The 576,716-nt window shown below is 40.7% G+C and overlaps 6 protein-coding genes across 9 annotated transcripts in view; 2 read left to right on the top strand and 4 right to left on the bottom strand.

Annotated features, from left to right (window-relative positions):
• Positions 1–5,302, bottom strand: part of dlgap3 (discs, large (Drosophila) homolog-associated protein 3) — a 126,681-nt gene extending 121,379 nt beyond the window's left edge. Inside the window, exon 1 of the mRNA XM_069176282.1 lies at positions 5,221–5,302. The gene's annotated coding sequence lies outside the window, so the exon portion shown is untranslated. The remainder of the gene's footprint in view (positions 1–5,220) is intronic.
• A 7,738-nt stretch (positions 5,303–13,040) lies between these two features.
• Positions 13,041–18,667, top strand: gja4 (gap junction protein alpha 4). Of its 2 annotated transcripts, none has more exons than XM_069176856.1 (2): positions 13,041–13,134; positions 16,455–18,667. In XM_069176856.1, exon 2 carries the CDS (start codon positions 16,464–16,466, stop codon positions 17,613–17,615), a length of 1,152 nt encoding a protein of 383 aa, XP_069032957.1. In that variant the 5' UTR covers positions 13,041–13,134; positions 16,455–16,463; the 3' UTR covers positions 17,616–18,667. The 2 variants fall into 2 exon arrangements, with proteins under 2 accessions (XP_069032957.1, XP_069032956.1); XM_069176855.1 differs by having other exon boundaries at positions 13,041–13,139.
• Positions 18,668–25,696: 7,029 nt separating this feature from the next.
• Positions 25,697–28,223, bottom strand: smim12 (small integral membrane protein 12). Of its 2 annotated transcripts, none has more exons than XM_069176125.1 (2): positions 28,175–28,223; positions 25,697–26,818 (listed from the first exon to the last, which is right to left on the bottom strand). In XM_069176125.1, exon 2 carries the CDS (start codon positions 26,786–26,788, stop codon positions 26,498–26,500), a length of 291 nt encoding a protein of 96 aa, XP_069032226.1. In that variant the 5' UTR covers positions 26,789–26,818; positions 28,175–28,223; the 3' UTR covers positions 25,697–26,497. The 2 variants fall into 2 exon arrangements, with proteins under 2 accessions (XP_069032226.1, XP_069032227.1); XM_069176126.1 differs by lacking the exon at positions 28,175–28,223 and adding an exon at positions 27,679–27,768.
• A 3,673-nt stretch (positions 28,224–31,896) lies between these two features.
• pef1 (penta-EF-hand domain containing 1) lies at positions 31,897–36,888 on the bottom strand. Its single transcript, XM_069176539.1, is given in 6 exon segments — positions 31,897–33,044; positions 33,046–33,119; positions 33,256–33,399; positions 33,926–34,081; positions 35,466–35,712; positions 36,803–36,888. Coding segments are annotated over 6 exon segments (798 nt in total). The 5' UTR covers positions 36,824–36,888; the 3' UTR covers positions 31,897–32,888.
• Positions 36,889–37,869: 981 nt separating this feature from the next.
• On the bottom strand, positions 37,870–45,820 carry gjb9b (gap junction protein beta 9b). 2 transcript variants are annotated; one of them, XM_069176821.1, is made up of 3 exons: positions 45,739–45,820; positions 41,244–41,734; positions 37,870–39,019 (listed from the first exon to the last, which is right to left on the bottom strand). In XM_069176821.1, the coding sequence occupies exons 2-3, from the start codon at positions 41,631–41,633 to the stop codon at positions 38,591–38,593; spliced, it is 819 nt and encodes a 272-aa protein (XP_069032922.1). In that variant the 5' UTR covers positions 41,634–41,734; positions 45,739–45,820; the 3' UTR covers positions 37,870–38,590. The 2 variants fall into 2 exon arrangements, with proteins under 2 accessions (XP_069032922.1, XP_069032923.1); XM_069176822.1 differs by lacking the exon at positions 45,739–45,820 and adding an exon at positions 44,155–44,232.
• Positions 45,821–277,643: 231,823 nt separating this feature from the next.
• csmd2 (CUB and Sushi multiple domains 2) lies at positions 277,644–526,054 on the top strand. The gene is made up of 72 exons (XM_069177064.1): positions 277,644–278,452; positions 295,176–295,392; positions 317,477–317,589; positions 347,076–347,270; positions 352,393–352,600; positions 390,455–390,567; positions 392,454–392,531; positions 397,117–397,204; positions 398,326–398,450; positions 402,645–402,766; positions 406,260–406,363; positions 408,382–408,494; positions 413,154–413,336; positions 415,404–415,594; positions 415,854–415,989; positions 419,061–419,255; positions 421,727–421,865; positions 423,044–423,231; positions 423,685–423,873; positions 424,521–424,637; positions 425,145–425,360; positions 426,138–426,326; positions 427,954–428,123; positions 428,253–428,409; positions 428,586–428,777; positions 433,660–433,786; positions 443,357–443,559; positions 443,710–443,901; positions 445,445–445,583; positions 445,790–445,977; positions 449,679–449,873; positions 450,663–450,779; positions 452,663–452,776; positions 458,589–458,684; positions 459,568–459,771; positions 460,633–460,757; positions 463,868–463,964; positions 464,931–465,035; positions 465,205–465,323; positions 467,201–467,270; positions 471,506–471,622; positions 471,837–472,046; positions 473,666–473,854; positions 477,459–477,636; positions 480,409–480,554; positions 480,651–480,731; positions 481,451–481,564; positions 487,191–487,379; positions 488,277–488,423; positions 490,837–491,025; positions 492,241–492,426; positions 492,798–492,992; positions 493,259–493,432; positions 493,554–493,727; positions 494,533–494,706; positions 498,290–498,478; positions 498,892–499,065; positions 500,245–500,427; positions 503,650–503,826; positions 505,523–505,702; positions 506,283–506,456; positions 506,643–506,816; positions 508,956–509,029; positions 509,948–510,059; positions 510,320–510,499; positions 512,700–512,765; positions 513,087–513,248; positions 514,414–514,526; positions 515,227–515,314; positions 517,702–517,834; positions 518,363–518,540; positions 520,408–526,054. The coding sequence occupies exons 1-71, from the start codon at positions 278,278–278,280 to the stop codon at positions 518,520–518,522; spliced, it is 10,806 nt and encodes a 3,601-aa protein (XP_069033165.1). The 5' UTR covers positions 277,644–278,277; the 3' UTR covers positions 518,523–518,540; positions 520,408–526,054.
• The last annotated feature ends 50,662 nt before the right edge of the window (positions 526,055–576,716 follow it).

Genomic DNA, 576,716 nt, shown 5'->3' with positions numbered 1-576,716 from the left:
CATTAAAATGACTTGAAACACACTCAGAAAATGTCAGAGTGGTATTAAGCCCAATTTGAACAGCCTTAACCTCTGTGTAATGCCTATGGGAAGATTATATTGACCACAGGAAGATTAATTATATTGCTTCATCACTGTGTATGTAGATTGCAGAAGTACCTTTTAAAAAACTGTCTTGGGGCATGATTTTAATTTCGGGGCCAATAAAGATTCGAAAAAGTTCAATCAAGAAGACAATCTTTCACGATTCCTCTCAATACAGAATATTTATACTTGCCCTCTTATTGCTCACAGCTTCAGTGTTGGCTGTGCTTATGCTCTGGAAGCCCTAAAGTCCTGGAAGCACAAAAGTAACACAACACCCACATAAAACTCTGATTACCTTATTTGCATCATGACATCAGTGAGCGGAAAGACAAGGTCTGCTGTTGTCACAATTTCATATTCAAGAATTATTATTATTATTTTTTTTTTAAGTACACAGTGCGTACAGGATTACGGCTGCCCGTTAAGTACTTTAGATCAGTAAAGTGGCATTTGTGTGTGAAACTGGTAGAGCGCCCACACTATCAATGAAGTATTTGTTTCAACTTTTCCCTCCTAATTGATGTGGAACAAATAAGGTGAGAGACATGAAAAAAGTTTGACTCTAAATGTCATAATTTAAATAACTCATTCCACTTGTGTAACCAGCACATAAGTAATGCAAATGTATTTTGCCTCTGTTCAAATGCACTAATGTCTGTCCGCAGTGAGCGAGAGAACAGCAGATGTCTCCTCTACTGCAACATTGTGGCTGGTTTTCCACTCTGTTTCAGAAACACCACACGAGTGTACCTGGTTGTTTTAGCTTCAATAACGTGTGCAGCGTCTAATCATCTCATCTCTGTGTTTCATAACGACACTCATCTGCCTCCTTCCCTCGGTTTGTCTCCGTGAGGACGACACAGCTGCAGGACAGGCAACATTCTAAATGACTAATGTTACATCCACTGATTAACTCAAAGGTAAATGTTATACTGTTAATTACCGCAGGGATATTTGCCAGCAAGTGGAATTAGACCACGAATCAGTCATGGTAGCCTCCTCAGAACCCGAGCTGCATATTACACTAGAAAAAAAAACAACCTGCGTCTTGATTATTCAAATCAAAAGCTGACTGCCTCTTATCACTTTCCTCCACATTTACTTCACATCTGCCGGTGTTATTCTCCTCTGATTAGTTTTAACTCCTGTTAGCATTAGCGGTTTAATGATATGACTTCTCCTGTATTTATAAAAAAAAAAGTAATGGGTCGATAAAATACGCAGATGACCGACCATGTTGTGCTCCTGTTTGTGCATGAACGGCTGCCAATCTGCCCGTTGCATCTGTGAGAGCCCAATAAAAGCCGCGGCTCGGGAGATCAGTGCTGTTTATTGGTATGCAATATGCAAAGTGGCCTCAGTGTCGGCTGTAAGAGTCGGAGGCTGAGAGGGAGAGCGACGTGAAGATGCTGACTTTGTACGTACTGTATGTACGTGTCTGTACTCTCATATGTGCCAGCTCCTTCTCCAAATTCTTCTCACCGGCTGCATCCATTCATGTAGAATTTAAATAGACTGCACTACATCCACATTGAAATCTTTTCTTTCAACCAGCTGCTCTGCCTTCTCGTGCGGCGGGCGGCTTCAGGGGCAACTGGAACAATATGAAAAAACACTCCAGAGCTCTTCACCTTGTCATGCAGACCACTACTGCTTCCCAACTACAGCAGGATGTCAGCACTGAGCTGTGATACACTGCAGAGATGATAACAGTGCTTTCAAAGGATACTCTATTAGTTCCAGCTTATATTGAGGGAATGATGTAACGGTGAATCTGAAAGGCTCGACTCTACAGCAGCTAGTCATGGAAAGGAGACCTGATGCGGATCATAGCTTACTATTTCAAACAGGGTCTACAAACCATTACATTTATCCATAAGGCTCAGTGTATTACATTAAATAGGTGCCAACTCTGTATCATGTCTAAATTAAGTTTTTCCTTTATGTAGTTAACAGAGTTTGAAGCAATGTTAGAGTCATTTTCTGGCTTCACTTAGGTTTGGAAAAGCCGGTCATTTTATGCGAGTGTCCCACGGAACTGGTATTTTTTTAAGTCATGCCTGTGGTATGGTATGTTGTGGTATGTCAGCAGCAATTATATTGATTACCATTTGCTAATTTACACAGACATTCGTGGTCCCTTCAGAATGAGCCCAATTAACTTTAGTAATCCTTAGATTTTTCCTACATTACTTTAACTGAAAAAGTGTTGAATTGATTGCTGTGAAATTTGCTGCAGACATTCCTTGTTTCCAGATGATGAATCTTAATGACTATCATAATTCCCTGACTTATCTTCTGGTGGTACCCGCAAGTCTTTTTCATTTACTCCGTGAAATGTTTCAACAACGCCTGGATGGATTGTTACGAAATTCGGGACAGACCAGTTGATGAATACTAAAAGCTTTTCCTTGTGACTTTTTTGTGAAGACTTTTTTTTTTTGTCTGAACGACTCCTGGATGGATTGCCATGACATTTTCTACATTCAGGCTCTGCTCAGGGTGAACTGTAATCCTTTTGTAATCCCTAACTTTCTTGTGTTTACTGCTATCTGGTGAATCTTTTGTTTAAACGTTGCCTAAACTGTTAATATTAGTTATTAATATTTCTTCAGTGTTGAGCATGTTCCGATCAGGTGTTTGACACTGACAAATCATAACATCATGTCAGAAATCCAACACTACAGCACTTTGGAAATTGTTTGTGCCTGAAATTATTATACAAGATAATAAACGGATACCTCTCAGTGTCTGTGTTTGCTGTGTTTTCCCCCTTCCCCCAGCTCACTTATTCCTCTGAGAACGCAGCGTGAAGGAACCTCAAACAGACACCAACACTTAATCCTTGTGTGCCCATCAAGATGGAGCATCATTACCCAGCCTCTTGTGTGATGGTGAAAAGACAGAATGGGATTTGTGCAATGCGTGTTGATGCACCAAAATGAGCCCTGGCATATTCAGCCCTCCACACAGCAAGAAATGTCCATCTCATTCTTTTAATGTGTGCGGATCAAGAGGAGAAAACAATTCTATGGCTGAATGAGACACAGTGACGATCATTTCAACGGTATCTTGCTTTATTAATGTGGTGTCTTTTTCAGTGAGCGAGGGAGGCGGTTTGATTAGACAGAGCCAGGTTGGGCTTGTTCCAAAATCTGCTTTCAAAAATGTGCAGTTGTTTGATTTGCTGTAGGGAGTTTATATTTACTCCCACAGCAAAAGAAGTTATAATTAAAGAATTTGATATAAATAGCCTGTAGTTTCTTCAGCATTCATGATGTATTTTGTCGGTGTATATTGTGACGGTAAGTATGAGATAACAAAGTGGAAAAAGTCCCTCATTCCCGCCGCAACAGCAGTGATTTTTCTGTGTAATCATTCACTGCTTTGTCAGACTGAGCCATTTTTTTCCATTTAAGGAAAAAAAAAACGAGCACGGTGTCCTGCAGTATAACAGAACTTGCTGCTTCATTACAACATTTTCACACCGGACAGACTCCAGACACAAAAGTGCGATTGATTGAAGGTATCTCCACTGGAAACCGACTCCTTTTTGCAAAATGGGCGTGCGAGCAGGACAGACTCGACTTCAAATGTCACCCTGTGGTTTGAAGTGCTTCAAGGGAAATTGCATGTGAATATTCAGGCTCAGCGAGCGACACACTGTACATAGTTTTTCCAAAGCTGAGAGTCTGATGCCCTACGGTGGCTTTAATAATTCAGTACGCTGACACTAGAACTACAGTATCTGGTCAATCAGTCAGTGTTATCCACTGAAATGTGGTTTCATGTAATCGTGTTTTTGGAGTGATGTTGTGTTGGATGCAGGGACATTTAGTTGATGGACATTGCATAAAATACTGAGGCCCCGAGGCAACTGACCCAACGAGAAATGCATCAGCACACAGTATAAGCAGACTGCAGCCTCGATTCAATAATCAGAGGGAAACCCACTCAGGTTCATTCACTTAACTTTATATGGATTCCATTTACACAACTCAAGCTTATATGGTCATTTAAATTCACATCACACACAGGAACCTGTCTGATGTATCTAATCTTTGTATTATCTAATCCAACTAACGCAACACAATATAACATGGCAACGCCAAAAGAGGGGCTCAATTGCAGTGGCCCGGCTGTGAGATACAGTAAAAGGGGCGGACACTGAGGCAAATCATGTGAAACTCGATGTCAAGGGGAGGACCGGGGACCATCTTTCAAATCAGCGCCAAATTTGCGATGTTGGATGTTAAATGTTAAAGGTTAGAACGGCACGGCTGCGCTTTAAAAGCTCCTCCCTTTAATCACCCAAGAGTACATAGGTAGAATAATAAATGTGCAGCATCCCGAACGACCCCACCTCGCCATCAGCAGCCCCCTCCCCTGAGGAACTCCTTGACCGGGGTGGTCCTGAGGAATCATCTCGCTATCCCGAGCGCCATGCTCGTTGGACGCGACTCAAGCTTGGTTAATTAAACCGTTGTGCACCTCTGCTGCTTTGTAGTGCAAACCAATAGTTCTGCAGCCAGCGCGAATTCCTTTCCGGGACACACACACACACACACACACACACACACACGCACGCACAGTTACGGGCTACACATATACCACACTTAAGCAAAGGGCGCTTTCACGGTCAGCGAACATTTACGCACGAATGAAACTCGGTGATTGCCAGCATCTCCGCGTGTTTCCCATATGTGCTTTATATTTCCAGCCGAAGACAATTTGGTGCTTTTGTGTTTGAGTGTGTGTGTACATAAAGGAGAAGGGGGGGGGGGGGGGTCGTCCTGCTTTCGCAAATGGCGCAACTTCTCATTTTTTCCAGTCAAGTTAACACAGCTGGGAGCCCCGCTGAAAGCAAACCGAGCAGTCCCTGATGTTTAACGCAAAACTGCGCCAGCAGCAAACCGATATCCAGCCGTCATCCTCACCGTATACCATATCGCATATAGGCTAATCAAAAGACAAGAGCCACATGACAGCCTACTTGCACTACATGCGCGAACGGTGTGCGTTCAAAGAGCCTTTGCAGGCTGCAGGAGCACCTGTGCCTGCTGCTTTTTTTTTTTTTTTTTTTTTTTGCTTTTTTTTTTTACCCCCCTCCAACAGCCTCATGAGCCTCCTTACCTTAAAGTCGAGCTTTCTGGGCGACGTCTGCGTTAGAGTGAGAGAAACGCACGCCTATTCCACAGCTCCCTGAACGCTGTGTGGAGGAGACCGAGGATGGAGAAACAGCAGGGAGAAGCAGCGGTGCCTCGTCCGCTCTCTCTCTCTCTCTCTCTCTCTCTCTCTCTCTCTCTCTGTCTACCCCCACTGAAATATTACCGGCAACCGATTGGTCCACGGGATCCTCTGTGGCCCCTCTTCACTGCTCTAGGAGCAGCCTACAACCGCTGTAACCGTCAAAGCCAACACGCCGCAAATGAATCAATCTCCGGAGCCATTCAGCCGAATGTTTTTTTTCTTTATTAAAAACGAATGATCCATCTTCCTCTTACAGCCTGAGATGCCATGTGCTCAACAGAATGCGGTGACATTTGGTCACGGATTTTCGGAAGCTCATGCAAACAAACGCACGATCATTCAAACCACCCTTTGCTGTTACAGTGTTTATCCGTGTCTTCACTGCATCTTTCCATTAAAAGTCCTCAACTTAACGTGTATTATTCAGACTTAAAATGTATTTTACGAGGGGGATTTTGAAAGAGTCCATTCTCTTTGGAACCGCAGAATAAGACGGATTAACTACCTTAACCACACTTTTACAACAGCTACAAAAGTAATAAGTGCCTTATACGTAGGAATGAGCTCTACAACTGTCCTGTTATATTTCTACATTACATATTTGAGGAGTCACATTCAGTAATTCAACTTGAATATGGCCTATCCGCTCACACAGATTTAAAACATCAGGCGTGGGTTTGTCTGTGGCAAAGATCTCACCCGTGGACGTTTTCAGCAGCGCAGTCCCTTCCTGAATACGCCATCACGTCAAGCACTTAACTTAGACAGCAGCTACTGTAAATGGGTCACAGCAGGGAGAGAAAGAGAGAGAAAGAAAGAGAGAGAAAGAAAGAAAGAGAGAGAGAGAGAGAGAGAGAGAGAGAGAGAGAGAGAGAGTGGAAATGAAGACTCTTCAATAGGCCTTGAGGCCATTTCCTGATTGTGTTTTATTGCACGATTGTAAACTTGGGCATACTTGCAAATAATGGCCTAGATCTATTTTTTCAAATTTTTGCTATTAAAGAGCCCCCCTTACAGAGTGGGGCTTCATTAGAGGCTCTCCTCAGTAAACTACAACATGATGTGTGTTGAGTCAAATCTTGGCCCATGAAGGCTTGTTGAATCAGCTGTAGGCTGCTGGAAATGGGTAAACATGACATGCATGTATATCTGTATGTTTGGAAGAGAAGCCACAGGGAGACAGACCGAATAAAGTTAGAAATGAAAAGGGCATGAGAACCTCCCCCGTGTTTATTTATTTATTTGTCCATTTCTAACACTCCATTCCTTCTGTGTTCAATTTTTTCATCATGCTGCACAGATAAATTTACAAAGACAGAGATTGAGGCTCTATAGAATTCAGTGTTGCAGAACCCACCTAAATGGTTTGTTTTCAAGTCTTTTCGCTGCTACAACCATCATGTACTGCACATGCTTTGAGAGAAGCATGCCAGATGACAGTTTCCATATTATTCTGGGAGTACCTACTACTGTTTTATGATTTAAAACACCAATTCCCATCTGCCCTTCTTTCATTTAGAAAACAAAGCTCTCCCTGCAGGGCAGATAAATATTCATGATATACAAGTGCTTTTAGATGTCATTTGTCTCCGGTCTAGTAAAACGTGATATTTTTCTATAAATATTATAAATGGCTTTACTGTACAGCTTCCTGTTTTCCTTGGGATTTTCTCACACTGGAAATCATTCTGTATTCAGATTTACTGCTGCAACAGTTCGGAGAAATTTCACTTCTAGCAGTAAAGAAAAATGTATCAAGTGACGTGCAGATGGATTAGTTTTTAAAACGCACACAAAGTGCCACATTAATGCTACTGACTCAATATTACTACGAGCCTTCACTTACAAAACGCCACACTAATTAACAGGATGCTATGCCAACACTTTGCATGATGTGCTCATACACCAAAATAAGAAACCACCGAGACATGCAATACCATTCCTTTTCAAGTTGTCTTTGCAGTGTATTCATTTAAACATTTATGTCATGTATGATTATTTGTATCACTACAGGTTTAGTAACAGCATTGACAGTTGTGGAACAGGAACAGCTTGGTGACAGCAGCAGCTTTTGGTTTCAGCACCATGGTCAGTGACAGTGTGAGACTGCCTGTGTGTGTGTGTGTGTGTGTTTTTAACAGTTCAAGCCCGTACGCTCGATCGCCCCCATGCTCTGCTATAAGCGTGTTTCACGAAATGCCTTCATGCAACGCACGGAGAAACACACCCTTTAATGTATTAGTCTCATTATGTTTGTGGCGCCCCCCCTTCTCTTCAATCGCATTCTCAGCTAAGCCACACCAATTTGCTACATAACAACAGTGCTGAAGTACGCACGCACGCCTGCTCTCTCTCTCTCTCTCTCACTCTCTCACTCTCTCCATGGAAAGCAGACTAATGAATATTTATTGGTTCACTGGGTCAAGGTGTAATATCCACATTTTCAACATGGCACAACATGCGCCTGTGCCTCTCATGTACATGGCAGGGCATTCATCACCAGGTTGGAATCGTTTACTGCTCAGCCTCGCGCCACCTGCTTCACAGCCTGCCAGCCGATCTGTGTATCTTCATTATCACTTGTGTGAACTATGCTGAAGCCAGATATCCGAGCGGTCCCTGACCTTTACTTACAACCCTGGTTGCATTTTGATGTTGAAAAAAAATAATTAAAAATACCTTTCGGCCCCAGCACACCAGCTACTTCTCTGCAGAGCTTGTGATTGAAGTCCTGTGTTGCCGTGGTCACAGAATAATTTTTTTTTTTTTTTTTTTGCACAGGAAGCAGTGGCTGAATTGGTAGATGAAAAACCCATAAACCCTCTTACATACTTTCACAGTCGAAGAGTTGGCCAATGCAGGTATTTCCCATAAGAAACGATCTGTAGAAAACAAATGAAAGTCAATCCTCTCACAGGATCTAAAGATTAAAGTAAAATTAGCTTTTTAAAACCACTTCCACACTTCCCATCATGATCCATGCACCAAAGGGGAGGAAGTAGGAGGCATCCAGTGTTTTCAATTACGGTTTAATACAAAACGTGATTTTACACATTTGGTAGAAATTTGTAATAAGAATGCAAACACAGATTCATTATTTGTCTTTGCAAAGTAGCCGGAAATGAAGACAGAATTAAATCTGATTAGTTTATAAATCAGCAGTGAGAGTCTGCCAATTACATTCTAGCATAAACACCGACCAAAGGGTTTTCTTCTCTATGGTGGCTCAGATTTACCTGTGGTCAGAGGGCATTATCCACAGTGGACAGAACAAATTGATCACCTTCAAAAACCCGGCCACTCAATTGATCCCAAACAAACGGGATGAGCTCTGTACCCATGGCTCATCCCCTTTGGGCCTTTTGATGTGGGGAAACTTGCTGATCCGCCTTGTCCTCCTTTTTCTAATAAAGCTGTCATCAACTGTCAATGTGCACTTTCATGGCGTCGCTCCAAGCTGGCTGAGATCAATAGCGCCTGTCAGGGGGTGGTCCCTGTAGCGTAATAGGGCTGGGAGACACATGGTAAGAAGATCACATGGGGATCGAGGCAACACTCTAGATGTGGAGCCTGATTTCAACAGGGAGACATGACAGTTTGTTTAAACATGCGATGGGAAAAGAGAACTGGTAGAGTTTAGATATAGCCAAACCAAATAAATACTAAAGAACCAGATACTGCAGCTCTATTTAGCCATGATGTCACAATCCCTGTTAGAGTAGTGAGATATCCCATCGCCCTTCTCCCATCGTCCTACCAGGCTTCAACATGGAGTATATACATCTCCATCACTTCAGAAGATTTACAGCTCTACCATTGTCATGCATATTTCATCAAACAACATGCAAAGCTGTGGAGCCCAGAGCCCACATCTCATGTAGCCTTGACATCTTTACTAACCAGGCAGTGCTGACAGACACATACTTCTTTCTGTGCTGGAAATGTACTGTTAACGTGACAGTCTGATAGAGTGAGAGAGATTCTTTTGCCGTCCCATGGAACACACACACACACACACACACACACACACACACACACACACACACACACACACACACACACACAATGCAGCCACACTGCACTACATAACGTAACCCCAGCAGAAGTCGTGTTATTTTTTTCCTCCTCGTCTCGCAGATTAATTTTGCATGATATGACATGTCACAAGAACTTTGCTGTTAAGCAGAGACTTCTTTGTGTTGAGCAGCTGCAACATCCATGTTTAGGGATGTGCAGTTAAATCCATTTTTGAGCTTATTACAAATTTATTTTATACGGTTGCAAATACAGTGCTCCCATGTATGAAGCCACTCATGAATGTGTTCCTCGTAGATAAGATGAAAGCAATGGGTCAACTAAGGAACCAGAGAGATAACGGCATAATAAACTGGTGATAAACAAGACTAAGCTTTAAACTTAAGCTTTGTGATGTTAACATGATGTAGAATTGACGTAGCCGTAAAGCTACCCCACACTGTAGCCTATGCCGCGGTATTGTTGCATTCAAATGGAACTTGTTAGCTCGTGGAATTAACATGGGAAGTCGTGCTCACTGTATGCTTGCTGTTTAAGTCGTGAGAAGACAGCTGCTAAGCAATGGCAACATGGACAGCATCTAAAAGCCACAGAGGCTAACAATTGAGCAAACTAGCAGGCGGGAAATAAGAACATGTTTGTCAGATGCATTATTTTAGCACTCTACATGACCAAAATTACAATATATTAGCTTATGGACCAACAAAATGTTTTATTCTATAGCCTCCGACATTTCCGTAAGCATCAGCAAACACGTCAAAACTTGTGAACTTGTGGCATACCAAAACGTTCGAGTTTCAATATCGTGAATATCACGAGGGGGGGGGAATATGGCCTCCTATCGTGAACATGGTAAATACGACCCCATTTGAACACAGCATGTGACCGCACCTCCCCAGAAATACAACTACACGTCATGACAATGCAGACCACAACAACTATGATTGGTCCGCTTGGTGGCATTGCATTTCTTAGTCCATTTCTCTCAGTGGCCAGACAAGCACAGAAAGTTCCCCCTCCTTTTGCATCAACTGGTTCAATGGTCAGTGGCAATGGTAAGTGTTATCCAAAAGCAGCTAGAAATATCTCTACAAACATTTAAGACAATTCAACGAGAAGCCTAAATGTTTGGATAGTTTATTGGATAAGTGAAACATATTTCATATTTGATTTCTCCTATGCTATTTTGTAAAATTCCCCCTCGGGACCATGAATATCTGTCCTAAATGTTGCTGCTTTCCATCAGATAAATACCAAGATGTTTTAGTATAGAGTTTACCAAAGGGCTGAACTAACTGACAAGCTGCTAGTGTAGCTAAAAATATCATGGACTATTTTCTAAAAATCAATTTTCAACCCAACAGAAGCACATTAAGTTAGAGGGTAAAGAGAGATTGGGTAGAAGGTGTTGCAGCCTGTTTGTCTGCAGGCAATGTTTGCCGTTAATCATTTGGTATTAAGCAAGGTAGGGTGATTTAATACTCTCCCCATTATTTATTTATGTAAGAAAAAACACAAACATGGCCATGATTTGTTGGCTGTCAGTACTTTCTTTTTTCTAAGATGCCAAGTAAATGTATCGGTCATTTGTTGTTTAACTTGAATATGTGAAGATGCACCTGTCCAAAAGTTTTTTGTCATGTACGTTTAAAATGATGAAAATCGACAAAGAAAGCTCCAAAGCTTGTTCATCCCCCGAACTCATAATCTGACTTCTAACTCACCTTCGCATTAGTGTTTCTAATCTACATACATATCTGCATTATTGAGTTCACTCATGCACTCTCAGTTCTCACTCGGTCATAAAAAATAAAATGAAAATGAAAAAAGAATGGAAAAAATGTGTCCAGCAGTGAAGAACTGATTGAAGCTGAAGCTGGCAATTAGTTTAGTTGATAACGGCATCGGCGGGGAGGAACACACCGAACACAGGAAGGCATAACACATCTCCTGAATGGAAACGGTTCCATTACTCTATGTCTGCTGCCCCCACTTCCCTCCTCGCCATTCCTCTACGGATGTAACGACCAAAGAAAAGAGCAAGACGCTGATCTGTCAGGATGATTCACTGTCAATTTACCGGGCTTTTTATAAAAGGTCTGCTGTGTGCTGTGTGCAGCACAGAACACAGCTGATGGACCCTGCCTCCTCAGTCTTTTTATAATCTACATTTTGACATGTAATGATGGTACAGTGATGATTGGGAACAACTTCGAGGAGATGACTTGTCAGCAAAAACCTTAATTTAAATAAGTGGGGCATCAGAAGATGATATCTACGGTGGCCATAAGCAGCTGGAATACACTGTGGAATACAACCAAGTGGTTTATTTTAGTTTACAGATGGCTACTATTAAAGCCTATATACTATGTACACATACAGATTTATAGAAAACACACACACTTATCTCGGTGGTAAAAGAAAATACTCAGTTTTTTTCCCCCAAAGTACATAAAAACTGCTGGAAAAAAAATATTTTAATAAAATGTAAAAATACTAACAACCCCTGATGGTGTTGTATTATTATACCTTACTGGATTGCTATTAATGATGCACTAAAATGTAATGTACTTCAACTTTGTAGCAAGGCAATGATCATGTCAATAGCTTTGCATAAATTAGCCTACATCTTATTTTATAAACTGTTCTCATGATTTTTATGCAAAATCGTAATCTGAAAAGAACAGCTGTATAATAACCATGGTAGTAAAAACAATAGGCTATTTCCCTTATAAACGTATGTTTAATGTAGCAGATATTTGAATGACTCCAAAGCACAAGTAGTATGTTTTTGAATTGTACTTCAGCACCTGATTGATACACTAAATATATATAAATATATACAAATAAATTGACATAAAAAAAAAAGGTTCCGGTGACATAAACCTAATTAGGTCAACATTAGGTCAATCGATTCATGCTGCTCCAACCATAATATTCACTTTTCGCCCAATGACGGTGCTCTATTGAGGGGAACTTGATGTGCTTCTCGGAAATCAGATAACTGGCGCCATTATGTGGCATAATGGAAAATTACACGAGTCTATCAGATAGTCCAGTAACGACCATCTGACAAGTCTCACAGCTGAAGATATGGGGGGCTGAAATGACTTTCTATTTAAGACGGCTACAGGAAAAAATAATATAGGCCTAGATAAAACCGATAAGAGGCTGACATAATTTGTATTGGCTAGAAAAATGGGTCGTATTAGTTGGTCTAATTAACGTTGACAAGTGGTATCGAATTATTTATTGACTGTATTTATGTTTATTTATGTAGATTGAACTACTTCTTCTGTTTTTTTTTTTGTTTTTTTTTTTTTAAAAAGGTAAATATAAGACACTCGGTCTCTCCAGTATTGTCCATTCATGCCTCGATTTTTTTTTTTTTTTTTTTTTTTCCCCCAAGCCTCTGCACCTGTAACCTTTAAATATTTCCACCCAATTAATGCACGCCGGCGGTCTTCAAACTAAAGTTCAACCAGAACGTCCGAGCGCAGTTAACCAGAGCTACTTTGAGTTCATCCATCCCATTTCCTGGACCAAGTTCCTGAGGGAGGTTCCAGAGACTCAGGCATGGGAAAGTTTTCCCCACTTTTTCCGATTACATGGATTCTTTTTAAAGACGGGCTGGCAAACGAGCCGAGCCGAGTCGAGCTGCAGCGCGGTCCGCCACAGGAAGCAGCAGGGGTGACAGTAAAAGTCTACGCCGAGCGCTGAGAGCAGCAGGCCAAGAGGAGACTAAACCCGCTTCACGAGAGAGTAAGGTAAGAAAGTTTTCCTGAGAGAAAAGAATAATTAGATTAGAACAGACAGAAAAATGATGAATATAGGGCTACGTGTAGGGACACGCATCACATGTCCCGGCTGTCGTCAACAGTTGTCAGAGTACTATGTTTGATGTCTTTTTTAATCCATCAAAGTATCAGAATAACATTTCAGTTGGCTTACTGTGGCTTTTTTTTGGAGGCAATTTTTCTTGACCGTCTTTCATAATACTTTCATTATTTCTTGAATTCCCGTAGTAATTTACTGAGTGACTGAACTCCCTGAATAACTTCATTCAATAGTAGCCTAAATTTACATGAGGTTTTGGGTAGAAATGACTGTGATGAGTTTGTGCTTTTTAAATCCTTAGTTGTTGTTTTTTTTAATTCATGGGATTTTTTTTTTTTTAGGTATATGAATATAAAAAGCTTAGATGAATCCAAAATGACTTTAAAAGCAGACTTGTCAAAGTCCTGTGAAAAGCCTGTTGATCTTTTTCCCTTTAATGTTTATTGGCTTCTTGTTTTAAGTGTTTGATTGTATTTTATAGTGTGGTATACTGGATGGATTGTAATGGCAAGTAACATTTAGTCTACTCAAGTACTGTTGTTAATCTTGACGTACTCCTACTTTATTAGTATTTCCATTTGATGCTACCTCATTCTTCCGTTGCACTACCTTTCAAAGGGAAATATTGTACTTGCTACTCCACTGCTTTTTTTTTTTTTGGCAGCTTTAGTTGCTTTTAAGATTGGACACAGTGGACTAAAATTAAACTAAAGGGTTTCAAAACTGTTAGACTTCTGACAGCTTACAAAAAGCAGTGTTTAGTTGGATCACATTTCAGATGTCTTTGCGTTGTTAACAGCTAATTGGGGACAATTAGTGATTTTTATCCCCCTTAACTTCTCATGGTTTCATTTCAATGAATGTTCAAATGATCCAATATCTCACAGAAAATCAAAGACTAGTGAAAAAGTAAAAAAAAAAAAAAAAAAAAAAACCAGATTTGTGGATCAGAGCTTTGTTTTTTTCTTCTTTCTTCTCCCAGTAATCTTTTCATAAACCCTCAGACTGGTGTCCCTCTGTGTAAAAATGGATGTAAAGTAGTTCATACTACTTCCACCAGTAGCAGCTACAACAATAACATGCTGCTGACGCATTGATGATTGAGTATTAATAATCTAATAATGTCATATATAAGCATATGTGAGTCAGAGGGACCAGACTACTTTCATACTTTAACTTAATTTTGCTGCTAATATGCATGTACTTTTACTTAAGTAGTATTTTTCATACAGGACCTTTACTTATGGTGAAGTATTTTTAATGCCGTATTGGTACTTTTGCAGAAGAAAAGGATCTGATTACTTCTTCCACCACTGGACATACTAATGATGGACTTCTATTTAATTGGACCAATTTTATGCTTTTTTTTCTACCTCCTATAGTGACCTGTTACTTGTCTGTTTCGTGGCATGTTTTGTTGAGAGGCTAACAGCAAACCTCAACACAATACTACCAAAACAAGAATCAGTCCAGTTACTTTTATTATCTCGGTGCCTGCTCAGAGGGCCGGACACCCTGACAGTCCATTGTCTTGTCTCATCCTGTCAGAAAAGTTTGTATTTTCACCGGGGGATACGTTTTCTTTTTCCTCAGAGGGGAAAAAATAACAGAAAAACATTAATAGTATAAACAAATAGACAAGTGTGACAGCAAAGTCAAAACTCTCCCAGACAGGATGTTTATTCAGATGTGTGTGTGTTTGTGTGTTTGTGCGCACGTTGAGCTTCCCGATGAACCACTTTTATCATCGACAATTTCCAACATGTCCCCCATAATTCAAGACAAACTCTTATGGAATCAATAAAATTGTGTAATTTGAATCTACATTATTTCATTAGTCCAATATAAAACATGCCTGTAAAACTTAAAAGTGTAAGTGGCCTCTCTTGGATTCCTTCACTCAAGTTGTGCTGTAAACACTGAAACTCTACACTACTTCCATTCACTTTAAATTCTAATTTAGCCCCATATGTTTTTGTTTTAGTTCATTTCATGGGGGCCTTGCTTTTCACATCTTGATGATGAGGAGTGTGGAGCCCACCTTAACAACCGTGTGAGCTCATGGAAGAACTAATAAGGGGGGTGCAGCCAAATACATGTTCCTCAGTTAAAAAATAAAAAGGACACCATTGTAGTGAAAAGGTTGAAGAAACTTAGCTCATTTGCTACTTCTATAAATGATTTAACACTTATGCATTAGCTCGGTGGTATATTCGAGGCAATAAGTTAAGCAATGTAGCAGTCAGGGAAAACTATAGAGCCTGCATAACCACTAACTAGACCTTTAGGCAGGTATAATGGGGCCCAGGGTCCTGATATAGCAGTCTACACCTTAAACAGGCTGAACAGATGAACAGAACAACAATGACTATTTAAAGCTAATATTTTTTCACAAAAAGGGGCGTCACAATATAAGTTGTAGCACTTCTAGTCATATTTACAGAAGATCCTTCCATTATCTACATCTGCTTGGACCTGTGGTGGTTCACAAGATGGCTGGAGCCTATCAACTGACTCCAGCAAAGGCAGGGTACACTCCGGACAGGTCACCAGTCCGACACGGGGCCAACACGGAAAGACAGACAAGCACTCACACTCACATCTAACCTAACACGCATGTCTTTGGACTGTGGGAGGAAGCAAGAGCATCCAGAGAAAACCCACGCACATACAGGGAGAACATGCAAACTTCACACAGAAAGGTCCCAGCTGTGTTTTGAACGCAGAACATTCTTGGTGTGGGCAAAAATGTTCTGGGTTCAAAGAGCTGCCATGTCATCTACTTTAGATTCATTTAGAACTAAAAAGACCAAAAAACGAATGGAAAAATAGGGAAATTGAACGCCACGGAGAATTATTTGGTGAGCCGGAGAATTCCTCTGGTTTGCAAAAAGACGTTTTATATATCTTCTTAAATTGTGAAAAATCTTAATGAGTAAAAAAAGGGTGTGGAAATTTATAAGGAACACTGGGATTTACAGTTTTTGACGTGGTGTATCTACCTGTTTGCTGTATTATAGCTTTCCGTGTCGGGTTAATATAGGTCTGATAGACAGAATGCAAATCCACATCGTTCCTTTTCCTGCTTAAACGAACCTATCCTCGTCTAGTATCGTCAGTTAATCTACAAAATCTTACGAGAAAATCTATGCACTGCTTTTTCAGTATCTTTAAGATTAAACTTTATCTCATCTCCCCCCCCCCCCCCATCTACCCACCCATCCCTTCTAAACCGGCCCTCACAGGAGCAGAGGATGTCCAGAACTGAGTGGTCCTTTCTGGAGCACCTGCTGGAGGAGGGTCAGAAGTATTCAACAGCTATCGGCCGTGTGTGGCTTACCGTACTCTTCCTGTTTCGCATGCTGGTCCTGGCAACCGCCGCCGAATCTGCCTGGGATGACGAACAAGCCGGCTTTGTCTGCAACACTCGCCAGCCTGGCTGCACTGCCGTATGCTACGACCGAGCCTTCCCCATATCCCACTTCCGCTACTTTGTCCTCCAGGTCATCTTCGTCTCCACGCCGACCATCTTTTACTTTGGATATGTGGCTATGAGGGCTGAGAAGGACAACAGAGACAAGGAGGTTAAGGATGAGAAGCAGGCAGAGGAAGGTGGTGGTGGAAGTAAGAGAAGTGAAATTGTGATAGTAAGGGATAATAAAAACGCAACTAAAGACAATGAAGAGGAGAAGGAGAAAGAAAAGAGTGGTGGGAAAGGGAGAAAAACTGACGGGGCTTCTCCTGAGGCTCCTAAACTGAAAGGAAGGCTGCTGGGTGCGTATGCGTTCAGCATCCTGTTTAAAGTCCTCGTAGAGCTCGGCTTTATTGTTGGGCTGTGGTTCCTTTACGGTGGCTTCTTCATCGACGCAAGGTTTGAGTGCACCTGGTCCCCTTGTCCTCACACGGTGGACTGCTTTGTCTCTCGTCCCACCGAGAAGACCATCTTCATCATCTACACTCAGGTGGCCGCTGCCATCTCCCTGCTCCTCAACCTCATCGAGCTCCTCCACCTGCTCCAGCTCGCCATCTCCCATCGACTGGAGAAACGCTACCGGGCCGAGCACCGAGGCTACCTACCTCGGCCCGAGCAGGTACCAGCCCAACAGGAGACTCCAGAGTTCCAGACGGAGGTGTCGCAGGCTTACAATGCAGGGAGTCATGTCAGCCTCCCTGCGCAGGGTGAGGCTGCATACTGCCCCAACCCCTGTGAGAGCTACGGGGATATGGCGATTGAGGTGAACTGGGGAGCCGGAGAGGCCGACCTGCTCCCCAGTTACGTCAACTGCACGGGGGCTATGAGGACAACACGTAGCCCTCGAGTTCATTATAAGAAACGCGCACACCACACGGAGAAAAATACTAAGGGTGCCCATAAGGGACACTTAAAACAAAAACATTACGTATGATGCAGTCAGATGGGGTAATACGTAATGTCGTCTGTGTCTATAGAAGCTTTGTTTGGTTGCTGAGTCTTCCAGGTTTTATAAATATTATCCAGCACATGACACTTAACTAGCAGGAGTGCACGGTGGGAACTCAGATGGGGAGAAAAGAATGAAGAAGAACAGCCACTGAACTGTGGAGTCGGTGCCTGTGAGGATGGAGATTTATCAGATAAATGGACCTATTCAAAATGAAACATTTTGAGAGCATTCCCCAAGGCAGAGAAAATGAGACTCCACAATGAGAGAAGATTAAAGTCATAAGACGCCTTCATATAACATTTAATGGCTTTTGGTGCTGAATGTGACAGCATAAAAAAATAAAACACACTGCGAGGCAGGGCGGGGCGGGGGTGTCTGCGGAGGGGCTACTGTGAGTGTTTATGGAAGGGAAAGCAGAAGAGGACGATTTTTTTTAAAGCATATTCCCCTGAGATTTGCACTGTAACCCGTGGAGTTGGTTGAAACCCCCCCCCCCCCCTGCTCTCCCAATGGCTGAGTCCACCCTGTGGAATGTACTGGTCTCTGGATCCTGCTCAGCTCCCAGGAGGATAATGGCTGCGTGGTTGCAAGCATGCATGCATGCACACAATATACTTCCCCCCTTTCACCCAGTGAGTTTCGGTCACTGAAGTTGGGGACGTGGACTGGGAAGGGTAAAAAAATAAAAATAAAGAAGGGGAGCCAAACCATTGGAATTGTGGGATTGAACATGACTTATAATTGCCAGTAACCATGGTATTTTAGCTATGATTAAAGAGGGAGGGAGAGAAAGAGGACCAAAGCATACAGCACGCCCTGAATAACAGAGCAAATACAAACATTCAGCTCGAAAACCTTTTTGTGAGCTAAAGACATAACTCAAAGAACAAACTCAGTGACGTGATTGCACATTGAATGGGCTGAAAGCGGTACAGAAATGTACAAATTCAATGAGAGGAAATTATGTGAAAACTGTATTTAATGTTTTGTTAAGAAATGCCTGTGCTGATATTTATTACTTTCAGGAAAATAAAGTTTAATGACATATTGATGACACTGTCAATTACTGATCTAATTATCACACGATCACTCAGTAAATTAGAAATACAGCATCATTCACGTTATACACACTCTATTCCAAGTTGTGTAGATGATTTATTGCCCTTCTCTCTGAATACATGGAGGAGATTTCTATAGCTCTGAAATGAATATTGCTTCTGTGTCTAACTATACACTCTCTGATATCCAAGATCCAGGAACGAAATCACTCAAGAGAAAGATAATAGAATAAATAATAGAAAGAGTGAGGTGTGGGGAAGTGGAGGGTATTATGAGCATAACCTCCTGAGGGTGAAAAAAATGAAGGGAAATAACTTTGATTTAATGTCTGTTTTCAAATCTGTAGCACTGGCGCTACAGGGGCATCGCTCACAGGCCGGTAAAAGTTCATACAAAGTGGAGAAGCACTTTATGCTGCCTCAATTTAATTTCCCCTCGAGAGCCTGCACCGTTAACGCTGTTTTTGTGGCGAGCAATTGATGAAATCCAGAACTCAGCACCTTCAACAAAGGTGCTCTCGCAGGCTCTGAAAGAATGTAGCAATATGTCTTTTTCAAAGATGTGGCTGCAGCTCTTTGCGAAACGGCATTTATTTCCAGCAATTTACTCAACTGTCTCCATGACGATAAGCAGCTATCTGTGGCAGGAAAAGGAGTTAATAGGAAATTTAAGTGAGACAGGGTCTCACAAGACAAACAGCTCGGTGTGTGTGTGGGAGGTCGAACAAGAACAAAGCAGCTGAAAAAACTTTTAATAATTTAATAACAAAAGGAAAGGCTATTGGTCAGTCCTCGGAGTGGAATGTGTTTTTATTGTCAGCCCATGTGGAGAACAAATTGGCAGACGGTGTAGGGAAAAGAGTTCAAACAGCCTGCAGAAGCTGCCCAGTTCAATGCCTGTTCACGAGAACTTGGCTGGCATCCCCTCTGCGGTCTTTTTATCTCGGCCTGCATTTGCGCGAATGCGTCCATGTGATTGTTCGTGTCTGTGTTTTTCGCAAAAAGCCAAGAAGGGTCATGGAACAGATTGCGCAGGGCGACCCGTATCGGCCCTCTGCTGCCAACCGAAGCCTGCAGCGGAACAGCGGAGCTGCCTTTTGCATCCATCTTCTTTATAGCCGATCAAGCCGGAGAAGTTCAACGCCCTGCTCTGTCCTATCCGCAGACTAAACTCTCACCTCTTGTTCAGCGAAGCAAGTATAAGCCCATAAGATAAAAAAAAAACAACAACAATGCAGTTTGAGTTATTTGCTGCCTCACCAGCCGTCTTTTTCTCAACAGTTGCTATCTGCCGCCCAGAGAGATTTTCAAGCCTCCCAACGGTGCAGATAAAAGTGATGTTTTGATTACATGTTCCCCTGGTCAGGACAATAGGACATTAATGAAATATCCTCCTATTCATTGGTTTGATTATCTACCATCCACTTCTAGACTATTTCCAATAATCTGCATGCGGTGTTTCAAGGATGTTCCAATAAGAGCTTAACAATGGAGGTTTTTCTTTGTGTAAAACTGAAAATAAAATGAACGGGAGTTAATCGTTGGGAAGAGCGCTATCTGCGAGTCCTACAGCCTTTGGGATCAGATGCCATTCTGACTGCACTTCCTGACATTGTTGAAGTCACTGCTGATGCATTTCCTCACTCTGTTATGGCATCTGATCCCAAAGGCTGTAGGACTCGCAGATAGCGCTCTTCCCAACGATTAACTCCCGTTCATTTTATTTTCAGTTTTACACAAAGAAAAACCTCCATTGTTAAGCTCTTATTGGAACATCCTTGAAACACCGCATGCAGATTATTGGAAATAGTCTAGAAAGGCAATCTTGCAGTTTAGTCTCACACACACACCACACACACACACACACACACACACACACACACACACACACACACAGCTATACACAAGCCTTTAGACCGTTAAGCAGTTTGCAGTGCCATCAAACACCCGCCAGGCTCCAGCAGGTCTTATAAAAGGCCGACTGTCATGCCCAGAGGCAACTCTCCTTTAGGGAAGGCCTTGGACAGAAATGCACAGCACCAACCTCTCAGGGGACTTTAAACGCTGTGTTCCAGGGTCCAGCCAAAATGAGCTGATCTCTTGTCATACTTCCTGCCAGCTGTTCTGCCGAAAGCGCTGCACATCTCGAGGAAGCAACCTGAACAGGCCGACACGGCACTCACATTCACAGACACACTCTCAAGAAGTTAGGAGTGACCAACAAAACTCAGACTTTCACGACAACACTGATAAACAAGGGGGAAGCAGGGCTTGAAATAGCTACAGGATGGATGAAGTCACAAATGTTATGTAATACTGCTCCATTCAGATTCAACTATAAATAATTTTCTTTGCAGCTAAATCCACTTTTTAGGGTTGGTGTAAATATTGTTGTGGAAAAGGCCTACATGTGCCAACTGCTTTTGTTTCTCTTGACATCCAGTCACACAATGCCGACACACGACTTTCTCTGTATCCATAACAACGTCACGTTCCTGCACCCGGTCCTCAATTTGGGCATTTGCGCTACTCAACAAAACAACACACAAAACTGCTTTGACCAGCTCCTAAATGTAAATGCCGGATAGGAAGTAGGTTTGTATCTGTTTCCTGTTGCAGTATTGTTTCTCCCCAGGGATTGGTTGTTGGAGATTGTTCACCCTGACAATGGGGCTGCAGTGGGCATTGTTGCATTGTTTCTTTCTGAGTCCTCTGTGTTTGTGGACCTAATGTCACAACCGCCCCATCAAAGACCCGTGAAGGATGCGGGAGAAATGGGCAAAGTGCCTGCTGTGTAGCTGGAGTCAATTAAGAGGGCTGGTACTACTTATAGCTCACATAGCTGCTCGTGGACACGGTGGGGGTTTTAATTTGCTTGTCCAGGTTCATTTGTGGGTCGTACTGAACCTTTTGCTTGTGCAGCTGAGAGACGTAAGTTTGAAGACCTGTAGTACAATAACTGTGATAGAAGCAATGTCTTTTATTCCAGATTTCTATTGTTTGAAGCTACAAAAATAGTGAACTAATGAGAAAGGTGTTGCTATTCAAAAAAAAAAAAAATCCACCTGACACTTGAGTGTACCATGGCTCTAAATATTGCTTTGGTCTCTTTAAGCTCATTGTTTTGGTTTTACAGTAACATTGCTTTTTTTTGGCTTGCACTCAAAGCTGTCATCCTTTTGCTATTTTTAGTGAAAGAGCTCTGATAAAGCCGCTGTACACTACCTGCCCAGCACCAATGACAAGCAAACAAAGTTAGCGACCAGCTGGTGAACTCAGTGGAACATTCAACAGGAGTTGGAGACCAAAACAGAGCTAACAAAAGAGGGGCTATAACGCCCCGGACACACTGCTTGCATGGCGTGTGCACGACCGCCACCTCGCTGGACTGCTGTAGCTTGCTCGTGTGTTCACACTGCCAGCACGTCTCCTGCGGCACGGTGACTGCCACCTTTATCTTTCAACTTTGAGGTTCCCTTGGAGAATCTCCATCGGTATTCGAACTCGGGTCCAACAGAAGAAAAGTTGTAAGCAGAAGCCTGATTTTTGTCTACACCCTCATTCGGAGCAGGACACGCACACAGACACAGAGATGGGGCGAGGCAGGATAGCGCGCTGGAAAAATACTGCTCTTCACCTGTTAAATTGTTGACATAATATAATTAGTGGCTACAATGGGTTTTTATTATGAATATATAGTGCACATGTGATCTTCTGTCTATTTTTGCTGGCAAATGTGTGCCTTACATGCATATGAAAGTTGATGCCGCCTCCAGGTCTGAAACGTAAAGCCAATGCGGAAGTGTTTTAAAGTACAATGCCACTGAGGGCCGCCAGGGGTTGGCTCCCAAAAAGAAAAACTTCTGTCAGTAAAAATTTTTCCACAAGTCATTATGATGTCATTCACCTATTCACACCGTCTGATCAGTGTTCTGGCAGTCATTATGAAAATATAGACCACAATTAATTAGATATTAGGCCTCAAATAGTGGTGTGTTTGGGGGCGTGTCTGGTTTAATTGACACGCCAGGAGTGGAGTCATGTTTCCGCCATAGGTGGGCACGCATAGTGTCCTTAACCTCTCAGTCAGATATACTGCTCTTTCCATCCCAGCTTGTCAAAATACGGTCACTTCTGGCTCCAACAAACCAAGATGGTAACGATCAAAATGCCATCCTCGAGGCTTCAAATTAGCAGGTCACACACCAATTTGTGACCACAGCATGAGTTCCCTGACTTATACACAGCTTCACAATAAAGAGATCAATAAAGTCTGAGGACAACTTTAGCTTTAAACTCTGATAATGTGGTCCATGATAAAAAAAAAAAAAACTAAAAAAAAACAATGTTGATGGTGTTAGTCTAACTAACAAAACCTTCTGTATTTTTGTCACATTTTAAACCATTTCCTATTTCCAATTTTCTCCATGCCATAACTTTTTAAGATGGTACTACATCAAAGACGTGCTATGAGCTCATTGTGCTGCCCCTATGCGGCAAATTAAATTCTACTTATCCTCAAGAAATGATATGAGAAGTACTTAAGATTAAAGTTTTTGGAACATGTTGCTCCAAGAGGAAAACAGTATTTGGTTAAACCTGCAAATGTTTTTTCATCCAATTTCCTATTCCAGTTTGAAACCCTTCATATGTTTATCTTACAGCCTTTGTCAGTGTATACATTAGATCTACAGTAATACCTGTATTGCGGGATTCTGTGTGTGTATGCGTGTGGTTGTTTAACAAGGGGATGTGGTGCCCCTCCAGCATACAGCTCTATTGTTCCTGCAGCAGAGGGAACACTGTCTCCAGCATGTCCACTCAGGATGTTGAACTGGACAAAAAAAGTATCCCTATCACCCAGCGAGAACAATGTAGCACCTCCCTACATCCCCCTCCTTTCCCAGGAGCTTCGGTGCTCGGTTCCCACAGTACTGTCCAGTTTTGAGGAGCTGGCCCATTGTTAAGACGGATGACCTGACCTCTGATTGTTCCCTGGAGAACACGCGTGCACACCTAAACACACCTAAACACACCTAAACACAACACACTCCCTCTTAACTCTCAGTAGAATTAAACTGCTGCCTCACCTCCACCTCTCCATCCTCGCTAGTTTAAAATGGAAACTTCTCCCAGCTTGAAGTAATTTCTTCACTCGACATGCACAACCGGGGTCACTGGAGTGGAGCCGGTCATTCTGATGATAGCAAACTTTAAGAGCGCGGTAGAAGCTGATGGCTGCCGATAGCACAGTATTTACCACTCTGGTGCCAATGTAAATGAGGGCCTCACAATCTTTCCTGTTTCGCTGTCTGGCAGGGTAATGTAGCGGATCTTATCCTGGCACACTGAAGAGGACGCCATCTATTAGGAGGGCTCCCTGAGTGCAGCGGTGATAGACCTTTCTGCTGCATTATTAGGAAGGGCTGCAGGATTGGAGTGAACAAGTTAGCGAAACAATTATTAGACTTCAGTGTGTTTCTCGCGTGTCTAATTTAGAAACCTACACAGTTTTCTCACTATGGAGCCGCACCAGCAACTTCTCCATCTTCAATCAGAGATTCACTTCTATATATATTTGTGTTTTAATAAAGATTTTCTTGATTGGCTATGTGAAAAACGTCCCCTCTCTCTGCTGCTTACACGGAAGGAGGTCAAAGGTCATGTCTTCTCTTACATATTTTTTCAGCACTACATTCCTACAAACAAAAGCAGCATATTTCTAATCGTGATTTATAGAATCGCACAGCCTATGAAAGTGAGTCATACACAGTGGAACAGTGTATACATGAGACATCACTGACAGATTGTGAAATACAGTCAGTCAAAAATAATCCCTTTAAAGGAAAACATCTTGGCCTTGTGTTGTTCTACTGATGCATGTCTCCAAAGGAATAGTTACACATATCTATCAGTGCTTACCTACTTGTGTCTTGAATTTCCCAGAGTGGGCGTTGTCTCCAACTCACGCGAGGCCGGAAATGATGACAAAAACATTTGAACGAGTCACCTGCCAAAATATCTGCCAGCTTTGTTTGTTCATTTTACTTTAAAAAGGTGACCGTGTTTCTGTGCTCTTTTCACGCACACAGTAAATACATGAATGGTGTCTATCGGACAACAATATAGTTAGAAAAATAAACATGTGGCTGTGGACGTATACAACTTGCACTCATACAGTGTTTTATTTAGAAAGTCCTCCTCTTTAGTAGTTTGAAAAACAGGTTGGTGGCCCCGCCCCCTTCCGCTACGTAGACAAGATGGCGACCGTTGAAGGTGAAACACCTTCAGTAATTCATACTCGGTAGCATGTGTGGCATTGGCCTCCCAATCATTTTACATGAAGTATATGCTCCCAACATTGAGCGGGCAAATTGATTATTGGACATTAGTGCCATTTAAAGGGCGGTTTAGCATTATTCATTATTATTTATTTTGTTATACATTGTAAAAGTTTGTACCCCCAAACTAAATCCAGATTTTAGGATACTGTGATTATATATTCTGTTATAATACCAATGTCAGCTGGAATTGATCATTTTAACACTGTAACTGCACTCATTTTGCAGTTTACAGCAATTACAAATAACACATTTACAGCTACTTTTTAAGAGATATTAGAAATGTTTCATTTTGATTATAAGTTTATGATTTAAAATAAACAAACACAAAATGTTTCACCTGTGAAATGGAGTGTTTGTTTCTCTTAATTTCAGATCACTAAATTTTCTACGGGTCAAATTCCGAAAAGTGAATGAGTCGACCCTTTCCCACCAAAATAATTTCCTTCTTGAAGCTGAATGAGCAGAGTCATTACTTCCTTCCTTCAACTTTGATGTCACTTTCTGTTCTTTGTTCAGACCTGAGCGTAAAACAATCCTGCTGCAACACAAGTGCCAAATACTGAAACACCCAGCTTTTATTTGGTTAGAATACATTTCCCTTTAGACATTTCTGAAATGTCTATCATACCTGGAACTGCGAGCACACAAACACAATTTCCATTTATTGATTTTTATTGTTTTCAGCAAGACACATAATTCAGACTTTAAAATGTACAAATCATACGGACTTTCTAAAATGAAAGTATTGTGTGCATGTTCAAGAGAGTACCACAAAGTAGCTTAAACTTCCTGAGAGACCTCCCACAATGCTGGTTTATTTTGTCACATACCATCAAAGGTTACATGAGATAAAAAGAACTGTAACAAAGACCTGTCTTTGTCTGCTGCTTTTATGTTCACAATCAGAAATCCTTTCTCAACATACATAAAAGATCAAAGGGAAACACTGTGACAGGTTTGTAATGTGAAAATCTGTTTTGTGAGATAGCTAACGACATTTGAGTGACTTAACAACAGTCACAATTCAATTTGTGTCATAGTGCCACAATCAGATTTAAAATAAATAAAAATGTTCTTTTCTTTGCGCCAGATGACAGACAGACAAGCAAATCACATAAAACCTTGTTATCAAATCAAAGTTTGATTATCCACAGGCGCCAGAATTAAGGTGTTCTAAATACAACGGATTACGTTAGTTATTAATCAATGCATGTGCAACATTAATGGGTTGGGCACAGAATCACATCCAGCCCATAACTTTATTTGATAGAAGACCAAGTGCATGTTCTTTGATTATTTTCTAGTATCCGGTGTTGACCCAGGCAATCTGGTGCTTCAGGATGGTCACGAGTGACAAAGTATGGATAACGTGAACAGAAAAATAGGGTGATTTTGCCTTCTGGTTCACCCCCTTCTGCTCCCAGTACACTCTCCTCCGGCTGCGAAAGGGCGAACAAGTCTATCACACCGACACAGGTGAGCTCTTCTCAGGCCGGTTCCTGTTCAGGGCCGCTTGAGGTGTGAACTCCAGTTTCTCTTTGAGGCTGAGCACCTGAGTGCTGTCAATCCCCACTTGTTCCTGCAGCTTCCGCTCCTCCCTCATTTCCAGGATGCTCTTCTGTTCCTCTCCAGGTTTGGGGGTCCCCCTGATAAACCACTCCAGGTGGTAGCCCACTGCTCCCACCACAAAGGCCACAGGGAAGGTGACATAAGGAGCGTAGGTCCGCATCGCTGTCCACATTATAGGCCACATGACTGCACAACGCTTTGGCTTCCTGGTGGTCTGTGAGGGGGAAAAAAACAGAAACAAAGGACTATTTTAACTTGGGTTAAAGAATGACACTACTGGCAGCAATTAACTGAACTCAGCAACAGACTTTAACCAGCATGAAAGTCTGTGTATATACTTCAAAAAACAAAAAACAATCACATGGTCTGCTGTGTACTGCTTTATACCATAAGAAAGAGACAACTGAGGGAAAAAAAAGGTTTTAAATCAAATTAAAATTAGATGAGGTAATAATTAAACAGACAGATCAATAATCTATTTGTTGTAGGCAAAAACGAATGTGCTTCAGCTAAAAGCAATCATCAACATAATCAAAACAAGCAGAAAGGGCAATTTATAGAGACAGGTGAGGTCCAAACTGTACATACACCAACACTGTTCAGGAAAAAGTTGCTTCCCAATGCAACAAATCTCTCTCCCCATAAACACCCCTTTCAAAAAGATGCACAGCTTCTATAACCTGAAATGAAGACAATCATACATCATGGCCTCCTAAATGGAAGTTTCTGGCCATCTGGGATTCTTCATCTACATTTCTTATACTGCCTTTATGTTCACAAATCCTTGTTTTCAACACCCACTAAGTTTTCCCTACGCAAGCCAAACCACAAGGGCATTTCAAGAAATGCACTGCATATTTGGTTCTGCAAGAAATCCTCATCTTCATTTTGAAAAACATCTCCTGTAATCATAGTACCACAGTGGGCACAACTCAGACATAATAAGAGAATTAAAACCTGGTAAACAAATGTAAGAATTGTTTACTTAATCTCTTTCAGGCCCAATGAGCGTTTTAAAATGTGTAAAAAAGACTGAACCCCAGCAGGGGTATCATTTCTGTATTTATAACTTACTATGAAGTGGACATCACCTTTCACTAAGCTTGTCTGCCCTACTCATGTCGCTCAAACACAAATAAACAAAACAAATGGCGGAGCTGCAGCATTACGCAGAGAAAGGTAGCGACTCTCACCCAAGCATAAAATACTGAATACCAAAACGAAATAAGAACCCGACGTGTTTTTGATTCATGCCGAATTGAAGAGTTTTGTGTCAGAGATCAGCCAAGTCCTCGGTTCATGTCCGCCGCCCTGTTTTTACCTCGTTTAATTTGACCGCTAACTTAAATGTTAACATTTGTCATGGAGTTTGCCATGCTGTCGGTCCAACAGTTAAAACGATGGCGTTAATAAACCTGCCGGGTTATCGAGTAAACGACGTGATCCGAGCAGTGTAACTCTACACCCACGGACACGCTGCGTTTGTTTAGAGAGCACTCCGTGTTTTTTTGCTTCTCCGGTATTTTTTTCAAAAATGACATCTGTTATTTTACCGAAAGTCTTTACTCACCTTTCGGATTAGCACGTTGGCGCTGCAGTGACGTAAGCTCCGCGCGACTCTCTCTGTTCTTCCTGGTCAAACGTCATTGGCTGATGAGCCTCAGCTGTGCTCAAACCGTTTTTTGTTGGTGTTTTAGCTCCGCCTAGTGGGGGGGATAGTACACTGCTTTGACACGAGGAATGCCAAAACACATCGACTTTATTTTTTAATGAAACATAAAAAGAATCAACAACATCTGTTGGCACTGACTGTGTTAACCAGTACCTTGTGGAATATGCTGTAAAACAATACACAAAATACTACAATGGCTATTTTAGAAATATGCATTCAATTTAAGTTAATTCAAATGTGGATTTAGTGCAACACTGAGACCCTAATCTAGTTATGTTAATATCACAAAATTGCAACATTTATAAACTGGCTTTAGGAGTGAATTAAATTGTATTTAAACATCTTAGAGTTCCCAATTACAACATTTTATTTGCCCATGTGTGGGCTGACACACATTTGTTATGGCTTCCAGCTGCTCCTAAAACACACACACAGCATGAAGAACACTCATCTGTGAAATAGACTAAAACTGAAGCTAACTGGACAATGTAAATCAAATATATAACTAAAATGTTTGCAAAAAAGGTTTTTGGGAAACAGAAAACCGCTACACACCTATACATTAAACACATACTGTACTCATACACATATAGGTGAGTACAGTGTTTCCTTGCGATTTCAACTGAAGGTCTTTTTGTATCTGTTCATAACGAAGAAGACGCTGCTCCTGTGCCGTGTGATTCTGTCTCTTTCAGATCTGAGATGCCTGCCAGAGAGGAGTTCAAATAGGTTGTGAGCCCAGTGTGAGGGTTCAGTGAGGGTTTTTACAAGAATGTTTCCCGATCCTGGAGGTGTATCAGTCCTGGAGGGAGGGCAGGGGAAGACCTGTACTACAGTACATTTCATGCCTTTCTTCAACAGTGCGTTGAGGTCTGTTCTTTTCCTGTGTGGCTGCAAATTCATTCGACACACTGATGGAAGAATGTCTGAAAAGCTGTAAAACGTCCTAATTAAATCACCGATAAAGCATGTTTTTTGATTGTGCAGTCAGAGCTGTCATCTTGCATAACGTAGCCTACGTGGCGTCTGTCCCCTCCACAGCACTGATGAGGTGCCTTGAGAAAAAGCCACTTCTTTCTGTGTTCAAACATTCAGTGGCACTCTAGCACAAATCCTCTTCTCAAGGAATGCTGACAGATCTGTCACCAGTGTTGTGGCAAGGCGTGAGCTATACCCCTGTTTGGATGACGAGCCCTCTCAAGTGTCAGGATAGTTTTCTCTTAGTTTAAAAGCACTGTTTGCCGCATGAAGACAAACTGTTTCAGAGGCTCGGTGTACCGTGCAGAGACCCGAACGGTTTAAGGGGCTTTGCTTTTGTTTACTTTAAACTGCTTATGAAGGATGCAGAGCAATTCTGTACATTTCAGGCACCCAGTGGGGAAACCATTTATTGCACTCTAGACTATAGAGGGGTGTGTGTGTGTGTGTGTGTGTGTGTGTGTGTGGGGTGGGGGTGGGGGGGGGGGGGGGGGTGGAATATTTCTCTATGCCACTGTAGTTTCTGGGTAGTGAATCGGTAAGTGTTCTTTGCAAAGCTCTATATGATTGATGATAGTTATACTTCAGCTCCCAGGCTGGAAAGTTTTCCATAAAACTATGGAAAGGCTGATCTATATATGGAATGCAGCCTGCAGCGGAGCAATGACCAACTCTATCGTTGATTGTGCAAAGGCACAAAAATGGAACTACGTCCACATTTGTTGTCATGACTTCTAATGTTGCTGAAACTGTTGTGATTAACGGGATTCTGCGTGGGTGATGAGGCTTCATGCTTTGAAAAAGGATTCTTTTAAGCAGTTCCTCCCTCTGCGCTGTCCATCCTGTAGTTGCCAGAACTGGCATTTGATCAGTTCTGTCAAATAAAGTGAAATGTGCTCATCCCCTGCAGGGAAACAACACGGCTAGTGCCAGTTCTGCTTTACCAGCAAACTTGGCAGTACCAGGTTTATTTCATCAGCTCCTGTTTATTAGTGAATCAGATTTACTGCTGCACTAGCCAAAATGTTGATGTAAAAATACTCGTGTGTTATCAATCCAAATCACAAAGCGAGGCCGACAGAGCGGAGTGTCGCAGCCCCCTAAATGAAGTCCCGTAGATCCGCTCTATTTGCCAAGTTAATTACAGACGTCAGGCATGGTCAGCGGTGGGAAATTTCCTCATTACACAAAAAGTGACAGTCGGGAGGTTAAATCACTGCCGAATCACGGGAGCCAGAAAAAGTCGTCTCTTTGTGGGCCGAGGCCTTCAAGCACGGTGCACCTTTGGCCATGACTCCAACGTCCCTAGACGCAATGATTTGAAAGCAGTCCAGACGCTTAACACGTGCTAACTAACAGGGGAAGGTGACAGGGACATGACGCTAAGTATGCTTTAAGGACCTGTGGCAGCTGAGTTTAGCCTCAGATGAGGACGCAGGGGAGAGTAGTGAGGAGATGGATGTGGAAGATGACCAAAAAAAAAAGATGCACGAGAGAGTTTGACGGATGGCCTCTGATTTGGAGTGAAGCAGGAGGACTCTTGACACGGACTGTGATCAAGCAGAGGAACAGATGGCGAGGAAGAGAAGCACCAGATGTGGAAAGGAAAAGACAGAGGCTTCTCTTTTTGCTTTTTTTGTGTGCAGCAATTCGGCCGACAAAAAGGGAAAAATAAGCAACTGATTTTAAGGTTGGACGTTTTGTTTGAGGTTGACGCAGTGGTTTTTGAGGGAATTTGAGGTCAAAGGTCATGAGTAGGAGACGAATTTCAACGAGCCTAACTTTTACTGGGATCAAAAATGTAAGTTATATACTGTAAGTGTTCTACCATTCTTTATATAAAAAAAAAATATTCAAGTCACGTTCACAGGAATGTGAGGAAATAAAATGTTCTATTATTAATAACAGTTCTATCGATCTGGTTGAATTTTCTTTTAAATTTTAAACATGCTCTAAGGCGTATGTCAAACAAGAGCGCCAATAAAAACAGATGAAGTGGTCAAAGTTGTCATATTGACATTTAAGGTGTATTCACTGATTAACAACGTCAACACGAAGCCTCATTCTGATCTGCTACCATTTACCATATTAAAAGCATTTCGTGTTAATACAAACTCAACACTTCCTGGATTTTTCTCAAATTAAAAACCCTCCAAAGTCTCAGTAGACAGAAACCCTTCATTTCTTAAGGCTTTAATTGCGAAACGTATAAAAGGGATGTGTTGTGACTAAAATCCGATAATACCACATCAAATCATTAAAAGTGATCTCATAAGTAATCCTGAACAATCTTTAAGGATAGCACGATTCTCTTGTTGACGTAATTCAAATATCTCGGCCTTATCACTGACTTGTATGTAAGCTTGCCTCCGGAGCGGTTACATCACCTGAGAAACGAGCCACAACAAAACAGTGCGAACGCCCACGGGAGCACAGCCGGGACTTCAACAAGTAGCAACAAGAACTGAATATAACTAAAACCATAAACTGGTACAATCAGCCATATTTTCCGTCTGGACAGTATCTGGACAGTGAACTGATGCATTCACTCAATATTTACCCTTTAAAATCAAACCGAACTTTACTCGCAGTAAGCGCTTAGTGGTCATGTGAGCATGTCAAGTCATGAAGTCAGTTATGAATATGAATACAAAATCCTTTATTTGCATTTGGCATTACAAACCATTTTGGCATGTTTCAATGATTTCAGAACATACAGTATACTTCAGTGGAGTGCTTTAATTACACACCCTTCATGTACTGGCCACACAAATGATGAAAATCCCATTTAATTGGGGTGAAAGTGGAAAACATAACGAGGCACGGTTTGAGCTCTCTTATCTGTCGGTCATATGTCAGTTTGCTCGTGTTGGTTTACAAGAGAACAGTTCAGCAAAAGTCATTTTCTGGTACACTTATAATCACTTTACTTTAACATTCCACTTAATATGAGGGTAGAATAATTCTGGTGTAATAAAATGTTCCTCTACAGAGCAACATCCAACACCATACCCAACCACTGCATGGAAATACCTTCTGGAAATGCTAACTACTCCTGATGTTCACGAATTTAAAAAGCATTTCTAAAAGTTTTAATGGCACAGGGGCATGTTAGTGCAGCATTTGAGTAAATTCACAGCATGTAAACTTGCTATTTTTTTCTGATTCTTCCACTTCTGATCTGTTATCTCCTCCATTCAAGTCTACATACGGATTCAGTCTTTACACGTGTAGTTCGTGGGATCTACATTGATACACATTTGATCTCCCGGATTTCAATTAAAATGCCGTCATCAAGGCATCTATGGTAAAACGGTGACTGTTTAAAGAAAGCTTATGGTGACTGATGCTATGAAGTCACTTCCTGTATCCCGCTGACCTCCTGGTAAAAGTAGACCAGTGAGAGCTTTACGTACGACCTTTAAAACAGACTTCACTCGGGTGCGTGGTGTTAGGCTTCACCTATTTACAGCAACGAGCCATGAAATCATTACATACCGGCTGGTGCACTGTATACACAGCATCATGTGGGGGCACTTACGGCAAAGCACTGAAGACGGAGCAAACTACGAGGTGAACATGGAATGATACTGTGCGTCCGCGGAGGAGGGCGATTCGTCAAGAGGAACGAGGCTCACATCAGCCTGGTGATGGCGCCGGAGAGGAACTCCTCGTAGCTGAGGCGGACGTTGCCCGTCATGGTCGTGTCCCTCTCCCTGAACACCTGCGTCATGCTCTGCAGCTGCGTGCACACCTGGATGAAGCGGTCCAGCTGGACGCTCCGGTCGCCCGCCTCGCAGGCTGAAGTGCTGCACCAGCGTCTCAGAGAACTGGGGGCTGAGGTTGTAGCCCATCTGAGCGAGGGCTGAGGAGACGGGGGGAAGGGGGGGGAGAGATGTTTGGTCTTAATTATATCCCAAGAATGGTTTACGACGATCGCGTTTTATTTGCAAGACATACACACATCCGGTATCTTTGACCCCACATGAAAACACGGGTACCTTGGTGTAGCTCCGAGCCGCTGATGCATCCTGAGCGGTCTCTGTCATATTGCTGAAACAACGCTCTCCACCGCTGCATGTAGTCCCACAGCGCTGAGAAGCCAAACAGGTCGATTCGACCTGTCCGCGTCTTGTCGAACATGTCTGACGGGAAATACACAACACAGCGCACTCAGCCAAACTACACTCGAAAACAGTTTTCTTCTCACTGTTCCGCGCTCTTTCCAAATAAAACACAAATGTGGAGTGTGGTTTTTCGGCATGTTTCCACCGGGCCCCGTCGTCCATCGAGTAACATTGTGGATCTTCTCCTGGTATTGTCTTAAAGCAGGCGGCAGAAGTCACGCGGTTCTCTTTGTGGTAATAGAGGACATTAGTCACTGCTTGGCAAATGCAACAGGAATGTAGGGAGAGGACCGTAAGAGATTCCTGTTTACAAGTTTGGAAGACTCTGGGAGCGACTCAGCCTCTTTTCTTTCCTCTCACCATTCATTTTTTTTCCCCTCTAAAAAACATCCCCCTCCCTTTCGTTGTAGCCACTTAGGTTTGCCTAAAAGTATTTTACACTGTTACTCTGCTTCGAGAAACACCGTCAGAGCACTTTTAACCAATTCATCAACCGCCACACGCCCTGTTGAGCGTTTCGTTTAGCTGCAGCTGTGTGCCTTACTGATCATCATGAGGCAGGTCTCGTCATTAAAAGCGGTCCAGTTCGAGTTGACGAGCGCCTGCTTCAGCTCCTTCGGGTTGATGAATCCGCTGCGGTCGGTGTCAACAGTCTGGAACCACTGGAACGCCTCTGGGTTAACGCCGTGAGGGATGTTCGCTAAGAAAAAAGAAGAGGGATAATAAGATGATGGAGGAAGGAAAAGGCGGTCGGAGTGACTTTGAAGATGCCCATCACTGGAAAATTGTCTTCTCCACACGCTGTTTCCCACTTCTTTTTTTTTCAGTCTATCTGAGCCAACTACTCTCATTTATTCTCTTTATTAACCCCCCCCCCTCCCCCCTTATATTTCCTAGCAGTTATGATTTGACCAAAGCGCGCAGGCTTTGAGGAGTAACAAACATGTAAAAGGGGGAAAAAAAACGAAATAATAGAAGAGAGAGGGAGAGGCAGTGAAGATTCTTGGTAGCGGCTGTCGCGTTCCAGCGCACCATAATTATTTATTTAGTGAGAGATGAAGAAACATTTGGACTGACTGTCAGCTGAGATTGTGCTAACTCTGTCAGGAAGAAAATTGATCATGAAAATAATAGATCTATGCTCGCGTCAGTCTTTTGCCTTTCGTGTTAAGAAGGCACCGATTTGGAAAACAGTGCAGTAAACTGTATAATGTCTGAAACACAGAATATACTCGATGTGCAATTGATATACCAAATATTATTCATATAACTGATCACATTTTACGAGTTTGAGTGGGAAAAAATTCAATTGTGTGAGATTACACCGACAAAAACTATCAAATTGATTTGATTTATCTTCGTACAGTTACAAAACCAGTTGGTATTCTGCTAAAGAATTACCTCCAACCTTAAGTATACATGCTCAGTGTCTCACGAGCAGCAGCTGTGGGAAAAAAAAGAAGAGGTGAAGACAGGGTCAAAGGTCGAGGAAAAGTGATCTCAGTAAGGGGGAGATGGTGTCGGGGCAAAAGGCCGTTTCCTAAATACGTGGTGGAAAAGAACAGGAGGGTTAGAAAGTATGGTGTGAGAAGAAGGGAGGAGGAGAGGGAGGGCTGATTGTCAGGAAAATGAGTGGGGAGGGACAGGTGACACTTCAGGCCAGACCCTGATGGATTCTGTCCCTGTGGGGAGTGATGGTAACATTCGGACTTAGGCTACTGGAAACAGAGTAATCACACACACACACACACACACACACACACACACACACACACACACACACACACAACACGAAACGCACTCTTTGCCCATCTGTCTCTTACTCTGTTTAGCCCTCACTCAGTATTACCGGAGTCATCACTCCAGCCGTGTAATCCTGCTGAGGGGCACAAACTGAACCCTGTCTCTACATGACTGTCTGCGAACGCGAGTCATTTTCTATCCATCATCCAAGCAGAGAGCGAGGGAGGAAGAAAAACGAGAGGAGAAGCAGCGAAGAAGGAGAGCGAGAGCCCATCTGCAGTCTCCCCGTGTGCTGACTCCCACAGATGCTGACACAGCTCCATTCTCCGCCCGTCAATTACCTGCAGGAGCGTGGTGTCCATTAGGTCCTCCATAAGGTTGGCCCCCGTAACCTCCATAATGCCCACCAGGAGCACCACCTGATCCAGGCCCGTAATGCCCTCCGTGACTCGGGACTCCATAACTGCCGTAGGGACCTACTGCTGGACCTGCAGCACCTCCATAAGGAGCTGAGGGTTGAGGCCCGTAGGGACCCCTGCCTCCACCGTACGGAGAACCCGATGGCGGGTTGCCTCCTCCTGGATATCCCTACAAGAGACAAGACATGGACAGGGTTCACCGACACCGTGTGATGAATACAAACCATAAAAAAAGACACCATACATCAACAGCTACAAGTAGTACATTGTGAGTACCGCAGACACACAAGCCACTTCAAGTATAAAAGCACAAAGACCATTAACTCCAATTCTGTACTCGAGTTGAGTTTTGGCACTTTACACGAGTATTTACATTTCCTGCCGCTTTGTGCCATTTCAGAGGGAAACGCACTTCCTCGTTTACTGTACCTGACAGAAATTAGACTGCAGGTTAAGATTTTTTAAATACAGGACAGTGTTATAAAATACACAAAACATTATACATATGAAGCTGTCCAGGACACAATGTCGTATGACTTAAATAATTACTGAATTAATGGATTAGAAAAACAATTTTCAGCTTTTCTGTAGAATTTAGGGAAAAATAACACAGCATAGTGTGTAAATATCTTATTTGCATATATTTCGTATGTCAATATTTACACACCGACACCATTACATTTTTTTAATCATATATATAAATGTGTCAGGTGAATGCAAAATGTATGAGTGTTGGTCAGTGTTTTTCATACGGCTTTGTCTAAACTAATTAATAGCGTGAATAATCAGCTGATTGATGAACAATAATCATTATTATTCATTAATCAGGTCGACGTTAGAGCAGGCCTGCAAACTTAGCAAAATCAGCTCCATCCTATCCGGATAAAGACAGTTCAAAGCTTTTAGCTCTCGCTGCCATATCACGTCTGCACTTAATAACAGTCACTACAAGTCGGAGTGGATTATCTTTGCAGTCAGGCGCTGCTGCAAGTCTCTTGACTTGACAAGAATAAGTAAAAAATAATGCGATTAGCCTCCCGGATCCATCAGGAAAGAGCCTCCCTGCGTTGTAACGACGCTTTGCTAACCTTAGCGAACAAATGAATGGCTAAACGTTACATGACATTCACCATTAGTTACGTCATATCAAACCAATGAAACAGATCACGTGCGTACTCAACGATGTTAACATGTAATTCAAATGTACAGAAACATAAACCTTCCCCCCGCACCCCCCAAAAAAAAGCAGTTTTCGGTACCTGTCCGTAGTGGAAACTCATGTTTTGAAAGACTTTTACTTCCTACAAGCAAAAGCATCCGTAAAGGCGGACCCAGCGCTGTCCCGTTCAGTTTAGCTATTGGTGCGTTTCCCTGTCTGTCAAAACCGCACCCGTCTTCCCTGCTCCTGATTGGTTGACAGAGTGGAAACGAAATGACGGCGGAACAAGTGAGGAAGAACAATGCCTGTCACTCTCGTGGAGAATAAAGCAAATACTTCGTAAATGAATCATCCAGTGACAAACACAGGGACTCTTAGAGGCAGTTGTGGTAAGTAACAAGGTACGTTTACCACTGCAGCCTACTGTACTTAAGGAGCCTACAATTTTGATGTACTCTTACTTTGCTTGTGTTTTTCCATTTAGAGGGAAATATTATAACGTCTCGTCCACTTCAATTATTTGACAGCTTCAGTTACTAGTAAGATGAAGATTTGACATAATGGATGGTACAACAACTCATTGTTAAAAAGTATTTGAAATCTCTACCGATCAGTGATTCCCCCCTCCCCCTCCAAACTTCTTGCATGATTTCATTTATATAGGTACATGTTTAAATAATCAAGATTAGAGAAAAAGCCCGAAAGCTGAAAATAGATTTGTGTATCAGAACTTGTTTTTTTTCTTCCATCCTCTCCCGCTGATCACCTGACAACCCCTCAAATATATCTGCTGTCCCTGAATATAAAACTGTACATAAAGTAGTTCAAACCAGCTCCACCTGCAGCAGCTACAACAGTAACATGCTGCTGACACACTGATACTTCACTATTGATCATCTAATGATGTCATATGAATAATATATACCACTCAGACGGAAGAAAACAGAGCTTTTCCTTCTTTAATTTTAGTTTAGTGGGCTTTTCATTAAGGACTTTTACTTATTTACTTTACTTACTTTTACTTATAGTTTTTTTTTTCCCTCTATATTGGTACTTTCCACTGTATTGGTACTTTTACTAAAGAACAGGATCTTCTTCTGCCACTGCTTACAGGATTGGAATGTTTTTCAAAATGAACAAAAACACTCACACACACTTAAGTATTGAAACAATGAAATTATTTTATAGGTCACAACAATAAATACAAAATGTAAAACTAAAATATGTTATTTACAATCTTTACTCCTTTTAAAAAAAATATCCTTGTTTGTGGCAATTCTGACTTAATAGTGGGAGAACACTACATACCAATGAAAGTCTCTCATGAACATAAAGAGCATTTGTATCATTTGCCATGATATGTATCACATCCATCCATACATACATATCCAAGAACAAAACCCCTCCAGTGAGTCCTGCTATGACTAAAAGAAGTGCTCTACTTTATCTTGTTTTATTCATTAGGGGGCAGTGTGTATGTTCAGGAACAAGGGTTCACTCTCTACATCACTTGTTTTTTTTTATACTACTTTTATAGTTTTAATTTACAAAGTACCTTTTCTAACAGCACAAATTTATGCTATTTTTGAGATTATGAGATTACTGACCACCGGTACATACAAAAAACTCCACATCATTCAAAAAAATACTCAAAACCCTCTAACTTCCTTTGTAATTCTCCATTTTCAGGAGATAATTTGCATTTACAAGGTGTGCGTTCCTGCAGAATGTCATTTAACCTGATAATATTTATAAATCTCTGTCTCGTAAATCCCTGAAGCGACGGGCATCTCTTTGGTGTTGAGCAGCAATTCTCCATGCAGTCTGACACATGCATACGCGTACAGTGGCACCGTCAGTTCTTTGCTTGGTTCTGCTATTCTGTACATTATTTTTTCTTAGATGGCGCCCGCTCAGTCTTGATGTTACTGAGGTTCTGGGTGGATACTGTGGGTTCCACTCTGATTGACGATTTGGACATGAACTCTGACCTGGGCGCTACCAGCAGCGTCATCTCATGGTTCTCTGCGAACACCTGCCTCTTTCCCTCCGTCTTACGCATGATGAGCTTCTGGATGCGTTTGCAGATGAGGTAAACCATCTCACAGATGCACATGAAGATGCAGACGGCAGACGAAACCACCATAAAGATGGTGAAGATCTTTTTCTCTGTGGGACGGGATATGTAGCAGTCCACCGTGTTGGGACACGGCTCCAGGGAGCACTTGGACAAGCGGGGCATGTCGTATCCTTCATAGATGTGGTACAGGAGGTAGAGGAAGCCAGCATCAAAGCTTGCCTTGAAAATCAAGCTCACCTATGGAAATATAAATAAGGGTTACATTTCTTAGTCCCTACTGCTCTGTTTGATAATTTGAGGAAAGATGAATTTTAGAAGTCAGATTATTGACTTAATGTGGGCTCTTTAATAAAAAAACATTGAATCATTGCAAGGTCATAACTCAATCCGCTTTAGTCCAATCTGGAGGGATGGTGAAACTCATTCCACACTAAATATGTTTAAATTTCTAACCATATCCAACTTCAGTTTGGTCATGACCACAGCACTGCTGGATTTTAGCTGCGCACGGTCCTGCGAGGTGCCTACAGTTCTCAGCAGGCAGGCACAACTCGGCATGACACGTCAACTTTGCTCGTGTTTTAAATGCATCAGCTTCATGAATTTGATACTGAACACAAAAGTTTAGTATCCAACAGGCAAAGCAAGTTCAGTCTTTTGTCCTCTTTTATTTAATAGAGGCGGCAGTAATGCCTGAGAAAAATGCGTCAGAATTGCTGTCATTTAGAAATGAGATTGTACAGTGCATCCGGAAAGTATTCACTTTTTCCACATTTTGTTATATTACAGCCTTATTCCAAAATGGATTAAATTCATTTTTTCCCTCAAAATTCTACACACAATACCCCATAATGACAAATTGAAATATATTTTTTTGAAAATTTTGCAAATCTATTAAAAATCAAAAATGAAAAAAATCACATGTACATAAGTATTCACAACCTTTGCCATTACACTCAAAATTGAGCTCAGGTGCATCCTGTTTCCACTGATCATCCTTGAGATGTTTCTACAACTTGATTGGAGTCCATCTGTGGTAAATTCAGTTGATTGGACATGATTTGGAAAGACACACACCGTCTATATAAGGTCCCACAGTTGACAGTGCATGTCAGAGCACAAACCAAGCCATGAAGTCCAAAGAATTGTCTGTAGACCTCCGAGACAGGATTGTATCGAGGCACAGATCTGGGGAAGGGTACAGAAAAATGTCTGCAGCATTGAAGGTCCCAATGAGCACAGTGGCCTCCATCATCTGTAAATGGAAGAAGTTTGGAACCACCAGGACTCTTCCTAGAGTTGACCGCCCGGCCAAACTGAGCGATCGGGGGAGAAGGGCCTTAGTCAGGGAGGTGACCAAGAACCCGATGGTCACTCTGACAGAGCTCCAACGTTGCTCTGTGAAGAGAGGAGAACCTTCCAGAAGGACAACCATCTCTGCAGCACTCCACCAAGCAGGCCTGTATGGTCGAGTGACCAGACGGAAGCCACTCCTCAGTAAAAGGCACATGACAGCCCACCTGGAGTTTGACAAAAGGCACCTGAAGGACTGTCAGACCATGAGAAACTAAATTCTCTGGTCTGATGAAACAAAGATTGAACTCTTTGGCCTGAATGCCAAGCGTCATGTTTGGAGGAAACCAGGCACCGCTCATCACCTGGCCAATACCATCTCTACGGTGAAGCATGGTGGTGGCAGCATCATGCTGTGGGGATGGTTTTCAGCAGCAGGAACTGGGAGACTAGTCAGAATGGAGGGAAAGATGAATGCAGCAATGTACAGAGACATCCTTGATGAAAACCTTCTCCAGAGCGCTCTGGACCTCAGACTGGGGCAGAGGTTCATCTTCCAACAGGACAACGACCCGAAGCACACAGCCAAGATAACAAAGGAATGGCTTCGGGACAACTCTGTGAATGTCTTTGAGAGGCCCAGCCAGAGCCCAGACTTGAACCCGATTGAACATCTCTGGAGAGATCTGAAAATGGCTGTGCACCGACGCTCCCCATCCAACCTGATGGAGCTTGAGAGGTCCTGCAAAGAAGAATGGGAGAAACTGCCCAAAAATAGGTGCCAGGCTTGTCGCATCATACTCAAAAAGATTTGAGGCTGTAATTTCTGCCAAAGGTGCTTCAACAAAGTATTGAGCAAAGGCTGTGAATACTTATGTACGTGTTATATTTTCGTTCTTTATTTTTAATAGATTTGCAAAAATTTTAAACAAACTATTTTCACTTTGTCATTATGGGATATTGCGTGTAGAATATTGAGGAAAAAAATGAATTTAATCCATTTTGGAATAAGGCTGTAACATAACAAAATGTGTAAAAAGTGAAGCGCTGTGAATACTTTCCAGATGCACTGTATAAGGGCTTTAATCGAGATTGCGATTTCAATGCAATTAATTGTGCGGCCCTAGCATAGAGCAAGGCCAGAAATAAACTTTCCCTTAGTTCTTACCAGGTATGTCCACCACAGCCCCCCACGTTTCTTCCCGGGGTTGGCATACAGATGTGCACCCTTGTGGGAGGTAGTGTACTTCATGTCCTTGTTCTCCCTATACTTGACGTGCCCGACGACCATTAGAGAAGGACAGGTGACGAAGATGAGCTGCATGGCCCACAGGCGGATGTGTGAGATGGGGAAGATGTGGTCGTAGCACACGTTGGTGCAGCCCGGCTGAGCGGTGTTACAGATAAAGTCTTTGCTATCGTCACCCCACACGCGCTGAGCGGCCACCACAAACACCATCACCCGGAAGACGAAGACCATCGAGAGCCAGACCCGACCAAACACGGTGGAGTACTTGTTGACCCCACTGAGGAGCGCCTCCAGAGCAGACCAGTTCATGACTGCTGCTTTAGAGGTGGAGGAGGGGATCGAGGAGGCTGAGGGGGATGAAAGAGCTCCTTAAGAGACCAGGTAGGATGAATCCACTGGAAGATCTGGGCCTGAGCAAGGGGAAAAAAACAGAGTAGATCAGAAAAAGGAAAGCAGTTCACGTATTTGAAAGTTGTAATCTCTTTCCAATTAATAAATTAAGTGCCCATATTTCCATATTCACTTTCATATTATAAAGAAACACAGTTTAAAGATGGTTGAAATGCTTAGCAGAGACAGATTTTTAAAAAGAGTCGCTAAAACAGTTGCAGCAAAGAGACTGAAGTATTGACTTTTATTCCCCCAAATCCTATATCATAAATTGCAATAATCAAAGTAAATTGCCAACCTGATATTATGCTAGAGCATGTAATACACTTGTCAGTCCACTAGATGATACCTTGTCAGTCTCTCATTTTGCCTGACCTAAGTGTGATAAGTAAGATGCCTTAGGTTTCGGCACCAAAACTACTTGGTTAGGGTTCGGAAAAGATCATGATAATCCAGCTCTCCACATTCAAGAAATCCACATTGAGTTTTGCTTTCTCGTGGACTCAAACACCAGTAATTGTTCTGTTTATGGTCAATCCAACCACTCCTGACCTCCTTGCTATATCACTGTACATGACCTCCAACCCTGGTCATACATTTCTGTACTTTTCACACCTATGACTTCTTAGACAACTGCAATATGAGGAGTCACAAAGACATGCTGCCCTTTAGTGGATTGGTGGGTTTATTACACGATTTGCCTTTATACTGGGATGTTATTTGATTTATCCAAATCAGTTTTGTGTTCTGGGTAACTGTTGATACTTAGGTACATAAAATGAAGTGAAAACATTTAATTTAATGCGGTATTGTTAAATTCTACATTTAAAGTTCAATGGATTTCGGTATTTTATGCATTTAGATCAGTAACACTGTCAGTAATACGAAAAACACTTTTCTATTGTGTTATTCCCAACCCTGAAAAGCTGGATAAACAATCACAAGCAAAAAAAAGAAAAAAGATCAGCTGTGTGGAATCAAAATGAACAAGCATCATTTTCATAAATATATCCCCTGTCATAAGCCTGTCTGCTGTTACACAGAGCTACTTTTACAATGCTGACTCATTATATACCAATGAGTGAGTCATCATCAGAGCCTCCCAATGCTGAAAAGACAAAACCAATACCCGCGACTCTATTAGTCAGCTATTTGAACAGTGGCGGAACAGCCAGCCACAGTCATCTTTGTAATCCCAAATGCCTATTGCAGTCTTGGTTCTTCAAAGGACTGTTAAGGGAGAGCATTTCATTTGTGGAGGCTGAGCATGACAGTACCACGGGACAAGAGAACGGGAATTTGTAGTTCAAATAAGGACCATGGTTATTTAATGGTCTGATTGCATGGAGAGTCTAAAGATGTAGCTGTTATGGATCACCCACACAGTTTTGAACATTTTAAAGCTTTGAAATCCATTTTTGATTTTGTTATGTAAAGGCAGACATAAGGAGGGTCTGCTATGCTACATGAGGGTTAGGATTTTGTAAGGATTTCTTTTCAACCGGAGAAAAAGAAAACCTTCTCTTTTACATTTACATCTCATTTCTGATGAATGCTCACAGCCTGACAGGGAGCAAGTTGGATAACAGCCTCGCTGTCCACTGTTCCATTTCAATTCTGTCTCGTCTAATCCGGAGTATTTGAATTCAGAAACACTTTCCTTCAGAATTTTAGCATCACTGTAAACGTATTGAGCTGTCAAATCAGTTGCTATTTTCTTTCTCATCCAGCAATCCTGACTATAAAATTACACGGCATAAAAAGACTTCACTCGATGAAGACTTTCAGATTCCCAACACAGACTATTGAAAGCCAGACACGGTCAATCACTGCTGATGTTACTTATACTTTACCTCTCCTTCTAAATGGATAACACTACCATTGTCAAATAGTCTTCCAGTTTCAGAACATCTGAGTTCCAGATGTTCTGAAGTTTTACTTATCAAACAAACTGTGAGGATGATTGTTATTGTGAATCTTCAGGCATGCCATTTTTTGTTTTACTGAAGTTTGGTGAGTTCACAAACACACTTGCCCTGACACAAATCTAAAGTATATTTCATTTCTTTTTAAAAACATGTACAGAACATGTGATGGCTTTCCTACTTCCCAACCTGAAGCACCAGGAGCCAGGAGCCAGGGTTAGGAAAAGATCATGGTTTGGGTTAACATAAGTCATTTTATGCAAGTAATAGATGTACCGCCACCTTAGTTACGTAACTTACTAATGTTACTTAAAAGAAATCCATGTTTTACTTTCTCACTGACTCGATCACCAGTCATGTGGGTGGAAGTCCTGTGTTTCTATCAACTTGCCACCCCCAACTTTGTCCTTGCCAGAGCTTTAGCTGTGTATTCCAATACCCATACTACCATACTGTTTAGTATGCCCGAAAAAGATTTAATACAAAGTATGTGAAATGCATTGTGCCATAAATACCAGGATGTCCTACTGCATCTTGTTGTGTTTTGCAGTATGGAGGCCAGAATGCTTCTCCAGCTGTTCTGACCCACAATCCTCTGCCAAGTGGAAGATAGGTCACATTGAGCCGAGGGAGTTGGTATAGCAAATGCTCCACCCGATTACAATATGCTGAAAAAGAAAAACTGAAGCAGCAGCAGCAGCAGCAGCATTTAAAGGATGTATACTAGTTCTAACTCGCATCCTTTGTCTATTTACTTCAAATGTCCAGAGGGGGACAGGGGGTGATATGACCAAAGGGGTCAAAGCTCAAGGGGCACTTTTATGACAAGTAGTATGTCCCAATTGTATGCATACTAAATGCAATAGTACATACTTTGTTAGGGTAGCTGCTGTACGTACAAAAAGTAAAAGAAAAAGTATGCTATTTGGAACATAGCTTAGCCGTCTTTGTATTTTGTCCCTTGACCTCAGTAACATGACTTCCTGATAATGGTCATACAACAAACATGACACGAACACAGTACCCTGTAGTGGACTGACAGGTGTATATTTATATGTATTTTGCATTATTACACACTACAGTGTGATGCTTGTCTGTAATTTCATTCAAAATGCACGCTCAAACACGTACACAAACTTTGAGGTCACATTCAGCCCAGATAGGGGGGAAAACCTCAGAGACAACAGTATATCTTGTCTGAAGGAGATGGCGAAGCACGACCACAATTTGTTTTCCCATTTGCTCCAGATTGCAATGTTGCCTCTCCTCCCGTCACCAGCCGGCCTCGTCTATCTTTTTGCTGTCAGTTTGTCTTTCTCTCTGTTGTGACAGAGCAGACATATCAGGCTTTCTCAGGTGTCTATAATGCATTTGATACCAATATTCTGACTCACTGTGATGCAAATATGGCTCCAGTGTACGCTCCTCGCTCTATTAAGAGTTGTACAGAGAGTGGGATAAATCAACAACCATAAACATTTTTATGCTGTGTGAGGCATTAGGCCAACATACCAACATAATTTGGCGTTAGAAAAAGTCCCTTTGTACATAATCACCTCGTTTGATACAGTGATACATCCTCGACTGTGACTTGCTCTACAGGTTGCGCTTGTTGCAAATACTTTTTTTCCTGCTGGAAAAAAAGGTGGGGCTGAAGTTCTCTTATGTGGCTTTTCTTTTCTTTTCTTTCTTCTTCCCAGCTCTGCTTTTCTTAGTTTTTCTGTCATTCGCACACCGTTTTACCTTCAACCCTAACTTTTCTTCCATTTCTCAAGGTAACATGAATCAGCCTGGAGGAGTAAAGCACAAGCAATCTGTGTATAGTTTTGTTCACAGCGCTTCCAGTTATCTGTCTTCACAAATCTTCTGTAATATGTGACATTATCCACCCTGGTTGTATGATAGAAAAGGAACAGAATGAACAATATTTTTGCCCTCTTATCGCCCCTTTTTCTAAAACTACCTTCATTCCCTCTTATATTCTTTCTTATGTTCATCTGAAGTGAAAGTGAAATTTTGAAATTCATCTACATTTTGTCACATTTTTTTACAAATCCATTCTGGACAATATAAATATAGACAAATATAAAGCACCTTACCTTAGACCCTTTCCTGAATGGGAAGTGAGTGTCGTGTGTCAGCTGCTCTTGCGTCAATGCTAACTGGCTTGGTCTCACCTGGATGTTTTGGCTCTGAGGTGTGTACTTGCTTGAAGAGTGGAAGAACGGGAAAATGGGTGGAGTATCGCTAACAGACAGTTGCATGCTCTCGCCTATCGACAATTCCAATCTGTGATTGTTGGGCATGAAAGGCCTTGCCTCACGGTGTTTTTAAGGAAGTTAAAGAGAGAGAACGTCAGAAATGAAAGAATGCGACAAACAGTTGGACATGGGAACGGGAAGTGATGATAGAATGATTTGATGATAGTTAAACTAAAGACATTCAGAAGGAAAGGAAAGCAATAGGCAGGTGGATAACCACACATATGTATAGTTTTGTGTATGAAACTGATGCAAATCAGCACATTTGGATGCAAAATCTAATTTGTGCACCACTGTGAGCACTGAGTCTGCGCAGATTTCAGATATTTAATCTTTAGATCTCACTTAGTGTCTACTTCATCAAGTGCTGCCCTACCACTTTGCACTGCGCTGGTTGTAGATGCACCAAAAGAAAAAGTGTGGATTTCAGGCTTTCCAACTCAAAATGAAAGTGAGACAAATATCTAAACATTAGTTTGAAATAGAAAGTGAAAGAAAACATTGGGGAAATTACAGTTAACGAAAGTATTCCACTTATAGGCCTATTCATGTAAATGCACACCAATAAAAAAAAAAAAATCCCCTATGACATCATACTCAAATACCATAAAGAATCACGTTTCTTTCTTCTCAGTACGCACCGCATAATCAAAATGAGCACCTTGAATTGCAGCTAATTCCTACATCAAATCATATAATAAATGGGTCTTCATGTCAAACAATCCCACACATTTGTATCAATAATTGCTTTCTATTGTTTGTTATCTCTTCTTTAGTTTCCAAGTGATGTGCTGACACTGTGCATGCCATGGCTGCAACAAATAAGTGGAAGTAATTAAGCTCATAAAGTTAAAGATGCCCTCAAATAAGCTGAAAACTTTTTACAGTGCAGTGTTGTTACTATGTGAGCAAGAGAGTGAGAGACAAAGGAAAATCATTACCGCAGGGTAATTACTAAGTTCAATTAGGGTGTGGCAGAGTAATGTAATAATACCAGTCAGTCCTTTTATAAAAATGTGAGAATTTGCTTTGCTCAAAATAGCCTGCAGAAGGCTGAATTCTGCAATGAATATTATCTCGCAGTGAGAGGACGCACACAGCAGGAAGATCAGACGGAGAGAAAGATGAATGCTTTTCAACAAAGAATATGTTATGCCGTCTGACGGCCTCTAGAGAATGCTGATGCTCCACCGTTTTATTACACTTTTTTTTCCCTGTTAAGCAGAGGGGCGAGGAGTGCGAAATAGAGAGGGACGCGAGAGATGTTAAGCAGACAGAGAATTTCATCTCCGCTATTAAAACTATAAGCAGCCACATGATCTGTGAGCGAGAAAGAGGCAGCAGGGATCTAAGAAAAGCCACAGAGCCGGTGCTGTCTAAAAACTAGCCATCCTGTGAGTTAATTGTGCTGACCTATAGATTTAATATTCAAAACACAAGCCGCTTTTTTACTGAAACTGCACTGAGCTCTATGATCACTTTTTCATTAACGTTTTTGCCACTTAGCCGCCAACACAGAGTATGCATGCGGATGCTCAGCCAATCAGAGTGAGCCTATTTAACTCACATGGCTCTGCACTAAATGAGGTGGGAGCGATGTTCTCGTCCACTTTAAGTAGCCTTGAATGAACATTAATGTGAACACGTCTGACAGGTGAACGTGTGAGTTCTGGCTGATTCATGGCTGCTCGCAGCGATGCCACAGCACCCCGAGGTCATTTTTACGCCTGGTTTGTTTGGTTGGTTGAGTGGGATTGTTCCACATCCCTCTGACCCCGCTGGTCTGCTATCGCTATCATGTGTTGGTATGTTTGTGTGAATTTTTCATCATCATATTGCAGGTTGGTTACCACCATTGCCAGGAAATGAGGTTTGTTGCCTGTAACAAAAAAAACTCCACGAAACAAAATGTATCTTCACATCATATTGGATTGAATGTTAGTAAGTCCTCATTTGTCTCTTGTGCATTTTTTTCTTGTCTCATTTTTTGCGAGTAACGCAGGGATGCTACTAATGATGACTAGTGCACGTGCACTTTCTACCAGCCGGTGTAGAGATTGCACACAAACCTTATTAAAATACAATAGCAACAGCTCCCTCACCAACTTGCTCAGGTTAATCTGAAGACTTGGGTGTCTTCGTGCGCACCGACCTGGTGCACTGTCAGTTTACAAAATCTGTCACAGCTTTTGGTCTTTCTGCCTCTCGGTTATTCGATTTGCATGTTATGACACTTACCCCACCTACCGGAGGTCCCCCGGTCTCATTCCCTCTCCTTGGCCAGTCTCCTATCTGCCACGCCCACCTCACCTGCTCCCAGTTCCTCAATCTGTCCTACATACAACCACTCTGCAATCAACCCACACAGTATATTTTAACCCTGTCTGCTATAACTAGCTGCTGAATAATAAGTCTTTGGTGCATGGAGCTTAACCTTAGTTTCCTGGAGGTCTGTTTTTGTTTGCATTTTGTCAGCTTGTACTCCTACCTACATGTTCACCTGCGTAGACTGTGTATTTTCCTACAAATCCATCCATCCATTATCTATCTATCTAATTACATATCAAGGTGGTGCTTGAACACCACGAGAAAACCCACGGGCACCCACATGCAAACTCCACACAGAAAGTCCCCAGCCGACCATCACGTTCAAACAAAGAACCCTTCTTGCTGTGAGGCGACGGTGTCCCATCCTACAAATCATTGTAAATGAAGTTCTTCTATCCTGGAGTGTGTTGTGCGTTTGGATCCTTTCCCTCGCTGAACTCCATGTCAATTTTTGGGGAAACTGCTTTCAGATTTGGATTAAAATAACCCAAAGCTGTGATCCACAAAAATTAACCTTATATAAAAGACCCAACATGTCCCAAAACAGATGAATAAACAGGATAAACAAATAAGGTAGCAACAATAATCACGGCTGATCAAACCTTCCGAAACTGTACAAAAATGTTCCGTCACCCCTGATGGATCACAGGTATGCGATGTATCATGGTAAATACTGTCTTCAAATTTAACTCGTGAGCTCGTGGTTATGACATTGGAAGCTGTGTGCACGGTATGCTTTGTGTTCAAGTGGCGACATCGTGAGAGTGGTGCTGCTGGGCAACATGGTTGCCACAGAGGCAAACAATTTAGCAAGCTAGCAGGCAGGTTGCATAATACATAGACAGAGAGAGACGAGGCCGTTGGAAACATTACCACTTTCCTCAGACGTATTATTAAACAACGAAGAAAAGCTCTTTACTGCTAAAATACAATATAATAACTTGCCATTCAACATCAAATCAACTTCCATGGCTTCCTCCATTTCTTTAAACAGCTGCAAACATGTCACATCTTGTGAACTGTTAGCTTTCAGAAAAATCGGAGGGCATTGATTAACACAAGAGGGGGAAAACATGACCACTTTTGGAGGCAGCAAAAGTCGCAGAGCCTCCTTAAACTCAGACTCAACAGGCGCTCCATTTTTATTGTATGCGTCTCCATGAATGTGGCCATGCATTCCATGTACCGCATGCCAGTGTACAGTGTGAGGGAGACATGAGCAATGCAATAACTCCTTATGTGGAGGAAGGTAGAGGATGTCTGGCTGATTCATTCTTCAAATGAACTCTAACAAAATCAGCTCACACTGTCAACACTTTCACTTTATTGAATATCTGTTTCTGCTTTGTGGGTAATGGCTTTCTTGGACCCATTGCCCACTATCTAACAAACTTGTCTGAATAAACATGTGCAAAGAAGCATTTTCATTCAGAAATTCTAAAAGTTTTGAAGCAGGATTGCAGATTTTGCCTGGAAGGGATGTGATTCAGATCTTTTTTTATTAGAATATATCTGGAGGAGATTGAGGAGACACAAGCTGCTCACTCCTGTGAGTCAGCAGGGCAGTGACAACAATTTCAGAGAGGCCTGTCTAAAAATGTAGGTTCACAAGTGTTCTGAGGGCCTGAGGAAGGGAAAAGCAACTCCCACTGAGGGGTAGAGGAATATATCACTGGATGTTTTCTTCCTAAACACCCAGTAGAACACACTTTTAGGTGAGCGTGGCTAAAAAGAAACCTTTTCCCCCCCAACACCTCATGAAAGTGCAGACGTTGTAGAAATGGGAGAACTCAGCCAAATGAGCAAATCACTGGATCGACACCTCTTTCCCCACACTGCTTGTGGAACGCACCGTTTAGCCGTGTATCTTGAAATGGTGGATAACACCCCTGCAGCTCGGACAATCTGCACAATGTCTGCTGGCAACCCCAGATGCAGAGAGGAGTCCTTGTTGCTCCTGTCTTTTTATAGGACTGAGCTCCAAAAGATTAAGTCAGCTCAGAATGATTGGCGAAGCATGTGTGTGCATATTCTCATAATGGTGAAGCCACCAAATGAGTGGCAAAGCCCAATTAGAAATGTGTGAAATAAAACAAGTTAATTATCTGCACGGGGAATTGGAGAAAACAAGAGCTTTACATTTGGTAACTGAAGCATGTTGACATTTTTTGAGACATGCAATAATCAAAACCGCTCAGACTGCTGGCTTCTGTCTCAAAACAAAGCATAAAGATTGAAGTGAAGGCAAAGGTTGAAAAAGGGTTTGCGGAAAATATGGTATTATTTGAGATGGACTGTAAACAAAGATGAATTGAAGCTGGAAATTTTTTAACACTGGTTTTACCTTTTATGTATTTACACAAAATTATCACTATTTGATGTACTGATGTCAACAGATGCTGCACATAGCTTTTAGCCTAGTCAGGTCTGAACTATAGTTTAGTTCAACCATCCAAACAATGCTGGATCTGCCACCAGATATCCTGTCTAGTCAAATGCCTTGTCTCTCTGATCATCGTCAACAAACCACCCTCCCACAATGCACCCCTCTACTTTCTCCTGTTTCCATTCTGCTCCCCCACCACCCACCCTTTTCCCAGAGACTTGTCCCATTACTGTCACAGTCATTGCTTCAGCTTGGGTCATTCCCCAATGTGTCATAGCCGCTGACACCATGCTGGCCCCCCTTCGCTGTGTGTTGTGACAGCACCATGTCTCCACCGCCATTGTGGATGATGTCAGGATGCCCGCTGAAGGAGGTCACCATCTTCTTTCTGTTTCATTCTGTCTTTCTCTGTCCATTAGATTGACTCCATAGGATGCTGGTCTGTGGAGAGAAAAAAAAAAGTTTGTCAAAATGTCAAAGATTGGAAGGGACAGTTTGGAAAAACACAACACCACCAGTAAGCTGAATTATTCATGTTTCACTGATTACAGGCAATCAACATTAATTTCACTTAAAGTGTGCAAAATTAAATAGACAAAATAAGTGACAAACTTTGGCAAAACCTCCAAGTCTGCGAGCCGTGTGTTTAAGCCGTGAGATATCAGTATTTGAACTGAACACTTCCTGGTAAATCTGTATTATGGTGTATGTTGACAACTGACAGATTGGTAAACCCTGTTGTTGAACAGTGATTGTTCAGTCATAGCTGAGCAAACACAAGTAAGCACCACAGACAATGCTGGTCCTTATCAGCATGTGAAGATGTTGACTTTTTGTCTGGGACATGTAGCTTGCCTCAGTCCTTAAGCAACACAACATGAATGTCTCCAGGAAGTCCTCAGACCCATATGACCATGTAGGTCGTTTGTTCCTCCCCTCAAATATGACCCAGAGGAGTGTTTCCTTAATTAACATCCCCGATAAGTTTTAGCCACAAAAAACCACTTGATTTAGGAAAGAAAATGGTTTGGGTCAAAATGATGACTTGAACCCAGGCAGCAACTAACAGTGACATCACCCATTGGTTTGCGAAAGACCGAAATGACTCCTTGAGTTTAAATATTTGCCGTCCCCATCTTGCTAGTTGGGAGTGGTTTGGAGATGGTAGTGAGCATATTTGGGAGAGCTGGGGGGAAGCGAGTGGTGGATCTGACTTCATTGATTGGAAACTGAGTGATACTATGTCCTGGCCAACAACAACGTAACCTGACTGCACTACAGGCATGTCAATCAAACAGACATTCCCCTAAAAACTGGAAAGTGAGCAACGATCTCCTGCACCCAAAAGTATCCATCGTCACGGCAACAGCAAACACGGTATGGGAAACCTATCCCAAGTTGTGGTTTGAAATGGCAAGCAAATACTGGTGTCATGCACACAGCATTATGCAGCCATTGACCTAATGGCAACAGTAAACATGTTTTTTTTAAACTGCCCTGACGGGATTGGAAACGGGGAATTGAACACCAGTATCCTGATCCCAAGTCCACTGTTGTATCAAACCATCCACCAAACCATCACATTATACAGATGTCACTTGACTTTAAAACGTAGCCGTGAGTCGTAATAATCGGGTTGCACAAAAGACCTATAGGCAAATTATCTTTTAGAAGAGGACAGTCTCTGTATATAGCCATCAAGTGCATGTGAAAGACGCTTTTACAGACTTCTCATTTTACAATGACTGCTCGAAATATTAAAAAGTAATCTATGAAAGGGGTTTCCAACCAACTTACAGTTTTAGTTTTAACACTGACATTATTGTTTAAACTAGCCAGTGGTAGTTGTTATGTTCAAGTGACACAATCCTTCACTTCTGGTTGAAATCTAGGACCCACTACTTCATAAATTACTATGAATTTCAGGTTGTAATTCTCCCAGTTATTATGAACTGGTGTAATCCATCATGGCCTCTGTTCCAAACTCTTAAATTCAGTACATTACATGTGTTGGGTTTACAAAATAAAATTATGTGGTGCTCTGTGGTACCATTTATTGTCTTTTCTGCATCTTTGAGTAGGTCAGGATTTGCTATTCCAGAGAGCAACCACTCCTTTTTGTATGTGGGTCTGGCAATGATTGTGGTGTTTGAGGGAGCAGTGAGCTGCATGTAAAACTACACTACATTGTTTTGTTGTCTGTTATTCTAGTGGGAAAATTTGGCTTTTTGTGATTAAGCCATGGTAGTCTATGATGTGTTTTATCTATTAATAAGTGGAGGACAATTAATTGGATGTTCACAATACAACTGTAACCTTGTCTCAGGTGACCGAGGTTTTTGAAATCTAAAAATGTTTTTATTTCTATTTTGGGTCTATGAAAACTGAAATACAGCTTTTGATATGCATGTCTGTCCTGTAACCTCTCATATTATGAATAATGCATAATGGTATTCAGAAATTATCTTCAATTATCTTGGAGGCAGAGTGATGCCCTGAGTTTGTCCCTGCATAACAATGCAGTTTAGGATGATGCCAAGAGATGGGATTGCATGCACAACAAGTGGTATTGTGGGGAGATTTTCTGCAGATTTGCTACCCCTCTTTTGGGGATTTTTTGTCTTTCAGTCTGTGGTCCACTTCACTGCAAGAAGACATATTCATCACCATTCCACAAACACCCAGTTAATCCCATCCCACACCTTGTTACAGGACAGCTGCTGCCCTGCATGACAATGCATTTAATTATTGTCATGTCTAAAGTGCAAGTGTATTGTTAATAAATTTAAAGGATAATTTCCCTTTTTTACAACTTGTGTCTTGTTTACAATTTCAGTTTAGTGTGTTCTCATTTTAACAATTGGCTTATCAGCACTAAACACAAAGTACAGCTGAGGGTGATGGAAATGAGTTTTGGAAGTGGTTCATGGTCAAGTCCATCCTAAAGAGAACAATGTTTCATTCAGTATACTGTAGCTGTCGAGATTAACCCAAATCTTCAACTTTCTTGTGGTTCTCGGGGGGAGGGGGAGTCTTGAGGTCACCAAAGTCACATCATCTGGTCACCATGTATATCTCTACCTAATACAATGCCAAAAACCTTAGAAGAATACTTTATGGTAACAGATACTTGTTGAGATATTTCAAGCTGGATCACTGTGGTGGAGCAGCCAACCTTCTATCCCTTGTACAGGCGAAAAGAAACTAGAGGAGGCAGAACAACTGCAGTCAGAGGTTCATACTGGTATAAAACAACCCTTACAGAGAAACCACCAGAATTTAGCATGTGACCACAGGACACATGTGATTGTGCACATGTGAAGTATGTATTTTGCCATCGGAATATATGTGGTTTTGCCACATTTTCATAGTGTAATGTGTGAAGCCCATGTAGATTATTTTCCCCATATTTTCCCATGCCATCACATGTTGTAACATGTGCTAAATGTGTCATATATGTGATCACGTGGAAAACATGGGAAATGTTTTTTTCCTGTAAGGGAAACCCCCGGGTTAACCAAACTTAATGGAAAGATAATACAGGTGAGTAATGCATTTTTTACCCGGACTGTCTATTGTACGATAACACTAACATCTATCAAAGCTAATAGACCAACTTAATAGAATGAGGAACATTTCGTCTGTATTTAAATGTTCTTTTACCTCCAAGTTAGGAGGTTTAGTTAACCTAGCTTGTCCTGTGTCCATATGTCTGTTTACCTATTAACTCATGTTTTTGCCTCATCTACCAAAATCCTAAAATTAAGACCCAAGTTGTGATCAACCAAAATTACCCTTTTAATAGATGTAATGTGAATTTAAGTGAGTCATTTGTGGGTAATTGTCTAAATATTCTTTTGTGACTACAATCTCTCAGGATGGCTATTTTTATTCATTTATTTGTTTGCTTTTTTTGGAGAGCATTCCAATCAGGCATGGTGGCCAAAACCAACTGTGTATCTCAGTAGACTCCTGCTCTGCGTCTAAAATATCCCCAGCTATTTTCTTTTTTATCAGCCACACTAAAGACAGCTTGCAGATTTTGCTGATGCTGTTTGAAAGCTCTTCAAAAAAAATAAATATCTTATGTGCTTTAGTTTCTAAAAAAAACTTGGCCCATACAGTCATGAAAGAACAAAGAAGGAGAGGTAGTTAAGTTTGTTTGCTACATCTGTTACAGCTGGCGTACAGCACGGACGAGCTCTGCTTCTCTTCTCTTTGCAGAAACATTATGTGCATGCAGACATGCATATGCCTGCACACAAGTGTTAGTCAGGTCCTGTCAGTCAGAGCAAGTTCTTCTAATTACCATGGCAATTGGAATGACATGCTCGGCGGAGTTGGGTGATTATACCGTTTACAGGAGATTGTACCACTAATGGCGTGTGAGCTTCACCCTGTTCTGTGGTGTGAAAGTGAAACTGATTGGCGAGGGTCAAGAGGAGCTGCGGTGAGGCACGGGAAGTACATGTTATGTAGATGAAGGGGAGAATTTCCATCAAAGCCGGCCCACATGCGAAATCAAAAATGCGTCCATGATCCACAGTCCTGATGAGTTTCAGAAGGAGATCTCTGCGTGACTCACTGCAGCATTTCCAGTAGACGATTAAACATGTCAGCGGTTTGAGTCATGACATTGACCTTTTCACTGTTTGTAATGAAGTGGATCTAACCAAAAATGAGAAAGCTTTAAATAACCATTCATCTATTACGGATGCTAAAACCTAAACTCTGATGCTCTGATGGACATGGATTTTTTTTGTCAGCAGTTAACAGAACAGATTAAATGTTTTGGCTTCATACAGCGGTCTTATTACCGCAGATGTGAAATGACATGATGAAAAATCTTTAAACTTTAATTTGAGTGCATTTTGGCTACATGGGAGATGGAATGAATTAAGAAAGGAAGACATTTTTCTTTCCTCTTTTTTTTTTTGCTAAAACTTTGCAATGACTTTCAAAACTTTGCTGTTAATGAACGCTACAATTCTCTTCATAACTTTACTCAGCCTCTCTTTTGTCTCCCAGTTTTTTGTAATGACTTTTCAGCTGTGATTTTGTTTGGTTCAAAATGACTTAGCAACATGCCACATGTGCAACGAAGCAGCATGGACATAACTTAGCTTGGAGAACAAATAAACAAGGATTGGAGCTTTCAACACAGCATGAAATCCAAGCTACAGAACTTGCTATATCTGACACCTATCTTCTCATCCCCTACATCTTAATCATAGAAACAGCAGATTATTTCATTTTTGAAAATTTTTCTTTCACAATTCCACTCGTTCTGTTTGATGAAGTCAGATTTGGACTAAGGCATCCAAATCTGACTGCTCCAAGCTGACGTCAGCATCATACTATGCCAGAAGTGGCATGCCATCCCGCTATTTGGTTATGCACAGGCAAATTGTATTTCTGAAAAATTTAAATGATGAACAAGTTTTTACATTATTAGAATGCGATTTGTATATGTAATAACTAGTTTCTTTAATCACATGAAATTAAATGACTGTTTTTGGACTTGGGCTAATTGTTGGGTCCTTTCTGCAAGTCTCATGTGTACCATGTATGGCGCCTCATACCAAAGTTTGGGAATCACTGATCTATGGCATGTGGAAGAAACTCTTAGTGACCTTTCTTGTAAGCTAGATTTTCTGTTAAACACAAAAATATGGCCACTGTTCTTAATTTAAGATACTACAGATTAATCAATTGCAAACATGTGCAATACAAAAATAATTGAACTGATTGGAGACAGCAATGTGCAAATTCAGTCCAAAGGGTTTTGCAGATGTAAGTTACAAACACCCACAGCTAAACACTAAGGACAATGTTGAGGTGCCTTGAGCTACAGTTCTTCACATGGCCACTCGATGCTGGATCAAAGAAAATAGCTACTTGACTAATGTAAGGAGAGAAACCTCAACCTCTCTCTCTTGAAATAAAAAGTCTGTATATTTGTAATTGTTACATATGGTAGCTTAAACACTGTTTTCTTTGGCTACATATTTTGAAAGCTGTCAGCTATCAATGGTAGTTACTATTCATCCTGAACCTCAACCTATTTCCCAAGTTTAGATTTGTTTGACTACTGTGAATTGGAAAAAAATGCCCCCAGCAGCAACCCCCAAATTCAACTCTGTGTTTTTGTTCATAAATATAAATATGAGTAGTCAGTGGTGAGGGAATCTGGGATTTTGAGAATTAAATGAATTGATGATTACATCAAAGGAAAAGAGAATGCAAAGGACTGAACATGATAGCACAGAGCACAACTATGTGTCTCTCAGTCGGGGTGATCAGCAGGATCATTTTAAATATTTTGTGTCCCAAGACTATGGTCTAAAGTGAATCAATTAAAAACACTTACTCAAGTAGCTCTTTCAACCTTGATGACAAGTGTCTAGGTATTTGATGTATGTTCTTCCAGACACTCTTCAGGGATGTTTCTTCAGTGTTGCTTTAGTGAAACACAAACACGGCAGTCTTATTTGAAACTGTTGGCAGTTTTGGTCTGGGATAAAAAGTTTCAAAATAATAATTTTTTAAACAAAGCAATGATACCCCACGTAAATAAAGTTCTTTTAAATGAAAATAAAGTGCCTTCAGCTTCTTCTTTACCCCTTAACATCCCCCCCCCCTTTCACCAAAAAGACGAAAAACATATTGGTTGGACTTCTATTGTGTAATTAGTGTGCTGCCCCTTAGAGAAAGAAAACACATGTTTCCCATGTTATTCACATGGAACACCTGTGATCACATGTATGACACATATTTACCACATGTTGCAACATATGATAACGTGAGGAAAATATGTGGAAAAAGGTTTTTGCACATGTGAAATCCATGTGTTTTTTCTGTAAACATACAGAACATAGTGTTCAACCAGTATGTCGCCTCAGACCATTTCATTGTGAACATTCTTATTACAAGGTAAGTAACTATTGCTGTTGCTGCTGCACGTGGAGCTCTGGTATCTTAAAATGGTTCACACCATTTGAATTGTGAGGCTTTGTGCACCGAAATGACAATTCAGAACGGGTTGATGCCATTCAAAAAACAGTAGCAACAGAATTTTCTCTCACCCTGTATTCAGCCAAGGAGTTTAATTTCATCAATGCTCCTGATTATCGCCTCTCGCTTCTTTAGCAATTAATCATCGAGGACCAGCAGCCCACACACAACGGGTCTTCTGAGCCACCACGGTTGGTGGTGCAGTGCAGAGCAAATCAGGGAAACATGTTAAAGACATTCAGTTTGAACTATTTCACATTACATTAAGGATGTATGGTCTATGGTACATTATGGTACATGAAACTTGTCTCCTGTATGGTTGATAGAGTTTAACTCTCAGAATCTCCCATCAGACATGGTGCCTTTCTGAAATGTCTCACCAATAATTTCTGCTATTTTGTCATCTATGGATGACACTGAAGTGGTACTCTGCCTCCTGTCTGTGGCAGTGATGTCTCTTTTGTGTTCTATAAGCTTCTTTTTTTTTTTTGCAATTACTTTCAGGTCAATCCATTTCTTTCTTCACCTGTGTCATACTTCTTATTACATCTGACAAAGGGTTTATAGAATTTGTCTCCGGGGCCCTATGATGGGCCCTTTTCATCTTGGATAAGCCACTCATGAAAGTGCCAGGTCAACATGTTGCTTTAGATCACCCTCATTTAGCAGAAGCTCATTGAAAATTTACCACAATTTTTTTCATTACATGAAAAATATTTTTGTCCATCATATAAGATGAATGTGGAACTAATGGGATTTATCACAGTTTACAGGTGTCTATATCTAGATCTGATTAATTGTGCATTTTTGTAATTCTATAAAGTTTGTGGAATTATAGGAGACAGATTTAAAGCATAATTATAGCATCACAAATTCTAATTAACATCTTTTCAGACAATTCACAATAATATACAGTATGTAGTGTAGACTTTTAAGCCAATAAAGCTTCTTCTGATAAAAAAAGAAAATCAAACAAAGTTGTAGCCATCAAAATAAATAATGCTTCAAATATGGAGGTTGCTGCAAAAAAGCAAAATTGTAATACATGGATCCTTAACACACAACTTCAACTTGACAGCACAGACAAATCTAAACAGTCACCACAGTTTCAAGGGGGACACCCAACACAAGGGTCACCAATTCAATATCTGACCAGATGTGAAATATGGTCACAATCTGCCCTTCTGTTACTGAGTTATGGTGTATTGAATAATGGCCAGAAAAGTGTCCTTGCAAAACATTTTGATGTAACAGCATACCTGACCTTTGACCTTTTGAATATGAATTGTCGACCTACCTACGAGATATTAGTGTGACATGTTGTCATGATTATGGTATGAATTCTTGAGTAATAGCCATAAATGTGTGTTGACCTTTGACATTTTATCCTCAAAATCTAATCAGGTCATATTTGAATCCAAGTAAAAAAAAAAATCTAAATGTGAAGAAAATCCCTCATGGCGTTGCTGAAATATTGCCTTCACAGTAATAGGAGGTCACTGGGACCTTGACATTCGACCTTTGACCTGAAAATTTCAATTAGTGCATCCTTTGGACCAAGTGGACATTTATGCCAGTTTTGCGGGCAATCCCATGTTACGTTTGTGAAATATTGTGTTCAGGAGCTTGGGACAGACAACCCAAAACCAAAATTCCCCCGGCCACGATGGTCGTCATCCCAGAGGCATGAGAAGAAAGATCAAAATCAAAGCGGTCGTTACCAAGATCCAGACCCTACTACTCATGCTACTCAAGCCTTCAAACACTGAATTCTACATTTCTCATGACGCATTTTTTCTTTGACCCTCCCTACCAAGGAAACACTTATGTCTTTCTCCAGTTTGTAAATCAAGCTGTGCAGTCTCCAAGATTGATGGCATCACTATGATATATATATATTTTTAGACTCTTCCTAGTGACCCAAAAGACATTTTACATTTACATTTTTATTCACAGGCTGAACGGCACCCTTTATGTCCATGAATAAACAGAGTCTTCGGTGTAAAATCAGTGGACTGTCCTTTTAATACCAAGTTTCTTGTGCGTCAGCAGAGCTCGAACAGATTTTGTCATTGTTTTGAGCTTTATTTGATGAAGTGCGTTTTGACAATAATCAAAGAAGTACTTATTATTTGGCTTGAAATGCTTGACCACTATGCAAGAAAATATTCATTAAGAAAGTAAAATAAATTTTACTTTTGTCTGCCTTGCTGTCATTGTATTGACAGCGGCAGTGTTTGAGTGTGAGAACACTCAAAACTAACTACGTTTGGCACTTATGAAATATCCATCTGTTTGTGCGTGCGACCAAAGAGCACTCTTTGTTTTTCATATAATTTTATCCCCTTTATTACTTTGCGTGTCATTTGTGATTTGTGTGCATATACCTTGCAAGTACAGATGAAAGCTCAGTGCGCAGAAGCTTCTTCATCCTAATAGGTGCAGACATGCACATATACACACACACACATCCATCCCAAAAGTGATTACTGAAGGGTGGGAGAGGTGAAGAAAATAAGTGTCTTGTCCGTCTTCCAACTTCTTTCCGGGCAAACAATCAATGATGGCCCAGCAACAATTGAGTTACAATCATTTAGTGTTTTCCGGCTCGGCTTTGATGCCGTCTACTTCCAGACGAGGCTTGATAGGACAGGGGGGAGAATTGAATTAACTTGAGTCACAAGGGGAGAATGGCACCTGAGAGCTTTGGTTATTCAATAAACCACCTTTCATTCACTTGCTCTCTTCCCTGGCTTTTCCTCTTCCCTTTTTTAACTCACTTTCCCTGGCGTGCGTTAAACGCCTGGCTTCTTGGAGACAAGGTGAAGAGAGAGACACCAGCAATGGAGTAACAAAGTCTCTAATCCATGCGACAGACCTGCCATCTTTAGGAGCTGTTTTCACTTGTTTGCTTTTGTTGACTGCATTTTGTCTCAGCTTGCGAGTGTTTAAAAATCTTTAAAGGATTACATGGGTATTTAAAGCAATTTACTTGACTAAAAACAGCTTTTGCTCACTTGTTTGTTGTTGCCATTATGAAGGACATTCTGTTCAATAACTGAATTGAATGAAGTAATTATATTACTCTCTTCAAATATACAAAAACCCTCTGCAGCTTAATTGAAAGTTGGAGTTTGACAAAAATGTGTTTACATCCCATTTTGTTGTTGTTGTTGTTTGTGGAAATAATGAAGTAGAAAAGGTAGCCGCTTGAGATGTACTGTAAGTTAATACATTATTTGGATATCAGCAGATAAACTCAATAGAATGAATTTTTTTGAATATGTTTTTGAATTATTTTTCTATGGTTTTACGTCTATTTTAGAGCCAGTAGAGATCAAAGTGCACTAGCAAGTCCTGGATACGAATGGCATCCATATTGGAACTGTTAAATGAAAAAAGTCCAGAGTTTTTTTTTCTGCAAACTAGAAAACATTTGGGACTAAAATAAAAAATATGGAGTTACGTGCACACAAAACAGTCAAATCTACAATGTTGGTAGCAATAGTTCCTTTACTCTTTACTTTTTTCCAGTATCAACTGGCGTGTTAGTGCTCATACTTTCATTGCTGTAACTATCAGTGTCACAAATTCCATTAAAACATTCATTGTTGCCTGTAAACACATTAGTTTACCTTTTTAGTAATAATTATTGTTTTGATACAAATGTAAAACTTGCAGGTTTATAAATTATTAATCTTTATTCGGTTCAACAATGCTGTTTGATAAAAGTATGACTCTTGTAAAAATATTTGCGGCTCTGGCTGACCTGCTCTTGGACTGATCTTGAAACTTCACATTTTTAAGCCACAACACTAACCAGATGTCGAGTTGCATTATGTTAAGTGTGCGGTAGGATTTTGTTTTTCAGAGCATCACTCCCAGAAGGAAGTAAATATACTTCTTAGTTTCTGATCATTCTTTTAAGAAAGGCTTAATCACTAAAGTGCCCATTCAGAAGCTGCCCTGCCGTGGCCATTATTCCATAGCTGGACTTCGGTGTTAGGTTTTAACCTTGAAACTGAAGTTAACTAAACAAGTCAAGATCAATTGGCTCTCTTGGTTTGGAGCTTTTGAATGCATCACATGGTCTTCAACAGAAGAAGAGTGTTTGCTTCAGCCCAGTTCAGCCCAAAGATTTGTGACGAGGCAAAACGTGACTCAAGCCAGCTGCTGGTGTCAGGCAAGTTAGTTTTTTTTAAGAGGAGATACAGACTCCTTTAAATGAGCGAACTGATCCAAAAAATGACAGGAGAAATTGACAAAACAGAGGAAACCTCCTGTCTTAATTTCACAGCATAAATTTGCATAAACCCCCTAGTTATCCTGTTGAAATGCCCAGTGCCCACTAACCTGACAGTTTTGTTTCCTCATGTTTTTGCTGTTTTATTGTTGCTTAAAAGGCAACTGTTGCAAGTGACTCACTATCACTATCCTCATTCATGGTTTAAGATGCTACAAATAATTGTTGTCATTGCTATGGAGATGTCACACCATCTCGTCTTGTTGCTTTGGTGTAAAACTGGCAAGTTTCAGCATGTCTCAGGTGAATCGTGAGAAGTAGCAAGTTTCAAATCATTTCGCCGTGAATCTTTGGCCTGAATAGGCCTGTACTCTCAACTCTGTCTTTTTCCATGATTTTTAGAAACTCAAGGACTCATTATTCAAGGTTAGCTCAACAGTCAATCAGAAATTAATCCAATAGACACTATCAAACAATGATGTGCATTTTGTGGTATCATCTGTTTGATTATTAGTCCAGATCTTTGAATAACCCTTTAAAAACACACCTATTTTTTTAGGCTTCTGCTCGAAAATTGCAAAAAGAGTATATCTCTGCAACCACAATAAAAAAATAATAATACAAAAATATTTTTAATAATAAAAGGAACACTTGTGAGATTTGTTCAGATGTGTAAATATCAGTATATATATATGCCCATATTTTAATAATAGTTTAGTCCCTCTAGGGCTTAAAGGGATAAAACAAGAAACATCTTTGGCTGCTTTTGCCATGTTAGGGTTTTTTTTTGTAAAAAAAAAAAAGCTATTTTTTTTGTAGCAGAAAACAAAACAACAACAACAACAACAAAAACATATACATACAATTTGATTTCCGGTTTTATGTCTGATTTTCTTTAGTTTTGGATGTAACGACTAGTTGTGTGTCTCGCCTCAGTTCACTTTGGGTCCCTCTAAAGTCAGGGAGATTACTGGGACACTTTGTAACCGTAAAGTCTTTGTGTGCAGGTGTGCATGTGTATGTTTTGTGCAGTATATGTTCCTGTGTGTATGGGGGACTACGTCCAGCTCCTTCTTGCTTGAGCGCCAGTCTGTTGAGGTAATGAAGATCAATGAGAGGAAAGGTGGAGGCCGGCTGAGATCCAGGTACTGTCTCTCTGTTTCAGGCCAAAGCTCTATCGATCCCCCAATGCTCCACTCTGCCAGCATCTGATAAAGGGCTTCTGTACACACACACACACACACGCACGCACGCACGCACGCACGCACGCACGCACGCACACACACACACACACACACGCAAAGACTTACTCATGTGCACTACCAAAGAAAAACACCAAGTTGCTGGGCTCACTCCCTAATGCTGTGGAAGGAGTTAAGCTTCCAACACCCTTTTACAGTTTTTTGCACAGTCTCAAGTACATGACGGAAAATGTAGAGCTCACATTTCATCATTGTCAAATAATGCTAGCTGAGTGTAGCTATTTTTCAAACTGCAAATTGCCTTGTGGTGGTGTTGCCTTCAAGTACACTTTGGAAGATCCCACTTCAGAATACAGACAATGGAAACAGAGGTCTATCATGCATTCAAGTGTTTTTTGTTTTTGTTGGGAATAACGAGAAGGAATTCAGCGCCATTATAGAAGTCAGTTCTTAATGGCTGGTATATTACTTTAGAGATCAGGAGGGCCTGTGGCAATGTATCTTGTAGAATGCAAAAGAAATATGGCAAAGACAGTTCTGGTTTATAGAATATGTATGTATACACAAAAGAAAGTTTCAACAAAGCAACATAATATGGTTTTGCACCACATTTATTTGCAGTGTTTTGCAAGTTACTGAACACTTGTGATTAGTTAAGGTAGGAGTTATTTCTTTTAAAAGTAATTGAATTACTTAACTGATTACTGCATAGATATAGAAGTAATCATCTATTCAAGAAAGTAGTGTTACTTTGAAAAGGTCTGCTTCAGTTCTCTAATTATTGCACATATTGCTATATTATTCTACTTTTGCCTGTTTACTTGTCTTCCCTCCTCTTGCTGAGTACAGCAGGCTTTTCTTTGTCTCCTGATTACCAAGGTTCTCTTGCCAAGTCCGCTTCAGCGGTTGAGGTGTCGGTTGGTCATCAACTTACCTTCCCTTTCGTCCTGTGGCTCCCATGTGGGTCTTCCAAGGCACACGATGTCTGCCACCACCTGAGCCTCTGATTCTCCCTCTTTGTAGCCTGTGGCCGTTGGGGACAGGTGGTTGCCCTGGCGAGACAGGTATCGTCCTCAAAAGCACCCCGCTGGTCCGTGGCCCTACTACAAACCAGAAGACCCGGTGTCTCCCGCTACCTCCACAAGTGATACAGTCTTGGTAGTCTACTCCAAAGGCTAACGGACTTGATGTCAGGGTCTGTGCGGAGACTGGTGTGATGTCTTCGTCCAGCTTTGCGCTGGCCACCATCCATGTGCCTCAGGTACCCAACTCTCCTCCTTCTCTCCAGTCGGTCGGGTAGGAATTTGCGGAAAAGGCTTCATTGTCTGCTTTAGTCTGCAATTCATGAATATTTTCAGACAAGGCAGAATTAAGTATTTGAAAAAGCAGTTCGTTACATTACTAGTTACCACCAAAAGTTGTGGAATATAGTAAGGCGTTACACCCAAACACTTTTAATGACTATAAGTACATTCATATTTGTAGACTGTTTTATTTATGGAAAAAGTTGTCATTAATTTGCTCTCCAGCCTTTAACTCTCAAATGCATAACTCAGTTTGTTAGTGATCCAAAGAATGCATTTGGACCCTGTGTAATTCATCAATTTCCTTTAATTAAGAACTCAACTCCTGGGCATTCTCCAAACCATTAACAAGCACTGGTGTCAAAAACGATAAAAAGCATTGATTTTCTAATATTTTCATATAAACTGTTTGAAGGGTGCATAGTTAGCTATAGACCGAAGGTATCTCGTAATGTAATTTATTATGCTGGATGAAAGTTTTTGTGGTTGTATCAGTCAGACCTTATTGTGTGAATGTTGTCTCACTGTTACAAACAAAATAATACAAAAGTGTATCTATTTCACTCATTGTTACAGTAACACTGGCACTGCAGTTGGGTTACTGGTTTAGTTCAGAGCAGCATTTCTTTTGATATTGGAGTTTTGATGACAACAGCTCTGCAAGTAAATATGATCCTGAGGCTATTGAGGATAAATAATTGTTTTTTTGTATTATTCATGAATAAGATCATTTAAAGCAGCACTGCAGCATAAACATAACGTTCAAAATACGTCTAATAGGAGGTCCCAAGAGAAGTGAGAGCTGATGAGCTTATCTCATATTGTTACCTCAACTTCTCCTATTAATGCACACATAGCTTTCCAATTTTCAAACTTGGGAACACCTACGATCTCTTGCACTTGCATTCAGCTGGTGTGACCACAACAGTTGAAAAGAACAGAGATGCTACAACTTCTCGATCTGATAGTCACTCACAAAGTATTTAGTTTGTCCAGAATCAGAATAAGTCAGCGGAAGAACTTTGTCCATCCGCACTTGATCGCAAAACATTAGAGTGTTGCCTTAACTCGGCCAAGGTAAAGGCTTAAATAGGTGCCGCCTTATAGTGTTTTGAGGGTTAAATAATACTTGGCTATATAAGGCTCTCTGTTGTACTTCTCTGGAGTAAATACTTTACATTTCTAACAGAACATAATTCAATTCATCATTTATGTCAAATTCCAGTATTATAGATGGTTTGAAATGTTGCCAAACTAATTAATATTTTTTTTTAACGTTTTTCTGTCGATTTGACTATTATTGGACAAGTGTAGGATGTGTGCCTATGGGCTTTTCCATTACTTTGAGCAATTGTAGTTTCAAGAGCTGCTACGTGACCTTTACAATAGCTGTATAATGGTATTCAAATTGTAAGAAAATTTGTGGTCCAGGAATGAAAGGATGCCCCAGTTGTAATCTTATTCAAAGAAGATGGAAGGGAAGGCTCTTACAATGTTTAATAGCAGTGCCAAGTTCCAACTCAAAATCCTCAAATGATCACATCATCCCCAAATGCCTTTTGAAATTTGCCCAAGATCCGTCCTAATATGTTCTAAAAGGTGCTAATTGTCTCGACTTTCCCCGAATCGTATTTCAAAGCAAAATAGTTTGAAAGATTAGATAGACGTACTTTCCAGACAAATGGCTCTTTTTCATGCTTTAAAGTGTTTCAAGCAATTAAAAGAGTTGGTGGATGCCAGAGCCTGGCTCTGTACAGCTATTTCATTTAAATGAGCAAGCCAGAGAAGCCTTTCCATCAAATGGGTGGTGGCTGGTCCTGAGCCAGTTTTTGCATGTTTCCCTCTAATGAAAAAGGTAAGGCCATGCTGGAGACTGAGCTGTGCCCAGATCTGAGCCAAATGGTTGTGTCTGAGCATAAATTTGCAACACACTTGCAATTAGCATGACATTGCTGTTAATGCTCCGTGAACTGCAACAACTGCTCCAAACATGCATTAGATGAATTGACCTCATTAGCATTGCCATGATAAAACAGAGCTTGTTTTCTACATGGTGGTGTGTTAGTTCTTATTCATATCTATTTTGGGTAATGCGTGTGTGTGTTTGTGTGCAAACAGAGACAGGGAGATGTGATATACAAAAAAGTTAAATCAAGCAGGCGTTAGCTCTGGGCAAATGTTAGCCTAAGCCACCCTGTGTTTGCATCTCTCTTTGCCATAGAGTATTTCTCCGTCACAGCAGACATTTCACTTTTCTGCTTTCTTTTTGTGAGCGAATGAGACAAGAAATTTGAAGACTTGTGGGCATCTCCCGGCTCCAAGCGATGCAAAGAGGCATATTGTTTTGTTTTGCGCTGTTTCCGTGTCCCCTTGGGCGAAGTGTAGGGAGCCAGTGCTTTTGGATGGATGGATGGAGGGTTGGAGGGTTGGAGGGTTGGTGGGTGGACAGACAGGAAACACTTGTCACCCATTACGACAATGGAGTATCACATTATAGTATCGCATGGCATTTTCCCTGAGGGCACCAGATACAGTATGCCCATCACAAAACTGAATCCACTTAGTGATGATGAGGGGCCACTTGTCGCATTTGCATCAACGTGTGAGGAGCGACATCCCAGGGAATGCAGAAAAAACATGCATGGATGTGGAGGTACATTTAATCGTTTAAATGCACGGATGCACACTCACACATCCCCCCACTTACAGACTTCTTCTCTCCTGCTCTTCAAGGTTATGCACAATGGAATGAAATTAACCCCAGCATGTGAATGGAAACAAAAATGCAGCAGCAAGTATGACAGCGTTCAAGTGTCACGCTGTCTGTCTCTCCACTTACCACAATTTATTTGATCAAGTACGGCGCACGTTGGAGTTCATCATACTTCTGTTGCATTATCATAAAGCACATATATACACGCACAGATGTAGCAGGCTCAGCCCTGGTGACAGGCACTACCTCTCAGCGCAGTGATGGTGTTATGCATTTTTATGTTGGGCCAAGGCCTCACTCTAAATAGGGGTGTCACGGGTGTGAGGTTCGGTAACCTTGTGCTTTATTGTCTCGGGGCTGGAAAATGGGTTTTATTCCAGGCTGAAGATGAGATAAGGCTCTGTCAGGAATACTGGCCTCTCTGCCGCTTACCCTCACCGCTGGAGGCTTATTGCAGCCGAGACGACTAACATTCCATCTCTCCCCTCGCTCCGTCTATAGATTTTTCCCCTACTGCCACTTCCATTACAGTTGGCGCTTTCTTTTCTGCTTTGACTTTCATGTTCTCGAAGTCTTGCCGCACACCCTCAATTTCACCCATCTTCATTATGCTGTCATTAAACCAGTTCTGATTTCATTGCAATCATTTATCATTCTGTTGCATGGATTCATTATCAGGATCTTTTATTGCTTTTTTTTCCTCCCCCCTATGCTTCTGTCTTTTTCTCAGTCTGACCCTGCAGTGAAACGGCCCCAGTGCATTGAGATTGTGCCGTACAGTGTGCATGTGTGTGTCAGCTTTGGCAAGTCAGAGAAAGGCAAAAAGAGAAAGAGAAAGCAGGGTAGAGCTTTTTAACACTCCATACATTCATCCTCTGCTCCCTTCCTTTCAGTGCTACTCTGACCATTGCTAACTCTCGTACTCTCTGTCCTCCCCATGTATTCCCCAGCTAAGGCCACGTCCCATGGGGTCACATTTAATGACAGGCCTCCCTCCTCATAAATTGCTCCTGCTGGATAAATATGTGTGCAGCTGTTAGCCAGTGCTCACACTTTACCTCTAAGTGCCCCCTGTTGCCCAGGTTTGAATCGCCATAAATTGTGTCAGGCTCGGAGGCAGCAGGCTGCAGCGACTCTTGAAGATGTAACAGACCCTCTTGTTCATATAGTGGTGGAAGATAATCTAACTGCTCACTGACTCACTGTCACTCACATATCATACAAAGTAGGCTGTCATACTGTGTATATATACAGTGGGTACGGAAAGTATTCAGACCCCTTTAAATTTTTCACTCTTTGTTTCATTGCAGCCATTTGCTAAAATCAAAAAAGTTCATTTTATTTCTCATTAATGTACACTCAGCACCCCATCTTGACAGAAAAAAACAGAAATGTAGAAATTTGTGCAAATTTATTAAAAAAGAAAAACTGAAATATCACATGATCATAAGTATTCAGACCCTTTGCTCAGTATTGAGTAGAAGCACCCTTTTGAGCGAGTACAGCCATGAGTCTTCTTGGGAATGATGCAACAAGCTTTTCACACCTGGATTTGGGGATCCTCTGCCATTCTTCCTTGCAGATCCTCTCCAGTTCCGTCAGGTTGGATGGTGAACGTTGGTGGACAGCCATTTTCAGGTCTCTCCAGAGATGCTCAATTGGGTTTAGGTCAGGGCTCTGGCTGGGCCAGTCAAGAATGGTCACAGAGTTGTTCCGAAGCCACTCCTTTGTTATTTTAGCTGTGTGCTTAGGGTCATTGTCTTGTTGGAAGGTGAACCTTCGGCCCAGTCTGAGGTCCAGAGCACTCTGGAAGAGGTTTTCTTCCAGGATATCTCTGTACTTGGCCGCATTCATCTTTCCTTCAATTGCAACCAGTCGTCCTGTCCCTGCAGCTGAAAAACACCCCCATAGCATGATGCTGTCACCACCATGTTTCACTGTTGGGATTGTATTGGGCAGGTGATGAGCAGTGCCTGGTTTTCTCCACACATACCGCTTAGAATTAACGCCAAAAAGTTCAATCTTGGTCTCATCAGACCAGAGAATCTTATTTCTCATAGTCTGGGAGTCCTTCATGTGTTTTTTGGCAAACCCTATGCGGGCTTTCATATGTCTTGCACTGAGGAGAGGCTTCCGTCGGGCCACTCTGCCATAAAGCCCCGACTGGTGGAGGGCTGCAGTGATCGTTGACTTTGTGGAACTTTCTCCCATCTCCCTACTGCATCTCTGGAGCTCAGCCACAGTGATCTTTGGGTTCTTCTTTACCTCTCTCACCAAGGCTCTTCTCCCACGATTGCTCAGTTTGGCTGGACGGCCAGGTCTAGGAAGAGTTGTGGTCGTCCCAAACTTCTTCCATTTAAGGATTATGGAGGCCACTGTGCTCTTAGGAACCTTGAGTGCTGCAGAAATTATTTTGTAACCTTGGCCAGATCTGTGCTTTGCCACAATTCTGTCTCTGAGCTCCTTGGACAGTTCCTTCGACCTCATGATTCTCATTTGCTCTGACATGCACTGTGAGCTGTAAGGTCTTACATAGACAGGTGTGTGCGCCTTTCCTAATCAAGTCCAATCAGTTTAATTAAACACAGCTGGACTCCAATGAAGGAGTAGAACCATCTCAAGGAGGATCAGAAGAAATGGACAGCATGTGAGTTAAATATGAGTGTCACAGCAAAGGGTCTGAATACTTATGACCATGTGATATTTCAGTTTTTCTTTTTTAATAAATTTGCACAAATTTCTACATTTCTGTTTTTTTCTGTCAAGATGGGGTGCTGAGTGTACATTAATGAGAAATAAAATGAACTTTTTGATTTTAGCAAATGGCTGCAATGAAACAAAGAGTGAAAAATTTAAAGGGGTCTGAATACTTTCCGTACCCACTGTATATATCTTACTTGGCATTGTACAGAAATAACACGTGACAAGTAATGAAGGTCTCCTGTGGCACTGCATGTAAAATCCTAATCTGCACAACTGGTGAGTAAACTTATTACCATATCCTTCCATCTAGGTATTCTATTTAAAATGTAAAAGCCCCACTCCTTCCTGTTTCAAGCACCTGCTGCTTAACTGTCCACAAACTAACTTTGCTCTTACTACTGCTCCTGTTTCGGACAAGCCAGCCAGCTAAAAGTCCAGAATCTAGAAGTCCCGTTGCTTCAGGAGGACTCTGTGGAGAAGCAGCCCAAAACCTGCGAAAGGCCTTCATGGAGTTTTAACCTGCTGTTGGAGCTCTCCTGTTCCTGCTTTCTTCAACTTAGGACAACAGAGGTTGTTTTTTTTTTTTTTTTTTTTTTTTTTTTTTTTAACCAAAGGAGATGTCTCCCTGCTAACCTGCTGGGGAGCACATCGCCGAGGTAAGCTGTTATTTGTGTAAATGTCTTGGTGCTGTTTACTCACTGTTTATGCTTGGAATGTGCTACAAGGCTGCTGGAGCTGCTGGCTGTTTGTTTGCTCTCCCTGGTATTTTGCTGGGCCATGTAATGGTGCCTACTAGCTGCTAACTTGTGCTGTGATGTTACCGGCTGCTGTCTGCCTGTGAATACGTACTGTGGCTGAGCTCGTTTGGCTTTGGTTGTTTGGCACATGGATTGTGCTTTCATGTTGGTAATTTATGTAGAAGTGTAACATGAATATTCATGTTTGTGTATTAATGAGCACACATTTTCAAGTCACTTTACTGTAGGGTTTTTGTTGTTGTTTCTATCGGTGTCCTGGTAACTTAATAGGAACTCCGGCTGTAGGTTGTTAGAATCTGACTTTACTCATTTCCCTCAAATTCTGGCTTCAAAGAGACTCAACATGACACTTCATTGAAAACAGAGCAAGTATTCAGACTCCAGCTATGCCCACTCAATGTTAAGCTTTAAAGAAACATTTCAACTCAAAGCAACAGGCTTATATTTCAGCCTGCCTTACTATTTTTCATATCATAATTACATCGAAACTGCTGAGCCCGTTTTACACTTTAGCTGGCTGCTACACTCAGCTGCTCTCATTGCCAACCGTAAGCTTATATCCATGTAGTGATGCTTATCGATTAAACACGGCATTCCATAAGAAGCCACGGTCTGATGGCTCCAAGCCATAAACTGTTGTGTTTAATGTGATTCAGTTAATTATTCTATGCTGCATCACTGATGTGCTTCACCCTGCTGCTACATATCACTGGCAAGGCGGTGCTTTGGGATTATTCATTTGTGTGTGCATGTACATGAGTTGAGGTCAGATGTTAAATATTAGTTTGGCATCCAGCCTAATCTGAAGGGACACATTTATTTAACTCACTCCACTCATAACTTGGCTGAAGCCATTATTAACACTATTGCTAAGGATTGTTAAAGGAATAGTTGATTTATAAAATAAATGTAATCAGTTACGAAAGAAGTTAAGAAAAAAAACATGGAGTTACATTACAGTTACTAAAATGTTGGTGATTACCAAGGGGTTGCGAATGTGACCAGCGGTACCGCAGGGTGGGTTATTTGCTCTTAAGATTTTGGACAGAACAACCACGGATCCACAAGTGACAGAAAGCAATGGACTGGGAATGGGATTCCCCCAAGATTACAAAGTTTATTTAAACAATTTTTAGAATATAACACCAGTCAAATAAAAATTTAATTTATTACATCAACTCTTGAGGAAACTACAACGACAAAAATACTATCCAATGTGGCTTTGAAACATAAGTGGAGTGCTGCTGGTGAACAGGCCGCAGCTGTAGGCAGTAAAGGTGGGGGACAGAGTCTGGGACAGAGTCTGGGACAGGGGTCTCACCAGCTCCTGAGCTCCACACTCTCACGTCAAACAATACAACATTATAACCAAAGGCATGCAAATACCATCAACCACATAACTGAGAATGTGAGGAGCAGGTGAGAGGCCCAGTCACCAGACCCACCACCGTCTGGGCGGCCACGCTGCTGCCAGCTCCAAGCACTCCTAAAAGGAGAATCAAACTTAATGCAAATACAAGATTATGGAAATTAATATTCTTGGGGGAAATACACAGTTTAATTAAAAAAAAAAAAAAAGGAAACTAACACCAACAAAAGCCATCTAACTAAACAATACCACAAAAATAAATTAAAACAAAACAGCAATGACTTTCAATTCTAGCCTGAATGTTGTGCCTCCCTGAGGTGCTGGATCTGGGGTAGAAACAAACAAAAGATAACCCATAGCAGCAAAGATTTACTTAAAGACTGAACCTAAAAACACCTACCAGATCACTGTTGATCCTCAATGCAGCACTGACACCAAAAGGGACAAGCAGGCTGATAACAGCTCATTCTGTGAAGCTTATAAAATAAGCTTAATAAAATAATATTTAAAAAAAAAAAAAAAAAAATAGAATTGATTCTGTTCCTTTGCATCTTATGACTGCACAGGAATGCCTTTGTCTGACTTTGAGCCTTGTTTTTGATTGGTTCTCTTGTTTGAATTCACACCGCTTCTCGCATTCCAATCAAACCAATCCACTTTGCTCTAAACAACCACACCAAGGTGGTTGGCCATGTCCCCAGATAGGATGTGTCACCATTTTCCCATTTCCTGTATTAATGCTAAAATGTCTATAGCTTCCATAATTTACTGTAAAGACATGGGTTGTATTTCATCTTCCTTAATCTAACTCTCAGCAAGAAAGCCAATAAAAATATGTTGAGAACTGTCGAGCTCCTCTCATATTTCATCTATTTGCCTGACGAACATTTGCTCAATATTTTTGCTTTATTGGAAGACAAAATCCATGTTGGAGTAATTTTTTTTGACTGATCTTTCATTTATTTCATCATGTCATGTTGCGAGATTGTCTGCGGGCTTTACCCCTGTTTGTGTTGGAAGAAGACAACTCCTTTCCTTTTTGTGTCACAAAGCAAAACCCCCTTTATGATCCAAAGTAATGTTTTCTAGTGAGATTGGACCATCTGGCACACCATGTAAAATACATTGCAGTGGCTGACAGAAAGTAATTAATATAGTATGGATATTTAGCATGCATTTATGTCATGTTCCAGATTCAGAGGTTCAGAGGCAACATATCATCCTGCCAGTTAAATGATATAAAACCAGTCCTCATGGCCTGAGCTGTTCACTGAGGCAACCTTCTTGACCTTAGCAACAGTCTCTGTTTAAATGGTGTAACGCAAAAAACTGCAGAATGTCAAAGGAGCACAATAACTCTTGATTTAATTAGTGTCATCACCTCTCTGAAAGAACATAAATCATACAACTAAATTTTTGTGGGGAAAAGTGAACCTAATTAAAATCCGAGTAAAGGTTCAAGATGAAAAAGTCCTGCTTCATCTACAACACATCACAGCCCCCTGAGAGTCTTTGCGTTTATGAGAGATGTTATCTAAGACGAATCAAAGGTTATTCTTTCTTCATTTCTTGCGTTGCTTTTGGTTTATTCCCTCTGCTTGCGTTTACCACTGGTGGCTTGGCTAACGGGTGCATGAGTTTTGCAATAAATCAACACACTTGCCCGAAACCAAACGTAACCAGAACGCCAACTTTTATCCCTTTTGTGCAAAGAGAGGATGCTAATTGGTTGGACAGAGCTGCAGTTTAGCCTAAGTGTTTGATCTCTAACGAAGAAAAGTATTAAATGCCTGGAGATACACAATAAGTTAAAGCTGGGCTGGTTTACATCTGACACCAGCAAGAAAAATATATTTTTCATGGAGTATCCTCTCTCTCCTGCATAAACTGAACACAGATAATGACACTGTGTCAGCTGCTTTTGATGGATAAAACCACATAAACTCTCCTCCTGTCCACTTCTTTCTGGTTATTTTAAGAGGGAGTGCTGATTCCCACCTCATGCAGCTGTACTGTAGTCGAAAACGTGAAACACTTGACATTATATCGAGGGGATGAGTCAGTGAGGTGCATCTGCAGTTAAATGCTGTTAGCTTTGATTGCCATGTCTGATTGGAAGCTCCTTCATAGACAAAATCCACCTGAGCCCCGCGCATCGCATTACTCCCACCGCATAGAAGTCAGGGGTCATTATCAGTCGGTGAATAATGTGGAGAGAGGATGCTTACAGGACAGGCCACTTGTCTTTGTTGGGCACTGTGGGAAGCTTGGGCTGTAATTAAAGAAAGTTAATTTGACTCTTCGTGTGGAGTAAAGGATCTTTTCATCGCAAAGACAATATGCTTGCTCCTCGCCTGATTGATGTTGAAGGATAATGTGTGCTGGCGTCTATTTTGTGGGGGTGCGTGACTAATCTATTGTGCAGCTGTGAACGGCCCTCCTATGAAACTCCTCCGTCTGCCTCAGTTGCCATGATACACCACAGATGTGCTTCCTCTTCGCCTCACCTCTGTTATCTCGTTACAGTATTTTAGCGAGTGACGCACTCAATTTTGAAAAATACTAAAAGCTATCATGTAAAGGGTTAGGAAAGTGTTGTATTCCAGTCTGAATGCGTGTCCACTGATAATCCATCAGTGGAATATGACAGCACATGGAGACACTGTGCGTGTGCTGTTACTCACCCAATGTTGGTGGACTCACAATGTTTATAGGGGCTTTAAAACAATACAGCCAAAACGATATATATAAAAATACATAACAGATGTTATCTCAATTACAAGCAATATGGATAACATATCAACATAGCAACCGCTAGACCACATTTATCAGCAAAAGTGCTGTTAATGTTTTGTGATCAAATTCGATTTTTGGCAACAAAAAAAAAACAAGTTAACATGTTAATCTTAAACGAATACAGTTTAAAATATAACAAGGTTTTTATGATTATTGCTTTGAACTGAACAAAATGGAAAGGCCGCATACAGTGCTAGTGACTGACAAACCGTAACGCCGGAGGTGTTGACAGCTGTATTGATTAACATATCGATCCATCAGCAGCTCGTGAAATGGATACCGGTCTTGATACCTTCTCTTTGACACCAGTTCCTGAAAGTACTTTTTTTCTATACCAATTTTATAAAATCCATGAGCTGAAAGACAATTACATTACACATTAGAGTAAACATCTTTAGTTTTCCTTCAGTTTAGAAGGTGAGTGTAATCCAAGTTACTTTCTGTAGCGACAATTTGTGCTCTATATGATAATGTTTGCTGAAGCCTCACATAGTGCCTGCATGTTAGGCGGCTACAGAGGTGCCTCCAGTCCCCACTGACTGCAGTGCATGTAACTTAGTTATACATTGTTATGTCTTAACCTCGGGACATTTGGCAATAATGACGTACACGCACACAGAAGAGCCAGGTAGGAGGAGGCAGCAATTTTTCTTTTCATTTTTACTTTTAATTCTTATACTTTAATTCACCCAGGGCCTTATGTACTTTAACACCCAATACGTAATGTGTAGGTGGGTGCACAGTGTCCACTCAGTGAAAATGTGTTCTCGTACTGTACATGTTCCTCACAAAAAATGAGCCAAGGATGAAAAAAAAAAAATCTATCTGTGCATTATTTTTGCTTTAGTAGACTTTGAAAATGGCTCCCACACACAGCACAGGGTTAAAGTGGCTGTTATGAGAGGATGACTGATATTAAGATTTATAAACAGGCTTCAGAGATATTGCTTTTCAAAGCATATCATGTTATTGCAACATGAATCGGAGTGAGCTGAACGGCGAGCATGATCACGCTTGATTTGCTGCTGAGGAACAACTCGCATCTCTGATGCAGCAGACAAGTGTGATGCGAGGAGTCTTCAAATTATTCAAAAATGGTTTCTCAGAGGGGTACGGCGAACTTTTGATTGATGCCCATCCTCATCCTGGAGCAGCAGCGTTCCACAGCACCACTTCGGTTAGTGGGTGGGGGGTTGGTGGGGTTAGGGGGTGGGGGTGCGGGGGGGGGGGGTGGATGCTACTGACAGAGTGAGACTGCTGCCTGGCTCAGTGAAGCTGAGCACCGGCTCTTGGATTCCCCCTCCTTCTGTCGCTGAGCAGAGAGTCTCAGCTCTCTGTCTCGGTGCTTTTCTAGGTCAGGACGATCACAGCACTGCAGCAGCACACAGACACACACTCACACACAGAGGCACAAGTGCATCAGCACATACAGACACAACAGTGTATGATCGCACACTCAAGTGGAGATCTGTGCATGCACATATTTGCGTCTGCACAGAAAAAGCTTTAAAGGCATTTGATGTTTGTAGAGACACGCGCGCGCACACACACACACACACACACACACACACACAGCAATTTGTTGCCTTGTCCACTTCTGTTAAGCCAATGATGTGAACCTCCAGCCCTATTAAAATGCCGCAATCGTAGAGACCAGCATGAAGCAGCATAGGTCATTTATACAAGGTCAATGAGGGTGTACTCAAGCACCTGTTCTTTACTTCATACTTTGAGCACCTTATACAGGAGTGGGAATATATAGGTTCATTATCCTCTCATACTTCTTCAAACACTTCAATCGCAGTGTTGAAAGTTGCTCACCGAATGAAGAGTGCTGCTTCTCCAGGAGGGAAAATAATAATGAGAGGATCAGATTGGTAACATGCAGCATTGCCAATGTTTCATTGAAATGAATGAATGAATGAATGAAACCTTTATTGCCCCTGAAGGAATATCTTTCTCTGCACAAGAGCATCAACAACATCAACCGCAAAACAACACACAATCTGACGAGACAATTTAGTTTTGTAAAACAAAAAGGCATCTATAAATCTCTAAATGACAAAGTGCAAAATGCAAGAGAGTGCTAATCCAAACCATAAGATCAGAGCTCGTTAAGATGGGGGGGGCTTGAATTCACAGTTGAGAAAATGCGGAAAATGGCAATGTCATGTTTTCTGCATGATTTCCCACATTTTCATTTGGGAATATAGTTATCTACACAATATTTATCATGTGCAGCTACTAACTGTTAAAGGCTACATTGAGATTTGTGCAATAAAAGTATAAATGATAAATGGGTTGCACCTAGATTCTTTTACTCAAGATAATACACTATTTAAATTTGGCTTGAATCTGAAAAAGTCTCTGCTGCCAAACTAAGAGAATCTTATAATTGCATTAATTGCCAAATTTCAGGAATCCTGTTTACGTGACTATCTTCTTGACTCACTTGTATGAATTTAGTCCGAAGAAGATTCCTAATTCTTGTCTGTCACATCAAAGCCCTGTGAAAGTAAAAGAAATGAAACTACTCTTTTGACAAGCGGGAAATGAGGCTGTGGCAAACAAGACCATCGAGGTTAACGGCTCCACGTGTCACGACTCTCTTGTTTGGAAAAAGAGAGGAGAAAGAACTTTCATGCTCTCCAATTTTTTTTTATTTTTTTGTTGTTGTGAGGAGTTTGAATTGTATCCAAGAATGTCACACATAAATCAGAACAATAGAGTTCTAACACTGCAGTGCACAGACATTTTTTTGTGCTTGTTTTGGTGTGAAATTACTTTTTTATGTTTTTACATTAAAACACTGATAGAATATTTTTTTTTTTGATATAAAAGACTTGCCATGGCCCCGGGAGCTTTTTATTATTTTATAATGCCAATCTTGATACGTTTGTGTTTATTTATGATTATTCCACATTATTCTCTAGTTGATGTATGTTTTTGATCACTGATGAAGCCACCAAATCAACTGAATGACATTGTGGTAGAAAAAAAGATACTCTTTATACTTGATTTAGGCATGAGGTTAATAATTATTTTCATAATTTATGAACCTGTTCATTATTTTCTGTCATTTGTTGTGTCTATGCATTTTCAGAATGACTAAAATATTAAATTTTTCTATTATATATGATACAAACTAGCACCAAATCCTGACCTATGAGAATCTGAAACTAAGTAATTGTATTTTGTAACTTGCACTCTGATACACTGTTGCTGGCACGGATTTCCTGTGGTCCAGTTGAACACCTCTTTCCTTGCGCTTGCAAAAAGTCTGCTCACAGATCTCATTCACGCTCTCTGAATTCTGGAAAAAAAAGACCCCAAATGACCAAATGATGCAAACATTCCCAGTGCCAGTTATGATGCTGGTCAATGAAATTGTCACTGCCTCTTTGCGGGTGCTCGCTTTATGTTTTACAGCGTCCTTCACAGGAGGTTACTGTTTAAGTGTATTAATCCATTCCTGCCCTCCAGGGCCTTTATTAAATGAACTTAGCTTATTTTCTTGTAGGACTTTAGGAGTTGATAGATGTACCAGTGTTTGTATTTTTACTATAATAGGCACATATAATTGCAGCCTCGAAGCACATTGGCCTCCCATTAAGTTGCTAGAATAGAAATTTACAAAATTTTATGATGAAAACAAGGAATAATGCTCTTGAATTTAAAGAGCATGCCCTTGACTTATGACAATAATATACCCACATAGAATTGGCATTTTTGGTTTCAAAAATGCAAAAAAAAAATAATAATAATTGATTATCAGAATAGGCAATCCAATTGCTCAACGGATTGTTGCTGCTGCAATTTTGGATTCCCAACTTTCATGAAAGCATCTCCATTTGCACTGCTTCATCTGCCTGATAGTTTTTGTGTGTCTCACTGGGCATACTAAATTAACCAGCAAATCAAAATACCAACTAGTTGAGTGCTGGTTGTGCCAGTGATCGTCCTGCCATGAAATTAGAGCCTGAGGTCAGAATAAGAAAGGCGGCAAGATTCGAGGAGCATTCAAAGGATCACCTTATTTTTAGGAGGCAAAGAGGATTGTTTACTGAAGGAACAGGCTGCCATTGTCTCAAATTAGTAATAAAGTGGTCAAAGATCTCCTGCTGGTGAACAGAATGAGTTCGTTAGCCAAATAGATGCCAATTGAACATTCTCTGCACAGAAATTGCATTATCAGGTTCACATTTCTATTTATGGTTTTTCCAAATCTCTCCAAAACTGCCTTTCCCTCTGCAGCCATTGAGATCCTCTCACAAGTAAGCCGCCGGATGAATGGGAGAATGGATAAAGCCTCAGTGATTTGAACCCTCATTTATAAGTTGCCATGTCGGCCCTGGCACGGTGTAGGAGAGCATTTTGAACCAGCTGGATGGGTATGCATATCAAATGGAGAGGAGTGCGATATCATCGAGAGATGATGCAGCCCTCAGATGAGACAACACAGTTTGCCATTGAGAGATAAACAGGAGAGAGAGAATGGGAAAAAGACAGACAAACAAACAAACAAACAAACAAACCAAAAAACATTATAATGAGCATTCCCCTGCTTTCACCACTGCCTTTTTAACATTCTCCCTGGAGTACCTGCTGTGCAAAGTTTTCAAGCAGAAGTTTGGTTGTTTTGCGGGTTGTTTTCTCAATACTGGAGGTCTGAGGGAGAAAAACAGAGTTTGCAAACCCGTCGTGTCTGAATGTGTGTTGACAAAAGTACAAGGAAGAGTTTATCAGATGATGTGATGAAGCCATATTTTCATGAATGGGTGAAAGGTCAGATAGAGGTTTCTTTTCCCAGCAATAAGATTGCGCGATGGTTTCATTGCTTAGCGTAGACACCACAGGACAACTGATGCTCTGTTTGACTATGAACTCGGGATGGGTATTTTAAGCAAAATTACTATTCAAATGTCCTCTGCCTGCGCACACACACACACACACACACACGCACACACGCGCGCGCGCACACACACACACGCACGAATATGTTTGCTCGGTATTGAGTGTGCTTAGCGGCGGAAGGCTTGTATTCTAGCTTTACCTGCATTGTTTGCGCAGCACCTTTTGGAGATTAAAACGGCTATTCGAAATTCGTGACCCATCCCTGCTATGAACCCAATCACGTGTTATCTTCACACTGCCTGTTGTGACATTCCAGTTAAATCTATATGTTACAGACCTCTCTGAGGCTCAACATTCCCTAAGCGCTTATTCCACTGCCACACTCGTGTACACAGCGATTTACTGAACTATTCATCTGTTCATTCCTATTCCTCTACCTGTCACAGAGGAGGTACACGAGGTTGATCAGTGTATTTGCGAGTGTGTGTGCATGTGTGCATGTGCATGCGTGTGTGCGTGCGTGTAGATGTGGGTCATCTTGTCCTGCCGTGGTAAGCCACAGAGACCTAACAATAATGTGGCAAAGTTGCTCAACATGGCGTGAAATGACTATTGCGTTTTTACATTAAAAGCACTGATAGAATACATTTCTAATAAAAGGACCACAGTGCCCCGGGGAGCAGGCACGGGGTCTGCCAGTCATGCGAGGTGACATGCGAGTGTGTATTTTCGCACGCTAAAAGAAAGTGTGTGTGTGTGTGTGTGCGTGTGTGTGTGTGTGTGTGTGTAAAAAGAACAGAGTGACAGGGTAATCAAAATGGCACGGAAACCAAATGAAACGTGTCAAATTTGCACCGTGACGTCCACACACACGTACACACGCACACACATACGCACGCACACGCACGCACACACACACTCACACACACTCACACTCTCCCAAAGACACGTCATGGTTTTCTAATGGTGCTAATCAGTGTTAAGTTGTCGAGACAAACCGTCATGTTTCCAATGAAGCCGGATTACCTGTTACACGTGACAAAGGGGTGATTGTGTGCGTGAACAAGGTGCAATGAAGCAGGCTCAGGAACAGACCGTGTGGGGAAAACATGTTACTGCTGGGAATAGACTGACTGTTAAACTCTGTTGTATATTACCTCAACAGATTTCCCAGACAACTAGACAGATGTTTCATATTTAGGAATGACAATACTCAGCCTTTCTCATAACTGTTTGTCCTTATGTGACTGTATATAGAAATATGAGGTTGAATTGACTGATGTCCTGAATTATTTCAGCCCATGGAACATTCTTCCTTTGAATCTTTGGTTGCTCTAATTTACCCAATGGCGACATTGAGGAAGGAGATTGATCATGAAAAAAAAAAAATACAATGAAAGCACCAGCATAGAAATTGATTTCCATTTGTTTTAATGTCTGACGACATGTGTAGATGCAACAATCTCTGCCATTCAAAGGATATTTTAGGAATACATGGACTTTGATGTTTCAGTCCTTTTGTTAAAACTCTATTTTTTTTTTTTTTTTACCAAAGTCAACTGAGCAATACATTTTTTTTTTTTTATATTCTAGAGACTTTCAGACTCGTGATAGCAGCAATACTCTCTGATAGTAATTAGTAACTGTAATTATGGTCACCATCTCTAAAGTTGTTCCTGACTGTTCAATGCATAACACGAACCTTTTTGAATTTGTATATTTTATCCGGTGTTTTATATGTAGTCTTTGTATTCATAAGAACATATTTGTGTGGTCCTCTTAAGCTTCTCGCTGGAGCTCTTCCAAGAACAGTTTTCTTTGTGTTTGTGTCTGTAAGGCTCATTTGGAAGGCTGTGCAATGATAAATTTGCAGTCTGTTCCCAATAAATTGCACAGCTTCATTTTTAGTTTTTCTTTGATATTGTAGCTTGCTCCCCCTGTAACGCAATTTAGTTTTTTCTCATACAAAGTGGGATGGTGAGCTGTGGTGAGGGTTAGACTTACATGCAATGAGTTTATAGTTGTGACATCACAAACTTTGGGTCTGAACTCTCGTTCAAACTGCTCGTTTAACAGTTGAATACAGACTGGGTGTATACATGGACTGAGCACGACAGTATTTACATAGCAGATAGACTTTATCATTTTAAAGAAATGGAAATCTCTCTTTCTACATTATATCACCTTTTGAAGTCAGATGCCCCTGCATGCTGCTCAACAATTCAGAGATGATAACAACAATTGGAAGGCTGATATAACTTGAGCTGTAACCCATTCAGAATTTTGTCAGTCAGAATACATTTGGCTGATTCCCCATTTACACAATCTGGCAATCAACAAATTAACAGTGCGCTCGCCATTGTTTGTGGAATTATGGCGGTCTCTCGCTCAGTCCGCAGCTGCCAGCCGTGTGCCTTCACTCTTCCTGTGGCCCGTGTGCGGGTCTCTGCGGGTGCTCTAGTTTGCAGCCATCTGGGCCTCTCGTCGCCCTCGTCCACGCCCACCGACCTACACTGGTGGAGGCTGGCGGGGACCCGTGTGGTCAGAAACACCCTCTAGTGTGGGCCTCACTCCTGACCAAACAACTGTGTCCCCCACCTACCCCACCCCGTAGAGGAGCACTGTCAGACCTGATGTAAGGGTGCGTGCTGAGGCCAGTTCGGGGTCCCTGGTGAGAGTGGGGGGAAGCAGCTTTGCCCTGGTTACCCTCAATTCGGGGGGTTGGATGTTTGTCTGTAATAAGACTCTCAGTTTGACACAAAAAAAAGACTTCTGCAAGTCTCAAATTAACAATGCTACCCAGTTTAGTTGAAATGGCCACTGCCATGTTGGATTTGGTTTCTGGTCAGCTAAATAGCTGGATTTCTTAATATCTAATGCCAACAAACTGATTGTCAGATCTTTTATCTTGCCTCCCTTGATTTATTAGCAGAGGATTTGTAGGAAACATTCAAGTGGCAGGCTTCTCATTTTCATCCAGCACTACTTATTGCCTTGCCAGTTAAAAGGACAAATGCCACAAGCAGCAGATTATCTCTGCAGTAGCAGACTGATATGAATTCCATAATAACTAAAATGGAACTTTTACTTGTTGTCTGGATCATGTGCTCCCTACAAGCCAGTTTCTGTGCCAAAGCAAAGATTGTGAGTGAGAAGAAACCTCACTCTGTCAAGCCAGTGTAGTGGAACGTGTGTTTTTGTAGTTCAACAAAATCAGCAGTTTTATGATTTTGTCTAGAAAGAGTTCAGCTGATTGCATCAGGTCAATTTCAAAGTTGTAAGTAAGTTAACAGTAAAAATGTTCCAAGTTACTTGTTTTGTTCACTTGAAAATGTTGAAAGCTTAACTTGGATTAGGAAGGATGCCGATTCAATGGTGAAATGAATACAAAGTTCATTCTCAAAATGCCCTTACTGTCCAGTGAAGGGAATAGCTTCTGGTACGCATCTATTACTTCCAGTTCTGGTCGTTTCCACTGTGTTGCATCTTGCTTACATATTCGCCCCACACACCAGCTTTCCCACGATCTGCTTCTACACCTTGTGATTTGGCCAGCATCACTTCCAACATACGAATATGTGCGATCATCAGCCCGCAAAGACAAAAACCCAGCATATACCCCTTTTGGTCTTGGTCCAAAAGCAACACATCGTGCTTTCACATCCCCTTGTCTGACGTGATAATGCCCTAACCAGAAAACCCCAATGTCAGACATGCACTTAATTGCCCGGCAACATGTGTAAAAAGCCTGTCCTCTGGTAGAGAACCAGGCTAATGTGTGCTGAACCCCATGGCCCAAGGGACCCTAACACATAACGTCAAATGTAGCAACAACGTCAGAGTGGCTGGACCTGCCTAAAGAGTGTGAGTGTGTGTGTGTGTGTGTGTGTGTGTGTGTGTGTGTGTCACAAAGGCAGGGAGCCTGAGAGAGAAGCGGAGTAAGAGTCAGGTTATCATCATTACAAGGCTAATCACTAACATCTGCATTGCACTATCACACGGAGCAAGGTAGGAGGACCATTTAGTTAGTGCAGGTTTGTGTGTGTGGGCTCATGCACACGGCTACCAACGAGTTCTTTTCGGCAAGACTATTGAGGGCCAAGGAAAAAAAATTGTGATTCCCTTCTCTGTCGTCTCCTTTACTGTCTCTTCACTAGCTAGGTCCCCGCCTCGGCTGGGGGGTGAACCTTCATTGATTGGGGGAGATTAAGCCGGGGTGAGAGTTTCGTGGTTTGGGGAGGGCTTAGTCGAGGATCCACTGCGGCTCCCGGGCCTTGCAGGTCCCCGAGATCTCCGTGTGGGACGGAAGGATAAAGGCTATGGGACATGATAACCATAAGTGAAGCGGTTTGACAAGAGGGAGGGAGGGTGGGATGCAGAAAATGTGAACAGGCCGAGGTTTAGAGTGGGTGGATATTTATAGGAGTGTAGCTGGAAGTGGGGGAGTGGTTGAGGCGTGGTCCTGCTCCTGAAATTCAGCTAAACTTTATCTCCAATTCGTTTCTGGTGTCTGTCTCTTGGCTGTTGTGTCACTGCCTGCTGATGGATTCTGAAGAGACTAACATACAGCAGTGGTAGATGTTAGTAGTTTCCATACTTGTTGCATTTCTGTTCTCATTACCTTTAATTCACAGAGCCTGCTGCAGCGTTGCTGTAGCTTCAAAGATTTAACTTCACTTTGATGGACCATTTCAGTGAATAACCTTCAGAAATTGGATGGATAAACGAGCTTAAAATATAAAGTGTAACAACATGTGGTATTTGAAATATGACTTGTTTTATAGACAGTGCCATGCATAAGTTTGTAGATTGGCCTTGTATTGGTGCCTGTATGAATTTAATAATCGAATTAATTTGCAGATGGCAGATATGTTCGATAAATCCTCTATCTATACTGTATCTGTCTTAGCCCGGGTGCATGTGTACTTGAACTTTTGGTCTCATAACAGACAAATGGAAAAAGGGAATTCTGGTAGAGGAGGACATTTTCTGGATCAGACCGATTACAAGGTCAAAGTTGTGTCAGCTGAGGTGTGATGTGGGGCTAAGAATAAGATGAGGGTTAAGTTTAAGCTTGTAAAGGTGGTAAACCTCCACTGTGACCTCTAGTTGATGATCACCTTCACAGACAGCAGAAATGAAAGTTGTGATTTTTTTTATTTTTTTTTAAGCCGCTGCTGTTAGACTACACATCTTTTTTTAATAATTTGCATTATGGACGACATCTTCACTTCTTAAAGAACAAATGCTTACTCTGATCTGCAAATATAAAGGTGAGTTAGTGGCGCTTTTGTCAAAGGTTATTATACATGTTAGATTTCCAGCTGTAGATTCACACACATGCACACACGTGCCTGCTTTCCTGCCAGTGTACTGTATTTTTGCTTTGGTTAAGCTTGAAGTGAGATTACTGAGCAGGGCCTCTCTGCCAGTTGTGCTTTGAGCAACCTTTAGACGGTTATCAGGGCAGAGAGTGTGAAATTATCTCTCACTGTGCTGATTGTCCACTTGCTCTGTCCTATGCTCCACTGCAGCATCTAATTAGCACTTTGCTGATGCCCTGTGCCACCACAGATACTCTACCAGCACACAGAGATTGACAGAGATATGATTGAATCTTTAGAAGCCACAACACGTGCAACCACGCACACTTGCACACATACACGCATGCATGCACACACACACACACACACACACACACACACACACACACACACACACACACACACGCGCGCGCTTGCATTTACCAGAACCCACCCACTTCACAAAGACAACAAAGCAATACTTTTGGTTGTTTTTTTCCCCCACCGGCATGTTAACAAAACACAACTGCTGTTTTAATATTTTCCAGGCAATGGAAGTGAGTTGTATAACTAAATCTGAATAGTTGACTCGAGTACTGTCTCCTTGTGTTGCTGATGAAGTATCACTCAATCAAAATGAAACACCGAAGGTCACCAAAGATGAGGGAAAATAAACCTTTTCATCAAAACATTGTTCCGGAAAATATCACCACAAGCTGTATTTCAGCTGCCAACATAAAATTAAAGTTGAAACATTTATGAGAAGCTGTAAATCTTTCCATTTCTAGACATACACACATTTATTAGAGCAGTGACTGAGTGTGTATCAAAGATCAGGTGCTTTACAAGTGACAACGAAATGGGTGCTTCAGTTATAATTGAAGATGGTTGCATACGATCATCTTATGCATCATGCATAAGACAATCTTGCTTGAAGCACTTGCACAGAGTTTCTGGCAAGACAGTCATTTACCTTTGTAATTTTACTTTATAATTAATTTGAATATTTTTCTATCCGAGTTGTGCTCTCTGACATTTTGAAAAATTAATCACGTTGTTATTTGTGATTCACCGAGCCAAACAACTAGCCAGACATGTTAATTATTAAACAAATTAAGCTGTAAAATGTGTAAGGAAATACCAGACACCCTACCTTAAAATACCTTTAGTACGCAGCTAGACTGACAACACTGAATCAGAACAACAAGAGCTGCAGTTCAACATCATAATTCTACAACGGTCTTGTTTAATATTCAACAAATTAACTCAATAAAAGTGATTACCTATTAGTACTTTTTGTGTTCAAAGAACTCAATGTACTGTTGTGTTAACATAAACTATTTTTCTTGTTGGGCACAGCAAAGTCACATAAAGGTTGGACATTTGCAAAACAGGTTCAAAGAAAAGTAGAAGAGTAACTCGGTAAAGCAAACAAGTTATTGAAACAAAAACTATTTCTATTTTAAATGCATTGGAACTTATTACAGGAGTAAAAGGAGTAACCACAAAATTAAAAGCCTAAGAGATTCAAGTCAACTTTATTGTCAATCCGTGTACAAGATATACAGATAGATCGAAATATTGTTTCTCACAGTCCCACCGTGTGCCAAATAATAAGATTAATCCAGAAAAGTATAAATATGTAACAATCAAAACAGTAAAACAGACAACAACCACAGTGATGCTTAACTGCAGTTTATATAAGTACAACGCAGTGCAAATACGGGTGCATATTGCAAAAGTTCTGACTTTATGGGGCAATGGGGAGAGAGAGGAGAGAGTTCAGCATCCCAGCAGCCTCATGGGAGAAGCTGCTCCTCAGTCTGGAGGAGCTGCACGGAGGCTGCGGCACTTCCTCCCAGGAGGCTGGAGCCTGAAGAGGCTGCGTGAGGGCCGGGTTGAGTCTCACACCATGCTGACTGGGTGTTGTAGATGTCCAGGAGTGCAGTACCAGCTGCCTTCACTGTGCGCTGCCCGGGTGTTTCGGTTGGAGGCGGTGCAGCTCCCGCAGCACACAGTGATGCAGCTGGTCAGGACGCTCTCTGTGGTGCCTCGGTGGAAGGAGCACACGATGGGTGCCGGGGTTCCTGCTCTCTTTAATTTGTGGAGGAAGTGGAGGCGCTGCTGGGCTTTCTTGGCCAGTGATGCCGTATTGTTTGTCCAGCAGAGGTGCTCGCACGCGCACAACATCCTGTTCACGCCCAGAAATTTGGTGCCGCTCGCCCGCTCAACAGCAGAACCGCTGATGGTCAGAGGGGTGTGTTGGTTGGGTTCTCCTGAAGTCCATAACAATCTCCTTTGTTTTTGTCACGTTGAGGGAGAGATTGTTATCCCTGCACCACTTGGCCACTCGGTTCACCTCACTCCTGTAGTTTGCCTCATCGTTATAGCAGATGGGACCCACCACAGCCGTGTCATCCGCAAACTTTACGATGTGATTGGTGCTGTAGAGCGGTGCACAGCCATGAGTTAGTAGGGTGAAGAGCCGGGAGCTGAGCACACATCCTTGGGGGAGCCCCCGTGCTCAGTACGATGGTTCCTGATGTATCGTTGCCAACCCGTAATTAACAGTGTAAGACACAAATGAACTTGCATCATGATGATTTCAGAACGGATTTAGAGTTTGTTGGTGTTAATTTGGTTGTGGGTTGGTCTTTGTTGTTTATTCCACCTCTCCTAATCAGACTGACTGTTTGAAAAGGTTGCCAACATCATTTAGCAAAAATGGCAGATTGTAATGAACATTTTTATCTTAAGCATTTAGGGTTTCACTTTTAGTTATGTTTTTAAATTAGTGACAGTCTGTTGAGATTTTGCAAGACAGAGAATACTTTAAATTTTTCTTGCAATTTTAATGGTGACCCAATGTCGGACTCAGTCATAAGGTTGCAGCAGATTGTGAAGTAAAGTCAGAAGTGAGGAGATAAATGTGTATAGATTTGATAGAAGTGAAAATAAAGCTCAGGGAAAGAACAATCGAAATGAGTAAGATGAAAAAAGGGGGAATCAGACAAAGCCACTGAAGAAAAAATGTAGAGAGGAGAGGATGAAGCTGGATGAAAATGGTAAAAGTGGGAAGAGATGAGGGCAAGACTACATGATGAAAGAAAGATGAGCCAAAGAAAGAAGAACTGAGCACACAGTAGAAACAGCTGAAGATCATGCAGGAAGACCAGGGGAGATGTGCAAAATCAAAGTGAGAGATCTTGGTCAAGAGTGGAAGCAGAGGAGGATGCTTTGTGTGGAGGAGAAAAAATATCTGAGAAAACGACAGTTTTAGTTTCAGGGATTTTTCTGCTGCTTTAATATCAAACAACCTTTCTGTTCCAAGCCCACAATCACGGCCGCAAGTTGAAATACTCAACTTCAAAATCAGCAGATGCCAAAATGATGAACAGAGTTGCTGTTCTCAGAGATGAAATAAAGAGATTTTTATCTCCTCAGGTGACAGTCAGACTACATCCTTCCACAACCAATCAAATGTCTCCCTCAGGATTTCCAGAGGTCACGTCTCCCCCTTTTTGAAATAATTTTCGAACCAGTTTGCTTGCGGAGCCGCACAGTTTTCACTCCCAGTGTTTTTTTTATTTAAAGTGTGAAGTTGATGCATGAGCTTTCAGGCTGATAATCTAAGATACTGTTGTGTGTGGCTCTTTTTGGCAAAAAATGAATCGGTCTAATTAGTAAACCTGGAACCGCACACTGTGTTGAATTTCCAGTTTCTGAAGGACACTACGAGTGTTAATAATTCAGATATTTATGGCTGTATGTGCACTTAATGCCAGCATTTTAGGATATTTCAGTTGCACCAGAGTACATTTAATCGGCTGTTATTCTTTGCATAGTTACAACAGTTGGCTTGTTTAGGGCAATTCTTCTACTGAAGCACTTCTTTAAACCGATATTCACAGAGAGATGGCTTGAGAAAGGCAGCGGGAGATTTGTGAAGGGTTTGTCAATAAGGCCATAGTGTAGGCCTTGGGTCCTTCATTTCCTCTAGCTTTGTGTCCTCTCACATCCTCTTCAAAATCTATTTCAACAGGCCTGACAAGTGGTAGTGATGCATTAGTGCAGAATTTTGCTGCCTCAGAAACCATCAGCTGCTCTCAAGACAGAGTGATAGAGACACCGAGAAGCCTGGAGGATCAAACAAAATAATTCTGCCACCATGGAAGAGCAGTGAAATCCATTTTTTGGGCCTTTGGGATCAAAATGTTTTTCATGACTTCAACAACATACCTTGTTTAAAAGACGAGATAACTGCACACCTCTTGACGGCAGCCGTGTAGGGCACAATGATGTGAACTGTCCACCATCCCACTCCTTGCCACTTCCCAGTTTGCCCTCCCAACCCACAACTTTAATTTTTTTCCCATCTCCCTGCACTGTAAAAGGGTTGCTTGTGTTGCTAATGGCAACATCCCATTAACCAGTGATGATAAAGAGACAGATCAAGTGGGTTCATGGTGACCACACTTCTGCTAGCCATTAAGCTGGTTGGAAGTAAAGGCCGTAATGTGCAGAGCGCAAGATCAAGAAATGAAAGCGGGCTTTTCACAAACAAACAGCATTTGTTAGAGGAATACAGTTAATTCGGGGGCAGCCTCACAGCGTTCTGCAAATCCCACAGGCTTCAATGCATCTATACTCACCGCAAATATTGGCCTTTGGTTACTATTCCCTGCGCTGTGTGAAGAAGTGGCAGGTTGGTTGTTATGCATAGTAAGCTTGCTCGCCTCAAAGAGAATTGGGTAGAGCTGTTAATATCATTTCATGATGTGTAACTCTGTTGTTACAGTCTGAGTCCTGCGCTTTATTGGTTTTCTTGTTCGTGTCTGTCACTGTGGGGTGAAAAAAAATAAAAAGAAGAGGGTGAGAGGAAAGGAAGAGCAGGGTATAACTAGATTTTTGGAGATAGATGCCATGCAATTATTCAGAGTTATGCAAACATGTGTTTTGCTGCATGAGTCACAGCCGGTGTGGGTGGTATAGTTCTGTGGCCCTCCAAATGCAACCCAAAACAAAGCACTTTGTCACTTGGTACGATGAAACTCCATTGGACAACAAGAGAAGGAGATTGAATACAGATGATTTATTTGCATATTTATTTGTTACTCCTGGATTTGTTATTTGTCAAAGCTAGAAAATGTAACCTTTGGAGAGATTATTAACCTCAGAAAAACCGAGGCGTGTGCTCTATCTTTATCTCGGCCTGCTGCAAGAACACACATGATGTAATGTTGTTGAAGGGCATGTGCCCTTCTTGCGTGATTGATGTAAACATAGTGAGGCATAAAACTAGCAATATAAAACATGCTTATGTGCACTTGTCATGCTTCGCGATTGGCTCTGCATGTGCTCTTGGCACGGTGCGCAGAGAATGCTCAGCTCCGTACTTTACAGCATGACTCCGGAGATAGCTTATATTCAGCAACCTTAATCCAAACGGCGAATTGCTCTTTGATTTATGCACGTGTCAGACATCGGGCTTTTGGCATCACCGTGCATGAACAAAGGTGGAAATTATGCGCGATGTAATTCATGAGGACAGAATGGACAGCCATAAAGGGATCCCAGTGATGCCTGCTCAATGCGCTTCAGTGGACCTTAGGGGGAGTAAGTAAAGGGACATGAGGTAACAGCTCCCCTACTATTGGTGCACTTTCTCTCAAAGACGTACAGTACATGAGGCCTTCAGTGTATTCTGCACAGAGGAAAGGACACGGAAGGCTGGAAGGAGCAGAACTTATGTGAAGAACTTTTAGTTTTTGCATACATTATGCAGCTCTACTTTAACTACCTAATAATCAAGACATAAGGGTATGGATCGGGAAGGAGTAAAGTACACCGAGCATCAGCAACTTTGGCCTGCGAGGAATTAGTTTTGTTATTTTGAGTTCTTTTTGTCAGCATTCTTTTCTTTTATTGTATCCCTGAGGCTTTATCTCCGTCTTTTACACAAACACGAACGCTCCCTCTTTCTTTTTCTTTTACACAAACTCACACCGTGTATGCGTGTCATGGTGTCGTCTCATCCTCTGTTTTTTTTTTACTCAGGTGTGGCCAGCTTGCGGCATGTTGGCACTGTGGCACCAGTGTGTCCCCTGATATTCAATCTGAGACATGTCAGGGAATGAATGCATCTAAATGTGTGTTTGTATTCATAAATGTTACACTGAATGTGTATTTGTGTGTGTATGTTTTTGTTGTTGTTGCATTTAACATATCCAGATCAGTGAGCCTCTCTCAGCGAGACTGTATATATTTTAAATCTAATATATTTATTGCCAACATCTGCAATCAACATAGCCTAAGCTGTTTTTTTTTGTTAATGATTCATATGCCTTTGAAAATGGATTTGAAGTAATGCATTTTCCAGTTTAATCTTGTGATTGCATGCCCATGTTTTTCTCACTTGAGTAGCCGATCTACAGACAAAATTTGCATCATAATACTCCCAAAGATGGGGAAAGCCAGAAGAAACTATCAATATTTACCCACCTCACTCATCTGAGCAAACATATAAACAAAGAAAAAAAATACATGCAAATACAGCTCAGCAAGAAACAATACAAGTACGATATAATTTAAGATGAGAATTGGCTGAAGGAAGAATTTGAAATAATGTCTGATTACTATTCCACCCCCACCACAGAGTGGGGTCTAGTAGTGACAGATGAGCTCATACATCACACACACCACAGTGCTGACAGCTGCCACTGTCACAGCTCAACTCCGACCCCTCAGCTTCATTCATGCGATTGAATGTGTGAACACATTCCAAGCAAGAGTACCCCTCTGCTGGCTTTGAGACCCAACCACACACAGGCATACTTGCACATCTGCTGGAACTAGCAACGTCTTGCTTATCTGGCTCTGCATATTTATGCTTTTACAGTACCAACATACGTGCACTGTAAGTTTACAGACACACATTGTTATTCCTCTGGGGCTAAATCCCCTTATTACCCATTTTCGCAGCCTAGTGGCCCTTTGAGTGGGTTAATAGTCTGCAGGGGGGGCCGTAAGAGACCCTCTGGCGCTAGCTAATGGTGGGTACGTTTAGCGTGAAAATGCCACATTGACCCCACTCAGGTACCGCCATTACTCATACCAGCTCTGCACGAGTGTGCCCAGTTTCCCCCTGTGGATATGTCTTGGGTTGTTTTTGTGTCTTGATGTAACAGACCTGCTCCCGTCCACGTGCTCATATATCAAGTGGAGGAAATGATCGGGGTGATGGAAGACGGGTACGACTGAAGCAGGTATGTTACACTGAAACCAAAACCATTACATTATATCTGCTTCAATTTCACGGATCACATTCTTGTTAGTTACCCATGTTGAAGTCATGTATTCGATCACATTGGGCAAGGTTATTTTAGCCTCATCAGCTGTACGGTTCTCACAACAGAAATTGGTTGGTTGGCCGGTACGCTACCTTTGTCCAACCTAAACGTACTGGATGAATTGCCATGAATTGTACAGAGACTCATGGTGGATGATTGTCATTGTTCACACTGGGTATGGGTCCCTGTTGTTTATAGCTTGATGGGTTGCAGTCCACAACATGCATCATATCGTGGTCAGTGCCGGTTAGTTAAAGGCTGCTTCATTATTTTCAAAATTAACCATAAGTCTTCGCCCAGTAGGACGCAACGAATGGAAACAATCCCCAATTGAGGGGATTGTCCAGACAGATCTTTTCCCGTCGTGAAATTGGTTTTGGTCATACCAGGCTAACATTTGCACCACCAGCAGGACAATTGAATTAATTTATTAATACTTTTTGTTAACTTACATGATACCCTGATTTTGCCGTAACCATGTTTGAAGTTAAATGTTGAGGACTTTGGTTTATCCACTAGTTACATTTTCTTTACAACGAGCCTTGTAGCCTCAAACAGCTGCAGACTCATTTTATGGCATGGGTTTCCTGGATAGTCACACAGAACAGAGTTTCCCTCCAGGAAAGTTGGAGGCGGACGTGGCAAGAGCTGCATGTATGTGCTCCTCTGATGTAAGTTATTAATGCAGATGACACACACATCCCCGCAGTAAGGAGTACAAGACAAACATCACCCTAACCTAAGCCAAGACATTACTGTACACCAGAGGACCTCAAACTATGTTACAGGCAATGGAAAATCACCCAATTTTCTATGTAATTAAATGCTATACAAGATGATTAGAACATATCAAACCAAAGGGGAGAGGGGGAGGTGAAATGATCTGTGTCGGGGTTGAATGTAAAGCTGCAGACTCTTAGCACACCATGGCCCTCGGGTTGAGTCATTTTGCTCTGTGTAGAATGTCTCCAAATGGAAAAGGAAAGCCAAAGGAAGCAACAGAATGTCCCAGACTTAAAATATTCAATTCATGGGGTGAGTGCACCCACTCCCAACCGAATGAAAACTGTGATTGTTTTGCATTACAGTTAGTTACTCTCAACAGAGTCAGTGGACCAGATCAGCCTTGAGGCAGTTTTTTTGTTTGTTCTTTTTCTCACTTTATGAATCCTTTCTGTCCACATGTGTATCAAGGCTCTGGACTCACTCCACAGATGATACATGCCTCCAAGACCACTATTAGTATTATTATTATTATTATCATTAGTATTATTATTATTTCACTCTCTCGATTAGTTTTAATGCTGGAGGCCCCAATAACTCCAGCCTGATTTTGTCTGACTCGCATCTCAGATTTTGCACAAAAAACAAGGAACTTTCAATGCATGATTTACCATGTGTATCCTCAGGAACAATGCAATAACAACATTATCATGGCTGAGCATCAACAAGCAGAAGTTTCTAACTGACCAAATTCTGAAACGGTCTGTAATGATGAAGTCAAATTATGTAAACAAATAATGTAGGATTACATTTCTCGAGGTTAGTATGGGGTTTTGAATCGCAGTTGAATCCAAAGACAAATAAAATCGAAGAATCCAAATGAACAAAACACAAACAATATAAATAGAACAAAGTGTGTTTTTAGTGCTCCTCCAGCCATCACATAGACTTCCTAATTGTTCGTCTCTCTCGTTATTCCCCATGTTTCAGTGTTCCCTATCCACCACTTGCTGCCCCCTCCAACACATCTACACTTCTCAGAGCAGTCTTGTTATTTTTATCTGTATCGCTCTACCCTGATTCATAAGACTAGACATTTCAGTTTACTTTCAAGTCTTAGGAGACCTAATCAAACAAAGGCACCGATGCACATTAGAAGCTCCATGCAGGTGTATGCATTGCATTTCAGATACAGTGATTGACATCTACACATTTGAATAGTTTGTGATATTTTTTTTTTTTAATGATTTTTCAAAGTGCCGCGTGGTCATTACTTCATAACAAAAAAAAGAAGGACGGGGCTACCAAGCTTCGGTAAAATGTCTTAAAATTTTAAGCGAGTATATCATAAGTCAACCACAACTACGCACCGTCATTTGAGAATGTCACATCGAGCCGACGGTCCATCCACTGATCAACAATCGATGGACAGCTCAGTCAGCAGGCGCGCAGAGCAAACAATGACCCTCTTAAACATGAAGCTAAACACGTGTTTCTCATCACAGGAGAGAGGTTTTTTTTTTTAAAGTTTGATGGCATTTGTTGAGCCAAAGTTAACGGCCTTTCTCTTTTTTTCTCTCTCTCTCTCTCTCTCTCTCTCTCTCTGTGTGTGTGTGTGTGTGTGTGTGTCAAAGGGAGGGAGCCTGAGAGAGAAGCGGAGTAAGAGTCAGGTTATCATCATCATTACAAGGCTAATCACTAACATCTGCATTGCACTATCACACGGAGCAAGGTAGGAGGACCATTTAGTTGGTGCAGGTTTGTGTGTGTGGGCTCATGCACACGGCTACCAACGAGTTCTTTTTGGCAAGTGAAGCAGTTGTAGGTGTAATTTGGGGAATTGCCAAAGGGCCAAACAACCAACAGGTGGCGATTACTCCAACAAAGAAAAGTGATTCCCTTCTCTGTCGTCTCCTTTACTGTCTCTTAGTTTCTGCTGTTGTGTCACTGCCTGCTGATGGATTCTGGAGAGACTAACATACAGCAATGGTAGATGTTAGTAGTTTGGAATCATGATGCAACAGAAGCAGTTGTAATTTTGTTTGTAAAAAGATTAAATGTGTGTGTGACTGAAACATATGTTGCATAAAAATGTACTGACTGATGTTCCCCAGAATCACACTGACTTTGGTAATCTTTCATCCTTTTCTCCAGTCTCTCCATCTGGTTAAAATTTTGGTACACACATTTGCTATTTTACTGCATGTCCTCCTGAGGATGAAATGGGATTACTTCAGCGACACCTAAATTCAAGTAAATTTAAATTTGGACACTGCTTACAGCCAAGTGCCTTTAAAGCCAATGGCATTTCTCCTAGCCCCAGCTTTGCTTTGTTGGGTTCTAATTAGCAAATATTAGCGTGCTAATTTGCCAAACTATGGTAGTTAAATTAGCATTGTCATTTTGAGCATACGAGCTCAAAGCCTGGTTGTATTTTTTACTGTCGGCCTCACATAGACTGACCCTTTTATCCTTGTTAGACTCAAGTCTCTAACTTAGCTCTACCAAAGAAGGGGGTCTGTTTTGTCCTACTCTACAGAAATAACGAACAATCAATGCGGAGTGTTATTAGTTCATTTTTGCAGCTATTTCCCTCAAGCTTTCCGCCCATTTATCTGCCTGTGTGTAAATGTGTGTTTGTACCCGTGATTTTTATGTCAAAAATGCGAGAAGGCCTTGAAGTGGAAAGGAGCTGAATGTGAGCAGCAGTCTTGCATTGTTAGAGCTTCATTTCAGAGCAACTTGTCAGCTACAGTAAGTGACGGGGGAACAAGCAAAAGCTGTTATTGTTGTGGCTGTCAGACAGAAATTCGGGACAGCACACCCATCCCTCTTTTAGACAGTTATCTATTCTTCCAGCTGCTCGACTGAAACCCAAATAAACACTGTAACCATGATTGCTCTCCCTACAACACATGAAGAATTAATTAGCAGGCATGCCGCTGGTGACGTCAACCAGTTTGTTTGTCAGCAATTCGTCGCTCCAATCCATCATGATATCTGTGTAAAATAGTGAAGAAAGTAAACTTTGTTTATTCACTGACTATCCTTTTAAAGCCTTTTTTTTTTAATTTTCTGCAGAATGGTGTTAGGGTTCTGTGAAGATACTGGGGATGTCAGTCATAACTAATGATACCAAGAGTACACAGTGCGCACCGTGGGCTTTAATTTTCCAACCATTCACATGTTGCTTGTGTTACAGTAAGTAATGTTCTTCTTTCCCACAGTACAAAATGGCCAAAGCTCTGCAATACTTTGATAAGATTATTGATCAAAACCAACGACTCAATGAGTGAATACATCTAGCGCGTCACTCTTCACAGGAGTAATCCGACTAAATCCTGCAAAGGTTACAATGTGAGGGTAAAAAAAACCCAATGGGGACAACAGGATAAAGCCCCATTTGAAGACCACAAAGCCACATCGCCGTCTTCAATAGACTCTTTGACGTCTATTTGCCCCGTTTTACGTGTGAACAGAGTTACAGAAGTAAATCCCTGAAAGTTTTAGTCACTCGTTCCAAGTCAGTTACATATCAGTTTTTTGCTCTTTGGTTTCAACCTGAGTCTGAACCCCACACTGGTAAGTTGTCCACTTAACAGTCATACATATCTCAAGAGTATGTGTAGTTGCTGTCAGAGTGGGTTTAACACAACTTGAAAGATAACATCTGAACCACATAAGGGGAAATACAGTTATTGGGTGCATACAGTGGCAGCATTACTCACTGAATTGTGTGCTTTGTGAAATTTCAAAAACTCACCTTTTGGCTTATGGGGAATTGTTAGTTCGCCCCATCGGCTGGATCCCCCCCCCCCCCCCCCCCCACACACACACACACATACTTTACTATACATTGTTTTGCCTGTTTTACATTTTTGGTTTTCAAATTATGGATGGTTCTTTGTCTTGATGACTGTTAGAGGGGATTTACAATCTCCTTTCTCTCCCTATTAAATATTTCAACAATATGCGGTACAATTCCACATTTTTGATCGGGTATAAATGTCTTTCTTACAGCTTTATAGCCAGTTAGTATTATCATGCTTCACCATTATAACACAATATAAAACAACACATGCATATTCTTTGAATTTCTTTGTAAAATCCGAAGTCTCAGTAAGTATGAGGGATGTCAAAAAGTTTGTCAAAGGGAGCTGCCTTAACACTTTTTCAAAATTAATGTGCTCCTCACACCCTGATGATCTGCCATTCTGACAGACTGGAATCAATAGGTGAAGGGGTCACTCTTCATGCCACCCAACTGAATTTCATTTTCTGCCTCATATACATAACACTTCTCCATTTCTGCATTCAGACCACAACTTATTTCCAGCCACAAACATTAAGCCCCCATTTCACACATTATCATATAGTGAACTAATATTGCTCCAGCTTTAAATATCACAAACCAGCCAGTCAGTATCACAAAAAAAAAAAAAAAAAAAAAAAAAAAAATAGAGCATCTACAGTGATTGCAGAATTTTAAATGAAAAGAGTTTTCTGTAAGACAACTGTAATGACATGAGCTCCCTTTAAAACGGTGAATTAAGATGTTCATGGACTTGTCGCTTTAAAGTATGTAGTTTAAAGAGAAGAAAGGACTTTGCGCAGCAAGGATAGAATAATTAGTGTCCTTCTGACCTGGGATCATATTCATTCATATTCACACCCACTTTTTTTTTTCTTTTTTTTTTTTTTCTCTCTCTTACTTGATGACTTATTGTGACTCTCACCCAGCTTCAGCTGTGCGGCACATGTTTTGATATGCAGCAATTATTATGAGAAATGCAGGCAAGGGCATGTGCCATATGTATTCCAGCTGTAAAGTAGCATCGCTGTTGAGGTCACCACCCAATGTACTGTCTGTGCCCGGGAGAAATGCTTCACCAGGCCCATTTGTCGATATAATGTTTACGAGGCAGAGGTGGAAGTCGAGCAGTGTCGAATACAGTAATATGAATGTGTAAATTAGTAGTTTTAGACTAAATTCCTTCAAGACATCTTTATCTATAAATGCAGAAGAGCTGATTCATATTGTTTATGAACATTGTAAAATTTGACAGATGGTGTTTTAAAAAAAAAGGACATTTTCTTTTGACTACTAGACAAGAATGCCCATTCATTCTACTGTCACTTTGAGGATGTTCTTAAAGGGAAGATGCTTTAGATTTGGGCTGAAATTTTTAACTGACTTCAAAAAATAAATAATTATGGGGCTCCAGGGTGCAGATATTTGACATGTATGCCCATGTAATGAGGGATAAAATGACCTGAACCACTCTCTCCGCCTGACCAGGCTTCATAAGTGGCCCCCAGTGTGTACCCAGCATCCCCGAGGCGAGATCCTGTCCGTTCGGTTTCAGTATTTTCAACCACAGCTTGTCAGGGACCAAAAAGGGCCAATCAATTATTGAGAATTGACGCACTTTTTATCTTAAATGTCTACTTTGTGTTTTCTACTGATCGAATTTTTAGTACAACAGACGGCAATTAAAGTAAATGAATGTTCTCATCTGCCATGAATGGCGGTTTTTCACTTGGCGAAATAATTTCCAGTATTCTTTCACCTTAGGCGATCTTCAAATTGGCTGAGAACGAGATATAATTAAGACTGTTTCGACTGGTCAGGTGGAGTTTCAGTCAAAAAGGATTTGCTTAATTGGCAAAAAATGACCAATGTAGAATTTGAATAATTCCTTTTTGAATATTTTGATATTGCATTTACTGCATGTGATAAATTAGCTATTGTTAGATCAAAATGTCACAGTAAAGAGTCCAAAATATATTCCTAAAGAAATAATTGAACTTACTGATGATATGATATGTAAATCATAGTGTTTTTGTTTTTCACACCCTGGTTGTTCTTTTTGGGTTGCGCGCACTTGCACACGTACAGTCGTCTGTCCTGGAAACATCCCATATCTGTATTTCTGATTAATACTAGCCTCTGGTCATCCATCAAAATATGGCTGTCATTATCCCAATCGAATCCTCACTCTGAAATGCATTTAGGAAAAAAAAGTTTAAAAAAAGAGAAAAATCTGACTTTTTTTTTGCTCCTCTTCCCATCTGGTGACATGGATAATTAATCACCTAAGCTATGTGCCTCCGTTCGTCATTATTTAGCCCTGGAGAAGAGGCTGACGCATTTGTGTGTGTGGTTTGTAGAAGCGGAGCAAGAGCTCGGTCTGGCTCACTGTTTCAGCTTGTTTATGGCAGCTTGTTTGCTGGGCTCCGAACACAAACATGATCAGATTAACAAACAGCATTGCTCAGGCAATCAGCCCCCCTTTGCGACAGTATACCAATTCAACTAATGAGGGCTATGAGAAACAAAGTTTTCATTTGTTACTTAAATGGTGGTCAGATGGATTTCACAAGTGCTAATGCAGAATATAGAATGTGTAGACCTGAAGGGTGCAAATCTGTACAGGCTGTGGGCAAGATTTCAACTATGCGGCGGTTTTGTTGCCAAGGAGTGTGGGATTTACTTATGCCGGAGCTCTGCCAGTCCAGACTTTGGCCTTACTAAAAGTGCTGCATGAATTTTTGGGGGCGTCACAAAGCTTGTTACTTTCAGCCTTGCATGAAGGTAATGGAAAATGTTCATATTGATTGCTTTGTTCATTGTTTCCTTTTTACTATATTTCAGGTTTAAAAATTATAAAATGAGACCTGCACCAAGATTTTACCTCAAGGTGTGCTGCCAATGAATCAGAAAGGCAGCCTGTGGGGAAACAATAAAATGTTCATGTTTTTGTTGGAGTGGGAAGCAGTTGTCTTTATACATATTTCTTTAAAACTTGGTTTCTAAAATTAACTCCAAAAAGAGTTCAGCGATGTTGAACATTTTTAAATGCTGGTAAAATAGTTTAAACAAACACTTTGAAGTAGGGACCCCATTGAATCGCTGCACTGTATGATCCTGTTTTTCTCATGGAATCTTTTGAAGGATGGCGTCCTGCGTAGTCATCTGCTTAGACTGCAAGAGTCTGGGTGTGAATCAATTACTTGCTGCTTACAAGTGGAAAAGTTTTCAAATAAAGCACAAGCAATGCCTTCCGGCACCGAGGTCTTCATGCTTTATTATGCGTCTTATTTGCAGAGAAAGGTGCGCCCACATAGGTAATCTCTCATTGTGGAACAAAGAAGAAAAGACAAACATGGGAAACTCATTCCACCTTCCAGCTTTCTTGCCAGGAGACAAACACATTATAAATACATTATGCTCCAGCTCCTTTTTCACTGTACACCAGCTGCAGCCTTGTTAACCGCTACTTGTAAACTGGAATAGTAGCAAACATGATAAACTCATTGGAAGGTAAATATGCACGTTTAGAATGACTCGCAATAATACAGATATACTGTATTCCACTGTATGTAGCAAATTAAAACAGCAGAGGTTGTGGTGCATCAAGATACCCGACTAATGAACGGCAAGGTTCATAATTAGCTTATCCTTGTTATGAAAACAAAGTGCTGCTGAATGCTCTTATATCTGTTCATCTTATAAACTAAAACAGTTTTCGCCCATGAGTAGTAAACACTACCTGTAATGGAGAATAAAATAAAATAAAAGAGGATGGCAAAAAGCATCATGTAAAAAGTCTATCATCTTATCATACTACAATCACCCTGCAGTATAGCTCACCAATTACCCGATTTAAATAGCTTTAATAGCGATCACGTTTAATAAGAGAAGAGCTTCAAAGCATATGACCTTTGTTGACCACCACATGCGCATATGCAAACATTGACTCATTTCAACGCCACACACCTTGTATATGCCCAGCTCCTTATTGCTTTACTCAAAGGCCTCGCATGTACATTTATAGAAAAGATAGCAGACCAGTTATTATATTGAACACTGGGTTAAAGGTTGTTCCATAGCTTCAGTCAGCCATGCGAGGCATACAGCACACCTGTAGGAACGCATTCCTTATAGATGAAAGCATTTTAAAGATGATCAGTTTCTCACACATTTCAGATACTACTCGGATGTTGTAAGGCTCTATTAAGACATAATCAGTAAGATCTGGATATTATTCATGGCTGTTACTTTTTGGCTTTGTTTCCTAGGTTATAATTTCTGTAGATTGTACATGCGGAAAAGTACTGTTTTTTGGGCTTTATGAAGGATAGACACACAAGAACCCCAGGCCTATTGTCCCTGTACGTTTGTGTTCATGGTTCTTCTGCATTTCCTGATGTCTGCGTGCCTGCCCTCAAAGCTGCAATGTTAGTGGAGGATTAGTTTTTGTCTGAAAATGTTTTGTGTTCCTCCCCCCCCCCCCCGAAAGATGCCTTTGTTGTTATTTTAATAAAAAAGTACCCAACCATTCAATTTGTGACACATTTATTGGATTTCTGTTATGTTACGTGTAACAATCTTTATAGTGACCAAGTTTATAGTGTCACATTAAAGCAGCAAGTTAGAGTCACCATACAAATGGTCCCCACCTTGTTTCACAGTGTTTCTGCTGCTTACCTTTGAGTAATAGTTTCAAATGTAATACAAATGTCTTCATTTGGCAGTTTTGCACTGATGATTATATTTTTGTTGCATACTTTATATATGGCGAAGGTTTCCCATAATAATTTTTTAAAGCCTGGCTGTTACTATGACAACACCTTTTTACAGAACAGAACACACTCGCAGTCAACTAAAATACATTTGTATTGTTATGATAAATATTTTGTCCTGTGTGCAATAAATTCAGCTCTGTCCCTTAAATCAAAGATACAGGACTGGATGCAACTCCTTATGTGAGTTTAGAAAAATATCGACGCATACAATATGAAACATTAAACGAAACAAGACCAAACAAAAAGTGATAGAAGGTATATAAGATATATTATTGGTGGGTGCAAATTATTGACTTCTTGTGCAAAAAACAACAACCAACCTTTCTATATTTCTATTTTTATGTTTTTCTATTTTTATAAATTTATATCTAATGGTCATCTTGTACTTTAATACATTGCTATGTGGATGGTGTATTCCTCCATTGTATAATGGTGCTTCAGGTCTCAACAGGTTTACCTTGTTCTATGCTTATTGCTTTTGAGGACCTTTTCACTTTACTCCCTCCACATTTTTCCCAAGCTTTAGCAGTGTTAAAATTTCAAGGCTAATTTAATTGGCCCTTGTGAAATATCAGCTGGCTGCAACAAATGGTCCAGAACGGCCACTAAACCCCAGCAGAATCAGCCAGTATATCCTCTCCCCTCTCCTCCTCGATGGAGGCATTATGGCCACAATTTTTTCGATTTTGATCATGAGCGCGCTTGGCCATTGTTCCTGCATGAAGCATTAACCAGCCTTTACAGATCAACAGTCGAACAAATGAACTGGAAAATACACCATTCTTGGAACTGTAGCAAAATTTTGGACCCACAGGAACAGCAAGGGGTGTGTTACCAGGAAATACATTTGCAGAAACTTCAACCTCCATCCTCCCATGGCTTCTAGTGATGATTACAAATAAAACAACAGCATGCTCCCTAATCAGAACTTTATTACAGCACATCACAGTGAAATGAGTCAGTGTGGGAGAAGGAGCAGCTCAAATTTGTGACATAAATAGCATGTGTTGTTATGCACAGTTTGACATTACCACTTGGGTATTGAGTACAGTATGGAGTTTTTGGGAGAGTCTTATCTGAGTCACTGCTAGGCTCAATTACAGAACACAGAATTACAAGTGAAACGATGACCAAGAAGTTTAAGGGTGCTGACTTTTGGTGTGAAGCGTGTGGTCAATAGGTGAAGTGGGACAGTGTATGGTGTTTAGCTTTCTTAATACATATAGTATTTTCCAATTTTAGAACAATGCAGACAAGGGGTTTGTCCTGCCCAAGTCCACACAACTGATCTTGATCCAATAGAGGAGGAATTTGACTTGCTTAAAGGTCCCATATTTTTGTTCTTACTTTTTTCTGTTTTATTTGCAGTCTTGATGTTCATAAAAATATTTTTTTTTCAGTTTTAATGACCAAAAAGCATTTCGAAATAGTTTTACATCACCTCATAATATACTCTCAGAGGCTCCACCAAGAACAGCGTGTTTTATGTCTTTGTCTTCAAGGCATTTATATCAGTGACCCTCTCTTCTGATTGGCTGAATCTATTCTGACTGAGGCAAGCCCAGGCCGCAGGTTTTTCTTGATCTCGTAGTTTTCTAGCTCTGCAACAAAGTGGTCTCACTGTGTTATCTTCAACATAAAAGGTTGGACAATGGGCCATGCTGAGGGGGACATGTGAAACAAGAGAGCGTTTGTAAACTCACAAACTAATGGAAGTCGAAGCGACTCGTCCAAATGGCACAGTTGCTCTATACGGCGTTTGTATTTATTCATAGACTGAGTGTTTTTACACTCACAGTATTTATGTAGCATCTAGACCTGCTTTATTGTCAAAAAAGCAGTGGCAATATATTCATAAAATATGGGACCTTTAGGACCAAACTGAATTTAGAGTCTTTTAAACACAAAAAGAAATTAGGTTAGGTTAGGTAGTTACTTTATTAATCCCCAAGGGGAAATTGTTTCGCTACAGCAGCATACATTAACATGGCTTTAGTGGAGATTATGTTTAGGGAGAATACCAAGTGTCTGTCTGGTGGATGATTGCTGATTAATGTTTGGTTACAAATCATTTTCAAACACAACAGCTCACTTTAAATCTATGTTAAGCTCTTCAGTTCCTACAGTGACCACTGTATAAAAAGGTTAAAAGATTGGAGTCAGGACTTCAACTTTATCATCATTGTAAAATTTAGATCTAATGTTTTCTCATTTTCCAGTTGCAATGTTTTCCAGATGTTAGCGATGGTTTATGCAAACAGAATTACAATTTATTTGAATTTGAATCAAGATTAAGTTGAACAGGAATGAGATTTCCCAGGTTGATTATCTTGACCTTTCTGTGATCCTATCAGGGAGCCAATCTGTTGTTAGTAATCCTGAAAAATAACATGAAATGCTTTGAATATTGAAATTAGAAACTGCTACTTTTCTTTTTCTTTTTTTTGACTTGCTTTTAAGATGATTTAGATTAAGTGCATTTTAACTATTAGTGCAAATGTTCAATTTGCCTTGGTATTTGTCACACCAGCCTGATCTTTGTCTCCCATCTTTGAGTGATTTTTCATGTGGTGTCAAAAAAGCAATTTTAGGGATATAAGCAATCACCTACTCTCTAATATGATTCTAGACACGCATATAAATACACACAGAGTATAATTCTGTGGGGCAGGCATCCCAAGATGGTTGGAAAGCACATTCACGTGCCAAAAGGAAAAAGAAGAGAAAGAGAGGAGGCTGGTTTATTCAGCCATGTTGGCAACAAATAAGCAATTATCCATAAATGATAGGATATAATGTTACTCATGGTCACATGATTGTAAAAATGTTGGCTTACAACATTTGAAAAAAAGTTGTCTCGACAACCATGAAGCATTACACATGCACGTTTCAACAAACTGCCACAAAACTACTTGGTCTTTTTTTTAGAGCTTACTCATCAATTGGATAGAATAATAGTTCACACTCTCGCTATGATTCTATTGTGCTGTGCCTTTCAGTGTGATCCTATGGGAATAAATGTAATTTTTAGGCACACTCGTGACACGGCTATGTGAATGTCAGTGTCAGTTGGTCGGTCGGTCCAGACTGAAACATCTATTGGATGGATTGTTATAAAATTTTGCACAGATTGACATAATTCCCAAATAATTAATTCAAATAACTTGAATTATGCCCTTAATTGTCCTCTATCACCACCTTGAGGTTTGCATTTGTGGTTTTGACTGGAATGAGTGTCATGAAACCTGTCAGACATTTTTAGGGGCCGTGTTCACCAAAGCGCCACATTTTTTCAAACGCCAGCAGCATGAGCAAGGATCTGAGCGTTTTTTTTCTGTGCTAAGCATTCTGCGTTCTTTTACTGGACACCCAGAGTTGAAAAATGTTCAACTTTGGGTGAAACTCTGAGCTCATCACTGTCACTTTTTACCCAGCTGTTAAATCACAGTGAAGGAGTGGCGGGACAAATGCAACAAAGACCCAACATAATATCCTCGAGAACTCTGACCATACTTTAGAGAAATGGAGAGAAGCTCCTCCTCCTGAATTGCAGTGTTCCCTTAACTTTTCCTGTGCCCTTGTTGTGGTATCTTTGGATAATGACCAAAAACTATTAAAAAAAAAATAAAAATAAACATAAAACACATTACACCCCATATCAGCCTCAGCGCTACAATGTGATTACTACTAAATCGAATATATTAGCATCCTAACATGCCAGACTAAGATAATGAGCATGAACGTCAACCTTCATAAAAGGTTTTGATCATATTAGAATGCTCTGAGCATTTAGTTCAAAGAACAGCGGTACCTCTGTGCAGCCTCAGAGACCTGCTAGTGGCTGTACATTCTTGAGTCTTGTTAAAACAGATGCTGAAGCACATGTAAAATATTTCAGTCATAGAGAAATTATATTGAGGTGATTCAAGTGATGCTTGGCAGTGTATCTGAAGCTGACTAAATCAAAACCACATGTGGCTGAGTACATTTATTTTTTTTGTAGTTCATTGTAACACATACAGTATAATTAAGTGCAACACTTTTTGTGTGCATTATATTACTTAATGAGACCATAGAAGAAGGGAAGCTTCTTTCTCTGACCTTCTTTGCATATCTAACCTGAAGTACAACTTTCTTTTTCTCTGTAATTACAAGAAAGACATAATTGTGGGTGGTGGAGATATTAGTTTTATATTTGTAGGTGAACATCTACAGTAAATTGAAGCAGTTAATTTCCTAATTCGATTATAACCTCATGGATGGACTAACTATGCATTGCTGAGAGATATATGAAGTATGGCTGCAGTTTGGCTGGCTGGCTGGCTGTGTGCGTGTGCGTGTGCGTGTGTGTGTGTGTGTGTGTGTGTGTGTGTGTGTGTGTGTGTGTGTGTGTGGGTGCGCGCGCGTGCGTGTGCGTGTGTGTGTGTGTGTGCGTGTGCGTGTGCAGGTGTATTGTCCTGCTGAATATTTCCGGTGGCTTCCTCTGCTGTTGCGAGTTTCAGATAATAAAGCAGCCTTGGCGCCACTCCCCTTCTCTCTGTTTTTCAATCTCTGCCTGCCTCTCTTGTTCTTGCTCACTCTTCCCCCAGTGGGTATCGCTGCCAAGGACGTGCTTCCAACTGCATGAAGGGTATCGCTAAGACTGGTTATAGGCAACTTTCCGAAAATAACGACTTCACAGTAAAACTCTGCTGAATGTGCTTGCACATGCACAAAGATTGCAGTTCAGATCATCATGAGACAACCCCCCCCCCCCCACGTCGTTTGTCTTCCGCCCTCGGGGTGACATCGGTGTTTGTAAAGCTGTCAGAGTAATGATTCTTTATCTCTGTTGATAATGACATCTGTTCCTCTTGACGAGCTGTGTGCAAAATGCAGATGTACTATGTGTGTGCGACCATGTGCTCCCAGAAGATGAATTGGGGGTGGAGAAGAGATGGGAGGGTGTGAGGCAGACAATATAGTGATGTCAGTTTTGTGTGTTTTCGTGCCAAATACCAACATTAAAGATGCAGTATGTAAGATCAAGTCCCGTTTTGTAACACCACTCTATAAGTTAAGAGTCCATTGGGAGAGACTTTAGTGTCCAATCTGCCTTCAGTCCAGCTCTTAGTTTCAGCATTTTGGTCCAATTTCCACATTTTTTGCCTTGCAGTTATTTTTGATTTATTTATTTTACCAATAACTTATTTACTAATGTAAAAAGAAATATGTTAACCCAAGTTTTTGTTCCAGCTAGCGTACCTCTGTTTTTAACGAGACCATAGTAGCAACAAAGCAGCCACAGGAAAAACATGTATCGCCACCATTTGCACTGTTTTTCGGTACAGTTTGTGTTGCCATTAGCTGCACTAAAGATCAGTTACGGATTGTCCAAACAAGGTCAGTAAGCCTGGTTGGTTTGCTGCATGAATTTGCGTCAGTTTACTAGATATATAGATGACGATCTAATAGAACTAGTCACATTCAGCTGGCCTGAAGTGTAACAACAAACAAAAGACTTAACATCTTAGCACTGGCAGTAACGTTATATAGCTGGCCACCAAACTATTGCTGCACTGCGACCCTTAGCATTAACAGCTGTTTACTCACCAGTCTAGAAGAAAAGTTGCAAGTCCAGCATCAAACTTGATTCCTTTACTCACCAGGAACTGTCTCGAGCAAGAAAGGCAATGGCAATATTAATTCCAATTATGCTTGTATTTTACAATGTTTCAGGCATTATTGTTTTTCCTGTTCCATTTATTATCGCAAGAGGTTATAGTACACTACTTATCCTTTTAAAAACACATGTATTTTTTAGGCCTCTACTTGAAAATTGCATACCCATAATGAAAAGAGTATATCTCTGCAACCACAAGGTCTATTTGAATGATGTTGGTGTAATAATAAAGGAAACACTTGTGAGACTTGTTCAAATGTGTAAATATCAGTATATATGTCCATATTTTAATAATAGTTTTTTCCCTGGCCCCCACTCGGGGGCCTCTAGGGCTTAAAGGTTAAGCTCCCTGTCATGTTGGACTGATGCAGAATGGAACCTGCAGTGACTCACGATCATCTTTTGAGGCTCTGGGTGGTATTACAAGATGGGCCAGGCTTGGGCTTGCTGGTTAGCATGCTAACTTCATTGGATACCAACAAAGTACCTGTTTGACATCAACTTTCTCTTCCTTCACATTCTCTTAATAATGTTGTATTAATTGTTGAATGTTTGAAACTAAAAATCTTACATCTTGTCCCTTTTAACTAGGGCAGTGCACTATCAAATTCACTTCAGTGGCAAAAAATGAAGATAGAGTTGGGACAAGCCCACAAAATAAGATTATTTTGCTACAAAATTTTCCAGTCGCTTTTGCACATTAAAACCCTATAAAACTGACATTGCATCTTTGCTATGAGATGGTTGGTTCTAAAAAATACTGTAAAACATATTTATGGTACATCTGTTGTTTATTGTTAGAATGCTTTTTGAATAAGGGCAGATCAGGTTAATTTTTAAGCTTCAATCTATGATACCAACATGAGGCAATGGAGTGAGGCGATGAGTTCCTATATGACCAGAATGTACTAAAGTCAAAGTGAAGTGAAGTTATTTTGTCCCACGTCATCTGTATTGATGAGTTTGTATCATCTGGCATGTCCCCATTGAACTCTAAACTGCCTGCATGGTTCTGTCAATATAATGGCTAAATGAGGCATTCGATGTACCAATTAAGGGACATGCTGCACAACCAGCAGCAACTCGGCACAGGCACAATATCTTGACGATAAAAAAATAAAAAAGGACACTGTATCAAAACTGCATTAGGCACGCATGGATTTGTTTATTCCAGAGTTCATATAAAATGAGTGGCAGTATAGAAAGTATATCATTTTCATTCTCTCTCTTTTGTTTTTCTACTTCTATCAGATTTCTCTGCAATGCAGGGGCACAGGCAGTGGCAGAAATAAATAAGTGTCACCATATATGATACAAAATATCAAGGAGCAACCTTGGCATGAGCTGTATAGGTCCAATATTCCAACCCAACTGAACATTTCTAACCACGAAAGAAGAAGAAAAAAAAAAATCCCTCCTTTTTCTGAAATTGCATCACGGCCTCGAGCAGCTGGCATCCATATTTATAAGACCTTCTCCATGACAAGAGTCACTCGGATAGCGGAGGCAGGGCCAGGAATAAGGAGAGCCTTGGACAAAAGGTCAACCTAGTGTAAATCCTATTTTCTAAAATGTTCCACCACACTGCTGACATCCAAGATCATTCAATACAATAAGTATCAAAAATCTCATCAAGTCTTATTTATCTTTAAGAACAATAGCAAATCCCTGAGGACGCTGTGTGAATAAGATGAATAGCTTGATGTTGGGTAAGAAATGACCAAATTACCATCTAAATGACTATGTTGTGGTAATTATGATGATAACAATAGCAGTTGTGATCAATGAGATAATACTTCCAATTATAAACATGACATCTCATGGAGAAATAATGGGGATCATGTACCGCAGTTAGCTGTTATGATGTCCTTTGTGAATTGGATAATTATAATATTCATGGGTCAATGACAATGCAGCTGAGGACAAACCCATATATCGGACACAAAAACAACAAGCTAACAATAAATTAAACTGCACCTATTGTTGCTGCGTCGAGTCGGGATGATGTGTAACGACAGATTGACCAAACAGCTGAAATCTGAGGGAAATATTGCAGTCAGCATCAAGCGCTTTTTAAAATGTACTTTTTTTTAACCTCAGTTGAAGTCTTCAGATCTCCGTGTAGCCTTGATGCATCATCGCAGAGCTGTGCTCAAGGTTGCTGCTCAACAGAAGGGAGGAAGTGTGATGGACTCCAGCCCATCAGTGAGTGCTTGTAACCTGATCCCGCTCACCGCTGCAGAAGGGGAGTATTCAGTGGCTGGGTCCAGATAACACAGGCGAGCCACTCAATAGCTTTGTCTGGCTGGCTAGTATTCAGGCCTGTGAACCCTGTCCAACTCAATCTGCTGCTATTGTTACGGTGAGAATACTACAGCAGCTTTGTGACAGGCTCCAGTGTTATATGGACATTCTCTCTCCGTCTCTTTCTCACTACTTCTCGCCGACTCTCTTTATAATACCATTTCTTTTTTTCTTTTTTTTATGCCGAGGCCCTCTAATTCTGTGCAGCACGATGACTTTTTTCTCTATCGCAGCCGTCCTTCATTTTCTCATTTTCTGCTCCTCTTCTCCTCTGACCTGAGTGCTATGCCCTATTACTCTGTCTTCCTCCCCTCTGCGTTTTTATGTCACTTTCACACAGCCACCTGCTCTCTCCATTCTCTTAACCCGCGTCATTCTGTTTGCTATCTTGTCACTCCTCTGTTTATTTTGTTTTCCAAATCATTTTGCTCTTCTCATGTTTAAAGGAGCAGGAACATTGACAGCAGACATGGAAGTTCACTTACCCTGACATGAACAGCCCGGAGGCACAAACACAAACCATCATCTTCATAATATGCCTGTGTCTCCTGGGTGGGGTTTAAAACCTCAGCAAAGAGGGATTATCTTTTTCCATAAAGGCTGCAACACGGTTCACTAGTGCAGGCTGTTAGAGTCGTGGCTAGTCAGTTTGTAGTCAGTCATCGTTAAAGATTTAAGCTGCATTTGGTCAGATTTTTATGTGGAAATAAATATTTTCCGACATCTTAAATCTTAAAGTAGTACGGCTAAAAAAGTGGAGTATTCCAATCCCCCTCAACTGAGATCCTGTACCTTCACCATGTTGTAAAACCAGACATAGAAAAGAAGCACTGAAACACTTGCACACTGACTCTAATGTAAGCCTCACAGACATGCCAAACGTCAAGCTTAGATGTTTGCAACTTGGCAGTGTTTTTAAATTGTGAGAAAAGGGGAATAGGCTCATTTATGAATTCAGAATATTGTACAGATTTATTGCACAACTTGTCGACTATTCATCCAATGATATAGCTTCGAGACCATCAGAATAACACTGAACATGAAGCTCTTTTGATGGCCTGACGAAGAAAGTTTCAGATCTTATTTTAGGTGGCATTTAATCGATAATAGATTTTTGGGACTGATACCGATATTAAAGAAAAGGGAGTAAAAAAACCTCTATCGATCAGGTGATGTAGCTATGAAACGATTACGAGAAAGATATGTAATTGAGGCAGAATATTTAAAGTTTAATGATGAACTTTAATGTCCAAAATAACATCAGTGCATTGAAACGGTAAACGTCACTTGAAACGTAATAATTGTAAACAACTATAAATGAAGAAAAACACAAATAGAACAATTAACAATCCAAATTACCCCAAGCATCTTTTTCCTGCATTATATCCTTTCAAAATAATTTTTCATATCGACAACATGTACACCAATAAAGTCGGGCCACCCAATAAATCAGTTATGCTCAAATATTATGGGAGAAGTTAAGTATGAGAAAGTTATGTAGCAGATGTTTATACGATTTAAGGACCAGGATATAAAAAGTGAGACATAAAGCTACTGAATTTTATATGCACATGCTTTCATTTGCAGTGATGAATCTGATGATGACAGTGCCGAATGAGTGGAGAACCTTGTGCCAGTCAACAGAAGAGATGTGTTCAAGTGACTGGCTTTTAGATCGGTCTTTGTAGTAAGGAATCTTATTAGTGGACCACTTATCACCCCGGCGAAGAACATTAGTTAACTGTTTCCCCAGGACAGAGTGTTTTTTACTTGTATGGCACTTTCACAACCCTCTGAAACAGCACACTCCTGCATAATTTCAAATACAGATATGGGCTCCTGTGTGCCAGACAATAAAAAATGGTAACGAACACCAATATACTACCTTTAATTATTAATTAGTTTTTAATTGACAACATAAAACATATAAACAAATGGGTCAAATGAGGTGTGCTGAATTAATGAACAAGGGAAAGGTTGTTCTGACTCAGTGCATCAGTGTAGGAATAGATTATTGGCACAGTCAATAAAAAAGGGTGAGTCCAGGGAAAGCAGCAATTGTCTTTCTGTTTGTGGTGGAGCGCTCTTCGAGGAAAAGTGGGTGACCATGTGCATTTGTCTACACGTGGATTGGAGACGGACACTCAGCTCCAGGTTACGAGTCAATAAATAAGTCTTGTTTTGGTTGAATGTCATCCAGAGTCTGTTGTGATGTGGTTCTAATCATTTTAAACTCGTTTCTTTTTTTGGAATCATAGATGATTCTTTTTTAGATGATTGTGTTTGGCCTTAAAACACCAAAAACTATTCAAGTTGTAACTGCAGGTTGACAAAGCAGGAAGGAAACAACTTGAAATTGCTCATTTTGACCAACCGACACCCATAAGAGACCCATTGTAAAATGATTTGATATAAAACTGTAAATTTGAAAGCAACGACTTGAAAGACTAATTTAGCAATTTTCTAAATTGCTTTCAATTGATCGCTGTTTCCTTTCACCACCTAACATTCACATAATACTATCAAGAACTAAAACCAGTGGATAGCTCTGCAGCCCAGTACCACACCAACAGTCCAGCAGAGGAGTCTGTATCAGTGTCACGTTTGGCCTCAGTTAGGCGTGAAAATGACACGCGTATATAAACAGGGTTAAAGGAGAGGGTCATGTGTCAAAGTACAAACACTGATAAAGTCACAGGAAGGAGGTCAGGAGTGTTTAGACGGAACAAGAACAGGACTTTCACCTGGGAGACCAGTGTGCTAACCCAGAGAAAGAAAGAGTTGACATGGATTTCTTTTAAGTACCAGAAATACATAACTTAACATATTTAACGGTCATAATTTACGTTAAGTAACTTATGTTATGTTATTTATGTAAAATGACCAAACCAAGACCTCCTCCGAACTTAACCTACTAGTTTTTCCACCTACCCCTAATCTAATACAACCTAAAATGTTGGGGCGCTGTGTGAAATGTAAATAAAATCAAACAACAGCCTTTGACCTTGCATACGGAGATGTATCCTTATTCTCTTTATCTTTTTATGATTTTATCTACCGAAGATGATGAAATTCCCGAATTGTTTGCAATTTTACTTTGAGGAACATTATTCTTAAATTGTTGCACTATTTGCTTTTGCAATCTTTCACTGAGTGGTTGACTCTGTTTCAACTTTTTTTGAAACATGTTGCCGTTATCAAATTCAAAATGAATATATATATTTCATGAAACAATACAATTTCTCAGTTCCAACATTTGATATATTGTTTTTCTTCTACAATGCATTTCCAATTAAATGTGGGTTTATGTGATGTGCAAATTTTTGCATTATACAAGGTGTCCCAACTTTTTTGGATACAGGGTTATAGTTTTTCTGCCTAACCGTAACCACATTGAGACAGCATCACATTTTACCCAAACCGTGATCGTTCCCTAAACATAACCACATGGTTTTGGGTGGCTAACTGGGGGCACTTTACTTACTTTACTATAGTAAAGCAAAGTGTGACACTGACACTGTTTCATCTGGTGGACTGACGGGTGTATTACACATTTCTGTGTGATACTGAGGCGACAGCAGAGGTTGGTAAACTTTTAGCATAGTCTAGTCAGGGGTAATACAGATGCAGTGGAGGCACACACCATAACATTTTAAACTGTTTGGTTTGCATAGATATGATCTATTTAATCTTCTACTTTCTTGTCTCCTACTTTACCAATAGCCTTTGCTTTTCTAATCCATTTAGTTAAAATGGTCCTTTGGTTGGTCTGGTAAATATTAGTATAAGAAATAGTTGTATTTATTGTAGCCAATATTTTGGAATAGAAATGTGAAAATAGTGCATACGTGACATGGAGATTAACGGGGAGTTTAAGTAGAAGTTGGGTTGCAGTTCAGAGAGTGCCAATGCAAAACTAGACAATTGGAAAACAAATCCTGTGTTGGCACTCACTCAAACAGGTGAGATAAACACAGACAGCGCAACTGAGTGATGCAAGCCAAGAGAGAGTGTGAAGCTACAAAGCAGAACACAATGCAGAGCAACGAATTTGGTATGCATCAGATACGCAGTCATAGATTTGTCCTGGTACTTCTTCTTAGCCTGTCCTCCTCTTCAGCCACTGGCATTATCATTCAGTCTCACTATAGTCGATAATGCAACATCACTCAGGCTGAAATCATCTGCTTGATATGCGCTGGAAGGCCTTTGAGCCTTATCACATTTTCTGTCTGATGTCCAGTGCCGCTCTTTAGGAGAATTCATCATGTCCTGTCCCTGTCCTGTCCCCATCCTGTCCTGGGCTCGCACCTCTCCACCGCACCTTGAAAATAAACAGCAACAACAACAACAACAACAACACTCTGTCCTCTGTCTTCTCTTCCCACGTCCCTCCATCTCTTCCCTCAAAAGCTCTCGACCACGTGCATTTATCCAGCTGATCAATTTCAAATCTGAAGGGCGATATGGAAAGTTTGATTTGTTTCTGATTTGCCTCGCATTCGAGCTGTACCTTGCCACTTCTTGTTTGTTTCATATCTTCACTTAACATGCCCCTCCCTCCCTTTTGTTCATGTTCTCTTGCTGTGAATAACAAGATAAGCTTGTGAAGCCTATATGGCCACCCTGCAAGGCCCCCATTGACTATATAAGAGCGGACATAGCTTCCAGGTTTGAAAAATTAGGCTCATGCACAAGTGCCTGAAGCTGTAATACCACCGAGTGCCACTAGATGTTGGCTCCAAAAAACCTTTGGCTCCACAGACTCCCATTCAAAAAGTGTCAAAATTATCTCATATAATTATTTTGGTGTTCTTAGCTAAAGTCACAATGGGACGTAGTATTGTTGGGTTTTCAATCAGATCGAGTCAGATCAAACCGCTCACTCCCCCCGAGCTCATCCAAATATGGTCACTTACAGTTCCGAACTGCTCCGAACTACCAAGATGGCGTCGGCCAAAATCCGAACTTGAGGCTTCATAATGACAATTTACAAAACAATGGGTGACGTCACTGTTGGTTGCCGCTTGAACAGCCCTATTTAAACCAGTCTGAGCATATTTAACTTTCCTTCATTTTCCTCCCCTGCTCCAAATATTTCCCGACAGCCCTTCTCTACACAGCAAATCTCTGGAGTGAAATATTCTGGAGTTAAACAAAGAGTTTGATTTTGGGAATTTATTTTCTAAATTAGACTACAGCTTGTGTCCGGTGTTACTCTCGTGTGGGGTAATATTTTGGTGTTCATTCACTGAGTGTTGAGGAGCATCATCCAACACTACTCCCTGTGTTGACTGCACAGCTTTGTTGCCCTATAATCATTTCCCAGCATGCCTTAGTTATTTCTTCGTAACTTTTGAGAATAAAGCAACTAAATCAAATCAAAGTGATGGGCAGAATTTGTAACAAATATGTTGTCTTGTTGTCAGTCTTACCTAAAACCTTTATAGTGTGCTGAAATTTTAACTCCATGAATGTCAAACAATACACACATTTAAGTGTTGACTGTTAACACTGTGAAAGAGTTCACATTCAAACAACTCAATGTTAAAGTAAAATTTACTCTTCATGGGAGTCGCGTTTGAACTCCCAAAGAATTCAAGGTTCAACTCCTGAAAAATGTTAAAAAATCAACTGCAAGAGAAGTTACTTCCACTCTGCTTGAGAGTGTCTTCGATGGTCTCTCATGTACAAGCAAAAAAGAGCTGATTTGAAGAGTTTATTCCAAAAATGTGAATTTGCTGTGTACTCTTTCTTTCTGGTGGCTGCTCTTGTTTTAATCCCCCCCCACCCCCCCACCTCTCTTTCACTGTCTCCTTCTCCTCTTCACACCCTTTACCTCCGCCACCTTGGAAAATGTAATTGAGGCTTGTGAAAAGAACCTGGCAGTGTATCCGCACCAGGAGGCGAGGAAGTGAACGAGAGCAGCCGGTTGACACTGAGGTGGCCTCCACTGGCACAGAGACTAACTACCTCCTCAGTCATCTAAAATCCCAGACACAACTCAGGTAATTAAATTAACAAGTTCTACAGCGTATACTTTTGATGCATGGCAGAGTTATGCTCTTGAGGTATCTCGCCATCACCACAACTTTTATTCGCTGCATTATATCGCGTTTATTTCCCGCTGGCTGCTTCGTCTCACCTCGGTTGGAGGTTTCAGAAATGACAACGTTGCATCATTTATATGATTATTTGAATGCAATAATTTCAAATATAGTACTTAATAGAAAATATAAAGTAACATAGTCAGATTTTCTTAATATACAAATAGTAGACTGGATTCTGCAGAACATTTTTCAAATGTCTGTTCCAATAATACTAAGTGGATTCCTGTATAAGCTGTTATCTAACACCAGCATTTACATTTTGGAGTCAAGGTCAGCGTGATCAATTGATCCTGTAGCAACACTTACCACTTCTCATTGATGTGGAGGGAAAAGAGAGAGACAACAAGAGACACGGAAGGAGGAGCGAGCAGTGACAAGCTTCGAAGCAGAGACGCAGGTTACAAGAAAAGAATATAATAAAGATATGCAGATGTGGAACTTTATTGCCATTGGCTCTTTGTCTAAACTCAACGTACCCTTGGCTGTCCCTGAAATTAAAGATCATTTTTAATCACTTTGATAATGGAAGCTTCTTTTTTTTTGTTAAGAGGAAGCTCTGATAGATATAAGAGTTTATGGGAGTTGACAAGGGACATTGCACTGAGGGCATTAGAACTGGCAGCTTGTCAAACAGCCTACTGGAAAAAGAGCAGCAAGTCAAGAGAGGAATACAAAGACAAGAGGAGACGGAGAGAGAGCGACAGTGAGAAGTGGAGGGAGACGGGCTTATAAGGGCGACCAGCAGGTCACCAGCCAGGGACAGAGTTTCCACTTTACCTTCATCCTCCACCTCCTCGTTTTTCCCGTTGTCCATTAATTACAGTATAGGACCTAGAGGGGTGACGAGTGCTCTCATTAAGCAACAACAAATAGCAGGGACGCTGGAAACTTAATTAGCCAGGGGCCAGAGATTGTTATGTTGTTCTACCGAGGAGATTCTCTTCCTCTAAACAAGATCTTTGGCCTCGCAGAGAGTAGTTCAGCGTGACCTCAAACCAGGGAGAAGAACATTATAGAAATGTATAATTACACTCTGTACCAATTCTATTCACAGGCAAAGCCTTATCTGCAACAATGACCTCTTTAAAGCCTGTCCCTATACTGAATATTTGTTTTTCTGAGTTGTTTTGCTTCTTAAAAGAGGAAAACGTATTCTATTAGTTTGTTTCATAAGCTGAGGTCATACTTTTGCCAGTCTAATATTTTAGATTTTTAATTACTAGCTTCCCTTATGGTGTTTGTCTTATTCAATTAATGTAATTCATTTCCCGCACCTAGCCTCATGAGTTCTGGACTGATGATGTTCCTTAATATCTCAGCAATTGTTCCACGGCCCTTTAATTCTGCCGCACTCTATTCTTTCCCTCTCCTCTCTTTTATGTCATGTATTTATCACCGTAATCACGAGGTTTGCCTGTAAGCGGAATAACTGAACACATGGGGTTTGTATAGACCTTGCCTCAATCTGCATAGGGCCCCACTGTAGAGCCATGCAGAGCACCACAATGATGATTATCTTTATTAAAGTCTGTGTCATTGGGAAAATGTGCACAAACAAGCAATAACAACACAACATCCTGTCCAAAGCACGCCAAAACAGCCGCTTACAGAACACACTTCCAACACCGGGCTCCTCCCCGACCCTGCTCATAAGCCTAGGACGCAGCCATCAGATTTCCGAGTCAATAATCTGCCCTCGTAAGAAGGAAGAAAATTAGAAAATAAAATGGTAGATGCAATATTCCAGATGGAATGTTGCCCATGCTTTTGGGTTTTGTCAATAATTGTCGATATTTCTTTCTAATCTCTGCCGATTTGGAAGGCGCATATCGGAAAGCGTTTTTGGTATGCAAATCGGGATGCTATTGTCATCCAAGATGGATGGGCTCAGGATATGGGCTGAGGGATGTCGGAGAGAAATGGGGTGCACTGAAATTTGTCTCACCCCTGCTCACATCTCTACCCCCTCCACTCCTCTCTACGTTCTTATAGCTTATCGCTTTCCCTGCCTCTGCCAGCCGTACCTTTTGTTTCAAAGTCCTCCCAATAAAATCTTCCATCCTATTGTCCTTCATTTACCAACTCCTTTGTGTTGCAGTGTGACCTCTTATTTATTTTTTTCCCCCCTCCCTTCACCTTCTTCTCTGCACATGTTCATGGGTTTATACAGCAGAGATCTGTCCTTTCCCTTTCTTCCCCTCCAGGCCATTCCCAGGTCATTCCCGTTTTTACAGCCCACAGAGTAGCCACAGTTTTCTAAATATGGGATATGTAATTTGTGGGCTGTGCTTTTATTTAATTATCCGGGTGGAGGTTTATTCTGCTGGTGCTGCAGAAACATTCCTTGTTTTTTCCCAAAGTTTCCATTTCTTCATTACCGGCATGTTGTAATTTACGACATCACGCTAATTCACACAGTAATTCAATGAACCCCAAATTAACCTGGCCGGCTACTATTTTCCCCATTAGCTCATTTCGGTCCCCGCTCCATTGTCTCAATAATTAAGAAACATCAATGTCCACAAGCTGGGATAACACGTCGTGAGCGCCGGACCTGGTGTCATTCGGTGTCTGGGTTCAGCGGAGCACAGCAGCCGCATATTAAGGACAGGGATGATGGGTGAATTGCAGTCGATGGAGATCTGGTAATCACATCCCGTGCCTGTAATATTGTCACACTCTGGTGACAGCCTCATCTGTAAGGGCAAGTGGATGGCTTTTTGGAAGCGAGGAGGTGGAAGGGGTGGGTGTTTGAGGACTGTAGCTCATTACACCGTACAGGACTGCTCTTTCAAAATGTCTTCACCTTAACTTTTAATTTACTGACTATCATGTGATTATAGGATGGCCCCTCCCTCCATTTCCTGCCACATCATCCAGAGGAGAGATGTAATTGTGTTTTTCAGCAGATGGTTAAGTAGCCCAGTTGCCTCTACAGTCGTAGACCAGTAACATGCGCGCATCACATCATTTAATAATTTGTCACGCACTCAGTGGTGGCCGTTGAGAGCATAAAACAACCAAGACCAAGACTGTTAGAGTCTTGCGTGACCGAGCGAGCGCTGCTCTGGCTGCCATGTGCCACACAGCCTCACTTGTGTCAGTGCTTTGATCCAAACACTGACCATAATTGATCTTCTTTGAGAAGTTGTCAAGTGACTCTTATTTGACAAGCCAATTGTTCCACTCCCTGCCTCTCTGTGATAGTGGGCATTACTCATATCACTGCTGCCAGCTTTGACTAGGACATCAGACTGGTGAGTAGAGGCCAGTTTTGGGCACGCACTCACGCACACACTAACATGCACACATTAACACTCGCGGAGTGCATAATACACTTGTTTTATCGCTTCCTGTCAGTAATCCTTTGCAATGGTTGTCTCCAAAGTGTGCTTTATGCGAAACCAAGGCCTCGGTTTCACTGCAAGTGTTCAAGTGAGTCGACACTGTGAACCGCTCTTCTCTCAGAGTCAGACATTATGGAAGGCACTTCACAGTGTAAGTGTTGTAGCCTTTAAGCCTTGATATTATATGTTCTCTCAATTCAGAAAGATTTGGTTCATTGCAATAATTGTGCTGGGGTTACGCTAAATGCATTGTGCTTGAAAGAGTAAAGACTCATAGATGAGAGAATTTATAAAAGGGCAATTTTGTTATGTGATATTTATTGAGATACATCTTATCTGAAAGTCACATGTAAAGCTTTTGCGATATGTGTCTCACATTGGAGTCATGACGAATACAGAGATGCTATGCATCATGGCTTATCTCACTGATAATCATCTTTTTTTTGTCGATGTGAATCTTGTGGGGATCATTTCAGTTGGACTATTTTAAACATGCTTTTTTTAGCGCAGAGTAATCATGACTGTCACAACTTAAAAATCGTATCACCTATAAATAGTAAAAATAGAGATAGCCACATTGCTTTCTTTTTTTCTTTCCATCACATAATGTTCAGGTAAACAATGTGTCAAATTCCTCTTTAGGTGCTCCTCAGTCGTCATATGTACATTTATATTTGGGAGATGTAATTTATTTGAGATTGTAAAAGGTTTTCAATTTGACACAGTCCATTTTAATTACGGGAGAATCATCTTAAGGATCCCCAAAAGACAAAATCTAATTGGAGGTCTTAAATTAGGCAAATGGGAGTGCAAGTTAAATGGTTCTTGACTTCTCACAAGCCATTATCCACACACAGGCTGGCACACCACAAATATCCATCCTTGACCCCGGATCACACCCTCATCACTCTCTCCTTTCATCCCCCCTCTCAAGCTATTCGACACAGATTCACTCAAACAGGAGGAACAACTTTGCAGCTAGTCTGCATTTAAATGATTGTTTTTGATTGCTGAAATCATTTATTGGCTGGTTTTGGGTTCAGATGCACCTCATAAAACCTCCCCAACCCCCTTTGCTTCTGGCTCATGTGCTTCCTGTCAGGTTTATTGATGAAAGCACCTTTCTCAAAAGGCTGTCTGATAGTTTAAGCGATCAATCAGGGGTCAGGGGTCAATACAAAATTATTGGGAGTTCATTTGATTATCAGTGTGACCTAAAGGATGAACTACCTGGTGGGTTCTGCTGGGGAATTAACAAGGTAGAAGGGAAGACAGTCTGGGTCAGCAGGGTAATTGGATTACAAAGAAACACACAATGTTAACATTATGTCTGTATCGAGTCTCAATGGGACGTTTTGCTCCAGGGCAGCATATACTGCATTTCCTAACTCATAGTGGTTGTGTTCAAATGACTGAGTGTTTCTCCCTCCTTTGTCTAGTTCTTGAAGATCTAAAGGATCTAAGATAAGGAAAATACTTCTCTGTATCCATTTATTTAGACATTGACTGCTTAACTTCAAAGCAGATAAAGTCAATAAAAAGAGGGCTGAGATCCTTTAAACAGCATGCATATGCATACGTCTCACTAGATGGCACTGTTCCCACTTTCCCTAAGCAGATAGTCTGGCAGTGCAGAGCATCCCGATAGTCTAAAAAAGCTTCCTCTTGCACTGCATTTTCCATCCAAACAAATCCGATGTAAAAAAAAAAAGAGTGGGTTAGATCAAATGTTTGCAAGTAGGTGTGCTTGCAAATGTTTGGTTCAGTTTTTATCAGATCACAGTCAAGGGCCTTTGAAATTAGAGGGTTTAAGATAATAGTCCTCAATTTAAATAAAAACAAAGCCAGCAACAACACTTCGAGGACACCAATCTCTGGCTTTTTTGAGAGGAGGAAAAAAAGCCACTTCAACAATCTATTGTGTGGCAAAAACTCATCCACAATGCAGCCTATTGTTTTCAAATGTAACCACATGTTAGTATTTTGCAGACAGGAGATAGAAACCAAACATCTGCTGTGTACTAACACTGCAGCAGTCCAGACAGGCAGGGAGGTGTGAGGAAGGGTTACCACAGGGCTTAAAGAGAGAGTGCGAGCGGATGGGATGTTGTTGGTGGTGTGGATCAGTGCAAATGTCACAAACAACCTTTTGCTTTGCCCGACATCACGGGGGAGTCACTATCTGCATGGCTGGAAGGTACGCGGAGAGAGAGACAGAGACAGAGAGGAAGAGAGAGAGAGAGAGAGGGAGAGAGAGAGAGAGAGAGAGAGAGCAGACAATATGCAACTCGGTGCTCCACGGCGCTTTCTCATGTTTGAGCAACACGCCGCACCTGCTCCGCTCATGTGGGGCATGAAAGAGATAAAGAGCATGAGAGGAGATACTTACAAGGACATCTCCAAACAAGCCAGGTGACTCGTTTTTTTTTTTTTTTTTTTTTTTTTCACGACAGCCAGCATTTGTCAGCCACACTCTGGAGGGCTTTTTTTTTTTTGGAGATGTATAAACCGGTCATGTTCACTTGAATTCATAAGCACTACAGAAATCCAATTTCCCCTCTCTAGATCCATACCACTAGTGCGTTGCAGAGCGAGGGGCTTAGAAACTTAAAATTTTATTTCTTGAAAAGTTGGGGAAAGTGTTGGCGGATTAGGCTGATGTTGTGAGGTTTTTGCTCTCCAAACTGTACTGGTTTAGTTTGGAGCAACATCTCGCACACATCACATTGTGTGGTGACATACTGCAGGTGCATAGCACATCCCTCTATCTGTGCAGCTTCATCACTCTATTTACAGATTTCCGCACTCGGCTTACGAACTACAATCTGCCAGATTTATGCACACGAGCGGGAAGATGCTAACACACACACACACACACACACACACACACACACACACACACACCATTTTACACATACACACACCTCTGTGCTCCTTTGGGATTATCATGCTTGACGCCTCTCAGACTGAATGGCTGGTTTCACACTGACAGACTGGTGATCTCTGTCTCAGTCTGCTTCTGAGAAGCACTGAACCTCCCTCCACCCTGCTCTCACACTTCAATCCCTTTTTTTTTTTTTACCGCACTGTGTATGTAAATCTCTGCCGAAGTGTGAGTGCATCTCAGGAAGAAAGAGCTGGGCAGACAGACAGAGGCTGTGTGTGTGTGTGTGTGTGTGTGTGTGTGTGTGTGTGTGTGTGTGTGTGTGTGTGAGAAAATGAGTATTGCTTATGTAAAAGATGCCAAATCCAGGTCAGACTGTAGATTCTTCATTAGGCACTTTTCCCTTGTTTTGCATATTTCAAGTAGGTCCTACGGCAGATTTAATGTACACCAAACACCTGCTCTGCAAATAAATACCTGTAGTCACATTAGAGCTGGGGGTTATATTGACTTTTTAAGGCGTATTGATATAGTTTCAAAGGAGATATAGAATGAAAATACTTGTATCGATATAGCTTGATGTTGCGTTACATAACCTGTTTCTTCTGTAGATCTGTGCCAGTGTTTGCATCCCTCCTCCCTCTCACTCACTGTTTGTTCAGCCCTGTGGAGATGGTTGGTGGTAAATCGTAAGCTTCTGCCTTCGACGGCTGCTAAGAGTTGGCCCCAAAAGGCACTGGTTTCACAGACTCCTTCAACTTCTCCCATGAAATACAAAGTCGTCCAAATATGGTCACGTCTGGCTCCAAAATATCAAAATGGCGATGGCTAAAATGTCGCACTCGAGTCTTCAGAATGGCAGTTCATAAACCAATGGGTGACGTCACGGTTGGTGGCCTCTTGGCTGTATACAGACTATGGGTGGCTGCAGCTGCTAATCTTTGGGTTTTCACGATGCCTAGTCGCGCTTCCAATTCACTAAGCCTTGCCTCCATCACGTCAAATAAACGATATTACCACGTACCATTATCACTGAATGAGGCGGAGGATCAATTAGACATAAACCACACTGAGCAGGAGGAAGAGCGGGAGAAAGACAATATTGCGAACTGCTAAGCTAAAGAAGCTAGGCGATCTAAATAGCTTTTAAATAACTGCGGTAATAGTGAGGACATTGCCAAAGAAGAGCTGTGAGTGCTCGAGCAGAAATAGTTTAATTTTAAATCTACAGTGCTTAATTACCCGCGATAATAAAGAATATATCAAATTAACTCGGTTGAGGTAAAGCAGCAAAATCACAATAAGTAACATAAAAACACACTAACTGCAGCACGAGAGAGGTCTGTTTTTATTAAATACAAGCTATTTTCAGTCATGTTTTGCAGCCGTATATTTTCAAACATTCTATTTTAATTAAAGTTCTTGTGACACCTCACATGGACTCCACAAATGACCCCACAAAATACCCAGGTGTATATTGTGTATTGCTATTCCACCTAAAAATACAGAGACATGATTGTTCTAAGCCTGTTGTGGATCCTAATTAGAGATTAAATGAGAAGCTGATCATTCAACTGACAGTTTTGAAAATTCAAATGCAATCTATTTATTTACAAGCAAAATGTGAAACACTCCGACTTCAACCTTTTCAAGTATGAGGATTGACTGATGTCTTTTTTTGTCCATTTAGTCAATGTTAACATACTCACACAAGACTCAAGTACACCGTAGACATTTTGCAGACTGAAAAATGAATAATCAATTCACCAGTCCTAAACATAGGTTACTGCTAAATCTAGGTTTCCTTTGGGTTCACTGATTTCACTTTTAACTGCTGCTTTCACAGGCAGACTGACACTTTGTCTCACAGATCGGTGTCTTTCCGAGGCAAACGCACTGACTACCCTTTACTTTACCTCTCAGACCTTAACCTGACACCCTCCCACTTCTGCTTAACACCCTGTTATCACAAGAACGGTCTTTAATTAGAAAAGCAGACAGCACTGGGCTTCCCTAAGTGAACAGCTTATCTACAAGGGCAGCATCCATCCATATATTTACATTGCTCAGCCCAGAGGTAACAGAGATGGAGTGCCACTCAACGCTTGAGTCTGATCAATGATGAAATTTTAAAATGTGGGCATCACACGGAACCCAGATGGAAAATGTGTGGGAGCATTTTGTGGCCAATTAAATTGCTGCCTGTCGCACTAAATCAGTACAGTATCGTTAAGCACCTTCACCTGACTCCCATGTGGGAACGTCATCTCTCACCCCTCTGAGAGCATGACTTCAAGCTGTCCTCTTGGTAACTCTCCAACACGTATTTATGTTGGTGAGATGGGGTTATAACTGTGTTTATGATGCTATAAAGTCTTTTTGGCCAAAGCCCTTGCTGCCCACACCGTGTCTTTAGGTCCATCATAAAGCTGGAATGGGATCTGCCCTTGGAAAGGTACTGTGTGTGTGTGTGGGGGGGGGGGGGGGGTGTACCTTCTTGAATATGTTAAGTTGACTGTTACTGGGGCTCAACTGCAGCTATCTTTATGATTGCAAACACAACACCGTTTGAACATGTAGGATTGCATGCATGTCAAAGCCAGTGCCTCGACATTTTTACTTTTTAAACCTCTACCACAGTACAATCAAGTTATCTGCTCCCAATGTATATGGTTGGTGTGTTCTAAATATTAAAATGTATTAATTCAGGATCATTGTATTTCCCCCCTCCCCCCCACACGCCCCCTCCCAACACCCCTCTTTTCTTTTCTTTTTTTTTAAGCCCTAAAGGTCCACTGAATAATGATTGTTTAGAACATACTGAGCCTACAGATGGACAGTGAGGGACGAGATTATGCTGGAGGGAACATTAGAGTCGTTTCCATGGACATTTTGATATTTATTTTCCCTCTGACATAATTGGAATCCATTATAAACGGGATAGCTGCTGTTCTTTGCAGAAACAGCTGCCTTTCGGTCCGAAGGGTTATTCGATGCTCAAAAGAAAGATTTTTTAAAATTAATTTACTTAACATTATTTTTTCAAATATGAATGACACTAGCTTCATTTTTTTAATGTCAAAATAAAACAACAAAGTTAATACACTGCAAGTTTTTCATCCCAAAATAGCACAATGTTGACTGCTTGAATGGTTTCACCATGATCTTCCATTTCAGAGTGGAACAACAACAGTGAAAAGACTTGGCTGCTGTTAGAAAGGGTATGTCTCTCTAAGATAGCATTTCAGGTTAATCACTGGCTCGTAGCTCACAAGCTCCAGAGTGCACATAGGAGGCACAGTGTCAGGGAGCATTTTAATGTGTGAAAGGGAGCAAATGCACAGGCACACTAAGAGGAGGTGAAAGAAACGAAAGAAAACAAGTGGCATCCTGGTAATGTCAAGCACACAAACAGGCAACTGTCAAAAGGATTAATTGGACTCCTTTGCACCTTCTCAAGCAGTTTGTTATATAGTGTGTGTGCGTGCTCACACTGATGTGCAAGAAACCAGCAGCAAACCATATCAATCCAAACTGTGTATTGCTGAATATGTGTGTGCGTGCATGCATGCGTGTCATCGTGTTTCCATGTAATGTATGTTAGACTTGCCGCAAGCAGTCAGTTTCAGGTTGGTCTCATTACCAAGGTAATTCCTCCGGAGCAACAGCTCCGTAATGGCAGGAGATGGTAATGATCCTTTAATAGCCCTCCTCATTGCCCACTGGCCAGATCCTAAAACCTGATTTGCCTACTGTGCTCCCACTGAGGCAGGAAGATGAATAGAAAACTAACCATCATTATATCTGCCATAGAAATCAAATCAGAGGACCAATAATCTACTTCTCAGCTCGCTCCTTTTTTCTCTCATTTTCAAAACGTTGGTTGCTCAGTCTGTACATCTCTCCCCAGCTTCTTCCTTCCCTCGCCTCTTCTAACTCTTCCCTCACTTTTCAGTCTTTTGCTTGACTTTTGATTCTTTTAGTCAAGGCTTAGTTTCCCATTTTTAGGCGCAAATATCCCTGTTGTGCGAGAACAGAGTGCAGCACAGTGATGTGTGCGGAGCAGTTACGTCACTTGATCAACTTGAGCACATATGTTTCATACATTTTTGTGAGCCACAGTACATGTACATTAGTGATTTTTATGACAGACTTAAGTCAGCACCAATTTCTACTGTGACGTTCTGAGGTGTCGAATGGAAAACATTCAGTTTTGTATCGGTAACTGTGTGCATGGGAATCGGTCTCAAAAGGCTCAGTTCAATGCTGAGCATTGATAAGGATTTTGTTATCACCCTTCAAAGTTTCAAAGAAAATAATGGTAAATGTAGAACTTGATTGTGTGTGTGTGTGTGTGTGTGTGTGTGTGTGTGTGTGTGTGTGTGGACATGTGCGTGTCCAACACCCCTGTTATCTCAAGTGAGAAAATCGAGAAAAGGCCGAAAACCCCACACTAATCTCCTCCACATATGGTTGGGTTTCTCACATACCCTTGATAAGATTTATAGGGATTAGTTTGTCCCCCAAAATAGTCAGAGTGTGGAAAAATGGCTGTCAGGAGGGTCCTTTAATCTCTGAGCCATCAGCACTGTTGACATGATGGCCAGATACTGAGGAAGTGATACCATTTGTTTGTTTGATTCAGAAAAAAAAATAAAAAAAATCAGTTTTTAGTAATTGTGCTTGCTTAGTTTAACAAGAAGGGAGCAAAAAGGATAAATAATAGATTTACATGTGAGTGACCACACATGCCCTCTCACAGTTGTTAGTTATATGGTTGTTGTCCCCTGGGTGGCTGTGCAGTGACTCAGATGATCCTTTTCTGAACTATTGTTCCCCTATTCTTTATCTCTCCCTCACTCACTTTCTCTCTGTCTCTTTTGCACGCTCCCTCTGTCAGTATGATCATCTAAATAATTCAGCCCAAATCCAGGCCAGTCTTTAATCAGATGTCAGTACATCCCATCACTGACGAGGGCTCAACACATTATCATAATCATCCGTATCTTCAGACTTGCCAGCTGCTGAAGTCTTGGGACACTTTTCCCCTTTTCACTAAAGTGATGCTCTCCACGATGTCCGATATATTTATGACATCACGTAGCTGCTGCCTTTTCACTCTAGCTCTGTATTTCTTCTCTAAGGAGTGCTTTACATGCCACCTGGATACAAATTGAACTGACCATAAAATGTTACATAACAATCTTGCAGCATAAGCATAATGGGCAAGTGTATAAGTTTGACACTTCAAGAGCAAGAACATTTTTTTTTTTTTATTTACATAACATATTTCTGTATTGAATGCTGTACACCCATGTTTATCCAACCAGTATATTTTAATTGCACTATTTCATCTGAATAATATAGACAGCAGAGCTCAGCTGATAAAGGATTTTTAGGTCGATGCTGATATCGATATTAGATGTCTACAGTGGCTCTGGAAGCTCAATGCACTGGAACTAGAGAAAACTCTTCTCATTAAGTGACTGATGAAGTAAAAGTTAAAACCAGAACAACAGAAAACTACAACCCGATTTCAGGCTGAATTGTAATACACCCATCAGTCTACTAGACAATACTGTGTCAGTGTCACGTTTTGCCTCGCCTAGAAATTTAAATAAGGTGCCTTAAGATTGGACAACAAAACATTACATTACAATACATTTCATTTCGCGGACGCTTTTATCCAAAGCGACTTACAATAAGTGCATTTCAACCATGAGGGTACAAAACCCAGAACAACAGGAATCAAGAAAATACAATTTCTTCAAGAAAGCCAAACTACAAAGTGCTATCAGTAAGTGCCATTTTAAGTGCTACTAAAGTTCTACTGTTCAAGGTAAAACCCAAGTGGTTACGTTTAGGAAAAGATTAGGTTAAAAATAATCATTTTAAATAAGGATACAGCAGATGGCTGCCCTCCTCCGGGCCTGGTTCTGTTAGAGATTTATTCCTGTTGAAAGAAAATGTTTCCTCCCTACTGTCAAAGGTTTTGTGTGTTAACGGGGAGTTTTTTTTTTCCTTCCAGCTGTTGCTCAATTGTTGGGTTCTTTTCTATAATGTTTTAAGATTCTATTATCAGGACTTTATTATGCCAAGTGCTTTGAGGTAACTTGTGTTGTGATTTGGCGTTGTATACTTAAAATTGAAATGGAATTGAAGTTGTAGTTTCTTGCGAGTTACTGAATATATGTTGCGTACCTTTCTTATGTTAGCTAAAACTATGTTTACTTTTGCGCTCTAATTGGCTTAAACACGTCTGGGTGAAAGTCTTTTGTTTGTTGCGTTCAACCTCTTTCCTATTTGGACGTTATCAGTCTTTATACTTGGTCACGTGATCTCTGCCGCTGTAGATATCGGCGTCAATCTGATAGTGATTAGTTGATATTTATTAGCTTTCTAAATTAACATGTCTTTGACAAGGATCCCTTCAATTTTGTATTGGAAAATTGTGACCAAGATATAGTTCTGAGTAAATTCTTGTCATATGAATTTTTTTTTAAATCTCACCTCAGTGTAGAGCTATCATCCACATTCTATCGTATGACTTTAAGGGTTTAATGTTTTTTAGCTTTAAGACAAAGTATAGGACCTTATGAGTCCATAAAGTTCTCCGAAAACAAATTGAAGTACCTAGAAATCCCAGGAAACTCAGCAAATATGTCCGCTCATGGAGATCATGTGCAGTGATCAAAACTTCACAAATACATGGAAGTGGAAAACAGTTTGGTAACATGTAACATGCTTCTACTGTACTGCACAATTGTTGGCTGGCCTGTATAGCACTGGTTACAGATGCAGCTGGCTTGCTAACGAGATAAAACAGCATAAAAATGTACCATGGCTACGCAGCCTGAGGCAAGGAGGAAGAAGTGATGGAATTCAAATCTTATCAGTCTTCTCCATAGGAGACACGGTGCACATAGGGTATGCAGACAGGTCGGGTGAAGTGATTTGTCAGGGCCAACATCTCCAGGAAACAGATTTGTTTGAGGGTGTCAATGTGCAATCTGTTGCGCACGTGTATGTGTGTGTGTGTGTGTGTGTGTGTGTGTGTGTGTGTGTGTGTGTGTGTGTGTGCGTGCGTGCGTGCGTGCGTGCGTGCGTGCGTGCGTGCGTGCGCGCAAAGCTCAGTGGTCTGCAGTTTCACCACAGTTGCTTGGCAGCTTAGGTCTTTTAATTAGAGAAAAAGCTTCTGCAACAAGGGTCACAACTGAAAGAGTGAGGGAGAGAAAGAGAGAGGATTGTTTGCATTGTAAACTCACCCAGCCCATTCAACTGGAAGAAACTGAAGAAGCCTTCAAGGTTGATTTTTACCTAATTTAAAACGGAACAGAAAGAAAATCCCAGCTTGACACCTCACCTACAGTATAGATGCTTTTTACCTATTTTTTTTCTTCTCATTCTATACCAAGACTCTCAGCAATTTTACATGTAACCACTTTCTATAGTTTCAGCTTTTAAATAAATAATTTTCTTGACTATATATAAAAGCAAAGAGCATTGGAGAGAGACCATCATACTTTATGAAAATTTAATGGTTGCCCCTGTATAGGTAAAAGTTAAGGTAAAACATTAATGGGCAAAACCCAGGGTATACCATTAGTGATAGTGCCCGGTTTATTATTGCGGCTATTTATGAGTATGTTGTTTGGCTACACAACATGTGAACTCATTATTTGTAGCACATGGACTATTTTTGAATCACTGATTTAAATCTGTGAGTTGGGGAAGCCCTCGGTTTTTGACCTTTGAAGATTGCTTTAGTTTCTTGCTACTTGAGAGGAACCATTCATCTGCCACAGTCCCATTCTGTTTTCCTTGGTCGCTCATCTACTGCATCAGCACGACGCCTTCTATTTGCTCTCTGATGTCCTAAATTAAACACAATGGAGTTGCTCAGATAGCGCTAGCATCATTAGTAGCAGAATAATTACCGTTCTCAGTGGGCTACACTGGTCTTTAACAGCACTGTAACCACTAGTCTGCTGTTCTTTTTCTGTTCGCCCTGCTCCTGGGTGAGTTATCTCCCACCTCCTGTTTGCAGCTTTTTGTTTTTTCTTTGTACATGCTATTTTCCCCCTGCATCTCTCTTCTCCTGTGCTCGGCTTCAAATCCCAAACAGTCTCAAGTTTCTCTAGTCCCCTGCAATACCTCGCTGTATGTCGTCTGCTCTGAGAAATTAAGTCTCTTTATGTCACTCTTTCTTTCTCTGCTCCCTCACCGTCCACTTTCATTGCCTGCTACTCCATAGCTCTTTGTGTTTCAGGTGTAAAATTGGATGTCATGTGGTGAGTTGTGGATTAAAGTGAATGTCAATCACCTTCTTTTTTATCCTTTCTCCTCCAGGCGATGCTCCCTGGTGGCTTTACGTACCTGCAGGGATTTTCCATTTTTCTCCCTGTCTATCTTTTGTCTTCTCGTCTGTCTCTTCCCTGTAACTTTGTTCACCTACACAGCGCCACATGCTAATTGCATCACTCAAGTAACTGTAGCCCACACACAGTCCATTTCTGACCCATCCTCAGGAAACAGTCCATTTGACTCCTCTGAATCCACATCTCATTTACCTTTCCCTCTTCTCTGTCCCTGCCTGTCTGTGGCCCTCTCCCTCCTCCCTCACGTCCTCCCTTGTTATACCCAAAACCTGTGGAAACTGGAGGAGGAAAATCTCTTTTCTTTTTATGTGATAAAATCAAAGTGAGTGGTGGTCATGGCCAAAGCCACTCAGCTTCTGTAGGGAAAACAGCTTTGAGGAAAGGAAAGACTGGCAGAACGAGTTGAAGGAGAAGTGGTAAATAAAAGACAAGCACCTTCTTTATTCCTTTGCAGCTCGGGAAGTAAGACTACAGAAATGGCAGATCACATAAACGTATCTAAATGACCATCAATTTCATTAGCACCCAAGAGGAAAGGCAGTGGGGATTCAATGGCTGGAAAGACTGATCTTATTAAAAAGAGTTTGGGCTGTCTTTTGTGCGTCAAAGCGCAGACTCAGGCAGATTTCTTTTGTAATAATGTGTCACTATAAGGCACCTCAGTTTAGAGGAGGTGGAAGTGTCTGTGGGTGTGTTAGGGGCTGGCATCAGTCACGGCCAATCAAATCAGCTCTTCCTCTTTTAAAATGAGAGTACTCACCACCAAAATGTGCTGACATTTTCATAATGAAGAGGAGACACCAGGCACTCTGCCGATAAGAGGTAACTGATCTGAGGTGGAGTTCCAAGCACAGCCTCAAATATTAATATGATACCATTTCCAATGTTGCTCTTGGTCTGTTGGTTGTGAAAGTAGTCCTGATATGAAGGTCTTTTAATAGTTCTGATACCCATTTGCTCTGGTACAACCCACATGTCTTCAATTCATGAACCTTTTGGCAAACATCATGGCCTTTCTGCACAAATATACAGAGGATTGATTGGAACAGGCACCACTGATGGAGTTCAGTTTAGCTCCCACACACCAAAGGATTTGCACTATATAAACTTGGAATACTAAACAGTCTAAAGATTTGGTGAACAGAAAAAAACAGGTTTTTGTAGTTGTTTGTCAGAACGTGGTGCAGGATTTGTTTTATTTAGGGTTTCACATTTTAATGGAGCTCCATAAAGGAGCATCATTTCAAGAATATCCATCAACTTGAGGAAAACTGATCCTTCCAACAGACATAGGATTTTAAACAACTACACAACAACGGCCCTAATACATCCTATAAACAGAAATTACCTTTAAGATGATGTGTTTGTCAGAGACACATACAGCACATTAGTTGAATTGACCATTTATACCAAATGGTAATGCAGTTACATTTGACAGAAAGGGCTCTAGTCTGAGCTAGCTCTTAAAGAATCCAAGCAACAATGTGAATTCAGCTGAAGAAACTAATCCCCCTCAGTAAACAGCAGACATTAACATGGAATCCTAATTAAACAAACAACGTCAAAAAATAATTAGCACATAAGAAAAGTGTTGAGGTGGTGGAGGGGGCTGTGACAGCATGTCACTTGGATGAGTGTATGAGTATTAATCTTGGCTGAACAACGGGGAAAGTGTGAGTGATTGACTGACTGGGGAAGGGCATTTCAAACAACAATACTGTTCAATATTTGGTGGGAACGAGTCGACTATTATTCAAAGTTCCCACAAACAGACAAAAAGAGACTCTTTCACATGATAAACTTTGAAAACTTCAAAAGGAGTTGCGGTTGTAGACATCTTTGCATGTTTGTGCTGTTTGCACTGTAACATCTGATCTCCATCGTTACATGTTCTTCTTTTTGTCCTTTTGTTGTTTGATGGCAGTTGGTAAACAGATTTGAGCTGCATTACTGCCACCTTTAGGCAGTATAGACTCATTACTATCAAGCACAAGATTATTTGGTTCTTTTTAAGACAAGAGGATAATTAAGACAAGATGATATTCACATATTGTGTATGATGTTTATATTTTTTATAGACTATCACCATTCCTACTATTCATTAAAAAAAGTTTCAGAATTGGTCTGCCAATTGGATGGATCTTCTGCATATTTTAAAATAAGTAAGTTTAGGCTGCAGTGTGTCAGTCCCATGTGGACCACCAAATCAAAACGACCACAGAGTTTATTTGGCATCTGTATTCTAACAGTTACTTTTCTAATTTTCCTAACTTGAAATTGTTTTCACTTGAAAGGTAGATGGTTGAAGTAAGAATAAACACAGCAGTTGTTGTAGTTTTGAACATCAGGGGAATCATTAGTTTTTGGAACAATTAGTATACGGCCATGTTTCTGCTTTTTTTTCCACAGCTGGTTTATTTAGCTAAAGATGGAAAGACAGAGCAATGAACAACTCCAAAATAAAATGTAGGGAGAGAGTCCATACATTATTGATGGACCAGCTTTGTATCAGAGGCTATAGATTATTGTGGTTGATTGTAACATATTGCTTCCGAGTGGTACTTGTCCTGCATGTGGAGTGACAAGGTTCTTGTGCAATGAACTTTGGCAGTGAGCAGTGAGATACTAACCTGGCAACGCTCCAGCTCCAGAAGTGCCCACTTATCGTGGAGGTCCTTTTTTCTTCTCGCAGAAGGGTTCAGGTCAAATAGTCATTACCAATACCTAAGGGCAATTCTCTTCACGTTTAGCTTACGTAGCGCTTTGATCTGAATCAAATCACATTAGGCAACCATTAGGGCAGTAAGTACAGACCAGTGTATAGATAGCAGAGTAGGGAGGAAGAGATAATCTTTACATCAGCCGTTCCAGCAGACACATCAGTCTAACTGTTTTATGTTTATATGACGGGGTTTTTCTCTTCTACACGCATCCAAATAAGTTTGATCGGCAACACTGATACATCTGGCACTGGGCAGGAATGAGCAATAATTGAACCTTGTGAAACATATCAAATCAGTTTGAGAGATGGGCCCATAAAAAAGGATTTACTATGTGGACACCTACTTCCATGGTACCCGCCAGAGGAACTTTGTTCATCCAACATTTTTGTGGTTTCAGTGTTGCCCTTGCCAAGGCTATAAGACACAAGTAAATATGCTTGACAAATGAAATAAACTTTTAAATAACTTATTTTCTGCGGCAGTTAAATGGAAAAGAAATGCTAGCATGTTGTTGTCTAGGGATACAACAGTGACTCAGTCAGCCAAGTTTCACTCAATAAAATTAAATATTGGATTTGCATCAATAACTGGCATTGGGTTTTGAATTTTATGAGAATTAAAAGACCAAAGCTTCTTAATTAGTGCTTATTTAGAATAATCTCTAAAACCATTTGGCTATACACTACTCGCTAACTTCAAATCTTGGCTCTGTAGATCCTAGTTTCAATAATCTGATGAAATGGAAACCAAACTGGTAGCAAACGTTCTGCACACTACAAAGTCCATTTAATTAACTGGGCCAGCAGGTTATGCTGATTTTGACTGCGGGGGTAAAATATTCCTTTATATGTTTTACTGCCATATTTTATGGGTAGTTAAGATAAGGTATAAAAAGGTCACACATTTCAAAGGGAGTTGAAGTGAACTTTTAAAAAGATGAAATAAAAGAGAGGAAGAAGATGGCAAGGGACGAAGGAGTGGGAGATGGAGTAGAGTGTAATGTATCATGCTGGCAGAGGTCAGGCAAGAGCAGGCTATGTAATTAACTATAGAGGAACCTGGTAATCATGCAACTAATACAGTGTTTCAGCAGATAATTAGTCACACTACTGTACCAGGATGTCTCGTATATTTATTTTTTTATTTTTTTTGTGGGGTAAGACATAGAGTTTATACTGTGAAATCAAAGCAGCCACATGTTTGTGTACATTGACACACATGGAAGTAAATTTAGATGATCTTGACACACACAACACACAAACAGCAAAGGTCAAATAACCTCCCAACTCCCCCCCTGCCCCCTTTGGTTTTCCTTCCATTTCCACACCTTCTCTCTATTTGTGGTGCGTCTTCTGCCATCCAACCGCCTCCTCAGTGCGTTCACAACAGACCCCCCAGAGAGGGGGCTAATGAGGGCTAACGATGGGAACGCACGCTGCTGTTTCCCTTTCATTAACGGATCCACACTTTGCGCGACAAACACTTTTCATCATCAGCAGTCTGCCATCAGCGCCGGCTCTCCTTTCCCCTCCATCTATCACCTCCTCGCTCTGTCTCTCGCTCTCTCTCTCTTACCCTTCGCATCTTTCATCGCTCACATGGAGTGGGTTTTCTCCATTCCCTTCAGTTTACTCTTACCTCCCTTTTCTCTTGCTTGTCTTTGTCTGACTGCCGCCCTCTCCTCTATGAATACTAACATGTGTTAATGTGGCCCTAATTACTGCTCAATCCCATTTCAGTGGGCAGACATAAAGTCTTTTGATGAAACAAACACGTCCTCCAACAGACTGATGACTCTGCAGTGTATGGGAACTGAAAAGGCAGCGTGGATGCTTATTATTCTGAGGCCAGTTGTAGCCACACGTAACATTTCTCTCTTATTTGGAGCATGTCCAGTTGTGGTGTTTCTGTATTTAGGTGTCTATATTTAGCATGAGCACTGAGAATTCATCTACAGTTAACAGCAATTTGTTTCCCTCACTCATATACAGATCCTTTAGTTTCTTTTACTTTTATTACACAGTTCATAACAAACAGGACCAGGAAACATGGGTTCTTCAGTTGGATTTGAATCAAGATCTTTGCTGCAGCCTTGTGAGCATTAACATACAACAGTTACTGCATCTGGCTCTCTAGAGGAAATTATTTTTGCTTAGACTTGATTTTAAAAGACAGTTTGACATTTTTCTGAGTGTATCTTAAGATAATACATCGTCATAGGCCTATTCCCTCCATGTGCAACAAGCTCTGTGATTGGCCACCCTCCATTTACTGTAAGTCTTTACTAGCTCTTCTTTGCACAGTCCAATGTACAGTTCTGTATGTCCGAATGTCTCTTTAGCCAGTTTAGTTGATCTACAGTGCTTCCTGGGTGCATTTACACTTTCATGTGATGCAATGTGTTTGTGTTTGCAAGGCTGTCACCAACTGCTGGACACAAATGAAGTCAAGGACCAAGGACTTCAAGGAAATTTTAATGTCACATGCAGCCCTATCACATTGAACATTTTGAATTGCCCTGACCCACCAACCGTGCCGGAGTTTTAGGTGTGTTAGGTATTCAAAAATACCAAAAAATTGAATAGAAGATATTTTTTTAAAAGTGTATAAGTGATTGAAAGTATAAAGTACACCAAGAAAAGTAGCAACAAATAGACCTTCCCTAAGCAAAGATGAGGAACCAGATAACCATGTAGCAAAAAGCTGACAGTGGTGGGTGGAATTTAGGAATTTATAGCTTGAATGGCTTGGGGGAAAGAAACTCCCTCTCAACCTCTCAGTTCTTGCTTTGAGGGATCTGCCTGAAGGGAACCACTAAAACAGACAGTGATTAGGATGTTGTGGGTCCTTAATAATTTGGCCAATCTAATACATTGAAAAATATCAAGATATATTTGTTGAGTGCTATCCAATGACTAATTTCAACTGTGTATTTATGAAATGTTTAACATAGTCGAGTTGATCCCTGTTTTTTCTATGGTTTCTAATAGCATGGATATCGTGTGTAGCCCAGGCGGCAACCAGCAGTGTCGTCACCCATTGGTTTGTGAACAGCCAAAATGAAGCCTCGAGTTTGGATTTTTTTTGTTTCTGAAAGAAATTCTTGACTTTGTATTTCTTGAGTGAAGTTGAATGGGAGTCTATGTACGCAAAGCCTTTTTTTTTTTTAAGGCAACCTTTAGTGAACCTCTGTGGTATTGCACATTATGGCACTTTCGCATTGGCCTCCCCCCACTTTTATATACAGTCTATGGTCTAATGGCTGTGTGGGTTAAGACAGATATTAAAACAGCTAGAGGTCTGCTAAGTTGACAAGCTTAAGGCACCTAATTTTACAGACCTGGAAGCTATGTCCACTTTTTATATACAGTCTGTGGTGTGGAAACAGAAATGGACAAACATTCCGTTATGGTGCTTGTCACTATGAAATACCATCTATCATTATAATACACTGTCATTTGTAGTGCAACTATCAGAACATAATGCCTCATACCCTCTGTGATATTATCATCGTTTTTGCATTTTCTTTTCAATTTTTTACATTTCAAAAATTAAGCATCTAAATCTCTAAAACTGAGAGTAGTAGCAAACAAACTAAAAATTCAACATCACGTTGTGGGTGTGTAGTGCAAAAGCAAAGCAACCATGTTGTGTAAAAGCTGTCGAGCCACTGCCTGGTTCTACTTTTCCTCTTCATATACTTCTGCACCACGAGGCGCAGGGTTCATGTACTATAGCTGTAAAAGACACATATACAACTAACCAGGAAAATTAATTAAACATCAAAGTCAGTACACGGGCAGCTGCGGCGGCTCACAGTAGCTTCTTGGCAAGCTTAGGGAGGGCAGACTGTACTTTATGTTTGATACATGTTTGGCACATGGAACTGACCCTATTATTCTGAACGTGACATCTTGGGGATTTTCTGAAGCGGCTATATCCCCAACACAGGTCTGAATATTTTAGTTGCATGACAATGGACCTGTCAGGTAGATGGGGGTGCACTGCTGCTAATTAGCATTATATTTGCAGAGGAGAGAGTATGGATTTGGTTGTGTTTGTGAATGTTTTGATCTTAGAAAAGCACTACATGTTGACTTTAAAGATATTAAAACTCTTGATTTTTTTTGTTCCCCCACACAATCTAGGGACTTTTGTTCTTTAGACTTCCAAGGAAAGTAAAATTCGGAGAAAGTTGCAGCAAGGTAATGGATTAGCGATGGTTTTGTTTTGCTGCTACACTCAAATTATTCCCGTCTGAGGAACTGGGAGTGCTTCCAGGTCTTTGCACAGGATTGGTGTCTTGCAGATGTGTGGATAAGGCTCGCTCAGTACTGGGTAGCTACACCGCCATCCGCTCTCTCTTGACGGTCATTGATGATTTCAATTTTGCTTTGTGATTCCTTTATGCCGCGCACGGTGCTGGGAATAGATTTCTCGCCTGTTGCACTCACTGTTGTTTTTGGCTCAAATCGATTTGGTAAGCAAGATATAATTAGATAGCATCTCGCTTCGTTATCGTTTCCCGTGAGGAGCGGCGACTACGCACGACAGCCATTTCTCCCTTCGACTCCTGCTATCTGCTCTTCAATCCCACTTGTCTTCTGTTGTTGCTTGTGGCCTTCCAGGCCCTTTTCTTTTTTTTTCACCTCCGTTTTGTCTGCTGCTCTTCCCCTGAGTGTGCACACAAGCGCAACATTATTTTAGTTTATTCTCTTTCATTAGCACTTTAATATTCTCTTTCTCACACAAATGTGGCAATTAATACTTCTCATTAAAATTTCCTTGCTACACGTCTTCTCTTTCAAAACACTACTCCTTTTTCCTCATCTATTTCTATCTTTGTCCTGAGGGTTTCATGAGGAAGAGGTGGTTCCCTGTTGCTATGGTAGCACCTTACTGATCTATTTTGTCTGTAGAGCCGTGGGTCAAGTGGCTGGAGCAACAAAGTAAGAGGTTCCAACACTCGACTTGGGCATATCCTGTTCGTCGTTGGGGCACTTAACTCCAACACCACTTTAACAGTATTTATGACTGTGGAAATGACTTCTTCATGCAGGAATTGTATTTTTTTCTCTACAATAACAAGACGGGAAACAGCACTAAATGAATTCATGAAGTCAGATAACACAAAATGAATCAACAATTTTGACAATCAAATTATGAGGGAAAAATTACAAAGATGTTTGGATTCCTGACACTTCAATTTGAGGATTGATTGGGTTTTAAACCAACAAAATAAAAGGGTTTTATTGTATGTCTTTTATTTAAGAATTGACATTGCACAATAATTCATATAAGCACAAGTGTCCATCTTGTAAATATGCCAGATTTAGCCATACAGGCTAATTTCCACACAGTACTGGCAGGTAAAAGAAAATGTACATAAGCACCGGAACACACAAAAGCATCTAAGCACATACAAATAGCAGAAGAATGACATAACCATATGGCATAGAAATATAATTAAATAAAACATACAAAATCACGAGCCAAGAAAAAGCACTTTTTCAGTTTCTTACATTTTATAGACCGTTGAAGATTTAACACATGGTTGCTTTGCTTTTGCTCTATACACCAACAACTTGATGTTGAATTTTTAGTTGGTTTGGCTACTACTCTTAGTTTAGGAGATTTAGATGCTTCATTTTTTAAATGTAAAAAAGTTTAAAAGAAAATGCAAAAACGAAGATAATATCACAGGGTATGAGGCATTATGTTGAAGATTTAATACAACGTCAATACTTTTGTTCCACAAGTCATGCTGGTGTCATTCATTAAAGTCAATATTTCTGATGAGTGTTCTGATGGACCATCTGGAAAATAATTCTATAACTAATTAGATATTGTGCCTTAAGAAACAGAATATTTGGAAGCATGTCTGTTTGATTGAGAGGTCTTGGGTGCAGTCAGACTGCTGCTATAGGCGTGTATAGTGTCCTCAGTCAGATGCCCAGCTCGACCAAATATAGTCACTTCAGACTCCCAAAAACCAAGAAAACTAGAAAGCTAAAATGCCAAATTCAAGGCTTCAAAATGGCCATTCCCAAACCAGTGGGTGACATCATGATTGGTTGCCACTTGGTTTTAACATTGGCTTCTTATTTAATCAATCTGAAAGGTTTTTCCACACAGGATAGTCACACAACAACAACAACATACAGTATTTTCAAAGGTCTCAACAAACTTTTTTATATAATGCCATACAGTATACAACTTCAAAGATTACCACCATTTCTTTAAAAAAAGCTTCAACAAAAAAATTTGGAAAATTGTATTAGAATGTAGCTTATTATACGGGAGGTCCTTTATTTTTATCCACCCCTTGTCATTTTAGTGTACATATGTGTATGTTTTTCCATTAATTTACAGATAAAGTAACACAGTACACCCAAATGTTGTAATAATCTATGATAAACTGCTTTCAGTTGGCAGACTGACTTGACTGTACTATCAACTAAAAAATGTAAAACCACATTTCCTTGTGGCTCTCTCTTCCTCTCTGCTATGAGCATTAAATTATTAACAACATTATTGACATGTTGACTCCGTTTTCTGCGTGACATGTCTTGCTGTGAGGAAAAGCGTTAAAAAAAACCTCAGAGAAACCAGTGTGCTCAGCCTTAGGCACAGGAAAACTTTCAAGTGCATAGCAAATGTCAAAAAGTGACATTCATAAACACGAAATGCTGAATCAAAATAAGCAAATTTTTCTGTTTTCATGTGAAGTTTGTTGGACTGCGGTTTATTGGAAATTGGTAAAACCAAACTGACTTGGCCTTATACAAGTTAATGAAAATATGATTAGGGTTTGCTATTTTTTATAATCATCACATAAATATTTTAATGTACTTTTTATTCTGGTGCAAAAGATGTGATGTTGTTTACATTTACTGCAATTGATGACCTATGTGTTGGGTTAAGACATTAAGCTAGCATTATCTTGCACAGCTCAGGTAAAACAATTATTTGCATTTCCCAATGCAGATTTCAAGTTAGTTTTCACCTCTTCATATACACTCTGTAGATAAGAAACAGGCTGTGTCAAAGACGAAGCTGTAAGATATTTTTAGTGTATAACTTCTGCATGCTCTCAACCTAACGTTTTGTCTCGTCTCTTCTGAACTCCAAATTACAGACTCAGAAACATGAATCTCATTATAGATCATAAGTACAGAATCAAGAAATAATAATTAATCAAACAAAGTGGGGGACCACCTGGGAGCTCTACAAATAACATGTGCTGCTTTCAGTGGTATTGTTCAACCGCTGGCTAATTACTTTTTGAAAGTAAATAGTATTTATTTCTTCAAAAGAAATCTCTGCAGAAACAAGCAGGAACTTATTTGAATAAAGTTGAATAATTGAGTTGTATATATGGCATTAGTGTTGTGTTTTCCTGGTTTTAAAGGCTGCATTACAGTAATTTTTTATCAACTTAGCAGACCTCGAGCTGTTCTTATATTTGCCTTTACCCCCGTAGTCATTTAGACCATACATTGTATATAAAAGTGGAGGGTGATGCCAATGCGAAAGTGACATAATATGCAATATGACAGAGGGCTACTAAGGATTGACTCCAAAAAGACTCTGGCTCCATAGACTCCCATTGAACTTCTCTCATGAAATACAAAGTCAATACATTTTTTTCCATAACTCATTATGGTGTCATTCACTAAAGTCACTTCTTCTTATTAGTTTTTGGGCAGCCCATCTGGAAATAATTTCATCATTAATTAGATAAAAGTGTTATTTTTGGGGGCATGTCTGTTTGATTGACAGCCCTGTGATGCGGTCAGGTTTTTGCTCTAGGTGGTTGGGCATAGTGTCAGAACGAATCAGATACGCTTGCTCCTTCCCAGTTTGTCCAAATTTGGTCATTTCTGGCTCCAACATTTTGCCAAATTCGAGGCTTCAGAACAGCAGTTCACAAACCAATGGGTGACCTCAGTTTGTTGCAGCTGGCATTAGACCCATATTCCTGATAATTAACCAAAATCCCATGGTGTAAATATTTTGTAAAAGCAATCACTGTCATCCCCACAAAATTGTCTCCATATTTATATATCTAGGTATATAGTAACAATTACAGATAACTGAAATACACAGGGGGAAGAGTTGGGTACACAGGTGCACACAAAGGAATTAGAGGTTATGGGTCCTTGTAAGCGCTAAACCCCCTACAGGGTGACAAACACAGACTCTGGAGCTGTCCAATCTACCTGGACATATGAGCACCTTGAGGTTGCTGTCCAGGATGCTGAAAGGTCAAAGGCTCATTTACATAAAATGTTCTTCTCTCTCTCTCCACCCCCCCCCCCTTTCTGCCCCTTACTTTCTTGAGGATCCTGAGGCTCTTAACCAGAATATGCGTTAGATAGCGATTGCTCAGTGAAGCCTATGATATAATTTGAAAATGGAAAAACGTTTTGATGCATTAATCAATATTCATCATTAACAATGGATTAAATTACTCCTTGTGTTGTAAAGGTTCCCCTTTCAGTGATAAACCCACAGAAATGTATCACCAAACTCTGCAGTTCCCTTCAGCTCTAAAGAGCCTTTTTTTTTTTTTTTTTTTTTTTTTTTTTTACTTCTTTTGACATCAAATTTTGCTTTTGCTGCGATTCCACTCTTTATTGACCACATTTCCAGACACAGCAGGCAGATGCTTTTAACAAAAATACTCTGATAGCCCCAGTGTTTGCTACTTGCGGGGCACCAAACTACAGACAAGTCAAATTAGTAACAACATAGACAAAAAAGGTTTTGTTGTCTTGCTGTACAATATATCTTCACTCACAATAGGATAGAAAACACACCAACAAAGCCATTAGATAACTGTAATCTATACAATCTTCACCCCTACTCTGTATTTTGCTTTTTTTCAAAGGGAAAACCAAATTGAGTCTTTTCTTATCCCTGTTGTGGCTAACATTAGTGGATGTGAATAAGAGGAAAATGCTTGTATCTACACAAAGAACTTTGCTGGCATTGATAGCAATGTTTTTCCTCCTACACAGTGTCTTGCACATTTGCTTTCATATCAATATACAGCAATACAATCATCACATCACTGTAGTTTTTTTGTTATTGCGCTGTGTTGCTGCATCTCCGTGAGTTTGAGCTGCTGATGTGCTCATCATTTCATCTTCTGGCCTGCTCCTTTGAATTCTCAGAGATTTGAAAGCCTCTGCAAAGCCTTGAAAACAAGACACTGAAAATTCACTTTGATAAACATATATCTTTAGGCTAGATTAAAACAAAAAGCAACAAACCCAGCGCATCGGGTGTCAGACCGCAGCTCTTTTGAACATTTTCCAGCGGGAGTCATAATAAGCCACCACCCCCACTCCCCCAACTTTCTGCATTTGAATTTTTCTCCTCACACTGTTGACACACAGTTGGACACATGGAGGCACATAAGAGGAGCACAGCTGGTAGCATTGGCATTTTTCTGTCATATTGGGGTTTCAAAGGGGGTTACATGAATGTGGGAATATTAGAAATGCTTAACCACATTTTTACAGTTTAAACAAAGTGACCAGGTAGAATAATTGGAAAAACATTGAGGGAGAGAGGATACTGAAGGGTTTTCTGATCTGGCTCATTATGAGAAACAAATGCAGGAAGGAGGATGACAGGACCTTAATTATGAGGGTTTTTTTTTCCAGCTCTTCTCCTCTCATCTTCACCCCACTCCTCTCTTTCCCACTTGGATGTGCTGGGTACCAAACTTATACTTTTATGGCTTCACCCAGCACCAAATGTTGATACCAATGCTGCATGAGTCTAAATACATTACTTTTGCTCCATTTACACAGGAATTAACCTCATCAATGTCAGTGAGCCACAGTGGTTAACATACCTAGCCTCTACTCGGGCAGCCTGCCCTCAGATAAAATAATTTGGTTTAAACGTACGCAGCTTAAATATCACAATATAACAACTTGTTTCATTGTTTTCAAACAAACTTTTGCCCGCCGCCCCTTTCTGACTTGCATGTGCTGCAGTAACAGGCGGCCTCTCTCTGCACAGTCGGCAAGATAGCATCCACCGATTGCATGTTAGGCGTTTCAAGACTTCGGTAAATTGTACCAACAAGCGTCAGCTTCCATGTGAGGCCTTTGGGGAACATTGGTAAATTGTAGGGATGATTGATAACTTGCATGCGAGGTGTTTAGGGGACAACTATTCATTTTAACCACAAAAAACAACCTGTTACACTCTCCCCCTCTAAAATGCACGAGATTTGTACTGTAATGTGTAATGTAATTGTCTTTTTCTTAAAATGGACTTCATAAAATTGGTATCAATTGGTATCAAAGTCAATGTATCAGATATGGTATCAAAATAAAAAAAAAATTGAAATAGCTATCCGGCTGCACACAGAGAAGCCTGAAGTTACAGCAGCGCACACAATCAGACCGATATTTGACAGAAAAAAAATGTGTTTTGAAAAGTGAAATAAAGTGTTCTAATTTAATATTAAATTAAAGTGAAATGGAAGAATTTGGTCAATGCTCACTGGCTGATCAAGTAGAGGCTATGCATGATAAACTCTGGGTCAAGGATGCTGATGAGATTTCCCCCTGTGTAAAATTACTTGCGTAAAAATAAAAGCATGTGACTGTGGATGTAGAGTAGGTACCCAAAATAAGTACCAAATGACAAGGCGTTTTTTTGACACCAGGATAGTACCTAAGCAATACAGTCAGTGAGTTGGCTACTCAGCCCCAGTCTTGCCTTTTGGCACCTCGGACTTGATCATGGCTTTATGATGACGGTCGTGTTGTGCATGAATTAACACAACAATACATTGAGCATTTTGTGTGTGTGGGTTTGTGTGTGTGAATGTGGAACAAGGTTTCGGTTTGACATCCTTTTGGTGTCTCGTGAGATGCTTCGTTGGAGATCAGCCGTCATCCCATGTCTGTGCTTCATCTCCTTTCCAAAGCAATCCATTCGATGCTCCCTCTCCCTGTTGCTTCCTTGTCTGCACCACATGCTGTGTGATGAAAGGCCAATCAAGTGGAAAAAGAGGATCCTGACATGGAAATAAAGTGCTGCACATCTCCACTTATCTTCCTGCTTTCAAAGCCAGTGAAGTAAAACTTGTATCCTTGTCATGTGCTGAGAGACTGAGTTGGAAACCCTTCAAATGTAGCATGAGTGTAGCAGAATTGAATAGAACTCTCTACCACTTCTTACAACTCAAATCAAACTCAGTACAGCAAGGTTATAATGTATCACAGAAGTCAGATGGTAAACTGTCTATCTGTGTGTCTGTCCAGGAATGTGTGTGTCTCAGACATGGTGGGTGAGTAGATAAAGATGAATAAGGATCATTTAAGCAGCTAAGGACGTCTACAAGCCTTCCCACTGTGAGAGACGATGTGTCCTCCCTGAAGACAGTTTTTAAATGTCAGCCCCTCATGGCCCAGCTCTGAGTTCAGGGCTCCCTCCTATATTGTGTAATATTACGGCGATTATTCCCATCATGACTCAATTTGTGTCTCCGTACCCTTGTAAAAAATCCATAGCACATCGGAGTCATTTGAAAATGTACTGTAGCGACGCTATTAGCGCAGTTTCCGCCGTCAGATATTGGAAAAAGTCTGACATTTTCTCTCAGTCTATATTATCCAGTGAATCAGAAAATCATTTGAACAAGTCAAATGAAAATATAACAGATTGCACATTCAGGCCACATACAATGGTTTAATAGCTATTCATGGACCAACATCAGTGTCGCATGCACTTCCATTGACTGGGTGGCATTTTGCCGTGACATTCAGAAAAACAAATATTTGTTACACAGACTAAACCTCACAGATAAATGTTACATTTATATTGGAGGAAGTCAATTTATAACATGGGGGGATGGTATATGGTGATTGTCATGTTTTTTTTTATTACAGCAGGGATTTCAATAGATACTACCATATTCAGTGGTGCCTGCAGCTTTTTAGTGATGCGTTGACGTTATATGTAAGGGCAACCGATTAGTTTATTATTTTCACTCAGAAACTAGTAAGAACTCCATCATTTTCCTTAGTCTGTTTCATTCCTGAACCATCATGAATGATGGATGATTCATGGACACTTTTTTATGTCTCCATTAGACCATTAAGAATGCCAAAGAGTGATTTAGCTGGGTTTTTGTCTTTTGGATTGTAGCGTACAATGTCTAAAAAAAACATCTGAAAAGATCACTTCAATGAATGATTTGGGCAGTTGTCATGAAAAGTCAGAGTCCCTTTAAGAGGTTGGACATTGACTTCACCAGGCTGCAAAACCAGTTGTCATACCAGGAGTGCCTAAAATGAACCAAGAAGGTATCGGCCTTTCAGTCCTGTCTAATCCACATGAAGTGTGATTTCATAGCCTGGTATTACCTGACCCAAATTCACTGTGTGAATAGATAGGGGTCTGACCACTTTCCATTGGGGATTGTTTCCAGTCGTTGCATCATGATGTGCATAGACCTCAGGTTAATTTTGAAGCTATTGGAGCAGCCTTTAATCATTTGGCATTGACCACCATATGATGTATGTTGTATGCCAAAACTCATCATTTACCTTTTTCTTAGATTTCATGCAGATGATACTATCTTTTACCTAGTGCAAAAAAAATAAAGTTATATCAACAGTAGACTAAATACAAAAATGTTAATGTCATCTGCTGCTTTGCCCTTTTGGTGCCCCAAAGATGTTTTACTTTATAACCTTTCAGTTAATATAAAAAACAATGAATGATAATCGAAAATGAGTCCCAGTAAATCATTCTCTAATTGAGGGGGATTTGAAAAAAAACAAACTGTGTTCAGTATGTTCCACATCACTTCCTCTCCATTTCTTTTCCCTCCCTCTATGAACAGAGCTGCATTTCTTTTCCATGGGATATAAGACTTTTGTTGCCCAGTGGGCAAGAATTTGCAGGCTAGTTTAGCAGCCCCTTTATTTCACAGTGAACCTCTTTATCCCTGCAGGATATCAGCTTTTAAAGCCCTCGATAACTCTGGCAACCTACCACACACACACACACACATACACACATGTTGGTCTTTGTTTTGAAAGGTAGGCACAGGTGTGTTTTTATGTTTTATTTTTATTACACTCTTCATTCATAAAATGACTGTTTTCCTTTTAATAATTCACTTCCACTCCATTTGTGGTGTGGAGATATCTCCCATCAGCTTCTGGCTATTGCGTCTCCAGTGCAATCGAAGTGTGTATGATGGGTTAACTGTATTGAAGTTGTGCTCCTGTTCTCAAGACCTGGTCCAACCAGCCATGAATTTCTCCAAGGCAGCCTCTCAGAGCATGAACGGAGCGTGCTATAGGGTGCATTAAGATGTTCCACATTTATGATCCATGAATTTCCCCACAGCAAAGTGTGTGATAAAAGAAATGCGAAAGCGGGTAGAAGAAAGGCGCTTGTGCCCAACCCTGGCTGCCTTTCATGATCAATGTGTTTTTATGCAGTGGGAACACTGGGTGAAACCCAACAAATTCAGGTGGATTCAAAGTTCAGGTGGATATTTTCAGTGCAGGGAAAATGAGATACATTTCATTTCAGAGTCTCTTGGCTTGTGCTGTGTGCTTGTCAGATTCAGCAAAGTCTTTCAAAAGAACTGCGAAGCTTACTGTCCTCATAACGCCCATTTGATGTTTAGTAGCACTGTCAGGATGCACCAGCAGCACCGGCTACCAGTTTTCATTCAAAGTCTCGAAAATGCAAAGATCAAAGCATGTCTAATTTGAACAAATGGTCGGTTTGTTTTCATGCTTTCTGTTCATGTACGGCGAGCAATAAAAAGTGCAGACCACGCTGGCAATCATTTGTTATCCCACTGTCAATTCGACAAATATCAATATTTACAACCTTCGGGAAATGTTCAAACGTCTCCCTGGACAATTACTGGAGGTTATATAAGACATGGAGGAGGTAAAATACTTCAATACCACCATTCTCTCGATGTAGAATATTTATTATTTTACATCCCATTACAATGTTAATTGTATTCAGCTTCATACCGCCTCATTTTGAGCATTAATTTTGACAGCATTAAAAAAAAAAATGTAAAAAATTAAGGCTATTTTACTTATGTTTTGATTATAGAAAAAAAACAGCTGACGTAACCTGTTCTTTGTACTGACACTTTTCAAATGTGCAGCCATTGACATCGATACACAGGTTTCTGCAGTAAATCAGAGCTCTTTGTCTGCCATTGTTTTAGAAGAGTGGCAGCGTAGTCTTTTTTTAAATGGAATTAGGGAAAAGTGTAACGTGGCTCACTCTCCTTTCTGTTACGAGCCATAATCTGTCAGTCTTTACCATGCTCACCCACATAGCAGATTTTTCTTCGATTATTTCTCTGCTGCTTATCCACATAATTCATGTGCATGCTTTAGTATTGAGGAAAAGTGAGAGCTCAGTTTCCCATGACAGCTTCCCAATATCTCCAACCTGGTTAATCTTGCAGCAAGTTTATGCATCCAGTAAAGTTTTATGCCTCATACAGTAGATGTGTTATATTGTCATTGAAGAAGCTGCAACATAAAAGGGACGAGTTAAATTCATTGGTGGAAAGTAATTTATTACATTTACTCAAGTACTGTAAATACGTACTTGCATTTTATTGGAGTATTTATGTACAATGTCTACAACTGATAAGAAAATATACTTTTTACCCCACTAAATTCATCTGACAGCTATTTAGTTAGTTTTCAGAACAAGACCTAAAACATTTGATCGGAAAATACAATTTATTGATAATGAAACCTGTGGTTCCCAACTTTATGGTCCCTAATAAAAAGTAGTTTACCCCTTGTCATATTTCAGATGTTTGGGTTTTACTTCTGGTTCATGTTTGAGGCCCAAAGAGAAAAAAAAAAAATCATATAAAACAATTGCATTAAATAAAACCCTTGCAAAAAGACATAAAGCCCAAACATTATTTTTCCAAAATTGTGGAGTAGAGCTCTTTTTGGTCTTCTCTCCTACCCAATTAATCATCTCACATCCCCTCAGATGTATCTTTAGATCCACTAAAGAGACCAACTTTTAAAATGGAAACCATTTGATAAAACTACCACTGCTTCTATTAATCTGGTCAAATGGCATCAACTCAACCAGATACAACAGCAAAATGCTATGGAAACATTAAAGGAGCAGTGTGTAGGATTTAGTGACATTTGGTGGTGAGATTTCAGATTGCAACAAACTGAACACCCCCCCCTCCCCTCACTTCCCATTCCAAGTGTGTAAAATAATCTACGGTGGCTGGACAACTCATGACAGGCCCGAGTTGGTGTTTGGTTTGTCCCTACTGGGCTTCTGTAGAAAAAAACAGTGCTTTCTGTGGAAATGGACCTACTCACTATGGAGATATAAATGATTTATTCTGAGTTCATAAAAACACAATGTTTCTTAGTTTTAGGTGATTACACACTAATAAAAACATAATGAATATCATATCCCATTTTTTTTCAAATAATGACACCTGTAGTAATGTTATATCAGTCACATGGGTCACCGTTCAAGAAAGAATACCTTTTACTGTTTATATTTTATGTCTAGTTTGAATATTAATGCTTTATTAATCATAATGGATTGTTTTTACATTGGCTTATTTTTCCTTTTACTTAAGTAAAGAATCGGAATTCTAACAGCGTTGATTACATCACATTAGTATGTACCTCTGTGCATGTGAGTGCAAAGAAAATGAGTAAGGAGAATAAGGGACAAGAGGGAATATGAGCAAAACAGAATATTACATTGCAGAAAGTTAGCTACGGTAGAAGAGCAGCAACAGAGCATCTCAGTGTGGTGCATCGTGGGGCAAAGTCATTTTAATTTCTGATGATGGCTTTGGTACTCGAGGGCACCTACTGCAGTAGGGCTAGTCATCTGCAGAGAACATCAGCGGGGAGAAGGAGCGCCTGGTGTGCTGGAGGAGAGGACGGGAGGGGGTAAGAAAAAAGCTGGGGTGGAAAGGTGAGGTGGGGCTTCAGGTCGGCACATGTCCGTGTGCTCCCTGCCCTCAGCCCTCTCACCCCTCAGTCTCAGAGAGGGTGATTAGCCTGAGCAGGTGCAGGGGATGGTGACCCCTCTCCAGCTGAATTGTGCTCGTAGGTATGGGCAGAGGGGAGGATGCGTATTATCAGGCAGCAGTGTTTAAAAAGGTAATAGGCATGTTGTATTTAGGAAATTGCCCATGTTCTCCTACTTGCTAAATGTTATGCGTTTTTGCCATTCAAAAAAATTGAATAGCTCTTAAGTATGTATGTGCAATACATGATTTTACTGTTTACTTCTCTTGAGTATACAGAAAACCGTATAATTATATAATTATATAATCATATATATAATTTTCACATTCATGCAACATAGTGTTTGCTACAAACTTAGTGTTGTGGAGTTAGTAGATGCTATTATTTGTCAGACAGGTAGTTGCTCTTCAGTTGCATTTTGGCATCGAAGGATTCATAGTTTCCGGGGCATGACCCACGTTGCTTCTGCTTCAATGTTGACCGTTCTCTTCAACATTGTTTTTCATAAGCCCGCCACGTCCATGAGTTCAGTACTAAAAGGCTGGAGTACCATTTTAATGCTCATTAAATATCACCCCAAAATGTGTAGCACACTTGTGAGTCCACAAGAGAATAATGTGTCAGTGTTACGTTTTGTCTTGCCTATGGGCATAAAAAGTAAACTACCAAGTTGGGCATAATAAACGATCATTGTTTGGGTTAAAATATATCATTTGATGTCAATCACATTACATACTGTCAGGTAAGTTACTTAATGTACATTACGTAAGTTAAAGATGTTACATTATGCACGTAACTTACTTATGTTACTTAAAACATGTATGTTAACTTTTGCCTTCTCATTAACTCTAATGAGTCATCTTGTTTGAGAGTCCTGTGTTTATTTCAGCCAACCAATGCTGACTTAGTCACTATATATGTGTGTACTTTTCACACCTAGGTGAAACGGGACTCTGACACGGTGTCCTTTAGGGGACTGATGATGCATTGCACACTTTTACGTGATACCAGACTGCATTATTCTGAGCATCAGCACTAAACTCTACAATAAACACCATAATTGATAGTTCTATAACCACCAGCAGCAAAAACTGACATGTATTCATACATAAATACAGAATATATGCTATAGTTGAAACCCAAATGTGGGGTTCTGCTTTATGCCACAATGCTGTTACCTTACTGGGCAACAACAGCAGCATATTTAATTTAAAAGAGAGAAACCTGCTGATGTGATATATATGTATGTATGTATATATATATATATATATATATATATATATATAATTTTTTTGTTTGTTTGTTTTTTTAAGTGCCCGTGCCAGTTACAAATGTTGCAAATCTGCCTGATAGGAAGGATTTCTGTAATTCAAGCCATTCAAGTGCAAATCCAGTCGTAAATGGACTAAGTCCAAAACTTCAGGAACAAAGAGTTGATTTAGAAAGAATGCATTAACATATTTCCTCACATAAATCTCACTTCTTTTATCTTCAGCCATGGATAAAAAGGACTCTTCTGTCTTGACAGGGTTTCTTCTAACTCCTCATTATCCCGTCACTATTTAGAAAATGACCTTGATATTTCCATTCGCTGATAATAGCACAGTGGTATTTTATGACGAATGCATTACATAACGCCCTATATGCAATTTTGGCCGGCTGTTAGAAACACCCATTGGGCTTAAATTTATCCAAACATCCTCATAAAGCTCTCTCCAGCTTGCATATGGTTACCTTTGACCATGATATTCAGTGACCTTTTTAGGATCACTGTTTTCTTTTGCCTTAAGAGAGCAGTTTGCAGTTGGATACATGAAAATGCAATTAAAAAATGAGGTCCTTGTGTGTGAATAGAGAAAAGTATTCGTGTTCAGTTGCACAAAATGTATTGCATCTCACTTGCCAAAGAGTAATAAGGAGCATTAGTGTGTAAATAGTACAGTGTACTGTGATCCTGCTGGTGTGTTCCTTGATAGGAAACAAATAGAATAACAAATGACCCTCGGTACATTTTACTGTGAATCAATATTCTCCTATAAGTAAAGTAAAACTCTGCCAGCGTGAGCAGCAACAGTAAATATTCATGTGGGACAATGCCTTTTTTTCCATCATAGGATTCTCTGGGATCAGTTATGTCTTCCAAAGTACAGTATTTGTTTCCCCCCACATGGAAAAACATGTTTAACAAGCAAGAGGAGAAAACCGTGCTTCATCCAAGGACCGTAATCCTCTGGGAGGGTAATTAGGCAGATTGGGGGAAAAAAAAAAAGAAGGGTCGTGGAAGTACATTTAGGAATGTCTGGATAATAGGAAAGGAAATGATAGTGGGTACTGTTAAGGGACAACACAGCAGGTCACTGGGGCTGCAAATGAATTACAAGTCTCGCTGAAACACAACCCAGAGTTGAGTAACATCCAGTCAAACTGCCAGACTGATAGTCAAAACCATCATTAAACGAGCCTAAATCATGCATAGGAGAGCTTATAAGAAACTATTCTGACAGCTTTATCAGAAATGGACTGCAAACGGCTAAATCATTTCAATGCCATTTTTCAGTTGCAAAAAAAAGAGAAAAAGAGCACTACTGTTTGATATATGAGAGTTATATAATGGTTGTAAAGTTTCCCCCTGTGGAGATGTTCATATATGTTGACAAAGTATCCAGTTACATTAATCCCAGTAGAGACAGGGTTGATGCCCTTTGCCCTATAATGAGAGAATAAGCACAGTGATGGGGCGAAGTGAATGAGGGAGACGATCTATGGACGCTAACACGACATGGCTTTAAGTAGGGCGACGGGATGGGGAGAGCTGACTTTAAAGAGATCATTCCGATAAATAGACTTGATGAGGGTGGATGGTTGAGCGTTCTCTCCACGGGGTAAGCGAGCTGAGCCGTCATGGTGGAAGCGCTGCAGCTCTGATGAAGTGGAAGGGATTATGACATTAAGTTGAGTAAAGCGTCTCTGATTTTTGAGGAAGGTTTGGTGCTGCAGAATTAAGTATGTGTGCTCTCTGATTCACAGTGGAGGAAGACCAATATTTGCTGGTTTAACACTGAGTATTGGACAATCAATATCGACTTCCGTATGTTGGAGGTTCATCTTTGATTACAGCTACATCAATTAAAAGGACCTCCATGATGCCCCAAGAGGCTGCAGAGGTACTTTTGTGTGGGATTTTCCTCTGATGTTTTGCTAGTGAAGAAGTCAGGAGGTCACAATAACATTACGATTCCCCATCTGGGCACAACGAATATCCACAGCGAAATTCATAGAAATCTTTTAATTAGTTGGGTGGATATCTTGTAAAATTATAGTAGTAAGTCTTGGCCTGATGTAAGTGCTTGAGAAAAGGTCAGGAGGTCACCAAAACAATTACAATCATTCTTTCCTCTTGACAAAACAAATAAATAAGCCCTCATTCCCAGACAACATAATTTAGGTGTTTGCCCATTGCCTTTTACAATGACCCCTCTGAGTGCATTTGGACGATATCTAAAGTTTTCCTCTTCGATTCGGTACCTAAAAAGTTGGCAAGTTGGTTGTTATCGTAGTTAAAAGAAACCAATAGACAAGCCATCTCTAATACACATCTAACCTTCCTCCTGCGACAAATAATGTCTGTCAGAGATACACAAACATTCATTCAAACATGTTAGAGCCTTATTCGTGTTACTTCTGGTTTGTAGCTGCTTTTTACAATTACACATCGGGCTTTGCAATATATCAGTAATATATTGATATTGTTATATGAGACTAGATATTGTACTAGATTTTGGAAATCGTAAAATTGGGATATGCCATTATTGTTGTCATTTCCTGGTTTTAAAGACTTCATTATAATAAAGTGATGACATTTTCTGAATTTCAGACTGCTCTAGCAATTCTACTATTTTCCTTCACCCACTTCATCATTTCTACATTACTGATGATTATTTATCAAAAATCCCTACTTACCAATAGTCACTCTACAATATTGATATTAAGGTATTTGGTCAAAAATATTTTAATAATTTTGACAGAATAACTGCTTGGTGTTTTCTTCTTGATAAAAAGTTGGACAGTAGGCTGTGCTAAGGGAGGACATGAGTGTGAGTTTGTGACATCACAAACCATGAAGTTCAAACACCACAGTTCCATTTCTCAGTGGATTAAGTGTTTGGACACATTTACATTATATAGCACCTTCACCTACATTGTAATCAACAAAGACAAGGACATTTGAATGTATACAATATGGGACCTTTAACATACTTGCAAAATTGAGTCAACATTTAAGTTGTTTAAAAGAGCTAAAATATATGCAGGTTTCAACATCTATAATTGCCAGAGTTGGTCAATACCTAGTATATGTCTGGGGCATGTATGAAAAGATAGAGTGCTTTTAATTTAAAATGAGGGATGTTTTATATCATTAGGCTGGGGGAAGATGCTATTTACCTTATTTCACCTGTGGTCATGAACTGTGGGTAACAAAGGATAGAATGAGATCATGGGGAAGCTCGGGATCTCCCGGGACGAGCTGGAGGACGTTGTGGTTTACAGGGACGTTTGGGCGTGTCTGCCTTCCCACTTGCCACCGAGATGAGCTTTTCAGCTTGGTGGAAGTGGTGGAACGGATAGTCGTGCTGTTCGGGCGACCAACGATGAGACTGTGATCACTCAGAGCTGTCCACTTGTGATCAGGTCACCCAAGATGCATTTTTATGCCAGGTGTGAACAGTCCCAAAGCGAAGGTGTGAATGCGCTCAAGACACACTGAGATCTGATCTGTTCAGGCAACACTCTGATGTGTCTGGGCCGCATGTGGCCACATACATTACATTATTTTAATGTAAAAACGTACAGCTTATATCATTGTAAATTATTCTTTGAACTGGGGATTTTTCACATTTGACGTTTTATTGACTTAATGATTAATCACATTATATAAGAGACAGATGAATACAAAACGAAAACAGGTTCTTATCTTCAGCCCTAAATGCAAGGCAATCCTGGCAATAAGTAGTGCCTAACCATAAGGCATCATACCAAAATGCCACTATATGATGACAGACCAATGAAGGCGTGTCCCCTGAGAGTGTCAACGTAATTCAGTAATAATTACGCTGAGTTAATTGCCATTTACTCGCTTTCTGTTTACAATGTAACCCAGAGGCATCCTCTGCAGTGATGGCCATTTTGGGCAGATGTCTGATGGCCATCTCGGGGCACTCCTGGTGTGTAATTGCTTCGTAAGTAGCGTCCACTGGGGGCGACACGCTGCCGTGCTTCGTGGTAACAGCTATGGGGTCGCACAGGGAAAGAGGAGGCCCGACTCTCTTCTACAAGTTTCATGAACCGACAACAAATGCAGGGTCATATGGTGATTCAGAAGTTTTGGCATGAATATTAAAAAAAAAAAAAATGAGACAGGAGAGAAAAATAGAGGAGATAATCACAATAATGAATACAGGAAATCACAATTTTCTTCATTTTACTGTGTTGCATAATACTTTTAAGAATTTATAAGGAATTCACAATCTGTCATGGTGATTTCTTGACAGTAACTTTCATCAGCTGTTTCTTTGGCAGGTCATTCATATTGCCTTTATACCAACTTTAATGAGGCAGGGACAGTGGGGAAGGCTGCATTTATGAAGGCTTTTTACTTTAATTATTGCTCGGCACAAACACAAATGCATTAGTAAAATATTAAGATTAGATTTCAAAAGAAAAGCAGTAATGTTAGATTTTCTTTAACAATGTTGAAAAAAATGCTGAAAGTTAAAATCAGATGACATAACTAAAAGCTCCAAATGTGACAAACAGCTGCTTTTCAGTAGGGAGTTTGCAGAAACACATTTAATGACACAAATGTCAGTGGGGCAGAAGGGACAGACATTAGCAAATGCTATTAAAACAATACAAACAGATGGGAAACTTCACAATTTAGACTTGACATTTTAAATAATGTTACTTTAATGGAAATTAAAGTGGTTAACTATCTATTTCAAAAGTGCTCCTGTTAGATGTTTTGATGAAAACTGGATTTGAGGACCCTATCTGAAGTAAGACATTTTTCAACTCGGCCACAGACAGTAGCAACATGGAAGCAAGCGCAAACAACTGAATTGCATCCCAATCGCAGCAAGTGTTCACTGGCTAAATGAAGACGTGTCGTGCAGGCGAGGAACTCTGCAGTTCAATCACCTAACACCCAGGCCTATCGAACGCTCACAGAGAACATCTCCCAGAGAGAAGCTGACGATTCGAGTTTGCATCTGTGTGTGTCGGCGGGTGAAGGATAAGAAGACTGAAGCAGCTATTCTCTAGGCGGACGCTGTGTCTCCTTTTAGCGGCTTGACACTCAAAGAGGGCTCTCCTCGCTTTCCCCCTTGACGCTCTCTGTCACTTGCACAAGACCGACGGCATGTGCAAATTCCAAAACACAGTTCCATTAAAACCTTTTGGCTGCTGACAAGGCCCCAGAAGATGACTGACATGTGCCGCCTTTAGGGAGCAGGGCCGGATTTTAGTCATGTCACCCTATCTTTCTCTCTCTCCAAAGTGAGAAATAACAGACAGAAACTGTTCCAGCTGATGCTTTGAGAGATTGACTCTGTGTGCATGTGAAGGACACAAACCAGTCTCCCCTGCAGGTGTGAAACCCGTGAAACAACTCGCAACATCCAAAGCGTGGATTTATCACGATTCTTATTATTTGCAGAAAAACTGATTCAAAATCTTCCAAAAAATGCTTATTCACACATCTGCATGTATTTGGTATTTCTTAGACTTTGGATTATATCCAAATGAAAACTGATCTCCACAATCCACATCTGTCGATGCAACAGGGGGAAAACGATAAGTGATTATGAAAATGTTATTTTCCAAGAAAGCCTGCATTACAATAGTCATTCCCCATGATAAACAATCTAATCATTTACAGTATTAAAGAGTCAATGAAGATCATGTTTTAAGTCTCTTCATGAGGATGACTGCACGTGTTGGTGGAAAACAATTTGGAAAAATATGAGCCAAGATTTCAATGCATAATATTTAGTGCATTACACAAAATCATTAAGTGCCATGCAAAAATACAAATGCTGAATTTAGAAGATTCAAATAACTTTTTCTGAATAATGCATCCATAAGTTTTACCATCAAAGCAAAACCAGGCACTACTTTCATGTAAAAAGCAGTTGTCTGAACTGCCTAAATCACAAAGTAAAGAAATAGCCTTCGTATGGTTTGCGTTTATACATCTTTAATGTCCCTCGCTGACTCCCGACTTTTAGACAGAGTAAAATTATTCACCAAATGTGCTCAACTCAACATCGACTGTTTAATTAAACAGAACCATGCCTCATAGAAGCGAAGCTCCGAGAAGCTATTCATCATGACACAATTGCTCCAGTAGCGGCAACACATCACACACGGAGAGTTCACTTGTGTGCAGTATCGCTCTGCCTTTTTCATGTAATCTGTAAACAATCTGTCACACCTGCCACATCAACAAAAAACAACATGCGTGGTTCTGTTAATGTGGTGGTGACTTCTGTGAGACCCGAGGGGGGAAAAACAAACAAAACACAGACCAGCTCATTGTGGTATCAGCCAAGTGCTTGTTCTCTGGGGATTACCATCAAAATATCACAGGACCGCTCATCATTAGAACGGTTCCTCTTCCGTGACTCCAATCATAGCATTATAGGTTTGAATAAGAACTGCCGCACAAATGTGACAGGGAGAAAATTGTCTGGAATAAGTCCGCCAAACCTCAGAACAATTTCACTGTAACCTGGCTGCTCTGAATAACCATATTAATTTAATAATAGCATTAAAACATTTAGATGGTTTCTAGTAATCCTGTATCCTCAATAATCTTCCACACCAGCAGTAATGTTTAATAATTGACAGACATGGTCCATATTCATTTCCGCACTTTCTTCTGACCATGTATAGCTAATTTTAAGCATACCAAGCTGTGATCATATGCTTTTCTTCTGCAGTTTCAAAGACAGAGATAACTGTACAAGGGATGGGTCATGATTTTTGAATTGACTTCAAATAAAAAGTCAAACGGTATAATCTTCTCGTATTTCCTCTGTTTTCACCGGTGCCTGGGAGTAATTTGTCTCTGCTGCCAGAAGGTCAGCAGTAATGCACCTAAAAGCTTTTTGCTAACCACCATTAAACAGCAAAAGGAGGTGAAGAAGTGCGTGTCACTACCAGGCTACGGTTAAACGTGTGTGTCACAGTGAGATTAGATGCTACCTTACAAACATGCAAATTGACTACAGTCATCATAAAGTTCTGTGTGAAAAATGAGGTGCAGTGCAAACTCTGTTAGGTAAAACTACCATTTCATAACTACCACAGCTATGCACATGTGATTTGAGATTGAATAATTGGCGAATAGTTCCCAGTGACTATCAAATAGTATTTTGCTTGCAATGCCCATCTCTAAACTGAGCCTAGTCTTGTAGTCCCTGTTGGTAATGTAGGCTGGCTCTGCCAGACTACTGCTTACAGCGTCAGTTTTCAGATGGGATTATAGTCTGGAAACCCTTTTCGCAGCAACACTCAGCCACTCTGAAGGATGGACAAGAAGTGACAAGTGTTGGTAGTTAGTTGGAATGAAGGAAATGACTGGGTTCAAGGGGAGAGAGACAACCTCCCTGGAGAGGGCAAATGAGCTAAACTGTTTCTTCAACAGGTTTAGTTCACAGCCCTCATCTGTCTCCTCCACAAACCACACCTCCCAAACACCTCCGCTGCAGTGTGCTGTCTGATACGGTGGTCAGTGGTACTGGAGCGCCACAGGAAACTGTTCCGTCTCCCTTCTTGTTCACCTTGTACACCACTGACTTCCAGTACAATTCGGGCATGTCATCTGCAGAAGTTCTCTGATGACTCTGCAGTGGTTGGGTGTATGAGAGATGGACAGGAGGAGGAGTACAGGGCAGCAGTGGAGGACTTTGTGGAATGGGCTGGTAGAAATCACATGCTTCTGAACGTGGCCAAGACCAGAGAGATGGTGGTCGACTTCAGAAGGAAGACGACGGCTCCACAACCGCTGAGAGTTTTGGGAGAGGAGGTGGACATGGTTGAGGAGTACAAGTACCTGGGTGTCTCCATCTCCTTCAATGTGTGCAGCAAGATGTTGGAGATGTTCTATCAGTCTGTTGTGGCCAATGCTTCGCCATACTTCTTTATGGTCTGAACCCAAACCCATATATTCACACGGTGAATTTGGGTGTGGTAACACTGGGCTATTGGTAATGGGGACAGAGAGGTATTGTTCCAAGCCATATTGTTGTATAACTGATTTACACATCACCACTTTGGCAGTATTTCATTTTATTGAGACATTATGTGTAATATGTGGAGTGAAATGAAATGATGGAGCAAAGTCAGACGAAAGTGGGGATGTACAAATTCAACACCGAACAGCAAGGAATACTTTTAAACAAAGATCACATTATTATTTGCTTTGAAATCCCAAAACAGTACACATCTGCCTTTTTTCCTTTTTCTTTTTTTTTGGACACAAAGGGATCCTCCCACCGTCACAAATTTGAAGCCATCCAACTTTTGGGGCAGGTCTTCGTTGGAAATCTGCAGCAGCTTTTAGGTGTGCCATTTTTCACTTTCAACACCAAACACCAAGTTTCTGTACATTTGGCTGTTTCTCTTGAGGAGAAATTTGCCTTGCAAATGGATGTGGGCTATTTCTTACTAATGCGCTGTTTTAAAGATTTATTTTTGCTAGAAATCACTTGAGATCTGCACATTTCTGCTGTGATTAACTATTTTCTAAGTTAGGTTAGACCTCCCACTTGTACACCCTTTGTTACATTTGTGAAAAGGATATATTATACTGTACTTTTAGTCAGATATTTGATTACTCAACAGAAAGACACTGGGGCCTGTCTGTTTTGTTTTATCTGCAGATTTCTTTTCTTTTGTTGTTCGTACATTGATTGCATGAATCAGTTTGAGGCCATTCACATTTGCTGGCAACTAGCTTTTTCAAATAGAGTTACAACTTGAGTCGACACTGCAGTGTGTGAGTTAAAGTTCACGTGCAGCCACTGAGTTGGACTTACTCCTAGTTACATTACTCATGCTTATCTTCAATGGGATCACTTCCTCTACAGAGATCTAACCATCTATTAACACTTCTGTGAAAAGCTGTGCTTTTTGAAGGAGGAGGAGCTGTCCTGAATTAGGAGCGCTGACAATGCTCCTAATTTGCATCCAGCAAATGGGGTCTCTGTCATTCAGCCAAGAACAAAATGCATCGTGTCAAGCACGATCTGACCTAAACTCTGTTGCCAAGAAAAAAACACAATCGTGCATGCACAGCATAGACACAAACACATGGGATTGTGACAGTGACTCCATCCGTTAATACAAATCTAAAATCTGACAAATTTCTTCTCTTTTGTCCTCTTTTGAGGCTACAATTTAACCTTAAATACACAGTTTGAAGAAAAATGTAAAAGATTATATCAGCCAAGTGTAATCTAGCACCGCTTGATTCCTCTCAGGCTTCATGATTTAATAGGGATTTCTGGCCTTCAGGCACTGGTGTCTACAAACTGGAATTTGCATCTACCTATTCAGTCAGTCAGGATGAGCCTAATCAAGCCCCTGAGGGATCGGCCTTATACAAGGGCAGCTATGACTCCTCAAATACTTTTCCTCGATTCTGCAGTGATGAAAGCAGAGTCACAGATGATGAGTAGAGTGATTCATTTGCTATGTTCTGAATGTCCTGTCAAAGAGTTTCGTCCCGTTTGTTGGTTTTACCTCAGATAACAGACATTAACCTTTTGAAACCCTCGGGTATATTCAGGATCATTTCACGACTTTGTCTTTTATGCTCATATCTCAGTCATTAAACGGTTTACCCATACATGCTACGGTTGTTCATTTTTTTTCAGAACACTCTAGGCAATCTAGTTTTTCAGCCTTTAATATGATATTGCTTGCAATTCTTTTACAATTGTCTTCATTGCAAAAAAAAAATTATAATAGTGCAGCGCCCCAACCATTAGTCATCAGGTCACTCCGCAAATACGTTATTTTTAGTTTACTTTTCATACAAAGTGGGACATAATGTCAGTCCGAAATTGGAGGCAATGCAGAAATTGGCTTATTTAGTCAAGAAACTGGAGTTTGAAAATCGGTGAAGAAATTCAGAAAGATATTACTTGGCAGATGTTTGATCTATCCTCATAATATGATTACTTTGTAATAATGCTAGTCACATTACTGTATACCAAAGCTTTGGTTGCAATCTTTCTTGATGTTCCATATTTATGGAATGATGAGTTCATGAGTGATTCAAACAAGAGAAGTGGGTCTGGAGATGGACACGGGCTGTATGCAGATTGATAAAATTAGATATAACTTATAACTTTGTAACTTATAAAATGATTTGTCTTGCCACCACACTGTGGCACCATAGACTATATATGAAAGTAGAAGTAGCTTTTGGGTCTGAGGCCAAAGCAGAAGTGTCTTAAACTGCAACATCACAGAGGGCCGTTAGGGGTTGGCTCCAAAAACACTCATAGACTCCAATTCAATTTCTTTCATGAAAAAAAGTCAATATATTTTTTCCACAAGAAGTCATTTGCTAAATTAACTCAAAAAAATCTAAAGTTTATTCGATATTAGGCCTCAAAGAGAGGTGTGTTTACAGGCGTGTCTGGTTTGATTGACAGGCCTCTGGTGCAGTCAAGTTTCCGTTATAGGTGGGAAGGGTGTAGAGTCCTCGGGGTCCCAATCGGATTGAGTCGGATTCACAACTTGCTCCTCCTTAGGACATCCAAATATGGTAACGTCTGGCTCAAAAAAACAAACTGTAGACGGCTGAATTGCTGAACTCAAGGCTTCAAACGGCAGTTCACAAACCAATACGTGACGTCACGGTTGATTGTCGCTTGTGTCACACAAAGGTGCAGCACATTTCAGATGAAAAAGCACAATGAATGATTAATACTTCCTGAGAAATTCAACGAAGAAGAATAGATTTGGATTTTTAAGGGTCCATTAACTATCAGTCTGCTGAAGAAAAACTGTCATTAAAACATTTTTCAAATCTTGCACAGACTGTTTTTGTAATAATGGACCAACAGAGAAAGATGCAAGTAGCAAAAAAGAAATATTTTCGATTTACAGTACAAAAGGAGCCCCAAGTCCTTCTTACTTTACAGACTATATGTTCTGATATGGTCTAAGTGTAGCCCATCGGCTCTACTCTGTAGAAATATATCGACAAAAGCTTCACCGAGCACTAATAGTCCTCTCATCCTCATGTTTAGTTAGAAAAGGATGCAGTTCTTCCCCCTCAGTCCCACGTAAGGAAACACAAACAACACCATACCTTTCCCTGCCCTGAATCCCTCTCCAAATAAAAAGCAAAATAAAGTCTGTGTGATGGATTGATGAGCAATGAATGTGCCGGGAGCATCTGCAAGGGGCGCGAGGGTGAGTTGCCAGCTGATGACACAGTGACGCATTAAGACCGAAGCACTTGGACGATAAAACGCAATCACCGCGCCACAGTCGAATTGCATCCATCCGCCACAAGTTTTGTCTGAGGCAATTGACTTTTACACCCGCTGATTTCTCATCTCAATCTTTGAAGTGCGTCGCAAAAAAAAAGAAGAAGAAAGAGAGGGAGGTAGTCACAAGACATAATCAACCTCTCCTTACCTGCGGCTCCAGTTACCTCCTCACAGTGAGGGGCTAATTATAATCTTTATCTCCCAACTGCCACTTCAAAGTGCCCCCCATTGACAGCTGCCCATTGATATACAAATCGTTGATTGAAAAAGAGGCAGCTGATATTTTCACTTCCTTTTATAAAAAAAGATTTGACAGTATGCTGATGATATTATCCTTTTTCTCATTCATGCATATCCAGATTAAGTGGGAGGCAATGTGGTGGCTGTCAGTGCTGTCTTTTGATAGCAGTTTTTCTATTTACCCATCAAAACACTGCAAAACATCTTCAGTAATGAGCTGCTCCTCCCTCCGAAGCATAAAGACCCCAGCTGTCACAGCGTTGCGGCGCGTCCTACACTCGTGCCTGCCTACTGTATAGTGGGCTGATGTGTGGATGATAATGCCATCACCAGGATTAGTGTCTCTGTAGAGAGCAGTCTCACTGCCGTCGTCTCACACCCATCACTTCCACTCTCTGTCTGAAGTTGAAACAAAGCCTCACCACGGAGCAGATGACTCAGATCTTATTTTCTTTGATATAAGACTTGACTCAGTGACACTGACAGAACCAGGTCTTGCTGTGCTTGGTGGTTTTGTTTGAATGTATACATTTGCAAACACACAGACGCTGAGGTGAGCTAGCAGCTGAGAGGAAACACTTCGTATACGTGCAAAAACACACACGTGCTGCTTCCTGTTTTGATTGAGGATTGGAGTGCTCCTTTTGTTCCCTCCGCATTTCTTTGATTTTCCAAGAGATTATTTTCAGAATTCTTTTCTTGGATTCCACTTCCTAGCAATAGTTTACCCCAAAGGGATGCAACATTATCAGATGGCTGTCTTCTCAGACTAGGTGCAGGGAATTGAGTTAGATGTTTCAAAGACAAAAAATGCCTTTGTTGCGCAAAATTCTGTTTCAGATCATAATGCAGATATACTTCAAATTAGAAATGGTATTTTCATACAGCTAAGCAAGAACAGAAATTGCAAAGCCTATAGAGAATAATTTTTCAAGGGTCTATTTATCCCACGTTGCTCATCAACTTCCCTTGCTCCATCTCTCCTCCTCTTCCCTCTGATGGCTGATTAGTGTTTTTATCTGTTAGTTGGCCGGTATAGTCAGAGTGAATGGCAGTCTCGGCCTCTCTCTCCGATCCCCAGACTGCTGCCCTACCTGTTCCTCTCCTGCCTTGTCATGCCTTATTAATGTCTCTTTCTCTGACACAACTTGTGCACAGATTAGATGTAATTAACCTTTTGGAAGACGTATGCCGACCGGCCATTAACTGTTTACGCTGCTGCAATAGCATTCATTTGCTGCTGTGTTTCCTGACTCAAGCCTCCTTTATGTGTCATGCACACTCTCTCCCTAATTCTTCCTCATTTTTTAACTGCTTTTGCAGTCACGTTAACTTTCCCTCCCCATGTCTCTCTCTGTCGCTCTGCCAGACATTTCTCTCAAGCTCTCCCTCCCGTCTATCTTAGTGACTCTACCGCTGCATGAATTTTTTATGTGTCCCTCATACGGTGTGTCAGCTTCAAGATGCGAAGTAGGCAAACGTGGCTGAAATAAGCCCACGGAGAACACAATATGATGGAGAGCTGAGGGATATGTGTGCAAAAAAAATAACAAAGGGAATAATTGCTCTTTGACCTTTTGGAGGATAAACACAGAACAAAACATAAACTCTGAACCTGCAGTTTGACCTTGCAGCTGTGGAGCTGGAGTCTCAGTGTGCGAGCGTCAGAGCCAGAGACGGAGATAATGCAGTGTCGGACATCTTAATGATGGTTATTTTATTCCTAATAGCAGAGTATATCACTTGTGGCCACACTGACACATTTCAGATTTTGGCAGCGCGAGTAGAGATTGAGGCATCAGGGTGGGAATGACTTATGGGTCGGTGTGACAGCAGCTAATCATACTAGTCTCATACAACAACATGGAGGATGATAAAATAGAGGACAGGAGGACACACACACACACACACACACACACACACACACACACACACACACACACACACACACACAGTACACACAGACCTGAACCTTACAGATATAAGGACTGACCTTGAGAATGGACTTTATTAATTACACCGGCTCTTTGGCGGCTTTGTCAATTCTACTTCACATGGGGTGTTACTCCTTAATTAAAATAATAAGGCAATTAATTACAACATGGCTGAGGTCACTGCCCATACGATGGTGGACTAACACGCAACACTGAATGGCTCGGGTTGTGTGTGCGTGCGTGCGCGCGCGTGCCGGCAAGGGGTTATGCATAAAAAAATAAATAAAAAAAACTTCACATTATACGTATCTCTCGCTACCAAGTAGCCACTCATCCACCCACCGCTGCATCCACCCCCTTTTTTCTTCAAGCATCCCATTTCAACACCGTAGCTGAAAGACAGAGTGCCCTTGCAGGGTAATTATATTAGGTTTGGTGATAGGCGATCATAAAACTTAAAGCACTCTAATACCTGGGAATTGGCTTTCGGTCTGGCTGTGAGTCATGCTGTTGTGTTTGATGTTGCATCAGGCCCGCATGCCTCTCCCTGCTCTTGTAAATTGCACCATCATGTAAAACAAATAGACAGACAAAACAAATAGTCTTAAATCAAGATATTTAGGAATGTAGCGTGCGCCGCCTCGCTCATTTCCAGGTTTAGTCCCTGGGTGGCTGGTCAGGGTGATAATATTGAACTTTATGGCAACATAAAGCCTCCTCGCCTCGCCTGCCTGCCTACCACTGCCGCTTGCTATTGTCACCCTGAACTTTCCTCCCTTCTTCTCCCACCTTCCTCACCCATGACTCCCCCACTGTTTGGGCCAGCAAGTCATAACAGCAGAGAGAAATGCTTCTTCCCAGCCATAGGAGGGGGATCAATAACTACTCAAATGATCCTTCAGCTGTAATTAAAGAATACCACAACGGCCCTACTGCCACCCTGCCATGTTCCCCCCGTTCCTCACCCTCACCTCAACACACCCTGTGGAGACTGTCTCCATGTCCCATACCAACCTGTGCTAACCTTCCGCATCGCTAATGCCTTTGCTGGCTGCCTCCCTCCACACACACTTACTGACACACCTCCAGCTAAGTGGTCCATGGCGGCCAGTGCACACCAAGGGTGATGGTTGAGTAATGACTATGGATTACTTCATTATCCCTTCCCTAACAGGCTGGTGGGGCGCTTACACGAGGCTGCCTTTAACAAGCTGAATGGAGGGAGGGCACCAGCCAAAAGGGAGGAAACAATCCCAGTGCTCATGTCATGAAACAACATTGCTTCCCAATATGTTCCAACTCACAAAATCTCCCTGTCTTACTGTTCACTTATTCTGTTACTTTCACACCTTTTCACTGTAAAGTTTTCCAAACACGGGCAAAGACTGTCAAGGAAATGTTACTGGCCGTCATAATAATCCCTTCCTGCTATCTGCTTGAACCTGCATCACAGGTCCAATAGCCCAATAGACAGATGTGACGTTGATCAATATCTTATCGTTTGTTGGCAGATAGCAGCTGCTTTACCTTCCAATCTGGAAGTAGAAAGGGGAATGAGTGATTTGTCATTTGCTTCAAATTACTGTGTGTTTGTGGTTTCTGGTTAAAGAGGTAATAGTAAAGGAATCCAATTGGAAAAGCACACACAAGTGTTTTTCCTTTTTATCTATTATTTTTGTGATGTCATGTTTTGTTTCTATTAGGCAGAATAGATGCTCATCTCATCATGTTAATGTGTGCTAATCTGTCTAATAATCAGTAAATCCGTTGACTGATGCTATGGAGTCACAGAACAGACACCTAAGTCACTATAAAGAATGTGTGTAAATGTGTATATTATTACTTTGTTTTGCCAGATCAGAGCTCAAACGCTGTTTATGAATATATCGATCATTTATATTGATCAACTCATTCATTCTACAGCACAACCTACACTTGTTTAAAAACACAGTTTAAACCTGCATTTCTAAATGTATTTCAAAATGTGATATAGAAGCAGTTTAAAGTGCTGAGACCTTTCACGTCTCTCAGAGGTTGTTAGAATGGTTTTGGAAACGCTATATGCAGGAGGATTTCATGTTTTTCCCTTGGCTTACCTTCATGGTGACCTCTCATCTCTAAACCTTTTCTGTGGGAGGTTGCTTTCCTCAAAAAGAGGAGAAACCATAAGTATTTTTTTCCCATCTGACTTGAGGGTCTAAGGATAGGGAATATAGAAGTTTTTACTAAATTTGACTCTCTATACCAGGCTGCATCATGCTCACCTTTTACTCACCACTTCAGTTTATGCATTAATATTTGCATTAATGTTTGCTGAGCCACTCAGAAGGGTGGACTAACAAGCAACCAGTGCAACAATGTTGACGCATTTGTTTCAAAATGTAATTCCAACAATGGCGGCAGTGGCAGAGCTATATGAAGCAATTCGCACAGTTGTAGCAGCACTTTCAAATATCAAGGAATTGAAACGAGAATCAGTCTGCAATAATTATTTAGTGACATGGCATGTGCACTCTGCTCACATTGGGGGAGGCTCTCTGTTGGTGAGTTTCGACACACAACATACGTTATATGGTGGTCAATGCTGATTGGTTAAAGGCTGCTCTAGCACCCAGACCCCTATCTATTCACACAGCGAATTTAGGTCTGGTATCACCAGGCTTACTCTATATTGGCCTAGAAATAATTGCTGTAGTTTGGACAGATGTGATGGGTCACTTCTTTAAATCTTCTTTAAATCTGTATTCACTCCCAGTCCACCATCTTGTCTTAAAAACACAAAGGAGATGGAACCGATGCCATTAAGACCATTAAATCTGACTGAATTTTGTGCTCCAGGTTTGCTCACCCTTATCCTCAACCTCATTCAACATGCCATTAAAAAACAAAAGCTGCGTTTGCAAGGCAGAGCGAGTCAGAAAAAAAGTCTTCAGGGTGTCCAGTTTGATGGCTGTGAAACTGTTAGGGAGATTTATTCACTGAAGCTGCCCATCAGGGTGTTATCCAACCAGTAACAATGACTTCTGCTAAAAGAAAAAAGAAAAGAAAATAGACACCCCGGGGGGTCTGCTGTTGCCAAATGTCACAACTTTTTGTTAAAAAGGCAAACTGTCTTCAATCAAGCAATCTGCCTTTTACATTTAGATAATGACTGTAAAGACAGGGAAATGAAGATGTTTAGACTTCTTTTTCTTCTGGCATCTGCCTTCCCCCACAGTTTTCAGCTATTAACACTGCTCTATGCCAAGTTTTAGCTCTTCATTTTTGGTATTATATTCAACTTTTGACTTTTAGTATTTTCTCTGGAGATCTTTTCCAAAAGAAATAGAGAGATTTTATATTATCTGATTCCATCTTGTGTTATATATAGCAGTATTTGCTTCAGCATCTTTTCCATGTTTTCGTCTCTCTTCCTCTGTCTTCTCTGTCTTATTCTTCCATCAAATTCTTCGTCTTTGGCAGCACATCTTACTCTGTGATTTATATGCATCTTAATGAATTATTCTTAGATACATGCACTCTGGGAATGGCAGCTTTGTGAGAAAGATGTGCGAGCTTATGAGGCTACATTTGGTGTAGGTGGTTGATTTTGCCACTGATGGCATTCAATTATGTAACAATAATAAGTTTAGCAGCAATCCTCCTGTCATATTGATTTTTCATTGATCTTTGTATTACTGCTCTTGGATCTCTGATGATTTTGCTCACTGCTTTTCTGACTATTTGTCCTCTCTGGAATAGTTATTGCTTCACGTTTCTTAAAAATGTCACCGATCAAGAACTGCAATGTATGTATTTTCTTCAAGCAAGGAAAACATATTTCAGAGTGCTACAAAATATTGCTGAACCACGAGCTGAAAAACATTTTAAAACCTCTGCTTTTAGAAGTTCAATAACAAACTGTTTGTATGCTGCGAGTTGGTGGAGGGCTGGTCTTTGTATAAAGCGTGGTTGGGGCAGAGGCGAGGACATGCAGGGTGAAGGACTGGACAGCAGTGAGCAAGGTGACAAGAGAGAGAGAAAAAAAAATTGGTTGTTCTGAGGTCACAAAATCATTTCACCGCTGATAGGGCAAGAGGGTGAGAAGATGGGACCAAGCAGAACGTTTGGATAGTACAGCTAATGTGGGCGAGTGTAGGTTTGAATGATGATGTGGTGGTATCGAGACACTGGTTGGTTTGTAGGCTAACACCAGTGTTTTAATTTGACTTGGAGAAGCCACTGGAGGGCAGACAGAAGAATGGTGAAAAGGAGAATTTAGATGATGATTAGAGAAAGATTACAGGAGGAAAACTTTTTGAACCTGTTCAGTGTCATATCTCAACATATCTTTAAGGAATTGAAATTGGATTTAATACAGACTTTCATCGATTGCAGATGATGTCTTAAAATGACTTGATTCCTGAGAATTTCCTTAGTATCAACATCAGGGTAAAACTATTACTTGTCTGGTTCTTTTTTTTATAATCCCACCAGCCTCAACTTTTTATTTAGTGCTAATTAACAAACTGAGAATTTGTTCATTATATTGGAGTTTTTGTAAATACAAACAATATATTAGATATAATTTCTGACATCTCTTGTCCTGCTGACAGTGAAACAAATTTTTCTGAAAGCTCAAATATTTACAATTTACAAAACCAAACAATTACATCATTCAGTGTAATCAAACCCAAATGTTCTATATGTGGTTCTATATTATTAATGTCAAGTATTTTTTAAATTTTTACATAACTGATTATGTGCTGCAAGCATCACATGGGAACAGCCCATCAGGAGCTCAGAATATAACCTCACTGATAACCTTTTAGACAGACTGCCAGGTGAAATGGACGGTCAGGAGAAAAGGAAAGGTGGAGCAGAGAGGGAGACAAAAAAAGATGCAGCTAAGTGCTGCAAAGTAAGCGACATGCACCCCAGTAAGGGACCAGGTCACACAAGCACACGCACACGCACATGCACACGCACACACACATGTTACTATGAAGTAGCTCGAGTTTGGAGCTTTATACTTGCAGTTATGTAGACAATGTTCAGTTTCTGTTTGTGTGTTGTTTGCCTTATGGACACCAGTAAGGGGACATTTGTGTCGTGGAGTGCTTTTTGGACTTCCGTCTTATACTTACTTACATTGTTGTTGTTTATAGTTTCAGTGAATGTGTGCAACGTTTTTTTGATATGCTATGATGCACAGCCAGCCATGAACTTTCTTGGGCCCTAAGCAAAATTCTTCTAAGGGGCCCTCCTACCAGACCCGTGAGCAATGTAAAATATTTGCATACTGGCAAATGTACTTTCAAACGGGTTCCCCTTGATTTCCTTCTACACATTTTCAAATAAGAAATACTGTTCATTCCATGGCTGGGCTGAATACTTGCTTATTACTAATTTAGATGTGCATCTGTGTTTTCCACAATAGCGAGCAAATCAACATTTTAAATTCTACCTTGCAGTAGTCCTGTAACTAAACCTTGAGTGAGACACTGAATAACCATTTACTTGTTTAATGGTTGACTTCAGTAAAGGGCAGGTTTCGTTGTGTGACATGATTATCCTTTCCGAACTGCGGTTTATGAGCACCATTGGCCCTTTGTGTTCATCAAAGTGTGACCACCGCCACCGCAGGGTAGGTTATTTCTTTTTAGATTTTGGATAAAACAACCACATATCCACAAGTGATGGAATAAAATGGCCTGAGACAAAGGATTCCCCCAAGATTACAAAGTTTTTTTTTTTTTTTTTTTTTATCTAACTGAAATAAAGGGCAATTTATGAAATCAAATCTTTAAGAAACTACAACAATAAAAATACTATACAATGTAACTTTGAAACATAAGTCGAGTGCTGATGGTGACTAGGCCGCAGCTGTAGACAGTAAGGGGGCAGAAACAGGCTCTGGGACAGGGCTCTCACCAGCTACTGTGCGCCACACACTCACATCAAATAATACAAAATTATAAGAAAAAGCATGCAAATACTGGAAGGATGTGCAAAAACAAAAACAAAATACCATCAACCACAGAACTGAGAATGTGAGGAGCAGGTGAGAGGCCCAGTCACCAAACCCACCACCGTCTGGGTGGCCACGCTGCTGCCAGCTCCAAGCACTCCTAAAAGGAAAAAGGAAATCAAACTTAACTCGAGTACAATATTATTGGAATTAAATTCTTGGGGGAAAATAACAAAAACATCTGGGCCTGGGCGTCTCTGTGCGGAGTTTGCATGTTCTCCCTGTGCCTGCGTGGGTTCTCTCCGGGTACTCTGGCTTCCTCCCACCATCCAAAAACATGCACTCTCAGGTTAATTGGTGATTCTACAAATTGACATTTCCTCACTGGCTACAAAAGATAATAAATAGTTGGTATTTAATTTTCCCTTTTCTCTGACACAAACACAACCCAGGATGTGGCTGGCTAGTGAGCAACACACAGACAGACTGGGAGAGGCATTGCCCAGTCAGGCTACAGACAGACAGACAGGCAGACAGACAGGACTGCAACGCAGCACATTAATTTAACATTACTACTGTTTGCTGACATCATACTTGGAGAGGAGAGAGCCCTGGTTAATTTTTCCTCATGCAATTCACTCTTCTGTTTATTTTTCTGTCTCTTTTCCTTACCAGAAGGATAGTTCCACTTAATGCTCTTATTGAAGTTGTAAATATTGTCACCCACTCTAACATGATGGGAAGCCATTGTAATGTGCGAGGCTATATGCAGTGTATGAAGTGAGTGTATTGGGACTCCCAGCTCTGCCGGTGCCTCAGTGTAGACAGATAAGCTAATTGTTTTAACATTTAAGCTGACACTGTATTTCATTCTCTCTCTCTCTCTCTCTCTCTCTCTCTCTCTTTATTTATTTTTTTTAAGTGTAGGCTATTTGTGTTCTCATTTTTTCTAGCTGTCTAGCAGACTTGACTTAGTATTGAGGTAGGCTACTTGTTCTGTACCAAATATTTATATTTTGTAATCTGAATACCTTTCCTGCCAGATTAACATACTGTAGTGACCAAATGTATAACTAGTTTGGTACCTGTCACGTCCGCAAACAAGCTTTTTTGGGTGAACAGGGTGGCCAGGATGGAGTCAAATTCCTGGCCTGAATTTCTGTTCCAGTCTGTTTCCGGTAATCATACATGATGGCATAAATGCTCACGAGTCGCTAATACGAGAATATTTCCTGTCCCTACCAGCCACTCACATGATGTGCAGGGTGCACGAACAAAGGCAGTAAACATATTAAATATGCTAAATATCAACATGCTATCATTCTTATTACTGTAAATATGTTGCTAATATACAGCCTCAAACAGCCAAGTTTTTTCTCCACCATCTGCATGTCTGTGTTGTAAAACATGTGAGAATGCATGTACGTGGAATTTCTTATATATGTTTAAAAAAAAAAAAATACATTGCGGCGTGTGTTTTCATTTTCCTACATCTCGTGGAAACGCATGTAAAATCACCTTCGTGCAGTTCAACAAGGTCAGTTTGTGAACACACACAGCAGTCACACAACAGGTACGGGAATTGGTCTGAACCTAAAAATATGCATGTGTCATCTGACTGGGGTCTAATGTGTTTACTGAAAGATGGGCTTTTGTGCTGCTACTGTCAAAATTGCTCTGAGTACTCCATCCGCAATTACACAGAAGCAGACGACTGGGGTGAAGCATTTATCTGGCTCATCTGTATCTTAGTAATGCACTTCATGAAATTAGAGCAGAGCAGGAGAAATAAAATGGATATGTCAGAGGTCTCTATTGAGGTATTTTTTTGGTTATTATTACAAACTGCATCAGAGTGAGCATGAAGTGGTTGGGGGAGTACAAAGTGAATGACTTTCACACCAGAGACTAGGGTTAAATTCAGAGTCCTGTCTGTCGCAACTAAAGCACTTACAGTTTACAGCTTACACTTTAGTTACAGTTCGGAAATGACTGATTTGAATTCAAAACTTAAAACCGGAACCCTGAGACACAGTGAACATTTTCTGCATTGAATGTCCCTTACTCTAAATCCCTTGTCAAACAAGTTGTCACAATACTGATCAAACCTGTAACACCAGGTACATCTCAGAGTTTATACTTCTGTTGTCTCGTTTGACATTCATGCGCTCGACAGATGAATGTAAACTGGTTCTATGGTAATTTGAATAAGGATAACATAATTCAATCTTGTGGCTAGAGTAGACTTCTCAAATGTGTCAGACTAAATGGATGAACTTTAGATCATGAAGACCAGACATTTTGTGGGGGTTCTAACTGCAGATGGGTATCTAAATTCGGTGTAAATCGGAACATGTACCCAAGCAGTAGCAGAGATCTATAACAATAAGATCTGACGTTAACAGTTCTGCCATCGATACTGAGGCAAATTCCAAAAATACATTCTGCACTTATTATTACTACATATTCGTTATCCTACACATTTTATCTCAACAGCTCCATTCCTGAAGTAGACATTTGTCTGTGTTTTAAAGCCTCTGAGCGACCGCAGGAGGGAGGGGGGGGGGGGGCTGTCTGTCACCCGCTGCAGCAGCATGCAGCTTCACACAGAAACCGGCCTGCTCTGACTGACAGAGACAATAAACATTCAAAAGTGTGGTTACTCTTCATTAAAGTCGATGATGACAATGTTTGTTGCCACAAGTGCTGCAAGGCTTTTGCATGTAAGGACTGAAACTTGAGCGATCTGTCAAGACATCCAGCCGAAGTCCGTAATATATGGGAGGAGAAATGCAAAATTTCAAACAGCCAAGCTCGAAGTTCATCTGTCATTGTTGCAATTGTTATGACAACTTTTATTTAATTTATCCACCATTTATCCAGAGTTTTACAGACGCAACATTAGCAATATTGGAGGGCGCTACTGTGAAGCCTATGATGTAAGCACACATCGACAGGGTTTTGTAATGACTGTCGCTGGCAAAAGGAGGAGACAAAAGTTATGCACTGCAGGTTTAAACCAAACTACAATCTTTATTTACCTATAACTAACTCCACTGAGTGTGTTCAAATAACCATGACAATGTAATACTATTGTAGTTACTACAAGTGGATATTGTATCAGATATTTAGGTGGAAAACATGTCACTGAACTTATCACTGACAACATATTTGCAATTTGCTCAATACATTTATGTAATATATGATATAAAATATAATCTGGCCACAATTTATTTCAAAATGTATTCGCTGTTGCAGTTGAGTTGTATAAGAACATATCTTCTCGTCGACAGGGTTGTAAGAGGCATATTTTTCTGAAAATTCCTTGTTGCCAATTTTGCTCACAATACTATGAGTTTAAATAGTTTGGAAGATACATTCATTGATGTTTGAGTAGGTGAGATTGGAATTCAATACGGCACTCATCTCAGGGCCAATTTAAGTTCATGTCCGTGCGTGCTTGTATACCAGTGTCTGTACAAGTTCATATTTTAAAGTATCCATGGGTGAAAACAATTCTTTGAATCCCGACGACATTGTCTTGATGTTGATGCTTTTCAGATTTGATTCTTTTTCCATGAAAAACTTTAAGCTCCATTAATGTCGTCACATTTTTAAGCTCTTCTTCCTCCAGCCATCACGGACTCCCTTTACCCTTCTCCATGAACGTGCTTGAGCATGATTGTCTGTGCCAGTTAAATGATTTACTCTGCAGCGATGAGGTCTCTCAAGATTGGCAATCCTCCATGCATGACCACATGTCCACTCCATTCAACGTCTCTCTTTATAGGGACTGGAAAACTGCTGTACAAGCATTTTGTTTTATTTTCACAAAGCATTTTTACTGCCTACAAAATCACTGCAAATATATTTTCATGTTCGTCATCAATCTTGCCTGAATAGGGGGATTAAAGTCTCCAGTGCTACTCTACCTAGCGGGTAGGCTTTGGTTGCTGTAACACATTCACTGGTTACAAGAGGTGATCTATGACCCGTTTGCCCTTCGCTTTGTTGTCCTCACTGCTTCCTCTCTGATATGATCACAGTAAAGTTGGGGTGTTCCGGTACACATTCTCATTATGTTTTATGATGGCGCTGATCGCTTGCAAAGTGGTTCATTCTCCACAGGTGACTGGGGCTCGGTCAAATAGAGCTTCCACTTTGCGTAAGTGTGTTTGCAGGCGTGTGTGTGTGTGTGTGTGTGTGTGTGTGTGTGTGTGTGTGTGTGTGTGTGGTGGGTGGGTGTGTAGTGGCTTGGTTACATGTTTGTTTCCTTGAATACTTCCTGTAATTTCTCCTGCCCAACATCATTTTGGCTTGAACCCACATATAAGGTATATGTATTGAAAATGATTCCCTGTTCAGGCTTGCAGTATGCTGGATGCAACGTTTCTGTAATGTGCTGCCACTGTAATGACTTTCCATAGACAGTTTGCAGAGGGCGAAGGGGATGTGGTGGAAATACAAAGTGCATCTTCCCCTGCATCCATTAAGGTGGGTGCCATTGAATGTAACCATTAGTTGGCCTTAGGTTTAGAATAAACATGAGCTAAAAGCTGGTAAGGCCAATGTATAGTCTCAATCCTCTCTCTTGGGGCTTGGGTTTTCTTGGAGCAATCGCCATGTGTAATATCACATTCATGCAATGTTACGTGTAGAAAATGTTTCCATTAAACCCATTGCCTTATCAGGCTCTGTTTATAATATTGCCCTGAACAATCCATTGATAGTTTAGCTTCAGCGCTAAAGGTGCAGCGAGAGAAAAAGCCCTGCCAGAATGGAAACGCAACATCCAACTGGCATGTTCCCATTTAATGACAAACATCTGACATTTGATTCCTGTCACCTGTTGTTTGTTAACTCCACAATGCATGCAGTGAATAGATCACTTCATCCTCCAGCGAACACCACTGTAGTCCCTTCTCCTCTAATGAATAGTCTCATTGTCATTAAGAACTTACAAATCTTATCATTGTTCATCCTTAGAAAAAGGAACAAGTGCTTTCAGGACATTTACGTGACTGACGATGTTCAGTCAGTGACAATTCATAAACCATCGTCTCGAGTCAAACTGACTTTGAGCCCTGTCACATATTGCTCTCTTTGCTAAACTGTTGCCATGTGTGTCATATTAGGCCAATCAGTCAGCCTCACTGATGCAGATAATTAGAACTTTAAATTGATAAAGGGGTAGAGATGCCCGCTCAGGTATAAAGCAACGTTAGGGTAGTGTTAATGCAGTTGTAACAACTCCTCGTCTTCTCTATTATTTATTTTTTTGTCTCCGAGTTTAAATCTCTTTCTGACTGTCTTTTTCAACCCTGCCACAAAAGAACACCTCTGCTTCTCTTCCTCTATCTTCTCCCATATCCATCCATCCCTTTTTTTCATGAGTGGAAGACAGAGATTATGTTTGTGTAATTTTTTTGAATGAGAGAAAAAAAGAGAGTGGTGAGGAGACAGAGCCCTCTTGCTGTTACTGATCTTCAAAGCCTTATTTATGATTCATTGACCCTCTGTGTAGTGTTAATGCATTATATATTTATCTCCGATGAAGAAACTGCATTATTAAGTTTGGCATCATACACAAAAGTGTTAACGATTGGCTGCAAATTTCACAGAACCATCAGTCATTTTGTCCACTAACGCTAACGCAGCAGTCACTTTTACAGTATGTCATTAAAATGCCATCCTCCTTCAGATGGAATTTGGTAGTCATTAAAAGACCTACTCAAAAAAAGAAAAAAAAAAAAAACCTCAATGATATATTCTGCAGTAGCTTAAATGTCCAACTTTGGTAGGAAATGTCCAAGAATTGAAATGCAGATTGGAGAACCCTGACCCAGAGAATTTCTAATTTTGTAATGACCTAAAATTATCATCTAAGCTCCATCGTCTGCTCAGATACGGGAGCATAATTTAGCATTTCTGTTAAACATGACATCTCAGTCCTGCTTTACAAGCAAAATAGTCCCTCTGACAGACAGCCACACAAACAGGCAAAGCCACGCACATATATAGTGTATTCTCTCTTTTTACTGCAAATCCAGGGCCAATTATGCACTTCATGATCTGTGGTCAAAGGCGCGTCTCAGACAATCACCCTAATTAGTTGGGCCTCCTCCAAGTACAGAAAGCTCCATCAGCTGGGGTGTCCACTTCTCGGGTTGTGTGTGTGTGTGTGTGTGTGTGTGTGTGTGTGTGTGTGTGTGTGTGTGTGTGTGTGTGTGAGAGAGAGTTTCTGAGGAAAAGAGTTTGTTTATGCAGTTCCACACACAAACAAGTAGAAAGCAGTCCCTTGCCACTGCCATCATCCCTTGTTATATGTACTATGAACAAAACAATATTTGCCCTCTATATATTACATATAAGCATTGTCATTAGGTTACACAAAAACACTGACTCTGATTTATTAGTTATCCTTCCAAAATATGGTTCTAGCATTGATTAAATTCAACATCCTGTTCTGGTATTACTGCATTAGCACCTGAAAAGTGGAGAACAGAAAGACATCATTGAATAATTTAGTGTCATCTCGACCACAAACAACCATTTTTTTTTTTTTTGTGTTCGACTGTTTTCCTCATTAAAGACTATGAAATAAAAAACAGGTTTAACTTGATGCTAAATCACTGTTCTAGCTCCCTAACATACTCATTCTCTCTCCATATATTCATTATGCAGGGCTTTGAGACGAGTTAAAGAGCCAATGTTTTTGTTTAATGAATATTTCATTTTTCACGTAAATGGAGAGTCCATCAGGACGGCATCGACAGTGCTGTAAAATACAGGTACTTGTGTGTGTGCTTCCCGTCCAGACAAGAATCAAGTGCACAAACAACACAGAACAATGGAACAATATTTTTTTTTAAATTTTAATTTGAATATTAGACCTGTGTTTGTAGTTCTCATAGTCTCAAAATAACTGTTGCATGAATGTTTTTTGATTAATTTTGATGCCATTTTCTGTCTTTACTTGATGTCATACACACACTGCAATCTCTGTCCATTGTAGTGTCAGCTTTTGCATGACTCACTGTTGCCTGGCAGGGCTCCGTAAACACTTGCATGGGTGAGAGGCAGTTGGGTCTTCATCAATTGAAGTAGATTAAAATTGGAACTGACCATCTGCTGAACCGCCCCCCAAAAACGCGATCGTCCAATTATAGCAATGGTAAGTACTTATGGCCAGCTGATTAAGCTGTGCCTTGCGCAGAGATGCACTTGGCATTTAAGGAGTTTGGAGGCTCATGTCAAGGGCCGGTACTGAACTTCGTTACTTTTACAGCGCAGACTGAATTGCTTCTATACTCTCCAATATCGATGTCATTCGGTACCAAATTTCAAAACATAGGCTGCATCCACACTGACGCATTTTCAATTTAAAATGCATACGTTTTGTTGCCTTTATGTTGGAGTAAATCTCGTCAATCTCTGAGCCTGTACAGCTGTGACATGCATCTTGCCGTCACCGTGAGTTCTATCAGCACGAACGAACAACAACCAGCCAAAGTATAGTTTCCGACGTGTTTATTCAAACACAAACAACCCCAGCGACTGTGTGCTCTCCTGCCCAGCATCTGAGCACACGTCCCACGTCCCTCGTCCTTTTCACAGCCAACCTGCTGCTCAGTGTCCCCAGGAGTCCGCCCCGTCCGGCGCCCTACCAGGTGGTTTTATGTGGAGAGAGAGACAATTAATGATTCACTGTAGCTGTGCTAATTAAGCCTCTTCCAGGCACCGTTCCCTGAACCACTCCCCCAATCAGTCCCTCCTGTAGATGAGCCAAACCATGCCCCACCACCACAACAACCTTTCCTGCAGTGTCGGCTCTACTTCAGCAGCCTGCTCTGGTAGATCAAATCATCTTGGGTAAATCTTACATCAGAACTCTTTTCAAACTATTTACATTTTGGCCACATACCTTTCTGACTCAAACCCCCCCCCCCCCCAAAAAAAAACAAAAAAAAAAAAAACAACTCAATAATATATTCTGCAGTAGCTTAGATGTCCAACTTTGGTAGGAAGCTTCTAAGAAATGAAAGCCAGATTAGAGAACCCTGACCCTGAGAATTTCTAATTTTGTAATGACCTAAAATTATCATCTAAACTCCATCGTCTGCTCAGATACGGGAGCATAATTTAGCATTTTTGCTAAAAATGACTTTTGCTTTACATCTCAGTCCTGCTTTACAAGCAAAATAGTCACTGACAGAAAGCCACACAAACAGAGACGTTACTGCAGGGCCAGCTACCATCTGCTGATAGGCTGTATGTGAGGTGTTTAGGTGTTCTATAACTCTAGTCTCTGTTCACCAAATACATAACACCTTATTCTAAAAGCCTTCCCTCTGATTTTCGCCTTGACAAATAAAGGAGCCTTCTAACCTGTGCTTTTAATTAACAGGAACAAGCTCTACACCACACAACACGAGCAAAATGGTCTGATTATGATATAACGTTTGCCCCAGTCTTTAAGCACAATATCATGTATTTTGCTATCAATTGTATATTCAAGGTTCTTGCTTTTAAGTCAGCTGGAATCATTCAAATCAGCCTGAGACAGCAGTTTTAATGGACTCGTGAAGCTAATGTTACGTTAATTCGCAGCTCATAAAATCTGCTAGCACCGGTTGTTAATTTAGTTGGAACAGTTGACGAGATAGATAAGACTACCTCTGTCTGAAGTCAAGGACCAACGTTGTTTTCCAACGTTACTAAGAATTCGTACGTTGAATCTGCCACTGAAATGCATATGTGCGTCTTCAGAATGGAGAGCTTGACAGGCGTAGTAACAGTAACTAAGATCAGAGCAGAGCAGAAAGCAGATGTTTATATCAAACTGCTTGTTGTTACGATAACACTGCCAAGTCATAATTTGATGTTATTGAGCTAAAATGTCTGACAAGTGTTAGCCATCTCTTGCAACTTCTAAAAGGCAGCTAAGTAAAATCTTCGAGGTTGAAATGTTGCAATAAACTTGTTGAGAGTTTGGGAACCAGAGTTCAGATATTCCTCCATTTTGCCATCGGTACTGACAAAGTTCTGGCCATCTGCTCTGCTGAAATACTGTATTTAGTCATGCTCTGTTGCAGCATCCCTCTCCTGGGTTATGCTACCATGTGTAAAGACCAAGGGGTATTGTGGTGTCAGTTTGAGAGGGAAAAGGGCACTGTCACATCCCCATCTGTGCAGAACAACATGCTGATGTAACACACTGGTGTACAGGGGGAAAGATAGCGGGTTAAAGTTACTGAATAATCCTGCTTCCCCTAACAACATCCACTGAGGTGCCCTTAGGCAAGGCACTGTACCCCCCCACCCTTCACCAACACCACCACCACCACCGCTCTGCTGTAAGTGTTAGCATTGTTCCAGCAAGGTGTGAATGTGTGCTGCATATATTTAAAGCAGATGGTTGGTGGCGACAAGCTTGTGTGTTTAGCCAGCCTGACTTAATAAATGTGAAAGGAAAAATAAATGTTCAAGCACACTTATCTACACATGCACCAGATTTCTTGCAGCCAGCTGTGCATTATGCATTCAACAAATCTCCCCAATGTCATGATATTATTTCATGCTGCGCGGAAATACATCTTGTGTGATCTGCAGTCCTGTTGATGAAAAGATGGCAGGAGCAAAGCTGATTTAATGTACGTGCAGCGGTGCCCGCTGTGTTTATGCACGAGTGACTCTATCCACTCAGACATTTGTGTGTGTGTGTGTGTGTGTGTGTGTGTGTGTGTGTGTGTGTGTGTGTGTGTGTGTGTGTGTGTGAAATCAAATCAAAGAACCAAACTGATCGTGTCATAACTTGGGGTCATGTTTATTTTCAGAAAACATTCATGAAAGAAAAACCCAATGTTCCATGCTTTCGAATCTCCACAGTAATGGCTGCAGCTCAACTGCATATCATACACCACATAAATAAACGTACAGTTTCCTATATAGTCTCAGACACCACTTTTAAATGGTGTGGAAGTATGCTAACTCAGCTTTGCAAAATTGCCCATGGTTGGGAATTACAAATGTGTGTGTGTGTGTGTGTGTGTGTGTGTGTGTGTGTGTGTGTGTGTGTGTGTGTGTGTGTGTGTGTGTGTGTGTGTGTGTGTGTGTGTGTGTCAAAAGGATAATTTTGAAGGTATAATCATAGGTCCTGCAAGCTGTAGTTTGCAATTTGTGTTTCCACTTGATTATCATTTTCAGTATTCATTAAGGGCCACAGTTGCAAAGAGGTTAGCGGGAGCAGCCCATTATTTTCCAGAGCAATTACCTCCAGCTTCTACTGGGGGAACCCTAGTCACTCCTGGGCCAGATGGGAGTCCCTTCAGCGTGTCCTTGATCTGCCCTGAGGTATCTCCGCAGCTCGTCCACTACATATCCAAAGGGATCTACCTGGGGGTAAGCTATAGATAGATCGTTACTTTATTAATCCTCAAGGGGACATTTTTTCGCTACAGCAGCATTTATAGATACAGCAAAGCAATAAAATAACAGTAAAACATATTAAATATAAAAAATGCACAGTATATACAATAAAATATAATACAATAAAATAAAATAGAATAATTAAATTAAATTAATTAAAAAAAAAATTATATTTAACAAACAAGAAAAACAGACAACGGTGTTATTGTTGTGTGATGGATTTTGCCAGAGGTGAGTTATTGTACAGTCTTATTGCAGTGGGCAGGAATGATCTCCTGTATCTGTCCTTGTGACAGCAGAGCTGGAGGAGTCTTTTGGAGAAAGTGCTCCGCTGTCCCTGCAGCAGGTGGTGGAGAGGGTGGTCAGGATGATCCAATATGGACAATAGTTTCCTCAGCGTCCTCCTCTCCACCACCTTTTCCAGACTGTCCAGATTGCAGCCAATGATGGAGCCGGCCTTCTTAACCAGTTTATTAAGTCTGTTGGTGTCACCGGCTCCAATGCTGCTTCTCCTTCAGGTTGTGCTGAACTCTCCTGAGCTCCTCCCTGTCCCCAGACCTGAAGGCAGCTTTCTTCTTATTAAGAAGCACCTTCAGGTCACTGGTGATCCACAGCTTGTTGTTGGGGAAGCAGTGTACAGTCCGGGATGGTATGGTGGTGTGTTCACAGAATTTGATGTATTCTGTGATACAGTCCGTCATGCTGTTGATGTCCTCCCCATGTGGTCCAAACAGCACATCCCAGTCCGTGGACTCAAAGCAGTCCTGCAGGGCGTCTTTAGCCTTCTGTGTCCACCTCCTCACAGTCCTGGTGGTTACAGGCTGCCTCTGCACCAGAGGAACATACTTTGGTGTCAGCAGGACCAGGTTGTGATCAGACCTACTAAGGGGGGTAAGGGCAGTAGCACTGTATGCATCCATGGCATTAGCATACAGTAGATCCAGAGTTTTATTGTTCCAGGTGGGGCAGTTAACATACTGGTGCAAAGTTGGCAGTACTTTATCCAGACTGGTTAAAGTCTCCAGTAACTGTCAAAAATGCACCGGGATGCTTAGTCTGAAGTTTGGACACAGTGGAGTGGATGGTGTCTACTGCTACCTCTGCTTCAGCTGATGGAGGAACATACACAGCGATGACAATGGCGGACGGAACTCCCTCGGCAAATAATACGGACGCATCCCCACGGCTAGATTGCACCACCTCTCGTTCACATAGACTGCAATCCCTCCACCTTTCTTCTTGCCGCTCTGCACAAAGTCTCTGTCCGCCCGAACAGTCCTGAAGCCGGGTACGGCCGCGCTGTGGTCCGGGAAATGTGAGTGCAGCCATGTCTCAGTGAAACACATGATGCTGCACTCCCGGTATTCCCGCTGGGTCTTTACCAGCTCGCCGAGCTCATCAGTCTTATTGCCCAAGGACCTATCCTTAACATATTGTATCAACGGCAATAACCAAACTCAAATCATGCCCATCACTTGTTTTTTTGCTGGTGTGCTTATTGTTATCTAAAATACAAAAATCTTCCAGGTGTCTAAAACCCGCTGTTACCAATATAACTACAGTGCAACTCGCAAGTGAATCACAAATCTTTATATTTGTGGTGTAATTGGCACCATAGTGCAATTAAACAAAGAGGATAACATAATTCATTAGAGGACACCAAATTACATGCATTTCATCCTGATATCTTGCATATGAATGACAAAGAAGTACATGCCTGTGTAAAAATAGTGTGCAAACAAAGTCCTTGTTCGGGAGTAAAGGAGAACAGGATAATTGCTTGGCCATAGTAAACCCAGTGGAATAATGAACCTTTGTTAGCTTGTCTTCGCTTATTATGTGCAAGCGAGATCTGCACCTTGTGAACACTTAAAATGGTAGAAAATGTGACTGTAGTTTGGTGGTGTGTGTTTGATGTATCAACATCACATCTGTGCCAAAACACTGAAGTAAAAATGTCTCCAACAAAGTCAGAACTGCTTCATTTTTATTTATTTTTTTAAACCTGCATGTCACAAGCTCACATCAACTGCGAGGTTCTCCGATGCTTGCTTGTTTTCTTCGTTTAAGTGCTTGTTGTGTGCAGGAGCCCAAAATTCGCTGTGACACGTGTTGAATGGAATAAGTTGGTGATAGGAGCCCGGCAGATCCACAAGAGAGACAGCCTGGGAGATGAATGAGAGATGTATTGCTTCCCAGATTAGGTTTGTTTTCCAATCATCCTCTGCCCATATACCATATTGATTAAAACCTAATAACCTCATGAGATGCTCTCCTCCACCTTTCTCATCCTCCACCATCCCACCGTCCTTCTCCCCCCCTTCTCCCCTCTTCTTCTTTCTCTCACTGTCCCCAAAGAGAAACGGCTTGTCGTCTCTTGCGCTCTCTCGCAGTATTAAAGAAGCGCTGACAGCAAATCACTCTTCCTGACCTCAAAGTTGAGCCTTTAATTTTGATGATATCTATCAATCATGACAAGGATATCAAATAAAAAAAAATTAAAAAAAAAGGATTGGCTGGGTTATATATCCGACCCACGATTAAAAGATATTACCTTGCAACACACACATCAATCTGGGAAAAGTGTCAAACAGACGAGGGTGAGGAAGGGGAAACAATCTGGCAACTTGACGACATTAGCTTTGATTGTTGCAACATTCAGCTGACAAAGTTTTGCATTTATTTCGGGCCAATTGCGTGTCGTACAACTCGTATTTTAAACATTGACGCCTCCTTAAAGTTTCATGAAGGTGAAGGTAACCTTGTGGCACGGCGTACTCCACCTCAGCAGTTTGTTTGCAATTGTTACTCTATGAGTCTTGCGTGAGCCCAGCATCAGTGTTTAGCCTCTCACCACTCCATTTCACAGGTGTCGTTCTGACGGTGCTGCCCATATTTCCTTCATCAAACAGTCGCTAATGGGTCTTAAAGCATCTCTGAAAACTTCCTCTCCTCCCATCAGAGCTCTTCACATCCTTTTTTTCTAGGCCTCCTCCGTCTGCATCAAAACAGCCTAATATGACATCCCATCACACTTTAGGAGCTTGATGAGCTTTTATTTTCAGCAGAGAAAGAAGAAAACTGGCGTGCTGGAGAGTCCACACACATGCACATGCATACACACATGTATGCAGACATACAGACAGAAAAGAAAATTAGCGTAACATTCCTGTAGACTGTATTTTACTGCTGATGGACTGCTATTGGTTTTATTGCCTCTAATCATGAATGATGTTCAATTTCTTCCCTTCACTTCCTTTTAGCATCTTATTCTCTTTGTCTCTTATTGAGCTCTATTATTCTACATCTTTGTAACTCTCTCTTTACTCTCCGATAAGAACACAATATCGAAGATTGTTGACAATGACTATAAAGGGAACACGCATATCCGCGCACCCACTTCTGTCTCACGCGTGACATTTGTGAAAATCCACCTCAATTTCTTGGGATCATTTAATTTCCTTTCCATTCTGTGCCTCGGTTACAGCAAAACAAGCCTTGGTATATTAACCTTATTAGTGGTATTTGCATTCTAATTAAAGGGGAATTTACTGGCCCAGCAGGGGGGATTAAGGAGCATGAGGACTGCTGGGGCATGTGGCAGATGGCAACCTTTAACAAGGCTCTTGCTTTCATGTTGTAATGATACAGTGCTTGCTTGCATTTGTAGAAATGCTCTGTTTCCCTCCAAATTTCCCAAGCTATTCCTCTCTGTTTAACAGTCTCACAGAAGGGTGTCGCAAAGCTCAACCCAAAGGAACGCCAAGGTCCCTGTGTCTGTTCTTATTAACCACCAAAACATCGAATCAAAATGTGCTTGATTTCTAGCTACAGGAAGCTTAAGATCTTAAAGCAATTATCTTAAGAGTATCAAACACACCCCTTGTAGACTTGAAAAGTGGTTTTGAAAAGTTTGTAGTTGGCTTCTTTATGGAGGACGTTGGCTGTACAAACTTTTTGGCAACACAATCCACTGCACCGTCCACAGTGGGCAGTCGTAACATAAATACCCATGGTGCTGCGTAGGTGAGGACGTGTCGTTTTACAATCCATGATGTCCATTTTTTTAAATGGTTTTTCACACACCCATTGTCACATGGTGATATATGATATTATGAGGAAGGATTCAGACATTTTTACTCTATACTCTAAATCTGCCAACACTGCCATCCTTTCAACTACCTAAGGCCTGTGTCCACCAAAGTGTTTTTTCCTGAGTACAGCATATTTTTTTTAAATTATTGTAATGAATGTTAGCTCCTCATCAGACTGCTAACCATGTATTTTGCACTGAGCGCTGAACATTCAGCGTTTTCTTCCAGTCACCGAAATTTGAAAAATGTTAAGACTGTGCTCACTGTCACCAGCCGTTCAATCATAGTGAAGGACGGGAGGGACAAACACAATTACCACTGAAGCTTGTTGCTGATTGGTCCAGCCAATACAAGCCGAGTTCCCTGACTGTATTCACAGCGAAGGAAAACTGCAGCTGTGAGCGACAGTCGGCTTAGCCAGGCTAATTGTTGCAAGCCTCTAGTGGCCCTCAATGTTATTACACATAAAGGCATTTTCGCATTGGCTTCACATTATAGAGCCAAAGACTATGTAAATGTTTTATGCTGTGTCAATAGAGAACTTTTATTAAAATCAATTAGGAGACTATGATGATACACAATATGTCGATAGCAGTAACAAGTTACGGTGATTTAATTAAGTAAAAAGTTGGCTGGATGAGTGGTGTAATGTATGGTTCTGTTTTTTGTATGTTCAGTTTCGAGATATCAAGTCTGTAGTTATGTTAGCTTGGTGGTGCGCTGGAAGTGAAGGGAGGCAGGAATATTCCATCCACAAACTATAAAGGTGTTCTATACAGTTTTCATACACTGTCATCACATTATTACATTATTTAAAGAATCCTGGAAATATTTTCTAAACACTGCAAGTAAACATTAAAATAATAAATACAGAAATATTTGTGACTCGCATAGCTGTTGTAGAAAAGTAAGAACTATGCATGGAAAGCAGTGTGTTGAGACAAGGACAGATTCCCTATTCTGGCCATCTCTGTGGTACTTTTAGGTTTCTCTCCAGCCTGAATGTCAGTCCTATCTCCATTTGGCCCCATATTGACTCTTTGCTATTTTGTCTCACTGGTTCTGTCAGGCCTGTCTTGCTGGTCATTTTCAGGCTGAGTGGATCACTGTGTCTGTCTCCCTGATGTCCCTTCCTTGCCTCACTGTAGAAATCCAGCTCGCTTTAAAGAGACAACGAGGAGATCTGAATTGATTTGTTCTTGCGGACTGTCTCATTCTCTCAGTTTTTCCTCGACTTCTCTCCTCTCTTGTCAAGTCTTATATTCTTTTGTTGTCTCTTGTGAAGTCAGTAGGCCTCTCTCTGTGTCTCCCTTTGGTTCTCTCTCGCAAACAGAAGAATTGAAACATAAAAGACAAGGGTCGACACAGTCGCACTGCTGGCTCCCCGTGGCCACTGCTGTGGTCAGAATCATAGTCAAAAGTGTTTGTGGTTGGAAAAGGCCAGCAGCATGTCTGTCAGATAAGCTGTTATAGAACCAGACAGGACGCTCAGACTAAAACTCTTAAGAGGTCAGACAACGTAAGTGAGGTGAGCATCAGATCAATGTGATCAATAGGAGCCAATGATTGCTTGTAATCAGTCAGCCTCACTTGATAAGTCAAGGACAAATGCACGGCTTTGCTGCAGCTGTCCCATGTCCACTATGGAAAAGGAGGTGTTAGGATGTAAAGGGATTCTAGAAAGAGAATCTTCCTTGGCTAGAGTGCGCTTCAGTAAAATGTGAAGATGTTTAATTGAGGCTTTGAAGGAAGCAGCAAAATTCCAGAACCTGTAACCTTATGTGTGTGTTTTTCTTAATTAGCAAGGCTTTGATTGGATTGAGCAGTTGCCTGTTTGCTTTGATTCACACATTTGACATGTCTCATTTGCCTTCTTTTGTTGTCCTTCTATGCTTTCTCATCCTCTATTGTCCTCCAACGCTGCCGACAAAGAAGATGTAGAGTTGTAAGCCCTCCATCTGGCTTCAGACCTTTGACTGCTGACACTGCCATCCATGTGTACTCATACGTGGGATGGAATGGTTTTACACAATTTAAGGTTTGGTTCATATCACAGTTTTATGGTCCTGGTTTTCGGTTCAGTTCGGTACTTGGCAAAACATTTTACCAACTGTTTGCCTAAACAAAATACTTTCTGGAAACACAAATAAGTGAATCTCAGAGAGAGACTTACTGAAAGGGGCCATGTCTGTAAAAATTAAGCTTTTTATTTCCCACTCCAAAGGGATGCAGTGAGCAATTGCAGTTAGGTAACTTTCAGCAGCCTTGGAGCTCCATCCATCACTAGTAAGAGCCATGAATGTTCTGTTGGACAATTCTTTTTCAATTCCTCGTCACGTCTGTTTATAAAGTTCGGGATTTACTGCACAGCAGAAGTGCCAGCAGGAGGGGGTGGTGCAGCCCAATTTTAATCATATACTAAAATCTTACATCGTCCTCGAATGCATAGGGCTGCATACCTTCTGTTATAAACGCCATTTGTCTGAGGCGAGACAAACCATGAAAAGGCAACAGGACGTTGAGGAATGTGCTGGAACAAGTTGGATCCACAGCGGGTTCATCTCAAAGCTTATCGAACTTAAAAGTTATGCTGCAGTTACCACAGGCCTCCTTCAGAGGTTGTTGAATACAAGCCAATTTTTTTTTTTAACTCTCCTGTCATGTTGCGGATCAAATTGAAATTGAAATTGAAATTTATATTTTAATAACTTTCCTGCTTCACTCGATTAGCATAATGATGTAAATGGTAATAATTTTCAACCTCCCACCTCATCTTATCCATACATATTGTATGTATGTAAAAATGTGTTATCAAAAATTATGTCTTGGAATAGTTGTTTAATCTGTTAGCTTGAAACAACAAAAACAAGGTTTTAATCTCCTGGAAATCCAGTGGTTGAATTGAAAAAAGCTGATTTCTCATAATAAAGATTGGGACAAATGTAATTGGAGATACTCTATTAAATACAGATTTTATGTAGTATAAAATAAAGAAGAAAAAAGCAAAAGCAAATCAAACCAACATCACAGGCACACCACACCCACTGACATAAACCTGCAATTAATATTTGTATTTTTCAAACCAAAACCATGATTGAATTAACATCAGGACATAAAAAGCAGCACCACACTTTACAACACTGAAAGTGACAGGAAGCAGCATTTTCAATTATGATACAGCCTCTGCCAAACTGTGTTACAAAACTTTTTTTTTTTTTTTATTCAGTCTCTCTTTTCAAAACTTTTCACAGCGTGTCCATTTCTGGCATTTTTCTTTCTGTGTTTTCTGATACTCCTGCTGTCAACTCAGACTTGAATAGAGCCCTCTTTTTATTTTGTATGCTCTCTGTTTTTCAGTTTGATGTCAAAGCCTGACTTTGAACAAGAAACTGTTGATTAAAAAAGATGAAAAGTGTTCACTGAACTCCCGGCATTTCTGTTTAGATCACATAATTGCATTTAAGTTCCTTCTACAAAGATATTTTAATGCTCTCAGGAATTTAGTGTGCTTGAGAATCACAAAATTAGACGGTGCAGTCAAAAAGTTTTGGAAAGAAAAATGGGGGAAGGAAGCAGTGTTTCATTTTATTTGCACACGTTTAAGAAGTGTAACTGTGTGTATATTGCAGACACAATGAGAGAGGGAGGAAGGGAGAGGTACAGCCAAAGAAGAAGAGGGTGAGCCATAATATCACCAAACCGTTTCCTCTCCAAGAACCTTATGTTTTGAGAGTGGGGACTCAAAATAGAAGAAGTAAGCCAGGCTGCTATGGAGGCAGTGGGGCATGACATTTCCATTTGCTCCGCAAGTTGTTTTTTTTTCCCTCCAAGGTTTCATCATGCAGAATGTATCATGCTCACTGGTACTGAAGCTTCTCATCACAATAACACCAACATCCTGCTCTGCTCTTCTATATATTCCTTTCAGACAAGTACGACATGCATTATATCAAACATTAGCTCATTTGTGCCTCATTTACCTTCATTTGGCCCATTCTTCCCCTCTGACTCACTTTAGGTCCTGTTCACCTTTCAAGTTCTCCACTTCAACAGCCTTGCTCTTTTCTTTCACCACTGAAGGGGTATGGTCTCTCTGTCCCTGCTATTACTGTACCAGTAACTGCGCTTTCCATTTACTTTGATCATGCAGTTTCAGAGGAGGCCAGTCACAAACTTCTTCACCAAGAGAGTCCTTCAAAAAAAGACCACTGGTATGCTCTTTAATATATATATATATATATATATATATATATTAAAATATATATATATATATATATATATATATATATATATTTCAGTCTTGTTTTGCAAAACAAAAAGAAGCTCATGAGAAATCACCCAGGTAAAAAGAAAAGGAAGCTGCTTTTAGAAATGTGTCTTGTTTCATACCTCTGTAGTTTGCACTTCTAACATCTTGTGACGGTAGGTTGAGGAGGGGTTGACTTTGGCAATGACTAATCTGTAAACTACCTGGAAAAAAAATGGGCTATAGTATCTTTGGCAACCAAGTTCTAATTAGACTGCAATCAGTGGTAATCTGAAGCTCTGTTTTCTAAATTAAGCCACTCTTCTGACGGACCCCACAAGTGGCAATGCGGAAATGAAGTACCGTGTTGCAAGTGTTCATGCGCTCAAGCAACATGATACATGTATAACAAAGAAGGAAGAGCAAGTAATGAAGCTTCTTGCATTGCAGCCCACCCGCAAGTATACCCGCCAAAGAGTATCACTGTCAGTTGGAAATATATATGTATGCGGTGATTATGTTTAATGTATTAATGAAGTGATACTGAAGTCGCTATGCCATCCTGATAACCTTTAGGCTTTGGATGTTGTTGGAAAATCATGCTTGACAGGTGGGTTCAATGTTGCTGCAATCTTAGAAACTGTACTCTTTAATTGGCGGGATTTGTAGTTTCTAATTTCTAGAAAAGAAACTGGAGTATGTTCTAACTTCTGTTGAGTCCTACAGTAGAGTCTCCCTCAGAAAAAATTGCTGTACCTTTTGTCCAGGTCCTGTAAAGAGACGCATTTTCTGACATGTGGCTCTTGTTCTACATGGGACATTGGTCGAGTTATTTCTTATCTCACAGGTCATCAAGCGGTCACAGAAAGTTACGAGTTAAGTCCAAATTTTCTGTAGTTCTGGAGAAAGCTAACAACTGTGTAGATAATGACGATGGCTGCAACAAACACAGAGACTATTCGGACTGTACCATGGTTGTAAAGAGAGAGGGTTGAACAATACAACAACGCAATGGTCCTTCCAAACCTCTTCTGTGCTCATGAATTCCAGGAAGTGATTAAACAAATGAATCTGCAGTTACTTTTATCCAGTTTTTCTTTTTTTGGGTTGCAGTTTTGAGTCTCAATGATTCAGCAATTTGGGAAAATCTCTGCTTAGAAACGGTAATTGGTCACATCAAGAGGAATATGTCGAGGTAGTTTGCTACATTAGTAGACGGACGCTTCCCGGTAACCCACCTTTTTGAAAACCTTCCGAGCACACTTGACAGGGAGGTTGTCCAAGGGCACGCTGAGGAGCTGTTTCAGGGACTCTGCATCTTGCAGCTGGCCTTGGGATGCTGATGTGCTAAAGGAATTGGCTGGAGCAAAGACTCTTTGGGTTGCTGTTTATGTACCTGGCAATTTCACGATGACTATAGTGAACAAACAACTTGGAGAATGAATTGGTAGATGAGTAAGCTAAGGCTACTTTAATTCTAGGATAATGTGACATGGCAGACATACTGTCGTGTACAAAAGATTTCAACACTCAAACTAAGGTAAGGATGCATTCAAAAATGTAATTGATGTCTTAACATCCGATGTGCCTAAAACCTTCATACATTGCTGTAAATCTATTTGTTGAAAAGGTAAGCCGCCATTAACATAATTAACAAAAGATGTGTTTCTTGAGTATAATCATGCTTGGTACATGTAGCAGGACTTGACGTATCAGTGGAGGATGGTGCAAAAGAGTGTTAACACAACATTTGTCATCAGGCAGGAGCCAAACCAGTGAAAAACACTTTAATTAACCCAATTACAATCTAAGGCCAATATTACAATGGCAAGGTTTACTCATTAAGTCATTGTCAACATGTTTTGATTACTTACCCTGTCTCTTTTCTCCCCTTATCTCTCTCCTGCTCCTCCCTTCTCCCTGCCCCCCCGCCACTCGCTCAAAGAAAATGCATCTTATTATGCAAAGGCCAAGCTGTAGAATTAGCAAGGTAATAGATGTGATCCGCTTGCTAACCTCAGCCAGCAGTCATGCACAGAATATCAAAGAGGGTTTTGCACACAAATGAGCTGCATACTGCTGCGTAGGCCCTCTCAACACCCTGTCGAGAACATGCGTGTGTGAGTTGTATTGTGCTCCGTCACATATGTGTCCGACATCTGTTGCTATGGGGGGGAGGGAATTTTGAGGTCAGCATGTGAGCAAATGTCATACTAGAGGTAGAAAGCATAGCTGTGTGTGTGTGTGTGTGTGTGTGTGTGTGTGTGTGTGTGTGTGTGTGTGTGTGTGTGTGTGTGTGTATGTGTGTGTGTACACCAATACCTCACACACATACTGTTTTTTTTGTGCAGACCATTGAAAGTATTAAATCTTGAAATCCCTCATCCATAAATGTAACCCTAAATCCAACTTCCAATTACCCAGACAGAAGTCACAACGTCGAACATGTCTTAACTTTGGAGGACTTTCTTCATCTTTGAGTCGATATGAAGTCATTCGCCAAATACAAGGACAGAAATTCAGATACGCATACATGTGGTGTAAGTAACCGTCTCAAATAGAATGAACGTCAGTTGCCTTGCCCGTCATTGGCTGCAGTGGCAGCTGTGAGGGCTGACAGGCGCTGTTTCCCAGCTGGAATGACATTGCTCCTTTCAGTCGCATATCAAATTCAAGGCTAGATTCTGATCAGCTGAGGGCTCATACTCAATCTGCATAAAAGGCATTTCAAGCCATCACAATGTGACTTTCAGAGAGTATGTGTGTGTGTGTGTGTGTGTGTGTGTGTGTGTGTGTGTGTGTGTGTGTGTGTGTGTGTGTGTGTGCGTGCGTGTGTGCGTGCGTGCGCCTTGTGAGCATGTAAATATGCTGTGCTGCTGAACGGTTGGTGTGTGTGTGTGTGTGTGTGTTTGCATGCATCTGTGGCTGCTTGTGTGTGTTCCAAAAATGCTGATTTGCACGCTTGAAGGAAGCAGATTTTCATATATTTAAGGAAAGGCACGTTGCTAAGCTATAACAGGCTGAGGGCACTGATGCATTAGAAAAGCCTGTGTAAAGCATAAGCTGACGGATGGTGAGAGCACTCACAACGCACGGCTGCATTAGACTCATCTCCTGTGTCCCGTCTTTACCGAACTTTTTTCTTCCTAATTGCTCTTTTGTTGATTTGTTTTGCTATTGATCTATCAATCTAGTGAGCTATCAATCTAGCAAGCTATCTGGCTATTTGCGTGTCTATCTGGCGTAGCCGGTACCGAGCATCAGGCTTGTGCACAATGTTTATCGAAGCCTTTCAAGTTAAAAGCATCTATTAAGGGGGAAAATGATCCCTATCTCCATTCAAGCATCCTCTTATGCAGTATCTTTTCTCTTAAAATACAGATGGACTGAAATACAGCGCTTTCATAGTTAAATAGTGCAGGATTCAGAGGGACTGAGCTATCAGAAAGAGAGGAAAGAGACAAAATAGGGAACAGAATTGGGCCTTTTTGTCCATTTTGGTTGCCACTTGTCTGTTCACCTTCTCTAAACCAGGACAATGTTCAAGCTAATAATGAGCAAAATAACATTAATTATCTCAAATCATGGAACTTTCTCAGTATGGTCATACTAAGAATAGAGGGAGCAGGGAATGTGGAGGCATAAAAAGAGAGAAATAGTACAGAAAAGGAGGAGGAGAACCTCTGGATTGTTATCTCCAGACAGAAGAGGATAGAGGGGTTGACAGGAGCTGGGAATTTCTGCATGATGAAGCTTTGAACACCCATTGTTGGTTTGGAGTGCGCAAAGGAGTGATATAAGCACAAGCCAGAGAGAGGAAGGGAGAAATGCAGAATGTTAGAAATGTCATCTCTCGGGAGACTACTCGGCCTCGGCAACTCCTGAGCAATGCAGATCTTGTATTTTTGGGGTTTTACAATTAAAGTTGCATTAAGTAGCAAAAAAATGCAAGTACACAACAAACTCATAGCAACAATGAAGTACTTACAGTAACAAATGAAACACTGACCTGAAAGTGACTGAAAACTGCACAGGCCTGCAGACTGGGAGGATCATTTTCACTTGGCTCAACTGTTCGAGAAAGCCTTTCACATTACTTACCTTGCTCGTCATTAGATTTATTGTTTGTTAAGACTTTGTTGTTCTCTGTACATGACCATGTGTTTTCCTGAAGCAGGGCATTGCCCTCCAACTTTGTTCCTGCAGCAGCGAGACAAAATCTCGTCCTGACCTGCAGACAAGTGTAGACGAAAGGCCACAAAACGATCCATCTGTATCCATTATCTTTCTCTGTCTCTCTCCCTAAATGTGCAACAGAGGTCACCTTGAAGCCACACATTTTTTGAATGTACAGCAGAAGTGGTAACCGCACACACACAAACTCTCAGCTTGTCCTTGTCCATCCCTACCCCTTCCACTCCATGTATCCTCAGTTATCCTTTCCTCTGCTCCTGTCTCTGACCCCCTCAGTCATTTTTCTTCACTTTAACCTCTTACTTACTCATCTCTCTTCTCTTTGCCTCTTTAGAGCTGTGAACTTTAAAACAGTGGGAATTCCCCTCAGAGCACAAAGTATAATGATGACAGCCCACCACTGGTGCTAGTTTTATTACTAATACTCCTACTACTGTCTTCACTGCTACTTCCACAACAACCACTGTTGGTGTTTTTATTCCTGCTACTTTTATATCTATTGCCAAGGTGTGAGTAAAAAACAAACAAACAGAAGAGTTGTGAACTCAATAGTGAGCTGCAATACACAATAAGGTTCTGCAAGGCAGAAGGTAGATGCCGAGTCAGGTAAATCTCTGTAGGGTCATGGAAGTTACTATAACTCCTATTTTTACTATAGAAATGCCAAACGAACCTGCTGTGACATCATCTTTAACACAGTATATGGAGGGGATCCTGTTCTTGATTTTCAGTATGTTGCTGTTTGTTGCTCGCTACGTGGATACATGGGTCTGGCCATGCTCCACTGAGGATTGTTTCCAGTCGTTGCGTCCTAATATGTGTAGACCTGGGGTTTATTTTGAAAGTATTGTGGTGGCTTATCCACCTCAGTCTACCCGTTAAACCCTCGATACTAGTCATCTTTGAAAAGCAACTTACCATACAGAAAAAAACACGTGTTTGATTACATGTTTACCACATGTTGTAAGACTGCATCTAAAAGTGGATGTAGCTTTTGGTTCTAAAAAAATAAATTTTCATTTCTACATTACAGCATCTTTAAAGGATATTCACATGGCATTACATAAACTTGAATCTAAATATACACAAATGTATAGCATCCTGCATCAGGAGAGTAATTGACATTTTAAGAGACAAAAACATTAAACAACAACACCAAACAAAAAAGCATGCGTGGGGTTAGGGAGGTCAAGTCACCAGCCGATTTCCTTATTATGACAAATATTTGAGCCATTTTGTCCATATCACGAAATTCTTTGATGATTTCAGTCCAGTTTTCTACTGAAATTTCTACTCGGTTTTTAACCATTTACGGATAATTGCTTTTTTTGCTGCTACGGTTAATATTTTCAGGAGGTATCTGTCATTTCCTGTTGTTCCTTCCGGCAGATTGCCCAAATAAAGTGACTTGCATGTGAACAGGATCTGCTGCCCAAGAACATGCTGCATAATTCTCCAAATGTTTTCCCAAAATATTTGTATCTTGGGGCAGCACCAAAAAACGAGGTGGTGGTTTGATGTGGAAGTGCTTTAAACTGCAAAACCACCAAGTGCTGCTAAGGTTGGATCCAAAAAGCCCCCATCTCCATAGACTCCCATTTAACTTGTTCTCATAAAATACAAAGTCATACAAAAATTTCCACCAGTCATTACGGCGTTGTTCGATAAAGTCACTCTTTCCTATTAATTTTCTGGTGGTCCATCTGAAAATAATAAGTTCTTTAAAGAGAAAAATTGACTCAAAAAGCCATGGTTTTGGGGGCGTGTCTGTTTTGATTGACAGGCCTGTGGTGCAGTCAAGTTCACAATCAATGGGTGGGACGTTGTATCGTCGGGTTTCCAATCAGATTGAGTCAGTTACACACCCTGATTCCTCCCAGCTCATCCAAATATTGTCACTTCTGGCTCCAAATAGAGCAGAAATAGCAAGATCACGATGGCAAATATCAGAACTCGAGGCTTCATTACAGCCATTCACAAACCAATGGATATTGTCACTGTTGTTTGTTGCAACATATGATAATATGGGGAAAATATGTGAAAAAATATTTCCATATGGGAATCTACGTGGGCTTAACACATTACACCATTAAAATGTTCCAAAACCACAAGTTTTCCATGGCCAAATATATGTTTCGCATGTGCACAGTCACACTCATTGCAGATGTGAAATTAATGTGTTTTTTCTGTAATAGGCTCTCCATGCAGGCTAGTTTTGTATATGGAGAGAGACAACTTTGGTCTGGGTGGAAAACCCTTTTCAACCAACACATTTTCCTCTCACTTTAATCTTGACACCAGTGCAACCAGAATCATTTAGCAGAGGACTCTAATGACTGAGAGTTGCTGTTCTCTGAATGCTTTGCTTCTATCACTGTGTAAATTTAACAGCTATAATAATTGAACTTGTATATAATCAACAAACTATAGATTAGCAGATGCTGATTAGTAGTTTCCTTGTCTGTTATATTTCACTGTTGCTTCACTGTTGTTTTGACTCTGATCAAACACGCTCCATTACTGTAATAAATTGTGTACCTGACCTCTTGATTAATTGGTCGATGTTGCAAAAAAAAGACATGCAAACACAGCAAGTCTTCAAAGGTCACACACACACAAACCTAGACACAAACACCACACTCCAGGATCTTCCCGAGAAGGACAGATGCCCTTATTCAGCATCAGTTAAAAGGTGATGTGTGAAGACATTTAGAGCAGCACATTTAACATCCCCACCTTGTCTCTCACCCTATCCGGAGTTGTTTGTCTTCCGCCCTTGATAAAGTGAAGGGCCCATTGTCTGTGTGCGCGTGCATGCGTTCTGTGCGTGTGTGTCATGAACAATCAGTCGAAACATTTCCCACAGTCCCCAATCAGATCAATTGACCTTCTGCAGACATGTGAACAATGAAGAGTGATGGACAAAATGGGAAAGAGGATCAGTACTGTGGAACAGTGGAAGGAACATCAGAAAAAGGGATAAAAGCGAGGTAATGTGCAGAAAGTGAAGAACAGGAGGGGGTTCATGGAGTGGGAAAAATGACAGGTGAGGCTGTCTACGTGTGATAAGAAGGCTGAGCTGCACACGCTGCTGGGTTAAAGTGAGGGCTCAGCTTAACATTAATGAGTCATCATATCATTTATGTCATTTATAGCTGTTTTACAAGTTTCATTCCAGCTGTAGAAACACCAGTACACACCTTGAACGTGGAGTACAGTACCTTTAAAAACTCAGGGACCTCGTCGTCTAGAAATCATGTTTAGCTGTTACTCAATTGTTTTCTAATTTTTGTTATGGTGACAAATCTAATTGCTAGCTGGATTTTTCTCGTGACATTTTAGGCGAGGTCTTGCAACACCATCACAATCACCGTGACTACGGTCTGTGATTCAGACTGAGCAAACTGCACCTGCTAAAATGTTATATTTATTGAGACCTGTAGTGGCCATAATAATTGTAGTGGAAGCAAAAGAGAAAGTCAAGTGAGGTTATATGAAGAGTGACAAAGTAGAGAGGAGGTTGGATAGATCAAACAGAGGTCTTCATGGAGGAAAGCGCTGTTCATGTCCCATTTAAAACAAAAATATAACATATTTAACGTGAGTAAATATGAAACCAAACTATTCAGTTTTCCCAAATCTTATTATGCAGTTTTGGTGCCTAAATCTAACCACAGTAAAGTGCGTCATGTAACCATGTGTTTATCATTGTTATCATGACAACAAAGGGCCAGTAAGCCTGACGCTGGTACTGTCCAACAGTCATATACAGTATGTAAGTGATAATGGCATACTGAACCTGGTCTACTAGTAGATTTACTAGGTCCTAGTATTTGGGATAGATGTGATGATAACTGCCTTTTCAATTGTTGAATTACAGTCAAACTCACAACTCACAGTGATCATATGTAGACAGGCTAGGGAAAAGGTTCAGGTGAAATACTGAAAAAGAGGGTAAGTCAGTTATGGAAGGGAGAAAAGACAGAAAACAAACTGGTGAAGAGTACAAGGCAGGAGGAGGAGGAGGAGGAGGGGGGGGGGGTGATGATGTGATCCAAAACAAACCAGCGTCTGTCCCGGCAAAAGAGCATTTTTTTCAAACAAACCCTGAGGACAGGAATCAGGCTAAATCTCTCCAAAATCCGACCTTAAAAGAAACTGAGAAAGAAAGGGAGTGTGTGAGCTATGACAATCCTTTTTTGCCATCTTCGTCCTTCCTATAAATGGTCAACAAAGCTGTGTGAGAGCATGTGTGTCAGTTTTAGGGGCATGTGTTGGCAAAAGGTTTATTACAGTATGTCTTCATCCAAATTAGAAACCACTATGATACAGCAAATGAAAGCAAACGTCTTATGGTTCACAAAGCGATATTATATGAAGATGTCGGAATATTACATTACATAACAAAATCTGAACTTTAAAAAAAATATATATTTTACAGTACTAACATCAGCGCTTTCATCAGAAAAAGGACACATCTTTCACTGTTACCAGCTGACACTTTAGAGAAAGGACTTTTATGTTAATAATAATAGATTTCAGATTGAAATATTAAAGCCTGAGAGACCCTGTTGTCTTCTTGTCAAAACTCATAAGGGACAGCTTCTTCTCATCTAAAGCTTCCCTGTCTTCTTTAACCTCCTTTCCCTCTCATACGTAGACAAAAAATGTCTGCATTTTCTTGCTCCGGTTCACTTGCATTAGTTGGGCTCCTTCTCTGCCGTTTAGGTCCTGGGTTCTTGTTTTTTCTCTTTCTCTTGACAAACTTGAACATGAATATAATATTAAGTTTAACTTACCCTCAGATATTTGAGTACAGGCCCTCCTCTTATTTTCCCCTACATGAAAAGATATATGTTCTCGTTATCTACTGATTCAGTCGCTGTGAAAAACTGCTGCAATACATTGTTACAAATTTCTGCTTTCAGTGTTAAATTACATGATGCAATAACCTGCAAAATGCATTTCCAATATCATAGCTGGTCTAATTTCTCTCTATATATAGAGTTGTGAAAATGTTTAACAACACAGCATATTTTATGATCTTATCTCTTATGCAATAATTATTTGTTTTGCAAAATACTGAGAGCCATCATTTCCCTTTGCATGCAATTGATACAAAATATAAATCAAATTCATTATTTAGTACAGTATGTTATTTCTGTGTCCGATTCGTTGATGGATTCAATATTTTGTTGGAGCTTACAGTGTGACTTTTGATAATTTGAGTTTTTAAAGTGTTTATTTACCAGTCGAAAGTTTTCACAGACCTAAATGACTGAAGGATTTTTCTGTATTTTTTACTATTTCTAGATTTGATAATTATACTGAAGACATCTGAACTATGAAATAACACATTTGGATGTTTGTAGTGAATACTTTAAATGTGAAAACAAAAAATATATATATTTAAAATGTTTGATTCTTCAATGTAGGTACCATTTGCTTTGAATACAGGTTTGGTCACCCTTGGCATCTTCTCTCGACCGGCTTTACGAGGCAATCACCCGGAATGGTTCTCCAGCCCTCCTGAATAAGATTCCAAATATGCTGAGCATTTGTTGGCTGCTTTTCCTTCACTCTGTGGTCCAACTCATCCTAAACCATCTCAGTAGGGTTTAGGTCTTGCGATTGTGTAGCCCAGATCACATGATGCAGCACTCAATCACTCTCCTTCTTGGTCAAGCAGCCCTCATAGATCCTTGGTGGGTTTTGGCTCATTCTTCTTCTGGAAAACAAATAATGGTTCCACAAATCACATGCAGATACCATCTGTTCACCTTCTCTGCCTTTCACATTTGGACTTATCAAACTAAAGTACATATTTCCACAGGCCTTCCATGTGTCTTTTGGCCCAAGTAGGTCTCTTGGCTGCATTTCAAGGGCCCAGTTTTCTCAGAACAGTTGATGTTGTGATGCTTATTTAAATCTGCGAAGCAGTGACGTATTCTTACCCACGGTGCTATTAATTGGTGATTTCTTAGACTGGTAACTCCAATGAATACATCCTCTGCAGCAGAGGTAACACTTGATCTTCTAATCCTGAAGGAGTCCTTGTGAGAGCTAGTTTCATCACAGTCAGCGTTTTTGCAACGGCACAGAAAAAAACTTGAAAAATTCGTGAAATGTTTCAGATTGCCTGACCTTCATGTCTAAAAGTAATGATCGACTGTCATCTCGCTTTACTTAGCTGAGCAGTTCTTGCCATAATATGGATTACAGCAGTGGCCAAATAGGGCTTGCAGCTACATACCGAGGCTAATTCGGGACACAGGCGCGACACAATTGATGTGCTGCCTTCAAATGGAACTTGTGAGCTTGTGGTTACAACATGGGAAGTCTTGTGCACAGTGTGATTGGTGATTAGGTGGAAAACGTGAAAACCCTGTTTTCGGCCATGGACGGCATCTACAGGCCACAGATCCAAACAATTTGGCAAGGTAACAGGCAGGTAACATAATGCAGGAAATACAAAGGTAAATGACAGAGGAAGAAGATAAGGCCATGGGGAATGTTAACATTTTACTCACACATATTAAATTAGTGCGAATAAACTTATACACAACAACATTTTGAATATATTTACTTACCATTTAAACAGAAATTAACTTCCTTGGCCTCCGTCATTCTTTAATCGTCAACAAATATGTCACACCTCGTGAACTTGGAGCTTAAAGAAATTTCCAAGGTCGTGAATACAACAAGAGGGCAGCATTCATATGGACTCCTCTGGTGAGCACAGAAAATGCGATTCTGTTTGAAGGCAGCAATGGTCTCCACCAATAAACCTTTGACAAGGAACACCTGTTAATTTAAACCCTTCCAGGTCACAGTCTCATGAAGCTGCCAATCGTGTGGAAAGCTGTCATCAGTGGCACACTGTGGCTACTTTGAGAATTTTTTTAAAATGTATTTCTTCTTTTCCAAACTGTATGAAATAGTAAAAATAAAGAAAAACCCTGAAATGAAACATTTTCAATCTCACAGTTTTTATACATTAAAAACACTGTGAAGAACATCATTTTAGAATCACACCATTTGCTGTAGCACAGTTTATCAGCCTGTAGCTCATCAATTGTGATGGTATTTATCCATTGACATAACTGCCTGCAACCTTTTTTCGACCTCATTTTCTAACATGTTATCGTGAATATGAGCTTTTAACAACTTTTTTCAATATACACTGAACTTAAAAGCACACCCTATGATCTGCTATATTTAAAACACTGACTAATCAATAAAATGTCATGTACCACAGCAAAATAAAAAAGGGTAGCTGATGACCATCAATGAATTAAGGGAGACTGTTAGGGGTATTTTAAAGTATGCGCAGCTTTATTTGTAGGATTGCCAGAGCATGCTAATATACATATTCAACCATTGGCTAAGAGGTGTACTCAGCCTTTGGCATGGTTTTTCTCTTCCATTTTCTCTGATGACTGCTGTGGTGTGTGGGGGACTGGAACAGAGCTAATCTTCTTTGCTTGTTACCTCAGCAGTCTGAAAACACGTCTGATTGACTTGCACTCTTCCTCTGCATTTACTGTGTCCCCAGATGACCAACAGGTGCTTCTGGAAATCACTTATGTATGTATGGAGCTAATTTCCTGCCAAAACATATCAAATGAATACTTTTTTCTCAATGTCTTATTATTCATAAACAAACACTGTTTGGTTTGCTATTACAAAACGCCATTAACAAACACATATTGTTTTGCAAATACAAAACAAACCTATCAAACAAATACGTCAGGCTTCAGAGAAAAATAAATACAGCATGTCTTACGAATAAAAAAATATATATATCCTAGAACTACAAAAAAATATCAAGTTACTTTTTTTCTTTTAACCATTACGATTTGTCCTGCACATCAGTAGGTGGCACTATGAGTCAAATGAGCCAGTGTTCTACGTGCACAGACCGAAATAAGTAAATCTTAAGTTTATCTTCTGACTCCTGAAATTAAATGCAGTAATGGATGCATGTCTTTGGCCATCTTTGGTTGACATTGTGAATGTTAAGCATCAAACAGTCATCTAAATGGAATGGGATGAAACAAACCTGCATTACGTTGTAATTTCATTGAGATGCTTGAATCTAATGGTTTAATACAGTTGTTCTCAGCTGGTTCAGCCTCAGAACTGAGACTTTTTCTTGGTCATTAAGTCACAACCCACATTTTGTAATCACTAAAATGTATTCCACAAACATCAGTGCAGTAATACACATATCCTTCATGCATTCTGAGAAACATGAAATTTACCCCAAAAAATGCAGCAAAAGTGCAACTATGGATAAAAAACGACTTATCTTGAACTACAGTATATACTTTTCAGAACAGTTGAAACTGATGATGCTCATCAAGAGTCTACATTGAACTGAATATATGAAATAAAAGGCAGGCTTTTATAATCCTAAACCTAAATGAAAGCTAAATACTACTGTATTAATGTTAGATTTGGTTGACAAAAGTGCAGCAGCACAAGTTCTGTAGACTTCAAAATAAAGTTTTGACTGTTTTTTCTATTTGATTTGTTCCCACTAAAATGGGTGGCGACCCATCAGTTAAGTTCTCTCAACAGTTTGAATTCAAGACATTGTATAATGGACGCAGCTAAAACACAACTTGACAATTATAATCAGCAGTGCATCCACCTGTTACATTCAAAAAATACACATGAAATAAAACTGAAGGAGGAATGAAACAACACCGTCAGCAAACTTTATTTAATCTACTTTGACTTGAAAGAGTGAATTTGATTCTCACTCAGTGGTCAAAATTTTAAGACCTAATTGCAATAGTTGAAGAACACTTTTCTGACGAAAATGCTCTGCCTAAAGACACATTGATTGAGAAAAGAAGATTTCTTCAGAAATACTCAGAGTAAGCATTAAGAACACTACTCTTAATAACTCTAAATGTTCATAAACTGTAGACTTTTGATAATTTATCATTACTGATAAATGACAAGGGATATTGCATTGTTTTCAAGTCGTACTTTGCTTTAGAAATGAATAAATCATCTCTGGTAATTTGCGGGTACAGTTCTCGGCTGCCAGGCACAAAATCGGCACGTTTAAACTGACTCAAAATGCATTCATTTGTTAATGATGTTTTATATTCACAAACCACACTGTGTTTGTTACTGAATTATAGGCATTTGTAAAACACGTTTGTTTTTTTCGTTTGTTACGTTTCGGCCTGAAATGAACTCCATACCGGTGTCACTGACCAGCTGGTACTGGAGGCAATGACCTACGTCTGTAACTGGGCAGTAGCTGCTGATGGATAGAAGTGCTTCGAGGCAGGAAGGACCTGCAAACTCGCAGATCCAATATCATCATGGCTGCTAAGGTCAAAACACTGGGTCCACAGACCTATTCAGTGTCACAATCAGTATTAAAAAAAAAAGATTTAGAATACTGAAGTTTTTTAATTCATCCAATCCCTCACATGATTTACATAATGCCTCCTTTTTATATCATTTAGCTTTTATGACAGGCTAGGGGATTGAGGTCATCGGGGCAATGAACAGTCTGAGTGACTTAATGACTGATCTATGAAAAGGAGGCCATTAAATACAAAACTCTTGAGTCTATAAAACACGAGTATTTAAGACTGTTTCCATTGTAAAATTAAGTGGAATTCTAATTAAGAAGTGGGGAGCCAACTGCACATCGATCAAATATATCAAAAGTCCTATTTGAAGACCTAAACATTTCATATTTCTCCTCAGTTCTGCCTTACAATAACATACAAAAATCTCAATGTGGGAATTTCAGCCAATCAAAATGATTTCACCAGTCTTTGTCTCATTTTGGAAAAAACATTTTATGTGCTTAAGTGAAACTCATATCAAAATTAAATTTAAGTCTCAGTCTGCTGGTCAGTAACCGCAATGCTTCCACATTAAATTAGCAAATTAATAGTCAGCGCTAGGACTGAATTATGTGTTAATGAGTCTAGCTCACTTCTGGTGAGAGATGTCTAGCTTTGCCATCAGACAATGTAATACACAAGGGTAACAATCACATCGGAACATTCGGCTGCTGTCGCATTCGCAGCATTCACTGTGTTATGAATGGTTAGATTCAATTGTGAAGCCGCCTGCGCAAATTTTATGGGATGATGAAGACCATCAGTGAATGGTGCTGGCTCGCACTCCATCAAAAGCTCAGCTCTTTTAAAATTTTAATCACACTGGGTAGCGTTGTTCCCCTACTGTGCACTCCATGATTCCATGGCATCCATTCACGTTCACATTTCACTGAAATATCTCAACACCCTGTGCACTGATGTTTTACATCTGCTCATGTTAATGCCATCAAACACTACATAGCAACAGTTTGTATATTTACCTTGCTCGCCATGCAAGCTACAGATGGTTTAACTAAGTCTGTGTAATGCAGAAAGATCAGCGTAATCCTGATCACGGACAGATGTCATCCACGTAAGATATCTTTCAATGTTGCTACTGTTTCATGTCCACGAACTATGCAATGAACGCAAAATAACCAATTCTAGTTGTGTTTTGGTCAGACTCTGGTGTCCTCTTCACGTGTGGCCATTCATCTGAAATGTGTTATATTATAAAGACACTTTTGCTATCTGACTTGACCTTTCGCTCCTGTGTCCCATTACAGGAGCAACTAGACTGAACACACAGACAGTCAAATAAAGATGGATGGTTTCATGACCTCGGCTGTGCCCTCTGCTTGAAATCCCGTCTGTGTCATTTCCTGGTTCTGCAGCGGGGAGCCAAATAAAGCATGAACTCTTTCCTGCACCTAGAAAACACTCTGAGAAGTAGACACTGCTCTGTGTGACCGGACAATATCAGTGTTAATTATAACCACGCTCTTCATGAAAGATGGATAAATGGTGCAGCTGCTGTGTCAGCATTTACTCTGGATGTTACCTCTTACTGGTTAAGTAGTCATCCTCATGTTCGTAATGCGTTTGCTTATGTTGTGGTAATGGCTGATGTACCTAATGACCTGCATTCAGCACCTATTATGAAATCCCACTGTTAAGTGTCGGCAACCTTGGGGTATGAATTTCTGCCCACATTTACAGACATATTGTACACAGACTGCTGCCGTTGCTCTTTGTGTGTCAGCGTGATGTATAGACCGCTTAGCGGTCAACAAAGTCAAATGTTCTTTGAGCTCATTTGTCACATTGCACATCTGTTTCTCTCCGTGTTTCCTGCGCACACTCTCCAGAGTTTCCTGCCCCGATCACATCTTTGTAATGTCTGCCCCGTAGTTCATCAGCATGTGAAATACAGTGCTCAGAGTCATTAAAACGACAAAGTAATTAGAGGGCTATAATAATACGGTAATTTCCCGAATGTTTTGACTTTGGTCTGCAAATGAGGATTTTAAAATGTATCACAAATTAAATGAAAGAATAGTCGTGTTGTCAGCATCTTTAATGAAGGTGCAGATTAGCATAAACACTTTCACTGCTGGGATGTATCAGGATACAACACAGATCAGTAACTCTTTGTTCCTTTATACCCTTGTGACGTTCAAGTAAGTTTGGAGTTCACAAAAAAACATGTGTATTTTGTGCTTTGCTGTGCATAGGAGAAAGTAAAATTAACAAAAAGTACATTTCTATCTCGTGTCAAAATCTACATAATCTGTGTTCATGTATGTATTTCTGCGATTTCTTTATTTCTCGGTCATCGCTGTGGTATCTCTCAGGACTCTCTGCAGAAAGTAGACATGCCCTGATCTGACTCTTCCCCCCCGTGTTACTGACTACAACACCAAACTCTGAATATGTGCTGACACTGAGGACACATCCTGTGTGTACCTGTGAGTTTTGTTTCCATTATGTAAAATCTGTAAACCCCAGGTGCCAACCTGAAAAACGTATGTGTAAGATACATGCTAAGAGGCTGTAACGATGGCAGCCTTCTTTACTTATTTAGATAGGTTAGAAGATGAAACTGTGTCATCAAAATGCATCGCCCTCATCAACACAGAAACATCTTCACAGTCTTGTCAAACACATAACGCTGCTGAATGCTGCTGAATGCTGCACACAGATCTTACAAAGTGTGTCCACATTACTGCTTCCACTGTGCATTATTAAACACAAAATAAAATGTGTTCCGCAATGCAATTTTCACTTCCTTGCACAAACAGTGTGCAAAATGTTTGTATATATTGTTAGGCAATCTATATGGGGAAAATAAAAAAAAATAAAAAACGTGAAAATGCATTTGTTGAGAAGCACGTGTAGCATTACACACAGTAGCTGTCCAGAACACTCTTTGTTGATACAAGTCAGATCTTAAACCAAAAGTGTTGCAGGTCCATCTGTTTGTTTTCTGTTCTGTGGGCGGCTTATCTTTTCACTTCCTGTGAACCAACAGATATTGTGTCCCCAAGGAAAATACGCACAAGAAATAAGGGTACCTCTGCAATGATTTACTACGATCATTTTATTTAGTGCTACAGAATGATGAACTCTTTCATACAGTATATGAAATTATGACTTTATATTGAAATGATACTCATTCTGTGTATGAAAAAGGATAGACTAGACTCAGTAAAGTAACACTCCACCTTTGTAGACATTTGTGTTTTTTTGTGACATTTTTGCAGTTTTGCTCTATGGGACAGGCATGTCTCCAAATTTATATTTGACAGACATAGTACCAGTGTTTACATGATGTTGTGAGGGACCTGAAGTAAAAACAATTGACAATGGAAGCCATCAATGTCATGTTACACCACCAACTATATATCATTGTCACAATTGCACTATAGGATTGTGTAATACAAGTAGTTTCATATACACAACCCGAAGCCATGACTAATCATAAATCATAGGCCCATCTGGGAGCAATGATTGATTTCATCACAGTGAATAAAAGGCAGAATCAGCCTCGTCTCTATTCCTTACAACCCCTGAACCTCTCCCCGCTGTGCTCACTCTGCCAATCCTGTGAAGCTATATAGTAGACAGCAGCAGGAAGTGTGGGTGTTGGTGTTTTTGTGTGTGTCTGCGTGTGTGTGTGTGTGTGTGTGTGTGTGTGTGTGTGTGTGTGTGTGTGTGTGTGCGTGCGCGTGTGCGTGTGTGTGTGTCTCGGTCTGTTTGTGTGTTTGCGTTTAGGCCTCTCTGTGTGTATGTCAGTGGGAGTAATGAAGCAGGGGATGAGGCTGACATGAAGTCTATCAGAAGGTGTCAGTTTGGGTTAATCCTGATGTTATCCGGTCTGTGTACACTATGCATCACACACACACACACACACACACACACACACACACACACACTGCGAGTGCATCAAGTTTATGAATACAACCAAACACATACACCTATCCCTCCTACACACACGGCCTCACGTCTCATGTTTGATTTGAGAGTAATTGAGGGGGTCATTGTCACTTGATGCTATTTCACGCTCTCCTTTAGAGCGGCTAACCTGTCTCTGTTTCTAACTACAATAGCCGGAACCGTTAATCACCATTGCAGTGGCAGGTGAAGTTTATCTTGTTCTCTCAGGGAATGAGTTGCTGAGGTCCTTAAGTGGCTCTCAATGATACATAGCATTGTAATAGTTTTCAATACAATGAGCTGCATGTGACAGGACATTTTGAAAATTATAAAGTATGCCATTACTCTTGGAAACTGCTGGTAAAATTGCTCATTGCACTGGTGGTATGTGGGGGCGGATAATTTTCTTGCCGTCCAAGATCTTAAATTTGCACTAATTTAAGGGTAATCTTGCACTCATTTGTATACACAAAAAGGGAATTGAATTTTCAAAAGAGCTTCATAGAGAGGTTTGGTGCCCAGTTACCTATTCAACAAGTTATCTCCCCAAATTGACGAAAAAGTGGGGGCTGGGCATTGTTCAAAGAATTTTGATATCAGTATCATATCGATACTGACTTGACTTTTTTTTTTTTTAACCAGTTCCTGTTATGAAATCCACTTTAATAAAAATAAAAATAAGCCTTTTGTTTTGGGTACATTAGGGGCAGACTGAACGTATTATTGGCTACACTGAACAGATGTATGCTAAACAACTGACTTGTAAGATATCACTGGGGGCTATAATTTACCGATATTCCCTAAACACCTCACATGCTATCAGTACATGCTGGCTTGCCAGTTATACATGGAGAAGTTGTCAGTGACAGCAGCACACGCAATTCAGACAAATTTGTGACCAAAAATGATTTTGAAAAGAGTGAAATAAGGCATTGTATTGTAGATTTACCAAAGTTCAACGTGAATGCTGTGGCTAATTGATGCTGTAAACGGCACAAAAGTTTTGCATGTTTGTTTGGATGTAGCCTCGCCATTTTTCGATCGTAGATTGTACTGAAGCAAGTTCGTCATTGCCATAAGAGTCAAAGTTTGGTACCCGGCACTTTTCATTTTAGGGGGTTTCACAAGATGATATTAAACAAGCACTTTGTTGGAGTATAGTAGCACCAGTTTGTTTCTTTCAAACTTTCAAAGTTCCCTGCTGTGCCAGTTTCAATCAGCTCTAATCTAATTTGGTTCTACTGAAGATGTTAATCTTTCTGAACTGGTTGCAAATATACATTTTCCCTTTAAAAAAAAAAAAAAGGCTTTAAGTTTTCAAACCTAAAAGTAAAAAAAACTATCAAACAGGAGTAAATTCTGTTGGGAACTCTTTTGAATTATGAATTAATGCACATTTACAGTATTTATAGCACCAGAGCAATGTGTGTGGTATTTTTTTTCAAAATCGATCATGTTAGCCAATGCAAAAGTGTTGCTTATTTTATTTTTTACAATTTTTGAACTTCACGGCACCTCTGAAATGCATTGTGTGTTAGATCTTTCCATGGGATTTCACGTTACCCACTCTCCTCTGCAGATCATATCTGTTGTAAAGTCTAGAAAAGTTCCTTCTTTTTCTTGTAAAATGCATGTGCTACCACCGGCCTTTCTCGGCCTCTCTGCCTCCCCTCCTCTTTCTGCCCAGCAGCCCTTTCCCTCGTGGGTCGACATTTCCCAGCAATACTTGATGTATATCTGACCTTTGATGTTGTCGCTGTGTGTCCCGGAGCCCGAGGCCCAATTAAAACTAACAACCCCGGCGGCCCTCGAACCCACCCTTTGTGTCTTCCTCCTCTTTTTGTCTCACCCATTACTTTTCCTCTCTTCCATACTTCCTCTCAACTCGTCCCCTCTTGCCCTCCTGCCACCGTGCACCTCTGCTCCTCCTCTTATCTCCTCATTTCTAATTCCCCCCTCTCACTTTCATATCCTTCTCTTTCCGCTTTTATGTGCAGTCCATCTCAAACACGAGAATGCAGAGTCATCTTCTTTCTCGATTGTCATATATAGCAATCTATCATTCATGGGACGGAGATTTTTGCTTTCCCTCCCATTTGGATGATAGTTGTGGTGGAAACCTCAGAACTCCAATTTCAGCATATTGCTCATTTCCTCACTTGATACATGGTCTGCTTCATGTGGAGGCAATATCCAGACCTCATTTATTCCATTTTAAGCACGTTTGGTAATTTCAACAAGTGCAAATGCTTTAGAGTCCCACAGCATATCATGACTTATGAATCTAATTATTGAGTTTATGAGAATGTCCAAACAAACACAGGATATTAGATGCTTGCATGCTGTGTAATTGCTGGAGGAAGATGGAGTGATTGAGAGTGTGTAACTCGTAATAATCACTGTGTTTTTTATTGTGTTGATTAGTGTTGTAGTGTTTGAGACAAACACTAGACACTAAGATATGTTTAATATTTTCCGGAGGGTACTTTGTTCACATATTTTGGACCGAGACCAGTTTGAACAACTGGTGTGATTAATCAGGCAAATAATGTAGTTAATCACTGAAATTTGCACCTATTATTGTACTGCAAGAGCAGATATGGGAGGAAAACAACTAACTACAATTTTCTGACACGTTATGCACCAACATTTTTGAAACCATGCCTGATTTGTCAATTAATATTTTACTTCATTACGCTGATAACATTTCTGTTAATTCAAATTTGCTCTTTCAAATTAGTTTTATATAAACTGTCTAATTCCCAGCACATCTGCTGAAGACTCCCTCAGATAAGCTATGGGTTTTCAGTTAAGGTGGAGATTCTTTGCCTCTTTGAGTAATGTGGAATAAACATAAGCTGTTATGGGCTAAATTAGAGTTACATCTAAAATTACGTTTCTGTGAATTCTGGTTGAGCCCTAGATGTATTATTTAAGCTTTAAAACTGAAAATTTATCAAATTTGGTGAGGCAGACATTAGTGAAAAAATTATCTACATCTCTACTGATATATGTAATCAAATAAATCGTAATCAATTTACATAATAGAAAACAGCCATGTTAAATTAAACAGGATAAATTTGGATGATTCATGTTTTTGCTCAATATATTTTTACTATGTAGTTTTCTCTAATGTAACTTCACATTCAGGCTGAAAAATGATTTGAAAAGTGCTACATTCAATACTACGAGTGAAACAATTTTTTTTGGGTCCATAAGAGGCTGACAGAATGTGAGATTATCTTCCCAATTTCTGATAGCAGCCAGAGGGGTGCCAGTGCTCGCACCGAGTCCATAGGCTCATAGGGCGTCAGGTCTTCCTCCACTATATCCCCTGACCTGCTGTCCACCGCTCTGCCCCTCGCTGTTAAATAATGCATGTAGACTGGTGACCTTCCTGCTACCTCCTGACAGCCACACCACTGTATCTAGCAATCACATGTACTTACACTTGGTCACTGTGTGCGGCAGCAGACATGTAAATGTGTAGATATCAGGTGTCAGGTAAGAGATCCTGGTCTTTTGCTGATTCAGACAGCTAAAGCGGGGAGGTGCTTTTTGTGTATGTGTGCAGTGTGGTATGTTAGCCCTAGCCTCTTACACATGGGATAGTATTGTAGTATCAGACAGTATAATGTCAGAGCACTTCCCCAAGTTTCAAACAGACTGAGCACCATTTTGGCTGTCAGCTGACAAAAAGAGTTAAGGTTCGGTTTGTCTCCTCTCTTCCCGCACACCTTCTCCCAGGTCCCACTGGAGTTCTCTGTCTCTGCATCTCGCTCTCCTCTGGGAATTGTGTCAATCGAGGTGATTACTAATTGGGTAGCTTTCACCACAAAGAAGCTGTCAGACCTGAACAAGGCATCACTGCTTTTATTACGTTTTGTCCTCCAGATTACCATAATCATGTTGCGGAACATACCTCCATTTCATTTTGAAAGGATGTTGAAGCGTGCTTGCTCTGCAATTTAGTCCTTGTGTGTGTGTGTGTGTGTGTGTGTGTGTGTGTGTGTGTGTGTGTGTGTGTGTGTGTAAACACACCCACTGATGAGTAAAGGACTTGATCCCTGTGGGAATCCTTTGTATGAGGACTTTTTGAAAAGTCTTCTTTGATATTTTCTACTGAAGTGCTCTAAAATTAAACCGCAGATTGTAAACCTGATAAAGTACTGAAATTTGGAGATTTTCATGAATTCTTGAATTGAATTTGAGTGGTCACCTAGTAAGAAATCCATGTCAGGTTTGTGACAGTGTCAGGATATACAGAATACAGTATTTAGACCTATATACTGTATATCCCCTTCGAAGTTTCAGGCCATGACAGTTCAGAATATGCTTAGCTCAAGTGTAGTGACTCATGGGACTATCAGCCACCCTATGGAGTGTTACGACAAAGGCTCATTCATCTTGCCCTGCTGCATTGTGGGAAGGTGCTTTGAGGTGCCAGTGGGAGGGTCAGGGGTGATGGATGCTGAAAAACTCGAAAACTACCAGAAAAGAAATGCGACAATCTGGGCTTCCAGGGACCGTGTCACAGTGCACCGCCAAGAGCGATGCCAAGAGCCGAGGGTGAGGGTACACGAAGGCCTCCTGCTCAAGGGCATGAGGGGAATGTCAGCACAGCGCTGCTGGCTCTCCTCGCGTCTCCTCTGCACCCTGTTTATAAAGGATGTACCACCTCACCGGATCTCTTTAGGAGCCGTATTCTGAAAACAGCACTGGAACACATTGTTATCTTTTACACACACACACATACACATACACACACACACACACACACACACACACACACACACACACACACACACACACACACACACACACACACACACACAACACAACACAACACAACACAGAAACACATACTCTGTCCCTGCAGTTAGTTCCCTCTCTTTCTCCCTGGGACCCCTGATGAAGGAGTAACGAAGTAGTTGGCTGGTCTTCATTGACATTCAGGATACTGTGCGTGCGTGTCTGTGTGTGTGTGTGTGCGTGCGTGCATGCGCGAGCGAGCGTGAGCGTAAAGCCATCTAACTACAGACAAACCCTACACATTCACTGGTGGCCAGATTGACTTGGTATTCCTCATGGCACCAGTCCTGAACCACTTACTCACGTTAGCAATGCTAATGCAGGGAGGCGCTGGGAGATGGATTCAATATACAAAATAACGTGATATATTGATAAATTCCACTACATACTGCAATTCAAAGACAATTGATTGGAATTAATTCAATCATTTTAAATGACAAAAACTCGATAAATATTGCCAAAAGGATATAAATAAAATGATCTATGGTAAATATAAGCAGTTGTACACTGTGTAGTTTTTTGAGAAGATGAATGTTTACCTGAAATGTTGCTGAACAGGTCATTCAGGTTGGTGTCATCCAATAACATTTGTGACTTTTTTCAACATTGTCATTTTCAATACACAGCCATTTAATTTCCTGAACCAGGAGGAGTTCAGAACAAGAGTAGGCTGTTCGCAACTAATGCTAATGTTACTTGTCACCATTGGTAGTTCTGTTTATGTGCTTCTGAAATAACCATGGTGCAGTCTGACATTTCTCTCGGACTACACAAATTTTACTTAACAAACACTACTCAGGCTAATATATCTTCTAATATATTTTCATTGGATAAATATATCCAATGAAAAAACTTCTTACTTTCAATGAGAACATCGGTCCAGACTCAGAGAGGCTGCTGTGCAGGTACATCCTCATCCTCAATAAACACATTTGAATAAACTACATCTTTTAAAGTGTAATAACCTTTCTAGGTAGCTGACAATATATTATATTCAGTGACATCAAAACACAAAATTAATTATTAAATATTATAAAGAAATGTTGACATCAGTAGAAATGCTTGTTACACATGGATGTTGATTTAATGCGGAGGCTATAGTTGAGGGCACTTGTTTCAGTTAGGTGTGAAGGCTATTGACTGTTTTGGACTTTGACAAAATTGTCAGTACTACACCTCCTCCCAACATGCATCTCTACCCTCCTTTACAATCTGATTTCTAACTTCTATTTTGATAACTCTGTATGCTCCCACCACATACTGATGCTATAATGCTGAAACTGTTTTCATGCTCATAAAGTCATCCAGCTACCGCTCTGTCTCTTTTTTTGTTTTTGTTGCTATGATTTGTGCAGTGCATTATGTTCCTTTTAGAATAAAATGTGAATCCTCCTCTTCTTTTTAAAATTGTGTATTCTGGGAGATGACTAATAATTTACTTCACATTAAGCAAACATCTTTTATGAAGCTTTGCAGATGGGCTGTTTTCAAACAAGATGTGAAATGTCACACGCACACAGATGTCAGGGATATGCACGTACTTGCAGGTCCTCAGCACAGCAGAATTTAATATTGCACATTAAAATTAAGCTCACAAAAATAGTGACCTCTGTCAGATGGCGTTATTTGTGCCTTAGCCTTTATCACAACGCCCAGCTCTGTGTTGCTCCCTGCAGTGCTTTGAGTTTAATCATGCCCCACAGAGGTTGATCCTGCTGTCTCACGGTATTTGTGAGTGCAGTCAAAAGTCTCAGCAAGGCCACTTAAACAAATTATTTGACAAATGACATTACAATATTAATAACAGAAGAAATACCCAAAGTCAAATACTTGAACAAATCCATTTCCTGAAGAGTTCTTTAGTAATCATTTCTTGTTCCAAATTACAGTAATTTACACAGCTCAGTAATTATGTTTTATTTAAAATGACTCCAAATTGTGAGATTCAGCATGTACTTTTCAAAGTCAACTGCAAGACATCGTTAGAAAATGACAAACCACAAGACTAAAAGCAGCGGTAATCACAGGACACGTGTTATATTTGATCACAGCAGGATTATTCAATCATGCTTCCCCATTCAGGATTTTTGCCTGCATTTAACTCTTTCAGCGATTAGACGGTTTGGCTCGCATTAACCTGTTCTCAGTGGGATTATATCAGAGATACATGTAGAAACTGACATTTACCGTATGGCCCGTGTAGAACAAGTCACATGCAATATCTAATCAAAGAAATCTCTCATGTTCTTCTTTCCCTATCCACGCATTGAAATCATCTAACCAGGCTGTCTACCCTCATTTTCACATCCTTCCTTTTTTGTTACTTTACTCTGTGGCATCTTGCTGCTTTGAAATCCTGAGGTGAAAAAAAAACACCTTTGATGTTCCATTGCTAAACTTCAAAGCAGAGTGCTGCTGTAATTGACCTTGAAGTAATTAGGTACTGAATTGTTGATCCCGACATCAGTTTTTACAGTATGAATTCCTGCTGGTTAAGTTCAGAGCTGTAGCGCATGACTGCAGTCACATGGACTGAGCGATGGAGGGGTCAGAGAGACAAATAGTCTTTTATCTCGGAGTGCAGGTTAACTCAAAGGCATATATACATACAGTGCGGACATGAAGATGTGTGTACTTGTATGTAGAATCAGCAAAGCGTGTCTGAGTGTGTGCGCGCTGAGAGTGCAGCTCCTATTGAAGTGGCCTCAGTGTCACTAATGAACCTTCAGGCACAGTGACAGGAATGAGGGCCGAATACATTGTGGGTGTGTATGGGTGGCTCATGCGTGGCCGCGAGTCGCACACAGACTGGTTGTGCATGTGTGTATTATGGGTGTATATGAGAGCAATATCTTGTGTGGCCAATGGGGCTGAGGAAGCTGCAAGCCGGCGATAGCACTGGCCTCTGTTGCACTCCGGCTAATCTACTGAACTGCGAGGCACAGAGGGGGTCAAGGAGAGGCCTTGTTCTTTCAGAGCGCTCGGCCCTCTTTTTTTCCTCCACCAATGTGGAACAAAACACAGGTGATATGATCCCAGGAAGTCGGCCCTGTTTGTTCCTTCACACGACAAGCATCCCACCTGAGATAAGGGCATTCGGAAAAGTTAGAGCTGTGTGCACTGTGATGCAAAGTGGAGCATTAGTCAGTTTTTTTCAATATGGTTAAACAAAGTGATTAAGGGCTTTATTTCCCCAGCCATACCATGTCTCTTGATTTGTGTTTGTGCAATTCAATCCAAAAGCAGAAAAGTTAAAGCCAGAGGTTTGGTTTTAACTCACTAAGCCATTTCACCGGCAAATCCCTTGAGATTAGGAGGTAAACAATACAAGCCCCAAAATTACTTTTTATAAAATGTGGGACTGATTAGACAAATGAAATCAAAAAAGTTCAAAATGTTTTTGTAAAATTCAATCCTATCATAATGCCTTATTACTAAGGCTTAATAATAACCTTCTCGCTTCTCAAATATTGGTAATGATAATTGTGTTCTGAATCCGTCAAATTCCTCAACAAATACGCTGGCTAACATCACAATGGGGATGTCTTTAGTTATTCTCTGTGCTATATTCAATCTGTTTAGGTCCATTTAGCACTTAAAAAAAAGGTCTCCTTGCATATCACAAAGTATCCTTGATTCTCCCACGGCTCCCTGAAAAGAAGTAGCATCTGCCGTAGTAACTGCAGCAAAGCATTCAGGCTCAAATAACGATCATTAAGCCAAGGTTGAAATCAGTCAAGGGCCTCCACTCCTGCCCAATCCCTGCTATGTCTGCTGTGCCCCACAGGAGTAGAGTTCAGTGATTAAAATGTCTGTAATTACTCCAGCAGTGTGCACGTAGTCGCGTGTGTGCGAGTGTTTGGGGAAGTTTGTGCGAGTGTTCGGGGAAGTGTGTGCATGCACGTATAGGTGTCTGTCCGTGATAGTGTTGTTAGCAGAAGGACACCTTCAATGTGGCCCCCGCAGGGAGAGAGAGCTGCGTAAGTGTTCCCCGTGTGAAAAGTGTTGGATAATTTGACTCAAGGCATTGGCACCAGGAGAGGTGTGTAAGCAGTTTGTCAGTAGCCAAGTATTTGCTAAAGCTTTGATGTGCGTTCATGTGTATGTGTGTGTTTTTTATATTTGCATTTGTATATTCATTGAAAGAAAAACAGTGCACTTACTGTCTCTTCATTTTCTGATCTTTAACTGTCATGCATGCAGGGCTTACCAACTAGCATCGTACCAAGCCCATCTCTGAAATGGTCTCGAGTTATTAAGGCTGTTGTGTGCTGAAGCCTCTCTGAGAGCTGACAAAGTGGTAAGAGACAGACAAAGCGGCTTTGATTGAAGTGGCAGTGCTAATGCAAACACAAACACATTGTGATGGAAAGGTATTGTGTCAAAACCGCTCGCTTATGTCAGGGTGCATTAAGATGGTAGTCGGCGCACAGCTTGGCTCTTTTGTCTGCTAAAATTACCCACCGGCTGTGTGTGTGTGTGTGCGTGTGTGTGTGTGTGTGTGTGTGTGTGTGTGTGTGTGTGTGTGTGTGTGTGTGTGTGTGTGTTTGCAGACGTGGCGGACTCAGCGCATGCAGCCTCATTGTAGAATAACACGAGCTGCGTGGCAGATCCTGTACCTTTCCTATTATTGTTTTATACCTGCTGCTTTTCATCTTCTGGTACATTTACATGTGTGTGTGACCCAATCTTGTCAAAAAAGAAGAGCTGGCCACCGCCCTCTCGTGTGAAGCTGAAGAGCTGTTGCTGTTTAATGCCATGCGTTAGACATTGTATTTTGTGACAAAATGAGATAAAAAAAAACACTATCTGTGGCTGCTGAAGTGTGGTGGAGATTTAGGGAATTTATGTACTGTATCTTAAGACAAGTCGCAGACATTGTATGTGAAATTGCTATTGTAAATATATTCAGCAGCATATGATTTTTCCTTCAATGCATATGTATGCTTACATGAAGCACCATAAATCATCCATGGCACGCAGGGCTTTGCTTTGAACGACATTGTGACTGATCTTTGTAATCATATCCTCCTTGTCTTTGTCTTCTCACACAAACACACACACACTACACGCAGTCTGGTCACCTGGTGTACATGTGCACTCAGGAACTTTATTATGCAGAGAGGCCGGAACACAAATGAACTCACTACCTCCTCTATAATTATATATACAACAGATAAATACAATACATGATTACTGTATTACTGAGTCTGCAGACATGCAAATAAATAATGCATCCCTGTACGTGGGATTGGCTGCTTCTGTTTTGTTTCTGTACTTGTCCTTCTGCTGTTGATCTTAATGAGAAGTTGACTGTCATTAGCTGAGAGCTGCTGGATAAAGGGTGAAGGGGGCAGGGCAGGGTGCCCCCCTCCACCCCCATCTCCCTCATGGTTGAAGGGTGAGGGAGATGGTGATGCTGATCGTGATAATGAAGATCCTTTAGATACACACTGACTGCCGAAATGGCTAATACAAGTTCTGAGACCGCTGCAGTGGAGTGCACAGGGAAGGGCGCAGCTATAACTTTCATGAGTAAGTGTTCCACGTGTCATCACTTAATCAACATCAGCATCTGAGTTTAAGGGGATCTGCGATTTCACACAGAATTTTGTGTCAAACTGATGAAATTGGCCACGGAGACCTTTGAATTGCTTCAGAAAATCGACGGCAATAACGCAGTGAGCCTGGTGAGGACTTTTGAGTATAATTTGTGTTTCCAAGTGGCGGACCCACTGTCCAAAACTAAAAAAAAAAAAGGGATATTAGATCAAGAGTGCAAGGAGGTGAGTTTTCTTTTTGTTATGCACCAAGACGTTGTCCCCTGGGGTCAGATTGTCAACACAGAGATCTACTCTGATGTTCTGAGACGTAAAGGGAAAACATTTGGTGCAAAGATCCTAAATTGTGGTGCGATGGCTCTTTAGTTCTCCAACATGAAAATGTAATCGTCGCTCTACATCCCACAGCTCCCTGCCACTTCTGACATTTGACATGCTCCAGTTTCAGGCACATGGAGAAATTGCTGATGAGCCTCAACCAGCAGTCCCAAAAACATGTGTAACTCAGATCGTGACACTCATTAAATGAAGACACTTTAAGTACTTACTCACAAAGGTTGTAACTTTCTCTTGCTCCAAGCATGTCATGGTGCTGTGCAGTGATCCACTTTGTATGGGTGCTTTATGGGACCAACATGTCTTGATACTTGAACTTCAGGACTAACTCATTTGCCAACATCACATAGTAGCCGACTGTAAATGTAACATGGCAGCACTAGTGACAGGTCTACCATACCTTTGTCATTATAACAACAATAAGCACCTGTTAAAGCACCTCGATAACCTTTTTTGGTTTGGTAAAAGATCATGGTTTCGGTTGACAGAAGTAAGTTAACTTATGTACGTAACTTAAAACAAGTCAGCATTTACTTTTGAATCACACGGGACAGAGTATCTATTGACGGATATGAAAAGATGAAGAAAAGACAAGTCAAATCCCCACAGTTCCTTTAGGTATCCCTAAAATCAAAGGAAGTTTGTTAGGGGTGTCTGCTGCAAAAAATAAGATGAAATACTTTTTAACAAAAGCTATCCCGTTGAAAAAGTGACTGAGCTATGCAGGGAAGTGTCATGCTACGCTGGCTACGACTGCACCAGATGTTATTTATTAAACCCCAACCATAAAAGATTATCCATACAATAATCATCAATAAAGAATAATGACACAACAAAGAAATAAAATGCAATCGTAATGCACTGGACAGCTAACAGTGAGAAAAATGACAAGAGGAAATGAATTGTTAAGTCCAACAATAGTAATAAAGCAGATGAAAGCCACATTGTGCTACAGCACTAACCCTCTTCAGTATTAATTCAAGTGTGGGCATGCAGCACAAAGAATCCTGTCACCGAGTAGGAAGAAATGAGATCTTTAATAACTACATTCAAGACATTTTAATAAAATGTTACGGTCTTAAATTGTAATTTCAGCTGTGATTTTTTAAGGTCGATTCGGGGCACAGAAACTAGAAAGGGGAAGGGACTGTAAACTATAATAGGCTGGAGACATGGGTGGAGGGGATGGGACAGGATTTGGATGAGGGGAAGGAGAGGTGAGTGCAAAATTAGTGTGAAAAAAGGCAGATAAAACAAGTATCAGGGTGTGTGTGTGTGTGTGTGTGTGTGTGTGTGTGTGTGTGTGTGTGTGTGTGTGTGTGTGTGTGTGTGTGTGTGTGTGCGTGCGTGCTGGCACGTGTGAGAAGTTCATGTGAAGGATTCAAGTCTACGGTGAGGGGTCGTGGGCGTGGCGCAGTGGGAGCGATCAAACTCAGACACCAGGGGGATTAGCGTCGAACCACCTACCAGCGGAGAGCCTGCAGAGATGGGCATCGGAGAGAGAGAGAGCGAGGAAGAGGATACGAGAGACGGAGCGAGGGAGGAGGGAGGGTTTTAAAGGTGAAAGGAACGTATAAGCCCAGATAAAGTGGGTATTGAAAGAGATAAAGACAAAACGTACACGTGTTTTGCGTCGTTGAATATGTAATTACACATAACAAGAGACAATATGTATGAACATGTTGTCGTGGGATATTTATATGGGCCATCTCAGGCACAGGTAAAAGACATCAAAGCCTCAACCGTTACCCTAATTATCCCTGCATTGTTGTTGGAACTTCCTCTCTTCCCCACACCGCAGCTGCTTTAGCCTCTATTGAAGAAACTGGCGCCACAGCACAGGCTTCTTTTTGAACAAATTCATATTCTAATGAGGCTACAGATTAGGAGGGAAAATGGTGGTTTTAGTGCGAAGGCTGCTGCAGAGTGATGCGCTTAATCTGATAGATTTGTGTTAACCTCAAAAAACCTCAAAAAACCGGAGAGCAGAAAATAGTGAGTGGTTGAAAGTGAAAGGATCGGAGCTATCGGTATAATTACTCTGCATATATTCACTCAACCTGTCGTATCCCTCATTATCAGCCTTCATCTGTACTTCCTGTCTAGTCTTCATCACAGTCATGTACGTTGCATACATTTAGCTGATGTTTTTAGAGAGAACGGGGTCTTGCAAAAGGTTGATTTTTTCAGGACATGGGAAGCATCTTCATCCTTTCTGTTGATGAACTCATCATCGCCTCTTTTTCCTCTGTGACACAACACATCAAGCACTCCTATACTTCTCTGATTAACCCTCCTTATACTTTAACCTCCTCACTGCTTCATCTCCACTCTTTCTCCTGCATGATACCATCACCCCCCACTGCCCCCCCCCCCCTCTCTCTCTCTCTCTCACTCTCTCGTCACCCTTGTCATTATAATGTCCTCGCCCTGCGTGAGAGGGAAAGTGGGGGAGCATTTAACCAATGACTGGTTGCAATTAGAGCCGCTGACCTGCTGAGTTACTGTCCAACTCTGCCCTTGACCGACTCCAACCACACTGTGAACTGCACCGCAAACAAACAGCAGGGAGGAGCAGGTGCTAACGACATGTAAGTGCCGCGGATGAAGGTGAACGCTTAAAGATTTGTCTTTGTAAAAGCGTGGACACACACACACACACACACACACACACAGAAACAGAAACGTGTGCAGACGCTCGGAAGTTGTAGAGCCACCAGCGTGCATTAGCAGGCCTGACAAAGCTCATTTATGTTTACTGGTGATGAAAGGAGTACACAGCCTTGTCCCACTGAGCTTTGTGAGAACGTTGTGACAACGCAGAGTGATCCACTTATTAGGTGCCTAGTGCCCCTCGGGGGGTGGCAGCCCTCTCTGGTGGCTCTCTCTGCTATTGTGGATGTGAACAGTGCACTAAACGCTGCAGCCACGTCCCTCCCGGCGTGCACGGAGGACACCGTGTCGCGCTGATGGAATGATGCGGCCAGCAGCGACAGAGTTAGACAGCAAAAGTGCCTGGGTCTGAGATGCTTACATTGTCATCATGGGAATAAGGGAATATCAGATTGAGTGAATGTGTGTGTTTGTTTTATTAATTATGATTTATTTTCTTTGGGACCGAGGAGGTTTTTATCACACTTGACAAAATAGCCTCAAAAGTACTTTAGAATTTTCTGTTACTTATTTTTTTTTTAATTTCTCTTTTCTTTGCTTACTTCTTGTTTTCCTTGTTTGTGTTTTCTCTTTCTTGAAATTGTTTATGTATGTATTTCTCATATATATCCTTTTAAGTGGCCAAGACCGTATAGTGTTATCTTACTTGAGCAAATGTGTGTGTGTGTGTGTGTGTGTGTGTGTGTGTGTGTGTGTGTGTGTCTGTGTGTGTGTGTGTGTGTGTGTGTGTGTGTGTGTGTGTGTAGGGTTGTGTTTATGGTGCTGAACATAACACGTATTCTACATTAAAAGGTATAATCAGGTCTAGCTCAGTTTTTCAAAGGTAACAGCATCCCCCCACAACAAACAAAGTCCACCTGCCAGCACCTCTAAGCTCACTAATTAGCACTTTATAGCTCGTTTTCTTAATTCCTACGAAAACCAAAGTTTAAAATGACATGTAATTTCTAAAGTCTCTGCTGGTTGCCTGGCAACTGCTCCTGGTCATAAAATTATCAGGCACATAATCACCTATAAAAGAGCAAGTTGTTGTTTCTACACATAGTTTTGTTATGCAGAAGAAAACAAGATGTAACATGTTATAAGGAGCTTTGTCGCTGCTTTTTTTTTTTATTTTTTATTTTTTTTTTAACCTTCAGATATAGCCAGGCTAGTATTCACACTGTTTCTATTCTTTATGCTAAACTCAGCGAACATAGCTGCTGGCTGTAGTTACATATTTACTCTGCAGATCTACACTGTGATATCCGTCTTCCCATCTAACTCCTGGCAAAGAAGCAAATTTGAATTCCTTTTAGTGGAGTTTGCTGGTGTTTTTTTTTTTTTTTTTTTATCTATTAAAGCACAGCAAAATGAAAGTCTTTGTCTGTGACTTCCAGAGGACAGGAGAATGAGATGTGTTCATCAAGGTTTTCTGTGTGACACTTGTTGTGTGCCAGGAGGCGCAGCGGTCACAGGGGGTGCACGGGCACAGATGGCAGCACAGGTGTGGAGATGCCACCACATCAAGCACAGTCATCAGCCCCATCTAAATACACTCTGCCGTGCTTACACTTCCGCACACACATAGCTTGCAAGTCATCCAATCTGATGCAAACTATGACTTTCCGCTTTGTTCTTTTCTTCCCGTCGGAAGCTCAGCTGTCATCGGCACTGTTCTGTTAATAATTTAATATAAAGTTGAGTCTGAGTGGACATGGCTCTGACACATTAATCATTGATGTTGGGAGTAAATGCATCTTTTATTGTAACATGTAACAATACCCTCTGTCCTGCTTTACTTTAACATCAGCATGGTGGGTGACAGCTCTCCCACAGCTGAGATTTCTCTCCAGCTTTCCTTCTCCAGCATATCACTTGTTTGTCATTTGAGCTGGCAAGCATGGAGGAGTAAACAAAACAAGACAGCTTGAATGATATTCTGAATTGGCGTCACATGGGAGAAGTTTAAATGGATGTTTGGAAAGTGACAGCTCCCCTGCTCGACATTTAAACATTTTGCAATCTTCTGGGAGTACATATGTTTTTGTTTTTTTAAAGAATAACTGATCCTCCGTGTCAATGTTTTTGTCAAGGGTGTCCTCTCGAACAAGGAAACTTTCTTTACTCCACTCATTTCCCCATGGTTCGTTCCCTGAAATCCGCAGAACCTAATTTGTTAGACCAACATGAAATTCCATCAGGTGTTCAACCTATAGAAGCCCGGTTGGTCTCATTTAACATAATTTTGACCCTTCACCGAGGTAATGAACAAATGGAGCCCCGGTCAGTTATGTGTGTGTGTCCTGATAGCAGCAGCATTTACAAACCACTATGCTGGATTAATTACCTAAAGGAGTGCTCTTCATGCTGAATTCCTAAGAGAACGGGGTGATTTGGTTCATAATGAGGCTCGCTCATTACAATGACAAGTCCTCACAGCTCATCAGCCTGACTTTGAGGAGGCAAACTCAAGTGCCGAGTCTGCAGCCTTAATTCAGGCTTTTATCAATATCACATTAACAATAAAAGCACACTGCCAATTCTGAGGTCTTAGAAGTTTCGCCGAGTTTGGGAGTGTCAAACGTAACTTTTGCAGTTGTCAGGAAATCGTTGTGTATCGTTTTGGATATGGTAATTGTATTTGAAACACAGTTGTGTGCTCTATAAAAGTGGCACAATAAAATCCGTGTGCTTGAAATAAACCCCTACGTCAATCCCAAATTATTAGACACGTTTTCATCTCCACTGTGTAATATTGCAGAGAATCTAGTAATAATAATCTTTGCAGAGAAGGCTTTGTGAGCACGCACACTATGACTCAGTACCAAGTGAACTAACATACGCACTTTGGTGTGTTGAACACTGTGCCTAATGATTATTAATTGTCTCCTAAATAGCTTGCTGGAAACAAGACACATATCACGAGTTCATTAAATTATATTGAGAGGAACGGTGGAAGGGTATGATAGAACCACCGTGATATTTTCCTTTCATCACGGCCAAGTTCCCAGGCTGAAAGAGTAAAGGAGAGAAATTCACCCCACGGCCCAAATGCATAAAATGGCCTGCGAGAGAGTTCTTAACTTGAACTCGTTTATAACAAAAAGGAACCTGTAAAACTTTCTCTCCACTTTCATCAAAACGGGATTAAACATATTTTTTTGTTTGTCGCTATAGGCGCTGAACACCTACGGAGGAGATTATGGTTTGTGGCTCATGCAGCATTTAGAGGATATTCTCTCTTCTACTTTGTTAGTCAGTCTGATTCTCAGCCTCCAGCGTGGAGTCCATTTTTATCTCTGTACCTCAATTTCTCAGCCTCCTGTGTTCCCGATCCTTTTCTCCTTGTCACAGCTTTCTCACTATTACCCTACACTGTGTAGCGTGCACTTATATCTGTATGTGTATAAGGGCTTTACAGTAACAGTGTCACATAACAACTGCAGTAGGCGTTATCACAGAGTCCCACTTTATAAAAATAATGGTTCCATTTCCAACCACAAGACAATAAAACAGCTGTGTAACAAAGTATTGCTGCAGTATGGGAGGAGATCAGCTCAGTAATACAAGTAAAAAGATGCCGTCTGGAGGCATATTTACGTATAGCCATAGTTCTGTACCTAAACCACAATATGTTCCACTTTGAAAACTGAGCCAAAATATTTGATATAAAATATCCACTACCTCTGTAAAATATGTAGCTCACTTGTTTATTGAGGAATCGAATTGAAACTTTATCCTCTCTACTAACTTAACCTGTAAAACACTTCACCTCTCAGAATCAGAATCAGAATCAGCTTTATTGGCCAGGTATGCTAACACAGACAAGGAATTTGACTCCGGTTGTAACTTCTCTCTCAACGTGCAAATACAAAAACAGACTGACATAAATAGACATATATACAGCTAAAAAACACATGTACATATATACACCTAAACAATGGTGCAATTGCACCTATAAATGAAAAAACTTGAAGCCATTTTCCACAAGTTCTGTCTGCGTTGTGCTCCATCTCCAACATGGACCCCAGAGCTGTATTACAACCTTTGTCTGTCGGCTATAGCACAAAAATCAGGGAAAAATGACCAAATCAGGAAATGTAACAAAACACTTCACCTCTCAAATGCTCCTGGTGGGGTATGAAACCGTGCAGAGAAAGGAACAAAACAGCAGTGCAACACGTGATGTTATGGACCTGTGACTGGTGGAAAATGCACGTTGGGTTGCTTTTGCATCTACCTTGTTTGGTCTGAACCCTTTAACTTATCAGCTTGGTCCCAACCGAATTGAAAAGAAAAAGGAGATGTGAAAGGTGCCTCAGATTGCAGTTTGTAGCAAAGGACTAAAACTTGGTCCAACCAAAAGGGGTGGACTTGTTCTGGACCAAATTGAGCGCTGTGAAAATACTTTTTCAAATAGAAGTAGAAAAGAGAATGGAAGAGTGGTAAAAAAATGACCCACAGTAGCACATGAGGAGAGGGGACAAATAAATTATATGTCATTTGGTCAAATTAAACATGGCAAAACAATGCCTTAATAATATTATTATTATTAATAATGCTAATAATAATACTAATAATAATAAAAGACAACAAATTAATCTGTTGATTCATTTTTTAAGTATTGCAATGTGAAAGCAAAACAAATCAAATGTATACAACGGAACAAAAGAATGAGAGTTGGTTCCGACATTGGTCCAGGGTGAAAGGTGTGAAAACAACCTTCAAATGACATTTATTATTTATTTTATTTATTTTGTGCCTTTCATGCATATTATATAACCCATCTCTACAGGATAACCTTTCCCAACAGTGTGCTGCGTGTATTGTTATTAATTTCAAATTTCGATGTTCCGCAGCTTTTTATTTTCCAAGCAGCAAGCTGTAAACATTATACTGACATATTATGAACTTAAAGAGTTATCGTGGTGAATTTGTTGTCACATCCAGCAGATTAAGAGCCACGTTAGTACCAATTTGCCACCTGGCAATTGCAAGTCCAGAGTTCACTCTCCAGTGTTTGGGCTTCATTACCTCCTAAAATAAATATGTGAGTGTTCAGCATTGAAATATTTCTCTGTGTTTACAGGTTAGTCTCTCATTTTGTCTGCTGTTCAGTGCTGAGGTCGTGTTAAACAATGGATTTATCTGAGCTTTAATTACCTGAATGGAAACGAGGTTGATGATAGTGAACAAAAAGTGCAGCTGCTTGCTGCTTTAAAAAAAAGACGCTGATGAGTGAAGAAAACTTAGACCATAAAACAAAAAACAGTGAGCTCAAAGACGTTAATTGCAGAGACTGTTGATAATTCTCTGTGGGTTTCTCACTTTGAATGACATCTTTTGCATACAAGTAGCCGAGTGAGCAACCGTTAAGATTAGGTGAGAGAGTTTGTGGTCAACACTATAGTCAGTGGTTAACTTTGTTAAAGTCACAAAGGGGTCAAAGTCTAATAGCAAGTGCTGTGTCTTATAAAATGTATAGTAAACCCCTAAACGATGTTTCACTTGTTCAGAAAATTTTAAAAAAAAATTGGTCCACAGCGCAATATGTATTTGTTTTACACTAACAGCTTTTTCATGACCAACCCCTTTCTTTTGGCCTGCGTCCACATCACAGGACTGTCTAACAAAGCCTGTTGCCATCTAACAAGCAGCAACCAACAATAACCTCACACATTGGCTTATAATCTGCCATTGTGAAGCCTTGAGGTGGGATTGTTGCTGTCACAATCTTGGCTTGGAACTGTTTTCAGATGGACCGCCAGAAAACTAAGTGACTTTAGCGAAGACACTGTAATTACCCCTGTATGCTCCATTCAGTCACCCATGACCTCTGACCTACATGGACACTGTCGCCCTTTCTACGTCATACCACTTATGTCTTCAACAACCCGGTCTTAAGCGTCAGCATCTAACAATTTTAGAGATATTATTGTGAACCTAAGACGTTTTGCGCTGTGGACCGACGTGGCTTTTACACATCTTGATGTAGGACGCAGCTGATGTATTTGCCTCGTTCTGCCCGATTTTTGCTTACGGCTTCAGTTTTACACTGTGATTATTGTTGGGACACCCTGTTCATTATTAACATTTGCTCAGTCACCCTGAAGGACGGACCAATCAGCTACCAGAGTTGGTGCGATGACGTTGAAGTCAGCGTTTTTTTGCTTTTTCTAAATGTAGTCAAGGTGGTTTCGGACGGTTTCGGCACATACAGATTGGTTAAAGACTGCTCTAATAGTTTCAAAATGATTCCAAGGTCTACACCTAGTAGGATGCAACAGCTGCAAATGATTCCCGATGGAGCGTACCCAGACCCATATCTTCACCCAGTGTATTTGGGTTACTGATGCATGAGATCAGCCTCGGAATGCTATATTTAGCTATTGAATATACTTCTATAAATAGAAGCATTACAGTTGAAGTGTCTGGAAAATAGGAGTTTGAAACCAAATCTACTTAGAATGCCCACAATCTACCTTTTTTTAAGGGTGATGTGGCAGAATTTTTTTTTTTGGTGAAAGTTTAATTAAAGACCTGTTAATATTGGTTGATTTTAAGTGACGTGTAAAAAAGTTTAGAGTAATATGAGCACATAACCATAGGCTTCATAGAAATATTAAAGTTGAACCTGGGAATATAGTTCATTGCTTAACATCATTAATAAACCTGAGCTATGACTTCCAATGTGGCCACCAGGTCTGTTACATCATCTACATATGCCCTGCTTCCATATTTATGTTTCCCTCTTCTTTAATACTCTCTGTCTTCCTCCAGTCCCTCTGCCCCCCCTCTCCCTTTTCCACCTCCCCTCCAAGCCCTATTGATTTCTTCCATTGCGGCAGGTGATGGTAGAGCGTTGTTTGCCATGAGATAATTGTCCCATCATTGGCGCTGTAATGAGTGCTCCACTTCCCCCCCTCCTGCTTATTTATTTATTAATGTGATGTGTCACCTGCTCCTCGCTCCAGAGGGAAAGCCAGGCAGGTTAAACAACTGCAGAGCCGTCCCTCATCGATTAGCGGGCTGACGGGAGGGAGGAGGAGAGCTTTGGGGTCAAAATGCGGCGTTCAGAATACTGTACATATGTGTTATCAGTGGAATGGAAAACTGATTTGCAGGGGAATGGGAGCGGGATTAACCCCCTCTCCACACTCACGAGGTTATTCTGGCAATACAAGCATGGAATGGTTTTATTACTGTATTGATTTGAAGAACTGTGCTTCATTGACTGAACGAGGAACAAGACCCCAAACTTCACATCTGTTTCACAGTGATGTGTTATTTTGATCACTTGTTCTTTTGGTATTTAATTAGTCAAAACGGATTAGTTTAAAAGCCTTATTGATGAATACAACACATTATATCTTAAGGAGTAAGGAGTCCTGCAACATATGGTGTGGTAGAGTTCTGATATCAATATCTTCCAGTCTGTCTGAGATTACATGAAGAGACAAAATATATTGAGACAACCACATCCAATCCACAGAATAATTATTGCAAGATCTCTGAGGAGCTTGTAGCAACCGACCTGCCACTTACAAAACTGTGCCTACACATACCTGAAAGGCCAGTGCTGTTTTAAAGGCAAACGATTCACGCATCGAATTTGGATTGGATTTTGTTTTTTATGTTTACTGCACTTTTTATGAAGTTAATTGATAAATAATAACTATTCATGACATTATTTTCAAAAATAATTCCCACTTAATGCCACATCATAAATCTGACTGCAATCCATCAGGGTGTTCCAAGGCTGCATGCCAATCAGAGTCGGCACGACTCCAATCAAGGATGTGTAAAGCACCTAAAGTTTTATGTTTGGTAGCTGCCAAAAAGTAATATTAAACACACACACACACACACACACACACACACAAACACACACACACACACACACACACACACACACACACACACACACACACACACACACACACACACACAGAAGAAGAACTCCTTGGCAGTTTTCGTAACAACACCCACAGCAGATTACTGACAGGTGGCCAATACACTGACCAGAGAGGAGATGAATACGAACACTGGATGCACAGCTTGTGAACAGGCAACGCAGGCACCTGCTTTGGGGCCCATAGCCAGTGGTAAGTGGAGCAGAAGATGATGATTGAGTGTTACAGTAAATTAGCGAATATTGTTATTCTGTCTAGCTTTAATGGGGGAGATATTAAAATAATCTTGTATTAATCTATTTGCATTTCATCTTTAATGTTGTTTGTTAATTAAGCTGGCAAGTCAGGCGAGTGCACTCCGCATACAGCTGCGCTAACTGTGACCAAGTTGAGTGCGATACTGGACTCAGTCCACTTGCAGGCTAGGGGGTTGAAAGAAAGTGAATAAGTTTGTAGCGTTACAGTATAGTAACTTTATTACCATTCAACTCAATGAATATGTTACAGAAATCAAAATTTTCTCTGCCAATCATCTCATGAAGCTGTACTCTTGTGATGAGTGACATCTTGTAGCAACGTCAATTGAAACACCTATTTTCTTATCAGTTGAAAAGTGTTATTTGCAGTAGATTAGTTTAAGTTTTAACGCCATGTTTTTACATGTGGTTTCCATGTTACATTATTTCCATGTTAGTCCTTCTTTGTTGATCAAAAATGTGTCTCTGTGTGTGTGTGCATTGTGTTTTATTAAGAGTAGTTGAAAATATGGTCATTTTCTTGCTGGTGCTTTATTGCAGATCAATTTGACTGTATTTCAGTGCCATAATCACAGTGAACAGAAAACATAGAGACTGAACATCCGCATACCATTTACTGACGTGGTTACACTTCAATCAGAGTTCTTCTAAATTTCAAATCATAGATTTTGCCATAGTTACCCAATATTGCAGGATTTTTTTTCATTGTCGTACAAAATGTTTTACACTCATCGTGATCTTTACAGTTTTTTTAATATATTCAAAGATAGGAATTTTAATAGTCTCTTCTAGTTGTGCAGTTAAAACAATCCGACCGTGTGGTACAAGACACTTTAAGAGGACACCTCTGTTTTATACTGAGAATACTATATGACTTCTTTAAGTGCAACAAAAAGAAATGGGTGAAAAGTAATGCACTTCGGGTTTGATTTAATATCACTTCAGAGATATTTCAGGGATAAATACAAACTTTCAGGTAATCTGTTTCTTTTTATTCACCCCTTTAAACACACACATACACAAAATGACTCTGTAACACTTAAGAAATCAAGTTTTATCAGGCTGTAGTTTTGGATGGATGGCCATGAAATGAAGAAATTATCTAAACGAGGAAACATTTCCCATCTGCTCCCCTGATATCTGAGAAACTGTTGATGAGGCAGTTCCTGCCATCAACCCTCTCTGATTAAAGCATTAAATACCTAGATACAACACACTCCTCTAATGCCACCAGGCAAGGTGCCGTACCTAACAGCTGTGAAGCAGTGATGACATTCTCAGTTGACACTGATTAGCAAAAACTATTTCGGTAGGGTGTATGTCTGTTTTGATGCTATTTCAAATGTCTTTTTTATAATAATGCTTCAGCCATTAATGACGTAATTTATCAGGAAATTGACTGAAAGAAAACCAAAAAAGAAAGAGGTCGAGGATTATAATTCAAACAAGGTTTCATAACTCAGAGTTAAGTCGAGGAGGATCTGCTCCCTATGCAGATAAGAATGGCTCATTCTAAGGTAATGGAAACACTTCTTAGTTTCCTTCATTAGGTAATGAAAAGTCATACAAATTTTGGGGTTTTAATGTTTGAGCATATGGATTTTGTTCGCATCAGCACTGTCATACTTTCAGGTGGTGCTTTTGGGGGAGATATTGGCAAAATTACATCAAGGTGGTGTCCGTCTAGTCGATGATTATGTTGCTGGGGTTTGTGCTTAGGCGTAGTGCTGTCGGAGTCGGAACGACTGCTGTTTGCCCTGATATAGTTACTGCATTAAACTGTTAATACAACCTCCACACTTCCTGTATCTATTTAAAATTAAGAGCCTTCTAATGTTTCAGAAGACAAAAAAACATTAATTTATTTTTTTGTTTTTATTCTGAAATATTAAAAGGAAATCAGACACTAACACTTGAGATGAGTAATCTAGTCCAAACCTGTAAAATGGCAGAATTAAATTGTTGGCTTTCTTAAATTTAGATCATGAAAATATACATTATTGACTATTAAACTTGCCTCTGTAGGAACAGTGATTACACAACTTTAGAAACAGCAAAAATGTAACCAAGCATCTGCTTGGTGTACATCTGCAGGTGTACTCCAGTATGGGAGGTACTGTATCTTCAGAAGTTTTGTGGATGTTCTTCGATTTTCTAATATCTAGCAATTGTGGGATATGTGATTGGAGTTCAGGAAGAGAATATGACCTGCCTGATGGAAGTAATTTCCAATTTCCAAGAATAAAGGTGTCTTTTTAATGTAAAGCTGTCATATATTCTCATGAGGGATGGGCTAGGAAATGACAATTCAATTCAAGTCATTATATATAAATGAGATACAGAAGAGAGAACAAGAGAAGACAAATGAAACTTGTAGTGCGTGTTTATCATGAATCCATTGTCATATCAGAGGACGCCCTATCATTTGTTAGGCCTGTTTGAATTATACTGAAAAGAAGATGATGGCTAACTTTCCCAGTGGCATACTGTCTCACCAGGGATTTTTCATTTTGTCACTGATAAGAGGTCTTCATTACGGGATTGAGTTGAGTATTTTTTTTTTAATCCTGATTCTTGCCTCGAGGTTGATCCAGCTGAATCTTTGGACACCAGTATTTTTGTTAGTTTGGTTGGAGAAGGCAGAATGGTTTAAGAAGTAGCCACAGTTTAAGACGTTGTTATATTAATCAGTTAAATGTACCACCAGAGCACCAATCCCCTGCAAGGACTGATGATACTGAGGTATGGTGTTGAATCAGTCTAATCTAATATATATATATGCTAAAGAAAAACTGCAGTGTGGTTTTATAGCAGACATACAATCACAGCATTTTTGTGACCCTACATTCATGATATGAGCACGGAAATATATTCATTAATTTATTCTGCCTCTTTTCAACCAGCATTCAACCTAGACATAATGTGCAGCTTAAAACAGCCACTGTAAATGTTTTTAGTTTTTTTTTAGTTTTTTTTATCCTTTCACCACATGACAATTTTCCTATGCTGCGAATCACAATGGCATTATGGTGTAGAAGTTTCTTATGGGCAGCCTCATTTAATTAAATATATGCAAAAAGTTTTTAGTCGCTAGTGCTTGTCATTAAATATTTTACAGAGCTATTTAAATTTTCCTGTGGGTGAACACTGAGAATTAAAACATTAAAAACACTCTCCATTGACATGTTAAGCCTATCCATCTCAACATCAGAAACAGCTTGAATCGTTAGAGGAGAAGCTTTGTGTAGTCAAGCAGCTCTCTGATTAGGGCCCTCGTCTCTCCATCGATTGCTGGTGACAGAGTGGGTGAAAATATTCTCGCTGTCATAGTAAGTATTACTCCCCATCCTTAACATCAGGCATGGTGGTGACATGGAAACAGCAGTTCAGCACCGAATAAAAGGAACACAAGAGGACGGTTTTGTAATCTCGAGTGATGCTTTTCTTTGTGTTGTATCCCCCCTTTCTTTCCTTTCTGTCGTGTTGCTCATCCTTGTCTTGAGTCTGATTCCGCCTTGTCAGAGGAAAGCTGCAGATGGTGCTGCCTGTCCTAGGCACAAGTTTAATATACGAAACAGCACAACTCGGCGACATTCTTAGTCAAGAACAGCACACAAGAGACTCACCAGTAAGCACTATTGTTGTAATTTTTGTTTATTTATGACAGTAATAGGATTTCAGTAAAGAGGAGGTTACTATGGAGGAAAGGAATGTATAAATTGAATAAATAATTGTTTAGGCTGCAGCCCTCATTCAGGTCAAAGGTGACAGATTCTACAAATCAATGTCATCGGTTCAATGGGTCCAATTAAGCACCAAAGATAGTGGTCATTTACTCTCAGCACATTACTCCTGTCATATAATGTTTTGTCACTTGCATACAACAAACCTTCACGGTAACTTCCAAGGACACCTAATGTTGTTTAAGTTTTAAAAGAATAAGTCTCAAAGGTTCAGGTTTTGATTAATGTTTTTAATCCAATAGTTGAAAAAAAAGGAAAAAAAAAAAAAAGAGAAGGCACTCAACTTTAAAGTAGTGCCGATTTTCTGATCATGTTTATGAGACACACTCGAGCTGAGTTAATACCAAACACAGTGGGCACCAAAGGGCTTAGCGAGGTACAGGAACAACAAGAGGCGTGATGGCTTAAGTGTGTGTGTGTGTGTGTGTGTGTGAGTGAGTGACTGTATTAGCAGATTATTCAAAATGATATAAAGAAGATAAGATTCTGCTGGAATGAGAGATTGGGAATTGTTCGAAATGGATATCTAACCACAAACAAATGTTAGCTCATCCCGGATTTCAATTTTTTCTAGTACACAGTAAAAATGTCACGGAGTATCAAAGGCAGTCGGGCGTGAAGGACTGTTTGGTATCATAGCTTGAGAGAGAGCCAAAGCCCTGAAGGCAAACTTACTTACCATGTGACAACACTTTGGGTCAAGGTACTGCCTGCACAATCTGAAACTTGATGATTTTTGTGAACCCCAGAATAAATTAGTTAGTATTTCACAACAACCCTCAAAAAGTTGGTGTAGAGAGCAGTTCTTTTTCTCTTTTCTCCACAAAGTGTTCACGAGGAGCCTGATTCATGTCAGTGATTTAAACCCAACTTTCACTGGTAAAATTAACATACAGTCCTTGTTACAATTAGGTTTTACAGTCAGCGGGACTCCTGTTTTGTTCTTTGTGAACTGAGATATTCGCAAGATGGGGATGATGCATAATGAGATGGCAACAAATATGAAAATAATAGATGAGGTCCAGACAACAAAGCCCACTTACCTTGTATGCATTAATCTCTCTGAACAATGACATTAAAATGCTGGTGCTGCTTTGTACTATTAAGTGCAATTAAGACCAAAAGGTTTTTAGTCAAATACTTTGAAAAACTGTTCAGAGTATGACATTAACAGGAACACATGCAGGGGCACATGCTGGTAATGAAAGCAAGGCTGGATACATGCTACACTCAACTGGAAAGCATTATGCTAGTTAGTTTTAAAGATTTGCCCACTAGAGGCTGATGCTCTCCAGCTGAGACTGTTTCAGCGATAAGAAACATGGTGAACAGAACTTCCTTCAAAATGTCAGAAATGTATGTAAAAATGTCACAAATATAAAAAAAAGAAGAAGAAAAAAAAAAGAAGTCATCCTTTTGAGAAATGCTTTTAAGAGTAGGTTTTGAGCCTTGGAATTTAACAAAAAAAGATAAAGGAATGCCTGCAAGCAACAAGAAAAATCCAAGAGAACTGTTTCCCTATGTAACCTTGAATTCCCTGGTTTGTCTCTGTAATGTAGACCTTATGTCGTAGCTATGAGTGAAAACATCTTTGTGTAGTTCTTTGTTCTTTCATACTATCTTGATGTAACAGATGACTTTTTTTTGCACAAAATTTACCCTAATTAATGCCAACAACGTGTAGATTGAGTGGCAAGTCCTACAACCACATAGGTCGTTTGTTCCGACACTAAAATATGATCCACCAGAGTTGTGGAAGATTCTTGTGCTTATGTTGGATTTCCACACATGTTTTAAATTGACTCGTAATTTTTGAATGCTTAATCAACAGGAGTATTGATTTGTGTAATATCAGAGAACAAAGTCTACAAGCTGAGAATAGCTGGATGACGTGTCAATCATGAGTCAGCATTGGGAAGCACAAAATCAAACTGTGTTGTTAGTGGAATGTCAGGTGGTGGTCTTAAACAGATAAAACCCAGTGTTTCAGAACACAGGCATCAGTAGCTGTGGCAGAGTAGTCTACCATAGAGCAGCAGCTGATTACGAAGGCAAGCATTTTCAAATATAGAGAAGACGACTCATATTAGATACTTTACAGCAGATGTGTCCTCCCAAGGGTAAAGTCCAGACCTAATGAGAGTTCTTGGCTATTGTACTTCAGTGGCTCTTGCGAGAACATTCAGTCTTTTAAAACATTTGACTTTCAATAAACCTAAATTGGATCAGACCCAGAAGACTTTTTGAGACTGCAAGTAGTGTGAGGGGGGCCAGAGCCATTTTGGGCTGTGCAAGGGAATCTCCACCACAGAGTGTTTCCTAAATTAGCGCCCCCTGTTTGGTTCAGGCACAGAAAAAAACTTTGATTGGAAAAATAATGGGTTTAGGTTAAAATGATGACCTCAAACATGTGTGTGACGGCGGGATGAGACAACACAAATGCACCCCAATTCTTCCAGAATTTAGTCATTGCCAACAAATTTCCATTGTTTGACATGAATTTGATTGCCGGGAATGATGAACAGGCCTTGTAGTGTAACATAATTGAGGAACAGCATTGTCAATTCCTGGACACCACACGACACCCCGATGTAAAGTCTAACATACATTTTGGGGATTTTACCTGCCTAGTATGACATATCTGACAATGCATTCTTTTGAATCAACCAATAGGATCACAGAATGCATAATACATCTCTAGACATGATTGAAAACGTCTTTACCCTCCTCCCCGATGAAACAGGAACTCGCGTATGAACATGAACAATGATTGGTCCGGGTCATGTGTTGGGAGTCTCTCGATAAAGACAGTGCAAGAATTAATGGCACTTTGATTCCCTAACCCGATATTGTTACCATTGTGAAAGCCATATATATCGTGTAATCTGATCCAGGCATTAAAGTTATTACTTTCTTAAAGGTATGCAACATCTGTGGTAATGGCAACAGGTAAAAAAACAGTCCCAACCATAGACTGTACATAAAACTACTTCACTGTGATTATTCTTTGGCCTGAGGTGTAATACAAGTGTATATGAGCAGGAGGCTGTAAGTGAGTCGACAGGACACTTTGATCGTCAGGTAAAACGCCACAGGGATGGTGAAAGGTTGAAAACTTAATTTTGTTCTTGCGCACTTTAAGATGCCACGGTTCTAATAAAAGTTAAACATCTTCTGTTGAAATGGGAACAATCAGAGTCGAGGTCTCAAAATGGTCGTTCACAAACCAGTGGTAGAAGTCACAGTAAGTTGCCAGTTGGTCTCGACTTGTGGTTGGAAACAGAAAGCAAACAGTGACCCCTGTATCCGCTGTTATGTAACCTTCATTGTCATGACAACATGACAGATTGAGACATTCTTCTTCATGTCTCAGTTCAAGCTCCACTTTGAAATTTCTGCTAATGATCTTGGAAAAATTAGAATAAACAATTTAAATCAAACCATTTAAATAATAGATCACAGGTTTATATATATATTAAAGCCCTTTCATGATGAAATGAAAATATATGAGAGAATAATGTGGTAATTACTGCACATTCTTGTAGGTTTAATGTTTTTAACCATTACACTGTGATTATTCTTTGGCTTATTGTGTAATACAAGCGTACATGAACAGAAGGGTGTGAGTGAGTGAGTCAACAGGAAGCTTTGATCACGTCAGATAAAACGACATAAGGATGGTGAAAGGTTGAAAGCTTAATTTTGTTCTTGTGCACTCAAAGACACCACGGTTCTAATAAAAGAGAAAGGCCATTAAAATGTAATTTGGGCCCTGTGTTCTGTTTGAGCAGAGCGGAGGAGTGTGCAGATTAGCCACATGTTGCCTGGCAGGGACAGCACGTACAAGCGTGTGTATGTGAATGTGTCTGTGTGCAAGCATGAAATATTGATTGCTGACGCCCATTTATTCGTTGGGGTCATCCTCCGCTCATTGACCTCTGTGTAATTACCTTTGGGATGACTGGGAGTGTTATTTAAACTCATGACACTCTGATCTTGTTTACCTCCCCTCCAATTGCAATAAATGAGCTAATAATAGACCCTAAACACTGTTAGAAGGGAACACATTGAAGATTATCTCTCAATACGTCTTTGTCTAACCACCTGTACTACAGTATGTGTTTCTGTCCACAATGATGCATCGCCTCCCATTTATCAACCAGGGAGTTGCAGAGAACGAAGGCCAATAACTCCTGAGATTGATGAAACGAAAGCTTTGAGCCAATTGTCTCAGCTACTGATTGTAATTATGACAGTTGCATTTTAAATTAATACATGCTTCTTCTGCATTTCCACTATAATGTGCCATCAAAATTAATCTCACGTCAACTTCTCAATGAGTAAATCCTGAGTAAATGCAAGGAGAGCCTTCATAGAGTTTTTAAAACTTGTTTACGCCTCCATTAATGATGATGTTTTTTGCAAACAGATACAGTAATGTATAAATGAAACATTTGGACGGCTCTCCTGTTGGAAATGATTTCAGAGCGTTTCAGTGAAATGCTTCATCTGTACTTTCCGCCTGTCTGTAGTCATATTCCGTTGAAGGCGAACGTGCATTACAAAGAAAAGACAGTTCGTACACTCTTCACGCTCCCTTCGGGAATATTTAGTCTGTCAATGTAGACACATTTGGGATTGTTGTTTTTTGCTTGAAGTGATATATATGCAATTGAGGGAGCTGGTACTTAAGGTGTGTCTATTGTGAAGCACTCCCTCTGCGAGACCACAGCAACTAATACATTTAGTGTATTTTGCATCCAGATACAAAGACGTAACATTTTTAGTATTATAAGTCCTTTGCCTGGGTTACCAGCCATATTTAGCTGTTACATTACTGTCTTTTGTCATTAGCTCTGTCAGCCAATTCAAATAGAAATACCACCGGCTTCATGCAAAACACTGGTGAGCCATTGATTATTTTTTTCAATTTAGTACATTTATCAATAATCTTCCAAAACCATCGTAACAGTAATCTATTCATCAATTACATCTGTACATTGTGTTAGAGGGACAAATGTGACAAAGAATTAACAGTGTGAACAGATTTTACTGTAGCTGACACATGGGGGCACATTTGAATCAATAATGAAGTAAAGAAAAAGCTGAGAGTGTTTAATTCCAACCAAAGTCTGAATCAAGGCCTTTTTCTGTCCATGAGCAAGTGAATCAGTGAAATTATTTCTCATCGTGTTCAATATAGAAACCTGCTTAATGTTCAACAGCAGGAGTACCATTACATTAACACTTAATCAATTCCCAGTTATATTTGTATGCATCATTAGGACAGCATGTCATTAACATCAAAAATAATTATGTGATATATTTAGATAGTCCTATTTTGTTGCAGTTCAATAAAAAAAAAAGCAAATATATCTCAAAAATTGTGTTGCTTTAAAAAGGGAATTCTTCTACTTAAACCATTTACAACCCCTGTGAAGTAGCGGTGAGGTTGTAGGTTACAACGAACTAAACAACCCCCCACCTTCCCTTCCCTCATCAAGCATGTAAAAGACTCTTACACTCGGGAAAGAATCGACAGAACCTCCCTAGAACTCGTATTTGGTTTGTTCCTTCGAGGTGACTGTCAAAACTTGGCATTGCAAATAGGGTAAGAACGGTATGAGTTTTTCAGGGTCTGGTAACCGTGTCAGAAAATATCATTTTTGTCATATCCGTTACATTGATAATTTTAAGTGCAAAAAATCTCCCTTTAAAAAATAAATAAAACCCATGAATGTGAAGCAGGAATTAACATATTTTAGGCTCAACGGGTAAACAATCACACGTTTTTTTTATTTGGTATTAAAGTCATTAATGGGACACATTGATCATTGCAGAGTGATTCTCAAACATGTTTGACACATTTACTCCTTTGGCAGACTCTTTGTGTCTACGTTTTTTGCAAACTGGATATGGGTTCTCGAGGACAGCCTCATTTATATTTTTAAGATATCCAATACACTGATATACCACACTTTTTAATCACTTTATCGGGGTGTAGATGGTAATATGATCAGTTTTGTTTTCTCCGTTACATATTTGTGTGTAGCGCCAGTTGCTGACTCTGACAGGCAGTCGAGGAGATAAAGAAGCTTAAAACTCACAGGCAAGCTACTCCGTTCATTGCATTCTTTTTGCATCCAGTAATAAACTTTTGTATATGGTATAATAACCACACAGCAAATTCACCTCTTTGGAATAAACTCTCTGTGAGTTAAAATTAACTCTATTTGCTTGTACATGTGAGACCATCGAGTACACTCTCAAGCAGAGTGAAAGTAACTCTTTTCTAGGAGTTAAAACTGGACTCCCATGAAAAGTATCCCTAAACACAAGCTGGAGTCTAACTTGGAAAATAAACTCCCAAAATCCAACTTCTTTGTTTAACTCCAGGATATCCCCCTCCAGAAATTAGCTTTGCACCAATTTTCATACCACAGCATACTGCTGTACCTCTAGTTTCAACATGGTGCACTCTGTGGAGAAGGACCTGCTCGCTATGTAGATATTAAGGGCTCATTCTAATCTAATGAAAACACAACAATTCTTAGTTTTATGTAATTATACTAATGAAAACATAATTATGAATATTATATTCTGTTTCTGTCATAATATGCCACTAAATTGTACACACCGAACCATCAAGAGAACCTTTAAGGTGACTATTAGAGGTTAGCAAGTAAACTAAACGGATGCTGTAAGCTTCAAAGTCAACTCATGTGAGATGCAGCCAAGTCCAGCCAGGTAGCAGCCAGGTCACTCAGCTACAACAGCTCAACTACTGGGATAGAAAACACTGAGCTGATTGGGAGAAATCATAGGTATCTGCCAAACAACTATTGTCTGCATAAACAAAACCTGATATAGCTTCCGCCTCACTGCCAAACACCTAAACTATTACTATTCATCTACATCCAAACAGGTATGTTGTTTGGCTCCAGACTTGCAGGGTTTTTATATTTGTTAAAATCACGATTCCTGAGTTAGACTGAGGGAAGTAATGGAAAATAAAGGCTCCGTCTCCAGCAAATTAATTTAAATTATTTTCAAAGCTCTTAGCAAATGAGTTTTTAAAAACAGGCATTTTTCTCCCACCAAACATACACACAAATATGTGCCCATGCACAAATAGAAATTGGCCATAGATGCACACATAAATACAGATACCCTTTAGCACCATGCAGACATTGTGACCAGCTTGTGTTACCGTCTCACAGTGTCTCATTGGGTTGTAAGGTTCTGAAGCTAACCCTAGTTGTCAAGGAATAAAGCAAAGTAACCAAAGTAGCTATAACACACTCTCTCTTATTAAAAGCATAAACAAGGAAATGCAGGTGCTGTTTCATTTTGTAAGCAGTTTCAACTGTTCAGAGAAAAATATCAAGTGTGTCCTGCCAGATTAGGAACACCACCTACTGTACATTCAAACACAGCAAAGCATGCAGTAAAGGGTGAGAGCATTTGTTTGACAGCAAGGCCACTCACAAGCAGCTGTTTTAATTGAGCCTGAAGCCCTTTCAAAGTACTGAGATGCATAGTATGCGGATACAGATTACTTCAGAGAGCGGACCATGCATTCGGTTATGAACGCTCTCTGTCTTCTGTGATTTGTATCTCTGCTGAACGTACCTGCGTACACCACATGCACCCATATGTTCTGGTTTCCGCCATAAGCACAGCAAGTACAGAAAGGCATGCATAGATTCTAAAAGGGCAGACAGCTCGTCACAGCACTGTAGTCTCTCTGATGTACGCTCGCGCGCCCTTGGGTGCTGAGGGAGTCAGCGAGACACAAGTGTTGACACGACTTTGTAAAGCCTCACAGAAAGCCATGTACCCACCTACACACCTAAGCACACACATTTAATCATTTCATATTGAATATTTTTTTTAATTTTTTTTACAGAATTGCACCTGCGGAAATGTCACTTTTAATCTGACAGGATGGAGAATCTTTGGCAATGTATTTCATGTTCTTTTTCACAATATGCCTCTTATTTCGTCTTTCATGTCCTCAGGCTCACATGTCTGCATGCGCTACACACAAAGAGGTGATTGGAGATTGATGTCAAGATTCATCTTTAGTGCTTTTATCTAACAACTAGTTTTATAACCTTTTTAAAATTTAAAAAAGTAATTTAAACTGGAGATATTTGCTGTCATTAATGTGGGTACTTGCAAAAAAGGAAAACATTTGTTGATGTCAGCAATGACTTTTCCCTTCGCTAGGACCGATTCTTTTTGCTTTTCTTCAGGCAATGCTATTCTGAAGCGCTATATAAAAGTTCCATTGCTATGCAGATGACACCCAGTTATATCTTTCTATGTAGCCAAATGAAACAAACCAGCTTGTCAGGCTTCCAGCACATGTTAAAGATGTAAGGGACTTTATGACCTACAGTTTTCTACTTCTAAATTCAGACAAAACAGGTCTTTAGCCCTAAGCAGAATTTGACTACCTAACCGTGTAGTTACTCTGGGTAGTGTTGCCTTGTTCAAGCAGATGAAATAAAAGAGCAAACAGGTCATGCCAAAACACAAAGGTCCCCCACTGTGCTTCACGGCCTATGTCAAAACATCTGTTTCTACAGTTTTTTACGTCAAACTTCCCCATAGGCGCACCACCTAGCGACATTTTATGCTACTGTTCTACTTCCATCGTCATTGCATCTGAAAAAAAAGTTTTGTTCCTCGTAGTAAAGTTTTTTCGTACTTCGCGGCTCCCGTAGCAGTTCATCTTCTTTGTTCCTGGGCAGCTCGACTTCCTCCCCTCTTTCTGTTGAAGTCTAACAGTGGATGAGGAGAAACTAGCCATCGAGGTCGATAAATATCCCAAGCAGTATGAACCATGATACCACCAGCACAATTGGCTACTTATCCATCATTTAGTGTTTTCCTTGCTGTGTGTGCTCTTCACGTGTTGCTGTGCGTAATTTCTGCAAGACTTTTTTCAAGAGTGACCATGACACTAAGTGGGGAAAAGCCACAATGTCTCATATCGTAAAATCGATAGATAACTCGTGACAGTTTAGACCAGTAATGTAATAGTGTGCTGATTATTTATATTCTGCTTTAAACAAGTGAGAATGAGCATTTTTTTCCCCCAATAGTAGCTGAGCGCATGCCTGCACGAGCTTTTCAGCGCTGCCACAGCACTCTTTCTTGATGGATGGTCATTTTCATTGGCTTGCTCATGCTTAATGAACCATGCAGTTCATGTCTTAATTGAATGCTTTTTATGCTCTCATGTTCTGCACTCCCCTCCCTCCCCAAACCCTCCCCCGCCACACAAGTCCCATCACCACCCCAACCACCCACCCCTACTCCCCTTCTCTTGTTTGTGAGGTAGGACGCTGACAACTAATGAATAAAAGGTTCTCTCACGCGTCTCGCACTTTTTATTAGGCCTCAGGGGCACACACTCACACACACATACACACAAACACAGAAATACTCACCTATTTGCATGCATACACACACAATGAATGGAGATGGGAAAAGAAAAAGGCCAGCAGAGTCACTTTTGCAACTAAAATGCTGACTTTTCTTTCATCTTGCTGGTTGCATCCCTCTCTGAGAAAAGCCCTTTAAAACCATCAGCGAGTTCACGCACACGGTGGGGAGCCGGTGCTGGAAAATGCCAAGCCTTTTAACGCACTGCCCTCATTAGGTAATCTACAGCATACAGCATTTCACTTGATTTTAACACACTTCACTGCAGTGATGATGCTGCACTGCTTACTTTCATTTGTTCTTTAGCCATTCTTTTGTTTCCTCCTGTATTCCAATTTTTTTTCTGTTTCATCTTTTTGTCTCTCAATGAGTCTTCCGACTCACAGATAGACAGGGCTGTTCAGCCTCAAGGACAGTATGAACAGGGTCATTCAAAATTATGAATGCTGTCCTTGCTCATACTGAGATGTCGTGTGTATGTAGCGATTCTAATGTTAGATTTAGTGAACATTCATCTTTATTTATCTATTTTATTTCTTTTTATGTTGACCATGAGAAATGACATTAGTTCAAAGCAAATGGTGCAACTCTGAAATTCTCAGTACTTAATTGTGTAATACATATTTTTTTTTTTCCGTATTTGTCTCCTTTAGAAAAGCATTGTAGAAAGAGTGGACTGCAGGAAATATAGTAAATTTAGCCATTATATTTTTTTATAAAGCCAGAAAATTAGACAATGTTTACAATAATTGCATCTGGCAAACATCTGCAGCACTCTAAAATTATACAAAGCATTCTATTAGTGTCCATGTATAAGATGATGCATTTAAAAAAAGGCTCCAACTCATTCCTGCCTGCTTCCAGCATCTCATCAGCAACTTATCCAGCTCAGTGTCTCCATCAAACAAATCAGTCAATTTGTCACTACTGAACCACACCAGTGATCAAAGGCATTAAGGTGTAAAAATGTGTTAAAAGGGGTTGTTAATCCATGTATACAAATAAAGAACCAGTCATTTAACATGCAGTATATTAACACATAATTGAAGTGATTATTATGCAATATGTATTAAAGACACGAAAGGGGAAATTAGCTAAGAGCCAGTTAGACGCTTACCACCTGTGAGTGCCTCTGCAAATCACACTAGAGAGAGAGAGAGTGAGAGAGAGAGAGAGAGAGTTGCCACGACATCAAAAGTGAACTTGGTGCTCAAGTGGCAGGGATACAAAGGTGAGTATACCTTTTATCCATTAGATTAGGGGAAAAAAAGACAAAGGGACGTTTTTTAAACTTGTACTGTTGCAAAACAGCAGAGCTTAATACAAAAATAGCTCTAAATGATTCCTGTACTTGTTAGTAAATTACTTACAGGTTACAAAAATGAAGGAAATGTGGTCCTCAAGTGCAGCATGAGGAAGAGAAATTACCCTAGCAACAGCCACAGTCCAGCAACTGGACCAGAAAAATAACATGATGGACACTATTACACGTACAGCCCTTTCAGACAGAAAAATTAACAAAATGATGTTAGAAATGCAACATTGCAGGCTATTTGCCAGCTAACACTCGTGGTGGAAAAGCCCTCACCGAAGCCAAAAAGCCCTGGATCTCCTTGACACCACTTGCAGTCTTCTGAGTCTGATGCAATGTAGGTTTATCTAGGTTTATTGAAAATCAATCAATAAACCGAGTGTTCTCGCAAGAACAGTTGGGATTTTGCATTTGGGAGTCCATCTGCTCTAATGTATCTACCATGAGTCTTCCTCAGTATATTTAACAATGCTTGCCATCCTCATCAGCTCCTTCTCTTTGGCACAATGTACACTGAACTACTTACTCATGATTTTCTAGTCATCTGGTCTCCCACAGCTGCTGCCTGTGTAGTGAAACAATGGGTTTTATCTAACATCCTACTCAACCACCACCTGACATTTATTGAGCAGCATGCAATTAGATTTTTCTGCTGTCTAATGCTGACTCATGATTTACATACAGTCTAGCTATTCTCAGTTTAGACACTTTGTTCTCTAATGTTACATAAATTAACACGCCTGTTGACTAAGCATTCAAAAAAATTAAGATTCAGTCAACAACGTGAGTGGTGAGTACAAATAAATCTTCCACACAATACTCTTAGCAAACCATTCATTCAGAAATCACAACTACTTTTGCTCCTAATAACATAGTATAGACATATTCATATTATAGTGGCAGTGTCTATGCATTATACAGTGCATCCGGAAAGTATTCACAGCGCTTCACTTTTTCCACATTTTGTTACGTTACAGCCTTATTCCAAAATGGATTAAATTCATTTTTTTCCTCAAAATTCTACACACAATATCCCATAATGACAAATTGAAAAAAAAGTTTGTTTAAATTTTCTGCAAATCTATTAAAAATGAAAAACGAAAATATAACACGTACATAAGTATTCACAGCCTTTGCTCAATACTTTGTTGAAGCACCTTTGGCAGAAATTACAGCCTCAAGTCTTTTTGAGTATGATGCTACAAGCTTGGCACACCTGTTCTTGGGCAGTTTCTCCCGTTCTTCTTTGCAGGACCTCTCAAGCTCCATCAGGTTGGATGGGGAGCGTCGGTGCACAGCCATTTTCAGATCCCTCCAGAGATGTTCAATCGGTTTCAAGTCTGGGCTCTGGTTGGGCCTCTCAAAGACATTCACAGAGTTGTCCCGAAGCCATTCCTTTGTTATCTTGGCTGCGTGCTTCGGGTCGTTGTTCTGTTGTAGGATTTTGAGGGAAAAAAAATGAATTTAATCCATTTTGGAATAAAGCTGTAACATAACAAAATGTGGAAAAAGTGAAGCGCTGTGAATACTTTCCGGATGCACTGTATGTGGTGTGGATGATTTTTGTTTACCAATATAACATCTAAAAGCTCATTTTATGTATAGCACTCTGTAGCTCCTTATAGCGAATGCCGGCCAGTGGGAGGTACCACTTTGAACAATAGTACAGGTTTAGGATCAGCATACTGGTCATTTGCGATTGGCCTTGCGGTGTAGTCATGACAGCTTAAAGTGAGTAATGTAAAAGTTACAAAGGCCAACTTTTCACACATCTCTCTTGGTCCTGGATTGACCCGATCTTAAGGGGCCAGTGTTTTCATTGTCTGTGAGAATAGGTGGTTTCATCACATCAGCAGAAGAGTTGAGCAGAAATGTGAAAATGTGATTCTAGTGTCTATTTTGGTTAATGAAACCTACCAGGATGTCTCTAAGCTTTGTTGCCATAATTGCAGCCAAATAGGGTTTAATTGCAAAATTTTTCTGTAAGAAATGATGGCGTAGTTAAAACTTCTGTAAATATATCTAAATAGTCAACAGTAGTGAAAAGTGGCTTTTCTTAAGTTTTGTACCTTCTCTGAGGAACTTGTGCTGCATTTCACTTGAGTTCTCCCATTTTCTGCGAACTCAAATACATTACAAAGTATTAGACAGCTATAGTTACAAGCTATTTATCAGATTAAGATTTAATTTATAAAACATAAAGTATATCCATTCAAAAAAATAGAATGCAATGTTCAGCCATTCTAAAATAGCATTATGCATGTATGAAATATGATTCACAGTGAATATATCAGAATATTAAATTATACTACCCAACAGTATATGAAGCAGTGGAAATAAGCTCCACCACAGTCAACTACAACATTAAAATGCTGTTAAAATACGGTTTGTGTATATACGTTATACAACAATTATTACATAGATAAAAGTTATTGTATATGGAGTTGATTGAAGCAATACATTCATCTTTAACTTCTTTGTGTCTCTGAGAAGCAGCTGCAAAATGTTTTGTTCTTCTGGCAGCAGCACCTTCACCTGTTGTGTAGATACAGACTGCACCAAAACAAAACCTTGTTCTTTCCACTTGTACTACAATAGCTACTTTTCGAACAGCAAAAATGGAGGATGTTTTGGACGACAATCCATTTTACGGTGAGTTGAATATTCAGCTGGATGTATATAAGATGGATTTATAGAGCCAAAGAAATTAAGTGGTGAGGGGTCAACGCCTTGACTGCTTTCGCTATACAAGAGGATATGGCTGGTGGAGACACTAAACTGAGCTGCTAAGAGCAAACAGTGCCTCAAATTTCCCTCCAATGCCAACAGAAATTGAATTGTTTCCGCTGCAATGAATTTCAGCATAGGCAGTATTTGCTGGATGTTAGCAACATCGGCCCAGAGAGTCATGCGTGTTACTCTGCATGACAGTTTTTCTCCTCACTTGAACAAAGTTGCGCTGGGGATATTCTTCAGCATACTGATGATAAACTGGAAAACACAACTAAAACTGGCAGGGCTGAGAAGTGAGATGACCAATGAGAGAGCATTTTGGTCATCCGCTGCTAAGGTTTGGCCAATGAAGTGGCTGAGTGTGGTGACATACACCAACTTTGAACAAGTATTTTTTTCTTAACATGCTGTGTTGTTTTGTGTTTACAATAGCTGCTAACGTTACAGTATATGAGGGTTGATCAAAAAGCTCAGAGACTGTTCCTGTTGCGTGCGAATAGTGCACAGCACCATGACGTGCACAGATCTGGGGAAAGCTATAACCTTTGTTCATAAGTTTTCCAAGTTATGTCGCTATATCAGCAGCAACACCTGAGCCCGATAGTCTGCCATTTCTCATTGACCTGAAATTTTAGTAGAGCATCCATCAAGATATTTGGGCAATTTTGGGAAAACAGACAGAAGTTGCAAGGAGTCAAATCCAATGAGTAGGTGGCAGTTGGGGAGAGACGATTATGTTGTTTGCGGGCTAGAAACGTGCGTGTTTTCAAGGCACTGTTAGTGGTTACGTTGTATTGTTGGAGATCCCAAGTGCCATTACGAGACCATTCAGGTCACTGGGCTCCTGCTCACAAAAACATGTCTAACTCAGGTGTTGATGTTGCTCAATTGTCGAAATTTGGAATAGTTACTCAAGAAGGTTGAAGCTGCCTCTTCGTTTGTGTGTATCCTGGTGTTGCTCTGTTCGCATACAACAAACTAAACGTTTGGATCCACCCTCATATGATCAGTGCTAGTAGCTTCAAAAATCACCGTATTCCCTATCTTTAGATTTTTGCAAACAATACCATCTACTGCTTATTGTTTTTTGGTGAGAGAGTGCTCCAAGAGGAGGGAATTGGCAACAGGAACAGAATAATTTTGGAGAGAGGTGTCAGAAGCTCGAGCCCAATGCATTCCAGTACATGTAGGCACTGCAGGCACAGCTCCACGAGCATGGAAACGAAAAAAAGTCAGCTTTCTTGGCCAATATAGAACTTACTAATGAATGTATTGCCTACAAACTACATTTTAAAATCAACAGAGAGGAAATAAAACATGGCACATTTTCTCCTTTTAATAAGGGAACTGACTATTTCTTCCACCAAAAGTTGCCAAAAAAGTGGCAACTAAAATATATTTTTCCAACAAGTTTTGTGCTTTGGTCAGATCAGACCATGTTTACTACCAAACAAGGTCCACAAATCAAATAGTTAATGTTAAGGTTAGACATAAAAAAAAAAAGTGGACCATTAGAGCTCACAGGCCTATCTGTGAAGCAGACTTTCTGCAGGTTTATTCCGAGTTTGAGCAGAAAATAGTCCCTTGAGGTTATCTTAGGTTTGATGGGCTTGTTACACCGAAGTTGATTATTTTCTCACAAAATCTGTTCTATTAATAAAAAGAAAATGTCATTCCCCCTTATGCATATCCCTTTTGGTCTTGTCACTAAAAAAGTTTAGTTTAGACTTGAGAGGAGTGTGTGAAACTACTTCATCACACCATTTATTGTTGTTACCCAAATCCGCTGCACCTGGGCCAATATTATCAACACCTGCCCTGCTGGCACCTCAAGTTGTGAGACAATAACAGCCTTGTTGGCATTCAAATCTAAGTGTCACCATAATGAAATGGATATTGTTAATAGGGAAGACAATTTGTCAGGTGCTTACTCAGAATGTACAGATTTTATTTTGGAGAGTAATTGGGGCAATGAAGTCAGTCGGAAAGTATCAAACATTTGTTCTTACTCTTTTAACTCAGATTTCAGTTTAGTTTTATTCTCTGAAACTTAACTTTACCATTTTTTCAGTCATATTAATAGCTGATTACATAACCTTCTTCTCAAGACAGGTGGTAATGATGCATATGTGACGAAAGACATAAAAAAAGAACAGATTGCTTATTACAATAGATCATTGTCCACCGCACAGTGATGTCAACGACAGAGTTAATCGAGCGTCACACATAATATCTCAGGTGACATCACAGACATCACAGGCCTAAATTTAATGAAGCTTAGAGGGATGATACATCAGCACAGTGTTCTGGTGTTATAACACATTATAGTAATTGCCCTGAGGGTGGCACTCTAATTAAAGAGCATAATTTCTAACTTTGATAGGCCAAGTTGGCTAGATATCTAATCTGATTTTGATAAAATATGGAAGGGCGCTTCATTCTGGCACATTGTCTCAGAGTTTCACAACATCTGATAAGGGCTGCTAAAACTAAAAGTATGAAGCCAAATTTCAAACCCTACTGGTCTTATTAGAAATGAGACTCCGATGAAAGCATGTTAAAAACTTATGCTGCTTCATCATCATTTGTTTAATGATTCACCCAAACAAATCCCTAGACAAAAAACAAATCATATACAATCATTATAATATGAATCTGTGAATATTTGCAGCTTAAATATTTTCCAGAGATTGTAACAACAGTTAGCAGCTGGACGAATACCCTTCGCCTCAGCCTATAATATATTTTAATAGAATTGAGACATCATTCAGACTGAAAGCAGGAGGAAACAACTGCCTGCTCCTAGTGTCAATCTGTTCTTCCAACTCTCTGCAAGAAAGTGAAAAAGCTTACTATGTTTCTGTGAACTATTATTATAATTATAGATAACAAGATTTTGTTGATTGTGGAGGCAATTAATTTCAAGCACACAAGTGCACACATCTACCTCAATCATCCCTCAAATTTCCCTGAAATCACTTCTCTCCACTCTGTGTCTTTAAGGTGCTAAAAGTATCATCAGTAGTTTATGTGCCAGAGGGTGATTTCTTTTCAAATGACAAAGATGTTTAAGACTAATGTCAGCTTTGCACCACATCTACTGAAACTTTTATACTCAGCAACCTTTTCATATTTAACAAAGAATAACTTTTGACATTTTGGGTGAAAAGTGATCATTTTTAATTAGTTTAAGATTATTTTATGCCAAGGCAGCACCTTAAAAATTCAGTACCTTTGTGACAATGCACAAAAATTATGTAAGGGCAGGTTAAAACCATTCAAGACAGGGTGGTTTAATACAAATAGCTTACCTGTTGAATAATAAACAGTTGTCATGTCTTTTCATTCTAAAACAAATGATAGAAGGGGTGGGGCACTTTATGCCCCCTTCTAAACCTCTCCTCCTCACAGTTTACATCAATCTCTTTCACCTTAATAACAGCTGACATTTCAAATTTGAGGGCAGAAGAAGGAAGAGTACCATTTGAGCTTCTCTAATTTCAATCAAATGAGTTGGAATGAGCCCAACCTGCCGCTCAGTGCCGAGTCCTCTCGTGGATCAATGGCCTCTGAGCTTTGATAATCTCTGGAATTGATTGGCTGCCTCATTGATCATTACCCCAGCATTAACCAATCAAACATCTCTCCAGTAAACAAACACGGCAAATAGAGACATCCCCGGAAGTTTGGTCGCAACGGAGACACGAGCGATGTGAAGAAAATATATAAACTGAAATCCCCCTTGGAAGAGAATATCAAATCATAAGAGTGCTTAATATTTCACTGGCTTGATGAAATATGCATTGTAGCCCAGAAAGGAGGAAAAATGCAATGATTTGGATGCATTATGTATGAGAAGGTCCGCTGGCGAAAATGACACTGCATCGTTGAATAATCGCCATTTCACTATCACCACAGCACAATGAGATTTTGTTATTACTACACATCACTCAATTCATTTGGAAAGTGCATACAGTTTGCATTTTGTATTTAGGGCCTAACTTGTGCGTGCGCCGCATACAGATGCTCGTTAATGAACTTAAGCTCTGGCTGCGATGTGCCCTTTGCCTCCACCTTACTTGATGAATCTCAGTGTGGTTTAGCCCTAAAAGAACAGAAGAATACCCTTAAAAGTATAGTGGTATGAAGCAAATATTTATTGAGATTCTAACAAGGGAAACCAACAGAGACGTGTGGATTTTTTTTTTTAAGGTTCTATACTGTCCTCAGTAAAAATACAGCTACTGTGCTTGGCAGTGGCTGTCATCTCACATGGCTGCTTTTAGATGGGATATCTCTGGCCTGAAAAATAGAAGAAAAAAAAAAAGAGCAATTTAAGTGCACATGAAATTCTGTTTAATCTGTTTAACTCATGAACATACAGTAGATATACAGTCGTCACCAGTTGAACACGAGACTGAAAGCATCAATTATACATAAAGTACCACCTTATTTGATGTAATTTAACAGGCCTGGGCCCCATTTCCCTGAAGCATATTTGGGCAAAGTCTTTGTTCAGACCGCAGTAAAGTCCGATTGTCCCAACATACACGTTACAAAGTCATTTTGTTTCGTATTGCAAGTGATGCAAAAAATCCGATCCAATTTGTATGATCGCGTTCCATGTGTTTTTTTTTATTGTCCAGACTTTGTAAAATCAATCTGGATACCATCTGGATATGACAAAAAACAGATTTGGGCTGACAGTCTCAACAAGTCCGAAGAAGATGGTAGAATACGTCGTATGTTTCCCAAAAGTGTTTTAACTTTAGACACTCTCAGAAATGCTTGTATATTTATTGTAGAAATAAAAAAAAAACTAAAACAGTGAGTTCTTTACTTTTATCATGGTACGCTTTGTTCAGTGATATTTTATTTAAGAATTATTTTTTAATGGCAAAGTTACCCAAAAGGATTTTATTTACATTTATTAATCTCCTCTGCATCTTCTCAGATAATATATTAATCTCTCTTCTAAAACTTTTGCTGTTCTCTCTTTCCAGTTCTTCTCTTTTCTTCTTATTAATGTGTTTATATCATCTGCCACATAAATATATGATGTAGGTCTAATACAGATTCATGATTGGAGTGACATTCACGAGCATTTTTCGTATGCTTTAACCAACAGCAAAATGATGACATAGCTAAAAGTTTACTTTTGACTAACTTCAAACAAGTAACACAGATTAGACAGCGGGCTGAAGGTTTTTTTTTTTTTTTTTTTTTTTTTTTTTTTTCTTCTTTTTTTTTTCACAATGTAGCGCAGTTTACAGAAACAGCTAAATACACTGTTACTTAAAATGCATTGAGCATCCCCCTCAGCACTATGGAAAGCCAGGATTCACAGGGACTTGACAGTCTGCCCATGCTCGCTCTACGGCGCTGCCTCCGTAAAAATGTATAAAAAGAAAAGAAAAGTTTAGCAAATGCTCATAGAAAACACTCTTAGCATTTAAGAAAAGAAAAGATTATCACTGGGATCTCAGGCCTTCTCTAGTCCACAAACTGGTGTATCATTATTTGGCATCTCACTTCTTTAAACTTGATGTTTTCCACACCTTTAATAATGGTGTTGTAGTAGGACGAAGCTCATCAAACAACTTTGTATACAAAAGGACAGAGCTGGTGTCACCACTCTGAAAACCTTTGCGGCAAGCAGCCATAACACAGTCAAAAACTGAAGTTTAACAACTGCAAGGAAAAAAATGACAACTACACTGTATCACAAGCCACAGGAAAAAACACAGTTGTTGTTGTTATTATTATTATTATTATTATTATTATTATTAAATCTTTACATATGATTATCCCAAACTCTGTAAATAAAAAAAAACCTGGCATATTAAACATTTGAAAATGTAAATTAATTGATCAAGCCTTCAGGCATTTTTATTTGTGATATTTCTGACCTGCTGAGGGAAATGGTTGGTTAATAAGTAATAATTGGTTTGGTATACCTCAAACCACATAGTGCTGAATGTCAGAGTTCAGAGGCTGGAAACCATTTCACACCTGCTAGTGCTGCTTTAATGTAATAATTACAAATAATACATTAGTCAGGAAGTCCTTTGCTACACTCTCCATCTCAGGTTTTTTAGTGCAAATAGATGTTGACATATAACACATTTGTTTTTTAGACACAAATACAAGTCAAGGACAGCACACATGGTGTTCAGTGTTAGAGCCGTGCTGCTTCCAACATGTTGATATTTGCACACAAATCTTTTGGACAGCAATTTTAAAAAGTAATTGCATCAAAGCAGGAGGCTGACTTTGATAGGCACAGGCTCCAGTGTTTGCTGTGGACTTGTATACCCAGCTCAGTGCTTAACTGTGAGTAGCACAAACAATGAAATGCTCCAGGCTCAAACAAACACTTTTATCAAGGCAGTGTGCAGGGAGGAGTGTAATTTGATGTAGCGTGTCTATCCTGGGCACGTCTCTTTAAGGGGACCGGTTTCCTAAAGTGCACTACTCAATGTTTTACAAGGGTGACTCCTCACTGCCTGATTTAAACTCTGCATCTCACAGACCCAGATAAAATAGCCTCAATGCCTGGAGTTCCTGGAGATGTCTGAAGCCTCCTCAGCTTTGAAAACCCTGCCAAGGTGGTATTTTCCATTTGACTCAATAAAATCTTTTTCAATCATCTTTTTGCAGCCGCTATTTTCTTCAGGTTTGATTGCATGGTGCGTCACTCTGCGAATGCACAAGGTTAGATGTGCTTCACAGACATACTTCAGAAAAATTTGATTTCTGCTACAAAAGACATTTTCAAGCAAGAAGAGGGGGTAGAAATGGCAGCATGATTCATACTGCCTCTTTAAAAGCATTAATGAATTTGCGATTCAATGTGTATGCAAATTTGACCTAATTGATTTGAGAGATTAAAAGTTTTAACAGAAACATTTAATAATCGCAGGAGCTCCATAGAAAGAAAGAAAGTACAAAGCGCATAAATGCGTTGGCGAACAGCAAATTGATTTTCCTCCAGAAACTTAAACACAACACAAAAATGTCTGGCGTTCAGCCACCTCCCTAAATATCATTCAGAGGCAGCTTCTTTTGAGCCTGATCTCAGCCCTCCTGAGTGCCAGCTTCTACATTTGTTATTTCCCTGTTTAGCCGCATTTGTATTCGCTCATTTATCAAGGCTGCTGGTGTTGGAAATATTTTGGGTGCTTCTCAGGTCTGCTTGTCTTTGGAGGAATGAGTTCATGATATGTTGACTGTTAAATTTGGGCAATTTGTCTGGGCATAATCATAAGGCCACAAGAAATAAAGTTCAAAATAAAAGTGTTTGTTTCAGAGGCCGCAGACGTGGCTATCACACAAGAAACGGGGGTAGATGCTACATTTGGAGGTGCAAAGGAACTGACTGTGTGACTTTGCCTCAGATGGGATCCTTGATAGACAGGTGCTCCCGAGACCTGCGTTCAGGCTGCCTTATTACTGGGTTCACTTTCGAGTGGAGTAAGACACCGCCGTATAAAAGGATGCTTCAAACGGGCTTTTTCCCCTCTGTGTGTCAAAGACTGGAGAGACAATTTTCCTGAAGTAACAATCAGAAGATCACGCTCAGCCTGCACAGTGTCCACAAGCAATCTTCTACCTATCTTGAACCAAGCAATCCAGAAATGGGGCTCGACTAGACAACATTGCCAAGTTACAAAAAAAAGTGGGCTCTGCTGGTGTCTTTGGTTTCTGAGATGAGTTGCTTTCTGACTGCATCCAGCTGCTTTTTCATGCCCAGTGTGTGTGTACAGTGTATGTGTGTGTGCGATTAGGGGACTGAGATCACCCTCATTGACATTCATGTATGCATTTGATGTCAAACAGTCTAAATATTTAAGACACTAGAGGGCAAAGGGAAGAAATGTGGGAGTAGTCACAAGAGGCTGGATTAATGATTGATTGTCCTCACCACAGTGTGCACAGCGGTGTGTGAGCGCTGCTTGCACTTGTGAACACGTGTCACGTGAGTGATTAGCACATAAGCATTAGCTTGGCTTTGGAGAGGATGTCTGATGCGTGGGTATCATAAATATGTATATATGTGTGTGTGTGTGTGTGTGTGTGCACACTCGCGTCACTGTGTGTTTATGAGTACACGTCATTGTGTGCGCTGTTGTGTGCATGTGTGTGCCTTCGCTCACGTCCAAACGATGAAATTCAAATAAAAAATATCTAGGCGAGGATAATATTTGGATGCTGTTTGGATGACAGGAAAATATTGGCCTGGCAGTGATATGCCTTTTATGCCATCACTTTGATGGTCCAAAAAAAAAAAAAAAAAAAAATCCCTCCCTTTCTTGTTCTCACTTCCTCCAAGACAAAAAACAAAAAACAAAAAATCACTTACTGCTTTTCACAAGCTCTCTTACCAAATCCCAACTCACTCCAAGAAATGCAGGCATCAAAGATCAAATCTTTAGTCAACTTTCTACATTGGTATCCTTTGTTAATTTAAGCCAGTTTTTTCCAAACATGGGTGTGTTTCTGCAGTTGCCATGGGGTACCTTTAAAGTTCATCTAATTAACACAACTAAACTCGACGGAAACTATTTCAGATATGAATAGATTAAGTCAAACATCCTCATATTTGGGTTAAGAATGAAACCAGCCAAATAGAGTTACAATTTATTGTGATATGTGGGCCTCGCTGTATTTGCAATAACCAGTGGGCTGCCCACGAACCTGAGTCACTTGAGAGTGTGTGGGAAAAGTAGTTAGGAAGAGAGTACAGAAGCTGAAATAGGTATAACTAATGGAAAGGAGTTGAAGAGTTAGTGATGTATTCATATTGTGATGATGATAATGATGATGTTAGTCACTTCTCTGTGTTCGGACGGCAGAAATAGAGCACATTTCCTGGGGGCGGCCATGTTGCCTGTTTGCGAACGCTCTCAACTAGAGAGTGGGACGTTCCCAAATGGCAACTTTTCCAGGTCGGAGCTGCCTGAATGTGCAATCAAATGTTTTAAGTAGTTAGCTACCAGTGACACAAAAATAGTTGAAACAGTTCGCTAAAAATAAAATAAAAAAGACAGTTTGATTCGCTAAAAGTAACACAAAAAACAGTTTAATTATGTCTTCAGGTAAGCTATGACATGGGAAAGTTGCCATTTGGGTACATCGCATTTTGAAGTTTAGAGCGTTTGTTTATGCTCTGTTTCTGCTGTCAGAACACAGACAAGTGACAAACAACCTCTTCATCATAAACCGAGATGTGGACGAAATGGAGCCGGTTAGGCAAATACTATTTGTGAACTGCATTTGTGCACGTTTTGATGTAGCTACTACGGTGTTCAACATTTAACATGGCCAGCAAATGAGGTAGGCTGGGCTAACAAAGTCTGACCATTTCAAGTACATTTCTTACGTTCACCACAAAAGCTGCCGTGTCAAGTGACATCAGACCAACTTCTCGGCGCTTCAAAAAACATTCCTACAGTTGATATTACTAGTTTGACAGGTATTCAGGTGTATTTCCCTACTCGGAGGTCGGAACTTTCCCACTTCCCAGTTGCTCATGAACGCACCATTAACTAAAGATAAACAGTCAAAATAGCTCAAAGAAATAGATAAGTGACTTGTCCAGCCTCTTTCCCTCCAAATGGTAGCACAAATCCAAAGTTGAGCAAAGCCACTAATAAATTAGTTGTTTCCATTCAATGCATTACAAATTTTAATTGAAGTTTAAAAAAAATATAATTTATGTGTGTTTCCATCCCCTAACATTATGCAAATATTAGCATTGGCTCATCAAGCTAAGTAGTACGCTGTGGTGCTAGTTTTCCAGTTGATTGTCATTATACCCCTGCAGGAGAAGATGGCACAAATAGATTACATAATTAAGGGTGCCAGTCAAAGCTGAAATGTATAAAATACACAATGAGGTGATAATGTAAATGGGGCGTTTTATAGAACTAATATTGCAGCTATGTGCTCTTGGAAAAATTAGTTTCTCCAGTGAAACTTGATGGACATTTAAGTCTTATGGGACTGAAATGTTGTCATCATTTATTCGCTGAAACTGTTTCTAAGTCATGCGTACCTTTTATCAATAAGCCTGCTTTTTCACCTCCCTGAAGGGTACATTTTTCTGTTGAATAATTTATGGATTATATTTTTTACGCGTAAATTTAAAACGCGCATAGCGAAGGGGAGCATAAGGATGGAGAAGAAAGGGTCTAATGGCCGAAAAAGGAGAGAGAAAAAAAAAAAGGCATGACCCTCATCACTTTTCTTTCTTTGACTTGTGTTCCCAAAATGGCACTGCTGAACCATAAAATGCTGCAGCGCTCACCTCTCACCCTGCCTTGTGTCTAACACAGATCGGGTTGCGACGGTTTGACACCGATAGACACCCTCACCGTTTGTTGAGGAGTTCCGCTTATCAATGCGTGCTGCCGGCAGCCTCCATCCCACGTGCTCACTGGAGGCGCACAAAAGGAGGCAGAGAGAAAATGGCATTTGAAATTCGGAGAAAATAGAGAGGCACAAAGAGACCGTTGATGAAAAGCTTTGCAGAATTTAAGAGGGATTGAAAAAGGTTGCACTATTTTATTTCAAAGAATTTTTTTTGTTCTCTGCCTTTGATGCAATTGAAAAGAGCTTCACTTGATAATACAGAACAGAATTGATTTGGAGGGTTCCTTTTTCATGAATAATCTCACTGCTGCAAATAATGCTACCAAACTAACCTTCCATAAAAATACAATCAATTGGACATTTGCCACCTGGCCTATTTCTTTCTCCTTCATCTTTACTTAGGAATCCATTTCATGTAAAAAAAAAAAAAAAAAAGTTTTATTTTTGTTGATTGATCTGCATAGTTTAAGTGATGCTCTTGCTCCCAGTTTATAAAAGTCCATAAAAGCCTTTTACTGTGGTTATGGTACAGAACAATACTCTGGCACAAAAGAAGTGACACACTTTACATTTCTGGTTTGTCTAGAGTAAAGAAAATAAAGCATGACATGAGCATCAACAACCCAAAGTGGCTAAAACTTAAAACGTACCTTTTCCTCTCCGTTTTCCATTCAAACTAAGCCGACATTGTCTGATGCGGTTTTTTTTTTTAAATATGCTTGGATTAATCTAAAATCACCCATCTCGCCTCGTATAGTGTTGACAGGGGAATCAGAGTATTTCCACAGCAATTATAAATGCTTCAACACACATGGTCAGGTGCTGCGTGGTAGACGTGTGAACACACAATCTCTGTCAGCCCTCTCTGTGATAGCACAGTGTGGAATTACAGCTCATCTCTATAGCATTTATGAGCTGCAATCACATCACACTTTGATCCGGTCATCTGACAGTAGAGATAGAAAAATATGTCAATAACAATAACTCAGCTGTGTGCAGCCAAGTTTAAAAAAACAATGCGAGTAATGATTGGAGGTCCATGTCTAATTCAGTCCAACATCTGAGCGGATCATGGCTGTACTAGAAAGCAAACAAAGGATTTTCATGTCAGGACTTTTTTTTTCAGATTAATTACCTTGATACTTAATGCAAGGGTTAATGATAAATCCTATGGTTTGAAGCTCGGGCATAGATTTTGATTTATAGTTTTACTTATACTGTTGAATTTTATCCACTGATGGCACCTCTGAAACACTGGATGGATTGTATGGCCTCCTTCAGACTGCCAGCTCAAATCTGTTTTTTTTTAATGTCATATCCAGATTGTATTCACATTCATTTTTGAATGTCTGGATAGCAAAAAAGAAAATATCACTACATAGTTCAACAATGAGACCAAATTCACAAAAGAATCATCAAAAGTGGGACCTCTAAACTTTAGAACTCCCCTAAAATAATAGGATAGGCCAAAAAAAAGGTCACTGGCATTAAAGTTGTTACAGTGACCGTTCCCTTGCTGAGGCCATCATGTCCTGTGTGATTATCAAAGAAGAACAGCTTTGATAAAGAATGAATTAAATTGAAAGATTGATGATATAATCTAAACAAGCACTGCAACCCAACTTTTTAACATGCAGACTGCAGCAATGCTTTAAATAAACCAAATCAGAGCATCAAACAAACAGAGAATGCTTTGGAATAATCTATTAAGCCTCCCACCCCCTTCTCTTCCTCCTCTCATACACTTTTTTCCCTCTCATCTACCTCATCACCTTCTTCCTGTGCCTTCATCTCCGCCCTCTATCTTCTGTGTGAAGAGGTGGGTGGAGGCGTTCCACATTACTGCGAGCTATGCACCAAGTGTTTGCTGTGCTCCGTGCACCTCCATGCACCACAGGGGGCATGGTTACTCATTTAGTATGTCAAGACACGAGGAGGAACTGTCACCCTCTCCTGACTGATAAAATCAAGAGATTCGAAGAGGACTGGTGTTGTTGCTCTCCTCTATATGGGGTTTATTTATGGCAAATCAACATGTGTATCATTATTCAAATTGTAGATGAGTGTTTTAGAAGCCAAAATCTAACTATCTGTTCCTGAGTTTCAGGACTCCAGTCAGAAAAATGAAAGCCCCAAAATAGTATTCTTTTCCTCTCTCCTTTTTTCCACTCATTTACTTCTCTGCCGTTATTCTCCATCTCCTCTGGTTCAACTAGGCAATGGTGCCATGTAAGTTTAAAAAGCTTTGTTAAATATTAATAATGGATTTCATGAACTCAGTTAAATTTTCACTCATTCCATCACAACAAGGCATATTTCTGCCTTGCTTAAAAGAGAAGAGGGGAAAAAGACGGCAGCATGAGGCGCATGTGTTCTTTGAGCAGCTATTAGACTATCTGTTTGAAGCTAACTGAGAAATGGGCCCCTCTGGCAACTGCTGTTCACCACACAAGGTGAACGGGGCCAGTGTTAGAGCTCTTTTTAACTTTACAAACTTATCAAATGGATGATGCATCACAGACACAGGTGAACACAAAGGCAACAGTTGGCCTAAATAAAGACACGAGCTTGTGAAAATCAGCTTCTAACTCACAGTAATTACAAATTATGAATATAAATGGCCGCAGCTTGGGCACATTTTGTTTGGATAGAGTCCTGATTTCGAGAACAATCATCATGCAGTGGTTTGAAGGTGGAGGCCACATGCAGATCCACTCAAATACACGCTGCGCTCGGCAGAAAATAAGCTGATTCAGAGATACTTGATAGTTACTCACATATTAATAATGATAAAAGCTGCAAGTCTTTTACTGCTGTGTTTTAAATGAAAGATATACATCAACAAAGACAAACAAAAAATGCTATAGCTGGTATGCTGGCAAATTGACGATATGGGAAAGAGTCAGTAATGGCTGTGATCACACAGGGAGCGTTTTTCACCTCTTCTTTCAGCCAGCAAGAGAGCAAGAAGTTTTTACATCTATAGATGTATCATGTTATAGATGGGTGATAAGCAGCTTTGTCTGCCACCTGCCTACATACTGTAGCAGGAGCCATGATGATATCTCTTGCCATGGATATCATTCAGCTATAATCATACTGGGTTTCTTCTTGTTTCTTTCTTCCCCCTCGCCTTTGGCTGTAAGCTCACTGATGCAATAGAAAGGCTACTTCGCCTAAAGTGGGTGGGGGGGGGGGGGGGGGGGGGCTTTTTTTACCTTTGTCGTATGCAGCCATTCAGAAAGCTTTTGTTTGTTTTGTTTAGCAGTTGTGTTCATTACTGCTTTTAACCCAACACAGTGGAGGTAAGTATAACTTTGATTGTGGTCCTCACTGAAAAACAACTTAGAAAACAATCAGTGGCAGCATGTACAGCCTTGACCAAAAGTTTTGAGAATGACAAAAGTATTGGTTTTCACAAAGTTTGCTGCTTCAGTGTTTTTACATATTTTTGTCCGATGTGACTATGGTATACTGAAGTATAAGTACAAGCATTTCACAAGTGTCAAAGGCTTTTATTGACAATTACATTAAGTTTATGCAAAGAGTCAATATTTGCAGTGTTGACCACAGGTTCTCAATGGGATTAAGGTCTGGGGAGTTTCCTGGCCATGGACCCAAAATTTCGATGTTTTGTTCCCCGAGCCACTTAGTCATCACTTTTTCCTTCTGGCAAGGTGCATCATCATGCTGGAAAAGGCATTGTTCATCAAACTGTTCTCGGATGGTTGGGAGAAGTTGCTCTTGGAGGATGTTTTGGTACCATTCTTTTTTCATGGTTCTTTGGCAAAATTGTGAGTGAACCCACTCCCTTGGCTGAGAAGCCTGAATGGTCTCAGGATGCTTTACTGTTGGCGTGACACAGGACTGATGGTAGCTCACCTTTTCTTCTCTGGACGAGCTTTTTTCCAGATGCTGCAAACAATCGGAAAGGGGATTCATCAGAGAAAATGACTTTACCCCAGTCCTCAGCAGTCCGATCCCTGTACCTTCTGCAGAATATCAGTCCGATGTTTTTCCTGGAGAGAAGTGGCTTCTTTGCTGCCTTTCTTGACACCAGGCCATCCTCCAAAAGTCTTCGCCTCACTGTGCGTGCAGATTCACTCACACCTGCCTGCTGCCATTCCTGAGCAAGCTCTGCACTGGTGGTGCCCCGAACCTGCAGCTGAATCAACTTTATGAGACGGTCCTGGCACTTGCTGGACTTTCTTGGGTGCCCTGAAGCCTTCTTCACAACAATTGAACCTCTCTCCTTGAAGTTCTTGATCTGATAAATGGTTAATTTAGGTGCAATCTTACTAGCAGCAATATCCTTGCCTGTGAAGCCCTTTTTTTGCAAAGCAATGATGACTGCACATGTTTCCTTGCAGGTAACCATGGTTAACAGAGGAAGAACAATGATTTCAAGCACCACCCTCCTTTTAAAGCTTCCAGTCTGTTATTCTAACTCAATCAGCATGACAGCGGGATCTCCAGCCTTTTGTGGCAGGGCTGGAATGCAGTGGAAATGTTTTTTGGGGGATTAAGTTCATTTTCATGGCAAAGAGGGACTTTGCAACTAATTGCAATTCATCTGATCACTCTTCACAACATTCTGGAGTATATGCAACTTGCCATCATAAAAACTGAGGCAGCAGACTTTGTGAAAATTCATATTTGTGTTATTCTCAAAAATGTTGGCCAGTGGTGTACTTCCAGAAACAATGGCTATGATTTTATGGCCTTGCTTTGACAAGTTTTCAATGGAACTGCATTTTTGTTCAATAAGTTCTTCTGAGCAACACAATCAAAATTACATTCACCTCCATTGTACTGGGATAGCAGTAGAAATGTTCACTTCAATGATGTGACTACTCCCTTCTTGACATGTCAGTTATGTCAGATAATGTTAAATCTACACCCACCATGGAATAGCTTGCACTTCATTCTTTACCAGCAAAACCGCAACCCAAAGCATGTTTAATGAAAGAATTGTTCTCATTCTGGCTCCAATTCCTCAATATTTGCTTGCGTTGCTCCAACTGTATCACTTCATATAGCTCTACCACCACTGCCTTGTTGGAACTACATTTTGTCAGGATTCCTGTCTGCTGCTACTGTTTGCTCCTCTGTTTTGTCCCCAATCACATCTCCTCATGTTTTCAGTCTTTCCCCTGTCTGTTTGTTATTGTGTCCCCATGTGTTCTGTGTCCTCCTCTCCCCGCCTCCTGTCACCTCCCATGGCCACACCCCACCGGTCTCAGCAGCTGCTACCACTCTCCCCAATCACCACCTGCAGGTGGCTGATTCCACTGATCACCTCACCAGACTATATCTGCCCTGCCCCTGCAGTCATCAGGTGTCGGTCCATACTGTGAGTTCCTGCAAGTCACTGCAAGTCACTGCTAGTTACTGTCAGATTCTGTCCAGTTTTGACCAGATGCTGCCTGTTACTGCCAATCTCCCACCATCTGTCGCCAGTGAGTCCGTCCGTCCCCGGTCCTGTTCCAGTTCCTGCTCCAGCTCCAGTACCGGTACCTGTCAGTGTTACCAGTCAGGGCTACCAGCCAGCACTACCAGCCAGCGCTACCGGACAACGCTCTGGCCAGCTGTCCTGTCAGCTGTCCGTCCAGCGGTCCTGCCATTTTCCGCTGTGCATGGACATAACAGTATTGAAAAAAATGTGATGTTGTTTTCCAGGTCTCTGACCATCACAGCATACTGCCCCCTCACTGCCTTTACAGGTCATGTGCCTATTCCATCTTGTGTACGTGTTGCGTTAATTTCTGAGGACATGCACAACCAATGCTCTAAACAGACATGGTATCATTCGCACGTGAATGCATAGTTTATCTGCTTTAGCCACCCCCACTGGTTGCAGATTGTTCCCCCACTCCAGAGTGATTGAGCAAACCTTCATGCGAACAGGGTTTCAGTGTGGATATCAACTTCTCTGCAACACTCTTTTTTTTTCACATTGACATTTAAATGTTGCTTTACCTCAGCTATACATCCAGCCTGAGATTGCTGACTTGAGTGGGGATAGAATTGAAAATGTCAAATATTCATGATACTTCTCTTTAGCTATCTTTGAGGAATATATACTGCTTGGAGAACTTTTGGAAGCACCCAAACACAGTTTACATCCAAAACGGGGTACTCAAAGGCTGGAGGAAATGTGCGCCAACTGAATCCAACCCAAAGACAAAAAATAATCACGCATTGTCCTTAACAGACCTCTTCACTGAGCACTCTGCATGACCATGCAGAATGTATAGTCTTTAAAGTGCATAATTATGTATATATGATGGTGGAGCAAAGCAAAAAGCCATCCGTCCTACAGCTCTGCCATTTTCCATTGCCTTGTGACGGTCATAGGACTTATTATTATAGACAGCCGGCCTCCTTCCCAATTAGGACAGAACAGACACAACATGTGGCAGCATGAAATTCACTGTGACAACACAAGCTACCGGTGCCAACAAAAATATAAAGGGGGGGGGGGGGGGGAGTAAGTGTTTGGCTTGGGGGATAAAATATGATGGAGAGGAAGGGTAAAGAGTGGGAGGAAAGATGAGGAATGATCCCTGATTGTGGTTGTCTTATGAGGGGCATCCATCAGGAGTGACACCCGGACAAATAAAATCCCTCTTTTTTTTTTTTTTTCCATATTCAATTATATGGCGTGAGGCAAGTTTTACACACAAATACACACACATACACAATCCATACACACAAAACAGTGTTCATGCACCAACCCACGCATTCATACAGACACATGCACGGTATCGCAATCTAATGTGACTTATATTTTGCATCATTCTAGCAGAAGATTAGTTAATCTCTTCTGAAGAATATTTATTGCTCCACGGCAGCACTTTCATATGTAATACAAGCTGACAGTTTCATGAAATAATAGAAGAATCAATGGAGAGGGCAAGTCGCAGCTGCAGCGTGCATGCATAGACTCCCGCATAAATTACAGTTGAATATAAATTCAGCAGTGCAGATCAGAACTGACTCCAAAGTTCTGGACAGGACAAACTAGGATTGTTGGCGGCCTCACCTGTTGGAAAGGAAAACGTGGACATCCGAGTCCTGGAGGACAGTTGGCTTGGCGTGCCTGGGCTCCAAAATGCCGGCGGAGGAGAAAAGATTAAACAAGTGATTAGAGGAATATTAGTGCATCAAAGGTGGAGAGAAGAAAAGTTGAAGAAAAATACATAAAAAATATGCCTGAGGATGTGAAAGAAAGAATCAATGTTTAAGTAGGTTGAAAGCCAAGAAAGTGTCAATGAGGAGTAGGTCTGAGGTATTCCCCTACAGATAAACAGTCTCACCATGTTAGGCAGCTTTGCCTTGGCAAAGCGAATGAATAAGTAAAGAGATGAGTTCACTGAACTGTCAGCATGTAATATTTCAGAAATACAATGAAACTAAGGTAAAAAAAAAAAAAAAAAAATGCAGCAGTGTTTTCAGGATACCAATTTGTTCAAATTGCCTTGGCGAGTTCCCATATACACAGGTAACAAAACACCCACACTGCAATATCACAGAAATGCCAATGATACTGAGAAGTCCAATAAAGTTGTCTTGTCACAACATAATGAGGTGCTGAACTAAGTCTCTTGCCATGATTAAAAGGTTTTATTTCTTCTATGGAACCGGATTGAAGTGAACGCAATTAAAATGTAATTTTTCCTTATCGATTATTGTATATAACCTTTATATTTGTTTTGGCTTGTGTACTTATTTGGTCAAAATTGCACCTACAAGAAATGTGGTAAATATTCAATTCTAAATGGTGGGTTTCCACCCACTTTTTTTCATACACAATTTCTAACTCAAAACAAAACTTAATTAAAAAAAAAAAGATTATTTCTTATGTTTGCAGAGGTGAAACAGTTGGTGCATTGATAAAATTAAAATGTGCAGTGTGATGGAAATAGACATAACAAATAAATTGTGATTCACATTGAGTACCTCCTTAAGAGAGCATCTGCTTAAAGTTACAGTGTGGGACCTTTACATGAAAGTTCATCCGTTACTTTCTAATGAGTTCATGCAATGCTGATTTCAAATATCACTGCCAGGTAAATCTATCTATATTTCACCATTTATAGAGCTTTTTTTAGACACTTTCGCCAACCATGGCAGCTAACGTCCAGTTTAGCCCTAACTTTCAGGTTTAAAGATGTTCACATAAAACCCTGCCAGTGAATTTAACACTGCAGTGGGAAACGTAGACTTTTATAACTCATTAATTTAAATAGTTTGTATTAACTATATACAACCGTAACAGCATGCTGCGTCAAGTGTTCAGTGTGATAAAGCAACAAACATAACCAGTAATACATCATTTCCTTCATACTCTCTACATGTAATCCAAAGTTTGCCTCTGTTTTTGCCTAAACAACACAGTTTTATGCTTCGAAGCAAAGTCTGAGTACTGGCACACGGTATTTAAGGGCTTCTGCTTTTAAAACCTGTAACACAATGGCAATTAAAAAAAAGTGGAAAGTTCAATCATTCTTGTTAAATAATCATTGCCGTTAATCAAAGTTTATTATACATTTTACTGGGCTCTAAATCATATTAATCATAAAGTCACTTTTTCTGCCGCAGAGATGAGCAAATTAGCTAATTAGAGCAGAGATCCAGTTGACAATAGCAGTCAAGAGGTAATTTATCATGATGTAAAGCAGTGCAGTAATGATAACAATAATAATAATAATGCCTTGTCATCTGCATTTCGGCTGGAGAGTAAAATGTCTTGTAATGCCAGGCGCTCACTCAGCACCATCTTCCATCTTTGAGAATTTTTGAAAATGCCAGAATGTGGGTGCGGGGAGGGGAGGGTGGTAGGGGGATCCAAAACAGAGAGCTGACTGGAGAGTGAGCTGCAAAAGCCCCCAAAAAAACATTGTATTTGATTCATTAGTCATGCTCAACAACTGCAGTATATACAGAAGAGTCTTTTGGGGCTTGTGTGCAATGAAAATATGACTTATTGCATCCATCACTGTTTCACTGTTCACTCCAGTTTGGTTTATTTGGTTTATCACGTGTCTCAGGAAACTCCTCAGAGAAACTGAAGGGTTAACGTTGAGGCTGAGGAAGAGAGAAGGACAGAGCAGGTTTCCCGATTGTGAACAAATACATTGATTGGACGTGTAACCGCGTCTGTGTCTCTCATGCCCTGAAACCAATCTATGGATCTCTCCAGGAGCTGTCTTCTGCACCAGCTCGCTTGCCACCCCCATGAAAACAGTCGCAGGAGGGACAACTGTTCCTTATTCTTTAGGGGCTTTGAAGTATTTTTTTTTTTTTTAAAGCACACATCACGGCACATAAAACCTTATTTTGTTGCCTAGTTACAACATTTACCAGCCTCCTTAGTTTAAAGATTCCCTCCGCTGTGTTCAAATGGACACGCTGCTAAAGGAGCGTTCGGACACATCTCCGGCATGAACAGGTCACTTACGCTAACATGCGAACATAATGGCAGAACAAGATCGTGCTAGATACAGAAAAGTAAGTCAAGGTGTTAAAGCAGTAGCATTGAGCACATGTGTAATTCATGGATCTTCGGGATCAAACTTCTATTGATTATATTTCTTGTCCTTCATTTTACACTTTGCCTTTCTGTGTTTGTCTACCTATCTCTGTTTTGCTATCAAATATACACACGCACACATGGATTCATGCACAAACACACAGACTTGAAGAGGGAAAAGACCATTTGCCAGAGAATAACAACAGACCAGTGTAGCCTAGCAACAGCTTGGAGACAGCCTTATTAACTGGAAGAAGACAGAAGAACGCAGGAGGGAAAACTTTGGCCTATGTCTCTGCCACTCACACTCTTACACAAGCTGAAGGGCACGCAGGCTCGAATGCTCAAGCCTCATCCCCACCAGCCCTCCTCCTCCCCCTCCTCCTCCTCCTCCTCCTCTTCCTCTTCTTCTCGCATCCCTCCAAACGTGCCTCATTTCTGACAACCCCACATTTTCAACAGCCCATCGATCAGGCTGCTAAACCAAACAATTTGGCGACTCACTTCTTTTTCTCCGTCTGCCAAGAGAGGAACATTTTTAATTGTCAATTTGTTGCTCTGGTTTTTTTTTTTTACTTTGGATGCTGTGGCACCCAAATGCTAGCCTAGTTATGCCAACTCCCCGACACAATAAGAGGAGCTCCACTTAAATGCTCTCTCTTAGAGGTCGTGTAGGATGTCTTGAACGTGATTCCTGAGACAGAAAAGGTTTAAAAACTCAGTCTGCCGCCAGTTGTTTGAGCACATATGTTCGAATTCTGCTGAGTTCAGGCCCTGCCCCTCCCACCTGCCTTCCTTTCTCACCAATAGAACCACCTGACTCCTCCCTACTCACATGTTCACCTGTTCCCTCATCAACTCCCCAGTATAAACACCAGTCTGTTTCCACCTGCTCCCTGCCAGATTGTATTTTTTCTGTGCACCGTAGCTCTCCAGCAGCCTGTTCTTTACCTGCCTGCTTTGATCCTGATTGTGTTTTTGACGCTGCCTGTGGTTTTATGGATTCCGCCTCAGCCTGTTCCTTTGTACCTTTTTTTTTTTGTTACCTTTTACCTTATCTTGGATTTTTGTAAAAAAGAAAAGACTCTTTTACTTTTACTTGTGCCTGCTGAGTCATGCTGTTGGGTCGCTTTTGACAGGTTAGAGTGGTCTATTGAAAGGCTGGGAGAATGAAAAGATTGTAGGCACACGTACGGGGCTTTGGTTCTATCTCAGTGGCCTTGGTGTTTTCAGAAAGATAAATTCAAGTACAAACAACCATTCACAGAGCATTCTCATCTGTACACCCACGTCTGATTAAAAAAAAAAGCTCTTTACCTTGTCATCGTTGTTTTTGCCTCGACTTTGTGCTTTCTTTCTTTCTTGTGAAACTTTAATAGCCGAATACTTAGGTTATGGTCAGCACTACAATGAGAACAGGTATGTGAGCCATACCTTCTCTGTGTGTGTGTGTGTGTGTGTGTGTATGTGTGTGTGTGTGTGTGTGTGTGTGTGTGTGTGTGTGTGTGTGTGTGTGTGTGTGTGTGTGTGTGTGTGTGTGTGTGTGTGTGTGTGAGTTTGTGGGTGTGTGTGAGTTTGTGGGTGAGAGCGACAAAGAAGAAGACAGAGATAAAGATTTTAAAACGTGTCAGTGCCTGAAATAGTTCTCATAACTTTTTCACCATCTCTATAAACATTTACTTGCATCTTGGCATCAGCTGTTTTGCTGCCAAAAATAAAACTTTTATAATGTCTCTCCATCACCATCCCACATTTTACAATCTCCCTCTGTCTCTTTCTTACTCAGGCTCGCCTCCTTGCATCTCATTTATCGGCTGACTCCAAGAGACCCCCATATTGCCATTTCCACCCAGGGGGAATGTGCATTGCAGCATCAGTAATTATCCTGCTGGATTGGAAGTGCTGAGGCCAAAGGGGCAAACCTCGGAGTGCAGTAAGGTTTGCTGTCGCAGTCACCATCGCACACGGTAAGAGAAAGTGCCACCCAAATTTAAATAGGTCAGAGATGGAAAGAGCAGAGTGAGGGGAGACCGAGAGAAAGATGGAGCTGTAAAAGTGTGGTGTTCTGTTTTTACATGGAGAGAGTAAAGATTCCTGCTCGCCTGACGCTGCTAACTCCCCACTGAATCAAGAGAAAAACCCAGACAGCTTTAAGGACGACATGAAAGTCCACTGAAGGACTAATTCTTCATCCTTTCATTGATCATTTCAATCAGAGCACTCTTACAGAGAACACTGACAAAGCTCTCTAATGAACATGTTTGATGTGTGTTCACACATATCATAATGGGAAACCAGAGATAAAGCAGGGTGGTATTAAATTAAGTTTCAAAATACTCTGCTTCCTCTTCTAAACAGCCAATACAAACTTTTTTCTGCATACACAGCATTAATCTAGAGCCAGCAGTTGCTTAGCTTAGTATATGACTGCAAGGAGGGAGAAACAACTAGCTGAGCTCGGTCTATAGATAAAGAATAATCCACCTAGCACCACCTCAGGGCCCATCTATTCACATTTTGGTGCCCTTGGCGAAACATCCACAACTGACCTTGAGTGGACTTATTTTTTCATTGTAATATTTTATGACAATTAAAATCATTTTATCAGTCCCTCCAGGAATCTCCAATCTTGCAGTCACAATAATTGACGCAAAGTCAAGCAGGGTCCGTATTATTAACAGGAGCTTGCAGTCTTATAAAATTCTCACAGTTTTTCCACAAATAAACTGACTTCATCAACCAAAATAGCTCCTCATTTGCAGTCCAACAAGGCTCTTCAATCTCTCATCATCAAAACAAACCACATACTGGCTGACCGGAAAAAAAAGCGGAAACCCCAGAAAAACTAGAACTGACTAGTTGAATTAGTTTTGTACACCTTCCCATTGTAAGAAATTGCACGTAGTTTTTTTTTGCTTACAGTATGTGTTGAATTAATGTTATTGAAACAAACATTTAAAGTATGTATTTTTATAGAAGATGTAGCCTTTGTATTCTGTATAGAGAATATAGAGGAGGTTTTTTTGTAACGTTGCGCCTGTGGTTCTATAAATTCAGAAAACAACCCCAAAAAAGTACTAAAATGTTTCTGTGATGTGCCAACATTTATTATCATAGGAAGTCATTACATGTGACTTTTTGTGGGAATTGTAATTATTGTGAAATTCCCACAATTTTAACACAAAGAAATCCCTTCAACCTCTAAAAAATGTAAAGCTGCTGCAAAATCAATCATTTTTGATTGCAACAATTACAAAAATAAATTGCCAAATCCTGAAGGGATTGTTTAAGAATACTTATTCTAAATGTAACTTCATTCAGCTTCTTATGTGTCATTCCATCAACATCATCTGTCAGTTCGTATCTCGACATGCACTCTGGTCCCTCTTATGCATTATTAACAAAATGCCAAACAAACAGCAGCACCTGATGCATCCACTGCTGCACTGCTGTTATACAATTTAAAGTGTTTATATATATTATGTGGTTCAGCATGTCACTAAGTTACAAAGCCTTCAGTATATTAATGGAGCACACAGGGGTAACAGCTGTCATTCTACGAGCAAACATCTGGATTTATACCAAACTGCCTGGATTTGTTGTCATACAGCATCAGTGACTTTTCATTAATTTCAGGATTAATTTCAGGTTGTAGATGATTGTGCCTCGTCATAGGTTTCCTTTTGTTAATCCTGCTGACTCATTGGCTACATCACTTGAGCTTCGAGCACACCTGTGCACAAGCAGTATTATGCCTTTATGATATGATTTCTTGCAGTGTGGATCATATTTTAATGTTTGCGTGGTACATAAGTAATCAGGTTGCTAATATGTGACTCACGGAGCGCAAATGAATCATAAAAGCATAAAAACATCAGGTTATGTGTGTGTCAGTCTCGAGCAGAGTGTAATTCTATTTTCTGTCTATATCATGCATAGTGTCAAAACAATTTTTTTTTAAACAACCAACTATATAAAAAAATATTGCCCTGCAGCATCTCTTAAGCTCACTAATTCACATATTATATCTCATTTGTTTATTTTATGCAAAAGCAGATTTTATTTAATCGTATGGCAGAGCCAGGTTAGCTGTTTCACTGTTTCCAGTCTATATAATAAACTTATTGTCTTGATGACTCTAATTACATACTTAGCGTTTAGACATGAGAGTTGTCGTAAGTTTCTCCTTTAACTCTGTGCAAGAAAACAAATGTGTTAACAAATATACCTCTCCGTTTAATGAGTGGCATTTCAATAAGTGCTCAGTTTTTATTGATATGATTGAGCCTCACTTTTAGGACTCAAACACCTTACTTAGAGGACAAGACAAAATTGTGTGTGAGTTGTGATTTTGAAAATACTACTTACATTATCAGTAATATAAGTGGCTGTGGATGAGATTGTTTAAATGCTGCTACTGTATCCGTATTATAGCCCGCAGAAACATGATGGATGCACATTGTAGTGTGTGTGACTCGCTATATAAAAGTAAAGCCTTCACTGCAGTGGCATACATTATCACAAATTTGCATTGCTCATACTATACTTAGCCACGCTTAATCATTGCACGGGAGATGAATCCGGTGGTATACTTGTTACTTATAACTGCATGTTTATGATTAACTGCTACAGTGTTATGCCGGGTGTTGGAATTGGCTGAGATTTAAGGTGTTTTCCCTGAAAAATACAGTTTGATTACTTTTCTTACTGCTTATTATAGTTGACTGAGATGTACTCTAATGTGTCAAAACCACATAACATGCAGTATAAACTCATAATACACTTGGAGGTCTTGTTGGATGCGTTACCTCTCTATCCTAGAGACCACACTGTAATTAGAATCAACATTTTTACTGCTCAGCAAAGACAAATTCTGTCATCTTTGTCAAAGCTGTTTGAGTTCAACTAATTTGTCTCAGTATCATATTTGATCATCATAAATCTTAAACTGATATACAAACAGACCAAACCTACATTTATATTCCTACTGAAGTTTTTACTTCACTTAAAAGCATAAAAAGGTTGTTTTTTTAATCAACATTGCACTGGGTATGATATATTACTTTCACAAAGCTGCGCAAGAGATATGATTTTCCCAGGTATTTCACATTTCACACATACAGTTTGGCCAAATGAAAAAGAAAAGGTCAGCGAGTCAGCTAACTTATATTGTAGGTAAGTGCATGAACACATCCAAGAAATCCACTGGTTTCTGAAATATATCAGTTTACAGACTATGAAATCATACCCTTATAGAAAAAAATACACAAGACACATGTAATCACATGTATGACACATGTTTACCACATGTTGCAACAAATGATCACATAGTGAAAATATGTGGACATTTTTCACACTGGAATCTACATCATTACACTATGAAAATGTTCCAAAACCACGATTCCCATTGGCTAAATACATGTGATTACATGAGTTTTGCAAATGTGAAATGCATTTTTCTGGAAGGGTACTACAGGCTAAAAAAAAAAAAAAAGGCAAACAATGTCCTGAGTGAATGTACTGTAAATGTATTATATGTGCTATCTGGTACGAGAGCATTTTCCAATACATTTGAACGGAGCAAAGGTGAGATAAGTGTCTCCCTGTGGTGGGTCTATGTTTTAGCAGGGCTGTGTTGCATTTGCAACTTTGTTGGACTGAGAGCTGGGTTTCATAGATATTCATTAGATGCTCTGATCAGCTGTGAGTGCTGTTTAACCAAGCACCAATACAGGATGAGTAGTGCTGTGATGCTGTGGGTCACTACAAAGTTACACCCACATCAAAGCAAATCTTCTCCTTGTTTCCTTTTTTAAAGATGTGAACTCTGAGTACTCTTTAAAATGCATATACTCAGGAAGCAATTAAAACCAGACAATCAGACAGATGCAGCCTTTCTAACTATTCAGTCCAAGGCAAATTCAATACAAGAGGTAAAAAAAAAAAAGAAGCAAGGTGATATGGGAAATTGTGGAAAATAATAATGTGATGCTGCACTTAATCGGGTTGAATTTAAACATATTCACCTGAGGGGTTAGAGCAGGTCTAACAAAATGGTTTAGGTTGTGGGGTTGAGGGCCTTGATACAAAGCGGTCTTCCCTGGATTGGCCCCCTGGTGGGAAGGAGCCATTTTCTTGGTGGCAAAATTTCCACCTGTGAAAAAACAAAAGAAGTAGAGGATTACAGAAAGAAAAGATAAGAAAATTGGAAGTATTCATCCTTGAACCACTTTCTTGAAACAGTTTTCAAACTAGTATGACTACTTGCTACCTCCCACTGAGGCCCAAAATTATTTTTTTAGGTGTGCCTAATCATTTTACTAAGAGATATGATGCATGTGTAGATAATTATTGGGACTGTTACCTTGATAATACAGAAGTAGCACCAGTGGTATTCAGTTTTTCACTCAAATACTTGCTGAAATTTACAGATACTTTAACTCGAGCATGCAGAAGTGTTTATGATTCCAATGCACCAACTTGCCAAGTTTCCTCAGTGATTACATCACTCCAGCTTCTAAACATCTTGTTAACTTATCGTCGACTGCAGCACATTCAGACACACATTCCAGAAATTAGAGTTCATGAAGAAAATACTGCAACAGTCTAAATTTGAAGGGGGACCATCCCCTTTCAAATTTAGACTCTCACTACAAATGTACAGCATCAGTGGAGCAGCTTCAATTTAGGTTATGATTTCCAAAATTTCATGTGGAAAATTTGCAAACCGAATTTCACATGCTGACTGTACACAGATACATGTGTCTGAACTGATTTACAAGCTCTATGATCTCAAGCCAAATTTGATGACAGTACAGATTTAAAGGCAACGTTTAAATATCTTCTAGCCACAGATAAGAACAGGAGGATAGAAAGTGCACATTAAAATCATACTTGACTTGCAACAATGTATTTACCACAGAAACCAAAAGCATTCATAGAAAATATAATGTAATCATGCACAGGACAACCTTTCCTACATATTTCTCTTAGATCGCTGCTTTAAAACTGGCAAGATCACTTGTGTGTTGTTAAAATGTCACTTTACTATTTATATGAATATCAGACCACCTCAAACTTTGCCAGAAATCTGTCAGGGTTCTGTGTTTAACTTGATGAAAGGCACAGGTTAATTGATGTCACACACTAACAATACCACTGGTGTGAGATGGAGCACCAATCATCTCAACCTCAGCCTAATTTGCATCCAGTAAACAGACTCAAATATCACAACTAATCTGACGAGGATATATTGAGGTGTAAAAACTGTACACATAAAAGCACAGTGCAGGAAGGGCAAGATGACTCTCTGCGGCTTTTAGCTTAGTTTGTATTGCAAAATAAATGCGTTCAACCAGCGATGATGATGATGATGAAGATGATGATGAATTCTTCATGTGGCCCACCGTGAAACATAATATCCACCCCCCCTGCACACACAACCTCCAGCTCTCACACACACACACACACACACGCCGATGCCAAGATATAAACTTACCTTTGGCTCTGTTAATGGCACCTATCTTCTGAATGCTACAAGGTATGGCTTTTGCCTGAGGGGCAGCTGCTTGCTTCATGCCCGCCCTGGCAGCGCTAGCCCAGGACCTGGCACTACCACCCACGCCATCTGTACCTGCAACTGCAATATGCACAGCACGAGGGCAGGGATTAGTTGTGTCGCGCATGCACACGGCCTCGTCTGGCCTGTGTCACGTTAAGTGCAATACAAAGCGTAAAGTTTAATACAACTGTGTTCTTTTCTCCTCATGGGGATCAACAAAGTGCTATTGAATCAACAGTGCTACCCTATCAGAGAGTAAATCCTATAATATCAGCAGTGACTGCAAACTGCTGGAGAAGTGTTAGCAGAATATGTCACATATGCATATTTATTGAGCAGAGCAGCATTCAGCTGCAGCACCTGTTACTGTAAGAAGCAGAGGAGAAATCAAACAGAAGCAATCTCATCCCAACAGGATTTGATATTGATAAACAGTTAGAATAGCAAAGCCGTGACCCCGCTGCAAAGTGTGTGGGAGGCACTGTATGTACTGTACAAGGCCAACTACCAAAAATAACACTGTGTGCTTGAGTTGTTGTTGACTTCATTCGTATCTGTGTCCACTGTTCTGTTCTGCAACAGCCAGTATGGATGGCTCACCATGTAATTCACTTTGCCACTGCACAATAATCCCCCTCATTATGAAAACATTTTCTCACTGAGTCATCCAACTGAGGAAGAAGTTCGCTGCAACACCGATGCAGAGTCATAGTGTGTTGACACCTACACAGAGACATCCAATGTTTGGTGTGTGTGTGTGTGTGTGTGTGTGTGTGTGTGTGTGTGTGTGTGTGTGTGTGTGTGTGTGTGTGTGTGGGTAGGTGGTTGGGTGGACTTGTTGGGGATTACAATTGCGCACACAGCAGTCCTCCCTGATTGGTTCGGTTGTTTTAATTTGGCTGTTTTGCTGTCGACACAACATGGGATCAAGGTTTCAAGTTGTGAGAAGTAAACAACGTAGTCAAGCCACCTGCTTTTTGTGGCAGAAACAAAAGAGCTTCGTTAAATGAGCTTGGGACGGAAAAAAAAAAAAAAAAAAGTAAACTTTGTGAGCTGGATTTTTGCAAAATTTGAACTCAGCAACTTCTGAGAGTTGCGCATTCTGCCTGGGACAGATGCTGCTGCATCTCTCCTGCCTTAAATTAACCAGGTATGACAGTGTCATTAATATCAATAATGCATTCTCGGACAGGGATGTTGTAAGTTTGTTGTCTGTCTGTAGAGTATTAGGAATGGCGTAAAGGTTTATCAGTGATAAGCAGATCATTTATACCAACTCAGGAGGCATACACTGCAAGCAGTATTACTTGAAAGAGAGACGTGGCAGATTTATTACCTCCAGGAGGCGGCGGGTTGCTGGCCTTCGCTTCCTTACATCCGATGGAGAGACGGCTGCGTTGGCTGACTGAGCCAAATGTTTGAAGGTCCGGCACATATTTCTGATCTCCAGCACAGATGGAGGAGACCTTGCGGGGCATATTTTCGATTCTCCTTTCAGGGAAAACCTTACTGTCTTGGAAGCGGTGCGCTGCATGAGTAAGACCTCTCCTCCCCTCTGCGTCTCTGGTCTTGGGATTCCCATGACCCAACACGCCCAGCACTGAAGGCTTCTCTGGGGGCTGGAGAGCAGGGAAGTCAGCCAACAGGTCGTAGGCCTCCTGCTGCACCGGGACTGCCGGTGGTGTGCTGGGTTTTGATTTCGCCTGAGGGGCCTCTGCTTTGCCTTGGATGGGAGCCGAGTATGGCATTTCATTTCCCTCCGCCTCATCTGCGTCACTCACCGAGTCGTCGCTGCTGCTATCGGTGGCGTTGCGTCGCACCCCAGGTAGAGGAACAGAGTCATCATCATCATCATTGGAACTGCTGCCTGAGCTGTTTCTCGTATTCTGCTCGTCCTCACTTTCACATGTATCCCGAGGTGGTTCAGAAGGAGGAGGAGGATATTCTTCATCTGGCAGGTGTGGGGTGTGGCCTTCAGCGGCGAAGCGGACAGGATCTGTCAGAGATTCAGGTTCAGGTGCAGAGCTCTGATGGTTCTTTCTGCTTGATTGAGAGATCCAAATTTCCAGACGGGTGTTTTCCATACTCCTTCGTTTATTTTCGACATCTTTATCCTGATATGACAGTGAAATAAAAACAAGTTTAATAGCAGGATTTCAGGAGAATACAGTTGGCTGTAACAAATAGAGTTAATTAAGTTAGATTAAACTGACACATAAAGCAGCTTTCGCCTCACCGATTGTCTTTTCTTCTCTGCCTCTTCTTTATTTAGCTTCATTTCTGCTTCCACCTCAAGGCTCAGTGGCCATGCAGGCTTGGCTACATGGGAATGTCTGTGACCGAAAATATAAGGGCAAGGAAGGGTGAAGTCAGTGTGGTATTGCTTCTTGTCCTCATACTGCGTGCTCAGACCCAAATCATCTGTCTCCTCCTGCTGCTACTCAACCCTAGGCAGGAAGAGAAGCGCAGACATGAGTAGGAGTGTGGTGGTAGGGATCACACTTTTTTAAAAAAAATATGTAACAGGCTATCGCACTGTAATTGCTCCCACTCCAGGGTTAACTTGCTCGTGTAGTTTTGTATGCAACATTTTTTGCATAAAGAAAAAAGTCTGAGGTGTCACAAGTTCATGACTTTCTAAGTTTCTAAGTTTAGTCTGGCTTTTTTAGGGGTTTTAGAGTTAAGTAACATTTACTTTAAAATTGAATCGGTGTGGTGGTTGGGTATGAAGAAAAAGGTCAAAATGGGTTTAATTGGAGGCACTGGCAGATTTTTCAGCTTTTTCATATCTTTTTTTAAAAAAGTATAATACTTCTCTGTAAAAATGAACAGTCATTTTGATCCTGCATAATAATCTTACTAATCTAACTGACCCCACAGGTCAACCAGGTGATACAACACTATAATCATCAGGATTGTATTGCCGTATTTGACAGGAGTTTTAGTTGGAGCCAATGCTTCGCATGGGAAAGTAAGAACCACTGGTTCGATGTTTGTGTGGTTCCGCATGCACTTCAAACCATGACTTTTTAATGAAGCTACTCTTTAGTCACCAGCCTGTGGACTGTCGGGCTGCGATGCGGAACAGACGGTCCAGTGGGACCTGGGATGCTTATGACAACGGAGACTCAGGGTGGCTGTTGAGCAGATGGTCTACATTAACATTATACAGTAGGTCTGTGACCGCACCGCAGCCCAACCCATTTCCACTGCAGTGATGGGATGTGGGTTTCAAACCCTCATCCATCCATTAGTCCTTTTATGTTTCAGTAGCCTGTCTGCTTTAAGAAAATGGACGTCATGGATTTTAAAATGACACTGACATGGCCAATAACAAAACAGCTTGTACAGCAATTTACGAGTAAAAAAAAAAGTCAGAATGAATCCTCAAATGGAAGCCATTTAGTTCAAAACCCCTAATTGGTGAGTTGTAATATTTATAGTAGAAGCGAGAAACTCATATTAGTTACCCTTATGACTACAGACAAAATGGCTTATTTAAAAAACAACAAGCATTTATTGATTGATTACCAACATTTAGAACTTTATTGTTCCCAAATAACAGTTCACCAAATAACAAATAAGTGTTCCCAACATTATTTATAATACGGCAAGAAAAAATGTGTTAAATGTTTATAAATAGATCTTTGAATTATTTGTAATTAATAAATGAAACATGAATAAATACATTAGGTACTACTTATAAACTCTACACAAGATAATTGTACTCACAAAATCATCCATATTAATGCACACAGATACTCCAAATTCCAAATACAGGGAAAATATGGAACAATTTGACGTAGGTCATTATAATAGATATCAGAGTATTAACTTCCAGGGTTGGATGAGCCAACACTTTCCTGGTGAGTAAGTTGAGGTGATAACATAAGAAGAACATGATGCAGATGCATAGCATATTACTTGGTCTGACTACAAGGATTGCATGCAAAATGTATGTTTTATGATGTACGTGACAGAAGTGTCAGGGATATGCTCAACTCAGCCTTACCGCTTGTCCTCTGAAGGGATGCAGTCTCTATCTGGTGATCTCTGCCGTGAACTTTGACCTCTGCCAAGTTCGTCATTGGCCTCTTTTGCTCTGCTCCAGATGTTTTTGCAAACACGATCAAAGTTGTCGCTTGGCACATTGGGGTGAATCCAGATGTGGCGCGGAAAGGGGGCGAATGCACCACGGAACTGTTCTGGAGTTTGTTGCATCCGAGGATCTTTTGGTGGCGCCATTTTTTCTCTGTTGTTCACACACTTGGGCATGACTGTGTCCAATGGCTAATGTTCAACTGTGGTTGTTGTTTTTTTTGAAAGAAAACAAAACTTGGTGTGATCTTGGTAGGTTGTCATAGCAACCAGTTGCAATTCCAGAATGATAATTCAGCACGAGCTTAAATAAGAAACCCTGAAGTCCGATTCGATCTCTCCAGGTATTTCCTGTTTGCTGACATCATATCTATAAAAACAAAGTTAGATTGGAGCTGTGAAACAACCAATTTTGATTGGATAGTGTGTTTTTCTGAAATAACTACTCTAATGACTGAATGGAAGGACCTTGAGACACGTATACACACAACACTGGTCTGTGCGTGCACACACAAACTGACTGTAAAACTTGTTTGACTTGCCAACGAGCTCCACGTGTAAATCTTTCAGTAACACAGGTGATGCTGCGGGATCTCAGCTGCATCTCCTGAAAAACAGATGCATCGTTATGTCTCAGAACAACCCGACGAGGACGGGAGAGCCATCCGGCGTTGGCCAAGTTTAATTTAATGTTGCATGAAGACTATTTATGACCGCCATCACATATGTGGGATTGAAGGCCGTCGTGCATTCATTAGCCCAACTGTTTCCATGAGCGGTGCATTGCGGGAAAACTAATTATATCGGTCATATGCAAAAGTGGAAATGACATTCATATTTACTGGCCAGGGTTCCAGTCTGTTAAGCATCAATTTCACGTTTAGTGAGCAGGAAGTGGACATAGATATTAAACTGCCGGATTGAGACAACGGCCACGTTGTGGGCCCCTAAATCTTACAGTAACAAATTGGAACAAGGTGAATCTAATGATATTATTAATATTAGTGGGTAATAGTCATACAGATTTTTTAGAAAGAACGAATATGTTTATTTCTGAAGAAGTCTTATATTGATATTTATACATCATATGAGCATTTTGTGAAATAATAGCAACATGCTTTGGAAAATGTGGGCATATGATATGACTGGAGAGGATAACAAGAGTGTGTGTGTGTGTGTGTGTGTGTGTGTGTGTGTGTGTGTGTGTGTGTGTGTGTGTGTGTGTGTGTGTGTGTGTGTGTGTGTCTGAGAGAGAGCGAGAGAGAGAGAGAGAGAGAGAGCGAGAGAGAGCGAGAGAGAGGCGCGCAGAGAAGGAGCAGGTCTGCAGTCTGAATCTTGGCGTCGCGCAGACCCGAGACGACGCTGTGGCCAAGCTGCGCTGCGATACTGGGAATACATCCTGCATATTTCTCTCTGTACAAAAAGATCACTGGTCGAGAACTTCTCCAACGAGGTGTTTTTTTTCCCCCTGGATCCGGATAACCTCTGTGGCGATTCGTCGTTCCCTTCGTTTGAATCTCGGTCTCATGACGAGTTAAAAGGTGGATTATCTGCACCGCAAATGCTGTCATTAACTGGGGATAAATTGGACAGAAGGACAAATAAGTGCTGCGGGAGAAACTGAAGGAGGAATCTCCTGGGTTTGTTTGGCGTGTGTCTGGTGATATCACTTCCATATGTGGAACGGACGAGGGGTTTTCATGATTTTTTACTCGTGCACGGTAGATCGCTGAACACTTGAATCACGTCTCCCCCTTAGTTTGCCTCCCCTCTTCTTTCCCCACCTCTAGGTGTGAAATCTATCTTCTCAGACAGAGACTCTGAACCCCTCGGTCCCCGCATGACATGGTTCAGTCCAGCTGCGAGATCCGAGCCTCCTCCATGCATTGGGATTTTTCTCAGCGCCGACACCGAGTGAATCTCCCTTTTCTGACCATCTGAGAACTCATCGTGCCTGCCAGACCAGAGAAAAAGCCCTGCCATGACCGCCGCTTCAAATCGGGACGGAGCAACGGGACTTGTGAGGAGACCAGAATGCGCATGCAGGAAAAGGGACGGAATACATATTTTTGCTCTAATGAAGGCGGGAGTGCAGGCGCACCATTGGAGCCGGGTGCTGCTCTTATATATGGGGCTGCTGGCCGCCTCAGTAAAGGGTAAGTCCCCATCTTTACAGCTGAAGACATGCAAAATGCAGCAGGCTTACCCTCTCTCCATCGCCCACCCTCTCCGAGCCCTGACTGAATGCAAATCAGCATCAGCAACACGCACTCACTCACTCATCCTAAAGGCGCATTTTAGGATCAACCTTCCTGGGATGTCGCTGCTCCACCACTCAAAGTTATTAATAGGAGGCTGGTTGGGTGGCTATTTTGGTGACAGCCGATCATCAGGAATTGCTCCTGTCTATCCTTGACTGTGTTGATGCGTTTCATTAAATGATTATGCTGAGTGTTGTATTAAGGAACAGGAATGGATCAAATGAGCTGGATGGACGTAGATAAACTTATTGAGTGATGGGTTCCCTCACAAATTATGTTTCTCAGGTAGAGAGATAACGGTATCTTCCCTACAGAACCAATGCTCTGCATGCTGGCATGAGGAAATCCGTTGAGGTGGTCAAGCAGCAGGCTGATTATTATGCTGTTCAGAGTCCAAATGGTTGTGTGTGTTTATGAGTGGCATCTTCTTCTTTCGGACTGCTCCTTCTCAGTTCCCCCAACTCAAACCCCCAAACATCTTTAACTTACAAAGGACACATGTATCAACATAATTTTATGTACAGTCCACATATCTCTCTTTCTGAGTGTTTGTATATGATACGAAGGCGTGTGTGTGTGTGTGTCTGTGTGTGTTGTGGGGTAGGCCTAATTAACTGACTCTGGGTTTTCTGCTCATGATTAATTGCAAATGGAAACCTTGAAACCGGAGCAGGGCATTCAACAGATTATCTTTACTATTAATATACTTTCACGTCTTCGCAGCTTAATGTGTTCCTGAAAGGTGAGACTCACTCACTACTGATTTTTTTTTATATATATATATATACCTCCTGCAGCCGTGGATTTCCGTTACGATAAAGCTCGTGGCGTTATTTAGAGATCGCTTTTTTTCCTCCGTTTTTTTTTTTTTTTTGAGGGGAAGAACTGCAATGATTTTTTTTTTTTTGCCATCCCGAGCAGGTCCTTTGGCAAAGAAAGGCAACCGTTTTATCACTGTCTTGGCACCACACCACAGAATAGGCACTATTTTTAGCAAAAGCCAAGAATACTGCCACAGCCACAATATGAATTTGACAGTGAGTCATGGCTCTGTGTTCGCCCACTCATACCTTTTGGTTGGACAGCTCATAATACACGAGTGAGTGGGACACGGGCACATTTTCGGCATCACCTACAAGCACAGCTATAGGCCACTCGTCTCATACTGTACATATGTGGTTATAGCTCGCGCGTCATTCTTTTTACAGAAATGTCAGTTCTAATGTCTCCCACCAAAATGACTCCCACTTTTTCCACCCACTTTTCATCAAACTTGTGTCATCAACCACCCAAGTTGGGTTTGTGTGCTGGCGAGGCGTGGGTTTATCACACACTCAACTCGGTCCTAATGATACTGACAAATCTCTCTCGACTTTCCTGCGGAGTAAATCTCATTGCGGGTATTTTCGTAGAAGACTGCTTGTTTTATTTGCGTCCAGGGAGCTCTTGATTGCCCACGCTCTCTTGCCGTTTGTCTCTACTTTTGGAGCCAATAAAGCGACTCTTAACTTATTGCACATATTGACGAATAACTAGGAAAGACCGGGCGATCCATCTAGCCCCCTCCACGTCCGTCCGTTACGGCGTTTACTTTAAACGGTGTCAATAAATATGTTTGAATATCACACGCCGGCGTCGAGGTTTGGTCTGGCGCGTCCCTCGGTGCTGCAGCCACCAGCAGTTGCCCCATCCTCCCATTGAGCGGCACCAGAGCCTCACACTATGCGGAGAGGCGCGGAGGAGGAGGAGGGGGAGGAGGGGGTGGGGAGGAGACCTGGGGTGCGTGGATTTTCTCTATCCATATACTTTATCAAACTGAAGCAACACTTGCCAATACGGCGGCTTTGAATACGCTGTTGCATGTTAACCCAAATCAAAAGGGTTGCTCATTAGGTGGCTGTGGTTGATACGCACCGTTAGACGTATGTTAGATGTATGGTAGTGCATTTACACTGTCTTCCCTTATCAAGCACTCTTACTTGAAACTATTTTCAGCCTCTCGTGTAATCTTAAAATCGCTCCCAAGGGCCAAAGATAGAGATGTGCAAAAGGTTTTCTGACAAAGACATATTGAAGAGAACGGCGCGCTGTCTCCACGGGATCAAAGTGGATCCCAGTGGACTGCGCGCTCAATAAGCGGTAATCAACCTCCATTCATGTAAACGTACAGGAGAGAGAGAGAGAGAGAGAGAGAGAGAGAGAGAGAGAGAGAGAGAGAACACGCAGAGGCCGAGAAGAGAGGAGGCAGATTGAGGATGACGTGGCTTGCCTGTCTGGTGCGTGTTTCGGCTCTCCAACTCCAACCCTGCCCGGTATTAGATCATTCGTCAGCGGGGCATGAGACAGTCGCTCAGTATGTCCATTTATACGCAAGATCACGCTTCGTCGTCCTCTGCTCTCAACCACGCTCTCCTTCATATAAAGCGCGGCGTTTGTGCTCATGATGCAACTCGCAGTAATGTTATGAGGACTGGAGGACTTGATGCCCCTTTTCCTTTTATCTTTTTCACTTCATGACATTTGCTTGTATTCGCGCAGTCATGAGGCTCCTGAAGAAAGAGACAAGGCACAAGTGCCAATGTGTGTGTGTGTGTGTGTGTGTGTGTGTGTGTGTGTGTGTGGGTGCGTGCGTGCGTGCGTGCGTGTGTGTGTGTGTGTGTGTGTGTGTGTGTGTGTGTGTGTGTGTGTGTGTGTAAGTCTGGGGGGTAAAGAGTAAAGACACCCGCGTGGGTGAGCGCGTCTTTGCGTTTCCAGACCAAAGAGTAGAGGGAAAAAAACCTCGATATAAAGTCACTTTTCAAGTCCCATAAATCAAAAAGTGTCAAAAGCCAAACTCTGTTTTGGTTTTAAAGATCTACCACCCAAAGGCCTCCAGCCTTGAGCTGAATTGTAACTGTTTGAAAACACTGCTGTTGATTTATAATTGGGTAATTTAGTGTCTGCACCTTCCAATAATATGAGAGACGATAGTATAATCTAATTATTAGAAAAATACTTTCATGCAAGTTATCCAAATGAAATACAACTTTCAATTTGTCTCTATTGAACCCACGCGGATCTCCAAAAAACCCTCACCTTTGGGAAACAATTTCAGAACACCGGACACCTACAGGCACAGCTGAATCCTCTCAGCTGGTCCTCTTCAGCACTACGGACAGCTCCTCTTCAGCACTACGGACAGCTCCTCAGCAGCAGTGGAGCGCTTCAGCTGCTCTGTATAAGATTTCTCCCATGTTTTCCTGGGTTTGAACTCTCAGTTTGACATTTTAGACTCCCCAATTTGACAAAAGAATATCATAAGGATTGGTTTCTACTGTAACTGTACCACATTTTATGGATAGTGAGAGTGAATTCCAAGCAAATAGCAGCCAACAATGACTCACTCATAGAGTATGTCGAGCTGAAAGGAGTAGCAACCATAATTTTCATTAATTTTTTCAAGCAAAAAAAATCAAACATTACCAAGCATTGAAAATGTGAATATTTGCTGAGTTTCCATCTCATGTTGTACTAAAATTAATATATTTGGATTTTGGTTTGCTGCTTGGACAAAACAAAGGGTCAGTTACAGTTATACGGACATTCCTATTTTTTTGCTCGAAACTACTTCGACTTCTCCCTCAAGTCCATATTGTAAAACATCATTATGGAAGTGCCCTGTTGTATTTTTGATACATGTTGGCTAAGATAAGTGAAACCAAAACAAGAGTTGCTTTTGTGGTCTTGTTGAAACACTTGATGACATTGATACAAATTTGATATTGGCTTCTTTTAAGTCCTATTAGCTTCGCAAACTCAATCGGAGTCCTGCGTGTCCTGTGTTTCCACATGACAAATATATGGGCGCCTCACTTCCCTTTATGTCTCTCACCTCCTTCTCCCACCGGTCTACCTGCAACTCTCAATCTCAAATCCTCCTCTATCTGCATGCTCTGTTGCTTCCCATTTCCCATCTGCCCTCTACATTCACTGTTGGGCAATAAAGGAGGGAATGGGAGCTGAGAAACAGATGACATCTATTTACTCAAACTGAGAAATGTCTGGAATGCAAACGAGATATGTATCGCCATGTTGTTACTCGGAGAAGAGGCAAGCAGTGGGAGAGAAAGAGAGGTGGTCAAAAGGAAGATGGAGAACTTACAGAGGTGCTATGAAGGGGGGGGGGGAACAGATAAACCGCAAGACAAGAGTGACTGAAGGGAAATAAGAGGCAGAAATGGGAGAAGACAGTTGAAGTAAATGGGTGATAAGCTTACACCAGCTGAGAGATAATCTGGGCCCTGTGTTTCTCTGCCTTTTCAGCGCTGGCTGTTTTTTCTTTTTTTAGTAAATTATCTATTTGGAGGGCTCGTTTTCTTATCAGGCATCAAGCAGACTTCTATTTCAACAAATAACAGCTTGTAAGTAAGCTTGTGGGCACGTGTCTGTTTGTTTGTGGGTGGATGAGTTTGTGGGATGCCACCCCCATTGACTCCAGGATGATTAGACTGAAGTGTTGACAAGCAGGTCATTAGCTCACTCAAAAAAGGGCCACTGAGAGACAATGTGTGCATGTGTGTGTGCATGTGTGTGCATGTGTGTGCATGTGTGTGCATGTGTGTGCATGTGTGTGGGTACATGCACGCTATGACGAAAATCCTTCGTTCTCGTGAGCGCCATTATTTCCCCACCCACCTGCGGATGCGTCAACCTGCTCCTCTGTCTGTCTTCCCCTTCGTACCTTCTCCGCCTCATCCTCCCTCCCTCTGTCCCGCCACCTCCCCTTCTTTCTTTTTTTCCTCCTTCATCCTCCTCTCCGGTGATTCATACCATCATCTGTCTCCAGATGGCCAGAGCTCTGTCACTGTGCTTCGTCACAGTGATCACAGCTACACAGTGACTCACACACACACACACACACACACACACACACACACACACACACACACACACACACACACACACACACACACACACACACATGGATTCATGCACACTTGCAGACTCCCCCAACCCCCCCCCCCCATCCTCCTCCCAAAAAAGTATTCCTAGATGCATTTAACCAGCCATGTGTTTGTCCAACTTAACTGGCTTTTACACACAAACTGACAACACAAACTGGACCTTTGAAAACTCACGAACGTACAACCAGATGCACATTTGGATAATTTCTTGACTAAAGTGGCATTCAGTGAGTTGATGGGGAAGATGAAATTCAAATGATCATAAAATTACCTCTGTTAAACACAGGTATTTGAGTTTGATGGCCATATAAGAGTTTGCTTTCATCAAATGCAATCCTTGCACATCAGCCGAGGTGTTTATATATTTGGCAGCTGTGGTTGTAAAATCCATAATTCACATCTAACACAAGCAGTGAAAAGCGTGTTGGAGAAATACTATTGCTTCCTTCTAAAAATGACTCTCAGCTTGTCCCATAGCGCTACATAAAATTAATAAATGTATATTTTGGCTGCTTTGCTTATCCCGGGAATAGAACCTGAGCAGTATTCCTCTGTTTTGGCATTGCTTTCGCTTCACATTCATATGCTGTAATGTACTCCCGTGAGCCTTTCTGTTAAACTCTGTCTTACATCGTTAGCCTTTTAGCAACTGAGCTCCATTACAGACATTGGGTAGGGATTGGATGAGTTATGGCAAAGTGCCTTGCTCAAGAACATGTTAATAATTCTTGAGGAGGCACTGATTTTCATTTCATTTTTTCCAGTAGAAAACACTGGAAGAGTTTAGTTGTACCGAACAGCTCCCTGGTGTGAATGTGTGCAACAAACTGTAACAACCATGCGACCTCTATCTGGCCTTAAATGCTAGGAACAAGAACATATGCGCTAAAAGTCAATCTTCCCTGCATAACTAAAGGTGAAATAAGTGAATAAGTAAAAATAATCCAGAGCTTACATCTCCACCAGCCATATATGAGAACAAAGCTTTAACACAGAGGGCTCTCTCTTCCTGTTATTATCAGACATGGGAATTTGCTCCAGCTACAGTAAATCCCCACAAAGCGAGAGACGGACACAGATGCCCTGTCTGTCTTGTATAGACACAAAGCTCAAGCAGGGATTTCTTTAGCTTCCTGATTTACACTGTTCTTATCAGATATCAGTGATCCCAGAGATTGAAGATTAGATTCTGGGCAGGAGGTATCTTGTCCTTGTCCTTGTCTTTTTCTTCCTTTATACAGCTTCTCTATCTATTCAACGTATAGGCAATCTGTCAGCAGTCTTCTTCTGGGAACGAGGCAGAGTCATCGTGCAGGGAGAGGCAGTGAGTGTGTGTGGGAGTGCCTTGCAAACTTAAATTTTGGATTTGAAGGATTCATGCTTTGTGGCATTTTGTGTGTGGTTGTAAATACTAATAGGAAATTCTTCTCTTTGACTGGTAACAAATTTCACCTCCCAGCATCATAAACGCTCACTCACTAGCACATTATATCTGCCTTGTTAGATCCGTACAAAAACCAAAGTGTAAAACGAGAAGTTACTGTTTACAGGGGGATAAAGTGTCGTGCTCGGGGGAGCCCTAACTTCCTGTAGTGTCGGCTGGTTGCCTGGCAACCTCGTAGTAATGATAAGCCTATTGATCTTCTCATCTAGGTCTCACAAACTGTTGAACAATCAGTTTAGAGAATATTGTCCCAGAGGGTGTTTGTAGCCAAAAAAATGTTTCCAGCCTTGCAAGCTTATCCTATTAGTGTAAAGTGCGTCTACAGGAGTTAATCACCCGCAAAGTGTCTGGTGACCAAACCCCGTTTAACCCAATGTCACAGCAGTGAGCTGACTCGTGTTACGTGTTGCTGCCACGGAGGCAATAAATTCATAATGAGCATAAGTGAGTAGATAGTAGACCTATCTCCTGTCTTAGTGCAGAGGTGGACGAGAAATAATTATCTTTCAAGACGGTGTTAGATGTTAGCTGTCTTTTGTTTGTTTTAATTTCTTATATTTGAGCTATTTGTAAGAACCCACTAATATTAATGATATTCAGGAAAAAAAAGAGAAAAATATTAATTGAACATAATTCTTCTGAATTTTAAATCAAGAAACATGATTTGATGTTATTATCAACTACACTATCCTGACTAAAAATCACAGACTTGGTTACCAGTCTGCCAAAATATGTTTTTCTTTCTCACAATCGTAACGGTATCTTGAAAAAAACACCATCTTTATGGCTTTAATTCACAGTGTAATTTACACATTGCATTTCTACACCTCTGACCCTATCTGGGTCAAAGGTGTGGAAATGCAATGTGCATGTAACATTATGAGTGGCAGTAACCATTCACTCTATTTATTGTAACTTACAATTATGTGAGAGTGATGCATGCAGCCCATCAGTTGTGACAGCGGTCCACAGGTGACACTTGAGACCTCTGGGGGGGGGGGGGGGGGGGGGGCAGTTAGGATCCAATTTGAAAGGTTAAGGTGGACCTCAGTGAGTTGAAGTGAGGCAGCTTGATCGCCCGCTCATCCGTCACTCGGTGATAGATGGAATAGTCCAGCTGGGACAGTTGCCACCTGACCTTTAGATCACTGCTTTCTCCCTGGTGTAATATACACCACTCAAAGAGGGTCAGATGTTCACTAATGCCCACATACGCACGCACACACACACACACACAGATCAACATGCATGTTCAGGAGAATCCAATCACACATTTAACACATCCATAACTGCATTACGCCACCTCCTGTCGCTGCTATTGATTGGTCCGCAAAGTGTAGTTTTCTCTGATTTCTGGTATAATTTCAGTGCGAATAAATGAGGGAGTATCTCCTCAGCACAGTTTGGGTCTAATGTAACTCTAAGAGCTGGGCTGTCAGATGTGAGGAGAATGAAAATGAGATGATAATTGACTTTCACTGTTAACACATTAGCATCACACTTAATTGTGCTTTTTTTCCCCAAGTATGGAAAAGACTGGAAAATAAATATTTTGAGGTGTGTGTGTGTGTGTGTGTGTGTGTGTGTGTGTGTGTGTGTGTGTGTGTGTGTGTGTGTGTTTGAATTGACACACTGCATGTTGCACACCTGTGTGGTGTGCGTGTGTGTGTGTGTGTGTGTGTGTGTGTGTGTGTGTGTGTGTGTGTGTGTGTGTGTGTGTGTGTGTGTATTTGAGATGAGTTTAAGTCTTACACACACACACACACACACACACACACACACACACACACACACACACAACGTACTCAAGTAATAATAACTATTTGAGGACAGGGATTTGTCTTCATATGTGTTATCCTGTTACACTGTTGTCATGGGAACAACATGCAGTTTGGTGACGTGGGCAGAGAATGAGACTGTTTGAAACGCATTTCTTTTTCTTTTTTACTCATCAATAGACACGCACAAACATGAAAACACACTTCCAATCACACATATACGTTTCTCCGCGGGCATCCAGCCTCACTGCGTTTTGTGTGGGAGGGCCATTTGTACCCGTGCTGAATAAACTCCTCCACAAAGACACGGGTCTTTCTGAAAAGGAGGAATATCAAGCGTAACATGTCTTTGACTCTGAATGGGCTATTTTCTATTGATTAACTTGAAACCTTGGTGCGTGGGCTGCTGAGAAACTGCGTTGTTCACAGTAACACTAACTTACCGTAGGACTTTTTTTTTTAATGTATTAATGAGAAGGGAATTGAAATAGGTAGATAAAATGATGAAGACTACCCAAACTGGAATACATCTCTGTTGAATGTTTAAACAGGGCAAAATGCTCGTCTAGTTTAAGGGGTAGACGTTTTATTTTTTTGAGTGGGTGGCTGTTCTGCAGGTCCTGTTTGCTGGCATGACGATACTGCTGGTTAAATATGAACCAGCTGGAAGGAACTGCCTGGCTTCCCCCCACTTCTCTTCTTCTCTGTGTGAGAGAACACATGCTCCTTTGTGCTTCTTTTGCCAGCCCTGATAACAGACTACGAATGTGTGCATGCGCTCATGCAAATGTGCATTTCTGCATGCATGCCTCTGCTGTGTTTTAGCATCCAGACACTTTCTTCGATGCTTTAATCTTTGCTTAATCTTTACACGTGGGTGTTGTTTATTTTCTTACCCCACACATTTTGCTCTGCAGCTGTTTTTGCCATGACAATGTGGTTTTGTGTTTTTGTGCACGTGTGTGTATTAAATATGTGTTGCCATAGGCATCAACAGATCCTTGAAAGTAATGCTAGAGTCTGAGATGTGGATGTTACAACTGGGACAACGCCACACTGATAGCAGCGGTGCTGTCAGCAGGGTAGCCACACGTGTTCCCTGATTTACAGTGGAGACTGTATGTTAATAAATGCACTCACATACTGTATGTGTTTGCTTGAGTATTCGCTCTGTGTTTACAGAAATCTCTGCTGTAATTTGCTTGACACATTCATGCAGCAGGAGGCCAATCCAAGCTTTGAATGTGCAAACACTGTTTGTCTGCCCTTTTAAGGAAAAAACATTTACCATTCAGCCCAGTGGAAAGCACCAGTGGAAGGGAGGGCTAGGACTATCACCTTCCACTGCATTTGGCTTGTGTGTAATGGCGGGCGGCGTCGTCCTGGCCTGGACATTAGCCTAATGTATGGAGTCGAGCGGGATCGCTAAGCTCACCCATTTCCATTTTAATGGCGGCCATCTCGAGGTTAATTCGGATATGATGCGGTCAAGGCGCGCATATGCGCTGACACGTCAAGAGACAAATGGTGGTGCTGAGAGGATCTATGGGGTGGAAGGGTTTATCTTCCCACCCGGAAGGCAGTTACTGGCACACACCAAACATATGGTTGTTTGAAGTTTACTCATGGGTCAGGTTATATGTGACGCTGGGTAGCTTTGTTGCTCAATACACCCAAAGGGACACACTTATTTAGTTGGAAATTATTCCATGCTGGCTCCAATGGGATGGATGCTTATTTTCTATGGATATTGCCCCTTATGTGCAACATATATGAATTATTTATGGTTTCTCTTGAGAATAAAGAAAGAGCTTAACTCTGTGTTTTAGTTATTATGTGATGGTGGAGACTTGGAATTGATCATTTAATGTTCTTCAGATGTAGCTGCAGGTTTACATTTAATGACATTGTCACAGACATTGTGAGTCTGTGACAATGTTGAAATTCCAAGGGACCGCTCTTTAAACATCCAACAATAAGTTTCATTCTTCTCAGTTCTATTCATACCGCGCAGCATAAGACGTGAGGCACTTCTATTATTGACTGCAAGAACAGGATGGTCTCTGCGTCTTTGTCTTTTGTCCAAAGGCAAACTTGAATCATAGATGAGGAGACGAGACAGAGACGGGGAGGGATAAAGAATCAGAGAAAAAAAAGAAGATGGGAGACCAGAAAGGAGATTTGCAATTCTGTATTGCCCGTATTGTTTGTGTCTTTATGGTATTATGAGAATGTGATGTTGGGATTATGTTCTCAACGAGGACATTTCCTCCCATTCAAAGTCGCTGCAGTCCGTTTAATTGTATCTCAGCAGAGCAGTTACATGAAGATATCTGACACTATACTCACCCAGGGTATAGGAATTAGACTCACATGTGCAGACAAATGATACCTCTATATACAGACATGTGTGCATACTTACTTTACTCACATAAACAAAACACACACACTGCTAAACCCCGCCTATAAACAGACCTTAAGGTTCCGCTAACATCTCGCTGTGATTGCCACACTGTCTGTCTGTGACCTCAGCAAAATAGGTAAAAAAAAAAAATCTTTCCCCCTTATATTGTGTTGCTCCTCTTTCCAACTCATTCGCCCCCATTGGCTGTTGCTCTTTCTCCAGTTGACCTGACATGTTTTTTCATTCTTCCCTCTGCTGCTATTTTATTTTTTCTTGTTTCCCCATTCAGTTTGTCCCTCATTTCACCTTTACTTCTGTTATGCCTCACATCATGTCTTCCAAATCTATTTTCTCATATGTCCATACATTCAGTCAGTCTGCTCTCTGTTTGTCTGGCTTCCCCTCCACCGCCTCCCTCCTTCTCCTTTGGTCTCTTTCTGTCTCCTTCCTCCACTCTGAGGGGTTGCTGTCCTGCCCGAGTGCAGCAACAGTGACCATCGATTCATCAAATTGTCACAGCTCACCACCACAGCTCTGTACGCCCGCTACTAAACAACTGCCCTAGCAAAGCAAACAATACCTCCAACACACACACACACACACACACACACACACACACACACACACACACACACACACACACACACACACAGATAGAACCTGGAGTGCTGCCCCAGCAAGGTCACACCTGTCCCTGTACACTCATTTGGCAGCGTGCACACACCGGAGATGGTTAGTGCCAAGCAGATGCTGCCAGTGTCACAGCGGGCTAAGCACTGGACAACATATCTGTTGAACATCCAGACATCAAGCATAGTTAACATTCCAGTACAAGCCAATGAAAACAATTCCCAAAGACATGCTGTGGGATAAAATACACCAACCACTAAAACAAGTAAGCAATTTTTCCTAATTGCTGAACCAGCATATTCCACGCGACTGTTCCATATTCATAATTGCGCACCTGAACTTACGTAACTCGAGAAAACATGACCTTGTACTTGGCCGTGCTGGTGTAGCCGGGCTAAAACAGCACGGACAGCAGTCTGTTTATGGGGTCTTTATGGTGTGTCAGTGGGGGTCAACTGCAGGATTGGCTCTTCCCTGCAGATTTACACTGAGGGGCTTCAGAGTAGGTCACCAGCCCCCAGCAGTTAATTTCATAATGCACCCAGGGCGAGGCTTGCATAATTCAACTGAGCCCCAAGTGCAGGATCTACTTAATCAAAGGCTCTGGGTTTCCAGAGAACAGAGATAGTAGACTCACAGAACCTTGTTTAACCTCACTCGCATCTTATGGTGGTATTTTTTTTTTTTAAACAGTTGTGAGTACTCATACAGAATCAGCTTGACTACACAGTGATGCAAACCCATCTGGCATGTGTCTCTGTTGTGTCTCTGTAATACGGAAATCTAGCCGGATGATGTTGTAAATTAGACCTTAATGCTCACAGAAATGCATTTTCAAGCGAACATTGATGTGTCTCTCTTTTGCACAATCAAATTCTGACCCTTTATTTCTTCAGCAAGAATAAAACCGTTTCTGGCTACAGCCAAATAAGCAGCGTCTCTAAAAGCTGCATCTCTGTATTTTATCCCAGATTGTGCGCATCATTATCGATTTAAGAGTCACTTGGCAAAGGTGCTCACACTTCAAAATAGCATTTGGCCGAGCTCTGGCAGACTCAGTGGACTTATTCTCTGCCGTGTTTTTTTTTTTTTTTTTTTTTTTTTTTTTGTTCTCTTAACTGTGCCCATAAAACACAGATCCTGAGTTCCTGCCTGCTTGATCACTCGTCATATATCAATATGTGCAGCATGTTCCACCTCATAATAACACATGCTCTGTGCATGTACTTTATGCAACTGCAAAAACATAAAGTCCTTTGTGTCCTTTTTCAACTTTATAGGGTTACACCTCTTCAAGAGTCAAAGAATCATTTATTTCTTCCTGTATTTCAGTTCAATCCCGAACCTGATTAATAACGTTTCAGTTGCTTTAACCTCCCTGCTATTGTTTTGTAATACAACCCTATCCTCTCGCCTCTAACTCATTGGCCATGTACAAGAGCTTCACAGTCCACTCTGACCCCCATCAGGCTCTGCCTTCAGGCCGAGCCATTGATTGCCGTTTGTCTGACAGACGCCTCGTAATGAAGGAGATGATGAGGAGATTATTGACCAGGCCGCGTATATGAAAATCAGGTAGGAGAGGTGGATGTGGAGGTTTTACCTGGATATTAGTATTGACCTGATGGTAATTGGGAGGGTGGATGCTCACTTGCTGAGCTTATTTAAAGGCTTTAATGCAAAATCAGATGGATATAGCTCCGGCTTTGATCTTTTGTTCTTCTCTCTCGTTACTAGTTAAAGATGAGGACTGTGAATACATGCAAATAGACCACACTCTGCAATACTCAGCTATTTCCAGCACTATACAGTATGTAGGGCAAATTTACTTACTGTTAATCTAATTTTTCATGGTTTATGCCAAGAATTCATTTTAACACTTGCAAAAACAACTCTCAATGCCGTATTATACACCTTGGCTAAATATATTCAAGTTGCCAGCGTTCAAATGCACACTCATTAGCATATTTTGGAAGAGGTCAAGCGCACATGAAGCGTTGAAAAGTGACGGCTGAGAGGCCCCTGCCTGTTTTTTGACCAGACAGGCCCCGGGGAGTCAACACTGGCATGATGGATATGCTTTGACTTGAGATGCTTTTGTCCTCCTGCTGCAGCTTGATGCCACCCAGACAGTCTCGATCTTTAGCCTCGGAATCTATCTCAACTTTTCATCCTCCTCCCACAAATATGTATTGTGATTACCGTTTTGTTGCTCTACCTGGCTGGAACCAAAAAGCTAATATTGGTTTTGTTTATTTGTAGCTAATGCTTTTTTTTTTAAAGCATCAATTCAGGATTCAAAAGTACCCTGATGTGACATGTAGGCCTTGAAATCTTAAACACAAAGCTTGATTTTTGCTGAGAAAACAAACAGCATTTCCTCATCTGGCTAACCAGAGATTATCCATGTCCATTTTTTTTATTTTTTTTTTTTATTATGATTTATTCTCTTTTTCTCTGTACACTTCCTTAAAAAAAAAAAAAAAAAAAAAAAAAAAAAAAAAAAAAAAAATTATACCTTTTAATCATGAGTATGACTAAGAAGAAAAAAACCTTGCCCCATTTTTTTTCCCATTGTCTCTGTCTTGTTTTCATGCTCGCTGCCTTATTACCTGTAAATCCTTCCCGGTTTCTCCGACATGAGGCTCGTTTCAGAGAAGAAATTTGGATGGATTTGGAGCTTTGGGATTGTTCTATCCATCTGAGATTGCACGCAAAGTAGAACAGAATCTGTATATTTCACAAGCATTCAATAAGGCACACACATTCTCCCCCTCGGAGGGATTTAACAAAGCAGCCTTCACTTTTAAATGTTTACTCAAGACTCCTGTTTTTTAAAGCTTATGTTTTAACGCCCTCAGGTAGCATAGCTCATTTCCATGCATTGATTTATCACACGTTTGCCCAGTTATGTCTATGGGTATACATGAACAAAAGAAAAAAAAATCATATCTACTGCTGAGCGTTGCATTGTTTGTGTTGTTGAATAATATGGGTTATGGAGATAACAGATGTCCTCCAATTATACTCTCCTAATTACATTTTAATCAGGCTACATTATGATGCAGGTTTGTAGCTGAAGTAAACAAAAGAGAAATACACATCATTTGTATAAATAGCATGTAGGAAGATGTTTTAATGCAGCTTCCCTTTACGTGAGTTCAGAGCTGGTTGCATTCCTGCACTCTTCGTGTGACTGTCGAACATCATCAGACTGCAGCATTTTGTCACCCGTCAATGGTAGACAGCTGCTGACTGCTCACATTTAGTTATCAGGGAGATGCATATTTACTTTAACATTACCCTGTTTTGTTTGGAGGACATAATAACATTATTATACTGCCCAGACTGGTCCTGAAGGGATTACAACAGATGTATCTGCTGGTGTCATGAGCTGTGGAGTTTGGCTCGCGGTCATTTATGACCAACATTGGTGGTTGGCAAAGGCCATCACTGTGGATGCTCATCATCACGATGTTCAAGGGCAGTTTTTATCCACCCTTACCTCGTACCAGTTGAAGATATTCTAGTCAAAGTGATGGAGCCACCGTTACCAGGTTGTTCAAGCAGAACGAGGGAGATTTACCACCCGTCGGCTAAAGTCATGGACTTTATAGAGGAGAATAATAATAATCATCGACTTACTGATAAAACTAAGTGACAGTTTTTAGAAGGTTTTTAATCCTATAAATGAGGGCAGTTTTTTTTTTTTAGTTATTGGAGGGTTAAATTTATGCTTAAACATTAAACATGTATAGTGGCCACTACCACAACCGTTAGGTCTCCATCACTGCTGTGTGATGAAACTTTCTTTGTTTTAAATTAATACGCGTACAATCTGTTCCTCCAGTGCAGTTGGTTAGTTAAAATAATTATCTCATTGAAATTAAAAATGGGTCTTTTCATGTAAACAATTGTTCATTTGTATAAGGAAATGTACATACATACAGAACAATACATGCTCATGATAAAAGTTGCATGAAGTAAGAGTTTTTAAAGGAGCACTTGTAAAATTGTACAAAAAGTCAGCAAAAGTGTATATTCAACATTTAACAGAATATATATGTGCACTTAAGGTGTAGACACAGTGATTTAAGAGTTCTGAATCTATATAAGAATAAATACATAGGAATAATTAACTTGTTATGCCATCTGATGGTATTGACAAAAACTAAGCAATGACAAGGAAACCATTTTTTTCCCCCTTTTAAATTACAAAGTCAGGAGGTTGCGCCATAGTATTACTTGATTGTTGGGACATTTCTTAACATTTAATTTTTTCATTTTCAAAATCATAACTTTTGATAAAAAAATTCTCAAGGATCAGTAAATGATAATAATAGTATACTTTTATTCATTTTCCGCTTTTCATATATTATGATTGAATATGACAAAAGACAATAAAATCAGACAATATAATCAAAAAAATTAAGTCGAATCAACAAAACTGTGGAATCCATAAAAGGCAAGACTAACATAAAGAGTTTTTAAAAGTGAATTAGAAGAAAACTAAGTTTTAGCTTCCCTGAAGGGCCCAAACCGAAAAAGGCCCCGTCATCATCGCCACTGAAACATGAGATCTAATCACTGTTATCATCTGCAGATTTATATCTGTACAAGCGAATTCTTATGTGCCTTAACACTGACAACACACACACAACATGCAGAGCTGCACAAAATGTAGTTAGCACAATCACACATCAGTCCCCACGAGTGATTAATTGCAACTAAATCCTAACATTGATTAAAAGTCTGGGCCGCGCTCAAATCAGTTGAAGACAAGTCATTTAGCCGAGCGATTGAAAACACACACTTCACACGTGGGTCACACTTCACACATCCACCGCGAGTCGAGTGCTGATAGATGGCAACACGCACAATTAAAAATCTCAGATTCAATGCAGGAGGAGTGGCTGCTGCAAAAGAAAAAAAAAAAGAAAAGCAAGCCGAGTTCAATTAATGAAGCACTCAAGTATGTCTCTCCGTGTCTCTCCCCTCCAGTCCCCTCGTCTCCTCCTCTCCAGATATGTCATGTTTTAACGTGGGAACCTATTACTAATGTGGTGGAAGGGCCAGTGAGTGAACAAGTGTGTGATGATGGAGGTGGGGAGAGCTGGAAGAGGGTGAGCTATTTAGCACTGCTGTATTAATGGCTCATGCTGCACTCTGTAGGTGATAATGGATGTTACAGCGCTTGGTGCAAACTGTTTGATTGTGGGTGTGCTTGTGTGTGCTTGTGTGTGTGTGTGTGTGTGTGTGTGTGTGTGTGTGTGTGTGTGTGTGTGATTTAATTTCTTGGACGTAGACGAGTGTCTTTTATTTGGTGTACCAACCTTTAATAATTCAACACTTCTGCACTCTTGTAGCTGCTTTAACGTTCAGCCTGTTAATAGCTGCCTATGTCTTTTTCTCTTCACAGCTCAGAACTGCAGTTACACACTAAACAATCCCAATGGGACGATAGAGAGCCCTGGATACCCGTACGGTTATCCTAACTATGCCAACTGCACATGGGTCATTGTGGCAGCGGAGCACAACCGGATACAGCTGGTGTTTCAAGGCTTTGCTCTCGAGGAGGACTTTGACATCTTGTCTGTATATGACGGGCCGCCCAGCCCTGGGAACCTGCGGACAAGGTAAATATTGTACTTCTGTAATTCGTTATTTTTTGTTACTTATTGTCCAAGCTTGGATTCGAATTGAGTGCTGATGTAGAAGTTTACAATGTTGTCATGAAACCCACAGAAAACCACATTTTCAACAAAAAGAAGCCAAGAGTTTGCTGGTGTTTGAAGGTTACAGGATGCAGTAGGTTGCAATCCAAAAAAAAAAAAAAAAAAAAAAAAAAAATCCATACAATTAGGCTTTTCACAATTCTTACATAACTGCTTGATTGATTGCCATTATTTAAGATGGCTGTAGTCATTTTGCATAATTGTTAGAATAATTTCCATTAATCTATATAAAAAAACACTTGGCCCAAACTGACAAAAATATCCTATGTCCATCACTATTTTCACTGTTAAAGGTTTGACTGGCACTCCTTATTCCGCTATGGTTTAATGCTTTAATTGAGAATTTGCTCCAGCAAAGTGCTTAACTTTCTGATATTTGACTAACCTGATTTCAATGAGCGACTATTTACATTGACATCATTTAGTTTATCATTTAGTTGCAAAGCCAAACAACATGGCAAATAACTGACTCTTCCTCTTCATAAGGTGGATATGTTTTATTGATTAGGCTCATACAATTATAGTAGCTTACAATGAACGGAAAAAGGCAATTAAATCATTCATCACATTAATTGTATTACAACTGTCACCAACTGAAACATCATGATTGTGAGAGCCCTACGTGGAATTTTCCCCTCATTTGCAATGTGTTTTAACATTTAAAGAGGAAGTAAATTTGGCTAAACTTTTGTTTACAGGTTGGCTTTTTTGTCAACTTTTTTCGTGATTTCATCAAGTTTTATGAAATCAAAACTGTCCTTTTTAGAATCACATGGACTTAAAGGTATTGTCGAAGATTGTGGGAGGTTAACTGGCAAACAGGAAAGAACTTTAATCAAGGCTAAAATCATTGATGCTTTGAGAGGCAGCTGCAGCTGATCCTCCAGTGACTAATACAGGACTGACTCAGTGGACACTGTGACAGCATCCAAGGTTATTCACCAGGATTCTGGGCACATTTTCTGCTTCATAGTTACTAGCAAAACAAAATAAAGCTCACTTGGGTGTGAAGACTCGAACAAACAATTTCTGAATCAGCAGTCTCATCCTCCCGTACAACTGTCAATTTACCAGCCTCAGAAAAAACGCTGCCTCGTTCTAACAAACTGAGAAAAAACTGTCTGTTTGGTTTGCAGAGTTTCATGCTTGCTCAGTTTATATGTTTTTAACTGTATGGAAGTTCAGAAACAAATATTGTAAGGCTGGATTGACATCTAAAGAACCAGGTTTCTATTTGTATTGGCTGCAGTTATAACATATAACATACAACAGAAGCTGTTATTTGTTGATATATATATATATATATATATATATATATATATATATATATATATATATATATATATATATTTTAGATCTAACAAGCTGCCCCTTATTTAATTAGGAATAGCTTATCCACCTTATCAGCTGAAGCTACTCCAATAATGCTTTTAATTCCCTACCTGCTATGAGCTCGGCCTTGCAAACAGTGGAAAGCATACAGTATGTTATGAAAGCCCTCTTATCATGGATGAAAAAATTATTCCGAAGCGCTTTTGTCACTGACACTGTTTTGAGTCTCTGTCGGTCTCTCTATTTCTCCCCCTCAATATCTCTCCCTCCCTCTCTCTCTCTCTCTCTCTCTCTCTCTCTCTCTCTCTCTCTCTCTCTCTCTCTCCCGCCTCATCTCTGCCCCCTCCCCTCCCTGCAACTTTCATTTTGTGCCAGTGGTGCCTCCACTGCGTCTCCCAGCAGAAAGCAAATGAAAGAGAGAAGAAAATCCATTATGGATTGGTGTTGGGCTGTTCTCCTCAGCCTTTTCTCCTGTTTGGACCTCTGGGCCTTGTTGTATATTGATGCTCCAGCGGGACAGAGGGAAAACCATTCTCCTCTCACTGTCTGAGTACTTTGAAAAGAAGTGAGGGGGAAAGAAAATGAATTTGAAAGAAGTAGGCAAAAAGAGGAGTTGAGAAAAGAGACGTGGTGAGATGGAGAAGTAGAAAGAGTGTGAAGGATTCTGTGTCAAACACAGATCTCCCTTAGATTTCGCTTGTGTTGTCTTAGGACCAGAGGTCCTTTTTTAAAAAATTTTTCGAAAGAGGCGTTTTGTAAAAGTGAGACTTCAAACTTTATCTTTGAGGGGAGCTGGGAAAGGCTGGGAATAGGCTAGAAGCAGCATTCACCAGTCAACAGCAGGCTGTCAGAGCATGCATGTAGACTTTCCCTGACAAACACCCCCACTGACACAACACACACATCCACACATTTTCATACACATGAAGATCCACATCTGATAATTCAGCCCTCCCTTCGCTCTCATCTCCCACTTGTGTCACAAGTAATTTTCCTTCCATCTTTCTTGCTCCTCTTCTTCCAATTTCTCTCCTCACTCCCCCTCATTTCATTCTCACCTATTTATTTTTTTTAATATCTCTTCTTCCTGTTCTCCATTTTGTGTCTCGCATGCTGTGTTTGCTGAATTTGATCACTCTTTCATGCACGCCACACTATAGGTTGTAGCGCTTTGGAATCTTTCCTTTAATCTCAAGTCGTCATCAAAAATGAATGTTTTGCCTCACTTCCTATTCAGATGATCACCTTTGATTTCTTATTCAAAGCAGTCAATTTTCTCCCCGTGCGTTTATTTATCCATTAATTTATTCTTTGCTGTCACAGCAAAGCCGACAAAATTGTCGTGATCGGGAGAATGCTGGCTTCCAAATCAGTTCGTCTTTATACGTGTTTTCTTATGTATACCCGGGGGTGTGTTTATATGTGTGTGTGTATTCCTGCAGCCGTTGCTTTGTGAGTCACAGCCACTCCTTACGAAATGCATATGTGAATCAGTCTGTTGCTGCAGCACTTCATTAAACTGACGATCCCAACTGACACCTGGGAAGCAGACGGAAAATCTGACTGAGGTTTCAATTGTTTGAAATGGAAGAGCAGAGAAATCCGATTCAGTGGTTTAAGTCCTGCATTGCAAGCGCAAGCTGCTTTTGGTGGTTGACCCCTGTTAATTAAACGGAGCATTAATTTCCAGAGATAGCAAATAAGTGGTTAAGTGCACCTAAAGCCCTTAGTGTTGTGGACGCTATCACTTCACAAACAGAGAGGCTTAACTGCTGCAGAACAAACCTCAAGGTGGAAAGATTTTTCTTACGTAATTCAATTCGATTTGATTTATATAGCGCAAAATCACAACACAGGTTATTTCACTGCACTTAACACAGTTAAGTCCTTACAACAGAACTTTACAACATTATACAGAGAACCTCAACAAGTTTTTCAAATGAAAAAAAAAAAGAAGAAAGATGTGTAGAGGATTTGTTTTGCACATTTGTATTCATTCATTGTATTAGAGGAATTTGAAATGATCAAGCTATTGTAATATGAGAGACAAGAAGATAGAAAATCAATTTCAAATGCATTATATATTGGGGTGGAATCAGGTCGCTTAGCATAATGACTAGAAACAGTGGGAAACAGCTAGCCTGGTTCTTCGTGAAGTAGAAGTTATTAGTGTGTTGTATCTTATTAGTCTAATGCATACACAAAATATGAAAATAAGAAATGATGGTTTCAGGGTGCATTACACCATTATCCATCTGCAGTATCTGGCAACCCACACTGTAACTGTACAGCGCCTTTGGTTACAGTGTGTGTTGCCAGATACAGCTTATGAGCAGTTGTGGTATAGATCTCAGTAGGCATATACTTAAGCCTGTGTCCTCACTGTGACAACAAAGCTCGGGGAAGCACGCACACTGCATCCGGCACTGCCACACAGTGAGATTCCCACTCAAAAACACTAATTCTGTAATTATCTGTTTGCACACAGATTTAATTAAGATTCAACATTTGAATTAGTGATTTGGAAGTGGTGGTCAGCATAGTTTTCAATTGAGAGATGGGCTAGCTGTTTCCCTTTGCTTACATGCTAAAACTTAACTCCTTTAAATTGTTATAGTGCTTGGAGATCCAATCATTTCTGAAACGTATTTCATGCAAGTGTCAATTCAAAAAAAATATTGAATGGTCAAAGTTGTCAAATTTAGTGTATAGATTGACAACGTCATCTGTAAGCCTCTTTTTGATCCACTCCTGTTTGCCCTGGTAAAGTTATTGCTTTTAATAAAAATATCAACACGTCCTGTTTCCTTTTCAAAATAAAAGCCATCTAGAATTTAATCAGACGGAAACCTTTCATTTCCTAACAAGGCATTATTTGTGAAACATTTGCAGGAATGTGTTTTGACTGGAATCTGACAATAACACTTTAGATGACTAATCTGGAACAACTGTTGAAAATAGCAGGATTATTTTGGTTTCCTATGTAAATTAAGGGATGGGAAGATAGATTATTGATTATTGTTGAATTCTCTGTCTTTAGATCCAGTTACTAAACCGTAGTCTTGGTAACATAAGAGACGTTCAGATTTACAATATCCTTTTCACAGTATCCATGGTATCACTTATACTGTATATTAGCCAAATTATTTTGGAAAGTTATAAATGCCTTGGTTTGCAGAATCTGACCCTCTGTGATGCAGGAGGAGGTCTGAACGCATTATTTGAAGGGACCGTTTTTAAAGCAGTCCGCATGCATTGACACAACAATAGTACAACCTCAGGAAGTGAAATTGTTACTGTGATAGATTGGCTGCATATAGGTTCTGCAAGCCCCTTTGAAGACACATTTAATGATTAGTAATTTGCTGAAAGGAAAAAAATAAACAAATAATATTATATTTTTAAAGATTATCATTAAAGTAGTGAATGATGCATGAATTTTGGCTTCCCTGTACACAGCCTTTTATATGATACTACATTTAAATTATTATTAGGAAACTCCTCCCTACACAGCAGTGACCCCCGTGTCATGGGTTAAACAGACCCTGTAGCATTGTAACACAGTAGTCAGAGACCTTTCCATGACTAAAGCAATAGTCAACTTGACCTTAAGCGAGACACTGAGCCTCTACCAGCTCACTCACTGTCACTCTGAACGAGAGTGCACATTTCTTACTCGTAAAAAGCAATCTTTCTCTCACTTTTGTGTCACATTTCACCTTGTAACTGCCAGTCTGGGAACAATGAGTACATTTCGGCACGGGGAAAAGCTGCTAAGGTGTGTGAAGGCGTCTCTCTCCACATGCCTCCCTCTCAGTGATGGAGTGATGGAACGGGGGGACTTAAGGCCTAGCAGTCTGGGAAGGGCAGGGGAAGCGAGGGAGAGGAGGAGGAGGCACGGAAGGGACAGATTTTCAGCCTGCGGGCTCGATAGGACCTAAATAAGGAGCACTAGTGCATGATGCTGGGAGTGGCATTAACACTACAGTCAGCCCTCAGAGCTGTGAGGTTGGGGTGTCACAATATGAGTTTGTGTACTGGAATGTGTGTGTGTGTGAGTATAACGGAGAGGCACACTGTGTGTGTGTGTGTGTGTGTGTGTGTGTGTGTGTGTGTGTGTGTGTTCTCAGACTGTGCTTACAACAGGGGATCTTGTGTACACCCCATCCCAGCAAGCTGATTCAGTGTCAACAAAATCAAGGTTTATTGGAATACAGATAAAATGAACACCACACTCGCACACACACACACACACACACACACACACACACACACACACACACACACCTTTAAGCACAGAATAAATGGCAGTGAGCTGGAAAACTGTTTGCCTTATAATTTTTTAGATACACAGACTTTTCTGCTTTCGGAAAGCATTTATCTTACGTTATACCAGCTGCTCACATAAAAAGATATGGATGTGCATTATTTAATATTTTATAACACTTGTATTTGGCTGTACACAAGCTATACTATCTTAATTTATCACCTCCAAGTCCAGTTAATGCTGGTCATCTCCCAGAGGTTTATATACAGTAGTTGCTGTTAGCGCAGAGCACGCTATGCTTGCGTTGATTCAGCTTCTTATCTCTCCCTGCATGTGGTGCGTTGGAGTCCATCCATGTCTCATATTGTATGTGTGAACAAGTACAATGTTGGTCAGTGAGTCAAGCTTGTAAAGAGCCAATGTGTGCGGGTCAGGGTGAGAGCGCGTGACGTACAATGGCACTTCCTGCCTGAACGCTTGCCATAGCAATAATTCTTCTTTAGCGAAGGCCTTGGTCATCAATCTCTCACAACACATACTTTGGAAAATGACTCCAGTGCGTGAACGCCCTGGTGTGTGCGCACGTGTTTGGTATTTTGCGCTCACACACGTTCCCTTTTTGTCTGTTCGTCCCAGTGTTTAACTCACTGACATCTGTGGAAGGAGTGCATATCTAAATGAGGAGGTGGAGCGTTGGATTCGGAGAAATATGGCTTCCAGGCTGCATGGTTTTTATTAGTTTGTGGTGGTCATGATTGAGCATCTTATTCAACAGCACGCACTCCATGTAGATATGCAGATGGGTTTTTTCTTCTTCTTTTTTTTTTTTTTTTATACACACAGGCAGACATGTGCAAGCAGACACCCTGATGATGCACACACACAAACACAGTCACAGTGTTGGATTTATGGTTCCTTTGAGTCTGGGCTGTTAATGGAGAGACTGCCACTTATCAACGCCAGCTTTAACGACATACTGCTAAAAACAGGACGAAGAGTGATAGTTTGTTTTTCATCATCCCGCGCTGGGAAAAAAGTGAAACGATGTTGAGATTTATGGCATCTGTTCACCTGTAAGGCAGAATTATTAGGCCCAGTAAGCCCAGATTAGAGAAATAATCAACTAGATGCCTGTGAATTTATATCCCACATCCTGTGTATCACTCATTGTGTGTACTATTGACATTCTCCCGTCCCAAGACCTATCAATGTTCTTAACAGGGTACACTCGGGCTGCGGCATGAGATGAAATGTTTCCCCGCTGAGATAAAAGATTATACATGCAGCGCACCCTTTAAAAAGATGGGGCACTTTCAGCCCTTCTGTGCTCGAGGCTGCGCTAATTTGAAACGAAAGAATGCACCAAATTATTTTGGGAGGTCTGCCTGTTGAGCCATTTAAGCCTTCAAGGATGCAAATATAGCCAGTAAAAATAAAGGTATAATTATGCCCATGTAGAGCTCCCTTCTTACATTTTAGTCAGTATAAGTACTAAAAAAAGAAAGTATATAATTATAACTGTTGTCTTCTACAACCCCACTTAATATAATATAAATTTTAAAAAAAAAGGTATTTTGTGAATGGCATCATATGAAGACAGAAAATCCATACGTATGTAAATTAACTTATTTGGTAGTCTTGTGCAAGAAACTGTTATAATGTGGGAGAATTATGATCTGAGTTTGCCATGCTGATAAGTGGACGACCAGAATCAGATTTTATGTTTGGCTACTGGTAGCACTACAGAACAGGCTCAAATGTGCTGTCCATGACATCAAATGAAAATATTCATCAAACCTATTTTCAAAATTCAACTTGGCTAGATCAGATATAGTGAGTTAATGATGCATGACGATCGTATCAGCAACCACAAGTTCATCTTTTCTGATTAGCAGTGCACAAAAACCTAATGAGCACAGGTTGGTGGCAAACATTATTACCAAAAATAATTTAAGAAAAGGCTTTGACCAGTGGAAGGATTACTTTTTTTTCATTCAAATGTTTGTTGTAAGTTTTGACAGGTTTATACACAAAAGGGGCGTCACAATTTACCAGTATTGATGATAACCATGAAACACATTTTTTTTTAATATTGACAATATGGTGACAATACCAACGCCACTATATCTGCTTTACACTGTCACTCTGAATGGTGCTCTTGCCATGCTCTGTTCAACTAACAAGAGTGGATTCTTCTCATCGAGCTTCCCTTTTAGTCAATTGCCCGAGTTGTCATTTAGATAGAGCACAACATTAAATAAGGCTCTCACCTGGATGGATCTTATAGATGAGACCCATTCGCTGATGCCTCATCAGCATGTACGACTAAAATAGGGATATATATTCCACGTTCCTACCTTGTCCACTTGGAGACATAATATCTTTGTTTGTCCTCATTGAAATGTTCCAAAACTGCATGTTTTTTGATAAATCAATGTTTCTATCCACCAGTTATACACATGTGATTTGATTGCTTAATTCTCAAAAGTTACAAAGCAAGAAGGCATGCTAGGAAATGTTAATTTGCCTTTTCACTGATCTCACACCCTGTTGATCTTTCTGGGCGGGACACTAAAGAGCAGCCTTGTCAGTGGGTTGATACATTCTATGGCACCGTGGCCCTTCTTTGCTTTTCAATCAAGCCACCAAACTGTACAAACATATCACAGTTGCTGTTTTTGGTTGAAAGGTTAAACGTTCCTCTTTCTTTTAACAGCCTAATATGTTTCTTTTGCAAATATATATTTTTTGGAATACTGTGATTTTGTAGTTTTCTTTGACACTTCCCCTCCCCCCAAGCACATGACATATTGCAAACGAATATGCATTTCCTAGCATGTCCCCTTCTGTAACTTTTTAGAAAAAAAAACAACCAAATTTGATGAGTGTGATGGTAGAAATAACTTTAATAATAATAATAAAAAAATGTATATAACATGCAGCTTTGAAACTTTTTAAGAAAGACAAAAAGAGGTTTTGACACATACACAAGGTGAGAAGGTGGTGAATAGCAGCCACAACAATTTTTAAATCAGCCTAGGCTGAAAGATTCAGACTAGAAATCAAATATTTATCCAATCAATGTGAAGACCACACCTATGTGGTCTTTGAAATCAATGGACCTTAGTAAGCGGGCATGTTTCATATCGAGGAGAAACCAGTGATAACGAGCAGTGCGTCCCACAATTATCCGTTCCCTTAAAATGAAACACCTCTACTAATAGGATAATCATAATTATTTTGATAACATTTTCAATCAGTATTACAATTATATCGTAATTGTGAATTATTTTGGCCACGGTCATCATTTTGTGAAAATCTGATATTGTGGCAGCGCTAATAAAGACTTTAATGTAAAGAGAAATTGCATATAATATGACAGGAACCAAGACAAAGCCAAAAATGTCATGATATAAATTGATAAACACCTCCTAACAAAACGATGGTGGGAGGTGGATGTTATGCTTTTCTCACTGTGGGGAATTCATTTTGTTGATTTGCATGACAACTTATGCAAATCATGTCAGTCACAATTTTCCAATTACAATACTTGAGGCGCAGTACGACTCATGAGCTCGCTGCAGTTTTAACATGTATGCCTTGTCTGGATTTAACATTGTGGAAGGGGACGCGCAGACTCAGAAACAGACTCATTGTGGCTTTTGTTCCACTGCTGGCATAATTTATAATTATTCCAGTCATACTTTGGATTGATCAAGCAATAACAATGGGATATTTATCATTTTCAAAAGTTACTTGACAGTCACTTCATTTTATGAATGAGAGAAATTCTCAAATGGAAACTGTGTCTGTTATGCCTCTGAACCATTCATCTTTATATTTGGATGGAATACTAATCAATAAGTTTTTATTGTTTACCAAAAGAATACATGGAAATACATATTCAGCATCATAGGGTATACGCAATTCTATTGCAGCTCTCCCTTGATAATAACTCCATCATTTTTTTATTAATAATTGCTCTAGGCTCAAACACCATATGATATGCATTCTCTCCAGTACTTTCCAAAAATTCATTATCACGTTTGCCGGCGTAAAATGTTTGCTTTTAGAACTCAACAATTGCTTTGATCTGATAATAGAAACAGATACTGGCTGTTTGTTGCATCTGCGTCATGTAGGGCACATCATTGCTGGTGGTGTTTGCCTCCATCAGAATGACTCCAAATTGAACATAAACATACCTGCAGCTCCAGGAGAAGAAAAGCAGAATCGCATCAAGCAATGAGGATGGGTCGACCGGCTGAGCACTTTCAGCCGTGATCGGAGACCGAAGTGCAGACCTGCAGCCCACCTCCTGTTTGTATCTTCACCGTTGAATCAGTCACAGCCGAATACGGGTGAAATAAATGATATTAGTCTGACAAAACTGCGAGGAATATTAAAACATTTCAGTCACCACGGGGATAAACTAATCAATATATTCAGCTGTGTGGACTGCATGAGCAATGGATTTTAACCTGTCAATCTGGGATGAAATGTGGGATGGAGATGCTCTGTTGAAAACAGGATAAATGAAACAGATACTGATGTCAACAATATCTACATTTTTTTTTTAACCAATTGACTTCAAGTCTAGTTCTTCAAATCCTAATCTATACTTACAATAGAAGCCTTCCACACACACACACACACACACACACACACACACACACACACACACATTTCTTTTTACACATACATTTTGTAGAAGAAGAGGAAATTGCTGTGTTTTTGACAAAACTCAAACAGAAACCACATCTATTTGGCTGGAATTGACTAATTTATATTCATTGGACTCGTCTTGACCCGAAGAACTCTGCAGAAAAACGATTTGCTGATACACCAACCGAGTTCAAGAGTCAGAGTCAAACAGAAACAAAACAAAAACATAAAGACAGACAAGACAGAAAAAAAACCAATATGGTAGCAGAGAATCTTTGGTATTTGCCCTCAAACTAAAGAAATACATTCCCTTTAGCTGTCATCTATTGGACTGTAAAGCGCAGACGTTTTTCTTGTGCACTATTTGTTTCCCAGCTTAGGCAAATCCCTGGCATATTTTTCCAGCCTGTGTTGATTTTGCTGTTTTTTTCTTTTCTTTTTTTCCTCTATGTTGCTGCAGTCACGTTTTTCTTCCTTGATTTCACCCTTTCCTTTTGTTTTCTCCTGTTCATCCCTGGGAGACACACAGCATAGCAATCTAATTAGTTATCCAAACACCTTGTGAAACGTGATAATGGATAAAGCACCACATATTTTGCACGCATGCCCACAGACAGACAGACACACACACACACACACACACACACACACAAACAAATGCCTATGTGCACACCAGCCGCGCTGAGTCGAAAGGATTTGCCTCGCAATGTTATTAGACACTTGTTGCATGTGACCAGTTGCACTTGTGCTTATGTAGTTGTTGGAAAGTCAAAGGTTAACTCTACATTTTCAGCTTTAAACATTCTGTCATCAATTCCATCATGAAGGATGTCTGTTGAATCTACAAACACTACGGCGCAGGAATGTTGAGGAGTGAGGTAAAACGCATTAATGTGGTCTCTATATACCCAAAAAGACACATAATTAAGACATAGACGGCATTAATGTGAAGAACTACAGACAGGGAGCGACTAAAAGAGAGCTCGTCCACAGTCTGCAGGAACGAGACGAATGGCATGTGAATAGTTGGTGTGAGCCTGAAGCTAATTCTAGATCCAGTGTTGTTTTTTCCGGTAGACACACACAAATACACCCCTGCCGTCCCCTCCTCCTCCCCTTCCCCCTCCTCCTCCGCCTCCGCTCTCTTCCCTCGCCGCCGTCTCCCTCCCTCTGCTCCTCTTTGATCATCCTTGCCACAGAGAGGAAAGAAGAGCGAAGGGTAGAAAGTCCAAAGCATTGGTTGGGGCGCTCCATCGGCCACTGTGTCCCTGTTAGCCCTGCTGGCTGATCAGATCTTCTGCCCAACCTTGTTCTGGAGTTTATTAGTGGCATCCCTCCGCAGAGCGAGGGAGAAACTGAAGACGCCAGCGAGAGGTGGAGGGAGAGAGCGAGAGAGCGAGATAGGAGTGCAAATCATGAAATTTTTACTGTAGATTCTGAGCTTCATGCAGTCTTTGGAAGAAACCTCAGGCAAAGACTTAAAGCCTGCAGGAATGCATCAATGCACAGACACACAAACACACTCCTGATCCACCGAGTCATTTATGAACAATTCATGTTTCAGACACAACATGACCAGACGTATGTGGACACCTGGATATCAAACCCATATCATCTTTGCTTTTGTACTGTCAGGTGCTAATGTTACGTGACAGGGACTGGCTCGTGGTGGGCGCTCCAATTCTTTCTAAAGATGCTGGAGGTCAAGGATCTGTTCACAGCACTTAAGTTGTTCCAAAGTCAGAAAACCATTTATTTATGGGTCTGGCTTCATTCACAGTGATGTTGAGGCATCAAATTGCTGGCACAGAGTTAAAGCTGTTTAAACATCATACGCTGTAGCATTGATATTTCTCTTTCCTGGAAGTAACCACGTAAAACTTTTTACCTTTGAACACTGCCCACATCTCCGATTTATTCTGTGATTCAAATAGGTCTGACGGTAGGTCTGTGCACTGATTGTATGCCAACTGTATTTCTATCAAGGATATGAAAGAACAGTCGTCCAGTAGAAAACTTTATAATGTAGGCAGCAGTACAAATGTTTTAATCCTTACCTCCTGAAAGAGTGAGTGCATGTACACGTTGTTGTAAGCCACTTCACAAACTAGCAATTATAAAATCTGCACTTTTCTTTTCAGAAAATGTTAATGTCTCTTAGCAAGTCCTACTGTTGCTTCAGTGTCAACTGTAATTGCCATTTGTGGGGATGGGAAGTCACTCAGTGCTCCAGAAACACAAATTGAAAAACATGAACCCAATCAGGCCCGTCGCCAGGATAAAGTGACTGAGGGGGCAGTTAAAAATGGCGAGGGGCCAAATCTTTTTAGTAAAACAGCAGGTTGCCATGGCAATATTGTGGCATTTTGACAAGATGCAAAAAAAAAAAAAAAAAAAAAAAATCATACTTTTTTTTTTAATGTGTTTGTGCATCATGGCCATAATATGAAATTGGAACATTTGGGTCATATTTTCAGATCACCACAATAAATTGTGCTGTTTAATGAAATTCATTGATTTAACTATGTAATAGCTTCTGAAAGCCTAAATAAAAATAACCCAAGACCTCTCTTTTAAAATTAAATAATACATTTAATCGACAGCCAGGATTAAACCCGAGAACGTCCTTGTACAACACAGGGTTCAAACCAGAATTTGTGATGACTGCTAAAATCAACAATATAAAGGCCAATTGCATCTGGTCTCTGCTCCGACCACACCTCTCTCTCTCTCTCTCTCTCCCTCTCTCTCTCTCTCTCTCTCTCCCTCTCCCTGTCTCCTTCTCTCCCTCTCTCTCCCTCTGTCTCTCTCTCCCTCTCTCTCCTGCCCTCTCTCTCTCTGTCTCTCTCTGTCTCTTTCCCTCTCTCTCCCTTCCTCTCCCTCTCCCCATCTCTCTCCCTCTCTCTCTCCCTCTCTCTCCCCGTCTCTCTCCCCCTCCCTGTCTATCTCCCTCTCTCACGCTCTTTCTTGTTGACAGAGACTTTACTTTGTTGTCTCTTCCATTCTGGGGATCGGTACAATGAATTAAATCAGAATTAGGGTCGCAAAGTTCTATTTACAACCACGAAAAGCAAGCGAGGCTGATCTGAAGTGATGTGTTCTATCGCTAGCTTAATTTCAGGGGACAGCGCCTCGCGGGCCCCTGCAAATACTCTAAACGTAGCCTGTCTGTCTCCGACATGCCAAACCAGCAGAAGAGAGGCTTGATTATATCACAAGCTTCAGACATTTTATGAGGAAAAAACTTCAAAGATGGTGTTTCATTGTTTTCATTATTTTCTGGGTTTTTTTTTAAATATTTTTTATGTGTTAGTTTATATAAAATTTACACAGAGGGGGTGGAGGGGGGGGTGGGGAGGGGGAACTTAGAAGTCTCGTGGTGCTGGGTCTGAACACAATGTAAGACTTTATGAAAGCAATGGCTCCACTATATTGGGCTTAAAAACACACTTCATGTCCACATACTACAGCCAGAGACAACATGCAAGTGAAAACCTCAACTGGTGGAAGAGGAATCGGGTGTGTGCTATACTAAGTGGAAAATGGCTGCATGTGTCTTTTTTTAATCTGAGCGATTCTGGGAAAGGCAACATTGCGCTTACCCAAGCCTACATGAGCGGGCTTTTGTTTGTTTTTCTCTCACTTACATTCCCATCATCCTCGCACCACTACTCTTGGCCAACTCTTGTGTGTCACACATCAAAAATACTTGTCAGGCTGATTCATCCACACATTATCGACTCGTCTTTGCACATAGGTGTTATATAACCTATTTATGTTGGTATAACTGGACTTTTGCACCACTACTGTTGTCAAATGAGTATTTACACAACAGCTATGATTACAGCTCCCAAATGTAACAATATAAGAATAATCTTTTATTTTCCTTTTGTGTGCCTGTCCTCCTTCTTGCAGGATTTATTTCACCTTGCTTCCTCTTGGCTTTCATTTAACTCCCTTATGTTTGTCCTTTCTCTCTCCTTGATCATTTACATCCTCTTTGTGTGTCATAATTGCTCTGTGCACTCACACACTATTCAGTACACACACACATAAACACATAGACTCATACACTGGCGAGTAAACAACAGGCTACCACTTAGCTTTGTCACTTTTCCTAGGGGCCATAGTGGCACAGCATTGAATTAGTTTTATTTTATCCCTAATTGTTTTCTGCCTGAGGATTATTGTAGAGCGATTTGTGCGGAGCAGAGGGAAAACACAGCGGCCGCATGAGCGTCACCTTGTTCCATTTGTCAGCCTTGATTTGTTTGCTGTAAGTGTAATTGACTTATGTCTCTACATAAGGGGGAACAAATGAACAAATAATTCATTTCTGTTTTACTTTGGTAATCATTTAAGGATTTCTTATTGAGGCTTCCAATCATTGAGCTTTTTATTTGTCCGGGAATGCACATCTGTCAGTGGTATTAGATTATTTCCCGTGTGATTTACATTTGTGTATACAAGCAGGAAATTCAAAAGAAGAATTGTTGTTGAGGTTCTAAGTATTAAAGACCCATTAAGGCACCATTCATGGTCTTTTGCACTACTTACTTAATATCCTGTATAAAGGGGGCAACTCACTACTGTTGTCTTAGAGGTATCTGTGGTGCTGGAAGATGCAGATAGCATCAGGACAATGTAATGCACTGTTAATGGAGCGCAGATAGCCTGCAGATAAACCAGTCACGCTCACTTGCTGACTGGTAGACACTCCAGGAGAAGTAAATCTTTGTGTGTGTGTGTGTGTGTGTGTGTGTGTGTGTGTGTGTGTGTGTGTGTGTGTGTGTGTGTGTGTGTGTGTAAGCCATTCCACCATACTTACTTCAAACCTTAAGGTCGAATTAGATGAAAGAAATAGATCTAATTTAAGACAATGGAGCACTTATCTCTGATAAAGCCATCGCTTCAGTGCTCCACAACTCCCCCACTCATTCACACTCACTCATCCTTTGATTACTTTCGTTATTTTGCACAGAAAATGAGGCAGATGCGGAAGTGCCTTAAGCTGCAATTCAACTGAGTGCCGCTAGAGGTTTGCTCCAAAAAGACTCCAGCTCCATAGACTCCCATTCAGCTAGTCTCATAAAATTCTCAGCCAATACAATTTCTCCATACGTTATGTCTGTGTTGTTAGCTAAAGTCACTCCTTCTTATTCGTTTTCTGGCTGTCCATCTGAAAATAATCCAGTAATTAATTAGAAAATAAGGCTCAAAAAGCTGTGTTTTTGGGGGTGTGTCTGTTTGATTGACAGGCCTGTGGTGCAGTCAGGTTACAGCTATCAGTGGTTGGGATGTAGTATCGCCGTGTTTCCAATCAGATCAAGTCAGATCCACCTCTTGCTCCCCCCCAACTTGTCCAAATATGGTCACTACCGGCTCCAAACTGTTCGGGACTAGCAAGATGGCGTCGGCCAAAATCCGAACTCGAGGCTTCGTAACGGCCGTTCACAAACCAGTGGTTGACGTCACTGCTTGTTGCCGCTTGGTTCAGACACGATAAATTGTCCACTTTTGTCTAAATTGCATCAGTTTCTTCTTTCACACTTCATTCTCTCTCGGCCCAGAATTTCAGATTCTCCTTTTTTGCTGTTTAGGTTTTTTTTGCATTTTGTCTATTTTTAACAGCCAAATACCCCTCACACACTTCTGTTTACTTGTTCGTATTTACTCCGGAGCACTTCATGTGTTCAAATCTCCTCAAGTCACTGCTAATATTTTCTCCTCCCACCTCTATCTTCTTCCTCCTCTCACCTTCCCTTTCCGCTCCTTCTATCAGCATCGCTCTCTGCCTCTCTTCCTCCAGAGACGCTGGTTTGTTAATGACTTCACTGCAGTTTGTCTCTCCGTCGGACCTGACTGTGGCTGATTATCTCCACCATCAGCATTCAGCGTCAGAGACATCTGAGACACTCTCCCGCCTTTACAGCGTTTCAGCAGCGATCCGCAAATACCTTGTGATGTCACACACGGGCATGAATATTGATGATCAGCTGCATGCTACAGCTCGTCTCTCCTCACAAGACAGACAGCTGGAATTAGCGTTTTCGAGTCAAAAATACGTCAGCCGTGTTTGAAATATTGATGGGTTGTGGGATCTGTGGGAAGCTGTATATGAGGTTTACAAATCGTCGCTGCCGCTATGAAGTCTCACCTTTGTTGTGGCTCTGCAAGCTTCCTGGATCTTATCATTCACAGTTTAAACTGGCAGAAATCTGTTTGCAGAAAGTAAAAAAGTGGCATGTAAAGTATATACAGTCCGTGTCATCAACGTCTTTAGAGGTTGTAATTCTCTCTTTGCCTGCAGATCTACTAACCACCATGATTACTGGTAATACGCTTTAAGTACCAGGATTTTTAAACTGAAACTGAGAGCGCTGAAGGCAACTCTATCAAGGCCGGATCGTGCCCTTGGGCGAAGTGACGCGGTACATTACAGCTTACCCAACAAGAAAGGATGAGAAGGCTGATACAAATATGTTCTAATTGCTTGTGAAACTCGTCCTATTAACTGGGGGAATCAAATCATGTGTGTGGGAATGGAGTGCCATTTTAACCTCCACTGTGCTTACACGTTTAGCCTTTTTTTTTAGGACCAGGGATGAGTCATACACACACACACACCTACACTGAATGGCTTTAAAACCAGTAACACTTTAAGAATATTTCCTTTTGCTTAAAACATACGGAAGAGCTGCAACTGGAACCATTCATTTCTCCTTGTATGTGTGTGTGTGTGTGTGTGTGTGTGTGTGTGTGTGTGTGTGTGTGTGTGTGTGTGTGTGCTGCAGGGGCTTCAGGGGTTGCAGGGGCTGGGCACTAGTTCACATTACTACTCTTAGTGTGATAGGCAGTCAGTGGAGAGTTAGAGCTTACAGAGCACAACAGAGCAGCAGCCCCTGGCCTTGACCACTGACAAGTTATGGCTGCAGGGTCTCGTATAGGAAAGAATACACACACCGGCACAAACACACATAAAAACACACACACAGTTCGTCACTGTGCACTTCAACTCCCTCTCTCCCCATCTCTCTCTCTTACCACCCATCATTTATTGGCTAATGTCTCCCCTCTACTCCCTCTACTCAGCCATCAAAATCTTGCTGCTGTATCTATTTTTCTTTTTTTATCCTCTCTCTTCCCTTCTTCTGGGGGAAAATCAGCTGTCTCAGCACTGTGCTTACCTTCCACCCTGATAACACACACACACACACACACACACACACACACACACACACACACACACACACACACACACACACACACACACACACACACACACACACACACACACATTGACTGAGTGAATAAGATTAAAAGGACGAATGACCTGATTTAGTCTCTGTCTGTTTACAGCTGTAAACATGCATACATTTGGACGGGAGATCTCAAACACACCCGCACAAAAATGTTCAAATGAATAAAAACAGAAAAGAAAAAGAAAAGTGCATGTGCGTGTTTGTGTGTGAATCCCTGAATAGCTGTGAAGCCTAATGAAGGAGTTTCTCACCATGACTCATTCGCGCTCAACTTTTTTTTTATACATTCCCAAGTACTGAGGTATATCTTTCTCTCTCACCTTCCTGCTAATCATATTCTGCCCTTTTTCTCGCACCTGTTCTTCAACGCTGCCATCTCCTCATTACAATACTTCTAGATTCTTTTTCCCATGCAGCCATCTTCCCACACTGTTCCTCTGTCGCCCCGTCTCATTCCCATGGGTAGTGGTGGGATAATTGGAAGCAGAGGTTCTTCATTGAGATGATACGAAGGCCAGTCAGCTGGAAAACCCTTTTAATAGACCTCTGCTCTCTTCATACACCCCCCCCCCCCCACACACACACCCCACACACACACACACACACACACACGTGCTTACGCAAACACTTACACACACATCTACAGCATATACTCTTCACCGTGGATGCAGCCATGCACACATCCACCTATATTCCTAATTTCTGACATTACTCAGAATTTCCAATAATAGAAACAGGCAATGATTTCCCATATCTGCTATTTTTCTTTTCTCTCTCTCCTTCCTTTGTCACTCACTGTCTCTCATCATCCCTCAATCAGTTTACCACTCACTTGAGACACCTGTGTTACAAATCCATTCTTTTGTGTCGCTCAGTTGCAATCATATCTCGCATCTTTTCCTTGATAACAGGCAATCCCCTAGCTGTCCCCCCCCCCCCCCCCCCCCCCCACAAGACTGGCTGCACGCCTCAGATTGCTGCAGCCCATATCGCATTGCAATATTTAATCTACGTTCGCATGTGAAGCCAGCTTCTGTGTGTTTTCTGACAGGATCCATTTTGTTTTCTCTTTGCCTGGAAAAATGATTCAGGGCCGTATCTAGCTCATGCCAGATGATCACGATGTGGATGCTGCGAGAATCCCTCTTAGTTTGTCGACCGCTCCTCTCCTCAGCCCCCTCCATCATACCCCCTATCACCCCCCCACCCCCTCCTCCCCCCTCCTTCCCTTCACCGCAGTGCGCTGCTGAACCAAGATGGCTGCCTTCCAACTCAATTTGCGGTCAGCGAAGGGGCTATTTGCATGAACATGTGTCCCATCGTTTAGCTGATATCCCACTGTGACAATCTCACACACAGGAGTGAAATCACGCATATATTAAAGCCCTCTCCCCTTTTTGGTCCAATTCATCTCTCCGCACTGGTGTTTTGCAATTTTCCCCACCTCCAATGTGGTACTTAAGGATTAAGCAAGAAAACACTGAGGCCCCTCTTAATGCCCGAGAGATAAAAGGGAAGGATGTAATAGATTTTAAGGAATGGGATGCACATGCAGTGAGAGAGCACATGAGGGAGCAGGAAATTAAAGCGACGCCGGGGAAGGGACATTTCAAGGATGAGCTAAAAGTTAGGTGTGCAACTTTGTCCTTAATTAGAATCTGTAAATCAGGGATGTATGGCACACACACACACACGCACGCGCACGCACGCACACACACACACACACACACACACACACACACACACACACACACACACACACACACATCTACGAGCAGGTGAATCCACCTGTGGTGACTGGCAACAAATGAACATGGACACCTGTTTTTTAATTAGCATGTGTGAGTGAATGTGAGTAGCGCTAGTAGGTGGGTGGCAAACATGTTAACTGGATTTAATAGCTGTACCTGGTAAAGCTGCTGCTGAAAGCATTTGACAAGGCTCATTACTCAAAACTGTTACTTTAGTTTCTGACAGAAGTGGAGTCAAACCTGTGATGATGTTCTCATTCAAACTAAGATTAAATGTACTGAAACTAGTCCAGCTGGTAATTAACAGTCATAGTGATAGAGCACACATCTTTTGTTTGGTTTACAATCCGAACATTTTAATTAGCATTATGCAGAGGGAGTATTTGGATAGTTGGACTCTCAGCAAATTTCCATCAGGTTCATAAAATTATTTCATATAAACTGGTTTTAATCTTTAGTAAAACACATTTAGCACAACTCAAATCACGTTTTATCCACCATGTTTGTTTGTTTAAAAAAATAAATCATTCATATTTCACTTGCAAAAGCATGAACACATCCCTTTATGTGACAACAAAAAAAGTATTTGGAAGAATTTTCAAACTTATTCCATCACTAATGTGCACAACATGCAATGTGAACTTCAGTGTGAATGACTTTATACATCCACTATGATAAATTACCTTAGAACTGCTAAATTCTAAATTGTTAAAAACAGATGCAAACATGCCAAAGACAACTGAGCCCAGAGGAAAGGTCAAGTATCTTGTGCTTACACTCAATTTGCCAAATCATTTTCCACTGTTGGGTATGGTGTCAAAAAGTTGTAATACAAATTATGGTCTTGTGACTGATATCAGAAGGCACACAGGCAGACCCTGAAAGACCAGCAGCAGATTAGACTTCATTGTGAGTGACATACAGAAAAACAGGAAAGAAACTGCAGCAAGGGAAACCATTCATAGGCTCACATAATAGACACCAGCTTTTGTGTTCATATTCAACCCATGGATCTGAGTGTATAAAGTTATATGGAGAAAACCAGGGGGAAGATTGACAACCAGACTGCACTTAGAGTACAAGTTTACTTGGAAGTGGAGATATTCTGAATGTCAATAATTCCACCAAAAAAGTTATCCAAGTGATGGATGTGGAACTTCAAGCAGCACAATGATCCAAAACATGTGAGCTGCTGAAATTATATTTTGCTCAGGATGAACTCAGGCCTCCCAGAACTTGCACTGCCAGTAGAGAAGCCACCATTAATTATGCAGTGTGTCTAATTTGGGAAATTATAAGATATTTGACTACAGCTGGGCACCATCAGCTGGGATGTCGTGTTACCCCGGAAGTGCGATGAAAACAAACACTACTAAATTGCTATTTTAGCAAATAGTTATCCCAATAAATATAATCCTAAGGCATTCATAAATATATATTACACATTTAGTTTTAGTTATTGCTTGGAGTTTATCTTGTGTTTAATTGCAATTGTTAACAGAAATCAATATTTTTATATAAACTCTAGCAGTTGCGGTGGTAGTGGTATACATTAAAATATGAAAGTTAGATAAATACCGAAGCATCAGGATGTAAGCATCATTTTACTCCTTCCTAGAAAGTAGGAACTAAAACAGTCCCAGCTCGAAGCCGAGTTTGAAGGTTATTTTATAAAGTTTTGCACAGACTCATAACAACGAAATTAAATTAATTATCTCAATTTATAATTTGTAATTTGATGTTATGTACATGTGTTATGCATATTATAGAAGGCACTTGACACTGACACATTCAAGGCAACCACTGCATTGTTCAATATGTTTACTATTGAGTACACAGGGTAATTGAATGAATATTGATCATAGAAGTTATTGGATCCTTGAGTTTCAACAATCAAAATAGTTTTTAGGTGTCCCAAATAATCAATGCTGAAGCTGTACTTTCCTGTTTTTATTTAAGGCTTAATATATTCAATTCTAATTATCTGTAAATAATCTCATTGCTGGTTTTATCAAACATCTGTTCCATATTTCCATACCTGCAGGAATCACTTCCAACCTTTTTGAACACTTTTATAATAAAGGCAATTTCCAAGGTTAAAAAAGTCGATCAAATATTGTTAATCGTAAAGCTAACAGTAGGATCACATATTTGTCACATGGGTCCAACATAAGTAAAATTGTGGAAATTTGAACAGTAAAATCCAACTTGGTTTTCATTAGCGTAAGACTGAAAGTGGCACAAGTCTCAGAGACACCCTCCCTCCCCGTGGCCCCCAGTCCTCCCCCCTTTTGGGCTGAGACGTGGCCAGTTGAATTTTACATCTTCAAGCTATTGAATGGTCATTAGAAATGATTGTTGACTCAGAGTCTGACGCTTTTGTGTTTGCTGTCTGAGCGGTTGTTTGTTCATTCCCACATTGGCTGCTGTGTTTCTAATTCCATGCGAATACATGTTTGCAGCTCCTCTGTCTCTACCGGTGGAGAGAAATCTGTCCTGTTGAGGTCTTGGCATTTTAATAATTTGTGGATGATTCAGAGCCTCGTTGTACAAAAAGTTATACTTGAATGCCTGAGGGAAACAGCTGACTTGATGGACGTGGGCATCATACCGGACCTTGCAACCAACTGTGCTGTTGATTGGATCTGTTTTTTTCTTTTGTTTTTTTTAGTCTGACTATTATTGTCCCTTTGTGCATTTGTTCTCAGGTTAACGGGGTTCCAGCTGCCTTCACCCATAGTGAGTACCGGCTCCAGGCTCACACTGTGGCTCCTGTCGGACTACGCGGTCAGCGGGCAGGGATTTAAAGCTATCTATGAAGGTAACGCAACTCTCATGTTATTTGTTTTTCAGCCAAAGGTAAAATTACCCTGTTATTTTCTTTCAGCAGATAGCGTTGGATAAAATAAAATTAAGCTCAAGTTCAAAGTACTTAAAACATACGCAACCACTTCTGAGATTTTAGTTTTCCTTAATTAATTGATATATCACTGTTCTCATGAGTAATTTATGCAAATAATGTAGAATATGATGGGATCTTTCAGCCACTGCTGGTGGTATCTTAATGAGAAGACTTAAATGCTACTGAGAAAAATCTTCTAAATATCCAGACATAAAGGGAAAAAAAACAAAGGAAGAAGGAGAAAATATGGTGTTACAGTATAGAGGCATAAGTGGCTACTGAATTAATTGCATCATCGCATGGTTTAATTTAAAGCCATTCTATCTAGGTAGGTTATCATCTCTCCTTTCCCTGGCCACGACTGGCAGTTTTATCATGGTGACATGGAATGCTTTATGACCCATGACGTGATGATATTAATGACAGCACTCTGCAATCCCATGCAGTAATAACAGTGAGCTCAGGGAGGAGAAATAAATAGAAGCATGTGACTAATTAGGCTAATTACCTGACTTGGGTTTGTCAGTCTTTTTGAGATATCGTGGATGTGGGGATGTGGCTCGTTGGAGCAACATCAAGAGACTCAAGAGGCCTAAGACCACATGGTGTGACTAGACTAAACCAAAGACAAAAGAGCAAAGAGACTGTTTGTTAACTCCGCTGGGAGGCAATTGGGGCATCGTGCCTTTGTTACTCACTAGTGGAAACAAAACTGTCAGACTTGAAAAGCCTCTGACCTTGGATGATGTAACCGTCTCTTGCTGTAAATATGTTTGCAGAACTTTGCAGGTAGCTATAGTAATTTAAGACTGTCAGGATTCATTTTCAGCTTTTACTTTCTTTGTTTTTGTACACATTCACTCACATGCACACACTGTACATTACATGGCACACACATACACCAATGAAGCTCTGGGACTACTATAAAATTACGCAAATCTTAAATTCTGTGGTGACTTTTGGCACCAGGGAGGATGGTTGAGGGATGCCAACCCTGTTGAGCACCACGGGAAACGAATGCAAAGCCATAATTACCTGTCACCCAACTTACATGGCACTGGGGAGACCAACTCCAATGACCCATGTCACATAGGAAAAGAGAGAGGCTCCGCTGTGCTGACATGTGGTGGTGCCCTGTAGGTTACAGTGAATGTTAATTGGAGAGTGAGGAATACAAGAGTTATGCAAAGCACAGCACCAGTTCACTGTTACTGAATGGATGAAGGACCACCCACGGTTGGTCTTTATTACACAGGATATGCATGTATGAATTTTAGCACTACTATCTGTTATTCCTCTGATGTGAAGCCACAAAAACAGCCCTTTATCTGCCTCTGTTCACTCAGTTCTACTATATTCTATTCTGCTCTACCTTTGAACGTCTTCCTCGCACCACACATTGGTTTTTGGCTTGAATGTACCACCAAAAATCTCACCTGGGCTCTTTGATATAAAGGCCGCAGATAATTCATGTCCATGTTGTGGTTAGGCTTATTTTTTCAAGTAGTAACTGATCAGAATTAACATGAGGCTTAAAAAAAAATCTGGTAAAAGCAGCCCAGGTAAACAAACAAGAAAATGCGTTCTTTGCATTGTATATGTAGATCAGAGGAATTACTAAGAAATTTCAAAGAAATAGGCCACTCTGGACATTTTCCGTGATTTATGTGTGTAGCAATATGTAAAAAAGTCAGTGAAGACATCAAAATAAATTTAAGGTTTTAATTTAATTTTGCTTAATTTCCACAGTAGATATTTTTCTTCCTTTTCTTTATCATTTGGCAAACTCATACCTGGAATCATCAGGAGTAATGTGAAGTTTCAAATGACTTGTCTGCAATTGAACTACCCAGGAAGCAGAAAAACACCCGGAGGATGTCACAGTAGCTGACACACAGCTTTGTGCTGCTTTCTTTAAAGTCGGTTTCGACCAGAAGCCACTGGCATAACGCCACTTTTCTGCTTTGATTTGATTAGTTCACAGTTAGAAATAGTGCACAATAAGCAGCAGGGAACCAGTCTGTGAACAGTCAATGACCAGAGATGATACATATTCAGTGATCTCACTGTGAATCATCACCAGTGTTTGTCAGGTGCTAATTTTGAATTATGTATAGGTGGAAAGTGTATTTACTATTTCAATAATTTCTCAGTAATGAGCTCTGCATGTCAGATTACTCTTTCCTTATTTTGTATTCTTTGTTTCCTCAATTCTTGTTTACTTAAGCAGTTAGTTACACTCCATTTGAGCCAAATATACTTATAAACAAATAGCTCTACACATGACCAGGCTTTGTGTTCTCCTCCAACTGCACAAGTCACCCTGTTTCATTGCAGTAAAATGTGATGGGCAACCACAAGCCTGTATGCATAATATATTTCTACATAATCTAATTTTATTGTCTCATAGAATGCACTTTTTATAATGGCATGTCAAGCTCATCCTTAGTAAAGCTACAGTATTCAATGGACGAAGTTATACCATAGCCAGACTGTCAATGATGTTTGTATTTGTGTGCATGTTTTTTATTTACATAGTTTTCTATTTTATATACTGCCAGCCATTTGGTTTTTATTCCTTTTGCTCCAGCTTAGCAGTGCAAGTGCAAGTCGTGGGAGTAATGTTTACCTCAGGAAAAGTAAACGTGTGAATAATGTACCTACTAAAGTAATACCAGCTGTGTGTAGGTTGCATTACCCCTAATGCATCTTGGTTGTGGCACAGTTGTGATGCAACTCTGTCTTGCCTCTGCTACAGTTACATTGGAAGTGTATGAGAAGTGATTTTTAAACTGAAAACTTCAGCTTACATTTTTTGGGAATTTGATTAAATGCATGAGCTAAGATTTATAATGTTAATAATGTTATAAACATATTTGCCAAAAATAAATAGAAGTAGGTACAAATTTATATAGTCCTGTGGATCCCATTAAAGTTGGGGCTGGTGGTTTTCTGTTAGAGTTGGCGGTTTTCTGGCTCCATAGGCTCCAATTCAACTTCTTTCATGAAATAAAGAATCAATAATATTTTTAAGTTATCGTTGTGTTGTTTCTAAACTTCCTCCTTGTCAGTTTTCTTATCAGGCTTAACATCTGAAGGCACGCGCCCACGTATCTGCATTTGTAAAACAGCTGATAGGAATGCCCTCTCTCTAAAATGACCTGTGATTGGCCAAAAGTCTCTGGTACAGGTTAGATTTAGCTAAAGCCTGAACAGAGAGCCAAGAGGAGGTGTAGAATTGTAGTGTTCTCTCAGGCCACTTGAATTGTAATATGCTCAAAGGCTATTATGGAATATTTGCAACAACCCTGCACCAGCTTTAAATTATCAAAGGATGTGTGCTAGCAGTTAGAAAAAAATGTCAGTGTTTGTAATGTAATCCTTCATGAGTAGAGGGAACATCTTGTTATGTTGTGATTTTATGGGGACACGTTTGAAATTCAGGCTATTTCAGTTAAGACAGATTCACGAAATGTATCTTGCTCCCTTTGTTTTATGCTAAAGCTATATGTCCCCTGATTGGACAGAACACACTGGCTTTGTTTCCAATAGAGGGGTTGTGCTTGACTGTTGTGGGAGGAGATCAGTGAACCTCTGCCTATGTTTTTGCACATGGGTGTGCACATATTTATCTGCCTGGCTTCGTATGTCAGAGGGGTAGATGCCATTGAGTCTACGTGTGTTGGTTTTACTCACTGGATGTCCTTCCATTTTATCAAATGGGATATATGTCTTTTCTTTTTAGCCTTATTGGCTTTTCTCAGCACAGGTTTTGGCAGTAATACCTCAGTACTCTACCACCTCTTTTTATTCAGACTGTGCCTACCATCCACCATTTTGGTGTGAGCCCGTCTCGTCTATATTAGATATCTGTTCTTTTTCAGCCCACACTGCAATAAGCCTAAGTGCTGCACAGTCCATCTCCCCAACACACTGCTGTAATGGCCGAGACCACTCTGGAATGTCTCCCCTCTCATCACCATGGCAACCATCAGACTCCCTTTTTTCATCTTATTCTTCTCTTTCTCTTCTCCATTTCTTTGCAAACTCTTTCTTCATGTTTAATCTGCAGCAACAGAGAAGGAGGCTAAAGGAGGCAAAGGGAATTAGAAACATTTGCTGAGCTTCTGAAAATATCTACTGGGAATAGAAGAGAACTCTTATCTCTTCATGTGTTACTGCAGTCCTCGCACTCAGCCATTGCCTGTTTTCTCACCATCTTTCTCCCTTCTTTCTCTACCTCTCCTCCCCCCCCTTATTTCTGTTGCCCCTTGAATCTCAACGTCAATGTCTCCCATAGTCTGTTGCATCTTCCCCAGCGTTATCGCTCGCTCTCTCCCTCTCTATCTTGAATATTAAAGTACTGTGATGATTATCCAGTCATGTGTTGCCAAGTTTCTCTTCCGTCTGTGTCTTAGTTGCATAGTCAATGTGCCTCCCAACTGGGTCATCTGAAGAAAAAAACACAGCCAGCCCTGCTGCATGCCTCAAGCAGTCTGCCATCTCAGCAAGTCACTGCAGGTGTCTGAAATAGAAAAAAAAAAAAGACATGCACATATTTTATGAAACATTTGAATTTACTCTTTATTAACCTTGTAGCCTTGCCTATATTCATATACTCAATTGTAATTAAATCCATATGGTAAATCTCAGATCTGCAGCTGAGTTTTGAGTGAATTATAAATATATATGAGCAGTGTATTGGCTGTGCTGTATTTGGGGTGGCTTCAAAAAAGAAACAAGTAAGAACCAATTAATCAATCAATCTATGATGGGTTTTCTGGAACGATAAGTCATCATAGGCAATCACTTTTTTTTTTCTTTCTGAAAGTGAGTAAAGGAGCAGCAGAGGTAGTCCTTCCAGCAACACAGATTTGTTTCTGCGTCCATCAGAGCTGATCTACAATAGTGTCTCTATATACTCCCCTTCAACCACCGCCGCCCTCTCCCCCCCGCATCCCTATTAGTTTGAGACAGAAAAGAGAGGGGGGATGACCAGATGAGGGTGATGAGAGAGCAGTGAAGCATGAGTGAGTCTAGCGCCTAATTGAAAAATGAGGCTCGTTCCCATAAGTTGGCCAAACTGAAAGAGTGGTGACAGAGAGTGGAGACCTGGATCAAATCCCACAATCGTAATTTTCTATTTACCCTCCACAGGGGGCAATGCAGATTTTACTCAGGGGTATAATATGACCCTGTTTGTGTTTGTGTCTAATTTAAAAGGAGGGGATGAGCGGGTTTTACAACATGCTGAGCACCAAAGAGATGCTTTCCTCGGATGTCGTCGCTGCTTACGTTGGTGAAATTGGCTTTGATTAGGAAAAAAAAAAAAATCACAAAAGTAATTGTTCTCCAAGGAGCAATTTACATTGATTGTTTGAATGATTTTGATTGCATATTCAGCAGCATTCACCTGCCATATTCCCGTCCTTTCTCTATTGAGGCATACAGGCTTCTCACAGTATAGTCTGTTTTTTTAAAGATTATGTTTGGCTACAAACAATGCAGTCCACATTTGAAAAAAAAATTGACCCCAGGAGCCTGAAAGAGCAAAACGATTAACAAAAACAAACACAAAGATCAAGCCTTTAACATGTAAATGTACATGTAAGTACAAATTACCATAAAGCAAAAGGGTTTCAGGCTGGCTGTGGACTTCTCTTTAGAGGAAGACTGTGGCTATTTCACATACAACATATGCATGGTTGTATTATGTGTCTGCTGATATTAACCAGTGGTTGAAAAAAACTGAAGCTTGCAGAGGGCTAGAACACAATTTCAGGTTCTTGTTATCTTTAGAGTTTAGACTGATTAATGGGGTCAGAAAAAATGTTTCTTCACATTTATTACTGTTGTAATGGAATTTGCACAGATAAAGTTGCGACTCAAAACAAAACAAATTAGGAAAGATGTAGCTGTTCAGCAAATAAATAAAATACGTTTGTGTTCTCTGGCTCTCTGTCAGGAACCCGGAAAAGCCGTGACCACTTTAAATGTCAACATGGTTTCGAGCTGTCAGTGGCTGCATTAGGCAGTTTTTTTTTTAGAAGAGACGCAGTTGAATATCTTGTGTTAAGAATGCATCTCTGACAAACTTAAATATGTGAGCCCAAACACTGTCTGCTCTTTGCGGTTTAACTACCTTCCTGTCTTCCTTGACTCCTCTCTGGGCAGAACCATTAAAAAAATGCACTTTGTCTGGTGTATATATGTGTGTAGGTGTGTGTGTTTGGGTGGGGTGGAGAGTGGGGGATTAGAGCAAGTGTATGTATGGACGCACACACAGCAGTTTTTCCTCAGCTCTGAAAACTAGAAGTCTGAAGCCTCTGTGTTTATATGCTAATCAGTTTCTCTGCGTTCACCCTTTCTGTCTCTTTTTCACAGATTTTCAAACTGCCTTTTCTCATGTGCTTGAAAGTTTCCATTTAGTCTTAATGAGGGTGGAACAGAATAAACTACTACTATTTATTATCAATAATAATACCTTAATTTTACCTTACTTAATTGTGAGGATTTTAGTTGGCATGTTGTGGCATGACAACCAAACCTCTAATTATACTGAAAGTGTAAAAGGGATGGTTGAAACGAGCAGTGAAGTTTTATTTTTGATATCGTTGACGTAAAATGAGTCCCAGAACAAATATTGTATTCTTAGTTCCACTGTTGGCTGTTTGGATTATTTAAGAGCGCTGCGTACCTCTCAGGAAGTCAGATAGAATAGATGTGAACACATTTAACTGAACCCAGCCCAGAATTAACTCACACCTTTTCAATTCAGTAACAGTTGCTGGAGGTGTGTGTGTCTTTAAATAGCTGCAACTTCACAGTCAGCACAAAACAGGTCAGATAGAATAACCCCCATAGAGTACTGCTCACACACATGCTTCTTCACTTTGATATCGTTTAAGTGTATTTCCTGCTTGATTGTTTAGGGATTGTTCTTTTCACTCCATTTCTCCAGGGATGGCTAAATGTATGCTTAGTGTAGCTCAGAAATATCATATTTTACTCCATTATGATCATTTGAAAAACTAGTTAGTCAAAGGTTTTAAAATCCGTAAATATTATTTTGCAGATGCCTACAGACTTTTCCACCATCCAGTTTCTGTGTGTTTGCAGGCAAATCAAAATTACATTTAACTGATATCTGCTCTCCCACAAGTAGTGCTTCAGTGCTGTCTGTCCATGTAAACCATATGGTGAGATTCTGACCTGGACTTTCTGCACACAGAGCGGTGTATGTTTTCACATGTGTCAACTAGACCCAGATAATCTGACTTGTATCTCTCACGTTTTATACAAGGTAAAATGCTGGCCTTGTGAAATATTTTCTGAAACTCTCTAAAGAATTTGTTTTTGATAAGGGATTCTATATAGGACAACCTTGCAAGAACTCTATGAACCCTTCTGACAGAACTACTAATCTATGAAACACGAGCTTGAGTAAAACTTTAAAATGCTACTGCTGTTGCTGTAATTGATTGCAAAGTGCATCACTGTTTTTCAAAGAAGCCAAAGCAATCTTTTTTTTCAACACAAAAGTCACAAAAACTCACAATGGTTCTGGTCTGACACCAAATCGCACATCTGCCTACACAACAGCAGACGGCTTTGCTAATTTTGTGATCAAGACAAAGACAAATCAAGAAGTACTCGTAGCAACAACTTGTTCCTATCTGTATGTTGGGTGGTACTATGTTTGTTCACGTGCTGCAGCTCCAGCTCTGGCGAGAATGCCACAATGACAGATATACTGAGAGCAGAAGAAGGCCAAGGACAAGTTTTTACTATTAGAATAGGGTTCAGGAGACTGAACTTAGCTAATGTTAAATGGAAGCCCAGCTATTATGGCTGTAATTTCATTGCATGTATTTACACATTTTCTTGGAAAATATGGGCTGTCTGGCGCGTCTGGGTAAGCAGAGCTTCCGCTCTGGCAGATTGTAGCTATTATAGTGTCTGGCATGGGAATCGGCCGCCAGCGTGTCTGACCGTTAAATGATTCTGACACTTAATTAATGGCTGATTGTTGTGCGGCAGTTCTCCGTCAGCCTAATGAAGACTGTTTCAGCTCACACACACACACACACGCTTACATAAACACACACACACACACACACACACGTCTCACATGCACACTGACTTTCACAAGCCCACACTCTACATTAATTTTCCAATGCACTACAAACCTTCAGATGATTTTCAAGAAATGTTGATGAATTTAATATTCATAATTATGTTTTCATTAGTGTATAATGACTTGAAACTAAGAATCGTTAGAAGGGTAGTGGTGCTCAGATGGTTGCTGTCCGCAACCTCACCGCTAGATGCCACTAAATCCTACCAATCGATCATTACATTTTTATATAAAAAAAAAATAATTTAGGACAAATATGAGAAAAATAATCTGCTCTGGTTCCATTTCTGTCTCTCTTTCTATCTCATATCCTCTGAAGTCCCAGTTTCATTTTTTTGACTACTGAACAATCTAAATTATTCGTACACTTGTCTGGAGAGTAACGTAACACATCTGCTCCTTAGACTTAGTTCAAGTGTTATCATGCATTATATTGTTCCTAACCTAAAATGACTGATATGGTTTGGGTTACAATAGTTATTCAGCAGTTGAAATACTTCCAGCAGTCTCTTTGCACGCCTCACATTATTTTAATATTTGATGTTGAATCCCACATCTGAGCCTATTTGGCATATTTTTCATATTTTCTTGATTGTTGTTCTCTTTTTATAGAGATGACATGAACTAAGAGAGCTTTTGACAGTTTCCATTGCCCATCAAGTCATTGCCAGGCATGTCTTTTCTGCACAGAACTTCAAGACACACTCATTTTGTTTTGGTCTCTACCCTGATTCCTTCTTGCCCTCTATTTGTTTTCTGGGTGAATGGGCAGCAAGACAAGGTCTAGTCTGCGGTCAGGACAAGTTGTTGTTTGGCTCTGCAGATAAAGGGTGCAAAACAACACTCCCGCACCAAAGACACACACAGACACACGAATGCATCTGCACACCGAAGCGCTACAAGCGCACCCATTCACACAAGTGGACACAAGCATGCACACTCAAACATAGCATCCTCAGCGCAGTGGAGCATGCACAGTAAGGTCATCATTCTCTGTGACCCCGTGGCTTTGGGTGAGTTTGTTTGCAGTGTCTCAGAGTGTGTGCACATGACCGCCAATAACAACAGGTTCCTATAACTGCCTGTGTGGGCGAATACATACCGTACCTATTTAGGTAGGTAGGTAGGTAGGTATGTACTTTATTAATCCCCGAGGGGAATTTTTTTTTTCTCCCTAATTATACAACCGTGTACAAAAGTAAACATTAAACAGTCCAGATTATAAAATATCGAGTCCAACAGGCTTCTTTTTGTTATGATGACAATTAAGAAACATTCAGTTTTTATTATTAGATTTACTTTTCTAGACTAAATTAATTAAAAAAGACAGCTATTACCTCTTACTTTGTAGTCATTACTTGTACTATCTTTTTTTTCAAAACTGAAGGTTAAAGAACACGAGCTTCATTCACCTGGATATCAGAAAGAAAATGTGAGCGAGAGATTATTTGGAAACTGAAGCTGGCAGTGTGTCCCTGTATCAGATACATATTCAATCACTATTTAAGTAAATATATGTGTAAATGTATTCTGGGCCTACTCCATTGATAACAGATGGTTTATAAAGGGGAAATACTCCATTATTCCATAAGCGTCCATTCTGATTTATGTTATCTTTATAAAATCTAAGGTAGTATTGATGTATTCCTCATCCCTGACATGTGCTTAAATTGGGATGTAATGTGAATAGGTATTTCAGATCATTGCTCTCTGCTTCTTTTTCCAGTAATGCAAAACATATTGTGTTATAGGTATCAAAATGTGTCATGTGCCTCTCGCTTTATTCAAATAATTATATTTGATTTTCATTTCTGTTTTGCTACTCACACTTTTTACTGGCTTATTTTTTAATTATCTGACTTGTTCAAGAAAATTAAAAACGGCTAGTCTAAAAAAAAAATCTGTGCACCTGAACAAAAAGGATAATGTATGTTAAACATACATTTAGGGCTGCTGGAGGGCAACGCAGCAGCGCTCCACCAATTTTTTTCTCCAAGTGAGGAAATAAAATGTTGGTAGTTCTCTCGATCCGCTCCCGTTTTCCCCTTTAAAGTTACTGCATTACACTGTTACACTTAAGTCTATTGCACAAACACTCAGGAACCTAGTGGGAAATATTTGTCTTCATTCATACAGCCCTGTTCATTTCTCTCTCTGACATTCTAACATCGGCAATTTGAATCTTCTTAACTGTCCATTTTCTACACTTTTCATCCAGTTGTCCTTTTTGTGTTGCGACTGAAATCTTTGTTATTATATGTAAACTTGTGGCTACACAACCTCAGAAACAATGGCACAACTTAACTGTTACTTTGGGCATGTCACAGCTGCGCTCAATTCGCACTACGCACCTGATGCTAAAACTTAAAAAGCTTTTGCGCAATCCCAGCACTTTAAACAGACTCAATATTAAATAGTATTACATTCAACAGAAGAAAAGTGTACTTGCATTAAAAGAAAACCTGCAAACATTTCCACCCAAACTGTAAAATTCATGCAGTTCCTCTGTAAAAGTTACAGTTTGATATGGGGCTGGAACATGTGTTTATCTACCTGTATGTGTGTGTTGTAGAGTTCATATGACCATGAGTCACAGCAGAGGAGACCTGTCCGATTGTGGGTAAGCAACTGAGGTGTGAGCAGTGTGACATTGGCACAAAGTGACAGACAGGGCAGTAAGCAGGGTGTGTTGGTCGGTATTGTATATCTGTTTGGTTTGTATGACAGCGTGTGGTTGTGTGCACTTCTGTACTTTATGCATAGATACAAGGTTTCCGGTGTGCAGCCAGAAAGAGTGAACATTGAGGTGTTTCTCGCATGCCTGTCTTTATTTTGGCTTCTGTAAAAGGCCCACTGTGCTCCCTGCTGTTTCCACTCTGACAGACTACACGCTGACAGGGCTTACCCTTTCTGCATCTTAACAAAGAGAGAGGGAGATGGGAAGGAAGACAAGGGTGGGGCACAGGAAAATAAACTGAGCAAGATAGAAAAGGAGAAGAGGACGATTAGAACAGAAAAGTAGAGGACGAAATACAATGAATGAAGTTTTAAGAGATAAAAAGGCAAGGATGACGCAGCTCTGAGGTAATGGATGAAGGAATTAGAAGCCAAATTTTATTTTTATCAGTGCCAAAATGAACTGTCGCTGTCCTTGGTTTCATAATCGTCTCGCTCCACCCTGATGGAGATGTATTATCACGGAAAGCAGGTCAGAGGAACACAAGGAACACCACACGGCACATTTGCTGCACCGTTACTCATGTACAGCGCTCAACCTTCTCCGCAGCCATGCATTTTTTAGTCAGTGAGCTCATCTCCCTAAAAAGCAGCAGGAACCCGAACTGCTCTCAGTTCTCTGACATAGCACTTTGGTTTTGACCGTACAAAATGTCATCCAAAACACTTCATCGCCGTTACCCGTTTTGTTTGACTTCTCCAAAAGGTTGCGTGTGTTGTTATTCCACTGTTTATGTGTGGTACCAGTCTGGCACACTAATTCTGCCACTTTATGAAAGTGTGTAATTAAGCGCCTCGGTTGGCCTCTTGTAAATGTCATCTGCTCAGCTCTCCAGATCGTAGACTTTGATGTAATTAACTCCAGCCTGAGATAACCCCCATCAGCCAACTTACTATAACCAAGTGTGATAGTTCACCTTTGAAAGTGTGCACCCTTTTCAGTGAAGATAAATCCAGTGCCACGTGCGATGTGCACGGCAGCTTTTATTTTATTTTTTTCTTGAAGCTGGAATCAGCTTGAGTGGAAATATGTTGCTTTGGTTACTTTGTGGTATCAAGTGGCAACCGACAGTGACATCACCCGTTGGTTTGTGAACAGCTGTTATTAAGCCTAAAGTTTGCATATTGGCCATTGCCTGTTGTGTGGTGGTGTTTTACCAGGACCCAAATGCAGGCTCACAGACTCGGGTTTTAGTTCCAAAATACAGTCTTTATTTCAATAACCAGAAACAAACAAACAAACAAACAAACCAAAAGGTGGCACCTACAGTGTCCACTTGCTTCCAAGTCAGGAGGGCAACTCAACCGACTGATCCAGGGAGACACGGCTGGCAGGGCAGCGGGCAGACCAGCGGACAGGACCGATGGAAACAAACAGAGTCTATAATCCTCCGAGTCGGGAGGGCAACTCCACCGACTGGTGACTCCGACAGGTAGCTCTGCAGGTGGAACTGGAGCCGGAGGGACGGGATGGAGGGAGACCGGACGGAGGACGGACGGGTGACTAACTAATGAACCGACAACCAGAGGAGTGCAGGGGCAGGGTACATATAGTCCGGGGAGGTGATCAGGGAGATGCAGCACACCTGCAGGTGGTGATCCGGGGTGAGTGGCTGCATCTGCTGGGACCAGTGAGGGGCGTGGTCACGGGAGGTGAGGAGAGGAGGACACAGAACAAGCAGACAAGGGGACTGAGGGGACACAGGAGGAGAGGTGATCGGGGGCAAAACGGAGGAAAACCGGACTCCTGACATTGCCATCTTGATAGTTCGGAGTGGTTTGGAACAAGAAGTGACCATATTTGGACGAGCTGAGGGGGAGCGAGAGATGGATCTGACTTGATCTGATTGGAAACCCGACGATACTATGTCCTGCCCGCAGATAGCCGTAAAACTGACTGCATCACAGGCCTGTCAATGAAACAGACACGCCCTCAAAAACAGGGATTTTTGAGGGTTGTTTTCAAAATAAGAATGGGATTAATTTCAGATGGATCACCAGAAAACTAATAAGAAGGATAGACTTTAGCTAACAACACAGAAATAACTAGTGGAAACATTTTATTGACTTCAAATTTCATGAGACAAGTTGATTGGTATTGCAGCCTAAGGCACTTCCACATCGGCCTCATTTTTCAGACCCTGAAGCTGTATGGTATTCAAACATTATATTGTGTGTGGTTTGTGCTATTTAAAAAAACAAAAAACAAAATCTAGCATTGGCATGCGATATACATGACTTTAAGTCAGGCTTCTTATTTTCAGTTGGTGTTCATTGATTTTGCCAGCTAAAATCACAACTGTCATTGGTTGATTTGATCAACTTTTATTAACATCAGTTGGTAAGTTTACCAACCTAAAAATTGTAATCTTTGTTGTTGTCTCATAACGGTCTGGAGCTCTTACTTTTACTTCTGTCTCTATTTGATACTTCCAGCACCCCCCTCTTGCTTCATCTATCTCACCCTCCCTAACAAGTCATTTTTATCCCTCTCCCGGCCTCTATCTCTCATCAGGATTAGCCCCGTTTGCTTGTTAGCGTGCTAGCTCTTTTTCATCCTCTCTCCCACGTTTGTCTCCATACAATCCCTGTTTTGTGTGGATTAGTGCCCGTATTGTCTTCGGATTAGGGTGTCATTGTTTCTAAAATGGGATGAGGTGGGGACGTGCTTCTGAATCTGTGAGTGTGTATACAGTATGTTCAAGTGTGTTTCTGCATATGAAACCGAGGTGATGAATCTCTTTTTTTTTTTTTTTTTTTTTTTTTTACTTTTTTCTTTTAAGACATAGAAGCAGCACAAAGAAGAAAGCTTTGTGCTGCTTGATGGAAAGCTCTGTGACTTATGAGCCCTTTTTTGTTCAGCTAATTGCCATATGTCTTCTTCACTGCCAATTGTGGATGCAAGTGTATGTGCTAGGTGTAAGCAATGAGGCTGAAAAAGCTCAGAACTTGAAGTGAATTAGTGTCCACTTGTGCTTGTGTAATTGAAAGGCCAGCATGGCGAGAAAGGAGCCCTCAGAGTAAGGACACGGAGGTAGGAGATGTGATGGGACTGTCATAGTTTCATGAAATGTTCAGTCACCTGCTACAGACAAAGGGAGCGGAAGTATGAAACTATTAAAGGAGGTGTCTGCATTGACCGCACAGCGGGGGCTCTGCGTTAGCGCTGTATGACAGAGACACTCAGCAGGGGGGAGGCAGCGGAGGTCTTCCGATGTACTGTGATGAGGGAGATGCGCAAGAAACTCCAGACACCACCTCATCAGACTCCTCATTTATTGTTTTTGATAATACGGTGTTTACTGGCTTGTTAACTCTCTCCCCTCACAGGTAAATTGGTTTGACAGTTTATTGATCCAGAAAATATTCTGCTGTTGGAGTTACAAAGTTATTCAGAAAGACATTATATGATCATCTTTTGTGCCTGTTTTTTTTGGTTCCCCTTAATTGCTTTTTTCTTCAATTAATTTGATTGGAATTAAACTTTTAACAGCATAAAGTGTATTTACTGAAGTCTCCAGCGTACGCCACTTGAATGAACCCACATTTATCATTAAGCAGCTGTGGAATCTAATACATCATTAAGATTGCTTTGCATGCATGTTACCATCCATGATGAAATACCCAGTGACGGTTATGAACATTAACTGGTGCATTCGCTCTCATTGCTTTAATTGATATCAACCAAGCGGCTCCTTCTTGGGTCCTGCGTTTAATCATTTCTCCGTTTACTAGGCTGCTCTAATGCGCAGCCATTCATCAGGCAGCATTTATCGATCAGCCGGTGCCAATTCCCTCCACTCATCCCTTTCAGACTTTATCGACAGTTGAGTATTTACTTGTTAGCCATCTAAATGTCAAAGGTCAAGTTTAAGGTTTACATTTATGTTGGGAAATTGTGAGTGTACTCAAAGCTCTGTCGACTGATTCTTATTACAGTTTATTTGGTTAAGTTTTTAAATTTATCAGTGTGTGAGTTTAATTGAATTACTCTGGCCGTTAATGTACACATACTGTATGTTGGGCGTCGTGGTTACTGATTAGATATATAATTGCTGATTGTTCTGTATTGGATTGTGAATAATTCAGTCTATGCTGTGATTAATTGCAGGGCTGTATCTTTACAAATAGCTCATACAGACACAGAAAACACAAAAACAAAAACAAAAACTGTGAAAACAAACATTTCAACACACACACAAGCACTGCATAATATCATTCCCTCCACACAATCACATGGGTCAGCTGTGTTTGTTCTAGCTCTTCTTCACTTATAGAGAATCAATGTTCGCCACACTGAGTTGCATTTCCACTGTTTTGACGCCGACAGCAGAGAAACAGCTCGGGCCATTTCAGGATGATTTACTGGAGGGAAGAGAGACAACAGGGAGGTGTCAGGGAGAAATAAACCTTCCTTCACACACTGCTTGGAAGTAGACAAATATCTTCACGATTCACATAGAAACTGGGCTTTTAGCTGATTTGTGTTTATCCTTGTGTTGATTTGTGTCCCTCTCTGAGTGTCTCACCGTCTGCCTGATAAGGTCTTGCTTGAGCTCACAATGCAAATGCGCCGCCACTGAAGCGTAACAGGAAGGCGCACCTGTTTGTTTTGTGATCGTCTCTTACCGTCATTTGGCATCACTACTTGCTCTACTTGAGGCCTTAATTCACAGTTGCTATACAATATAATGAGGCAAAGACTAGGAACGAGTCAGTGCGTTGTCAAAGGGAGGCGCGGTGGGAGTTTTTGTGTGAGCTTTCTTTTAAAGAGTGAGTGGGGAGTAGAATTTGCATCTTTTGTGAGTTGAAAGTGGAGGTGGGAATGTTTACTAATTTTGATAAAGGAGTAGAAGCTCCGCCCACTCGCTGGAAGGTGTTCGGTGTTCAGTATGACGGTCCTGTGGCTGCAGTTCTTTTCCCCACTAAGCGGTCCGTCTGACATCAAACCTCTCGGTGACTTTATGCATGATGTCCCACTGGCACTCTGTCTCTCTGCTGGACGGAGCAGCCTGCTTTGTGAAAACAGAATACAATTAGAATGTGTTTGTCCAATGAGTGAAACATACAGATGCAATCAAATCCAGCTTGTCCCCCTGAGCTGTAACACAGGAGTAGAACTGGACACCAGAGACAGCAGACAGTGAGCTCTCCAACTACTTCTAAATGGTAAATGGTCTGTACTTGTATAGCGCTTTATCACCTTTTGGTCTCAAAGTGCTTTAACATGGTTTTCCCATTCACCCACTAATGAGACAGATCACCATGCAAGGTGCTGCCATCAGGAGCACATTCGCACACTGATGGTACACCATCGGGAGCAACTTAGGGTTCAGTGTCTTGCTCAAGGACACTTAGGCATGTGGACAGGAGGAGCTGGGGATCGAACCACCAACCTTCCGATTAGTGTTCAACCCGCTCTACCGTCTGAGCCACAGCCTCCCGTAACGCACCGGCATTGCAATAGTGGAGATAATAAGAGCGGAGGAGTTGATTTAGTTCTGTAACGACTGCAACATGCACAACGCTGCATTATATCACGTCAATTGATTATATCACATATCAATTCATTATATCACGTCAATTCAAACTTTGAACCTGCTCAGGTCGAGCCGAAAGTCTTTCTCTTCAACTGATGTCCCTCCACCTCCACCTGCTCTCTGCAGCCTCCTGCAGTAGTTGGACTCATTTATCCGGACCGGTACCGGTACATGTAACCGAGAGGGTCGGTGATCGTAACGTTACACCGGAGTACAAAAACAACAACCCTCATTAATCAGGAGGACTAGATCTCCTCTGGTCCATGTTTACCATCACCCCGACATGTAAAATACAGAGTTACATATATTATAGTTCCTTATCGTAGCTAGATGGACACGCATAAAACAATCCGCGGTTATCTGATCATTTTCCTCTGAACTCTGCTACGAGCTCAATAGAAGCTAATTAGCACATTGGCTATCATGAAAATAAAGTTATTCTACATCGAGTAAAATCACGTTGGGGATTTGCACTAAATATAGCAGACTTACTGTGGAAAAGTTATCTAGTATAATTATAACAAGCACACAGAACTTACGTTGAGTGGCGAACTGCTGGCGGCGGCGGACGGTGCCGGTGCGACCGGGAGATGAACGGCCGGGAGGGCGATGCTCGGTTCAGCTCCAAGCTGCAGGAGAAGCAGTGTGTCCGTGAACGCCATCTGTCTCCGGTGCAGGTTGGTGAAACTATCCGCCGTGAAATGATCACTGCAGAGGCGGCTGTTGGTGTTAATCCTCAGGTCTCCTTTTTCGTGGCTCTTCACGAAATCAATCTACCTCTTTTTCCTTTTTTCATCAGTAGGGAATTTAAATAGCGATGATGCAGCGCTGCTTTGGAGGTTCTTGCTTCCAGGAAAGATGCACTTGTGGGTGGAGGGAGACATCTTGTAGTAGCTAGCTGAACTACAATAACAATCTGACTACAGCAGGAGTAGAACTGAAGTCGAGAGGGATGACCTCTTATGCAAATGAGCTCCAGGCTTTTATAGCGTTTCACCGTGTGAGAGGAGGAGCCATGCAGAAGGTTATATAAACCGTCTGTGCCGTAGCCCTGTGACATACTGAAGCTAGCTCTTAGCCCCGCCTAAAAAGACCTGAGCTGAAGACGGATGAGAAACTGTTTAACGGTCTAACTCCACATTTCAGTGAGACAAAGTTTTCAAACTTTGCACATGCTTTCAGCAACTCATTTCACATGTATATAATGTATTGAGAATACATTCTTGGAATTTGCTTTACAGCATCTTTAAACCTAACTCCCAGTTGAATGGCTGAGCATTAAACATAGATGGACTTGGTTGACAGAGAATGCAAAACAATATAAAGTGCAACCCACATCAGCCATGGTGGGGCATTGTCAGGTCAGCCTGTACTGAATGCACAGGTGGTAGTTTGGAACATCAAATTTATATATTTATATTAAAGTTACTCGAACTTGTTGAGTCTACTTGCCAGCGGCTCACCTCCACAACCAATCCATATACTGTATGCATGTCAGTGAACACCTACTGGGCAATGCAGAAAACAGAAGAAAAAAAAAATCCAGTTGAGGTTTAAAACTTACTGAAAGCACATTACATTCACAATAGAAGGATGCATTAAAACCTTATCTCACATTAATAGAGCTCATGTTTCAGTCCACAGGGTAAGTTTTCAATTGTTCACACAACTGAAGACTTTTAATGTTTAACGCAACATTTAAAAAAATACTTGATTTAAAAAAAAAACTTAAATTGATCTTCACGCTCATATTCAATCCGTAGATAGCCTGCATACATGACAGACATTTAGTTCAGGTAGCAGCATAATGATTCTTCTTAAATAGCCTTATTGATAACCGCCTTAATGAGTCTGGTTGTTTCCCACATGATGGTATCTACAGTACATGTGTACCCACCACTAGTACAAAATGGACTCCTGCTTTGTTTCCTTCATACTGTCGATACATGGTTGAGCAGCTCCTGAACAATATGTATCGAGTTACAATGAGATTATCGCAGGGTTTATTTATAGGTTTTACTTGGATGACCACCAAATACCACCTGATTTAGCTCTGAACATGGGACTTCCTTTACATAGTCCCAGAATTGCATGCGTATGGATTTTCAGCTCTGTTAATTTCCACTGGATATTGGTGGGTCTGAATAGTGTACGGTATTGATAATTTTCTTTATTACCTTTATTGGTGTCTGTTAAAAAAAATATAGCTGTCTTTCCTTGGGATTCATGAGTTAAAAGGAAACAAAGAATAAAGGAAACATTGACTATAGAATAGCACATCCCCAGTGAACTAAACCGCGACAGTAGGTCTGGAATCAAAAGACGGTACTCACTGAGGGAATACAGAGGGATTTGAAGGAAATAAGGAAGCAGTAATACCAGGAAACATCCTCTTTCACATCAACTCACCCAAATGCTTTTGGGGCTGGAGGGGGTAGAGGCAAACAACAAACACTATAGAGTAGATAAGATCCTTATATAATGTGTGAATCATAGAAAATACCTAAAGCCAAGTATAATATAAAATAAGGCGAAAGGTTGGGGGCAGGAGAAGAGGAAATAGAGAAGAAGAGGTGTGTGTTATGATAGATTATCCCATTGTGATGATAATAGTGAAACAGAACTGAAGAAATGTATAATGCAACAGAGCACTAGTCATTTACCAGAAACCAGCAATATATTGGATTTTGTAATTGCACGACTCCTCCCATGTAACTGCAGTTCAATAATTGGCATAATGTTATTATAGTATTACAATAGAGCTAAATGTGGTTCTCTTATTGAAGATTGCAGAGTCATGTTAAGGGGCTGCTTTAGACATGAAACATGTGATTCAAATGGAGATAATCACATCTCTTATGCCGCAGCAATAATTTATTGAAATTATGAATCATTTCCAAAAATATGTAAATATCTACAATGTGTTTCTGAGGGTTTTTGCACAGCCTAAGGTTTTTTGTTAAATTTTTTTTTTTTTTTTTTTTTTCAATAATGGTACAAAGGTAACCGAGGCTCCTATACCAACTGTCATACAGGCAGATCAGGTACTTATGTTTCAATAACATATTTTTTATATGGTAATTCATGCCCTATCCCAAAAAGCTTTTCCTTGAGAACTTTTAACAGTGTTCTGGTTCAAACTTGTTTTTAAAACACCTATAAATTTAATTATTTATATGAAAAAAAAAAAAAAAACGTGTTAATGTCCTGCTATTTTGTTGGGAGTATTACTAATGCTGGTATTTATTTGCAATATCTTCCTCTACTTCTTCTTCTGCTGCTGCTGCTGCTGAGTTGGGTTGTGTGCTTTGTCCAAATCGATGGCGCTGCTACTCATGTTATTGTGTGAATTTGGTATTAGTTCGGATCCAAGCGAACGCGTTAAACCACACCAAAGTCACACAATAACAGCAACAGTGGTGTTCTGTGAGGTAAAATTACAGTTTTTATTTTTTACAGAGAGTAGACTGTCTTTTTAGAGAGTGATGTGACTTAAGGTCCCCTGTGGGAATGAGCTGACCGCAGGGTAAAGCAGTGAGTCAGTCACCATACACTTACATTGATATAGTTACTCATGTGGTAATAGAGTACCTACCCTGAAATAGGAGCGAAATAAGATGTCCAAAGTGGTATTTAAAGAACTAGATGGTCCTCAGTTTCTGCAGAGTGGATAAGAAAAAAGAAAATCAACTTTATGAAAAAGTTCCTCTGCTCTGAAAGCGCCTTTTTTCATGTGATGTGTGACACGAGAGAATAAATGACAATCAGATATTATAAGTGTAGAAGGGATTTCCATTGACTGCATTGCATTAGAAGAAAAGAGATGCATTTGTTTTCCTCTGTTTCCCACAAATCTGCACATTTATGCATCAACACTTCCCCTTCCTCTATGTCCTCTCTGGTGGGCCTTTATTGTTTCCAAGGCAACCTGCAGAGTGGGGGAAAGAGGACTGTCTGAGGGAATGGTAAACCGAGACAAAATGTAGGAAAACAAGATCGAGGGGTGTAAGACTTCTGTTTTTTTCCCCACCTGATGGACCTACAGTATGGATGAATGTTGGTCTGACTATCTATACATCAAACTCTGACACCTGGCTGGATCGCAGTGTAATTTGGCATACATGCTCATGTTCCTCAGGGGATGAATGTTAATGTTTTTGGGGATTCCTTCACTGTCACCGAGGTGTCAACATTCTGTTTGTTTAATTAATCCTTCTTTCTCCTCTAACGCTGCCTTAACGTCTGCAACAAATCAAAGCTTGCTTTATGACAGTCAATCGCTGTCAGTTTGAATGTGCCCTTTGCTCATGTTCACATGCACACACCCACATAAAAATGCAGTCGGCGTGTTGCCTCCTAGCCAGCAGCTAGCAGTTTTAAATTGGTGCAGCTCAGTTATGACAGCGAACATCATCTTAATGTTGCAAAAACAGAAGCAGCCACGGGTGCAAACAAGTGAGAGCTGCTACAGCTGGTGTCAGTCATGTGGGCACACTTTGACTTCAGTATACATGATACAGAACAGATTGAAACTATTTGCATATATAGAATGGTTGAGCAGCTATTGAAGAACATTGTTGTTCTAATGGGAAACAACTTGTTTCAATGTCAGAAATACAACAGTATCACAGAATATGCACGGTGCGTGTCCAAGACAGAGATTATAGCAGAACATCTCATATTTAACCACCTGAGGACTTTTCAGACAGCCCATTACTTTGTTTTTGGCGAACGCTACTCAATGTGCCAAGATAATTTGATTTGGTAAGCACATACTGCAATGACCTGCAATATTTGTTAACATTTTGATTTGCAGAAGTAACAAGATGCATACCAAAATCCTGTTGGTTTAACTTTTTGTCAGCAAATCTTTAACAGGGTTCTGAACCAGTGAATATGGCTTAAAAAAAACCTCAGAGATGCACAGTGGAAGGCTGGAGTATATATTTTGATATAAAAAGAACAAAAACATTTAACAGCTTTGCTAAAAGCAAAGTGCTCCTGTTACTATTGTTAAATAAACTTTACTTTGTGTCCAAATCTATTATTTTATTTTTTATTATTATTTAATTTTATGCAAAATTGTATAGAAAATAATACATACATTGATTATTACTAAGGTATATGTGACAATTAATAGTAATATTGACTTTAGGTGATATCGCCAATCCTTCTCTGATAATGTATTTGATAGACTTTAATGATTTTATTTCTAATGTACAGTGTAAGGCATAATGCTGAGTAGCAGCACAATGTCATGATCATGATCGACACACTGCAGTAGTACAGTTCCACCACCCGCCAGATGATCCACTAACAAATTGACAGCTCTAAAATAAACCAGTGACGTTTACGTTCACATATAATCTTCTGGATGTTGTGTAAATGTGTCTGTGTGCACCTGTGTACTTGAGCTTGCAGTCGTGACCACTGGATTTCTGTGAATGTTTTAGTTTGAAAGAGTAATGTCAGTGAAGAGATAAGCCTGAAAAGCCAGGGGGATTTAGATGCTTCAATCCAGACAGAGTCAAGGCTGTACACAGATGTACTGATCTCTCCTCCCAGCTCCCCGAGCCCTGTCTCTCATCTATCTTCTGGCTTTCCTTGAAGTCTCTCATGCTCCCTGATCCCTCTTAGTTTAGTCTCATATATAGTGAATGGCTACTGAATGGCACATTATTCCGTTTTGCAGACATTGTCGGCAGCCATCAATTCTGTATGAGCTCTCCTTCACACCTCAGCGCCTCCCACACAGCAACTGGCCCTTTTACTGCACCTGCTGTTGTGTGCGTGGGAAATGAGGATATCTGGAGTTCATTCCAGTCTGTATTTGTATTAATTTGTGTGTGTGTGTGTGTGTGTGTGTGTGTGTGTGTGTGTGTGTGTGTGTGTGTGTGTGTGTGTGTGTGTGTGTGTGTGTGTGTGTGTGTTCGATTTTGTCTGTTCAGAGGTTCAAGTCCTCATTCTCACTCTGGAATCTCAAACCCCGAACCATTCAGGCAGCGACAAGCAGTGAAACATTTACTATTGCCTGCACACAGGTGCACTTTACACACATATAAACACACTCAAATGTGATTACACTCGCCAACTTTGATAAGGGGGTTCTCCTGTCTGTCTGAATCTGGCAGGGCTAAGTGATTGTGTCCACAGCCTCAAAATCTGAGTTTAGAAAATAAGCATTATAGGAATGTAGTGCCGCTGGGAACTAAAACCAGCATTTAAATAACAATTTGTGATACTAATATGATAATGCAGGATGTTGTTGGTATGATAACATTCAAATTATTTAAGCTAAAAAATAATGCCATACAGACCTTATCCGTCCATATTATAGAAGTTAAATAAGGAAAGACACACTGTGACAGCAATAATGCACAGGAACATGATGTGTGTATAAACCAGGGATGGGCATTTCAAGCAAACATACTATTTGAAATTTGCACGGAAGTATGTGATCACTGCAGCTCGTCGTCATTTATTTTTTGAAATAGATCCACACAGAACTTTGCGACGGCTGTAGTCGTCTTTACATGTTTCTCCTCTTCGCACCATGGCATTTAATCTCACCGAACCACACAGTTTTACCTGCAAAGCTCCGGAGACTGGTAGTAGCATGTTCTTCTTCTCCTTATGTTGTTTAATGGTGGCTGGCAGACAGCTTTTAGGTGTATTACCGCCACCTTCTGATGGGAGAAACACATTACAACCAGGTGCTGATTAAAAAAGGGAGAAGAAGAAAGAAAGATAATCGCATATACAAATTGATTTATGTACATTTTAATGAATATTTGAATATTTAAAAATAGTGTCCCATTCCTGTTACACAAATCTTCTGTCTACCCACCACACTGTGACATGTGCACACTAAAACAAATAAAGTGCAGTTAAATAATTCATATTTCAGTTTTTATACAGAGATGTGTTATTTTAGCATTATTGCAGCCCACAACAAAAATCTGAAAAGTGTGGTTGATATTAGAATTTTCTATTTTTTAATGACGTCCAATACCTGACAGTGTCTCTGTATGCGCTATAGGTATATAATATCACACAAAATAACTATATTTTGGATATTTATTCCAAGAATAAGATACGTGCAGCTTAAAATTTAGGAAAGCTATGGCTCAAATTTAACTCTCCCTTGAAAATGATGACAGGAAGCACTGAGCTCTTGGATGGTAAACAAAGGGGGAGTTGATTTCTGCATTCCTCAGCCTCTCTAACCAGAAGTGATGGGAGTTGCCAGCTTTTGTCCAGCCCATGTGTAGGGAACAGGAGGCATTGATTGAATTGCTGCTTCACAAAGCAGAAACTGCTTATTGAGCTAATGCACCTGTGTGTTGGGATCGATCTTGCAATGTCACTTCCAAATGCATGGCAGGAAGATGTAGAGGGAGGATAGAGGCACAGGAAATGGAATGGAAAGAGTGAGGCATTTTGTAAGAAAGAAAAGAGAGAGGGGACTACTGAGATGAATGTAGAAGTCAGTCTGTAGAACTCCGTTTTTAGAGAGCTGAGTTGGACTACTTCAACTGCGGCAACACACTAAAATGTGAGTCACTGTGTGGTCATCTTGTCTTTTAGTGCACTGCATTCTTTTGCTGGGAAGTAATTTGGCGCCAGGTGCTGCAGGATGTAACTTATTGATGACAGTGCAACTGTTCGTTCCTCACCATCTGTCGATCAGGATCTTTGTCTCCATCTCTCGCTCGCTCGCTCTCCCACTTGAAAATATTCATCTAAATCTCTCTCACATCCAACCCATCCTTTTCCCCTTTTTCTGTTAAAAAAGACAAAGGAGCTTTGGAAAATACAGATTGGAGAAGAACAAGCTACCTTGAAAAGTGAGGGAATGTAGCCCTGGGAGACAAGTTAAGTCAGGAAAAAGCGAATTCCTTGCCTTGTACATGCATTTTATTCTGCACCTTCATGGTACCTCTCAAGGCATATTTGTGTGTAGGTACTTTTGTGCCGTGCTACGCTGTCAGTCATGCATCTTCTTCTGCTAATTTATACATAGCAGACAGTGATATTGCATCAACTGTACTGAGACAGTTTGTCTCCAACTGTTGTCAGAAATTAAGGATTTAAGTTTTAAGTTCCTTTAACTTAAGTAAATCTGCAAAGAGAAAAAAATGAAAAAGTTTTTCACATGTTAACCACATTGCAACATATGATAACATGAAGGAAATACGTGGATAAGTTTTCACACTAGAATCTACATGTTTCCATCTGCAAAATACATCACATCTGATCACATGAGTTTCTGTGTTTTTTCTGTAAAGGTGTCACTACAGTCAGATATGTTTAGGATGCCTTTTTTTTTTTGCAACATAAGCTTTTTTAAGAACTATTTTGTGACAAATATGCTCTACAGTGTGCAAAGCTATATAACCATTCATATTCCTGACAAAGAGAAGATGAAAAATTTATGGACAGGCTTGAAGACACCCAGAAAGAAAAAGCATCAGTCTTATTGGGGTCAAAGGTCATCCCACAGGAGATGAGCTTCATAGCATCTCCTTCCTCACTGTCCTTCGTCCTAGTCACCAGGAATGAGAGGACATGAGGAGGAAAGGGAAGGAATATAAGAATGTAGGCAGATGATGTAAAGGACGGACGGTGTGATGGATGGTGGGCCCCTTGCGCTCTCTCTCTCTGTGTGTGTGTGTGTGTGTGTGTGTGTGTGTGTGTGTGTGTGTGTGTGTGTGTGTGTGTGTGTGTGTGTGTGTGTGTGTGTGTGTGTGTGTGTGTGTGAACACAACTTGTAGGCACTTTAGCGTGTTCGTATGCTTCTGCTACCAGCCGGTGCATGTTGTAGAAGGAGCTGCATTGATGGACGAGGAGCATCGTTTGCCGTTTCAGCAGTGGAAGTGCTTAAAGCATCCGGTCCCCAGGGACGGGCCATGTCACAGTCTCCCATCCTGGTGACTTATAGACCTGCTGTGAAGAACACCTAAGGGCTGCCATTGTCAGGTTGGACGTGGGAGGTTGGGAAGCAGGAGTCCACGTGATGACAGAAACCAGACTCCCAAGAAGGAACACACCTTTCTTCACTAAAGCAGAAACAGCAACACCCTGCTAAGTTTCATTGTGAAGGTTTTAAAGCTTATAGAACAGTTTTTAAATCATGCAGATGTACAAAACCATGTCCAGGGAAGGAAGATAATTGAGATTAATGTAAAGTCATGTCAGATATTTTAAATGTTATCATTATTTCTTTCAAGCCCTTATTTTTCCACCTTATTCTTTTTTCCCCCTTTCTTTCTGTTGTTGTTTTGGTCTGTGTCCTTCTGCATTTCCCATTTTTATAGTCTCAAGATTTAGCCTGCAGGAATAAATGGAATAGATTGTGATAAATGAGTTTTAAAGGCCAGTGCCTTTTATGCAGTCCTGCCTTGGTTTCCTGAATTTGGGAAAACAATATAAACAGTCAGCAAGGTTCTTTCTTATATGTAGCATAGACATCACTTTTGCATGAATTGTATTGTTTACTTGAAAATTCGAACAGGACAGTAATAGCGAGCAAAGACAAGAAAACAACAACTTCATTTTCAGGTGTTCTATGCAGAGTCACTGCCTTGATGTTTTTTCATCTTGATGTTTATTGGTGACAGATAATTTCACATTGTGGGCATGAAGACAATATTGATGACTCACAGGCAGGTTAAAAAAATGTATTTGCCACTTCTGTGCTCCAGGCACACCCTGTTCTGGGGATTGCACGAGTAATGGCACTATTAGGCTTAATTTACTGCCCAAACTAATAACCTGAAATGAAGAGTGTGATGAGAATATTACATACATGCACACACACACACACGCACGCACGCACGCACGCACGCACGCACACACACACACACACACACACACACACACACACACACACACACACACACACACACACACACACACACACACATGCCCATACTTGAACATCTCCACTATGACGGTGCTGTGCCCTCAATCAGTTTTAATGCAATGAAATCAGTCATCCTTGTTCATCTCTGCCTCTCTCTGTCACTATTTCAAACACACACACACACACACACACACACACACACACACACACACACACACACTGCCATTCTCAGTCGGAGGTTAAACCTTCTCTTCCACACACATCTGTCATCATCATCTTACTTTTTATTTTATTTTTTCTTAATCCTAAAAATAGACCGTTCTCACAGACTATCTGACTTCTCATAGCAGGAAAAGAACAGGTGTAACCGATAACATTAATGATGGCTCTGTTCCATTTAGGCCTGCCAGTAATCCATGCCAGTAAACCAGCATGTACAGTATCAGGGCCCTGGCACATCTAAATGAAGTGCAGCCAGTGTTAATGTTGTTCGTTACACTTGTTTTTGAAAAGTCAAAATGTCTGCTATAAGTAAGTTCTCTATTCCTCTACCTGTCTCTACCCTGCTATCCCTTTATTTTATCTGAGCTGACCCTCCTATCCCCTCAGTTTATTCCTTCCTTCCTTCCTTTTTTTTTTTTTTTTATATTGGAGCAATGCTGATCCAGCCTTACATGGTCATAACCGCAGGGATGAAGCAGTTACTTGCTTGGCAACAGGGCCCCCTGTGGCCAAGCAGCATCACTGATGTCTAGGTCGCAGCAGCTAATATGCTAATCAGACAGTCCTTGTGTGCATATGCTAATCTGGTGGTGATGGAAGGTAAGCTGTAATAAGGTAGCCTTGGCTGGTCAAAATAAAGGCTATAGCACAGTGGAGCCTGAAAGTGACAAGTCAGTCTGTCATTAGAGTCTCGGATTAGGCCAGAGGGAGACTATCCAAGTGCTAACCAACTACTTTAAAAGGTAAATCAGCAATGAACCATTCAGGGCAACTTTGGTGAGTGAGCAGGTGTTCTGCCCTCAACAGATGATGGAAAACACCTGCTGTGAAATCATTGATTGGGATGCAACATGCAGCTGCAGTCCTCTGCCCAAAGTGAGTCACTGTGGATTTTACCCTTTAATACCCTCTTTAGAGAAGTAGGAGGATGTTGTGGGTGACAGCAAGGATTTGGCTGATATGTTTCACTGCTGGACGACAGTGCTGATACAAAATATCTAGAATGAAGCTACTTGTGGTTGGACATTTCTCGGTTGGAAGTGCATATATAACCAACTAGCATTGGATTGTGTTAGCATATTTCTGACACATTTTAATCAAAAGAAAACTTTAAAGAAGATATAAATAAACGCAGATAGTGGGAGTTACCAATCTAGTTCTTTACCAAAAACATTGCTCTACATAGAGATTTTTTGACATTTTGCCTTTATTAGGTAGGAGCAGTGTAGCCAGGGAGGGAATGTCAGGAAATAAAGCAGAGCAATGACGTGCAGTGAAGCTACAGCCGGCCAGGATTTAAAACAGGGACTCACTGCTGACGGTAGTTACACCCATGTGGTGTGCGCCCCAACCTCTTGGCTATCCGGTCGCCCCACAGTCATGCATACTTTTATTCAAAGTGTGGAAATACTGCATGATGCACAGTTGTTTTGACATTTGCTATGTACATCAGTTTTTAATGTCACTCATAAATATTTTTTTCAAACATATCAGGATTAACCTTGTGTATTGTTGAGACAGTAGTAAATTGCATTTGTTTTTTTTAACTCTGTTGCCTGCAAACATTTCACCGCCCCATCTATGTACAGCGACTGCAAACATGAGCACCGGACATCAGAATTCATAATCAACTGTGAGATAGCGTCACCTCACAGCCTCGGTTACTTTTGTGAGGAGTTCACACACGCACATTTCAAATCAAGCAAGTAGAGGTCGTGTTTGTTGTCTGACTAGTGGACTGGACACAAACTGTTTGCACATTATTTGTTTACCAGCCAGTTAATTCCTCGGCTGAAGCTCTGTGGAATGCACTGTTGGGTAATATGATTGATCTGTCCTTGTTAGACCTTGCTGTAAGGAAGCATTAAATGAAGCCTCTTCTTAATTTTTCTCCCTAGAGAATAACAATTCCATGCATTTAAACAGTAACATGCCAGTCTTGCAGCCTTATTCACTTTTTTCCCCCCAGACTTATTTATCTGAAAACAAGTGAAAAAACATTGTCTGAACTTAATAATGGACTTCATGTTGTGGTAATATCAGCAAAATAAGCTTTTGTAATACATTGTGAAGCTGGAGACATCTGATGCAGAAACGTGTGTGTGCAGTGAGTATGGTGGTGAGGTGCCAGTGTTGCTGTGTAGGAGCCATTCTGTCCTCGCCGGAGTTCAGGCCAGTTCCTGTGGAGGCACTGAGTTTCATCCAAAGTCCAGCACATGCCCCGGCCAGGTTCCTCGCTGTGTGGGAGTGTGTAAACTGGATGACAGAGCGTGTGTGTGTGTGTAATGCATTTTTGGTCATTGCCCTTCTATTCATACCCTTAGGATTTATTATTTGGGTTACAGCAAGACAAAACTACCCTCCGCACACTTGCAGTATGTAGTATTGCAGCCAGAGTACTATAGGCTTGGCTGTTCAAGTGGATGTCATCAAGGGAACAGAAACTGCCGTCACGTGTCTTTTACTGGAACACACTGATTGAAGAAAGAGGCTTCAGAGACGAGAGATTGGCTGAACTTCCTTTGAACTTGATTTCCATAATAACACACAATTAGACAAGGTTCTGTCAACAGGGTGCTCACTTATTTGCATACATGGTCAACATGGCGGTAATCTGAAGCATCTATTGTGTCATGTTTTATTGACGACAGTGGCACTTTATCAGCAGCTTTATACATTTCTTGGAAGATAAGATTGTGTCTGTGTATTTTTGAAGGAGTTGTTGGTTGGGTTACAAATGTTTTCTTGGGCAGATGGCTCTGTGTGTGTCGTTATCTGTCACCAGACCATTCCTGTACCTTCCCCTCGTTTTCTGGCTCTTGGCAACACTAACATGACGCAGTAGCACAGACTTTCCCACAAACTGCCTCATTAATCCGTCCGTTTCCATCCCATCTCTCTGCAGCACTGCCCAGCTACACGTGCGGCAACCCCGGACAGCTACTCAACGGCCACCAGCAGGGGTCAACGTTCAATATCGGGGACAAAATCCGCTACAGCTGCAGCCCGGGCTACGTTCTGGAGGGTCACACCACCCTGTCCTGCCTTGCCACTTCAGCTGGGACTGCTGCCTGGGATTTTCCTCTTCCCTACTGCAGAGGTATGTCGGAGGGACTGTGGAAGACTGTTGATTATAACTGATTATGACTTGTTAAAGGAAGTAAACATCTTAATTGCGATTAAATGGCTTTGTAGGAACATTTTTAGACCCCAAAGGTTTGACAGCCAGCTCAGAGATATGTCACTGATCATAAAATGTATTTATGAATATTCAAAAATAGAAAAATATCTTGTGACTCTGAAAACCTTAACAACACTCAGTTTATTTCTGAGACAAAGAGCAATAACCCTTCCTTTTGTAGTCTTTTATACTTCCCCGTTGATGAAACCCATCCTCCAGCCCACACACATATTTTCACACGCCTCCACATGACCTGACAAGGGTTTTCTGTGGTTACACCAATATCTTATTTACTGTGGCAGGACCTCATGTGTGAGGTCCCACTCAGGTGCTTGTGCCAGTTGTCCTTCCCTCAGAGCTAGCAAGCACCCCTGGGGCCGCTACACCTGCCAATGTGTGTTGTCTGACCTACATGACACGGGTCTTGGAAATAGTTCACCATGCTATCAAGCATGCAGGATTCTTCTGTGCATAAAAGGGAATTATTACATGCACATGTCCAAAACATGTGAATTGCCATGTTCATGTATGTATCAATTTGCTGTCCTGTGTGTGTGTGTGTGTGTGTGTGTGTGTGTGTGTGTGTGTGTGTGTGTGTGTGTGTGTGTGCGTGTGTGTGTGTGTGTGTGTGTGTGTGTGTGTGTGTGCGTGCGTGTGTGTGTCTGTGGCCAATGGTTTGTGTCAGTGGGCCTGCTGAGCAGACCGCTGAGACACTATGCCATCTGCAGCCAGGCCGGGAGTCAGGAAGCCCACATAGGAGCACACATGGCTGGGCACCATGAGCCAGCACTGTCACCACCCACCGAATCACATGCAGGCACACGCACATGCCTCTACTGCTCATCTAAATTGGAAATTTTGCGTGCATTTCACAATCCATTCTGTGTGATTTATCATATTTTATGTGATAAACTGTCAGTAACTCTGTCATCTCCCTTCCCTCTCTCTTTTCTCCAAAATTTTCCAACAATTTCTGTTTAGACTCAAACTCAAGTCTTTAATTCTCCTCCCCTGTGCCCACCCAGGCTCCGTCCAAAAAAATAACAACTGCTCAAGCACTCAAGGATGTGATTATGCCACCTTTTCAGCAGAAATTACACGCCAACAACTTTTAGAAACTGGCAATTTCCCCTGTGATTAATTGAGGTCTCCCATTGCCACATAAAAGTCAGCAGTACACCTGAGTGCTCCTTCATAATGCATAAGTGTATTGTTAATGTCACTCCAATAATAGAGCCTGCCCATATGTGCAAGAGCAGAACCTGCACTGTACTTTGGGAGCGGGGAGGACATTTTGGCACAGTCACCATTCTAGACTCGGGAGAGTGCAAACATGCCAGCACTGTCGGGCCAAAGACGACAGCCAGCCAGTGATGGCACAGATAACGCTTTACGTTGCCTCTCTTAGACTCATCAATTAATTTTCTTAGCTGTGATCTAAAATAATGCAATTTTATATAATTTGAGAACACTTACAGGTGATTGAACATCATTCTCTTATTCAGCCTGTGACACTTTTTCCAAAGTTCAGTCTGCTCACAGCCTTCATGTCACTCTGTTCGCTGCTCTTTTAGAATTATACCTTCTTTTTTTTATGCTGCATGTCTGAATGTCACCACACAGCTACAGCATCACACACTCACACAACTATTTGTCTTCGGTGTGTGCACATGCTTTACCCCTCTTATCCCAAAAGCACTCATGTTTTAAGTTGTATTCTGTCACATGTGCATCATAGTCCCACATATAGTTTTCCAGTCTTCTGCTGTGTCCATGTTTGGTGTATCTAAACATGCACTCTTTAACGCATGCTAAAATAAATGTTTTTTATAGCTTGCGTGCATTGGCCATGCTTCTCTATACCTTGGTTGCCATGACACTCGAAGGAATGGATGCAGCTCCTTACACTTTATGGAGAACCATGACATCCTATGCGACAGCCTGAAAATGTGTACTGTTCAACCGTGGGAAGCAGTCTGACATCTACAGTTGACTGAGGGAAAAAAAAATTGAATACATTTCTGCGCACCTCATACATTGAAGTGTTTCATACGGTATAGACAGTTTTAACTCGGTTGTCGTACAGCGCTCACCACCGTTGGCGGCAGCCACAAAATGCAGAGAGTGATGGAGAGCGTCAAGGTGAGGGGGAGAGTTTGGAGTCAGAGACTTCCCCTCAAGTGTGAAGAAACAGTCCTGTGTGGAATATCAATGCACCTCCTCATCCTTTTTTCCGTCCGCATTCCACTTCCTGTCACTTCCACTGCAACAATCACCTGTCACCCCGCTCGCCATCTCTCTCTCTCTCTCTCTCTCTTTCTTCATTGTCCACCCTCTCGCCGCACTTTTCTCTCACCCATCCTTGCATGTCACCTGTCATCCTCTTCATCCCCTTCTTCTCGCCCTTCTGTCGTGGTTTCCCTCCTATTGAAGTTCACACCTCACAGGTTTCCTCTCGTCTGTCTACTCCCTTGCCCTCCCTCGGGGCGGTTGATGTGGTGACAGGTAGGATGGATGATAGACAGGGCCTGACAATTCCGAGGTCCTCCTCCCTTTTCTTACGCCACATGCAGCGAGCTGGTCGCCCACTATAATGAATCCCACACCACCTTGATGCAGATGTACACTCGCGCACACATACACACACCTTCACCAAAAATAATTGTGGAAGTGTCGTGAAAACCTCTTTTGATGTGTCCCCTCTGTTCACTGATACGTATTATGCAGGACGGATCTACACTTGATCCATTTTAAGGTCACAGTCATGATATCACATACTGTAATCTTCAACGCAGTAATGAACATATCAGATGCTGGGCAGGGGAATTATCCTGGCAACACATTAAATGCATGCTTTATTATTTAATGGTCTCCTCAAAGCAGTCTTGAGGAGGGAAGAGTTGCTTTGATTAACACAAATCTGAATTAATCAGAATTGAATCACTTCCCTCCACATTGCGTTAGTTTGCATCATGCTCCCTGCCCTGCTTCCTGCTGACTGTAAAAGCACTGTAGGGCATTTTGAAATCTTGTGACTGCTGTCTCTCTGGCCTATGGCAAAAATTGCAGACAAAGGAACAATATGCTGTAACTCATTGCACATTTTCATGCTCCTGAATTTGAAAATATGCAATTTGGCTTGCGGCAAAAATATAATATGTGGACAGAAAAAAAATAAATACATATATAAATATATATATATATATTTTTAGATTGCATGGAAGATTCCTAGCAAAACTTCACCTACTAAGTTCCCACTAAGTTGAAGCCTACGTGACTTTTCGTGCTGAAACGCTGTTACAAATCATCAGCATCTCCATCATATGCTATTTTTCTCTGTTTTAGCTACTTGATAAAATGTTCAGCTAATTGGTATTTTTTTTCCGAATGGGTTATTGTTTTTTATTATTTTATTGTTATTTATAATTACTAGTATTTTACATTTTTACATCATTTTGCCAGTATGCATTTTGGTCTGGAAATTCAGAAAAATAACACATACTCAATTGTAAGACAAATGTCAATTATATTGAGTTCTGGCTCTTGTGTTACAGAGTGACCCTGTCACTTTAAGATAGTTATGTGTCTTTTGCTGCAATCTCAGTAGGTATGTATTACGTGTGCGTTTAAAAAAAAACAAGAACTTTTCTGAAGAATATATAAACTTTTTTAGCTATATGTGTCAATCTGTGTATCCTGTGTATACAATGAAAAGACCTGCATAAAACAACCCACTTAGATGCAATATCAGCTTTTAAATGAGCCTGCATCTTGTCAGTTGTCTGATATGCACCACTGGTTATGTCACTGATGACCTACATCATTATGTTATAGATATGGACTCAAAGAAGACTGTTTTACAATTATCAACATGTCATATTCACCATTGTGCACATAGATTTGCAATGATATAAAACTGTTTTAGAACATTGCGGAGAAAAGTTGCAACAGTGTGAACTATCGCATCTCAGCTTGACTCAAACCAGCTGATGGTGTCGCCTCAGCTTGTGAAGTTGTTAGACGGCGGTTTTAGAACGTAAGGTGTGTCACCTTCAGCTTAGAGAAAAAGTCAGCTGGACAGAAACTGTCAGCTGATCAAAATAAATGGAAGAAAGATCCATTTATTTAAGAAAGAGCCTTTTCTATATGACAGAATTGTTACAAGTAAGTCACTGACTATCCCTACCCAGGGTTTTATAATGCTACGAATTATAATCGCATATGAAAAAGCCTAAAAAAGCTGGTATTTTGAAGTGAACTACAGAGAGTTGTGAAGATGTTATACCGTCTCATCTTGCTTTGGTGTAAACTGGCACCGCCTGCATCAATGCAACCTCTGTTGGAATGACGTTAAATTGCAGTGCAGACTGATTGTAGTCATTCGCCTCAAGATTCATTAACGTAAAGCTGCCTTTTATTGATTATGTAGGGATTGTTATGTTTTCCTTTGAGGACATCACAGGCTGGATTGAGATGGTTCACAGGCCAGTTCTAGCCTATGGGCCGTATTTTACCCACGTGTGGTACCCAGTATCTTATTTTATAGAAAGTGGATGGCACCTCCCTTATCACATAAATAGAGTCGACAGCAGCCAAGTGAAAAAAAACAAAAAAACATTATTTCAGAATATGGCCAGTCCAAAAAAAAGTCTTAAAAATGATGCCAGTGGAAAAGTTGCTCCGCCTGACAGGAGAGTCTATAAATATATGAACAGTGTCTATCTTTTAAAAGTCTGTATCCAAACCAGGACTGCTCATGTAACCAGTGTCATCTTAAATTTTTGCCAGTACGGTACTCATTTTAAATACGCCTACAATGGACAGCTGGGATTGTAGCATCACAGCTTCATCGGTCAAACTTGACCTTTGCATGCATTTTGTGTTTGTCAGCCTTTTCCTGTGCTAGCTCTCCCACTGTTTCCATTAGTCTTTACATATTAAATCATCTGTAATAAAAAAAAAAAAAAAAAAAAAAAAGAGTTTTTACAGAGTCCTCTTTAATAAACCTTTCCCACCTTTCTGTTTCCTGCACCCCCCGCAGCGGATGATGGATGTGGAGGGACACTGCGGGGCCAGAGCGGGGTGATCACCACTCCCAATTACCCAGCTGAGTATAACAACAACGCCGACTGCACCTGGACCGTGCTGGCCGAGCCAGGAGACACCATTGCCCTGGTTTTCTCTGACTTTCAGCTGGAGGACGACTATGACCTGCTGGAGGTCAGCGGCACTGATGGTTCTTCACAATGGTGAGTGGTCAGCCTGCAGCATTTAGTCTGGAGATAGAGCTTAGCAAAAAGGGACGGGAAAGGAAGCGGACTTTAGCTTTGCACCACCTGTGCACAGGCACATTTTACAGAGGAAGGAATGAGTTGGGTGAAGTCTCGTTGGAAGTGGATGGATGGTAAGTGGGTCCCGTGGAGCTGGATCACAGCTGTCTCAGATGTGTTGTTGGTTTTGTCTTCAAAATGAAATTCACAGTAATTAATTTGATGGGCAGTTTCCCAGCTTTCATATTACAAATCCTGCTCGGGTGTATCATGTGGTCTGTGGTTCTTAAAGTGTAATGTGAACACTCAATCTTGGTCACACACTCTCACTCATTCTCTCAATTACTCAGTCTCACACAAACACACATGCTCAGCTCTAATGATGAAGAGGTAGGATATCCTGGCGTCAGTGCGGGTCTCTCACCATCTGTGGCAGCTCCTCCTCTCTCTGACAACTCTCTCAGCTCAGGAAGTAATTAGTGAGCTCGATTACCACCACCAGCCGTATAGTGTTGTTTCACCCACGTTCACACCGGCACGGCAGAGTCCTACGGGCCCAAATGGACATGCACGCATCATTCACACTTTCAGCCACGCCTCTATATATTTGTGCTGGCGCTCGGAGAACTTGTGCAAACAGATGTATTCTTTTCACACTTTCTCCGGGACTTTTTTACTCCCTCGCTCACTTAGCACACAAAAGCTAACATTAGCATGAAAAATATACATGGGCTGAATGCAGTTGGATGGATCCAGTTCTTACTTACCTTTGCCTTGGATAGAAATATACAAATGCAGGTTTATTTTCAGGATCATGTAGGAGACAGGCAGTTCAGATAAACAAGAGGAGACAGAGGATACTTTGAAGTTGCAGCCACAGGCTGTTGGCAGGAGGGGACAACGGGTAGCAGTGGCTGAGCCATTAAACACTGGAGACACAGACTCGGAGAGAAAGACAGAGGCATAGAGGACTGTTGATAAAGGAAACAGGTTCAGAAAGAATACATGAGAAGTCATCTTGGAGTGAGATGGCCCCTGGAAACTTCCCGTCAATTTCGCTCATTCGCTCTGTAGTTAAGCAAAAACACTTCCCAAGAAGAACTTGATTGACTCTGAGCAGTCTTAAAATGGATAATTATGCCTTGTAGCCTGATATTAAAGTCTCTTTGAATCTCTGCTTGGCCAATGGAGAGTTGATCGCTTCCAGACTCCCGCAGACGGCAGCCTGACTCTGCAAATCCTAGTGTCATCAGCTTCTCGTCCCAGACTTTGATTTTGCTCTCTGTTGTCATGTGCGACACCCAAATCTCTACTGAGTGTCATCTTTGTGGCAATTGTTGCCGGAGGCGCCAACGGTAGAGCACCTGCGGCATGGCTGGACTGTGTTAAAGAACAAGGGAAAGTAAGTGACTAGAAAGGCGGAAGAAGGACTATTGGCAAGCGATGCAGAGTGCAAGTCACAGTTGATCATGCACATTGCAAGGATAAGGTATCACAGGGGACAGAGGACGCAGAGCAGACATGCTGGCTTGCCTCTATTGTTTCATTTTTTTCTAGTCATGCTGGCTTGGGTTTACCTGCATACCACTCACTTCAAAAATATGGGCTTTCTTATCCCCAAACTCCTCAGCAGCACATTCACAACCCAATAACTTTAGCTCTAATGTCTCCGGGTACCTTTAATTTTAGAGTGCCAGGGTCAAACGAGAAGAATGAGCAGACATTAGTGGACAGATGTGAAGAAGAGGGCAGGACCTTTTGGAGGAGAGGATGGACGTGGGGTGAAGAGATGGCTGGAAGGATTACAACTTCCCAGCTGGTGGCTAATTATCGAGGTCAAGTTTATCACTATGATGGCGCTGACCTGTAGCATGCGTGCATGCTCTCAGTAAATGGATCTGGGAACCCTCTACTCAGCCGGGTTTGATGGTGGTGCTCTCTCTCTTGTTCTCACCACCCAGTCGGTCTGGTCTCTGATTTAATCACACCGGATTTGTATAAGGTCTGTGGTAAAGTTTAAAAAGCTGCCTCTGTGTTTCATGTCTGCTGTTAACTGTGAATTACTGTTTCCAATCTAGCTTTTGATCAACGCATTTTCTCAATAAGCTCATTGTACAAGGAATACATTACGCATCACTTTCTAACAGATCCATAGTTTTTCCCTTGATTCTCATCCTGGGTCCCTTTTTCATCGCTTTTAAGGGTCATATCTCTTTTCTGAAGTTAAAACATGCTTTTATGATTTTATTGCTTTTTCACTGCCATGTGTGTAGTCTTGGCATCTCACCATTCAATGGCTATCTTATTACAAATGCGGAGAGTTTTAGGGGCTGTATTGATTGAGATCGGACAGACAGGTTCAGTGCTCCAATAGGAGAAAATAGGTCAGCGATCAGGGTCAAAACCACACTTCCCTCTACAACAGTTCCAACGAAAGCAGATCAAGCCTACATGGTCTCTGTTCCCTTTTTGTGTGTATGTGTCTGTATACAGTGTGTGCTTTGAGAGGAGGAGGATGAACCAGAGTAAACACCATAAATCACCATCAAGGACGTCACCCCTTTGAATATATGAATCTGATCTTGTTCACCTACAGTCTTGTTTACCATACCAGCCAGCACTTTGATTGGCAGACCCTGCAGAGTTAGCATTCTGAAAAGGCAGCAGGAAAAGACAGCAGTGAAGACTGACTTCAGGAGCTGAGATGTGTCTGTGGATTGAATGTGGCAGTGGGAAGGGCTGGTATAAACATGGCAAGTGAATCATGCCTCTGCTCGGCAGTACCCTGATGGGACTTTCTACAGTGCTGCTTGTCCAGGGGGACGCATTACTCTGTCATTACACTTTGCATCCATATTGAGTTTCTTTTCTCAATCACCATCCACTTTGAGGCAATGTAAATAACGTCTGACGCTCGCCAATTGCCAAACCCTCATTCGCCCACTTGCTACTAAGTGGAACTCACAGCTATTTGACTTGTAATTTTCTTGGGTGCTCAATTGTTTTCCAAAGCACTGTAATACATTTTCATCTACGAGTAGTGCTCCCTCAAAATGTTGAATCCATCTCCCGCAGTACCTTGGTTACTGTAAACAGAAAGTATGAAGTGTATTAATCTGTACTCGTATATTGGCATTATTCCCTCGGTTCTGAAAATAAAAAACGGCATTCTGTTGCGAAAAGTAGCACATCACAGTTAACTGATTGCACCATTTTCTAAAGTGTTCCCCCCCAAAAAAAACGTAAATCTTACAGTTGCCATTCTGGTAACTTTTGCAAACTCCATTTCCCATGAGCTTTTTTTCTTTTTTTCATGCATCCATTTCTGACAATGCAAAGCTCCCAGGGAAAATTAAACTCCTTTCTTCCTGTTAGGAGATCTGAGAGCCCAGTGAGTTTTGATCCTCTAGGTAGCCTCCTATCCTTAGTCCTCTCTCTTTTAACCCTATACTCTATGGACCAGAGACACTGATGTTTATGGAGCAAAAGGATTATATCCCCACAGTGCTGATATGTGTCCTGACCGGGGGAGGGAGCATGTTTGTGTGTGTATGAGCGAGACAGAAAGATAAAGAGTTGTTGGAGAGGAGTGAAGAACACTGGATATGTATTGATTGGCTGTTAGGTTGACTCACCTGAGAGTGAATGGTCTTCGGAACAGCTTTTTAAGTCCAGAGGCTGTTTTCTTTAGTGTCCGATGGGAGCTACAGCAATATGAGTATGTTTCAAACTTTTTGTTTTTGTGTTTTCAAAGACACTGGAAAAGTTTTTCCATGTCGGGGCTCACAGGATTTAAGTTAGATTTGTGTACATTGGTTTCATGTAGCCATGCAATCAGGGTAGGTATATTTACAGTTGTTTGCAAACGTGTCGGCTGCAGTGCCAACTGCTGCTCGCCATGGGGGGAAACACACGTCCCACACACTCTCCCAGTGGGACCCCACAGCAGCGTCTGTCATGTCAAGCTATTGGCTGCCAGATGTACTTTCCTTTCTCGTTAAAAAACAATCACAGTGAGAGTGTGGATGGAAGTGAGGGATTTTGCAGTATATCCCCTGACCATTGTTTGCCTGGCAGCACAATAATAGGTGGTTGTCCACTTGTGATCCCCCTGAATTCCTTGCCTGAAAACGTAATTTAATATACGTTCACGTTGAGGCAGTGATTTTCAGCGTGCGATTACAGGGTATTGGCAGCGTACGGAGGGGCATTTTGCATAGATGTGTGTTTAAATGGATACTGTGTGATGGTCGAGTGGGCGTATATTCTCAGTATGAATGTTGAATGCATTATTTTATACATTTTTTATGCTGTGGCCTGTTTCTCACAACACAGACCGGTGGAGTAAAGAAATGGTTTTGCTTTGGAGCTTTACCCATAATTCACCACAGCATCACTAGTCTGGGCACGTCACTCTGGCATTTTCTTTCCTTCTCACTCTCTCTCTGTCTCAGTGCGTCTCTCTCTCTCTTTCTCTCCCTCTGCTATATAGGTATCATAAAGCATTTGAGTGGATAGTTTGGTCTGATTGTCTAATGGAAGTATCTAGGCTTTCGTTATACATTCTATATCTATTTACTTTAAGCGGTGCTTTCATCATAAAACCCACATACAAATCATCCAAAACAAAAGTAAACTCAGGGATATGAGTCGCATGCAATGCATTCCGCAAGGTTTTCCAGATTTGAGAGTTTGAGACAGCTCAAGGTTTTTGAGGAGTGCATGTCAGAAGAATTTGCCTTTGATTCATACATTCACAAACACTGGTTCTGGTTGACTCATGCATTCCATGTGTGTTGCAATGGGGATACTGCATACTGTATATCTGAAAGCCCACAACTCTTCTTCTCTAAACTTTTCAATGGAGAAAGCTCATGTGGAGATAAACATTGGCTTGGATAGAAATGTCTGACAGCTGATGTGAGGGATGGTAATGAAGCCCTGACACATGTCGAGGATCACCATGTCAAAGACAATAAAAGCAGAGCCCCCAGATCGTGCTGTGTGGAGGTTATATGTATATACCAGCCACATCTATCAGGGATCTGTCTGTTTCTCTCTGTCTTACACATACCTTTTTTTTTTTTTTTTCCTGTGTCGACCTCCACAGACTGTAGATACATTTACCTTTTAACCTTTAACTCTAACTTGCAGATGACTTTCAGACATGCAGCTGTTGTGTGAACATACTGTAGACCTCTTTATAAAGTAATAATCCAGTATTTCTCCATAATTCATTCGAAACCTATATATTTAGTCTTTGAGGTGTGGTGGTATTGCTGGTGTGTTTGGTATTTTGCTGGACATAGATATTGTAATTGCTTACTATATGGATTTTGGAATAAATGAGTGGCTAAGCTGCCGTCATGCTTCCTCAGAAATTATTGCCAGATGGTGAAATAGCTTTGAGAACTCCTTCAGTCCAGCTATTTATGTCACCTTTCATTAAAACAATTGAGTGCAACACAATTAATGTCTTCCAGGAATAACTATCTGAAGATGTTTGCTGTTATTTCCAAATGTAAAGACTCCCCTAAATCCCAACCTGGACATTTTTGCTGAGCTGCTTTGCTTTTTTACCTTGCTGCAGTGATTGGCAGCAGTCGTTTGGTGTGTCAGAGGTAAAACAGGCTGGAAGCTTTCAACCAAAGTGGGCAGCATGCCTCTGCTGTTAAAACTGGTGACAGATTAGTAAGGATATTAGATGCTATTCTAGAAAGAGCTTATCTACTTGTCTGCAAAACACATCGACCACTTTTTATTTGACCAAGAAATTGTCAAAAAGTTGTTCTCTTGATTGACAGTGCTGGTCCAGCAAGTCCTCCAACCTATACAACCATATAGGTCATCGGTTCGTACCTTCAAAAAGGACACACAAGATTGTTTCCTAAGTTAGTGACCTTAGGATTAGGTACAAAAAACATTTGGATAGGGTTATGGAAAGATAATGGTTTGTGTTGGTATTGACATTACTACTTCTGGAAAGGTATGCAACCTTGATTATCATGGTAACAGTAAATGTGGGTTTAAAAAACTGCCCCACATTTGGTTTGAAAATGGGAAACAAACAATGGTCTGCTGCACTCTTGTCCTCTGTTAAATGAAATCATTCACGCAACCTGCCTCCTCCTAACAAAGAAAAACTCACATCATATAGTTGTCTTCTGAACTGTGTCCCTTTGCCAGGACACCAGATTGTCTGTATTTATATGACCACTAAAGGTCATTTACCTTTGAAATGGAACAGTTGGTCATCATAAGCTGTGTGCACAAAAAGCCTGCGGGGTCTATTTTGGAGAAGGACAAAATTCTCCCAGTCCCCTCACTTTGGTCCCTCGAAGTCTGTTTGTCTGAGTCAGGATTTATTAACAGCAGCACTGGGTTGAGGACTCAATCTGCAGCATGCCACCGATCAGAACAGCATTTATGATGAACTTTGCACCACCCGCCAATAATTCTCCAGCGGAACATTATCTCCAACACCTGGTGCCACGCTGCAGATTGGCTCCCCTCAACACTCGACACTGTGTTACCCACTCTGTCGCATTGCTTCGGCTGAAAGCCGGAGAGGAGAAGGGATTTTGAAGGCAGACAGTAAGGTAAACAAAAATGGGCCAAAGCTTGTATTCTATCAACCTTCCAGGGTTGCGTGTGATTTTCTCAAGGTGAAGCCTATTTCAGTTGTATTGTCAAAATTATAATGGAAAGACATTCTGTTCCTGATGATTACACAGTACATCATTAATTGTCATTGATCATCTGTGTTTTGTTGAAAAACAGCAGGTGCAGCAATTTACCAGGCAATAGTTAGTCCAACCTATAAACCAGCTCCCCAGAGGTAGGCATCCAGGATAGCAATGTGTCTGTGTAAGCATGTCTAGCCATGTGTTACCTCACCCCCACCCTCCCAGTGACAACAAGAGAACTCGCAGAGGTCGGAGGTAATGGGCTAGATCACAGTGCTCTGACTGGGTGTCTTCTTAGTTGTTTTTACGAAGCACTGCACCACTGGGATCCAATCTGTCGCTTTTAACAGTCCCACAGATGCACTAATGGCTTCTGATTTGTACACAGAGAAATTTTTTAAGTTATACACGTTGGCAACCTGAGCCTGCAAATGGACTGAAAGCTTTTTGGAAGGCACATTATTTCACAAATGGCAAAGAAATGACAACATACATTTTCATCAAGGGTGAACTTGAATACTGAAGTAAAGTATATCCTAGTAGCTACTGCACAGTAGTACATTTATGACAGTAACACAATATTATCCAAGTGCTTTAACTGCTTCTCTCTTTATCTGTAATCTATTAAACCCTGTTTATCCTCCTTTACTTAACAGTATTTTCCCTTCCAATGAATCTTGTTATAAAAGTGTCTGTGAAAGTCCAACAGTCATTATAGTCAACATTTTGATGGATCTTTTGTTTTTTAGTCTTTCATCACCTCTCATGCTTGTGAAAACAGTTGTTATACACATGTTTGTTCTGCAGCTTCCACTGACGCCTAATCGCAGAGTTTGCTTTGATCCCTTAATTCACTTCCTGGGTCAAGTGTGGATGACCTAAAGAAGGAGGGCTTACTTCACAGGCTTTTTCTTTATGGTGTGATGAAAAGAGAATATTGGCTCGAGAGGAAAGGATTTTGACTGCCTTTCTTGGTCAACATCTTTGTTTTCTGACAGATTGTTTTTATGCCTTGACCTCCCCGGGGCGTCATGAGGGCCTGGTGGTTGGGGTGCATAACAAATGGCAGTAATATACATTGTTTACTTCCCATTGGGGCTGTGTGTTGCACATCATTCTCCTCTTTCTTCCCGGTGTTTCCTGTCTACCTATAACCTTGGTCCTATCCAATAAAGACTTAACTTGACCTTCCTTAACCTTCCTCTGAGGGTGGGTTTGAGTGGCACATTGTGTGGCACAGAATGGTGACTGACGTCACACTAGTCAATTAATCAATCACGGTAATGAACCCAGATAGAACAAAAGGAAGAGGGAGCAGAGGTTTAGAGGGAAAGCAACATGTGAAATCAATTGGCCAAACGCACAGTGCACTCTGTCGTGGTCTGTAGTAGAGGACACCGCCCTACGACAATTAGATTGTGAAAGAAGATAAGTGAGGACAGGCACAGGCAGCCCTATAATGTGAAGTGATTTCATTGCAGCTGACTGTGTGTGCAGGACCACACACACACTTGACCATCACATTGCAGGTACTTTAGTTGTCTTAATTAAAAAATAATTATAAATCTGTTAGAAACTTTTTTCAATAAGACAAGTTTAAATGTCCACATCAGGCAGCAATAATATGTATATGACAAGTATTAATGATCATATAAAATACATGTTTAATTAATTAAGCAAAAAAATAATGAGCGAGGGTATTTCAATCACTTCTTCTTGTAGTGACGACAACAATATGTATCCATAAATAGTCGACACAGTGGGCTTTTAAGGTGAGCATTTGTTTGCAGTATGACCATGCAGCAGTAACAGCAGAACATCTCGTCCCTGAGTGTCCCCCGAGTGGACGGAGATGTCAGTGTCTTATCTGGGTCAATGCTCAACCTCAAAACATCCCTTTTTTTTTTGTCTCTAACCTCCCCTCTTCACAAATATAACAACAAAGAGCACAAATACATGCAAACCACATATGTAGCCTCAGCTTTGAAAAAATAAAATAAAATACAAAATCAAGTCTTCTTGACAAGTAATTTAACATGACAACATCATCCAAAGGTGTAAGATAATAATTCTGCATCTTTCCAATGCAAATCATCTTGCTTTGGTTGAATCAAGCACCATTGTGTTGGTACTCGTTGAGGGAGATGCTGCCAGCAGACAATAGCTCTAGTTGTTTCCTTGAAACAATTAAAAATACATTAGAAACCTACAGAATCAACTCAGAACTGTCAAAACTTAAAAAACAAACAAAAAAAAAAAACATACAAACACACACACACAAACATAAACTTATTTGCAGAGAAAAGTAGCCTGAACTTGTATCAGATGTCATGTATGTACATTAAAAGCTGACCCATTCCTGACTACTGGAAAGATGTAGACAATTAATGCAGCAGAGATGCCAACTTTGACCCTGTTCACATCGTCTTAAACACATCTTTGGTGCTTGATCACAATGGAACAGTCTGAAGTATGTCAGGTGACATCTGACAGTATGTGTCTCTATATCTGTCTCAACGTATATATGTAACATGTATGTGAGACAAATAATCAAGTAAGTAAACACGTACAGAAAAGGATATGCGAGAGGGGTTGAAGCAGCAGGCGTTTAACAAATGACACATCATTGTTCCCTGAAGCTTCATTGTAATGTGCTGTCAATTAGCCTACTTATAACGTATTCCTCATCTCAACGTTATTACTGTCAATGATTCTGCCAAATTGAGTATTTATACTAAATGTCAAGTGCTCTTAAAGAAATACAGCACACCCTCCCATATCCCAACTGCACTTTTTTTCTTTTATTTCCAATCTACTTTGTTGTGAAGTACGGCAGGTTTATAAAAAGTGCAGTGTAAATATACGTTATTATGATAATGATGAAGATGATGTAGATCTGTCTGAAAACCCTCAGACTCCTGACCTGCTTGACTGCTTTTAGGAAAGTCTTTTGGGGGTAAATAGTTTGACATTATTAGTATGGCATAAATGCAGAAAATGCATGTCACACCAGATGGAGATAGATAATGTAGTGAGGAAAATTAACTGAGTGAATTAGGAAAATATAAATGTTTGCTCAAACTGTCAACCCGAAACCATTAGATTTACAGATGAAGTAAACTAAAAATGAATGAATAAACCCAGAGGAGGCTTTGGTGAAACAAACGCCTGTGTTTTTATCCACTAAATAGCTGCTTTATAGGCATCAGTTCAGTTTGTAGTTTGCAGGCAATTCTCTCAGACTTTATATACAGTCCATTTGTGCTCTGCATAGTCACATAGGATAATTTCTCTATTGAATATTGTTTCTATTGCTCACGCAGATGAAGGCAGTTAAGTAAGTGCTCCTTCCGTGTACAGAATGCATTCGTGTACACATTGCTAGAAAAAGGTGTCTTTATGCTTCCCAGACCACCTTAGAATACGGTCTGAGCAGATCAGATCTTAATGCGTCCTTCCATGTGTGTTGGATTCATTCACCCCGGTACTTAGATATGTCCACTTGTGATCGGATGAACCCATTTTAATTAGCTGGTGTGAATACGGCCCTAGTCTTTCTCACCTTTGAGGACACACAACCCACACAGTGAAGGTCCTGTTCTATGCACTTCCAAACTCATGCCAGCCATAAAATATCCCTGTATTTTGGGGTTTGAAAGCCCAAAACACAACGATGCATTTGTGGCTAGTAATGAAAGAAGAAAGGAGGGATCAGGGGAGGAAAATGAGGGAACCTGCAAGGTGAAATAAAACAAGGACGTGCTCACTAGTTTGGAGTGTAATATATCTTAATCTTCTTTGGGACAGCAGGACAGGTTGCGGGTGTATACGTGGGAGTTTGTACAGTCAGTATGTATTCACCTCTCATCTGGTTCTACTGTGAATGTGTTTGAGTGTGTGTGTGTGTGTGTGTGTGTGTGAGTTGCGACGAAATACCCCTCCTCTTCCCATTCATCAGGCGGAGGCTGTCTTTTTGTATGAGGTGACACCAGGCCAACCTGAATATTTACAGAGGAACCTTTATGAACTCTGGTGAACGTGCCTTGACCGGCAATTACGGGCTGCATGGCAGTGTGCCTCAATAAAAACTCCTCTCAACTGCATCAATAAACGTGGGGAGGCAAAGGGTGACAGGCAGTGTCCGAATCCACCATATGAAAGCCTAAGCTGCACTGTCGAACCCAAACAGGATGAGTCAGTGATGTGATTCAAAACTTTCTTTAGCTAATTTGAATAGTTGCAGAAAATGCATAATGTTAACTGTTTATGTAGTGTGAAGTCCTGAGAGATTACATTATTTGGTCCTACGTGGACAAGATTGTGCACAGTCATTAATCTTTTTAAGTACAAGCTAATTAAATAGTTTTTTTTTTTCAGGGCTGTTTCATGGCAGCACTGAAATGCTGGATTAATTGTACTAGTTAATAGGTTATGATTGTGAGGTTTTTCATACTTATTTAAAGTATGCAAGTTAAACATGTCAATTTAGTACACTTTCTGTGAAATAATTTCCACGATAAAAATATTCAACAACCAGAAAATGGAATAACTTATGAGACAATAGGTAAAACAAAAAATTCCATTATGTTTTCAGAATTTCAGTTGCATTATAATTGGGCTATTAATCTAATATAATAAACTGTTGTTTTGGTCATTTCATTATTTTATTATTAGTTTTTCCATCACAAGTTTCTGCACAGATCTTTTGGGGTTTAGTGAGACCTGTTTTGAGTCTGCTGCTTTTCTTTGTTTTTGAATAACTGATTATACTCACTGCAGACGTGGCTGTTTCCTTCTTCAGGGGTTAAGTCAAAGCTAAAGCGATACAGTGGTTATGTGATCCATTAGACCCCCTCTGTAAGTGGATTTTTGCTTGGTCGAGATTTTTTGGAGAGTGCCAGTGAGGTGTCAGCATCATATTGATCCTGAAGCACTGCAATCTTTCTTAATCCCACTTTCCCCACTGACAGAATGAGACACAAGCAAAGACAGAGACAGGCAAAAACAAACTTTTACCTCAACAGTATGAAATGTCTTTGGTCTTTGGTGGAAAGTGCACTTTTAACAAATTATTATTTTCAAGAAGGTGTAATGAAGTTACTTTGGTTCGACTGAGTTGCTAGGTATTGGCATTAAAAAAAAATAGTTTAATGAGTGGACACAGACTGAATATTCCAAACAAAAACATGTTGGTTCATTCTGGTGTGCCATGTTGCACATTCTATCAGCTTTACCGCCCTACCAACATGCACAGCTCATATACTACTGACATTGTTGCACCCTTCTGTCTTTTTTGACGCTGAGGCTGCCGGCTTTGCTGCCCTTCCTGTTTTTTAATTAGATGGCCTGATTAGAGAAAATTGACAAGGGTTTGGCGGGATGCGAAGAGAGAACAAAAAAAAAACAATTAAAATGGGGATTAGTCTGGTCTGGGGCTCATGCAGACAGAATTAACAGCTAGCACTGGCTGGCTCTATCACTTGCAGATCAGTGTTGCTAATATCACAGTCTTATTAGCTGCACTATCCTCCCCAACTGTGTGATAACGGAGGATTACGGAAGGTGCTGTGGCCAGTGAACCAGGAAAAAACATTGTGATTTGTCTTAGCATGGCTAATTAGTGCACTGTTTGAATGGGTGATATGGATCAGGGACAAAGCTGATCCTTTGACAGAGGGCCAGCTTTGGAAGTAATATTGTATCTCAATACAAAAATACATGTTAAAAACATGCAGATATGTTGCTGTCTTGTGCATATGCGTAAATAAACAAAAATAGCATCAAAACACAATGTTGCTAAATGGAAGGGGGGGAGGGGGGGTGGTCATGTCTGCGGGCCTGCGTCTAAGCAATGACTTGGAGAGACGTTTCCCTCTCTGTTCACACTGCTCCATCACTTTAATTATTGTTGCTGACGTGCCTCGTGTGTAGGATAATGGAGGACTTTGTTTGATCTATTGGTCGGTATGCATGTATGTCAAAAGTATTAATTGTTTGTGACTCGCAGCGTGGTGTCAGATGTTGGAGCCTGAACGACTCATGACGCATATAGCTTTCTTTTTCTTTGCCTTGAAAACATTTATATTGTTTTCTGGATATTATTTGAGAATACATGAATATATGTTGAGTAGAAACTGACCTGCATCTTATCTCTTGTATCCTCTGCATGTACAGCTTTTCATCCGAGTTCATTCAATAATTCTATTTGCAGAGTTCATTCAATAATGAATGAACAGAGTAATTTGGTTAATAAGCAAAGCACAATGGTGAAATGGCCTTGTTAGCTGCAGCTCGACAATCTATTGCATATAGGACAAGGATATCCCTGTGAAATAGTATTGGCTGATTTCTGCAGTTATTAAAGTGCTGTTGTGAAATTACTAGATCATCATAAATTGCTGTTGCATTACCTCCATTGTATTCACAATTAGCCCCAATAATGTCAGTGCACTTATATGTAGGATAGTTACCTACAGTACAAGTATAAACTTTTTGATTCCTTTACATGGTTATGAATTCTCTTTGCAGTGTAAATTAAAATGGTCTAAACTTAAAGGTGGCTTTTCTGATAATTCAGAAAAAAGTAGCTTTTTATTTGAACAATATGTCTCTAAATAACCCTTGACTCAGAGAGCTCTGTTCGTCATTTTTCTTTATTTTTTTTGCCCCTCTTTGTCTGAATTGCCTTTGCTTAAACACTTGATCCTTTTAGTAGCGCTTTAACTTTGAAGGGTATTTTTATGTTTTGTATCAGAGGTGAAGAAAGAGCATCTTTATCTTTTAACGTGCCATAAATAGCAGCATTAGAGCAAGGCAGACAAACAGTGTTGCTGTGAGACTTCTCTGCCTTTTCTTCTTTTGGTGTGGAAGCCATGGGGAGGTAATGGGAGGGTTGGGCATAGGCTAAACCACAGTTAATACAATCAGTTCTTCTTGAGCATCCTTCTGTTTCCTGCACACTTGTCTCTCTTCAGACTTTTCATCATTTTGTTGTCTTCTTTCCCAGTTCATGGGAACAAATATACAATTCTCATCCTGGTTTTATTTCTTTTCTCTGTCCTTGAGTGTGTGCTTGGTTGCACACTCTTCCTCCAGGATGCCTAATTGGCCTGCTGTAAGCCATTCCATTTTATATGCTGAATTAGTCATTCTGTTATCTTTTATGCCATTAATACTTCTAAAATAACTGTATAAAATGTTGCTTCCACTACTGACCTCTCAGGTTTTTTTTGGCTACTGTCCCCTTTGTTTAACAATATATGTCATTGTGATTTGATCTATATCTTATCTATATACTTTATCTGTATCTATATATATATTATTGTAATTTGAATTGCGTGTTGGATACACACAAATCTGTCAGTCCAATAATCTGTCTTATTTTTCACTTTTAATTAATTGGCAGTTTAATCCCAGTTGTCAATTCCTAAAAAAAATTAAAAATACAAAAGAAACAAGGTGATACAATTGAACTCCAACACATTTAAAGGGACTGGCAGATGAAATGTTTGCAGTATTATTCTCTCAGTACTCATCTTTTCTTCCTTTTGCTCCTGTGCCATGTTCTTGATTCCAACCCTTGGCCTGGTTGGGGCTCAGCAAGCCCCACAGCGGATTAGCTCAGGCTTTAGCTGTGGTCCTGACATCAAAGGTGCAATGAGAGAGGGAGGTGGGGGACAGCAGAGAGGCAGAGACACAGGACAGCAAACACTGGCACCAATATGGAAGGGGTGAGGGGAGGACATTGAACAAGGCTAGAGCAAGAGATGTGGAGGATGAAGGACTGCATAAACAGCAGGGCAGCTGAAACTGAGAGACTGTTCAACGTAAGTTAAAAGCAGGCAGACTGGACTGAGAGAATGTGAATTAATGGGCACATTGTATTCACATCAGACCAAGGACAAATAGTGTTTGTGCAGCGACATGTCATTTCTTCTTTTACCCTGTCTACTGTTGTCTACCACATCAGATTGAAGTTTTTCCTTTGATAACACTAATTAAATACTAGACAATTGCAATTGTCGCTTGATCAACATCAGCACCCGAGTTATGCACGTTTTTGTGAGCGCTCGTCCGGCGTGTCAACAATTTTTCTGTGGACTGGAGGACAGGGCTCACATACAATTCTGTGTCAAACTCAGGAAATTGACAACAATGCTTTAGAAGGCATGAGGCAATGAAGCAATGTATTTTTAGTGACATTTGCGCTTTATTTGAGGCAGAGTGTCACCGGCCAAGACCATAAAAGATACGTCAGGTCAGGAGCGCAACCAGGTGGCTTTTCTTTGACATTCGCCGGGTTGTGCAATGTGAATTCATCCTGCAGGGTCAGCCTGTCAACCCAAGTCAATCCACGATGCCGTGGATCATCACAGTAGACTGTGATGATCCACGGCATCTAATGGGAACATTGAATGCAAACAACCTAAAATGTGGTGCAATGGCACTTTGGTTGTCCAACACGCCCGCTCATTGAAATCAGGTGAGTTTCTCGCCCGCAAAAACAGAATAGAGGATACGATTTGGCTCCCTTCAACTTCTCCTTGTTCACCCAAAATTTCACATGAACTTTGATGTGTGTGATCGGCTCATGTTTTAGGTGCAATGGCGGAATGGTCGCACGCCTGGGCCAGTAGTCACAAAAGCGTGTGGAACTCAGGAGCAGATACTGATTGAGTGATGGAACTTGGAATACTTACTCACAAAGTTTATAGCTTCCCTCCACTCTGTGCACGTCTGATGCTACTTATCATTCATGTGCAACAGGATCAGTCTGAAAACATTCTGATCGACCCTCGACCCTAATCATGACAAACCATAATCACAGAACTTTTGGTGTTTCTCCAGTGTACTATACAACTTCAAAACAGCATGATGTAACATCACATCAACAAACCACATCTGTTTACCTGGGTGAAGCTGTTGGTAAACTTAGTGCCCCTATATACATTACTGTATGCTGTAACATATGCCTTGCTGAAGCGCAAGGTCACAGGATCCTTAGTTGACATGGCAGTTGCATTCAAGGTGTGTCATTATTGTGGTATAAGTGGTACACTTTCACTTTACAGATGCCGTAATGAAATAAACGTCGTGATGTAAACCTTTTAAATGGCATGATGGTTTTCATTTATGGCCCTGACTGATAAACAGTCAGCTGGTAAGATCACAACAGCAGTAACAGCCTCCATTATGTCCACTTACAGAGAGCATCGTACACAGAACATTGACACAGGGAATCGTTCTTCAATATATAACAAAGAAAAGGTCAAAATAAAGACAGGGATGGATGTGGAGTATCAGAAAACCCTTGTGAACCAACAGGTAACGAACCTGGGAATGTGATGGATGTTGCAGAGGAAGTACGGTAGCATAGTCTTGAACAAAATCCATTCATCTTCATTATTCATGTAACATGGACTCATGCCATTTAAAGTATTCCATCACCCACTTATTGCAATGATAAAGTGGCCAAACAGTGGTTCAGAATATCCAGCCACTTTAGTCAATATATTGTCTAGTCCATTGATGCATTTAAATACAACAGTTATTTCCAGTTAGTGCAAAAGTGTGCGATTTGAGACACCACCACCATGTTGAATTTCAAGTCCTACACACGTAAGGGCCTGATTTACTAAGATCTCAAATAATGGGTACTAAATTGCATGTTCCTTCCAAAAATGTGCACCCTTTTTTGCACCTGTTTTGCAGGTGATTTACTCTGAGTAATTGCGTCATTGAAATCAGGTGCAAATCGCTGTATTTAAATGAGGGTTTGCGTGTGTTAAAGTCATTCCAGCAATGGAAAACAAAGCGACCGCAAAAGCAAAAGGAAATCTGATCCCATTGAAATTAAGAAACATAAATATAACAAGAACAAAATGCTATATAGGAGATTATCAGCAAGAAAGTCAATACAGTGGGAAAAACAAAAAGGTGAAAAAAAGGGTTCATAATAAAACGGCGGCAAATAAAACAAGAGGGACGGTGGATGAGATCCTCTAACAAACACGATCAGCAGATCCAGATCTTTCTTTGATGAGCAGGTGACTTTTCATTCAGTGCCTCGTGAGTGCTCGGGAGCCTTATGAAGCCCATAGCCTCCCTGTGAATTATGCGGGAAACATTCAGTATCTGTGACAGCACACCTGACTAAAAAGACTGAGTTTTTTAATTGCTGGTATTGTGTGGCTCCTCCTTGTTGTTGGCTGTCTACCATCATTCAGTTCATTCAATAACTCAGAAATGTCATCGCTGGACAAACGATATATCTGAATAATCTTTCCCTCTGTTATCAAATTTTTTTTTCCACAGGTGTAAAACCACATTCTCAACGTATTCTTTGGTTTCTCTGCGTCTCCTTCTCACCACAATAACAGTAGCCGTTTCTCCAGATTTGGGCACCTGATTAATACGTTCCTTTCAGTCGTACTAAAATACTCAGGCAATCACTTCTATTTCTACTTTCAGATTTAGTTAATGTCGTTGCTGGTGCTAAATTGTTCTATTTGCATGTTCCCTCCCAGTATTTTGCACCTTCAAGTAGAAACGCCCAATATTACATATGCATTCAGGCAAACTCGCAAAATGTTTAACGTGTGTTAAATTGCACATTTGAAAGACGCAATCTTCACTGCACGTCGTTAGTAGAGCTGCTTGGAAATTTTTTTGCGGATGTGTGAAGTTTGCACGTGATTTTACACACGCTAACCTTTAGTAAATCAGGCCCTGAGAGTACTAACATATAAGAGCACTATTTGTTAGTGTACTAACACAATTGGAGCATAGCCCACATGTTTTCTCGGTGAGACCTTTTTAAAGCTGCATAGTCCAGTTGAGTAGGATGTATCAACCAGGATAAAGCTATTGGGGAGGAGTGAGTCATTGTTGTATTCGTGATTTAGACTGACATTATGAGTATATTTTAAAGGTTTAATGTACAGGTGTTCAATAAAGTTCCAAAAGTTGAATGTTATACAAATATATATATATTTGTCAGGTTCATCATTATAACTGTTAGCCAAAACCAAGCCACATGTTGCCACTTATTTATGGTATGTTTTAGAGTTGAAACTGTAGCAAATTGCTCTGCGTTCGGTGTTTACCAGTTATCAATTTGCACCTGCTGTGCACATATACTGATTTAAAAAACACTTTATTCTTGCTTTGCATTAGTCGTCTCTGGATAGCAGTCGTGGATGATACGTAGTGCTCATTCTTCCCTGAGGCAGATCAAGCGGTGAGTTTGAGGCTAATTATCAAGCACACACCGATGCTCTGGGAGCTTTGTGGCAGATCCCCAGACAGAATACATATGAGCATAACACACACACACACACACACACACACACACACACACACACACACACACACACACACACACACACATGCATGCACTCCTGCTCACAGGGTGATGGTGATATATTTGTACTGAGATGATATTTGGGTGCACATGGGCAGAGCATTAAAGTTACACTATTTATTTGTCTGCAGCTAATTGAGTCCAGTGGGATTGTTTGTTGGGATTGTTTTTTCTCCATAAGGAAAATACATAGAGAAATGTGGACAGAACTTCAAATGTACACTGCATATATTCTATATAATGCTCACAGCCCCAGTCAGTTTTTTTTTTTTTTTTTTTTTTTATCTTGTGGCACCACTTCACAGAGTGTATGCAGTGCTTCTTATAGTCCCACATATATTTTCCCATCTCTCACAAACAGGGCTGACATCACACAAATATATTCTCACATTTGGATTCAAACATATTTCTGTAAAACTGCCATTGGCAAGTGAGTAGCATTGGTTTTATTTTTAACCTGACACCACAAAATAAATCCTTGCTATTATGATACAATATCTGTCAGCACTTGGTTAATGATCTACAATTGGATATTACTTCTGGGATGTCATAGAATTTGCAGATGGAACATTAGTCATTGTTTAGACAATGCAATCGTGTTCTGCTTAAAGTGATTTGTTGATTACTGACAAAGCCCGGTCCCTTTTTGGCATCCTCATAATACTGGATAGGAAATAAAAAAGACAACATGTCTGGAAGATCCCCTGCAGATACGTTTGAAGATGTTAAAAAATACGCTTCAAATCACCCTTTAAGAAATTCTTAAAATGACATCTATACCTCCTACCTCATTGAAAAATTAATTGTGTATGAATATGCAATATTTTTCTTACTGTATTTGTGTAAGCTGCTTATTGGACCAGGATTGGATTACAAACTAGTTGTGATACATCATACTCACAGGTACATGCCTTAAACTTCCATCAGGGGAATTTGAAAATAAACTCCCACTCAGACTATACATTAATTAAGTGAAGGTAAAAAAAATCCACGATAACTAACACTGAACACTGTAGACTAGAGGTGGACTTTAAGGGCTGAGCAGTAGAAATGTAGTTGAATGGCTCGCAGGTAATAGCACTTCCTTCAAACAGAGTACTCCCCATTCTCACGCTTCTCTTCACACTAACCAGGTCTCTATGAGTGTAAAGTACTCATATCTCTCTGACAGACATTTTTGTCAGGCGGAGACCATAATCCCTCTTTACATCCTCCGAAGTCCATTATTTTTGCAGGGAGAGTCCATGTTGTTTTCGGGCTATAATTTTGTGAAACACTAGAGTTCCTGCAGAAGTTGAAGCTCAAATTAACTTTAAAATCTATTTAAAAAAAAAAAAAGTCAAAGTCAAAATTATCTTAAATAATACCCATGCAAGGCTCTATCTCAGGACTTTGTTGCTCTTACTGAGCATTGCAACATTCCTTTACCCTGAGTGACCGCGTTAGCGCTGCCTTTCTATCTGTCAGGGAAAGACTGATGCTGATTGACAGCAAACACAAGGTCGCTGTCAAAGCTACTGTAATCACATTCACCAAGCGAAGGCTGAAGCATACTCTGTCTTCGATGCCCTGATGAGCAATATTTTCTACCATAATGCAGTGCAGATATAGGAGAGCTCAAAGAGGCATGCTGTGCCATATACTGGATGCGTCTACTGGGCTGGTGCAGTGTTGGGCTTGTACTGCTGCACTTAGATATTTACAGTCCTCTTGAGATTTAAATTAACCATTAGATTTTTGCGTATTATGATCGGCATTTGGCAAGCATGTCTGCCCTGTCTCTGAGGGACTGTAGCAAGTGGCAAGTACCGCTACTTTATATATTGTGCAGCAGGCTTTCTCTGTATCACGCAGTATAATCTAATACACATATACGTGTCCTTAGAATTGCAGGTTACTCTTTGTGCTAACCCGCATAATTATTTCGCTCTCATTCTAAATAAATACATTTTGTATCATTTTTAAATGTGCTGAACTTTCCACAGAATACAGATGTACATGTAGCTCGTGTCAAAGCCACTCCACTCACACGCCCACCTCCACAACCTATTTGATTCCTCTTAAGTGCCTCCAGCTTGGGGCTGCAGTATTAACGAGAGAGAAATTAACGACAGGGCTGCCATTAGGCTCTTCCTGTCCCAATTAACTGATGTTACCGCTGTCACTCTCATTCTGGTGACTTGCCATTTTGAAATGTGCTGCTGAAATGAATATGAGTTGCTTTGTACTTTAAATGGAGCTGTTTTAGAGGCAAATACAGTTTGTTTGTTTAGCAGATGAGCCCTGCGATGACTTAAAAGCTTGTCGCGAAATGAGAAGTGATGAGAATGGAAGTTGAGTTATATAGTGCACACAGCTGTCACCAAACACCAGTGCAAACAACTACAGCTGTACCTGCTCATTCATGTAAACGCCCACGTCTTCTGGTGTACCAGACGTGTCTTTGCATATGTTGTACCGCAAGGCGATGCGTTAGTGCACATGAATAGGACTGACTTACTACCTATGTCTTGTAAGGGGATTTGAGTCAGAGTTGTCATACCTCTCTACACTCATAGTCACCCAACTTCAAACATTCATACATTTTCAGTCACGTTGAAACATTTGCTACCAAAGCAGACATGTCTTTGCTTCACTTTTAGGGTTTTGGGATGCTTCTGCTTATGTTGGCATATTTGCATCGATGCTGTGTGCATCTAAATATCACTTTATAACATTAAATACGTTAACAGCTGTGGTATAGAATCTTATAACAGTTATCAGTAGAAAAGTGTGATCAAGGTGTAATAAAGGGTTAAATAAACTTAAAAGGGACTATAAACCTTTTTTTTTTTTTAAATCTTACTTCTCTGAGTTATGGAAATTGTTAAATTGATTGGTGATTCAAATAACTTTTTTCGATATCATTTCTTTAAAGTTTAATAGTGTTTATTTTGGAATCAAAAGCAATTCAAATGTACTTCTCATCTCCACTGTGTCCCTAAAACAAAGTCCAGAAAACATTGGTGGCATGTACTGAATGTAGTGTAGGTGCCACTCTGTGCGAAGAACTCAAGGCCGACATTTTAGGATGTCAACAATGATGGGACATTTCAGAAAATAATTAAATAAAAAAAATAGAGTGAATGTGAAGCTGTACACACAAGCGTGGTTGGTTTAGGTGTACAAGTCGGGTCCCTGGAGACTTTGTAATGGGTGCTTTTCCATGGAACAGCACCCATGTTTCTGTCTTGTCTTTTGATATAGAGTAAATATCCCTTGCATTGAACTCTGCCAGTCTGCTTTTTGGTTCACTTTGTTTTAGTTTGTTAATAAACTCTATCAGTTGGTCAATAATATATATTTTGGAAGAACCTGGAGACTTCTGGCTCAGCTGAAGGGTTTTGCCACGACACAGCAAGCCTATACATTTCTTCTTAATCTTTATAAGGGCATTTGTATCGAGGCTTTTATTATCCAGTGGAATTACTGTATGTAAAGACAATGATCTGCCACTTTAAAAACTAAGAGTGTCTGAATCTAACTGCTGTGTGTAAACTGTACTTCTGCAAGTTGTGATTGCGGAAAGCTGTATTATGTTGAATCCACACCAAAAACCCTTCCACAGTCCTGAGAAGGAGAGGTCTGGATATTTTCCGGCAGGACGACATTTTGATTTGTGAGCATTCAAAATACAAGTGCTACTGAGGGCTACCGAAGTTTGTGTATACTACTCAGAATAATGAAGTGACTCTCATCTATCTTGAACAACTGCTCTTATTACACTCCTCGCCATTTTTGCTTTTTCCACCCAGAGTGGCTTGAACTTTTTCTTGCTGTTACAGAAAAGAAAACCCTGAATATTATCCCCTGCAGTGTTTTTCTCTCATCTCTCACCTCTCCCTCATTCTTCTCCATTTCATGTTCAGCCCGGCACATTTGCTTCCAGCTGGCAGACGCGCTGCTGATTAATGTGTTCATGATCACCACATAGACAGAGAAAGGTGATTAATACCAGTCATTTAACAGAGTTAGAACTGCCACATAGTGTGTTTGTCTTAGTGTCTGCCTTTGAGGGCGTTTCCATACATTCGTGTCTCAGGTTCTCATTCATTGATGAGTGTGTATGTGTGTACTGTGGTTTGTGTGATTATGCGTGGGCATACTGTACATGTCAAAGGGATGATTTGTGTATTTTCACTCTAATGACTCTGGGGTAATTGTTTTGAAATGAAGGCATGTTTACACCTTTTGGAGTGTCGTTATGTTAGCAGCTTCGGATGCAGATGGAATTCAAGGGTGACGAGGCAAACCTTTAAAATGTCCTCTTGGATTGACACACATCACCTTTGAATCGACAGTTCCATAGGGACAGAACAGAATAGCACTTGTATGCTATCAGCTTACTGTGCTTCCTCCCTGCTCTATGTCTGTGTAATGGCATACAGTACATTATTATGGAAGAATCTCCAGGGTGTTTCAGTCTAGTCAGTGACCACCCAGCCCAATGACATGGGCTATTAAGGCTTCATTAATCCACACAGTGAGGGAATGAGGATGGGGATGATGTGTCTGCCCACATCCTGCAACCACTGCAATGTCCTCCATGGACCCAGATTTTTACATGTATATATATCCTACAGAATGAACTAACTTTGTCAGTGACAGCGAAAGAGCATTATGTTTCCCTCTGAGATTGGCTAAAAGTAGAGACATGCAGCACATAGACAGTGTACATACACACACATCTTTATACACATACACATGCACTGCCGTTAACATCAGCAGCAAACCAAACCAGTGGGGGAAAAAAAATCTGCCTGAAGTGAGAAACAAGCCCAGAGGGATGAAGCCTGTGTTCTTCGCTCAGTAGTTTTTACTTACTTTTAAACAATCGATTGCAGTTGGGAACATCAATAATTGTTTAGCTCATAAGTAGAGTTTGTCAATGAGAAAGAACAATGAGGCATTTATTTTTCTTCTTTTTCCAGTTTGTGTATCTAGTGTTGGTGTTTGCAGCCTTAAAACAGGATTCAGATACCTCATCTATATATTCTATCATTTTTGTGGCGTTTTAATTTTTTACCTTGCATAAACCCCTTATGTTTACTTCTTAAATGCGGTGGCTGTAATGTGTGATCAGGTGTGTAGAGCTTATCTTTGAGTGGGTAATTCATTTTTGAAAAAAATAAAAGAGTAACAGTGAAAGGCAGCATTAAAGGCTGACTGTGCAGCTTTATCTATTTGCTTTAAATCACTGCAAGGTTGGAAATTACACACCTGTCCTCAGCTGAACTGCAATTTCAAAAATGTTCACCCTGAGCAAAATATGTATACATCTATTTATTTTTCATCATGAGACTGGTGGAGATGAATGTTAATGTTACCAAGAAAATGACATGAGAGGCACAGTGACCCACGTTTGAAGTTTTGCCTCAGCTTTCTGTGCAAGCAATTACTATTACCTCACCCAGAACTATATTTAACCAGGCGAGAACAGCAGAAGAGCTGTAACGCAGCCTGAAAAAACCTTTTGTAGTAAGTGTATAGTTCTGTTTTTGCTCCAAAGGCCTGTGCTAATAATCAAAAAGCTTTTTATAGTTTAGTCGTACGACATAACTTTTAATATTTACTCGCCGTCTGAGTGCAATCTGTGTAATGTGGCGCGGCAAATTTCTCTTTTGTTCATATAAACTCAGGTTGTTAATGGATGCTTTTTATCATTTGTACCGTTACACCCACCTGCAGGAAGCAGACACAGTGGATATATCATGGCTAAGGTGAACGGGGGGGGGGGGGGGGTGTCTCAGCGCTGACTCAGGAAGAAGCAGATGGAGAGTCCTCTTTTAATTGGATGGAAGTTTTTATGACAAATTGGTCACATCCATGCGTGATGTATAAGAGATAACTCTTTTCTTCGAACTCGAGGTGTTTCCCAATCCTTTCTCTACTTGATTGATGGTGCTAATATTTACCTGCAATCTCCTTTTTTGAACATCAGGCACAATGATAAAAAAAAAATAAAGCAGAAACACATGAAATAGATTAATACCTTAAAGCTGAATAAAGAACACAGCCATAAAAAGTATATATGAGTGCATGTTATCTCCCTCAAATGCTTTTTAGACTGGAAGACCAATAACAGCTAATGGAAAAAGGGATCAGGCCCTATCAGCCAGGGTGAATATCTCCACTCCGGCTTGTATAATGGAGGAGAACTTGGCCCACTTCCAGTTTGCCCAGATAACTTAAAGGCTTAATTCTACCTGGCCTGTTTGAAGTTTAGTGTAACATGTGGAAGGAGGATCAAAGATTGCCTTGAACAGCTTAAGACCAAAACACACCCACAAGTCTAAATTGAAGTGAGTTGGGAGTGGGGTATACATAACTTTGTGCGTTTTTTTTTTAATATTGTTGGACAATATTTCATGCTAATAAGTACCATGCTATATTTGATTGAACATCTGGACTTGTCTGCACATATCCTGTTTAATGCATCATGTGTTTGTGCATTTATGTGGGTAAATTTGCTTGAGAACACCTGCACAGGTGTGAATGCATGTGTACACCTTAATCAGTTTTCTTAACTTGACTTTCGCAGATATCCGAGGCAGCTGGTTAAAGATGCTGTCATCAAAACTCACTTTCTGTTCACCTGCCAGCCCACAATGGTTGTTTGAATGCTTCCATTTCACCATCAGTTTTATCAGCAGTGCCAACCATCTGGGTTTGGAATTGGCCTTTACCATCAATCCACCTGTCTTATCCAACTCAGACAGTCTGTCACCATATAGTCTGTCTACATATATGATGCTCGCACTAAATTGTTTACAGCCTCTAAATATAGGACATAAAACTCTTCACTAGCATATCATTCTCATCTTTCCTTTCTTGTAACTCTGAAAGACACACTAGATAACGCTGAATATGGCCTCTATTTGCATTGCATATTGTCCCAAAAGTAGGCATGGAGCAGTGGAGTAAAACAGAGGGAGGGATTACATGAAGCGATCGTAAAAGAGAGAGAACAAACCCTAATCTCTGAAAACCAGACAAAGGGCCAGTGAACACAACACTGGAATAAAAGGCCTTCTCTATCTTTTTCTGCATCCCATCCATTTCAGTTCAGGCATATGGAAGAACCCTTGAATGGGTGCACAATAGAATGGCTTCGTCAGCGACCTTCAAACTAATTAAAAGAAAACAAATACATGGAGCTCCTAGGGGAAAAAATACAGTGGGTGGACAGTAGGAAGAACAATGCAAAAGGGGAGGCACTGGCAGTATGTGGTTGAGGTTTGGCGGTTCTTGGTGTTTGGATGACTCATTCGCCGTATTCTCTGGAAGCTGCTCATCCCTCTTGCTTCTTCCACTTTAAGATAGACTGGGTTCAAGGGGAGAGAGAGACAACCAGGGGGCTCCCTGGAGAGGTCCAATGAGCTAAACTGTTTCTTCAACAGGTTTAGTTCACCACCCTCATCTGTCTCCTCCACACCTTACACCTCCCAAACACCTCTGCTGCCTCCCCCACTCCCCCCTCTGCCCCCCCTGGTGAGCTGCATAGAGCCCTCAATCTCAAAGGGCTCTTCCTCCATCGACACCATGATCCCCCCCACCCCCTCTCTCTGTGACGACGGGCCAGGTTAGGAGACAGCTGGAGAGACTCCACCAGCGCAAGGCTGCAGGGCCTGACGGCATCAGCCCCGGGGTCCTGAAGACCTGCGCCGTCCAGCTGGCTGAGGTCCTACAACACCTCTTCAACCTGAGCCTGAAGCAGGAGGAAGTCCTGGTGCTGTGGAAGATGTCGCGCCTGGTTCCTGTACCGAAGAAGACGACTCCATCCGGCCTCAACGACTACCGACCGGTTGCCCTCACATCTCATGTGATGAAGGTGCTGGAGAGGCTGGTCTTGGCACACCTCAGGCCGCTGGTGAAATCTTCTCTGGATCCTCTGCAATTTGCGTACCAGCCTCATGTGGGAGTGGACGACGCCATCATCTACCTGCTGCAACGAGCTCAGTCTCACCTGGATGGTACCAGTGACTCTGTGAGAATCACTTTCTTTGATTTCTCCAGTGCATTTAACACCATCCAACCACTGCTACTGAGTGAGAAGCTGCGGGTGGTGGGGGTGGACACGTCCACCGTCTCCTGGATCACTGACTACCTGACAGGCAGACCACAGTTTGTCCGTCTGGGCAGTGTGCTGTCTGATACGGTGGTCAGTGGTATTGGAGCTCCTCAGGGAACTGTTCTGTCTCCCTTCCTGTTCACCTTATACACAACTGACTTCCAGTACAACTCAGAGTCCTGCCATCTGCAGAAGTTCTCTGATGACTCTGCAGTGGTTGGGTGTATAAGGGATGGACGGGAGGACAAGTACAGGGCAGTAGTGGAGGACTTTGTGGAGTGGGTGGGAAGAAATCACCTGCTCCTGAACGTGGCCAAGACCAGAGAGATGGTGGTCGACTTCAGGAGGAAGACGACGGCTCCACAACCGCTGAGAGTTCTGGGAGAGGAGGTGGACATGGTTGAGGAGTACAAATACCTGGGTGTGTCCATCGACAACAGACTGAACTGGAAGACCAACATCAACGCTGTCTACAAGAAGGGGATGAGTCGACTCTTTTTCTTCAGGAAACTTCGATCCTTCAATGTGTGCAGCAAGATGTTGGAGATGTTCTACCAGTCTGTTGTGGCCAGTGCATTGTACTTCGCTGTGGTCTGCTGGGGGAGCAGCATTGGAGCCGGTGACACCAACAGACTTAACAAACTGGTTAAGAAGGCCGGCTCCATCATTGGCTACAAACTGGACAGCCTGGAAAAGGTGGTGGAGAGGAGGACGCTGAACAAACTATTATCCATATTGGATAATCCTGACCACCCTCTCCACCACCCGCTGCAGGGACAGCGGAGCACTTTCTCCAAAAGACTCCTCCAGCTCTGCTGTCACAAGGACAGATACAGGAGATCATTCCTGCTCACTGCAATAAGACTGTACAATAACTCACCTCTGGCAAAATCCATCACACAACAATAATACTGTTGTCTGTGTTTCTTGGTTGTTTGTATATAATATATATATATATATATATATATATATATATATATATACTGTACTGTATATACTGTATATACTGTGCATTTTATATTTAATATTTTTTTACTGCTATTTTACTGCTATTTTATTGCTTTCTATTATTCTATTATTATCTTATTGCTTTCTGTATGCTGCTGTAGCGAAAACAAAATGTCCCCTCGGGGATTAATAAAATAACTACCTAACCTAACCTAGATAGTTACTTTATTAATCCCACAAGGGGACATTTTTTAAAGCCATTTTTCTCCCACGTTTGCCTTTAGTCTTCTGTCACTGAAATCTCTCATCTTTCCTCACAACTTGGGTGAGTTGATACATGATCTGACAAGCCTGTACTTTCTAAAGACGCAGTGAGAAAGAGAAGTACTATGGTTGAACACTGAGTGAGCAATGCCACATTGGAAAGATGAGTCTTGATGAGATGAAAGTCAGGAGAAACTGGGACACCAGCTGTCCATCTGGGGTTCATCCATTATCCTTTTTTTTATCAGCTTGTCTGAGTGACTCAGTACCACAAAAGCAGACAGCCATGCGACAACTTGTGGTGTAACAATCAGGGTGGAAATTTAGTTCAATGACAAGTTGAGACAATTGGCCTCTTCAGCACTTCCTTTGGGTTTAAGTAAGCATAATTACAATTAGAGGGTAATAGAAATTAGAAGAGCGTGAAGTGAGATTCAAGGAAGCAATCCAAGCTTTCCAGGCTGTTGGCATTACACATAAGGCTGAAGTTATTGGATGAAATAGATTGTGCATCAATAAGAACAGCACTTTGACGGGCGGACCTTTACAAGCTCAGGTTATACTCTGTACCATGCCAAAAGGCCAAACGTTCAAACATCTGTGGCTTGGATTTTCTTATGCATCTTTATTCATGGTGGCTTTGCTCCATGATCAATACAGAGTAACATTTGGATTTACTATTTGTCTTCATGCCTTAGTTTTACTGAACAATCATGCCAAGGCTTTTAAGGTGAAGCTTCACTGACTAGTGGGACCCAGCCAGTAAAATAGGATTATGAAAAGTCTGAGTTCAATGGATATTTTATAACCATTGGTTAGAAATGATGCCATGTAAAATTCAGTGCAAAATGTTTTTCCATAGTCAGTTAATGTTTAGTTTTCTCCCACTGGCCCACTTGGCTCTACATCATTTTGGTGATTTATTATACATAACATCTGCAATAGTGATGTTCATTGTAGATTTGATTGTTTATGATATAAGAACATCATTTATGATAATAACATTTCAGCAAGTAGGCTATGGATAACCTTGATAATGCATGTTTGAGACAATACTGAGAGGTCTCTGTTCCCCACAGGTTGAGAATTTCCTTGTGGTAGTGGTTGTTACAGTGTGTCACCAATGTGTATACAGGGACTCATGCAGTTTAGTAGGGGAGAGTGAATCCCAGGTTATTTTTTTTGTACCACACTATTATTCTATGTGGCAATGAAGCCCTGGTTATTTTCTGTAGCTACAATTTACTAATGTTCTCTAAACACCTCACCTGCAGGCTATTGGTAGATGCTAGTTTGGCAGCTGTGCAAGCATGTGAGAAGCATCTTGTAACCACTCAGTGACTGCAGGACCTCAGACAGTTGTGTGACCCAATCATTTTTTCAAATTTAAATGTCTTGCAGTTGAATGGGGTTGAATAATTTTGATTAAATCAAAAATATAGTGGATGTGCATATTGACAGAATTTTGTAAAATTGGGTACTAAATGTACTGCCATGACTCTTGTGCAGTACAGAACAAAGGGAAACAACGGCTGAGAGGGATGATCGTTCTCATAAACTAGGCTAGCTTGTAGTACAATTCAGTTGAACAATTTTAAATTTCAGTTTTTTCCTACTTAAAAAAAATGCATAGTGCATCCCTTAAATTAGAGACCAAACATTATGTTCCATGATTGCTTAGAAGGAGTGATGACCGATGGTATAGATGTATCGTTAATGATGAGCCATTCAATCAGACTAAAATGGAGGAGAATAAGTCTTTAAAAGTGCCTTGGATGGATTAGATTACAACAACAAACTCACAATTCAACATTAATGAAAGTGCCTTGCTTTTGGAGACCTCACCTGGTGTTTTAATTGCTGCATGTGTTTTTTTTGTGATGAGCAGTGCCCTGAGTATGTGGTACTGTGAGGACAATTCATTTCCACAAAGGCTGCGCTGAACCAGCTTATCTGCATGTTTGCAACCTCGGTTGCTCCACTCAGGTGCCGGGCTGAGCATGCGGGTGCCAGCACAAAAAGTGAACTTGACAAAAACAGCAATGCTTCCATGTTAGTGCTATTGACAACTCCAACCTGTGTGTACAACTTAGCCTTATTTTAGTTTTTTGTTTTGCTGCTGCTGCCTTACAGCCTCTTTAGAACGCATCTGAAAAGCTTCCACAATAAGTAATTCAGTGGGAATTGAGTAAGGAATCACAAAAGATAAGCAGACCATTGCAGGAGATATAAGAGCTAAAGTAGTAGTCCTATTTTGGAGTCGGTGATGTAGAGTAAAACTGAAGTGAGTGGAGAGTTGCCACTGAATTCAAAAAAAGATTTATACACATAGGCATGGCGTAGCATGTATTGTAGCAGGCGGTTGTGTAAGAAATGGCATATGGTGTTGTTTAACCCTAAAATAGGAGAACAACTGCCTTTCTTAACCATTAAGTTCCTCACAAATTGCCCTTCAAAATACATGTATATTCAATTTAATGGCCATTATTGTAGTTAATCAACCTGCTGTATGGTTTATGTTATGTTGGCCTTTACATATGTACCATATGCACTGTGCTACCCTTTAATATGTGGGAGCCTTGGGGCGTTGTCTTTCAAGGTCGGAATTGTGACTGTGCACTATTCAATGCCTTCATTATAAAAACATTGCAAAGCAATACAGGTTTATATGCTATTTAGCTTCATGATTGCCGGTAAGTTGCTATCACTACTTGGCTGCTGTTTAATAATGCATGAATTTAATACCCACATGAACCTCAAAAATAATAATAAAGCATTATATATATAATAGGTATTCACTGAAACCAACATCAGTGATTTGAGCATACTGTATGCAGTATAATTTACTGGTAGAACTGCAAAAGGAACCACCATCAGTGAAGCTAAATTGTGGATGGTTTGGGACCTAAAGAACAAGACGGATTAAAATGTTTAAAAATGTTAATTACAAATAGGCTGAATGGTGTCAAGTTATAATCCTAAACAAGGGATATGATGAATCTTGAGTGCTTTATTGTGCCTACATGATTATTAGCCTGATAAAGGCACACAGAAACATACAGTACATTCCTTCCACATGCACAAAGAAATACCAATAGAGATGCACACAAACCCCCCTTCCGATGCTTTTCTGCTAACATAACAATGTAGTTATTTCAGGATGCCGTGGTATCAGGGGAATGCGATGTACCGAGCGTGTTTGGGGGATTTGACAGTGTTGCCAGGTTCAATATCATTAGCATGGTTTCACCTGTCTCCTCACATCCTGCGTCATTTCAGACTCACTTTGAAATTACTACCAGCTCATATACACAAACCGCAAAGGGAAACAACCAGTGAGGGAGAGAGATACCGGAGTCGAGTGGAGGGAGAATAACTGTCCAGCATAGCACGCGGTTTACGTCCATCTCAAACTGACATCTGATATTGAATCTTGGGTTTTTGATATTAGCAAAATCTGAAGAAATGCCACAGTGATAAGATGTTTTCAGTTTCCTCTCGGGCCACGACTTGTCGTTTTTACACATTGTGTTTTTTACACTTCACAGAGCGTGACTTGCCAGGTGAGCGAGAACAGAAACTCCTGTAGTTGAACATTGGACGTGCTGCTGTCAGAATCAGTGAGGGAGCTTTAATGGTAGTGGGAGGTATGATGTTTGAATCATAAATATTAAATGCAGTCACAACTTTGGGAATGATTTGTTCAATGTCTGTTTACCAGCTTTCCTCTGCCACGCCATGATGGCTGCTTTGTCACCTCTTTCTCTCTCTATATATTTCTCCTCAAGCCTCCTGTAGCAGACACGGATAATGCTCCTGTGATCGGCCTAGGGATATTATTGGCATTTGTTTATTGTTGTGTTTGATAGATCTACAGGGAGAACTCAATTATCAGTGCCGCTTTTAAAAGTGACCTTGGAAACTCATTTGTTTTTTCTCCCGTTAACCACAGATCCAATACTGCCCGCAGATGATTGTACCAATCGGGGAAGTGCACACATATCGTTTTGAGTGGTGCGATACAATTGGCGGTTTGTTTATATGTGTGTGTGCTTGTGTCTTCAGCAACCTTCCTTGGCGATGATGGCAAAGTGTCCTGTCAGCTGGATTTGACAGAAATGAAACAAGATGGAAGAAAATGAGAAAAGAGCTGCTAGTTTGACAAAGTCTGAATTTGTCTTTGGCTTCATCTTAGTCAAACAAGTAATTTGTGCCTCTGTGGGTCATTTTGTTGAAGTCAAACATTCAATAATCTAAAGCCATTACACTCTGTATGGTTTCCTCATCAGAACCGCTCCACAGTCCATTCAATAGCTCTCTGTGACTTTGCATTCATCCACCTTGACTTTTTGAGCAAGAAAAATAAATCACATTGATGTCGCGATCAATTGTGAAACAAGTGGCGCTAAATTTCTTTACTGGCTTGAATTGAGTTTATATATTTTGCTCTATTTTATATTCTTGTCTCTTGACTGTTCGAAAAATATCTCAGAGTTGCCATCACAGTTTTAAGCAACGGAAAGGTCATGCTTCAAGAAGCTGATTAAGTTTTTATTCTCAAAATTTACTTGGTGGGTGAAATAATGGGATCACTGTCTTCTCTGGTGAGTTTTTGGAAAGTAAAACTTTTGAATATGTTGGCATTAAAACGTGTTCTATTCTATGAAATGGTACGAGTGGTATTACTTAACAAATAAAAGCAAAATAAAATCCTATTATCATACAAGTCATCGGTTTAAACTATGGGTTAAGTGTAGAAAATTGTGGTAAAATCAGCAGTCTAAACACTAAATGACCCAACCAGCTCTTTTAAGATATTGTGAGCTGTCATTTTTGCAGTCCAAGTCGACCACAAAAAATAACTGTTATCCTTAAAAATTGCTGCTGACATGACTTGAACCTGACCCCCGCCACACTTAATTGTTAATTGCCATGACTTAAATTATGTTGATGTCCCTGACAGACATTTGATCGTGCCCTTGGGAGGAAAATCAATTCACACTGTTCCGGCTTGAGATTTGTGCTTGTGTGGCTGCTGTACATTTCTCTTTGGTAAAGGAAATATATAACAGCATGGCAGAATAGCCAGTAAGGCTTTCATTTGCATGAGTATTTCAAAGAGTACATTCTCAATCAAAGCACTTTTGGCCACATGTCATCCCCGTGTTTGGAAAAAAAGGACGTTTAAAATGTGTGTTTGATAACTGGTTATGAATTGCAAGATATTTGGTCAAATAGCACTTGTACCTGTAGAGTTATGCCCAACATTAACTGTATGTCCATTCATAAAATGACTTCAACACAGGAGTTTATTTGCAGGAAACTTTCGGAAAGGCTTAAAGAAATGTTAAAAAGAACAAAAAATAAGAATAAGGGGAAGGGAGCAAAGATGAAGGCCGGTGCGTTGTTCTTCCCAAAAGGACATTTCTTTCAATCAGTGTCCATATTATATGTTCGGTGAGGGCAGAAAATGAGTTGTGGGAAGAGGAAGAAAGGGATCCCTCAGAATATTTAACAAGCCTTTCTGATGGGGCCAGAGGTCTACCATGAATAATACATGAGGGCTGAGAGACGAGGAAGAACAGACATATTGGCTCTGTTGGACCAGGAAGTCTACGGGTAGTGTAGGCATGTTGGCTCTGATGGGTCTGCAGTTTTACTGTGGCTTGGTCAGAGGTCTCATCCTCCCCGGCAATGCTTCTTTTTTTCCCTCCTCTTGGAGCTTCAGCCCAGTACAGCACACACCAGTAAGACTGAACTGCCCTGAAGGCCTCCCTTTTACACTTTGGCCTTAACTTATAGTGTGAGGTTGATGATCTTTACTGCCTGGGTGTTTGTTGTTTGAAGAAATTAATGAAAACTGTTGATGGTCGTGTGTTGTTTGGAACCGCAGCAGTTCATTTAAAACCCCCAGTGTATGTCTGGTCTCGGTTACATCTGAAGGTCACAGCTCCGGCTCTGCTGCCAGAGCTTTAATACTAGCAATCTGGACTTAAGGGTCTTCCACACTGATTAATTTTACCTCAAAAAGGGTGTGTGTGTGTGTGTGTGTGTGTGTGTGTGTGTGTGTGTGTGTGTGTGTGTGTGTGTGTGTGTGTTAGAGAGGATGAGAGAGAGTGATAATTTATTAATACTTCCACACATGTTTGTTACAGTGAATGGTTCCTCACGCTAGTGTGGGCATGTGTGCGTCTGCATCTACATCTGGATGAGCTGGCCTGTGCTATAATTCACATAGCCTCATTAAAATGCTGAAAGTTTGGGCTTTAAAGTCACTGTGACCCCCGGTCTGCTGTAAGCACCGAGACCTGCATACTGAGCAGAGCTCTGATTGATCTGCCTAAGTAGGGTGCAATTAATAGGAACGTTCTTCACCGAGAATCCCCCCTCCCCCCCACCACGCACCTGCAAACACACCCACGCCCACACACACACACACACACACACACACACACACACGCACACGCACACGCACGCATGGTCATCAGATGCTATATGACAATGAATTCACCCACTGAAAGGTGCTTTAAAAGCGTTTGATCCTAATGTGGAGCTAGTGAACTTTAACACCCAATCTCCGCCCCCTGCTGATTAAGCATCGCATAATTTGACACCTTGCCCCTTGAACACAAAGCAGATGACATGAAACGTTGAACATAAAGGAAAAAAAAGCCCCATTCTGCTGGGAAAGGTTGCTGATAACGATGACCTTTGTTCAAAATCCTGAAAGGCATTAACAATTTAATAAGTCACATCACATCAGTATGGAAAGTGCTGCTCTGGTGTTATGTAATTGGATTCGACTGGTCTTGCATGTTGTTAAGACCCTCAATCTTAATGTATTCGTGAAAATACAAGTCCAAGCAACAGCAATTTGCTCATCTGACTTTGAGATAACTGGAAATTAGATGTTGCTTATATTTGTGTAACCATTTAACCATATCTGGATTTTAATACGTGTTGATAACAATGTAAAATAAAGAATGTGAATGGTTTGAAAGGAGCTGCACTGAAACCTGCTGTTTTTCAGGGACCTCTGCATTTCGATTTATGGTTCACAGCTCAGTCCCCGCAGTTAACCACATGCCCCCACTGGCTGCCTCTATCACCTTGCCTTGCCCAAAATATATTTCCTGGACAATCATCAAAAGCCTGACTCAGACTGAGGAGCTTTGGGGCCTGGAAATGGAAACTTATTTAGCACCGCACTCTCAAGACAATTCCACATAAAATCTAATATGGCCAGCCAGACAGGGAGAGAGCGAGAGGGTGACGTGAAAAGGAAACTGAGGAAGTAGCCACATTACCCTTCATGAGACCTCCATAGAGCCTGCTCAGGACTTTGTTGTTGCTCCCTGTGGTCACTTCCAACCTAAAACTTTAAGGTTCTGAGAAAAACAAAGAGGCAGACGGTGAAGCAGGGAACAGCAGGTGTGACATTAGGTCAAAAAATGGCAATTATGGTGGTGGTTTCATCCCTCATGCCATGTTTATTAATTGTCTAATCAGTTCAAAGCCGTGACAAAGTGCAGCAGAACAGACCTGTTTGCATTGTTATCCTGGTGCTGGTGTTTGAAGGCCTTTGCGTATGCATGTGGTTTTGGTGGGATCATACACTGTAATCTAATGGTGTAAGATCTAGTACCTGGATTGTTTCAGGAGGACCCAGCTCTTGGAACCAGAGGTGATTTGGCGCTTCTTGATACCTTCCCGGTAGTGCCGCTCCAAATGTGCCAGGCACTACACGAGCCTCCCCGATACTTTATCTTTCCCCCCTTCTCTAAAGGGATAAAGCATCCCCTGAGGCATGCACACTCACTTTATCAGTCTTGTACTTGCTGTTGTAAATCAAGGCCAGTGTCATATAACATGGCTTCACATTTTTCCCCTCTCATTTTCTTTATAGCATGCAGACTCCAGGCCAATCTGAAAGAGGACGGAACACATACTAATCCGATCAGATAAATAACTTAATTATGCCGGAATCCAGAGCTAAAAAAAGGATGGAGAGTGTATGTGGTTGAATTGATGTGGGTTATTCCCTGCGTAGCATGTTCTCGGCTTACTTTGTTTTACCCATCCATTATGTTTTAGATGAGCGAGTGTCTAAGTGAGGAGAGGTGATTGACAGCAGTCATTATAATGCTTTATCCACAGCTGCATGGAAGGCACTTAAAAAAGGTAGATAAATGCTATATGTTTTATTACCTGTTCCTTATCATCATATACCAAACACACTTTTGATAAAAAAAACAAAAAAACAAAAAAAAAAAACACTAAACCCATTTCATTCCGTTGCTTTTAAAAGCCACTGTAAGGTTTTTATCTCCGGGGTTAATATATTTCGGTGTATGGGCAGTGAGTTTCTTCTGCATTATCAGAAGCAGCAAAATAGTTTGTTTGAAGCAAATAGAAGATAAACAAAGTGGATAGCTTTAGCAGCAATGTAACCAGCGGGTACATACAGTTTATACTCTGTGTGATCACCACATACTTTTACACACACACACTGTCTTTTTATTGAGGCCTTTCACATACGGTATTATTATAAGGATTAGCCTTCAGAAAATGGGGTCAGTCCAACCACGCTCCTGACCCTTGACCTTAACTGTCACCCTTTGTGACACGAACATGACCGTTTGGTCAGTGAAGCTTTTTTTATTGGAGGTCTCTTTATTAAGTATTAAGACTGACTGACATACAAGGGAAGGGACGCCATAACAGCAACATGAAAAAGCAGTCCTGTACAGGAAGAACACTCAGTGACATACTCGCTTTTTAACACTTATTTTCATTTCCTTGCTGTCTTCTTGCAGCGTGGCTAAAAAAAATTCCAATCATTGACATTTTTATACGCCATCTCTTTTTTCTTTCTCCTCAAGGTGAGTTTGTGTTCAGCTTAACTAATAAGGTGAGCCCCACTGCAGCAATAGCTAACTTTATGAACAAAGGGGAGCCTGTCTTCATCAAAATAAAGGCGTATTTGTCCACACACAGAAACCTACATGCCTTTAATTGATCCAAACAGAGTTCTGCAGTTCTGTCAGACACACATCTCTGCTAAACACCCTGAACAGAACAAATCTCTCTTTACAGTAGATACTTGTCTTTTTCAGTGGGATCTGTATACTTAGAAGTGTTTTGTTCTTTTGTTGCTGCTGCATCTGCACACAAACATGCTGCTGCATTCACAGAAGAGTAGTTATGAGCTTGCAAAATATGTCTCCTCTTTCTTTGCCCGTCTTTTTTTGGTAGTTTTATTTCTGTATTTAATCAAAACTTTGCTCTCTTTCGGCTTTTCTCTTTTCTTTTCCGTTGGTTTTAATGTGAGCCGGGTGGAGGTGCACCTCCAAATCTATCTACTCTAGCATGTATTGAGGTTGGTGAGATGAGGTGGACACAGTTGGGGAATTGGAATTTACAGTTGGGGAATTGAAATTTATGCACACACTTGTTGGAACGTATGCCTCAGTGTATTGATGAACATACTGTGTGTGTGTGTGTGTGTGTGTGTGTGTGTGTGTGTGTGTGTGTGTGTGTGTGTGTGTGTGTGTGTGTGTGTGTGTGTAGAAGTGCGTGTGCATGCTTGCCTTAGTGAGTCTCCAGATAAAACATGATGTGTCCCTGAATGACTTTGGTTTTAACAAAGGAAGCGGTGCCTGGTAAGCACCTGCCCTCATAAGCATACAGATCAGGAGTTACTATAAGTGCTAGTGAAGTATGATTCACTCTTGCTTTTCCACTGCAGTAAAAGGAGTAAAGTTTCCCTACAAATGTCAGCACTGGTCTTTCCTGGTCCCATTCTTTATTGGCTATAGTTTGGCTAAGAGCTGTTAACATTACAGCTCCCTTTAAGTACCACATCCTCCCTTTGATGGATCTTAAAGATGTTCCATTTAACATCTCTAAGTCATGGCTGCACTAATTTTGAAACATTAGTATAATTATCATAAATAAACAAGATGGTCAGCGGGAAGACTGGCAGGTTCTACCAGCCTCTACAACATACTGTCGGGCCGTTGAGCTGGATTTTATTGGAAAGATAATGGATTGCATAAATGCTACTTTCTTTGAATGACAGATATGAGAGAAATTAGTTCTAGATTTGTATTCACAGAAAATCATTAGCTTAAGTTTTGACTAGAGGAATTATGTGTAGTATAATTTATTATACCTAATATGGTTACCTTCTTACACATAGTTTGTAGTGACACAATGACATGACAGAGTGAACAACATAGCTAACATAAACAGACTCACTAGCTGAGTTCATGTACGATTGAAGTGTGTCAGTGCTGACACGGATGCTGCAGATATTGGTGTATACCTGGCCTTTTACCTTAAGATAATGTATGGTTATACAGGGTATGCTAGAGCTCTTCAATTTGTAATCTGCTGCCTTCACATTTGAAAAGGTAAACTTTAATATTCGAATAGTCTATTGCACTCTTCTCTGTCTACAGGTTTACTGGCCCCAACCTTCCCTCGCCCATCATTAGCAGCAAGAACTGGCTCCGCCTCCACTTTACCTCTGATGGCAACCACAAGTTGAGAGGTTTCAGCGCTCAGTACCAAGGTAAGATGAAGAGAAATGTTGATATTTTAAAGTGACTATCAGTAATAATTCACAGATGATATTCTCAGCTATTTTGGGTGGTAGGTTCAGCTTTGTAAAGAGGTGTGATATCCATGATATTTGATTTTAATAGTCATGGTTGCGCCAAGTATCAGTCCTTATATCTATAAAGACCCACAGAACAATTCTCAAGTGCAGACTGAACTCTCTCCAGATGATAAACTTTTTCTATTTTTTACACCTGAGATTTGCTCAATATGTTGAACCCGGTAAGAAGATACAAATCCGCTAGTTACAGTCTTGAATCACAACATGTCCCTTGTTTAAAATTAAATCAGGTTAAAAACATTTAAACCCTGAATATCATTTCAATATTTTACCAGCCCTGAAAATGTGCAGACAGCAAATAAAATAATTTAAACATTTGGGCAGAATAGGAGAAGACATTTAGAATTTAGAAAAAAACAAGACTGCAGGATAATTTAGAGTGCCACAGAATTGCACAAACGCCTACATGCAGAGAACCACACACAGACACACACAATTCTCTTTGGACCATGCATCCATTTCCTGTCCCGTTACTCTTAGCGGTTCAGAGGTCACCTTTGAGAGGGGATGAGCAGGAAAAAAGGATTAGTTTGTCCACAAAAAAGGTGATCTCAAAGGATCTGACCTCCATCCATCCTCTGCAAATGTCAGAGTTGGTGAAAGAGAAAGAATAGAGAGGGAAAAAACGAGAGAGATGGATGCAGAATATGGAAAAGATAGCTAGTGAGCCTGTGGGATTACAGGTTCAATGTTAGATAAATATGTTTGGAAGATCAGAGAGAAATGGGAGACTAATTATTTAATTAGATTAAACACTGACTCCAATTCTGCCATCCCCCGCTCCATACTAGCCATTCTAATTATTAGAGCCCATGGATTTCACAGCAGCAGCTTGTTGGAGTGATGAAGAGATTGCATATCTTAGACTCTTTTCTTTTGTTTTCTCTTTTCTTCTTCAGTGTAACAGGAAGCAGCCACACCCCATCAAACCCTGCACCTAATGCATTTGTTTTCTCACTAGAACCTACTAATTCCCTTTCTTTATACTTTTGTAATTGGGGTAACAAATCCAAAAATAACTTATTTTTTGTCATTTCTACTCCAGACACATAATAAACAGACTTTTTGACACATGACTCAGATTAGCTTTGAATTCAAATGCAGCTGAAATAGAGCAAAGGACACATTTGCCAAACAAGTAAAGTTCCATTGTCAGGAACCGTCAAAGTAATTAAATAGGATGAGTTTGAAGGGGAGCACAGATAGTGCTGATGGCGTTTTTGAAATTAGTGAATAAATATGCATTTAAATTAGCTTTTTAGTTTGCAGTGATGACTTTTTTTTCCCCTGCAATTATCACCAAACTCAATAATTTAAACTTCATTTTTTTGTTTTATTCAATTGAAATTTGTGGTTTTTTTGTCCTTCTTATATTCCCGGCTTTCTGATCCTGTTAATCGAAAAATGAAGTTCTGCTCAGGACCCTTTGTTCCACAAGATGACAAAGAAATTGCACATTGTTGAGATCTCCTCCACAGAGTGAACAAATGCATGACTTTTATGGATTTACTTAAAACAGTTTTATGTGCAGATCCCTTCAATGTAAAAAGTTGAGTTTTACTTTCATACAAAGCTAATTTTCCTTTTTCAACCAGGACTTCATTGTCAACTGCTCTGTCAGAATTGATGTGAACATAACTTCAGCAAGCAGTGCTGTATAGTACAGATTATATTATGTATGGTTCCATGCTGCAGACATTTAGCCACTGGTGTACTATTGCACATATATATATATATTCTGCTATTTTATACATCTTTCTGCTATGTTCCCCCTACAGTGAAGAAGATGACTGAACTCAAGTCTCGAGGCGTGAAGATGTTGCCTAGCAAAGACAACCACCACAAGATATCAGTGTGTAAGTTACAAACTTTATATCAATATTTTTTAAATCTGAAAATGTTTTAATTGCAACTGAGGTGAAAACCCTGGCAGTGGGATCGGATGCCTTCTGGCCACCAATACAGTTATTTGTCACAACACTACAGACTCATTACAGTGACTGGTCAACTTTTCTTTGTCCCACAAAGGTGGAACTTATTGTACTTTTTACACAAAACTAAAATCTCTTTATATAATTTTTCCATCAGGCATCGTTTTAAGTGAGAGTGTATAATACTTATTTGTAAATAATGCAGTTGTTCCACTTAAAATATGTACATACTTATTTCTAAAATGTTAACGTGTAAGATTTTCGCCTGTATTTGACCCCAGCAATATTCTGCCAAGATAAAGGGACTTCACTTTACTTGGTACTACTTTTCCATGTCAATTTGAGTCGACTGAAACAATGAAACTACTGTATTGGCGATTCAATTTATAAAAATATGCTAAAAAGAGATATTTTCTTGCATGGGTCAAAACAACTTTTTACCAGGGTTATTAGAGAACCATGTAATTTCACAAACACATTCAGAGCATGTACACACATATCATACAAACAAACAGTGGTAATCATGGTTTACACCATGATCACTAAATATTCTGGATTGTGATTGGTGTTTGTTAGATTTTAGTAACCTGACAATTTAACTGAACATGATGTAGGTGCTTGTTTGCTGTGGTAAATTAATCCACCTGCATTATGCTTTTGTTAACAACAGTACAAAAGCCTCAGAGTCTCACTGCTTCGCAAAAGGGCTTTATGGTAGCAGACTATTTGACACAAGGAGCCCTTGATGAATACAGTTTATTATCTCCTACATTTTTTTTAAATTTGTTTTATTAACTTAGTTAAATAGAGGAGAAAGACAGGAGGAAAACCAAAATAATTTACACATTGGGCGGTCAAAACATGAATGGATTTCCTTGAACAAAAAGGCAAAAAACACAGACCTGCAATATTTTCACACAGATTTCTTTCTGAGGGAGCTATATGCTTCTACCTAGCAATCAAAACCAGGAGTAAAGTGCAGCCTTGCAAGAGTAACAAGTTTGAGATCAGGCATCAACCGATAGTTTTTTAAATAGCTAATTAAATGCGACATAAAAAGTAGAAAAGCTGTTCGTTTTCACCATCCTCACCACGGTTGTGTCGGAGTCTGACCCGAAGCCCTTCACCGACCCTGCTACTCCATACAGCTCGAGGTCTTGCCCAGAAGGTGTGATTTGACATCCAGCTGGGAGAGAGGGAAAATGAGGGCTGTCCGGTTCATCTTTTCTAGGAGAGGTGGGATTGAGAGGGGGTTGAAAAAGGCACGCTGTCATATAATTCTGAAATCAAGAACCCTAAAGATCCAAATGATGCACAACAAACAAATCTCTGTTTTTTTTTTTTTTTTTTTTTTGGGGGGGGGGGGGGGGGAATCCATTCTACACCTTGGCAAGTCTTAATGTGTCCACGTGTCCACCAGATGTGAAAGCTTTCTATTCATGCTGGTGCAGGCCACAGCGGGAGTGTGGCACCTGCAATATATGCTACAGCCATGACCTGAAACCTGATGAAAGGCATCAGCATGCACTTTTGCTTATTCGTGTTTAAATGCCCAGGTCTTTGTATGTAGCAAGTACGGTTTTACTAAACATTATTTTACTTCTTCTGATTTCCAAGGTAGAAGGCTTGTCATTTTGCTCTATGTGATGCTGTTGGGGAACGGCAATCTATTGCCTCTCTGCTGCTTGCTGAGAGAGCTGACAAGTTAGGTCAGTGGCCACTTATCGCCCCATAAGTAAGGTCAGGAGTTACTGGATGTGTGTATGTCCAGTAAAGAAAATAATGGAGAAACATTATATCATCTTAAGGTGGCTCAAACTCAGAGATTTCACACTCAGGTGAGATCTCATCTTCCAGCATCATTTTTTGACTTGCCTTATGGCTTGTCAATATCTATGTTTATAAGAAATTGATTTGTTGAGGTCAGTTTTGGGTATATCTGTTAGTGTTACAAGTCCTGCTTCTTATACTGTTTTTCTATATTTGATCTAAATTTGTGTAAATACAAGCTAATGATTCTTGTCAGAAGCTGAATGTCAGTGGATATTATCATATAGCTCTACAGCCTGCTCTGCCCTTAATTATAATTCCAGGCTCCATAACTTCTACCCCTTTTTTTTTTTTTAAGAAATGTGCCTATTTTTTATTTATTTCTAGGCTACTAGTATTTATTCACTTTAAATCATTAGTATGTTCTTGTTACCAGTAGAAGTATTGCAACTGTTATTTCATTTCCTTATATTATTATTCTGTGTTTTTGCAAGTTATTTCTGTATTTAGTTCATTTATTTGAGCAATTAAAAAAAACTCCAGTTTCTTCAGACTGTCCGAATCATACAAATTACTTTACTTCCTTTTATCAGCTGTTCAGTGTTGGCAAAGGAATTTCTAAGGATTAGGGACCATATTGTGCAATCTTTAATAAAAAAAAGCAAGATGTGTTCTAAAAAAACAATAGTTTTAAATTTGATGATTTATGACAATGTGTTGACGAATGTCCATGTCCTTAAAAGTGGAATAATGACCATGTGTGATATGCTCAATGATGAGCTGTAGCTGTAGCTGCTGTACAAAATTACTAAAACCAGTGAATCAAGGTTTAATACAGGAAAAATCCGAGACACATTGAATATGCCTTTGAATTCCATTACACTTAAAAAAAAAAAAAAAAAAAAAAAAAATTGTCTCCACAACTTGTATGTCTATTGGAGAAGCTGCCAGACAGTCCTCTTCAGCGTTTCACCTGTCTCACCTATTCTTCAAAGTCATTTTGTAGTTTTTTTTCTCTCTTCCTCGGCCAGAGAAAAGGGTAACTGCTGGCTGTCAAAGGCGGCACAGACACAAAGGACGCACAGTCTGTGCAGGAGATGCACTTCTAATAGCCAAATGGACATCAGTAATTGTATTGGTCTCTCTTTTCAACATGTCTTCCTTGCCCTTGTTCTCTCTCATCCCGTTTGAGTTCACTGTTCATTATCCCATTCTGCTTTATTCGCACATCTGTAACATTAACAGCCTGACAGCTGAGTCACCTGAGTGGAGGGACACAGAGAGATGGATGTTTAAGGGTTTAACACCAACCTGTTGAGCAAAAAGAGGTGCACTGATTGCATTACTGCCTGCAGGCCATTTACAGTTAATTCCATCCACCTCTGCATCCCATTTGCTTTTATCCCTTCTGTCAGTCACAGAAATCTATTGTTGTCTTCTTTACTTTAATTTGCTTGATGTAATGTTTTTGTGTTTCCTTTATATGACTACACTTTACATTTCACTTTCTCTTCATGTAGTATTTGATGGACTGTGATTCTAAATGGAAAAACAAAACAAAAACAAGAACATTATGGAAAATATTACAGCGAGTGAAAAAAAAAAAATATCCCCCAAAACTATAAAATAAAATTTAAACCCTGGAAGTCTTCTGAAGTTACCACTTGTTGGACCTCGACAAACTCTTAGTTTCAACTTCTCTTTTTAACACGCAGAACTGTCTTTTCCATTCATGTTTATAACATGTTTTTTCTCACATTTAAAGCAATTTTTACTTACAATTTTAAAGTAAAACTCTCAAATTATAGCTTAATTCTATCACTCCCTACGCTCCCGTTCAACAGCTGAGTAGCTCAACTAGAACTGTCCCCACATTGTTTGCAGCTGTAATCAAATGCAAATCTTGCAATGAATTATTTAAAATATAATCATAGTGCTTTGTGTTGATAACACAAAATACATGATCTCATCTAAAGCTTTGTGATGTAGCCTGACACATATTTGTCCCATATCTCCTAGTTTTTAACATTGTAACATCTACTGTTTATTCAGCCATTATTAACATTTTTTTTTTTTTGTTATCTTTTACCACGTCTCCTGACAGCAGTAAGCCTTGTTTTATATAAATTGCTGTCTTACCTCACGCCGGAATCCCGGCCATTGAGCAGGTGTCACATTGATTGGGCCCGGCAGACCTTTGACCCCTCTCAGTCAGTCAGGGCTCTCCTGGACGGCCAGGTTTAATCCTTCTGACACTTCACCTTCCACTGTTTGGCACCTGCTGACATGATTTAACCGAACACCGCCAGGAGTGTGCAATAAGATAACATGTATTTGATGATGTTAAGCATTTAAAGGTGAACGCTTGATGTATGCAATGTTAATGCAATGGAAATGTCAAGCACATCTCATGTAACAAAGGCTGAGGCAGGTATTACAACCAATTAAATTCCAGTCATTAACCTTTTTATCTTTAAATATTTTTTTACTATTACATTTATTTTATATGGTGAAGTTGCTATTTATCACCAGAGGGCAGAAAGCAAACAACAGACTCGTAAAAATTAAATTGAAATTACTTTATATACATGTCATGTTCTGACTGGAAATACATTTAAGACCACGTTATTTAATAAACATTGTTAATGGAGTAATTTCAGAATAAACATTTTAGCTTAGACTTCCAACGGCTGAACAGATAGCACTTAATTATTTTACTCTCTCTGTGTTTCCCTGTTAGTGTCGCAGATGGGTGTAGCACAGGGACACAACATGTGTCCAGATCCCGGGATTCCTGATCGAGGAAAGAGAAAAGGCTCTGACTTCAGGTAAAAACAAGTTAAGATGTATTTCAGGAGCTGTTAATTAAATAGTAACAGCAACTTAATAGCTAAAAACTTGTTGTCTATCAGCCCAATCATGCCTGAGCAATAATTGGCTGATAGACATATTTGCTCATCTGTTTTTTCTTACCTTCCTTTTAGACAAGTTGTGATTGTATTTTGCATTATAATTTATGTAATTTGACTATTTTGGTATGAGCTATACACTATATAGGTACATGGCTTGTAAAAAAAAAAAAAAAAAAAAAGGTACAGATTTTTTAGTGGTTCAATCCTATCTTGTGTAAGACGTTCGGAAGCTTTGACAGTTTGCTGTTATAATTTTATTCAATATTTAATGCATTTGTTTTGAGTTCAGTTGTCTTGTATTAAAACGGAATTATATTACGTTTAAATTATTGTTTCTTCTAATTTTTCTTCAAAATTGTAGGTTTTGTTGTTTTCTGTTATCTTAAATTAGTTTTTCCTTAAAATGTGGCCTTTTATTAATTGAACAACCGACATGAGTAAATGCATGTTACAATATTTGGACTGCCACACTACTGAAATTGGGCTTTTTTTAAAAAATCTGTCCCATATTTATTGTAATCTCCAAGTTAACCATTGATTCAATGGAACCTCACACAGTTCACAGTTCAGTGTTAATCAGCAGTGAGCTATTGTGGACACTTGTGGGTCTTGTTACCAAATCAGAGACTGAATCTTGAAATGTGTTCTAGCATAGAGCACATTACCCAAAACCATGCTCCATAAAGCCCGTGCACCCAAACCAAACAGAGAAATATGTGCACTAAAACAAATGCCACACTGAGCCACTGCACATTAATCGGCTGCCTCTGAGATATTACCGGTGGGATGATGGAGCTTTGTTCCTGTCACAGTCATTGTCTCTATCAGTGGTCAACTGTAACACAGATAAATGAGGTATCACCCTTCTCCCACAATGCAGCACTTTTGGAAAATCACAGTTGGGAAGGCAAAGAAAATATACGTATTATTTTTTTTCCCTGTGAACACCTCGTCTAAAGCCCCGCTGGTAAATAGAGATGGTTAGAGGGAAGGTTTGCGGTGCTGATGTGTTTTCTCTGTGTGCCGTCAAACTGTAGGCGAGGAGCCACAGTGCATTTCTCCTGCGACGAGGGTTATGAACTGCAGGGCTCAAAGAGCATCAGCTGTCTCCGAGTGACAGACAGCTATGTAGGCTGGAGTGATGATCGGCCCATCTGCAGAGGTAAGGATTGACATGTCAGGTCCATCTATGCATATCTGTAAAGGAAGCAGACTCAGTATGACCTCTATTTATATTTCTGAACTCTTGTTGCTTGTGAGTCTCCTGTCGTTTTGTCCAGGTGCTCAGTCAGTATTCACCATTTTAGCTGTGACTGGCTTGACTTTGGCCTTTGGCCAGCATTCTTTTTCTTCCTGTTGTTTTGCCAGGTGGGCGTCGTGCCACCTATCAATCACGTCTTCTTCACTAGTGACCATTTTGTGACGGGCAGGAAATGCGATCAAGACTTGCGATGCAGTTTTACTGGTGCTAATGTGGTCCTCAGTTTTTTAACTTAACTTGCAAGGCTCACTAAACTGAATTAATCAAAATAGATTTGATTTTTTACTTTTTTTGGTTTAAATGATGGGTATCTGTTGGAGCACCACATATCAATGTGTGGTTTTATTTTGAAGGGTGTGTTCCTTTAAAGCTTAAAAAAGAAAAACCCTGCTCTAAAAAAAAAAAAAAAAAAAAAAAAAAAAAAAAAAAAAAAAATTATAAATATTCAGCATACTGGCCAATACTTTAGTGTTTTAGTTTAGTGGGTTGACTTTCATTTCCAAAATGTACAGCAGCATGTTTTGGGATGGGGATGATTGTTCAATTCATCAGAGTTCAGACCATAACTACCAATCAAGAACATTTTATGTTCTTCATTGTATTTGATATAATATAATGGAAAACATATCCGTCTTAGCTTTAATTTGAGTAGGTTTATGTCAATATTGAAAAAAATCTGTTTGTGATACGACTTTGTTATCACACAATGCCCAAATTACTAGGGTTTATAAGTAATTTGACACTTGGCTTCTTAATGGGCAACTGTGTGTCATCTTACTGTAAATTGATGCTCAGCTGTGGCTGTAGACGAGATTCAGAGTTGAGAGCTGCCATTTGGATTGAGGTTTAGTTTGTCTGTCTGTATGAGGGAGGAATAGGTGATGATCAAAATGTCAGATGACCTGTTAGATCAACGAGTACAAGTTGTGTGAATGAGCAGAAAAAATGCATGGTGAAAAAAAACTTTTTATGACTGCACAGAAAGATGTGGGTGTATGTGTTTCCTTGTCAACAATTAAGAGAACACATGACAATAACGCAGAGGAAGATGCAAACCCTGTTTAATTTCTGTTCAAAAAAGAATGGCTAGTTTACAGTTTGCAAAAACATAAAAAGAAACTGTTAAAAGTTATGGAACAAAGTTGTGTGGACTGATGAAACAAAAAAACATCTCTATTGAAATGAGGAGTGTGGAGAGAAAAATGAAGAGCTTATCACCTAAAGCGTGCCACCTCCCTTCTGTCAAACGTGATAGTGGTTTTGTTATGGCCTGGGCGGTGGCAATGGAGCTGGCACATTGACATTTATGGATGATCTCACTGCAGACAAAATCAACAGAATGAATGCAGAAGCATTCTGTGTACTCAGATTCAATAGAACGCATCAAGCTCTTCGAAGGATTATTAAACTATTGTTAGTCACCTGGGTTTCAGAAAATAGTCTGGGTAATTTGTGAATTCAAACAATGTTGACGGCCTCACACTGACACTTCCGTCTTCGCTTCTTCATACTAAAAAAGAAAACGACAAAAAACAGTGATTGAGCCTTTTTACAAGCGTAAGATGGAGCATCATATGTAGTTGTTTTTCTATTTTGTGTAAAGAGACATTTGAATTGACATCACATGCGCAATGTCAGCGAAATTTCCCTTTAAGAATATTTTATTCCATCATCCTCATTTAACCTTTGGTGCTGAGCCTTTGTTCTGCCTCACCGTGTTTAAATAAAGATTAAACATGATCAAGGAATAATTGAAAATCTGTATCCTAAATTAGCATTTGTCATGATTAAACTGAGCAGCACTAACATTAGCACAGGGACAAAAAAAAAAACAAAAAAAAAAAAAGGCATCTCCGGCAGCAAGTTAATTTTTTTGATATGAAACTCACGGTTCTCTTTTCATTCACACCTTTTTTTTCTCGCACTGTTGCAACTCTTTGGATTCAAATGCTGCTGCACTTTCACATCTGTCACCAAACACACAGGGTGGGGTGTATCAGACATGTTGATCCTCATGATTAAAGACATAAAGAGGATACAATAGTTTGAATGGACTTCCTTTCTGCTGTATTATTTTCGTCAAGGTCACCTTCCCTGTCAGCGCAACTCATATTAATTACTTTATTCTCCTCTTAACTTCGGCAAAGTTCTTTTTCAATTTTAATGGGGGCGGTTTGGGGCGAGTGGGGTGGAGCCACCGAGTGGGACCCGAGCACCCGAAGGACCTCTCTCACCTAATTCATTAAAAGCAGGGTAGTTCAGACCCTTTCAAATGCGTTCAGGTTCCCCTTCCCATATGTACACACTGTGTTTCCTTAAAGTACTCATTAGAAATTGTGCTCTAATTTAAAAGGAGGTGTTTAACAGTTCTGCCATGCAGACACCCTCAGGTCTCGATAAAAAAGTCACCTTGTCCTTTCAAGTTTTCTACTCTTTTCAATGAGAAAATGAGAATATCTAAGTGCGCTACCTGATTCATAATCAGTTGTTTATATATTTTGTTTCTCATGACTGTTTGCTGTAGATATGCAGAACCTGCCAAATGTATTTTGTCCCATTTCAACAATAGCAGAGGATCATACAGACAGTATGAAATCATCTACTTTGTTGTCTTGTTATGATAAATTACGGAGTGTCACAATATTTACAAAAAGATCCTCTCTCCAGTCTGCTTTAGACCTGTGGTAAAAATGCTAATTTATGGGTTTGATTGGATCTTTCATTAGTCTGTTTATCATGCTGCCACACTAAATTGGCAAGTCGAGTATTTAGAGAGAGCACTGCAGTTTGTTTAGATGGCTCTTTGCTATATAATTGGATGTTTTTGTGTTTAAAAAAAAGATATCATTACCAACCACTTGTCAAAACACTTCATCTTTATAAAACGATGTTCGCTCAATGGCTATGCACGAGGCATAGAATGCAGCACATTGGTGGAGAAGCAACTTTAATGCTTCATGTCTGTCGACACAGGATGCATTCAGGCACAGTATCCAAAGTAGGTCACCTGTATTTTGGCAGTGGTCAGACCCAGCATCCTATCACAGTAGTAACACGCACAATACTTGAATTTTAAGAATACACTCACGCTACACACATGCAACCTGAGCCACTAAGTGTTCTGTGCAGATAACTGTATTAATTAAACAATGTATATGTTCTGTCTTAAGTGCATTGGATGGAGAACTGAAGAATGCGGTGGAAACACTTCCCGTGCAGACGTGCCACGACAGTTCATTCAGAAACACTGAGATCTCTCCAAGTCAAAGAAATGCACTTTTAATTGTTAGACATTTGGATGCTCTTAATGACACATGTCTCTTGGTAAAAAATGGAGTTGAAAAAAAGTGACAACCAACAATGACGTCACCCACTGGGTTTTGAACTGAAATAATGAGGCCTCAAGTTTGGATTTTGGCCGTTGTCATTGTACTAGTTCCAATCAGCTCAGAGCTGGAAGTGACCATATTTGGAAGATCCGGGGAAGAGCTAGTGGGAATCCGACTCTATCTGATTGGAAACTCAACGACTTTACGTACGTAATAGTGCAAACCAGACAGCACTACAGGACTGTCAATCAAATACACACGCCCCCCAAAACACAGCTTTTTGAAGCTTATTTTCAAATTAATGACGGTATTATTTTTAGATGGACCACCAGGAAACTAATGAGAATGAGCGACTTTAACTAACAACACTATAAGAAATTGTGGAAAAAGTTTATTGACTTTGCATTTGATGAGAGAAGTTGAATGGGAGTCTATTGAGCCAGAGCTTTTTTGGAGCCAACCCCTAGCAGCCCTGGTGGTTTTGCAGTCTAGGGCCCTTCCACATGGGCCTACTTTTTCAGACCCGGAAGCTACGTCCACTTTTATATATAGTCAATGGTTGGATGTCTTGAAACCCCCATAGTTTTTTCAAGCACAAGCAAAATATGAAATGTACAGAATGTAGAAGGGAAGTGGCCAATTTAATAGCCAATACAGGAGAGACTTTGACACATGCTATGTCTTTTGTGATTTACTCATCAGAGAGAGTGTGTGCATAAACTTTAATTGACCAAACATTTGCCTTTTTCTGTGTCTTGTCTTGTAGCACCGATGTGTGGAGGTCAGCTGAGAGGCCCCAGTGGTGTCATCACATCTCCAAACTACCCAGTTCAGTACGACAACAACGCTAATTGCACTTGGGTCATCATGGCGACAGACACATCGAAGGTAAAATGTTAAACATGGGACTTAAGTAATAGAGCAGACTGTTAATTTAGTTTTGCTATTGTAATCACCAGCGGAGTGTTAAGTGGTGTCTTCAGCTGCCAGCAAACTGAAAGGCAGCTGATTGATGCGTTCACACCTGTTAGGGAGGAACCCCAGAGGAAGCACTTCTCTGACACACATGACTCATTTTATGCTTTTGATAATTGCAGCAGGACACTTTGGGGGCTGTTCAACACGCCATGAGACAGAAGCTCTCCCATTGAAAAATGTTGGAGATAAGGAAAATGAAAGAACACTGGAATTGTGCCAACAAAAGACAAAGCGGGTTGTTAGAAACACCTGGGGTGAGGGAACGAGGAAGAGAGTGAAATGGACAGGAGAGTAATGGAGAGGTTTTGAGAGCATGCTTGGAGGATATCATGAAAGTGTCACAGCCATTCTGTTCAGTCCATTGACTTTGGAGTTGTATTCAAGGCCACTCAGCTGCTTTCCTGCCAAATATCCTTCTCTGAAGTCAAACAAAAACGGTCTTACAAATCTCTGCTCTTATTGCACTGTGCCGAGTAAATGAGAGGCTATTTGAGGTGAGAGGCGAGGCAGGAAGGGGAGTCAGATACAGTGCACACTCTCCCAACAGCCCCCACCCTTTGCTTGCATGTCTACAAAAACACCCTTGGGTATACCCAACGGGCAGCCTGCTGAAACAGACACTGGCACTTTAAGCTTTCTCTCGCTCTGTGTCTGCTTCAGATGAAGATGGAGCGAGGCTGTTCTTTCTGTTTAGGGACGTAATGGGCTTCTATTCCTGCCCGTCCGCACAGGCCCAGCCAGAGGAGATGTTAGGTCAGGCAGGAGACTGGGGCGGAACTACGAAGGGAGCCGGGACATGACAAAGCTCTTCTAGACCTAAATCCAAACCCCATGACATCATGATGGATGTCGGTTTTTGTCAAGTGTTGCTGCTTCATAATGTCCTGAATGTGATACCGAATGTGGCTGTTTTTATTTGACAACCTTTCAAGTGTTTATTCATCAGCATCTGGGACACTGGGGTCTCTGTTCTGAAACAACCAAAATGCCAGACATCACGTCAGAAATCACAAACAAAATCAAGTTTAAAGCACTCGGCAAAACTTTTAGGTACCTTTTTATCCATCGCACAGAACTGCCAGGGAGGTGTTATTTGGCCCCAAATTCATTGTGCATCAGCACAGTGACCTCAAACATACAGACTCTCTTCTGGGCCTTGCAGAACTCTTATCAAAGTATCATCAAGTCAGACTGAGGTTAAGAGTCACAGCCAGCCTAAATCCGCAGAACAACTAAGATGCTTGAAACAACCTACCTGCAAAGTTCTTTGAAAGACTGTGCGTGGAAAAAAAAGTTTCAGAACGTACCAAGGACCGCAGGCGGTGCTTTTAAGGTCGAATGTTGGTGACATGAAATATTGATTTGATTCAGTGTTTTTTTTTTCTTTCTGTTTACTACACTTTTGTTGAATTTAAGATATGAATACAAACTATGTAGGCCAATATTTTTGAAAGTATCCTCACTTTTAGATTATTTAAACATATGTGTAGCGGTTTTGGTGAAAAGATAACACACAAGGATGCTAGCCGGCATCACTGGGCTGTTCAGAATAATAAAATGAAGATAAGTATCCAGCAATACAGGCGATGGAGCAGCTGAGAAGTTTCCTCCAGCCCACCGACAAACCAACAATGCCCTCCATACATAATGTTTAGTTCAACAATGCTGCTTACAGTGACAGATACATGTGCCTAAGAATGCTTTTACAAATGGGTATATCATATAAATCTGTCAAATTTTCTATAAAGGCATTGCTTAGGACTCTTACCTGTGTATTAGTTGAATTTTGACAGGGTAGTGTTGTCTCAAACCGCACACTGCCGTTCTGCACTGACCGGAAATAACCTCAGCATATGAATACATCACCTTCCAACATATCTGCAGCTTTGATTATTTTACCCAGAAATTAATGTGTTTTTGTGCCCTCTGTTGAACACACGCAATAATTATACTAATGGCTTGTGTCCAACAGCAGTATGGTGGTACTTAGTGAAAAATACACACTTTTGTGTGGTGTTCTGCAGCAGCTGCAACTTCCTCAGATGCCTTAATTATCAAATTATTTCTTCAGTGGTCTCACCCCTTCCTCCTGGCAGCCAAGATGATGACCCTTTCAGGGGAAAATGTTAGTGTTTCACACTTCTTTTTTGGACCGTTTTGAGTGCATCATTTGGATACTTGTAGTCATGTTTCCATACTTGACACTGTGAACAAACTTATCCACTCAAACTAGTGAGTGTTAGTACGGCATTTTGAACACAGCATGATTCTAACAGATTAAATCAACCCTGTCCTCAGTTAAACATGGTACAGTCCAAAGCTGGTTTAATGATCAGAAGTCGCAAGGCCACATTCTTACTTGTGCACCCCTGTAATACCGTTGCCTCTCACTAACTAGGAGAAATATGATATATAAAAAGAGAAGCAACATAATCAAAACAGCCAACAAAAATGATATGTGAACTTCAATATTTTATGATTACAGGATTAAGAACAGCAGTGATAGACAGTAAGATTCTTCAAATAGAATATTATGATCTATACAGCACAAATTGCTTCACCAAATCAGTGAGGAGAGTTTGTCACGACTCCCTCACGATATGGTCTCTGTGCTTTTTTAAATTGTCCTGTGCTGTTTCTCTCTGTCCCCTCTGTACCCGACCTGTTGGCTGGCAGGCAGATGGGATATGAATTTGCGGTATGAAACTCTATTTATCGAGCAATCTGACCTATTTTGCCAACACACCATCAATCTTTTCTCTCCACCTTGGCAATTTTCATTAGTCGCGAGGTTTAACGTAGGACAGAATGCAATTTGCATTTATATAAGCTTTTTCATTAGGCCTTGCTCTCTCAGCCCTCTCAAAACATTTCGAATTTGGCGGAAATCAGTGGAAGCCAATTTAAAATAGGAGACAAAGACAGTCATTGCTTTGCTTTTTATTTATTTATATTTTAGTCTCTCATATTACTCCATTTTTGTCTCTATCAGTATTTTACACTACCATCATTATACTAATTTGTTTTTCTGTTTTTGTTGGAGTTGACCCTTGCTTCCCTCGGCTTGGACTTAACCAAATATAGGATAATTTCACGGTCATGTATACATCATATACTTTGTGTTCATTTACACAACAAAATGTAAAAGTTAGGATTGGAATCAGATGAGATCTGTTGATATTTACAGCAAAAAAAAGACAATTTACATACAATACACACAGCTGGTACATCAGTGTGCATTGAAACGTGCAAATATTCAAGCGGGACTGATGGATGACAGATTGATGGACAGAGGAATTGAAAGTCACAGATGGGATGAGGGCTCCTCTCTGCACCTTGCTTCAGGAGCGTTCAAGCATCTGTCGTTCACAGTTGTCTTGGTGATGTCCCCACTGTCGTCTAGGTGATCAAGCTGACATTTGAGGATTTTGACCTGGAGCGAGGCTATGACACCCTGACGGTGGGAGATGGCGAGTTGGTGGGAGACCAGAAGACCATCTTCCATGTGTGAGTGACTCCTTTCACCTCCATCTTTTTTGGCCTTTAATCTCCCCTGTTCTGTAACTTTTTTTTTTTTTTTTTTTCAGTCAGCAGTCATTTTCATTTTTGCTCGTCATGGTCCATGTAATCATATTCTGTATTTTGCTTTCTCTTTCCTCTCTGCCTTTCTTCTGTGGGACACTTGCCTCTTCTCCTTTTCCTCCAATTCCCTGCACCCGGCAGCACCCCTCTCCCTCTTCCCTTTCCCCTCCAGCCCTTTTTCCGCCGTTATACAGTTTCTCTTTCATTTCATCACCACTTGATGCAGCAATGCATGAAAAATAGATGTCGCACCACATTGTCAATCATCTCTCTTTTCAGTGTTAAAATCAAGATTGCAGCCATGCGGTGCAGCATTGCATGCTGCATATTGATGCCCCCTAATGGAGTTTGCGTTAGCAGATGCTCCATAACAATTCGCAGGATGTTGTTATTAATTGTGCTGAAATTTACCACCTTAATAAAGTTTTTATGGATCAACTTTTATGCAAGGCTGCCTTGCCGGGGTGGGAACTGGGAGGAGGTTGGAGATAAATGAGGGAGAGGTTCGTGGAGGAAGAGTTTGCTGATGTGAGAGGATCTTCCTCACTTTGATATTTCCGTGCCCTTGCGCATACACTAACAACACACACATCTCTGTGCACAAAAACAAACACTGAAAATGACTTAATCTGTTCAATTAAGGATTTCCACTCCCCTCATAGACTTCTTGATGGTGTGAAAGTGGAGTCAGTAATTCAGTCCTTGCACTCTTGCACACAAACAGTGGCACAATTTAGGAGTGGAGAATATACTGCAGCTTTAAGCACTGTTAAACTCAGGACTATATTTTTGTGAATCAGTGGTGCAGGCAAGCGTGTGCAGGGTGGAGGGAATTATTTTTCCTTAACTTTAAGGTCAGAGACGTGTTACCTTACTGCAGCACAGCTATAAATGTGGTGGTTAATAGACAGTGAGTCACAACCAATCGAATCCCCTCTTTTTGTTCATTTGGAAGACACTGTTCTCTGTTAGTTTGATAGTGGAATAATTTGTCAACAACATAATTGTCAGAAGCAAATAGACTACTTGAATATAATAATATTAAAAATTATATTTTAGACAGTGATTAGCTCTCAGGTAGCTTGTTAATGCTCTGACCAAATGAGTCTGGCTGGATGTTGGATGACAGTCACTCATACTGCAGTCATTTATAAGATGTTGTTTATAAGATGTTGTTATTAATTGAATTCTTTGGGACAATCCGGTTAGACATCATCTGAAAAATGAGTCACTAAGCTTTTAAATTTTTTGTAATTGAAGCCAAAAAAGGGGAATGCAAGCGCACCCTAAAACATCCATAATCTCTGACCAGCACTCTGGTGCTTTCTGGGATACAATACACATTTAATCTCTCCTCCCACTTGTACATATAAGTTCAGAGAAACTCGCCAAATTACCAAAAGGCTCAGAGAAAGGACAAAAGCATAAACTCAACTTATCCAGACACTACTACCACTCCCACCATTCACCATGTCCCATCACTAAAATTATAACCCTTAATCACTTACTCTGCAGTTATACACTTCCTAATTAGAGTTGGGTGGAATTACTATTCAAATAGGATTAAATTACTTCTGTGGCATTGACTGATCTCGCCTTCATTTTCCACTTTCTTGTCCCCAGCTGTTTTGAAATAAAGAGGGAGAATACAAAAAAAAGTTTGAGGCTAGAGTTGCTCGCAACAGTTTTTAAAGTACTTTGCTTTGATGAGAAAAGTCAGATAGTCAAATATACAACTCCTGGTATTGTTGGTTTTAATGACGCAGTGGAGACAGGGCTTTTGGCAAATAAAGTCACAACAAGTTGAGACACTTGAGGCGTAAAAGGACTGAAACAAGTTATTTGAGTTTTGTATTAGACATACCTTGCTGTCACAGTATATATACTGTTTAGCTCAAACATACAGCATTGAAAGAAATGTCTCTTTTCATGTTGTTTTGTAGCCTCTCTGGGACCACCACTCCAGATCTTGTGGTGAGCACCAGTCACCAGATGTGGCTCAACTTCAAAACAGATGATACGAGTGGCTCCCTGGGCTTCAAGGTTTCCTATGAAGGTAAGTATGCAACAAGCCTTTTTGTTCAGGCAGAATGATGTTTTAGATTACAAGCTACATTTTGAAAAGGGTTGCTCGACTTGTTTGACGTAACCATCTTAACAGATGTCAGAATGACATGTGCATATCTGAAGTTCTTTATTTGGGGGGAGATTTTGTAAATGAACATCACAGTGGTACAGACTCAATACCAGTCAATTAGAAAATGACAAAATTTCCAGGTGCCTTGTATTTAGAATTCAAATCCAGTCTCCTCAAACAGAATTCAAGTTTTTTTGGGGGGGTTATTTACCTTTGTGCATTCACTTCTCAAAGCTCACATAATGTCCTTTAACAGAACACATTTTTCCTCAGTTGGCTGTAATACCGGTGTCGTTCCCATCAGTCTTCATCCTGAGATTAGTTTCTAAAACCCAGGGATCAGAGCGGCTGCATCTGTCTCATTAAAGACTTTTTTAAAGAAACGTGTTAGCATCGTAACATAATAGGTAAGGTTCTTAAGGCCCCGTTACCTCCATGCACCACATGGCATGATTCAACCACAAAATCCAGCTAGATTACAAAGACTTTAAATCAACAGAACTAAAAAAGTCACAAAGGATCACTTCAGGAAAGTTGTTTTCAACTCTACGACAATTGAAGAACTACTCGTAAATGAAACCACAAATTGCTGGTTCCATTGCAGCTTTGCACTGACTATTATTCTGAATCCATTATTTGTGTCGTATTTGATTCCTTAGACATTAATAAGTCAGGACAATAAAATACCACTTATCACAAGTTTGATAACTTGTAAAAAATGAACTGCTATGTTTACATGCATGTGTGAAGATGAGATACAACAAGGAGTGTGAGTGTGGGTCTGTGATCGTGTGTGTTCTGCTTCTCAGTGTTTGTATGGGCGTACGGTGTGTTTGCCAGGGTTCTTCTGGATAAGTCTGCTGTTTGCCTCTCAGAAGCACAGTGACTCGTCTCCCTCGCCTGCAGATGCTTATTTTTCATCAGTAAAAATAACAGCGAAAGTGGAGCAGCATGCTGAACCAAAGTGTAATTAAAACAATGAGTTCTACTTAATGAAGGGGAAGAAACGCTTTGAACCACTTCACCTCCCAGATTGGAGCACCCGAAATCTAATTTGCATTCTCAATTACTTGTATTTTAAGCCTGATCATCAAGTGTAATTGCAAACACAGTCATATCAGTACACACACTCCCACTTTACCCATATATCAGAGTATGGGTTGCACACACACTCTGCAGTGGCCCCAGTCTTTCTGAAGATGTAACGCCTGCAACTACAGTAGCACTTTATACTGACAGTGGGGGTGTTTGATAGGAAACATTTTGACTTATTTCTATCCATATGTAAATTAATGCACCAGCAGGACGGTACTTAACACGATGGACACAGCATTTTGTCCTTTTTTGATTTTTTTTTTTCCTGTAGTGAAGGTTTTAGAGTGCAGAGCGGAAAGAGATTATTATTGAAAGTTGAACATGTTGTACAGTTTAACCGTTCGTTCACAAAGCTGTACTTTGTTTGGTACCTTTTAATAAGATACCAAAGGTTGGTACTTTTGATTCTTGCTTCAGTTCACATTTATTATATCATATGCACTCTTAAATTAGGTCAACAGCAGGGCTGTAGTGCTACTACACTACTAGAGTGCACACACGGCCGTGCGCACTGTTAAGTTGTGGCTTTATTTCTGAAGTTGTTTAACCACTGTAGAGGCAAGTTTACATCCATAAAATAATTAATAATGTCGCTCAGATATTTGAATTTATTTAATTAAATAAAGTTAACAATGTAATCATGCTGTTTTCAACAGTTGTCCCAACACATTCCTGCAAATGTTTCACACTAAAAGCTTTGTTAAGAAATGAAGGGTTTCTGTCTACTGAAACACTTGAGGGCTTTTAATTTCAAACAGATACAGGAAGTGTTGAGTTTCTATTAAGGCATAATGCAATCATTTTAACAGGGCAAATGGTATTGGATAAAAAAAGAAGTGGACGTAGTGAAGCAGTTAAGACACCTTACATGTCAACTTTGACCATTTCTTTTTTTAATTGGCTCACTTGCCAATGCGCTTTAGAAATGATTGGATTTTCAAGTTCTTCAAAAAATTTAAATGAATTTCAACTGCATCGATAGAAAAATGAATATTGTATGCAATATTGCGTTATATCAATAAACCTGACTAATAAAGTCCTTTTGTCATCTGAGGCCTGAGGAGATTGCAGTGTAGTTATTGACAGTAATGTGAGTCTGATTCCCATTACAGTGCGCGGATTATTGTGAAATGTGAAACAGAGGAGGACAACAAATATGCCCTTACGTCTCTTCACTTATTCATGAGAATCAACTGCTGTTTCATTCACTTCTGCCTCGGCGTATACGTAATTGCCACATACACAAAATATACACATTTACAAACACATGTACACCATGAGACACGGCCCATTAAACTCATGTAGGCAGGCACTTTAAAGGACTGTTATTTATTACTTCCAGTTCTAAAGTTCTACTTGTGGGGACCCTTTAGGCAGAGAGGCCTTATCTGAGAAGCACTCAAGTGCTTGATCGAGTGATTTTATGCATTCATATTAGTATGTACGTATTCTTGTGTCTGTCTTATAGCTGGAACGTTCTTTCAGATCCAGTTCCAACATTCCCTCAGTTCATCCTCCCCTTGTTTCTCTGTCAGGCTCACCTCAAAACTCGCTCTCAGCATCCCCGCTTTTAAAGGTGACTTCCACGCAAGATCAATGAGTTGTCTTGTGAATGAGGCTGCCTCAGGACAGCCATACATCCAAACAGCAGTGAGCTCTAAATATGTGTTCTAAATGATGATCATCATTAGGACTGAGTATGGATTTATACCCAGCATCACCCCTGGTGCGATTTAAAATCGTATTAGGCCCTGCCATCATTTCCTGGATGGATGAGCTTATTCGCTCTCTGTGTTTCCCCCCATCCAGCTGCCTCAATAGGATGCCTCAGCATTCCCATCTGCTTTCTTCAACCTCAGAAAAGTAGAAAGAAGAGTGAGTGAACGAAAGAGGGATACATAAATCTTGTGATAATGAAATTTGGCATGTGTGGTTTTTAAGGAAGAACGGTGGTCGTGGAGGTGTGGATGTGTTTGTGTGTTCCGAGTCAGAAAGTGCTCACGTCAGCTTACAGCACAAGTGACTACGTTTGTCACAGTGAGGGGCAGAGGGGGTACATTAGCAGCACAAGAGAGGGAGAGAGAGATGAAGAAAATATGAGAGATCTGCAAGATTAGTGAGTAACATTTCAGGATGAAAAAGAGACGGTAGAGAACACATGGTGACAAACGATAAAATGCGACATTTGGAAAATATGTTGATTCTAATTGTATGATGTGTAAAAGTTGGTGTTTTGTCAGGCCAATATCAACTGTTCACTGACTCATTCTTCCAATATCCGTTATTTTATATCCAAAAGAATGCCTAAAAGGTTTGACAGATTTCTTTCATTCAATGTTTAAAGAAAACCAGCATATACTGAAGTCATGGCCAAACCAGAACTTCATGATCTTAGGAATGCATGTTCTTAGGAGTGTAAACCTTTCAGACTTATCATAAAAATGTCACAAACCATGCAACCCTTCGATCTCATAGAAAATGCAAATACTACAGTGATTCAATAGAAGCAGTTTCAATTTTACTACATATGACCTTAAATCAAATCTGTCCAACCAAAATCTGGCCACAAATCCAGAGTTTGCCACCATCGTAGCGCATTTCCAATTAATTGAATTTACCTTGCATTGTGTTGGTAACACAAAATTGGAAAAAGGAAAAATAAAGCTTTGAGAATGCAAAAAAAAAAAAAAAAGAGTGAAGGACTGAGCTGTGGGAATAAAATTAATTTCTAACCGGCACTGGATGCATTACTGCACTGATGTCAATGCTTTTACATTTTTTAACAAGATTCAAGATGTAAATAACACTATTTCGGAGTTGTTGAAAGTCATTTTATCATTTTGACAGTGGCTAGCAGTTTACATGTGGTTCAAGTCTCTTATGCCAAGCAGGGCTAAATTAATCCTGGACTTGTCACTGGACTGAGTCCACAAAGATTAAATCCATATTGATTTGCTGGGCAGCGAACAAGCGCATTTCCCATAATAACACTCTTGCATTTAGGCCTGATACAGATAACATGGAGCACAAATTCTTCATGCAATATGCCCTTCAGTGTTTCCCACGAGTTGAGAATTTATCTGGCCAGTGAAGGGGTCATGGACTCTGCTGTTGTGATGGTTCAGTCAAGAGTTGGCAGATGAAAAGCATTGAATTGAAAGATTAGGCATGAATGCAGCATGCCTGCAGGTTTTTCAGTCAGAACAAAAGAACAAAAATATGTAAATTTAAAAATAAAGTGGGCTTGGGGAGATGTGTTTGCTGCCAAAGGTCATCTACAGTGTCATATTACAGGGTCAGACAAAAATCTGTATGTGTACTACTCTGTAACTTTAAGCTAACCAACCACCAAAAATAAATGAGAGCCACTTGGCTTGCTATGATTTATTCGGAGAGTCTTTATTTTGACTTGACAGAATATTTTATCATCAATCTTTTGCATAATTACTTTTTTGTCTGACATGTTTTCTTCCAACTACACAGAAATCGACCAAGGCAGTTGTGGAGATCCTGGAATCCCAGCTTATGGCAAGAGGGAAGGGACGGGTTTCCGTCACGGGGACAGACTGTACTTTGATTGTCTGCCTGCCTTCGAGCTGGTGGGGAAGAAGAACATCACCTGTCAGAAGAACAACCAGTGGTCGGCCAAGAAACCCAGCTGTGTTTGTAAGTTCCTCAGATGCTTTTGTGTCATTCAGATTCGACAAAACAGCGTGTGCACACGTGCATGAGTGCGACACTCGTCGCATGGCTTCATAAATATGTATGTTTGTGGCGATGAGTACAGCGAGGGCTGAATAAAAAATGGTCAGATTAGCCTCACAAGTTTGCGCTGCAGAGACTGTGGGTTTTGGAACAATAGGAGGGATTATTAGCTAATTAACACCATGAAAGACAAACACAAAGTGAGAGAGTTAGTGGGTGTGAAGGGAAAAGGAAAAGAGAGCTGACCATGCAAATAGAGCTCACTGTTGGATTATTGATGAGACAAAAGAGTGGACAAAATGCTGCAGTATCGAGATAAACATCACGGAGCTGAATGACGCAGAGCCTGCTGGGGGATTTTTTTTTTTAACTATTTTGGCTTCATACACCTGGGAGGCTGTTTATTTAGTTAACATTTAGCAGACTATTAGTCATGTCGACACAATGCAGCATGTTTGTCTTTGTTGTTGAAGTTGACAATGTAATGAAGATGACATGCTGTCCTAAATGTGCAGTTGTTCGATACCTTTGCAGGTCCCATTGTTAATGCATTTATTTATATCCCTTATGAATCCAAGTGAAAACAGTGTTGGAGCCTCTTTTTAGAGTTAGGCATCTCCAAAACTACTGCTGTGTTTCAGAATTGGGACAAAAAGAGTGATCTAATTGTCCAATCAGTGTAGATGTCTCGGTGAAGAACAGCAATGCCACTACCTTTTTTATATGACTCCTTTTCCAAGCTTATGGCTGTTTAGCTTTTTTACAACAACATGAACAAAGCAGAATCTGTGGGCTACATCTGCCCCAAAACAAGCGATTGTGCTGTTTCCCCCAGAGGACATCCACTGAAAAAACTGGATCCCCTGACAACCTTCATAGTAGTTGCAGGGTTCCCACTGGTCATGGAATTTCTGGAATATTAGAGAATTATAAAGAGCCCAGTCCAGTCATGCAAAGTCAGGGGATTTGATCATTTCTTTTGCCAAGTCATGAAACATCATGGAATTTAATTTGTCGCATGTTTACATTTCAGTTGCCATTTATCAAATTGTAATATTTTCCAGAGTGGTCTTATCACCCTTCATTTCAGTCAAGATACACTTCTTCCTGTAGCTGCTAACAAAGGCAAACATGCCAGCGAAATCTAAATTTCAAGAACTTAGGCTACAAAAAGATGACTTCAAAGATTGGATGTTGAGTGTAGACAACAGAAGAGCTAAAAGTAAATTTTGTAAAACTACTACTGATCTCTTAGTCATTAGTTTCAACCATTTTGCTTAGTTTGTTGCTTAAGCAGTTAAAAAAATACTTTGTTTTCTCTATGTAAATGTCTATGAACTTGTATATAAAGCTCGCAAATGGCTGGGAATACAATATTATGGCTGGATTTTGTCTGATCGGCACAAAGGTGGACTTGTTTTTCCGTTCATTATAAGTCATGGAAATTCAACATTTGATTTAATGAAAGTCAGCGAGTTTGACATGGAGTGGGAACCCTGTCATTTGTGACGGAGATGGTGCCAGTGGATTTTTTTGTGTGTCACTAGACATTGATTGGAAACAATTATTTTTCTAGTTTGTGTTTTTTGGCACATATGTCCCCACTTTCCTTCCACAGAGCTTGACTAAGTGATCCTGTCAGATAGAGGTTTAATGTGTGCAGCCAGTGACTCTCTCTGTAAATCACTCTCTCCTATTTCAGGCTTGTCAAGAATTGACTCACAAGTTGAGAAATTGATAGATCTTTTTTTTTCTTTTTTTTTTCTGAGGTTGCTGTCATTCTACTTGTGCTCATGTGGTGTCTTTAGGAAATACAATATCATCTCTGATCTGTTAGATGTCAACAGTATTTGTGTCCTGAGGTAGATTTCTACAGATTCAATAAAATAAATCAAACCATGCTGTCTTGTAGTCAGCATAAGGAAATGGAATTTGAACCGTATTTTCAGTCTCCTAAACAATACTCATTTTATGTTACTTGCCTCTCTCACACTCTCTCTGTCTACATCTGTTTATCATTCCTTATAGTCTCCTGCTTCTTCAACTTTACTACTCCGTCTGGGGTGCTGCTGTCTCCCAACTACCCGCAGGAGTATGGGAACAATATGCACTGCGTGTGGCTCATCATCACCAACCCTGAGAGCAGAATCAATCTGGCCTTCAACGACCTGAGCATGGAGAAACAGTTTGACTTCCTCTCCATCAAGGACGGGGGAAAGGTTGTGCAGAATTATAAGATGTTGTTACTTTGAATAGCTCTTCAAGAAACTTTCTCTATTGACCTGTCTTATCAGTCTTTGAGCTTGTCAGGAGGAAAAAGCTGCCTGTATAATTATGTGTATGAACTAAACAACCTTTCTGACAACATTGTTGGACTTTCTTATCATTTTATCTGTCTGCTTCACCGCAGGTTTATTTTTCCTCTTTAGTTCTGAATGCCTTTGGTCTCATCAGAAAATCTTCATGTGTCTTTGACAGGCTGAATCTCCAATCCTGGGTACCTTCTCCGGTGACGTCCTGCCTCCACCCTTAACAACAAGCGCCCACGTGGCACGACTGGAGTTCCTGACTGACCACACCTACACAGACAGAGGCTTTAACATCACATTTACAAGTAAGTACTAAATGTTACTTCAAAAAAGATAAAGAAAAGTCTTTAAAGCTTATCACTAAAAGCCCGCCCTGACTGCATGCTGTGTATTCCAGATTGTTTTGTGCACGTGTACGGTGTGTGTGTATGCATGTGTTTATGTGCCTCATGAATCATCTGCCATATCTATGCGCCTGTCTCCCACACCCTGCATAAACTGTTCCACACTTGAACAACACATTCTTTATACACTCACACTGAGAAATGACAAAATTCCCATCTTTATTGTCTAAATAGAGACTTGACACCTAAATAAAAACCCAGACAAAGACGCAGCCTCCTTACCTGACAGATACATTGCGGCAGTCCTCATTATATTCTATTCTGGGGAGCTGCTGACTTCTGAGGAAATTCCACATGGATTTTTGTAGTCTGACGCAGTACACGTTGCCAGCATTGCATGCTGGTAAAGCCATGCTTGGTAAACCCATTTCATGGATATACTGTACCGTGAGGGTTTGGCAGCAGGATTATTGCACTCATTGCATATGCACTATTGTGTAATGAGCCTGATTTTTGCATTCTTCCGTATCCTAAACTAATTATCTCCAAACAGAAAGTGAAACCCTGACCTTATAAAGGCACAAAGCTATTTCATAAATAGTAAAGGTGCTGCTGGGAAGCACACTTTAATGGATATGATAAAACCATATTTTTACAACAATATTGTTGTCGTTAGTTAGACAGTTATTTATTATCTCATGCAAATACAAATGCCCACACAGACTTTTAAGACACCAAAATTAATGTAACAGTCGTGAAAGATTTTGTCAGACAAGTTTATAACTTCTTAATTATAACATTAATTTGCAAACAGAGTTTTTTTTCTGTAAAAACTCTGACAAATATAGTATGCCACAGCAGAGATGTTACCGATCCTGGGATATCCAGGCAAATTTGCCCATCAAAGATATTTATTTGAGATGCTAATCAGATAGAGGTCCAATTCCTATCCGGCCCTCACTCCCTCCACCTTTGTGATCAGTGTGGAGTCACACTTGCGGCCATGACCAGTCTCTTCATTTAGGGGGAGTGCTAAATGCACTAATAAGCTGTGGGACGCCGTCAACTCTCTTCAATGGAAACTATGGAAACAGGTGGATTAATGGCAATATGCACCAGGAGACAATAAAGTTGTTACCCAAAATACGTACAAAGAAATTGTAATTAGATACATACTTACATGGAAGATCATACAGCACTGACATGTAACCTCGGTGTGTGGGCAATGTACTGTATGGCTCATTAATTTGTGGTTAAAGCTTATGAGAGGAAAAATTATTTATGGAAAAAATATAAACTCACTCCCACACTTGACTTTTTTTTTTTCTTTTGCCATTATTAATCTGATTAGTCTGATTAATCAGATTTTTATTTCACAGTTCCTGAAATTACACAACACAGACAGTAAAGTCAAATGATCAGCACATGTAGCTCTATTGGAGGGCTTAAAAACCCACTCCCACTTAAGGGCAGGTGGTTTGAAATGCCACTTCATGTGGTGGACGCTGAAACTGAGTTTGAGTGTGCAGAAGGAGTTTGTATGGGCTCGACTGGAACTGGGCCATTTTCACACGTTTTTTCCAAAGACAGATCATCTCACATTGGTGTCTGGTGTTCAGATGCTCTCATCTTGTTGCTGTTATAATAGTAGTAGTCATATTAAGGTTATTGTTATTGTAATTGTAGCAGTTGGGCTTTCATACATGACCATTAAGACAAAATCTCTTGCACAGTCGTAATATTTACATTTTTATTGTCTGTATGTTTATTACATCTACTATCTGGCTGATGACAGTATCCTCTGAAGAAGCATTATATATCCTGCTCCAACTACTTATTCTCGCTAAAATACTAACGTAGCTCAGACTACCCAGGATTCTTTGGTCCCTGGCTCGAGCTCATTTGAAGACATGTCATCAACCAAACCCAGGTGCCTGTGTAACACAACAATGTGGACAACACATGGCGGCTAACGCATTAATTAGCAACTAATCTGAATAAATAAATAACCAATGCAGCATGCTGAATGAATGTCAGGAGTAGTTAATCGAAGCTGACGGTTAGTTCCTCAGAACAGTGTCATCTAACTGCAGGACAGTTTTTAGGGGGTGGTGGGGCCGAGCGCACAACTTCCATCATTCATGTTAATTAAGGACATGCCAAACTGTATTGAGGCAATTTCTGGCCGTTAATAAATAAGATATTTGTGATGGATGAGGTGTAGCTGGCACTCCGTTTGGGTCCAATGGACACCGAAGAGGGATTCATCAACACCTACACGTGTCACCTACCTGCGTGCATGTACAAGAGCGAGCGTGTAAGTGAGAGAGATAGTGGCGCAGGTGATGTATTTGTTTACATGCCTTGTTCCGAGGTTATGACTCTTCTCGTGTGACTGCATTTCTTCATGCTCTTTCTAACTGGTTTCCTACTTGAAATTTCACAGAGGTCTGATTGATAAAGTTGTGCGGATGTGTGAAAAACAATTTTCCGTGTTTGTTTACTCCACGAATCATTTCAGCGGTGTCATCTGGCACTGATGATCTGTATACGGTGCGCTCACCCCCCCTCCAGAATTACTGCAGCAGGGTGAATCAATGTGACTAAGTGAAACAAATTTCTCCTCGTTACACGCTGGTATTGCTAAATGCTGACAGTAGAAAGAAAAAGTTGTGTCAAGAAACTTAGATAATTATTTTAGACTCTCCGTGGAAATTAGTTTTTGCACAAAAAAAGGTGTGTGACTAGAATTAATGCCAACAGAACTGCATGTTATCTGTACTTTTTCTATTTTTGTTTAACCAGGTGACACTTTATTAATCTCTTTCAAAAATTGTATCACCAAACAAAGGTTGTTTTTGCAATTGATAAAGTAATGCTCTTATTTTTGTAATGTTACATGATGTGAAATAAATAATTCATCTCTTTTTTTTCTTCAAAACATTTAAATTCTAATTCCTTCTTAAACTTTGACCTCACACCTTATTCTTGTCCTCCACACTAACCCCACCTCCCCCTGCCTTTCCCGCAAGCGTTCCGCCATAATGAGTGCCCAGACCCGGGTGTGCCGGTAAACGGGAAGCGATTTGGTGAGAGCCTCCAGCTGGGCAGTTCCATCTCGTTCTTGTGCGAGGAGGGCTTCGTGAAGACTCACGGCTCTCAAACCATCTCCTGTATCCTCAAGGATGGCAACGTGGTGTGGGACAATGCTGTTCCTCGTTGTGAAGGTGAGTAAGGGAGAGGGGACATAATTTGACTGCCAACACAACATTTTATTGGGAAGTAAAGAACTTTTATTTTTTATTGTTGCTGCTAAAAGAAGCTTCAAGAAAAGCAATAGTGCTTCTCTGCTGTGACTAATTGCAGGGGAGCCAAAAGGAAACCCTCATCACAGACAAAAGCATAGAGCTGCAGGGGTTAGATTAAGTGTTCTTTTATGTGTTTTAACAATCCTGTTAACTATATTAGGGCCAGTATATGAAATGTTTTTGGTACCTATACATTTTTTGCTTGCCTATATGTGATCAGAGGAATCCATAATCTAGTTTGTATACCTCCGCACCAGTGATAGACGAAGCCAGAGGCATTAGGGTTTTGTGTTGTCCGTCCCGTTCTCGTGAACGCGATATCTCAAGATCTCCTGAAGGGAATTTAGTTAAACTGGGCAAAAACATTCACTTCATACCAAAGATGAACTGATGAGATTTTAGGGGGCGAAGGTCAAAGTTCAAAGTCACTGTGACCTTACGTTCCCCTCCCTTGTCTGTCCCATTGAATGAACGCAATATGTCAAGAACGCCTTGGGGTTAAAATTTGACAAAAACAAATGTACAAATTATAACCTGATAAGATTTAGGCATGTTTAAAGGTCAAAGGTCAAGGTGACCTAACATTATCCCATGCCTGTGAAAGTAATTTTTCAGGAATACCTCAAAGTAATTTCCTCAAATGTGTCACAAATGTTCACTTTGCCTCAGCACTGACCTTCCATTTTGAACTCATTGTGAGTTAAGTTTCCATATGGGTTTGGACAAATAAACATGTAAACTACAACTTGAATGGTTAGTGGAGGCATACAACTGCTAGGCGGTAATTATTGTTGTTACTGAAACAAATTGCTCTCCTGCCTCTGTATCCAGTTTAAAAGTGTAAAAACCAAAAACTAAATTTGTATCTACCAGATTATCAACATGACCCAACAATATAGCATCAAGTGGCACGAGGTGACAATTATGGGTGGAAATAACTGACAGTTTTAAATATTTACTGTAGATAGTTAGAGAGGGAGTTGAATTTATTCTGTCTCTCTTCTCTCACAGCCGTGATATATCGTGCTAGTCTTATGTTGGAGGTGGTATATGAAGCTGTGTAACTCACAGTGATCCAGGTATCACTGAAATTAATATGTAGAGGATTTAACTCATTAAAAATAATTTTCTTCCAAATACATTCTGGCATCTCATTTGCGATACATATCCAATTTTCATAAGCTGCTGAAATCAGAGCGTATTTGTTTGAATGTTCGAGCAACATTCCTGCATCTCAGGAATGTAAAGATCTTTTCACTAACAGCCCAAATGGTGAATAGATTGGTGTTGACAGAAAAAATTGCACAGGAAGTTCATCTTAAAATTGGTTAGCTGATTCTAATCAATTCAATTTCTTTACCAACTAATGCAGATATAATTAATGAGTAATAATTGTATGTGAAGGACATCAAAGCTCTAAAACTTGAGGCTGGGGATGATCCAGATCCTTTGTCCTTTCAAGTATCCGATGCAGCAGACATGCTGTGCTTACCAACAGATTGCTGAACTATCCATTTACTCATCCCCTGACTCAAAATTCAATAGACTATTTCCAGTAAACCAGAAAATCCCAGTCTGGCTGGAAAGCTTCAACAAAGCTGCGCATTAACCAGCTAAGATATTTGGACAGTTGTAGTGAGGTGCTGTAAGTGCAGAAATGGCTAGAACTCTCCACGGCCTAATCAGGTTCACTATACATGATATGCAAAAGATAAACTATTATTAAAACATGTCACTCCCCCCTATGTGTGCTACAGCAGCTTTGTATTCCTCTGAGACCATTCATCATACCCCTGCGTTTGTAGCGTAATGCGTTTTATAGATGTCCTTCAGTATGCTGAGTTGGCTGATTAAATCATTCCACTTCAAAGGTAGCGCGGAGCTGGCACTGTAACGAAGCCCTCCACTGTGGCTGTGTGTTCTGGTTAAGGATAGGCAGTTAAATAGATGCACAGCAAAGTGAGCCGTAACAGAGATGAGGGTAGAGAAGAGAGGTCGAGGTGCTCAAGTGTCTTTTGTGCTCCGGCGATCAAAGATGTTCCGTTTTCCTCTTTTTGATGGGGACATCCGCAGCACCTTTTGTACGGGGGGTTTGATGATGCATTTAAAACGATAAGACAGTGGAGAGGAAGAAAAATATGCAAAAACATGGATGCATAACACTTGTGCACACAGACACGCGTACAGTGACAAGCATGTTCCTAGGAGAGATGGTTAACCTTGAAGTGAGCTGTCACCGGTTTATATTAAATAGACCCTGGCAGTACAAGAAATGGGATGAGCCCTACCTGATGCATGGGATCATCTACGGGCATTGTCATACATCAGCCAGGAAAGACATGTATTATTCAGTCTCTGTCTGTTCTTTTCTCTCCCTCTTTCTCCGTTAGCCCCATGTGGAGGAGATCTGAAGGCTCCCAATGGGATCATCCTTTCCCCCGGCTGGCCAGAACTATATAAGGAAGCCCTGAACTGTGAATGGATCATTGAGGCTCCTCCAGGCTATCCCATCAAAATCATCTTTGACAAGTGAGTCACCCAGATAGCAACTGCTTTTGTTCCAACACTTTTTTTTCTTTCGTTTGGTTTCAGAACAGGCTTACATTTTTCCTGCTTCTCATAATTTCAACATGTTCTCACATCTCACTCACTTTCCTTGAATTCCTCCTCTGTCTTTCCATTCTGCGGTTAATGCAGCAGATCTAATGCACATTAACATACACCCCAACTAGGATAACACTGTTTTATTTAGTAAGTACTTTAGGAAGCGCTTGATCCCTTCATTTGATACCTCCCTGCCCGATGATCCACAGATATGCTTACAGTGCACACACAGTCACAAAGAAACTGCAGTAGTTCAGTAAGTATCATGAATACACATGTATGTGTAAGCGGAGATGGTCTGTCAAGGGGGACGGCAGAGATGAGAGAGAAGGTAATTTGTCCCGATGTTGAGAGACATAGAGAGAGAGAGAGAGAGAGAGAGAGAGAAAGACAGACAGTTGTAGGATCAAACGCTACATTAGTATTTCACGAAGGCTCATCCTCGCAAACCCATCTCACCCCCATCCCTGCCACGACAGCAAGCCATGCAAAATGAATACAGCATAAATGTTTGTTGCTCTTTAATTTTTATGTAACATCAATAAAATATCACAGACCGCTTCATTTAGATGACACGGTTCTGAAACTAAGCGATTTATTCGTGGCTTTGAAGATGAAGTGGCTCTGGCAACAAAGACAGAAGCCGTACACACACACACACACACACACACACACACACACACACACACACACACACACACACAAACAAACACATATACATACAGTGTACAGGATGCATTCTAGATCTACCAAAAAGCAGCTGTACACTCGTATTGACCCTTTTTCTTTCAAATAAAATTTTGATTAAACACCAAAATCATTTTGTAATATGAACGACTTTGATTTTGACACAGTCCACTCTGTCCAACAGGTCACAATGTAGAACTGACTGTAAGACCCTTATCATTGCATTTGATATTCTGCTTTAGTGCTGCTTAATTTCGAACAAATCAACAGAACAAAGTGAATATGGGATTATTGTCTGAGGGTGTGGGCCATCTATGTTTGTTTTATACATTTATATTCATTTGATGACTATATTATCATACATATGTTTTTTGAGAGCTGATTTTGCAAAAAAATACCTTGTTTACTTTTTTCAGGTTTCGCACTGAGGTCAACTACGATGTGCTGGAGGTGCGCGACGGACGTTTCCCCTCGTCATCCCTGATTGGAAGTTACCAGGGCACCCAGGTTCCCCAGTTCCTCATCAGCACCTCCAACTTCCTGTATCTCCTCTTCTCCACCGACAAGAGCCACTCTGACATTGGCTTCCGCATACGTTACGAAAGTAAGATCTTATGGACTCGACATGCCTGCACACACACACTTTTTCCAGTCTTCACTCGTGCTGTGATTCAATGCTCAAGACTTTCCATCCCTTATTTTTTACCTGTGGGGCACATACCGGTAACCTTTTGAACCTTGTCTGTGGGTAAATTCCTGCAAGGCTTCAATAATTCACCATGAGCACTAGCAGAAACTATACGAGGCGGAGCAGAGAGGAGCTCTGAAACTTCTTATTGGTTCTTTATTTCTGTTCAAAAAGGCTCTTCACATGAATTATTGATGAGGCTTGCTTTAAGCTGCCTTTTAACATTTCTTGACCTTCACCTGACCTGTTCAAAAATATTAATAAAAGCCCAATTACACTGTTAGCAGCTGGATTTTGAGGTTTTGTGTCTGTCTTTGACCATATGTTGCTGATCCTCTTTTCTCACTTTGCTGTCCCCTTCCTCTGTAGCCCTGCAGCTCCAATCAGATCACTGCGTGGACCCCGGTATACCGGTCAATGGTCAGCGACACGGCAACGACTTCTACGTGGGCGCTTTGGTGACATTTAGCTGCGACGCAGGGTACACACTTAGTGACACAGAGCCTCTCGAATGTGAACCCAATTTCCAGTGGAGTCGCCCCCTGCCTAGCTGCGATGGTATGTTCCACAATATATTGACCTAGAAATGAATAGTCGCCTGCCAGATTTCTCCCTACTCATAAATGGGATTAAAGCTAAATTCATTGTTATGTGTTGTTCCAGATGAAACATGAGAAATAATTATGAGCACTTTGCATTATATTGCATCACATTTACATTGCTAATAATATATATATATATATATATATATATATATATATATATATATATATATATATATATATCTTGAGTTATTATAAAATCCATATAAGATGATAATGTTTCTTCCAATGGCTCTTATTTTAGACTTCAAAAGTTTCTGCTTCATTTCATCAGATATATTTTATATGTACGGCAGTGATCTTACCCTTTGATGTTTCCCCTTTTCCTCATCTGTAAATGCTCTTATATTTAAGGACAGTATTGATTTCTGTCCACTCTGCAATGATATTGATAATACTACTCTCTCCTTTTATGCTATCTTGAAGGGCACCTCTTGCAAAATGCATTTTACCACACTGTAAATGCACAGACAAGTTTTGCAATTTTTTGCTCCACAAATTTCATTTCTATCTTTGTGGCCTCTCTGATTTTTCCTCCTCGCTCTCTTCATATTTCTGTCCTTCATCCATCTTTTGCTGTGTTCATCCACCGTGCGTCACCAGCGTTGTGTGGAGGTTATATCCAAGGCAACTTCGGCACCATCTTGTCTCCCGGCTTCCCAGACTTTTACCCGCATAACCTGAACTGCACATGGATAATCGAGACCTCCCATGGCAAAGGTTAGCCCAGACATTCCGTGTCAACACATGCAGCAGTCAAATTCAATTTCCCTCACAATGTCATTTCCCCCTGCTGAGTGGCCTTTTTGTTTTGCCGAACAAGCTGTCTTTGTAAGTCTGGAGTGCTGAGAGGCTGGCCTAGGGCTATGGCGCCATGGGAGGACTCTCCAGTCATGTCACCTTTGGTCGAGCGCTCAAACCAAATTGATACAGTCTTATTTGCAGATGCTCACTCTGTGTGGGTGTAATGTGTTTGACAAGTAGAAGGGGAGGAACGCAGGGAATTGATCTGACAGTACTGTTTTACATGAAACCAAAGACTCCAGTGAATATTAAACTTCGTTTATTTTTTCCTGGCTTGATCATACGTTCTTTGAACATACTGTATATTAATGGCTACCGAGACTTTCAGCTAACTTATGCAGAGGTCAAAGATTTAAAATAGGTATAAACAAAAAAAAAATTAAACACATTCTAGGAACTGATTTATTTTCCTCTTTCCTTCAGGTGTCCAGTTCACCTTCCACACCTTCCACCTGGAGAGCCCTCACGACCATTTGTTGGTGACGGAGAACGGCAGCTTCTCTCAGCCCCTCTGGAGGCTGACGGGCTCCACGTTGCCTCCGCCGCTCAGCGCAGGCCTGTTTGGGAACTACACGGCACAGATCCGCTTTCTCTCTGATTTCTCTGTTTCATACGAGGGATTTAACATCACGTTCTCTGGTGAGAATAAAATTAATAATTCACAACACTGAGGAAGGAAAACAGGGACAGTTGGTCTCATTGCTGAGCCATGCTAATCATTTAGATGAAACTGAGGATTAAACCAGACTATAAGCACTTCAGATTCATGTTGAGAGTGGACATTTGTGGATTTTTTTTAATAAGAAGGCTCTGTTTCAAAAAGTTACTGACACAAACCATCACCATAATGAAGTAGCTAAGTATGTCCTCTGGAAATATGTAATTCCATGCACTTGAGAGTGAATAATATAATGTTTACCATTTAGAGAACTAATTAATTTTAGATAATTATGTTAGGAAAGAGCACAGATGACCCTTTACTTACTGACAGCAACATTTTGCCTCCTTTTGTCCTCAAAGTGTCCCCTGATTTGAACATAGTAAAAAGAATATGACCAAATCTAATAAACTGTTATTAGCAGTTTAAAATACCAAATATTTTACAGCAGCAGTGGTTGAATGGAGGGAAGATTTAATGTTTGAAGTGGTTTCTTAATGTAAAAAGGTCCCATAAAGGCTCTACTTTAATAATTTGAATAAACAATGTTTCTTTTTTGCATCTTTTGATGAACTTAAGAGTGGAAAGTTTACCTTCCAGGAAGCATTTTTCAACCTTCCAAAGCATGACTGAAGTCTTAATAGATTAAATGTATGCTTTTACACACTTAACACACTTTACATTGTTATTGCAGTTATTGTGTGCGAACACGGCACATTTACACCTTTTTTCTTTTTATTCTTCCTCTGTTTTTCCAGAGTATGATCTGGAGCCATGTGAGGACCCTGGGATCCCACCGTACAGCACCAGAAAGGGACTGCAGTACGGAGTGGGCGATGCCCTCATCTTTTCCTGTTTCCCGGGTTACCGACTGGAGGGTCCGGCGAGGGTGGTGTGCTTAGGGGGCAGGAGGCGGGTGTGGAGCTCCCCTCTGCCAAGGTGTGTTGGTAGGTGGTCACATGCTTTATTTTGGCTTTTGTCACCCCTTTCCCCCACCGACCACTCTCAATCCCCTCTTAATGTCACACCAGCGCACTAGCCCTTTCACATCCACCCACTAATTAAGAAATGTTCAGAACCGTCAGTCACGTTGGAAGAGGAGGCATTCCCTTTTCAATTCGCCTCATTATCATCTCTCCATACACCCACATTTTGTCTCTTCATTGGATAGCTTCCCAGAAACAGCCTTGTTGACTTTGTTCAAATTATATAGCGCAGCAGATCTAATGAGGATGACATTAAAAAGCTGAAATATGTTAATTATTGATGTTACTTGTTGTTAATACACGGGAAAAAAAACACGACAGGTCAACCACAAAGATTTAGATCAGTGAGTTGATTCTATGACACGACAAGCTGTAAGAATTACTTTTTATGTGTTGATTTGAAAATGAATTTCATCCTAATGGTCCTGGTGACAGGTAAATCACAGCCGATGGCAATCAATGACCTTCTTGTGTTTGTCATCAGCGTGGCTCTTTTTAATAAACTAAAAGCACCGTTAAAATGTAACTGCATATGGAAAATGGCCTTAAACTGCATGAGTTACTTTATGGGGACACGTTTACCACTTTTTGTTTCGAAACTTAGAGAGTAATTTGTAGATCGTTATGATTTTACACTCGATTGGAAACAAGTAATTACACTTTAATACATACAAATGTATGTGAAGTCACCTTTATTATTTTTTTTTTAACCACGCCTTTTTTAATTTCTGATTTGTTTCCAAATGTTTTTTTTCTGTATGTTAAAATGTGTAACCTCGGTCAATCAATTTTCTGACAAAAACGTAATAACATTCACTTGACTGCCTCATTTGCTGATGTTTAGTCATCTGCAGCTTTAATATGCTAGTTTATAATGTATTGGTCTTTTTTTTTTGCTTCTGGATAAATGCAGGTCTCTGAAGGAGGACAGTCAAGACACATTTGATATACTTTTTTACTTCTATCACATGCAGCCTTATTTTAGAAACATGATATTTCTCCATATGCCTCCAAGACAGTCCCATCACCTTACCTTATCTTACCTCACTTCCTTCATGAAGTTAAAAGTCAGGGTCCAGTTGTGGTCATTTCAATTCTGGCAGCTATTTTTTTTTTTTTTCCGTAGCAAACTTTGAACCCCTCCCCTCCCCCACCCCTCTGACACACACACACACACACACACACACACACACACACACACACACACACACACACACATACACACACACACACACACACACACACACACTCTTCCTATTTTCTTTCACTTTTTCCCTGATGTGATTCAGAAAAAGCAATTTTCAAATAGAGCCCGAAATTACTGTTAATCATATTCAGATTGCAGTGTGATTATGATGATGTGCCACTCAACATTCAGGTGTAGTCAGTGACCATATTCCTCTCCCCATCGACTCTCCCATCTCCCTGTGCATGACAGCATGAATAAATACACTCTGAGTTTCAAGCATATAGCGATTGACATGTCCTCTGCTCTCTCCAACACCACCACTTTCTCTCTCTCTCTCTCTCTCTCTCTCTCTCTCTCTCTCTCTCTGTCCGTATATCTGCTCCCTCTCTTTTTCTCTAGCTGAATGTGGCTCATCCGTGACTGGCATGCAAGGGGTGCTGCTCTCGCCCAACTACCCCGGTTACTACGGCAACAACCACGAATGCATCTACTCCCTCCAGACGCAGCCCGGCAAAGGCATCCAGCTCCGTGCACGGGACTTCAGGCTGGAGGAGGATGACATACTCAAAGTGAGGGGGCGGTGGGGCTTGCGTCCTCTCCGTGTGGGTGCGCGCGGCCTTGTTAGCATATCCGCATGTGTACACCTGATCATCTTAATTCAAACGTTTCCTCCCACTCTCTCTCTCCCTCCACTGCAGGTCTTTGATGGCAGCAGTAATAAGGCTCGTCTGCTGGGGTTGTTTACAGGCAACGAGCTGCTCGACACGACCCTGAACTCCACCTCCAGCTCCATGTGGCTGGAGTTCATCAGCAATGCGGATAACACCAGTAAAGGCTTTGAACTGCACTTCACTAGTGAGTAACACAACTTGCCTTCATTTGCATTTTATACTTCCATTGAAATATAGTTTGTATATTTTATATGCGGTATATATACCTTGCTGCATTTGGTTGATAAAAAAAAAAAAAAACACACTGATGGGTTCTTCCTCAATATACTTTTAATTCCTGTCTTTCCCTCCCTCTCGAAGGTTTTGAGCTGGTAAAATGTGAAGATCCAGGTGTCCCACAGTTCGGCTACAAGCGCGAGGACAAGGGTCATTTTGCAGGGAGCAATATGTCGTACAGCTGCGACCCAGGCTACACCCTGAAAGGGCCCGAGGTGCTGACCTGCCTGAGAGGGGAGAGGAGGGCGTGGGACAGCCCGCTTCCACTCTGTGTCGGTGAGATACATACTGTGTGAAGTGGGTCTGTGCTGTTGGCAGAAATATTGATTTATTTCCCTTTTTATTTCTGCTGAAGGATGTTGTGTCTTGCAAGTTGAGTTGAGTCATGATGTGTAATGCCCCGTAGTGTAGACCAGGATCCTTTTCTTTACAAAAATATTTGAACAAATGCAGTTCCATGTTAAAATACAGAAGTGCTGTGAGCAAAATGTAATCCAGGTCTTACAAGTTATTAAAAGTCAAATGTTACTATTAGATATGAATTATGTTAATGGTTTATTACCACATAAGTAGTAATGTTGTTGCTGACTTCAACACAGGATTTGTAGGATCAAACTGCACAATATATGTGTCTTTCAGTAAAGACAGTAACTATAAAACAGTAACTATGTCAGATTTGGTGCCATAAATTATTGCCGTGTCTTTGTCGGGAGACTTGCTACTAGTATGACCCAGACTAATCATTGTTCATCTTTGTGGATGAGTTCATGTGTCCTTGGTGAGGAGGGTCAAGATGTTGTCAATCATTGCAACAGACTAGAAGCGCTATGTTTGATGCACTCTGTCATCCTACTCGATGACGTCGAGGAACACGTTGTGGGATATGTAACAACGCAGGTAAAAACCCAAAAAAACTCTGACATGCTTGACTTTTCGTCGTGTTATCGTGTCCCAGATGCCACATTGCTGTTCTACAGTTATGTCACACTACAGGAGCCGTTTGTCATTATCGACATTCATATTCGGGCCCAACACATGACAAAATCGGGTCAAAACCGGGCTGAATTTTTATCTTTGAGTATGTAAATAAAACGCAATTAAAAAAAAAAGAAAAAAAAAAAAGATATATCCCATTATGCTGTATAATGTGTGAATAATTTTGTGAACTAACTAGTAGCTAAAATAGTCACAGAAATGTAGAAAAATTAAAGGTAGTATAAAATGTAAAGTCAAGTCAAGTGCTTCAAAATAAGTGTAGTGCGTAAGAAGTATGTATCTCTGCTACCTTATAGGATGTTAGCTAGTGCCATGTGATTCAATGCTAGTCTGTGATTTCCTGTCATAGATCAGTGTATTATCACCTTTCCTTACATTACAGGTTCCATAAAGTATCATTGTGTTGTCATGATTTATTACAGTATTTAACAGTGTTTTTTGCACTGTTTGGCACACTGCTAATCCAAACCTGCTTTAGTTATTTAGCTGCTGTCTAACCCAGTTCCTCATCCTTATAACAATGTGAATACACCAATGCAGGTTGTGAAAAGCTCTGTGGTGTGATTTAGCTGTGCTATTTTTGGGGCATCCATTTGGTTGCTGTCCCAGCACCTTTATTCAGTGCATTATCTCATCAAAAATGACTCTATTTGGCTTTTCCTATTCATATTGCATCATGATTGCAATCCCCCCCCCCTTAATGGTGTTTCTTCCTAAAATAAGGCCCACAATATCAGCAGCACCCCTGAGCACAGCAGGTAGGTTTTTAAACCCTGTCTGTCTGCGGTTTGAAGACTTTCAAAGTCAGTTTCGTGGAGATAATTTCTCCATGAAAATTATATATATATATATATATATATATAGTATATAGTGATATACCCATTTGATCTTTGCAGAGTTCATCTACAATTCACCTGCCACTTTTTGCCAGCCAACACAAACATCCTTTGCATATTTTGCAAAACTATGAAGTTGGAATTTACACTTTCTGCCTATGTAGTGTCATGTGAACACACCCAGAGCTATTTTTTTGGACCCAGACGACATTTTGACAATCTCTGCAGAAACCAGCAACAAACTCTGTAAGAAAGCCAGGCAGACAGGTGTTCTTTGACATCAGCCAAGGTGATTAGAATAGTATTGCTCAGCTCCCTTTTCAACCCAAACTGACAGGTAATTTCATGTCTGGGTATAAACAACATTCAGCAAAACTGTATATCCCTGAACAGTTTGTCCTCCCCATGCTCCTTTTACTGCAGAAGATAGCTTAACAGCCAGAGTGAATTTGGGAACAGATGAGGGACTGTTTCTGTTTGTAAAGGTGGGATTATTTTCTAGCAGCGAGGACACACTGAAAACAGATGAGATAGGTATAGCGAGCAAGGGCAGGATGGAGAAGGAAACTAAGGTGGAAAATACCGTGGAGAGTTTGTTGTATACTGAAAATCAGTTGCAAGTTTGAATCCCAGACCAGGGGTTTTATTTTAAAGGCATTTAATATTACAATGCATATTCAATGTATAGAATTACACTTAAAAACCCTGTATGTAACACAGCACACATTCCTACATATTAGGCTTTGTTTAGAGTAAAGGCAAATCGGACTTTTCTCTTAAATCAGATCTTTATGATAGACTGTCCACACTGTTATTTGCAAGTGAGCAGATTGGATTTGGTGTGTCCAGACATCACCAACCAACAGAAATTGCTGGCAAAAAGCAGCAGACAGTTTATTTTAGCCTCCGTTATCATTGTTCTTTACACTTTCTGCTAGCGGTAGCATAGATTCTGCTCACGCTGTCTCCCTGAAAATGACGTTGTCACTGTGTGTTGTGTTGCACGTGACACAAGAAATCTGATCTGAGTCAGCAGAGTGCCTGGACTGAGAAACGTCTATAGAAATCAGATTGGAATGACCTTTCAAACCACTGTGGTTTGGATAAGGATTTTAAAAAAATCGCAGATGTTCAGACTTTAAAAAAATCCATCTGGATACAATATGGATGTGACAAAAATCGGATTTGGGCTGGCGGTCTGAACAAGGCATTAATATCCAATTGACAGAGCAGTTTTACATGTTACTTAAGTAAAAGTGTGCAACCTGTAACTGATTTTTACCTTCCTCCATATTTTACAAAAAAAAAAAATCTCATCATCTCTGATCGTACTCATATTAATTTACTGCAGAGAACAAAAGCTGGAACTGCTTTGAGTAGAGGGCGAACCAAAGAAAGCAAACCTGAGTTGATTTTAGAAAGATGTTTGTGGAGACAGAGATTGAAGGGGTAGAGGAGCTGAGGGAGTTATACTGCCATGGTAGCATTGAGCAGTAGTTTATTAGGTTATAAGGCAAGAAGAAAGAGATGGCTTTGTCTTACTGTGATAAATCACCGTCTTCTTTTTTCACTCCATGAAACGGCAAGTTTTCTTCAAAAAAAAAAAAAAAGCACAAGAGAGGGAAAAGCTTGAATAGAGACTAAAACCTCAGCAGGAGTGTCAAGATTAATATGTTCACATTTTCATTTTTTTGTGCGTCTTTCACATCGAATGCATTTTCTTCAATTTTTCAGACAATAAAAGCAGAAATGACAATCACACCTTTATTTATTTTTTTTTTTTTTAAACTAAGCATATACTTTATTTACAGTATTTGTGTGTATTTTTTTGTGGGTTTTTTTGGGCAGCCAATATCGGTGTGGGAGGACTGATTATTGCTGTTTTAAATGTTTAGAACATGAGGGAGATAGAAAGTGGGAAGAAAAAAAAGAGGATGAAGAAATAAGAAAGATACAAAACAAAGGAAACATTTATTTGCAGTTAGATGGAATGGTATCTTCGGTAAAGGTAACAGAATAGAGAAACTACAAGCTTGTCCCTCTCATGGTGAGTTTATCTTAATGTAAAGTACTACTGTATTCTATAGATTTAAGTAGTCGACTTCCCTTTCTCTGTTTGTATATCTCTCTGTGTCTGCTGTTGTTGCTGCATTGTAGCGCAGTCTGCTTGCCACAGAAGCATTTTACAACCATCATCATCACCATCAGCATCAGTATGATTCTTCGACCTCCGTTTTCTTTCTGTGTGAACCAGCTATTTTTTTTCTCTCCGGGGAAGGACAAGCAACAAAAACACTTTTAACATTATTTTTGTCAGATAAGATGGCTTTGACAATGTGAACAAAAACACTTGAAATCTGATGTTATTGGAGAACTTTCTTTTATATATATATATATATATTTTTGTTCCCATTCAGAGTAGGAGTTGATAATTGAAGGAGGCCTGAAAATTGCTTTTCAGTCACGGAGCGTTTCTGTTAGCAATTCATTATATCAGGCTGGAAGAAGAAGTCCATTAAATGTTTTGGCCTGTGATTTTATTTTGTAGTTTCATAGACGTTTGAGTTGCTAGGTTTCTACAGCTTATGTTAGGTGTGTTTTGTGGAGGCCTGTTGAATCGTGATACGACACTAAGAACGATTACACTGACTGCTTCCACTAGGACTAAACACACCCATAAGCTCAATGAATGACACTCCTCTGATGAACAATTGATTCATTACAAGTCTTCATCTCTCTCTCTCTCTCTCTCTCTCTCTCTCTCTCTCTGTGTGTAAGATCTATCACCTATCATGATGCTCACTGATCATTTAATTTGACAGTCATACATCTCTGTACACTCATACACTAAATACTTGTCTCTGATTGATACCTGGAAATTAGACTGAAGTATGTGGCCTATCAATCAGAGCAGCTTCTCTAAAAGTTACAGGGAACTTCAGTCTGATGAATTGAACGTTGTGTTGTTCAGTCAATCAGCCTTCAAAGGCAACAAGATGAGATCATGGTTGAGTTGGTGGATTGCTTTTGCTGAGCCAAGGAGACACAGAGTGTATTGCGTTGGCTGCTCTCCCTCCTATCAAACCAGATGATGGAGTACATCGCGTTTGAGTATTTTACTCTGCTGTGTCAATAATTAATAATGACGAGAGGAATCTGATGAGATACACATTCCTGGAAGTGGGATGATGCAGTTTCTGTTACATTAAGTATGCTAACCTCGCGGTATCATTTATATATATATATTTTTTTTTTTTTTTTGTATTGCTCCTTCTCATAGTTCCTCTGCTTCATCTCTGCACTTGTGTTTCCACTCCTTTTCCTAGCGGAGTGTGGGGGAACCATCAAGGAAGAGCCATCCGGTCGGATCCTGTCTCCGGGCTACCCATCTCCATACGAGCACAACCTTCACTGCATGTGGACCATCGAGGCTGCCCCGGGAAGCACGATCAGGTCTGAGCAAAACCCTTGGTTTTCCTTTTTGCGTGCTTTCTAGTTTTCTGATTATTTCACAGGCTTTCTTTCAATCTACCACCTTTCAATGTACTTCCAATTTAGCCACCCCCCTTTTTTGCAGTGGTATTCATCACTTTCACAGGCTGCTGTGTAATCAATCTTCAGTGAGCAGCTGTTGGCCAATAGCTCACTTACAACTGGGTGAGAGGAAATGCCACCGCCGAGCCTCAAGGTTTCAGACTACACAACAGAAAGACAAGTGTTCCAACTTCATCAATTGGATGAACTTGAAGTTTCTGCTGCTTTGGCTACAAGTTCAGTTTGATACGTTGAACCCATGAAGTTATTTTCTTGCACTAGTTTTATTGTGATATATCAGAGGTTCACAAAATGTACACATCATGCACAATTATGCACCAAACTAAAAATCCCACTGCAGATTTTGTTTTTCATAAAATGCAATTCACTGATTTAACAATGCAATAGATAATGACAACCCAAGGCTACTATTTCAAAATCAAAATATATTTGCGTGTCTTGCTAGTAATGGTACCCCTCGGCAGCTCAACTGGTGAATCTGTCTCCTCTTGAGGATTGAAAGGTCCATCTGACCTGTGATGTCCAGTGTTGTCCCATTGTCTCTGGACTGTTTTTTGGACTTTGTAGCCATTCAACTCATTTAACACCTGAGGAGTCCGAACCCAACTGCGTCAAGCTAACATTAGCGTTACGCTATGTTGGACGTGGCATTAAGTCGCTCTATCTGGCAAAGCACTGGACAACTTTTTTTCTAAGATATTTAAATAATTAACAACAAATATTTACATCATTGTAATGTGATGGGCTTTAATAACTGTTGACTGCAGTAAACTGAAATTTAACGGCAAACTCTTGGACTTTATGAATCACTGCTATACACTGTATATTGGATTTGAAAGATGGCTCAAAACTTTGGTATTAGATTTAATATTTTCTCCATAATTTCTCATCTTGCCTTGTTCAAACCATTGTTTTATCAATAACTCAACTCAAACAAATTTATCCCAGTAATTAAAACCCGTAACATTATCCTTGCCCTTTTAATCTTGGTCTTATTATTCATATAAGATAATTCAAGGCTTTGTTGAATTCTTAAAACCAAAGTGCAGCATCGCAAGTACACACTACATGGTTTTAACAATATTATGTCCTGGGGGATATTGAAGCTTAACCCTGGTGGTGTTGGCTCCATTGTGTATCCATTAAGGCACTTAGGATTTCAGACATGTTAAGCCCAATGTCAGTTATCAGCATGCTTCTGATAACGTCCATGTTTTTGACAGGACAGAAATGGTTGACCATTAAGCATGGAAGAAGCAAAGTGGTTTGGATATATTCCGAATATTAACTGTGTGTATGCACTGTCATTAAACAGCGATGTAAATGAATGTAATAAGCTCATAAGCCTCGTGACTTGAAGGAGCAGTGCTCATGACACACTGCTGTTCAAGGAGAATGCAGTTAAATCCATAAGGACATGTGTGTGTGAAGAAACATGTGAAAGAGGCAGGGAACACAATATGTGGTTTAAGTGGGAGGGCTGTAATATCTCTTTTTATAAATTGGATTAACTTTCCCTGGAAGATCACATGCTCATCACAACAGAACATACTATCTTAATGACTTAAACATACAAATATACATATATACTACATAGTACTGTAGTGTGGGGCTCCCTGTTTCAGCACATTGGGTTTTAAATGAAACGTTAAGAAGCTGACTGACGTTTAAGCCCTTGTTTCCAAATTAAATGAATTGGGTTTTCTATATACAGCTATACTTGTATTTACCCAGTTCTAGGTAACAGAAAGTACTTGGAAATGTGATAAAATCATATTTAATCAATTGATTTCAACTGCAGACAATAACCCTTTGACCTACAGTGAATGGCTGAAGTTCAGCAAAAGTACTTACCCTGGTAATGCTCTGGTTTTTAACGCAGCTGTCTATAGCTCTTGTTAGCTTCAGGGCCTTTTCAGCATCAGCGTAGTCACTCTTTCATTCACTACACTGTGCTGGAGTAGAGCCAAAACAATGAAAACATGTCCTAATATTTTCAGACTGCCCTGTATGTAGCTTTCTGTTTACTGTATAATTTTGCATAGTACGGCACAGCTCTGTGTGCTGTCTGCATGGGCTTATTTATGTGCTTGCACATCTGACATTCCTCGGTCCCTCATGATTGCCAGTTTAGGTTCATTAGGGCCTTCACTACCTCTGGGTCCCTGGCATTCCTCTGCAAGGTATGTTCCATATCCACGCCTTTGATCCTACGCATGCAATTAATTATTGAGGAGAATTTGCAATGCATTAGCCCAGGGATTCCTTGTATATCAAATGATGTAGCTGATGGTGGAACACTAATCAAGCTGTGCTGAATTTGTGTGAGACCAGAAGTTGTGCCAGTGACAGCAGACATCGAAAAAGCCTACGGACTGTTTCGCCCGGAGTTATTGATGGAAAGATAGTATAGGTAGGAGGCAGAGAGTGGAATAGAGACACAAAGAGATAATAATAAGATCAAATGAATAGTGAGGATAAGGGAGGCAATGAGCCATTTCACTGATGTAACATTCAGTTGTGACTGCTGCAGAGATCAAATGAGGGATCTGGGCCTCATCGCATACTGAACAATGAAGCCATGATGTTAATCTAGAAATTGGTGTTTTGTTTTTAGTAAGAAGCTTGCCCCCTAATTTTAGGATTGCATTTTAAACTTTGATGTGCAGTTTGGGTTATAATACTGTAATGTGATTTGTCTGTTCAGAAGGCGTCAACGGAACTAACATGCGTGTGAGGATCAGGCAAATGATTGTAATTAGGTCTAGAATTGAACTTGCCCTCTCTTTCACACACTTTAAATGTATAATTTAATCAGTACCTATACTGATAATGATCAAATGTACAATCCAATAATTATAACAGTCGCCTTTAAGAAAAGGTTTGTATAAGACCACAGTGTGCCTTCTTGATAAATATCAGCATTAAAGGCACATCTACTTGTGCTGTGTGCTAATCCAATGATTTTGAACAGTAAAGTTAAGTAAAGTTCATAACCATATACATCTGTCTCTTGACATCCAAATGACAAAACCTGAGCAATTCCCAATGCGTCACATCGTAGTTTTTTTTTTTTTTTTTCAATTCTTCACTGTGTATGAAGCACCACCAGGATTTGTCTGTAGATGAGATCATCAGTACTGTTTGGCTGTTCAGCTTAATAAGATACTTGTTGAAATATGATAAAATATCAAACTGCAAGTTCTAAATAGAAATATATATATATATATATTTATGCTGTTTGGGTGTAATTTCTTGTTAAGGAGTCGCATTACACTTTTCCAGGGCAATGCATCCCCCATTTGTCATTGTGTCGCAAATGAAGTTACACATATATTTCAGTGTGTGTTTATGGTTAGGTATAGAATAAATCTCAAGTAAATGAATGTAAGTCAGTGTAATGTCCAGCGTAGTGATGGATACACTTGTGTGTGTGTTCCTGAGAACCAGTTTGAATTTCAAAATAAGGACTATTTTTACACAGTGAGGTTACTTTGGCTTGTCGTCACTTTTCAAGTGGGAATTTTAGGAGTCTGCTTCTGGTAGATTTAAAGTAGTGTCAGGTTCAGGTCATGGAGAGCTTTGGGATCATAATGGTTGAAGGACACGGCTGAGAAAGGAAGAAATGTATGTGCTAAATGGACAGTGCTTATAAGTACAAAGATGTGTGTCTGTGTCCTTTAACCTCTACTTTCATCTACCGGATTGATTTATAAATTTCACACCTTTTCCTGCCTTCAAATAATTGCAAACTTTCTTTTATCTGCATGATAACACTGCCGCCTTGTTATTACATCATGTGCCTTACGGTAAATGAACTGGGCTGAGATTGCCATGACCACTGCTTGGTTTACGTGTCAAGACATCCCGGCTGTGTTGGTCGTACTGTCTTGTGTGTTTCGGTGTCTTCTAAAACCAATTGTATGGGCCTGTGTCTCCATTCTTATGAATGATCCCACAGGGACAGTCCCACAGAGGTCACATCCACACATACTGATGAGGTTAGCTCTCACTGTGACATTTCCTTAATACACACCATCTCAATTAGGTTTAAGAAAGCAGCCAGTTGGAAGACTATGTTCGCCCTACATATCTCTTCTTCCTCATTCCCACATCCCACACACATCCACCCCCCCCCCCCCCCACATACTTACTTATTTATCATCTTCATGCACACATACACGTACTCTGAAGACTCCCCACAGGATTCATGATTGCAGCTAGACTGTTTTGTATTCATATGAGAGAGCCTCAGCGCTCTCTATTTCTCTCTCTATTTCTCTCATATGAATACAAAATAGTTAAGGCAGAATTCCCCCCCAAAAAAGACCTGAAAAATATCTTCCATCTCTCCATCTCATCTCCTCACGGCGATTCCTCTGACACTTGATTGAACTATTTTATCTTGTTAAGAGGGGACCGAGTGTAAAGGAGAGCCCTTAGCCGTAAACTTCAAAACACAGCTTCTAATGATTCCACAAAACGTTAACTGCACAGAGACCCCACATTTCCTTTTTCCTTAGCGACGTATGCAGTAACTCCACTTATCGCAATCTGTCGTTTTATTAATCTTTCTTGTAACCCCTTCCCCTTCCCCTTCCCCTTCCCCTCCCCACCTCCCACTCCACCTCACCCCACAAGCATTTGCATTACTTGGAGACACTGTCTCTAAATGGACATTCCCAACTGAAAACTAACGTTTCTCCTTCTGGTTACTCAGAAAATAACAACTTTGGATGACTAACCATGAAGTATTTAACAAGCGGGCACCTTTACACACAGTGATAAAGCAAGGGCAATAGGGAATGGCCATCAAGGGAGAGAGAAGAAAGACAACCTAGAGAATTGGTTAATTAAAATAAAAGTGCAGTCTACACTCCTCTACGTGTGTTCTACTGAGACCTCTGAGTAATAGAAAGAAAAAGACTGGAATGTTTTTACATGCCACTATCAGCATCCTTTCTTCCTCCCCTCCTGCAGCACTCGTATCCTTTCACCATCTTCTATTTCTCACTATCTCCTCATCCTGCCCTGTAGCTTTCCTTCTCAGAGTGACAAGGAGAGATACGCTATTTAGATGCCGTATAAAAGGAACCAATTATCCTAACATGCAACCCACGTCCATCCTATTCCTCCAACCGCTCGGCAAAAAAACAATCTACATCCTTCAGAGCTTCCTCTGCTCTCCATCAACCTTTTATCCTCCTGCCATCATCCTCTTCTTCCAGAAACCCAGCAATGATTAACGCCCGTCTTGTTTTTGTTCCCTCCCTCCCTCACTTTCTGGTACCTCTCCCTTACCACCCACCTTTCCATCTTCCTTTAAGCACATAAATCTGGAAACCGAACATGATGCCACTCGGTGCCTGACAGTCCTGAAAGTTGCGTTCGAACATGAAGCCCGTCAGCACATGAGCACGGATCCAACACGGTGCTTGATTCCGACATTGCTTATGCAAATCCCCAGAACCATCTTTTACACTCGCTCACATCATCAGCGCTGTCTCAAAGCACACTCATGCTGTGCTTGTGCACATTAATAGTCTATACAGGGAGGCACATACACATTTCAGAAAACATAATTTTATTCATGCTGGCAAGTTCTGTGAAACATCTCGGTGTCTCCTGTCTACTGTATGGGGAGGTGGAGCGTAAATGAATCATCTCACCTGAGGGTTTCATACCAGCATTTGCATAACAAGCATCTGACTGCCTGAGGCACTTACATGACAGGGATGGAGACCTCTAAAGACAACCTTTCTTTGCATGAAGTCGAGGGAATAATCATTATTTTTGACTGAAAGGTTACTTCATTATTGTAATATTTGATATTTAGTTAGTTTGACAGCGCTTTTTTTTATTCCACTGAACCTTTCCTGAGAAAAATTATAATTTTCAAAATATACATTTAACACAACTTTGGAAAAAAGTTATTCATGTATTTTGCCTGAATTAGAAGTATTTCTGCAGATGTAATTGATTGCCAGAGTAAATTAGGTAACTTTGGCATGTGCAAAAGGTTTAGCGCCTTCTTTGTGACATTACGTACACTCGTACAGTATGTCATGCTGACACTTCACCATGTGAAGGGCGGAGTTTAACGCTGCTCTCTCCCTCCTCCGTCACATTTTAAGTAGCTGTGTGTGTGTGTGTGTGTGTGTGTGTGTGTGTGTGTGTGTGTGTTTCGCTCTTAATGAGGGTAAACAACACTCACGTGCCTGCTTTTGGTAACGACTCATCACTCACTTATCGGACCTCAAAAATTCAATACTGACGGCCATCGTCAAAGAGAAACTCATTGATTTAATGGCAGGACCTGCAGCCGCAGCACCGCAGCTGACATGCAGCCGGTGTAGATACACGCGCACAACCGAGCCGCAGCTGTGCAGCACGTGACAGGTAACCCACACGCAGGCAATGTATCCCAGGCCTTACTCTAAACAACAACAACAAAATCTTCTGGAACTCTTACTAGTCTATAAACTGAAGGGTTTGACTTTCTGTGCCACAAAAGAAAACAAAGATTTAAAGTTTCGCAAAAAAATCACAACTGATCATGTGTGATGCTCAGAGAAAAAAAAATCCGGTTGAGCTCCCTTTCTCTTCTGTCTCTTCCAACAGCTCATACATACAGTATTAGTAATGTCGTACTGCTTTTTTTGTTTGTTTACAATATTATTATTTTCATTGAGCTTTGAATGATTACTGCACTCTGTATCAGGTATTATCCATGCTTCAGTGAATAGTAGCAGGAGAAGTGTAAGCAGAGGAATGAGTACAATGAAGAGGATTAGGATTTATGCCAGTTCTTAGATGATGAAAGTTGGAGAAGTGATGTGCTGCTTCACAGAGATCAGGAGGTTAATGTGTGAACTGTGTGTAGGCACGTCTCTGTTTCTGCATCTGTTTCACGGCCGTGGATGTTTATGTACAGGCGGGTAAATGCAGCATACCCTTTAAAAAGACGCATCAGTGTACATTTATGTGGATACTTTCTGGTGTGCCTGTCTGCATCTGTTTGTTTAATGTGCACCTCTTTCACAAGCATTGCGACAGGACTTGTCAAGTAGGTTATGTACAGTATCCACACACACAGCACATCATTGAGTTGCCTCTAGCTGGTGCTCACACATCAGACAGTATGGGAATCGGAGTCTGACACCAATTATGCAGAAACGGTGGGAACTTGTTGCTAAACCCGACATATCAGTGGGTTGCTGTTTCTCCTCCGCATCATCTATAGCTCAAGGGTCTGAGTGTATATGCGTATGAAGGGATGCGGATACTAAAAGCACATAAAGTACCAGGATTTTCTCTGGATCACTGGAACAGAAATTACCATTCACCTCATTAAATTTAAAAAATATACTTTTGAAAAAATGTGCACTAGATAGAATTATAATAAGCTAGCCTTAAGCCACTGGACAAACATAGTAAACAAAGCTCTACAGACTGATTTCTTAAAAAAAATAACTTAAGTGTTGTGTAAGTTACAAATTACAACAATTATAACTTCAGAACACAGCTGTTTGTTTTCATTAAAACTAAAATGACTGAAACATAAAGAAGAGTGTCAGGAAATTTATTTGGTGCAAAATAATTGTCAGAACATGTTCTAAATGAAATTGCTTCCATAATATATTTTAATATTAACTCACTGTTTCATTGAAATAGATATATTCATGTCATGGAGCCACTATATCTAAAATTTCCATAAGATTTGAATGAACTTAGCATTTCTCACCAGTAAAGTTTTTACTCCAGAGCCAGATATGAGCCCTGTACTGCAGTGAGCTGCTATTCAACCAGTACATTGGAATATCTCAGTAAAATCTGTGAAATCTATTCCTCGTGTTACATCATCCAAGTAGAGCATTTGAAGCAACTTTTACGGTAATATGTTTGGAGAAAAAAAAAATGTTTCAGGTGTGCTTTCACTCTTGTGTCAAGTATTTTCAAGCTGAATACAATTTTAACTGACAGTTTTATTTTGAACGCACTCTTGTGTCATTATATTCTCTTATTTTGAAGGCATGCAATACAGCAGCATGTTTTATACATCCTAATTGTCATCAGTTAGTGTTTCATAAATGCTTTTACTCTTGTGTCAAGTATTGTCAAGCTCCACACAATTAAAAAAAAAAGTGTTTTGAACACACCCCTCATCTCATTGTATTCCATTATATCCTTTTATTTTGAAGGCGTGCAAAGCAGAATTATGCTGCATAAATCCTAATCCTCATCATTGTACTGTTTCATAAATGCTTTTACTCTTGTGTCAGGTATTGTCAATCTTAACACAATTTGAATCAATTGGGGTCACCACTATGTTCCATTATATTATGTTATTTTAAAGGCATGCAAGACAGCAGTATGTTTTACGAAAATATATAAAATGTATGAATTAAATGAGTTGACATAAACCCAAACTATTTTTATTGTTTTTTGTCAGCATTTGAGACTTAGCCGCAGGATAAAGATGCTGACAATACTGTGTGTCTTTAAATAAGTCATTTATATTGAGCAGTCTATTCAAACGTTACGTCCCTGTCTCATTTGTTCACTTTCTGTCTCCACTGAGCCTGTCTGAAACACATGCTCATGCACAAGATGCCGAGCGGCATATCATTATGAATCCGCTGCATTGAGGGCTGGCACACTTACACAAACAAGCGCACAGCTACAGTGCATCTCACATCCGTCGGACCACCAGCTGGCTGACAGCTGTCTAGGCCAAAGTGAAGGGTAGAGATTTTGACAGCATCATCTTTCTGATGTCTAGACTCAAACTATTAAACGCTGTGGCAGACAATTCAGCTTGACTGACATTGTGGAACATCCGTTGAATGTTCTGGACCCGGCATCCGTGATTCACTTTAAAATGTTATTTGTTTTCCTCCTTTTGTCTTTCCTCTTTTTCAATTGTCCCCTTTAATCACATTATTTCCTTGTGCACCTTAATTGGCTTAAATACTCTGTTTTGCTTAATGTGTTTATTTCCTCCTCTTTATCTCTGACTCATCATTTATCACTGTACATTTTAGAAGTCGTGACATATTGCTGAATGTGGTACCTTGAGCTCAACCTTGTGGAGAGATAGAAGATGCAGAAGGCACTTTATGCACCACCAACATTGTGTGACAGAACAATGGAAGCCTTGATTTTTCTGTTGACTAAAGCTGCTAATTGAAAAGCTGCAAGCGAACAACTTCTGCTGCAATTACCTTAAATTAATGGGACTGAAAGGTTGTTTTAATTAAATTAAATACAGATAGGAGATGGCCATATTTAGTCTCAACTTTTTAATTTTTCAGTGAGAAAAGAAACGGCTATTTGCCTTCCTGAGGTTGCTTTCTGTGAAGCTTAATTTCAAAGGGATGGGCATGTAGGTTGAAGCTTAAATTCATCACAGTGTGTCATCTGTCAGCTGTCGGGGCCTCTAAAGTGTCTTCTCTCTGCCTTTAACAGTCTGCATTTCCTGGTTTTCCACACGGAAGAGGTCCACGACGTGCTCCGGATCTGGGATGGGCCCCAGGATGGAGGGGTCCTGCTGAGGGAGCTGAGCGGCTCAGTGCTGCCCCCGGATGCCCACAGCACCTTCAACACTGTCAGTCTGCAGTTCACCACAGACTTCTTCACAAGCAAGCAGGGCTTCGCTCTGCAGTTCTCGGGTGAGAAAGACATATAATAGGGAGTGATGGAAATGTTAGATGAACAGGACTGGGTGGGACTAAATACTCCACTGTGAACAATGACAATAATACCCCCCTTTTCAGGACCATTTTCATGTGATTTCACTAAGCCCTCCTTTGCTCCTTTAGTGTCTACTGCAACCTCCTGTAATGACCCGGGCATGCCTACGAATGGGACCCGTGGCGGCGACAGCAAGGAGCCCGGGGACCATGTGGTGTTCCAGTGTGATCCTGGCTATGTCCTGCAGGGAGCCAACAGGATCACCTGCACCGAGATCAACGGTCGCTTCTTCTGGCAGCCAGACCCTCCTACATGCACAGGTACTCTGAAAACACAGCACGCCGCCATTAATTGTTCCTAAATCCTTCATGGATTAGTATCAAAACTAACCTGAATGCTGTCACATCCTACTGCTGAACAATCACACTTAATGCAGCTTCCTCCGAGGTCATATTCGCCACTGACCTCTTTTTTAAAATTTGCAGATTCATGCAGGTTTTCATGGAGGCGTGACTACCTTTTGTAGAAAAAAACATATATTTTTAAAGCTAACGAGAAAACTACTTATGCTTCAGTGGGTTGCTAATTTTTGTAAGAAAATCCAATAGAATATCGTTCTTAAACTTTTACTGTAAACTACTCTGCGGTGATGATATTTTAAATTCCAACCAGTTGTAACAGAACAGAGGATGAAAGTATACATTGGATTATTAAGTATTTTATGTCCTACAACCTGTCTAATACAGTCCACTGTATACCTTTTCTTACTGCTCTGACGTTTGTGTAAGAGGTAGACAATACAGATTCCTAACTCGATTACTTAACAGACTCCTTAAGTGAATCTTAAGTGGCAAACCAGATTGCTGTGTTCCCCAGACATTTACTAAAGTCACTGCAGCAGACAGAGAAATCTGATTATCCTGCTCCTCAGTAACAACACAGACCTCTCAGTCAGACCTATATATACTCCTTTATGCTGTCTTTTTTTTTGTATATATGCTCACACTTGGTGCTCCACTTAACAAGCTGAAGTAATCAACAGTGGCAATTAATTCATTATGTTGTAATTAGCTGCCTTGTTTAATTAGTGCTCAGCTTGATTTGAGAATTGTTTGGGTGAGAGGTTGGAGAGTTCTCTGACACTTACAGGTGTGAAAAAGGTAAGCCAGTGTCATTGGGCATTACCTCAATTATATCAATCGCCTGTCGCTCCACATAGAGTAGTAGATAATAAATAACAGTGACAATTATGAAGGACCTACTTTTTAACGTGTTGTAGCAATGAAGCCTGTTTTTTGTGTTTGTTGATTTCTACCAGTTACCACTCTTTTATGTTTACTTTTCTATTAGTAGTTACCAAATATGAAAAACACAATTTTAATAGATATTAAATATATTATTTAAATTATAATTTTCTTGATTAGATCAATTGCAGGGTTCCCCTTGCTCCGGGGAATTCAGGGAGTATCAGGGAATTTGAAAAATTATTTCCCAGACAGTAAAAGGTGGAAAGGTAAAAACTCAAAATGTAACTAATTAGGTTGTGAGCTAATTACCATTATTGTTAGATAAAGTATTTGCCTCTGCAACTGCTATTTCGATGTGTTTAATTTCTTTCAATATTGGCGCAACTGCAGGGGCATGTGCTTCCCTTTTTAACAGAAATGTCACTGTTTCTTATCTGCTCACCACAACCGAAGCCTGTTTTTCTGTTCATGATAGGTTATTGAATTTCAGCTTTTTAGTCAGTGAAAGTCAGGGAAAAATCCAGAAATTTGACATTTTACTTTTTTTGTGATCAACTTAGTTGCCCAATAGCTGTTGAAACTCTACTGTTACTCATGAATTTCTCCCTTTACATAGCTCCGTGTGGCGGGAACCTGACAGGTCCGAGTGGGCTCATTCTGTCTCCAGACTACCCTGAACCTTACCCCCATGGGAGGGAGTGTGACTGGACAGTGACTGTCACAGAGGACTATGTCATCTCGCTGAGCTTCAACCAGTAAGACTTCAGTAGCATAAAAACTGCAACACATGTGATTTGACTCTTCCACTGAATATCGCTATCATTGCTGCATTGCATTATTTATGTTTCAATAAATCAAAAAACGTAATAAAAACTAGTTATACTCGTTAACCATGTTAGATTGTTACCTTACAAAGCAGCAAATATTCTGAGTATTGATGAATGTAAATGTGTGTAACCAGGTTCAGCTTGGAGCCCAGCTATGACTTCTTACACATCTACGATGGCCCAGACTCCCTCAGCCCTTTGCTGGGTAGTTTCTATGGCACAGATGTTCCAGATCGCATTGAGAGCAGCTCCAACACACTCTTCTTGGCTTTCCGCAGCGACGCCTCCCTCAGCAGCAACGGATTTGTGCTGCAGTACACAGGTATGTACTGTTTGATTAGAGGAATCACTACAGTATTTGTCTAATTGCACAAAACTACAAAGCTGGTAGAAACGTCTGTGTCTCCATGAGTTTTTCATCACTTTTTTTTTCTTCTCTAGCGTCTTAGCATTCTGAACAAAGCAGTGCATTTTAAACAGTGCGTGCTGCTTTTTTACCCTGAACAATTCACATTTTAAAATTCTTCCTCTGGCAGAGTGAGAATGGATTTACCCTCTGCTGCTTATCGACCTTGCAGATTGTTTCTTTTTAACTTTCTCTTGTGTCTCATCCAAAGCCAGTGAGATTAGTGGAGTGAAAAATGTTTTAGTGAAAGAATGGGGTGTCTGTGCTGCGGCATCCTGATCACTACCCTCCTGTTCGCGCCGTGGTCTGCTTGTCGTTATTGATGTGTACCTCCTCTAGTAGCCCGCTCACACAAAAAATTATGGAAATAAAAAGCCGGCAGCATGTGTGCTTAAGCTCATTTTGATCAGCGCAGCTGCATAAAAGGATTCTGATAAATTAAAGCAAACGCTGTTTTGTTGCCTCATGTCTAAACTCGGCTGACTGCAGCAAATTATTTAGAGAACCCAGATTTACTTGTACATATAAAGATTTCTGTGCTGTACACACGGTGCAGACTGATCACAGATGTCCTTGAAAGAGGGGCAGTTGGTTTAAGGACAGCACAACACATCCGTATGCGAGCCACCGTGGGGAACACCTCAGCGACTGTACGTTAAAGTCGTCTCCTAACAAATATACAGGCGCCGAACAAGCTCCAAATTAGACAAGGGCGTCTTTGTTAGGGGCTTTGCTTGAGAGAACAGTGTTAAATCTTCCTAAATCTCACAGCCTCAATTAGAGCTGTTTAAGGTATCAGACATTTAACCAATTCCAGATCGACCCTGAGCTCTTCGTTTCTTGGCTGGTGTTCAGATGGGATTTGATCTATAGAAGCAATTTAACTGATTTTACAACGTGAGCTTGTTTATGCAATACAGCTCTGCACATCATTTGCAAGCGGTGCATAAATGGAGTGAAACGCAGCCTTTTGGTAAGATAGTGTTACAGAGTCTTACCCCTTAACTCACTTCCAGCAATATTCACCGCAGTGAGTGATACAGTGTGTGATATTGTATGGCCAATCTGGTAGAGCAGATGGACCCAGTGTGTGGCTCTGAAAATCTCCCTCACCCCACTTCCAATTCTCCACACTAATGAACCATAACCAAATAATACATAAATTACCTCCTCACTTTCAGACAAACAACATGGCACAAAGGCATGCTTGGCTGCGACTTCAGGTCTGTTTGGTGAGGAAGCAGCAAGTTGACGAGTTGGCCCAGCTAGTATTTGGTCAGCCCGCCACGGAGAAACTGCATTTCAAAGTCTGCCCGAGGTGCAGCCAGCCTCTTTACCAGGCAGTCTTTATGTCTTTCCCTGTCTGTGGCCATGTTTGATTGGCCTCTCCAGGGAAATATATGGGCTGAAAACTTTCCATGGCTGAGTCATATTTGAATAACACACAGACACAGACAAGGACGTTTATGTGCAGAAAACACACTCATACAAGCATCCTCACATCTGTCTAATCCAATGCCTTCACGCAGGTTTAGGCCCATTTTCACTTCACATCACATCACCTGGACTCCTTTGAGTATGTTTCTAAACAGATGATGCCCTCTCTTCCATCTTCTCTTGCACCTACAAATTCCCCATTAACTTGTGAGGCAGCTGGATTTTCAAGATCAAGCAGAATCTGTCTTGTCAGGCTGTAAGTTACTGTGCTTGAACCACAGTGTCCAGACCTACTGGCAGCCACAAGCTACATGGTGTGACAACAGTGAGAGGCAACTATCTGTCCGTAAACAACAATGATATTGTTGTTTTGAAGTTAGCCCGTGACAGACGGCGGTAGACAGATGGTTCATCCAATCAACTGCCAAGTAGTTTTTGAAAGTGCCTCCACTTTTCCAAACAGTTTCCAGGGTCGAGTGCTCAGATGGTTCTGTGTGGCACGTCAGGTTAAATGTTCCAGAGCGAGGCTTGTTAAATCAGCCGGCTTCACTGCAGCAACCTTTTGCTCGAGTAGCTTGTGCCCGGAAACAGCCCATACATACCGTATATACCTGCTACAGTTATCACTCCTCCACTGTGTGTGTGTGTGTGTGTGTGTGCGTGCGTGCTGGTTTAATTGTGGAGCTGGCGATGAAAGGTTTAGGTCTAAACAGCTAATGAAAGGGCACATCCTGTCTCGAACAGGTGCCCTGAGTGACAGACAGACCACATGCCTGGCCTCAGCACTCTGCTCACCTCTGAAGGGCAGCCTCCTGTTTGGTTAGCAGGTCCACAGCTTTCAGCTTAGACACCTAGGCATTCATCCAAGGTGCTATATTTCTGTCATCAATACATTTGAATTCAAATCCAAATTTGACATTAAATTTGTTATGGTTACTGTAAACACAGAGGAATTTGTAGGATCTATTCTAGTTTATGTATACAGGGAATTTATGAGAGAATGTTTTTAAAGAATGAAAATGAAACCTTTTTTTAAGTGTTAGATTGTAGAAAATGTAGAAATGTATACTGTAAACCTTCCATTGTATCAATTCTTTTCAGTAAAGTTAGACACAAAATAAACACACAAAAGCATTGTGAACTTCAAGGTAAGCAATCATTGTCAGCTTTCAGAGACATTATAATATGGCTTTAATAAATACTTTGGGCATAAAAAAGACGATACAGTAGTCTTCTCTCTTGACATCGCAATTAACATTTACAGACACATGCTTTAACAATATGAGCATTGTTCAAATCTTCCCTTTTTAACAGTTGCATTCAGCTGGTTGGTGTTGCGACAGTTCGGATTCTTGCACACACTTTTTGTCAGGCTCTGAAATGTAAGTGGAAATTTTCCTGACAAGAGAAAACATTTGACTCACCTTCCCCTTTTGTGTGGCAAGTCATCAAATATTAAAGTTTGCTGTGAGAACAGAGTAGACTGCGTTTGAGATTGAACTAAATTGCACTGGGCATTTCTCCTATGTTTATTTTAGCTGTAAGGGTGTGAAGTGTGCCAAATTGACAGCCCCCCCGGCTCACGTGCACATTTTCCACCAAAGAACAATGTGATGGTAAATTGAGCGAGACATCTTTCTTACGACCTCAGGAGTGGTGATTGATATGTGGTTAGATGCAGTAGTGTGCGTGAGCGAGGTTTGGCAGGACCCTGAGCGTACGTGTGTGTTGGCGTATTTGACAAAGAAAGCTTGCGTATGTGCATTGTCTTCTCTAGTCGACTGCACAGCGAAGCGTTGTTTGAAAGGCGGTTGTGTGCAGTCAGCAGACCTTAGGCCAGAGCCACGCCACTCTCAATCAGCTGCCTGTCAGTCTCCACAGCCATACATACCCCAGCAGCCACAGATGAGAGGCCACCGTCAAGGGCTGCAGAGAGAAGTGGCAGTCAGTGAGATATATTTACTGAAAGGGGAGAGCAAAGACTTGCAGGAAACTGGGGAAAGAGTAAACGCAGCCACAAAGGAAGGAAGTTTGAAATCCAACTATATCTGTAACCTTAGGCAGAAAACACTTTCTATTCCAGTATCAGTGCTGCAGCTTCATGCAAAAATCCTTTTATGGAGTACCAACACGTGCTCCCTTCTGTCGCTGATTTTCCACTGCGTTACCTCTCTCCACAGAGAACCCCAGGGAGTCTTGCTTCGAGCCGGGCCTGGTTCGCAATGGGACACGGGTGGGCACCGATCTCAAGCTGGGCTCCACCGTCACCTACCACTGCGACAGTGGCTACACGCTAGAGGGAGACCCGACGCTCACTTGCATCATGGGGGGAGACGGCAAGCCGAGCTGGAACAAACCCAAACCCATCTGCATTGGTAAACACTGACATCTGGAGTCGGTTGTTAGCAACACAAACCACATCAATGCTTTTAGATTTATCACACGTAAACATGCATATCTGATTATGTGGCTTTTCCACAGAGCTATGTCCAACAGGTATGTGTGTGGAGCTGTGTGGGTTCTGCTAATATTAATAGACGTGAGAGTGCAGCTTTAATTTAATCTGCTGTTTTCAAAGAGAGATGCTCATTTTGCATATCTTCTTCTCACACTCCCAGCGAAAACCTGCGTCACTCTGACTGTTCTCTGATACTCCCATGACATGACGAGCACATGCTGCGCATATTCCCCTGGAAAGCTGGTGAAATTATCCCCGACACCACAGAATCTGGGTCTCACAGTGTGAAGCCTCAGTTTTATGGCAGGTGGAAGACGTGCCCGTACCACACATATCTTCGCACCAGCAAAACAAGCATCGACATACACGGACTCGGCACTTACACAGCGATACGAGCACGCGCGGAGCATTTCTAAGGGGCTTTAACCTGGAGAGGCGAACCAGGCCTCATCGCACCCTGGCTAACCCAGACGGACACTTGGAAAACATTGCAATTTCACTGTGGCAAACACAGGGGACATCTTCCACCCAATACCCAATCAGACAAGAAAAGTAATTTAGGAGCAGTGGAACAGAGAGGATGGAAAAGCAGGAAGGTTGGGGAGAAATGGAATCTTCCACTATTGGCTGTAGACCTTTTCCTCTGTGTCTGTCCTGTCCTCTTTGTGGACGTCTCTTCAAGTGTCCTCTCTGTGTCCTCCTGCAGCTCCATGTGGGGGACAGTACTCGGGTTTAGATGGAGTGGTCTTGTCCCCCGGTTTCCCTGGCAACTACAGCAGCGCACGGACCTGTTTGTACTCCGTAGTTGTGCCCAAGGATTACGGTAAGAAAAGGAAGAGCGCTATATTACTTTCATTACTAATTGTGCATGTATGTGTGTTTGAGTGTAGGTTAATTGAGATGTAATTATTCTGTAATGCAAAAGATGCTGTTATCAGGGTCAAATTATGGTCAAGCGCCTCACTAAAGTCTGCAGATTTTTTTTCACTGCTGAAAATATAAATAAATATATATTTTTTTTTTACATAACAGCATCCTCCACCTGTCAGGTTTGGAGGAAAAAACAAGTTTGTGGTAAACTTGTAAATGCTCTCACACCGTCTTTTGAACTTGAAATTAAAGTGCTTTAGTAGTTCGTCAGAGGTCTACTGACTGCATTTTATTCACATGGAAAAATCACAAAGTGATTGATATACGCCATATCTATCTGTCTCATTACTATACATATATCTCCACATTACTTTGGTGGAGCAATTTAATCACCAGCTTACACGGTAGGCACACAATATGTCTATCACACACACACACACACACACACACACACACACACACACACACACACACACACACACACACACTGAAAAATAATTGGTGTCTGGAAGATCCGCAGTTTCTGGAGTTTCACTACTTTCTGGCATTTCCATCTTAAAGGTCACAGTTTGCTTCCAATATGTGATGTGATGCTGTAGGAGCAGCAAATTATTCAGAAAGCAAAACAATTGTCAAGTATGACACAGCTCAAACATGTAAATTCTCAAGCAAACATGTTTCACTTATTTGCCAAGACGTCTGTCTGCTTCACTGGCGGTCCGTCTCTCCTTTTCATCTCCGGCTTCCTCCTCTCTTCCCTCTTTTAATGAGTTATCAGCATCATGCGTCTCGAAGGGAAAGCTCAAGTCTTATTCATGTTAAATTACAACAAAAAACAGCGGGCATGCGTTTGGCTTTGGGGTACTTCACCCCAGACTTTTAAACGCTGAGGTCATGACACCCATTCAGAGGTCCGGTACTCATCCAAAAGGACTGGGCAGAAATCCGTTTGGGAACCCGTCAGCAGCATATTTCACTTAGCGAAGTCAAAGCAAGTCCGGAAATTGAAATAATTAAAGTCCACATTTGCATTTTCCTGGAAAATGACAGCGAGGCCCAAGGCGACTCACTTTGTCGTGCAGAGCCACAAATGCTCTTGCCTCCATTCTTGCCACTTCTCATTAAGCTGATGCACCAGCCCTAATGATATGCTGTTTTCCTCTATGCAGAGGACAGGGTGGATGCAACCACAGGTTTATTTTTCCGCAGATGAAGAGGATGCATGACTAAAGAAAAAGCATTGAAGATGAGGGGAAGATTACAGACGCTGAGTCATCCTGAGCAAGTGTTACTCAGAAAATAAGGTCCTGTCATCACACCTAATGGAGAGCACTCGTCCTCTGTCCCCTCTGCCCTTTTCCTGTCTCCCTCGGTCCCTTCATCCTTCTCTTTAACCTGCAATATTTGCCACAAGTAAACTCGACGTAGATTGAATGTGAAAGGGGTGAATTTGTTCAGGCAATAGCAGTAGAAAGGGAGAGTTGAAAGGATGAAAGCACAGTAGTGGAGCTTTAGCTGCACATTGTACAACAGATTGGCTGTCATTGCAAAGCCTTTCATCTACTGACAGGCCATCAAGCCAAGGCAGGATTGCTGATCTCCCTTGTAATATCAGTTTTTGGTTGTGTTGTCATTGGTATTATCCAGCCTGCTTTAAAGAAGACATTTTGATTGAAATTCGTGTTGATAATGTTCTTTTGAATGTGGATACTACAGAGCACCTTTTTTTTTTAATGGATTTTCATTTCAAACGAAATGTGACTGCCGCAGTCACTAATTTTAGCTAATTTCAGTCCCCCCTGATGCCAATTTTCTCTCCATGTCTGTCTTTTCTAGTGGTCTTCAGTCAGTTCGCCTTCTTTCACACAGCTCTGAATGACATTGTGGAGGTTTATGACGGGGCGACACAGCACTCCCGTGTCCTCAGCTCGCTGTCTGGAGTGCACACAGGTACCTAAACACAATCGAACACGCTCAGATGCCTGCACACAAGCACATTTTTGTGAAGCTGCGATGCAGAATATTTCAGCAGGTATCTAACAAAACAAAGGTAGAAAATAAAGTTGCTGTTTTTTTACATGGTACTGCAGGTTGGCAAAACATGACTCACACCCACTTGTCCAGCTTTTGTTTTATATTCAGCACCAGCTTGCACCAAATCACCAAATCTGATTTGACTATTTGATCTCCCAGCCATTATTTTTGACACGACAGGGAACTAAATACAATGTTGTCTTGGCCTTATCCCTTTCATAAGGACCCAGTTAAACTCTGAGACAAATTGCTGACACAGGCAGAGCTGCCGGGGCTGCAGGTGGGCTCCAGTGAGCTGTAACACAATTCAACAGTGACAACAACAACTTAAGGAGTCACAGGGATAACATAGCAGCAGACGGGCTCCGGAAGACTCGCATGCACATACACCTGAATTGGTATTACACAAACACTCCTGTCAACTCTGTTATGGAGACAAACAAGTGCACTCATGCACACAACTTTTCAGGTTGCAGCTGTTTATCTCAATGCTGAAACAGCTGGAGAAGTCTTTGCCAAAATGTCTGCTTTAATCCTCTTTCCATGCAATTGCATGATGTATTTATCTCAATTAAAACAAAAAAGATGCTCGCATGCCTTCACATTTTTATAGTACAATACCATATAAAAAATACATTTAAACAAAATAATATAATATAAACCAAAAAATACCATATATTATAATAAACATTAGCGATCCCCTCCAGAGATGTTTTAAGAGAAGATACTCTATTTTGAATAATAGTTTGGGCCTGATATGGTATTCCTAAAAAAAACTTGTAAATTGGCTTGTAAAACTTCTTAAAATTACTCCCTCATTAAAGATTCCAGATTATATGAATATGCAAATATATGTAATTTCTAAAGTTTAATTGCTAGACACAAGATGTGTCACTTCACTGTCAATTTTTAGTGACTGTGCACTGGAGGCTTCAACAAATGACTATTTGTGATTTCACAAATAATGCTCCTACACCTGCCCTTTAAAATTTGATTTTACCCTAAACCATAGAAACTTAATCAGATGAATGTGAAAATTGAATGTGAAAATTGCCTTCTACTACTCTGCACAGTGAAGTTAAAACATCCAATCATAGGAGCAGGAAGAAAAACTAATTTTGGAGTGAAGGGTAACTTTAAAGGATCACAAAAATATTTATTAAAGTTTAGTTGATTTCAAAATATAAGCTTTGATATGTTCCTGGGAGGTAACTTTTAAGACTCAAGAAAACATTATCCAAGCTTGAGAGCATTTACTCTTCACAGATTCCACCCCACTGCAGCAGAATACCAAAATCCCTAACCAAAATCTAACCAGTAACCTACAGCAGAAATAGAAAGTACGTGCACCCTTTGAAATTACCGTCTCTACTGCTTTTATTGGTTAGAAAATGTGATCTGATCTACATCAAAATAACAAGTATGGACTTTATAATTGTATTGAACAACACCATTAGATTAACCCCTTATGGAAAACATAAGTAAATTAGTATAAGTCTTGTTCTTTAAGTCAAAGTAGGTCACACCCACATCTAAAATCTTCAGAAATCGGACTTCAAGTTTGTTCAAAGTAGCCTTGAGTTTCACATACTTTCCCAACCAACACTGTCAATGTTTTCAATGATGGTGGCTATTCAATATGAACAAGCACAATCTAATGATTTGTGTGTTATTAGACAGAATAGACTGTATGTGTTCATAACTTTAACATAAACAAAGATCTAACCATATGAATACACATATACACATTAATAATAACTCCAACCCCAAATTTATTTTGGCCTCATCATTTTACTTTACGTGAGCGGAATTTAAATTTAATTTATGTCTAGTACCTAAAAGAACGGAGGTACTGCCCAAATAGCAGCGAATATTTCTGAGAAAATGTCTACCAAAACGACACACATACACAAAGGTAGAATAGGTAATAAATATATGAAAATGAAGAGTAGCAAAGAGCATAGCAGTTGTGAGGGTAAAAGTGAAGTGGTGAAGAATAACTAATATGTTGTGTCGCATTATGTTGATGCATGGATGCGATAAATGCCAGAACCGTGTTGATTCGCTACAAAAGAAATTCCTTAAGGTAGAGGAGGTCCAATCTCTGAAGGGGGGGTGAATAAAAAGAGGTGTGAGATGAGGGCAGCTCTCCATCTCAGCCTGCTCCAGCCCTGTGGCTTGACAAAAGCAAAATGATTACTTTGGTTTGTGTCCAGGGCAGCCTCAGAAAATCCAGTTTACAGCTCAATAAACAGGACGCTATATTAACTGCGGACTCCTGGTGGCAGGTTCACAGAGCCATCTAACCAAGCATGGCAGACCAGAGCTGACACACTTTGGCAAAGGAAGAGGGACTTTTAGCCCCAGCATGAATTAGGCATAGTCCAGAGGTGTGTAGCTGGATCTAACATACAGGTGCAGTGAAGCTTACAAACCTACAAACATTTAATGTGTATGAGCTGACAAAGCAAGAAAATCACCCATAACATCTAAATATACCAGCTGTCATGACTTATACAGTAAATATGCTGTCATGTAATGAGGTTTTTCCTGAATGGCAGGATATTGACCATGCTCTGCAAATAATATCCCTGTAACATATTTTAGTGTGACAGGTCCTGACCTTTTAGCTTGTCCTCCTCAAAGAAAAACAAATAACATGCAAAAAAAAAAAAAAAAAAATGGCTAAAATTATACAATTTAATGACAGAACTCATCCTTGATCAGCGTCAGTGTAACCTCAATCGTTTCCTCTGAGTCCTAACCTTAAAGGCTTATTCTGCACTCTTTATGTAGTGCTGAATGTGACTGGACTGACTGAAAACATGGGGACAGTTGTAAAATCCTTTTTAATCAATTCATATGAATTATAACAACTTCAACTCATTATTAATGCTGTTTATTGTTTTTAAGTAACAGTTTTTAGCATAACAAAACTATGAGAGATGTTACTCCAATTTGGCTGGGGACAGGCCATATTTCAGGATTTGTAATTTTCAAAATTATTTTATTGAAAAAGAAGAATAGCTAGGAATCAAATTAATGACATATTCATTTTCAGAAAAAACTCACAGAAATCAACCAACTGGTCAGTTTTAGCCATTTGTTCACTGTAATTTCAGGACAGATAATGTATGTTTCTTGTAGAATGTTCCAACAGTCAAAACACAAGGCACTTCACTGTGATCATGCTGACCATGTTACATTAAACTAGACTCACTAAAGCATTTGACATGATGTTTTCATTACTGAGTAAAAGCACTGTTTTTGAAAAGAAAATGCGGTGACTGAATTATTGGAGGCCGTGCTGACAAACAGAATGTAATAAGAAGAAATGTGAGGAGCCTAAATTAAGGAGAAAAGGTGGGAATTAGAAGAGAAAAGGAAACAGCAGGTAGGCCGAACGGACAAAAGGACTGAATCAAGAAATCAAGGAGACTTATCCAAATGATAATGTTTAAAGTGATTTAAATCATAAAGAAATAATTTTCAATATCAAGACTGTCTAGTATTAGGGAAGCCATTGATGTTTGACCACTTTTACTGCTAATTCTTTGCTATTTTTATTTCACCACCGCTGAAGAAATGCAAAACAGATGTAAACTTTATTTCACAACTCTTTTTCACACGACCCTGTTGGAGTGGTCATTTAACAACTGGGACATTAATCTCTGACATTGTTTACCATTACTGCTGTATCCGCATCAGTGCACACCAACAACCGCCACTGAATTTTGACCATTGACTTCCAGCCAAAGTCATATCTTTGATATGAGTCTTTTCATATGCCGGCGTCGAAGATCATTTTAAGGGCAAAGTGGTTCAGAGCTGGAAAGTGGCCAGAGGGTTGATGAGTTACATGCTGACACATGTTAGATCTATCTGGATGAATACCTGCCCCGCACAGCAAATTATGAAACACTGTGACGATGACAGCACGCTGCAATTCCTCTAATAAACTACCCAGCATGCCACTGGGATCCGACAGTGGAACTCGAACAATCCTGGTGATGAATCTTTAAGAAACGAATGCCTTCAATTTTTTTTCTCAGTGCGCTGCATTTAAAGGTGCAGAAATACTCTCATCAAAACATTTGCAAAACCTATATGCACAGGACAGACTCACAAACACACACACACACACACACACACACACACACACACACACCCACAGATGTTGCCTCTGGGGTTAAGCACGTCTGCCTCCCACTACAGTGTGACAGCAAGCAGACACAGAGTAATGAGATTCACTGCAGAGAGCCAGTCAGCAGCACACTGAGAGAAAGACAGAGAGGCAGAGACAGAGAGGCTCACACTTAGTATCATGTTGTACGCCACTCAAACAAATTTTCCACCTCAATAGTTATATCGGGGGGAGAGGGGGGTCCTCATGTGTAATTACCCTATGAGCTGATGAGGATGGCACCATATTATATCAGTAATTTGAGTAATAGGATATCCTCTTTTCAGACATTTCAAATTTAGGCATAGATAAATGTTCGTAGAGGAAACAATCCTATAAAGCATCGAACCCCTACAATGTTTAGGAAATCCAATGTAACGCTGTCTTGTAGAGGAAACCTCACAAAAGCCCTTTACATTTTAGTTAAAAGAACTGAAGCCCCCTCTTTATTAAAAGGTTTTCAGATGATACGTAAAACAAAACTCGTACCTGATCAGCCAAACGTCCAACGTTCCAAAACCTTTGAGCTACAACGAGAAACAGCGTGATCCCACGAGGTCTTAGATTTTTGACAGATGGACAGCCAGTAAGCTCCGATCAGGTGGCCGAGTGCAGTACCGTGCCTGTACAGTACGCTGTTAAAACTTCCCAAATGTAAGCAGGGGCTTGATTGTAGAGAGCCCTTACACAGCAGGTAAAAAAACAACTTTGAATTGCATATCACTAATAGTCAATGAAGTAAAGTCACAGGAGGTGTGATCCCTGCAGCACTTAGAAATCCTGCTACACCATTTAAAATCAGCTGCAGATACCCCAGAAATGATTGGTTATTGGGAACTACAATTTGGAAAGAGAAATGCAATAGTCTCTCTGGAGAAATAAATTACCTTAGAAGTGAAATGAAATTAACCATAAATTAGAATATTGCTGACCTGGGAAAAAGAAGAACATGACAGCTTATACTGTAGGCTCATCAAAAACAGTATGTAAGCTCCCAGGACATTATTTGATATAAACAGTCAGAGGCTCAGCTGTAATTGTAGCACAACGCTATCAATAATCAGGACTCCCATTTAGTCATAATGTAGCTGATAGAAATACCCCAGCTGTTGTAAAGCCTCATAAACATGTGTCCATGTTTAGAAGCATAACATTGCCTTGCACAGCTCCAGACTACACAGCAAGACTTCACCAGATCACTTCCCACATTTCTTTTTGCACTTTCCTGCAATGCAGTACATGAACAGAGCGTCTAAATATATCCATATTCACAGACCTGCAGTATGTCCTCTTTCACTCAATCACAGCAGATTCCCCAGCACTTGCACTTTTTTTTAATTTTCCTGCTGGACACACAGAACTGAGAGTCCCTGAAATAGTCATTAACATTCACATTAGGAGGGAAGAAATGTCAGTTAGTTAACGGCATACGATACAAGATGGGAATCAGGTAACCAGAAGACAGTTGAATGTACCCACACAAAAATAGACTGAAGGAAGCACTTTGCTAAAAATGTTACAAACTGTGTCTTTTCTCCATCTCAGGCGAATCGTTGCCATTAGCAACCTCCAACCAAATCCTGATCCGCTTTACCTCCAAAGGCCAATCCAGCTCCAGAGGATTCCATCTGGTCTACCAGGGTAAGTCTGCAACAGGCACATACACATACAGAAATGCCTTCTTCTGCCTTCTTCCTCTTGGATTCTCTCTGTTCAAACAGCCACAGTTCCCCCTCCATCATATGTGACCTGCTGAGTGTTTCTGCAAGGATTCACCCTCAGCCACTGTTTCAGTTGTGCTTGTGTTTATGTGTGCGTTGGCAGGAAGCGTGCGCTCTCGTAAAAAGGTTGAGCTTAAACATGGCTGTTTTTCTGTTCCCTAAGAGGGACTTTGTTTTGGGTTGTTATTTTCTTTAAACAATGCATTGTACCTGAGATGACATTTGCTGAACATATCCAAAGGCAAAGGCATCTATGGAGAACGTTTAATAAATACAAATCCATTCATGAATTTTATTGTGAGTAAGTGAAAGGAAGGCCAAAGCAAAGAGAAGCTGAATATCATAGCTCTCTGGGTCAATGTAATCACACGTAACCCATAGTAACTATATTGATATATTAACCTTATATTGATCAAGTGGGGAGATTTTCATATGGAAAATTAAATATTTAGTGAGTTAAGTGTACTTAGTTATTCTCTCTGAGATTAAGATCTATTTTCAGAGAGAGACCTGAGAAGAAATTGCATGTACACTGGGTCACACCAGTGACATTAATTCAGTCAAAACAACCATCACACACACACACACACACACACACACACACACACACACACACACACATCCAAAAATAAGTCATACATATTATTAGGTGTCTCCCTTCAGGCTGTGTTGCAGCTCCTTCAAGTAGTAAGGTGCATGAAACACATTTGAATATACAGTAGAAAGGCACAACATCCATTTCTTCCCTTTAAAACTTTGTTAACAAACACCTGTACTGACCTCCTCTTCCTCTCTGTCCACAGCTGTGCCTCGGACCAGCGCCACCCAGTGCAGCTCAGTCCCTGAGCCCCGAAATGGCCGCCGTATGGGTAGCAACTTTGCTGTCGGTGCGGTGGTCCGCTTTGAGTGCAGCCCAGGTTACATGCTGGAGGGGCCGAGTGCCATCGAATGTTTAACCGTTCCCAATGCCTTGGCACAGTGGAACAGCTCCATACCCAGCTGTATAGGTAGGACACGAACACTCAAACACAACAACACACACAGCTGTTGGAAACATTCACAAGCCCGTCTGAGTGTGTTTTTGTGGCTTTCGTTTCCCTTCTTTGTTTGTTTGTGTCTCTTCCTGTCTGTCTCCGTCTCTCTCCCACTTGTTGCCTTGAGTGTCGACCTCCTGTCTTGACACAGATGTGGGCCGTCGGCCCTCGCCCGCAGCGATACAGTGAGATTTAGTCATGCGGCACACAAGTGGCAGGCAGTGCTCAGGTTCACAAACACACACAGACATACACTCACAGACACATATGGCGATATCAACATGTCTATACACAGACACACACGATCACAAACAGCATACAGCTGCAGCAGATGCTCCTGAGCTGTCACCAGATGTGAACCACACAGAACAAGCTGGGAAGACGATGTCTGACGTATGTAAACACTCTTTAGGAGTGTTCCGTTGTGTCTGGTATAATGCGTGCGTCTGTGTGTGTACGCTTGAGTGGCCAGGTGTGTGTGTGTGTGTTGTCCTCTGGTGCATGATTTACCGATTTAAGTTTAGTGAGTCTGAAAATCTGAATTATTTTTAAAACAAGCTGAAAATGTACCAAGCAAAGATAATTTAATGTTTTGCTGTTTTTTTATTATCTGTTTGTTAATTTATTATATGATCTTTATCCTGTTTGCATACCAACACTTATTTAAGAAAAAAATATTTTTTAACCCCACTAAGGAACCCGATGTTTGGAAAATTATTATAGAAGAAGATTAACAATCATTTCATGCTCTCCCTACATTGCTGTCTGACGCCATGACACATTTGGTAACTGCTATCAAGACTTAGCAGTCAACCCTCTCCTTTCATCCCACAGTTCCATGTGGAGGCAATCTGACCCATCGAACTGGAACCATCTTATCTCCAGGCTTTCCTGAGCCTTATCTCAACAGCCTCAACTGTGTGTGGAAGATCACTGTTCCTGAGGGATCAGGAATCCAGGTTTGTATAAAAGAGTTTCAACAGTGATCATCAACACAACCTCAACCCCTATCCAGTACCACTTTTTTTTTTTTTTAAATCCAAAGGTATCTCAGTCGCAAATATAGAAAGTCACAATCGTAGCTCAGAGGGAACGAGTGCAACAGTGTTTCCTGCTAAGACTTGTCAATGTTTCAAGATGTCCAAAATCTGTTTTTGAAAGGCTGGAGACATTTGAGTCCTCCAAATGTATACAAATGTCTAGATATGAGAAGTCAGCTCTGTTACAATATCAATGGGCCTCTTAACACAGTTTAATAATTGATGCACAAGTTTGCAATAGTACAAATCACAAATTCAGAGCCATTATTTAAAGTGTTGTTTTAGTTTTTTAAGTGCCTCTTACCAGCATGCAATGATCCGCTCTATGAATATATGGAGTCATCTCTTTTTAAAAGTGTCTTTTAGAGGAGTTAACCGTTTTCTTTTTTCATCTGCAGCTTCTAGACATTATGGCTCTGCATGTCTTGAAAACAAGCTTCTCTGTGATGATATGTTTTCAGCTTACCAAAAGCTAATAAACAGAGTTACCCGCAGTATATCAAGGTATAGCATTTACAGTCTCTCTCGGTCCAGGAGAGCACCTAAATGATTGAGTCTATTGACTTTGCAGCAGCTCAGAATTTAATTTGGCAGATCACTATAGCAGAAACTTAAGATTGCACAACCTGAAATAAATTTGTATATAATTGCCTCTTCAATTACTTTACTTTTCTTTCTTGGGAGTTAATTTGGTTTGCATATTCTTATTCTGTGATGCGTGCGTGATGAAACCTCATGGAACCTGGGCAGGGTCCCATAGGATCTGCCTGACAGAAAGTTTTTAGGCTTATGCTTTAGCTGCTGCGTTTAATGACCTTAGTGGCGTCCCTCAGCTATTAGCTCCCCCACCTCAGCTGACTGTCCTTGCAGGTCAAATACACGACACGGCCCACAGGCACATTTAGCATGCTGCACCCCACACTAACATTCCAATAGTTCAGAGGGGAAATAAACTAAATTAAGAACAGAGAGGCGACTGTACGCATGCCCTTGAAAGGCAAACAGACTCACACGTACATGTCTACATGTCTGACTGGTCAAATAACAATATGTGAGAGTTTCAGCTCTGTGGAACACTTCCGCAGACGGCAGCACATTTCCACATCCCTACAGGGTCGCTGCCGGTGCTATCAAAATGCAAAGTGCGAAGAGTTTCCTGCTCCGCGGCTGCTCTCTCCTCCTCACCCTAACTATTCCTTCTTTTTCACACCGTCATCTCCTCTCTCCCCGTCTGCCTTTTTCTCACCTCTCCCAGCTACCAGAAACACATTAGATTGGAGTGTCACGATCGAGGAGAGAAGTTAAAGGAGCGAGCTGCCTTGCTGGCACATTTGCCATGGCCCCCTAATGAAAGATCAATCTGTGATGTGCCTCGTCTCGCAGGGAGCCCGGTGCACCAGAGCCCCTACAGCCCCTCTAATTGGCTCATATCTGATCTATAACCATCAGAGGCAGAGGAGAGGGCAGGGCGAGAGGGAACGGAAAGGGAGGCTTGGAGATAGTGAGAAGATGAAGGATGACACATGAGTGAATGAATTTCAGACGAAGACTGAGAACAAAGATGTTGTGGATGGCACAGAATAGTTCCCGTTCACACATTCATTTCATGTGCAACTGCTCCAGCTATTTCACAAATTTTGGTGTACCCTTCTTCTTTGTTTGGTCACAGAATTCAACAGCAAAATACGTTTTCAGATCCATCAATTTGGGCAACCTTTGTTGTGTTTTCTTATCTGTGGTAACTTTTATTAGCAGAAAAAGTCTCAGTCTGCCTCTCTTTGAAGAATATTGAACATTCTCCGCAGCTGTCATACAGTTTCCCTCATTTAAAATCCAAAGCACACCACATGAAGACAGCCTTCCAAGAGGGTCTTTAGAAAAGAGAAAAAAAAGTATTTTAAGTATTGCCCTATTAGTTGCGTTTTATTCCTTACTTCATGGCTTTGATCATTTCATATCTCACCTTTTATGTACTTTAAACTCAAGTAAAAGAATGTTTATATAGTTCTGTGAGCTTGTCGACGCACTCTTTACTGTCTTTATTTCTGTAAAACACTGTTAACTACAGAGATGATTTAAGATTGATGACTGTGGGGTATTGTTTTGCACATATCTTTTTTTCATACTGGGAATGTTTTTCACTGACATTTTAACAAGTTTTGGCGTACACAAAAAGAGCCATACTGATGCGGAAAAAACACCGCAAAGGTCGACTGACTCAATGTTACTACCAGTGTTCTCCTAACAAACACCTCACCGACTCACAGGATGCTATGCGAACATTATCCATGCTATGCTCATGCACCAAAGTAAGACACCACCTACTACACAGTACTAGTAACAAGGTTAGGGTATGCAGTATCTCACTGGGGTTATCTAGTGGGCACCTCCCTTCACCAGTGTTTTGTCAAGACTCGATTTGAGTGAATAGATAGAAAATATGATTGACATGCTGAGGAAGACATAGAATTGTGGGAATGTGAGAGTTTTGGGATTTTAGACCTCATTGTGACGTCATCACATTTAAAGGGAGGAGAGGCAGTGCTTAGTTGCAGAGAGTAGGACAGATATTAGATTTGACAACAATTGAGTGATTGGCTGATTGAGATCGTGGTAATAGGTTTACCCAGAACGGCCACAGTCAGGTGATTAGAAGAAGCGGGGGAGAATGAACTGAGGAAAAATTACACAAAGATGGTCTTTATGAATGAACTTTCACTTTTAACGTCCCAGAACTACTCTGCTCAATACTCACAGCCACCACCCCTGCTCTATCTGTTTTACATCCAAGCTAGTAGGACTTGTGCCTGCATACTCTGGCAATGTTATCTTTGCTTAAAGCCACAAGTTTATGGTTACTATACATGTCCACCAAAATCCTTCTTTCTCCGCTAAATCCAGAGACAACCCTGCTAGCATGACTTCTGTCTTCTTCCGTCCTGTTTCGATATTGGTGTTTCTGTTTTTATTTTTGACTAATTGTGTTCCTCTTCCACCCCCTTTTTCTCTCTGTCTCGTTCCTGTCTCAGATCCAGGTAATCAGCTTTGTCACAGAGCAGAACTGGGACTCGCTGGAGGTGTTTGACGGAGGCGACAACACTGACACCATGCTTGGCAGCTTCTCAGGTATACCAGGATATGCGTTCGCATGCTTGCTGTTATTTGTTTTGCCTGTGTTAAATGTGTGCGACCTTGGATAAAAAACAGATTTTTTTTTTTACAATTAAAAAAAACAACCACTCATCTATACCTGCCAAAACGGCAACATAATAGTCTAATCAGTTTTCACAGAGCACAAACTATGAGCTGGAAAACATACTGTATTTGTTAACCAATGCATGCAGTGCTAAAAGTGGATGCCTCATTTGGCACAGCTGTCATTGTAACACTGCCAAATTAAATTGAGAATACATAAAAGCAGCCGGTGTAGTCATGGGAAAGTTTTCAAAATTTGAATCTTCATGAGCTTCCCCTGGCAAAACCTTGCTACGGTTCTGCAAAGGTTCGCTTTTTTCTGTGTGGGGTTGAAGTTTGTTTACAGCACCTTTGTTGCTCCCATCGTGGTGAGGATATGGCAACAGGGACTTCTCCTTTTGTTTCTGCTTGGAACAAGACCAAATGTAAATGTTAGAAGTGCCAACAAATAAAGAGATGAAAGAGAACTACCAGGCTCACAAATTTGAGTTAATAAAGAACCAATATGAGGTCATAGCTTTACAATGTATGAATTTAATTTTGTGATTTTTTTTTTTTCCTGTTTCAAAAGGATTTTTATTTTATTATCAACTGACTACATACTAAAATATTGGAATACATTATTAGTTTTGCTCTTTGTCCTGTCAAAAGCCACTATTACGTCATTCCCCCGATATCCTAATGCATCTAGACATAATATATATATTTTTTTGTTCTGCATGCACTCTCACACACACACACACACACACACACACACACACATACACACACACTGATCTCTGCAAATGTAAAATGACCAAGCTTCTTAGGTACTTGCCGGTGGCTCATTCAGTTAGTTGTGATCAGCCGACGGAGGAGATAGTGTTGCTAAACTTCACTATTAATCTTCTCCCAAAGGCACAACGGTCCCAGCTCTCCTCAACAGCACCTCCAACCAACTCTACCTCCACTTCTTCTCTGATATTAGTGTGTCTGCTGCTGGATTCAGGCTGGAATACAAAAGTAAGTGAAAAAAATAATTTGTATCACTTTGTATTAAGTCAAAGAAGAGTCCATTTCCTGGCTGCGTGTGACCTCAGGATGACAGGAATGTCCTGCAATTTTGTTATAAAATGTTGTATTGTATATGGTAATTTCTAATATTTGTTTTCTCTGTTCTCCATCTCTTTAGCGGTGTCTCTGACCAACTGCCCAGAGCCTGTTGTTCCCATGAATAGTATCAAAGTTGGGGAACGTCTTCAGATGAATAATGTAGTGTCCTTTCATTGCGAACCTGGATATACTCTACAGGTAACAACTCCTGCTTTCAGATATGGTTCAGTTGTAAATAACCATAAAAACTACATTTATTTATTGCTTTGTTTTACTTTGAGTTTGTTTACTAATCGTCTCCTTTGTTCTGTATGGTCTGATTACACATTAGCCATTTTTTTATTTTTTTATTTAATGCTGATTGTTATGTTTTATTAATGACATATGTTTTGTCAAAATTCAATTTAAGTCAATCCAATATGAAAGTCAGAATAGGTATCTTGACTGTTTTTCCTCCATTTGCTGCCTATAATTTATGAGATGTGGTGCCATAAAGTCAGAAATCTGCACAGGCTTCCAGTTTGACTGTATTGTGCACATCTTCTGTAGTCATAAGTCCTTCAGGAGACAGATAGTGACATCTATGGAGCTCACTGGTCACAGTAGATCACATAAATTATATTTGAACTCTGTCAGGACTGTTTGTTTCTCCTAGTTCTAACATATAAATGGCCAGTTGTTTTTTTTATTCCACTTCCATTTTTCTCACTGGTTTAGTTTTTGGGGTTTAATTCTAATGGTTATTAGTCCAAAGACTGTGATGTCATGTTTTTGTAAAGTGTGATAGTGGTTGTAGAGAACAAAGCAAGGTTTTTACAAAAAAATAATCTGTTTCTTTCTGAACATTCAACTTTACTTCACATTATCATGACTTCAGGGTGTCGAGCAGAGATTTTTTTGTAAACAAACAAAAGTTATGTTTACATTAAATGTTGCTTACCAAGACACATTGTGTGTATCCTTGAGGTCTAACTAATTGAGTCTATTTATATTGCTCATAAAACATTTACAAACCAAATTTTTTAGCATTTTAGTCCAGCATTGTTATATTCATATTAGTGTTCCTCCTCCCTGTCTTTGCTAGTACATCACTGCATATTGAGACACGTTACCACCATCTTGATCAGTGACACCATTAATAGGACTGTCGGTCACGCTACATGTATATGTGAGCATGTGCATAAGATAAAAATAAAGCACCGCTACAGGTCAAATTAAGTGACTGTAAACTTGAGTCATTCTTAATTATTCGATCGTATTTTATTGTACAAGCTACATCAGTTATACTGTAATATGGTAACACAGATATCAAGCATCCTTATCACTTTGCATAAAACTTGTGCCAAGCTTCTTCTTTCCCAATCCTTAGAGTCATAGATTGGAAAGCCCTTAAATAATAGAATTTCCAGTCTATAATTATAGACTGAAGGTTTACCTTGACTGCAGAAAGATGAAATTAAGATTGAAAATATCCGAAGGCAATATCAAGCCTTGCATTGGTACTCCCTGATCAGCGAGACATGTCAAATAGTAACAGCTCAAAAAACTTGACACCAAAACAAGCATGTGGTGTCAACGTATGGCTCATTATAGTGGCTTTTTCTGTTTATGACTATAAAGGTCAGCTGACTCGGTCTATTATGTTCTAATACCAGACATTATCACTAGCAATCATCTTTTTTTTATGTTTATGGTTTTGATACTCAACTGCAGAACTTAGAAAAACAAATGCCTGTTGTGTCATTTTGGCAGTGCAACAATACTGTGAAGCTTTTTGTAATCTGTATCTGTCTGTTTCTCTCTGTATGATCATCTCAATATGCCTGTGATGCTGCCTCTCTACTGCTCCCTGTCACTTTAGATGGATTTCGTCATTTAGTCGCCACATGAAGTCATGTGGAGACAGGCAACAGGTTCAAATAATTGGAGCAAGAGATGACTGACAGCGGGATGAACAAATTGATTCATTGTCTGTTCTTTGTCACACTTTTTGTCTTTGTGTGTGTGTGTGTGTGTGTGTATGTGTGTGTGTGTGTGTGTGTTTGCACACATCGGCGCTTCAATGCTCCTCGTAGGGGAACTCACACATCACCTGTATGCCTGGAACCGTCAGACGATGGAACTACCCACCTCCGCTCTGCATCGGTATAATTACCTTTCTTTTCCTTATTTTTTTTTCCATGTTCCATCATACATCTTTTTAGGTTCGTACTGTTTTTTCTTTGGGACCCTTTGTCTGATGCGTGCTATTTCAAGTATTATACAGCATTCAGTGGCGGCTGGTGATTAAAAAAAAATGAGGGTGGGGGGCAGTGTTGGGGGATGGCGGTGGGGGTGGGTGGTAGTGCAAACAAATATTGTAAAGACCTGACAATAGAACTTTACAACGTCATACAAAAGAACTCAACAATTCCCACATGAGCGGCTTGGAGGGAAAAAAAAAAACCTCCCCTTTAACAGGAAGAAAATCTTTTCAACAAGTGTCAAGAAAAAAACTCCCTTTTAACAGGAAGAAAAACAATGGGCCTCATTCACCAACCGTTCTGTGTCAGTGTTTTGGCCGTTCACTTCTGGATGTCCAGCATCTGAGATCAGACGTGGGGCAGGTGAACAGGATGTGGGTGCAGGGTGCAGGTGAACAGGATGTGGGTGCAGGTCTGGAGGTGCTGCTGCAGGACAGTCTGCAAGCTGCTGGTTATTTTTACAGAGTTGTTTTTGCGGCGTTGTCCTGACACAGTGGTCACTGAAGGAGCAATAAGCGCATGCACCTTTTTTTTGTTTTAAATTTTACATCCAGTACTTACGCTATGCTATTAAATATGACAGCGCTTTTTCTGTTCACCTCCTGCAGCAGCACCTCCGCTTCAGAACTAGCGTAGTTGTTCTTTTGGAGTCCGCTGCACCACCGGCACTATTTATGTTTCTCTCAACTTCTTTCTTCTCCCTCACTGTCTGCGACTCTGTGTGCACACGGCACTGCAGTGTCATGCCCTTTTATGGGCATTGGCAGGGCGTTTACTTATGCTAATTAGGAACAACTGGCACACGCTTTCAATTTACGAGGACTGTGGGATTCATCGAGATAGGGACACATATGCAAACAAATCTGGGGTTTAAGAACACGTCGTGAATCTGATGTCGACTTTTTCTTCGGACATTTCTTAAGAACAAATTTAAGAAAAATCTTAAGAAGATATTGGTGAATGAGGCCCAATAAGTGGTTGGTGGTGCTAGTAATCACAGACCAAAGACCGGGGCTGCAAAAGAAAACACAGAACTACGCAAGTGAGGAGAACTGCTTCGAGAGACAATAAACAATTAGAAAAATGATGGGAGAGAGAAAACATGAAGTTAATGAAATTTAATGATGCCATAAGGGTATTGAGCGAAAGAGAGAGGAAAAGACTTTAGTGCATCATGGACGGTCTGGTACTTTACCTACCAGAGAGGATCTTGCTTGTAACTCCCATGAAAAAACAAAAACAAAATATAAGATCAAAACAAATCTAATTTGATAGTCAGTGGTTTGTGCTTTGGGTTGAACTTTTGTACTTTTAAAATTAATTTGGTATGTCTACCTTTAAAGCTGAATACACGCGCTGAAAATAAAAATTAAACTGCATTAGGTTCCTTCTCTCTTACTCCAAGTGTTCCTGTCTGTGAGAAGTCCTTGACAAACGGGCTGCGCTTATTGGAACAACCCACTATTGCCTAATTAGTTCCATCTCGAGCCGTGATTGGTTGAAGTCGGGGGAAGATTCATCATGTTTGCAAGCATCAGCAGTTCCCTGATTACCTCAGGCTTTTTTCTGCTACAGGATAACATTTAACCCTTCACTTACAGTGGGTACGGAAAGTATTCAGACCCCTTTACATGTTTCACTCTTTGTTTCATTGCAGCCATTTGCTAAAATAAAAAAAGTTAATTTTATTTCTCATTAATGTACACTCAGCACCCCATGTTGACAGAAAAAAACAGAAATGTAGAAATTTGTGCAAATTTATTAAAAAAGAAAAACTGAAATATCACATGGTCATAAGTATTCAGACCCTTTGCTCAGTATTGAGTAGAAGCACCCTTTTGAGCTCGTACAGCCATGAGTCTTCTTGGGAATGATGCAACAAGCTTTTCACACCTGGATTTGGGGATCCTCTGCCATTCTTCCTTGCAGATCCTCTCCAGTTCCGTCAGGTTGGATGGTGAACGTTGGTGGACAGCCATTTTCAGGTCTCTCCAGAGATGCTCAATTGGGTTTAGATCAGGGCTCTGGCTGGGCCAGTCAAGAATGGTCACAGAGTTGTTCCGAAGCCACTCCTTTGTTATTTTAGCTGTGTGCTCAGGGTCATTGTCTTGTTGGAAGGTGAACCTTCGGGCCAGTCTGAGGTCCAGAGCACTCTGGAAGAGGTTTTCTTCCAGGATATCTCTGTACTTGGCCGCATTCATCTTTCCTTCAATTGCAACCAGTCGTCCTGTCCCTGCAGCTGAAAAACACCCCCATAGCATGATGCTGCCACCACGTTTCACTTTTGGGATTGTATTGGGCAGGTGATGAGCAGTGCCTGGTTTTCTCCACACATACCGCTTAGAATTAACGCCAAAAAGTTCAATCTTGGTCTCATCAGACCAGAGAATCTTATTTCTCATAGTTTGGGAGTCCTTCATGTGTTTTTTGGCAAACTCTATGCGGGCTTTCATATGTCTTGCACTGAGGAGAGGCTTCCGTCGGGCCACTCTGCCATAAAGCCCCGACTGGTGGAGGGCTGTAGTGATCGTTGACTTTGTGGAACTTTCTCCCATCTCCCTACTGCATCTCTGGAGCTCAGCCACAGTGATCTTTGGGTTCTTCTTTACCTCTCTCACCAAGGCTCTTCTCCCACGATTGCTCAGTTTGGCTGGACGGCCAGGTCTAGGAAGAGTTCTGGTCGTCCCAAACTTCTTCCATTTAAGGATTATGGAGGCCACTGTGCTCTCAGGAACCTTGAGTGCTGCAGAAATTATTTTGTAACCTTGGTCAGATCTGTGCCTTGTTACAATTCTGTCTCTGAGCTCCTTGGACAGTTCCTTCGACCTCATGATTCTCATTTGCTCTGACATGCACTGTGAGCTGTAAGGTCTTATATAGACAGGTGTGTGCCTTTCCTAATCAAGTCCAATCAGTTTAATTAAACACAGCTGGACTCCAATGAAGGAGTAGAACCATCTCAAGGAGGATCAGAAGAAATGGACAGCATGTGAGTTAAATATGAGTGTCACAGCAAAGGGTCTGAATACTTATGACCATGTGATATTTCAGTTTTTCTTTTGGAATAAATTTGCACAAATTTCTACATTTCTGTTTTTTTTCTGTCAAGATGGGGTGCTGAGTGTACATTAATGAGAAATAAAATGAACTTTTTTGATTTTAGCAAATGGCTGCAATGAAACAAAGAGTGAAAAATTTAAAGGGGTCTGAATACTTTCCGTACCCACTGTATTTCGTGCAGAAACACAGTGGTTGTCTCCTTCCACGGACTTATGTCGACTGTTTGTCCCATTTATTTCTTAATCTTCTTCCATTGCAGTACCTCTGTCTTTCTTTTTCATTGAGTCAGCTAATTAATTTGCCATTAGTTGCAGCATCCTTCTTTCATCTTTTTTAATTATGGTATCAGGATCTCTTACTCTTTTCATATTTTTTGAGCCCAGCCCTTTATTTTCTTTTTTTTTTCTTTTTTTTTTTCTAATTCCAACTCTTCTGAGTTTTAGCCCTGAATTTCCATCAAAGAAACATGTATTCATCAGTGGTTTAACATGAAAGGAGAAGCATGAAGTACATGACACTTTAATAGCATGTATCTTTTGCCATGTATATGATACTGTATAAGTATGAAGTGGAGGGCTCCATAGTCGCCCCATTGGATGAGTTGCTGTATCTTTATATTCAAACCATTTAAGAATGTTTGCAATTGTGTTATGTTTTTATATTGAATTTTGTAGAAATACATATATTTTTTTTTTGCTCCTAAAATTTATTTAATTGAAAAAAGTTCACATTTGGTGTGAAGACAGAGTCGAAGTGAATAGATCAGCTTTCCTGCATTTACTGTCGTGAAACGAGACGGGTACAATTTGAGGGTTCAAAGCTAATTTTGGTTTTAAGTTTTGTTTTCCCAGCTTTTGGTTTAAAATGACAAAATATTTGACTTCCAGTATGCCTTATCTAAAAAACAACAACAGACATATGCACATTATACAATAGAATTTTAGAAACTAACAATGTAATTGTTCAAGACTGCCACCATTAAGTAAAGAACTGTTTTGAACCATATTTGTAAAAATCTATTGTGGTACAATCAGCATTTGCAGATGCTAATGAAATGCTTTGTCTGGCCTGTGCTAGCTCAATGTGGAGGAATCCTGGAGGAGATGGAGGGTATGATTCTCAGTCCCGGTTTCCCTGGCAACTACCCGAGCAACAGCGACTGCACCTGGAGGATCTACCTGCCAGTTGGTTACGGTGAGCAACATGAGATGCTCTTGCAGCATATCACACTGGCATTTCCACACTGAAGAACCTTTAATTATACATCTTCTAAAGTTGGACTGTGGAATGACAACATTTATAATTGTAGATACATCTTGTTAAACACGGTTAGGTCTGTGAGCCTGTGCGAGAGTTTGTAGCATCTCAAGAACAAATTCTGAAGACCATTTTTCGATTCCTTTCCCAGGAGCCCACGTCCAGTTCCTCAACTTCTCCACAGAGGCCAACCATGATTTCCTGGAGATACGCAATGGGCCCCTTGATACGAGCGCTGTGATTGGCCGATTCAGTGGCCAAGATATTCCCTCATCCCTTCTCACCACCTCCCACGAGACCACAGTCTATTTCCACAGCGACCATTCGCAGAACAAACCAGGTTTCAGGTTTGAATACCAAGGTAAGAATCCAAACATGCCAATCGATAACAAAGTCTCCTTAAAGATCCTTGTAAATGATTCTGATGACGGAAGCACAGATTTATGATCAGACTTCGGAATGTGGCTAAATAAAATACACTTGAGTAGTTAATATATAATTTTATAACAAGGGCCAGGATAAAAGTTTGCTCTTTGCTGAGACAATACCAGTATTATGAGTTGCTTTCTTCTGCATTGATCAAACTAGTAATTACTTCAGTGTGCTTTGCACTTTTTGGTTGCTTCAGACCATCTTTGCTTGTCACTGAAAGGTATGTAAGCAGAATGTAGTTTTCAGAGCTAATATAATATAAAGATAATCAGAGCTATTTGCTTGAAGTGACACAATTATGGGATCTGTATAAGAAAGTCACAGAGATTAATTATATCTCGTGAAGAGAAGACTGATCAATCATAATCTCTCAGAGTGCTTACTTTTATATTTGGAAGTACACTTATGTACAATTACTGTTGCTTCAGCACGAGGTTTATTCATGCAGCCATAACACTGCTGAATTAGCCCCAGAAGTGTCCGCGTCAAACTAATCAGCTCACAGAGCCAGTCAATTCCCAAGATCTATAAATCTGTGTGTATAAAACTGTTGATCACTTAAAAAGGCTGCCTCACCATGTGCCAATAAAAGGCTTCACTGCGTATCTGCATGGCTACAAGGAATGAATTGCCCCTGTCTACAAATGCAACAGGCACACAAAGTTTGTATTTTGTGATTCAACAAACGAGCCATTAAATCGAAAGGTAGCATTGTGCATTTACATAATTATGTGTACATTAGCATATAAATCAAGCATTATATTTGCAAATACCCCCCTTTTGCAGTCTTTGCATGAGTTATCTCCTACAATAGGGAAGCTGTGATCCATAGAAATCAATCCCTTTACTCATATTTATATCCTAGCTCTTCAAGGCTCACTGCCTGCTCTGGTTTTGTATCCAAGAGAGAAAAAAAAAGAAGTAAGAATTATGTACCCACACTACTTCTGATGACTGCATCATACTCCTTACTCCGGTACAAGTCAAACCCGCCTCTGGCATTTTATTTTTCCTCTGCAAACTCAAAGTGAGTGGGAGGTTGAGCCCAAAGAACAACAGACACATAATGGAGTATTAAAAGTGGAAAATAAAGGTAGAGGATGCTCTACTGTAACACTGTTGTTGTCTGGAAGCAGAGAATTTGGATGCTGAGGCACAACTGTGGTGGTTGTGTGAATTCATTGATATTGTAGCCTCAGAGAGAGAAAAATCTGAAACATTCAATTGGCCAGCATCCAAACCACAACCACCCTCCAACCAGTAGACCTTGAGAAAAAATGTTTTTCTCATTTACTTTGTTGATCTGATTACATTTGGGCATAGACATATTTTACAACTACAGAATATTGTTGGTTGTTTTTATTTATTTTTCTAATTTTATGAATTTTTTACAATTCCACTGTCAAGGGTATGTCAAGGGTACTACATGTATTGTGTTTAATACATGGCTGAATAAAAGTGTCTAGTTTTAATGTTTAACTGATTTGAATTGAGTGATGTCATTGCCCCCCCCCCTTTTTTTTATTATTTTTTTTTTTTCTCCCTTAGCATATAAACTCCAGGAGTGCCCAGATCCAGAGCCTTTCCGATACGGAGTGGTGGTGGGCGCTGGCTTCAATGTGGGCCAGTCTATTTCCTTTGAGTGTCTGCCGGGGTATCAGCTGATGGGACACTCCATCCTCACCTGTGAGCATGGCACCACCCGCAACTGGGATAACCCTTTCCCTCGCTGTGAAGGTGAGCAACATCAGATGCACCCAAACACCAAAGTAACATGCAAATCTGATGCATTTGTTTACCTGAAACTAGAATAGGTCCAAACACGAGACCCACTGAACCGCCACATGAATGCAGAACTGAACTAATAACACGATAACTTCCTGTTAAAAGTATGTATTGAGCTGTTATAGCATTAGTGCAAAATTTGGCCATGGAGATAATGATTATCTAGTATGAATAATATCATTAAACTGAACTATTATCCCCTATTAATGAAGCAAAGTACTCTTCAATGAAAATCAATACTGTGCTAAAGAGGAGTGAAGGAGACAAATAAAAGATGAATAAAAGAGGGTCTAAATTGAAAAGAAAAGTAATGAATGCTCTTTATTTTGCCTTGTCCTTGACCCACATTCTCACGCTCCAGCTGTCAATTATTCAATAAGTCAGGCAAAATTACAGAGGGAGGTGATGGCCATGACTCTGGGACTGAATGGATGAGCAGGGAGATAAATGGGAGCGAGAGAAGGAGCGGCCGAGTGAAAATGAAGAGGGAACAAGGGATAGAGTTTATTCTCTCAGCTATTTTCATATTTATGGGCCTCATCTTCATTCATGTCAATCTCAAAGGTGAAAGATTATTGCCACAGACCTGCAGGACATTAGACCTGTGATGTGCAAATTATTATTTAATTAATATATTATTATCGGTGTTATTATCATTGCAGTTCTTTATTTCTGTAATGATGTATACTAATCAAATGCAACTCCTTTCTATGCCAGTGCAATCTACAGTATTTTATATGCATCAGTACATACCAGTCCGATAATGTATTTCTGCCGGTAAACACTAACTGACATGCTTCAGTGTAGTCAGATAAATAAATTAGGTAATGTAGATGCATTCACTACTTTGTCTGCACACGTGTATTCGCGTGTCTGTTTGTATAGAATGTGTACACCCATTAACATGCGATGTGTGTGCACGTAGACGGGTGCGTGTGTGTTCTATGGTGTATTTGCTATGCATGTTTACCAGGAGATGGTAGTCTCGTGGCCTCTGACTGGGCGGGTAATTGAATTGGCTTTATCGTGATGACCTAGGTTGAGGAAGGAGAGATGAAGAGGTTGGACATACCCCTTTCTGAACACCGGTGCCACAAGTGCCTAACTGGCTTATTGCCACTGCAGGTTTTGATTTTAAAAAATCCTGTTTTATTTCATATTTTGGTGAAAGCCTCAAAAAATGTTCCCAAGTTTAAATCCTTTTTCCATTCAGTCATTTTAATGATGATATTTTTCTTGAATGCGCAAAGATTACTTTATTTTTGTAGCAAACTTAATGTACTGATTGGCTATCATTGTGATGTAGCAGACCAGGTTTTTACAATTACACTTGACCTCAGAGCAGCACAATATGCTCGTCAGTCTCTCTGTTACTCCAGTATTTGCATAGATTTCCTCTAAGGGGGGATGAGAGACATCAGTACATAGATTTTTGGTACCTTTGCTGCACTAGCCTACTTGTGTTAGGATTATTATTATCATTACACTCCGCTGTGCCTCTGCACTTGACCTTTGTTGTGTCATCTCCTCCTCCCTCTCTCCCATTTCCTATATTTTGATTGAACTGAATAGAGGCGTGTTTTCTTAACAGATGCTGTATAAATCAGTGGGGAGGAAATATCCTTTTCGGTCTCCTATTCTCTGTGAAAAGATACAGACTGGAAAGTGGGAAGAAGTGAGGACTTAAATTAGCATCTGTACTAGGGTACCACACTAAAATCTACTATATATCTATATATTGTTTTACCATTTTTTAATCCATCATTTAGACAGTTTTATTGACAAGAAATTTGGTTCACACTAATAAAATGTCAAGATACACCCGCAATGCAGTACTGTTGTCTGTCCTTTCGGCCAGTGAGAGTAATTACAAAAACACGGTCATCACATGCTGACGTCATGGTTTTGAGCATCGAAACCCCTCCAACATGACTCGTTATCACTCACCATCACAAAGTCTGGAAGGTTGAATTATTTTATCCCCATTCAAGTTAGCATCGTGCTCAACCGGATGATGTCTGGTGCGCATGCTCTGCCCATAGAGTATGTGTGTATTTGGCCAGCGTGGGAATGTCTCACCAGACATTAGATTTAAAAAACTCTGTGACCTGTGAAATACAGAGAGAGTCTTCTGGTGGTGATAGGCTTAATCAGCATTGTATGAACCCATGTGGAAAGGGCTTCAATGTTACAGACGGTCATTTATATGTAAAAGTACCACATTTCACCTTTAAAATGGAGGCATTCACACATGAAATAACATTGACAGAAGGAGCCCTAAGAAATACAGTCTCTGAGTTAATACCTCGTAGATGGAGCAAATATTAGCCGTGAGTAAGGATTTAAAAATTTAAAAGGTCAAGTTTTCCCGGGAGTAATCTTCTAATTTCAATTTTTTTTTTATCTATTACCCAAATTCTTTATTTTCTTTAAACAGCCCCAATCCTGTTTCATGTTTTCTGTTACTACCTGGCCCTTGAAGCAAACACACGAGCCTTAAGTAGCTTGCCAGTCGATGAGTCAGCCAGAGGTGCAACTCCATAGAGTGTCCAGGGTGTAATCAATGGGTCAAATCCATAGTTCATGTAACAGGTGAGGCGGCATCAGAGGGTGCCACTCGACCACAGGACTAAAGCAGGCGGTTGTACAACAGAAACGCACACATAACTTGAGAGAGAGAAACACAGAGGGGTAAAACATGCAATCCCTGCTTTGGGAATGATCTTCCACCCACAGGAATCCAAGGGTCTGTCATTAAACTGAATACCCTGTCTGGGTTGCTTGAGAAGCCTGCACTGCTGCGATTACTGCTCCTTACTGATTTTCCCTGCTCCACCACAGTGAATATGAGCTTCCTCCGGGGGCATCAGCGGGAATGTTAGGCTGCTTAAATCGCTAAATTAGTTAGATTCTCCTAAGTTCCTGAGGAATATTTGGAATATAGTGACAATTGCTATGTTTGCTGATTTGAAACTGCAATGTGTTTATGATGATTGAGTATGTGTTTTATTGTGTTTATGTCTGTTTTTTTTTTTGTTGTTTTTTTTTTACAAACTTCAGGGTTACAGGCATTACAGGTTCCTGTGTTACCATGTCTGACATGGACATGCTGTTGTAACCTTTTGTGTCGCTCTGAGTTTTAACACTCATGCATATCTGCTCCACATGCACATACTGTACATATACACACACACCTCAAAAGCCCAGTCCACACCAAACCCTCGCCTCATCTCCATCCCCCCTCTCTTCAGCCCCAATGGGAAAGGGTTGAGGCCTTATCTTAGCAAAACACTCCATCCAAGTCCCCACTTACTAACAGGCTTTACTGGCTAATCTTTAGCTCAGACAAGCGCCTGGGCAATAGACGAAGAGCGAAGAAGAGGGGGGTAGAGACAGTGAGAAGGGAAGCATAGGAAGAAGAGGAGGAGGAAAAACCCTTTTTTCCACTGATTGCAGCTGAATTATGCATCTGTCCTGTTGTATTCCTGGCCCACTGATACACCCCCTCTCCCCCTCCCTCTCTCCCTCACTCCCTCCCTTCCTCCTCTTCTCTCAGTGCCCTGTGATGGGAACATCACATCAGAAAATGGGACCATCTTCTCCCCGGGTTACCCAGAGGAGTACCCGAGCTCAGCTGACTGCTCCTGGTTGATCACTGTGACTCCTGGCTTCGGCATCAAAGTCAACTTCACCCTGCTGCAGGTTCACGGGCCGCATGACTTCATTACTCTCTGGTAAGAAACGACAGCTTCACAGAGTCCAAGTAAATTATGCGAAAGAACATATATGTTGCACCTTAAAAATTCAGCTAATTTTGAAATATTTAAACAGTTTTCTACTAATAGTCAAGCCAAAAATTCAAGGTAATCTCAATAATATGTTTAACTCTGTTCTTCACACAAACAAGTTGAATTGGAATGTTTCAATGTTTTTTTTTCAACCACTTGTCATCACCTCCTACGCCTCCAGCTTTTTTCCCCATATCCATCTCTGCTTTACAAAATTGAGTCAGGGTCTAGTTATCTAATCTTCAGGTCATCTGCCCCCACCTCTTTTCATTCACAGTCGTCTCAATGTGATGTTGTGGCTGGATTTCTTGCAAAAAAGTTCAGCCTCCAACCATGGGCCTGATTTAGAGATTGCAAATAAAGGGTGCTAAATTGCATTTTTATTCCAAAAGTTTGTAAATTTATTTCGCACCCGTTTTGCGGGTGATTTACTTAAAGTATTTGCATCTTTGATATCAGGTGCAAATCGCTCTGTTTAAATTAGGTATTTGCGTGTGTTAAAGTGATTCCAGTCATTCTAATAGAACGACCACAAAAGGAAAAGGAAGTCTGATCCCATTGAAATGAATAAATATGAATATAACAAGAACAAAATGCAATATAGGAAATGATCAGCGAGGAAGTCAATGCCATGGAAATAACAAAAAGATCAATAGATGAAATTATGAGAAGATGGCCTGAATAATGTATGCCTCTGGCATCAAAAATATTTACAGAGGTGTAGAACCACATTGGTACGTATTCTTTGGTTTCTCTGCGTCTCCTTCTAACCACAATAAGAGCAGCCATCTCTCCTAATGTGCCTTTCAGTCGTACTAAAATACTCAGGCAATCTCCTCTGCTGTTTCTACTTTCAGGTTTAGTAAATATCGTTGCTGGTGCTAAATTGTTCTATTTGCATGTTCCCTCCCAGTGTTTTATACCTTCAAGTAGAAACGTCCAATATTACATATGCATGCAGGCAAACACGCAAAATGGACAACGTGTGTTAAATTGCACATTTGAAAGACGCAATCCTCACTGCACTTGTTGGTAGATCAGCTTGGACATTTTTTGGTGGGCGGTGAAGAGTTTGCACTTGATTTTACCCACACAAACCTTTAGTAAATCAGGCCCCATGTGTATTTCTCATTTTTTTTCCATTCATTACATTGAGAAAGCCAAACTGCAGGTCAAAACCTCACCTCTGCTTTGCTGTTTCATATCATCTCTTTATTTTCTTATGTCAATGCTGCTATTTGGCCTTCGCCTTGACATCACCTGACCCTCTTTCATATTTGTTAATGTCTGTTCAACCTCACTATACAAAATGTGGGATAATATTACAAAAACAGTTTTTCAGTCATGCAGCATTTTAGTATATTCTTTTAAGACATAAATTGTAAAGTAAAGCCACAGCAGAATCCTCTGAGCATGACAAATGCTTTAATACTTGTGTATTCAATCTTAATTCCAATAAATTAAATATATCATCTGTCTTCATTACCAAACAATAACAGGGAATGAGTGCAATCATCCCTGGAGGAGTAATCAGAGGAGAGTAGGTGGTCTAAAGTCCCCCACTCCCACAGTGTGTGGGAGTCAGAGAGTCGAATTTGGCTGGTGGAGAAGTGTGTGTGTGTGTGTGTATTAATGTTTATGTCTGGACGTTTAAGTGGCCGGCGTATGTCCCTATACCTGACTGAGTATCGAGGGGCAAAGCTTCCTTTCATCACCTCCATAATGCATGGCTGGACCTGCCATATGTACCACCAAAAGATAGGATTTTGCATGCATGGTGGCTGCCAGTCTCAGTTGATCCCCTCTCCCTGAGATAGCCTCTGAAGGTCCCAGTTCTCAGTGAGACCGGAGATCTGACTGCCAGCCAGCCTGGCAACTCGACGACCATATGAAAAGTCCACATGGTGTGGGGGTGACATGTATTGCTTTACGTTTTTGGCTGGTTATAGAAATCCGTGGGAAGATTCTTATACCATGGAGGGTTCAAGTAAGCGAGGCTAAAGCGAGCCAAAATGTCCACTTTCTATCGTATTGTTTATCTGCTGTAAATGGCCCCCACTGTGTTGATCTTTCCCAACAAGTTCCTGCAGAGCCAAGATGGGGACTATCATGTTCCCTAGTTTCCAGTTACCACTGCTGTGTATCTATCCACTGAACTACTGAGCCAAGGAAATGGGCCCCGTAATGGCGGCTTGGCTAGAGCGCTGTCAGGCAGCAGTCCCTAGCCAGCCGTTTCCAGAGCTGCTTGTAATCTCCCATGCCCAGTCTGACAGCCAAAGACAGATGGTTTTTAAGCTGAATGGTTGTGGCAGGAATCTGGGAGCTGGCTTAATCGGCCATGCCCACACCGGGGGACTGCCAAGGCTGGGCCACAGCTTCCAGAGACACTCCCACCGGATAGTTGTTAGGCAGGAACGGCGCAACCCAAACCTGTCATTCCACTCTTATCTGTAATTTTTACCTTATTTTAACATAATCACCCAGAGCAGGCCAGAGTAATTGCTTTGGGTTTGACGAAGTGAGAGCAGCTTGATTATACTCTGCTGCTGGAAACTGCTTGACAATAATCTGGCATGTGGCTTAGTTCTGTTTGTGTCACCGAGCCTCAAGGTGCATCACAGTTAGAAAGTGAGTGTGCTGTTGAGCAGAGGCTGCTGTCTCTGATGTGTCGTTGCTTTTAAAGTCACAGTCCACCTCTGACATTTTTCCCCCTTTTAGGGACGGGCCACAGGAGACTGCCAGGAAACTCGGTGTGTTCACCGACGGAGAGCCCAATGAACCACCCAGCAGCACATCCAATCAGGTGCTGATCCGTTTCCGTAGCAACACAGAGAAGGGCGGACTGTTCCGTATCAGCTATCAAGGTACGTATATTATCCGGCTTGATCTGTATTTCTACGTGATAATTTACATATTTTCTGTGTTTGACTCCTTTCATGTCGTTGATTTTCTCAATAAAGCTTACAGACTGCAGCACTGCCTGCCTCCACCGATCATAGCAAACGCAGAGATCCTGATGGCAAGCAAAGAATTTAAAATCGGTAGGTGGAAATGCTGTCATAAATCATGCATATACGAGAGACACACTCACTCCTATCGAGGCACACACTGCGGCCTCTTCTGTATTATATGTTGTTCCAATGGTGACTTGTGGAATTGAAGCATTTTGAAGAGTTAATCCAGCTGTCAGTTTACTTTCTGGCTTTGACAGTTTACGTTGCACTGACTATGCAACACATAAGTCAGTGGAATTGAATACGGACTCACCTCAAACAACATCGCCCAGGGACTTTTGAGGCACCAGTATAAATGAGTGATTATGACAAAATAATGAGAAAGCCAATGGGATTCGGGGCAGGTGCCCTCATTACTTGTGGGGACAATGAAGATTAATTCTCCTTATTGGTTTATTTACATTCCACCTTGACTCGTTCTTTTTCAGAGACGCAAAGGTAGCAACAAGAGATTTACTTGGATTGGCCACATGTACACTACATAGTCAACTATATAGTGGACAAGTTGAGCAGTAGTGTTTCATCTATAGGATCATCAGCTTGGATTATTTATGGTGCTCTTTTCCTCTGTTACCTTTCTATTTTTTTTACTGAGAAACACAATAGATTGTAATTACTTCCATGTCATGTCAAATTAGCATGAATTAAGTTTTGTTTTTTTTGCCCGGTATCAGTCATCAGGATTGGTGCCATCATCTCTGTTTTGTCTCTGACTGTACCTTTCCCTCCCCCCTCTTTATGTTCAGGTGACATAGTGCGATACCGATGTCTACCAGGCTACCAGTTAAGTGGAAACAGCATCCTGACCTGTCGGCTGGGTACACACTTGGAATTTGAGGGGCCTCCACCTTCATGCGATGGTAAGTGTATGCCAGCAGCCTAAGTACCAGTGGTATATATCTATATTTTCTAACATTCAGGGCAGTTGTACCCGAGTCTGTTTGGAGCCCACTTTTTGAACTATTTCCAGTTTAGCTTTAGCATTGTCTTTTGTTATTGTCTCCCTGAAAATCAATAGACTACACAAATACAGATATCTCAAATGTCCACAGTATGCCGACTAGTTTTTTTAGAGTCAATTCTGTCTCTCTCTTCTGGTGAAACATGACATTCAACTGCTAAATAACAATATATTTAAATGCGATGTCCACAAGTCACGTTACGAAAAAGATTCGTTTTTATCGCATCTTTAAATTAACAGGCTTTTAAAAACGATCCACACTTTCAGCTCAATTTCCATGCAATTTAAATGCAGACTGAAAATAAATGGAGTTCATATTACAAAACAGGAGAGCGCTGTCTCCATCTGCCAGGAGTTTCTTTTCAGAAGGGTTATAGAAATTATTGTGCTCTAATCATAGACTCATGCACTAGTTTGAGTTTTACCTTATTTCTGGCTCCCATGGGGGCTCTTTCTGCCTGTAGTCATGGAGCAACAGCCACATATCAGTTTGGTACCAGTTCCCATCTCTAGGGCTGATGCTCAGCTCCCACGAGGACGAGGGTGGCTGCTGTGGCGCGCTCACATGCAGAGATATCATCCTCCCAGAGGATTCCATGAGTTCCCCCCCACCGCACACACACACACACACACACACACACACACACACACACACACACACACACACACACCATCATAACACTGTATCTTGTTTAAAACACTTTTCCTCTAGGCAAGAGACTGGGTGCATACAGGGGTCTCTCTGTTTCTCTCTGCTTCACAATATCATAAAAGCATATATCTTTCTTTTTGCGTGTCTCATTTAAAATGTTTTGTGTGTCTCATTCTGTTTGGGGTGGACGAGGCAGAGTAGGCAAAGTTTGATAAATGCAACTAATTTAGAGTACTAGATAGGGGAATTATGCAAATGCTCTTAGTATGGGGCAGAAAAAAAGGAGGGAGATAAAAAGGAATTAGAAGAAAGAAAGAGGGCAATGAAAAGGGAATGGGAGCTATGTATAGGCTAATAAAAAAGACATGGAATAAAGAACTTTGGACACCCAGGGAGAGGCAGAACAGAGGAGACAGTTGCACCTACAGTTGCACCTGCACAACTGGAAGCATACTTCACTTCACGAAAGTTCCAATTGACAGTTGAATGTTTTTTTCTGTTCTTTTCAGCTGTGAAACTGCACTTATAGTCTCGTGTGCCCCGATAATTTATTCTCTTCATACTGGTGACAAACATTTCCAGCATACTTCTCCGTCCTGCCTCTTTCTAATGCCGAGCTGTCACTTTTCCCTGCGTAGACACAGACCGGGGTGACAGAGAGGTCAGCGATAACAAAAGCTGAAGTTGAGTAAGTGGGAGTAGAAAGGAGAGAGAGAAAATTTAAAAGAGCACACTGAGGCTCGTGTGAAGGAAAATAAAAAGATTGGACGGGGAGAAGAAACTGATGGAAAGAGAGCAGTTGGAGATAACTCTGGACAAGCAGGATTCCTCTGACAAAAAAGGGGGCAAAATTCGGCTGGAAAAGATGGAGGAAAAACTGCTAAATGAGCAGAAGTGTAGCAAGTAAGTGAGAGCGGGACTGGAGTTTAAAAGCGAGGAGAGTGAGACGGGGAGAAACTTAGATGGAGGGCAGTGAAGAGACGAAGTGCACAGCTCATTGAAATGCAGGGGACATGGCGGCTGCAGCTGCACCTATCAAATTACCACTTCTAGCTCTGACAAGCACAACCCTCCCTGCACATCTAGCAGGCGCCCCACACCACCAATACCACCACCTCACACACACTCAATGGCAGCCATCACACACTCTGTACATACACTGTATCCACACTGGTCCAGCTTGTGTCTGGGTTACACAGCTAGTGGACGTTGTCACTCTGTGATGGTCTTCCAGAGAAGCAGCACTGGAACCACAGCAGCAGCTTCTGCAGTGCTTCTTGCCCCCTCAGCACCCAGTATCCTCTCTCATCCTCTGCATTCCCCTCCTCCCACCCTCACTCGACTCTTCGCTCCCCTGACTCGCTAGCAGCAGAAATATGTTCTTACATAACACATGTACCCTTTGTTCCCAATTCTCCCTCTCTCTTTTTCTGTGTGTCATTGTCTGAGGCTGGTTCAAAACACAGTGTGGTGTACACTAGTCTCACACACTTTAACACATAAGTGTCTATCAATCCCCAGATCTGTCTCTCTATGTTTCTGTCTCCCAAAACTGACACCCAGGCAGGGAAATAAAATCCACCACCGTACAAATGTAAACACAGACACACACTATTTTTTATTTATTTTTTTATTTATTTTTTTGGGAGGAGGGGAGGTGGTGGTGGTGGTGGTGGGGGGGGTATTTAATCCAGAGTATTGTTCCAAGTCATACAAAGTCTGCCTCTCCTGTATTTCCTGCCACTGGTGCCACAAGTTGATTTGTTCAGTGTTTGATTTGCCTTCTTTTTAATTGTAATGGTTGTAACCCGACCCTCAGCCGTCTGCTGTCCGCTGAGACCATGGGGAGTTCGAGCATCCCACACAGCAAAGCTTGAATTCATTAATGAAAACACAATGAGTTCTGATGATCCAAAATCCCCATGTTTATTCCCCTGACAGATTTCTGCTTAAAACCTGCAATAATCATCTATCACATTAGTTTCCCAGCTAGTTACTGGAGCTTTCTTGATCCTCGTCCCTTCGCCTCCCTCGCTTCTTTTTCTTTTTTTCAATTCTGTTGATTATCATTTCTTTTCTGGCCCCCTTTCTTAGTCTCGCAGAATGGATTACAGCTGCCCCCTTTTTCACATCTTCTTTGTCATCCCTGATTTCTCTGAGTTGTTAGGTCCTGATCCACGCTAATACTTATGTTGCGGCCCATCCCCTTCAATCAGGTCACTATCGCTTCTTAGCTAATGCTAATTAAATACCAACATGAGGAAAAGACATTCCAACAGCACTGCAGCACTACAAGCTCAATATATTGTGGGTTTATGCATGCGTACGTCCATGCCTGCACACTGGAGAGCGCAAATGTGTGTGTGGATGCAGATGTGTATGCACCTGTGCTTGTCTGCACGAACGCCTTCCACTGCATCTTTTATTGGGAAGCTGTTGCTTACCATGAACTATTTACACACAAACAGGATGGGTGTTTTGCTGATTTCCAGTCCTGCTGCCCGTTTATTGTCATTCCACGTCTCATTAAAGTGAGATTTCATTTTGAGCCCTATCAGCGTCAATCTCACCTTGTGCGTCGAGGCTGCCTTTTTCCACCTGTCAGATTAGTTCCCTAATACCTTTTTGTTTACAGCCAGAGTGACGCTTCATTTCAAAGTGGATTAGATTAATAAGTAGCAGCCAATAGATAAGAACCGCTGCTCATCTTTCCATCAGCTCCGAGACGAGCTGAATGCTGTTTTGAAGACACTTTGGAGCTTCCTGAAAGGTCACTGACGACTCACATCTCATCCAGAATTGGTAGTTTCATGAACTTCACTCTTTGATTTGATATGCTACTTCCTGGCGCAATCGGTTTCCTCATCATTGATTGATTTAAACCTTTGACATCCACTGAGGCTGCTTGAGGTTGTAAATGATTTCACAGACTTGTTGAAATTTAGGATCATCATACATTACGGTCACTTTATTTCTAAAGATCGATGCCAGAAATACTTTGTAGAATTGCTAATTTCAACATTATCTGCATTCTACACTATCTTAATTACTGTTTTCTGATCTTTGGTAAACGACGATTGCAGATATTTACTGTTTATTTCAGTCCTTCTGGCAACGTTGGTTTAAGGGATTTGCAGCTAACGACACAATGCAACAAGTGACAGAAGGTTTTGGAAAAAGTGTTTGACACAAACCTGATTTTAAAGTCATGTTTACATGCCCCACTGTGAGTGACAACTTACCTGACACCAGCTGCGATTTTCCGGGGCAGTAAACGTCACCTAGTCGACATGCCAAGCACGGCAAAACAAATGCGAAGAATTATTTGCAGATGCTGTTGAATCCAGGCTGTCTGCCATCCGCAGATTTAATAATGAACACACAGAGGAGTGTGATTGAGCCAAGGCATACACAATCATGCATCGATACAAACACACGAGCCCATCCACGTACACAAAACAAATTACACTCGCACATTGTCCCTCAAAGGAGGCGCTGCTTCAACTATATTCAGAGCATTTCACATTTCTCCAATGCAATGGAGGTCCTGCAAGTTCCAAGTGCTGTCTTACCCTCAGGCAGGACTTGCTTGGGGATTCAAATTGTGCCACACAGCAGGGGCATTTCCACCCTTCAGCTAATTTTTCTGCCACACTTGCTTGACAAACGCATGCAAAACGTGTGTGCATGCAAAAAGCACCTCGTCATGTGCACTTGGAAGTACTTTTTAATCACATTTCTAAGTCCGCATGTGTTTTTTTTCCTCAATGTCTCCTATGATAGTAAGTAAAGCCTCTGGTTTGTGTTTAACAAGGCAAATGTATGTTTTTTTTTCTGCGAGTATGAAATGGTATTTTTTAATTGCTTAAACCCTTAACAAGCTGTTGGGTTGAGTTCCAGCTTCAGTGTTAAAACAGTTAACTACCGTTATGTATGCCAAAATAGGCTCGGAGGATTATTTTACAGTATACCATGAATGTGCTGTAGAAAGCACAGGAAGCTGTAATCTACAGCAGAAAAACAGTTAATTCAGAAGCGAGATCATTTACAGAAATGATTTTGCTACAAAAGCAATTACAAGCAAATAAGAAAAAACAAATGTATATCTTTCTCACTTATTTCACAATCTAGTACCTCTGCAGAAATCAGAGAGACGCAGCAAAAGAAATGTCAACTATAAGAACAACAATATATCAGTTTCATTGTGCTGCTGTAACAGCATGTTGCATCTTTTCACATTGCTGCTTGTTTTTTTTGGGGGGGTTGTTGTTTTATTTGTTTGATTTTTGTTTGTTTGTCATGCAGACAGCTCTGGCAGATTAAGTGGTCGGCTTCACAGCATTTCAGCAAAAACACAACAGACAGAAGCGCTGTGTCGCTGTCTGATAACGCAGACTGAAACCACTGGAAAATGTCAAAGCATGTCGTGGGCATGTCCCACAAGATCTCCAGTTGATGGTGTGTGTGTGTGGGGGGGGTGGGGGGTGGGGGGGGGAGGGGGTTAGCTGCCAAGTTAGCATCACATCTGCCGAAGAGGAGGGAATATGCTGATGGCAAGTCAGTAATATTATATAATGTCTAATCCATTTCCTGGTCTGACTTTGCATGGACAAGCTTTGTCTTCCTGTGAGAGCACCAAGACCAGAATTACAATTAGCTTAGCTATGCATTAGTCACATTGAGTTGCCCTCCAGCAACAATGCGGATCAAAGCAATCCAATTTGTGCTTCAAGGTAAATTAAATGCACTAAACTAGACGTGATCTGCAGCTGTGAAACAACCGCAATGCATAAAGGGATCATAATTCCGATACTTCAAAATAAAAGTTGTAAATTTTTTGGGTGTTTTTTTTGTATCTCTGCTTCCTCAACAGTGACGTGTCCCATGAACGAGATACTGACAGCTTCCACAGGTGTCATCATGAGTCAGTCGCCAGGCAGCGGCTTCCCCCACTTTGAGTCCTGCTCCTGGGTGGTCAAAGTCGAACCCGGCTACAACATTACCTTCACTATCGAGCACTTCCAGACCAGCCGGCAGTTTGATGAGCTTGAAGTCTTTGACGGTAAGTCACCACATCTTTTAAGACAGTGAAACAATGCAAACTATTGCTTACATGCAGTATGCTATTTAGCTGTTCATTTCATTATTACATTATTTTTTATCAACTTATCTATCAAGTAGAATTTTAGCTGGATTAGGTGCTTCCGCTACAGGTATTAGTTTATCATCAACTCGACCCCACAGACTAATTTTGACAAATAACAACACTTTAAAATCTAAAATGAGCCCGACAGCTAAATTTACTGTCTTTAACAAAACTCTCTGTCTGTGCTCACAGAAAATCACACACAGGCACCTTTTAATGGGGACATAACATCTACATCTGCCTTGTACATTTGCATGTGATTAAAGACACAGTCAGCAACTCTGCCGTGCTGCTGCTGAGAAAATGGTGGTCGTATACAGTAGTGATGCTGATTAGTGCTTCTTATCTTCTGCCGAATGGAGGGGAACAGATATTCGCTAACCTTGGGCCTGCCAAACCAATTATTGAAAATTTAGTCTTTAATAAATAAAATGATTCACATCAAATTCAGTGTTTCAGCATGTCCAAAAAATGTATATGTACAAGTTGAGTAATTTTAGAATATATTGTTAAATGGTGTATCAGTTCGAGGCACATTTGGTAGAAATATGCTGCACAGAATTGGCCTCAGATCTAAGTGGGTCAATGATCCCGCATAAGCCTCTACTTTCAGACCCGCAGTGTGCTATGTTTTTCAGAATTTTTGTTTGTTGTAGGAGGTTGTTTTAGGGGTAGCCTTGGTTCTTAATGGGTTAAAAATCAAGTGCTAGTTCTTATTTACATAAAAGCATTGGTGCGTTTTTGCTTTTTCAGTCATAGGACTTTCATCGCTGATTTTCCTTAATAATTGTCTCTGTCATTGTCTTGATCCAGGCCCATCCAGACAGAGCCCCCTTCTGATCACCCTCAGTGGTAACTACTCCAGTCCACTGAGCATCACCAGCTCCAGTAACAAAGTCTACCTGCACTGGTCCTTCGATCACACCACCAGCCACAAAGGCTTCCGCATACGCTACTCAGGTGAGAAACCAGGAATTGAAAAGCTTCTTTACAAATGATTTCACTGCAGTGGTTTATTTACATTATGACTGATTCACTGGATTACATTACATTTCATTTAGCTGATGCTTTTATCCAAAGCGACTTAGAATAAGTGCATTTCAACCATGAGGGTACAGACCCAGAACAACAAGAATCAGGATGAAAGTGATGTTTGACTTCTAGACCTTTTTGGAAGCTTGATCTCGTCAGTGGGATGTGAAGTTTACTTTGTCAATGAACATCAACATTTGAGCGTCCAACTGCAGCTGAAACAACTAGAAGTATGACCCATATCTATGACAACCTAACCGGAGCGGCAGACGTCTGCAACACTTCTTGCTGAGCAGCAGGGGAATTAGTAAACAGTGCTTCCTGTATTGAATATTACTCTTCTCTTTTGTCCTGCTCCCATGAAGGATCTGTTGGTATACGACACCTGCATAACTCGCTGTGAATTATGACTGTGTAAATATTTAAAAGGCTCCCTCCGTTCTGTATCAACACCACTCAGCCAGATTGACTAATCGCCTCTCTCCTTCTCTCAGTGGATCTTCCTGCCTCCCCGACCGGATGTTCTGTCGTTTCTGTGCCCTGTTTTCCTCCTGCCTCCTTTACTTTTTTTTTTTTTAGCAGCAGTGATGGATTTTGCCGTAGCAGGTTAAGTGACAGACGGACTAAGCGATGCCTGAGAAGCCCACAAGTTGCCATGGTCAATGTGGAGTTACCTTCTGTGGTGCCTTGGTGGGGAGGAAGAAACAGATGGTGCAGGCAATGTATTCAGCTGTGTTCCTCATCATCAATCCACCTTTTGTCTCTATGGGCGGGTCTTTCATTACCAACTTGCAGAAGTCTCCTCTCAGTTTCCTGTTGTACTCGCCATCCATAACTTCACTAACTGTTTCTATCACTCCATTTATGCTTGATCATCTTCTCCATAGTTTCAATCAACTTACAGTCAAATCTGTCTCTATCTTCCTCACTATCTCTTTACGCCTATACGTCTCTTGTATTCCTCCCTTTATCTGTTATCTATTCCAATCCAGCCACCTGCCCATGTAGATGTGATTTATTCTGAGCTGAAGGGCTGATTGAAGAACAACAAGCTGTACACTATAACAAGCAAAAGAAGAGCAGCAATGAACACAGAAAGATGTACGCATGACGCACAGATAGAAGTGAGGAATTTAACTCAAGGGGGTCTCAGAAGCCGCCAATCACAGTGAATGACAGGAGAAAGCCTTGCCGAGGAACACATATAGTAGCTCTGACAGTGTGTTTATTTTGAAAACTGGGTGCGTGCATTCTGTTTCTTATCCATGTCGTCAACATGGAGGCCGTTCACGAGAATCCGTCCTCTGACGACAGCAGAGACATCAAGTATTTTAACCTCACGTCTATGTGCCACTCTTGATGAAAGAACTTGAACTACATCTGCTGTGAATCATCCGAAGAAATCTCACATCTTTCTTAGCGAACCTCAGTGTCAAATTCTGCATCAGAGTCTGTTTTATCTAAAAGCTCTTCAGTGCCACAAAAAGATCTGTCAGCTCACTTGAAAAGTCTCAAATTCTCCGTCTCATTGGTACAATTTCTGTGAGGTAGCAGCGGCTCATAAATGCAGAATACTTACTATTGACATGGCTTTAAGATTTTATACAGTGAGGGAGTTTTATCTGATTGTCTACGTGGTGCTAAAAATCCCCACTAACTTGAAAGACAGTTTTCATTGCTACATGCGAGCAGTTTGAGTCTGAATTAGCATTTTTATAGAAATGTAATGTGGTCATTGTGATTCTCTTCCCACAATGAGCATCTGTGTCACATTATTGCATCACATAATTCTTTAAATGTTTTTGTAATCTGTGTTCGTTTTACTTGAAACTCTCTCATTTTCCAGCAGATGTGTCGTGATGCTACTGTTACTGGGAGATCTGCAGTCTCTTTGGAAACTGGACCCACTGCCGCCACCATTTGTGATGATTAATGATTATTGCTGCCACCAATATAACCAACAAATAAAAACAGATACTTTGTTCCTGTTATTATGCTTCCATCACGTTTATGATCCTCCTCTGCAGCTGCTGACAAACTTCTGTTTTGTTTTACAGAACATTAGTTTCCTTTAATCAATTCTCCTCGTCTCAGAACTGCAGTTTTTGCCTGCAAGAGATTGGATTGTGGCGCTTGTATTAATACATATCCTGCTTTACTTCACCAGGCGTAGACAATGCAAGATATCTGGGGCTCTGTGCTAGTGGAATCACATTAATCCTTCACCTTCCCAATAACAGCTTGCATGATTATTGTTTTTTATGCTTGTTGAACACACTTCACTATCAATATGCACATTCATATCTTTACCTCTTTCTCTCCTTTTTTTTTTTTTCCATAGCGGCCTACTGCAGCCCTCCAAACAGCCCTGTAAATGGCACAGTGCACAGTCTGACCGGAACTAAGCTAGGCAGCACTTTGCGGTTCAGCTGCGACCAGGGCTTCCGGCTCATTGGCCAGAGCAGCGCCACATGCACCCGGACTGCACAGGGGATCTACCAGTGGAATGCACCGGTGCCACTTTGCCAAGGTGAGGGCCCAATCATAACAGCGGGTCATAACTAAAGATGAGAGCCTACATTGTCTTATTATTCTATATTCAAGTGACACAAATCTGTTTGATAAGATTAGTCAAAGCAGGATAATGTCAAATGTTTTATGCAAATCAACTTCCACAATTATCCCTCAACTGTGTGAAATGTTGTCAGTATGACTCATTCAGCATCGAGTCCCACCTTTCGAAAGTGATGAAAAGATTGTGCAAAGAAAATAGGATTTCAACGCGCGGAGTCTAACTGGCACGCTGCAGTTAAAAAAAGGCCTTTTTCTAGCAAATGTGTTTTGTAAGTTCATTCTGATTTAACTTGATTGAAAAAAGTGTTACTGAATCCATTTGCTTTGGATCAAAGTGTGATTTCAGCTGACAGAGTGCTATCAGCAGCAGCCTCTCAGCCTGAGGCATGCTTCAAGGAAGCTCACTTCACCATTTAGAGCTGCTTTGAAGATTCAGCCTCAGATTAATGGTATTTGGTTTACCTGAGCTCGATTGCTTGATGTGGTAGTCCTGTGGGTTTTAGTCACAGGTTTCTACTTGCCACTGTGCACATTATTTTAAGGGAGAATGATAAGAAATCTAATCAACAATTGCGTACTTTAAACTGTGACTCATTATCGAAGTTTGAAGGTTTTGTTATTGAAAGAAACAAAATAAAGTGTATATATCAAGTCATGGCTGGGAGGGGAAATGTGTCAACATTAAAAGTGCTTTTTTTTGTGCCATCTGCATTGAGTTGCATTATCAATGAACTGTGTTTTTTTTTTAGTTCAGATTTTCTTCTATATTTCATCACAAAAGCATAAAGTGCTCCCGCTTCCACAGTCTAGATTCTAAGCAGCTTTATTAACAGTATCAACTCGAGCAAACGCTGAGAGCAGCAGGGCAGCGACTCACTGTCTGGTCAAGTCTGCAGCAGGTGTAATCTTCACATGAATAGCATGTTTTCTCTCCAGACTTGATTGTTTACTATTGTGCAGATGGTGGCCCAAGCTAATGTTTGCTGCACATCATTGCACACTCTTGGAGTGTATTTGTACAGCAGGCCTGTTGTGAGCCAGACACTCTGCATACAAAGATGCTTATTAAAATATGCTGTGCTACCTGTGCTTTTTTTCCTCCCAAGCAATTTTGTTTAGTATTGTATTTATTGTATCTTACCTACCTGGCACATCCGTCTCTCTCTTCCAGTCATGTCCTGTGGGATGCCAGTTCCTCCTATTAACGGCAGTATTGTCGGCCAGGACTTCTCTCTTGGAGCCAGGGCTACGTATCAGTGTAATCCTGGATTTCGGCTCGCCGGGCCGGTCACAACCTCAGTCATCTGTCAGGAATCTGGGAGGTGGAGCTCCATAGAGGCCCCTCCCAGATGTCTTCGTGAGTACTTCTCTTACTGTCCTACTATTGCTTAGAGCAAACTCTTAAACTTTAAGAAAAGCACATTATCATATATATAAATTCCTAAATATCCAAATGGTTTGTGATCATAAGCACTTCAAATTATTTTGATGATTTAACCCTGTAACGTTTGGATAGTTTGAGTTTTAATGGCATCGACGTGCTCGTCTACAGTGCTAAAGTTTACGTGTAGACTCATGTGACATCTTTATGGAAAGCTAAGGTTCTTGTGACTCAACTGGTAATAACTATTGCAAGATACAATCAACACAGTAGTTACAGTAAACATCAATGTCCGACCACAACCGAATACAGATCTTTGAATTAATAATGTTCTTTTGACCCTCCAGCGGTTACCTGCCCAGACATAGGCCACTCTGCTGTGGAACACGGGAGATGGAGATTAATCTACGGGACTCAAAACCAGTATGATGCTATAATGATGCTCATATGTGACCCGGGATATTACTACAAGGGTCAAAGGGTCATTCGCTGTCAGGCCAACAGCACATGGAACCACCCAGATCCTCGCCCAGTCTGTGACAGTAAGTGTAAACCATTGTCTTATTGTTACTTTATACAACAGCCTTATTTACAGTGACAGATAAACAAAACTCTGCCAGAAAAAAAGCAATCGCCCAAGTTTGGTAAATGCATCCAAATGTGTCTTATTTTCACGTGAAAATAAGACACATTTGGATGCATTTACCAAAGAAGAAAAGAAAACCAAACAAAAGAAATGTGTAATCTTCATTATGTTTTGACCATATGGGATTGTAATGCTGTATATTATGTCATTTTCCTATCTCAGTAATTTCCTGCGGGGACCTTGGGACGCCACCAAATGGCAACAAGATTGGAACACTGACTGTTTTTGGAGCCACAGCCATTTTCTCCTGCAACACAGGGTATACATTGGTGGGCTCTCGGGTGAGAGAGTGTATGTCCAACGGGCTTTGGAGTGGAACGCAGGTCCAGTGTCTAGGTGAGCACCCAAAAATGATTACAACTTCATAAACTCATGTGCTTCGCTTCAAAGGTTATTCAAAGTGCATATACTGTATGTGACCTTGATTTTTTTTTTTTTCTTCTTCACTCATCTACAGCTGGCCATTGTGGCACCCCAGAGCCAATAGTGAATGGCCAGATCAACGGGGAGAATTATAACTATCGAGGCAGCGTTGTGTACCAGTGTAACCCAGGATTTCGTCTCATTGGCGTGTCAGTGCGAATCTGTGAACAGGATCACCGCTGGTCAGGACGTACTCCTGTCTGTGTTCGTAAGTATTCACAAAGAACAGTCAGTCACTAGCAAAGCTACGGATGGTATAATTTATAGTTGAAAACTCTGATGATGATCAAAGCAGTGCTTCATACTAATTCTTCCGACTTGGAACATTTGTAAGCTAGCAAGTTGCTCAAAAATGAAGACTACATCAAAACCAAGTATATGGCTGGGCCGTGTGTGAAACGCTAGCTGGCTTTTAATTTGAAATGAGGGCCATTCAAAAAATACGGTAACTTTAATTATTTAACCAGTGACAGACATTTGTGTCTGCACCGTTGTTGCAGTCCAGCCAAAAAACAGAGCAACAGAGTGCTTTTCTCAGCTTCCTATGGTTGCTCCAATGAACTATAATGAGTAAGGACATACACTGTCTTGGGATGTTCTGATCAGGCTACTTTGGGGCAAATACTGACTGATAATTTAGTGTGATTAGACTCGGGCCGTGTGGTACTGATCACCAATTAGTAAATAATTTTACGGGAAGATCCTGCACAAGTTTTACCGAGATATTTTCAGAGATCATTATTTCAAAACCACGCACTGTATTCCTCTATAAGACAGCTGATTGTACAAGAGGCCAGTGGCAAAATGAGAGACATGCAGCGTTTGCCTGTGGGGACTGTGACTATAGAGCTTGAATGATTGCTGATTATCTCAATGCTCAGTGTGCTTTTTGGTACCTTTTCTCATCCAGGCTTTGTTAATTCACATATCGATGAAATATTAAACCTTCATAATTTATTAAACTGCTCTACCAATGTGTAACCGTGACTCTCTTTCTCCCTTGACTCTCTCAGCCATCACATGTGGTCACCCTGGCAACCCTACCTTTGGTCTGACCCAAGGAACCCAGTTCAACTTAAATGATTTTGTGCGCTTTGTCTGCAATACCGGATATGCTCTGCAAGGAGCTGTGAAATCTATGTGCCAGGGCAATGGGCAGTGGAGCAACGCCCTACCAAAGTGTAAAAGTGAGTATCGTGTAGATGCACTATCCATATTTGATTTATGAAAAAAAAAAAAAAAAAAAGAAGCAAAGCAAGTGGAAAATACATGCTTGATCATGTCTACCACACTAAAACATTACTTATTTTCTAAAAAGCAAATGAAACAAAGTTATTATTCATGAGAACAAATTACTATTATAAGAAATTGTAAAACCGTCGTTTTATTTCCAAATATGATCAAAATGTTTCAACACATAAAATGAATCACAGCACTTCTACATCGTATACTGTGGGTGTAGCATAACAACTCTGTAGCTGTTATTTCTGTGTGAACCAGCTTTGTGTATATCTGAAGTAAAGAGTGAGAACACTGCCAAGAAGTGTGATTCATGCCACACACTTGCCGGTGGGGGCATGGTTCTCCTTTTGTATTCTCACCCATTTGTGTGGGTACGTATTGCATTACCTACTGTATTGTGCAAGGTCATTTCTTCAGTGACCACAGATGACCCCAATCACAGGGAGAGTGGAGATGTTAGCACAGAGGCGCCCGGAGGGGGAAGGAGGAGTGTAACTGATGCATATTAGGAGAAATTGAATGGAAAAGCCAAAGAGAAGCCTGGATTATTTAATTACCACGGTCTCACCCACATGGTCTTTGGAGGTTCTGGATAATCTTTACATGTGATGTTATTTCCTCTTAGCCTCACTCCCTCTGTTCCACCCTAAGGCTCACCTGTCTGTCAGGGAAACAAACTTCGTTAATAACTGTGCAAAGGCAGCCAAAAACAATCACAGGATCCTTGAGATCGTATGAAAGACAGCCGCCTTTGGAGACCTGCATCCTGGCTTTTGCTTAGAATAAGAAGTACCCCCCCGCTCCTTTTTGAATGAGGACTCGTTATTTGGCAGTGTTTTTGCGACAAGCGATGTATCTTGTCGCTCGCGTCTGTCTCTAAGTCCCTGCTAACTGAAGGTTTTGTGACAGGCACAGAAAGGGGGTCCGCTCGCAAGGTCGGGCCATGAATGTGACAAGGCAGTGACAAAAGCAGTGGCTGACTGAGTTATGAGTTTGTTTTAAATAAGGGGAGGAGGGGCAACAAGTCTCACAGGAACCCTTCTTCAGTTATTAAAAAAGACGAGTACATTTGGCTGCTGCATGCATAAGCTGGCAAGATTGTCTTTCAGACACGCGCCTTAAATCTCTCCGCTCTAGTAGTGGCATCATATTAGCATTGGCCTTGTTTCAATGCAGATGCTGACTCTGAGATGCATTTTATGTGAAGACTACGTGGGCTTTGCTGCATGTGTGTGTGTGGGTTGGTATGGGCGTCTGTTTTGATGGCCATTATCCCCACTGTTGATATGGAGACATAAGTAGCTCAGAGGTATTTTTGTCAATCATATTTATCAGCTTCATTATGCCAATCTAGACATATTTAGTGGAGTGTGCTCTCCTGCCGAGCACATTCTTCCTCCTTGAGTGGAAACCTTAGTCTGCACTAAACCGAAGCAGCTGCACTTTGAGAGGGAGATCAGGGTAAGGGATAGATGCAGAAGGCTGTGAAAGAGGTAAGGGTGGAACAGGAGTCAGTCAGACAAAGGTAATGATTTCCCTGGTCTAGATTTTAACTGGAAGAGTCTGTCGGCTCCATCAATAACCGCCAGCACAGCCAGTCCTCTATCCCTCTCTAATCACCAATTTGAGTCACAGCAACGGCGATTTCTTCGGATGACTCGCACATGTTTATTTGTCTTTCAGCGATAAAAGGCAAGAGACACAGGACAGAGAAAAACAGCCTCTGACACGCCACTTACAGGAGTGTTACTTGGTAGGAGGCCAAGAGGATGATGAGGAGGAGAGGGTGACCAGGGTCCCCCACTTCTAAGTCGAAGAGAAATGAATTACCTCAGCCCTCCTCCTCCCCTCTCGCTTTTATTCTTCTCTTCCTTTTTATGCCTTCGCTTCCTCCTCTCTCTGCCCACTGGGCCACACACAAGAAGTTTCTAGGAGGTCAGTCATTTTAGATGACTGTTGGAACGCTTTTCAAAAAACTGAATTCCAAGCTCGGAAAGTGTCGCACCGAAACCGTTCTACTGCTTCAAATTCACTTTGTAGTGTTATTATGCGGTACGTTGTAAATGATGGCACCACAGGTCAGTGCTCCACTAGAAGGAATACATTATAATAGGTATTTTGGGGGGGGTGATTTAGCTCTGCTGGCCAGTTTAGGAGCATGAAAATGAGCAAGCTTTTAGGTACATTAGCATACAATAGGTTCATTTTGGCTGGAGCAAAGACACACTCACGGGGGCAAGACTGGCGAGGCAAACTGGGGCATAATAGCTGCATTGGCACTCCCAGACAATGTTTTAGAAACCATTAGAACTTTGGCATCGTAGAACACATTTAGTTGTGGTTAACACTATAGGCTAGACAGTGACTGTCACTCACCGTGTGCTGACTTTGTTTCAGCAATGTACGAATTTGGTTTGTGTAACTTGTGTTCGAGACACGAGATGGATTCATATCATGAATTGTAATATATTCTCCACCGTCAGAGCCTCTTCCTCACTGACACTGTACCACACCTCCCCTCGCGACCCCTCTCTCCTCACTCATTCCTCATTCTCCCCTTCCCTAACTCTCTCCATCTGGTGCTGAGCTGACATGGTGCCTCTTCTCCTGTGAGCTCTCCATCCATCACCATCTCTGCACCACGGCGGCCAGCAGGAGACTGCCTCTAATGAAGCAAATGTTTATTTCCGGAGCCTGCCTCCTACTTCATTTTGATTGGGTTGGATGGATGGATGCTGGATGGGTGGAAGTGGAAGATGGGGAGAGTAATCGACAGGAAGAGTGTTACAGGAAGAGGAAAAAATGGTTCTCTGTGTGGGAGACAGTCATATCTATATCAAAACATGTGCTATATTATCATATTAAAACAAAACAACAACAAAAATCCCTTTAATCTTTCTTGCTTTCAACATTTAACATATAATTGTAAAAAAAAAAAAAAAAAAAGATTTTAAGATTGAATCATCATCTTCTGGACGAACATCTTTCACCTTCCAGGGGATCGGCATTTGGAATTCTCTGCCAACCGAACTCAAATTGGATCCTTATTTGGATCATTTTAAACTCAAACAGAAACCGTTTTTAAAGAGGGAGCAGTCATGTAGTCATGAATGATTTGGCATCTTTTATGGTGCATTTTTATATAAATTTGTCATGTAATCTGTCTGTATTTATCGTTAACTTTTGTGTTTTGATTGTGCATACCTAGTGTTGTATGTATGATTTGGATTGCCCCCTGTGAATGGGTTGTGAGTCGTTGATGTTCTGTATTTTAAAGGCCCATCTAGGGACGGGAATTGCAAATCAGCTGAGGCTATAAATGCTGTGGTGTGTTGCATTGTTTATGCTACATACTGTACTTGTCCCTACACAAATATAGATTACATAAATAAATCTCTAGCTTCAACAACCGATCAACCTGAACCTAAAATACTCTCTCTCTCTCTCTCTCTCTCTCTCTCTCTCTCTCTCTCTCTCTCTCTCTCTCTCTCTCTCTCTCTCTCTCTCTCTCTCTCCTCCTGTATCTAGTTGTGAACTGCACAGAGCCGGGTCATGTAGAGAACAGCATCAGGCAGGTACTGCCCAGCGGGCCGCATCGCTACAGCTTCCAGACCACTGTGTCGTACCGCTGCAACCCAGGCTACTACCTGCTGGGCACCAGCGCTATTTCATGTCAGGGGGACGGCACCTGGGACCGCTCTCTGCCCAAATGCCTGTGTGAGTAACCTGAGGGGGTTGGTTGTAAGTTACGTTGTAAAACGAAGACAGCTCATGAAGTTATGCCCCCACTCCACCCTAAAAGAGTTAATAGATTTCCTTAAAGCAGAAGTATGTTGATTCCTTCCTATTTTAAACACAATTTTTGCGCTGAGTCATTGTAAACAAAAATCACTGGCTTGTTTTTACAATTAAACAATTATTTAAAGATGAAACTGCATTAACATTAATACAATGTTGAAAAATCCCCACAGCCTCACCATTAAATATATAACAAAAGAAAACCAGCAAAGATTTAACTTTTCAACCGCTGGGAAACCGTGAAGATGTTTCCATTTTAATGTACAGGCAATATATTCTACAAGTGACACATTAAACACTCATTCTCTTTTATCTCTGCTCTGATTGGACAGTGGTGCTGTGCGATCGCCCCAGCATGCCTCCCTACGCCCAGATTTCAGGTGACCGTCGAACAGTAGGCTCAGTCATTCGCTACAGCTGCATCGGCCAGCGCACCGTCATCGGCAACACAACGCGAATGTGCCAGCTGGACGGGCAGTGGAGCGGCTCACCACCACACTGCTCCGGTACGGAAACCTACACCCAGATCGATGGTTCAGTGTGCTAAAGCCAACAATATTTTGGGAAACAGAGGGCTTACTGCGTATTCAAGATGAACTTCAAGATAAAAAAGACTGTGACAAGACACATTATTTCAATGATACTTGGAGCTATATGCTGCAAAACCCATCTTTTTATCTTATTCTTTCATTTCTGCCTCTAATACTTGATTAATTTAGATGTAATATCACCACCCAGTCACACTGATGCCCTCATAATACCAGGTCAACAAATACAGGGTATGGGTGGCAGCTGTTTGCAGGTGGTGAGCGGATTAGGTGGACCAAAGATGGAGTTGCCTGTCTGCTCCACAGGCCTCAAGGACAAAGAGAGTGTCCTCCATAAAACTGTTTTAATCTGCTCATATTAGATTGAGGAACATCAACGCCCACACCTCAGCTGGGTTATGAAGCAGTATAAAGACATCCCCCCCCCCCGTACTCCCTCCCCTCTAACTGTGATTTGCTTCAACTATCGTCACACATGCTAAACACATATCCACAATGATGTTGTCGGAAAATGAACAAAAATACAGAAACACGTAAACCGAGTGAAGTTGTGTCGTGTGACAATAAAATTGGACTGACAGTTTAATGTCATAATTCATGACGTTCATATATATATATCCCCAGGATTGCCAGTGTTCTCTCAACTGGCAATAAACAACCTTTTTATAAAGATTTGGACGACTTTCTTGTGTTGACTAGCTCCTTGTAAAACGATGAGCAGGGAGAGCAGTGTGCATCGGTGCTAAATGTTTTGTGGTTGTTTTTAAATGGAGGACCTGGGATTATTGAAGCAGGGTGCAAAATATATGTCAGAACAATGGAATGAAAAAGTCACATCATGTTGTACATTTTCTATGTGTTGAAAAAAATATAGAGAATGTGTTTGGGAAGCTAGTCACTCTGTAGGGAGTTGAGGAATAATTATTTTTCTGTTGGATGGAAGTTGGGGGGTAGGTGGTCGACAGTATGCTCCTGTTCTAATCACATCATTATTATACTGCTTTAATATAAAATCATCACTCGTGGAGAGTACACTTCTATTGTGTGTTTGTATTGTCAAAAATATGAGTGTGTTCTGTGTTACATTTGTCACATTTTCATGTATAATGTATGCATTATTTTTTTGTATCTCTTCAGGGGAGTCTGCGGGTCTGTGTGGAGATCCAGGTATTCCTGTGCATGGCATCCGTCTGGGTGAAGAGTTCACTGTGGGCAGTGCTGTCCGCTTTAGCTGCGAGCCCGGCTACGCGCTGAAGGGTTCGCCGGAGAGAACCTGTCTGGCCAATGGGACCTGGCTGGGCACACAGCCCGAGTGTCATGGTAAGAAATATATTTAGTGACAATGTATGTGTTTTTCTTTTGTGACAAACATGGACTGGTAGGAGGGGTGGTCTATTCCTTTTTTTAAATGGGAAGCCATGCACATCAGATCACACTGCTCAGCATTTGCAGGAATGTTCAAGGAAGGAAAGTGACAAAAATTGTCAGACTTAAGGATAAGATAGATTGATTCCAGCCTTGTGTCCTCACAAAGATGCTACAGAGGTCGTGGGTAGTCTGCCCAACAATTATATGTGTTTCCACATTTCCTGTGGTGGACCTGCAAGAGTATGACGTACTGAAATTACAACTCCCTGCAGTCTGGTTTTCACGTGATTTATGCACAAGCTTTGTATGCATACTCAGTGGTAATTCAAGTACTTCACAAAACATGTGCGTTATCAGAGATCCTGTTTGTGATTCTTTAAACAGAATCTCAAGGTTGCTCTCGTACGTGAAGGAGTGAATAAATGTTGGTGAGGTGAGAGTTTCAATAGGTGGATCGGTGTGGCATCCACTACATTGTGGAGAAGAACTTGCTGAGCGCTGAGATAAATCTCTCAGTTTATCAATCAATTTAAATTCCAATTCTTCCCTAGCTTTGAGCTTTTGTCGAGCAGCTTTGATTTGAAGGAAGAGCTCAGAGTAGAACAGCTGCTCCAGTTAAGGAATCAGGTCACGCTGTCTTCCCCTATGCACTGTGGGAATATTCTGGACATGTCCAACTGGTGATCCCAGAGCAGACCCAGAAGATGATGGAGGGATTAAATATCCCATCTGGCCTGGAAACATCTTGGGATTCCTGATGAGGAGATGGGTGCTGGGTGAGGAGGAAAGGCATGTGGTGGGCTACTGATTTAATTGCTACAACCTCAACTTAAACCTGGAAAGATGGTGGAAAACATTCTGTATATGCACATATATATATATATATGACATCTACATGTTCTTTTGTTTCATTTTCAGCCAGTCTTTTTTTGGAGGTTTTGTTTTGTTTATTTTATTCTTTCTTTCCTCACTCTGAATTTGTTTTATACACATTTGTAAACATATTTAGTAGTTTCTTAAGTAATATAAACCACATAATAATATCCCAGACAATGTCTGATAATAGCTCAGGTGGTAGAGAAGGTTGTTGACTAATCGCATGGTTTGTGGTTCAAACTCCTTCTGTCCACTTGGCAAAGTGTCCATGGGCAAGACTCTGAACCCCAAGTATCTCTCGATGGCTAATGGTAACTCTGCTAGTATGTGAGTGATTGATGGGTGAATTAGAGGCAAAAACTGTGCACTTGCAATGTGAGGACTTCAGTCATTTATATCTCACTGTTTTACCTGATCTGAAGAAATCCTCTCGCCTAACCGCAGATTGTGGTTCAAACTGCACTCATGGTCCTTGATTTCGAAGTCAGAAGTTGCCTTTTCAATTTAAATGACAGATTTTGGTTGTTTGCTTGTGTTTTGTGTGTGTTTGCAAGTGATTAATCAAGACAGAATGGAGGACGTAACAGAAAATATTTCCTCTGTTGAACACCAAAAGGTTTTTAATTTTGTTTGTCAATGTGCAACGCTGCATTCATTCTACTACACCCCCCCCCCCCCCCCCAAAAAAAAAAAAAAAAAAAAGCAAACTAAAGCAATTCTCTGAATGTGTAGTTTGTGCGTGACTGATCGATTGTGATGGTATTACATTTGCAGAGACAGGAGAAAGACATCACACACAATATGAAAACAACAGAGTGCAGTTCTTCTTTTGTAATGTCAAACATCTTGAATGCAGCAAAAGTAAAATCAAAAGAGGCTGTCAAGGATAATATTGAAAGTAAGAAGTGTTTACATTTTACTTGAGATTATTACCAAATTAGTTAGCAATATCAGTAGTATGTTTGGTTTATTTGCATGAACAATAACCTTGTATGAAATCTACACATTCAATATCTAGGTAGTTTTTTTGTTTTCTTTGTTGTCTATTTACCTTTTGATATCAGGTTTCATATAAACTTTTAGTGTTAATAACAATAAAGTTTACCTGAAAAAGTTGAAATCTTTAATTTTTGTATTGTTTTTTTTCATACTGCACACTAAACTGATAGAATCATTAACAAGCTAGTTTTCCAAATGTCAGGTTCTAGCTGCAGCTGTCTTGTATTTATTTGTCTTACTCCACATAAACATGGTCCTTTTCTCCCATCATCCAAGCATACAGTGTGTTATCTCCAGGAGCGTCTCCCAGGCTATTTTCAGTTGTACTTAACACCCCCTCCACACACCCACGCGACTCCCCTCTCCTCATACCACCGCCACCTCTTTCCCTCGCCTCACTCTGTGTCCTTCCCTCTCTGGTATGTGTGCGGTATGCCCACTAGCTGAGGTTGCCCACCTGTTCTCTGTTGGCACAGACTTCAAGGGGCCAGGCCACATCTGGTCATTATGGGAGGGCGATGCCCACGGGGCTCCGAGGGCCCGGGGCAAGCTGGAGACTGTAATGAACTGAACCATCGCTGGCGGCCGGACAGACACCAAGGGATTCTCTGAGCAAAGGATGTGTCCATCAAAGCAGAGTTACTTATGAAGTAGGATGCAGGGGAGCGTGAGGGTGGTGGTGGTACGGTGGGTGGATGAAGAACAGAGAGAAAGAGAAAACAAACCGAGTGAGGATCCATATCAAGTAGAAAAGGAATTTTGGAGAAAACCAACCTCTGTATTGTTTAATCTGCATAAGACATTTAAAACACATATGAATAGCATGGTAGAAAACATTGGGGAAGAGATCTTTTAAGAAAACCAAACCTTCATGGGTCCCTGGAAATACTCAAAAGAAGAAAATATTTGTTGTCAGTTGTTTGCTGACTAGTGATCACTGACTTGAAATCATACATTAGTTGATATGCAGTTCTGGATAGGGATATATACATACTTTTAGGGTTTTAAGTTGGTAGGTGGATTAGTTAAATAAAGAAATAAGTGGATGAAAAAAATGAGTGAGCAATGTATGGGTGATGGGAATTTGTCATATATAATTCAGATTTTGGTTTCTGATCTTTCAACAAAAAAAAAAAGCTTCGATGTAGTCCGCAATGGTACTGTGCCAACAGACCCACCCTTATGTTATCTACACCACAGACATGTAACACACTTTCACTAATGTTCACTTAGGATTTAGTTTGTCAATGAATATTTGCTAATCTTCTCTCCTGTCTTCTCTTTTTCTTTCGTTTTCAGTCATCTCCTGTGGAAATCCAGGAACTCCCCGAAACGCCCAGATCCTCATTCACGATGGCCTAACCTTTTCCAGATCCATCACTTACTCTTGCAGGGAGGGCTACTACTCTACCGGACTGCTTACCCGACACTGCACTGTGAACGGGACCTGGACTGGCAACATGCCAGAGTGTTCAGGTAATTAATACCTCTCACTAAATAAGAGCTTTAAGGAATGAATGTGCAGTGCTTATCTTGCTGTCGGTGCTTAAATAGGAATTCATGTTCTTGTTGGTGATGCTTCTCTCTGTGCAACAGTATTTTACACTTTGCTATTTGTTAATTGTTCACCCAGTAAAGAAGGGAAATGCTGATTTGAATTGGTCATGTTATGCAAAGGAGTTACACAAGAACTGGAAGAGAACACTGAAGACATGCTAATTGCTTGTAATGTAGCCTGTTTTAGCGATGATGTGCTGTTCCCAGGCCCAGTAGGAAGAAATTGGTTTGAGTCATGGTCCATTCAAAGTGCACAGGCCTGACTGACAGCCAGCCCTTTGTCATCATGTCTCACAAAAGGCATACGGCTTCCGTACAGCGCCAAGAGACCCGAGAAAATAGAGGCCATTAGGAGAACCAGTTTCTTCTGAATGGACGCAATTAAAACCTAAGCCGCACCATTATGAATTTCAGTCGGTAATACGTAGGAGTGAAAGGGTACATGCTGACGCACTTGGGCAGAACTGTCAGTAAAGGTGGGACATTTTAAATACTTCTGACTGAATGACTCCTGTTGCTTGATGCTAACTTGACAAAGGTTGCTTCTAGAAGTTGAAATTTTGGTCAACTCCGCATTCCATTTGACCTGCAGCCTACTAAATGTAACTGCAATTTACATTTGCAGCAGGTAAGTAGTGGATTGTTTTTCCAGTCTATTGTTATGCAAGAGGGGAAATTGTCTCAGTGTATCTCAGCCCTGCAGGTATTGTTACAGGGCAGACAGTCCCAGATAGGCATTGTGGCTCCAGGTAGCATGATCCTGCCAGCCTGGTGGGAAATGTAAGTGCTTGCTCAGTCAACGGGAGAAACACTGCACCTGCACCAGGCCTAGTTTCCTCAGCCTACTTAGAATTTCACTGGAACATGTTGGATGTACGCCTATAACAATACCTTTTTTGTCCCAAGGCAACGCGAGCGCAAGTTGTCCTGTGCCTTGGATTTTCCTTCTTAGACGTTTACAGCAGAGCTGAGCCATGATGCCGCTGAGTCACACGGTGGAATTCTCTCAGTTGTTGCTCAGTCGCAGTGTTTTCCCTGCAGGATGTAAACACATTAAAGGAGAAATGTGGTTCATTTCGGAAAACTCGGGGAGCGACTGTGGAGGGTGACTCATCACCAGATTTAGTTCTTCGTGCGTCCTGAAAACAGAAAAAAAGTCAAAGTACGAGGGCAGTTCCTTCCTATAAATTCCATTAAGTCATGCTTAGTCATTATAGCCTATCAGTTACATCGTAAAAATATGTGCTGTGTGCATGTATTATCTAAAAGGGTTTGTCCATATATTTATGAAACACCAATCGCCCATGAAGACACACCAACTAATGCTTTTTAGACCATTAAGTGTGTGAGGTGAACTGCTTATGTCAAGTGCATATAACAGTTCATTAACTCTGAGCCTCCATCCGTCGTGTGATTCTAAATTGTTTGTTTACTTGTTTGTATTTCATCTTAAGTATGTGGTATTGATCTCCTACTTTATTTAGTACAGTCAAATTTCAAACAAAATAAATTATCAGACGATGAGGTAGCAAATAGTGTCAGCGTTTGTCCTTGTGTTCTTCAAAGTCTGTCTTTAATGTTAAAGTATGCATTTGTTCCCACTTTCATATTACAGTAATCAACTGTGGTGATCCCGGCGTGCCAGCCAATGGCGTGAGATTTGGGAACGACTTCACCTACAACAATACAGTTAATTTCCAGTGTTCTCCTGGTTTCACCATGGACGCTGACCGGGCGTCCTCTCTCATCTGCACGAAGGACCGCACTTGGAACGGCACCAAACCAGTCTGTAAAGGTATAGTTGTATAGAATGAGCTGAATTATGAGGTAGAGCTATGATTATGTTACACAATTAGTCCTATGACTAGGACTGGGTACCAAAATTAGATACTTTTATGGCACCAACCAAATTGCTTTGTTAATATCTAGTATCGAAAATGCCTTGTCATTCGGAACCAAATGTACATAGGATACATCCATACTGTTTTAGTTTTAAAACACAACTTTTGCAGCATTTAATCTTACATCAAAACAATTTTGGAACATACTTGAGCTACCAATTTACACTATCATTAAAAAAAATTCCCCTTGGGGATTAATAAAGTAACTACCTACCTACCTATCCCCCTCTGAACTGCATGAAAAGGAAAGATTTGTATGTTGTATTTGTATACGTGTATTTGTGTACCATAATTTTATCATTGTTTAAATGGATTTTTATATAATTTGCATCGGAAAAAGTATCATTCAGTAACCAAGTAAACAAGTCAAGGTGTCAGTACTGCCATTATAATTTTTTTTTAACAATTCACAGCCCTACCTCTGACACAAGTTTACTTCATTGTTTTACATTATTGGACTTTTTCTCCTTGCAGCAATCGTATGTGGTCCACCGCCCAACATCCCTAATGGACAGGTCGTCGGTACAGACTTCATCTGGGGTTCCAGCATCAGCTATGCCTGCAACCAAGGTTACCAGCTGTCCCTGCCCACTGTGTTAACCTGTCAGGGCAACGGCAACTGGAGTGGAGAGAAACCACAGTGCTTCCGTAAGTGGCACCACGCTCAAACGCCCGATCAAATTACATGTCATGATTTGTGTCTGACATTGTTTTACACAAGTATGTATGGTATATATGTCTCCTGTGTGATGTTTTTACTCAGGAAAATATCCGATTACAACCCAACAACTGTAGAAGGTCACCTTATGTTACCATCTTTTTTCTTCCTTCCAGCTGTGTTTTGTGGAGACCCGGGGATGCCAGCCCAGGGGAGGAGGGAGGACCGAGGTTTCACCTATCTCTCCTCTGTCTCCTTCTCCTGCTACCCTCCCCTCGTCCTAGTTGGATCAACCCGGAGATACTGCCAGTATGATGGCGCCTGGAGTGGCACGCAACCCTCCTGCATAGGTAAGCTACTGTGGTGGTTGTGGTGTGGTGGTTGGCATCAGCTCATAAATCCATACAATGTATAGCATTACTTTTATACAAGGCTATAACACTAGAGTCAGTATGAAAGCAGCTTCTTTTTAGCCGACTATTGCATTTTGCTCCTTTCTAGTCCTGATTGCCATTCACAACCAAGACATAAAGCATCTAAAAACTGTTTGACCCAGCTAACAAGCAATATTGATTTACTTTGTCAAGTCTGACTTGTGTAATTAATTAAAACATCCCTGAACATTTCTTTTTTTCAGTATCAGAGTGAGCATTGGGTTCAGTCAAATTTGTCTTCACCATGTCGAAAATCTGTGGAAATGTTTTAGTCCTGGTGATACAACACAGCAGCAGGGGCCTGTTTCGCCACATTTGCAGCATGTAAGCTGCGATTTTCAACATGATCAATTAATTGTACTGTTAATTTTTACTAATCGGAGCAAACAATACACTTGTGCCTTGTGTATGATCACGTAAGACGCCTGTAGCTTTCACAAATCCACCTGCAACTTGTGAGTGACAAACATGAATGAAATGTGATGCTGCCAACCTGCATGTGGGCCGTGCTTGCAAAACGCAACTGGCACCAGAACCAAACATACTACTATTGTTCTGGACCTGTGCCATAGAAAGTATTGCCTCCTGCTGCGATAAACCTCCCTCCAGCATCGCTAAACAAGGAAGACTAATGCCATATAAGGTATAAATGTGGATGATGCAGTTGAAAGCAGTCAAGGACGCCTTGCTGTGTGGTCAGAAACAATCTCAAGATAAAATGAAATACAATTTTCCAGCCTTCAGGTTTGTTTTGGTCTTTAAAGTGCTATGAAAGATGAACACATTCAAACCTTTGACCCAATAAAAGTTGGTGTAAACATAAATTCCTTATAGCCAAAGTCACGAGTAACTCCACCACTGATGCATCATTTATCAGCCACTTTGTTGAAACACGCTTGAAAGCCCATCGTGTAGGAAAGGTTAAAGTAAGATTTAAGGAGAGTCAGTCATTTCAAAACAAAATGTGTTGTATATTCACAGTGCGTGGTTACTGCTGACACTGCTGTACTGCACCCTCTGTAATACCTCTTGGTTTTGATTTCACTGTAAGGACTGGCCTCTTGCAGCTTCTTGCTTAAAAAAAAAAAAAAAAAAAAAAAACATGAATACAAAATATAAGCTGTTATTTCATTATTATAATAAATACGGTAGACATTATGTTGCAGATTATGCTGTCGTTTTAAGAACCAAGATATAATGAAGGTGGTCCGTCTGTGTAGAATTATTGTAATGATTACAATTTTGAAACTTGCTTGATTGTCACAACACTTTGTAGGGTGCAAACAATATGACCCAGTCAGTTATGTTTTGGAGTAATAGTGTGGAAAATGTAGAATTACTGTAGTTAATGAACAGAATGCATTTGTTGTTGCAGGGACGCTTCAATGAAACACATTCTTGCAAAGCAGTTGTTGAGTGATTAACAGAGTGTGCACCTGATAAGAACCTGAGAGTTTTGTCATTATGTTATAAGCTGCTCTGAACGGGGATACAGTAGCTTCAGAGTGCAAATAGAAGAAACAATTTAATGTGTGTGATTGTGTAGGTTTGTGTCTGTTTCACGCATATCTGTGTGCGTGTTTATGTGTGAGTGGTTGCCAACATGAACTGTTTTATGAGCTTCCTCCTACAATCAGTATTTCACACCAGGTCTGTGAGACATGTAATTTCCCCACCAGTGACATGTGCAGCGCGATCCAAAAGTTTGAGAGCACTAAAAGTAAAGTGAGGACGCTTTCAAATCTAGTATTTAACCAGCATACAAAATCGAATACAGAAAAATTGAATCAAATGAATATTTTAAGGTTAGCGTTCATTGCCTTTATAACAACACAAATTCTCTCAGGGACTCTTTGTGTGATTTTTGCACCAATAAGACTCCTATTAATGGTATTTTGTGATGGATAAGAATCTGAACATGTAGAGTGCCTAAAACCTTTGCACAGCAGGGTATATTAAATGTGAGCTGTGAAAGTAGTATTCAAAGAACTGTTTTGTGTGTGTGTGTGTGTGTGTGTGTGTGTGTGTGTGTGTGTGTGTGTGTGTGTGTTTCAGATCCCAGTCACACTACCTGTGGAGACCCTGGCACTCCTCTCTTTGGAAATCAGAACAACAGTCAAGGCTACCAGGTGTGAAAATGTGCTCCCACAGGAAATTGAATGCATATATTGAACAAAAGTCAAATGCACGCCCGTAACGCCATTTTTCTTTTACCTATATACTGCAATGTGTATTTATTTTTCTTTGTTACTGTGCCTTATTTTTCCACTGTGGACTGCAAGATTAAATTAATAACTACTGCAATAGTAATGTTATAAGAAAGCACACCACCACTGAGCTCAGTCTTTCTTCTGACACCATAAAACATGTTGATTTTCTTTGCCTGAGCCCGTCTATTACTTTCTGCACAGAATGTAATGCTAAGATTTCACACCCACTGGAAATTATGAAATGAGTGCTAAAATGAACGATGGTTGAATTCCATACAACGGCTTTGTTTTCAGTGTCCTGGTCATGGGTTCGCTGTCACACTGTCATGGCTGAGTTGGACACTTGAATACAGCCATTGTTAATGTTATTAGTGACACAAGCGCTTTTCCTACAATGCCAATTCAGAATGTCTGTTGGGTCTATTGTTGAAACATTTTACATTTTTACACACAAAATAGGGAACTTGTTGAAAAGCAGCATTTAATTTAATGTTTAGCGTAGAAAACAATAACAAATAATTTTCCTTGCACAACTATGATTTGCACAGAACCACATTAGTGCGACAATGTACTGTCATGTTTTATGTTTGTTAACGGTTATTTTCTTCAAGTTAAAATAATATGCTCTCATCTGCATTGCCCCTCCAATTCTTTAACTTTATAATAATAGTAGCATTCATTTTTTTCTTTTGAAGTAAATAGGAAATATTTAAAAATCACCATTTTAGATCAATCTAACAGATGATGATCAAACTGCCCCTTCTGTGTGCAATACATACTGGTAGTTATGTACAATATCAATGTCCGTTTCCCATCATCATGTGTGTTCTCTCACAGATCAGCAGCACTGTGTTCTTCAGCTGCAGAAAGGGCTACTTACTACAGGGCTCCATTTCTCGCACGTGTCTCCCCAACCTCACATGGAGTGGTTTTCAACCTGAGTGCATTGGTAAGATCACAATCTGCTCATCATGCACAAAGATAGTGCAGTTTAGACATAGTATTGGAAACACAATCGTGAATAAGAGAATTCCTTAAAACCTATGCTTTTCCTTGTCTCAACATCTCTACCTCTATTTCACTTTTTTTTCTGTTTCTACTCTGATTCCTCTCCCTGCTCATCATGTCATCCCTCATTTAACCTGTTTCGTTAAAATTTGACTCTTCTTTTCCAGTCGCTTTAATCCCTCTCTCCCTGTCTCTCTCCAGCCCACCACTGCAGCCAACCAGAGCTGCCAGCCCAGTCTGATGTGAGAGCCATTGAACTGCCATCCCTTGGCTACACGCTGATTTATACGTGTCAGCCCGGCTTCTACTTGGCCGGTGGATCAGAGCACAGGACGTGCAGGTCCGATGGTAGCTGGTCGGGGAAACCACCTCTCTGTGCAGGTATTTACATGGTTTCATTACATCGATAAGGGAGCATGAGAACATACTTGGTATCGAATATGCAAAGACATGGGCACACATGCCCTCTTTTTGCTCGTTTTACTATCCCCATGGGGGTTTTCATTGACATAATGCATTGCCCAGTCTTTTACCCAAACCCTAGCAATCACAACTTAGCGCCTAACCCCAAACCTTACCATAACCTAAACTTAATTCTAACCCAATCATTAAAACCAGGTTTTGACCCTCAAAAAGGAGACTCTACCTCTGGGGACCTTAAATTGTGTCCCTACAATGACACATGTCCCCAATGGTTAGTGTGCATCCAGGTTCATGTCCACACCAGGATATAAAAACATGTACCCACACAGCGGCAACCAACAGTGACATCACCCATTGGTTTGTGAATGACTGCTATGAAGCCTCATGTTTGGATTTTGGTCGATGCCATCTTGTTAGTTCAGAGTGGTTTGGAGCTGGTAGTGACCAAATTTGGGCAAGTTGGAGAGAAGCGAGCAAGGGGATCTGATTAGATCTGATAGGAAAACCGGCGATACTACGTCCCGCCCACCGATAGCCATGACCTGACTGAACCAAAGGCCTGTCAATCAAACGGACGCCTCCAAAAACATGTTTTCTTGGAGCTTAATTCGTAATTAATTACCTGATTATTTTTAGATGGACCACCACAAAACTAATAAGGAGGGATTTTAGCTAAGAAAACTGAAATGACTTGTGGAAAAAAAAAATTTAAATAGAATTTTATGGTAGTAGTTGATTGAGAGTCTATGGAGCTGGCAGCTTTTTGGAGTCAACCTCTAGCGGCACTCTGTGGTATTACATATTAAGGCCATTCAGCATCAGCCTCATTTTTAAGGCCCAGAAGCTACATCCACTTTTATATCCAGTCAATGGTACCCACACACACACACATATTGTAAACTAAACCTCATACGACTACAGATGTGTGCACACGGCCACCTACTTACCCGTGGAGACTCACATATGTATTAAACACTTAAAACACCTCACTTCATATTTATAACATGCAGTTTCTATAATGGGTATTTATTGAAACCACTGGGTTCTGTACTGGCTCAGGATTCGGTGGTGACTCCGTTGGGAAACTGGGGATTCAGCTAATGTTGATGAATAGTTCTGTTAACACTTGCTTATTCTCAGACACATGCCAGGGGTAAGATGGCCCATCCATCACACAATTACACGGCATGGACTTACACACACTCCGTCTCATACTCTGGCACACACACACAAGCTCTCAAACGTTAACAAGGGGTTCAGAACCTGATTAGGCCAATGCATCCCATTGATTAGGTTAGCAGAAGTCTGTCTTATAAATGGTGAGGCAGTGTTAACAAGGTGTAGCAGACAAATAGACTGCCATTAAGACACCTCCAAGCACCAAGCACTGACCTAAATACATATAGGAAAAGAAATAGAGCAATCGACACACAATTAACTCGGGTAGAGGAATGCTAACGGCTGAGCGAGAGAAAGATGCACTCGGTGGGGGGGGTGGGGTATCCTTGTGATCAATTCTATGTCGAGCTGTTGGTAAAATGTATGAGGTGATGGGTATTTTTAAAGCTATGCCATTAAGAGTGAAGGCAACAAAAACACCTGGTCTAAGCACATACTGGATATTAACAGTGCCTGTGGGCACAGTGATGGAAGGGCAGCTCAAAAGACTGGCAGCTAATAAAGTACAAATCTGTGTGTGTTTTTTTTTTTTTGTGTCTATACATTAATGCAAGGTGATTTTCCTGCTCATAAATGACCATAAGTATACCTGTCCTTGTTTGTGGATACTCACTCTGTTTACCTATTCGGGTGTATGTTTACTACTGTGACGTGGCCTCGTGTGAGCAGTAAGATATTATTAAAGTGCTTCGATTGAGGCTGTGAAACTGATTAAGCTGTAACTCCGTAGGGATACTTGGGTTGCTTTTTGACACATGACTCAAGTCCTGTCGTAGGCAGCTCTCAGTCTGGCCACCATGGAGGGTATTAGTCATAGACAGGAAGTGCTGATGGTGACATCCTCCTACTGCAATGATCTTACACCTCTTTTATTTGAAGCAAAAATGTGTTTCACTACCTCAGGAACACACTCCACCTGTTTACAGGATACACTTCTTTGGTATTTCCTCATGTTCATTTTGTGTGTTTTGCTCTTTAGCTGATAATCGCCCTAGTGGTAAGAGCCCAGTGGGGACGGTGCAGGAGCCACCCTCCAAATTACCAGGTAAGACAGGTACTTGTTGAATTTAAGATTGATAAGGATAGCCCATGAACCTGAGAAAATATACTTTAATTAATTAGTACAGAATTTGAAATTCTTTCACATCAAACATTGTTATCTGAAGTATCTGATTTCACTGATTTGCTCAGCCTTTAAACTCAGTTCTCCGTTTCAAGTGTTCTAATCAGTAAAATAACAGAGCACCTCTTGCTAATGTTCCTGCATGGGCCAACAATACAGCTATAGTGTCCTGAACATTAAAGTGATTCAAAGTTCTCTGTCTCTCTCTTTAACTGTTGTCACTTCCTCTCGCCTGTCCGTCAGTCCCTGGTGGTGTATTTGCTAAGAACTCTCTCTGGAGGGGATCCTATGAGTACCTGGGAAAGAAGCAGCCTGCTATGCTCAGCATCACTGCCTTTGAACCCTTTAGCAACCGGGTTAACGGGACACTCATCGACCACAGTGGAGTGGAGCTTAAACTGGCAGGTGGGTGCCCCAAAAACAGAAGTCAGGTTTGAGATCTTCAAACGAATACAAACCCATAGACACATTCAGTATGGTTCAGTTGTTTTAAAATCATTCTCGTATCAGAGATCCCCTGTATCTTTAGTTTGATCTAAACAGACAGCTGTCGGATAAATTCAAGTGAGAACAAGGAGCAAGAAATCCATGTGGTTCCTTGCATGAAGTGGGTCATTGCTGCTATAACACAATAGCAGATTTGTTTTTTGTTTTTCTCGTTGGTATAATCACTTTGCAGCTGTAATCATTAAGATGCAAATTTGCAGCAGTAACAGCCTGGATAGCCTTTACCCCTCTATACTTGGGTGCTATCAATCCTCATCACAGCGTAGTAAAAAAATATTGTCAATTGCTGCACTGAGCGCCACAGTCTGTACAGGAAGTAAAGTTGTGCATTCTTACTTTTACATTTTAGATCAAGTTAGGCTTGATTGTACAATCTAACGTTATTATCATGTTTAATCATTACGCCAAATATTTACATTTATTAGTTCCCTAATTAATCACAGGTGTGTTTGGGCGTAACATGAAATAAACCAATCAGAGTGTCTTCTCTCATTCCCTTGGTGCTTTGGCCAACACTTTTGTTGCCCTTCGTGACACTTTTCGCCGTTCATTCACTCACGGGCTCACTGATTCAGTGACAGACATTCACGTTTATGAGGCTGTCACTGCTGTTGCTGTCCAGCCACACAATGTTTACTGCCAGCTTTATCCTTTCTTTGTGTGTTCACACGTGTAGTCTTCCTTTCTCTGACATGGACTAATACAGAAAAGAAAAACATTGTTTCAGTTCAGTTTCAGCCTGTGTCAGAGCTTCATTTTCTTACCACAGCACAGCAATTATAAATAAATGAAATATGATACATTTATTTGACAGCACTGGTGACTTGGCATTGTGCATGATAGTTGAATTGTCCCCGGTGGACTCACGAGGTAAAGAAGGGCTGCCAGAAACAGAAGAGTCGACACGATATGAAGCGTTGCAATGATAAGAGGATGAATCAGGTTTAGATTGTGAATTACTTTAGTAAGTGTCACATTTTTTAATCAGTTAGTCATTTTCAGGTGGTGTGAAGGTGGCTGTTGTTCCAAAATAACTATAAACCCATTTTTTTTTTTTTTGTAGGTACATATAAGAGGGAGGAAGCCCAGCTGCTGCTTCAGGTCCATCAGATCAGAGGTCCTGTGGAGATATTTGTCAACAAGTTTAAAATAGACAACTGGGCCCTTGACGGACATGTAAGTGCACGTCTGGGATGGAGTTCAATACACCACATCTCTTTACCTGCATAGATGTTACAACACATACACACCTTTATTGCGAAATACGCACAAGCACACACACACACAGACACACACACACACACACACACACACACACACACACACACACACACACACACACACACTAACCTTGTCACTCTGGGGAGATGGAGGGCCCACCGAGAGTTTTCTCTTTAATTAAAATGTCAGTTAAATCATTGCCTAGTAATCAGGACTCGACAGACCCCCTTCACTCCTCTCTTCCATATTATCCCCCAACCTCAGGCACCTCCAATGCACACACACCTGATTTAATTTAAAAAAGGAGGTCACTGCAAATGTGTGTGTTTCTATGTGTTTTAGACATGTGTTTCAGGCAAAGTGGAGTGTTTCTCTTGTGCAACATGCCTGCATGTGTGTGTGTGTGTGTGTGTGTGTGTGTGTGTGTGTGTGTGTGTATGTGTGTGCGTGTCTGCGTGTGTGTGTATGTGTGTGCGTTCTCCTCAGCAGAAAAACGTCATATTAAATGTCAGCCATAAGAGCGCCTCTCAGCTCCTTTTGACATGATATTTCATTTTGTGCGTGCACCAGCTGCTGACACTTTGATGATACGCTCCTTTGTAAAGCCTGGATGTGACACATAAAGTGTCTGTCTTCCATTGCTCTCCCTTCCTAGGTGTCCTACATCTCTTCATCCAACTCCTTTGTGTACCAGGGATTTGTCAGAGGGAAAGGCTTTGGCCAATTCGGTCTCCAGAGACTTGGTGAGTGAGCTGTCCACTTTAGTTATAGAAACCTGTGACCAAGTGGTCTCTTGGGGAACACTATGTTTTTTTCTTTCCCTGTCTGGATTCACAGTACAGGAAATTTTTGCTTCAAATCGGTGTAATGCTTTTAAGCGCAGTTTCTTTTCCAACATGCTGTGTCAGATTTGAAATTTGTTTGCTGTTACAAATGTGAAAACACTTCTGGAGAATGTGGCTGTGACAAAGAGGCAAACACAGTTCAACATAGTCAGTAAACCATATCCACATGTAAAAACACACAAACACACACACTGTATACAGCTACGCTAAATCTTTCCTTAGGGACTTCTGTGTTGACGCCTGTGGAGTACTTGCCACGTAACCCCATATTTTGAAGTTTTGACACAGTAAATATCATCCTTTCTTTACTGCTTGTCGTTCTTTGGTTCCTTCAGCAACTTTTGCAATGCTGTCAGAGGTACAGAAATGTTTTTCAAAAAGCTACAGCTATCAATATACAGTATTCTGCTTCAAGTTTGTGACCTGGAAATCCCACCCACGTGAACTTCCTTACTGTTATTCTTGCTACAGTTTCTTACATCCCGAAGTCTTGGATATGAGTGGCTGCTTCAGTCAAGTAATTATGTGTTTTTGTAAAACGTACGTGATGCACACACAATCCCGTTCATTTTCCACGTGGTGTGATGCACCTGTAACTGAATAGTTTCCATTCTTCTATCTAAACCTGATACAGGACACGTGTAAGACACAAATTAAATATGTAAGGTCGTGTCTACCTAAATGTTGACAAAAGTTTGGTTGATTTCCCTCTTATTCTCATTTGAATTTTGCCAGGTCAAAAAACTGGTTTATGTCTGTCTGACATCAACTATTATAGCAAAAAAAAAAAGAAAAAAAAAAGCTGTTTAACAAATTTCATGATTAGAGAAACCTTTAAATTGATCCCCAAAAGTTGGACATCATCTTACTCCTGAGGTAACACATACGTCTACACAGTAATCTGATATACATTCAATTAAATATGTGCTCAGGCACTGAAGTGGTTAATTATAAAATTTCATTTTTCATCTTGCTTTGATTTTTATGATTGTGGTTTTGTCTCTCTCTAAGTCCCTGTTGCTCACAGTATTCACACAAGGACACTGCACAGTACAAGGAGAAACAATAAAAACCTTTTGCAGTCTGTTTTTTCACCTGCTCATGTGACAAAGATATCCTATTTCTAATTCATGTAAACAATCAAGTAGCTAATACCAGTGCTGCTGCTTTTGCATTTCGCAAAATGCTGGAGAGGGTGACATGTTTCACAGGAATTTAGCAGCCTTGATAAAGCAAAGCCCAGACTGGAGAGGCTTCCACGGTGGCTGAAAGACAGAGCAGAAGAATAGGTGCAAAGACAGATCAAATCTGAGCAGAAATTTGGAAGTGAACATGAAGGTGCGCGACGTGAAAATAGATTAAGTGTGTGAATGCACTGTGGAAGTGGATGTGAAAATCTGCTGTAATGAGGAAGTTGCTTGAACAGCAGGTGCATACCCCTCCCCCATATCACCCCGCGACTGCACACTGATTGAGCAAACAGCTCTTCATTAATACAGAGGGCTGCGGCTGATGCCAGGCCAGTCGTGTGTGTTTAAGTTTGTGTAGGAAAAAATGGATGTGAGTGTGGGAGGTGTGTTAGACGTCTTGGAAATAATCGTACTTCATTTCCTGACGTTTCATGTTTCTTTTTAACTCGGTGGTCGTGAACTGGCCATAGTTCAGTTTGCCTCCGCGAGTGTGTTTGTGCGTCTGTTTTTGTGCTCGCTCCTATGCAGCGGGGGTTTGATTGGCAAACACCACAGAAGCCAGTAATTTAATTTGTTCTTGTTTGTCACTCGTCCTTTATTGGAGCTTTTTGGGCATTCTCCTGCAAACAGGTGGGCTGTTACCCCTCCACTGTTGCTGTTGGTGACACACACCTCCATAAATTAGAGAATGAATCTGAAATGAGTTAATAGCTGTCGGCCTTTGATGTCAGTAATTAAGAGTCATTGTTAGGATAATGGTATTTGACATTCCCAGGGGGAGGAATTCAATTTAAGCATAGAAATAAACTTAATAAAGTTTATGCTGCTCAGTCTAATGTGTAAAAATGGACCGTCCCTGTTCGCCCTTTGCAGCCATTACAAATTATTTTATGTCACTGTTTTCTTATTTATTTACCTTTAAGTATTGTCAAAATAAGAATCATTTAAGTATTGTCACAAAAATAGAAAAGAATAATTTTACTTTTGTGTGTTTGAATTCTATTTATGGGATTTCATTATAATGTGTGCTGCTGAAGTCATATAACGAGGAGGGGCTGAAGTAACGGCTCAATGTCTTGTCCATTCTCCCTCCAGAGAATTTAGATACCAGCAGAGACAACTCCGGCTACAACTTTGCCTCCAACAGCAGTTCAGTGGCGGCAGCCATCCTAGTGCCTTTTATAGCCATGATCATTGCAGGCTTTGCGCTGTACCTATACAAACACAGGTAAGGCTTACATGGTTGATATACAGTATTTTATACATTATAAGATGACAGAAATTGGATCCTGATATTTACAGAAAAAGCTCTACCTCAATTGTAGAGCCTTTTCAGTTAAGGTTTAATTCACATCAGTTAATTTAGCTGTTTTCAGAGAAGAATCTTTCTGGAATTCCTTTGAAAGGCAAATTTTAATTCATCCTCCAAAAGATATTAACTTGATATTGATTATTTTCAATCCACTAAGGTATACTGTATGTTATAGTCAATATGAGAAACTAATCATCTGTGGATACAAAGAGAAACCTTCTCCCTACATTGAAAACTAGCTGCTTCATAAGTGAGACAGACTGAAGTGATCATGAGTGATTGACTGAGTATTTCCCTGTGTGATGCTCACAGTGCTAATGTGACAATTAAAATGGATTTTCTAACATGCCAAATCCATATCTGCGCTGCATCACGGATAAAGATTATTGTCTGCCCATCGTGAACACTGACCATTATTTGTCGTATTTATTCATTTCATTTCAGAAGAAGACCCAAAGTTCCCTTCAATGGTTACGTGGGCCACGAGAACACTAATGGACGAGCTACGTTCGAGAACCCAATGTATGACCGCAACATCCAGCCCACTGACATCATGGCCAACGAGACAGAGTTCACAGTCAGCACAGTGTGCACAGCTGTATAGCAACTGCTTTCTCCAGAGGTAAGAATCAGACACCGTCACCCGGGTGCATGATACAGAAAGGACTTAGACGGTGCTGCCCCCTGAAAGGCAACATCCATTGTAGACCTCTCAATTGACTTGAGATTCCTCAAGTTGAGCAGGGTTAAAGTTATTTTACACTCTGGCCTCCCTCCAAAGATGGAAGGAGAGCTGGGTATTTGAGGCACACACTTTAGGGCGTTCAGGATGGAGGGTCAGGGACACAGGGTTGTACAGTTGGGAGAGATGTCCAGAGTGGAGGATGCTGCTCTCATGGGGGCAGCTGCATCCACCAAAGATTCCCCCAGAATTAAATAGGTTCTAAGGCCCTTTGCAGTTTGTATTCGCACAGCGAATAGGAACTCTGAAATGATGTAGCACGACGTAATTGGAACGACTTTTGATATTTCTCTTTTTGGAATCAAAGTCACGCTATATGTCCTCCGATGTGTCTGTCGGCCCATTTCTTAGTATAGTGTGCCTCCATTTGAATCTCTTCCCTCTGCTGTCTCAAACAGCTTCGTTCATAGCTGTAGTTTACCTTGCTTACTGTTTACAGGGTGTTTTAAACATGGCGGTTGCCTGTGCTCCTGTATTCGACCAATAAGTGTTCACTTACATCACCGCAGTTCCTATTGTAACGGGGAGAGTACCTACCCAGTGGTAGGAGCTAAAATAGTACCACAAAACAAAGTTAGAGGAACTTCAAAGGTTCTAAGTTCCCCCTGTGCGGACACAAAAAAAGGGGAACTCCCTCCTGCTGTTCTTTAGAACTGTGTAATAGTTCCTGTTTTCCGAAAACGCTTGAGAGCACATCTGTGTATTTTTAGATTGACCGATATTCTAAATGAATAAAAAAGGTTACGAATAATCTGAGGTTTGAGTTGAACATCCAAATCTGATTCGACTGACAACACTCAGAGTCGAGTATATCTCTAGACGTGGACCTTCATGCATCCTTGGTTTCACATTTCTCTGAGAGTAGATGAAGTTATCGCTTTATGGTTAGTATGAGCTAATCGTACATCTAAGGCAGGGGTGTCAAACATACGGCCCGCCAAGGGGTCCAGCTCGGCCCGCCGGATGACTTTGCTAAGTGTGAAAATTACAGAAAGACATACATTGCATTTGTATGAGAATATGGAGGTTTATGAGTGCAAACGTTTTGTAATTTTTTTTTAATCGATCCAGTAATTGCTTCAAAAACAGCATAAATGCGACGTCTGCTCCGGAGGCAGAAGCGCTCGTTGCCACAGGCAGCCACGCTCGCTGCTCACTTTGTGACGCGTTTGACATCAAACGCGTCACAAAGTGAGGGAATCTGCAGAGGAGAGCCGGGGCAGGTAAACAGTGGACTGATGTCTGAGTTTTTGGTCTTTATGTTTCTAGTTTATTGTAGAAAGACCTTAAAATAGGCTTTATCATCCAAAAACCTTCACCAACGATTTAAGCACAGATAAATATTGTCGTTATTATGCTATGATTTTACTGGTCTGGCCCACTTGAGATCAAAGTGGGCAGTATGTGGCCCCTTAACTAAAATGAGTTTGACACCCCTGATCTAAGGCATCAAAACTGCTGAAGCAAGACAGTTTCTCAGAATCCAGTTTCCAAATTAACCTTTTACATCGTCCTGGAGGAATTCTTACATCCAAACAAAAACACTGATTGGTTTTCTGCTGCATAATTTCTATTGATCTATAGCTCCTAAAAATTGTTTTTTATTTACTTTTAACCTTACACATTTACCTTTAACCATCTTCTGTTCTGATTTTCCGTGGATATATTATTTTAATCTCTCTTGCCCTTCCCCTAACATGTCTTTCCTTTTTCTCCACACTCATCCTTTTATCCATCCCTGATTCAGTCAGGTGACAAGACATCCTCGCCTTCCTGCCACCACAGGACATCTATAGTTCCTCGAGCAGAGGGCAAGACAAAGATTATTTAATTTGCTGAAATACCTTCAAGAAACATTTCCAGTGGCGAAGGCGCTTACCTGTGGGAGAAAACACTAAGAAACCATGTGAAGACAACATCAACTGTAACAAATGCCAACAAGAAAATGCTTTTTGTAGCTTTACATGGTTTCTTGATCCTTTTCCATGTCGTGAGGAAAAAACTTCCATGTGAGACTGCAGCCGGCAGGAGCGCTCCAAGGAAGCAAAGCTGTGAAGACTTTCCTCACCGCCCTCTGCCTAAACCCAAAGGGAATTTTATGGTCAACTTTAAGCGAAGAAATTTTACCTGTAGCTAACAAGAGATCTCTGTGCAATTGAACTGGGCAGCCAACAGCCCCACGTTGGCCCGTGAGTCAAAGAGAGACAGTCTGGACCGTTTCGATTCATCCTTTCCATTTGCTTTTTTTTGCTTTCTTTTTTTATATGCTGCTTGCTTTATGTGATGAGTAATTGGGAACCTTGTTTTCCCCCAACCGCCTGCTCCTGAGGCTGTTGAAAGGTTTCATCGGAGGCCCTGGGTTTGGGACTGAGGATGAATTAAAATTTCAGTGAGTTTTGAAGGCCATGTTGGAGACATACACTCTATCATTACTTTTCGAGCTTGACTCACTCCTTTTTTTTTTTTTTTTTTTTGTTAGCAGGGATGAAATTCTGCTTGTCGAGGCAGCTGTGTCCAGAGCAGGGGTTAAAAGGTAGCTAGAGCTGCTGAAAAAAGCACTTAGTGAGGTTGTAGACAGGATATATGTGGATACTGTATGAGTGAGTGCATGCATGTGTGTGTGGATTTCTACACACATTTGTGGCTGCATCTGCAATCTGCCCCAAAATATCTCTGTTTTGGCTCCAGAGATTCAACCAGACACGTGATCGTTTCCTTTTGTGTTTTGGTATCATATTTTAAGAAATGCTAAGGATTGGGTTCAGGAATATTACTGTATGTCCACTTGGATGCTCTGCAAACCAGTAAATTAAATGTCTAACCAGAACAAATACTGACAATCTGTACATCTACAGAGTTCCAACTTTCTGTCTTTTGGTTTGAAATAATTCATATGCATTCGCTTTTCAATTTTGTGTCTGGAGAGACTGAAAGGAAGTGTTGATAAATAAATGCAGCCCCTCAAACGGAAAGCAAAATGTCAAACGAGGAAATTCACACAAGTATCGGTTACAACCATCCTGCCATAGTCACTCGGAGGCACTCGAGGAAAAGACGACGCCAACGTTGGCTCGTTCAAAGTCGGGATGCAGCTGTGATACACCTCCATGGATTTACACTTTGGGACCACATTGCTTTTTTTTTTTCTCCTTCACATCCAAAATCCAGAACAAAGTTGTAGCACGAACTGATGGAGCTTTCCCTTTGGAGAGACTGAACACCTGAAGTTCAATTCTCCGCTCTGGCCTTTCTTTTTAATCCTGGATCCACCTTCACATGTTTCTCCGGCTTGAAGGTGGAACACACTGTTCTCTGAGATCAAGTTGCAGCAGGAGCTCCCCGAACTTGGCCTCAGGAAAACAAAGATCAAAGTGCGGTCATGTTGTAATTCTCTCGAAACGTTCAGATGAAGGCGCTGGAGTCTGAAGAATGGATGAGTCAGTGAGGTGCTCCCTCTGGATTACATTCAGGTCTTTTCCTCCAAGTTAACTTCTGACAGCTCTGCGCCTTTGAAAAAGAATAGCGTTGCTTTGTTTCGTCTTTGCTCGTCATGAAATTGTTGCACAAGGCTTCCTCTGTGAGCTGTGACAGCAGGGGAGTCGCTGGCATACTGATTACTCCCATGCAGTAAATTGGAAATTATAAATATGATATGATGGGGGGAAAAGTGTTTATACCTCTAATGCTAACACTCCACATATCTGGGGAAACTGGGGAGTGATATGCAGAAAATATAGTTTTGAAAGTGCAACACAGGAGGGAGCTGTCATCAGATATAACAGCAGGAGTCTACCTTGACTAGTGAATGACATGTCTAATGAGAAGTGAGGATTCAAAACATGAATGCTTTCATGACCCTTGTTATGTGTGTGAGAGGAGGATACCCGCTGGATTTCAAACACCTTGCTCCCAGCTATTTACCACTTACTATTCCCCCCATACCTGTGTGTCCTGTGGATGCTGAGTGGGGTGAACAGTGCTTGAATTTCACCGGGGCAAATTGAGCCATTACACGCACTTTGCTTTAATTCAGCCATGATTCATTATCGAATCCATTTACAAAACCAGAATTCATCTCACCGTCATCACAAACGGGGCACATCAATTATATCATGTTTGACTTCAAAAATAGCAGCCTTCAAACATCCATACTTCTTTATTCTTCCACATTCTTCTTTTTTAGTGGTAATGATGCTCAAAATCAGGAGGGGAGTTTGCTTTTTAGTACATTACTGTATACATTATGCAGCGAAGTGGTTTTCGCAGTCAAAACCAACCTCCTTACCAACAGGTTTTTTAATGAAGTCTTTAAAATCACCTACAGTACATAATTTCCCTCTGAAATCCAGGCCTTTGAAACCAATCACTGTATTGTTCCTTCAATCAGTTTCGCTGTGGGTCGGTAATTGCTTTTACAATTTTATTACTTTTTAAAGCCCTCGTTTATCTCAACAGTACAGATAGAATATTGCCCCTTGCCTGCTCTGGTTGTGAATTGATGGAAAAGGAAACGATTGAATTACCCTGGAGATTTCACGGTGAGAGGAGCGGTTGCGCTCCCTTTATCTTGAAGGCGTTGGTACTCACTTCTCATAGTTTTATGCGGCTGTGGCACGGCGCATTTCATTTGTTTTTTAGTCTGAAATTGCTCCAAATATTTCTGCAAAGTGGAGCGCTTCATTACATTCTGGTTAGTTTCTATCAAGGCCACTTTGAAGTGACCTTTCTCCCCCATTCTTTCCTCCCATGGCGGCATTTAACACACATTACGCAACACTTTAATAAACCAGGTTGAGTATTAAACAAACAAATGTGAATAGCTGGTGCAGTCTGACATGATGCCCCCAAGCCCGAGACAACCGATTCTATTTGACTATATTTAGACCATAGATCTGGACACACTACAGAAGCTCACAATTATGATTGTTTTTACCAACAAGGGCTCATTCTCAAAAATCAGAAATGGTTTTAAAGAGCCAAACTCATCCCCTTCCTGTTTTTTGTTTTTTTTACCTCCTCCTGTCTCCAATAAGCACTTTATTTTCATTATAGTGCCTTGTTACAACCCCGTGATATCATGAATCAGCTTTTGAAGCTGTGATTTTGTGGTCAGGATTTCCAAACATCATCATTTACTTAATAAAATTTGAGGGGCTTTTGATATTTTTATGCCAGATATTAGAAATTAGAGCTGTTTTTCAGGTTTTCGGTCATGCCCTTATCATCGTCCCTGACCCAAAACCCAGACACACACACCGACTGAAGAGACAGCGAGCTCTTTAAACCTGTGTTTTTCATTTTCTAAAACTGAGCTTTTTAGGATCAGATCAGAGTAACCATCCATTCTGGCTCCTTTTCTTTTTCCTTTTCTAAATGAGCAATGTGCTCATTAGTACTGTATTTTGGTGTGCAAGGATTAATATCTGGGATTTGATGAGCTCTCCTTCGTATTCTGCTCAGTATTCTTGTTCTGTTCTGAGCTTAAAGAGTCACCTTTTCAACCAAAGAAAGTTATCCAAATTCAAGCAGATTAGCAAAATTACAAAATTAAGATTAATTGTTCAATCAGTCCTTGATGTTGCCATTTAGTTCTGCTTGCTGGGAAAAGTTTTTAATGGGTAACAAGACATTTTCAAAAATTCATGCTGGTAATTTTGTCGAAATGGGAGATTTCACTTAATGGGCACCGCATCCATTGAAATAGTTTTTTTTTTTTTTTTTAACCCATCTGGGTTAGCCTAGAAAGTTCTCAAAGAAAGTGCTGTGCAGTCATTTGAAAATGAAGATCAGTGAGTTCTGGATAGAGCTGTGCTGTAAGAGTAAGAATCAAGTCTTTCTCTACGGCAGCTGGCTACTTCCTGGGTCTCTTTGCATATTTTAAGACAGAAACTCTGTTCATCCTCAGTTCATTTTCGTTATCACCCAGACACAGCTCTGAGTTCTCTCCTGTGCACCATCTCTTCTATAATGAAACACACCACAGTTATGGTCTTTGAGTCCCCCCAACCCTCCCTCCTGAGTTCACTGAGTTTCCTCGCAGTCAGGGACTTCACCAAAAGCTTCCCATTTCTCTCTGCATGTAAAGTTCTCACTCCTCTGCGAAGGCCACGCTGTACGTGTATTGAAAACTCAAGCAACCCATCAGTTAATGCCGTGTAACACATCCTGCATCGCCTATCATTCATAATCTCCCATCTCTCACCACCGTTGTGTATCGGCGGCCACAACAGAACCGCCCTTTTGCCGCTGTGTTTTTCAGGCCCCTTTTCATGCAATTTGCCTTCACTATTCAGCTCATTTCAGCATGTCTGGTGGACCTAAAGCACGGGGGAGAGGGGGAAGACGGGTTTTGAAAAGTTTCGGAGCTCAGATGAATTCAATGCTATGAATGGAAATGGGAGTGGACCGGCAGTCGGCTGATTTGTGATCAGATCAGGGGGAGCTATCGCTGAAAAAACTACTGAATGTATTTCATTTCACTGAGTGCATCTATCTATACTGTGTCAATATCCCACAACTTGTCCTGTTTGTATGCAGTAATGGATAAAAGTATGTTGCCAGTATGTGTTACCAATGGAATAAAACAGAATGTCCACTTTATCTAGAAGTATTATATAGCAAAATATTTACAGAGTTGCTTTTTGTTACGAGACGTTACATTCCTGTATGTTTTTCATGGCAACAAAGTTCTTCTAAGGTCCCATGTTTTCAGTTTCTTGTTTCTTATAACTTGTTTTGAAGTCAGTCCAGTAGATCTCTCAACTAGCCTCTATGTGAGACTAAAACTCATGACAACCCATAGCGCCTATAAGTGAGATCCACATGGCCCTTGAACGCCTCAACAAAAGAACAAAACAGTGAAAGGCAGAGATCCTGCGTCGATGTCTTGCTGTACACCAAAAGGGTTACCTGTAAAGAAACGGACAAACCGTGAACTTGAGCAGACTGTGTAACAAAAGTGTCTCTAGGAAAAGAGAATATGTTAACGAATAAAAAAACCTTTTTTGTACAGAGATATATTTTTATGGAAATACATTTGTAATATAAAAAGAAAAAAAAAACGGATTGACATATATGTAAATGTTTTTCTTTTTGATTATTGTAGTACAAATGCTAGTGGGGAGTATAAGAAAAATCTATATATATAAATATATATATATATATAAATATAAATATATACAAAGAAAAATAGAAACAAGGCTTTTTGTATATGTAAAAAAGATTGTACATAAAAGTTTACATACATACTGTACATATGTAAGACCCACCATGGCTTGTCTGCAATATATAAAATGTATTTTATCCGTCTGTATATGATGCTTTGCATTGTGTCTAAGCTTATTCTACTTTCTTGAACTTGAAACTTATTTTGAAAGTTTTGGAATAAAATATAAAACCTACTTTCCATCTGTATGTTTGTTGAATGCATAATTGTATTGCTTCAAGCCCATAATCATTAGCTAATCATGTTTGTATAACCAGCATTCCTGGTACCGCTGCTCCAGAATATCTGCTTACCACTCTTTATGTTGGAGATTAAATTTTCTCCATATGTTATACACTCATTTTACCTTATGTATAAGTGTACTTGTGTGTTTGAGGTTCACATCGGACCTTCTCCACATTTCCATACTGTACTTACTCCCCCACTGTTGGATTTTGTATTAGCTCATTGACAAGTCTGTTGCACAAGTAAGTCTGATCACCCACTTTAAAGGTGTAATGAATTACTGTGACAGGTCTGAGTATTGCAAGTTAAAGTTTAAAATCCATTTGCACCATTAAAACTGAAGTAATTGCCAATAAAGACTTTCGTAAAGTCTTCGCTCCATAATAGTTACAGCTGGCATTTAGTAGAATTAAATATTTAGTAGCTAATCAACACTTATGAGCCAGGGGTGGTTCCAAGATTTTTTTGAATGAGATGGCACGAGGGGGAACCAAAACCGGAGGGGGGGGCAAAGGACATGAGAAATCAATACAATCTCCTTACATGAGAAGTGACACTGACTTGTTTCTCTTCATCTTTTTGAAAAACAGGGTACTGCTGTGATTCTGCATTGCAAATCAAGCGGCTCTTGACAATTTGATCAAGCTTTGATCCATTTAACATGATGTACTGTATGTTGTGCACCAAAACTCTACCGCTGCTGCCATTGTTGGTACGAGTTCATCGCCCATCGCATTTAGCCACCCCCACTAGTTGCTGATTGGTCCGCCCTTCAGAGTGGTGGAGAAAACCTTTTTACAAACAGGGTTTCCAGACAGAAGCTGTGCGTATTAGTCGAGTGAAGCCAGGCTGAATAGATATATTGCTCAAAAAAAAAAATAAAGGGAACACTTAAACAACACATCCTAAATCTCAATGAATGAAATATTCCAGTTGAAAATCTTTATTCATTACATAGTGGAATGTGTTGAAAATAAAATAACATAAGAATGATCAATGGAAATCAAAATCATTATCCCATGGAGGTCTGGATTCAGAATCATACTCAAAATAAAAGTGGAAAAATCAGATCACAGGCTGATCCACCTTCTGTGGAAATTCCTCAAGACAAGTCAAAATGAGGCTCAGTAGTGTGTGTGGGCTCCACGTGCCTGTATGCACCCCCTACAACGCCTGGCCATGATCCTGATGAGACGACGGATGTTCTCCTGAGGGATCTCCTCCCAGACCTGGATCAAAGCATCAGTCAACTCCTGGACAGTCTGTGGTGGATGTGGCGTCGGTGGATGGAACAATACATGATGTCCCAGATGTGCTGGATTGGATTCAGGTCTGGGGAACAGGCAGGCCGGTCCATAGCATCAATGCCTTCATCATGCAGGAACTGCTGACACACTCCAGCCACATGAGGCCGAGCATTGTCATGCATCAGAAGGAACCCAGGGCCCACTGCACCAGCATGTGGTCTTACAATGGGTCTGAGGATCTCATCCCGGTACCTCATGGCAGTCAGGGTACCTCTGGCTAGCACACGGAGGGCTGTGCGGCCCTCCAAAGAAATGCCTCCCCAGACCATTGCTGACCCACCGCCAAACCGGTCACACTGGAGGATGTTGCAGGCAGCAGAACGTTCTCCACGGCGTCTCCAGACTCTGTCACGTCTGTCACATGTGCTCAGTGTGAACCTGCACTCATCCATGAAGAGCACAGGGCGCCAATCGAAGCTGCCAATCTTGATGTTCTCTGGCAAATGCCAATCGCCCTGCACGGTGTTGGGCTGTAAGTACAGGCCCCATTTGTGGACGTCGGGCCCTCGTACCACCCTAATGGAGTCTGTTTCTGACAGTTTGAGCAGAAACATTAGTGGCCTGCTGGAGGTAATTTTGTAGGACTCTGGTAGTGCTCCTCCTGTTCCTCCTTGCACAAGGAGCAGATAGCGGTCCTGCTGCTGGGATGTTATCCTCCTACGGCCCCCTCCACGTCTCCTGGTGTACCGGCTTGTCTCCTGGTATCTCCTCCGTGCTCTTTACACTGTGCTGACAGACACAGCAAACCTTGCCACAGCGTGGATTGATGTGCCATCCTGGATGAGCTGCACTACCTGAGCAACTTCTGTGGGTTGTAGACACCGCCTCATGCTACCTTTAGTGGTGAGGGCACTGGCAAAATGCAAAAGTGACCAAAAATCAGCCAGAAAGGATGAGGACAGAGAAATGGTCTGTGGTCACCACCTGCAGAACCGTTCCTTTATAGGGGTTGTCTTGCTAATTGCCTCATTTCCACCTGTTGTCTGTTCCATTTTCACAACAGCAGGTGAAGTTGATTCACAATCAGTGTTGCTTCCTAACTGGACAGGTTGATTTCCCAGAAGTGTGATTGACTTGGAGTTACATTGTGTTGTTTAAGTGTTCCCTTTATTTTTTTGAGCATGTAGTTCACATACAGAAACTCTGTCATGCGCCATGAGATCAACCTGTTGTCTGCTACAAAAGAGAGACAAATCAGGTACAGCACATGCCACAGTAATTTGAAATATTGAGGTGGTAATGGAAGTGTTAATTGGGTCATATTTCTCCAGTGTCAACCTTTATTTAATTAAGCTACACTGGCTGCGGCGCTCGCATTGCAGGTGTTGATTACTGTTATCGCTTTCATCTTAGTGTAGTGAAATTATAAATGTGCATGTTACACAACAACTCACATGAAAGCAGAGCATAAGCTATGCTTCCAGAAATCTAAATAAAAAGCATATAAACAAACTAAATAAAACAGCTTTCTGCTCTGAGAAGGACAGCCTCTGACTGGCGGGGCTGTTATCAGTGTTTGAGCTGCTGAAAACATGAAAATGAGATTTTAATAGTCTCAGCAGTTAAATAATGCAATTTAGATGTCAATAGTATGGTCATGAAACTGTTTTGGATTATTTGTGCTTCATCATTTAACATTGTACATCGTTGACAGTATAGACATTAAAGTACGCCTCCAGAACTGCTCTTATAGTTGTCATTTTCACTGCAGTCATTCTTGTCTTGTAGCTGTCTTTGTCTTGGCGTATAAGCACTAACAGACTGAAATCCTCTGATCTTATCCTTCATAGATATATGGAGTAGTATAGCATATTGTGAGGAGGTTGACGATTTCTCATGAAATAATTGGTGAAAAAAAAGAAACGACTTGCTTCCATTCTTCTGAACAAATACAAATTTCCATCTCCTTTCTGCACAGATCATTTTTACCCTTTCGTCCTTTCTTTAGAAATGCTGGAAAAACTGGTACAAACAGCCTCTCGTTTAACTTCTCTGTGGTTCATGCCAGCAGAGCACTATCAAAAAATATGTCAACGACTTCTCCTGATTGTTGAAATACGTGAGTGCATGCGTGTGGCTGCGCTTCACCCTAGTATTGGCAAGGTTAGAGCCTTTTCTTGATTGATTAAATCAACAGCCATACATGGGTCATTAGTCACTCCTGTTCTCCATCAGGTTTTTCACAGCAATTAATCAAACCTCAAGTCGCCCTGACCTGCAAGGGCGTTCCTCCGCATTGACCAGTTAGTCCTCCGTCCTCAAAAAACAATGCTCAGGGTTTGTGTACCCGAGTCAATGTGGACTGTTCACTTAACAGCTGCTGCACTTTATCACCGCATGATGATGCGGATCGAAAAGAAGCTATCGATTCCACTCCCGGGCAGATAAATCATACATGCAGCCTTCATATGAACTGAAAGTGCTCTCAGATTAGAATCTAATTCTGTGTGATGGTTTATTGTCATCGGAGGTCAAGTTTTCGGTTCACTTTCCACTCCCTGTCCCCCCTGAGTCCATGTTAACTCTGCTAACTCTGCGCCACTAAAGTCTGACTCTGACATTTTACATCAGCCTGTACTCAGAAGCCAGTTTAGCGTCAACATCAGTTTTGCTGCTTTTCTCTCACTGTGCGGCCCCGCCGTCTCCCTCGGGCCTTTTAATATTAGTGAGAGAAGTTCTGAGGAAAAGAATGGAGGCAAAAAAGCTTTTCAGAGGTCTCTCGAGTTTCTTTGAGCACGGAGATGCGAGACAACAATTAGCTTTGTCACTTGTATCACCGCGCCAAGTCTGACACATCACAATGACAGCCATATACACTCCGCCGCCGTGCCTGAGAAGACAACTTCCTCCAATTACCAAGGTGTCCGGCAGCCATGTTCCCTTTGTTGCTCTTCTTTTTTTTCTTTTTTTTTTAATAAGAGGAGCTTATTATGCTGCGCTGAAAAACAAGTCGGTGCAATTCATTGTAAATATCATTTGGGAGTAAGAGAGTCCCCATTTCAATTTATATGAACCATTTATTTGATTTCCTCCTCTCACAGAGGCGGTGTGTGGTTTTAAATAAATTATAGATTGAGTTTTTACAGCTTTAGGCTGACAAACAGGCAAATATAAATGTCCCGGCCTGTGTTATGACTGCTGTTCCACTGATAATCCTGTGTGTATGTTATAAATATGGATCATTTCCTGCATCTTTTTTTCTAATAATGGGCCTGGCATACAATCGCTTCCCTTATTTGTACCACTGTTTAATTATCCCCCTATGTTTTTTTGATAGCAAGGTCAGATGGAGCATCTCTTTTGAATCAGTCCACTCAATTTTCTGCTATTCCTTGTTTTACTGCGTCAAGCAGGGATATTCAAGCAGACATCAAAGCAAGAGGTTTACCCTCCCAAATCCCCCAAGCGTGATGGCCTGGGCCTCAACTAATATCAGGCAAAATCCACCCTCTGCTGTCCCAGAAGACATTGGACCAAGGATGAAGGGATTGACTGATGAGAGGAAGTATATATTTGCTCTGTCAGTTGAATTTGTCAGCGGGGGGCTGGCTTACTTTCTGCATCCAGCGCTCCCTTGGACAGCGAACTCGCTGTAATTAACAGTAAACATCAGAGAGCTCGGTCCTTGCCGGCACCTTCCTCAGACCAAACTCTCTCATCTGGCATTCGTGTTGCTATCATGAGCTTAGAGGAATATAAAGGGACATTTTAATCATCCTTTTTTTTTTTTCTAAAATTCAATTAGTTTAGTCAACTTCTCATGATCTGATCTGCGCATCTCTGTGTTTTCAGTCATTATCCTGCTCAAGTTGCAAACTTGTGCTGATAAAAAATGACAATTACAATAATTTCCTCATCCCTTCTTTATTCCAAATAATGCAGTGGATTAATGAATAAAGAAAGTAGGTCCAAAACAGACGGATAATGTGCTTGTGAGTCTTGGAATGAGAGAAAACTTCTCATTATCTTAAATAATGAACAAGTTAAAAAGAAAACCCCAGCTCCACGATAACAGTCAACAGTGAATCTCCAATTACCACCATCCTTGGTTCATAACAATAGGACAATAACTAATGGGGAACTGTCAGTGCTCTGTGGCATGATGGGATAATAATACCCGGGGCTCATCAGGAGGATGTGCACCAATGTGAAAGCCCACTTAGAATCGTCTCGTTTTCTGTTCCTCTTTTGTCTCGCTCACTTTCTCTCTCCCTCTTTTCAGTCAACTTGAAACAAGCAGGCTTCCCATGTGTGGCAGTCAAATTGATTCATTTGCACATTTGTGTAATTATTGGGGTGATTAATGTCGAATCAGTGGGTAAGGGAGCTATTGATGAGGAAGCTGAATGAGATGTTATTTTGATTATTTCACAATGAACCTTTCCTAATTTTTTTGCTGAGCACCAAACATCAAACAGATGAAGATAACAAGCAAAAACTGTATATAAAAGTGGACATAGCTCCCAGTTCTGAAAAATGAGGCTCGCGTGAAAGTCCCTTAAAGTGCAATACCACCGAGAGCTACTAGGGACACACAGAAACATGTTTAATGTGTTCAAAGTCCACCAATTTATTGCAATTAACAAATACAAGTACTCTGATTTATATAATTATGGCTCATAAACCCGATATTTAATCTCATCTTGACAGATGTCAGGTGAGGTTTGTTCAAGAGTAACTTCTTTAATTTATTTGGGAGTCGTGTTTCTTCAGATTTATAGTTTGGCTGTTGCTTTTGCAATTTTGGAGGCAGAAGTGACCATATTTGGTCGAGCTGGGGAGGAAAAGTGATGGATGTGACTCAATCCCGGAGGACATTAAAACCGCACACCTATTGCAAAAACATGACTGAATGCTGACCTGTCAATCAAACAGACACCCCCCAAAATGGCCTCTTTTGGAATATATAAATAACATTATAAAACCTTCATTTAACTAACAGGCTGGATTGAGAATGGAATTAATTGAAATAGAATTACAGTCTGGGAGAAGACTGAGAATGTGATGTCACAGAATAGAATGATGTCATAGTTCAGAACTTTCTCAGACTGCAAGAAACTGGCTGAAGACACAACACTTTTGTCAAATCTTTACATTGAATTTTGAAAACTGAACTTGCTTTTATTTGTTCGAACTTTTTTTGCTTTGATTTATTATTTTTTTGTTGTTGTGAAGAAACCCCTGAGAACATCCAGAGACATCAGCTTGGTGAGTATTTTTCCATTTAGCTGATTGATCACCAACATTACAACAGTTTGATTTCTCTTCACTGTTTTTGTAATGTTTTTGACCGCAGTTCACCTGATTTAGACATGCACCTTTTCTGAATGTGTCGTAACTACATGCAAAAAAAAGAATAAACTGGCTTAAAAGTTAAAAAAAAAAAAATGATATAACAAGTTGCATGCATCTTTTTAAGTAATTTCAACTCAGTCATGATTGAGTAAATCTCATGACACTTGTGTAGTTGGACTAACCTGATTAGTTTAGTGCAATCAACATGTACCTTTACCTAATGTATATATATTTTTTATTACTTTTAAAACAAATGTTTTACACTGGGCAATAAAGTTGAAAAGTCCTAAAAATTAAAGGCAGTGTACACATAACAGCAGTCAACATTAATTACTGTCAAACTTTTATTGAAGTATGTTTTTTAATAGAACTTCTGTTAACATTGTAAAGAATGATTTTAAAGAACAACCACCAAAACAAATCACACGTATGTAGATCACATTAGTAATGAAACATGTTCCCATCACGTCAAACACGGTTCCTGAACAAATATTTTTAATTTAATCTTTGTCTTATCTGACAACATTGTCATCTGCCTTGGTATGGTTGTTGAGAGAAATACGCATTGATTTGATTGGCAGGTGAGAGGTGGTGTAAAGAGAACCAATCAAATACATTTTGAATGGTAACCCAATTTAATCATACATGTTTTTCTCAGATTAACAAGTGTAACAGATTACAATTACATTTATATTGTAATGTAATTGTATGTGACTAGTTATAACACTACGATGATGTTATATTGTGACTCAATGTTTACGGCTGCTTCTTTGCTCTCATCTTAAAGCTCCCAGCAGCTGGTGTCCTGCCTTAAGATGGCTTCGGAGTTGTCCTCCACTCCACCCGCCGAGGAGGGCACGTTCGTCCCCGGATCCAGGCTCTGGTCCGGAACCACCGACTACCTGGTAGTGTCCCTGATGGGACAGGGAAGCTTCGGCAAAGTTGTAAACTGCCTGAGGATGGACAACTGTAAACCTGTAGCCATCAAAGTGATCATGAATGAGGACTCGTATTTCGCACAACGAGAGGTAGGACATTTTCCTTCTATTTTTGGGACAATGCTTTGCACAATGGTTCCATCAACTGTATTCAAAGAAATACCTATAAATGTGTGTCACTTTGTAGGAACTAATGTAATGCTAATATAAAGCCTGTCTTTTATCTCCAGGTGGCTAACCTGCAGAAACTCAGTACGCTCGACTCTGACATGTGCAACTTGGTTCACTTTTACCAAGTTTTCACTGACAAAGGACATTTTTGTCTCGAGTTTGAGCTACTGGATAAAAGTCTTAATGACTTAATGAAGGAAAGTTACTTCCGACCTCTCCGCCTGAATGCAATCAGACCAATCATCCATCAGGTAGGCTGAACTGCTTTCTTCCCTCCATTCATTAACAGTTAGAAAGTTGACACTGATGACATATTGTTGACGCTACCATCACATGAATTCCTTTAACAACATTTCAGATCGCAACGGCACTCTATCACTTGAAGTCTCTTGGGATAATCCATGCGGACCTCAAGTTAGACAATGTGATGTTGGTCAACCATCAACAGGCGCCTTACAGAGTCAAAGTCATCGACTTCGGCTTGGCCTGCAATGCGTCAACTGCCATCCAGGGCTCGTACGTTCAGACTCGTCACTACCGGTGAGCAACTGCAACCATATTCGCTTTATTACTTGTTGGTGGTAAACTGGTGACTCAGACATTCACTCCAACTTCCAATGTCTCTGTGAGAGTTTGTTTGCCGCAGTAGAAATCATAGTGATACTAATAGTCAATACTGGAAACAAGTTTGTGTGCTGAATACAGTTGTTTGTCCTCTGTCAGGTCCCCAGAGATTATTCTAGGGCTTCCGTTCACAGAGGCCATAGATATGTGGTCTCTTGGCTGCATAGCTGCAATTCTGTACCTGGGCAGTACACTCTACCCTGGTGCGAATGAATATGATATGGTACAACTAAAGACTGCACCACATTTCTTTTTTTCATGCTTTATTGAAATAATTATTACCATCTGATCTATAGGACAGTATAACATGATGTAAAACAGGAGTCAGTTAATAGTTCTTGCCCCGGACTCCCACTGACTTAATGTTCTGCTGTATGTTTAGATGAGGTACATAGTGGAGACTCAGGGGCAGCCTCCAGACAACCTGCTCAACAATGGACGAAAGACATCCAGGTTTTTCAAAAAAATACATACTTCCACCACAAGAACCTGGAAACTCAGGGTACATACCACCTCATCACTCCCCTCATTTAACTTTTCTTTGTAATTAAGATATTTTTTTCCTGAAACATTTGTTTGTGTTTGCTTGTTTAACTGAATCGACTGTCCTTGGAATATCTTTGCTAAAACAGTTAACTGTCTTTTCAGACACGAGACAAGTTATTCCAGAAGAATGGGATTCTGCCCAAAGAGTGCAGGAATATCAAGTTAACCTCTCTGGATGACTTCCTAATTGTAGGTGTCCTTTCCTTTTATCACTCACTGTCAGAACTCAAACATGAACTTGTTTCTGAAACATACGTGAAATACATTTAAAAGTCTCGTGGAGCTGACTGAAGATACCCCTGACCTTTGTTGCTGTTTCTTCCTGTTCTAGTTGCGGGTCATCAGCGCTGAGGATCCGGAAGTTGAAGTCTCAGAAATGTGTGATGTGCTGTTCTTTGTGGACATGCTGAAAGGAATGCTGCAGCTTGATGCTGCAAATCGCTTGACACCCAGTCAGCTGCTGCAGCATCATTTCATCAGCATGCCACACTTAGTGTGCATGTCCCCAATCAGCCCTCAGTAAGTCGTAGTATGCTCCACTTTTTAGATTTCTTTTCCATGAATGTTCCACTTGCTCATTCACTTGTATAATACATTTCCACTGCAGACCATGTAAATATTAGTTTTAAAGGGTAGATCAATAAGTTGTAACACTGCCTTTGTACACGAGCGGTGCGTGGCATCGTCACGTGCACGCTGCACAGAGAAGCTGTAACCTTTGTGAGTAAGTAACTCCAAGTTTCGGGACTCGATTGTTGTGCGCCTTCTGGTCATTCGCTGAGCGTACGGACCAGCACTCACAAAAAAGTGTGTAACTGAGGTGCTGAATTCGATTATATCATTATGGTTATAGCTTCCTCTGGCTCTGTGCACGTCACAGTGCTGCGCATCATTCGAGCGCAACAAGAGCAGTCAGTCTTAGAATGTATCGATCCAGCCTCGTATATTCACATCATGGGTGTTGAATTTGGCAGATGGAGAGATTCCTTGTCTCGCAGCATTCTGTCCTGCATTGACAAAATTAACATCAAGAAGGCCCCGACCTCAGACAGCGGCACAGCTGTGTGCAGGTCTTTGGAGCAGCCCTCCTCCAGGACCACCACCAACCCTGTCCAGCAGAACCGTCCTCCCTTGCCTGCAGAGAGGAGCAGTCTGGAGAAGCCCCACAGCGTCAACCCTCATCCCTGCACCAGTGCACAGACCACGAGTTCAGTCAGGTCAGGTGTGAAGCGAAAGCTGGAAAATGAAGATGAGAATAAGAGCGGAACTTCTCATCAGTCAAAACGGGCCAAGACTGAAGTGTTGGAGTGTCAGCACGGGTAGGCTCACCTGGATCAAACAGAGTAGAGGAGATTTGAAGAATTGTGAAAGTGTTGGACTGTGTGTGTTTGTGTTCCACATTTCATAACCCTGTTCATCAAATTACAGAGGAAGCTCCAAGAGCAGCCAGGCACTTAGCACCACATCCCCCATCAGGCAAGGGGTAAAGAGAAATATATCTGATGAACTTAAAATGTCAGATCCTGCCAAGAAGAGGCCTCGTTGTTCTACTAGTCCATCTCCCTCAAGGCCGAGCTGCAGCACCCAGAGCTGCATCTCACCAAGCCTTGAGAGAAAGACGGCCCCTGGTGAAGAGTCTTACAACCACAAGAGGTCACACAAGGGGGTCAGACAAAGCTGTGAGAGCAGCAGCAGCCTCAACTCCACTCACACTCTCCACGGTCAACCTGATCGGAAGGACAATTCGGATGAGCGCCTGCCTCACTTTGAGGCAGACAGTCAGGTCCGGTCAGGACTTAAACGAAAGACAGCTGACGATGAAGATGGTTGTCATCATAGAGAGAGACCTTGCAAAAGAGTTCATTTGGAGGAAGACAGTCGGAGCAAAGGTGAGTATATGTGCAAAATGAACAAATGTCTCTGGAGACTTTATCAAACACAAATGTGTCTAAAATCGAACTGTTGTCTTTCAGAACCGTACGTCAGTGAGAGAAGAAGAAGCAACCAGGAAACCCACGACCATTCCCGCACTCCCAGTTCCAATGCGGCCCGGTCACATTGAAAGACTTTTGCTGCTGTTCACACCAGAACAGCTCAGTTTTTCTTGTTTATATCTTATTATTGTAAATAGTTTCACTTTTGACCCTATTTCCGCATTCATACTTTGAATGCGGCCCGGTCAAACCTCTTCTCTTCTGCTGCTTTTCACACCAGCACCTTATTACTGTAAATATTGTAAATAGTTTCTCTGGACACTTTTGACCCTATTTCTGCATTCAAACTTTGAATGCGGCCCGGTCAAACTTCTTCTCTTCTGCTGCTTTTCACACCAGCACCTTATTACTGTAAATATTGTAAATAGTTTTTCTGGACACTTTTGACCCTATTTCCGCATTTATACTTTGAATGCGGCCCGGTCAAACCTCTTCTCTTCTGCTGCTTTTCACACCAGCACCTTATTACTGTAAATATTGTAAATAGTTTCTCTGGACACTTTTGACCCTATTTCCGCATTCATACTTTGAATGCGGCCCGGTCAAACTTCTTCCCTTCTGCTTCATTTTCATTGTTTTTCATCTTGTTTCTGTAAATAATTTAACTTGACACTTGTACATTTTTGTCTTCAAATAAAAATTGATGGACATTGATTTGCGGTAAACACAATTTATTTTACCACTATAATTGAGTTTGCTGCATATATGCACACATGGTTACCATCACAAATGGCTGGATTAGAAATATAACATGCTCTAAATTAGACATAGATTTTTTTTTTGCAGTTTAGGTTCTCGTTGTTTCACTGTGAAGGTACCAAAAGAACAACATGGAAGTGCCATAAATAATATTCAGAGACAGGAGTGAAACAAGGAATAAGGAGTTGCTTGCAACTACTACTGCAATACTACAGCTGAATCCATTGGTGGATCAATCTGCAGAAAATGGGTAATTATGTGAATTACAATAATGTCAATCATTTTTAGTATTAATGAGTGATTTGCAGATTGACCGCTCCTCAGTATCTGTATTTCAGATACATTCATGAAGTCACAACCCTTGTTTTCTTCATGATATAATGCGTCAAACTTATCCCATTTTATTCACACTTAAAAGTGTTAACAGCCTCACAAACCATAAGCAGTTGCAGACCTAAGAGACATGCTTAGAGCTATTTGTCCGACATCTCAGGAAACTTTTGAATGGGTTCATTGCTGTCACAGTGTCTGCACCCTGCAGGCTTTGTGACACCACTGACATGGCAAGGGCCTGTTCATTCAGTCAGGTAATAAGCACTCGACAGGGTGGTACTACAACAAACCGCTGTGGCCCACTTCACTGCCAGATTGAAAAATAGCTCCGCAAACAAGACAGTTTCCAGGGCCATGTTGCCATAGCGACAGAGGCACCCTTCTTATTTAAATCATGGTGAACCCAGGTGGCTGATTTTAACGGCAGGTCTAGAGCATTTTTTTTACATTAAGGGGACACGCTACTTGTTTTTACCAATGTGTCCGTCATGTAGAATATGGTGTTGGTTATTCCAGTGACAATACAAATCTAATTATCTGATGTTCTTTGCTGCGTGGAAGGGAAACAACAGTCGAATGTCTTGTTTGGTTTTCATCAGATACACATGCCACTCTTTCCTTTGCATTGCTTTTCACAAACACTGACACGCTGCATTCACTGGTGCCTGCAAATACAGCCTGACAGGGAGGGCTAAAAGGATTTGTTTCTGCTACGATCATTTCAGGATCCTCCAGTGTTGGAGAAAATGACAGTTGACCAGTGTTGGTTGTTAAATGTGATGACATTGAAGTTTTAAATGTAGTTGCAGTAGTGGTAGAGTTTTGGCTGGTTTTGACACATGCTGATTGGTTAAAACTGCTCCAATAGTTTCAAAATCCATGCGAGGTCTATGCCCAGTCGGATGCAACAACTGCAAACAATGCCCTATATTGGGGGTATTTCTTATAAAAATGATGTAAAGAGTTTATTGTTAAATTATTAAGAAGAAAGAATATGAAAGCGTATTTGGCTGACCGACTCAAATCGGTCCTGAATCCTGAATTGTTACAAATGTATCTGTATCAGTTGTATTTGATTGCAGAAAAAGTTTCTACATGTATCAAATTATTTAAGAAGAGAGTTTCTAACTATGTGCTGTGTTTTGTCCCCAGTCTAACCCTAATACGAAGCATGTGTTTATGGTGAGGGAGCTTTAATGTAGCTGATACCTTAAACAGCAGAACATTTTATGACGATCCCTTTTCCCCTCTCAATGTTTGATCTCGTGACCCTATCATTTTTACTCCAATTCACCCCTCGTGTTTTTCACATAATACACGACTTAGCGGAAGCGAGACAATGTCTGGGGGAAGTAATCAGCTTTGTGTAGGGTCAATAACATGATCAGATGAGCCCATTGTTAATTCTTGATGAAGATTGCTCAGCATTTGTACTCCCCTTCCCCGCTGCAGTTGAGCGAAGATAAATTATGAATAAGGCATCCATAAAACATGTACTTATTTATGGAGATTAGGGGATATTTAAGACAGTTCTAATTAAATTCAGCTGATCCAAGGTATTCTGCCAGAAATCCCTGTAGCCAAGGCTTATTTCAGCTATTGTAATGAACGAAGAGCAGCAGGGAGTGATTATGAGGTAGCAAAAATAAATCACTTTGCATGTTCGCCTCTGGTATTGTCCCTCTCGGCCCTTTCTATGACCCCATGCAGCATCCTACTGGCCTGAGCTGTTCTGTCTACAACAAATCAAGGATTATATTGATTTAAATGTTTCCTTAGGTCACTGTCGATCGCTGCGATTCTCAGCACTCCATTATTAAAAAAATTATTTCATCATCAATAACTAGCTTCAAATATTCACAAATGGCTCTAGGCAGACAATATTGATTTGTTTTTTTCTGCACAGTTCTGCAGTGATGTGAGTTTATCTCAATGACCATGTACTAATGTAAAATAGCACTTTTGCGCCACCATTTTTTCCAGCAGTGTACACAGTGTGCCCATACAGTTCATAATTCTGTGCAGCAAAGTGAGGACACTTCTCTCTCTCTGCCTCTCTGTTGAGCTCACATGTTCTCTGAGTAAAACGACTCATGTTGGCTCCTTTCCTGGCGTTAATAAATACCCTGGTCAGTTTTAGATACACCTGCAGATTCACCTTGATTTCCCACTTTGAACCTCCAAAGTGAACCAAACTACAAAGCAAAACCTGCCTTGCCATCCCCTGTCTCTGTCTGTGTGTTAACTCTGATGCATATTACATCTGATTTGCTGATTTTCCACTAAGTATAGTAACTTAGAGAGTGACAGTTTATTGTGTTTACACTCCTCACAAGGCCAAAACCCACATCAGCAGAGCAAAGGCATTTGATTTCCCCTCTGCCTTTAAACTGTGATTACATGTCTCTCTCTTTGCTCTTCTGGCTCTGGCGTCTAAATGTTAATGACAGATTGAGTCCGGTCCGCAAAGTACAGAGAAATGCTCATCTTTATTGTGCTTACATGACATTTTGGTGAGAAGATTTTTAAAGCTAAAAATATAAAAAGTAAATCTGATTTTCCCAAAAATGTTGAAATGTGTTGCTTTCTGGCTTTCTGGCCTTAAATTGACAGGCTTCATGAAGTGGCGCAGAAGCGCATAGTGAAAGCCGTGAGGTGATGAGAGCTGTGTATCGTGGCTCCATTTAGACACTTCGGAGAGCGGAGGAGAAAATGCAATCAACTACACTCTCTGTAATGAAAAAGCTCCCAGCCAGCTGCTTTTGTGGGAGGCTGGTCGAATAAACACGCAGCGCCAATCCCAAAGGGTGCAACGCCCGCTGGATGTGGTGGTTTTTCAGCTCCTCAGGTATTACTAAAATCAAACTATCAGTCATTCCACTTTAATCACACCCTGCCACCAGCCAGCCCCAGAGTGGATGGAGCCTACTCAAATAACGCACAAGTGTGAGTGAAGACCCCCATCACGCCACTCCAGCTCAAGAAATGTATTTCTGTGTTTACTTTTGAAGCAGCATCACTGTGGCTGAATTAGCACTGAGCGAAGGCCTAAAGGGACACTTGTTTTATCTCAGAAGCAAGGCTCAGCCAGGAGTGAGAGCCAAACCCCTGAGAACCTGCAGAAGACATGCAGGACTTTCCATCATTTTTCTCCCAATATGTTGGTTACTGGGCACTGAGCAGCAAACTTGTTGTAGTGTGTCTCTGTACAGCCTGGTATCACACCAAAATATGTAATACACCAATCAGTCCACAAGAGGATGCCCAGTCAATGTCATGTTTTGCCTTGGTCAGAGTAAGACTGGAGACATGCGTTTGAACCATGCATTCACATTGACAACGGTTTGTGAGAACGTTATTGCATACTTGCCTCGATTCTCTGCGTGTTACTGGAGGACTCTACTAGAGGGCACACCAGAGAATCAGGGATAACATTAGAACATCCTGATTTGCCTGAAATTAGAAATAAACATGGCAACAACCGAGGAGGTCACTACTTTGTGGATTCTGGCAAAATACGCCATCGGCCCTGTCCCGACTTTGATTTGCCAGCATTTTGTGCTGTGCATGTACTTAACAATCTTGGATATGTTTCCATATAATTGTTCAGGTGTTTGACCGGCTCACATCTCCATACATTGCATTAATTTCTGAAGATGTGCACAACCAAGACTCCAAAAAGACACAGGGTTGTTTAAAGCAAGCATATCTTAGGAGGCCCAAGGAGGCAGGTTGAACGTGGTTGGATGGATCTAACCCAGGTCACTTACCAAAAAGACTAAGGTTTGAGTCCAAGACAAACCTAACCCACACCAAGTAATTTTTGGGCCTAACCAACCAATCTTTTCCTAACCCTGACAGCATGGTTTTTGGTGGCTAAATCAAAGGCACCTTAATTTTCACGCCCACAGGCGAAGCATAGCGTGACACTGACATACTAGTGGATTGAAGGGTGTATTACACTCTGGATCTGTACTTGATTACCACTGTGGCTACTGTTCTTAGTTTGCCATGTTTTGTGCTTTGTATTCAAGAGAGACATCCTAAAGGAATCAGAGTTAATGACATATTAGACCCATTATACACAGTAAAGAAATAATCTTGATACTTGTAAATGTCACAGTTTAATTTTTGTGTCATGAAAGCATTAATCTATACAGTATTTTATTGCCATCATGAAATCATTGCAACGCAACAGTATTTTAGGCCACATGCTTCACAGCAGCTTTTGCTTTCCAAGACTTTTATTGTGTTCTATAGTAGTTGAGAAACATGACACCCCTCTGTGAGAGAAACGGGTTGTAATTAAAGCTAGTGGCCATGACTTCCCTCTAACATGTTAAAAATGACAGACAGGCTTGACGAAGGAATTTTCAGCGGTAGCAGCATCTGTCTGTAAAACCCTGAAGCAGTTCTGCAACCAGCTGGCTGACTGAAAGTAATTATCCACAGGGTGATGACCTGGACTTTATACAATGTATGGAATGAACTGTGATAAAAAAAAAAGAGAGCAAGTCATGAAGTTGCACTTCAGCTCACATATTGATGCAAAAACAAAGCAAAACAAAATTCTATAATTTGCTCTATATATATATATTTATGTACTTCTGACCACCCACACACACACTCCCAATGACTCCAGTTATCCTACTATCTTGTTACAGAGTGTCAAGGTTAACCTGCTATTTGGACAAAATGAGGAATATTTAGGATTTGGATGTAATGTAAACACAGGTCCTCACATCCTTGTGAATGGTTTTCATAAGTTGGCACCATTTAGAAGATAGTTACCCCTACAATAAGGAGAAAACCTCACGCTTCACATTAAACTCATGGTTCATCGTCAACATTGTATCATTCATAAACTCTAAAAAGGGTGGGTCATCAAACATGTGATGTAAATTTGAGTCCTTCCACTTGGTACAAGAAATAAGGTCCCAGTTATGCCGTGATGAGACTACACAATATATTTCTCTTTCACGATTGGTAACCACAGTATGTCAGATTAGGCAATCAAAGTGCCATGAATTCTTACCGTGTCTTTGTCTGGAAAATGGCAATTCCACAAGTAAGACCTGGACCAATCATTCTGTGTAGTTGGATTGGAGTGGGAAGAAGTTGTCATTCACGGCTTTATTTGCACTATATGAAATGCGATGTCACCCTATTTGTCGACGTCAGAGAACATGTTTGATGTGTTAAACTAGGCGGGTAAGAACCAAAATATTCTGACATACTACACTTTTCGTTGGGGTGTCTTGTGGTGTCCCAGAACTCACATTGCTGTTCTTCAATTACATCCCATTACAATGCCCATTAGTCATTCCCCATGTTCATATTCGGGCCTGACTCTGGAAATTTGGCCGAATTTTTGTCGTCTGATCCCGGCATTACTGTCACTTGTGTTGCACACATAGCTATGTAATCATTTTGAGATAAAAACCTTGACTGCAAATCAAAGTGACATGGTAAGCAAAATCCTTAGATAACTACATTTCTTTATTGTTCAGAAAAAAACTGAAATGTCTTCCATCTTTTCACTTAAAGAAAGTAACAAAAGTGTTTGTTATTTGGTGCCTGTGGCTTGTCTCAAAAAGCAGTGTTACTGAGTCATATAGGCCATCATGCTGAGTAAAACCCCAAACAGTCTATGTTTCCGATCTGAACAGCTTCTTGGTTTGATCAAGCAAAGATACACAGATAACAGTAGTCCTGCTTTGTGAGACTAGCTGCCAGGTTTCTGTAGTAACACCGTACACTGTCTCTAAAGAAGGAACATTGTGACCAAGGTTTGTCAGCCCACACTCTATCAGTTTTAGCCCTCAGGTGAACTTGGCTTCTGTAACATCAACACTAGAAATCTTTAAATCAACCCAATTTATTGATTTAGTGTAATCAAATGGCAGCGTTAAATAAATTAACATGCCACTATAAATACAGGTGTGTATATGGTGGAACATGTGGGAATGTGTTTTTCTTTCATCTCGGTCTGCAGGCTATTTCCGAGTGTTGATACATGTATTTCCTCCCCTAGCAGACCCCAGACGGAGGCAGAAAGTGAAAGCAGGTAATACAAAAGTGATTGCAGGCATTGCTCTGCCTCTCAACTCTTTTCTTTTCCCACCTTCCGGCTTCCTGTGTTGCAGAGGGTTTCCCTGCTCTGCTCTTTGGAGCAGCCTCACTGAGTGGAAACCACAGATGTGCCTCAGGGCCTGTGTATTCCTCTGTCTCTGCTGTTCTCTGTATGTCTTCCTGACAGATGCAACCCATAGAGAGTAAATGTCAGGATTTGACGTGTGAAAACTGAGGTGGACCACTCATACACGCAAGACATTTGCAAATGGGGTTGCTTTGTTTTGAGGGGCCACGAGTTAAAAACATTGGGAATGTCTGAAGGAGCCTGTCTTATTTTTACTAATGTGATCCGACATATACATATATATATACAGGACAGGTAGTTTTACAATCTGCCAGTCTGGCATTAGTGAGGACGTCAGCAAAAAGAAAAGTTGTCCGGCCCCTCCTTCACTGTGATTGGCGTCATTAAATCAATTTAAAAAATGATACTGTACTCTGTAAGTCGTTGAAGTGTCGGCCAGTTCGGGCGCATGCTGCTTGGTTAAAATGAACCGGAGGTCTACGCCCAGTTGGATGGAACGACTGCAAACGATTCCCTATGGAGCGTGGTCAAAACCCATATTCACGCAGTAAAATTGGGTCTGGTTCGCACCAGGATAGTAGGATAGCACAAGACGGTGCTGCGTTCCATTCGTGCACAACAGGAACGGTTTTAACTTTTTGATCCTCCTTTTTTGACCCTGCTATAATGAGCAGGTGAGCAGAAGAGTGATGAAGGTCAGATTTAGCAGTGGAGCAGTTGAGAGTGGCCAGTCTGAAATGATAGAGTTAGTTTAGGGAAACAAATGTCCAGGCAGAATGAATGAAATAGAGCAAAACTGTAACAGTGTGGTCGTGATGCTGCTGTGTTGGTTGATGTTAAGTATGTAATGGATAAAGCTATTGATGGGTGGAGTAGAGCAGTTGATTAGTGAAAGCATCAGCCATGCATCTGTACCAGACATCAGGTGGAGTGTAAACTGTTGACAAGGCGATATTCTCCTAATATGCTATCTATGGCTTAGCAACAATTTTTAAAATACTGTAAAATGCCTTTTCTGTTTTTTTACATTTTTCTTCTCTATTTCATTCATTTTCATTCACAGCCTGTATTTCTTTGCATTTAATTGCTTAATGTCAACCTGTTCAAACACCAAAAATAGCTATTTCCTTGCCTGCTTGCAGGCTTTTGCACTATCACCTGTTGGCCTGGACAGAAATATACACTTTATTCAACCTGAGGCTGAAGACCTGGGATCCATAAAAGGCCTCTGTCCACAGTGGTTCACCCATCATACTGACAGATGCTTGTTTTTGTCAACACTACACATCTCCTCTCCTCTGCTTTCCTTTTCCCATCTTCTGTTTTAATGCAATGGCCATTGTCGAGCCCCCTTGTGTCTCCTTCCTCACTCCAATCTCAGGCCTCTGTATTTTTTCATCCTGTCACCTAAAGCCACAAAATGTCTCACATGTTTTCCATCTATTCCAACTCCTTGCTGTCTTTTTTTTCTCTCTCTCTTCTTTCTCCTCTTGGCTCAACATCTCATCCGAGTTTTCATCTCATCATGCCTCTGTGTGCCACCGTCTTATCATCTTTGGCCCGTTGATTAGATTTCCTACCTTATGGGATGCCACAAATGCCAGAGGGGAGCATCTAGATGAATTTTGGTTCTCTAGCGCACACACATAGATATTGAACACTTCCATGTTGTGCATGTACACACACATCTGTCATTTTTTTTATAAAGACATCTCTTGCCGGGGATAAATATGTCATTCATGTATCACTATATTTCATTGGGCCAAACTGTTAAGGTGCCTTGACACCGCTCATCACGTGGGAAGCTGAAAAGGTGCTTTCTCTCTCTCTCTCTCTCTCACAAACACACGCGCACACACACACACACACACACACACACACACACACACACACACACACACACACACACACACAAAGACATACACTCTCTCACACACACCTAGTTCTTTTTTTATTCCTAAGTGCATCTCAGACAGATTATAATCAATCATAGTGATGAAACCTGGTTGCAACGCCGCCATCTGTGTGGCTCATGTCGTTCAACAAAGCAGACATGAATGAGATTTTTGTACATCCTTTTATCTTGTCTTGTACCCTTACTAGCATTACTTTTATCGGTAGTCAAGGCACAATGGACAAAAGACCAGACTGACAAAACGACAAAACGTTTGAAGCTCAGATATGCAGCAGCAGGAACCAAATTCCCCCCAAAACCCAGTTAGTGGGCCACAGGTTTGGCCCAAGAAATACAAATGATACTCTGAGGATATCGGGGTACTACTGAGGGTGCAGCTCGATGTCGACTTGGTTGAAAATGGGGCAGCCTAACTCCATGGGAACCAAATGTTTCATTTCACACCAAGGATTCATTTGGCATGTGTGGAGCTGCTGTGCATGAGTCCATCCCAGCTGCTCTGCAGAGCATCAGAGGAAAGAGCCACATCAGTCTCTCAGGTGATAGATTGGAAATCAAAGTTTTAATCATACACTCTGTGCTGTTGCCTGGCAACAGGCCTCCCCTCGCTGAACTGGTGTGTTGGCTGAGGAAAAGCAAGAAGATGATGAGCCAAACAAGGAGAGCATGTAAAGACCGAGCTGAACTCCATGACATGCGTAAGTGAAAGGGTTTGCAATTAAGTATTAAAGAACAGAAACAACTATAATATACTGTATTCAAATTCCAACAAAGGCAGTAAAAGGAAATTTAAAAATGTGCTGTTTGGCTTCTTTTTTTTTTAGAAGTTAAAGAGCCCTCAAAGTGTATGACTCAAGCACACTCTCTGCAGCACTTTCTTCATTTATCCTCTACATTTAGAGTCATCATTTTACCTTTTAGAGCAGAGCAGCTAAAAATAATTTCCTCTGTTAACAATAAACTGCTCCTCAGAAATCACGAGCCACATTAACATGCGTTGTGCTGAAAACACATTGCAGATTTCCCTCTGTCTATTGAAGTAATAATGTGAGCGGCTAAGTGTGCAAAGTGTGCGCAGTCTGCACTCGTTGTAAATCTATGCAGTAAAAATCACATATAAGTGGACCGCAAACATCTCTTTTAACAGCATTTGAAAACACCGAAAATCAAGATAGGAGTTTTTTCGAACGCTATGTTGAGATTTATTGTACATGATTTACTTGTAGCTATTTGTGGTGTTAATGAAATGCATTAATTACTGTTATTTTATGTGTCCTACCCTTTGCCAAAGTGGCCCAGCTGCCTCATTAATCATTATCTCTCTGGCAGCGACTGGAAGAACAGTCGGGTGGATGGGGGGGGGGGGCATCATCTTGTGGATGATTTTGAAGCGTTAACTTCATTTCTTGCTTGGTCGGTGAATGAGGAAACAGTCCCTTTTCCTACTGCATATTTTTCTATGAGAAAAGACAGCATCTGAATCAATCCTTTTTTAGCCTGTTGCTTTGGTCAAGAAAGGTACCAGAATCTGCCGTTTTGTGTTTTTTTTTTCCCAAGTCATTTCTATGCTGCTGCTCAATCCATTTTAATGCGCATTAGCTAAAATGAACTTTGACATTTAATGTGACCTTCCTGCCCTGCTAGCACACCCTAAGGAAGGACGATGTCGGTCAATAAATCGGTTTGTTAGTCTGTTGAATCTGAGCAAGATCTTTCAACAATTACTCTTCACAATCCCATTACAATTTGGTGATAGTATCCATGGTGCTTCTGGCACAATTCCTGATGGTTTTGGTTGATCTTCGACCCCACATTCACCACTCTCTGGTCAAATTTAAGTAAGTGATTCATGACAAACTATATTAGCCAGATTTACATTATATTTACTGTCAATATTCACTCTCCCTGAAGATTTATGTTTGGTGTGAATGGCACCTTTACGCCTTTTTCCCATGTCGAGTATCAGGCCAAAAGAAATTTGATGAATATATTGACAGGATAGCACAAACACCATTTTATTGATCCCATGGCCTTTACTTTTGCCTTCTCAAACCAAACATTACATTTGAATCCCACTCCTGTTACACTTTACAGTATATATTTTTCCTCAAACCCTTTTGTGATATGTTGTGAGTTGTACATTTCTCACTCAGCTGCTTGAGGCAAGGAATTTTTTTTCATAGCACATCCACAGTGGCAATTTAAACTGATTGAATGCAGTCCTGGAGGACTTGCACTCTAGTTTGTATTTATTCGAAGTATAACACTAACAAAATATAGTGTCCACATGTTTTGTACAGACCCTTGAACTGGTCAACAAAATTCCAGAGTATCTAATCCACTGTAGGCGGTTCATATTGTAACAGCAAATATAAAGAAGTACATTCTGTTTCCCAGCAATCAATCAATTTGCACAAGGTGAACTCTACTTTCACAAAAAAACACTTAAAGTCACTTATTGATAGCCAGTAAGGAATAGATGTAGTCTGTTCACATGTTGTTCTAAAAACTCACTTCACTCACAAACTACCAATTTTATGTTCACACTTTTTGTCGAAAACTTCAGTTTGCCTAAGAACTGATTTATGTTTAGTGAAGCCATGTGTTTGTAGATATTTGCCAGTGTTGGATAGTACATTTACTGAACTATTTATTGACAAACAGTTCTAAGGGAACCTGTACTTTACCTCAGTATTTCCATTTAATACTTCTTTATACTTCCACTTCACTACATTTTAGAGGAAAATGTTGGACTCTATACTTATATTAGACAGCTTTATTTACTTCTTTTTTTTTTTTTTTTACACAAAAAAATCATATACCTAGCTTCTAAAAGCTAGGTATATGCTAGGTATAAACCTGCTAATTCTCCTGTACTTTACTGAAGTATATATATATATATATATATATATATATATATATATACACACATTGCAGCAAACACCAGTGGTGGAAGAAGTATTCAGATACATTACTTTAGTAAAAGTAGAGCTACAGCAATGTAAACATACTTCAGTAAAGTACAGGAGAATTAGCAGCACAATGTAGTTAAAGAATAAAAGCACAGTATATATACACATATATATATATATATATATATATATATATATATATACAGTATATCTTTTTTTATCACCTAACAAAATGTAGATTCTGTGATATGTTGAACGATTTTGCCTGCCACAACAACCACTGTGAGATTAAGGTGTGAAATGTATTCTATCAAACTGTTTGGTTAAGTGGAGGAAGAGATCGCTGCATGGTTAAAAATTTATGAAAACCAGCAAATTGACTTTTTTTTGCCTGCAGTATGAAAACATCACACTGCTGGGATGTTGATGGTGTTCTGCAAAATGGACCAAAATGTCAGCTCGTAGGTGACTGAGTTCTAATGCACCCCTGCAGCACTTTAACCAATCCCCCATGGACCGAGGCTCTCATATTGTAGAAAGCAACATAGTGATGAATTTGGCACCTTTGTTGTTTACTCACAATTTTATTGGGAAAACGTGTAAAAATCTAATGATGACTCCAGATAAAGAATTTAATCCTTGATATAACCTCAATGCACTGCTTAAAATGTTTTTGAAAGCATTTCAGTGGTCTTACAGTACATTGATGTTCAGAGATCCTGACAGAGGACTTGCCAGGTTTGCAAAACACTATTTGACATTGTTCGGGTATCTGACTGACAATGACTCTTTAGCTCTGGTGTGTCAAACTGTTGTTTTTTTCTGTCCAATAAATGTTTTGTTACTGGCAAATAATTTAATACCCATTTTTCTCAATGATTTCTTATCCTGCATGTCCCTCAGGGTACTACAGTTTTCACATGTAAATGTTGGACATTTGCACTGAATCTTCCCAGATACATGTGTAGCAAACCCGCTTTAAAATATCCTTCCCAAAGTGCCAGAACCACCCCTCCTCATCACACCCCTCCTCATGACACCCCCCTCCCCCTGAGACAGGGTATCGATAAGGTGAAATTCGACACCCTGATCCTTGACCATCCTCTTCAGCTTAAAAGAGGGAGACTCAAGCTGATCATTCAGATTCACACAGATTCAGATTTGTTTTAGTTTTCTTGTAGATTCATTTTACTCTCTTCCTTCGTTTCAAGACTCCTTCAAGTTCATTTTCGTTCTTCTTTGAGTTTTCAGTTATTTTTGAGTTGTATTAAGTTTTGACTTAATCATTTTTATGTCTGCCTTTTTGTTAAGCTTCTAGCGCACATAGTAGTCAAAGTCTTAGAGTACGTCAGTAACTTCACTGATCACGTACTTAATTCAACCCATTTTGATGAGCCTGTACCACAATCAGTAATTTTGTTAACGCCGCGAGCAAGGCCAGCTCTAAGCGTTCATCAGAGACACCGTCTGAACCTCTGACCCGTGGTCGAAATCATCACAAAGTAGGCTGGTTCATTTCTTCAGGGTGGTGAATTCTAAAAGTATCATTATAGACTTACATCTCACTCATTCAGTTCTTTATCTGTTAGCCCGGTCGCAAATTCCCTCTTTCACTTCACCATCAGTAACCAGAAGGAATTTGTACATTCTCAATTATATAAACAAGTCTATAATTTGATCATTTACTGTGAGAAGTTATACAATAAATCCTTTTTAATTAGACCCAACTGTGTCATGGTGGTATCTTTCTGAGTATATCAAAGGATTTGAGTTCCGATCCGAGAATTCAGATTTAGATTATGATTGAGTGATTTCATATTTATTTTACATTGATAATTTGTCCGATATTGGACTTGTGCCCTTTTTGTATGTAATACTGTGCTCTGCAGGTTCCTGGACTTCATTTGAATTGCTGCAGCTAATTTAGCTCAATTTCCTACCTGTGATATTTTGCTCTTCTTTTGCAGTTAAAGTCAAGCTTGCTTCTGATTGGTGTGGGTTGAGGTCTGAGCATCTCACTGTTTTTTCTTGTGATCTGCTCTATAAACTGGTTTGTACGGTCACAGATGGATGTCGGGATGGCCAAATGGAGAGTTGGCCTCTGCAGTGAAGGCTTGAACACCTTTGACTATCATTGGATCACAGTGTCTCTGTTACAGTCCAAGTGTCTCCAACATTTCTGGCAAGAGTTCAAAGTGACAATGCCTTTCAAAAAGTTCACGTGGAATTCTGGACTTCCCAGCTTTCTAATGCCCTCAAATTATCTTTTATCCCCCTGTATTTAAATGATCAGTGTGTAGGATTTAGTGGCATCTAGTGGTCATGTTGCAGATTGCAAACAACTGAACACACCTGGCCTCACTTTCCCCTTCTTAGCATGTAGGATTCCTGTGGTGAATGCAAAACTTGTGAAAAACAGCATTTGGTTTGTTCCCTCTGGATGCAACATCAGGCCCTCTACTAATGTGGCTATGAAGGGCTCATTCTAACGTAACGAAGACACAATGATTCTTAGTTTCAGGTGATAACACACTAAAGATAACTTGATTATGGATATTATATTCCATTTATGCCAATAGATCCCTCTGAATTTTACAAACCATTAATCAACATTTTGAATAAAAGAAAACAAATTCAGCTTTAACTACTTTAACCATCACTCTTTAAAGTCCTTTAAAATCCCGTAAATCACTTGTTAAATGTAAAAAGTAAATTTCACTTTGGAGGTATGTAGGTACATTGCAGGTTTTCTAAGTGATTTCAAGATGTGTTTTTTAGCTTATTTGGCAGCATTATTGCATTTAATAACGTTTCCTGCAGATGAAGCCTTTTGATGTGGATCATCTCTTCTCATTGAGATAGATCAAACTTTCTTTAAAATCTGTTAACAGTAACATATTTTCCCTCCATCTCCTTCTTTCATAATGACATACTTGTTCTTTGTAAATTATTTTTTGTTACGGACTGCAACTACTCTTACAAAGTACCATGTAATATATATACAATTGGGACATACCACTAAAAATGCACCTTGAACTTTAAACCACTTGGTTGTACAAGTCAAGAACCGTAGTGCGACGTTTTACATTTCTTTAAATGTGTCTTCCTCCTCTTATTCCTTTTGCTAATTGCATCATCGCTGAGCCTTAGAGCTACCAGATTTCTCGTCGGCTCAGTTGATGTGACTTATCTTCAGCTGTGCAGAGGATTGCGGGTCAGAATAACCAGAAAAGGATGCTGGCCTGCATACTGCAAAATATGGCTGCATACAGTTCAGCATCCTGTTACTTCTGGCATACTGCATGTCACAAACTATGTGTTGGGACATACTAAATCTTTTTCTAGCATACTAAATATATATGATGTTCGATCATTATTTCTGACTTCTGTATCTGTAAAATTGTGCCAGAAAGTGTGTTAATTATTATGACAACTGGCAGCTGTGAGCTGTTGTCATTGTTATTTTTTTTTAATAGGTATATTAAACTATAATACTGTTTTTAAAATGTATATATGTGGGCGGCACAGTGGTGCAGTGGTTAGCACTGTCCCCTCACAGCAAAAAGGTTCTGGCTTCGAATCCGGGCCCTTCTGTGCAGAGTTTGCATGTTCTCCCTGTGCCTGCGTGGGCTCCATCCGAGTACTCCGGCTTCCTCCCACTGTCCAAAACCATGCACCTCAAGTTAATTGGTGGTTCTAGAAATTGCCCTTAGGTGTGAATGAGAGCGTGAATGGTCTTTGTTTCCGTCTGTCTCTATGTGTTGGCCGTGTGATGGACTGGTGACCTGTCCAGGGTGAACCCTGCCTTTGCCCAAAGTGAGCTGGGATAGGCTCCAGCCCCCCCGTGACCCTGTTCAGGATAAAGCGGGTATAGATAATGGATATGTGTGTATAAAATGGAATATGAAAATATAATTTACACATTTATTTTAAAGTAACCAAAAAAAATGATACACCACCACAAGCTATACTGTATATTACAGACCCGAGGAACCAGCAAATAATGTAGAGTTTCTAACTTTCCTTGAAATGGAGCAAAGAACAGATGCTCGATCACTCAGACCTGATAAGTTAGACCTGTCATCCAGCCTGTTTTGTACACACATCCCTCAGATTGGCAGAAAACTGACAGGATGGGAAAAGGGCAATAGATGAAAGTGCAGATGCAGCAGCCAGCGTTGACGTCCTCATTTCTTCTGTTGGATTACAGTAGTGTCAAAGCTGAGCCTTCTTAATTGTATTCAAGATCGCCACGTTTCCCTTTGATGATGCGTTCAAGGGAGAATCAATCACAGGGCACCAGTGCGCTCTACTGTACAAAAGCCAAGCATAAACACAAAGAAACGCATACAGACATGAATGTTATTCTTTTTCTTCTCTATTCTCTATATATTCTCGTTTCTTGTTCTGCCTCACACATATAACACGTACACACAAATCCACAACTTTCTCAATCTTAGCTGTTAAATGACGTGAACAAAAAGCTGGAATTTATCTCCCGTGAGAACTCCATCCTTCCCCCTTTTTCTCGCACACACGCAATCCGTACTCATGTATTATGCGGCTTTTGTCAGTCAGCTGCAGTGCAAATGAAGCACTGCAAATATTTCCATCTTCTCTGCATGTGTGTGTGTCTGTGTGAGTGTGTGCGTGTTTGAGTGAGTCATATGTCAAATGTGAAGTGTTCTGCTACCAAAAAAAAAAATGTAATGAACGTGGCTGTGCCAGCAGTAAAGAGGATTCAGTGCACGGTGGAGGAGCGGATTTAATTAGCTTTGTGGGCACCATGAAATGGTGATAATACAGGCGGGTAATGTCAACAAGCATCAAATCTTTCTTTTCTTTTCTTTTTTTTTTAGAGAGAGAGAGAGCCTGGGTCTCCCTCCATTCTCTTCATCTCTGCATCCTGCACGCTTTGTCCTTCACGTATGGTAGTAGCGAGGGTCACAGAGGCTGTAAATCGCTGGTAGCAGGACATGCAGCCAACGCCATTCATCAATGTAATTAGCGTTCGGCATACGACCCTGCTGCTACGGACATGGCTGCCTGCTTTCTGACAGGCTATCTAACAGTCTCTCATCCCCCCTCGCCTTTTTTCCTTTCTTGTCATCTCCCAGTTTGTCCCTACAAAAGGTGTGTGTGCACCTGTCACAGCCTTCACCCGCTCTGTTCGATTGTCTTCCTGCAGTAAAACTTGTATTATTTGTGTGGATAAGAGAGAATATTTCTGGGTTTCTAATGGGTGCATGCGTGTTGGAGCGAGGAGGGAGCGAGCAGGCCGTCGTATTGTGACATTTGTTCATTTGTCATTTTGGTTGAGTGGTGCAGTAATTACTGCCACTGGGGGCTTGCTCTTGTGTTTGGGGCTTAGCCAGAGAGCAAAGAGCGCTGTCAATGGGAAAACAGTGGGAGAGTTTGGGAAAATGCAAGGTCCCTGGAGGAGCCGCTTTGCTCTGTCCCCTCATTGATAACACTCCCGTTGTGTGAAAAGCTTGAGATTTTACCAAAATCACAATCATTTTTCAGGATGTATTTAGGTAAAATAGGATCTGCGGTTCTGCGATTGGAAAAGCATTAGACATGCTTATTCTCCGATTTCCACACTAACCCAAATTGACATGGTACACTCCGTGACGTCTTCAAAATTGCACAAATATGGAAATCAAGAGAAGCACAAAAGAAACATAAAGCAATAGAGGACGGGAGCACCGTGCCACAGGAACAATGTATGAAATCTTCCTATGCTCTCCTTCCACAAAGCCTCTTTTATAAGGTTGCATTGTGACAAAATGCCTGTTCTCTTTCTCATCTATTTCCTCCCACGTCCTCATCCATTTCACGTCCCTTCCTCTGAGCAGGTGCTTGTTAATTGTCAGATCTTGGCTGAAGAGGTTACGAGTGTTCCAGCTCTCTACAGTGAATGAATGTGGCTTGTTGACTCCAAGTCACATTGGAGTGTGTGTTCAGAATACCAGAATGCCAAGTCCATTACAGTGAGAAGGGTTAATTTGTCACAGTTTCCACTGGTGTTGCTGTAATGACCAGGTATGTGGGTGATGAATTGCCTGACCTTTTCCTCCCCCTTATAATCAAGTGTTTCTAGTAGATTCCCGCACTTAATTTGTGAGTGTCCCGGATGCAGAGAAAGTCCACTATGCAGTGGTGAATGTTGAGAATCTGATATGAGTGCAGACATCTTTATATAGCATATAAAATCTTGTTAATTTAATGTGTCTTTGGAGTATTGTTGTGGTAACTTGCAGTGCTTTGGGACTGAGGCGCCACAGTCTGTCAAGCTTTGGAATTTTTCCATTAAAGCGATGGGCATATGGCTCAAGCAATAGCAATACTGTTGAGTAATCGGTCAGCTGTTTCAACCGTTACACCTTTTTATTATTGAATTATTTACAATAAATGAGGCAGAACTGAACACATGAAATATGTGCTGTGATTTAGAGCTCAATTGTTTTGTTTTTATTCGGGCAGCATGATATGGAGCTCGCACCATAAGCCTGTGAACTCCATCTCCCACTGTCAGAGTTTAGGGTAACGTAAGAAGCTCCAGCTCTTTTTTGGGAAAGATAATACTCATATAAGTCCAGTCAACATTGTTACACACGACAGCTTTATATTACTCCAACTTATTGATTGTTCTTCCTCCTCAAAGCCTCAAAGCGTGAGCTGTACTATTTGGAAATACAAACAAAAAAGCTAAAAATTGTACCTCCACGTCGCTTGTTGAAATGTTTTCTCTTGTGAGTATACAAACAGGGTATTTATTTATGTCTTTTTTAAATACTGCACTATGAAACAAGGGCTGACTAGTGTCACCTCACAATGCAAGAGCTCCTTTTGTTAAAATACAGTACATTGTATAGATTATGTCTCAGTGAGAATGTGGAATTCTTTACAGGGACATGTAGCTTTACGGTGCTTTCACACTCAGTAATCCAGGAACGGCACAATACTCTGTGCCTGGATGTAGTTGATGAGTACACATCAACATTGCTTGACTGTCTGCCACTCAAACATAAAAAAAAAAAAAAAAAAAAAAGCAGTTCTCTGAACCACCTGTCTCCTGCAGGCAGATCTCAATACTCTGTCAATCATGACAGATGGGGTTTGAGGACAGGTGAAAGTCTGCAGAGTGTCCAACCAGACCACTGGAAGTAGTATCCCAATGTACCGCATTGTAAATGAGCACATTTTTACAGTATACGTAAGTGTCGCGCAGATGATGAAGCAAGTGCACTTGGGTGTAGAACATTAATGCGTATGCTGGCCAGTGGATGCATTTGGGGGGGGTCTGGTACTCGGGCATGGTACAGGTTTATCATACCTAATCTGAAAACACCCTTAGCTTCAGTTATTTATTTTTTTTAGCATTTTGCATGCCATTATTTCATGCATGGAATCATTCCTCGATTATCGATTAAATTTGCTCATTTATGATCTGCTATGGAGAAAATCCTGTGTGATCTTGTTTATTATTATGTCAAATCTAAAACTAAAGGATTAAAACAAAAACAATTACAGTGAATTTTGACTGGAAATTGAAAACTACGTACATGTTTGTGTGGTGTTAGAATGGGAAGCATAGCAGGTATACCAAAATCAACAGGGGTAAGGGAAACAGTGGAAACTCATTACATTTACTAGATTACTGTAATTCAGTGCAATTTTGAGGTCCTTTGCATTGCCCTACAGTTAAAGGAAAACATATTGTGACTGCATTATTTTTAGTTGACAGCTACTTTCTGGTTACTTCCCAGATTAAGTTTTTACATACAATATATAGAATCCATCTGTTCCACACTGAACTACCTTTTCATTGAAAGAAGCATAATCCAGTAAAATACTACTTTGATTTAATACTCTACATAAGTTGTGTTTCTATTACTTACAGCATGTTCCTGTGTTTACTGTGATGTATTTTCAATGGCGTTTATTCTCACTTTGGAACAAGCAGCTAAAAAAATAATTTACAAAATGCTGCCATGCTGTTTTGTAAACTACAGACGGACAACAAGTGGTGTTTTTGTCTTGCATTCAGGAGATCCCTTTCCTCACATCCCGACTTCCAGCAGCACGGAAAAGGAAATGCTGAGATTAAGCTGTTTGTCACTGTGCATGCCGTGACCTCCACACAAATCATGCGTCACCTCCCCGTCACTCCATCACCGGTCCATGTCATGTATGGATTTGTTACAAATGGCCGATGTGGATGACTTACTGTGGTGGTTAAAGGAATCAATACACATTATATGGTAAGTTATGTTGTCATTTCAGCAGTGGAAATATTCTGTTACACAAAAGAAAGTAAAATGTTCAATAAAGCAAAACCTGGGAGATTAAAAAAAATAAAAGATGTAAGCTCTGAAGAAATAGCATGTAGAAAATTACACAGCAGTGTTTAGGTTCACATGCAAGAACTATGTAAAGTTACAAGGCAGGCTACTGGTCCTCTCTACAGGCCCTTGTCGCTGCCATGTTCCTCTCTAATTCTGTCATTCCAGATGATTGAGCCCAGAGCGAGACATACCGAGGATTAAGGCCCCGTGTTTGATCGCGGACGGGCAGAAAACCAAGGAATCAGCATGTGCACAGGCTGACTGGCAAGTTCGCCATCATCACGGGAATAAAAGTACCTGGCAGCAACACACACACAAAAAAGAAGGGTATCATAGAAAAGGACTGAGTGCAGTGTCTGTCCATGTGATCAGTCTCTGCTGGAGAGAGGGGAAATCGAAAGGACGCTCCTTCTCTTTGCATTTAAATGCTTGTAATCTCTGGGACGATGACACTGCTGAGATTCATGTATGTCCAACTAGCTCTGTTTACTGTATTTGTTTTAATCTTGAATATATAGCCACACAATATTTAGAGACATGTTGACACATCCACACAGTGGGAAAGTAAAGTGGCAGGAAAAAGTGCTGACAGGAACGAGTGTGATAGGAGGAGAGGAGGGGAGGGAAGTAAAAATTGAAGAAATGAAAATAGGACAAAGGAAGATTTAAACAAAGCGTATACTCTCTTCCCAGCAAAGAGACAAAAAGAGCTGACTGAAAATATATTTTCCAGGTGTTTTATGCACACAGAGGCATTTGCATTTCATTTCAATAATATCTTGAAAGCTTTTCTCATGCTAAATTATGCCCAGGCCCTCATAAATAATTAAATCATTACACTAATGACTTCAAATGGCATTCATCTTTTTTGTGCTCGCTTTACGAATAATTGCAATGGGGGGGAGTGGGGGGGACAAATGTTTTTTTTGTATGATTTCTATAAGTCAGTATTCAGGGAACTTCAAGAGGAGTGTTGCTAAATCTCTGCCGACATCAAAACAGACCTGTTAAAACTACAAAAGATGCTCATTATTATGAGTGCGGAGCCGAGAAACAATATGACTTTGCAATACGGTTTTTCAAATGCCGTTTTTTCCGGCTCTGCAAAGTACTGTGATGTGAATAGCTAACTAGCACAGATCCAATTTCAAAGATGGAGCTGCTGCTTCTCATATCAACCCTCTCTACGAACCCTCATCAAAGCCCAGTCACACACACCTTATTGCAGATATTATACAACAGTTCAATTGACCTACTGATTTCCTCCCCGGTGTTGACAGAGAGCAGGAAATGGAGGCAGCTACAGAAACATGCATACTAATAGTCAGGTAAATGCTTCTGTAAAGCAATGGTCAGCACTTTGGCCTCAAGCGGTGTTCACATTATTTAACAGTAATGACTCATTAAAGACCTGCCAGGTCAGTAAGTGATCACAGGAAACAAAGAGGGAGAGAGAGGAGGAGTGGGCGGCTTCCTCCAGCAAATCTATTGATGTATTCATGAAAATTATTGATTAGTTATTCAGTTTAATGAAAAAATGTCACCTTTTGTAGTACTCATGTTTTTCCTGTCAGATAACATGTACTGACTAGAAGAAGTACTGCAAGGTGTGGAGTTAGTGTTGGTATACATGTGTGGTTTTAAGAATGAAGTATCTCTAATACCTGTTTGAATGTAATTTTTGTAAAGTCATTCATTGTCCCGAGGTGTTGAACCTATTAAACCCATGATTCGCTGACTTTGCCTGGAGTGCTGCCAGCAGGTTGACCTTTTTTGTATTATGTCTTGACAAATGTATTGGATGGATTGCAATGAAACCGTGTTCTCCTTAGGATGAACTAAAATACCCTTTTCAATTCGCACCAACATAATGTAACATTTTCAGTTTGTCCAATAATTTGGCAAAATGTTTTAACCGGGTGTTGTGAAATTGTGGGTCTACGCTCCATTGTGGATTGTTTCCACTTGTTGCATCCTGATGCGCGTGAACCTTGTGTTAATGTTAAAATGACTAAAGCAACTTTTCACTAATTGGCACTGACCACCAGATGATATGTTTTGAAACTCACCAAGCTATAAGCAACGGAGGCCCGCCCTGAATGTGAGCAGCACAGTTCCTCAATATTTGCTAGAGTTGCTGCAACTGTTTGTATCACTTCAGCTCTGCCACCATCGTTGGAACTACACTTAGAGAATAAAGCTTGACTTCCATGTCACTGCACTGAACCGCCCTGTCTCTGAATGGCCCGTCCCTCAGAGTGGCTGAGCAAACCTTCATGCAAACAGGATTTCCAGACTACCTTCAAAAGGCTTCAAATGCGGAATCTGAGAGCAACAGGAGGGCAGAGCCAGGCTATGAATGTGTATGCACATGTTAAATGTGACAGCTGAGACAAATCAGCATGTAAACATTGTCATTGTGAGCAAGTTAGCACACTAATGTTAGCCTGTAGCTCAAAGCACCACTGTGTCCCGAGTACAACATCAAAGAACTGCTTACTTGGCTGTCGGCTCTTTGCCTAGTTTAAACATTTTGAAAGTTAACATTTGCTATGTCCTTTTTTTTTTCTTTTTTTTTTTACAGACAGGAAATGAAATGTATTTCTCTTTTCAGTCTTTGTCCACCCCCCCTCCTCTGTGCACACATTTGTTTTTATTCTGCCAGAGAAGGCAGAGGTTTGGATATAGCACTGCCTTGCCTCAGGGCAGGAACTGCACATACTGACCTCTGCTACCAATGCTCCACAGATTGCTGTGCCAAGCCCTTGCCACCCAACAAGGGGACACCCCTCAAGGGGGAGAAGGGGTCTAACTCTCTGGCAGTCCTTTGTCTGGCAAGGCAGAGTTGGCAGAGAGCGAGAGAGGGGAGGGTTGCAGGCCTGGACAGACTTGGGCCCACCATTTTGCCCATCTGCTGTTTCAAAGCATTTAATAGCAGGCTAGCAATATAAATGTGTGTCCTCTGTGGTTTGCATTCACCTGCTCACAGCGTACAAATTCAGAGTTACAGATAATGAAATGAGACTGTAAAAGCTGAGAAAACACACACACACACACACACCAATGGGAGTTTAGTCAATATAAAAACATCAGTGGTCTCTTATTAAATAACAGCTGCCACTAAAAAACAAACAGCATAATCCTAAAAAAATGACTTCCACTTCTTAACTATGTGATTAGTTATGGGGCTTTTTGGCATATTTACTCTCCATTTAAAACCTTACTGTCTTGTGCAATAAAGGGTTCCATGTTAAAGCTAAACAGCTGCATGAAATAAGTCTGATCTGCTACATCTCTGTGTGTAGTCTTAGATGTATCTAGCAATGGCATAACTATTTGGAACAAAGTATGCAAGTAGTTAGAGTGGCATATTAGATGTGTTTGCTAACAATGGAAATCATTATAGTGCAGGTTTTTGCAGTGAAGTAGGAGTTAATCAGACATTAATTAAACGGTGGAAGTGTTGAACGTGAGACTTTTATATAGAATTTAGTTTGCTTGAATAAATGGTCTATTCAAAATAATAAAATCTGGAGAGTGTGACTATTATGACAAACAGTATGTCACCTGCAGAAACCTCAAGGATCACAGCAACACAGTGAATGACATAATGGCAATAAGACCATGTCCAGTAAGTACCCATCATGTTACTAAAATACTTGTCAGAAACATAGAATATCGTTCAGATACCCCTCCCATTCAGTGGCTGTAATTTACACCAAAAAGCAATCGTTTGTTAGATTATATGCATTATCAGTTTTTTTTGCCCAGAGTTAGCATACATGAAAAGTTGGATACTACCCTCATATAAGTATGTTAAATATAAAGCTACAGCCAGGAGATGCTTTGCATAGCATAAATCAGGGGTCTCCAACCATTAGCTGGTTGAGTATGTGTGTATTAATACAGTATCAATTTGTTATTGTTAACATATATAGCTTATTCAGCTGGTTTGGGTGGAGCTCAGCTATGTGAATAAATGTTACGAAACATCAGCAGCTCTCTGACACTTTAATTTCGTCAAAGTAGTGCAGCGAACCCGCTTTAAAGTATCCTTCTTTAAGTGCCAGAACCACATGTCCTCCCCAGTTATCTCATTTGACCCTGGATGTACCTCTCCCAATTCTCAACCCCCACGTCGTGATGTAAACCCCCACGTTGTGATGTAACATGTGAACTTTTGTTAAACTGCTCTGGCCCTTCTTTGCCTCATAAAAACCCAAACTTCTGCCACAGGTGCTGATATCCACACCCTTCTAGGTGTATAAAACCTGTCACTTTGGAGACCACATCCTGCCAGCAAGGCCAGCTCTAAGCGTTCATCAGAGACACCGTCTGAACCTCTGACCCGTGGTTGAAATCATCACAAAGTAGCCTCGTTCATTTCTTCAGGGAGGCGAATTCTAAAAGTATCATTATAGACCTAAATTCACTCATTCAATTCTCTCCCTGTCAGCCCGGTCGCAAATTCCCTCTTTCACTTCACCATCAGTAACCAGAAGAAATTTGTACATTCTCATCCTTATAAACATATCTATCATTTAATCATTTACTGAGAAGTTATACAAGAAACCCTTTTAATTAGACGCAACTGTGTCATGGTGGTAACTTTCTGAGTATATCAAAGGATTTGAGTTCCGATACGAGAATCCCGATTTAGATTATGGTTGACTGATTTTATATTGATTTTGAATTAATAATTTGTCCAATATTAGACTGGTGCACCTTCTAATAACGAGAGCAAGATTTAATCCTCACGAATTACTCTCAGAAGAAAAAAAGGTTTGAGACGCCTGGCATAAATACTGCAAACAGGGGGCAACAGATAACCTGGTTCTATTCAAAGGTTGCAAAATACTTGCCAGCACCTCCAAAACTTACCAATGAACATTAAGTTTTGCTTTCACAGAAGTTGCTGAGCAAACAGTGGACATTTTACCATAGTTTTTGCTTCCAGCCAGCACATTGTCTGCCACACTTCCTCTAGTAAAATGACACTTGCCATTTTTCCAAAAGACTTTCTGTACCCGTTATGAGATGCCGTGTTGATTAGTGGGCTTTAGAGGTGCCCGTTTTTGTATTGGATTGTGTGACCTTCAAAGCCAACTCGACTCTCTCCTGGCTATGGTTTTATATTTAACAAGCAGACATGAGAGTGATATTTTGTCTCAAAATGTCAAACTATTGTTTTAATTACAGTGACCTTAACAATCCACGTGTCGTATTAATGTTTTCTCTGCTACATGAAAGAGTTTAGAAAAACATTTGAACTGAGTAAGCTTTGTGGAAGCGTGACAAAAGACCGTCAAGAATAAAATGTCTGCCTTTGATTTCTGACCTGAATGACTGAGAATCTTCAGACATAACATAAATCTTCATCTGATTTTCCACATCACAAAATGCATTTACATGATGATTAATACATGTGGTCTACGTTAACATCCAGACGAAGCTAAACCATGCATAAAATCTGTATCCCTTGTATACTCTGCGTTGGGGCACTTAAGTCTCCGTGGTAATGGCAATGTGTGTGCAAAGCCTTTGGACTCCCACCAGTGAGTGAGTCTGAGCTCTCACCGAGATCTGTCGCAGCATTTGGCAAAATAATGGACTTGGCAGAGGGAAAATAAAACAAAGTAGAATTTGCATTACATGAGTTACACATTAAATATTCATATGGAGAAGTTTTATGGACCCAGTGCATAGCTGCTGGAGAGGGATTTGTTGAAGAGTGAGACGAGGGGAAGGGAAGAGAGTTTACATCCACTATCTTCCCTCCCATGTAATGCATTTTCATAAAATTCTATTATGGTGTCTTATTATCTTCCGAAGGTACATTTGATGCATAAATGAGCATTTAAAACATGAAGTGCCAGGGTTCAATTGCCCTTGTCCCATTGGTGATGGTGGGGAATTACTCTGCAATACCGTATAAGCTCAGCAAACCCCCATCACACACACACACACACACACACACACACACACACACACACACACACACACACACACACACACACACACACACACACACACGCACACACACACACACGCACACATTTACGTGCTGGTCACTGAAGTAAAGGCTGACTTAGGAATAAAGTGCTTCATGTGTGAGAATATTTAAGTGTAACAATGACTCAATGGGCTTTCAAATAGCTGTTAACCTGCTGGCATATCATAAAATGCTTTTGCAGAGAACGTCTCCGGTGCCTTTTAAATGCAGCCAGTGGGAACATCACAGCACACCATAAAACTGTGAGATACGTGCTGAATCATTACACCATCTATTAGTTTAATTAATGTATTGTAATACGAGTACTGTGAGATCTGCTGTTTGCAGTGCAGGTTACATTCCGTTGGATAGCAGAAGTCGACACCATTTATAAAAAGTGCATCTCCTAACCTACAGTTATGGACAGCATTTACAATACAGACAATTAAATAAAATCAAACAAGAGTGAATGAGTGAGTTGAAATTCCCAATTTAATAAATGTACACCACTGTTGCAGGCAATAAAAGAAATATTAGGGATAATAAAAAAATAAAGCCTAAAGGCTTATATCAGTTTCAAATAAGCTTTATACAGTATTTATGATACAACCAAGACCCACTGCACTGATGCATGGTGCTGTGCCCAGAACAGCAATACCTTTTAACATTCACATTTATTATATTGCTAAATAAAAATCATGACTTGTGAAAAAGCCCCGTTACTGTCGATGTAACTTGTTCTTTTTAATTCTTGGTTGAGTCATACTAGAAGTATGAAAGCTCATATATCGGGTGTGAATTATTCCTGCAACAGGCAATTAACATCATACAGCTGAACTTAAAAAGCACATTTAAAAACAATAGTAAACTTTGACAAAATGAGCACCAATAATTTTACTGTACAGCACAGAACTAATGACTCTAAACAAGTACAGTTCTTGTATGTTGTCTTTTTTTCCCCTTATAATTCTGCCCCATAGGCATTAGGCAGCTTAGTATTGCAGTTTTTATTTTTCATTATTGTAAAACTCCTTTAATATAGCTAATATTTCCACCTATAATAATTATCTTTGCTCTGCAGGCCCAAGTTTGTTGTGCCTGTGTGAAAATGTGTATTGTGCAGACTATGTATGAGTGTGGCGTCAGTGTGTGTGTGTGTGTGTGTGTGTGTTTAATGCCTCCCCCTTCAGTAGCAGGTGTGTTTTAACAAGCTAATCAAACTGTGTCCACCTGTTTTTAATTCAAGTGAGACGTTTTTGAAAGACCTGTGGGCAGCTGGTAAAGGCCGAGGATTATACTCAGCAACTGTAGAACACATGGTTGCGCCACGGCGGACACACAGCACCTCACGAGCACGGGCGTGCACGAGCGCATACACTTTCTTTTTTATTTTTATTTGTTCCGCATTACGGCGTAATCCAGCCGGTTCGGGAGACCTGAAATGAGCTGAGCTGCTGCTTTGGGAATGCTTATTACATTTCTGTCAATAAATGGCTTTCCATCCAAAGTATTTTGATCCAAAATATGAAACGACTTGTCATATTTTGGAGGGCTGGATGGGAAAAAAAAAAAAAGAAAGGTAAATCTGATCAAATTTAATTCTTATCACAAAAGAAAAAGGTTTTCAGTTTGCTGTTTGTGGTAGAAATGCTTTTGGCAGCTGCATTAAAATACATTTGGTGAATTGTTATTCATATAGCAATGTTTGTCATGATCTTGTCAATCAGTATGTGCTGTCAGATGCACCTAAATTCCAGTTAGTATAACGGTACTGACCGGTCGTCTGTGCATTTGAATTTTTGAAAAACAGCCACTAACAGCGGACATTAAAAAGCTCTAAAATTAGTCTCTTCTTCGTGATGTATTCTCTGCATCTTTTTAACATTTTATGTTTTCACCTTTAAGAGTTTGGTGAAAATGTTGCATTGGCTGCATTAAGTCATTATTGTGCATGAGCATTTGATTGCTTGTGATTCTGAAGTCACAGACCTGCCCAGCTCCTATTTCTGTCTCTCTGCTGTGCCAGGTCATCTCTTCCTCTTGTCTGCAGTATTGATTCCTTCATTTCTTTTGCATTTGTTCCTCCATTCTTCATGCCCTGCTCCTTGCCCAACCCATTCTTATTATTTTAATGATGACAGACTTATGCATTGACCAGGCACATGTAGAGTAATTATGGGGAAATGAACCTGCGGGATGCGCGGGCCATTGACCAGCATATTGACTTTGACTGCCACCACAAGCAATTAAACTTAAGCTGCTCTGCGTCTATAGAAGCCCCCACCTTTCTTTATTATCACCCCCTCTGCACACACACATAAACATACTCAAACTGGATGCAAGGTCGCCAGAGAACAGTTAGTCAGCATGTTTTTCTAGGGCTCCAAACAAACTAGCAGCATTATGCTTTCTAAGAAAAAACAAAACAGTTTGCTTGAAAAAGTGAGACTCTTCCTCTCTCTTTTCTCTCAGCACCCCGAGTGATCACACAATCCGTTACCGAGCATGAGACAGAGCCGAGGCGGAGATGATCCCGGCCCTCCCCAGGTGTGGACTTTTTAATCCAAGAGCTCTCCAACTGTCTTGACAGGCTTTTATCAGACACTTTTGCCCCGTGGCCGGCAGCGACGCACCGACAGCAGGGATATAATCCATCTGTCGAACCATCTCTGAGTCACTGAGTGCTCATCCAGTGGGATGGGTGTGGACTGCTGTGAGTCGGCAGCCACGGTTGTTCACTTGAATCAGTTTTAGGAGGAGTGCTGGCGAGAAAGTTTGTCAACCCCCAAAACTGGAGGGATTGGAGGTCTTAAAAAAAAAAGAGAGTTAGGAAAAGGACATACTGCACTTGTAAAAATAGAAGTGCTCGAAAGAACCATGACGAGTGCTGAAGTCATTGGTGGAACAGCACACTGTAACACTATAATCCTAAATGATTCGAGCCGAATCATTACTAAATGTTCCATCCTAAATTTACCATGAGGAGTTACAGCTCAAACACCCTTAACAAGTGAATGTAGGAGTGTGTTCATGAGGTTCTAACATCTCACTGAGCTCCACAACAGTTTCCTTTGTGGAAATTCCACAAGGTTCCTCTTTCATAAGGAGTCCTGGCTTGTCCCCTTCCACTGCAATACCTTTTTGAACAATCAACACAAAATCCAAATATTGCTTCAAGCACACCTGCATCGATTTGATTGGTGCTGTACTACAAGTGGTTTGTAAAAATGACTAATTCATTTGCAGCTAATAAATATACAACAAACCTGCCATCCAAAAATCTTTTTTAGAGCTTTTTGGGGTGAAAACAGCTGCCTGCAGTAGCTGAAAGCAGTGCTGATGATGGCAGTGAGACTGAACCAGAACAGTAAAGTTCTGGCCCATAAACCAGAACAATGAGCTGAAAGGTGCTAAAAACAAACCTCCATAGAGCTTTGGGGGAAGTGCAAGAGTCTGGTGATAATTCTCGGTCAGTTTGTCTCAACAAATGACCACTTTCACGTATATGCAATCATTTGATCCACTGTTAATATAAAACTATTGATTATACCTGCTTTAAGGGAGCTCTCTGTAATATCAGTATTTACCGCCTATGAAACTTTTCTGCTCAGGATTACTGTGCCAAGCAGCAAAATGCTGGTCAAACTTTAATGCTGCAGCGCGTGCAAAACGGCACTAAATATGCTGTTTTAATCAGTTACTTGTCTAATGAAAGCTCGCTAGTGTTCAACGGGTCAGCTTCACAATACTGTGACACACTTGACGAAAGAATAGTGAACATCAAAACACAGAGTGACAACCTGCTTAAAGGCAAAGATGCAAAGTGTGTATACTACATATTTGTAGATTAGTTTGACAGGAACCCTCTTAAAATAGCATGTGAATGAATAAAAATAGTATTTTTCATCTTGCTAATTGGTATTCAGCAACATGAGTGTGTGCCACTGGGCGTCACTTCTCTCACTGAATGGCTGTGGTTTAGTGGCTGCTCCTGCCGTCCATTCATGTCCTTGGTGACACAGTGAAGCGGGATATGCTGGGTTTGAATGAAAAATGTAAAAATGCGGGAAGATCTGGCCCCCAGTGCAATTTCTGTGCTTGCATTCATCAGATGTGACAGATGACAGGGTGCTTTAGAAAGCCAACATCTCAAAATGAAAGCTCCTACTCTGCTGTCTTTTTCCATCCGCCCAATCAAGCATCAGAACATTAAGTTTTACGAATAACTACATGTGTTGTTACCATGTTTGTGTATGTGGGTTTCTGCGCATGTTTCTGCAGTCTCACTGGGAGTGTCTTTGAATGCAGTGTTGCATATTCTCTGAAGTGCGCCCTCCAGCCATTTCGATCTGTCTCCCCCTCTGAGAGTGTTTCAGAGCAGTGGATTAGTGTTGGGTTCACTGTCAAACAAACAGGCCTACTGCGAGACTGCCGCTGTGGCTCTAACTCCTTCGCATCCAGGGGACTGTGAGCACATATTGACTAACCACCTGTAGGTCAAGGTTTTAGCTGGCTGCTGTCACTGTGTCTGAGGGGAGAGTATTTTATATTGTCACAAGTCAGACTTCATGCTGGCAGGAGCTGCCAGTCAACAGGTATCTATGACAATGTTTAGTTTTTTTTAAATTTGTAATCCTTATTTTGAAGCATTTCAGCTTAAATAGAGTACGGACACCCACCAGGTCAAACATCTGAACTGTCGAATCCAAAGTTTAAGATAAGAATGTGAAATGTCAGTGGAGAGATTTAGAGCTATTAATGAACATTCTCAGTCAAAGATATAAGATATGAAGCACTCATTCAAAGGAAATAGTAAGTAAAGATAAATTACAGCATTTGTCAACTTGGGTGTTATTCTGACATTAAGTCCACTGTTTTATTCAGATTTGACTTTTTGGGAAAACATTACTCTGGCAGGATAGGTTTTGATCTGGGCAATGAATTGTTGGTATAGCATGTAAACCTGCTACTGTTTGTAACAATAAATAAATCAGCCAAAGCTGGTCAAAACCTTAGTATTGTACCTAGTGAAATTCTTATTTGATGCTGGTGCTCAAGAACCTTAATATGTTTACCAAAGTTATTTGAAATCATTCCAAGGAGGACACAAAATGTGTATACCACATTTCATGGCAATCCATGTCATAGTCTCCCCAAATTATCCATTATAAAGTAGGTAGGCTTCATCCTCAGGGGACAGCAATAGTTTGTTTAAATTAGCATGGCAATCTATCCACATCTATTGAGATATTTCAATCTGATGCAAAGTAATGGCTGAAAAGATAAAATGACACTAAAAAGAGTTCATTGTTTTATTATTCTCGAGGTAATTGGTTAATAGAAAAAAAAGTTATTGTTAATGTTAACAACATTTAATTTTGAACTGCATTTAAAAAAAATGTGATCTAACTCATCAACTTTAACAGTTCTTATTTAACACCATAGTTTTCCTTTGCAGGTATCAATCGACAGTTTTTACGACACTTGTTTGACTTAATTTCTTGACAGATTATGTAAAGTTTCATAACATTTCAATAATTGGGATACTTTAGTCTGGACCAATCTGGTGGACCAACTAAGATTCTACCATGGATAAAAAGTACAACTTAACATCATCACTGTCTTTGAGTCCATCTAAAAGTAAACACAAAAAGTAGTCACTTGTATCACAGAGCAAGATTAGCAGATAAATATATTTAGGTTTAGTTCAGGTTTTCCCAACAGTAGTAGAGAAAAGTTCTGCAAAGTAAACTTCCCCCAGAGCAGGTTCAGCCTCAGGAACCAAATCATGAAACAGCGTGCCAACCCACTGTTAAACTGATTGGACTAAACATGTTCTTTGCTTTGTGAAACATGTCCTTGGGAACCCTTGGAGCTGTTGAAGCTGACTGATTGAATCCACGTCTTCAAATCACTAAATAAAGGATGTTGTGACAGTGGAAAAACACCACAACAGTTACAGCTCAGTCCCACATGTGACAAATGTTAAAATAGGGAGAATTTTCAGTATGACAGTTTGAGTAAATTCAGCTAATTCACTAATGACATTCAGCTAAGTTAGCCTTCAATAATGCTCACAGGAGAAACAGTCATAAATAGATACATATCATTTCTGGATCTTTTCAATGGTTACAGACGACCAGAGCCAACATTTTAAATGTGGCTAATGTTATGTCTATTTCTAGGAAGGTAGCATGTCAGAGAATAATCACATTTGAAGAGTAATTAAAGTTGAGTCCTGGGCTAAAAGCGCATTTAATTGATTACCCTGGATTCTCTCTGAAATAGGTTAAATACTCTCCTAAAATGAATTCCATTAGTCTCTCGCTCACTATTTATATACTCTCGCTCTTCACTTATTATCCAGTTGAGATGGTTGTGATTAAATTGCCCTATACTGCACCTCCCTCGCCTCTGCATCTCCTCTCCTTTTAGCTCCTTTTGCTCTCTTTTCCTCCACTGCTTAATATAAGCCATTGATCAGACACCCAGTGTAGTTTGCAATGTCACCCCCCCCCCCCCCCCGCACTCTCTCTCTCTCTCTCTCTCTTTCATATACTTATCTAATGATAATACACTTGGTGTAATGCATTGGTTGGCTGCATCCATGTCTGCAGCACAGGGCCCAGCAACCTGTGCAGATGGCTAAATGGCCATGGAGCCTCACTAATCTGCAATTACCATGGTAACAGCTGATCTGTTTATTGACTCTTTTTTTCCCCCTCCTCGGTTTAGAGGTATTGGACATCACTTTCAAACTTTTTATTTTTGGGGGAAATGGATCATGCTTTGTCAAAGCCCCTCCCATGCACTCTGGCCTAACTTCAAGCAAGTCCAACAATCCAATAAAAGACAATATTGTGAATGTCAACTGACCCAATAGCCATCAGTTTCCAATTTGCCATTGGCAGCGCTTTTTTGGAGGATTTTTTTTTTTCTTTTTTCCTTTTTTTTTTTTTTTTTTTTTTTTTTTTTTTTTTTGGGGGGGGGGGGGGGGGGGGTTTCTGTCTCATACCTGGCACTGTTACCAGTGTGAAATTCCCATTCATCATAATAACCAGTGTTGAGTGTCCATTTATCATGCCCTGAATGCCAGTGCTTTACTGTGGCAAGTTGAGCCAAGGGGATTTACTTTCTAATGACTGTTATAAAACCTAGTTATGAGACAAATTAGATGACAAAGGAGGGGAAAAAGAGATAGCCAACACCCCACTTCCCTTTACACACAGTGGGAATCTCATAATCCATAAACAGTAGACCTAACAAGCAAGATACAGTTGATTGCAATTAATTTTTTTAACAGCCAATCATTTCAAAGAAGACAGGGCCCTGAGAAAAGTTCACAAATCAGCGGATTTTGTATCTCTAAGTCCATTTATTGTACCTCAAATTGGTTTTGCTTCTCAAAAAAGACATTCATAGATCTTTGGTTGATATTTCTAAGTTCATCTGTATTCACTGTAAAACCTGTCATCACCACCAATGTGCACACAGTGTCTCTCTGTCATTCTTCCTCAATTCAGGCCTCGTGACTGGGGTGATATATTAATGCGATGAGTGTCTAGTGAGGCACCTTCACCAGGAGACTAATCTGTAATGCATGCCTGTTTGAGCTTTATGCAAGCCAACATGAATTTGCCCAAAATGTGATTAATACAACCTCTGTATCCCACAAGGTACCGTTTTGATGAATTAACAAATCGGGTGCGAATGTCTCCCATTTAATCACACTGAGAGATGAAATGCTGAACTGGTGGGGCAGGCTGGGTGAGTGCATCCGCAGTAATCTTTTTCTATCCATATCCCAGCTAAGATGAGGAGTAAGCGATGACTCGACACCCACTTTGGCTTGATAGAAATCCCAATGCTGAAGGTCTCGGAGAGATCTGAAGGAACTGGAAATAGTTCAAGTGTTTGCTTTGGCAGTTGTAATCTATTTCCTGTCAGACTGAAGTCCATGCCTTGTTTGTGCCAACCGGAACTGTGTAATTTGTAATCAATCTGCACCTTTACAAGCAGAAAGGTAAAGGAAAAGTAAGACGGGGACAAAATGTGTCTTATTATTAATGTAACAGTGAGGAGTGTGTGTGCATGTGATTTAGAGAAATGCAGCAAAAACTATATTCATCAAATTTATGGTGCTTGTGACTTTGTGGAGGATAAATACTGTAAGAACAGGAATATAATACAACATAATGATAAATGGCATTATATATACAGTGTGCATGTATTAGATTAATAATATTAGAATGACATAAAGAATGAGGGAGGTTAAACGGAATAGGAAGATGACAAAGAATTGGTAAAATGTGGAGGTGAAGGTAAAATAAAAGGTGGAAGTGGAGTATGAAATAGAGGAAGAGGAAGCAAAAGAAGTGAAAGATGAAATGCAGCTAAAGAGAAAGGAGTGGAATGGAAAAAAAATAATAGCTGAAAGTGGAGGAAAGACTAAAAGAAATAGAAGAGGTCCTAAAGATAGAGGAAGTGGATGGGAAAGAGTAAATAGAGGAAGAAAAGTAGCAGGTGAAAGAAGTAGATGAACAGTAAATAGAGGTTGCACTGAGAGCGGAGGAGGAAGAGCAAGAAAAAAAGTAAATGGAATAATCTGAAGTAGAGGGAAAAGTGTGGTGGAAGTGCAGTAAGATTAGAAATGGTGTAATGAAATATTAAAAAGCAGAAGTGAGAATAGAACCGGAAGTAAAAATGAACAAATGGGAGTTGAAAAGGAAATGGGGGAAGTGGAAGTGATAAAAGAGGAAGAAGGTGTGAAAGTGGATTACATAGAAGAAGACTTATAAGATGTAATGAATTGGAAAATGATGAGGGAGTAAATGTATAACAGGCACTGGCAAATAAATTGGAAGAAGTGAAAGGGTGGGATGAAAAAAATAAGTGGAAGATTAACTGAAGTAGAAGCAGATATGTAAAAGAAAAAGAAGAACAGAAAATGGAAGCAAAACAGGTTGAAGTAGGAAAAGAAGTGGAAGTGGACGAGGAAGATGAATAAAAGGTGGAAGTGGGAGTAAAAGAGGATAAATAATCTTTAAAAAGTCATTCAAAATTGAATATTTCACAGTGGAGTTACACTGTGACTTGGTTAAGCTCTATCCAGAGTGTCCTTACTGGTGTTTGACATCAAGCGACCCAGAAATTAGAAAAATTTTGCTGAGAAGAGGCAATATTTTATTAATCAAAGTTGTCAGCTAAATCAGCACTCAGTGTTTGCACATCGAATAATTTATCGCTGCTGATAATTCTGACGGTCAAGCCACTTTGATGAGCTTTTTAATGTACAGATGAATTGGCCTACATATGGTGCTGCAGACTCAGAACTTGCTGGCAAGTTTCTTGACTCACCTGAAAAGGAATCAATGCCTTTAACTCTTCTGATGAGCCCCGAAGTAAAGTCAGTTTGTTCTCCTTCTTCAGCTGCCTCTCTCCCCCTTGTCTTGCTTTATCCTTCTGTCTGAAAATGTGAAGAAAAAAAAGTGTAATCTCTCTAAAGAAGAGAATGCGAAGTGGATGGTGTGTGGGGAGATTCAGATGGGTATGGAGACAAACGCATGCTCAAAGCCTAACATTTCTGATCTCACTCACAGTTTCTCTCTAACAAGCAACATGTAACTTAAGGTTAGAATAGCTGCTGCCCCGAGAGATGCCATGACATCAGAAACCCCAATTAGTTTGGATGTGTGTGTGTCTGTGTGTGTCCTTGCAGCTGTATTCCTGGTATTATGTATGCATGGATAAAAACAGCAGTACAAGCAGACCCGCCATGCTGTGCCCCAGCCTTGTGCGTTCAGACGGGAACAGACCTCCCTCAGAGGATCAACTTTTGTTTAGCAACAGGATCTAACATGTGTCAGAGCAGCGGGAAACTTGTTGACACGGTTCTCCTGCTTTAGTATCAAGACACACTCCTACAAGGAGCTATGATATGTAAGATATTATACACCTCTGCCTGGATAGACTTGCATGAGAGCTAATTCAGGTGGTGATAATGACATTAAGGAAAACCCCCATTTCCATTTTCAGATTACTGCAGGAAACCTGTTTCAACAAGTCTGAATGATCTAAATTAACCTATATATAAAACATGTCCCTGGATTTCTCTAGTAAGATACGATATGTGCTCATAATTGACTTATTTTGTGCATTTGCATGCATTTTCTTTGTGTCTGTTGTTCAGCTGTGATTCTGTGGAAATGTTTTCTTTTCTATTGCAGGGTTTCAGAGCAGATTAATATTAATAACAGATCCAAACAGAGCTGTATTTTAACTGAATATTTTCAATCTGTTTCTTCACAAAATAGTGACTGTGGCTGTGTCTGTGGAATCTTACTTCTTCTTCTTCTTCTCTTTTTTTTATTTCTTAGATGTCTGTGGCTGAAATTAAAGGAGACGGTTCTTTTGCTGGCTGCTCTCCGTAGATACCTCTCCTAATGCTTGGCTATCTCTCCACACACAATGGATATTTTTAGTGGCCTTTATCTCTTTATGAAACATGAGGCGCACTGCAGAGGCTTACGTTACACACCTCCGGATGCTTTGACTTAGGATAATGCAGGCATGTGAATGGAGGGTGGTTGCTGGGATTGTGTGCGTGTGTGTGGGGGAGGAGGAGGGAGGGGGGTGTCGGTGTGATGAGGGTAGAGGAATAGAATTATTGACACCCTCCGTCTGAGAGCTTTTGGCTGAGTCAAACACATATACTGGTTTCTTGTGCTGTAAAAAGGTGGCTGAAGGTGTGGTGGGAGTGGGAGAAGAGTCGAGACGGAGGGGAGGGTCGACGGATGGGTGAGTTGGAATTCTGTAAAAGATAGCATTAAAGGAGAACTCAGTTCTTACCTGTAGTCTGTCACTCTTTAAGTTGATCAAGTCTGAGTTTTGCTGCATAGATGGGAACTGAAACTGCACTACAAACTTTATTAAACAGCATGCAGTGTGTATTCCTGTTTTATAATGTCCCCGTCATGCCTGAATGATAACACACACAGTGTGAGGATAAAGTGCAGAAAATGTCTCTCATTGATGAGATGCTGGCAAATGTCCCACAATTCTATGAAGGATTTACAGTTGATGTATCAGAAAGCAGTGAGTATGCAAGAGCAGCTTATTTGCCTCAGCTTTCATCTACATCAACCCACGATACTTTGGAGTCTTTCAGAAAAACAGATTCTCTTGTTAACCCCATCCCTTAATCAGCATGCTACGGCCCGGCCTCTTGTCTCCTGCTCCGTCTGGGCTGATCTCTGTACTGACTTTTTTTGACTCCAGATTTAAGAAGAAGTTCTCTCAACCTAATTACGGTCTGTTGGTAGTCCAAATAATTCTTCTTTGAGGAATTCTAATCTGGTTTCAGGGCACTTGAGAGCGCAGAGTCTGCCCTCCGAAGAGTGACCAGCAACCTTCTTTTAGCAGCAGATGTGTGTGTTCTGCATTTTGATTGTGTTGGATGTCGATGCAGGCTTTGAGACCAATACCATTTCCTTTGGCTGGTCTCAAGGATATTGTGTGCTGGTTGCAGGCTGAACATTTTCCTTCATCTTTCATGTGCGAGGTGTGTTTGTTTGGGTTAACGTCAGTCACACAAAACCTCTAAAATATCTCAAAAGCTATAGGACGGATTGTTGTGAATTTCTTAAATATTGTAATGTGTCGAAGTTGAATCTCTTTTGAATTTGTTGATCCTCCATGATGTTGACATTTGTCTTTTTCAGTGAAATGTCCTGACAACTATTGGATGGATTGCTATGAAAGTTACTACAGATATTGACGCCTGCCTCAGGATGAAGTCTAATTATTTTGGTGATGCCCAAACTATTAGTCAAACACCAAATATCTGCTCTATGTCATTTCCATTCATTCTAACCTTTGTGTTTTGCACCTAACCAATGCTAATGCTAATTTCAGCTTGTAATTTTGACATCAGGAGCAGGTTAATGTAACTTGATATAACTGAGTTGAGCCATACACTACAAGGTAAGCAAATAAGTTATGTCTTTTTTCACTTAACAAGATCCAGCGTTTCTGGTCAAATGTTTCCGCTAATATCGAGGCTTATCTCATGCTTTCAGCTCAGACTGGGATGTGATTAACAATTCTTAGCATTGAGCCGCTGCACCTCTTCAATGAGAAAATCCAGTGAGGAAGTAAAGCTTCCCAACGTCTCCCCTTTGGCAGTGCTGAGGATGCAACAGTGCAGGAGGAGACCCCAGGACACACTGGTAAGGGATATATGACTCTCCAGGGGTACTGAAACCTACAAAGATGCAGTTACCTCCTTTATTATCGGTTAAAGGTGAGCTTTAATTCAAATTTGCTTTTGTTGGTGTTTATTTATTTCCTAGATTGTGCCATTTGGTAAGGTTTGCACCGTGAGATTAGTTTCCAAGTGGTCAGCCAGAGAACCGCACGCACTCCAACATCAAGTCCATCAGCCGCAGTGCATTGCTTGGATCAAGGTCTGCGGACAGGGATGACAAGAGGTCCAGGTAATTACAGACGTTCTGCACCTCGAGAGACCCGAACAGAAACCACGAGGAGAGCAACACAGGGCGAGAAGCCTACACGAAGGAAGAGAGGTAAGTCCATGACCAACCAACAACCTTGTGCAGCAGAAAGTGGACCAGATAAGAGAGCTTTACAATCTAGGCAACTCTAAAATAATATAGCCATGTGGGCGTTAATCGGAAGGAAATAGACATTGAGAATTTTTCCCATGTGACTAATTACTTTTACATGCAGTAATTTGAAAGAAGTACAAAGTAATGGTAACTGATATCTAAAGTTCAGAAACCTTTGCAACACTGCCTGTGATGTCACAGGGTCCTGAAGTAGCAGGTTCGGGTCAACATAAACATGATTTTCAATGTGTGTTTGGTCAGTATTTAACTGACAAAATTTAAATAAAAAAATACATGACATTAAAAAAATGTAAAAAAAAAAAACTAACGTGACTTGTGAGTTGTCTGTGAGGACATAAGACAGTTTGGATGCTTTCTAGCAGTTTGCTGTTTATTGTACTGATTAAACCTTCTCCAGATTGATGTTTAGGTGGGTAGGTGGGCCAACAAAACATGTCTTGGACATAAAGTCAAGATCTTGCTGTTTCCTATTGACAGTCAACATTTCCTTTTGACCATGTGGAATCAGAATTACCCTACTTTAATGAACTATATGTTTGTTTTACCCAGTCCATTTGTATTTTTATGGCCTACCCTGCAGGGTGGTTGGGGTTTCAGATCAGAAAACCGGCACGAGAGTCGTTGTGCAAGGCATTGACAAATGACTTATTCGGTTAATAAGTTTGGAGGGCATACTGGGAAATTTGGTCAAAGGTGAATATCTAATTTTAATGTCTCAATGT

The sequence above is a fragment of the Embiotoca jacksoni genome, unplaced genomic scaffold (assembly GCF_022577435.1).
Source record: "Embiotoca jacksoni isolate LCO1_2020_lvr unplaced genomic scaffold, fEmbJac1.0.p SCAF_7, whole genome shotgun sequence".
NCBI classification, from domain to species: Eukaryota; Metazoa; Chordata; class Actinopteri; family Embiotocidae; genus Embiotoca; species Embiotoca jacksoni.
Note: the sequence above shows the minus strand (reverse complement) of the source record. Positions and strands in the feature narration are given on the sequence as shown.

Excerpts from the sequence above, each read along its gene's own strand:
- gja4 (XM_069176856.1), top strand. The coding sequence starts at position 16,464 with ATGTCCAGAACTGAGTGGTCCTTTCTGGAGCACCTGCTGGAGGAGGGT.
- smim12 (XM_069176125.1), bottom strand. The coding sequence starts at position 26,788 with ATGTGGCCTATAATGTGGACAGCGATGCGGACCTACGCTCCTTATGTC.
- gjb9b (XM_069176821.1), bottom strand. The coding sequence starts at position 41,633 with ATGAACTGGTCTGCTCTGGAGGCGCTCCTCAGTGGGGTCAACAAGTAC. Across the intron at positions 39,020-41,243 it reads GGCTGTGGTGGACATACCTG|GTGAGCTTGATTTTCAAGGC; the intron begins GTAAGAACTAAG and ends ATATTTCCATAG.
- csmd2 (XM_069177064.1), top strand. The coding sequence starts at position 278,278 with ATGACCGCCGCTTCAAATCGGGACGGAGCAACGGGACTTGTGAGGAGA. Across the intron at positions 458,685-459,567 it reads ATTCCATCTGGTCTACCAGG|CTGTGCCTCGGACCAGCGCC; the intron begins GTAAGTCTGCAA and ends CTCTGTCCACAG. Across the intron at positions 499,066-500,244 it reads CTCACCACCACACTGCTCCG|GGGAGTCTGCGGGTCTGTGT; the intron begins GTACGGAAACCT and ends GTATCTCTTCAG.